Here is a 487,587-nt window from a genome sequence, read left to right on the forward strand (position 1 = left end):
GTCCTACTTAATTCCTCACAGCTCACCAGCATCTGCAGGCACGAGAAAGAGCAAGGGGCACAGCAGGCTTTGGAGGACACCTTCCATTTATACACAGAAGTCACATTCTTCTACCAGGAACCTCTTGAGAACTCTCCCTCTCAGTTTTGGCCTGGAAAGGACCATAAGCAGAGGGCTGATGGGGCATCTATCCCAACCTGAAAGCTCTCAGTATGTCCCTGATGGTCCAGTGGCTAAGACTCTACCCTCCCAGTGCAGGGGCCCTGGGTTCAATCCCTGGTTAGGGAACTAGATCCCACATGCCCCAGCTGAAAGAACCCATATTCCACATGTTGCAACAAAGATCAAAGACCCCATATGCCACAACTAACACCCAGTACAGCCAAATAAATAATTTTTTTTTAAAGTTTTCTGTTATCTTCAAGAAAGACTGACTCAGCCTCTTGCCCTAAAAACACATCCTAAGAACCCCTACTGCCAGTCTTTTCAGCTGTTGAGTCAAGGCTGGTTCACCTTGCCCTGCACTAGTGGAAGTGGACGATGGCCAATCTTTCCTCCCCTTTTCTCTTCCTTCAGAGGCTCAACCCAATCTTCTCTTAACTCTTCTTTCACCCTTGTTTGTGTAGGTTCATATATGTTATGTGTACTATGTACTGGCTAACAGTCCAGACTCTAAACAGAGTGCCTGGAATCAAATCTCGGCTCTGTGACTTTGGGCAAGTTGCTTACCTTCTCTGGGCCTCAACTGTTTCATCTTCAGAATGATTATGATTGTATGAATTAATATACGTAAAGTGCTCAACCCATTCCTGGCATATAGTAAGTGCTCAATAAATATCAGCTGTTATTATTATACATCAAAGTCTCATGTGTGTGTATGTGTGTTTTCAGCCTCTCCCATCTGACTAGGAGCTCCCCAACAGCAGAACAGCAGAAGGCATGCCTTGTTCATCTTTGAAGACCTAGAATTTCTAAGTACTTGACTTAGAGAGGAAACTTAAAATAAAAAAAAAAAAGTTAATTGAATGAATGGTGAATGGATGAAGACTGACTGGCTGAATACCTTGAGAATCTGAACTCTCATTCCTGTTCTCGGGTCTCTCTATAATCCCACATGGGCAGTCATCGATTCTCCCCACTCATGCCCCCAGAAGGGGAGCTCTGTCAGGCAAAAGGGGTCTTGCAGCAGAGTAATAACAGAGGCAAAAGCAGTCAGTTCTCCCTGTGTCCGGCCCTTGACAGTGTCCAGGGTCTGTCACAACACCACACCATGCTCTGAAGTAGACAGAGTAAAGGTCATCCTTAGCCCATTTTACAGATGAGTAAACTGAGGTTTAGGGCAGTTATGTGACTTTCCCAAAGACAGACATAGGCACCCAGCTGAGGCCAGAGCTCAATCACCAGACGTGGCTAGGTCTCACTCCTGTCAACCACCTGACCAGATGTTCCCTCCTTGTTCCCTCCTTAGCTGGGAGAAAAGAGGAAAAACGAAGCAAGGCAGGGGCCACGCAGCATCTACCACACCATCGTGGTCCCCTGCGATCTAGGCAAGAATGGAGGTAGGGGACCCAAAAGCGGATGACTCTGAATTCATCTCCCACCTATCCTGATATTTGTAAAGCCCAGCGGGAGGGTGACAGAGAGGAAGGGGAAGCCCAGAGCCCAGGAGTGACAGTGAGTCCACTGCACACAATAGCCCATTGTGCCCCTCCCGTGTCCCCCTCCTCCTCCCCCACACACAGCATCCTGTTTACCTGCCTCCGGGACCTGGCTCCATCTCAGGTGCCACTCCAACTCGGCCCACGCACAGGCACTGCCAAACCCTCGGCCCACGAGCCTGGTTTGGCAGCAGCACACCCCCCAGTCTTTGTCCTACCCACTCCATTCTACTCCAACAGAGACACCTCCTCTGAGCTCAGGGCACAGCGCGTGGCATGCAGTAGGCTCTCTGGAAATGGTTCCTGACAATAACAAGTCACCTCCTTGGGGACCATAATAACCTCCAGGCACATGGGCCTCCATGACAGGCTCCTCCTAGCCTCAGAGGTGGGAGATGGCACTGTGGAAGAGCTGGGTGGGGGGCTGAGCGTCAGCAAACTTAGAAAAGGCTTTCTTTCCTGCCCCCCTTCCCCAAGCCTGGGATTCTGGGGGGAAGGCAGCGTGGGAAGACAGAGCCTGCCAGCCTCTGGGGACAGAAGACCCATATTAGGCACTCTCTTGGTCCAGCTGGGATGCTAATGTCCCACTCTCTCAGAAGTCAGAAGTCAAAAGTCAGGGTACCACCCAAGTCACGAGGGACAGACCCCCAGCCAGGAGGACAGGTGGAGAGGCCTGGATCCTTGGGCCCAGATTCTGTTTGGGGATGAAAAAGCTGGGTGGAGTTGGGAGGAAGAAACCTAAAGAAGAAATCAGTTCATCCACACACTCTCTAGGTCTCGGGACTATGGCAGAGGAAGAGAAAGAGAGAAAAGGAAAAAGAGAGCCAGACTTGCCTGGTGGTCCAGTGGTTATGAATCCAATTGCCAATGCAGAGGACATGGGTTCAAACCCTGGTCCAGGAAGATTCCAAGTGCTTCTGGGCTACTAAGCCCGTATGCCACAGCTACTGAGCCTGCACTCTAGAGCCACAAGAGAAGTCATTGCAATAAGAAGCCCACACACCACAACTAGAGAAAGCCTGTGCAGCAACGAAGACCCAACACAGCCAAAAACTAATTAAAGTAATTTTTTTAAACAGAGAAGCAGAGGAGGCCCAAGGGGAAGAAGAAGGGAGAAAGGGGAGATATCACAGAGAAAAGCCAAGAGGCAGGCGAGAAGTGGAGGAGTAGAAACCACACCCTCAGATGAAAGGGGCAGCTTCCAGAAAAGAAGAGTAGGCACTCCCAGATCAAAGGAGAAGCAGAGTCGCAAAGCAGCTTGAGAACATTCACCCATTTTACCCACGAGGAGTCTGAGTACCAGAGAGGGGACATGTTTTGCCCCAGGACATGTAGCAAGTCAGGTCTCAGCTCAAATCAGAGTCACAGAACAGTGGCTCTAGGCTAAAAAGATATTTCTTGACTTTCTGCTGAGCAGGGAAAGAGGGCTTCAGAGGGTCCTCCTCTGAGTGGCTTCTAGAGACATGAGAGCAAGAAGAACAGCCGTTATGGCCCACCCAGTCTGTGGCCAGGTATCAGAGGGAGGAGATGGCACATCCAAGTCTACCATCCAACTGTGCACAGCATTATCTACCTGCTGTCACTTGAGCCAAGAGTTGACAGGTTTTCTATTTATTCTGTATACCCAGCATATTGTCCCAGTTCCTTAGGCAGGAAGGAGAAGCTGCAAGGAGAATGGTAGGGAGGCTACGAGGTGTCCATCCATAGCCTCTTGAAGAAAGAAAACTAAAATGGACATTCATTCAGAGCTCACCATATGCCAGCTGCTTGCTCTGCATTATCCCACTGGATCCTCACAAAACAGTTGCTATTGTTAGTCCCACTTTACAGATGATGAAACCAAGCCTCAAAGAGACTAAGAAGTCCTAGATCCCACAGCTGATGTGGCGGAGCAGGAAGCTGAACCACCTATCTGGCTTCTGACCCCTTGCTCATAACCACTAGGTGTACTACCCCTAGGATGAGCTGCAAGAGCAAATGCAATGAGGCCTCCCCACCACCACCCAGGGTCCATCACACCCTCCTTCCATCCCACCGTGGGTGAGTCAGTCTCTCCACTGGGCACACCCTGAAGCTTTTATAAATGTCTTACTTGGGCTCTTAGTTTTTTCTGCCTTGTCTTAGAATTAACTGTTGGCATGTCCCTTTCTCTGGCAAGTTTAAGGACACAAATGGTCTTCCATCATCTCCAGATAGCTTGCTTTACCCCTGGTGGCTCAGGCAGTAAATTATCCACCTGCAATGCAGGAGACCTGGGTTCGATCCCTGGGTTGGGAAGATCCCCTGGAGAAGGGCTTGGCAACCCACTCCAGTATTCTTGTCTGGAGAATCCCATGAACAGAGGAGCCTGGCGGGCTACAACTTATGGGTTGCACAGAATCGGACACAACTGAGCAACTAAGCACTCACGCACCTCCAGATCTCCAGGGCTTAGCATGGGTCATGTGCTCAATGACTGCTTTTTGAATGAAGACAGTTGGGTAATATCCTCTTGAGAACAGAAAACAGGGCTCAGTAGAGGGCCCCAGGGGCAAGGATGATCCTGCATCTCCATACCCTGATACTAGTGCATTGCCTGGCCTACAGTAGGTGTTCATAGATATCTACTAGAACGATAGAGTCCATATGCAGGATGCTTTTGTGGGCCCTGGAGGGCAGGGTCAGGAGGTGGGATTACATCCAGATAAGGGCCAGAACTAAGGGTGTCTCCCCAGGAAGTCCGAGGCACTGCCAGGCCACCATGAGAGCCTGTGGAAGACTGGAATTCAGGGTTCTGGGGGCCGCTTTCAGGAGTGCAGGCTGTTCCTGGGGGCTCTTCCAGGACACAGGAGCTGGGGGCCAGGGTGGGCTGAGTGAAGAACAGTGGGCAGGATGCACTGGGGCACATGCTCCAGCCTCTGCTGTTTGCAGGTCCCTGAGGACAGTCCCCTAAGCCTGTAACCTTCACTGCTCCCTTGCACAGCTGTCCCCAGCAACAGGGGAAGGGAAGAGCAAATGGCTGTGCCCTGGGCTCCGAAGTCTAGGAGAGGAGGCTTAGAAACTAAGAGATGGACAGAGAGGGATGAGGAGAGACCCACTGAGGCCCTTGGGGTGGGCGGTCGGTAAAGAAGGTTCCTGAGGAGGGAAGTCTGCACTCCCGGCCAGCCAGGCTCCCTGGCACCAGCCCCACTGGGCCAGGGTCCCAGGGATTTATTGACTAATCCTCAAATGATACACTCTCCCTGATTCATTCTCCCTCCCGCTTCTCTCCCAAAATCCTATAGTCTCCAAATGCTGCTGGCCCTGGGCCTCCACCTTACAGCCTCCAGCCTCCCCTAGAGGCCCCTGCCACCCAAGCACCAGGGGCCTCCCTCTGCTGTGCTGTCCCGGCCTGAGGATCGAGAGGCCAGGAAGGAGGCTGGCAGCACCTAGCCAACCCGAGGAGCAACCGGTGAGCAAACGGGGGTGACCGCCTGGAGCCTGCTGGCGTTGGTGCCAGCTGCTGGCACTGATATGCCAGTCTGAAGGGGGAGGCGGCTAGCTGGTTGGGGGGGGTGTATCACCAAGGAAGTGGGTGTCAGGGTGCTGGGCCCAGGGAGCAGAAGAAGGTCAGAGTGGAGGTTTTCACTGACCGGAGTGGGCAGTCATAAAGGGAATTCATAAAAAGTTTCTTTCTTCTTTAATGGTCTTTCTTCCCTATCCGAGGGCCGGCGGGCGCGGGCGGGAGCAAAGACCGGCGGGGGTGGGGCAGGCCCTCCACAAGTGACACTTAATTCCCGGTCTGGACAGGGCCGGCGCTTGAAAGCAGCTAAATTAGCAAAACAGAAGTCAACTGTCGATTGCTTCATTGGAGGATTAAGTGTGATAAATGGGGGGTTTGTTCGCTCCCAGCTCCAGATGTTGTGTCTAAGAGGGTTTTTTCTAATTTTTTTCTTTTTTCTTTTTTTTTTTTTTTTACATTCTTGGCCCTGGGCCCATATATATTTTGGATACTACTGGGAGTATATAATATCATTGGAAAATGATGCGGTCTGCTAACCTTTTAAATAACATTTCCTCCCTCCTCTATTTTCTAATAGTTTGTTTTTCTTTCCATGTTTGCCTTTTATTGGGGGAAATTTTTTTTGGAAATTAATGAGGCTCAAGTTTGGAGACCAAAATAAGAAAAAAAAGAAAAAAAAAAAAGAGGGGAGTGTGAGAGGGTGTGGAATGGGGCTGGGGTGCAGAGGGGAGAGCTGCTCTTTGTATCTTTTTAAACTCTCCTGGTTTGATTTTTTTTTTTTTTTTATGTTCTCGGCGGAGGCCGCCGGTGGCCCTGCGGCGGGGCTGCGTGGTGGCGCGCGCGGGCAGGGCGCCCGGGACTCTCCGCCGCGCCCGGCGCCCGCTCGCTGTGCCCGGGGCCGCGGGGCTGCGCGCCGCGGGCCTCCGGGAAGAACCTGCCTTTCCCCCAGCAGCCGGGCCCGACGTGAGAGGAGGTGGGGGTGGGGGCGCCTCCTTCCTGAGAGAAACCTACGGAATCCGGCAGGAATTCGGGCCTCCCAGATTTAAGAAAACAAACAAAGGAAAGATTGTCAGAGAGGGGCCGCCAAGAGCCGCCGGGCCGCCGCACTGCCCTCCGCGCTCACCCCCGGGGCGCCCGGGCCTCCCGGCGGGGGCGGAACAAGAGGCTGGGGGGGCTCCCCCGGGTGGTCCCCAGTGGGCTTCCCTGCCCTGGGCCTCGGCTTAACCTGCCATCCCCCGTCTCTGCCCCCTCAAACCCCCCCCCCCCTCCCCGAGGCCCCAGGGCGCCAGGGGAAGGAGGGTGCCGCCGCCGCCGCCGCCGAAGTGCCGGCTTGGTTACAGGAGGGACGCTGCTGGAGTCATTCCGGGCATCCCCCAGCCTCCAGGCAAACTCCCGCTGAGCCCCCTCCTGCTCCCGCCCGCAACGTCTAAATCTCCCAGCCGAGACTGTGGGTGACCCCTCGACGGCTCAGGTTCCTTTGGGGCGAGGGCTCTTCCTCCGCTCAGTCCCCCAGGCTCCTCACCGCCAGGGCTAGGTGGCCAGGCGGCGGGCCCAGTCCCCAGCTTCGCCGGGGTCTAGGAAGAATTATAAAAAGTGAGAATGTGAGAAGGCGGTTCATTAAAACAGGAGGGTGGACACCCGTGCGTAGACTCGCGGCAAACGTGTAGGTCCCTCTCGGCCTTCCGCGTGTTTCTGCCTCTCTTGATTTCACTGGAGCTGGTCTGCGCTGCCTCTGTTTCTCTGTCTCTCCAGCCCTGCGTGTGTGTCTCTGCCTTTCTTCTGTTTCCTAAATCTGAAGGCTCTCTCATTGTCTAGCTCTGTCTCTTTTTGAGAATGTCTCTGTCCCTTGCTGTCTGCCTCTCTTGGTGTGTCGATCTGTCTGTCTCTGAGTCCCTGTCTTTCTCCCTCCTTCCTGCCCCCTCTACCCCCGACCCCGCCGCCGCCGTAAGTTGTTAAGCGGCCCGGCCCGGGGCCAAGGCCGCCCCCGGCAGGGCCTGGCCGGCGCTGACAGAGCCTCGCGCCCGCGGCCCAATTAGCGCGCGGCGCGAGGGACGCGGCATCTGGAATTGCGCTGCGCTCACGGCCAAGGCTGATTGTTTAGTCTGCGCGGCGGGGCGGGCGGCCTGCGCGGTGGCCCCACATCTGGAGCCGCGGCCAGACGGCCCTGCTGGCGGCTGGCCGGCGTGCGTGTGCATTTTTAACTCTGGGATTTGCTGACAAGTTAAGAAGTCAGAAAGTCAGTGGCGGCGGGAACTGGCGAGGCGCACAAGGAAGGGAGGGGCAGGCCGAGCCCTGGGGGCACACGCCGTAAAGGAGACACGCTCCCGGGGCGCGCAACCCCTGGCGCTTTGGACCAGAGTGGTTGTCCCCAAACCTACCCCCACCCGCAGCTGCTCAGCCTCTTGTTGATTTTTCTTCTAAGACTGCTACTCCGCTACCCCCCCCCCACCCCCCGCCCTAACATCCTCTCCCACTTCTCTTTCATTGTCATTAATGAAGTGGCTGAATTATCCCCAGATCCCACATTCCCACACTCCTCAGCTGGTCAGAGGCCAGCCTCGAAGGGGGAAGCCGGGAATCTCAGGGCTCCCACGCTTTGGAGGAAGCACAGAGGCCCAGAGAGGTCTGGCAACTTGGCTGAGGTGGCTCAGCAGTTAAGTGGCAGAACTGGGACCGGAAGCCAACTCTCTTGATCCTTAATAGGACTCTTGGCACAGTCTGGGGCTGATCTTGGGGCTGATCCAGACTGATGAGTGTTCTCACGTTGTCAGAGCTCCTTCCCATCCTTAAAAATGTGCTTTGGTACTTCCGTTCATTCATTTAACAAATACCTGTTGCATGCTGTATGCCAGGCTTGGGGAGATACAACTGTAAACAAGACAGTTGATTAAGCTGCAGAATTTACAACTGCATGGAGAAGATGCAAGGGAGACAGAGTCAGAGACTTTGTAGTGAACAAAGAAACTGCAAAGTTGCCAACTATCAAAGAGTAGGAACAAAATAGCTAATGTTTATTGAGCACTTACTAAGTGCCGCTCACCGTTACTGGTATTTTCATTGACACTGACTCATCACATCTTCATAATGTCCTCATCAGGTAAGTGTGTGTCCCCACTTTGCAGATGGACAATTTGACCCCAAAGAAGTTAAGTGATTTGTCCAAGGTCACACTCATTCATAGGAGGTGGAACTGGAAGCTGAGGCCCGCTGGTGTGCCCAGGCTTCTTGGTAATAGGGAGTTCCTTTTCTTTCCATTTTTGGTTTCCATGGAAACAGATCTGGGCACCCACCCTCCTGCTCAGGGAACAGTGATGACATCCTGCCTTTGGGATGCAAGGAGAGACTGTGCTGCGCTGTGGGCTGTTGCACAGCCTCCTGGGGGGGGGCACACCCACATTTCTGGTTGTGCACACCTAAAACCCATCCACACAGCCCCACAGGGTTAGGGACCTTAGGCTTCATCTGGCTCCATATGTGTCACCCGGCGACTCATATGCCCTCTCTTGGCCTCAGTATCCTCCACCTTTGACATGGGGGATTGGGGATAGAGCAAGTCTACTTTTGTTGGGTCATGGACTCCTTTGAGAATTTATTGGAAGTTCCAGATCACCAACACAGAGCAGTTCATATGCATGTGTATATTCACACACTTAATTTTACAACTATTTTCAAGTGATTTATTAACTCCTAAAGCTTATCCATGGGCATCTTAGGGATTTCAAGACTCTCAAGTGAAGTATTTCTATCCTAAATGGTTTCTACATTCACCAACCATTGGTAAACCCACCTGGTGACCTAGAAATAAGGAACCACAGAGCATCCCTTTGGACCCCCTTGGCTCCCTTTGGGGGTTTTCCCACAAAGGATCAGGAATTAAAAGCCTTCAGGCCTTTTCTTTCTTGGTCCTTTATGTCTGGAGTTGTCATGGGATAGGAAGAGGCAGGAGGCACCCCATTAGGGGTAGGGGAACACGCCTGTGTGTTTTGACCATACAGCGTGTATGAATTACATGCCACTGGGTGCCTCTGACTTGACTTGGGGAACCTCTCCCCAACTCCATCCCTGACATCAGCATCATCATAAGCATCATAAGTCATACCTCCCCTGTTCTGAGCAGCCTCCAAAGACCATTCCATGTCATCCCAGCAGGACTATAGGATAGGTAGAGAAGGTGGCAGTGTCCTGATATTACAGAAGGAGTAGATGGGGCCCAGAGAGGCCATGTGTCTTGCTCAGCATTGCACACTGAGTAAAAAACTGAATGGTGCATTTAAAAAAATAAATAAATTTAAAAAAAAAGAATTATGGAGAACGAGCCCACAAAATAAATACATAAATAACAACAACAATAATAAACCGAACAGTAGGGAGAGTCCAGGTTTTCCCATCCCTTAGCCCAAACATCCTTTTTGGTCCTTAAATAATTATGGTGTACCTGCATACTAAGTCGTTTCAGTCGTGTCTGACTCTGCGACCCCATGGACCATAGCCTTCATGCTCCTCTGTCCTTGGGATTCTCCAGGCAAGAATACTGGAGTGGGTTGCCATGCCCCTCCTCCAGGGGATCTTCCCAACCCAGGGATCGAACCTACAGTTCTTACATCTCTTGTAAGCCTGTGATGTGCCTACTCTGTGCAGAAATCTGTGCTGGGGGCTATAGGGTTAGAAGAGTGAAGAATTCAGCAGAGGATGCCGTTGGTGCCTCACTCGCTATCTGCTAGGCCTGCCTCTTAGTTCATCTGCAGTGGTGATAGCAAGGGGACAGCGAGCCTGGAATTGCCCATCCCAAGTAAGCTTTCTGCTTCTCACCTGCAGGTCCCCCCTTGGAGGCCCCGTGGGAGGTTTACTCGATCCACAGGGCAGTTAGGAAGCGTCAGGGACAACTTTCAACTAATGAGGGGCAGGAGTGGATGGATAAATACCCCAGCTGCCACACTCTCCGAGGAAAGGTTCTGTGCCGCGTCCTCACTGCTCACAGCCTTACTGCTCTTTGACCACCCCACCCTTCATCGGCTCTTCTCCCTCCCCAGCCTGTCTCACCTCTCCTCTGGCCCCCTCCACTCCAGCTTCCAGGGACCACCTTCCAAACAAACCATCTGCACTCAAGCTTTTGTCTCAGAGTCGGTTTTCAGGAGACCCAAACTAGGACAAACACATACACGCATACATGCACATGTACACATGCGCGTCTCTGTGAAAAAACGGCTTGGGGAAAGGCGGCCAAGGGTGGGTGGCACCAGTGATAAAAGGCGATACGGAGTTCTGGGACTGTGCCCCTCACTCTATAAGCACATACTGTGCTCCTTCCACTTACTCCTCACAGCTGTGCCATGCATGCACACGTGTGTGCTCAGTCACTTCAGTCGTGTCCAACTCTTTGCAACCCTACAGACTGCAGCCCACCAGGCTCCTCTGTCCATGGGATTCTCCAGGCAAGAATACTGGAGTGGGTTGCCATGCCCTCCTCCAGGCGATCTTCCCAACCCAGGGATTGAACCCACGTCTTCCGCGTCTACTGCATTGCAGACGGGTTAGCTACCCACCAAGCCACCTGGGAAGCCTGACTGTGCCGTGATTGTACCTATTTTACAGAGTAAGAAACTGAGGCTGACGTCTTAACCTGCTCCAGGTCCCTCTACTCAGCCGTAAAGCCCAGCTGTGCACCCAGACCTGTCCACCTCCAGTAATGACTGAGTTGGGCTCCCAGTGGGCCAGGCTGTGGAAATGAACCAGGACGGGTCCAGGAGGACTGGGAGCGGGGAGACTTCCTGGAGGAGATGGGGCTTGGCTTGAGCTTGAAAGATAGGGTAGGCTTCAAACTGACCAGATGGAAAGGAAGGAAAGTTCTGGGCAAGGGATGAAGAACGTTGGAAAGAGAGAGGAGCTGGGTCTGGCTGCCCCAGGATGTGTGTCTGGGGATTGGAACAGATTGAGTCCAGGCTGTGGAGGCAGCCTCTTCCTTCCCCCTCCTCCCCCAGTTGGCCCATGTCAGACAGGGCTCACCCCGGGTTCTCTCCAGGAGCAGGGCAGGGGAGGTTAAGGACTGGCCAGAGGAAGCCTGCTTGGGGTGGGGCATAAAGGGTTCCCACCTGGCCCCATCCTGTTTCGTGGCCCAGCACCCCTGGATACTGTCATTTCCCCACCCCCATTTCCAAGTAGTAAATAGATGTATAAAGCAACCATTTCCATTTAAAGCTCTACAGACCATGGGTAGGAGGGCCTGCAGGCCATCTGGGCCCTTGTTTGGCAATGTTTGTGCTCACAACAAACCTGATGGACGGAGATTTATCGCCGTTTTCATTAGCTGAGGTTGGTTTGGTTTGCTGCCTTTCCACCACAGCACCCCCTCTACCACCCCAACACACACGCTCCAGAGTTACAGATTTATGGTGAGTGGGAGGGCCATGGGCTCTGGGAGAGGCGAGGGAGGAGGCTGGGGGTGAGGTGTGGGCTTGGAGCAGGGGGTAGGAAGGAAGTCAGGGGCTCTGGAGGGTGAGATGGCTGGGAGCAAACCAGCAACAGAGAAATGAGGGAGGGAATATGTGTGTGTGTGTCAGGGAGTGGCCCAGAAAGACACCTGCATTTACATCCCCTGCCCACGTATGCGCATGCATGCATGCACACACGCGTGCACATACACATGCTTACACACACATCACAGAATCACCAGCATGGGCGAGCATAGAAGCTGGAGAAATCCAAAGCCATCACTAATCCTAAAGGAAATCAGTCCTGAATATTCACTGGAAGGACTGATGCTGAAGCTGAAGCTCCAATACTTTGGCCACCTGATGCAAAGAACTGACTCATTGGAAAAGACCCTGATGTTGGGAAAGATTGAAGGTGGGAAGAGAAGGGGATGACAGAAGATGAGCTGGTTGGATGGCATCTCCGACTCAATGGACATGAGTTTGAGTAAGCTCCAGGAGTTGGTGATGGACAGGGAAGCCTGGCGTGCTGCAGTCCATGGGGTGGCAAAGAGCTGGACACGACTGAGTGACTGAACTGACTGACTGACCAATGCAAGTCCAGTGGCTAGAAAGGATGCACAACTTTGGCAACCTCAGGGTCCTCTCTGGTCTGACTTCACTGAAAGCTTATGCAACTTTCGTCATGTGCCAGCTGCATTTCCGGGGCTTTCCATATGCTAACTCATTCCACCCTCCAGATAACACTCTGAAGCAGATACCATTATTATTACTATTTCCTAGATTCTGGTTCTTGCTACACACCCCGCCCCCCGCCGACTTCGCAGCAGGGCATACCCTGCCCCTCTGTAGGAAGAACCCTGGAAACGTGTTCCCAGTTGTGGTGGAAATCATCTTTACTCTTTGATGCCCCTGTGATGGTCACATGGCCGCCACCTGGGAACCTCTTTCTTGCTGCTTTTCTCCTCCTCTCGTGTAGAACTCCTCCATCTGGGCCAGGCTGGCTGTGCACAGGTGTCAACCGTGCCCTTCCCTGTCTCTACATCTTTTCTCACATCCTGTCTCTGGCCTGGTATACCCTTCCCACACCTCCTCCCATCACAATCCTTCTAGCTTTCAAGACCACCCGGCTTCCTCCATGTCATTCCTGCGCTTTCTCCATGTGGTTCTGGCCTTACCATCAGAGACACTTAGAGCTGCCCTGGAAAATTATCTAAAAAGAAGAGGAAGAAGACAGCGGGTGGATTCCCTACCTCTCAGAGGCAGAGCAGCTCAGCTGTTTGCAGAAGAGTCTTGTGTTGAATGGCATTAGAATTCCAGGTCTCATTGTTAAAAGGAAAAGCAAGATTTCATCCAGTGATCAATGCTAACTTCCTCACTTTATGGATGAGAAACAAGATCAGAGAAGGCAAGTGACTTCCCCAAGGTCACACAGTGGGCTCTCACATCAGGGCCAGAAGGCAGGCCTCAGCAGGTGCTCTTCCCATGAGAAGCTCCCCCAGAGTGTGTATCCATCATCCTTTGAGACTGTAAGCTCTCAAGAGCAGGGGCCAGAATCAAATGTCTGTCTCCACTCAACAAGCAAATGATGGCCACGTGTCATTTCATGGGCCTTTGCTCCCCATGTTGGGCAGCGTTCCAAGGAGCGCATGTTACCAGGGTTGTGGTGGGGAAGGAGCAGCTCCTTGTCCTTGTAGAATCGCCTCCAACGGGAACCTGTACTGTCCCCCAAGAGCCTCTTCCTCCGAATTTCCAAAACACAAAGTACCTTCCCTTCCAGACCCACCCACAGCCCTCCTCCTTCAAAAAGAGAGTGTTGTTTTGTTTGCTTGTTTTTTGCCTGGAAGGTCCTCAGCTATAATCTGAAGGAAAACAAAAGAACTTCCTCTCCCAGACAAACCAGATCTTCAGCCCGCCATCAGCCAACTAAAGTGCCTGCTATCCTCCCATCAAAGTGTCTCCGTTGGAATAGGGCCTTGTCTCCAGCAGGTCTAAACTCCATTCCACAGGAGTGTCACAGGAGCTCCGAATACGGCTGGAGTCCTCCTGGGAAAGAGAGTGGACTTCAGCCACTCATTCTTGGGTGCTGCTTCTGGCTTTGTAACTTATCTGCTGAGAAATCCTAGCCCAGTTTTTTTAACCTCTCTCTGCCCCAGTCTCCTCCAAGTTCATAGGATTATTTAAAAGGATTGAATGAGACAGTGATTTAAGGCAGTGAGCACAATGCTGGGCTCATTCTCACCCACTGACATCTTTCTGTGAACGGAGCCCTCAAGAATTTGCGAGTGGGGAGTTCTCTGGTGGCCTAGTGGTTAGGATCCTGGGCTAAGATCGCACAAGTCCTGTGCAAGTGAATTGCTTGGCCAGGCTTCCAGGGAATGGAAGGATGGAGAAGGTGAAGCGTGAAGAAATAACAGATAGCTTTGGTGGTGTTTGGGGGTGGGGGGTTAGAAGGGGTCAGGAGGAGGAACAGCCTGATCACTGAGTGACTCCTCATGGGGAACTTGGAAAGTGGGAAGAGGGACTGCCCTGGTAGTCCAGTGGCTAAGACTCCACATTCCCAATGGAGGCGGCCCAGTTTCGATCCCTGGTCAGGGAACTGAATCTCACATGCCCCAACTAAGAGTTTGCATGCTGCGACTAAAGATCCCACATGCTGCAAAAAAACTGAAGGTCTTACGTGCCATAAGTAGGACCCAGAACAGTCAAATAAATACTAAAAACTAAGATAAAATGAAATATATTTACTTAAGTTTATATATATATTAAAATGAAAGTCACTCAGTTCTGTCCGACTCTTTGCCCATAGAATTCTCCAGGCCAAAATACCAGAGTAGGTAGCCTTTCCCATCTCCAGGGGATCTTCCCAACCCAGGGATCGAACCCAGGTCTCCTACATTGCAGGTGGATTCTTTACTAGCTGAGCCCCAAGGGAAGCCCAAGAATACTGGAGTGGGTAGCCTATCCCTTCTCCAGGGGATCTTCCTGGCTCAGGAATCGAACAGGGGTCTCCTGAATTGCAGGCAGATATATATATATTATACATACAATGTGTATATATAGTTTAAAAAAAATAAAGTGGAAGAGAAAGATCTGTCACCAAAACCAACTTCAGCTCCTTTCATTTGCCAGGAGCTGCTCTTTAACTTGGCTTAAAAGTTCCCTCAAAGGGACCATTTTATGTGATAATAGCAGCAGTAACTACATGCCAACACTCACCGCCTCTTCCCCCCCCCCCCCCCCCCCCCCCCCGCCCCGAGTGCTCTGCTAGGTAGGGGTAATTAGGGATTATTTTCATTATCCTGTCCTACAAGAACCACACAGTCTTAAAGAGCAGACAGAGGTGGGCTGTGAATGGGGTTGTCTGTGCCTGGGGTCCCAGCTCCTCACCGTCTAGGCCCCAGTCCGTGTCCTCCCCACCCCCTGCCCAGGCCGCACCATCCAAAGGCCTCTGCGGTCAATTGCCTGACGAACCTTCCCCCTGGGGCCAGAGCAAGTCCGCATTTCTCACTATCAGGCCAGGATCTAACAATCTGTCCAGTTGGCTGGAAATTACCAAGGCCCAGGGGCCCTGGGATGGGGGGTGGAGGAGAGAGGGTGAGCAAGGCAAATAAGATACAATCCCGGCTCTGGGGAGTTTTCCACTCACCCCTCCTGGACCCGGCAAAAGTACAAATGGAGGCCCACATTCCATATGTCTAAATATTTAAAAGTTATAAATCAAGTTAACAAACTGTTAAATAAAATATGTTCTGTTCTCCCAGGCTGACACATACACCTTCTAAAGATCTGGAAAGCCAGGTTCAAATGGAGAGTTCTCAGGCTTCCTGGCATTCTGCATGGGGCAGTGCAGGGAGGCTGGGCCTCTGAGCTCTCCTTACCCATACCCACCTCCCACTGCCAGCCTCCCCTCCCTTCCCATCCCCAGCTTCACCTTGGCTGGGAGGGGCTTTAAGAGCACCACGTGGCCATCCCAGCTCCATGTAATCCCCCACACTCAGCCTGCAACCCAGACAGGCTTCACCCTGGAGGGTGGACCTGGGGAGGTGGCCCACACAGACCCTGCACGTGAGAGTTTCGGGGTCCTGGGTATCTGAAGAATGATCTGGAAGGAGGGTGGTCCTGGTGGGCTCTGCAGACTCCTTGCCCTGTGAGTAGGGTCCTAAACTGGGGGCCTCATTCCAGTCTAAGGGCCCTGGAGCTGAACAGGGGGTCACTCTTCCTTTGTTTTCTAAGCCCTTTTCTCCAATCAGCCATCGACTGAGCATCCTGACAACTTTCCATCAGGGTTCCTGTGGTCCAGGCCAGTCCCGTCTGTCACCAAGTCAGCCTCCTAACTGGCCTCCCAACCCCTAGTCCTGCCCTTCCGCCTTCTCCCCATCCAGAGTGACCTTTGTCCAACATAGACTGGATGGGGAAGTGGTCAGGCTTGACACCCTCTGTGGCTTTCTGCTGCCTAGTAAAGGAACCCCAAACTCTTCTACAGGGCCCCACCTCAGTGTCCACCCCCCACCCCCCATCCTCTCCAGCCCCAGACTACACCACTCCCTGCTGCTAAATGATGCGCTGACCTGCTACCTGCTCCCAGCTCTCCACAGTACATGAGGCTCACACCTCAACTCTTGCTGTCCCCTCTGGCCAATCTCCCATCTCCTGTCTGGACCAATTCCTCCTCATTTAAGATTCAGCTCAGTGATCAAACCTCTAGCAATCCTCTCTTGTCAACAGTCCAGCCCACCGCCTCCTGGTCCCTCAGGGGTCCTGGACTTGTGTGCTCATAACTGAGTGTCTACTCGGTTATGTATTGTAATGTATCGTATTGATCTCTACCAAGATCTGCTGTATCGAATGTATCATAATGATCTCTAATCTGACCACTTCCCAATATCCAACCATCACCAGCTCTTGCTAGACTATTACAGTAGCCTCCTAATTAGTTTCCCTCCTTCTCCTATTGCCTCCACTCCAGGCTGTTCTCCATTAGCAGCCAAAGTGAGCCTTTCAAAACATGTATTTGTTCATATTTCTCAATATCCTCACTCAATATCCCCGATGGCCCCATCTCATTCTAGAACCCAAAGCCCTTGCTGAGTCTACAGCCCCCATCATGATCTGGCCCCCGTTTCCTCTGACTCATCTCCTCCTCTCTTTCCCTTAGTTGTTCTTCTCCGGCTACACTGGCCTCTTGTTGTTCAGTCACTCAGTCATGTCTAACTCTTTGCAACCCCATAGACTGCAGCACGCCAGGCTCCCCTGTCCTTCACTATCTCCCAGAGCTTGCTCAAACTCATGTCCATTGAGTCGGTGATGGCATCCAACCATCTCATCCTCTGTTGCCTGCTTCTCCTCCTGACCTCAATCTTTCCCAGCATCAGGATTTCTGGCCTCTTGCTCCTCCTTGAACACACAGGCAGCTCTGCCTCAGGACCTTTGCACAAGCTGTTCCCTCCCTCCACTCAGGTCTCCCTTCAGGGCCCCACCTCCAAGATCCTTCTCCTCCCCCGGCTTTGTTTCCCTTCACTTGCTCTATCTGGCAGATTACATCTCTCTCTGCTTAGACGTTGCTGCCCATTTCTTCTTCCACCTTATAAGCTCCACGAAGGTGGGAACTTTATCCATTCTGTTTACCTCAATGTCCCTAGAGCCTAAGGCCACATCTGGCACATAGTAGGTGCTCAACAAATTCGTGGCAGAGAAATTAATTTGTTTATATTTCTACGTTTCACCTAAAATGTGTCATTCTGAAAGCAGGATGAATCAGTCATCTCAGTGTCCCCACTGAGCCTGATGCTGGGCATTTAAATAGATGTCCGCACTGGATGAGGGGGAGGGGAGGGCAAGAGCATGTGAAAAGGTGCAGGGGTGGGATGGAGCTAAGGGGAGGTGGGGCCAAATTATAGGGGGGCTCAAAGGCTGTAGAGCACATTTGACCCTATGTAATATGGGACCTTGTACGGTCCTGGGCCAGAGAAAAGAATTCTGTATAGAAATCCAGTGGTCCCGTGGCTAAGAAGACTCCACGTTCTCCATGCAGTGTACCCAGGTTTGATCCCTGGTCAGGGAACTAGATCCCACATGCCACAACTAAGAGTTAGCATGCTGCAGCTAAGCATCCTGCATGCCACAACTAAGACCCAGAACAGCCAAATAAATAAATATTAAAAAGGAAAAGGAGCCAGAACTTGAAGGACGAGTAATCAGAAAGGCATGGAGAGGTGAAACTGACTTAGAGATTGCAAACCTCCCCCCCCCCCGCCCCATGCCCCTACAGCAGAAGATCCCAGGGGAACAGAACAGCATCATCTTTGAGTCAGATACCTCCAGACTTGCCATCTGATACCTTGGACTAGTCTGAAATCCGAAAACTGGTTGTGAACACACCTGCCCCGACCACTCCTGGAGATGCTGGGCTTTGTATGAGAAGGTGTGTGAGAACAGGTTTAGGTGTGAGGGGTTCCCTGGAGGCAAAGGCTGGGGAAAAGACAGGGAAGTTTCAGTGACTCTGCTAACTGGAGACAATGGAATATTCATTCCTTTTGGCATCACCCCTGGTGCAGATCTTGGTCACCAAGAAAGGAGCAGGGAGCAGGGTGACAGAGTGTCTTGGGTCTCCCCTCCCCGCTGCACACTCCCCAGGCTTTACCCTGGGTCAGTTGGAGCCTGAAGTGGCTTTTAAGCAATTAGACTGAGCGCAGGGCACTTGCAAATCTCATTGTTCCAAAAGCCCTTGAAAGGTTTGAGTCTGAGCTCTTAAAATGCCAGAGGAGAGGGAAACCAGTGGTCGTGGGAGGTGTAGGGGCCCTGACTTCTCTTCCCTTACCCCCTTTTCTGCTCCACATTTTCAGGGGTGGTGGTGGAGGAGGATCCAGTTCAGGGCAGTAAGGACCCTTCCCCAAGCCCTAAAGCCTTGTCCCTCCCCCATCCTCATTCAGTTCTCCAGGTACCCAGCTGATCAAACTCAAGGCCCTCCCCCAGCTGAGTTAGTGAGCACTGGGGTCCAGTAGGCAGACCCTCCCACAACCACAGGCGAAGCATCTCACCTTCACCCCAGAAAACATGTTAACAGCTTCACCGTGACTGCACACCTCTCACAGGCTAGATGCTTGAGATGAAAAAAGTGCCCCTGACTTCAGGGAACCCAACAGTCTGGTAAGGGAGAAAAGAGCCATGTTGTGAGCAGAAATGCAAGGGAAGTTGATCCCAAGAGAGGTGTAAAATCAGCCAGCTCTGGGAACACGGACGGGAGCTGGCGTGGGGCCAGAATCGCAGGAGAAAATTGGGAACCATGAAGAGGCAGCGTTTGGGCTGAGCCTGAGGTGGATAGGATTTCAGAGGTCAAGGTGGACAGGAAAACACATCGTGCATTTAGGGAAGGAAAGTGAACCCAAAGCAGACTGTAGAGGGTGGAGGACCCTAATTAGGGGTCCCCATCCTCTTCCCTGGTGGCTCAGAGGTTAAAGCATCTGCCTGCATCTGCCTGCAATGCAGGAGACCTGGGTTCGATCCCTGGGTTGGGAAGATCCCCTGGAAAAGGAAATGGCAACCCACTCCAGTATTCTTGCCTGGAGAATCCCATGGACAGAGGAGCCTGGTGGGCTACAGTCCATGGGGTCGCAAAGAGTCGGACACGACTGAGAGACTTCACTTCACTTATCCTCCCTATCACGCTCTTCACTTGTCTGTAAACTGAATCACTGAACGAGCTCTGTGGATTATATATGTGCACTTCAAGCTTTGGAGTTCCACGGGGAGCTGCCGACCATTCAAGGGGTAATTGGGAGAGCAGAGTATGCAGGGTCCAGCCTCTCCAACTTAGAAGAAAGGTACAACTCTTAGTTGCTTCATATTCAGGGTTACAGTGTAAATTAAGTTTATTAAAAGATTGTACTACTTTTGAGCCCCTCTAGCTGCAATCTCTGAGGTCGCACAGAGTCGGACACAACTGAAGCAATTTAGCAGCAGCAGCAGCAGCCTCTGTAAATCCGACTAGAGGATTGTTTGAGTCCCTTCCAGCTCTGAGCTCAGAGTCTTCTCCTAAGAGCTCACAAGTCAGCTCTTTCTCTACGGAGGAAAACAGAAGGAAATGAATCCAGAACTTTGATTGACAGTGGCCCCGTTTGGAAATTCCATCCAAGCTCTGTTATTCTGAATGGGCTCCTGCTCAACTGCCCTAAGGAGCTCAGCCGGACAGTCAGACAAGAATAAATTGATTGGGGACTTCACTGGCAGTCTAGTGGTTAAGAATCCACCTTCCAATGCAGGGAAGGTGGGGTCCATCCCTGGTCGGGGAACTAAGAGCTACGTGCTGCGGGACAACTAAGCCCTGGGGAAAGAATATATATATACTTTTTCAGATTCTTTTCCCTTAGAGGTTATTATAAAGTATCGAGTATAGTTTCCTGTGCTACGCAGGTAACTTTGTTGGTTGTCTGTCTTATATATAGTAGTGTGTCTATGCTAATCCCAAACTCCTAATTTATCCCTCTCTTCCCTTTCCCTTTTGGTGTCTATAAGTTTGGTGTTTTCTCTGTCTGTGGGTCTATTTCTATTTTGTAAAAAAACTTCATTTGTGTCTTTTTTTTTTTAAGTTTCCATGTATAAGTGATACTGTATGATATTTGTCTTTCTCTAGCTTCCCTCACTTAGTATGATAATCTCTCGGTCCATCCATGTTGCTGTAAGTGGCATTACTTCATTCGTTTTTATGGCTGAGTAATATTCCATTATATGTATCTTTCACATCTTCTTTATCCATTCATCTGTCAGTGGACATTTGGGTTGCTTCCATGTCTTGGCTATTGTGACCAATGCTGCAGTGAGCGCTGGGATAAAATCACCACCCGTTTTTACTTAAAGCAAAGTCTCCCAAACTTTTTTTTCAGGAGAATGAATTACCTTTTCTTTCACTGAATTGTGAAAAAGAGAGTTTGTGTTGCTGCCAGTATACCTAGATGTTGTATAATAGGGTAAGGGTGTCATTTTGGCAAAGTCAAAGCTTGGACAGTAGCCCATCAAACAGTTCAGAGCTGGCCAGATAAGGCTTTCAGATGGGATGGAGGGTCCCCAGGAATGCCCAAGGAAATTGTTGAATAAATCAAAGAATGAATGGACAAAGAGGCCATTGCCAAAATGCACTTCTCTCTTGAAAGGGTGGCTTTAGAAGCTGCTATCTGTGGTGGCTCAGATGGTAAAGAACCTGCCTGTAATGCAGGAGATCCAGGTTCCTGGATGTGGAAGATCCCCTGGAGAAGGGAATGGCTACCCACTCCAGCATCCTTGCCTGGAGAATTCCATCGACAGAGGAACCTGGCGGCCTACAGTCCATGGGGTCACAAAGAGTCGGACACAACTGAGTGACTTTCACTTTTCATCATGTTTACCTTTGTGTGAATGAAATATTTTAGAGCAAGAGTTGCTAGGAGGGGATGCAAAGTTTTAGAAACTTGGTGTCATGATATAAAAAAATAATACAAACAGAAAGGTGATAAGTGCAAGGCAATCACATAATTTTGTCCTAGCCTGGGCTACCGCCTACCTCCCCACCTTTCCTATTCCCATGCCCAACCTCCTCATCATATCTCCCCCTTCTTTCTCGGGAGCCGGGCTCAGCCCAGGTCCCAGGTGCTGAAAATTGCTTTCTGGGTGCTGGGAAAGGTATTTGGCTCAGAGCAGAGGGGTTGAGGGAAGGGGTGTCAGTCTGTGCCATCCTGAGGGGTGTGGCCTGTCAAGTGTAAACACAGAGGAGGGGCAGTGGCTTCCGGGCCAGGAAGGAGTGGAAATTCCTACCTGCCTTCCTTCCCTTCCCCACCTGCCACGACGGCCCCTTCACTTCACAAACAAAGCACAGACGGAAGTCAGCAGAGTCTTTGCAATGACATCCGCCCTTGCCCAGGGCCTCTGCCCTGGCCCACTTCCCTGGCCCCATTCTCCTCTTAGGAACAGCTTCTATCTACAAAAGTTCAAGTAGGTTTCAAAACAAAAACAAGATGACCTCCCATGGGTCTTTCACAGGCTGAAAAATCAGGTGTGTAACTTATAACAGGCCACTCAGTCTTTCCTCCTCAGTGGACAAAATAAATGTGGAGACAGCTTAAAAGGTATAAAGCACTCTTCAAGGGTTAGGAGTAAATAATAGGCCATTTAATTGTGGATTTAAATCCACAATTTGAATTTAGCCTTAGGCAAGTTACTAAGATCCCAGTGCCTCTGTTTTCTCAACAGAGGTGGTCATAAGATGTATCTCAAAGCTTTGGGAGGCAGAGTAATGAGAAAATGTATGCAACCCACCCGGCCCATGCCCAAGTGGTAAAGAGTCATTCTTCTTTCTTTTTTTAAAATTTTATTTATTTACTTGGCTGCATCAGGTCTTCCCTGCAACACCTGGGATCTTTCCTTGTGGCACATAAGCTCTCTAGCTGTGGTTCATAGGCTCTGGAGCCCTCGCGCTTAGTTGCTCTGTAACTGCGGGAGGGATGTTAGTTCCCCGACCAGGGATCGAACCCGTACTCCCTGCATTGGAAGTCTAGAGTCTTAACCATTGGACCACCATGGTCCCCTCAGGATACACTTTAGAATATAATGCCCAGACTGCCTCCCAATTAAACCAAAACCTCTGGGGTAGGTCTCAATCTCTCTGTGCCTTGGTTTCCCTGTCTGCAAAACTAGGGTGATTATAGAATTTACCTCTCCAGAGAAGCTGCTCAGTCGTGTCCGACTCTTTGCAATCCCATGGACTGTGGCCTACCAGGCTCCTCCATCCATGGAATTTTCCAGGCAAGAATACTGGAGTGGGTTGCCATTTCCTGCTCCAGGGGATCTTCCTGACCCAGGGATTGAACCCGGGTCTCCCACATTGTAGGCAGACGCTTTATCGTCTGAGCCACCTGGGAAGCCAGAATCTACCCCTAGGGCTGCTGTAATACATGAGCTAACTCATGTGAGCGATTTCGAACAGCGCCAGGCTGCCAGAAATGCTGAAGTCAGAGTTAACAACTATTCAGCTCTGTAGTCCAGGTTCTTGCACACAGCTAGATGCTTAACAAAATGTTGGTCGAATGCAAGAGTAAATATTGTCACGTGACTGCTGCCCCGCGTCCCTGCCCTGGCCCCCCCCGCCAAGTAGGAGCGGCCCACTCTGGCCTCTGTCCAGGGGTGGGGGCCCTAGAAGAGGCTCACCTGCCCTAAGGCCTTCCGTCCAAAGTTCAAGGGAGCCCCACCCTGCCAGGCACGGCACCCCACTCCCTCAGGCAGCAGCTTGGTGGGCACCAGACCTGCCACCAGCCTCCTGGAGTCAAAGGCAAGAGCCAAACTTCTCCCCCAGTCTGCACCCCTCCCCTTTCCTGCTTTTCCTATTTTCCTTTCCATAAAGATTAGTCTGTGTTGCTCCCCTATCAAGGCCTGGAGGATAAACATGTGGTCCGGAGGCAGAGAAACCCCAGGCTCCAAACCCCGCTGCCCCCACCCCGGCAACATAAACCCAGAGCTTTTAAGCAAGGAATGGTTTTCAGTAAATCTCTCCTATCAGCAGAAACCTTTGAAAGAGTTTGTTTAAAGGCCAGGGAGATAAACAGCAAGGAGAAGTGTTTGTTTAAGATGTATGTTCTGTGTGGCCACTCTGGGGCCCGGATTCACATCCAGGGAGAGGAACCACTCAGAGACCAGGGTGGGGGCCTCCCGGGGGTGCCCAGGGCCCCTGGGTGTGGACTCCAGGCCAGGCAGGGACCAGTCCTGGGGGGAAGGGAAGCCAGTCAGACTGCACCTGCAGGCCCCTCCCCGGCTGGGAGGAGGGCAGGGCAGCTGAAAGGAGCTGCAGGAAGAGGAAGGAGAGGAGGGGGACCCAGAAAGGCCTGTTGGGGGGTGTGCAGGCAGAAATGCCCCAGCAAGCCAGCTAGCTACCCTGCCCCTCCAAAGCTCAGAGCAGGCCCCACTTAAAGCCCCATACTCAGTAGCTCCAAACAAATGAGGACTTGAGTCTGGGTATCTGGCCAACTGTGACCTTGGCCAAACCACCTAACCCATAACTAGGGCCCTAGTTCCTCTCTGTTGTGAAATTAACACTCCTGGGTTTTAAGTATTCCTCCATTTGACAAATACGCATGAGGCATCTGCTTTATACTAGGCATGGCTCTAAGTGGGTACGCAATAGTAAACAAAATAAACAAGTCCCTGCCCTTCTGGAGGCTAAAGTGGAGGAAAACAGACAATAAGCCTAATAATGAGAAAATTGTATATGATGTTAGAAAGTGATAGGAACTGTGGGGGAAAACAGGGCTACTAGGAAGTGGGGAAAGCTGGTTAGGACTGGGATTACTGAGAAGGTGGCCTTGAAGGAGACACAGATCTCAGAGGGGACAGGGGTCCAGGCAGAACCCTCAGCCAGGGAAAATGCCCAGGGAACTGAGTGAAATGCCCTACTTTAAGCACATGACAAGCTCTGGAGCTAGTCCTTTGGTCGTAAGTAATTGCTGATGTTGTCATTAAGGCAGTTACTGAGGGCAGGGGACCTTTCAGGGAGGAAGCAGGACTCGAGCTGGGTTCCCCCTGGAAATCCTTCTCCCTGCCGAGGAGAGAGGAGAGAAGGCATTGCGTCCCTGGAGCAAAGTGTCTTGGAGGGGAGGAGACAGGCAGAGCAATGACAGAACACAGGGCTCTTGCTGGGCCTGAGGGCAAAGGTAGATGGGTGCTCAAAGCAAGCCTCACGGGGTCGGGAGTCTGGGTTCCAATCTCACTCTGCCCCTCAGCCACTGGGTCATCTGGGGCAAGTGACTTACAGCTCCGCGGATCTCTTTTTCTCCTACAGTGACATGGAAATAAGTACATCCTCGCCTCACTGGATGGGATGGGTGGTGGGTATTTGTGTTGGGAGCAAAGCAGGTGCTCAGTAAACACTGGATTAATGTTGAAACACCTCCCTCGTCCTTTCAGGTTCTTTTTCGGCTCTTCCACGGGAGGGTGAGCTAGGTGGTGATGGGCCCACTGGGCCCCAGAACTGAAGGAGAGGATGTTAGACAGCTGAGCATGGTCTCCGTGGAGCTAAAAGGCTATCTCATGGTAGAAAGTTTAGATTAGTCCCTGGACTCCAAAGGGAAGGTAAGAAACAATTTCCACTCAGGAGGAATTTTTCAGGAGTCAGTGCTGTTTAGTGGGAAATGTACTTCTTTTGAGCTGGTGAGCTCCTGCTGGTAGGAGTCCTAGGAAAGGAAGCAGCTGATTTTTGGGGAGAGGGATCCCCTGCTTTGGGAGGTGTTTGGACCTACCGGTTTGGGGGCCCCTCCCTGCTGGGAGATTTGGGGATCTACTTCCATTCCTTCCCCAGCTTTACTGTCCACAGCGATCTATCCACACCGCAGACTTTCTCCATCACCTTGTGAAAACTGTCTTGGTCTGCGTGTCCTTAGGCTTCTGCCACGTGACAGGCCAGCATGTGTGACTGATAAGTTCATGCTAAATTTGAAATGGTCACAGATTAGCAAGTGAGTCCTGCCAGGTAAATAAACCAGGGGAGGTTTAACAGGGCATGTATGTGTATGTGTGCTCAGTCACTCAGTTGTGTCCAAATCTTTGTGACCCCATGCACTGTAGCCCTTGAGCCTTCTCTGCCCACAGAATTTCTCAGGCAAGAATACTCGAGTGGGTTGCCATTTCCTCCTCCAGGAGATCTTCCCAACCCGGGGATTGAGCCTGCATCTCCTGCATTGGCAGGCAGATTCTTTACTACAGAAGTGAAATGAAGTGAAGTTGCTCAGTCGTGTCCGACTCTTTGTGACCCCATGGACTGTAGCTTACAAAGCTCCTCTGTCCATGGAATTTTCCAGGCAAGGGTACTGGAGTGGGTTGCCATCTCCTCAGAGCCACCTTGAAAGCCCTTAACAGGGTATAGAATGTATTAAGCAAAAGCAGGAGGAACAGTGGAAATTCAAGCCCTGGAAGAGAGACCAAGGGACAGATAGATGTGTTTGGGGAAACACGTGTGGGTGGTTTATCAAGTAGTTTCTAATATCCTCCAAACCTTAACCTACAATAAGATTAACTTTAGTCAAGATCACAGACCGCAGTTCAAGGGTTGAAGAGGCTGGACTACCGACTTCGACCCCTCCTGAGAACCAGCGGAAGTTCATGGGGACCTCTGGGCAAGTCTCCCTGCCCCACGGATGCCTCGAAGAACCCTGCCTGGCAGCTGGAAGCCAGCACTTTTCTTTTCAAAGCCTCTGCATCTCCTTCCCCTCCTCCTCCTTCCTTCCCGCCTCCCCCCCTCCCGCCCCCCAAAAAAGAAGGATGCCCCTTCTGTTGAGTACACAGCCTGTAATTTTGCTGTCAGATCTCAGCCAGGAGGTCAGTGTTGTGACTGACTGTGTAAGGATCGCTCCCTTAAGGGTAATTACACTAAATTCCCCTCTGAAGGACAGCTCTCTCTGGATAGAATACAAGAAAACCCCGCATCCCCCATTCATGGAAATTCATAATTTCTGTGGTTGTCACTGGCACCATGGCAGCGAGACACTTCTAGGCACTGTGACTACTTGGAGGTGAGGCTGCAGGGTGGCAGGACCCAGGGGAGGGGAGGGTGTGGTGAGGCATAGTAGAGCAGCAAGCAGGGGGACATCCAGAGAGGCCACGCCGGGGACCCGGGACCCTGAGCGGCCAGTGGGAACCGGGCCAGAGCCAGGAGCATCTCCACACCAAGATGGGAAATTCACACCCTGAACTGGGGAAGCAAGAAGGGCCCCCACTGACATCTACCCCAGGAGAGGAAACCACTTGGCATTCACTGTTTTCCAGGCTGGCTTTGAGCACTCACTGGGCTTCCCAGGTGGCACAGCGGTAAAGAACCTGCCTGCCAGTGCAGGAGACGTAAGAGATACAATCCCTGGGTGGGGAAGATCGCCTGGAGAAGAGAATGGCAACCCACTCCGGTGTTCTTACCTGGGAAATCCCATGGATGGAGGAACCTGGCGGGCTACAGTCCATAGGGTTGCAAAGAGTCAGACAGGACTGAAGCGACTTAGCACCCCACCTGCCCTCTGCTGTGCTAGTCACTGAAAAGGACCCCTAAATGGGCAGCAGCCCGCCCTCCAGAGAGAGCTGGAGCGGCCTCAGGCAAAACAAAGCACTGGCACTTGGAAGGTGAATTAATATCCAAGTTCCCCATCAGCAGCATCCCCAGACCCCTTCAGAGGGGCCACGCCCTGACCCTGGTCCCCATCTGCCCCAAGGGAGGATGGCAGAAATGACCAAGACCTTCCCGATCCGGCATCCGTACCTTGGCATTACCCCGCGCTGGAACTTCTCGCCACCCCAGGGAGACCCCGAGAGAGTTGGGGAGTCACTCACCCACGACAAACAGTTAAAAGGAAGAAAGCAGGTCTGGCGATATCAATGCACTTTGATAACAATAAACTCTGCTTTTAATTTATGCTAATGTGTAGGGCTGTGGTGACAGTAAGAACTAAATTACAGAGTGGCTTTCGAGCTGGTAATTATCCCTCCATTTTTCGCTGCTCTGGAAGATGGACACACAATTATGCTCTCTTGCTGTATATTAATACAGATTCTTGACATCTTCAGCAGACCTGGAGCTGTCATCCAGCTTTTTGTCTCCTTTAATTGAAAATTAATGGTTACTGGGTTGCCACGGAAACAGAGGCCACGGACGCCAATGGCGCTCACGTCTCACCAAGGGACTGGCGGCGTCAGGAGTCCGGAATGACCTTGAAAGTTAAAAGAAAAAAAAAAAAACTTAAAAAAGAAGGGGAGAGGAGGGGAAATGAGGACAGGAGGGTGGGAGAGTGTGTCGGAGCTGAAAGAGAGAAAAGAAAAAGGGGGAAGAGAGAGGAAAAGGAGAGGGGGGAGAAGAGAAGACAGAAGAGAACCCTGCGGGAGGTTGGGGGCATGGATGCTTGAGGGGGAGATTAAATTAGTAAGTTTTACCTCTCATTTTTGTCCCTTGCCTCTCAACCGTGTTAAAGACCCATTGAAAAATGAGGAGCTGGGTCTCAGCTCCAAAAATCCCTGATTCTACAAATCTGTCTAAGGAAGAATGACAGCATCCACCCAGAGCCCCCGGGGCAGGAAGAGACCGAGCTCCTTGGTACCATGGGAGGCAGGCGGCGGGCAGAGCAGGGGGCAGGGCTGAGGGTGCCCTGTGGGCACTTCCCAGGGCCTAGGGGCTGTGCTGTCAGAAACGGGGGGCGGAGAAGGGGCCGCTTCAGGGGGAGCCCTGCGAGCTGCCACAACAGTGATGAGCAGGTGAAAGGGCTCTGTCGGCTAGGCCTTCAGCCTGAAGACATAACAAAAGGACTCAAATGAGTCAGAAGTGGGGATGGTCCTGGCAGGGGGAGGTCATGGAAGGTTTGCCCAGGAAAAGATAAGAGATAAAGGGGAGCAGTTCAGCGAGCCTCTGGGATGGTGGTAGCTCCGGGCTTGGAAATGGTTTTTTTTCCCCCTAGAAGTTGGCAGACCCAACAGAGGGAACTGGGGACCCTGAGTGTCCTAACAGGGAAGGCGGGCTTCCGCTTGATCAGCCCATCATCCTAGCTCCTCAGTCTGGAGCGCGAGCCCCAGAAAATGCAATTCAACAATTACTGGAGGTCTACAGAGAACCAGGAACCAAGCTCATGCTTCAGATGCAGGGCCGGCCCTGGAAAATCTCACACTCCGGGCTGGGGTAGACAGACAAATAAACAACCGCAAAGTTAGCCGCCCCTTCAAAGATTTCTCTACCGTGATGTTTGTCACAGCACTGCTTATAACAGCAAAAATCTAGAAACATTCTGGGTGCCCAACAATTGAGGACTGATAAAAGTATATGCTTTACAACACACTCGGAAGATGGGACACTGTGCAGTCATTTTATTTTTTATTTTTTTAAGGTTTTGTTTTTTTTTTAATGTGGGCTATTTTTAAAGTCTTTATTGAATTTGTTACAACATTGCTTCTGCTTTATGCTTTGTCTTTTTGGCTCAGACGGTAAAGAATCTCACTGCAATGTGGGAGTCCTGGGTTCGATCCCTGAGTCCAAAAGATCCCCCAGAGAAGAGAATGGCAACCCACTCCAGTTTTCTTGCTTGGAGAATTCCATGGGCAGAGGAGCCTGGCGGCCTACAGTCCATGGTGTTGCACAGTCAGATATGACTGAGCGACTGAGTCGGACATGACTAATAGCACATGTGGGAGCTTAGCTACCTGACTGAGGATAAAACCCACATCCTTGCCCTGGAAGGAGAAGTTTTAACCACTGGGCCGTCAGGAAGTCCCCCTGTGCAGCCATTTTAAATGATGCTGGAGGAGAATCTTTAATGATCTGGAGGAAAGGTTCTTGATATTTTATTTAATGAAGAAACTAGTTTTATGAAACTGTAATGTATTCATTATTCCATGAGGCTGTGTCTGCATTTTTTGAGTTACAGATACATCAAGTGTGTTGTTATTGTTGTTTAGTCCCTAAGTCATGTCGACTCTTTGAGACCTCATGGACTGTAGCACGCCAGGCTCTCCTGTCTTTCACCGTCCCCCGGAGTTTGCTCACATTCAAGTCTGTTGAGTCGGTGATGCCATCCAACCATCTCATCCTCTGCCTTCCCCTTCTCCTTTTCCCTTCAGTCTTTTCCAGCATCAGAATCTTTTCCAATGAGTCGACTCTTCGCATCAAGTGGCCAAAGTGCTAGAGCTTCAGCTTCAGCTCCTTTTCTACACTTTTCTGTATTTCCAAATTTTCAACAATAAATATACATCAATTGTATTGACAGGTTTCTTTAAAAGAAGCTTTTGAAATTAGCTTCTCCAGAAACCAGTCCCCTAGAGACACAGTCCCCAGCTCAGGGTGCCCCACCCACCCCCCCTGGCCCAGTGCTTCCCCCCAGCATTCACATGCAGGGGATCCTTTCCTCAATCCCTGGAACCCATCCTGGGCTCTCACTCCCACCTAGACCCTTCTCTACTCCCAGGCTGCAGTCAGGGTGCCCAGAGATGGGGCAAGGGGCTGATGAGGCTCCCAAGAGGAGCCTCAGTGTGGGCCAGGGTGAGCAGGCCCTGTAGTGGCTGTCCCAGAGGAAGCCAAGAACGAGCCCTCCTCTCTTTCTGTATGAATCTTTACCCAGTGTCACAGACCAGGCAATGAATGCCCGGAGAAGCCAACTGACCTGCTCCAAACAGCTGGTCAGTGGCAGAGCTGGAACCCAAGCCCAGGGACCATCTGCCTCCAGGTTTGTAGTCTCAGCATGTTTATCTACTTGTCTTTTCCCTCATCAGGTCCAGAGAATGCAGGTGCCACTGGAAGCTTCTCTGAATGACTTGGATTTCTGGATCAAGCCCCAGTCTCAGAAGGTCACAATGATCAACAGCATCTTTTCATGGCCTTTGCACCCCAGGCTCATCCTTGGCAAGACTAGGAGAGTAGTCATGTTAGCCCAAGTTAGAGCTAGAACCTTGGAGAAAGGATGGCCTCAGAAAGACTGAAGTCCCCAGAAAATGAATACTTCCTTCCTCTCCCCAGACACATCCTTAAATCTCCGCCCCTCTCAGGCCCTCCACTCTCCAGGCAAACAGGGGCTCTGTCTCTCAGCCCCCAATTCACTCTTTCATTCCGACCCTGTCAAACCTCTGCTTCCAAAGTCAGACTCCCCACTCCCTTTCTCTCAGAAGCTTTTGGGTGATTCACTGTGGATTCCCACTCTTATTCCTTCCCTCTGCTTCACAATAAATGCAACCGCCCTCAGCGCACCCATCGCCTGTGTCCCGCCCTACCCCAGGCACTCCTCTTGTGCTCACTCCTTTCATCTTAACAGCCTTAGGAGGGGGTTCTACCATTTTCTCCCCATGGAGGCGTGGAGAGTTTAGTTGATAGTCACACGGCAAGTCAGCAGCAGAGCCAGAATTCAAACCCAAACAGCGTGAGACCAGAGGCCACGCTTTTTAGCCACCTGCCAGGGATGATGCATCCGGGGCTCCATCAGCTGCTACGGATGCTCAGCTGCCCACTTGGCTGGGCTCTTGTGACATCTCAGTGAGGAGACAGGTCGGAGTGAAGGCCCTTCTGCAGCGAGCTTGCATTTGTGGGCAGGTGGAAACCAGCTTGTCCCCTTCCTGGGAGCTGTACTGCACCCGCCACGTTGGCTGGGAGCCTCTCTCGGAGCAAGAACAGTTCTGTCCTCAGGAGTCCTGCCACCGGGACAGGCTCTGCACATGGGGGAGGGTTAACAGGGTAGGTGATCGTTGCCTCATGGCCAACTGGGGACAGTCAGTGGGGAACGGGTCCTAAATGAGGACCCCGTGCCTCTGCCCCATCCTTCACCGAGTCCTGAGGACCAGAGGAGAACCCATCGCTTTCCATCTCCGGCCTGCCCATCTCCACCTCTCCCCTGTCCTTCCCCCCACTTCCCTGCCTCACCCCTGCCCACATCCCTCTCCACCCACTTTCCCAGAGAACAAACAAGAAGACAAACCTAGCAGCCTGGGAAGAGGCTGCGGTGGCAGCAACAAGGGGAACAGGGAACTTGCGTTCATCTCCCTGGCTTCCCTGATCCCGACCTTAATCCCCGCTCAGCATCCTGTCAGCCAGGTTGTTCTCAAGCTGACATTGCTGCAGGCGCCTTCTCGGCAGCCTTTCCTCAGATCTGCCTCCTCCAGGGACTTCTAAAGAGGAGCCCGAGGTTTCTCTGTTACAGCCGGCTTCACTCGCTGCCCTCAAGCAAAGCCCGGGTTCCCAGGGGGCCACCAGGAGAGGGGGCTGCGGGGGGGGGGGGGAAGTGCCAGGCCTGATGTTTCATAGAAAGAGGGGGGAACGGAGGCGGGCAGCGGCTTCCAGAGTGAGGGTCAGACCTGGGGCAGGAGGCCGACTAGGGGCTGTCCATCTCCTCAAAGCCTTGCTCAGGTGTGTGGACCAGAGAGATAGAGGGAAACTGAGGCTGGGGCCCTCAGGGAGTTCAGGATGGTGCTAGTTCTGGCTGCAGAGGAAGCAGAGGGGTCTGGGATTCTCTGAGTCTGCCTCATGATCACGGCTCAGGGTGGGTTTGGAGAAAGGGGCGACTGGAGACTGTGCTGAGTGTGTGTGAAAGAAGACCCACATACGCACGTGGATCGGTGGACTTCCTGAACACATCCTGGGTGCTGCGCTGGGCTCTGGACTTGGGGGGAGAAACGGGAATGGCAGCCTGGTGACAGGGATGAAGCGTCTGGATCCCAATCCAGCCCTGTCACGTACGGGCTGTGTGGCTTCAGGACAATTACTTGGCTTTTCTGAGCCCCATTATTCTCATCTCTAAAGATAGCGGGTGATTATGATAAAAATTTTCTTGCAAGACCGATGTGAAGCTTAGAGACAAGGTGTGTAGAGCATGTTAATGTTTAGGATGATTTTTATTACACGTGTCACCTTCCACAGGGGACATTAGAAACCAGAGGTTTCTTCATGAAAGGGGGCCCTGAACACAGGGGTGGCACCTGAGAGTATGTGTGTGTATAGGTGAATATTTGTGGGCAGGACCCACCATCCCTGGAGAAACTAAGCTAAACTTGCACCGGGAGAAGGGGACGACAGAGGATGAGATGGTTGGACGGCATCACCAACTCGATGGACGTGAGTTTAAGTAAGCTCCGGGAGTTGGTGATGGACAGGGAAGCCTGGCATGCTGCAGTGCCTGGGGTTGCAGAGTCGGACATGACTGAGAGACTGAACTGAACTCAACCGCAGCCTAAACAAACATCCAGGGTGGGGCCTCTGGTCAGCCCTGCCCCTCCCCCACACTGTTGATCTCCAGGTTGTGACACATCCATCCTGCCAAGGGGACAAGGATGCAGGGGGCTCCTGGAAACCTAGGCAGGGGGTGCTCCTGGAGCCCCCTTCACGTGGCGCCTCTCTCCTGGGACCCTCTCAGAGCCATGCGTGCTCCCAGGATGAAAAACCAGAGACCCGGTTGCTCAGCCTCCTGTCCCAGGCATTTGCCTGCCATCAGAGATCTCTGAGGCCAGGAGCTCTTAAACCACTGGACCACCAGGGAATCCTATAAAGCACCTAGAACAGTGCCTGGATTGTAGTATGTGCTCAAAGGTGTGGTAATCGCTCAGCTGATACAAAAAGTTTGGACTCAGGGTGAGGTAGGGGTGCCTGTATAAGAATTAGCTGATAATAAAAATAAAATGTTGACAGCGTTTCGGGTTCCTGAAGTGGGTATGGATGTCCCAAAGTCAGAGCAGATGGATCCAAACGTCATATAACTGAGCCTGATGCCTGAGTGTACCAAGCTCATTTTCCTTCCTTCCATTCCAGTTTCCTTCCTCCCTTCCCCTCTCCCTTCTTTCCAACCAAATCAATTTCATTATTCTTCTGACAGATTCATTGCCATTCTTTGGGGAAAGTCAGATTTTCTCCCAACTGTAAAGCTTCCTTCTCATTGGGGGAGGGGGCTGGGGGGTGCCTCCTGGACCCACTGAGGGTGCTGCTGTCTCCAAGCCTCTGGGAAACCACCCATCTCAGAATTCCTAGGGCCGTGTCAGCCATGTCGATTCCTGGACGCTCTCCGCCTTCTGAACTAACACCCAGGGGTGAGCCTGGGCATCAGCATTGAATTAAATCTCGGGATCCTGATACCCAGTAAATTTGAAAACCACCTCCATCACGCTTTTTCTCTTTTTCACTGAGTCCTCACTCTGTGTTCTTATGCTTGTCAGACCCCTGTTCAAAAGTCCTTGTCTTGAAATGTGGCCTCTTCTCCCCACAGCCAGGAGATCCCTGTGGAGCAGACTCTGAAAAGATCCCTGAGGCCACTAGGCAAGACTGATCCGTTGTCATCTGCGCACACACACACACTCGCACGCACACACCGAGTCTGCTGGAGTTAGGGCTTCTCAGCCTATCTTCCAAGGAGAATCTGCATTCCTCAGAGGTCAATACCTTCTGGGGTTTCTCCAACAAGTGGCCTGGGACCACCCCCTCAATGAGGCTCCATGTCAAAGAAGGCATGAGCTCCCTGCCTTGGCAAAAGAGACAGGCTGCAAGAGGGCAGGTTGCCTTTAAACTTCCCGAGGCCCTCCCTGCACTGGGGGGTCAGGAAGCAGGACCACTTGCTGCCACTTCTTCTCTCCCTGGAGCATCTCTCAAAGGATGCCCGCCTTGATCCTGGGGAAAGGATGGGGAGGCAGCCCACTCTCAGACCTCTGACAACTCACATCCACCACATTCCAAGCCCCCACACCCTGGTAAACACTCCCACATGCCTTGGTGTGTCTTAAGTGGAGGAGAACTCTTCCGAGGGAGGTGCCCTGGGAGAGGGGAGATGGCGGGTGGGGTGAGTTTCAAGGCTGGGCTCTTCACAACCTGCTGAGCAGACCAAGGCCACTCAGTCCCTCTGGGTTCCTGTTCCTCAATCTTTCTCACCTGGGAAGGAGCCACTGAAAGTGACGAAGCCTCAGAGAGACCGTGGACGCGGAAGGGCTAAGTGGACACAGGGCACGATCTATCACCTGTGTTTTAAAGTGTTATTTATTTGGATGAGCCAAGTCTTAGTTGCAGTGCATGGGATCTTCTGCGGCCGGGCATGGACCTTCCGGCTGTGGTGCTTGGGTTCAGTAGTTGTTGCACTGAGGCTTAGTTGCTCCAAGGCAGGTGGGATCTTAGTTCCCCAACCAGGGATCAAACCCGCATCCCCTGCATTGCAAGGTAGATTCTCAACCACTGGACCACCAAGGAAGTCTTTATTATTGATATTGTATAGAAAGGATTCTTGTGTGCCCTCCTCCCTAACAGGTGCAGGCTACCTGGGAAGCCCCCCATTATACCTACTCCTTTCAGGGAGTCCTAGCCTCAAGCTGTGTGGCTCTTAAAACAAACCCATCTGTTTGAGGGGTTTCACAGGCAGTGGGGAGGGGCCCCTCAACCACTCTAACTCCTTGCAAATCAGTGGTGTCAGAAAACCCAGTTCTGAGGCAGCCTTGAGCCATGACGTCGGCCTCTGAGCTGTCGTGGGGCAGGGGGGAGGCGGAGAGGGGAGGCACCAGGGGAGGACGGCTCTGGGAACCAGATCCCGAAACTCCCATGGGCGTGAGACCAGAAACCCAAACCCCGAGCCACCCCCCCACCCCGGCCCCCCAAGCCACCGTCCGGAAAAAATAAACTATTTCCTGCAACCAGCTCCGAAACAAAGTCTGTGAGTGAGCTGTGACACATGTTACATAAATAGAAGCCGCAGAGGGGAAAAGCCTGTTTTCTCTTTCATTATTTATCACTCTCTAACCATCTCCAGCTGGGTGAGTAAACAGGCACATTGGCCCATAATGAGGAACAGGCTGCTGCCGTGGGGCTGCCGGAGGGGCACGGCGCTGAGCGTGGGAGCGTGCGTGCGTGTGTCCGTGTGTCTGTCCGTCTGCCCCAGAGAGGGAAGAGTGGGAGGCCGAGATGGAGAAGGCTTGTTGGGGGGGCTCCAGGTCCCAGCCGGCAGGGGGCTCTCCACCTGGTGCCCCGGCTGCCGCAGGGCAGGGGGACCCCCCCCCCCAACCCCGCCCCAGCTGGCTGCTGCCTCCCCGACCTTGAGGGTTGCTTTGGGGATCGAGTGTGCTGGATGGAGGAGGAGTCAGAACCAGAGAGACTGTGTGGGTGGGAGAGGATGTGAGAGGTACAAGACAAGTGTGGGTCTCGGAGCATGACCCCCGCGGGGTGGCCTCTGAGTGTGGCCCCGGGGTGGGTGAGGAATGTGTCAGAGGGAGGCCGGGCATGCAGGCGTGTGAAGGAGCGACTGTGAGGGGTGTGTAACGCCAGGAGACTGAAGCAGAGTGTGTGTGTGTGATCCTGGTGGCGTATGTGGGTATGTGTCATTCTGTGACTATGAGAACGTGTGAACATGTGTCTGCGTGACTTTGAGCGTATACATCTGTGTGCCACTGTGGGGATATAATATGTACATGTGAGATTTTTATGGCCATAAGGTGTTGTTATGGATCAAATGTGTCCCCTCCAAAAAAGATATATTGAAGTCCTAACTCCCAGCACCTCAGAATATGACCTTACACATGGAAACAGGGTCACTGCAGATATAATCCATTCAGACGAGGTTACACCGGAGTAGAGTGGCCCCTCGTGCAATGATGCGTGTCCTGAAACAGAGGTGTCTGTGTGGAAACACAGAAACCCACATATGCGTGCCGACGGAGGCGGACATTGGAGAGGCAGCTACAAGCCAAGGGATGCCTGAGGCTGACAGAAGCTAGCAAGAATTAGAGAAGGATCCACCCCTATAGATCTCAGCCAGAACCGTGGTTTTGAATGTCTAGCCTCCAAAACCGTGAGACAATAACCAAATTCTGTTGTTTGCAGTCATCCGGTGTGTGGAACTCTGTGATGGCAGAGCTAGGAAACTAATACTGGTGTGTGTGAATACAGGGTGTAAGCATGGGGGTGTGTATGTAAGTGTGGGACACCATAGGAGTATGTGAGGATGTGAGTGTGAGATCCTGGTAGTGAAGATGGGCATGGATGTGGCCATCTTCCTATGGGAGTGTGTAAATACGTGTGTGAGACCAGTGAGTGTGTATGTGTTGGTGCTGGCACCCACACAATCGGTATCCATATATCATTATGCATAAATCCTGGAGAGGACCCCAGCAACCATCCTTCACTTCTGGCTGCCTCTGCCCTCCTGCAGGCCCTCCCCTGGCCGTGGACAGCCCTGCCTGAGGCCAAGTCAGCCCTGGAGGAGGGCTGCCCACAGCCTGCCCCCACCTTGGGGTCATCCCAAAATCAAGGTTTAAACCATACCCTGGCCCACAGTCACCAGAGCGCTCTTCAGGGACTGAGATGAGGCCAGGCCCAGAGGCTAGAAGCAACAAGATGAGGAGTCAGATTTGTTGTCTATGTCCCGGGCATTCTTGCCTGCAGCCTAATTTCCCTCTAGCTCAGGACTATTGGGCTAGTATCACCTGTCCTCCTTGGGAGACAGATCTAAGCCCACAGACTCTTGAAACAGAGCTGGGCTCCTGAGAAAATGTGTTGACCATGCCCATCCCCGGACACTGACCCTTGGATGTCACAGAGTCTGCCAGAGACCTAGCCTCCCAGAACATGTCTAGACTAGCCGGGACTCCTGCTGGCCCAGCTTCTGCCCTCTAACTAGGGCATACCATAACTGTTCAGTTACTCACTCAGCAAAGCGCCCGTCCCAAGGCTCACGTCTTAGAATCCTCAAAGGTATCTCAGAGAGGCCTTGCTGGGAAACCTCAGATGAGTCACTTTTCTCTGAGCATCATTTCCCTTCTATTGAAAGGGTACAGCTACCTTTGCCCTGCCTGTGTTTTAGGGATGGCATCAGGTTCCTGGGGCCTAGTGGACTTGAACTAGTCTTAAAAGAAATGTCTGATAAAATGTCCTACAGCCTGACTTTGTGAATGAAAAGTCACAAAGGTAGCCTCACACCTGAGGCCCTGTGGCACTGATATTATCTCCTCCATCAGGGTGGTTTGCTGTCTCCTTCTCCAGCTTCCCAGGGTTTCTTCCTTTAGCTTGATAATAGTTTGATTTAATTCAGGGGAGGGGTCTGCAAACTTTGGCCTCCGGGACCAAATCCTGCCTGTTGATTTTGTTGTTGTTGTTTGTTTGTTTTTTAATTTTTTGGCTGCACCATGAGGCACGCATGATCTTAGTTCCCCGACCAGGGATCAAACCCACCCCCCTTGCAATGGAATCACAGGGTCTTAACCACTGGATCACCAGGGAAGACCCCTGCCTGAGTTTGTGGGGGGGTTTGTTCACAGACCCCAGTCTGTGAACCAAGAGTAATTTTTTTTTTTTTCCAGTTTCCAAGAGTAATTTTTATAGATGAACATTTGCCATTGATCTGATGGTAAGAAGCATTAACTTTGAAATCCAACTAAGCAAAATGTTATCCCACCCCCCCAACCAAAAAAATCCCTTTTTCCTCACTAGCAGACAATTTATTACCAAAAATTGTACTCAATTATTATTGTAATTGTAATTCCATCCATAAAATTTTTGTGGAAATTTGTTTTCTGTCTTATTACATTGGTCGCTACATAATATCCTTGATTTTTGCTTCAGCCCACCAAACCTAAAATATTTACTATAGAAAAAGTTTGCTCATTTCTTTCTCTATTACTGAACTCTGCCATTACAGAAACAAGCTGGCCATAGTTTGCCAACTGCTGAAGTAGAACGCTCTAAGCCCTCGGATATTTTGATTGATTTGGAGAGGAACAAGTAACTTCTTAGACAGGTCTCAACAAGCCAGCATTTGCCTGAACAGTTCATTGCGCTGAACTGGGCAGGATGTGAGTCTGAAGCTATGGGACTCCCTCCAAGGACTCTGAGAATGAAGCCCACCCAGGGTAAGGCAGAGTTAGCAATACGGAGACTACCACAGGGTCGTTTCTTAAGCCCCTGGATCACACATCACCTGCAGCAAGTCACACAAGTCAATCTATTCCCATTGTTACTTAAGCCCATTTGCAGTGAATTTTCTGATGCTTGCACCAATATAAGAGCACAAAAGAAGAGTATCTAATCCAGCTTGGAGCATTCAAGGAAAACTTCTGAGAGGAGGTGTCATCAAAGCTGGGTCTTAGAGTCAGCTATGAAAGCAAGTTTAAAAAAAAAAGGTGTTCCAAGCAGAGGGCACAGCCTGAGAGGAAAGGGCACAGCATGCATGCAAGACCAAAGCAGCAGAGCTGGGAGTGGCCAGGGGAGGAATTGGAGGTTCAAGAAAGGTACCCTGTGCCCCGTGCAGCAGACCAACATGCTTGAAATTGGTTGGCTCTTCAGAAATGGGTCTTGAACAAGACATCGAAAGTTCAGGTTGGCATCGTAGACTGAACTCTTTGACCAGTGTGGAAGAGGAGCCAGGAGGAGGTACATGGGGGTGGATGAGGTTGGAAACGGGAGTCAGTTAGGAGGCTACTGGAACACCCCAAGTAGAAGACGATGAGGGTCCAGCCAGTGGCAGTAGGAGTGGGGATGGAGCGGAGGGAATGACTCTCAGAAATATTTTGGAAGCCACATCCACAAGACTTGGTGACTGGATGTGAAAAGGAAGGGCCAGGGAAAATCAAGGGGTGATTTCTAATTATAGTTTCTAAAGAGACTAGGTGGGTTCTAACGCCACCACAGAGGAGAAAATGCAGAGGTAGGACATGTCTTTGGATACAGATGATAATTTGGGTCTGGGACATGTTGGGAATGCCATCACTGGAGGCTCACAGACATCGGGTGGGGGTGGAGAGAAGTCCAAGACTATTTGGACCAAATCAGAGGGTAGTTAAACCCATGAGAGTACACGGGATTGTCCAAGGGGACGTGTAGCTTGAGGAGAGTCATGGGTCAGAAGCCTTGAGAACCCCAAGCATTCAAGGAGATGACGCAAACCCACAAAAGCACATGAAGAGGAGACGTCCAGGAGGAGGGCAGAGTGTGGCCAGGGCTGGCATTCTGCCCATGTCTCTCGCCCTTACCTCCAAAAGAAGAAGGTTGCTTACTGCCAACACCTGCCCTTTGCCTGAGGGTTTTTTTTTCCCACCTCTTTCTGGCCATGGAGATACCCTTGGCTCAAGCTCAGGACAAGCCTGAAGTGCTGGAGAATTATTGTATCTGGAAGCAGTCCTCCAATAGTGGCACAGAGGGAGTTGGTGGATAAATACCCCAACTTTCTTGCCTTATCATATGGACAATTAGGAGCATGTCTCAAATGTCTTCTGGGATTCCCCAGCAGGACCATGCCCCCTCCCTCACAGTACATGCTAACACTCCTGATGTGGGCCTCCTGTCTCCCCAATCCCCCACTTTTCCATTCCCAACTCGAACTTGAACCCTTGTGTCAGAGTCTGCTTCTAGAACGTAAACTAAGATGAAGGTGTCATGAAACCCAACCAGGTAAAAAATTGCATGATGAAATTTTGTCTTTGCAGGGCTCAGGTCACCCCCACAAAGTGCCCACCTTCACGCTCACAGAAGACACTGGCCAACTTCTCCCTGTGCCTGAGGCTCCCAGAAAGAGACATTCCAGAGCCTGAGGCTGAGCAAACTCCACTATCAAGACATCTCTTCCCACCTCTCACCCCGGTTCCTCCTCTTTACAGGGGCTGCTGCATGCAGTGAAGTCTGATCACAGGCCCGCATACAATGCAAAGACTTGGAAAGATTCCTCATCCCAAGTCCATCACTCTTCATACCTCTGGCTCTCTCTTCTTTTCTAGCACTCCAAGTGGCATTCACTTTTTTCCATTCATCCTGTAGGCAGTCTTGTGGGTGTTCGCTTCTCTTTCTGTCCATGATCCAGGAACTGGCTCTGATTCCTGGCCAGGGGCCCGCAGGGAGGCAGGGAGGGCTGGGTGACCTGGAAACACTCCCCGTTTCCAGCCACTGCACAGCCGACCCACCCTGCTCCCCAGGCTTTGGGGGCAGAGCGGCAGGGTCCTCAAGAAGGCATACAATAGAGCAATAAAGGGGAGGGCGGGCTGAATTGAGAGAGTCGCTCTGACATATATAGGCTACCATATGTAAAACAGATCGCTAGTGGGAAGCTGCTATATAGCACAGGGAGCTCAGTGATGACCTAGAGGGTGGGATGGTGTGGGGTAGGAGGGAGGCTCAAGAGGGAGGCGATCCATGTATACAAATAGCTGATTCACTGTTGTGCAGCAGAAACTAACACAACATGATGAAGCAATTATACTCCAACATTTTTATACCTAAAAAAATTTTAAAAAGAAGGTATACAGTAGAACAATGAAGTGGAGGTGTCTAACAAGCCAGGGTATGAATGCAGACACTTCGCTTACATAACTGTGGAACTGGTTGTGAGTGTCAACATCTCAAAGCTTTGAGTCTTCTCATTTGTAAAATGAGGATGACGGTACCCACCTGACTTAGGCTGGGTTCCCCCAGAAGCAGGTATCCTGAGACCACTATTCCAGTATACATGAGTGATTTAGGTGGTAGAAACACCAGTAGAGAAGTGGGGGAGTAAGATAAGGAGAGGAAGGAGAGCAATCAGATTGGTCATCAAGCCAGCTCCTCAGGTGGGTTCCGTCCTGCTGGGGAACCCTGGGAGTGCATGTAGATCTCACACCTCAGTGACCCCAGCACAGGGGTGAAGGAGGAGCGTATTTACACACCAATGCCCTTCCATCATGGGTGCTGGGCTCTCTTGGATGGTGTTAAATCCCCAGCACTTCTGGTCTCCCACATACTGGCAAAGAACAGTCCAAAGCCCAGAGGAAGCCCTCAGGCAAAGATAGGCGGGTAGATGGCTGGAAGCCTTAGGGGTATAAGTGATGAGGGCACACAGTCAGGGCACCCACAGCCTCTGCCATATCATCTCAGAGGGTGGACGGGAGGTGAAAGGACGTCACACACAAAGAACGCTAACACAGCGACTGGGGCACAGTTGGTTCTTCTCTAATGAAGATTCAGCCTCACTCCAGCCTTTGAATGCCTGGCTCCGGGGAATTCCTGGTGCCCAGCAACCATGAGAGCGGTCTTGAGGGCTGGAGGGCCAGGGGTCAAGAGCAGAAGAATCTGGAAGAGAGAAGACCAGAAAGAAGAGGGGATGCAGGAGAACTGGGAAGGAGGTAGGCCCTGGAGTCCTGGCCTGGCATGGAGTGGACTCAAACCAGTGTGAGGAAGCCCAGGAAAGTATGTGAGCCCCACTCCATGGGCCCTGCCAGATGCCACACACAATCAGTGACTTACAAAGACACTCTTAGGACTTCCCCGGCAATCCAGAAGCTAAGATTCCACTCTCCCAATGCAGGGGGCTCCAGCGGCTAAGACTCTGTACTCCCAATGCAGGGGGACTGGGTTCGATTCCTGGTCAGGGAATTAGATCCCACATGACGCCATTAAGAATTTGCACGCCGCAACTAAAAATCGGGCATGCTGCAATGAAGATGGAAGATCCTGAGTGCTGCAACTAGGACCCAGGGAGGGCAAGTAAATACATAAATAAAATAAGACTGTCACTTCTTTCCCCTTTACCCGCTCTACACGGATTGCCTCTGCCATTTGGGGAACTGCTTTGTCTTTACAAACAAATGAAATAAAATTCAACACTAGGACTCCTGTGAGGATCAGCAATACACATGAAAAGTGCCTGATAAATACTCAATAGGTGATGGCTATTTCCAGCGTGAGGCCATCTTGGTTTTGACTTTCCTCCTTCACATCCCACCTCACTTCACATCCCACCTCAGTGCCAGTGACTGAGACCCCAAACCCCAGGCCCTCCAGTTTCCTCGGGGAAAGAATGTTTCCCTTTCCGAGTACAGGGTTCTGAAGGCATCTCCAACAGTGGACACGCAGAAAGGGGGCAGCGAGCAGTGATGGAAAGAGCACACGGAGGCAGGGACAGCCCCGAGGGAGTGAGGATGCCATCTTGTCCCATTTTCAAAATTTTACTTGTTTTATTTTTGGCTGCGCTGGGTCTTCGTTGCTGTGTGTGGGCTTTCCCCAGTGGCAGAGAGCAGGGGCTACGCTCTAGTTGCAGTATGTGGCTCCTCTCATTTCGGAGCACAAACTCCAGAACTCCAAGTTCATTAGTTGTGCTGCACGGGCTGTTACCCCTCGGCACATGGGACCCTCCCGGACCAGGGATCGAACCCCTGTCCCCTGCATTGGCAAGCCTTAACCACTGGACCACCAGGGAAGTCCTGTCCTGTCCCATTTTCAATCCAAGTCCTCACCTCGACCCCCAGCTCTTTCCCTCTAATCACTGAAGGCATAGGAACTGCATAGGTTCTATGGCCCCTTCGCTATTAACCTGCAGTGCACCAACTTGCCCTGAGATGTCAGACTATTTTTTTTAAAAAAAAAACTATCAAATAATAATCAAATCAAATCAGCAAGTGTTTACTGTGCAAAACACACTAGGCTGGGCGTAAGAGGAAATCCCAAAATGACTAAAATCGTGGGCTCTGACCTCAGTTTATTATCTAGTTAGAGAGATGAGGCATGCTTGGTTAAACAGTGAAGGAAGAAAACAATATATTAGAAGTTACTTGGTGCTTATGAAATAAAAATTATCCAACAACACATTGTAACATCAACACAAGCAGCTAAGGAGGAGAGGGAAAGAGATGGAAGTGGGCTGGGGTGATGAAGAGAGAAATATCGTGGCTTCGATCTATAAGATGCCTTCACAGAGAAACCAACAGGTGTTACACTCACTCACCATCTCTGCCAGCTCATCTTTCTCCCTCTTCTGCAGTTGAAGAAACTGAGATGAAGCCCTGCTGCTTCAGGATTTCAGGCTAGAAAGAACAGAATTGGGATTTAAATCTATGGGGTTTTCTTTCCTTCTTTTTTAATATTTTAATTATTTGGTTGTCCTGGGTCTTAGCTGCAGCACGGAGGATCTGCGATCTTTAGTTTTGGCATGCGAACTCTTAGTCGTGGCATGTGGGATCTAGTTCCCTGACCAAGGATTGAACCCCGGGGCTCCCTGCACTGGAAGCAAGGAGTCTTAGCCACTAGACCATCAGAGAAGTCCCAATCAGAAGCATCTTTCTGAGGAAGGAAGAAGTGGGGTAATTCTTGAAGGATGAACTGCAGGAAAAGAGAAGGGATTCTCATCTCTGCACTCCCCCTTGGCCTTTCTTTGCCTCTGGGGCATTCCCCACCACACCTGCCTTGGGGAATGGCTGGGTGTGGTGCGTGGACAGAGGAAGTGAGGAAGTGCGCTGGGTCTGCCCATCCCTGCCTACATCCTGCTCTCTCTCTCTCTCTCTCTCTCAAAATCCCTCTATGGGATTGGGGTGGGGGGCGGTTCTCATTTCACCCAAAGAAAAATTGTCCACGGCTTGTCAGGTTATTGTTCATGTCTCGTTCCTTAATGAATGATTTTCCACCAAGCAGCGCAGAGTCCCCTTCCCACCACCCCATGGACAGGCCTGAGTCTCTGAGAGCCTAAAAGTGAGCCCTGCAAACATCTCCCAGGGCCCAGCACCAGGCCAGTCTGCCCCCAGGAGGGGCAACCTGGCTCCACCCCCAGGCCTGGGTACCTTCCCCTCCTCCACAGTCCCCTGGGACAGCTTCCCACACTGCATGGTCCTCTACTCAGGGCAATATGGTAAACTGATAAGCCTCCCCCACCCCAGGGTAGGAGCCCCCCTTAATAAGGGGGAGAGTCTGGAGAGTGCCTTGGAGGTTCCTGGCACAGTTCATTAAGATATCAACCCTTAATGAAATATTTCTTTGTTTAAATCGTCATTTATCTTGGGGAACAGGGGCCTTTGTGGCAAAGAAAGAGGCTACCCCCTTCCATCCCTCCCCCACCTCCACCCAGCACAGACCCTGGGTCTTTCTGAGTCAGAAAGATTGGGAAGCAGGGTGGGGAGGGACAGCTGGGAGATGGGGAGGGGAGAAGATTCCAGAGTGAGTGGAGGAACCACAGAGAGAAAGAAGGTCAACTTGACTGAGCAGGAGGCAAACAAGGAGAGAAGCAGAAGGCCCTGGAGGGGGTGGGTGTTGGGTGGGGGTGGCGGCGGGGAACACTGCTCAAAGGAAGCCCACTGCAGTGTGGCCACAACAGCCAAACCACCCAACTGTCACAGGGAGGCTGGGTAAAGAAACGGGAGCACACAGATGTGACAGAACGATCTTCATCAGTCTTTTCAATTAATGACCCAGAGATGCATGTAGCAAACCTGAATTAACCTCCGCAACATGAAATTTAGTAAAGAACAACACCAACAAATAGAAAAGCAAGGAGCAGAAAGATACATTTTATTTAACATTTTAAGACACCAAGGCCACACTAAATGACTAAGAGTATAAAACTTACTTGGGAAAACTACTAGCTTTCTAGCTTCCGGAAACTGGCTACCTCTGGCAAAGGAAGGATGGAGAAAAGAAAGAAGGGATATGGAAGAATCTCAATTTTATCAGTAACAATTAGTAGGCTTTTTTTTTAAGTATAAAGATGCACAAACCGTAAGTGTACACCAGCTCAATTGTCATAAAGTGAGCACACCCCTGTAACCAAATCCCAAATTCAAAAAACACAGAGTATTCACAATCCCCCAGGAACCCCAAGTTATCCCCCCACCTAAAGCTGCCACTCTCCTGAGTTCTATCTTGTCAATTTCGTTCCATCGATTTTTGAATTTCAGATAAGTAGAATTTCTCTCTGTGACTGGCCCTTTCTTTTTTTTTTTTTTTTGCACTCCAGGTCTTTCAGATTCTTTACACCCATCATGTCATGAACTCACAGGGGATGGGCTCCAACAGTTCAGGCTTCTTTCCATCAGTTTTCATGAAGTGTGCTTCTCTGGGTGGAGCAGGCTGGCGCTTCAGTTGAATCTAAGTATCTTTCTCTTTAGCTTCCTTCTTTTTTCTTTTTGGTTGGGGAGGGAGCGTTGATTGAATTATTTTTTGCTGCACTGGGTCTTTGTTGCTGCGTGAGGAGTTTCTCTAGTTGCCATGAGTGGGCGCTACCCTCTAGTTGTGGCGCGCGGGCCTCTCATTGCGGAGGCTTCTCTTGTGTTGGTGTGTGGGCCGGAGGCTCAAGGGTTTCAGAGTCAAGGCACCCAGGCTTACTTGCTCTATGGCATATGGCATCTTCTCGGGCCACGGATTGAACCCATTCCCCCTGCATTGGCAGGTGGATTCTTAACCACTGGACCACCAGGGAAGTCCTTCCTTCTTTGTTCTGATCATTTTCCTTCACAAATTTCAGGAAGCTATCTCGGCTCTTAGAGTGCTTAATATGTTCTAGGCGTGCGTGTGTGCTAAGTCACTTCCGTTGAGTCTGACTCTTTGTGACTCCATGGACTGAAACCCGCCAGGATCCTCTGTCCATGGGATTCTCCAGACAAGAATACTGGAGTGGGTTGCCATGTCCGCCTCCATGGGATCTTTTTACCCCAGGGATCGAACCCACATCTCTTAGGACTCCTGTATGGCAGGTAGGTTCCTTACCACAAGCACCACCTTGGAAGCCCCAACATGCTCTATACGCACATTAATTCTCTTGACAAGATTCTTGCCCTTCAGTTGTTTACAATGATGCCAAAAGCATGCTGGGTAACATGGTAGACTCTTCCAGTTTTGTCATGGTACCATTTGGGGGGCATTCCTTTGTGAAGAGTGTCCATTCCCTTGATATCTACAATACCACCTTTTTTGTAGATTCCCATATATGTGGTCAAAGGACTGACTCCATGTTTTCTGAAAGGCCTAGAGAGAAAGGGGTGGGTGCCCCTCCTCCTTCCTTTTGTGTTGGACATTTTGGTGAATTACTGGAAGATTGGAGTTCCAGCCAAAGGCGTGACTGATTTTTATGCTCAACATTGTTTGTGAGACTTCTCCTCATTGCTGGGTGTGCCTATGGCTTGTTCATTCTCATTACCAAGTACTAGCCCATGCATGAGAATATCAGCATTTGTTCACCCATTCCACTGTTAATGGCTATTGTGAATGGTGCTATTCTACCATTCAGTCATTTTAGTATCTGTCTTTTGCTGAACGCATTATGCATTTCTGTTGGTATATACTTAGGTTTGAGCCACTACATAAAGTTGGTAATGTTTTGTTCCTTAATTAACCAAAAAACAGTTTGGGTTGTTGTTCTTATGCTGTGTGGATCTTTGTTCCCCAACCAGGTATTGAACCCCAGGCCCACGGCAGTGAAAGTGCCGAGTCTTAAACACTGGACTACCAGGGAATTCCCTAAAAAAAAATAAAAAAGGTTTTGAAGGGGGAAAAGAAGTAAGATTCAAGCAATCAGATGAATGGAAACATAAAACATCTGAGTCTAGATGTGTTGGGACTGTGGGAATAGAGGGCACCCACCCCCAATGTCGGGCCTGGTACTAAGAACATACCAGTAACCCACTTCATCGGGTCCCATCACTTCATGGCAAATAGATGGGGAAACAGTGGAAACAGTGACAGACTATTTTCTTGGGCTCCAAAATCACCGCAGATGGTGACTGCAGCCATGAAATTAAAAGATGCTTGCTCCTTGGAAGTAAAGTTATGACCAACCTAGACAGCATATTAAAAAGCAGAGACATTACTTTGCCAACAAAGGTCTGTCTAGTCAAAGCTATGGTTTTTCCAGTAGTCATGTATAGATGTGAGAGTTGGGCTATAAAGAAAGCTGAGTGCTGAAGAACTGATGCTTTTGAACTGTGGTGTTGGAGAAGGCTCTTGAGAGTCCCTTGGACTGCAAGGAGATCCAACCAGTCCATCCTAAAGGAAATCAGTCCTGAAGATTCATTGGAAGGACTGATGCTGAAGCTGAAACTTCAATACTTTGGCCACCTGATGCAAAGAACTGACTCATTTGAGAAGACCCTGATGCTGGGAAAGATTGAAGGCGAGAGGAGAAGGGGACGACAGAGGATGAGATGGCTGGATGGCATCACCGACTCAATGCACATGAGTTTGAGTAAACTCTGGGAGTTGGCGATGGACAGGGAGGCCTGGCATGCTGCAGTCCATGGGGTCACAAAGAGTCAGACATGACTGAGCAACTGAACTGAATCCACTTCATCACCAGAACAGGGAGGTAGCTGAACCTGGGAAAGGGCATCTCTTCAGGCCATGAAGACCTGGGAGTGAATCCTTGCTATACCACCTTCTAGGTATGTGACGTGGGGCAAGTTGCCTGACTTCTCTGAGCTTGAGTAGTAGTGTAATGTGTGTGTTCAGTCGTGCCCGACTCTTTGCAACCCTGTGGACTGTAGCCCACCAGGCTCCTCTGTCCATGGGATTTTCCTAGCAGGAATACTGGAGTGGTTGCCATTTCCTCCTCCAGGGGATCTTCCCAACCCAGGGATCGAACCTGTGTCTCTTGCATCTCCTGCATTGGCAGGGTGATTTTTTTTTTTTTTTTTTACCACTTTGCCACCTGGGAGCCCCTGAGCTTGAGTGCCTCACTATAAAATGAGAAGAGCCACTTTGCCTGGGGTGATGCAGCTGAACGGCATGGGAATCAAGTGCCTGGCACACAGCAGACATTTACAAGCATCAACTGCAGATGTATGTATGATCTGCAATTTTGTAAAGTCAGTATTCTCGTTTTTAGGTGAGGAAACTGGGGCTCACAAAACAGAAAGTGAGTGTTTATGGAAAATATGTGATGAATAGGCACAGAGCTAGATGCTCTGCCCAGGCTTTTTCATGCTACCCTCCCAACCCCAGGAGGCATTCTCCCAAGGTCACGGATGAGGAAACTGTGGCTCTATCCTGTAACTTGCCCAGATTACACAGCTGGTAAGTGACAGATGCTGAAGTTCAACCCTAGGCTGCCTCACTCCAGCATCTGTGCTCTTAATCATGGGCTCCCTAGTAGGGCCAGGCCATGGGCCCTGGTTCTTGTCACATCATAGGCCCTGACCCTGGGACCCTTTGAAGAAACAAAGACAGATGGAAAGAGGACCCTCCTGCCTATTCACAGTTGCTCCTGCTTAGAAGCCAAGGGCTACTCTTTGGAACCTTTTCCTGGAGCTCCTGCATCAGAAAGTAAGGCTTTGGACCGGCTGCTTTAATTTGGGGGTGTGTGTTCTGTATATGTCTTCGGTAAGACCTTGTTTCCTAATTAAATTGCCCTTTAGGTGAGGACCAGACAGGATCTTTTGCCTACCTTGGGCCCCCCACTGTGACTCACAGGGTGCTGGGAATTGAACTGACCTGGAGATAATGGTAAACTGAAAATCAAAGCATTTCTTAGGGAAATCCCTTTGGGCAAGTGAATCCAAGTATGAGGTGTGGAGGGGCTGCTGCAGGAAGGTGATGGAAAAGGATGTAGTGGGCCAGAGAGCCAGACAGAAAACAGCTGGAGAAACCCACTGGAAGTCACGTCATTCCTTCTTCTATATTGAAAGTCCTTAGTTCTCACCGCACCTGAAATCTCTGCAGGACAGATGGGAAGGAGGTCCGAGGGGGCATGGTCATCATCCAGCTGGGCTTACATAGGACCTGTCAACTCCAGGTCAGGCTCAGGCCTATCCATATGCCCTGACTCCTACCAGAGCTGACCCTCCACAGAAAATAAATAGAATCACACCACCAAAGACTTACTTTCTCCTAAACTGTACTCCTCAGGTAACCCACAAGCAGGCAGCACTGCTTCAGAGGCCTCACCGAAGTAGCTCTGGTTGCAATCCTGCTTCATCCCTCACCAGCCAGGTAAGCGTTGACAGGTGGACTTAATTTTTTTGTAAAATGGAGGTCACAGGACTATCTACTAACAGGGTTATGGCAAAGATGAAATGAGTCCTATGCCTGGCATGTAGTATAACCCAAATGTTCAGTTCAGTTGCTCAGTCGTGTCCAACTCTTTGTGACCCCATGAACCGCAGCACACCAGGCCTCCCTGTCCATCACCAACTCCCAGAGTCCACCCAAACCCATGTCCATCGAGTCGGTGACGCCATCCAACCATCTCATCCTCTGTCGTCCCCTTCTCCTCCTGCCCTCAATCTTTCCCAGCATCAGCTGGGACATGCTTCTTAATGCTTCTGTTATTGCTACACTGGAAAGGACCTGTGGTATCCACATACAAGATGCACAGGGTCCTCCTCCCAGCGATTCCACAGCTAGCTATCCGAAAAGCTCCAGCAGAACCTGAATATGCCTGTCACACCTGCCCCATGCAGGACAGATGCATAGGATCTGGACCTGGACAGGCAGCACACACATGACAGCTCCACCTGCTTATCTGCACCCACAGAAAAGGGATGGCATAAAGCGAGGAGCACGCAAGAAGTCTCCTCTCTTTTTCTTCCAAGTCCCCTTGGAAAGGCTTCTCTTCCAAGAAATCCTCTCTCCCCAGGCCACAGCCCCGGCATCCCTGAGGCACCAGCAGCTCCCAATCCACCGGAGCATCCTGTGTCTGCCCGTCTCCATCTGCCTCGGGGGATTTGGGCCAGAAGAGCCTTCTAAGGCCAAGGCCTTCCAAGCCTCCTCTCACAGCCGGGCCCTCCCTTGGTCACGGACCAGTCCGTGACAAGCTCTGAGGTGTCCCTCACCTCTCGTCACTGCAACACACAGAGCCAGACTGGAGACGTTTTGGGGTTAGAAGGCGGAGAGAGAATTTATTCAGATTTCCACGAGTCTCTGCTTGGGGCGCCTGCTACCAGCACAGCCCTCCCCCTTGGATCTGGGGCCTTTCCTCATCCGGACTTCCCCCTCCCAACCCAAAGACACACCTTGGCTCCAGCCACAATCCCTCGGGTTCCTCCCCGCGCACTTCCCCGCCCTCAGGCAAAAGACGTTGAGTTTTGTTTACAATCTAATTTGTCCGGATAATTGCTTCTACTTTGCACTCCACTCTGCCCGCGCGGATCCGGCTTTGGGCCCCCTTTTCACTGGTTCGTAGAGCACTTTATGGGAAATTCCCCTTCCGGAGAGGGAGGCGGCGCGCGCCCGGGGTGACCGTTTCACAAAGCCCAGAGGAGTCTCCCCACCACCACCACCCCACCCCGCTTCAAAAGCACACGCCCCCCAGCCCTACGCAGCGGGGCTCAGAAGGGAGGGGAGGAAGGACACCGGCCGGCTCCGGACTCTGGGGCCCCCCGGCCACTCCCTGCGCGGGGCACTGCCCGCCGGGAACCAATGAACCGTGTGGGAGCAAGGGCTTGGCCGTCCCTCCAGACTCCAGAGAAAGGCTGGGGTTTGCGAAGCGCGCCTTGGGATTCGCAAAGCCAGGGTGAATCCCTGGGGTCCCTCCACTTCCCCCCACCCCCACCTCCTTTTTACAGATCCACAGCCCTACGTCTTCCCCATTTTTTCGTCCTCTAAAGTTTGGTCCACGTGGTCTCTTTTCGCTCGCCGCCGGCTGTGGGGCCGGGTGAAAGTCGCTGCACCTGCTTTAGGCGAATTATGGTAGCGCTAGAAGTTGGTCTGCCCTCCCTCCGCCGCGCGCCGGCTCCCTCCTCCCTGGCTCTCGGCGCGCTCCCTCCTTCCCCGCCTCCCCCGCCCCCTCCCGCCCCGCCCGCGTGCCGCCCGCTCGCAGCCACTCGCTGCCCGGGCTCAGTCGCAGCCCCTCGGAGTCTGGAGCCGGCCGCCCCTACGGACCGGAGCGTGCGGCCGGCGGCCGGGACGGAGCGCCCCCCACCCCCCCAGCCCGCGAAGAGGGCGCGGCGCAGGCGGCGGCGGCGGCGCGGCGGGGAGGAGCCCGGGCCGGAACCAGGGCTGGGCCGGGGGCGGGGACGCCGGGGTCCCGGAGCCCCGGCAGCGGAGCGAGCGAACAAGCGTCGCGGGAGGATCGAGAAGGAGCAGCAGAGCCGGAGCGAGCCGAGCCGCCCCCAAAGTGCGATGCCCCGGCGAGGCTAGGGCGCGCGGCGGGCGGCCGGCCGGCGCGGCGCGGAGGGAGGGCGCCCGGGAGCTGCGCGGCGCCGGGCGGCGCGGAGGGGCAGCCCCAGCGGGCGGCGGCGGCGGCGGGCCCGGGCGGCGACCCGAGCGAGCCCCATGCCCCGCGCGGGCTGACGGGCCGGAGCCCGCACGGAGCGGCCGGGCTGGACAGGTAAGGTGGCCGGCCGAGCCCGGGGACGCGGGTGGGGGCTGGGCCGGCGACCAGCCCAACTCCCTCGCTCGCGCACTCTCTCGCCCGCTCACTGGCTCACTTTGTGTTTGCAAACTGCCCGCCGGAGACGCGCCGGGCGCCGGGAGGAGCCGGGCCCAGGCCGGCGCACTTTGTTCCAGCCGGGGCCGGCTGCGGCGCCCTGACCCCGTGGGGCCGCGACACCCCGCCCCCGGCTCAGGCCCCCGCGGCCCGGAGCTGCCTGGGGAACAGGTGGGGGCTACGGCGCGGCGGCCGGGGTGGGGGTGGGGGGCTGGAAAGACCACTTAAGGCCCGCCATCCCCCAAGAATCTAGGACCGGCCCCCTCCCGGCCTAGCCGCGGGGAATGGGGTGTCTTGGGGGAGCGACCACCGCTCCCCGCCCCCCCCCACACACACTCCCCGAGTAAGACAAAGAGTACTTCCCGGCCTAGACTTTGCTGAGCCGGGGAGGGAAGTGGTGAAGCGGGCTCCCCCAACCCCAGTCTGTCCAGGACTCCCCAAGACGCGCCGGAGGCAGACAGATGGGGACGGGGGAGACTGCAGTCCAACTCTCCGCGTCGCCTTGGGTGAGGAGGGGACTCAGTTTGCCGGGGTCGCATCTCGGAGGTTCCGAGGCCAGTCGTCTCCTTTCCTCCTTCCATGGGTCTGCTGGGAGATAGGAGAGGAAAACTTCTTGGGGACTTGAGAGCGTCTAGAAACGGCCTCTTGTGATTTTGTGCGCCGGTGCTGGAGGGTGGGGGTGACCCTGTGCGTATCTGTATTCGCCCCATTTGGAGAGAGCGCCTCCTCACCATACGGGGGGGCGGGGGGGTGGAGAGAAGGCGGCAGCAGGACTCGGAGGTCGCCTGGGAAGAGTGTCCCGGGATAACCAAGTAGGACCCCCGCCCGTCCTCAGACCCAGGACTGTGGTATCTTCCTGGACAGCCCCCCCTCCCCAGCCGCTTCTACCCGAGCGGCGGTCACCCCGGCAGCGCGCCAGCCTTGCACTCCCCATCAACGCCTAACTAACTTGAGCTGAGCCCGGCTAGATCCCGAGGCGCTAGAAAGCGGGGCGCCCTGAGCTGCCTGGGGTCCTGGCCTCCTCGTCAAAGGAGCGTGTGCTTTCGCGGGAGGCGGATTCTGAGTCAGAGGCCCTAACGGCTGCGGATTCCTTCTCTCCAACTGGGGCGACCTCGTGAACACTTGGGCGTCCCACCCGGACTCTCCTGGTTGGGAGAAGAGGATATGGGAACGCCGAGACCCTGAGCCCATATAGAACACCGGGCTCGGCCCTGTGCATTGCCGGCTTCTCTTGCCAACTCCCGCCCCGCTGATTTCCTCGCTCCCTCCGTGCCTGGGTTTAAGCCATCTGGAGATCACCCGCATGTCTTGCATCCCTGGGCCGGGTCTCCCTGCTGATTGACCTCACAGACCAGAGCAGGGGTTGGAGGTGAGGTGCCCCAGGAGAAAACCCGAGTCTGAAGCTTTCATCCCAGTAGTTGCTGAGAAAAGCCCAGGAGCATTTTGGCCAATGCGGGTTTTCACTTGAACTTGAGCATCTTCATCCTGTGTTAAAGCACGTGCGTGGACTGTCCCAGAGCGAACTGTTATGAGTCTGGGATTGAGGGGTTCAGGAGCACAGTTTGAGAGGCAGTTAGGGTTGGAGCTGGAGGCTCGCCTGGGTGCCCCCTTGTCCCACCCAAAAGGAAGGAACTGTGGGATCATCTATACAGCCTGTAGCCAAGGGAGAGTCTGACCAGTCCCACTGTGGAACACGGCGGGTAATGAAGACCTCGACACCAAGAATTTGAACCCAGAAATTCACTATTTGCGGGAACCGGGACTGAACGCTATTGGCACTGGGCATTTCAAGCTGATGACCTTCCTAGTAAGCCAGTGGGTGGGGCGGGGCTGGGGGGGAAGGGGCAAAGGCCCGGTAAGCTTGCCAGGCCCCAGCTGCTTTAAGGAGAGCCACCCACCTCAGACAGCCCCTGCCTCAGCCAACCCTGCCCAACCTGGCAGAAAACTGCTGCGGCGAGGGGAAATCTGCAGGCTTGTTTTGTTTTGGTTTTAACTTGAGAAACTTTGTTTTGCCTGGGTTCTGGGCTCTCTGTCACCTGGCAGGCAGGAGGGAGGCCCCTGGGACTGTGCTGTGGGCACCTGGACAGCTTGCCCGCTCCGGCACCCTTAGATCTGAGCCTCTCGGAAGCATGACTGTCTCGTGGGCTCCCCATCTGGTGTCACTCTCTCTGTCATCAGTGGGGCAAAGTGGCATCAGGTGGAAGTGGCTTTGCTCCCCCACCCCCGCCCCCAACTTGGGATCCCTGTAAGATCTGAATCTCTCCTGGATCCCCCCTCACTACCGTACCCCTCCCCCATCCTAACCTCAGCACTAAGCTGGGGGGCCATGGGAGCCTTTTCTTCTGGCACGAAGTGCTTGATTGCTGGGTGGGGTTTTCTCTCCCTCTCCCGGTCCTGGGCAGGTTTTGCAGGAGTTATGGAGTTGGTAAACCCCTGAGCCCTGGGGAGAGAAAAACCTGACACCAGTGTGGGGGAATGCAGGGGTGGGGTAAAGGGGCCAGTTTGGGCCCAACTTGCAAAAGGACCTGTCCCTGTCCCTTCTCACACCTGGACACCCCTAGCCCACTCCCTTTCCTCTGCCTTTGGCCAGAAACTTCCTTTCTGGCTGCTGGCAGGTAGGTCCCTTCTTGCCAGGAATGTGCATATCCTGCTGGGCCCCTACTCTAAACACACCTCTTCCTTAGGGGCTGGAAAGTTGGAGGAGTGGTGGGAGGGTCCTTTAATCCATTAATCCCCCAAGGGTTTGCTGAGCCCCTACACTGTCTGGGCAGCTCCCAGGCTGGGCATTGGAGTGCCCAAGCTGTGAGGGCTGGGGTCTGCACATTTTCAGGGTAGGAAAGGCAGACAAGACATTAGAGAGGAGGGTGGTGCAAGGGTGTCTTTGTCAGAAGAGAGGTATGAGGTGCAAGGAGGGGAAGGGTCATCTCCCCAGGAAGCCTTCTCTGATCTGCCACGCCTGGCGTGGCTGCACCCTTCTTCCCTACGTCCTAATCCTTTGCTACCCCACTGCTCTGATGGCTTTCCTGTCTCTCCAGCTGAAACGCAAACCCCTCCAGCGCCGCCCAAGCAGGCACAGTGTCTTTATTTTTCTAATAATCCAAACTGTGTATTCTTGCCTGGAGAATCCCAGGGACAGAGGAGCCTGGTCGGCTGCCATCTGTGGGGTCACACAGAGTCGGACACGACTGAAGTGACTTAGCAGCAGCAGCAGTGCAAAGTAATACTTGCATCCAAGGGGCTCTAGCACAGTTTCCCTTCAAAAGCTCCCAGCTTCCCAGACCAGGGCAGGATGGGCACTGTTTTTGACTGTATGCTGAGGCTCCAGAATCTGAAGTGGCTTCCTATGACTTGGTGCCAGGACTCTGGAGTTCAGGGCAAGGAACTCGGGCCTCCCCAGGGCAGAACATGGGTCACAGGGGAGAAGGCTTTGGAACCTGCCAGTGATGATGGGACTCTGGAGAACTTAAGTTCTTCAAACCACAGTTTTCTTACGCATAAAGTAGGTCAGTGATAGCAGTTGAGAGCCTGTTTGCCAGTGGGATGGAAGAGCAGGTGTAAAGTACCTAGAACAGTGCCTGGCACACCATAGTACTGACCAAGGGGTAGCATTTATTAGGTTCCCAGCACTGCCAGGCCACATGCTGGACTGGAAATTAATCTCCATTTTAAGGGTTAGGAAAATAAAGCCTAGAGAGAAGAAACAGCTTGTTTGAGGTCACATAGTTAGTGGTGGGGCTCCTAGAACTCCCACCGGTAGGGCTTGAGCCTCTGCTGTGGGGAAGGGAGAAAGGAGGGGATGGGAGGGCCTGCCACTCCCCTTCCTTCTTTCACGGGCTCAAACCTGGGTGCCCCTCAGCCCTCCAACGAGAAGGCTGGATTTCCCCTTCCTGTCTTCCTTTTAAGGGAGGATCTGGGCTCAGGACTTGGGATCTCTCAGCTGCACAAGACCCTGGAAGGTCCACCTCCCACCAGCATCCTAAGGTGCTCGTGGACACAAAAGTGGGAGGGGTAATACCCTAGAACACAGAGGAGGAAAAATGGCACCATCTTTCTCCAAAAAAAGGGAGACTCCTATGGTTTGGAACGCTGGCTCACACAGTCTTATGGAAGACAGATTTGGCTGGCAGTCTCAAATCATTCTGGGACCCATCTCTGGATGGATCACCTTGGAGAAGCAAAAAGCTCCTTCCCTTGAAGGGGTGAAGTCACTGTCTTTTTCAATGTTGCCTTCCTGGATTCTCCATGGAAATGCCTACCTTCACCCACGGCTGCCCTGTTGGGGGGCACAGCAGGAACCCTCTATTCCAACACCCCCACCCCCACCCCGAGGCTTGTAGATACGGTTGGCTTGTGAAGTAGCGTTCGAGTGGGCCCTGGGAAGAGCCTGGACTCAGAGCATGCCTGCCTGAGCTAGAAACCAAGAGCTCCCGGCACAAAAGATACTCATTTGGACAAGGCCCCAGTGTGCTGGGCTATAGAGTCAAAGCTTCTAGTGCCTCAAGGAGTGAGCCATTCTGGCCTCGGCCAGGCTGGTGGTCTTCCTTCCTTTGATCCTTGTCCCCTGCAGCCTGTTCCCCCGGGCCCAGCAGCTCTGCCTACCTCCCCAGGCCCCAGCCTCTGCCCAACTGGAGCCTCCCTAGCTGGGACCAGAAGCTGGGCGGGGTCATCGATGGTGCAGGGCGTGGGGAAAGGGTCTTTTCTCTCCCACTGGGAGTTTCTGACGACACCTGACCTGGGCCACAAGTGCAGATGGGAAGGAATGGAGGCGAGATGGTGGGTCTTTCTCAGACGGTTACAGAGTAGGGTGTGTAGACTAGTGACCCTCCGTGTTTGTTCACGATAGGCAGGGTCAGCGGGTGGAAGTTACCCAGAATTTCCCCAGGCTGTGAAGGAGAGACATGATGGTGACTGGAGGGAAGGGTGGGTCAGGGATTGGAGTCCTGGATTCCACAAACCTTGTGGAGCCATCACTGTGTGCGGTGGCCTTCCACCGCTGAGCTGTCGGAGTCTCTCGGCAAAGAGGTTTTAGAAGAGGTGGCTTGCTTGCAACTTGGAAAATCAGAAATGGAGCAAGTACCCCAGGGAGGCTCTTTCCCACAGGTGCTGGTGGTGGGGGGCAGGCTCCCCAGCCTGGACAGGATGCCAGGTCCTAGCGGCTGAGCCTGCAGGATGGCTGAGCTGTGTGGAGGGAAACCCGGCCCAGTGGGCTGGTGAAGGGGCTTCTGTAGTTTCTTCAGTCCGGCGGCCCGCCGGCAGACTCCGTCAGATTCGGTTTCCCAGCTCTGGAGCCCAGGCTTCCAGGAGACCCAGGCCGAAGGAAGTTGTTCCAAAAGAGGGTAGCATATACTTCCTCCTCTCTCTCCTTCAGCGGGTTCTTTGGGCAGAGTGTATGGCACCCTGGAAGAAAAGGGCCCGCTGCTGGGGAGCATTTGGGGAGGGATGGGGACTCGGGATTTACAGGAGACCGAGGGAGGGGCGTCTGCCGCTGGTGCTTGGGCGCAGTGCTCCTCCAGGCTTCCGCATCTCCGGTTCGGGTCGGGTCACAGAGTCTCAGGTGCTTGCGAAGGTTGGATGCTGAGGGTGCGTAGTCGGTCCACTTGCGGGAATCTTTCCCTTCGGAAGCCTCCGGGGCTCCCAGGAGAGGCCGAGCTCCGGGTCCTCGCGCTCCGGCTGAGCGCACTAGTTCTGGTTTGCTCGCCCGGCCAGTGTTTCCCTGAGCCTCCGCGAGCGCCTCAGTGCGAGGTGCCGGCAGCTCCTCCATCTCTGAGACCTGAGCGCTGGGACGTGCGCGCCGAGTGTCTTCGGCCCTCTCCGAAAAGATGCTGGGGGCTTTTGAGAGGTCCAGGGAACTCTGGCAGAGGGGCCGGGTGACCTCAAGTCTTTCAGCTACAGGGAGGGTCTCCCACGCCTTGGGCTGACCTCCTTGAGCTTGGGGCCGGTCTGGGTTGCGCGGGTCTGAGGCTGGCTGGTGAGGGGCTCGGGTGAGCGCACCGTTACCTGCTTGCTCATTCCCTCTGCGACCTTGGTCATGGACCATGATGCTCCCCTCTCTGAGCCCCGGTTTTCCGACTGTACCGCTGGGGAGGGAGCACCCACACTCCCCTCTCCTGCTCCCCACTTTCCCGCAGCTGTGGATTGGGGGGATTGGGAGTTGAGTGAGAGAGGAGACCGGCCCCCTTTGTTCCACCGCCTCCGCGGGTCCTGCCCTACAGCGGCGCTGTGGAGCTCGGGGCAGCGACCCTGCGGCCCAGGCAAGTCTCCTCCCCCCCAATTAGGCAGCGGAGCCTGATTAGAGGGGCCGCTGCGCGCCCCCTCCCTCCCGATCCCCATCTACGAAGATTTCCCTTCATCAGAATCTCACATCCTCCAGAAATTAATTTGATGCCTCTTGTTATCAATTAATTGAATCTCCTTGGGAGAGAGAGCTCAGCGAGGCGGGCTGCAGCTTGGCCCTTGTGTGCTGCCGTTCTGCCCTCCCCCTCACACCAGGACAGCCTCACCCCTTCCCCGTTTCTCTTCCTGCTTTGAAATTTATTTTCTAAAATAAAACCACTGCTATGGGCCCTTTAGCCCACTTTGGCTTGGATGGTTACCCATGGACTGGACACTACCTGAGATTCACCCTTCTGAGTGCTGGGGGAGGTGGGGCAGGCTTCCTCTCCCCTGGCCCGGTTTGATCCCTGCATTCATCAGCAAAACCAAACCCTTTGGAAATTTGGCATGACCTTGATTCTGTGTGCTTCGAGGTCTGCTGGTGAGAAACTCGGAGAGGAGGACCACAGAGGATTCTGTCCTCTGTGGGGACAGAATCGTGTACACACAGATACACATCCTAGTTGGCGGAGGAGACATTGGTGGACCAGGCTAGGGACCGTCAGTCACCAAGATTTTACTCTTGTGAAAGTTGTCCTTTTTAGATGAGGCATTTAAGATCTCTTGCCCCCACCAGGGCTGATCTGTTAAATGTACAGAAGAGGGCACAGGTGTGTACCTCTTGCCAGACACCTAGAAGGTCAGACTCTGCCTTCTGCAGGGAAGATGGAGGAGGAAGGTTCTAGAAGACATCCCAAGTCTGGGAAGGGATCATGGCAGGTACAGAGTGGAACGAGGTGGTCACCAGACCCTGACTGAGGAACTGTGATTTGCCATTTCACATACCTCCTGTCCTTGTTCTTGTTTAACAAGTGAGGTCCCCTGGTCCAGAGAGGTGATTAACTTGTCCAGGGTCACACAGCTGACTGGAACTTGCCCCTCTAGAATGCTGGCCCCAGGACTGAGGTCACAGATGGACTAACTTCACTGCTTTGTTGGCTCTCACAAAGTTTATTGCAGTGGTAAATTTCACATCAATATCCCTGCTTGGCTTCTGTTGAAAAACCCAAACTATCAAACATGGAGCCTGCATTTCTGTGGGGTAAAGATAGGCTGGGGTTGAGTTAGCAACTTTGTCATAGAGATTTTGCTGAAATGGCAACCCACTCCAGTATTCTTGCCTGGAAAATCCCTTGGACGGAGGCTACAGTCCATGGGGTCGCAAAGAGGCGGACACGTCGGAACGACTTCACTTTCACTTCAGTATTCTAGGAAGCGCTAGGCAGGGCGGGTGTCTGAGAGGCTTTGCAAGGTCTGTACAAGCTCAGAGAAGACCTTTAAGGACACCCTGACCCACATCTAATTCTTGCATAGCTGCTTAAGAACTGATGGTGGTAGATGAATTTTACCCCCCTTCTTTCTACCACGGAGGGAATTTTAGGGTCTTACGTCTTGAGGGGTCTGTTCTAAGCTGAAGTTAGCCCATTTGTTCGCAGGTGAACCCCTCTATGAAAGTCATCACCCTCTTACCTGCCATCCCCAACAGAAACTTAATGTACTTTTTATTGGGGTAGAGGAGACTTTCTTCCAAGAATGGAACCACAGGTGGGGACTAGAGAAGCACTGGACAGCAGTAACCTTTCTGGAAGGTTGGAACAGGGAGAAAGATGTGGAAGGATGCTGTATCTTGCACATTTGAATATGGGTGTGTTTTTTGGATGCCTCTGAGTTGGTACCCAAGATTCCTGTAAATGCCACCGCTAGATATCATCAGGGGAGACAGAGGGGCCGGGGCCGGAGAAGGCCAGACCACTGGTCTGTCCCAGGTGGGCAGGAGCCCTTCCTGTGCCCACGGGAGCCCTCTGGTGCCAGGGGCACTACCAGATCCATGCTCCAGATGGCCTCTCAGGCCCTGGGTGAGTACCCCACCCCTTAACCAGCAGGCCCCCCACGAAAGGCGGCACTGTTTAATTAGCCACCTCTGATTAACCAAACTTGGCATTGGCTCCTCTTGCCCTCATCTTTCCCAGCTCCGAATCAATGGCTTTGATATGCTAATTAGGGAGTAATTTAATTTCAAAAGGCCGCAATTAACAAGGGTGTTGTGGACATGCTGTAGTTAAGCGGAGTAATCTAATTTGCATTAGTAACAAGCAGGGACTAATTAGAAGCTTAATTAGACACTTAGATGGCTCTTATGTTTACTTTCTTAATGAGATGGAGTGGGCTCTTTGGTTCTCTTTTTTTTTTCTTTTTCTTTTTTTTTCTTATTGTTAATTCTTTCTTTTGGTCATGGTACTCGGAAGAAGTGTTGAGGGAGGCCACCTTGGTAGGGCCTGGTGGAAGCATTTTGGGGCCGGAGCCAGTGAGAAGTGCACTGGGGCTGGGGCATGGTGATGGTGGTGAGGAAAGGTTCAGATTCCTGGGAAATTCCAGTGACCGCCCTCCAGGCTTTGCCACCTTGAGAGAGAATTCCAGGGAAGAGCTCTGGTTTGGGAGTCAGAAGAGCTGTAGGGTTTGTTTGGCTCAACCTCCTAGCAGCCAAGAAACCTTGAAACATCACTAAACTTCCTCAAAGTCTGGTTCCTTCATCTGTCATAGTGAGTGCCAGGTTGTGTGTGACAGGATATGGGAAAGAACTTTCGAGGACTCTGTGAGTGGAATAGTTGTTACTAAAATATATTCACAAATTGTGTGCCCAGGCTTCACTTACCGAAGACTCAGCTCAGAAGTCACCTTCTACAGGAAGCCTTCCCAGAGCATCCTACCCCCTCTAGGCATCCATAGCCAGCCTCCTCCTCCAGTTTCTACTGACCATAACACTGGTGAAGCTGTGTGTTGTGTAGTCGGTTCTCAACCCTGGCTGTACTTGAAATTTAGAATACTTTTAAAATTATCCATGCCTAGATCTGACTCCCCAGAGAATCCAATTAAATTGATCCGAGGTAGAGCCCAGGTGGGGGCTTCCCAGGTGGCACTTGGTCAGGAAGATCCCTTGGAGGAGGGCATGGCAACCCACTGCAGTACTCTTGCCTGGAGCGTCCCATGGACAGTAGAGCCTGGCGGGCTCCAGTCCATAGGGTTGCAAAGAGTTGGACCCAGCTGAAGCTACTTAGCGCACAGCATAGGTATGGATATTTTTTAATGCTTGTGTTTGCCTGTGTCTCTCTTTCTCCACCAAACTATAACCCCCCTCCCCCCAGCAAGGGCTGTGTTTTATTCACTTCTGTGTGCCCTAATGCCAGTACCCTCTGTGACCACTAAAAACTGCTGATTGAAATATTTGCTGTCATGTGGAAATGGTCATGATAGTAAGTGGTGAGTGGGGAAACAAAAATTCAAACCATGTACAGATGATGAACCCAAGCTCACGTTTTAGAAGTTTCTATGCCCAAAGAGAGTGGAAATGGACAAGACTGAAAGGGGTGGGGCCCCAAAGTCTAGCTCTCCAGCTGGTAGACTTACAGGTACTATTCATTTATTTCCTCTTCACATGTTTTTACCAAGATGTCTTACTTTTAAGATTAGAAGATAAAGTTATTTGAAACTTGGGGGAGAACCTAGAGCAGAGAACCCCAGAATGGCAGCTCACCTTCCAAATCAGAGGTTGCTGCAGGCTTTTAAGAGGCACGTCCTTATCCTGGCGTGTGCACTAGCTCCTTGGGCTTGGAAGTTTTGTGCTAAGAAGAGGCCTCGATGATCCCTGAAGTTGGACACTAGATAGTTCCCAGTGTGTTGTTCAGGGAGACTCTTAGGCTGAAGTGAGACTCTTAGCCCAGGGCGCCAGACTCTCACCCACACAAGAGCGTCCCACAGTCCAGGGAAGGCCCTGGAGAGGGATTGAGCTTTTTTCCTGGAACTCTGATGGCCCCCTCTGCCTGAGGAGAGACACTGCCCAGGCTTATCAGAGCACCAAGCAGTCATGGGGCTCGCATCACCCTGCCCTGCTTTGGGGACCAGATTGGGAGCTACAGAGACATTCTAACCCTTGGGTTCTGTCTCACTGTCCTCAAGTGCTGAAGAGAGTGAAAATGGATGAGCCTGGAATGGGTGGGGCCCCAGTGTCAGGGCTGGGATGAGGGGGGTGGCATCTGGGTTTGCTGGGTCCCCACAACAGTAGTAAGTAGCCTTCTCTGAACATCTTCAGGCAGCGATACTGCAGCAGCCCTGTAAGGAAGGGTTCCTGTATTAACTTCATGTGACAAATAAAGAAACCAAGGCTCAGATGGTGACCTCACTGCTCATGTTCTAATTACAGAGCTAATAAGAGACCAAGGCAGGATCAGCAGGTAGGATGTCCAATGAAGGGCAGGAGGAAAGGCCGAGGCCCCCAGGGCTCCTTCTGGAGCCCTCCCTCCTCTCACCTAGTGGCCCGAAGCCAGTGGGCCTTTGGGGCCTGAGCTGGATGGGCAAAGGGATCCCCGGGCCTTGGGATGACAGATTGGGAAGTATCCTTCAGGTGCTTGAAATGCCAGTGCTCATTGTTCTGAAGAGCCCTCTGCTTTACGTCCCTTGACACAAGTGAGATCTGATAGCAGGACAGCTAGAGGAGGAGGAGGAGGAAAAGAAAGAGAAGGAAGAAAATAAAAGGCAGCCCTACGCTCTGTTCTATGTGGTACCTGCTTATGTGTGACTTTTTTTTTCCTATAAATTACACCTTATGAGAACCTATCTTTGAAAGTTTTTTTTTTCCCCCGATGTGGACTATTTTTAAGTCTTTTATTGCATTTATTAGAACATTGCTTCTGTTTTATGTTTTGTTTTTTTGGCCACGAGGCATGTGGGATCTTAGTTCCCCAACCAAGGATTGAACCCGCACCCCCTGCTTTGGAAGGTGAAGTCTGAACCACTGCACCGAGCAGGGACGTCCCATGTCTTTTTATGTAATCCAGAAATGTATCCCTTTCAAAGACTCTTTACTCTGAAGGAAGTCTTCAGAAACCAGTGACTGCTCTTGTAAAATCAGGGCTTTTGCAGATGCTGTTCCCCCTGCATTCAGTGTACACTTTGCCTGACTGATACCTGCTTATTCTTCATTTCTAAGTATAGATGCCAGTTCTTAAAAAGAAGCCTTCCTTGCCCCTCCATATAAATTGAGTCCTTTATTTGTTGCCTGTACTCATAGAATTTATTTTGTTTGAGCTTATCTACATGTGTCCTTATTTGTCGTCTTCCTCACCTTGTGGGGACATAGCTCCCGGAGTGCAAGGCCTAGTCAGGTCTGCACACACACAGCCTGGCACGTGGGTAGGTGCTTAAATATTTGTTGAACCAGTGAATGAATGAAGGGTCGTTGCTGGTGAAATATTCTCCTGGGCAGCATTGGAAGAAAGAGAAGAATGACTTCGTTCGTGGCCAAAACTTCACACTACTGGCTAAACTTTCAAAAAGACAAATGCCAAATTTACCCAGAAAAAAATGGTGAAATTGTACCTCTGTTATTACCAGTTGCCCTCAAAACACCCAGGACACCTCCGCTGGCTTGTTTGAGTTTTGTAAGCCTGTTGGGGGCTAGGACCAAGTTTCAGTATCTGTAGATAGGTCCTCACTCAGTGCTTGGCTTAACTGGGCATGAAATCCATGTTGAATGAATGAACGGTCTTGGAGGTAGATCACCTCGTTTTAGTCACCAGGAAGCTCATAACTGAAGCCAGTGCTTGTCGTTGCAGCCCTGCTGTTGGCTTGGACAGGCCGAATCAGCATCACCTAGGAACTTTTAAGAAATGAATTCTCAGGGCACTCCAGGCCTAAAATCAGAAGCTCCAGGTCCGGAGCCCAGTAATCTGTATTTTAACAAGCCCCCCAAGGTGATTCTGATGCACTGAAGTTTGAGATCCTCTGACTTAAGGTCTTGGCCCATTTATTCTCCCTTGTACTACCCCCATGGTATTATATTTTAAGTAGCTTTGTCTATCTTTTATTGCAGTCTGCTTCCCAGTCTTTCTTGGAAGTTGATGGGGTATATACATTGTAAATAGATAGCTACATCTAGTCCAGTTTCTCCTATCATCCTACAGAAAAGGAAAGGGAAGAACGTGCCCCAAGTTAAACTGCAAATTGGTGACAGAGGTGGGGCTAGAAGCCAGCTTCCCAACTTCCAGTCTCAGGCTTTCAACTGCCCCCCTGACTATATTCTAGGTTTCCCAAGGGCCCGAACCGGTGTCTGCATTTTCAACTCAAATCACCACCACTGCTCTGGGTGCAGGTTACCTGTGGTCATGCCCCCACCAGCCGGGCTCCCCTGAGAGCTGGGGGTGCGCCCCTTCTCCGGCTGCGCGCATGCACGTGTGTGAGAGCGCGCTGGGGGCTGCCCCGCCCCTTCCCTCGCTCCCTCCCTCCCTTGCGGGTAAACTCCGGGCATCCATCAGTCTGTTAATTGCACTAATTAGAGATCGCGGAGGTGTTAATTGGAAAACCCTGGTATTGTGCCTGTTTGGGGAAGAAAACGTCAATAAAAATTAATTGATGAGTTGGCAGGGCGGGCGGCGCGGGTTCGCGGCGAGGCATAGGGTGTCATGGCAATCGCTCAGATTAAGCGATTGTTAATTAAAAAGCTACGGTAATTAATACTCAGTACACCATATGGGCCCGCGGAAAAGGCACAAAAGGTTTCTCCGCGTGTGGGGCTCCCTGTTCCTTTTCCTCCCCCCTCCCCCCAAAAGCACCCTAACCCTTGGGTCCTCCCTTTGGCCCCAAGGTGGGTGGAACTCGTCACTTCCGGCCAGGGAGGGGACAGGGGCGGACCCGGCGCGTTCCGAGCCGGTCGTGCTGCGAGCCCGCGTGCTTAGAAGGGCCAGGAGCCTCGGGGGGAGGTGGGAGAGCCCCCGGCGGCCCCGCAGACACCCCCGGAGCGGAAGAGGCGGTTGCGGCTTTGACCCTGCTTCCTTCCTTTCTTCCGTAACTGGCCAGAGGCTGTCAGGTGCCCTGGCGCCCCAGGGGAGCCCTGAGAGACCTGAAGCTAGGAGCTGCCCCAGGGTAGGACCAGCACCCCACGGAGAAATCCTGGAGCGCAGGGGATGACTCCGCGCTGCCCGCAGCTTGCGGCAGGGGAGGGTTCAGGGAAGGCTGGGGTGGCCATGGCCCAGTCCTTTATAGTGCGTTCTAGAAAAATCTTCCTATTCCCTCTCCTTACGTGTCCATTTGAAGGAAGAAAAAGCAACCCGTGACTGGCCCAAGGTCACCCAGCTGGCCCTTGAAACCAGATGGTCCTCTTCCCAGACCGCCTCTTGGCTCCTGCAGGCGGTCAGTGAGCAGCGCTTTGCTGAGGACAGGGGTGCCCAGGGCTGGAGCTGGCTTGGCAGGGGGGAAGTGAACGGAGGAGGGGGCTCTTGGAGGGCCCCCTCAGTACCACAGCAGGCAGCTCAGGTCTCCACTGGGAATTGTGAGGCCTGCAGTTCCCTTTGGGAAGGGGCCAGCTGTGATTCAAGTAGACCCTCCGTGTCTCTCAGCCGTCACTAGAACGTGGTGGTTCCTTATCCACACACTGACCGGGGGGTTTTCCTCCTGGAGTTTTCAAGTCCGCAGAGACCTTCAGGACCACCTCGCCCCGCAGAGACAGGGAAACGGAAGCCTGGAGGAGGAGGGAAAAGAGTCACAGCTGCTTGTGACTGAGCTCAGACACCCTGACACTCAGGCTCCTGTCTCCTCCAGCCAGAGTCCAGGTTCCCATGGACATTGGCTTTCTCCCCCATCCATATGGGAAGCAGGCACTGATATCAAGGCCTGCCTCCAGCACCCCACCCCAGCCACCCCACCCCTACCTGGCTGGGCCCCAGGCACCCAGAACCTGCTCACCCACAGTGCAGGGAACACCCCAGTGCTGTTACATCACCCAGCGGAGAGATGAGCATGAGGCATGAGGCTGCCTGCTGCCCCGGTGCTTCCCCTCAGGAGGGCAGGTGTCTCAGGGCAGAGGTGAGGGTGTGGAGATTCCTGGGAGCACCCACCTGCAGGTTGGGTGCGTGCTGGTGGGCGGGCAGGAGCCTGGAAGGAGTTGAAGGCCCCGGGGAGGGGGCAGAACAGCGGGCCACGTGGGAATTAATGCCATTCATACACCCTGAGGAAATGACTTTTCAAATGCATATAATCTCGAGCATGCAAATGAGAGGCTTGCTTCACCCTGTTTAATATGAATGATCGGTCCTTGAATAGCTATTATTACACGCCACATTGCAGCAATTATGTTGTTCACTGGGTGTCGCTCTATATCTCCCCCCCCCCCCAATAAAAAAGAAAAGAAAAGGACACTTCTGTTTGCATCCTCCTTCCTTTTTTCTCCTTTTCTCCAAACTTGCTGTCTGATCAACTTTATGGTGTGTGTGAGTGTGGGAAGGGGGGTATTCTCCCTTACCCCAAGGAAGAGACTGCTGGATTCTTTCTCCTGTACACACACACACACACACCCCTGAGGCTCTGGTCTTTGTCCCCAGGGGCCCAGGAGTTCTCAGATCTCAGGGCAGCTAGACTTGGAGTCAGGGCCAGGGTCAGGCCGAGGGAGAGCAGAGTGGCCCTGCTGTCTCCCCCTCGGGTGGCGGGGGGCCCAGGCCTAAGTGCAGGAAGGTGCTCTGTAGGCTGCAGCGGGGATTGGAGTGGGTGGCTGTGGGCAGGGGGCTGGAGCCCTGTGCTCTGGTGGGTGGAGGATGGTGTCCACCCCATCCATCATTTGGCAGCCACTGGCCTCCGGGCTGACACGGCCATTAAGGCCCAAGACCGAGTGCTCAATCTCTTCCAAACCGTCACCCCCCAACCTTGCCCTTGCCCCCGGCCCAACTCCTCTCAGAACCCAGGACTGGGAGCTGCAGCTGGGGGGAGGACGGGGTTGTAAAAAGCCCTTGGGAGCACGCAGAGAAGAAGGGACACTCCAGCAGCGCAGGGTCACCCAGGAGGCCGCACAGGTTGTCACAAGAGCAAGTGTGATGTGGCATGCGTGGACTAGTGGCCTCCCCATGGGCCCTCGGCAGTGCTCTGTCCCCCCGGTCCCCCCCACACCCTCACTGTCCTTCCCATTCTGCTGACAGTGGGGACAAAAACAGCAAGGGGCTCAGTAGGGTGACGGGAAAGAATTCTTCCAGAGTGAAAGAATTCGGGAGCTGCCTCCTTGAAGAAGAAACTAAGGCAATCAATCTCTTCCAGCCGTTGGTCTATTAAGGCCCTCCTGTTCCCGCTTATTGGGCCAGGGACTCCATGTGTCTGTGGGGTCTGCAAAGGCCAAAGGGAATCAAGAACGGGAGGAAAGATCACCGGCTGGCTTCCACCCCTTGACTGTGTGATCTGGGCCAAGTCTTCGACCTCTCTGAGCCCAGGGCCTTCATCCTCTACATGTAAATAGAGGACAGGGGAAGAAGGGACCAATCATTGTTGGCCCTTAATTCTGCAGGTGGTTTGTGTGTGCTGTTTTATTTACTCCTGACGGGACTCTGAGGCTGGGAGAAATTCCTTCTACAGACAAAGAAACTGAGGTGTAGGGAGTTTAAGACTCCTGTCAGAGATCAGTAGTGGATACCACTGTGTCTTGTTGGCTGAAATCAGTGTTCCTCTCAAGGGACTGTGGCTTTGGCGACAGCTGGAGACCCCAGCCTTTGAGAACAGCTCAGCCCACTGAAGCCCCCCATCTGCTTCGGCCTGTGTAACAGGTGTCTGAGATAGTGCAACCTCCATGAGATGTAGAAGGAACTGCAGGCCCCTTCCTCACTGGCCTTGGCCATCCCAGTCATACCCTCTTGTCGTTCTGAGCATGTTTTTGCCACTGCTTGAGAGGCAGTTTGGGGACACGGGGGAAGAAGACACAGGATTCAGGCCTTGGCTCGGCCTTGGGTCAATCTCCTGACTCTCTGGACCCTCGGTTTCCCATCTGTAAAATCAGGACGAAAGGAGCGGTCTCCCACAATTCTTGTGAGAAGGGGTCTGGGTGCCTGTGGAGACAGTAAACACAGCGAATCAGCTTTGGGCCAGGTGCTGGGCTGAGGGCCTTAGAATGGAAGGTCAGGGATGTTGGACCACCGGCTACCCCCGATCCTGGGGCACAGCTCCAGGCCCAGCTGAGGGACTGGCATCCAGTAGTGGGTGCTAGGCAGATGGCAGCTGCTTGTGTTGCGTCTGGGAAAGGAGGCCCTGCCCTTGGGGAGCTCCCGGTCTGGGGGGAAATAAACACAATGGGCATCACAGGTGTTGAGGGGGAGGCAATATGGTGGCTCCCAGTGAATACCTCACCTGCTTTTAAGTCCTTGCAGACCCCTGCCCATCCTGGCTCTGCCTTACACACTGGCTTGGAGGGAGAGGCCTGAACAGGTTTGGGGGTGGGGCATCGCCCCCTCGAGGAAATATGGGGCAATGGGCGCGCCTCAGCTACAGTCTGGAGCTGCCCCCACCTGGGCCTGGGGGGAGGGTGACGTTAGGAGGGTCTGTGCCCCAACAGGGGTCCCAGGGTCGGCCTTCAGGAGGTTGAGAGGGAGAAGCCGCCCCAGGACTCGGTGGGGTTGTGTTGTTTGGGGACGGGGGTGTTGGGGGGCATCCCTTGCTGGCCAGCCCTGCCCGTCCAGCCTTCGCGCCTCAGCCCCTCCCCCACATCTCTCCTCCCTCTCCAGGTCCCGCTAGAGCGACATGATGGTGGAATCCGCCTCGGAGACAATCAGGTCAGCTCCGTCTGGTCAGAACGGCGTGGGCAGCCTCTCCGGGCAGGCCGATGGCGGCGGCAGTAGCGGCGGCGGGGCTGCAGGCCCTGCCACAGGCGGTGCGGGCCGGGACTCGGCCGTGGGCGCGGACAGCAACGGAGAGATGAGCCCCGCGGAGCTCCTGCACTTCCAGCAGCAACAGGTAGGAGCCAGCACGCCTCCCCAGCCACCTGGAAGGGATGCCAGACCCCTGCTCCTACATCCTGGCTCCCGGGGGGGCCTCTGCTTCCAGCCTAGCTGCCTTCCCTTAACCTTCTTGAGAAGGTCCAGCCAGCAGAGACCACCCCCTCCCTCTAGTGATCACTAAGGCCAGGGGAGAGCAGCTCTTCCAGAAAGGGTGGTGTGGCTGGGGGCCCTGAGATCTCTGGGCTTAGGCTCAGAAATGCCCACAAGGGCAGACAGATGTCTGGACAGCAGGCTCGAGGGGGGTGCATCTTGGGCAGGCGGGCACCTGGGCTCTCCTCCTGCACTCTGGCTAAGTTAACAAACAGGGTTGAGGGGAGGGAGGCCCTGCTCTGGGTGCATGCTCTTTGGCCGAGGGGGCTCTGCACACACTGGTATCTTTACTTTGTTTGTATTGTAATGCGTTCCCCACCTGCGCCTCTGCCTCGGGGCCCCTGATCCAGGCTGTGAGTCAGCTCACAGGCACCAGGGGTCAGTGCACCTGGGAGAAGTTCAAGAGGAGCAGGCAGAGGCAGGCCTCCATTTTTAGTGCCCGGACTGGGAACCTCTGTCTGTACCCTCCTCCCTCTTCCCCCTTCATCATTCCCACCCTAAACTGCAGAGGTCAGGAGTCCAAGACCAGCCTCTCTGAGGATCAGGAGGCCTTAGGGTGGGGAGCCTGGTTGGGTTATGACAGAGCAGGGGCCCCAGTTCCCGGCCCCACCCGGGAAAAAGGGAAAATCATGCTTGACAAGTTCAGGAGAACCGGCCCAGCCAGCCTGGCCTTGGGATGCTCCTTCTCTTATTTGACTTTGCTTCTCAAATCACTGCTGGTGGCATTACCCCTGGGGGGCTCTGTCGGGAATGCAGAAAGGTCGGGTCCTGCACCTACCTCCCTGCACCTACCTCCCCGCCTGTACCCCTCCCTGCCTGTGTGCACAGGTGTCTGTACCCACATCACCCTCTTGCTCCCTCCCAGGTTCGCCCTGGGGCTCCTTCTCCCACTTCTTAGCCCCTAAGGAGCCCTTTCCCACCACACTTGAAGCCAGAGGTCAGATTGGAAGCAGCACTGTCAGAAGGCCGACCCTGGAGCTGGCCAGCCAGGACTGACGCAGGAAATGAACACACCCAGGTTCCGTCCCACCTCTCCTTCCCAGCAGTCCACCTGGGCCAGTCCTGGGCTTCGCTGAGCCTCGGCACCTGAAGCACAGGGACTGTTAGGATCAGATGCAATGTGGGTGTGAAATCCTTGCCCCCAGTCTCTGATCCCTCCGGTGTGAACAGAATTGAGGACTTTAAAAATCCCTTTGTCTTGCAAACAGTGGAAACTTGAGTAGAAAGGGCCTGTCTCCTTTCTCCAGGGAGATGGTCCTTGGGAGTTTGCAGGCATCTCCCAAGCTTGCCTAAGCAGGTTCCCTGGGGAAGAGACCCACAGAGTCTATACCATCTATGGGGGACAGAAGGTCAAAGGGCAGAACCCTATCCTTTATCAACACAATAACAAAACACCCCAGGCCAGAGATCTCCAAGGCCACCCATTCTGTATGGGTGAAGACTTCTCTCGCACCTCTAGGCTGACAGAGCTATGAAAATTTGTGAAAGTGGAAGGAAGGCCAGGGGGAAAGTTTCTTTTAAAAAATTATTTAGAGAGAAGACTGAGCCCCAGTGAGCAGGATAAGCGGGGAGAGGTGTGGGGTGGGGAGAGACGGGACTGTCTGTACTGATCAGGTTTCTGTGTTCTGCGTTGCACTCAGGCCGTGTTTTACCATCTATATTCCACGTTCCAGTTATCCCTGTTTGTTTTGGTGAATATCCCAAAGTCCTGGAAAATCCTATATCTGTTTCACAAATAAACTGGGGTGGAGATTTGGAGGCAGGCGGAGGGAGGGCTGGTTTATCCATTTGCGCTCACTACGGGCGTAGTGCCTAGGGCCAAGGAAAATATTTGAGACTTAAAAAAGGTTTTCTTGGCTCTAAACTATGAAAAGAACGCTGCAAAATTAAAATTACAAAATTGTCAATTAAAAGGAAACAGTCTGTGGGCCATCCTTCTGCCTCCAATATATGAGTGAAGCTTTGGGGCTGGCAGCGGGGGAGCTTCAGGGTAAGGATTTCTGGTTACCCCCTCCCCCCCAACAAATGTCTCTGACTCTTTGTGGGGAGAGTATATGGAGGAAAAGTGCTGGACCCAGCAAGTGCCTGCTCCCTCTCAACCCCAATCAGAAAGTCCTTGGAGGACTAACAAGGACTGTTTGATGCTTTGGGTCTTTAATGCCCTCACCTTCTCGGGGAAGTTTGTGTTGTTGTTATTCCCACATCACAGATAAGGGGGCAGCCAGAGGCGGCACTGACTTGTCCAGGTGCCAGGGATGGTAGTTCTCCTGGCTCCTAGTGTTTCCTAGTGCAGGGCTCGGCTCCTACCACACTTCACAATCCCCGAGGCAGCAAGGCCTGGCGCCTACTAGGTGCTAAATAAACCACTGTCTGTGAGTGAATGAGAGCTCTCCACTCTCAGGCTAAAAGTGCTCTTAAAACAAACCAACAAAGAGCCGCAGTGGCCGCCGGCTCTAAGTGGCCACTCCAGGGCTTGTGAGCGGGTCTGAGGACGGCGCCCTGGTCCCTCCTCCTCGTGCCCCCGTGGCTCCTCTTCCCCTTGTCCGTCTGTCCATCTGTCGGTTGGTCCCTGCCCCTCTGCTCTGGATAAACAAGCCCTGGAAATGCAGTCTTGGCCTTTGGGAGTAATGAGTTGACAAAGGAGAGAGAGAGATAAACAGGGCGAGTCAGAAGTCAGGCTGGTGACAGGACTTTAGGCTGAAACAAACAGTGCTGAAGAGGGCAGCCACGTCACTCTGGAACAAGAGCAGGCGCCGGTTTCCATGCAACAGCAGGCCGAGAGCTTGTTTAAACAGAGGCAGCCAGGGGGTGGGGTGGGGGGGGCAGGGCTGGGCTGCCCGGCCCTGTCTGACTGGAGAGAGGGTCCCCGTCTGGTCTGGCTGTCCTGCCTCGGTCCCGCAGCCAAGGCCCCAGCTTCCTGCCCCCTCCTCCCAGCCCCCTTTGCGGTGAGTGACGGAGCCACACCACCTCCACTCTGTCCTTGGGGCTTTCACCTGTCTCCAGTCCTGGAGAATCTCCCCTGAGAAGGAGGCAGGGGGAGAACCGTGGGCCCTGGAGCGTGCATTCACTCAGCAAACATGCATGGAAGCTCATTTTCCACCCAGCACCCTGCTGGCCCGCTGGGGTTAGTGATCCTGTTAGAGATGCCTTGAACCCAACAGGCATGCCATCTGCCCATCAACCCCTGCCTTCCTTCACCAAGCCAGAGTCTCCTTTGGCCCACATTTCCCCTCTAGGATGGCGTTTTTTCTTTGAAGGTTGTCCTTGCACTTTCTCCTAATCTGACTTCATCTGTTTGAAAACGTTCCCGGTGTGTAGGGTTTTCCCCGGGGTCTCCATAAATATCCTTTGGGCTTTCCGATGGGGGCGCAGCCAGGGCTGGGAGTGTGTGGCAGCTCTAGGGAAGTGAGGTGGAGGGCCTGGGGAAGTTTCAGGGGCCAGGCTGGATGCTCGCTGGACTTGGGGCCAGGAGGACTGGGCCAGGCGGGCGGCGGGCAGGGGGGCCCGGCAGCGGGCAGAGCGGCTGGGCTGAAAGGCGTCCGGGGCCTCCAGAGCCGCCACTCCTATTGTCCTCTGGTTGCGGGGGTGACAGGTCAGCAAGGGTCACGGGAGGGTTGCCTAGCGTCTGGGAACTCCCACTGCAGTTGCTGTGGCAACCGGGGCCAAATCCCACCCTGTTCACATCCTGTGAGGAGATTCAGAATGGTTGGGGGGCTCTGCACATTAATGGGCTTTTACCTCAGCCCCCTCCATAGAGACGGTGGTGGGCAGTGTCAGGGAGTTGGGGGAAGGAAGAATGGAAGAGGTTTTCCTTTCCCTCCCCCATCTGGCTCTCGTGGCCCCAGCTCCTCGGGGGGGATGGGGTGGAAAAGGGGGGGGGGTCTTTGGAGGTGAATTAGCACAGACACCTCACACGTGCTGTCAGCAGTTGCGTTTCGTCTGCAGGTCTGGGGCTCGTTTCTTCAAGTCTTCGCTCCCACTCCAGATCCTGTTCTTTCATCTCTGGTCCCACACCCTCCAGACTCCCCTTCTCTTTCTGTAGAATGAGTCCTTTCCCAGGAGGTCCTGGGGGCCCTGAAGGGAGAGCCAGGGCCCACACTCCTTGGAGGGGAGACTTAGAAAGTTCACGCGGGGGAGGTCCCAGACTTGCTGACAGCTGCAGGGAGTGTTAGAAACTCCCTCCGTCCCTCCTGCCTGGGAACAGGGGGCAAGTGGGAGGTGGGGCCAGGTAGTAAGGTAACGGGCAGGGTCCTGAGAGGGCTGAACTCCCCTTCTCATACTCCTCCTGGGTGACTAAGCCAAAGGCCCCCCTGTTTTGCGTGTCTGCCTCCTAGTCCAACAGGAAAGGAAGTTTCCCTAAGAGGGGAGAGAAAGGTAGAGGACGGGTGTCCCCAGGCCCCTGCTTCCTTGGGACTAGGAAGGAGCCTGCCCACTGTACCCCCAGGCTTCCCTTCTGCTGGGGAATTCTGAGACCCCCTCTTCCCACCACCACCGCCCCCCCCCCCCCCCCCCTCTTTCATCTCCCTTTTATACCAGAGTTCTTGTCCTTACTGATAAGGAGTTTGGGGACAGTGGGGAGAACTGAGGGGGAAGAAGGTGAGTGTTTGCTCTTCTAAGGGTGAAGGACTGAAGCCAGGTGGGCACGTCCCAGGACCCCCTGTCCGTGGGTCAGCTAGGTGTTCTGCAGGAGCCCCAGTGCGAGTCAGTGGGGAGGGAACTGCATGCCCTGCACAGCCCCTGCTCTAAACCCCACTCTTAGAGCCCCCGCGGGGTGGCTAGCCTGGGGGCAGTGGCTGGGTTCACCAGCGGCCCTGAACCCAGACCTGGGAGCAGACCCGCTTCCACAGAACTCCAGTTACTGGGACATGTCTGGGAGGGGAAGCGCCATCACCCCGCAACCCTCAGCCCACAGTGCTTCAGTTCCTTCCAGATGCCACTATTGGACCTTCCAGGGGAGCTAGGTTTGTCCCCGAGGGGCTGCACCCATGCTGCTGGGGCAAGAATGGAGGGGAAGACCGGCCTCTAGGGAGGGCCTTGCCCTTCTGGGCCCTGGTAGGGTCCTTTGTTAATCGCCTTCCTTGGAGGGGTTGCATTCTCAACACACTTGTCAGGGAAGGGGTCCTGAAACTGGGCTGTGTGTCTCCCACCCACGTGGGCATCTGTATCTGTGCATTGCTGGTTTTCATTTTAATGGTTCTAATTTGAGAATGTGCCGATGTCATTTTTACGAGGTTGGTGTAAAAAAAATTTACAGCCTTCCCCAAAAAGCTTTTTTTTTTTTTTTTTCCAAGGGAAAAAGGTGTAGAATCACTTCGGGGGTTTTATGGTCTCCTCTCCCCCATCCTCCATGCCCCCCCTTCTCTGCGTAATTTCATTTTTATGTCTCTTTGCTGGAGGACAAAGCCTGGCTGGTGGAGAGCCTGGATCTCCCCAGGTCAGCACCCTTGGTGGTTGGGACCCCTGACTTCTGACCCTTCTCCCTGTCCCCCTTCCCTCCACACTCTGGTCCCAGAGGACTTGTATTTCAAGGGGTAGACAGAGGTTTCCTATACCAGTCAACAAGTACTTATTAGATACCTACTGTTTACTAGCAGTGGGTTAGGTATCTGCTCTCAGAGATTGTATCTGTTCTTGCTTAAAATTCTCCAGCAATTTTTCCTCGAATATAGAATGCAATAAAAAACCAGCATCCCTGTGATCTGGCTGCCGCTCATTCCTGAGACTTCCTCAGAAGCTTGGCCACACTGGCCTTTTTGGTTCATAACGCTCCAGCCTTACGCCTGCTTCTGGGCTCTTGTACCAGCTCCTTCCAGTCATATATCCCTCGCCTGAAAGAGTAGCCCCCTCATCCTCAATGTGTCCTCGGAGGCCGTACTACCTAAGTAACCATCCCGCCGTCCTGCACGACATGGCCACCATCTCACAGCTCACTTCACTGTGTTGTAGCGTCTGTCTCATTCAATTAGGATGTGAGCCTGGTTAAAGCAAACACACCGTGTCCCCAGTGTCTAGAACAGTGTGAGTGCCCTGCAGGACTTCATAAATACTCTCTGAATTATGGATAAAGGAATCAAAAGACGTATTCCAGGGGGACAGGTGATCAGGTGATGGGCCTTCCTGGGAGGGCTTTTCAGGTTTGGGGTGGGCTGGCCCCCTAAACACCCTTCTAGGGCCCCTTCCTCTAAATCTATCCAGCTCTCAGTTGAAACTATCCAGACAGTTGAGATCCCAATTTTGCCAAAATTAGCTAGATGCAAACAAAAGTTTCAGTTTTGTTTATTTTGGCTGCCCTTCACCACCATTGGAATTAAACCAGAGTTTTAATTCCTGGGGGTCCTCCGTCCTGCCTGCCCACCTCCTGGCCTCTCTTCCCTGTTCAGAGACCGTGTCAGGCCCAGGGGATTCAGGTTCTGCTTCAGCTGCTGTGTGACTCTGGGCACTTCACTGCCTGTCTCTGAATTTCCATTTCCTTGTTGATAAAGTGAACTACAGGAGTGTTTTGCAGATATTTTTGCTGGAATCTGTCGTAAGAAATACCTTTTGTTTGGAGCAGCAGCAGCACAGTTTCATGAAACAGTGCTTATGCGTATGTATTAACTCTGATATTTTCATGTGTGTATTTTTTCCTTTTTTTTGGCCTTCTCAATTGATACTCTATGACCCACCATTAGATCATGACCAGGCCAGCAATTTGGAAAACACCAGACTAGATAACTCTCTAACCCTCCAGCTCACCAGGTCTATGGTCTGTGATTCTGCTCCTCTGTTCTCAAAGTTCAGTCCTTCAAGCTTGTCTTCATAAGCACCACGTCCTCACACACACATGCACACGCACATGCACACAGCAAGGCTGGGACCCCAACTCAGACCTGGAATCCTCCAGCTTGAAGAACTGGTAAACAGCTCTGCACCTGACCTCCACACAGAGGTCACTGGTCCTTCCCTGAATTCTCCCAGACAGAAATGAGGGTGTGGTCTCACCCCATAGGTGAGAGATCCTTCTGCCCCAAGACTTGTTTTTCTTTTCCTAGCAGCTCCCTGTTGCCCTCCAAGCACTAGCTTCATTCCCCTCCATCCGCACCGCTCTCCCTGGGTGCCATCCGTTATAAACCATTTGTTCCTAATTGTGGAGATCCTGCTAATGACTTCTGAATGGGCAGTGGGGGGAGGAGAGTTCGGCTTCATTAGCGAGGCTGAGTTCTTAGGCTTGAGGGGGAGTGGGGGTAGGTGTAGATGGAAGAGGGGTTGGTTCACAGTCCTTCTGGTGGCAGTGGGCAAATGATCAGGAGCTGCCTGGGAAGGTGAGAGATTAATAATCACCATCACAGGAGTTAACGTCCGTCCAGGACCTGCTGGGTGCCACATGTGCACTGTCCCATGTATTCTTCACAACAAACCTCTGAGCTGACTACAGGGCTATTCACGGAGGAAGAAACTGAGGCTCAGAGCAGGACTTAGCCAAGGTCACTCAGTAGATGGTGGAGCCAGGATTTAGATCCAGATCACTTTGACCAGGGTTCAGGCGCTGAAAGGACCAGTGCTGCCTCCTTGAGAGGAAAACTAGACCTCACTTCCCCAACCACAGAGCTGGGCATTTGGTTTTCAGTCTGAGGGGTGGAGGCAGAGGGAAAATAAGCTTGAAAAGGCCAAGTGGTTCCCACTTTCCTATTGCTCCCTGAGCCCTCTATGCTTTCTCCCTGCTGGGATTTTTTTTTTTTTTTTTTGGCTGTGCCACGTGGCTTGTGAGACCTTGGTTCCCAGTCCAGGAATCAGACCCTTGCCCCCTGCAGTGGAAACACAGAGTCTTAACCATTGGACCTCCAGGGAATTTCTGACCCTGATGGGATCCTAAATGCCTCTTTCCACCAAAAGCTGTATCTGGGTATCTCTGGCCTGCAGGGAGGGGAAACTGAGCCTACACTCCTCCTGGGGAGATTGTTTTTTTGGTCTTTCCCCCCATTTCATCCAGCTGTACCTCCCCTTCACACCTAGACAGCTGCGAGCTCCCAAGACTTGGAGGAAGGCACATTAGTAGGCCTCACCAGACTGTGCATGAGATCACGATGGTTCCTCCGTGGGGTTGAGGGGGGCTGGGCAGTCGGCGGTGTCTGAACCCCACTTCCTAGCTATGGGACCTTGGGCCCCAATTTCCTTGTCTGTCAATTGAAGCCAGTGACACCTGCCCTGTCTAGCTCGAGGTTGGGAAGCTTCACCTAAATGTAGAAGTGCTTTGAAAACTGCTAGGCACTGTTTGCATGCTGGCTCCTAAACTCTGTGTCAGCCTGGGCCTGCCTTCCCTGTTCAACCTAGATTCAAGTGCATTTCACAAGGGTGTCCGCCGGGTGCTGGTGGCTGGGGCAGGAACCCACAGATCCATTTAACAATGTCTCTGTTTTCAAGGAGGCCAGGACCTGGTCGTCATCAGCGGAGAAAGTGGGGCTGCATCTGTCAAGGTTTGGGGGGAGAGGTCATTTCCCATGTGTCTCAGAGATGGGCAGTCTACAGTGATCTATCAGGCCCTAGCTGAGGCAGGCAGGGTAGACTTATGCCTATAGTGCCAGGGTGGTGACTGTGAGTCGGATGGGGCTCTAGGAAGTCTCAGACCTACCTGATCCCATGGGTGACCACCCTGGGGGAGGACTTCGTGGGCCAAAGGGCCTCTCCTGGCCTGTCCTTCCTCCTCCTGGAACACCACGCCTGGCTGGGGGTCCGGATGGGGGTAAGGATGAAGCAGCATCACAGTGCACTAAGCATATATGACCGGGACATCTGGGGAGGGGAGCTTGGGCCCCAAACCCCTGTCCACTCATCACCCACCCCTGGGCAGCTGTAGGTGGAACCAAGTCCCTCATTGGGTCGGGTGTTGGGGCTGGGCTGTAAACAAAGTCCATGAAATGAGCATGTGCTGCCCACTGTGCCCTCCCCATCTTCTCTGTCACCCCCCAGTCTTCTCCAAGCCAGTAACGAGGCAAGTGGCCATGAAAGTGAATGAATGAGTGAAGGATGAATGAATGAAGTGCCTGGAGGAACAGACCCCCGTAGCCTCCCGAGCCTCTCTGCCTACTTACCCCCAACACAACTTGATTTTCTGTCCCTGGAAGTGGTTTCAAGGTCCCCAGACTCGCTGGCCATTTCTGTCGTCTGTGGGGTGGGGGTCGCCGTGCGGGAACACCCTTGGCCCTTCTCCCTTCACCCTCCTGGTGCAGTCCTGGTGAGCCTGTCCTTCCAGACTCCAGTCAGCGCTGCCACCACCTCTGGGCTCCGGCGCCCACCGCCGCTTCAGTCGCCGCCGTCTCGTCACAGCCTTGGGACAGGGCCATATTCTGTTTCTCTTGTTTCCCCAGCACCTAGCACAGTCCCAGGCACACCGGAAACCGGAAGAAGGAGTGTGTGGGGAAGGCTGGGAGGTCGGAGGAGGTGACACGCTGGCCAGGCCCAGAGTCTCACCTGGTCCCGTCACCTGGCCTGACGGGAGGGAAGCTCAGAGTGGTAGGAGTAGGGGGAGTGCGGGCGGGGGGTGCGGTGATGAAGGCCTGCCACAGGGAGGTCTCACAGGAATGAGATTGTAAGGCCCCATCATTTTTTCCCTGTAAGTCTTGTAATTTCATGCTCCAGGGGCCCACAAAGTAGGAGAGTGGGGAGTGAATTCAGCCCCCCAGGCCACTCCCCCCACCAGGAGACTGCTCAGCGCCGCCCCCGACCAACTTCCCCTGGAAATCCTTCCCATGTGGCTCCTCTGTTCCTACTAGAGATTTGGGGTGCGCCCTCCCCCCACCCTGACCAGCATCGCCTCTGGGCCGCCTGGGCTGCCAGCTCCTGACCCCTGACCTTTCTGCCGCATATCTACATTTGGAGGACATAGAGCATCAGTCTAGCTTGTGTCACTAGACCTGGGGGGTCCCTAAAAATGAGGCACACAGAAGCAGAGCCCCTTCCTGATGACAACCCAGCCACCTCCCTTCCTCTCCCCCCCCACACCTCCTCCCACAGCCTCTCGGAGCCCTTGACTCAGGTCAGGTTTCTACTTTCTGATGTGTGTCTTGAAGAGAAGCAACCCTGGGCCGCTTCTCCAGGTTGAGGTCTGCAGAAAGAACGGCATGGGAGAGGTCTCAGATCTGAAGTGCTGGTGGTGAGGGCCATGCTAATCTGGACCCCAGTTCTTCCCAGGGATACGTTTCCATAGATAACACCAGGGTGTGTTTAGATACTGTCCTAAGGTGAACTAGATTTAAGCCTCCGGGAGGCTCAGCTGTTCAGTGAAAGGGCTGCGAAGGGGGTGCCTTTACCCTTGGTACTCCATGGGCTTCCTGAGTGTTTGCAGCGGGTGGGGGGGTACATCCATGCCCCCTCTTCCAGAGCCACCTTGGTGGTGCTCAGCTTGCGGTGGGCATGGGAGTGGAAGTCCACGTGAGGGTAGACAAGGGCTTGTGTGGGCAGATGTGTGGGGGCCACAGGTGGATTCATTTATTAGGTGTGCTGGGGAGAGGCTGGAGGAGGTGACAGAGAAAGGCAGAGGAATTCAGAAGGGAAAGGAGCGGATCCTGAGAACGCCAGCTGTGTGCCAAGCGCTGGTCCTTTAACACCCCCATCCCCCGCGTGTTTCGGAGATGGGTGGTGGCCCAGGTTTGCAGAGCAGGAGGTCCAGATGCAAGGAAAGGGGATAACTTGCCCACGATCACACCACGGCGGTGGGGGTGGGTGTTGGCACAATTGGACTTCACACTCAGGTCTGCCTGATGCCAGAGCCTGCTGTCCATGACCTGGACATGACCACTCTGGCCCCGAGGAGGCCTTTGAGGAACCTGGGGACAGACAGATTTTTTGCTTCTGGAATGTGGATTCAAAACTAGTCCTGTACCCCCTGCCTCTGCACCCCCTACTGACCTGGAGTGGGAGGGGGTGTGCATGAAGGGCAGGGATGGAGGGCTTGGCAGACCTTACAGAGAACTTCCTGGGCCTTCCCTTCCTACCAGACCTCTCCTACCCAACCTCCCACTGCCCATCTGCCCACCTCCCCTACCCACTGACTGGCCAGAGATGCTCCTCCTGCAAACTCGATGCACTTCCCATTCCCATGATCCCATGATGATGGTCATGATCCCACCACCTCAGAGTCCAGTCTGAGCCACCTTGGCCTCACTGACAGTTCACACTCCCTTCAGGATTTAGTTCAATTTCCCAAGTGCCATGATGTCCCAGGCCCAGACCCCCATGGACTCGTAAAGCCAATCAGTGCTCAGACCCTGAGAGCCTACCCTCATTCACCCAACTGTGTGCTGTGACTTCAAGTGAATGCTATTCCCATGAGCCCTCAGACTGACCATCTAGTGAGACAGATGGCCTGGGAGCCAGGCTTCTTGGCCTCAAATCCTAGCTCTGATGCTTCTGAGTTATGTGATCTTGGGCATGTTACTTAACTTCCTGGAGAGTCAGTTTTCTTATCTGCAAAATGGGTCTGATAATCCCTACCTCACCCCTTCCCAGGAGAGGATCAAATGAGATCGTCCCTGTAAAGTGCCTGACACGTACGTAGTAGATGCTCGACAAATAATTTCTGTTGTTAATGTTAATACTTTCTCCTGGGTCATTGTTTGACCACCCACCCTTCCGTTTGCTCCCCCATTGAGGCATGTGTGCTATGTGCTCAGTCATGTCCAACTCTTTGGGACCCCATGGACTGCCCTCCAGGCCCTTCTGTCCATGGAATTTTCCAGGCAATACTGAAAAATACTGGAGTGGGTTACCATTTCCTACTCAGGCGGATTCTTTACCACTGCCCCCATTGAGTCCCAACAGTAGGGCTTCCAGAGTGAGTCCCTATAGGCTCTGATCCCCGAAGCCTGGTAGCTTCTCTCAGTGACTCATACCTTTATCCACAAGCCCAGGTGGAGCCCGCTGACCCTCTCACTCATTCCCACGACCTTCCACATGAACCTGACCTCCTCCCCTTCATTTTCTCCAAATGTCCCTTACAGCCGCTGGAGCACTGATGCGCCCCTGTCTTGCAGGCTCTCCAGGTGGCCCGGCAGTTCCTGCTGCAGCAGGCCTCGGGCCTCAGCTCCCCAGGGAACAACGACAGCAAGCAGTCGGCCTCTGCTGTGCAGGTGAGGAGGACACCGGCTGGACTGGGCTGGTCGGGGTGGACCGGGCACCGAGGGAGGGGAGGACCTGCTGGAGAAGTGCCCTGGCCCATCCCCAGTGCCAGAGAGCGGGCAGCTTCCCAGCGGGAGCCACAGTCACTGCCGGGTGGGTGGAGAAACGCCGCTCTCCCATCTGCACCTGACCGGCAGGCCTTCCCCTGCAAGCCCAGTCGGCTCAGAGTCTGAGTCTGACTCAGCCCTCCTAGTCTGCACCTCTCTGCCCACCGCCTCTGGTCTCTCCCCGGCACTTCTGGGTCACTCAGCCTGTCCCTCTCCCCAGCTCTCTCACTTGCTGAGGCCACCGCGCCCGGTCCTCCCCCTACTTCATCTCACACCCACCAACCCTCTGTCTCCCCACGTTTCCTGTCTCTTGATGTCTCTCTGTCTCTTTTGTTTTCCTTTGCACAATCTGCCCTTTTTTCCCCCTCTCCCTTCCCCCCAGTGTGCCGGCCAGATGGGCCGGCTGGGGGAGGGGAGATGGGGTGGGGGCGGGGGTAAGCCAGGCCTTCTGTTTACCTTTTGTGTCACAAAGAACTTGGGAGAATTGCAGTCTGAGTCGGGGTGGGTCACAGCTCCGCGGGCAGCCCACTCCCCTCCCCATCGCCCGGCCTAGCCGCCAAGCTTCCTCGCTGTCCCCACCCCTCTTTGCAGGGGGGAGCGCTCTGAATTGGGGAGAGGATTAAGCAGGGCTTTGAAAGGAAGTTTATCTAAGGGAGGAAGGGTGAGCAAAGCTGGAGCCTTGGGGGGTGGGGGGCTGAGGGAAGGAAGGGGGAACAAGAAGGGCAGGGCAGGGATGGGGTACTGGGTGCCTGGACAAGGACTCAGGCCTGGGTTTTGTCCTAGGGCTCTGAACGCAGATCTGTGTTTTACGTAAGTGCAGTCAAGAAGTTAAAGGTGCCAGACAGTGGCCCTCTTCTAAAAGCCTCCAATCCAATGAGACAGCTCTCGGGGAGGAGCCGGGCATAGAGGGGTAGTGGCCTGGGTGAGGGAGGGGAGGACAGAATCCGGAGAGCTAATGGGAATGAGGTATAAGGTTCTCATGTCTCTTATCAAGACTGGGTCTGGTTGAATTAGGGAATGCAACCCCCACATCTGCCCGCAATGCAAGAGACCTGGGTTCAACCCCTGGGTCAGGAAGATCCCCTGGAGAAGGGAATGGCTACCCACTCCAATATTCTTGCCTGGAGAATCCCATGGACAGAGGAGCCTCATGGGCTCTAATACATGGGATTGCAAAGAGTTGGACACAACTAAGTGACTAACACTTTCACTCCCCAGCCCCCCATATACTCCTTGGGTCTGAAGTGGCCCTCAGGCTACTGTGCTGAGTCTGTTCTGAGTTTTCTACCCTAGGCCCAGCCTACTGCTTTTAGAATAGCTTGCATGCTCAGTCATGTCCGACTCTGCTACCCCATGGACTGTAGCCCGCCAGGCTCCTCTGTCCAAGGGATTTTCCAAGCAAGAATACTGGAGTGGGTTGCCATTTCCTCCTCCAGGGGATCTTCCCAACTCAGAGACCTGAACCCAGGTCTCCAGTGGCTCCTGCACTGGCAAGTGGAGTCTTTACCACTGTGCCACCTGGGAAGCCCCTGGTCCAGCCAATACCACCTTCTAAAGTCAGGGAGGAGTCAGCTGGGGAACCGTTGGAATGTTCCCCAATCCAGAGAGGTCTGTTGACCCAGTAAGGGGAAGGAGCTGGATGGTAGTTGGAAGGACCGAGGTCAGGCATCAAGAAGGATTTTGTGCCTGGATGTGAGGGGTAGGATCTGAAATACTTGAGAAAAGAAGGGATGCTGTGGTATCCTCCTTAGGAAACCATCCCCACTGCCAACAATGAGAGAGGTCACTTAACAAACACTTACTCAGTACTTCCTAAACTGACAATATTTGCACAGTGCTTACCATGGGGCAGACGCTAGGTGGTTTGCAAATATCATCCCATTTTATCTTCACCATCCTAGGAGATAGATGCTGTTATTAGCTCCGTTTTGCAGATGAAACCACTCAGGCCCAGAGAGGTTAAGAAACATGATCAAAAACACACAGCTAACAAGGGGCCAAGCTAAGATTTGAACCCAAACAACTAGCTCCAGGACACACACTTTCCTGCCTACATTGTGATGTTGTCACGTGCTTAGCACAGTAGTGAACCACAGTCCCTGGTACAGAGGCCTGGCCTGATGGTTCTCTGGGCTCTGGGAGATGGGGGTTCTTAAGGCCGTGTCTGAACTTCTCCAGGAGCCTGGAGTCCCAGCCGATGATCCTCCTCCTCCAACCCTGGACACTCTCCTTGCCTCTCCTCCCCACGCTCAGGTTCAGGTTTCAAGGAAGTGGGGCTTCTGACCCCAAGTGAGGTCCAGGGCCTGAAAACAGCTTTTCTGTGATCTCACGGCTGGTGGGAGGACCCGGGAGAGTGCATTGTGTCAATCTGGAGTTTGAATGAGGTGGGTCAGGCAGCTCAGTGGCAGCCGCTTTCCCAGTAGTCCCAAACTCAAGGCAGGATTGCCTGCCTGCTCACCTCCCAGCTGTGTTCACCGCCCCTCTCTCTGAAAGCCAGCTTCACAAGAGTTTCTAAAGCCGGGTTAGGTCTCCAGCTCCAGCCTGGAGATTGTCTGGTTTGGGCCTGGGCCCCAGGCAGAGAGAATCACTCACAAAAGGCAGTACAGGTAGCTAGGAGTTTGTTCAGAGGGTGGTTGGGGCAGCCCCTTAGTTAAGCCAGCCTCTGTCTCATCTTCTCAGCCCACTTGCCATTCCTTGAAGTTCTTCTTGGTGTCTCACCATGATCTTTCTTGCTGCAGCGCCAGCCAGGACTGAGCACTACTTTCTGGTTATTCTCAAGGGTTATTTGCAACCTTGGCCTAGTCTCCCCACTCAGCCATTTGAAAGAGGTTGAGTTTGGGTCCTTGATTCTTGCACCAGCTTGTGTCCATTTCAGCCTCCAAAGGAGCTGCTTCTATGCCAGGTGCCATCTCTGCTCCTCCCAGCCCAGCATACTGTATGCATGGTGGTTGGAGGGCTCCGAGCCTAAGCAGGGTCGCTGAAGGAGGGGCTGGAGGCAGCTGGCAGCATTTTGCCCTGGGCTTACACTGCCAGGGCTTTTGTAAGCATTTAGCTGCCCTGGCCGCCCTCCAGATGGTGACTCACGGGCCTCGCCGAGCTGACTCGCTGACGGTGCCCATCCTGACACATCCCAGCCTGGTGAGGGGGGTCACTGGGGACACCAAGGGGGCTCCAGCTCAGTTCTCAGAACCCCCAGGGGGCGGGAAGGGGAGGGATGGGTTCAGGCCGTCTGGGAGATCGGCAGGCAGCAGCCACTTCACTGACCTTTCTTGACCCTGCTGGGCCACCTTGGAGATGAGTACACACAAGGTAATCCGTCCAGATTGCTGCAGCCACCTCTCCGGCCAGCTGCTCGGCCAGTTGGCAGGAACAGCAGAGGCTGGGGAGGCCTTCCAAGGTCATCTCTTCCATTCCCCTGCCTCCAAGTAGGAAAGCCCCAAGGAAGGAAATGCCGCATCCTTTCCTGCAGGCCACTTGCAGTGACTCACAGCCCTGGTGCCTGGAAAGACCTCCCGGGTGTCTGGGCTCAGTGTTCCTGGCCGGAGCCCTGGCCATCTGCTCTAGGTCAGTCCCCACAGCCACGAGCATGGGAGGGCCAGAACTTTGGTCTCAAGTGACCCTTACCATGTAATGCCCCTGGGGCCCAAGTGCTGGGGCACACTCGTGGAGGAGTGGGGGGACAGAGGGAAAATGGAAAATCCAGAGGGTTTTTCAAAAGTAATTGTCTTTACGTTTGTGTAGAGTTTCGTGACACACAAATAACTTCCACTTACCCCTTTTCCCATTGTCCCTCTAGGCCTGTTTTTTCATCTATAAAATGATGACCATGACGGTGCCGTCTTCCCAGGGTGGCTGTGAAAATTCAGGGAGATGATGCACATACAGGGCTTAGCCTGGTACATTATCAGTTGCCAACAACTTCCTCTTGAGAAGTCCTGTGAAGCAGGGACGGCAGTCCTGCCAGTTAGCAGATGCAGAAAGGGAAGCCTAAGGGATTTCAAAGGACAGTCAGTGTCAGGGACAAGAACCTGGGTCACCTGACTCAGACATCCATGACTCTGAGCTCATCACTACCTTGTTGGGGGCACCCAGCGAAGGATACAGGCTGGATCTGCAAGTCGGGGTGGGTGTGTGCTGTGGTCTGCCCCCCACAGCAGGCCCCTCCAGGGGTGGGGACCAGAACAGCCCTGCAGTCTGACTTTTCCCCGTCTTACCCAGTGACAGCTATAAAGAGGGACGTTGGGCTTTGGAATCTCCAACCTCTGACCCCTTCAGCTCCCTGGATGGTTCCATTTCCGCTCACTCTCCCAGCCCTTCTCAAGAGCTGCTCGGGTGGGGCAGGCAGTGTGGGACCTGGGCACAGCGGGAACTGTGGAGCGCACAGACCTGGGCATGAATTCCAACCCTGCGCTTGGGGCGCCTTCATTCACCCGGTGTGACTGTGGCTAAAAAGCAAGGTGCCCCTTCCAGGGATGTTTGCACTTAGATGGCTGGGGTAGAGGAGGGGAGCCCAGGGCTGCGGCTCAGCCACTGCCTATGTGGTGGGGGCCGTGAGACTTGCTGGTGTCCCTCAGTGCCCTGCACGTCCCCCCTCTGCCTGGGGATACCCTCACCGGTGGCTTCAGGCCGGGCCCGGCCCCTGCCAGGGATCCTGAATGGAACCACCTCCTCTTCTGCCGTACCCATGAGGCTGGGGAAAGGTGAAAGGGCCCAGGAGTCCCCTGGGGACATAACCTGTCCTGTCCTGACCAGGACAAGTCTCTGCAGGACGCTCCTCCTGAACTGGGCTGCTGGCACCCCTCCCTCCCCACCCCAAAGTTGATCTGCAGGGGAAGGTAACCCAGCTCGGGGAAGCATAAACTTACAGGAGTGCCTGTGGTGTGCCAGCTCTGCTGGGGCTGTGCTGGGGCTAGGGAGTGAGGCGGGAGATCAGAGTCTTGACCACGTAGGCCTTGAAGACTGATGAGGGGTGACCGATGGGCTGGTCAGGACACCTCTCCTGCTAAAACAGGGCGACAAGACAGTGCTGCCGATTGGACTACCCTGGCTATGAACGCCCAGCTTGGGGATTCCGGGGATGTGGGAACTAGGAGAAAGAATAATGGTACTGCTTTTCCCTGAACCTTCTGCCCAAAGCTGGATTCTCTGGGCCTCCTAGAGAGGCCCCACCCAGGGCGGGGGACAGAAAGCTGCCCTGTTTTGAGAACCCTGCATGTTCCAGCAGGATGGAGGCATCTCTCACAGTCCGATCCCTGTTTTATGGTAGATTCTGGAGACGGCCAGTGACTTGCCAAGAGGTCACATGGCAAGTTCAGTGAGAGCAAGGAGCAGTGGCCTGCCTCCCCGTGCCCCTGCCTGGTATTTCCACCCCACTTGGACCTCGTTAGGTGCTTCCACCTATGCACTCACCTGGGATGGCACTACCGTGCTCCCTGGGCATCAGCTCCAGGCCACTGCATGTGCCGTCTAGGCAGGTGGGCTGGAGTACATGACATGGATGTGAGCTGGGCCAAAGTCCAGATCCTGGCACCATGTGGGCAGTTTGAAGCCTTCCTGTGGCCGCAGGCTGCCCTCCTGGCCAGGCCTCCCTTGTGGGTCTGTTGTCAGAACACACTGAGTAGGAGTTGGCAATGGCTACATCCTGCCCCTCCCCGTCACTCGGTGGTGGTGGTGGGAATCCTGCAAAGCATGGGTTCTACTGACCAGTGTCACGAGGTTCTAATCTTCCCACACCAAGAACTGCATATAAGAGCTTCCCTGGTGGTGGCTCAGGTGGTAAAGAATTCACCTGCAATGCAGGAGACCTGGGTTCGATCCCTGGGTTGGGAAGATCCCCTGGAGGAGGGGCATGGCAACCCACTCCAGTATTCTTGCCTGGAGAATCTCCATGGACAGAGGAGCCTGGCAGGTTACAGTCCATGAGGTCGCGAAGAGTCGGACACGACTAAATGACTAAGCACAGCACATCTGGAGGCTCTAAGGTTCTAAGTATTAGGTTCTTAGCCCCCATGATGACCTTAAGAGGCAGGCACTGTTGCTACTTCCATTTCAGAGACAAGAAAACCAAGAACAGGGACTTCCCTGGTGGTTCAGTGAATAAGACTGCAATTCCACTGCCGGGGGCACGTGTTCTATCCTTGGTTGGGGAACTAAGATCCCACAGGTTCTATGGCCAAAAAATGTTTGTTTTATTTTAAGAAAAAAGAAAACCAAGAATGAAGGAGGTGAGTCACTCGTCTGGAGATGCACGGCTAGCAGGTGGCAGAGCCAGAATGTGAACCCAAGGCTGCTCACTCCGCAGCCACGCTGCCCTGCGGGGGGCGGGGCCCTGGGTGGGGGCCTCCGTGGGGCAGGGGTGGAGGTGAGTGATCTGACCCAGCCCATCCCACAGGTGCCCGTGTCAGTGGCCATGATGTCGCCCCAGATGCTCACCCCCCAGCAGATGCAGCAGATCCTGTCGCCCCCCCAGCTGCAGGCCTTGCTCCAGCAGCAGCAAGCGCTCATGATCCAGCAGGTGAGTCTGCCCCCGGGCCGAGGGAAGGGCAGGGAGGGGAGGGCGGGGTGTTCCGGCCTCCCCACTCCCACCCTGTTTACTACCAACATCACTAAGGGCCACAGCAGTGGCGGAAACCAGAGAGACTGCTCAGGCCAGACTGACCTGCCTTCCTCCCGGACAGCTGGGGAGAGGTCAGAGGTCAGGCCTCTCCCACAGCAGACCCCTCACCCCCTATACCCTCACAGCCTGCTGGCCCCACCTCTATCTCCAAACCCCAAGGGAGGGACAGAGAACATCCCCCACCTTTTCCTGACCTACTAAGGGAGAGGGAGGGCACAGAGTGTAGGGGAAGCTCCCCTCGCCCCTCTCAGTCCTGGCTCTCAAGGAACCTCTCTCCACGCAGACTGGGGAGGGCAGAGCAGCCCTCCCTACTGGGCCATCTGTCTCTCAGCAGCCCAGTCACAAGAAGGCTGGTGCTGCCTTGGGGTTAGCAGTCCGGCCAGCGCTAACCCCCTCCTGCCCTGCTGTCCGCCCCCAGCTGCAGGAATATTACAAGAAGCAGCAAGAGCAGCTCCACCTACAACTCCTCACCCAACAGCAGGCTGGGAAGCAGCAACCCAAAGAGGTGAGGGGCTTGGGCAGGGTGGGACGTGTCCTTCAAAGGACGCCTGCCCTTCACTTGCCACTTCAACCCCGTCCTGGCCGGAGTGGTCGGGAGAAAATTGCTTTGTGGGAACAGCAGAAAAATCAGGAGAGGTTGGGGAAGGGGTGGGGGGTGGAGGCACATTCCTCCGTCTCCCCTCAACCCCATTCAGTCCTCATCTCCTCGCCTCGTGTTGTGGGGTGAGGAGAGCAGAAGCGCCGAGCCCTGGGTTATCTGAGCACGCGCGAGTCGATGTGTGAGTGTCCTCATTCAGGACAGGCTGCCTAGTGGTCCTACCCTCTTCCCGCCTCCTCATCTCAGTGACCCAGCACCTCAGCCCTCCAGGCCTGGTCCTGAGAATCTTTCAGTCCCTTCACCTCTATTCCAATTCCTGTCACGTTCTATAGCATCCTGTGCTGCCTCTCCAGGGGACCCCACAGCCCACATCACTCTCCCTCTCTGGGCCACAGTGCCTCCTAAGCTTCCACACCAGGCCCTGTACCACCCCCCCACCCCCTGCCCCTGCCCCACGCCCCTCTCCTGCCACCCACACACAGCCATGTTCTGAGTTGCCTCTTCCCAGAAGCTGCCTTGCTATTGCCCAGTCATTCCCTCCCAGCCTCAGCCTCCCTGGCGGAGGTGTTGTGTTTGTTACATTCTCTGCATTGTCTCTAGGGTGGGTTTACTGAGAAGCCACCCTCCTCAATCTCCCACCTCCATGGGTCTGGGCCAAGCCATCCCTGCCTCCTAAGCACCCAGGACTTGCTTGGCTCCTGGGGCTTTAGAAAAGACTTACTGACAGACTGACTCGCCAGTGCTTGTGTGAAGTACTGAATCTAGGGAGGTGGGGGGTGGGGGGGTGGGTAGGGAGATCAGGGGCCAGGGCAGGGGAGAGAGAGCCAGCAAGAGCAGAACGAGCAAGTGCGGGCAGGCGGCGGGCACCTGGGCAGCAGCGATGTGTCTGGTGACCTGTCGATGCTGATCTGTTAAAGTCCCATCAGACTCCTGGATTCTCTGTATCTAAGAAACGAGAGGAGAGGAGCTGGAGGGGAGAAGGCCCCCTCCTCAGAGCAGAAGGGGGGCACCCCGGGCATGTGGGAAGGGTGCCCGCCAAGCGGGAGTGGCCCCCCAAGTCTGACAGGCTCATCCATCATTGTGATGAGAGCCCCCCGCCCCCCCAAGGCGAGCACAGCTGTGGTGCGGGAGCTGAAGCCGCGGAAGGAGGGAGGCGGGAGCAGGGAGGGCGTCGTGCTGCGTGTCTGGGTCTGGCTGTGTGTGTGTGTGTGTGTTTGCGCGCCTGCGTGTGTGCGTGCAGGCGTGTTTACCGCGAGGCAGCATGCAGCCCTATGGAAGCTGGGCCGGGAGCAGGGAGGCTGCAGCGGCGGACGCCACCACGACAGCTCCGGGGGCCGACAGGCCCTGGGAGGGGGTGGCTGCAGGGTGGGGGCCAGATGGCACGCCGGAGGCTGAGGGGACCCCTCTCTGCCCGCCCCCGCGGGCCCCCCACCAGGCCCTGGGGAACAAGCAGCTGGCCTTCCAGCAGCAGCTCCTGCAGATGCAACAGTTGCAGCAGCAGCACCTGCTCAACCTGCAGAGACAGGGGCTGGTCAGCCTGCAGCCCAGCCAAGCCTCGGGGCCCCTGCAGACCCTCCCACAAGGTGAGTGCCCAGCCCCCACCCAGCCCCAGCCCCACCGCCCTCGCTTGCCCCCGAGGGCTCCGAGGAGCCAGCTGCAGCAGGGGGCCGCCTGTGTTCCTGGGACCCCACCAGCCTCACCTCTCCGCCCCGCAGCAGCTGTGTGCCCCACGGACCTGCCCCAGCTGTGGAAGGGCGAGGGTGCCCCCGGGCAGCCCGCCGAGGACAGCGTCAAGCAGGAGGGGCTGGACCTCACCGGCACGGCCACCACCGCTACCTCGTTCGCCGCCCCCCCCAAAGTCTCACCCCCCCTCTCCCACCACACCCTGCCCAACGGACAGCCCACTGTGCTCACACCTCGGAGAGACAGGTATGGAGCTCGGGCCAGGAGGAGGCACTGCCGACCTGCCCGGGGGCTGGCCTTGACCCTGAGGGCCGGCACAGTGGGGGCTGGGGGGTTTATTTCTCCCCGGGGCACACAAAACTGTGCTCAGCCTCTGGGGACCCTGTATTAGGGACTGAAACCTCATCCGTAGGGGAGCTGGGGCTGCGCAGAATCCAGGCTGCTGGGGTGTTCAGGGTCGCTGACCCCGTCTCCCTCCTGTCCTCACAGCTCCTCCCACGAGGAGACGCCTGGCTCCCACCCCCTGTACGGACATGGAGAGTGCAAGTGGCCAGGCTGTGAGACCCTGTGTGAAGACCTGGGCCAGTTTATCAAGTAGGTGTCACCACCCCTCTCCTTTGTCCCCCAGCCTGCCACCCAACTTGCCCAAGTGTCCTGCGTCCTCACCCCAGGGGGGCACTCGTTCCTTCTCTGCACCATCAATTTCCTCATCGCTCCTACCTGCCTCCCCCACAATCTGTGTTCCTGGTCTAGCAGCCTCCCCGCCCTGTCCCCTGTCCCCTGTCCCCAGTCCCCAGGCAGCTGAAGCCCAGCCGGGTGGGGGTGTGAGGAGGAGGAGAGACCTTCTCCCACCGCCCTCCCTAGCTTTCCCCAGGCCCAGCCCGGCGAGTGATGGCCTAGAGACGGCTTCCGGGCCTGGAGGACAGGCGGCTGGCAGCAGGCGGCCAGCTGCCACAGCCGTGCCAGGCTCTGTCACTGACTGATTAACTCCGCTGTCTCCCAGACCCTTGCAGCATCAGGGTCAAACAAATTGTTTTCACGCTTCGTCAGAGGTTTACTTAATTAGTTCATTTGCAATTAGATCTCTCTGTAGCTGGGATTTTAGCAAAGACATCAAAGGAGGCTGACGAGAAGGCGGCTTCCTCCGTGGCCCTGTTTTTTTTTTTTTTTTGCCCGTTTTTTTGTCTGGTTCCCTTCTTTGTGTGTCATGGTCTGTCTGCTCTCCAGGCCGTGGGCGGGATTAGAGGAGGGGAGGGGAGGGTGGTGACAGCAGGACGACCAGGGCCGACTTTCTCCTGTCTGCCCCCCCCTCCCCCCGGAAGACACCTCAACACGGAGCACGCCCTGGACGACCGGAGCACGGCCCAGTGCCGTGTGCAAATGCAGGTGGTGCAGCAGCTGGAGATCCAGGTGTGGCCCCAGGCTGTGGGGGCAGGGCGTGGGGGGCTCCTGGAAGGGTCATCTTATGCTCTCCAGGTCTGGTTTCTGAGGGGAAAAACCAGGGTTGGGGGCCACTCTGCTGGGAGGTCCCAAAGAGACACATACTAATAAAAACAACAAAAATAAACAGGAATAGCTAACATACTGAGCACCTGTTTGTGCTGTGCTAAACACCCAGGTGACTCAAGGAATCCTCTGAATGACCTTATATGGTGGGTACTATTATTATGCCCGCTTCGTGTGTGCACAGTCATGGCCGACTCTCTCTAACTCCATGGACTGTAGGCTACCAGGGTCCTCGGTCCATGGAATTTTCCAGGCAACAATGCTGGAGTGGGTAGCCATTTCCTACCCCAGGGCATCTTCCCGACTCAAGGATCAAAACTGTGTCCCTTTGCGTTTGCTGTGTTGGCAGGCAGATTCTTAACCAGTGCACCACCTGGGAAGATGCTATGCCCACTTTACAGATATAAAAAACAGAGGCACAGAGAGGTGCAGTAACTTGCCTCTGGTCACTCAGCCAGTGGGTAGCAGAGCTGGGATTAGAACCAGTGCAGTCTGGCTCCAGGGTCCATGCTCTACAGCCTGGAATACTTCAGAGGCTACTCGGGACAGTCCCTGAGGCAGCCAACCAATGTTTACCCACTGCCTTCCAGTACCCAGCAGAGCACCTTGGCGTGAGAAGATGGTTGTGAAAGATCCATTGAATTTATGAATAGGGGTGAATGAATCATCCATCCATTCCTGTATCCCCCATTCAGTGTGTGAGGGCACTCTCACACACACAAGTGCCGCTGAACTTCAGCCACAGCCTCTGTCCTTGAGGGGGAGAAAAGGCGTGTGCTGTTTGGGAGAAGTGGGCACCGACGGGCAGCGGCTGTGCTGGGCTCCAGGCCGGGGACACAGAGTCCGGATAAGCAGGGAGGGTTTCCTGGAGCAGGAGATGGAGGGAGATGCCAGGGGGCAGGGATGAGAGGCCCTGGGGATGGGGGTTTGGGATGTGGAAGGGGAAGAGGGCCGGGCTGCCCCTAGCACAGGTACCCAGCTCACCGCCCGCCTCTCCACAGCTCGCCAAGGAGAGCGAGCGGCTGCAGGCCATGATGACCCATCTGCACATGCGGCCCTCGGAACCCAAGCCCTTCAGCCAGCCAGTGAGTGACTCTCCCCTCCCTGCGGCGCTCTCAGAACCGCGCGTCCCCCGCCCCTCACTGGGGGCCCCCCGCCCCCCGGCTCAGCACCCTGCCCCCGTTGCTCACAGCTGAACCCAGTCCCCGGCTCCTCCTCATTCTCCAAGGTGACAGTCTCCGCAGCCGACTCGTTCCCAGACGGCCTCGCGCACCCCCCAACCTCGGCCGCCGCCCCCGTCACCCCGCTGAGGCCCCCCGGCCTGGGCTCAGCCTCGCTGCACAGCGGGGGCCCTGCCCGGCGGAGGAGCAGCGACAAGTTCTGCTCCCCCATCTCCTCAGGTAAGGGCCGCCGCAGGGAGGGGCGTCATCCGCCACAGCCGGACCCCCGCTTCCTGTTACCTCCTCATGCTCTCCCTGTCTCCCCTCCAGAGCTGGCCCAGAACCATGAGTTCTACAAGAACGCCGATGTCCGGCCGCCCTTCACCTACGCCTCCCTGATCCGCCAGGTGAGCCAGCGGTGGGGAGGCAGAGGGAGTGGGTGGGGGGCGGCACACTGCCCGCGCACCTCGCTCAGGGCCCCGGCCCCCAGGGGATCCTGGGAGCAGAGAGCATCATGGGAAAACCCGCTTGGTCCCGCGTTTTCCTCCCCGGCCAATGGCCTCTCTCATGGGACCTCGGCTGATCCCAGTCTGCTGGTCAGGTGGACCTGTCTCTGAGAGCACACTCGCTGTTTTTTGCTGCTAATACCCACCGTGTCATCCATTCTCTGTTTTCCACATACATGTTACTCCTGTGAGACTATTTTCTAATAGACTTATGGTCACTCAGAGCGTGTCTTCTTTTCTCTGTCTCTCTCTCTCATACGCACACACACTCTCCATCTCATTCTTGGGGTGCCCTTTGCCAAAACCAGGATAAATTCCAAATAGCCTGCACTACTTTCAAGAATGCTGCTTTCCTTCCCAGTTGAGGGCAGGAGCCCTTTGAGCCATGTTCCCTTCAGCGGAAATTCATCATTCCTCCAACAAGTGCATGGCCCTTGAGACTTGTGTTCCCTTTAGCCTCTGATTGGGCTGCAACTAGCCTGCCCCTCTCAGAGCACCAGAGAGCACCCCCAGTCTTGTCCACGTGCTTCCTCCGTGGGTCTCTTCTGCCCTCAGATGAGTTAAGGGCCTTAGAGGAGAGCTAGGGAGAGCACACAGGCCTGTGAGCCTTGGAGGCCCAGTCTGAGGGTCCCTGTACTTCTTCCCTGTCCACAGGCCATCCTGGAAACCCCAGACAGGCAGCTGACCCTGAATGAGATCTATAACTGGTTCACCAGGATGTTCGCCTATTTCCGGAGGAACACAGCCACCTGGAAGGTAAGGCATGCCGCTTCCTCCTCACCAGGGCCCTGGGCAGCCTTGGACATCTCCACATCTCTTTGAAACCAAAGCTGCCTAACAGGCCCCTTGGAGAGGCAGTTCTGTACAAATGACTCAGCGGGCCCCAGGCTGGGCCCTGGGCCCCTGAGCCCCTATCTCCACTTCTCTAGAGGGCCCCCCTTGGCCCCAAAGACCCCAGCCCCCTCAATTAGGGCCTCCAGAAGTCAGTAGTGCCCGAACCTGGTGGGGAGGCCTGGGTCCCATTCACAGGAGACCTTGAAGGTCCAGATTCCTTGCCAAAGCGCACATTCTGAAGCCTAGAATGGGTGTGGGGGGGATGGGTGATTGCAGGCCTGGACATGTGTGTAGACCGAAATCCTGGACTGTACTATGGGGCACAAATACAGACACTCATACTCTCCCCAGCTCCACCATCAGTGGCAGGAAGATAGTTGTCTTTATCCAATTAGTCATTTTAACACCTTCAACCATAGAGTTTTCCTGCTGGACCAGAAACAGGCAAGGGACTGATCCTAGAAAAATGGGGCACAGAGATGTGAGCTGGGACACTAAGCTGTTTATTTTTCTAGAGCCAGCATGGGGGGTGTGCGTCTGTCTGTCTGTCTGTCTGATGGGTGAAAGTATTCAATTCTGTGCAGCAGGGTGGGAGCGGCTGAGGGGAAAGAAGGAAGTGTCGGCTCCCTGTAGGAAAGGATGGATACCAGGGCCTGGTGTCGTAGGACCTGAATCGGATCCCTGGCTCTTGAGTCCCTCTGCTGGTCAGAGCAGAAGCTGCAGTTAGCAGCCTACCTCCCCCGGCCCACCAGGTTTCCACAAGTGTCACAGGGACCCCCTCCCCACCAGTGATCAGGACAGGTGGGGTCTGTACAGAGCCCAGCCTTCTCTTCCTTGAGAGTGCTAAGTTCAGCAGGAGAGGCTGCTTCGTGACTTTCTGTATCCCCATGCCCAATTCCCAATGCTTGCCAAAGACGCTGCGAGGCTGGGACAGCTGCTCTGATTGGCTGTGAGTGATGTCATTTCCTGCCAACCACAGTCCTGCCCTCTGTCTGAGCCAGCAGGGCCTTCTGGGGGCCACCTGGTTCAGTCTCCAACCTGCAAGCCGGTTTGGATACCAGGTTTCATAAAGGACAGAGTCCTATACAAATGTCGGGATCATTACAGTTGTTATGTAACATTTGCTTTACTATATTAATCCTCTACCTTTAGGGGAATCAGTGTGGAGCCTCACTGCTACAGACAGCCTCCTCCTTGGGGGCTGAGTTCCTCTCACCCACCTACCCTCCTTTCCTGTCGTCTCTTAACTATATCACCTCTACAATCCCTCTTGAGGTCAGGAGGAGCTGGTTTAGGTGACTTCCTTAAACCCCTCGATGACCATTAGGAAGCCACCCCTCCCACAGCCCAAGCCCCAGGGCCTTCATACCAGCCACCCTTGACTGGTGGCCCAACCTTGGTCGGCTCAGCAGTGTGTCTCCCTCCGTGGAGGTCTTCACCCCCACCTCCCCTCTCCTCATTTAGGTCCCAGCAAGAAGCCCACTCAGTGAGTGACCGTCCCATCGAGCTGTGCTGTGCTGCTGCTTCTGCCACATGTAGGGCACCACCTGTGCCCTCTCAGTGGCGTAGCAGAAACCATCTCAGCTTGTGGTCCACTCTGACTGCCAGGGTCTTTGCCGCCAAGCTTCCACTCACATCACTTGGGAAATGCACTCTGCGTACACACCCGACTCATCTGTTTCCTTTCCACCCGTTCATCTGCTCCTTGAGGTCCCTCCTCTTCTCCTCAACTACTTCAGCTTCCTCTCCTCCCTCCTCCTTTCCTTCCTCAGGCCCCCCAGCCTGGGATGCTGTCCGCTTCAGACCAGGGCAGAAGGGTCGGGAGCCAGTGTGGGCCAGGCCAGCTGCTGTTCATCCGGGGACAGAGCGGCCATCTGCCAAGCTGACAGTCCTTGCCGGCCCTCCCCCTGTGTCCGTCCCCTCCCAGGGCCTGTGTTGTGGGCCAGTCCTTTTGTTTACGCAGCCCCCGCCAGACCCCTTAAATTGCCGTTAATGTTTCAGCGTAACGAATTAGTCTCTCATCACGAATCAGGCTTCGAAATGAGGGAAAAAAGCCCCGGTGAGGCCATCCTCGGAAATTGGGGTCATTCTCATTTGCAAAGCGGAGGATCGGAGCCCCGTAATGCGGGCAAATTTATTCCGAGGCAGGAGCCCCGGCGTGATTAGGCCCTTTGTAATTATCGCTCCAAGAGATTCCACTCCAGCCGCCCGCCTCCCTCGTGGATTAGCAAGCGAGTCGGAAAAATACACAGGATTTAATTAGAGGCAAATTAAAATTGGTAATGAAATCGGGCCAGTTGCAAGTGGCAAGAGTTGGAAGGGAGAGAGGGAGAGGGGATCTCCAGGGGCACGGGCTGCCCGCCCAGCCTGCTTTCTTCCCCGTTTAGAAATGTAAAGAGGAGACAAGGATGGAGATGAGGTGTGGGGAGGCTGGGGGGGACAGGTAACAGGGGCAGGGATGGCTGGGGGTGTGAAGCTGAAAGAGGAGAACGGGGGGACAGGAGTGAGGGACATGGCGAGCGGTGGGGGATGGATTAGGGCCCTAGGTCAGACTCCCAAGGGGCGATTTGGGCCAAGCACCCTGCCCCCACCCAAGTGTCCTACAAACCAGATGACCTCAATTCCTGAAGTTATCCTGCTGGGAGGAGGTGGGACCGCCAAGGTGACTTTTCTTCTTTTGCCTCCTCTTCCTGCTGTACAGCCACTAAACTCACATTCTCTTTTCTCCCAGCTTCCTTATGTTAACAAACATGCAGTAGGCCCCTACTGTATACCTCGTGCTCTCAATAAGCTATGCGTTCTGAGCCAGAGGGCTTCCCTGGTGCCCCAGTGGTAAAGAATCCACCTGCCAATGCAGGAGAAGACATGTTCAATCTCTGGGTGGGGAAGATCCCCTGGAGAAGGAAATGGCAACCCACTCCAATATTCTTGCCTGGAAAATCCCATGAACAGAGGAGCCTGGCAGGCCGCAGCCCATGGGGTCACACGACTGAGCGGCTAAACAATAACAGTCTAAGCCACAGCCCAGAATCAAGGCTCCCATGCTCCAAGGGGACAGAGGAAGTTGCAGCGAGGCTTCCTGAGTTATTCCCAAGACTTTTGAGGCTTAATGGAGACTCTGTGTGGGCCTGAGCTACGATGTCCCAGGCTCACTGAGGGGCCAGGGCCTGAATGGGATCTCGTGTTCTTCAGAAGCCCCAACAGCTGCATATGTCTGTCTGATAATGGTGGGAAAATGGGTTATTGCTAACGAGGTGTCAGTCACCTGGTAGACAGAGTTTAAAATGTGGCAGGGAGCAGATGATACAGCGGGCCGGCGGCGGCAAGGGGTACCAGGGACCCCTGGCTCCAAGGGCAGAGAGGGGCCTTCCCTCCGCTCCGGCTGCGTCATCTCCTCCTGCCCACCCCTTGCCACTTGTCACTGGGCCAGGGAAGGCGGGACCAGGTGGGACCTGAGAACCCTCCTGTCTGTGCTCCCCCACGTGGAGGAGGGGCCCCTCTGAGCATCTGCTTCCTGTCCTCGTTCCCCCAGAATGCGGTGCGACACAACCTCAGCCTGCACAAGTGCTTCGTGCGCGTGGAGAACGTCAAGGGCGCCGTGTGGACTGTGGACGAGCGGGAGTACCAGAAACGAAGACCGCCAAAGATGACGGGGTGTGTGGGCCACCCCCCCATACCTCCCCAAGGCGCCTCCGCGCACCAGAGCCTTCCCACCGTGGGGGGCGGGCAGGGAGAAATGAGGCCACAGGGGCCCAGGAGGGCCCAGAGTCTAGAAGTGACAGGTGATTCAGGGAGAGGACATTTCAGTCTTCTGCTTCTGACCGAGGGAGGAGCTGAAAGGAACCCGGCATCAGGACGGAGCCCCCAGCCGGAGCCAGGGCATGAGCAGGTGGTAGCCAGCGTGGCCATTGATGAAGGGGCTACCATCCCCAGGGCTGCTCTCCCCCGTCTTGTCACAGGATGAGCCAAACCTGTAAGATCCCTGGGCCCCACTTCATTTTTTACAGGGAGAGGAGGCCCAGAGAGGGCAAGGGGCTAGAAGGCGGTCACCCAGCAGATCCCTGGCAGAGCTGGGTCTCTGACCTCTCCCATGTAGCGCTTTGAGTGGAGACTGAGGAACCTGGGAGAGGGTCAGAGCCTCCTCTTTCAGCTTCCCTCCCAGCACCGCCACCTTCCACCCCAGACATCTCACGTGGGCCTGCCTGTGCTTCTTGGGTCAGAGGCCTGTGAGGAGGCAGAGAAAGGTGTGAAGCAAGTTAGATGTATATCTGTGGGTGCCTATACCCCTCAAAGATTCCTTCTCCCCAGACAAGAGCCTCTTTACCTTCAGGCAGCAGTGGGGGCTGGGGCAGGATTGGGACCCAAAAAGGAACCACACCCCTTCTGAGTGCCCTCATATGCCGGTCCCAACACTTAAAATCTTCATGTCTTGTTTTCACCCTGGAATCAGAAGACCTGGGCTCTAATTATACCTCTACTTCTCCCCAGCTGTGTGACCTTGGGCCAGTTTCTTAACCTTTCTGAGACACTCTCTAAACTAGAGGGTAGTCACTGTAGAAGGATGGCCTTGAGCCATCCTTGCTTCTCCTGACCCAACTCCTGGAGTACTTTTTGTATAGAAAAGCCTGTGGTGTAGAGCATGTGGGGACAGGCTGAGCACATGGCATACTAGATGTCCCAAAATTCAGGATGGCAGGAAAGTGGATTTTACAGAAAGGGGACTGTGGAGGCTATCACTCAGACCTTGTCAGACAGCAGGAAATCTAAACTGAAGAGAAAAACTACTGGGCTGCCTGACATGGAGAAAGACACAGGGAAGAATCTCTGTCTCATTCATCAGCTCTGAGACTCTGGGCGTATTCCAGGGTCCCTAGGAGCCCGGGCAGCTCTCCTGTGAAGGGGGCTCTTGGTTCCTGCTGCTTCAGGTCAGCAGGAGGGCTGAACAAGATGGGCACGGCCGACTATGACCTCCAGGACAGTGAATGGGCCCTCCCCTGGCACAGAGCAGGCCCTCAGTTAGGGTCAAGGCCTGAGTGAGGAGTAAGCCGATGCATGAAGCAGACTTGCCTTCTCTCCTCTAGGAGCCCCACCTTGGTGAAGAACATGATCTCGGGCCTCAGTTACGGAGCACTTAACGCCAGCTACCAGGTAGTCGACTGGTCCCCGACCAGCGCCCTTCCACCCCCTCACCTTCCCACCCGCTCGCTGGCCTCAGAAGAGAGCCTCCTCCACTGTCTCCTGCAGAGACACGGGGCACGGGGCAGGGAGGTTGGCACAGATAGGTAATGGCGTCCCCTGCCCTGGCTTGTCCGTGTGTGTGTGGGCCGGGGGGATGGGGGGGGGGGTCCTCTGTTTCCCTGGAAGGAATAAGTCACGCCCAGGTTCTCAGCAAAGCTGGGAGGCAGGTCAGGATCAGAGGCAGGAGCGCTGGAGATCTGCCAGGGCGCAGACACGCGCCACAGGAGGCTCCCGAGGGCTGGGGAAGGGACATCACCCACCCAGGTGGAGCCCGCTGACGGGCCTCCGCTCTGTGCCCTCCAGGCAGCCCTGGCCGAGAGCAGCTTCCCCCTCCTCAACAGCCCCGGCATGCTGAACCCTGGCTCCGCTAGCAGCCTCCTGCCCCTCGGCCACGACGACGCGGGTGCCCCCGTGGAGCCGCTGCCCAGCAACGGCAGCAGCAGCCCGCCTCGCCTCTCCCCACCCCAGTACAGGTGAGGCTGCGGCGCGGACCCCAGCCCACCCCATTCCCCCACCCCCAAACCTTGGGAAGGTGGGATCTTGTCCCCCTGCAGCTGGGATCCCCATCTTGTCGCCTCCGGTCCAGCTCTCTTCCCAGGACCGGTGGCCCCCCCTCTCTCCTCATGGCTCCCCACCCCCATCCTCTTTTTTTATTTCCTTCCCTCCTCCATCCTCTCTCACCTCCCTTCCTCTCTCCTTCCCAACCAAGGACCGTCTCTGCCTATCCCAACACCTCCTTTCCTTTGAAGACAGTCCCGGGGGAGACCGGACTGATGTCAGCCCTCAGTCCCTCAGAAATGAGGGGCTCCTGGGGAGACACCCCCCGTTCCCCCAGATTCTGGATGTGTTTTGGGGTTGGAGTGGGCAGGGGAAGGCCCCCCGAGTGTCCGCATCACCCCTTCCATCACAGCCACCAGGTACAGGTGAAAGAGGAGCCGGCTGAGGCCGAGGAAGACAGGCGGCCCGGACCCCCCCTGGGGCCCCCCAACCCCAGCACCGCGGGGCCTCCAGAAGACAGAGACCTGGAGGAGGAGCTGCCGGGAGAAGAACTGTCCTAAGGGCCTCCAGGGGCAGGCGGGGCAGGGGTGAGACCCCTCCCTCTGGGAACCCAGGCCCCACTTACCCCCACTCCACGCCCCGCCCAACCTCAAGGCACTTCCAGGACTCAGATGAGGGGGGCTGGGCCAGCAACTCCCAAGGTGACCTGACTGACCTACGACACTCGGGGGCAGGGACGGTCCTCCCCCCACCCCGAGGGGACACAGAATCTCTGGTCTGGGACCGGCAGAGGACACAGAGGGCCCAGACCCCTCCTCAGACCACCCCCCAACATCTGAATTCCACGCCCCCCGCCCCCAACCACCAGCAGCAGCAGGGCCCTCCTCCCCCACCAGCTGGCCCCTACAGGGCCCCTCAGCGCCTTGGAGACCCGCAGGCGGGGCTAAGCCACCCTCTCAAACCCAGGGCACCACACCCCTGGCTCTGGCCGCATGGTCTGGCCAGAGGCCCCCACTTCCTCCATCTGTGCTCTCTTCCACCATCTTGTCCGTACTGTGAAGAAATAACTCCAGCCCGAATCCTTCCCCTGCTCTGGCCTGGGTCAGGGCAGCTAAATCTCAGAGCAGCCCCAGGAGAAACCAGCCCCCTCAGCTCTGCCTGTTCAGAAGCCACAGCTAGTGGTGGGAGAACCTGTATTGGGGGCAGGCCCATGGAAGCAGGGCGGCCGGCTCCAGGCTGAACCAGGCCTGCATCCCTGTTTGCTGGCCGCTGCCCCCCATGCCAGGAAGCACAGGAAGAGGCCTGTGCCCGGTGGACTCGTGGAGGTGGAGCCGAGCCACCCTTGAAGCTGGAGTCGGGCCGGGTTGGTGCCAGGGCTGCAGGAAAGCATCTGCCTCTGTCCCGGGGAAAGGCCCGGCTGAAACCGGGCGCGCGGGGGCGGGCAGGATGAATACGGTGGCTGCTGTGACCCAACCGGTCACTCCCACCCCAGCCTTCAGGTCCCCCATTGCAGTCTTCCCTCACCCGCCCCCCACCCCGCACCCCGCACCCCTCAGTTACACGGATGACCAAAGACCTTTCTTATGCCGGAAGCAAAAACCAAAACTTTTCGTTGGCTTTTTCCTTTGTCGCCTCCCACATCCCCTGCTCCTCTTGCCCACCCCAGCCCCAGGCTGGAGGCCCTCCCCGACTTAAGTTATTGTTTTAAACCAAAGTTTACAGTGTCTGTTGGTGGCCAAGACCCCCTCTCTCCACCCCCACCCCGAGGACCCTGGGACTCAGTAGAAGCTGGGGGCCCTGCGCACCTCCCCTCTGCTCCGGCCTGGCCTGGGGGAAGGAGCACGGGCAGAGGGGAGGAGACTGCCGCCCTCAACTCCCCCCACCCCCCGGGTTCTCGTCCCCTTGGGCCGGGGGCATGGGGAGCCCTCCTCCCAACCATGGGCTGCTTCCTGGGGGCTCTCCAGACCCCCTTCTCCAGGACCAAGTTCCCCATCACACTGGGAGTGTGGATTCCAGCGAAGGAGCTGGAAAAAAAAGTGAGACTCTCTCCACAGACCCCCTATGGGGGACCCCAACTTAAGGCCAAGGACTGGGTGTGTTTGATACTTAACACCCCAGGCCAGGCCCCTTTGCTGAGAAGACTCCTTGGACTATTTCCCAAGAAACCCCCACATACACCCCTTCACAAGCCACCCCTCCCAAGAGGCAGGGGGCCCTCCGCCCCCTCCCCTATGTACTCCCCACCTGTGTTCTGTTTGACCAGCACAGAAATATTAAACGTCCTCTCTTCACCGGGCCCTGCGTGTGTCAGCAAGGGAGGGGAGGATGCTCTGGGCAGCAGGGGTCCTGTAGGGGCTCTTGCTGCAAGTGAGGAAGTGGACCGAGCCCCAGCGCCAGCGCCTGCACCTCCACATTCGTTCACAGCTTTGTTCCGGCTCCTCTCCACCCCACCTGGCTTCCTTTTCCACTCGTCATCCGGGGAATTTTCTCTCAAACCAGGTCTCCGTCGTCCTCCTATTTTCTCCCAAAGTCACAACTCCTGGGCCCAGTTCCTTCCTGGGTTTGCAATCCAAGTTTTCCTGCCTGGACGTTTTCATTGGGGAGTAGATTTCCTCTTGGGATCCAGAGGGTTCTTGCTGCAGAAGCGCATGCCCGGGAAGCCCTCTGGGCCCATCACCCATGGGTGGAGGCTACCTGAATAGGTGTGTGTGGGGAAGGGAGTGGCATTGAGATGCTTGTCCGCCACTATGCAGTGTAAGCAGTGGTGGACTCAGGTCAAAAAAGGGGTTATTGCAGCCCATGCAAAGGGGACCCCGGACAGTTGGGGGAGGGAAGGAAGAGGTTCAGGCCGTTAAGGGCAGAGCAGGGTAGGGGGCACCACCGCACTAGCCCACACCAAATCCTGACCCCCAACCCACTACGCAACCCCAGGGGAGCCCCCCACCCTCTAAGACCCCAGTGCCCACCACTGGGCTGTCTCCCAGCTCCCTTCCAGCACCGTGGGCACGTCTCCACAGCGGGGCCTGGGAAGGAGTGTGTGCACTTGGGGGAAGTGTGGAGAGAGGAGGGAAGGTGTTGAAAAAGCAGACCGAGCATCAGTAATGCCACAAAGCATCAAAATGCTGGAACTTTCCGAAAGCCAAGCTTGAGGGAAGTAGTGGGGGAAAGAGCCGGCAGGATCTGGAGGTTGAGTCTCTGCTGACTTCCTGTCTCAGGCCTTTCCTACTCCTTTCAACCATCATCTGTGGTCCCCCACCTTCTGTCAAGCCCCGTCTATCCCACCTCCTCCCCCTGCCCTAATCCTCTGGACACTGGTGCAGATCCTGGGGTGAGTCCCCTGTCCCTGCCTAGAGAGGGCATCTCAGGAGGGGCCAGGCCAGGGGAGACCTGCCCACTGGGCGCTACGAAGAAGTAGCACTGCTCGAATCACTGCCCCCCTCACCCTCCGTGGAGGCCGCCAGGGTTCTCAACAGCAGGACTAGCTGCGTGTAATTTGTGTGGACAACAGGCATTCTCGGGCATTCTTGACAATGCAGCAAAGCAGTTACCCTCAGTTTCACTGTGGCCGCTTCCCTTTCCCCCTGCTTTCCCATGGAACCCACCAGCCTTCTAGGGAATCCAGAGGTGTTAGCTACCACCCGCCAGCTCCCTACTCCACCCACAGGAAAAGGTTTGTTCCCTGGTTGGCCCTAGGAGTATTCTTCCCACATGGGAGACTCTAAAGGGACAAGATGACACCTAGCCTCAGTATCAGGACAGCCCTCCCAGTGGTCCAACTTCAGTTTCTCCTTCAAACTAGTGTCTTTTTTATTCCTTCCCCCAGGGATATGGCAAATGTCTGCTCAGTAAATTTGGACGTGAGGTGAGACCTGTCCCAGGTGTTGGCAGAGAAGGTCTTAAAATGTAGGAAACAGGAGGCTGCTGTGGACCTCCATCTTCTGAGTTACAGACTCAACATTAATGTCCTTACTGTTCTGACAGATCCCACGTGGGGCAGCCCCACCCCCACCCCCCATCCTTTGCTGTTCAGATGCTATTATGTCCGACTTTTTGCCACCCCATGGACTGTAGACCACTGCGCTGGCTCCTCTGTCCATGGGATTTCATTACGTCCTAAATAAGAACCACCTCCCCCACCTCGCCCCCAATCTTGTTTTGCTGTCAGGGAGTTTTGCATGTTGTCTAGCTTCTCTGCTGTTACCGGGAGCAGGTTATTAGCTCTGGCTGGTTGCTTGTCCAGGTCTGAATATTTCTGCGTTTACTGGGTTAGAGCAAAGCTGTCTTTGGAAGCTGTTCTCAGGCTAACAACAGAAAAGGGGGGGGGGGGGAATACTCCAAGCCAGACATTTTGAGGGTGAGAAGGTTAACAGTGGCTTCCCAGGTGGTGCAGGGGTAGAGAACCCGCCTGCCAGTGCAGGAGATGGAGGAGACACTGATTTGGTCCCTGGGTTGGGGAGTTCCCCTGGAGTAGGAAATGGCAACCCGCTCCAGTATTCTTGCCTGGAAAGTTCCATGAACAGAGGAGCCTGGTGGGCGGCCGTCTGTGGGATCGCAGAGTTGGACACGACTGAGCGCACACACCGGTGACTCTGTGGACTCTGCACCCGGCAGACGTTTCCTTCCCCTCACACTCAGGAGCCTCCTCTTCCCCTGCTAGCCACCCTCGGCCAAGGCCTTTGCCAGTGGCCAGCAGAGGGCGCTTTAGACAAAGCTGAGCTTCTGGTCCTCTTTGGGCAAACTTGCCCTCCAGAGAAGGACGGGAGGTGCAGTGTGGGAGGGAGTGCTCAACTTCCTGTGACAACTGACCCCCACGTCCCAGAGAGCAGTCTCTAGCCCAGGGCAGAAAAGGATTCCTCCTGCTCTTTGGGGGCTTCTAGACCCATGCAACTTTGATCTATGAAGCACCTTGCACAGAAACGAAAGTTAGAGAGATGAGACCGATCAGAAGAGAAGACACCTCTGGAGCCTAGTACACTGGGCACCGTAAAAGGCTCAGTAAAGATTTTTAATGGTAACAGTAATTACTAACATTTAATGAGCTCTTATCGCATACCACATCTTATTAGAGAAGCCTTATATTTTGTCTAATCTTTGCAACTCTGTTGTTGGTTGGTGTTCAGTCGCTAAATCGTGTCTGATTCTTTGAGACCCCATGGATGCCAGGCTACCCTATCCTCCACCATCTCCCAGAGGTTGCTTGGACTCACGTGCATTGAGTAGGTGATGCCACCTAACTCTGAGTTAGATACTATTATTATCCCCATTTCACAGATGAGGAAACTGAGACTCAGGAAATCAGAGACTAACAGACAAAGCATTAAAAGAAGGAGGAATCTGGTTGCAGTCTGGGGGAAGAGAAGAGAGCAACTTGGTGGCTTAGTCTCAGCTTTCTTGTGACACTGTACGCTGTGGCTTCCTCCTCTCTTCTTGGAGACTCCAAAAGGGGAAACTGAGGTACAGAGTGCCTCAGAGCTAGGAATCAGGCCCTGGCTTCAGAGTTCTCTAGGCAGAACCAGGTAAGTTGAGGCTTGAAATATCACTGAGGGACAGAGGGAGCCAGAGAAAGAAGGCTGAGACACCCTGTAAAAATAATCACACAGGGAGGAGGAGGTAGTGGGGTGCCTTCTGCTGGAATAGAGTCTGAGCGGTGAGGGTAGAGAGGCCCCTGGGCAGGGGAGGGGGGTGGGGAGGACTCACAAGGACCACACACACACACACAGGCACGCACCTGAGCGTGTGCACAGACACATGGGCACACACACGTGATGCTAATCAGCTACATTTACACCAAGAGTCCCTTCCATCTTGAAAGCCTGCAATTATCCTGTGGCCACGCCGGGCAGGGACACAAACCACATGGTAGTGACCCTGACATCCCATCACACAGGCCCAGGCTGCCTGCGCACCTGCAGTCTGTCTCCACCTCAGGTTCACAAGTTTAGAAAAACAGCCCCTCCCAAGAAAGTGGTCAGGGTGGCAGCCAAGGCTGAAAGGCCCTCTGTCCTACCTAAGGGGAGCTGGGGAGGGGGCACTGGCCACCTTTGAAAGATGGGTTGAATTAACAGGAGTGGTACAGGGTGGGGTGGGCATGCTGGAGTTCCTGGTCCTGTATAGAAGCCTTTCATCCTCGCTAAGGGTCAGGGCCCCTCCTGCTCTCAGACTGGAACTCAGACTGTCTCCATCGGCCGCTCCCTGGGGTCAAGAGCAGGCCAAGCGCGGTCACGGGTGGGTGGACAGCAGGGAAGCCCCGGACTCATCTCTCAGCTCTCTGGCTGGGAAACTGATGGCTATCAGTGCCAAGGACTGCAGGGGAGAAAACTCAAGGCCCTGCAGGGCTTCAGATCCTGCCTCTGCCTCTTGCTAGCTCTGTGGTCTTGGGAAAACTTGATCTCTCTGGGCTTTGGTTTCCTCATCTGTAAATTGGGATGGGGTGATCATCACTGGTTTGTTGAAAAGATTAATAATGATACACATATAAAAACATGTCATGCATATTAGGTGCTCACTAGGTCCACAGCACATAATAGCTGTTAATAAAATGTAATCTTGGCTGCCAATTACCATGGGGCTCAGGGGCCCCCTGTGCTCCTGGAGGACTTCCTGGAAGAGAAGCCACAGCTGGGAAGGGGAAACTGACTGGTAGGGAACAGGGAGAGAAAAAGACATTCTAGACTTGTAGAGGTGCCTAGATGGCGCTTCAGGAAGGTTCACAGGGCAGAAAACAAAGAGCTGTGTGGGGAGGCAGGTGCGGGGAAGGCCGTGGGCTGACAAGCCTGGCTCACCACTGTCATTGTCGAACGACAATTTACATCCTCTGGCACAGGCTGGGCCTCAGGCGAGTGACTTTCGGAGCAGTCTCCTTATCTATAAAGTGATGATGAGCATTCCTGACTCTGGGGCTTCCTGGTGGTCCAGTGGTTAAGACTTCACCTTCTAATCCAGGGGTATGGGTTCGATCCCTAGTCAGGGAGCTAAAATCCCACATGCCTCATGGCCAAAACACCAAAAACAGAAGCGGTATTCTAACAAATTCAATGAAGACTTAAAAAATGGTCCACATTTCCCCCCCACCCCACTCCAAATCTTTAAAGAGAAAAAAGAATCCCTGACTCCTCAGATCGAGGGGAGAATTAAAAGGACTCATGAAGCCCGCACACAGGGCCCACATGGGCTGATACCCCATCAGCAGCAATGCTGCCGGTACTGCTGATGAGATTCAGAGTTGTGGCCCGTGTCACTGAGTTGGCATCAGAGGGAGACAGTCTGATTCTTCAGGTGAGCTTTATCGTGATTGTCGTTCAGTCACCAAGTCGTGTCCGACTCTGCGACCCAATGGACTGTAGCCTCAAGTGAGCTTGCTGCTACTGCTAAGTCATGTCAGTCGTGTCCGATTCTGTGCGACCCCGTAGACGTCGGCCCACCAGGCTCCCGTCCCTGGGATTCTCCAAGCAAGAATACTGGAGTGGGTTGCCATTTCCTTCTCCAGTGCATGAAAGTGAAGTGAAAGTGAAGTGGCTCAGTCGTGTCTGACTCTTCGTGACCCCATGGACTGTAGCCTACCAGGCTCCTCTGTCCATGGGATTTCCCAGGCAAGAGTACTGGAGTGGGTTGCCATTGCCTTCACCGGGGCTAAATCTGGTTCCAACACCCTGGGCTGTGGCCTCCAGAGGTGTTCAGAGCAGGCTTCTCCGAGAAGATGTGGTACTGGAGGAGCCACGAGGGGAAGCTAAGACTCAGCAGGAGAGCTTGGCAAGTGGGGCAACAGCTGAGAGAAGGCAGGTTAGAACGTTTACAGCTCTGACTGCAGTAGTGGGGGCTGATGTGGGAAATGAGGGAGTCAGGCTGTGGAGAGTCCAAGGCCAGCTGGGGGTCCCGGCTGGGGGCGGGGGGCAGCACCCAAGAGAGGGTTGAGGGCAGAGGCAACCCAACCGATATCAGCTGTGGGGGAAAAGTAGCTGTGGGGTGAGTGGGCTAAGCTGGGACTGTGGGGGCTGGTTAGGTGGCTACTGGGGCTGTCCAGGTGATAGGTAATGGAGGTTGCTTTGGGAAATGATATCAGGAAGCTTTTTGAACAGAATAGAAGCTGGGACCAGGTAGCTGCATGAGAGAAGAAAGGTCCAAAATGACCTCAGCTGGTGTATCTGAAATGTCTGTTTATGGGAGAGGGAGGAGGTCAAGTGTGGCACATTTTCACAGTGGAATATTAGACTGTGGAGAAAAGGAGTCCACAGCGCAACTTGTCATAAGCAGGGTACATTTGAGGGGGAAAATGGAAGAAAGATACACAGCGCTGCTGGTTACACGGTGCTTTGAAGCCATGCATGTGTAAGCCACATATACATGTCATGAACATTTAAAGAATTTGTAGGAATGATAAATAACAAACTCAGGATGGTGGTTGCCTCTCTGGGAAAGGGAAGATGCCATGAGAAAGGGTACTCAAGGGGCTTCAAGTATATCAATAATATTTATTCTTGAGCCGGCTTGTAGGAACACAGGGGTTCATCCCGTTATTCCTGATACTTTTGTGTGGCTGGATTATTTCATTTAAAAACAAAAGAACGATTCCAAGGATTGGGTCCTGGGCCAAAGGAAGAAATCTCACTCCTTCAGCCCCTCTGGGCTCAAGATAGGGCCAAGGAAGAGGTCTGTCATTCAGCTGGGCCTGCAGGGAGGGGCAGGACAAACAAGCTGGACCTGCACAGAGGGGCTGGAGAGATGAAACTTGCTGAAGTACTGATCCATCTGGGCCCACATCTGGTGGTGGGCCAAGAAACGTGGCTGGGAAGGAAGGCAGAGATGGAGGAGGCAATCAGGGAGGCGAGCCAGGTGAGAGGGCAGCCTGAGGCCCAGGCAGGGGCTCTGCAGGGCGGGGCTGAGGTGTTCAGGGAGGGCAAAGCCTGGAAGAACCACCCCTGCTCAACCACTACCATCGCCACCACGGACTGGGCAACAGGAAGCCCCTGGCTCCCTAGGAGAGCATCTACTCTGAGAGAAGGGAGTTGTGTTAAGGAGGCCATGTATGGAGCGGAAAGGGAGGCAGGGGTGTAAACTCTCTCTTCACCGAGTTTAGCAGCAGAGGGAGAGGGAAGTGAGGACCCCAGCGGGGAAGGGAATAGACTTGGCATGTCAAGAAAAGGTTTTGCTATCTGTTTTCTTGACTGTATTGATGTTGTGGGTTTTGATACATATTTAAGTGGGGGTAGGAGAGGGCAGCAGAGGTTCAGCGTGACTCTCCCATGAGGACCCGCCCTTGTCCATCAGACTAGGCGCCTCTCATACCCCGTCCTTGTTATCTCCCCCAGGGCTCGGGCTCAGCTGCTCAGGAGGAGGGCTGGGGTCTGCTCCGGGAGGGGGAGTCTGGACACAGTCATGGGGGAGAGAGGGAGCAGAGGCCCTGGCCTGGACCTGGTGATGCTGATCCAAAGGAGGGGAGACCCAGCCTAGTGAAGGTGAAGGTGAAGTTGGCTCTGACACCCGACGTGGAGGTGAAAGAGAAGTAGGGAAGTGGAGGTGGGGCAGGGGGCTGGTCAGCGCCTGGAGCCAAGACATCACCCTGAGGCCTTGACCCTGAGGGCCTGCCCACCCCCTTCGCCCCTGCCCCTCTGTGCTGGCCACCCTCACCCACCCACCCCTCTGTCCACACACATTCCTCTCCTCCATCTCCCCTCTTCCTCATTCTGCTCTTCTCCCTGCTTCCCAAAGAACACTTGGCCATGATGGGCTGTTCTCAGACGCCTTCTCCCACGGTCCATGCTGGTCCTCACCATCACCCTCCCCCCAGGCCTGACCCAAGCCCAGCTTGGCTATCTGATTTTGCTTCCACACCAGAAAGTCAGTCACCCCAGACCATCCCTCTGATCCTCCCCACACCTTGGAGCACACGTAAGTCGATCTACAAATCTTTACGGAAGCCCTGCTCTCTATCCAGGCTGGTGTCGAGTGCCATGAGGAATGCTGGAAGGAATAGCTAAGCACAGACCCTGCCCTTGCAGGGCAGACAGAACAGTTAGGGAAGAAAGACAGATACGTAAAGGAGTGAAATAATAAATCAAGTTAAGACAGCGTGCAAAAGAACATGCTCTTTTCTGTTTTGCTGTGAGCACTCTTTGGTACAAAGAAGGTCCTTCTAATGACACTTTCAAGGAGTTTAATTATTTAAACAATCTTCCTATCAAAGTGTTATTAATATGGTGACAATGAAGGCAGCAGCATAGAAAAGAATAGACACAGACAAATAATGAAATGTAACTATAAAGTCAATCACTCACACATTCAACATTTATTGAGAACTTAATGCATGTGAGATACAGAACTAAGCCCTGAATGTACAGGATGGAGAAGACCCAGTCCCTCCCCTCAAACAACCCCAAAGGAGGACAGATGTCAGCCAAAAATGGCAATACGACTTTTTGATTCAAGGTTGGAAACCTAGAAGAGGGTGTGGGCAATTTCTGGGGTAACTCAGGGAGCTCAGTGTCAGAGGCAGCATTTACAATGAGTCTTGGGAGGTGTGCATGCAGAGGGATCAGGGTCGGGAAGGGACCGGTGTGTTCAGAGTGGCTGTAACCAGGCCCAGTGGTCTCAGCAGGAGAAACAGGCTGGGAGAGGCAGATATAGGAGTCATATTGTGGAAACTCGCCTGCCTACTCAGAAACTGGGACTTGTTGCTCTAGACAAAATATTTGGGGGCCATGAGTGACATGACTGTGGCAAGTTTATTTGTTTGAAGACATTTCGTAGATTAGATGTGAAGGGAAAATACTTGAAGATCACTAACAGGCTGTTCATTCAGGCCTGGGTATGAGAGGCCGGATCTCGGTGGCTGCTTCAAACAGAGGAGGGGAATCGGTAGGGACCGCAGAGGAAGAGATAAGGGGAGAGTGCCCACAAACAGGAGGCAAAGGGGACAAAGGGGCAGAGAGGACCCTGGGGTGTTAAACCGTAGGTAACAGAGCAGCCGGAGCCACTGGCAGAAATCAGGACCTACAGAGAATCAGAACCTTATTTTGCAGAAGAGGATGGGGGAGTGGTCTGGGTCAAGTTGAACTTGAGGTGACCACAGAGATTTCAACTGGAGCACCTCTAATTAGAGGTGGCAAGTTGAGCTCATGCATTTTCCTCCTGAAGCCCTGCTAAACTACACAGAGGGACTTGTTCTTAAAGTGTAGATTCGTAGAAACCAGTAGAACAAGGGAGGAGACAACAGCAACAAGTTTTGGAAGCTGGAGAGAGGATGGGCAGAGAAAGCTGAGTCCTCAGCCAGAGGTGAGGGCAGCTGAGAAGCAACCCCACTCCCCAACTCAGTCCGGGCTAGATTGGCATGGGTTACTTCCAGAAGCAGGGATAAGGGTGAATTTTAAAAAGTAAAACGGAAGCGGTTGTCAGGGGTTGGGAGGAAGGAAGGATGAATAGATGGAGCACAGGATTTTTAGGGCAGTGAAAATAATGTGAAACTATATGGCAAGTACGTGCCTTTACACATTTGTCCAAACCCATAGAATGTTCAACACCCAGGGTGAACACTCATGTAAACTATGGACTTTGGGGACAATGGTGTGTCCGTGTAGGTTCATCCACTGTAACAAATGTCCCCTGGGGTGAGAATGTTGATGGTAAGGGAGGCTGTGCGTGTGTGGGCAGGAGAGCAGGGGGTGTACGGGAACTCACTACTTTCCACTCAACTTTTCTGTGAACCTAAAACTTCTCTAAAAAGAAATTAAGTCTATGGACTTCCCTGGCAATCCAGTGGTTTAAGACTTCGCCTTCCAGTGCAGGGAGTGTGGGTTCAGTCCCTGGTCTGGGAACTAAGATTCCACATCCTTCCTGGCCCAAAGGCCAAAAACCATAAAACAGAAGCAATAGTGTAACAAATTCAATGAAGACTTTGAAAATGGTCCCCATCAAAAAAATCTTTAAAAAATAAAGTCTGTTAAAAAAAAAAAAAGCAAACAAGCTAAAAGTCAATTTAAGGAGCAGTTAGTCCTCCAAATCCCCTCCCTTACTCTGTGCAGGTCAGTCCCTTTCCCTGCCGGTATCATCGCAGGTGATGGGAGATGCATATTCTAGAGTGAGTAAGACGGAGAGTCTTTAGGCTGGGGAACACAGATGTAGGAGAGGCAGGGTCATGACAGGGGGAGTGCGTGAGACTCTGACATCAAGAGGGACATTTTTTTTTAGTGTTTTTTAAAATGTATTTATTTATCTATTTAGTTCTGGTTGCCCTGGGTCTTCGTTGCTACTCGAGGACTTTTCTCCAGCTGCAGCGAGCAGGGGCTACTCTTCGTTGCAGTGCACGGGCTTCTCTTGTTGTGGAGCACAGGCTCTAGGCCCATGGGCTTTAGTAGCTGTGGCACATGGACTTTGTTGCCCCACAGCATGTGGGATCGTCCCAGACCAGGGTTAAACCCATGTCCCTTGCATTTGCCGGCGATGCTTAACCACTGTACCACCAAGGAAGTCCTCAAGGGTTTCTCAAGGGCGGAGGCAGCAAAGGCCCGCCCACAGTCGCAAAGCTTTTAGAGTTGCTTTCTTCAACAGGAACCCAAAGATTCACAGACACATGAGGAAAGCATCTAATATGAAAAACAGAGATCAAAACAAACAGATGAAAACAATTTGGAGGATACCATTGTGCAGACAGAAGGAAACTTTTTTAAAAATTATTTATTCTCAGAGAAAATGATATTGCAACCATGAGATCAGAATAAGATGCTATAAAAATGAACATTCAGGGAACAAAATAAGGTCTCAGAGATTTAAAATATAACAGGAATGAAAATTAAACAGGAAGACTGGAAGTTAAAGATATCCTCCCAAACTGTAGCAAACAAAGAAAGAAAATCAAAGAAGGAAAACAGGGGAAAAAAAAAACAGAGAAGAGAAAAATCCCTTAAAAATTATTTCAAGAGCTCTTTCCCTTCAGCAGGCCACAGACAATCCGCCCTGCCTGGTGTTACAGGTATTGTAAGAAAAAGTCATACCCAAAATCTCCCTTCTGCTTCTGCCAAAGTGTCCCTGATGCTAAGATTAGTATCACTGACCTGGGGCAGAAGAAGGCAAAAGTGGATGAGTTCCTACTCTGTGGCCACATGGTATCGGATGTGTATCAGCAGTTCTCCTCTAAAGCCCTGGAGGCTGCCCATATTTGTGCCAACAAGTACATGGTGAAAAGCTGTGGCAAAGATTGTTTTCACATCCGAGTGCAGCTCCACCCCTTCTATGTCACCTGCATCAACAAGATGTTGTCCTGTGCTAGAGTGATAGACTCCTGACAGGTATGCAAGATGCCTTTGGAGAGCCCCAGGGCACAGTGTCCAGGGTCCACACTGCCCAAGTCACGATGTCCAATCTCACCAAGCTGCAGAACAGGAAGCCTGTGATTGAGGTCCTCTGCAGAGCCACGGGAAAGTTTCCTGGACACCTGAAAATCCATATCTCCAAGAAGCGGGGATTTACTAAGTTTAAAGCAGATGAATTTGAAAACACGCTGGCAGAAAAGCAGTTCATCCCAGATGGGTGTGGGGTCAAATATATCCCCAATCGTGGCCCTCAGAACAAATGGTGGCCCTTGTGTTCATGAGAGTCACGGCACTGTCCCCTGCTTACGCCCACCAATAAATCCTACTTTCCAATTAAAAAAAAAAAAAAAAATTACTTCAAGAGCATTTCCCAGAATTGATGGACATGAGTTTCCAAACTGAATAGGCCAAAGAGCATATAAAAATCTCCCCTGACCAAAGCACAACATCATGGAATTTGAGAACACTGCTGACAAAGAGAAGATATTACAAACTTCTAGAAAGAAAACTGAATCACATGAAAGGATCAGGACTCAAAACAGCATTGGTTGTTTAAGAGAACTGTCATAGAACATGAGGGAGTTTTGCCTTCAAAGTTCTAAGGGAAGATTTTTTCCAACCTAAAATTCCATACCCTGCTTAACTATTAAGTGTAAAACACAAACAGGCCAAGACATGCAAATTCTCCCCAAATTACAACTTCCATTGACCGTGTCTCACAGTGGGAGGGTGGAGAGTGTGTTCCCTCTGCAAACACAAGACAAAGACATCAGAAAACCAGCAGAAGAGAGAGATTAGGATCAGTGCCTGAAATAGACAGCCAGTAGGTCCTCCTGCAGAAGTGAAAGGGCTCTGGGAGCAATTTCTTCAAGAAGATGAAATGCACAGAATGCCTAAAACTTGGACTTATTGAGATGAGATCTATACTATCGGGCAAGATTTGGGGACTGAATCACTAACATGGATAAGGAAAACAAAGCAAATTTTAAAAAGAGAAGCTCACTCCATAGAGAACAAATGTTGAAATAATATTAATAATATACTACGTGGTTTAGCTATAAATAACAATTAGTCATAAAGATGAAGACATTGATGGGACTTCCCTGGTGGCCCAGTGGTTAAGACTATGAGCTTCTGTTGCAGGGGGCCCAGGTTCAATTCCCCCGACTGGGGAGTTAAGATCCCACAGGCTGTGAGGTGCGGCCAAAAAAATTAAATTTAATTTTAAAAAGTGAAGACATTGAGTTTCCATCCAACCAAGAGGATGATATAACCATATTGGGAGAATGGGGGAGACAAGCAGGGGTTCTAGGCGAAGGTTTTAATGGGGAGGGTGGATAAAAGAAAATTTAATCTACATCTTATAAAGTGAAAACTTAGGGACTTCCCTGCAGTCCAGTGGTTAAGATTTCACCTTCCAATGCAAGGGGTGCGGGTTCGATCCTTGGTCAGGGAGCTAAGATCTCTCATGACTCCCAGCCAAGAAGCTAAAACATAAAACAGAAGCAAGATTGCAACAAATTCAACAAAAACTTAAAGATCCACACTGGAAAAAAAAAAAACTTAAAAAAAAATTAAGTAACAACTTAACTGGCACCTAATACTGAAAAGTCAAAAACTAGTGATGCAAGTCTCTTCTACAGAAATGTGCGATGCTAAAACTCAAAGGAATCATCTAAAAGAATTGACAGTGCCTGTGCCTGGGGAGTTGGGGGTGGGCTGAGGGGGTGGCAGTGGGGGCCAGAGAGCCAGGTCACTGCTGCTTTCTTTACAAGGCTGATAGAGCTCCATCTTTTCAACCATGGCGCAGCACGTAATCCTCTCTGGTCTAATTTCATGCTTATTCACCTGCCTGTCTCCCAGAAGGCGAGCTTTACAAAAACCAGCACCCAGCCCAGTACGTGTCAGACAGCAGACCACATGCTTGTGGACTGAATCATCGTAGGTTCAAGCTGGGAGGAGACTTTCATTTCAACCTGATCGTTTTACAGGTTAGAAAACTGAAGCCCCAAAAAGAAAGGGGATGTTCCCTAGGGCTCAGGTGGTGAGTGACAGTTCCCAGGCTACCCTGTCAACCTCTGGATTCTCTGTCCATCCTCCTGCAAGCCCAGGGGCTGTCTTCGAATCTGCAGAATCAGTGACAGTTTGAAAACTGAGCAGCTCTCGTGGGGAGAGGATTTAAAGAGGGAGGAGAGGCAACAGGAAGAGGGGAGACAGCACCCGGGCAGAGGTAGAAGTGATTCCTACTGGAACGCCGTGGCCTGGCCAAGCCAGGAGAATGGCAGCATCTCCCAGAAGGGGAGGCGACCACCTGGGACCCACCAGGGGCTTCTCCCTCTGAGACCCCACTGATGCTCAGAGCTCCAGATCATACCATGGCTTGCCATACAGGGATCAGCATGATGCTACTGCTGCTGCCAAGTTACAGAATGGCCCCTGGGATGCTGCAGCAGAAAAACAGCACATCTCCGTGTTTTCCGGGAGCAAAAGCAGCCCCAAAGGGCGCTCACTGCTGCTTCCAAATACCACCCAGTACATCCACGTCGGGATTCCCAGGTGGCTGCAGCGGTAGATAACCCGCCTGCCAGTGCAGGTGGATGTAAGAGACACAGGTTCAATCCCTTGGTGGGGAAGATCCCTTAGAGAAGGTCACAGCAACCCACTCCAGTGTTCTAGCCTAGAGAATCCCAGGAAAGAGGAGCCTGGCGAGCTGCAGTCCCTAGGGTCGCACAGAGTCAGACACGACAGAAGAGACTTAGCACGCACGCACATCCACGTTAGGTGGAAATCAGCTTTCACCCAGATCCCTATTGTCAGCAAGGTCTGGCTTTCAGCTCCGTGACTTCTCCAGAGAAGGGTGGACCGGAGGTGGAGAGTGACGCTCCACGGTGCCCTCTGGTGATTTCACGTCATCCCTCTCACCTCTCCCTCTGTCCCAGGCTACTGCACAGAAGTGTCCTTCTCTTCCCAGGGCTCCAGTGAATGCCTGTCTGTTAGTAAATTCACACAAACTGAGGCCCGGAGGGACTCTTGGCTACCCAGCTCTGAACGCTGGTGCGGGTTCTACAGGCCTGAGGAGATACTAGTCTTGTCAATGTACCCTCTCATCCATCTAAGCATCGAGAAGCAAGAGGGGAGGGAAATTTCATTTCAGCTTGTGACTCGGGAAGACTATTCAGGGGGATGCTGGTAGGTAGGCAGGAGGGAGTCCTGTGCCAGGGAAATGCCCACCATGGGCAGCCCCGTATCCATCACAGAGCAGACCCTGGGTGTCAGGAGGCTGGCTACATGGGTCCCCAGGTTAGCGAGCTGGACAAGCCAGGTGATCTTTTTCAGAGATAAGATCCAGTTGGGATCATGTGAAGTCTAGTGGTGGCCCAGGCAGTGTAGGGGGCTGGGAATCTGTCTGGGTCAAAGAGCTGGTGGCTCAGGACTTCTCTGGTGGTCCAATGGCTAAGACCCCAAACTCTCAATTCAGGAGGCCCGGTTCCATCCCTGGTCAAGGAAATAAATCCCACATGCCACAACTAGGAGTTGGTATGCCACAACTAAGACCTGATGCAGGGCTTCCCTGGTGGCTCAGTGGTAAAAGAATCTGCCTGCCCATGCAGGGAACATGGGTCTGATCCCTGATCCAGGAAGATCCCACATGCCTCGGAGCAGCCAAGCCCGAGCACCATAACTATTGAGCCTGTGCTCTAGAGCCTGGGAAGCATAACTACTGAGCCCACGGGCCCTAGAATCCACGTTCCACGACAAGAGAAGCCACCGCTACGAGGAGCCTGTGTGCTGCAACGAAGAGTAGCCCCCACTCTCCACAATTAGAAAAAGCCCGGGCAGCAGCAAAGAGCCAGCACAGCCAAAATACATACATACATACAATTATATATATATAAGACCTGGCTCAGCCAAATTAATAAAAAAATTTTTTTAAAGTTGGTGGCCGTGGAGCCCCTTTCTCCCAGCATTAGCCCTCATTGCAAAACCTGGCCTCCTGTTCCATCTTGCACTGCCCTCCTCAGCCTGCTGCGCTCTGGCTGGGGTACCAGGAGGGTCCTGGACCAGGGCAAATTGGACGGCATCTCTCTCTCCCCGCTGGCATGGGAATACAGGATCCCTCCTGGTCTCCCCACCATCCTCTTGCCTCGCCCATCTTGGAGTCAGACACACAAGGTCCAGTCTACACTCCAGCACTTTTCTATTAATAGCTATGAAACCATGGGCTTGGTGACATCACCTTTCTGAGCCTGCGTTTTCCCATCTGTTAAATGGAGTGAAAGGTACCATTCTCCCAGGAACATTGTGAGGATTAAACATAACACGTGTAAGGCTGTTGGTGGTGCTTGGCATACAATCAGGTGCCTGTTGCTGTGTAAAAACTGCTCCAAAACGTGGTGACTTAAAACAGCAGCTACTTGCTATCTCTCACGATGCTGGGGGCTCAGCTGGGGGGACCTGTGCGCCTCATGGTGGTGGTGGGCTCACTCACTTGGCTGCATTCAGCTGGCAGTTTCACTGGGGCGGCTGGACCTCCTTCTCCAGCTGGGTGGGTGTCTCCCTCGCAGTCCAGAGCTCCAAGGAGTCCAGGCAAACACGATCAGTTAACACTTAGGCTGAAATTGGCACACCTTCCCTTCTGGTGCATGCTATTGGTCAAGGCGAGTTCCCAAGGCCAGCCCAGACCCACAGGGAGGGGAGATGGCCTGCGTCTCCTGGTAGGAGGAGGGACGTGGCACAGGGATGGGGGAGATTGTCAGGGGCTGTCTTTGGAGACAGGCTACCAGCACGTAACAGTAGGTCAGTGGCAGGTGGGGAAGTTCGGTTTGACCACTCGGATTAGCACTGTCTGGAGTCTGGCCCAGAGCAATGCTTCGCAGACAATGGGGGCTGTATCACTGGTGTCCCAGAGATGACTTGATGGCAAAAAGTAATTGCATTTTGAGTCCTTTTTAATCCTTTTGATACCATCAAAGAGAAAGATGTCAGCTTAGTGCTAGCCTGTGTCTAATAACGTTTCTATCAGACTAGCTATCTCTGGCCCGGCATTAGCGGTATCTGGCAGGCACAATATCTCGACAGAACGTAGTATGTGGCTTTGTTTCCCCCTGCGTTTATTTTTACAATTGCCAAGTGGGCTGGCTTTCCATTCCTGAGGGTAATAGGGCATTGGCTGAAGTAAAGAGAGTCTTCTCAAAGGAGAGATCAAGAGCCCAAGGGCCTCGCAGCTCAGGCTAGTTTCTCACCTGATAACCCGACTACTGGTGAGTCCGTTGTCCCCCCCACCCCAAAAGAAAAGCCCCCAGCACCCTCATCGCTCTTACCTCCTTCACCCCTCAAGCTTTCCTCCTTAACATTAAATTCCACTCCCACAGACGTTCCTTTTCATCTTAACTGGCCTCTTCCAGAAACTTCTCTGTGCTTCATTCTTTTTTCCCTATTGAAATATGGTAGGAGTCACTTTATTTATTTTTTTTTTTTGATACGGTATTTTGTTTATTTTTTTTAATTAATTTTTACTGGAGCTTAGTTGCTTTACAATGTTGTGTTGATTTCTGCTCTACAGCAGAGTGACCCAGCTATACATATACAAATATCCACTCTTTTTTTAGATTCTTCTCCCACATAGGTGATTGTGGAGTAAGGAGTAGAGTTCCCTGGTCTATGTAGTTAGGCTTTACTCTTCCCCAATACCCTCCCCATTCTCTGCAAGCAGGCAGCGTGGGGCAGTGGGGAGCACTTGGGTTCTGGGGCCACACCACTTTGGTGAGGTCTGGGGTCTATCATGTACCAGACACAGCCCTGCCTTTATGTTTGCAGCCGGGGCAAGAGTGCAAAGGAGACCCCCTCCCACTTCCATATCCTGATAGTTAAAAGCTGCAAATAAAGCTAACAATCCATTATGTAAAATAAGTTCCAGCTTCCTCGGCTGACAAAATATATCTTCCTTAAAGCCAAAAACATGTCTGTGTGTGTATGCTGAGCTATGCTTTTTCTATGATGACAAAAAATATAAAAATCACTGACTTTTGTGTCATTTTATAATGTCTTTTTAAAAAAATATTTATTTATTTACTTATCTGTTGTTTCTAGTTTTCATCAAATTTGAAAAGAAAGTTATAATTATTTCTCCAAACATATATATTTTTATTTCCCTGTCCCAATCTGAGTCTTCAGTTTCTCACATGTTAGATGACTTGACAGTATTCAAATGTCGCTGGTGGTCTATTTATGTTTTTTCACCTCTTATTTTTTCTCTGAGCTTCAGTTTGGATTTTTTTAAACTGGTATATCTGCATATTCACTGGTAACTTCTTCTACAATGTCTAAACTGTTCTTAGTCACATTCAATGTATTTTTTAATTTAAGATATTATATTTTTCACTTAAAATGATGAAGCACAAGCTGGAATCAAGATTGCCAGGAGAAATATCAATAACCTCAGATACACAGATGACACCACCATTATGGCAGAAACCGAAGAACTAAAGAGCCTCTTGATGAAAGTGAAAGAGGAGAGTGAAAAGGTTGGCTTAAAACTGAACATTCAGAAAACTAAGATCATGGCATCTGGTCCCATCACCATCCCATGTCGGATGACCTCACCGACTCGATGGACGTGAATTTGAGCAAGCTCTGGGGGCTGGTAATGGACAGGGAAGCCTGGCGTGCTGCAGTCCATGGGGTCGCAAAGAGTCAAACACAGCTGAGTGACTGAAATGAACTGAACTGGTTTCTCATTTTTGGACATGACAGTTGGATTTTTTTTAATAAACTCTGTTTCTCTCTTGTTCATGTTTGTCTGTTTCTCTACCTTCTTGAATACATGAGGCATATGAGTGAGGCACATTTATATTATCTCTTCAGTGTCTTCCTCTGCTAATTATTTCATCACTTCATTTCTGAGTCTTTCTACTGATTGATTTTTCTCCAGATTGTGGGTCATATTTTTCTACTTTGCGTGCCCTTTTGTTGTTGTTTGTTTGTTCCTAGATTTTTTTTTGGCTGTACTGCTCAGGCTTACAGGATCTTAATTCTCCAACAAGGGATTGAACACAGGCCCAGGGCAGTGAAAGCAATGAGTCCTAACCATTAGACCACCAAGGAATTCCTTGTTTCTAGACATTCTTCATCAGACAGAGGAACTTTCCTTCTATTCCTAATTTTCTGAAAGTTTTTTTAATCAGGAATGGATGTTGGATTTTGTCAAACAGTTTTTCTACATCTATTAAAATAATCCTATGGTTTCCTTTTTTCGTATGTTAATATGGTGAATTCAATTGATTGGTTTCTAAACATTAAACCAACTTTGCATTCCTGAGATAAATCCCACTCATCATAATATATTATCCTTTTTATACATTGTTGAATTTGATTTGCTAAAACTTTGCTTAAAACTTTTGCCGCTGTGTTCAGGAGGGACATCGGCCTGTAGTTTGATTAGAAGCTAGACATTGTGCATTTTCCGTTGTTTGGTGGAGGAGTTTGTTGCATTCTTCTAAGTAGTGTTGGACTTTGTTCTGGAACATAGCTAACATACTTGGCGTGAGATGTATACTTCTGAGGCTTGCTTTTAAGATTCTTAGGACACATACAGAGTAGCTGTTAGTCCAAGGTTAATGTAGACCTCTGCTAAGGCCTTAACCTTCTGAGGACTGTACTCAATACCCCGTGTATTATGAAGTCTTTCTACTCTGCCTGATGGGAACACAAACTAATTCCCGCCCCATGTGAGCTCCAGGCATTGCTCTGCCTTCAGTGTCTCTTTCCCCAGCCTTTTCTTTCTTGTACATGCAAATCAGCGCTCAGCCAGATTCAAGGAGACACCTCTGCGGACCTTGGATGTGTGTTCAGCTTCCCCTTGCTGGGACTTTGGCCTGTGAATTTCTAGCACCTTTCTAAATCTGTCTTCTCAATCAGCAAGACATTCAAGCCCTGTTTGGATTCCCTCCTCCCGACACAAGTCTGGAAACAGCCTCGGGCGGGGAGCTGGGGTAATTACAGGGCTCACCTTCTTCCCAGCGATGGGTCCCAGATTGCCTTTGTCCACAGTCTGAAAATCATGGTTTCAGCTGTTTTGTCTGGAGTCCTGGTTTTTTTAAGGCAGGAGAGTAAACCTAGCCCCTGTCACTTCATTATGGCTAGAAGCTGAAGTCTCATCCTGTGAGTAAATTTCTTTTCACATGTGGCTGTGACATGCCAAGGCTTCTAAACAGTGGATGCTTGGTCAGAGGCCACTTTGCCTAGTCTAAGAGACAGGTCACTTACTAGACTTGCCAGTTACTATTCCTTCTGGTGCCTCCATTTCCTTTTTTCCTTTTTATTTTATTTATTTATTTTTTTTGGTGTGTGCAATGTGGGCCATTTTTAAAGTCTTTATTGCATTTGTTACTTTCTTGCTTCTATTTTACATTTTTTGGCTGTGAGGCGTGTGGCATCTTAGTTCCCCAATCAGAGACTGAACCTGCACCCCCTGTACTAGAAGGCGAAGTCTTAACCACTGCACCCCAGGGACGTTCCTGGTGCCTCCATTTTCAGATCTTTCAGATGGAGGGGATAATAATAGTAGTGACCCTACAGGCTGTTGTGAGACCCAGGTAAGATTGTATGTGCTTATTGTCTAAACTGTGCCTGACACATAGTGAACGGGTGTTCAATAAATGTGGATTATTTCAGGGACAATCCAGACCACCCACCTAGGGCTCCTGCAGTCTCTCAATCTCCTCCCACCTTCTTGGCTTATAGAAAGAGGAATCCTTCTATTCTTTTTCTTTTTTTTTTTTTCCTTTTAAAGCCATCATATCCCTGGTTGATGGATTTAAAAGATCCTTTCTGGACATGTTTTCTCGTCATTCCTTTTCCCCCTCCTGATTTCTCAGCCTCTCTCTCTTTCCACAGACTCCTTTCCCTCAGACCAGAACATACTCCTGTCTGCTGCCTTCTAAACACAAACACAAACATTCCCTCTCGCCTCTCTCCCCCTCACACGCCCTTCCTTGGGCTTTATTTCCTTTCTCTGCCAAATTTCTTGAAAGAAGGCTCTGTGCTCTCTGCCTCCCATCCCTCACCTCAGGCTCACCCCGAATCTCTGCACACCCTGCGCTGTGCAGACTCCGCTCTCACCAAGCACTTTCTCGGGCAGTGGCCTCTGCTGAATCCTGTTTCCCTCAGTCTCCCTGGAGAAGGTGACATCGGATGAAACCTGCTCTTAGGGCTTCCACTGCTGTTCAGTCGCTAAGTCGTGTCGGACTCTTTGCGACCCCATGGACTGTAGCACACCAGGCTTACCCGTCCTTCACCATCTCCCAGAGTTTGCTCAAACTCGTGCCCATTGAGTAGATGATGCCATTCAACCAACTCATCCTCTGTTGCCCCCTTCTCTTCCTGCTTCCATAATTATCCCCAAAATGACCTTCAGACCCAGACAACCAGAGTCCAAGACAGAATCAGGAGTTCATAAGGCCAAAGAACATGCCCTCTTACCCCAGCATGTGACCTGTCTTCTAGGTCACACTCCAGGTACCCAATATTTGAGCATCTTTGCCCAAACAGTCCTAGGCCCCCTTCCAGAGCCTACAAGGGCTTCCACCCTTGATTTGTCCTCTTGAGGGTGAAGTATGACTGGTGTGCTTGCCCTAGGTCTGAGGGGCAATCAGGAGGCAGTTGTTTGAAGGTGGGGGGCATGGACAGAGCTGGGGTGTATGGTTGGAATGTGCATGCATTCCATTAATAGGAGACCTGGTGGTCCAGTGGCTAAGACTCTGCACTCCCAATGCAGGGGCCCTGGTTCCATCCCTGGTCAGGGGACTAGATCCCACATGCGGCAACCGAGCATCCAGCACGCCCCAGCTAGGAGAGCCCTTCTTCAGATGGAAGATCCTGCAAGCTGCAACTAAGGCCCAGCAGGGGCAAAGAGATAAACAAAAATAAGTATTTTTTTTTTTTTAAAGGAGACTCTTACTCTGCAGGACAAGCTGAAAATGTGAAAAGAAAAGGGGAGGGGCGGGCTAGGAGCTGGGAGCCATTGCATTTCTCAGGCCTTGCAAATGTCAGGGATGGGCTTGATTTTGCCCCCTTGCTTCTCCTGCTAACTCTCTGACCTCTTTGCCTGGTCTCCTTCGCTGACTTTGCTCTGTCTAGACCCACTCTCCTGGAAAAGGCTTCCCAGGAACCAGCCTTTGGCCTCCACACACTCCCTCCTCTTCCTGCCTCTAGGGGGCGCTCACAGCGCAGTGAGGGAATTCAGCATCTCCAGCTCTGCCACCTTCTCTACCTGGAGTTCCTAGAGTCCCCTTGGTTTCAGGAGCACGGGGGGCTGGCGCCCAGTGGGCTCTCCATCCATGTTCGTTTAACGACAAAGGGAATGGAAACATGAAGTTCACTCGTTCAAGACCCAACTTAAATGTGCCACCTCCTTGCAGTCTTCCTGGATTCCCACATCCTGGTGCCTCGTCCCCAGTTAATCACTCACGACATGCTTCCTGAAGGCCACAGTCTGACTCCAACAGGTTATAGTTATGCCTGTCCAAGCCCTACTCTTCCCTGATAGGGCTGGAGCTTCTTAAGAACAGGGATCAATAGTTGGTACTTAATAGATGGTGAATGAATGAATGAATATTTGCAGGGTATTCCAAACGCTCTGACAAGGTCTGATAAATCTACAAGGACTATTTTTTAGGATGCCTTGAACTAAGGCCTGTAAGATAGCCAAAACCTCCTCAAACTGACCCTCTGTTTTGTTTATATATATTTATTAGGCTGTGCTGGGTGTTAGTTGCGGCATGTGGGATCTAGTTCCCTGACCAGGGATGGAAACCAGGTCCCCAAAATTGAAAGCGTGGAGTCAGCCGTTGGACTGCCAGGCAAGTCTCTGGCTCTTTGGATTTAAAGGAACTTTGGCATTCTGAAGAGCAACTTCCAACTTGCAGAGAGTTAATTATCAGCAGGGAGCTGACCCAGGAGGGAAGAAGGGCAGAAGATCCTCCCCTCTGTCTGTTTTGTAAAATCGGAGAGAGTGTGGTGTGGTGTGAAGATTAAACTACACAGTGTTCTGAAAGCCTCAGCTGAGTGCCTGGGGCAAAGCTGGCCCCCAAGAATGACAGCATCAGCGCCAATCTTTTTTTGATTGTTGTTATTGTTGGGAAGAATTGAGTTTGCTGGGCAAGAGGGTTGGCCAGCTGATTCATCTGCAGTTAATACGTAGCAATTTCTGCTTCAGGACTGCATTTCCACTTCCAGCTCCATGCTTGTCAGCACACGTATTAGTTTCCCACTGCTGCCTTAACCAACGCCAGAGGCTTTTAACACTGCAGATGTATCACCTCATGGTTCTGTAGATAAGAGATCCAACACAGGTCTCATGGGGCTAAACTCCAGCCATTGGCAGAGCTGTGTGTCTTCCTGGGGCCCGGAGGCCCTTCCTCCGGCTTCAAAGCCAGCTTATGTGTGTCAAGTGCTAGTGCTGCCATCTCTCTGACCCTTTGCCATGGGTGTCGAAAGTCACTGACATTGTGTGCCTTCTCTCCATACCTTCAGCCAGGAAAGCGTCTCCAGTTTTAAGAGTTTGTGTGATTACATTAGGGTTTCTCTGGTGACTCTGACAGTAAAGAATCTGCCTGCAATACTGGAGACCTGGGTTTGATCCCTGGGCCAGGAAGATCCCCTGGAGAAGGGAATGGCTACCCATGCCAGTATTCTTGCCTGGCAGACAGAGGAGCCTGGGTAATTCTAGGGTAATCTCCCCATTTCAAGGTCCACACCCTTTATCGCATCTGCAAAGTCCTTCCTGCCACATAAGGCAACATATTCATAAATCCCTGCAACATCTTTGGTAGAGTGGGGAATGTCTTTATTCTGCCTAACACAGCATACTGTCTTACAAGCTGTCCTGGTTATGTTTTCTGTGTAGGGAATGTCCAATCTCTTCTTCAGAGGATCTCCCCATTGTCATCATAATAGCAAATCATTCGAAAGAGTTACCACATGCCAGGCACTGTTCTAAGGAGAATATATTGGCTTGGTCAAAAGGTTCGTTCGAGTTTTTCCATAAGATTATACCAAAAAACCCAAATGAACTTTCTGGCCAACTCTACATTTCTGCATTTATTCAATCTTCACAAATTCATTATGAGGCTCCCCACTCATGAAGAACTGGTCTGTGCACAACCACTTTCTTCCCAAGAGCATAGCCAAGAGAGGTTGTGGGGATCAGTTCACAGAAGAGAAACCTGACAAATACCATCTCAACCAGGTGATCAAGGTCAACATCCACAGTTGGAAGTCACGCTGATAGGATATACTATTGAGACAATGTGGTGAAAAGCTTGCTTTACCCCTGTGACTTCTCCCCTCTCCAAATCTATAAACCCAGTCCAATTATGAGAAAAGACAAATATCAATAAAGCGGGACTTCCCTGGTGGTCCAGTGACAAAGAATCCGCCTGCCAATGCAGGGGACATGGATCTGATCCCTGATCCAGGAAGATTCCACATGCCTCAGAGCAACTAAGCCTGTGCACTGCAACTCTTGAGCCTGTGCTCTGGAGCCCGGGAGCCACTGAGCTGAAACCTGCACACCCTAGAGTCGGTGCTCAACAGCAAGAGAAGCCATCACAATGGGAAACCCACAGAACACAGCTAGAGAGTAGCCCCCGCTCTTCACAACGAGAGAAAACCCGGCGCACAGCAACGAAGACCCAGCACAGCCAAAAATAAATAAATAAATAAATAATTTTAAATTATATAAAAATTCCAATAAAGGGACACCTTGCAGGACTAGTACTTGACTGTGCATGCGTGCTAAGTCGTTTCAGGGATGTCCAACTCTTTGCGAACTTACAGGTTGTAGCCCACCAGGCTCCTCTGTCCATGGGATTCTCCAAGCAAGAATTATTGGAGAGGGTTGCCATGCCCTCCTCCAGGGGATCCTCCCGACTCAGGGATTAATCCCGCATCTCTCATGTCTCCTGCGTTGGTAGGCGGGTTCTCTACCACTAGCAACACCTGGGAAGCCAGTACCTGACTAATACTCCTCAAAACTCTCAAGGTCATCAAAGACAGAAAAGTCTGAAAAGCTGTCACAGCCAAGAGGAGCCTAAGGAGCCATGACAAGTAAATGTGATGAGGAGTCCTAAATGGGATCCTGGAACAGAAAAAAGACCTTAGGGAAAAGCTAAGGAAGTCTGAATAAACCATGGGTTTTAGTTAATAATAATGTATCAGTATTGGGTCATTACTTATAATAAATGTTAATAACAGAGAAAACTGGGAACTCTACACTAGCTTCTCAACTTTTCCAGAAATCTAAAACTTTCAAAAACTAAAATCTGTCATCATATTTAACTTAATAGAACTCTACAAGATAGGTAGTACCAACATTATCCCCATCTTACAGATAAGGTAACTAAGGCACAAAGAGGTAACTTGTTGTATAAATGGTGAAGCCAGGATTTTAATTCTGTATTCTGGCTCCATGTTTCAATGCTCTTTTTTGTTTTTTAAAGATTTTTGATGTGAACCATTTTAAAAGTCTTTATTAAATTTGTTATAATATTGCTTCCTATTCATGTTTTGGCTTTTTGGCTGTGAGGCATAAAAAAAATCCCTTAGCTCCCCAACTAGGGACCAAATCCACGCCTCCTGTGTTGGAAGGTGAAGTCTTAACCACTGCACCACCAGGAAAGTCCCCAAAGTTCAATGCTCTTGCCACCATGTTTTCCAGTTTATCCAGGGGCTGTCCAATCTTCTCCATTATTCCAGAAATTCCCCAAGGTCACGATCTGTCTCTTCCCTCAGACTAGAGCTAGGATTGCTCATCTCTCCTTGAGGGGCAGGACTATATTTCCACCAGACTGGGCACCATCTCCTGCCCACTAGGCATATTTAGTGTAGAGATACATCCTGAGTTACAGGGATATACCAGTGCCATTAACTGGAGTGCTTCCCCCCTACCTTGCCCCAGGGACACTTGGCAATATCTGGAGACATTTTCAGTTGTCACTACTTGGGGATCCTGGCATCTAGTGGGTAGAGGTCAGGGATGCTGGGAAACATCATACAATGCCCAGGACAGCCCCCCAACAAAGGAATCACTCAGTCCTAAAATTTTTGTCACAAATGCCAAGACCAAGAAACCCTGATAGACCCTATTTCGATCACTGTCTCCCTTTGTCCTCATAAGGAAATTCACATGTGTCTAACCATGTGTACCACGATTTTGGTTTGGGAAATATGGTCACCATTTTTAGCACATTAGTAAAATATGTCAGTGTATCAGGGTCTGTGTGATGAAGTGCTGCACCCTGGGGGACAGAGGAGCGAGGGGCCGGTGCAGGGTCCCCGCCTGCCTCTTCTAGCCCCTGCCTCCATTGACTAGACTCCCCAGCCTCCAGCCTGGTCCTTTGGGCAGAGGCACCAGGATGCCCTGTTTCCTGGGGCAGAAGGAAGTTCTCAGCCCTGAGGAGGTCACGGCTGAGTCAGCCCTTCTTGGCTCCAGCTCCTAGAGCACATGCAGACATGAAAGAGCTACATCCACATCTCGGCTCACAGCTTGCTGCAGGCAGCCAGCCCGAGAGGCGTGGCGGGGAGTGGGGCGCGAGCAGCTGCCAAGTCAGCCCCGTCCTCTTCCAAAACCTTCCTGAGACTTGCCAGACAGGCTTGTCATGGCTGCTGGGGCCCTTTGGGCAAGTCATGACTTTCTGGACCTTGGTTCCTTTGTATGTTGAAAGCAGAGAACACTCAGTGTCTCTATCAGTCCAGGAGAACAGCTTTATTGAGCACTGACTCAGTTACGTGATTCCAGGTGCTGGAGAAAGTGTGGTGGACAAACAGCACTCGTCTTCAAGGAGGGTGTCCCAGGAGAGGGGAGACAGAAAATGCAGTAGTCCACGTGGATCTATTTCTAATGGGGTCTGTGTGGCTGCTGTGACTGGTTGGTGCTCTGCCTGTCGGCTCCCAGCTTCATGCCCTCCCTTCTGCAGGTGCTAGAAGCCTGCAACTACATTTCCCAAGCTCCAGTTAGGTTCTGTGAATGGGAGGAACCAGTGAGAGGTGGGGAGGCACAAGGAAGGGAGAAGCAGCATTGTCTGCTTCCGCAGGTGACTTCTCAAGCGGCAGCAGCAGAGTGGCACTTGGAGTGGGCACTTCTGCAGCCTCAGTCCATGAATCTCCCAAACTTGCATTTGAAATGCTATGAGTATTTGAGGGAAGTATTTTGGAGACTGCTCATAACTTTCATCAGATTGCCAAAGAAATATGGGATCCTAAAAATAATCAGGAAGTGAAGGCAAGGCCATCTGTCAATCACGTATATTCCTTCAGGTAGAGTGGGACCTCCCTGTCTCCAAGATGGGATTCAGGAAGAAACACTTACTTATTTTTACTTCTATTTATATTGGATTTATTAATATTTACTCTTTGTCTCACTTTTTCACTTTGAAGCATATTTATTATGTACATTACGTATTAACAAAATAGCCCAGGCATATAATTTACAAGTAAATGACACATATGAGGCAATTTTAAAAACTTGCTTGATGGGCAATTTTAAAAACTTGGTATTGGCGTGCTGTCCAAACACTTTAGAAGAAGCAGGGCTTGAACACCAATGTTCACTGCAGCATAATTCATAGCAGCCAAAAGATGGAAACAACTCAAGTTTCCAACAAAACATGAATGGGTAAAATATGTGACATATCCATATAACAGCACATTATTCAACCATAAAAAGAAATTAAGTTCTGATACATTCTGCAACATGGGTGAATCTTGAAAACAATATACAATTTATCATATAATAAATTGCTATTGTCTTAAGCCCTCTGGTTTTTGGTACTTTGTCAGGGACACCTGAACAAACTAGGGAGTTACTGCTTAGTAGTTCCAAAATGCTACTTGGAATAATGAAAAAGATTTGGAATTAGATAGTGGTGATGCCTACACAACATTTTGAATGTAATTCATGTCACTGAATAGTAAACTGAAAATTTTTAAAGTGGGAAAAAGTATATTATAAATGTCTTACCACAATTTAAAATAATGAAAAATGTAATATACCCAAACCCATTAAATTGTACAATTTAAATGGGTAAATTGTATGGTTTGTGAACTGTATCTTCATAAAGTCATTAGAAAATGGTTTGTGTATGGAGGGGCAAAAGACTCTGAGTAACAAACACATTATTGAAGAAAAACAAAGTTGGAAAACTGGCATTATCCAATATTAAGACTCACTATAAAGCTACAGTAATCAAAACAGTGTGGTATTGGCAAAAGAATAGACAAATAGATTATTGGAACAAAATCGAAATTGCAGAAATATACTCATATAAATACAGACAACTGATCTTTGACAAAAGAGCAACACAATAGAGCAAAGACACTCTTTTCAACAAATGGTGTTGGAACAATTGGACATCCACATACAAAAGATAAAATAAAAAGAATCTAGACACAGACCTTACAGTCCTCACAAAAATTAACTCAGAATGGATCACAGGCCTAAATGTAAACACAAAACTATTAACTCCCAGAAGATTACTTAAGGGAAAATTAGATGACCTCAAGATTGGCAATGACTCTTTAGATATAATACAAAAGACACAATAGGTGAAAGAAATCATTGATAAACTGGACTTAAAATTTAAAACTTCTGCTCTGTGAAAAATACTTTCAAGAGAAAGGATAGACAAGCCATAAACTGGGAGAAAATATTTGTAACACACATATCCGATAAAGGACTCACCCAAAATACACAAAGAACTCTAAAGAATTCAACAATTAAAAAAATGTACCACCTCATTTAAAAATGAACAAAAGATCTGAACAGACACGGAAGATGACATATATATGCAAACAAGCATATGAAAAGATGCTCAACTTCATATGTCATTAGGGAAATGCAATTTAAAGCAACAATGGGATACCACTACACACCTATCAGAATAACGAGACTGCAAAACACTGACATCTCCACATACTGCTAAGGATGTAGAGCGCAGGAATTCTCACTGCTGATAGAAATGCAAAGTGGTACAGCCACCATGAAAGACAGTTTGGAGGGTTCTTAGAAAATTAAACACTCTTACCATATGATCCAGTAATCATGCTGCTAGGAATTTACCCAAACGAGTTGGAAACTTATGTCCACAAAGAAACCTGCACACAGATGTTTAGAGCAGCTTTATTCATAATTCCCAACACTTCTAAGGAACCAAGATGCCCTTCAGTTTTAAAAAAATGGATAAAGAGACTGTGCTATATTCAGACAATGGAATATTATTCAGTGAAAAAAAGAAATGGGCTATCGAGGCAAGAAAAGACCTGGAGGAACATTAAGTATATATTATTAAATGAAAGAAGCCAATCCGAAAGGCTACATAATGTATGATTCTAACTACACGACATTCTGGAAAAGGTAAAATGATGGAGACAGTTAAAAGATGAATGGTTGTCAGGGGTTAGGGGAGGGAAGCATGAATAAGTGGAGCTCAGAGGATTTTAAGGGAAGTGAAAATACTCTGTATGATACTCCAGTGGTAGATACATGTCGTTATGTTTGCCAAAACCTACAGAATGTACACTGCCAAGGATGAACCCTGGTGTTAACTATGAGCTCTGAGTGATAACATTGTGACGATGTAGATTCATCGGCTGATAAAAAATGTAGCATCTGGGGTGGGTTGTGGACAGTGGGGGAGGCTGTGCGTGTGGTGGGGACAGAGGATATATGTTGTTGCTCAGCCATGTCTGACTCTTTGTGACCCCATGGACTGCAGCACACCAGGCTTCCCTGTCCTTCGCTGTCTCCTGGACTTTGCTCAAACTCGTGTCCATTGAGTCGGTGATGCCGTCTAGCTATCTCATCCGCTGCTGCCCGCCCCCTTCTCCTCTTGCCTTCAATCTTTCCCAGCATCAGGGTCTTTTGCAGTGAGTCGGCTCTTCACATCAGGTGGCCAAAGTATTGGAGATTCAACTTCAGCATCAGTACTTCCAATGAACATTCAGGGTTGATTTCCTTTAGGATTGACTGGTTTGAACTCCTTGCTGTCCAAGGGGCTCTCAAGAGTCTTCTCTAGGACCACAATTTGAAAGCATCAGTTCTTCAGCAATCAGCCTTTTTATGGTCCAATTTTCACATCCATACATGACTACTGGAAAAACCATAGCTTTGACTCTGTGGACCTTTTGATGTCTCTGCTTTTTAACACACTGTCTAGGTTTGTCACAGCTTTCCTTCCAAGGAGCAAGCATCTTTTAACATCACGGCTGCAGTCATTGTCCACAGTGATTTTAGAGCCCAAGAAAATAAAATTTGTCACTGCTTCCACTCTTCTCCCTTCTATTTGCCATGAAGTGGTGGGACCAGATGCCATGATCTTAGCTTTTTGAATTTTAACTTTTAGGCCAGTTTTTTCACTCTCCTCCTTCACCCTCATCAAGAGGTTCTTTAGTTCCTCTTCACTTTCTTCCATTAGAGTGGTACCATTTGCATATCTGAGGTTGTTGACATTTCTCTCAGCAATCTTGATTCCATCTTGTGATTCATCCAGCCAGGCATTTCACACGATGTACTCTGCATAGAAGTTAAATAAATAGGGGGACAATATACAGCCTAGTCAGATATACAGGAACTCACTATACTTCCACTCAATTTTGCTGTGAACCTAAATCTGCTCTAAAAAATAGTCTTTTTTACTTTAATCCAAATGCTGGCACTGTCCAGAAAATTTTAAAAGGTTTACTTATAATTGTTATAAAGTTGAATTACTAAGAAAAAAGTAGTTTGGAGGCCTGTGCATGAAGATGTTTATACATGATTAATAGCAGCTTACTCCGGGAGTTGGTGATGAACAGGGAGGCTTGGCATGCTGCAGTCCATGGGGTCACAAAGAGTCAGACATGAGTAAGCGACTGAACTGAACTGAACGCAGCTCAGAGTTACTTAACTTACCAGAGGATGAAGAAGATTTATCCAGGAGTAGAGGATCAGTGATAACCTCAGTCCCCCTGGTGCTGGAGAAGACTCTTGGACTGCAAGGAGAGTCAATCCTAAAGGAAATCAACCCTGTATACTCACTGGAAGGGCTGATGCTGAAGTTGAAGCTCCAGTGGCCACCTGATGCAAAGAGCTGACTCATTAGAAAAGATCCTGAGGCTGGGAAAGATTGAAAGCAAAAGGAGAAGGGAGTGGCAGAGGATGAAATGGTTAGACAGCATCACCAGCTCAGTGGACATGAATCTGAGCAAACACCAGGAGATAGTGGACAGGAAAGCCTGGCATGCTGCAGTCCATGGTATCACAAAGAGTCAGACATGACTTGGCAACTGAGCAACAAGAGGACCGGTGATGACTTGAGGCCCCTCCCACTCCCCCAGGAAAGATGGAGCTGAAGGGAAGGCTGTGGGGCTCAAGCAAGTTACTTAACCTCCTGTGCTTCTGTCTCTTCACCTGTCATATGAGCGAAATACTGGTATTTAATATAAATTGATATTTAATGTTGTGACTATTAAACTGGTTCATTCATGCAAAGTGCTGTGATCTGTGCCTGTCACATAGTAAGCACCATATAAGGGTTTGAAACAAGACTCATGAAACAAAACTCAGAATGATGGACACATAGGTGCCCTGTGAGGCTCCCCTCGTTTTGGGGATGAATGTCCAGGATCACAGTGCCGGGCATTTACTGAAGCCTGTGATGTTGTACCAGGTGGTCATTTAATTTCTCCCCAGTTGTGGATGGCAACAGTCCTCTTGGGTTCACACAACAGAACTGGAAGCTCAAATAATTCAAATGACTTGTCCCAAATCACAGAACTAGGTAGAAGGGACTGAGGCAAGATGCAAATTGGGTCTCCGTGACACCAAACCAAGCCCCACTCTTTCTAGGCTGTCAATTACCAATGCTTCAGAGGAGAGGAGCAGGGCCACGCCTCCATCTCTGGTAGCCAGCTTGGAGGTGGGGGACACCTTCAAAGAAAATCACAGTTCTCCCTCTGTGGTAAAGACCCTATCAGGGATCAGAATGATCACTGCATTGGGCTTCAGAAATGTGGTTCAAGGAACTTCCCTGGTGGTCCAGTAGTTAAGACTCCACACTTCCAATGCAGGGGGCAGTTCAATCCCTGGTTGGGCAACTAAGATCCTGCATACCACATGGCATGGCTAAAAAATAAAAAAAGAAATGTGGTACAAGGCCCAGTTCCACTCCATACTAGTTGTGCGGCCAGGGGCAAGTCATTTCACCTCACTGTGCCTTGGTTTCCTCATCTGTAAAATGGGGATAATAGCTATCCAGACTGTCTGGGTATTAAAGGAGGCAACTAATCTAGAATCGTCCAGCAAGGGGCTGGCATACAGAATATATCCAACTCGTGTGTACTGAACCACTGTCTCCTGATCACCAAGAATAAAGAGAGGAACAGAAGCAGGCCTGGGACCCAGAGCTCCCCTCCCACTTTCACATGCCATGTCCTCTAGAAAGGAGCGGGAGGTGAGAGCCCCATCCTCCACGCTGCTCTTCAAGGACAGGGATCCATCAGGGCACTCAGTTCCTATCCAGCCCTCCCCCCATGACACACCAGCACTCCCCCTTGGACGCAAGCCCTCTGCAGGGAGGTTGCGCCACAGTGGCTCATCCCCCACTCTCCAGGGCACGGGGACCACAGCTGTGGTCCAGCTGCGGAACCCAGCCCAGCCACCGACTGGTCCCGTGCCAGCGACAGGAAGCCGGGAAGAGCCGTGCATGCCTGCGGGACACTGGGGAGGGGTGGACGCCGGGGGCTGGAGCCAGGCCAGGCTCTGTAATCACATTGTGTGGAAAGGAGCCGGCAGGAGAGCTGTGCAGCGTGACTGTCACCGTTCACTGTCTGGAGGGCTGTGGGGGCAAGGGGGTGAGGAAGAGCCCCGGGAGGCAGGAAAGAGCACTGAGTTGGGAGTCGGGAAACCTGGCACTTGGTAAGCTTTTACCACCAACTCACTGTGTGACTTGCATTAGCCCCTTTCCCTCTCTCTGGCCCCTTGTTTTCCCATCTGCGAAACTGGAAATACACATGGAGCTACCTGTGTCCCACCCAGTTCTAGGGAGTACCCTAGAAGACAAAGCAAAGTCCCCTCTCCCCTGGAGCTTTCATTCTACTAGTCAACAAGCAAGTACATAAATAGGAAAATAGGTGAAAGGTTTATAAAGAATAATAAAGTGGTGGGAGGGGACAGAGAGCAAGGGGTCTGGGATGGCCTCTCTGCGAAGATGACCTAAGTAGAGGAGACGAGGAAGGGGGCCAAGTGAATAGCTAGGGGAAGCACACTCTGGGCAGAAGGGGGAGCAAGTGCAAAGGTCCTGAGGCAAGCACAGGACACAAGTTGAGAAAACAACCTCAGGAAGCAGCAAGGCTGGAAAGAAACGAGTCGGGGGAGACAAAAGTGAAGGCAGGTGGAGCCCAGCTCCGGGAGCCTGAAGGCCATTGTGAGCACTTTGCATTTGACTCTGAACTGATTATTGGGCCCCAGGAAAGCTAGGTCTGGGCTTGTCTGAAGAGCCCACTTGGTGTTGTGAAGTGGGGGCTGGAGGTGGTGGAACCATCTTCAGCCTCTACTCATTTACTCTGGGGCCCCAGTCAGGTCCTTCGGGAGGAGACAATAATAGGCCAAGGATGAGGGTGAGGTGTGCAAGGCCTAGAGTGAGTGAGGCTCAGGTGTGAAACTTTATTTATTTATTTTTTTTCAGGTGTGAAACTTTAAGGGAGCAGAAAAAAAAAAAAAAAAAAAAAAACCTTGGTAATTAACATAAAACAATATTTTCCTGCAATATATCTAAAAATTGAAATTAATGCAAAAAATCTATAATGAACAAAATGCCAACATTTTAAATGAAGACAGGACCTAAACCTGAACTTTCATGATCCCATCTCACTTGTTCCACTTTAATCTCAGCACTGGTTCCAATAAAACTATTTATAAAAATAGGCAGCTAGCTGGCAGGGCTGTAATTTGCCGATTTGCTTTTTAATATTGAATTACAACGCTTTTTATATTGGCATCTTCCTAAATTTCGCACCCCAGCAGAGTCTCCCAGTTACCTCATCCTAGTCCTGACCCTGGATAGCACTGAAACTATTAAGGGTCCACATGGAGGGTCCCAATGCATTCCTCCTGAGGTTCCGAGAGGTAACCGGACTTCCCAGGAAAACAGCTAGATGGTGGAATTGAGGTCTGGAGCTGGAGTCCCATGCCAAGGCCCACCACCTGGTCATCACGCCATACTGTGTCTTGTCCTGGAAGGCCGATTTTAATTAGCTGGTGTTTTTGTTTTCATTTTCCCAACTTTTTATTCAAGTATAATACTCATATATATTTAAAAAAGTGCCTGCACTATAAATGTTCAGCTTGCTGAATTTTCACACACTGAGCACACCTGTATAATCAGTATGTGGGATTAAATTTAAAAGCCTGTTTTTACATTTCCAACAAACCAGACACATTACTTGGTGCTGGGCCAGAGTCAGAGGACTTCTGATCTCAAGCAGGTGATTTCAGAGAGGCTAGGAGACTGGGCGGATCCAGAGTTTAGGGGATGAGGATAGAGACTGAGAAGCAGGGTGGGGGTGGCGGGGGGTTAATGTTTCAGGGCTGGGGTCTGCGGTTAGGGAGGGGCCGCACATGCAGGAGAGCAGAGAGACAGTGGAGGCTGTCCTGGAGACAATGTCCACCCCCCGCTTCTGTCCTTCCACTTCCAGTCTTGGAGGCGGATGAGGCCAAGCTCCGGGGCCCAGGTAAACCGGTAAGAATGCTGCAGTCGCCAAGCCCCGCGGGTGCGTCCCGGTGACTCAGCCTTTGCCAGGAAAGGGGAATCCGCCCCGCTCCCCAGAACTTCCAGACAGCAGCCTGATCCGGGCTGGCTCCCGGGGCTCCAGGCCGGGCTCCGCAGCAGGCAGCCCGGCCCCGGGAGTGGGACCCCTTCCTCCCCACCCGGGGGACCCCCACTTCCGGCCGGAGCCACCTGGGCTCATCGCGGGGACGCTGCCTCTTGGCGGCGAGAGACGTGGGGGCCACAGTGGTCCTGGCTGCGACGGCGCCACGAGGACCTTTGAGCATCGTAAGTAGCGGCTGCGAGGGGGCTGGGGGACGTCGAGAAGAGGCTCTGGGTCCCTATCTCGGCCCCGCGTCCCAGCCCCGGCTTCAAGCCCGGGCTTGGAAGGCGGAACCGGGAGAACTGGCCTGGCGCCGCCGCCGCCTCCCTAATTGCTCACCGGCCCTCGTGGTGGGGAGCCCAGACGCGGCTCCCAGGCGTCCTCGGTCTAGCGTGGCCCAGACGCCATCAACCCAGCGGGCGGCCCCACCTGATCGTCTCCGGGCCCGCCCAACCCTCACCGGGTGGGCCGCGGGCTCCACGCCTCCCCCTTCCTCGAGGACCGGGTGCCAAGCTAGGGTCCCTGAACTATCCCCCCCACCCCACCCCCATCACGACTGTCTGGTCCCAGCTCCTTCCTACCCCAGCCCTGAAGAGGGATCCAGCTCCATTCCAAAAGGGTCTCCCGGCTGCCCCTCCCCCTCCACCCCCCACCCCCGAGGGGCTCACTCTCTCCTCTTTCCCAAGCACCCCGCAATTTGGAAGGCCTCGGATTTCAGTGTGGAGCCAAATGAAGGGCTGAACTCCAGAACCTCTCTTTGCCTCCAAAGCCGGGTTTCTGACCCAAATTCCCACGTGCGGCTTGTGGGGGTGGGGGAATCAGTGATGCTGAGGGCTGCTCTTGGGACACGGGAGGCTCGAATGTCACCAACCGGATTTCCCGAAGCGATAGCTTCTGGCGGGGTGGGCACCCGGTCTGTGCCACAGCTTAGGACCGCGGGCGGGGACCGAGGGAGTGGGCGAAGCGTGCCTGAGAAACTCGATCACTCCCACCTTTGGGACATCGAGATTTGGGGGCCACAAATATTCAGACAATTGGCACGAGGTAGTTGTGATCACCGTGGTTTTTCTCTCTCTCTGGTTCTTTTGCTTTTTCCAAAACTTATGCAGAGTTTAGCGTAGGCGAAGGGTAACTCGCGGCCCCCTTTGCAAGCCTCCCGGGGAGCTGGGCCTGGGAGGGGGGCGGAGATTTGGGGAGACTGGGGCCCAGCTCCGAGAGCGCGGAGGAAACGCGTGGAGCCGGCTTCCTGTGGGGGCTCCGGCCGCGGCGCCCCGCGGACAGACGTGTCCGGCCCAGGCAGCGCCTAGCCGGGCGCGGGGGAAGGGACGTGGTGGGGCGGGGGGGCGCCTGGGAAGGCGAGGAGGGGGCGGGGAGAGGGTGGGCGGGAGAGGAGGGGAGGGAAGAGGCGAGGCGAGCCGGGGAGGAGCGAGGGGGCTGCAGGGAGAGGAGGCGAGAGGCGCGCGCTGGCGCCGAAATGCGAGAAAGGAGCGAGTGAGAGGGGAGGGGCGCGGAGAAGCCGAGTGGCCCCTGGGCTGGGGCGCCCGCGGCCGGTGCGCATGGCAGGCTCCGCGCGGTGATCCCCGCGAGGCGAGAGAGCGGCGCGCAGCTCCCTAGAGTAAGTCAGTCCCGGACCGAGCCGGGAGGGGGGTGGGCGCGCGGCTGCCGGGGGATCGCCCCCTGCCCCGGCCCCCTTTTCCCCGGCGCGCGCGCGCGGACCTTCCGTCCCATCCGCTGAGCCCCGTTTCTCGCAGGTCCCGGGCCGATGTCCCAGGTGAGTGGCCAGCCCCCTCCTCACTGCGACGCGCCCCATGGAGCCCCCAGCGCAGCCCCGGGCCCAGGTAGGAACCAGGGATGCAGAACAAGACCGGACGGGAGCGAGGGGTAGGCGGCTGGGGGAGGGTGGCTGGTAATTCTCCCCCCTCCTCTTTGAGAAGTGGGGAGACGGTTCGGGGGAGCTTGAGTGGAGGTGGGGGCGAGAAATCTGGGAAGCGGGGACCCGGTCCAAGGAGAGTGGAGGGCTGGGACGATGGGGGCAGGGCCCGAACGGAGGCGGCGGCCGCGCCAAGTTGGCTCCAACTTTCCCCACTCCCAACACCAGACACACACACACCGCAGTGTCTGTCTGTCCGTCTGGGGTTTGTGTCCCAACCGTTTCTGCCCAGTGTGTAAATATTTATGGGGGCCTCAGGCGGAGGTGGGGGGTGTCTGAGTCTTTCTCTACTTCCCTTCCCCCATCCTAGCCGGAGCCTAGCGCTTCCCGAAAACTTTTGTCCACAGCAAGCGGCTGCAGGATCGCCCCTCCCCTGCTTGCCATCTCGTCTCGCTCGCCTTCCTCCCCACCCGGGCCTGGCCAGCCCCTGCCACTCCTACCCTGCTTGCACACACAGACACACACAGGCACGCACATACACGCAGAGTTTCTCTCTCCCTCACCCCTCTCCTCTCTCTCCCCTTCTCTCTTTCAGGCACTCACCCCAACCAAGTGCCCACCACTCAAGTGAACTGTCCCTTCCCGCAAACACAGGATCTGTAACCTCCCTAGGATTATTCCTGCAGGATCCTCCCCCCTCCCAGGGTTTGTGACTCCGTAAGGAGGCCTGGGAAGGGGGCAGGGGCCGTGGGGAGTCTTGGTGATGTGGCTCTGTGTCCACCTTCTCACCATACACATGTGCGCTGAGGCTCCCAGTGGATAGCAGGGACAGGGAGAAGTCAGGGACATCTGGGGTTTGTTGGGGAAGGCGGAAGGGTGGTGGACAGGAGGACAAGCCCAGATGTCATGCCTTTAATCCCAGTTCTAGGTTAGTCTGATCTTCTGCCTTCCTCTCACCCAGCTCCATTTGCCCTTTCTCCCCTCTTTGAGTCTCCAAATAATGGAGGTCTCATCCTGGACCTCTGACATGAACTCCCTGCGTGGCCTTGGACAAGTTTCTTCCCCTCTCTGGCCTCAGTCTCCACATCCACCCACAGGAACTGGTCTACCCATTTGGAAAGGCCCAAGGCTACCTGGTGTGGACGCTGGCCCTTTGGAGACCCAGGGCTGTGGAGGTGGGGGTGGGGGGGGGGGGCGGGGGCGTCTAAAGTGGTGGGAAGGCAAGTGGCAGACGGCTGGCCAGGGGCCCACACATACATGAAACCAATGTGTCTGCTCCGGATCCCGCCAGCCCTCAGACTGCCCCCCTAAATGTGGGGGCCCTGGAGTAGGGACTTCTGGGGTATAAACTCCTTCAGGAACAGGGCTCCCGGAGCCTGGGGGGAGAGCTCAGGGCAGGGGCCTGGGAAGGCTCTTTCTGCCTCTTGCTCCTTCTCTCTTGGCCTCCTGCTTCTCCATGTCTCTCCCGCCTCTCCTGCCTTCTACCCCGGCTTATCCATCTTCTCTGTTCCCTCCTCCACTCCCTCCTTCCAAGACCCTCTCTCCTGTGTGACCCGTTCCCGCCCCAGCAGAGGGGAGGAGGGGCTGAATGTGCTGGAGCCTGGAGCCAGGACAAGGGCCAGGGTGGGCCACTGGGAGGGCTAAGTCCTGGGCTGTAACTTGAGGCCCGAGCCCCAGCAAGCCCCCTCCCCAGCCTGGGCAGGGCCAGACAATGTGGCTTTCATAACACGAGAAGGCCTGGCTCTGCCGCCTTGGGAGATTGAGCCTGCTGCCCAGGAAGCCCAAACCGCAGGAGACCCAGCCAAAACCCCACAGACGCCTGAATCCGAGACCAGAATCCCCCACGCTCCCTGCTGAGCGCTGACAGAACAGCCAGACCACGGTGCTACCCCGGGGGGCCCTGCAGGCAGAACCTCAAGTCAGCCCCTCCCTCGGCCGCCCAGGATGCAAACCGGGGTGCAAGGGGACCAGGGCAGCTCTGGTCGGGGGCAGATGGCCAAGCCCCCACACCCTTGGCTCCCCCAGTGGCCTCCTCCCCCTCCAGCCCTGAGAGCCCCAGGAGCCTGGCTCCCTAACCCACAGCAAATTTCTGTCCAGCACTGGGGCGTCACATTCCTGCTCTTGGTTCTGAAGTGAATTTCCTGGGGAATTGGAGCTTTTAGACCTAAAATAAAACCAACCGGACCCAGCCTAACCGGTCAGCTCAGGCCGTCTCCAGTCCTTCGCCTGGTGGCCTGGGCCTGTGTCCCACGTGTGTATCAAGCAAGTCCACGTTCTTACTGTCTGGGTGCCAGGCGCCAACCCTAATTCTCACCTTCTGGTTCTCTCGCCTCCTCCCAACCTGGGGCATTCTAGACTCCAGAACTCAGTCCTCACCATCAGACATTTGCTAAGTGCCACTGGGGGTGCAAAAATGACACAGACGTCGCCCCAGGGGAGTGAGCTGGCGAGGGCTGCAGTCCAGTTGAGGACCCACGCTTCACTCCCAGTTACAGTTTACAGCAGGGCGCTCTGAGCGCTGAATCCTCAGGAAGTGGCCACTCCGAGGAGGGACTGTTGGCTCAAGGGTCAGGGAAGTCTTTCTGGAGGAAGAGGTGAACCTCCGGCTGGGTGGGGAAGGGTGATTGGATTTGGGGAGAGGGGAAGGGTAGCACCTTCTGATCCAGAGGGACAATAGAAGCCTGGATGGATTGGGCAGAAGGCCCAGTGGTGGCCTGAGACCACGGAGAAGTCAGTCGACCTGGAACACAAGATCTTGTCCATTGATTAGGTTGAAGATGTAGACTGAGACCTTGAATACCAGGTCAAGGAGGGACTGGGATGAAGGTCTCCAGTCACTGTTCTTTGAGCAAATCAGATCTCAGCCGTCTCTGCAGAGACAGTCGGAGCTCCAGGGGGAGAGGTCCCAGGGGAGCGGGCTCGGCTGGAGGCAGCAGGCGTGGGAGCTCGAGGACGTGGGTCCTGTGGGCACTTTCCAGGCCTGGGCTGAACCCATCTCACGTGGAAGAGGTCCTCCCAACTCCTTCTTGGTCCAGGAATGGCAAGCAAAGGGAGTGCACAGTGTCCAGCTGAAGCTCGAGTCTTTCCACTTCCCTCTCAGGCTTATGGATTTAAACGTGACCTTTCCACCCTCTTCCTGGGCTGTCTTTCCAGGACTCAGGGCATTTCTGTGCCAAGGATGAGAGTATGTAGAGGCATAGGGGCCCTTGCCTTTCTGCATTTCCCCCTTGGAGATGGAGACTCTTGAGAGAGGTGTAGGACTGGGGCTTCTGCTCAGAGATGCCTACCGCATGGCTGGCTCCCAGTATACAATTATCTTATTTTTAATCTATTATTATTATTATTTTGGCTGCATCTCGAGGCATGTGGGAGGTGCAGAGTCCTAATCACTGGAGTGAGTGAGTGAGTGAGTGATAGTCACTCAGTTGTGTCTGACTCTTTGCAACCCCATGGAGTACAGCCTGTCAGGCTCCTCTGGCCATGGAATTCTCCAGGCAAGAATACTGGAGTGGGTTGCCATTTCCTAATGTGCACCCCCAGTGCACATTAGAAAAAAGTGGCTGTTTGATGAGATGGGGCAGATGTACCTCTGGGTGAGCAGATGGCACCTCCAGGGAGGGTGGAACCCCAACCAAGGATTCTCACACCACCCCCACCCTGGACAGCTTCATGCCCAACTTAAGTTGTTTGTCCACCCAGTGGCCTTTGCTGGCCTCCCCACCCTACAGAAGTTTCTCCTCAGAGACGTTCTCCCCTCTGGGGCCGAGCAGGGATCTCCTGGTCCCAAGAAGGAAAACTAGGGTCTTTCGGCCTCTTGATGGTTGGCCCCACGGGCCCCACCTCTTATCTGGCTTTGCTGCTCCATGTGCTTGCAGCAAGAGCTGTTTCTTGGTCCAGCATCTTGGCATCGCAGCCCCCAGGCCATCTGTCACCAGCAGACAAAGTCTCCCCGCTTCTTCTTGTTCCTCCTCAGCCTGCTCCCCATCTCTGCGCCCTCTGCACAGGTTCCTCTTCTGCCCTCAGTGTTTCTCCTCCAGCGTCTGCGGGGTCCCCTCCGCTGCCCTTTGGCTCCAAGAGGTCTGTCTGTCTGTGTTTCCAGGTCAAGATAACTGGACTGGATTTACTTTCCTCCCTGGTTTCCTTCCAAGGTCTGATGCTCACCCCAGAATGGCAGGCTTCCTGCAGGAGGGGCCTCCTCAGGACCTCGTCTGGGCTCTCTGTAATTTCCTGTTCCCACCAGATTCAAGGTCACCAGCCCTGTAGGTGACTGTGAGGAGAGACTGCCCAGAGAGTGGCAATCGACATGTCGGGGAGGAGGGCTGGGGTGGGGACCGGTCTCCTAATCCTGCTTTCTCAATTTCCTCCCTCTCCAACCCTGGGGGCCCAAGAGAGCTGCAGGCTCGACTCCTTCCACTCCAAGAGTAACAGTGTCACCTGTGTGTGCCCTGGTGACCTCAGGAGAAAGCCTGGGACGTGACCACAAGGCCCGCCACGCAATTACTCTATCTTCCCTCGTTTACACTGCAGCTGTTCACGCTGGGGTCTGCTGCTGGTCTCAAAATGTCCTTTCCCCTTCTTTGCTGACTGATTGATTATTCAAGACCTGATGTGGGCATTGCCTTCTCCAAGAAGCTGCCTAGACTTGCACACAAGTGTGTGCTGTGACCCTTGTGTGACCCTGCTGTGACCCTTGCCCTTCAGTGTGTGTGCCTGTCACCCACCCCCATCCCAGCAGAGAACTCCTGGGTCAGTGACCTGGTCTTTCTCACTGTGGTCCACCCAGTGCGTGACGTATTGGGAGGTGCGTCGTCACTGTCACACCAAACAGCACAGGAAGGAAGGAGGAAAGGAAGGAAGGAAGAGGAGTGAGGTCGGGCAGGGGATGGGCGGTGGAAGCGTCTGGGAGTGGCCCCCTGCGTGCCAGGTACTGCTGGGGGTTCCATTTACTCTTTGAAACCCCGAGGGACAAGCATGTTTGTCCCCTTTTCGTGCAAGGTGACCTAAGTCCTAGTAACTTGCCCAAGCTGGTATCCGGTAAAAACCAGGGCTTGGGTGTTCCAGCTCCTGGCTCGGGCCTCTGTCATTCCAGTGCCTGGGAGGGTCAGCACTCCCACTTCCGGGCTCTGGCAGGACGCCTCTGGGGCCAGAGGCTGGAGTTGGGCAGCCCCCTCCCTTCCTGGGAATTAGAACTCAAGTTGTGAGCCTCCCTCTCAGCTTGGTCTTGGCCTCCAGCGTCCCCTCTGCACCACTGTAGATCAGGCTCCACCTCGAGGCGGGCAGCCTGACTCCTCCTTGGGGGTCGTCTCTGCTCCCCTGCTCCCCCTAGTCCCAGCCTTGCGATCTTCCAAAAGCCATCAGTCCTCCTATTAGCCAGGTGGTGAGAGGAGCCTAAGGAATGGATGGGGCTGGGGGAACCCACCCCCTGCCTCCCTGGGCACCCGGAGGGGTTCCCAGCACATGACTGCCACCCTTCAGGGGTGGCTGGAGCCCCAGTGCTCCCTCCTCCCTGTCCCAGCTCCCAGCTCCAGGCAGGGCCAGTGGTTTCCCTGGGCAGGTTGGAGCATGCCTGCTGCTCTCTGTGCAACCTCCATGGGGCTCCTGGAGCCTCCACCCCCTGGCCGTGAGGGACCAGAGTCTTTGGAACAAGGATCGTCCAGGGTCTCTGAGCCCCTGGATCGTCCCCTCCCCTCCAGATGCTCCCACCCCCTAGACCCGCGTGCCCAGCCTGAATTGCTCCCTCTTATATCTCCCCGCTCCATCCTCCCCTGCCCTCATTTGGAGACAGCTCAGAGAAAGACCCCGTCCCTAAGGCCATCTGTGCTCTGCGGTCGGCTCCGCTGCTGTCTCTGAGACTGGCCTGTGTCTCTGTCCCTGTGGGTGTGTCTCTGTCCCTGTGGGTGTGTCTCGTGATCTCTACGTGGTGTGGACGGGTGGGTGCTGACCTCTTACTGTCTGGATTTCATCGGCCTTTCTCGTCGTCTTTCTCTGTGGCTCCCTGTGTGGCTCTCCTCTCCCTGAGCCCTTCGGTCTCCGTTTCCATCTCCCCTGCTCCCATCAAGGCTTGGGGGGAAGGGGCACCCTCTTGGGGTGCCCCTGTCATTCCCACTGAACAGCCTGGGGGCTGATGGGAGGCCCAGGCTGCACCCCGTCATTGCCCCCTCCTCGGCCCCTTGCCTGGTGACCTCAGACCTCACCTTCTCCTGTCCACCCTCAGGCTTTCCCATGCCCGGTCACCTTTCTGCCTCCCTGTGCCACCTCCCAGCCCTGAGAACTTTCCTCCCCTGGGCCCAGCCGGCCCTGATCCTGCTGCCTTAGGAACTGTGGGTTTGAAGGTGGCTCCATGTCTGCCTTCCGCCCACCCTGGACAGAGGGACCGAGCCACTCACTGTAATTACATGTGGCTGCCGGCCGCCTCTTCCAGCCCTCTTGGGCCGTCTCCCTGTCTCTCTTCCTGCCTGGAGCTCCTCCGCCTCACCCCAGGCTTCTCCGACTCTGTCTCGTGCTCTCGTCCTCTCTCTCTGCCCTGGTTTCTCACCGTTTCTCCATCTGTATCTTGCTCCCTCTCCACCGCCTCTGCCTCTGGCCCCATCTTTATCTTTCTCCCCATCGCTGACCGTCTGTTCTCAGTTGCTCTCAGTTGCTGCCTGTCCTGGGCTGTCTGTCACTGGGCGTCTACGTGCCTGGTCTCTCAAGTTCTGATGCACTGTCTCTCTTCACTTCTACCTTTCACATCCTCCTGATTCTTTCTCTCTCCACGTCACTCTGGATGCCTGTTCCTATCTCCCCATCGCTGACCGTCTGTTCTCTCCTGCGCTGTGTCTCTGCCCCCTTCCCTCACTTTCCTTTGTACTGTGCATCTCTGGCCCCCTCCCTGACCACACACACACACACACACACACACACTCACACACACATGTGCACACACCCTTGCTCGCTCACGGGCTGTGGTTTGAGAACTTTCTATTTTAGAGGCTGGCATCGTTACCAGATAGGGTAAGGGCTGGGTAGCTGGTACAGAGACCAAGAATGAGGGCTTAGGGCATTCTGGGCTGCGGGGAGGGGACCAGGGCTGGGCCAGCCGGAGGGCACCAGGAAGATGTCCTTCAGTCGCCTGCTTTTTTCTAGCCCAGACCCCATCACTCCTTCCTGGGCTGGAGGTAGTGACAGGATCTGTTCACCCCGCGGAGGCAGCGCTTGAGGAGGGCTCCCTGGAGGAAGCAGCGGCACCCTCCATGACCCAAGGCAATGACCCTGGGGCCCCCCAGGCCCTGGACAGCACTGACCTCGATGTCCCCATAGAAGCTGTGACACGTGAGTCCTAGGGGTCCGTGGTTTGGGGTGGCAATGGGCGGGGGTCACTCTAGGGAATCCAATACAGATGGGCTTTGGATGCCCATGGGAGCCTAGCAGTGGGCCAGGACCTTGAGGTGTGGGCGATGGAAGGGTGTAAGACATTGTCACTGTCCCTGCTGTCTAGGAGGAGGACATCCACATCATTTCTATCCACAAAATGATTCAGATAAAATTAGTTCAGAATGAGTGTGGACAGGCTACAGGCAGTGTGGTTCAGGACGAGAGCATGTACTGTCTACGGAAGAGGGCTGAGGCTTGGGGGCAGGGAACCGGAGCCCGAGGCAGCCCAGCTTTCAGGGTGTCAAGAGCAAAATGGCAGGAGAGACTCTTCCAGCTGCTCTGGGTAGAAAGGAGCAAAACTCAGCTGTGTTCCTGGGTTTGGCTCTGTGTCTCCAAGGAGGTCCTGGAGGGGGAGAATTCGCCACCATCACCCTCAGAAGCAGGGGAAGGGGCTTCCAAAATCATTTTGTAATTGCCAGTAAGATTGGCAAAATCTATGGGACACATTGGTACTTTTAAACTTTCTATCCCTGTGTGAGCTCTCGGGCTCACTAAATCAGCCTGTAGTGAGGTAGCCGGATAGCTCTTGCCAAGCCCATTTTACAGATGAGGAAACTGAGGCTCCCTCACTCTGGACACAGACTGGGCAGCTCAGGTCTCCTGGCCCAGGGCTCTGTCCTATGCCTGGCTGCCCTGCTGGCATGGCAGAGTTGTGGAGCCGCTTTCAGGCAGGGCATTTGTGGTAAGCTGGACACCCTGGAAGTCGGGGTTACTAAATCCTGCTAGCACTCTGCCCTCGAGACACACCCACCAGCAGGACCGAGAGAAAGAGGTAAACGCCGTGGCCACGGAGGAGAGGGCCTGGATGGGACAGACGCTCCTGTGTCCATGGGTCCTGGGTGTTTGCTCTGTGACTCAGCCCCCACGGCCATGGCCACAGGCGAGCTCTGTGTCCGCCCAAATCTCCCGGGGCCCTCAGCTCACCACACACCCCCGCCTGGTCACTGTGCCTGTGTTTAGGCAGCAGGGCATAGGGCACCGACGCTGGCCAAGGACTCAGCTCAGTCATCCCCCCACCCCCCCATGGAGCCCAGAGGTGGGGGCAGGATGATTCAGGCCTGGCCACTTCCCATGGCCTTACCCCTGTTTACCCAGATGCAGGCACCAGCTCAGGGCCAAAGGCTCCTGGAGTGGCTCTGTCTCCCATCCTTTCCCTGACCTGCCCCCCGCCCCAGCCCCAGTCTGTCCTCAGCTCCTTTCTCCCAATCTCCATCTCCCTTCCACTCCACTGCCTAGCTGTGGAAGCTCTGGCAAGTTTTACCCTCTCTAGGCCTTGGTTTTTTCATCTATAAAATGGGCTAGTAACAGCAATTCTGTTTGATGCTTGGTGAAATTACTACACATAGGACTCAGCACTGTCTGGCACCTCGTCACAGCTCAAAACACATTGGCTACTAATTACAACAGTAGTGATGGTTGTGGTAGTAGCAATTCATTCCTCAGCCCTTTGTCTCCCAACTTCTGCCCCCCTCCTCGCCCGTCCGCCCTTAGAATCCCACCTTTTAGCCTCCAGGCTGACCCTACCTCTGACCCTTACCTGTGTGACCTTGAACAAGTTTCTATACATCTCTGGGACTCAGTTTCCTCATCTGTAAAAGGATACTGCCCCATAGCAATACAGAGAAGAGTTTGCACCCCAAGTGCACCGAGCAGTGCCGGCATGCAGTGGGTGCCCGGCAGAGTGCTCACACCATTCCTAGAAGGCCCAGCCCCCCAGTCAGAGGAATCACTGAGGCCCCCTTCTGCTCCCTCAGCTTCCAACACCCCCCACCGCTCCCCCCCTCGACATCTCCTGCCACAACCCAGACCCGGAGGTTTGGCCTGGAGGGACCTAGGGATCCAGACCCCAGGGCCAGAGAGAAGGAAACGCCCCAGATTTACACATTTGCTGAGGGTCCTCAGGGCCGGAGCATCCTGCCCAGGAGTCAGAGGCCCTGATCAGAGGGGTCCTCGAACTCTTGTGACCCCTTCTCAGACTCCTGCCCTGACACACAGACACACACACACACACATGCACACACACCCGCCTTCATCTTTTGGGGACAGAACCATGTCATCCAAGTGGGCAAACCTGAGTGAGGTGAGGGAAGGAACCAGGTGCTGGCAGGCTCTCCGGGGCCATTTTCCCCACACCCCACTGATAAAGCTGGTTCAGTCCCTCAGTCTGGGATAGGGACCCAGGTTCCTGGCTTCCAAGGTCTCCCTGCTGGCCTCCCTCTTCAGTCTCCCACTCCCCACCCGGACACCTAGGGCCGCTCAGCAAACTTTCTTCCAGCGGGGGCAGGGGAGCTGTGGGTGGAAGGAGCAGGAGGTGGGGGGGCTGCTGTGAAGAGCCCCCTGGATTCCAGGGCCAGGCGTTCATCTCCAAACAGATGTTTCCAATGAATCACCCAGCACTCAAAGGGCAGAAGCAGCTGGGGGCTTGGCAGGGGCCGAGGTGACAGTTAACTACTTCCCTGCTGCCCCTCTGCCCCTCTCCGCCACCACTCTCGCCAAAATCCCCGGACCCCCAAGAGCAGGAGAGTGGATTTCTCGTGGGCTAAGAAGGTGAGGTGCAGGCCCCTGCGCTTCTCCCCTTACCCACACCTCTGTTCTCGAATGACCCCTGACCTGGAAGTCAGGGGCCAGGCTCCACTCGGGGAGGCTATTCCATGCTGCCTCTGGGCAAGTCAGTTCTGCTCTCTGGGCCTCCGTCTCCTCGTCTGCAAAAATTCAGATCAGATAGGTAACCTGGGGTATATCTAGGAACGAAGCCGGCAGGAGTCAAGCAGAGCCCTGGGAGACTGTGCCGACCACCTCATCCCCCACCTCCTCCTCCATCGCCCTTTTCTCATCATCTCTCTAGGCCAGCCCCAGGGGAACCCCTTGGACTGCACCCCACTAGTGGCGAATGGCTCTGGCCACCCCTCGGAGCTGGGAGGCGCCAGGCGGACGGGGAATGGTGCCCTGGGTGGCCCCAAGGCCCACCGGAAGTTGCAAACGCACCCATCTCTTGCCAGCCAGGGCAGCAAGAAGAGCAAGGGCAGCACCAAGTCCGCTGCCTCCCAGATTCCCCTCCAGGCCCAGGAAGGTAAGCACCCCACTCCACCTCCCCCAGGGAGAAGCCTCCACAAGTCTGATGCGGGGAACGGCTGCAGCATCTTCACCAGGCTGCTTAGAAGCACGGCGTCCTATCCCCAGACCAGGCCCCCCACATCCAAACCTCTGGGTGGGGCCCCGGAGTCTAGGTTAGGTTTAACGAGCTCTCCAGGGAATCTGATGCAAGACTGTTAAAGTGGAGAACCTTGCAGAGGACACTTTTTGGATAAAGTGAGGCACATCTGAGCTCTCAAGACCACCCCTTCTCATCGCTCCTCTCTCAGAGTGGCTGTAGCAGGGAATGGAACCATCTGGGCTGGTCCAACCAAAGCCACCCCATTTCTGGAAACAGAAATTTTCCTTGAGGAATGGGCCATTTGCCTAGTGAGAGTACAACACCTAGCAGAATAAAATGATGCAGCATCAGATGCTTAATTGGGAGGAGGGTGGGGGGTGCAAAGTGCAGTGGGAGGTCAGAACACCTGGATACACCCACCATTGTTCCTGCTTCACAGAGTCCTCTGGGGGGCTGCCCTGGGCAGTCAGGTCCCCCACCCCACAGGCATGAGTTCAGCAAGGGTGACAGTTGCTGGTAACCCAGTGATGCTTGACCTTCACCCCAGAACTTTTAAGTAACTTCTCTCCATGTTAGGAGACTCTGGCTGGCCCTCTGCAGACAGAATTCAGTGTACACCTGAATTCAGTGTACAGAATTCAGTGTACACCTTTGCACATGACATATTCATAACTTTCACCCTTCCCCACCAGAGCAGATTATGCCCAAGAGTCTTATTTATGAAGGGGATATTCATGCAGTTAAAATGAACAGGGAGGCATTCCTTTGTGGTCCAGTGGCTAAGACTCCATGCTCCCAATGCAAGGGGCCTGGGTTTGATTCCTGGTCAGGGAATACCACAAATAAGACCCTGCACAGCCAAATAAATAAATAAATATGTTTTAAAATGAAACAAAGTGAACAGGGCATGACCTGTGAGCCAGGCATTGTGCTGCGTACAGCGTACCCAGGCCATGGTTTCATAAAGCTTTCATGAGAGACACAAACAGGTCATCTCACTCTGCGATACGATAAATGAGGAGTGATAAAGTGAACACGGGGATACCCACACCAGCCGTGAAAGCTGGGGAGGGGAGTCTGGGAAGGCTCTGGAGGTGTCCAAGCAAGCCTTAAAGTACCAGTAGGAGGATCCAGCCACGGTGCCTTAGCGCGGAGGTGAGAACTGGCTCCTGCGGCTAGTTGATGAAGTTCCAGGGGAGGAGTGGTGGGAGGTGAGACTCCTTGTGGGGCTTCCAGATGGTGCTAGTGGTGAAGAACCCACCTGCCAACGCAGGAGACCTAAGAGACATGGGTTCGATCCCTGGGTAGGCAGGAGCCCCTGGAGGAGGGCATGGCAACCCACTCCAGTACTCTTGCCTGGAGAATCCCATGGACAGAGGAGCCTGGCAGGCTACAGTCCATGGGGTTGAAAAAGATTCCCTGTACACAGGACCGGGGTGAGGGCATCAGAGCCTCCGTGGCAGGGTGAGACCCCCACCGGACCAGCAGCCTGTGCCAGGGGCCCGCCTGGTCAGGGGACCTGGACACAGCCCGTGGCCCGGCCCCTGGGAGGTGTGCCAGCCAGGCACCCTGGCCACACGCTGAGCGGTTCAGAGCCTGGGCTGCTGAGCCAGTGCCGCCATGTCCAGCTGGATGCCCAAGGGCGGGAGCATGCATTCATTCCCTCCCCGTGTATTTATTTACTCAGCACCTGCAGCGTGCCAGTGCTGGACGCCCGCCCTTTTCATGCTGGTGTTCTAGTAGGTGGCAGAGCTGTGTAAGCCATGTAAGGTGATGAGTCCTAGGCAGGGAGGCAGAACAGGCCTGCGTGAGGGGCTGGGGGTGCTGGGGTTGGGCGGGCAGCTTGCAGTATTGAAGAGGATGCTCGAGGAAGGCTTCACCGAGGGGAGACAATTGGGTAAAGAAGGAGGGGAGATGGAGTGAGCGGAGCAGGTTTCTGGGGCCAGAGCGCTGAGAGAACAAGGGGGCAGTGCCTGGAGGACGGGGAGCAGCCAGTGTGGCCACGGCGGAGTGATGGGAGCCACTGAGCACTCTGGGCTTTTCCTCCCAGGGAAGTGGAAGCCACTAGAGGATTCTGAGGGCGGGAGAGATGGAATCCAACAGAAGTCTTTCAAGGGTCCTCTGGCCTCTGTGTAAATGCAGGGGTGGCCAAAGGCAGGAAGTGGGGAGACCAGTGAGGACGCTGTCACTGGGCAAGAGCTGAGCAGAGTGGAAGGATTCTGCATAGATTATTAATTTATTTCACTTTTGTCTGCCCTGGGTCTTCATTGCTGTGCTCGGGCTTTCTCTAGTTGAGGGAGCAGGGGCTGCTCTCTAGTGACGATGTGCAGGCTTCTCATTGCTTCTCTTGTTGCAAAACCTGGGCTCTAAGGCACTTAAGCTCAGTAGCTGCAGTTCCCAGGCTCTAGGGCACAAGCTCAGTAGTTGTGGTCCATGGGCTTAGTTGCTCTGCAGCATGTGGGATCTTCCTGGGCCAGGGATCCAACCGGTATCCCCTGCATTGGCAGGTGGATTCTTGACCACTGGACCACCAGGGAAGTCCCTGGATCGGTTTTGAAGAGACTTCTCCGAGCCTCCATTTCTTCATGTGTAGCGAGGGGTTGACACAGCTCCACCTCAAGGATTTGTTACAAGTTCAAATGAGTTTAATTCCTGCACAACCCTTAGCACAGGGTCTGGAACATACCCATCCTGGGTATGCTCATGAAATAGATAAACGACCGAGGGAGTCGGTCCCTGGGAAGCAGGGACTCGGGATCCAGGCTGCCGGGTTTCAGACCCTCGCTTCCTGTGACTTCCCTGTGCCTCGGGGCCACCTGGAAGGTGGGTCCCCATTTCCCGGTGCCCGGGGCGGGTGGCGCGCGTCCTTCCTCACCGAGCGAGCCCCCGGCCCTCCCGCCCGCAGACTGCTGCGTCCACTGCATCCTGTCCTGCCTGTTCTGCGAGTTCCTGACGCTGTGCAACCTGGTGCTGGACTGCGCCACGTGCGGCTCCTGCAGCTCCGAGGACTCCTGCCTCTGCTGCTGCTGCTGCGGCTCCGGCGAGTGCGCCGACTGCGACCTCCCCTGCGACCTGGACTGCGGCATCCTGGACGCCTGCTGCGAGTCGGCCGACTGCCTGGAGATCTGCATGGAGTGCTGCGGCCTCTGCTTCTCCTCCTGACCCCTGCGCGCTCCGGAGGCCGCCCCGCGTCCCTGGCCGTCACCCCAGGCCGCGCTGCCCCCTCCCCTGGGTCCCTCCCACCCGCCCTGCACCCTCCTGGAACCCCAGCCCGGTGAGAGGGGGTGCCCGTCCTCCTTCCCCGTCTCCCAGGACCTGGTGGGGGGCGATGGGGGGCGACCACTCCTGGATCAGCTGCCAGGGCTGCCGAACACTGTGAAGGCTGGGGGAGGGGGCAGGGACGTGTGGGGGGGCTGGGGCGCCGGGGCTGTGCGCTTCTCTACCTCTCACTGCCCCTGTGCCTGCCTCCCCTGCCGCCCATCCCAGGCTTCGAGGACAGCAAAATGTGAAAAGAAACACACCCCACCCGACCTCAGCCAAACCCCTCACCAGTCCCCCTCCTGGGGTCTTGGTGGGAGGGGCCTGACCCATACAGTGACCCCGGAGGGCAGGGCTGGCCTTGGGCCCAGGGTGGGGTGGGAGGGGGGAGCGGGATAGAAAAGACTGGAAGGGGAGAGGGAGGGAATGGAGGGTGGGTCTGTTCTGTTTGTTGCTGTAAATAAAGATGTATGTCCATCTCAGATTTCCTCAGGACTCATGAGTAACAGCCATGGACCAGGACTCTCAAAAGCAAACACTCCCACAGCCCTCCACCTGCGCCCCCCCCCACCAAATGAATAGGGCTTTCCTGGCTTCTGGGCCCCTCTCCTTTGTTTTATGTCTTGCCCCTGAGGGAAGGAAGGAAGGAAGAGGGGTACCCACTCCCCACCTTTATTTCCCTCTTCCGGCCAAAGGGAAGAAGAAGCCCGGACAGGGAAGAGTTAACCCTTGGCATAGACTTAATTAACAGCAGATGTGTTCAGGTTCTGATTAATTAATCTCCTGCTGACTCCAGTTTCTCAAAGCCATGATGGCTCCAAGGCATAGGGTGATGCCTATGTCAGTGGCTGAGCCGTGCCTGGGGAGGGGGTAACCAGCACGGCACTGGGACGCATTTGTGGCTTGGGTGGGTTTCACGCGGCCCAGCTGCAGGTGACCCCCCGATTGCCCTGATTGCCAGGGGGCCTGAGATCAAAGAAAGCTGTCAGGACTGGTGAGAGCCTCGGAGGCCACGTGTCCAGGGCCCTTGGTGTGGGGTAGGGGTTGGGGCTTGGACCAGGGAAGACCTGAGCACTGCGGCTGAGCGTGGGGAGGGCTGTCTGGACCAAGCCCCCCTCCACCGGGTCCTGGACCTGGGGGAAACCAGGATGGGTTCAGGGTGAGTGAGAGGACATCTCGTGGTTAGCCTTGGATTGTCCTGAGAAGACGTGGCTGAAGAAGGCCTTGAAAGATGGAGACCTCCTGGGAAACTGGTGGGCGCTGCTTCCAGGAACGAAGGGTGGAGAGGCCCCGACGGATTCTGGAGGAAAGGAGGGAGCGCAGGAAAAGGGCCAGATGAAATCTGAACTCTCTGAAGGAATGCCACGCTAGGAGCAGCCCACGGCCTTGGGCGTAGGCTGCAACGTCAGCAAGAGGAGGTGACAGGAGGTGGTGAGGAGGACAGCCCCCCAGCACCACACCTCCCCGCACCTCCCCCCGCCACCCCCGCCACCGCAAACTCATACACATGTACTCAAGCCTTACTTTACCAGCACCAACGTTTTCTGTCTTCTGGGAGCACGTCGGAAACTCAGGACACAGAGAGGAACTGACCTCCTCAGGACCCCATCAGCAAGGTCAAAGTCGAGAGAGAAGCCCCATCTTCTTGGCCCCCCTCAACCTTCATTTATCTGCTCATTTGTCTCAGGTTTTGGGTTTTTTCTTTTACTTAGCTATTGTATGCTTGAAGTACAAGCATTTCGAGTCTAATCTGTGCATACACGAGCACAGATTACCTGGATCGTTTTCCTTTTTATTTACAAAAATGTCAGCATCGCCCGGCACATTGCAGTTTTTATCACTTGACCATTTTGCCTTGGGGGCTCTTCCTTATCGGCACATTGAAGAGGGGCCTGGAGCTTCCCCAGGGATGAGCTGCCATGATCCAGGTGCCCAGCTCCGCTGAATCCCATCCATTCATTTCTCTGTTATAAACAAGGTACATGAGAATGTCCTTTTGAACAAAAGAGCTGTTTCTGTAGAATAGTCCTGAAGGTGGGATCGATGGGCCTCAGGGCATGTGTTTGTGACTTAGCTGACCTCAATGAGGGGTGCCCGTCCACCCTCCATGGCTGTGGGGAGTGTCCGCTTCTCTCGCTGCTGCCTCTCCGTCTCCAGGAGGATGGACGATGGTGGGAGGGCTCCTCTTCAGTCCCCACTCAACCCAGTTGCTTACCAGGGCTGGGGTTCAAGGAACTTGAGGGTGGCTGGGAGAACCGGGGTGGGGGTGCTCCTGACCAACTCAAGGTCTGGTCCAGGTGGGCAGGAAGGCCCCCTCCCTGGCCCTCTCCTCTCCACCGGGGCTGAGGCAGGAAGAGGCACCTCTGCAGTCCAAATAGTGATTTCCTGCTGCAGGACAGTGGCTGAAACCCGAGAGCTGAGCTGGGTGGGAGCAAGACAGGGGCGGGATTTAGCCAGCCTCCCCCAGCATGCGCACACACACACATACACTCTCTCTCTCTCTCTCTCTCCCCCTACCTCTCCTTACAGCTACATACTCATGTGCCTTCCGCAAAGTCACACACATACCACTCACAACACATACACACACTCTCCTTCCAGCCACATATTTACACACATTCCACCAAGTCACACACATACCACACACACAGACACACAGACACACACCAGACCTATACACACACGCGGTCACACACTGCACGTTTCAGAGCCTGCAACACTGCCAGCCCTCTTCAGCCTGACCTCTGTGTCTGCTGCCCTCTGCCTACGCCCCCATCCCAGGCCTACCCTGCCTTCCCCACCTCTGTACCCTTGCCCAGGTGGTCTCAACTCTGCTGGGAGGTAAATGGCATTTTACGCATTGGAGGTGATGGAATTCCAGTTGAGCTATTTCAAACCCTAAAAGATGATGCTGTGAAAGTGCTGCACTCAGTAGGCCAGCAAATTTGGAAAACTCAGCAGGGGCCACAGGACTGGAAAAAGTCAGTTTTCACTCCAATCCCAAAGAAAGGAAATGCCAAAGAATGTTTAAACTACTGCACAATTGAACTCATCTCACACACTAGCAAAGTAATCCTCAAAATTCTCCAAACCAGGCTTCAACAGTATGTGAACTGTGAACTTCCAGATGTTCAAGCTGGTTTTAGAAAAGGCAGAGGAACCAGAGATCAAATTGCCAACATCTGCTGGATCATCAAAAAAGCAAGAGAGTTCCAGAAAAACATCTACTTCTGTTTTATTAACTACACCAAAGACTTTAACAGTGTGGATCACAATAAACTGTGGAAAATTCTTAAAAAGATGGGAATAGCAGACCACATGACCTGCCTCCTGAGAAATCTGTATGCAGGTCAGGAAGCAACCGTTAGAACTGGACATGGAACAACAGACTGGTTCCAAATCGGCAAAGGAGTACATCAAGGCTGTATATTGTCACCCTGCTTACTTAACTTATATGCAGAGTACATCATGAGAAATGCGGGGCTGGATGAAGCACAAGCTGGAATCAAGATTGCCGAGAGAAATAGCAATAACCTCAGATATGCAGATGACACCACTCTTACGGCAGAAAGCAAAGAAGAACTAAAGAGCCTCTTGATGAAAGTGAAAGAGGAATGTGAAAAAGTTGGCTTAAAACTCAGCATTCAGTAAACTAAGATCATGGCATCTGCCATAACTTCATGGCAAATAGATGGGGAAACAATGGAAACAATGAGTGACTTCATTTTTGGGGGCTCCAGAATCACTGCAGATGGTGACTACAGCCATGAAATTAAAAGATGCTTGCTCCTTGGAAGAAAAGTTATGACCAACATAGACAGCATATTAAAAAGCAGAGATATACTTTACCAACAGATGTCCTTCTAGTCAAAGCTATGGTTTTTCCAGTAGTCATGTATGGATGTGAGAGTTAAAAGAAAGCTGAGTGCTGAAGAATTGATGCTTTTGAACTGTGGTGTTGGAGAAGACTCTTGAGAGTCCCTTGGACTGCAAGGAGATCCAACCAGTAGATCCTAAAGGAAATCAGCCCTGAGTATTCATTGGAAGGACTGATGCTGAAGCTGAAGGTCCAGTACTTTGACCACCTGATGCAAAGAACTGACTCATTGGAAAAGACCCTGATGCTGGGAAAGATTGAGGGTGGGAGAAGGGGACGACAGAAGATGAGATGGTTGGATGGCATCACTGACTTGATGGACATGAGTTTGAATAAGCTCTGGGAGTTGCCAATGGAGAGGGAAACCTGGTGTGCTGCAGTCCACAGGGTCACGAGTCGGACACAACTGAGTGACTGAACTGAACTGAACTGAAATGGCATTTATCTTAGAGGCCACCCACCCACCCAGCTCTGCCCACACATCCTTCCAGGGCAAACCCTGGTTATAGACCCTTCCCATCCACACCATGGCCCTTCTCTGTTGGCCTCCAGTCTCTGCTCTCTGACCAAATGATCTCAGCCAGGTTCTGCTGTGGGCCCCGGGAAGAGGCCCTGTCACTCTTTAGACCTCAGTTTTCTTGTGTGCACGATGGAACAGTGATGAGGCTCTGGAAATCTAATGTCAGTCACAGTGTCCGGGGAAGTGGTCTGCCTCTCTGGTTTTCTTTCACCCGTGGAGCAGGAGATCAGCACCCCCATTTGCCCAGGAGACTTCTTGAGGGCCACCCTCCTGCCCTGGATTGTCTAGTCCAAGACAAGCATGATCACATTTGTGTGAGGACATGGTGGTCAGGCCAGGTTGAGTTCTCCCTGGCCAGGACTTCCCATGACCTCTGGGTGATCCCGTGTGTTTGCCCTGTAGCCAAGCAAGCAGTTGGGCTAGGGTCTGGCTTCTGCGGGGAGGGGTGCTCAGCCACCCTCCTCTGCTTCCAGAGCATCCATCAGCTTCTCCCACTTCTTTGGTACATTTAACTGGCATTTCCTGTACTTGAACTCAGAGCTGGGCCAACTTGACTTCAGGCCTTGAACCCCTCATGGCTCCAGGGCAGGGAGGAGACACCTTGAAGCAGCATCAGTGATGCTGAATTGCCTGGAGTCATACCCCGGGGACTTCTGCAGTTCCCTGGGAAGACGGGGTAGTCTGGGGGGCAAAGGGGTGATCCCCGAGGCTCAGGAGGATTGTTTCAGACACTCCCCATTGCTGAGCAGCAGGAAAGAGGAGAGGATTTTCAGGTGGTGTAGTGGTAAAGAACCCACCTGCCAATGCAGGAGACAAGAGACATGGGTTCGATCCCTGGATCGGAAGATCCACTGAAGTAGGAAATGGTAATCCACTCCGGTATTCTTGCCTGGGAAACTCCATGAACAGAGGAGCCTGGTGGGCTAGGATCTATAGGGTCACAAATAGTTGGACATGATTGAGTACACATATACTCTCCGGACTGGCTGGCACATGCAAGGAGGGGTGGGAAGACGTGGGGATGGGAGCCTCAGGGCACACACAGGGGCAGCAGAGGGAACAGAGATCACAGACCTGGCTGTCACATCCACGTTTATGCTTCTTTCTGCATTCTGGCTTTCCTCGGATGATAGGGAGACAGTCATGGAATGGGACCTGCGGCCAGAGCACCCCCGCTGCCCGACCATCCCCTCCCCGCCCACCTCCTCCAGAGAAAAGCCCCCTCTCAGTCTTCCTTGCCCTGCACCTGGTTTTCCTACCTTTCCAGACCCTGCAGTGGCCTCTACCCCATGGTTCCTGCCATCTCTGGGTCTCTGGGTGACAGTCTGGCTCCCTCAGCAGGCAGGCAGGTAGCAGGGCTCAGAGGTGGGAAAGAGAGGTGTGTTCCTGTTCTGTGTCTGCCAGGCCTTTCTCAGGGGCCCAGGGAAGGCGATGAGCCCACCACGTCAGGGGACAGAGGGCCACAAAGAGCAAGGCCTCTGGTGGGTTACATGGCTGCTCCTCCAGACCCAGGCGAGCACGTTCCCCAAAGAAATGAGAGTGCTACGACTGAAAAAGGGGGAGACAGGGTGGCAGATTAAAACAGCAGAAGTCACTGTAGGTGGGGCTAGAGGAGGCTCCTGGGTGGGGGATGCCAGGCTGGAAAACTTGAGCTGCACAGGGCATCTGGCTGGAGAAGGAAAGTCAAGGACAAAGGCCTTCAGGGAATTCCTTGGCGGTCCAGTGGTTAGGACTCCAAGCTTTCACTGTCAGGGGGGTTCAAGTTCGATCTCAGGTCTGAGGACTAAGGTACAAGGCTTGACCAAAAAAAGAAAAAGGACGAAAGCCTTCAAATATCTGAAGCCTGGGAGGACAGTGAGGCTCAGTCTCAGGCTTCAGCAGCAGAGGAAAGACCCAGAGGCAGATGTAATAATACACATGGAGAGAGATGCCTGCCCTGGGCAGGAGAGAGCGCCACCCTACAGGAAGCACTGCAGTGGCAGTACGGAGGGGAAGGGGTCCTCCCTGTTCCAAGGACTGCCCTGGGGGAAGGGGTGTTGAGGGGGCTTCATAGAAAGAAGGACAGATGGGGGAGGGTGGTTACAAGTGGCCCCCACAATTCCTGCTAAATCACACTGGCTTAGTGTAGCAGCCGGTGACTGTCTGATAGGAGGGAAGCAGAGGCTGAAGCTAGACAGAACAGAGATGGAGTAAGATGCTGAAAAGGAGGGGAAGAGATGGCGAGGCAGAGGGGACAGTGCAGACAAAGCGTCCCCAAGGCCCTGGAGACAGAGGCGGGCAGGCTGCGGGCACGCGTCCCTTGGCTGCGCCCAAGGTCGCCTGCCGGGGCTGTGGGTGCAGCGGTGCCCCTCCCGGGGCCCAGGTCCCTCCCACGCCCAGAGCCTCCACTCAGTCCAGCAGCGGCATTAATTAGGGGCCTAGCTAATGGCTCGGAAGATTGGCCCGTTCCAGGGACGCTGCTGAATAGAGACCTCGGTGAGATTTATTCCTAATTATCTCATTTGTCTCCCCCCATTACTCTTTATGGCTGGGATTTATGGGGCCATTAATGGGGCCTGGCCAGGCCAGGACGAGTGTGAGCCTTGAGATGCTTCATAATAATAACAATAACAACACTCACCCTGGGCAGATTAATAGGTTCTTGCCCTCCCCGCCCCCTGTCCTTGGGACCCTAGCTACCTACTGCCCCGTGTGTCCCTCTCGCTTCTGGGACCCCTGGAGCTCAGCTCCAGGTCCTCGCCACCTGTGGAGTTCAAGCCCTCCTCCACCCCACTCCACCCCAAGCCTGTCTTTTAGCTCTTCTCTGGTACCACTGACCAGGAGCTTCAGGGTGGTTGCTGGAACGGCAGTCCAGTCCAACGGCAACGCCTCCAGCTCAAGGCCTGTATCAGTAATCGATGAGCTTGGCTGCAAGCAGCAGCAAAGCCAGCAAAAGCTGGCCTAACCTGTAAGGACACGCCCTGCCTCCTTAACAAAGGTGCAGAGTCGGTCATCCCGAGTTGATCTGGAGACTCGGAGATGCTCTCAAGGAGCCTGGCTTCCATCCTTTGGCTCTGTTATCCTCAGCATGCGGTCCAGGTCTCCCCTCCTCATCACAAAGTGGCTACTGCAGCCCCAGGCAGCAAGCTCACACCGCATCCACACAGAACAAAAAGAAGCAGAGAGGGGGAGAGAGACCTTCTCCCCTGAAACGTTTCACCAGAGGGGCAAAAGCATCTCCAGAAGCTTGCGACAGGCCTACTTACATCTTTGTCCAGATTGGGTTACATGTGGTCTAAGGTTGACTTCTCCAGAAACAAGCCCTAGACAAAGCTTCGAGTGCAAGTAGGTTTGTTCAGGAGGGGATTCCAGCAACCATCAGAAGAGGAGTGAGACTTGGTGGGGGGTCGGGAGGGGGGAGCGGCCAATAAAGGGTTTGTTATCAAATCGGTTACCACTGCGTGTCGCTGGTGCTCAATCCTGCCTCTGAGGAAGCTGAGGTATTTATACACCAAACCCACCATCACTGGTTGAAGGCTGTTCCCAAAGAAGCATCAGTTTTCTGGCGCTTGCTGCCTGCTTGGGCTGCTGGAGGAAACCCTCGGGCAAAGGGGTGGAGATGCTAAGAGGCAGGGGTTGGCCAGAGAGCCCTTCACTGGTGAAGCCTGAGGGGACGGGCAGTCCCATCACCATCAGTGGGTGTGCAGGGCCTGGCGGACATGCCCCCCTGGTCCACGGCTGGGCAGGGAGGAGGGACCCACTGATGGGGAGGCCACCACAGGGTCTGCTGCAGCCTTCCCCCTGCTCTCCAGGGGTGAGACTCTATCACCAGGGCCTGATCACAGGCGCTGAGCAATTTCTACGTCAGTCTAAAGGAACGTGAGGACAATTCACAGAGAGAGAAGGCGAATTTCAGGCCGAGTGCTGTTGGCGTCACCTCAGCCTCCTCTACCTGCTTAGCTCGGGAAGAGAGCAAAAGAAGGCCTTCCAGCTCTTCCTGTGGCCACCCTCCCTACACACTCCTCCTCCATCCCCACTCCTGGGTGTGACTGCCCTTGCCTTCCCGCCACCATCCACCCTTGAGATGGAGAAGTCCAGCTTTTTCCATCCAGGCGTCAGCTCCCCCACCCCCCATTTTGCTGTAGGTAGAGACTGTCTACCTCACATTTCAGAATCTAGAACCCTTGTACACCACCACTGGGAGTATAAATCAGCGCCTCTTCTTTGGCAAAATGGCCATATGTCAACCATTGTTGTTCTGTTGCTAAGTCGTGTCTGACTCTTTTGTGACCTCATGGACTGTAGCCTGCCAGGCTCCTCTGTCCATGGGATTTCCCAGACAAGAATACTGGAGTAGACTGCCAATTTCTTCTCCAGGGGATCTTCCTGACCCAGGGATCAAACCCGCGTCTCCTGCATTGGCAGGAGGATTCTTTACCATTGAGCCACGAGGGAAGCCCTATATCAATCATACAACCCAGCAATTCCCTTCTGTTGTATATGAAACACATCTAGGTACAGACATCCTCCCAAAGGCAAGGACTAGAATGTGAGCTTTTGTGTTTTGTTCATTTGTTTTAGATTTAAGTCATTTTAAAAAGATTTGTTTATTTGACTGCCTTGGGTCTTAGTTGTGGCATGCAGGATCTTTAGTTGAGGAATGTGACCTCTTAGTTGCAGTATGTGGGGTCTTGTTCAATGACCAGGGATCAAACCCAGGCCCCCTTCATTGGAAACGCAGAGTCTTAGCCACTGGAACACCAGAGAAGTCCCAAGGACTAGAGTGTTTGCTGAAATACTATATTCATAATGGTCGCCAAGAGGGAACTCAATTGTCCACTCATGGTGGAATGGAGAAATAGGTTGCGGTGTAGTCACTCGATGGAATTCTACACAGCAGTGAGACTGAACCAACCCAGCAGTGAGAAGCAAGCCAGACACACAAGAGCAGACTATGGATTCTTTTCACATAAAGTACAGAGACGACAGAATCGATCTATGGTACTGGAAGTCAATTACCCTTTCCCAGTTTCTTCCTTCTCTGTTTACTGTATCTATATGAGATACAGTAATTAAGATACACCGATGGATGCTAACTGAACATATTATGATAATCATTTCACAATATATATAAATCAAACCATAATGCTGTACATGTTAAACTTATACAGTGATGTATGTCAATGATTTCTTGATAAAACTGGAAAAGAATAAGAAAACATATTGGCTGATTTACTTCCCTTTTCATGACATTAGTTGCTCTGCAAGAGGAATGAAGAGTTTGCCCCCAAAGTCTCACGTTCCTGGAGAGGAATCCGGAGAGCTCTGTGTTTACCATGCTGGTGACAGAAATCCTATGCAAATTGACTTAAACAGAAAAAAAAAAAAAGGAATTTATTGGCTCTCATAGCTGGAAGGAACACTCTGGTATTTGAAAAATTAAAGAAAGATCTTCAGCCATCAGTGGGAGCTGGGGACCCATGTCTCCAGGATTCTGTCTCTCCTTTCTGTCTCAGCTCTGCAACAACCTGTGTGTTGGCCTCAGTGTCTCCCATCGCAGATACATCTCCATTCTGATGGATGGGGAGAGAGCAGGGCAGATCGAAGCCAGAGGCGGCAACCCCAGTGGGGGAAAGGAATCTCATCCTTGGGGTGGCTCTCTGGGATCCCGTGTCCATCCTCTGGATGGATCACTGCTGCCAGAAGTGTTTGAATCTTTGAATCAATCAAGCTAACACGACCATTAAAAGTGAAAGTGCTAGTTGATCAATCGTGTCCTGCTCTTTGCAGCCGCATGGACTGTGGCTGCGCTAATTGGTGGGTCTGGATCATCCGTTTACTCCCGTTGGGGAGGGGGCTTTGGTAGTTAAGAGCCTCATCAGAACCACATGGAGAGGAAGAGGAGCAGTTCCCCAAAGCAGAGACATTGTTTTAGAAGGAGGGAAAAAGTTGCTGGGAAGACAAAAGAAAAACAAATGCTTAAGACACATCCCCACTTCCCCAAGGAAAGACCCCATCCCCTCACCCCCGGCTTTAAGTGGTTCTTTCTATTAAAAGCTGGCATGCATCTTGCTGGTATATTGAGTGAAGCCCACTGGTCAGAGAACTGCTTCCCATTGAAAGACACCAGAGGCCACTGTTCATACTGACTCTGTGAATGGTGCCTCTTGAAGCAGGACAGTGTGTGGCAGTCCTGAACTTGATCATGCCCGGCTGGACCAGGGATGGGTGGCTGGGCCATGAAGGAAGCATTGATAACTATGAAATACTCAGTGATAAATCTGACCAAAAATGTATAAGACTGGTACACTGAAGAATTAAAACACATTGTTGAGAGAAATAGAAGGAATGGAAGATAGATTACGTACATGGATCAGAAAACTCAATATTGTTAAAATATCAATCCCCCCCACCAACTGATCCATAGATTCAGTGCAATCTCAATCAAAATTGCAGTAGATTTTTAAAAACATTTATTTATTTGGCTGCATCAGGTCTTTCTGGCATCACATAGGAGCCTTCCCTGTGGTACATGGACTCTCTAGTTGGGGTGTGTCGGCTTAGTCGCTGTGCAGCATGTGGGATCTTAGTCCCCAACCAGGGATGGAACGCACATCTCCTGCATTGCAAGGAGGATTCTTAACCACTGGACCACCAGCGAAGTCCCTCCAGTAAGCTTTTAAGTGGAAATTGACAAGTTGATTCTCAAATTCATAAAAGAGACAAATGGCATAGGATGGTCAAAACAACTTTTTAAAAGAGCAAGAATTTGAAGAACTTATGCTCTTGATTTTACACATCTACACGAATCAGGTCAAATTGATGGCATTGACAGATGGACAAATAAATTGATGGAATAGAACAGAAAGTCCAGAAATAGACACATGTATATATGATCAATTTATTTTCAACAAAGATGTCAAGGCACTTCAAATTTCAAAGGTGTCCCCTTCCTAGTTCCTGACATACAGTAATTCACTGTCACCAGAAGCTGGTTGGAGGCAAAGGCAACAATACACATGACCCCATATCTTTGTGGCGTTGGCTGATGCTTTTCAACTCGGTTGCCAGCTCCTGGAGCTCAGGCAGCAGGAAAGGGACACAGACCAGTGGGAGGAATTCAGAGGACCAGGCCTCCAGGAGAGACGGAGGGATGCGGGGTTAGAGGCAGAAGAGAGAGCGCGGATCATCCAGCTTGTTTCCTGGGCAAAGCCACCAGGACAAAGAAAACCAAGATGTTGTGATAGCATATTTCTTCTCCAAATTTCATCCTGGTAGAATTACTGGCCAGTAATTACCTAGCAAATTAAAGAATCTACCAGGACCCTAGTTAGGTACCTGAGGACATAAATGGTCCCTAATTAGAAAAAGTTGTCAATTGGGAACAATTATCTCTGTTCTGTTTCATTTCCTCCCCTCCTGGAGCCGGATCTCTCTTCTTCACCTCCTCCACTGGGGCTTCTGTCTACTCTTGCTGTTTGGGGGTAGGGAGACGGGGTGGAGGAGGCAAAAGCTCCCATCTATCACGACCACTAGTGCCAGCTCAGGAGGTGGTACCAGAGGCCTGCCCTGTGTCCCCAGGAGCCCCATGCCCTCACCACCTTGCTTTCTAATGGCCTGTTCACTGGTTTCTTCTCCCACTAAAATATAGGCTCCCTGCAGGCATGGGTTTCTTTTAACTACCTCCCCATCTCCAGATCTAGCCCAGGGCCTGGCTTCCAGAGAAGACACAGAAAAGGTAGTTGAAATGAAATGAAGACTCTGGGCCCCAGGGTGGTAGTGCTGAGCATCACCATCTGAGCACAGAGGAGGAGGCTGATTGCACAACCTCACTTGCCCAGCCATAGCCTAGAAACACCCTCCCACCCACATTTTGCAGAGGAAGCCTGGCCGGAGGTGTGTGATGTCATCTCCTGCCTCCTGTGTTGCTCTGCAGTTGGAGACATCACTTCAGGTTGAGGGATTAGAGAAAGCTTCATGGAGCATCTAGTGTTTAGTTTGGGGAAATTTGGAGTTAAGAGGAAAAGCCAACGGAAGCAGCACACAGGTGAGGAGCTTGGTCTGGCTGAATCATGGGAAGTTTGCAAGAGGAAGGAAGGGAGGAAGGGGGAGAGAGAGAAAGGAAGGTGGCTGGGGTTGCAAGAAACCTTGAAAGACCACGAGGGAGTGTGGGCTTCAACCCATAAGCCTTGGGAAAGGATCCAACAATGACATTCCCAGAAGTTGAGTCCAGAGTCATGCTCACGAGGAAACCAAAAGGAGAAAGATGAAGGGGAGACCTGAGGTGGTGCAGGGGGATGGTACAGACACGAGAGGAAGGTGACTGTCCTGGGCAAGGATGACCCCAACAACTCCGATCAGTGAAGGCAAGAGGGAGTGGGGAGTCGATCAAACTAAATGCCTCAACTTGTGTCCTAGCAATTTTCCTTCTAGGAATTTACCCTAAAGAAATTATTCAGCATATACATGAAGATCTTGTGCTTCATGATATCTATCACAGTATTATTTAAAATAGTAAAAACAAGAGAAGGGGAAACATTATGCTAAATAAGAGAAGCCAGTTGCAGAAGACCATGTCTTGTCTGGCCTCATTTGTAAGAAATGTCCAAGCTGGCGTATCTGGAGAGACAGAAAGCAGATTAGTGGTTGCCTAGGGCTGGGTTTGGGGATGGAGGGTGGATTAGGGGGTGACCACTAATGGGTACAGGGCTCTGTTTTGGGGAGATATAAATATTCTAAAATTACATTATAGTGATGATCAGAAAACTCTGGTCATCTGTACTGAAAGCCAGTGCATTGTACATTTAAAATGAATGAACTTTATGGTTTATACATTGACCTCGCTAAAGCTGATCAAATTCTTAAACAGGGCAGGGGGCTGCTGTGTACTATAAGGAAAGCGGCTTCTGCCTGCAGCCATGGTCAGCCCTGGACCCCACAGAAAATAAGGCTGCCTACCTTAGGAGTGGTACCCCTCTGGAAGAGAGTAGGATGAGGTGGCAGGGGATGGGGGAGACTCAGGGAAACAGCTGGCTGGGAGCTGAGGGTAAGAAGACGACTCGCTGAATGTGAGGCTCCGAAGACAACTGTGGTCTCAAGTCCATCCCTTGTGGACAGCCAAGCAGCTGGGCCCCCGCCACCATGCTCTACCTACAGCCTCTGCCTGCCTGCAGGAGGGGACCCAGGATTGCTCTGCACACAGCCACCAGGCCAGGTCCTGGCTGAGAAACAGAGGAAGGTGGGATGTTCAGGAAGAGGGCAGAGGAGAGAAAAGCAAGGAGAAAAGAACCTGACAGTCCTGGGGTTGAATCCCAGATCCTCCACTTAATTGACTGTGTGACCTTGAGCAAGTGTCTTCACCTCTCTGGGTCCAGTTTCTTCACCTTTCTCAAGGGAGAGCAGCTGACGTTACCGGCTTTAGCAGGTGTGGAGAATGGGGTTCCATGCCTTAAGGAGCTGTGCAGGGGCATCATCACTCACTGGGGGGAAAAAGTCCTGGTGATGGGGGAGCCTCTTGGAGCCCCCATATCTCCATGACAGAGCCAGCGAAGGTGGGGCCAGGGGTTGATAAAATCACTGATCCCAGAACTTGAGGAAGAACAACAAGAGGAAGAGGGGCTCAACCTGAGGTCTCTCCTTGCATCCATTCCCCCACCCCTACTCCCACCTTCCATTCCAAAAGCTTCCAGCATGAGCGTCTTATGAGCTTCTCTGAAGAAGGGACTAATTAAACCTTAATTGACACAGCACTAATTAGCTTCTTAATTACACGGAACCACATGATTAGCCACTCAGCAGACACTAATTGTTCATTAGGAAGCAGCCTCCCTCTCTCTCCCCCTTCCCTTTTCTAGAACCTACCAGCTAAGGCACCTGACGGGCTCATAGTAGGCGGTGCCCCTCGACCCCAGCCCAGCTCAGCCTCTGAGCCCATCTTGATGGTGGCGGGGTGGGCAGGGGGCGCAGCTGGACGAGTTCATGCTGCCCTGACCTGAAGTCAAGTGCCCTCTCATGATAATAATCTAAATATAACAACTTGTATCATTTTGAGCATCTCAGATTCAGGAGCCTGCAGTCTTCCTCTTTCAAACCCCTATCCTGAATCAGGATAGAACTGTGGGCTCTGGAGCCCTGAATTTCAGCCTTCTTGGGGTGAAGGGAGCCCAGGGCAGGCCCAGCTTGAAGGGCAAGAGGACAGGGAGCCAGTCTCTGACACCCAACAGGACAAGTATTTTCCAGACGGGGAGACTGAGGCGCCACGAGAGTGAGAAATGTACCAGGGGTTCACACAGCAAGTAAGTGACAGAACCAGACTCAAACCCGGGTCTGCCTCCAGAGCCAAGCTTCTTTCTACTAGTCCAGCTGCCTCCTGCAGAATTTTCAAATTTCATGACATGCAGAATCGGGACCTGGAAGGAAGGGCACTTGCCCCTCCCCAGGAAGCCATCTGCCTCCAGTGACACAGCTTAACTTCTGTGTAAGCCAGGAGCAGGGCCTAGGAGGACAGGGAGGGGCCGCCTGGCTTCAGATCCCAGCTCTTCCTAAGTTGTGTGGCTTTGGGTGAGTTACCCTTGACCTCTCTGTGTCTCAGCTTTCTCCTCCATAAAACAGGGATAACAGTACCACCCCCAACCCCCAAGGCTTCCTAGAGGATTAGGTGAGCTAGTGCCTGAAAAGTGCCCAGAGGAGTATCTGCCTTGCAAACCAGTGCTTTATAAGGGCGACAGTCACTCCTCTGTAATGGAGGTTGGTGGTACCTCTAGGAGAGGATTTGGGATTTAGGGTCCACTACCCCTCCTTCCTACCTCTCAGATTTCCTCTCTACTGCTGAGCCTCAGAAACCACTCCCAATAGCTGGGAAGTCACCTCTCCCTCCTGAGAGTCTGCCCCAACCCGGTACCCTCTCGGTATGTCTCCTCTGCCCCAGACTATGCTGGCTCCTGAGGGCCCAGAGGTGGTCAGGCCTGCGGGCTGCTGGGTGCACACAGATGTCCTGGCACATCCCAGCAGAGGTGTGTGCAGGAAGGGGACCAACATCACCTGCAGATCCAGTGACCACACATCCTGCTTCTCCCAAGACAGGCCTACTTTTCTCTGATGGCACCGATATCGTTACTCACAGGACCCCCTTCCACTCTCTGTCTGTTTGTTTGGGTTGCTCTGGGTCTTCACCGCTGCACGTGGGCTTTCTCCAGTTGTGGTGCACAGGCATGTGGGATCTTCCCAGATCAGGGATCAAACCCGTGTCCCCTGCATTGGTAGACAGATTCTTAACCACTGTGCCAACAGGGAAGTCCCCCCCTGCCCCCCGCACTCTTAAATGGTGCTGATTTGGACAATAGAAGACATGATCCCACAATGTACACACCCTTCTCTGCCTACCTTGGGCCAGGTGCTGTCCACCCCAGTGGGTGGGAGACAGTGCTCACCCACCCCAGGGCATCCCCAAACTAGGGGGTTGGACTGTGACCATCCTCTCCTCTGACACAAGGGAAAAAATGATATAGGGGGAGGGCTTCCCCAAATTCTTACCACCGGAAGGGGAGGAGTTGAGGTGCTAACCCACAGCTAGGGGGCCACTTCTGCCATGCTCCTTCCCGGCATTGGCAAGGGGGTACCATGAAAGACGGTGATGTGGAGGGCCAGGGGTTCACATGGGAGTGTGGCTGGGCATGCTGGGATTTAGGGAAAGGGGTGAAAGCAACTCCCTGTCTGGAGTAAAGGCATTGGAGGGCAGCGGGCAGGTGGCTGAGTGGATTGGGATCAGGGGAGACGGAGGACCCTGCAGAGGGCAGGGGACAGGGGCTTAGTTCAACTATCCAGAGAGCTGCCCCAGTGGATGAGGTGTATCCCCTTATTCATGTTCTGCCATTGGCCTGAGGACTTGAGACAAAGATACAGGGTAGATGAGCCCCAAAGTGCCTGAATTGAGATCTTTGTGGAGGACGGAGCACTTGCGTTGGCTGGGTATCAAAAAAGGTACCGCAAATGGCAAGAGCTGTGCAAACACTGTAAAATACATCTCTGGTCTCTTCAAGAATGATGAGTGGACCAGCCTGCCAGGCCCTGGGATGCTTTTATAGACATGAGACCAAAAGGGATATTGTGGCCCATCTAGGGAGAACCTTGGGGGCCTTGGTGAACATTTTTCTTTTAATGTGTGTGCTCAGTTGTGTCTGACTCTTTGCAGCCCCATGGACTATAGCCTTCTAGGCTCCTCTGTCCATGGAATTTTGCAGGCAAGAATACTGGAGTGGTTGCTACTTCCTACTCCAGGGGATCTTCCCGAACCAGGGATCAAACCTATGTCTCTTGTGTCTCCTGCATTGCCAAGAGAGTTCTTTTCCACTAGCACCACCTGGAAAGCACCCCCTCCCTTTTTTTTTTATACAGCATACTTTATTTCTTTTTAACTTTTTTAAAGGTCTTTTTTTTTTTTTTAATGTGGACCATTTTTTAGGTCCTTATTGAATTTGTTAAAATATTGTGTTTTTTTTTTGGGGGGGGGGGCGTTGTTTTGTTTTTGTCTGCTAGGCATGGGGAATCTTAGCTCCCCTGCCAGGGATCAAACCGGCATCCCCTGCATTGGAAGGCAAAGTTTTAACCACTGGACAGCCAGGGAAGTCCCCCTGGTGAGCCTCCTTATGGAGGAGTCCAAGGGAACCAGCCCCTGGGGTGCGGCTGTGCTGGCTTCAGGACTAGGGATAGAGATTTGCTCACTGCCCCTCACGGCCTCTTCCTGCACCTTCTTGCCCTCCTTGGTCCCCTTCTGGTCCCTTTCCAGGGAGGCAGGCCTGGTCTCCAGGGAGGGGATTCTCAGGATGACCCACCCCTTCCCTATCTGGTCCTTGGTGGGGGGAGGAGGAAAAGGTGAAGATGCTCCAGCATCTTTGGGCAGTGCCAGTCACCCCACCCCCACCAGGTCCCTGGTGTGCCCGCAAGAGGCAAGAGACGCAGCAATTAGGTCAGAAACCCCTCCAGATGCTTCTCCCCTCCCTCATTATCTGGAAACTGTTACACTGTGTCGAGGAAAGCCCCCAGGGTGTTTTCCCATCTGTTGCTCTATTTCTGACACATGCTGCTCCCCACCTGGAATTCCCAGGCCCTCCTCTCCTCTTGCCTCACGGCTTCCTGACCTTGGACAAGTTACCTAGTCTCTCTGGGCCCTTTTCTCCTCATTCGTAATGTGGACATGACTGTACCCACCTCCTGGGGGTCACAGAAGACTCAAGGGGTTAAATCATACCAAGGTTTAGTGCGGGACCCAGCACAGAGTAGGTGCTCAATAAATGGTGGCTACAGTTCTTCTCAAGGGCCAGTTCAAAGCTCTGTTCCTCCAGCCAGCCCTCCCCGACCACCTCAGGCTTAAGGGGGGACTGTTTTCTGCCTTGCACTGCCCACCCCTCGGTACCTCTCACATCCTGATCTGCATCCTTTGTTGCTGATACACACCTTGTTCCCACATTTATTGGGGTCTTTCATGTGCCAGTCGTGGTGGAGAGGTCTGACAGAATGTGCCACTGGAGAAGGGAATGGCAAACCACTGCAGTATTCTTGCCTCGAGAACCCCATGAACAGTATGAGAAGGCAAAAAGATAGGACACTGAAAGATGAACTCCCCAGGTCAGTAGGTGCCCAATATGCTACTGGAGATCAGTGGAGAAATAACTCCAGAAAGAATGAAGGGATGGAGCCAAAGCAAAAACAACACCCAGTTGTGGATGGGACTGGTGATAGAAGCAAGATTCGATGCTGTAAACAGCAATACTGCATAGGAACCTGGAATATTAGGTCCATGAATTAAGGCAAATTGGAAGTGGTCAAACAGGAGATGACAAGAGTGAACATCGACATTCTAGGAATCAGCGAACTAAGATGGACTGGAATGGGTGAATTTAACTCAGATGACCATTATATCTATTACTGTGGGCAGGAATCCCTTAGAAGAAATGGAGTAGCCATCATAGTCAACAGAAGAGTCTGAAATGCAGTACTTGGATACAATCTCAAAAATGACAGAATGATCTCTCTTCATTTCCAAGGCAAACCATTCAATATCACGGTAATCCAAGTCTGTACCCCGACCAGTAATGCTGAAGAAGCTGAAGTTGAATGGTTCTATGAAGACCTATAAGACCTGCTAGAACTAACACCCAAAAAAGGTGTCCTTTTCATTATAGGAGACTGGAGTGAAAAAGTAGGAAGTCAAGAAACACCTGGAGTAACAGGCAAATTTGGCCTTGGAGTACAGAATGAAGCAGGGCAAAGGCTAACAGAATTCTGCCAAGAGAACACACTGGTCATAGCAAACACCCTCTTCCAACAACACAAGAGAAGACTCTACACATGGACATCACCAGATGGTCAGCACCGAAATCAGATTGATTATATCCTTTGCAGCCAAAGATGGAGAGAGGCTCTATACAATCAGCAAAAACAAGACTGGGAGCAGACTGTGCAGATCATGAACTCTTTATTGCCAAATTCAGACTTAAATTGAAGAAAGTGGGGAAAACCACTAGACCATTCAGGTATGACCTAAATCAAATCCCTTATGATTGTACAGTGGAAGTGAGAAATAGATTTTAGGAACTAGATCTAACAGAGTGCCTGATGAACTATGGGTGGAGGTTCATGACATTGTACAGGAGACAGGGATCAAGACCATCCCCAAGGAAAAGAAATGCAAAAAAGCAAAATGGCTGTCTGAGGAGGCCTTACAAATAGCTGTGAAAAGAAGAGAAGCAAAAAGCAAAGGAGAAAAGGAAAGATATACCATTTGAATGCAGGATTCCAAAGAATAGCAAGGAGAGATGAGAAAGCCTTCCTCAGCGATCAATGCAAAGAAATAGAGGAAAACAATAGAATGGGAAAGACTAGAGATCTCTTCAAGAAAATTAGAGATACCAAGGGAACATTTCATGCAAAGATGGGCTCAATAAAGGACAGAAATGGTATGGACCTGACAGAAGCAGAAGATATTAAGAAGAGGTGGCAAGAATGCACAGAAGAACTGTACAAAAAAAATCTTCACGACCCAGATAATCATGAAGGTGTGATCACTCCCACTCACCTAGAGCCAGACATCCTGGAATGTGAAGTCAGGTGGGCCTTAGGAAGCATCACTACGAACAAAGCTAGTGGAGGCGATGGAATTCCAGTTGAGCTATTTCAAATCCTGAAAGATGATGCTGTGAAAGTGCTGCACTCAATATGCCAGCAAATTTGGAAAACTCAGCAGTGGCCACAGGACTGGAAAAGGTCAGTTTTCATTCCAATCCAAAAGAAAGGTAATGCCAAAGAATGCTCAAACTACCACACAATTGTACTCATCTCACACGCTAGTAAAGTAATGCTCAAAATTCTCCAAGCCAGACTTCAGCAATATGTGAACTGTGAACTTCCAGATGTTCAAACTGGTTTTAGAAAAGGCAGAGGAAATGGAGATCAAATTGCCAACATCTGCTGGATCATCGAAAAAGCAAGAGAGTTCCAGAAAAACATCTATTTCTGCTTTATTGACTATGCCAAAGCCTTTGACTATGTGGACCACAATAAACTGTGGAAAATTCTGAAAGAGATGGGAATACCAGACCACCTGACCTGCCTCTTGAGAAACCTGTATACAGGTCAGGAAGCAACAGTTAGAACTGGACATGGAACAACAGACTGGTTCCAAATCAGCAAAGGAGTACATCAAGGCTGTATGTTGTCACCCTGCTTATTTAACTTACATGCAGAGTACATCATGAGAAACGCTGGGCTGGAAGAAGCACAGACTGGAATCAAGATTGCCGGGAGAAATATCAATAGCCTCAGATATGCAGATGACACCACCCTTATGGCAGAAAGTGAAGAAGAATTAAAGAGCTTTTTGATGAAAGTGAAAGAGAAGAATGAAAAAGTTGGCTTAAAGTTCAACATTCAGAAAACTAAGATCATGGCATCTGGTCCTATCACTTCATGGCAAATAGATGGGGAAACAGTGGCTGATTTTATTTTTCTGGGCTCCAAAATCACTGCGGATGGTGATTGCAGTCATGAAATTAAAAGACACTTGCTCCTTGGAAAGAAAGTTATGACCAACCTAGACAGCATATTAAAAAGCAGAGACATTACTTTGCCAACGAAGGTCCATCTAGTCAAGGCTATGGTTTCTCCAGCAGTCAAGTATGGATGCGAGAGTTGGACTATAAAGAAAGCTGAACACAGAAGGATTGATGCTTTTGAACTGTGGTGTTGGAGAAGACTCTTGAGAGTCCCTTGGACTGCAAGGAGATCCAACCAGTCCATCCTAAAGGAGATCAGTCCTGGGTGTTCATTGGAGGGACTGATGTTGAAGCTGAAACTCCAACACTTTGGCCACCTGATGCGAAGAGCTGACATTTGAAAAGACCCTGATGCTGGGAAAGATTGAGGGCAGGAGGAGAAAGGGACGACAGAGGATGAGATGGTTGGATGGCATCACCAACACAATGGACATGGGTTTGGGTGGACTCTGGGAGTTGGTGATGGACAGGGAGGCCTGGCGTACTGGGGTTCATGGGGTTGCAAAGAATCGGACACTACTTAGCAACTGAACTGAACTGAACTAAGAGTTTACTGCTGCTACTGCTGCTACGTCGCTTCAGTCGTGTCCGACTCTGTGCAACCCCATAGACGGCAGCCCACCAGGCTCCCCCGTCCCTGGGATTCTCCAGGCAAGAATACTGGAGTGGGGTGCTAGTTCCTTCTCCGATGAAGTAAAGTGAAAAATGAAAGTGAAGTCGCTCAGTCATGTCTGACTCTTCACAACCCCATGGACTGCACCCTACCAGGCTCCTCCATCCATGGGATTTTCCAGGCAAGAGTACTGGAGTGGGGTGCCATCACCTTCTCTGAAGAGTTTACTAGTCAATGGTAAAAATATACCACCTTTAAGAAATAAGCGGTTGATGGGAATGTGAATGGAATGTCCATGTGCCAGGCACTAAGAGCTTTACATCTGTTAACTCATTTAGCCCTCATAACACCCCCATCCCATTTTACAGAGGCAGAAAACAAGACACAGAGAGGTGAAGTAACTTACCCAACCTCACACATCAACGAAAGTGATGGACCCAGACCAAGAACCCAGGCAGTCAAAGTCCAAAGGCCATGCTTTCACCCTCTACCATAAGCAGGTTGATAGACATTTGCCCAGGGTGGGGTGTGGGGGGCTAGGATATACACATGACACGAAACCACAGGCTCTGTGGGGTTTCCAGTTTCACTGCTGCGTACCTGTGGTCTACCCCAGGGCTGTGCCGGTGTGATCACTGCATGTGGATCATGTCTGTGCAGAAGTGTGTCTAAAGGCCGCATGTCACACGCTCGAAGAGCTCAGGTACCATGTGTTCAGAATGTGTGTGCCTGTGTACAATGTCTGTGTGCACCCAGCGTGTATTTCTGCAGCGGTGTTGTAGGAGCACACATCACACACCTTTGTGTAGCTGTCATTACGCCTTGACAAAAGCTAACTATTCCGGAGGGACGTAGGACTTATTTCCCCTTTATTAGAAAGTGAGGTGCCAGATCTGGAGCAGCTGCATGACTGGCAGCCTACAGGCCCGAGGAGTGTGAACAGTATATGATGCAAGCACATACGCACATGTGTGTAACTGTGTGTGTGTGCTAGGTACACCCACACGCCTGTGTGTCAACAGTACCCGGGTGAAGGCCCACACAGGGCATTGGTAGCTGTATTTGGGTGCATGGAGGTTACATGTGACCTGTGTGTGATAAACACACGTGCACGTACAGGCGTGTATGTGTCCGTAGGCGGAGAACTATATAGGCAGGCACACTCAAGGGGACACGTGGTGGGTGCCAGGACCGCACAGTGAGACCTGACCTCCACTCCTGCCTCTGCCTCGGTCTGCTGTGCCACCTTGGACGCGCTGCCTCCTCTCCGGAGGCTCAGAGTGAGCATCATAAACTGGGGCGAGTGCGGAGGATGAGAGAATAGAGCCGCGGCACCCTAGGCGCCCAGCACATGCGCACTACTTGAGGAGACACTATTCGTGTGCACACACACGTGTGGACCACGAGGGTGTGTACATGGAGCCGTGTGGGCTCCCAGGGTGTGGCGTGTCGGGGGTGGGAGTGGGTGAACACGGGTGTGTGTGCAGGTGCTGTTCACACTGCGGGTGTGTTCCCAGGCTGCAGGGGACACAGTCGTGGAAGTGTGTGCGCGCCCTGTTGCACAGTGCGTGCGTGGGGCTGGAGGGGTGACTGGGCCCCAGGCCCCTGGTTTGGGGAGAGGATGGAGTTGGGGGCTCTGGCGGGGAGGAGGCGGGTATCTCCGGCTGTCAGGCCCGCGGTGGGTGGGGGCACCCGGGGCGGCGGTGATGGAGCCCCCGCTCTCCCGCCAGGCCTGCCAAAATACAGCGAGACAGGGTGTAATTAGCGGCACTTACCGCGGCCATTACCCTCCTCGCCGCCGCGCGTGACACACGACCCGTCAGCTCGGCGTTTGCACCATTAAGGGGCCTCATTAGCATCCCGGCTCAGAAGCAAAATTACCCTCACTGCTCATTTCAAGATGTCATCAATTTTAATTTAGGGCCCAAAGATAGTACAATGGGAAGGCCCTCCCGGCCAGCCGCGCACGGAAAGTGGGGGGAGGGTGGGGGAGGGGCGGGGGCAGCCAGGGCCGAGGTGGGGAGGGCCGAGGGGGCGCGGGGCGCAGCGAGGCGGGAAGGGAGGCGCTGGTCTCCCCCGGCCCGGCCCGAGAGGTCCCCAGGCGCCCCCCTGGGCAGGAAACAGGATTGCGGGCACAACCAGGGCCCACCCACCCCCCAAGGGCCGCCTGGAAGTTAAGTCTGGAGCCAGACGGTAGCGAGATGCTGTGCCTGGCGTTTCCCTTCGGTTATTCCTTTAAAGAACGTGGGAAAACTCTGGGGTGGGCTGCAGTCCGTGGGTTCGCAGAGTCGGACACGACTGGGCCACTGAATGACAATTCCTTTAATTCCCACAACAACCTTGGGTGGTAGCGACGGCAGTCTCTTAACTGAAGGGAGGAGACTGAGAAAGTCCCCCCCAAGTCACCTGGCGACCTCCACCTGCCTTAACCCAGCAAGCGGTGGCAGAGACCGCATTTCAACATGGGCCCATTTGGTTCCGAGGCGATCTGCCCCTGGACCCAGAACCTGCGCTCGTGGAACGGCCTTCCGGTCAGTGCCTGGGCCCCCCAGCCCGCCTGGTCTGCAAGTGGCCTTCTCCATTCGTGCCCGGAATACCCCCTCCTTCTCCTTGTCGGCCAAGTCCCTCGTGATTCAGGTTAATGTCACCCTTGTCTTCCTGCCGCCCCCTCGCTGAATCATCCTGGCTGTTCACCTGTCTGTCTCCTCGCCCCCACCTGTTTGGGGATTGGCTACCAAGGAGTAGGGACTGTCCCTTATCCCCCTGGGGCATCCCCGGTACCCCGCACAGAGCCAGCTGTGAGAAGTGCTTGGGGTTTGCTGAGGGAATGGACAATTACTGTCTCCCAGTCGTCCTGCCCTCCGGTGGAGTCTGGAGGCGAGAACTGTCATCTAGGTGGAAGGGGACCACGGAGGTCTCCCCAGCCCACCCTCCATCGGTCAGATGAGCACCTGGGGCTCAAGATGGGGTAGGCATGGCCTGGAGAAGGACTATTTCAGTCTGTCCATGATGGCTCAAAGTGGATATGCCCCCAAAAATGATAGGGGAAAAAAAAAGAGTGGGTATGCCCCAAATGTTTGTCGAGTGACTGAATGATTGAACACATGGATAAATGCACAAGTGGGTGAGGAGCTGCTCTCCCTGGGGCGCTTTTGGGTCCCTCCAGGGACAGAAATCTTAGTTATTTCCTCTGCGGGCCTCACAGTCACTTGACTTATCAGCACCCCTGGGATATTTACATTGTATAAACAGAGCCTGGGCACATGTGATGCCCTGAAAGTGCCTCTTTCTTCTAAAAGGGGAACTACCCAGGCCAGGGGAGATTTTCCAGAAGGCCTGGTGTGGGAGGTGGGGGAATCTTCTTATTTCCAGCTGGCTCCACCACCCCAGTCTGTCTTAACCCATGGTGAGGTTTAGGCCCAGTCTCTGAACCCACTGGGCCTTGGTTTCTCCCAAGTGTAAAGAAGGAGGCTGTAACCCATGCCTCGGCTTCTCAGGTCATGGCGTGAGGCTCAGCAGCAAGCAGCAGGAATATGGCCGGGCTGAGAGCACAGGGCACCGCCAATCACCCCACGTGCCCTGGTCAGACCCAGTCCTGCCTGCCTCCCCTGCTGCCTTCAACCCCCCAGCTCCCTGAAGAGAGCCGGAGCGAGAGGAGAGGGAAGGGCCCCCGTCCTGAGCCCGGAGACTGGGTCCTTGCTGGCGGCAGGCTCCGCTCCCCAGCCTCACAGAAGACGGATCGCTCCCTTAATCACTCTGGAAAAGAACCCCAAGCCGATATAATATTATAATTAATTAATTCACTAAAAAGGTATTAAATTTCTCTCCCCCCTGTGGATATTATCTGAATTCATTGACCTTTAGAAAAATCACCCTCTAATTGTAACCAGGTCCAAAAGCATTTGCAGCCCGTCCCTTTTACATTAATAATATCTTCCCGGACTCAGCTCTAGCTGCTTAAATATTGTATAAATTCCACTGCCCCCCTCGGAAAAGAGAGAGCAAAGAAAAAAGATGAGGCTGGAGGAGCGCAAGAGGTGGATGGGGGCTGGACCCCGAGAGGCTAAGGTCTCAGGAAGTGAGGGGCAAGGGGTGAATTGAAGGGGCTCTTTCTAGCTGCTTCAGGTGGCATGGAAGGAGCCTTTGAGATGGGGAGGAAGGCATGGGTTGGGAACAGGAGGGTTGAATTCAGGGTTCGTTTTTTAGGAGGCTGGGGCAGGGAAGATCCATAGTGTATATCAGACTCTCATCCAAGCCAGTGGCTCCAAACAGTGAAGAACCTCTGATTTAAAGGACCAGTGGGTGATGGAAAGAGAAATTCCAAAGAACATTCTGAGCTCCATCTTCTTCCCCCGCTCAGGATCCCCCCTTCCACCTACCGCAGGCTTCACTCCACTTCTGACTCCCCAGACAGCCCTGTTCTACAGATGATAGGCCAGGCCTCGAAGGAGAGATGCTGTGGGATGTCCAAGACTTCCTCATGCTGAGGAGGTGGGGACTAAGGAGCTGAGAGCCAGCACCAGCCCTCGCCCATTCTCAGCAGGGCCCGGAGTCCACTCTTGGCTTCCCGTCTGAATGGGTAGGGAGATGCTCCACGGATGGCAGGGGTGGAAAGCCACCTTCCTGTGTGTACAGCGTGATGCGTATGTCTGTCCTGCTCCTTGTCCTCAGATCCCAGCTCCCTCCCGGTACAGGAGATGGGAAGCCGGCAGCTGGCAGGGAAGGCCGGGCAGATGGAGGGAGTGGAGCGGAGGATGGCAGGACCCTCGCCCGGTGCACCTGCTTGGCTTTGGGGCTCCACGGAGGACCCATGGGAGCTGCAGCTGCTCATCCTCCCCTGACCTGGCTTGGAGCCCTACCCAGACACCACTGCCTTTTCACATTTTTGTTTGCTCTCCGGTCGCTGGGGGCTTCCTCTGTGAAATGAGGGGGTTCAATGGGTCCATCTCTGCTTTCACACCAGTCCTCACCTCCTCCACCTGTTTACAGTTTCCCCCCTCGTGGACCTGATGTCTGGAAAGGTGTTGTGTACCACGTAAAGAGTGTGGATGAAGACAGCATTCTCTTCTTAGTTAATCAGAGATGTTCATAACCAACTGTTGGCCGACTCCATTCCAGCTACTAGCTAAGGGTCGCACAGACCAGTCTCAGATACGTGAACACTTTCTGGTGGCTTGCTGAAATTCTGGAGGTACTCTGTGTCTGCTGAAATCAAAGGTAGGATTGTAGCTTGAAAAGCACAAGCAAGCGGACACCGCTCACCTTCTGGCCGCTGCCCACGCTTGGCTCTGAGCGCCCTCTTGTGGGCAGAACCCACACCCAAACCCTCAGTACTGCCCGTTGGGCCGTCCAGACCCTGCTTCCCAAGCTGCAGGTGGTGGCCAGGCTGAAGGAACCTGGGGGCAGGAAGCCAGCAGGCAGGTGAAGATACCATGGTCTCGAGGGGCTGCTTGAAGAAGTGGGAGGGCAGCTCTCTACTCCCGAGTCAGTCCCCAGGGTGAAAAGAGAGAACAGACTGGGGGAGGAGAGAGCCTCAGTGGCCTGAAGGAGGGCCTTGGAAGATTTCCACAGCCCCCACGCCTCCCCCAGCCAGAGCTCAGGACCTGCCTCAGAAGAAAGGCTCCCAGGCCATGGGCAGGTCCCGGCTGTGGGGTGGGGCCTGGAACGGGAAGGAGGTGCCGGCGCTTGTGCGGGCTCCAACTCACAAAGTCATCCACAGCTCCATCTGACCTTGAGATTAATCCCCGGCCTGGCCGTCATCAGCACCCACACGCCTGGCCCCCTTTCCACCTCTCCCTCACACGTTAATTGCTCCAACGTTGATTTGATCTCCCATTCTGCAAGGAGGAAATTGCCCTCTTAGCCATTTTCAACCCGGCATGTTTTTTTTTTTTTTAATTAGGCCCCGTTGTCCTCACAGGGCCCCAAGAGGGGGAAGCCATTTTGGTCTTTGCCTGAAGAGACTGTGGGAAGTCAAGAGAGAGAGACGGGCAAAGCCTGGCAAAGACACTCTCCTCCCTCCCCGTAGACACCCTGGGCTCAAGAGGCACACCTCCTCACCCCTCTCTGCCCCAAGCCCATTTTCCCCACCCTGAGTGAGGTCATAAAGTCCCAGGATCTTGGAGCAGAGGCCACCCGGGAACTATTGTGGGGTGAGGGAGCCTTTAGCCCAGAGGAAACGGTTTGGGGGGTCTCACTGCCTGCGGGTGCCGGAGCAGAACCTTCGCCCTGGTTCCACCCGGCCTCCTGTGGTCCCACCTCCTCCCAAACTGTAGTTCACACGGGTCCCTCTTTCCCTTAACCCACAGGGCAGAGCCCCTTATAACCTAGGGAGCTTGTCCTGGGCCTTGCCCCCACAGAGCAGGCAGCCCACCTATGGAGAGGAGAGAACTGGGGGTGGGGACAGGAGAAACATGCCCACCGTCCTCGGCCCACAGTGCCCAGGAGCAGTAGACTTGGTTTCCAAGCAACGGGGTCTCCCAGTCACCGGCTAGGCCAACTCAGGCCTCAGCTGCAGGTGTGAGACCGGCGGGGCGGCAGCGCCACCTTGTGGCCGCGGGGAGGGACACAGCCCCCAGCAGCACCCAAGACCCCTAAGTGAGGTTCCATCTCTAGCTTCCGAGGGGGCCCTGCTAGGGAGATGGGGGGTTCCAGGCGATGGACTCAGTCCCTTCTGTCTGTATCTCCCATCGCGGATCCCCTTCAGGGGCATTGGAACTGTGAGCCCATTGGGTTGATTCCTCCCCGGTGTCTGCTGGCCCCCAGACCCCCCCCTCAAAGAGACAGGACAAGCCAGTACAAAGCACAGTGTTTACTAAAGGCACAAAGTGGGGAGCCTCGAGGGGAGCTGCTCATCCAGCAGTGACCCCACATTCTAGCTTGAACCCAGCGCCCCCTCTTCTGGCCACCCCCGCCCTCACACCACCAGGAGGAGAGCTGTTAGCACCAAAGGGGGGTGGGGGAGTGCCAGAAAGGCAGGCCTGGGCACCCCTGGACCAGTCCGTGCCTCCGAGAAGGAACTTCTGGACCCCTGGCTCCAACGAGTCCTCCTTCACTGGTGGGGGGACCAGGCGCGAAGGTAAGATGTCTTCTTACCCCCAGCACACCCTGTCCCCCTCTGCGGCACCCCCTCACCTTGCCCTCGCGATTTCATCTCTGGGAGGGGCCGGGCTGCAGGCCTATTCCTGCCCGGCCAGGTGAAGAGGGCTGCCCCCGGGCGGGGGGCTTCCAATCCACGGGCTGCCAAGCGGGCTCTATGTCCACACGGGGTGGGGGGGCCAACAGGAGGAGTGAGGCCGGGCAGGGGCTCCTTCACACACAAGTGCCGCCTGAAGGGTGGGGGGGCGGTGGTCCTGGCCCTCCCAGCCCCCAGGCCCGCCCCTGTCGCCCAGGTCACAGCACGTCGCCCTCCTCCATGCTGAAGCTGCTCCTGCGGCTGCTGGCCTTGGAGGCCTCAGGGGACATGGTGGAGAAGAGGGGGTCGGAGGCCAGTGGGAGCAGGGAGTCGTCTAGGAGCATGAGGTCCAGATCTTTCTTGGACAGATCGGGGAATGGGGAGGCATGCTCTGGCCCCAGAGGTTCGGGGTAGCCCGGGGGCCCTTCGTTGCCCCCGCCCCCAAAGCTCAGGTTGTGGCTGAAGTCCAGGTGATGGAATGGGGACGGTGGCTGGGGCGGCTGGGCTGGAGGGGGCAGCGGGGCCTGGGGGGGCAGGGCCGGCAGTGGCTCGGGGTCGGGGACCTCGGCCCCCAATAGCAGGGCCTCCCCCGGGCCCTCCTCACTGGGCAGCTCCTGCTTCACCACCTGCTGGGCCAGCTCGGCCATGTTCATGCCGGAGGGCGAGGTGGTGGGCAGGCCGTGCACCCGAGCCTGCATCTCCAGCTCCTGCGGGCAGGACAGACAGAGGCTGGAGGCGCCCACCCCTGGGAACTTGCTGCCGCCCACCCCAGCCCCCGCTGCTGCCCTTGACCCTCCCTTTGTGACACCCAAGACCACAAAATATCTCAGCTGGGAGCAAGTATAGGGCAGCTCTAGAGTCTTCACCAGCGTGTTTTCCAGCTACAAGTCGCAACTCATTAGTGGGTTGGGAAACCACTACAGTTGAGTCTTGACCAGCTCTCTATTTTTTTTTTTTAATTGAAATAGACTTGCCTAGACTAGACTAGACTAGAAATTATCAGAATGCATTGCATCTATTAAGGATGAGGGTTCTTTCATGAAACTTTGATTTTTTTTTCACTTTGAGCTGACTATGTGTGCTGGATTGCAATGTGAATTGTATTATCTACCATAAGAAATAGAAAATCTTTGAAGCTGCAGTCCAATCGCCCTTCATATAGGTGACCAGTGTCAGGCCCAAAGAAGACAAAAGGCCTTCAACAACAGAGCCAGGACTAGGTGGCTCTAGGTGGTAGCATAGACTTTCCCAAGCCTTTGTTCTTTCTCTTGCTCACTGTGGGTACTCCCTGCCAAGTAATTCCAGCTCTCTGCCTCCCACAGAGGTACATTTACCCTTTCCTGCCCCCCTTGTGGGGGCAAGCACATGCATCAATGCAAGCACATGCATTGATCAAGGAAATGTGAGCAGAAGGGACCCTAAGAGTGACACGGGACAGCTCTAGATGTGCCTGTCCACCAGCCTGAATCCTAAAATGAGAGTCTCGCAGAGCAGACCCTCCAGCTGACATCTGCTGCTTAAAGTTGCTGGGGATTGTTACCCAACAGTAACATCCTGACTGATACGTCCTCCCTCCCCATGGGGATCATCCCTCCATCTCCAACTGCAGAAGTGTAAGCACTGCCCCTGGGGTCAGGACTCAGGCCAGAGGTCAGGAGTCAGAGCTACCCAAGAGGACCAGGTGCAAGGCCCAGACCTGGATACGGAGCCAGAGCTGCTTGTTGGTCATCTCCAGGCGCCGAGAATGGTTCTCCAGCTCCCGGGACTTCTGCAAGTCCTTCTGCATCCTCCGGATGTAGTCAACAGAGGCCTTGAGGATGGTGCCCTTATTCCAGCGCACGTCCCTGCAGGCCAGGCAGAATCAGAGGCTCATGCTCAGAGGAGGGGGCAAGGATTTGCCAGGAGCTTTGTGAGTGGATGTAAAACCCTGCTGTGGTTTCAGAGTTGATGTTGCCTGTCCCAACTTTGCCCCATACCCCAGACCTGACCAACCCCTATTTATGGAGGAGGCCAATCTCCATCTGCAAATGGGCCCTCCCAAGTGACTGTGGGGCCACCACCCACCTCGTTAATCCCAAGTGAAAGGGTTAGTGTGTGACCCCGTGGACTGGAGCCCGCCAGGCATCTCTGTCCATGGGATTTCCCAGGGAAGAACACTGTTCCCTTCTCCAGGTGATCTTCCTGACCCAGGGAGGGAACCCATTCTCCTGCATTGCAATCCCAGGAACCAGTCAATTCAGAGCAGCCTCCTTCCCCAGGCCTCCCATTTCTGCCACCAAAACCCACACCTGTTCTCAGCCCTCATGACTCCTGCCCCCAGACCACCTCTGCACCAGTCTGGTGGCCTCAGCAAACTTTCCTAGCGTGACTCCTCCTCCAGGAAGCCCCCCTGACCCCACCCTCACTTCTGGGACCTGGACTCCTCCTTCCTGTCTTGAGCCTTTCTTAGTTGGGAGATGGAAGGTTCTTCTTTTCCCAAACATGATAAGATCTTTAAGAAGCAAAGGGGGATTTTCTTCCCATCCCTCCCCCCTGGCAACCAGCAGATAATACCTGTGAGCTGCTGCCCTCCCCTCCCCTTCCTCTAGGAAATCCACTCACAAGTCATTGGCCTTGGGGATCAGCATGCCCAGCTCCTTGATGCGGTCATTGATGTTGAACCTCCGTCGCCTCTCAACTAGAAGTAACAAATTTCAGGGGAAACAATTAGGGAGATGAGGACCCCACCTGGGGAGAAGGGTCCAGCCCAAGGAGGGATGCCTTAGTCCTTCTGGGAAGGAACGGGTGACCACTACATGGGCGAAGAGCCAACTCATTGCAAAGACCCTGGGAAAGACTGAGGGCAGGAGGAGAAGGGGACGACAGAGGACAAGATGGTTGGATGGCATCTCTGACTCAATGGACATGAGTTTGAGCAAGCTCTGGGTGATGGTGAAGGACAGGGAAGCCTGGCGTGCTGCAGGCCATGGGGTCTCAAAGAGTCGGACATGACTGAGCAACTGAATCACCATCCCCACAGCCAAATAGGGTGGCTGTGGGGGTGGGGGGTTGGGGGCAGGCCAGACATGATTAAGGGGGGACAAAGCTGCCTGGAGAGGCCTCTCTCCACTGCTCAGAATGCTCCACGCCCTAAAGAAAACAGTCTGATAAACTCATTCCCTCTGAAGTTCTGGGAATTTCATGAATATCTCTTCCCTGGAGCGCCTCTCTCCCCTACCTCCTAGCAAGGACTGGTGGGAAGAGGCTGAATCCAGTCACGCCAATGCCAGGATTTTAAGGCCTCATGTAAGGAATCCTTCCTAGAAGCTGCAGATCAGAGGGTAGCTTTGGAGCCAGCCCAGGTGAGAGGAGGAAGAGGGGCAGGGGAGACTCACTGAGGTTGTGATTGTCTTTCTTCTGCCGCTCCTTGGCCAGGGCTCGGCTCTCAGCATCTGGAGAACAGGAGAGGAGAGCTGGGAGGTGAGGCGCTGGGGAGACCCAGCCGGGATGGGGGGCATGCCGCCAGGAGGCAGCGGGGCGGTACCTGTGAGTTCACGCTTCTGCGTCAGGTCGGCTGGGCAGGAGCTGCTGGTGACGCCCATCAGGGAGGCGGTGACCTGGGGGTCCCCACTGTACACATTCAGGTGACTGCTGGACAGGGGCAGCTGCAGGAAGAGGCGAGGAAGAAGACTCGGTGAGTGGCCCCCGTTCTGTGGGGGGGTGTCCCCAGGGCCCATCGCCCCAGCAATAGTGATTTCCCAGGACAGCGGCCGCGCTGGGGTCAGAGCCCGGGCAGAGTCCAGAGCTGAAGAAGAGGCAGCCCCTGCCCTCAGCGAGCAGCCAGCCAGTGCTGCTGGAATCGGCGGGAGGGGAGATATGGCCTGTGGAAGCCCGGGGGAGGGGCACCTAATCTGGAGTTTCTGGAAGGTTTCCAGAGGGCGTGGTGAGGAAGGGCACTGCAGGCTGAGGGTGGCTGAGCAGAGAAGCTGGCCAGGAGGAGCTGCCGGAGTGCAGAGCGTGAGGTGGGCGATGCTGGGGGACCTGGGAGGGCAGCTTCCACTTGCAGAGACCCTGGCGCTTGGCGACAGGCAGCCATTGAGGGGTTAAACGGGGGCCCCACAGGAACAGATCTGAGCTCTGGAAAGATCTCCCACCACATGTGCACAAAAAGCAAGATCACAGGCCGAGAACCCTGCAGGGTACAGGGGGAACCACTGACAGAGCCAGACGCTGTGCCCTGCCCTCTCTCCTCCCAGCCCTCCACGGCCCTGCTGGCAGCAGCAGGCTTCCCATCCCGCTGAGCCACTGGGCACTGGTCCCAGGGCGGCGGTCGTGGAGGACTGACTCCCTGACTTCCCACAGTGTCGAGAGCCGGGGCCCCGAGGGCGGGAGTGAGCAGCTAAGGTTCATGGAACTCCAAAAAAAGGGGAGAGATGCCCCAGTTTCACCTGCTCAGTGTAAATACCTGCCCCCCATTGCACAGAACTCGCCCCCAGTGTCTGGCCCTATCTAATTTGCCCACCATCCTGTGGGTAGAAGGCACCATCCCCAGGGGTTCAGAACAGTTAAGGGACTTCCCAGGTCACAGCCAAAGACAGGCGTCTAGATTCTAAGCCTGGCCCCTTCCCACCCACCCCGGGACCTGTGGGGGAAACCTGGACCGTGAATGCGGCTAAGAGGCTGCTGGAGGCAGGGGACCAAGCAGGCCGGATAGCACTTCCCCCTCAGAGGGAGGGGCGCAGGCCTGTGCTCAGCCGGCCCCAGGCTTTGGGAACCCATGGATTGTGGCCCACCAGGCTCCTCTGTCCATGGGATTCTCCAGGCAAGAATACTGGAGTGGGTAGCCATTCCCTTCTCCAGGGCGTTTTCACAACCCAGGGATGGAACCCAGGTCTTCTGCATCTCAGGCATATTCTTTACCGTCTGAGCCGCCAGCGAAGCCCTTGGTAGAGGAGTGAAAGTCACTCAGTTGTGTCTGATTCTTTGCAATCCCATGGGCTATACAGTCCATGGAATTCTCCAGGCCAGAATACTGGAGTGGGTAGCTAGCTTTTCCCTTCTCCAGGGGATCTCCCCAGCCCAGGAATCGAACGCAGGTCTCCTGCGTTGCAGGCGGATTCTTTACCAGGTAGAGGAGAGGAGCCCCATATCCCAAAGGAACTTATCTGCTCCAGGCCTTCCTAGAGCCACACTGCTCCCCTCAGCACCAGTGCCTGCCCCCCTGCCCCCATCCTAACTCGGGCAGCCTTCCCCAGACACCCCTCCCCACTGAAGCCCCACCACGCACACAGGCTAAGGGACATGTCTCTGGATGCACAATTCTGCCGAGTCTGGCCCTCGTCACATGGTTGGGTGGAGGTGACTCTCATCTCTGCAGCGAGACACCATCTCCGCCCAGGTGAGGACCCTGTCTCTAGTTCTCCCCTGGGTCACGGCTCTTGGGGGGCCTCTGCCCCTCCCCCTAACACACCGGCCCCGCCCCGGCCAGCAGTACCGTGTTGGGCATCTGAGTTTCAGGATTGATGAAGCCCAGGACATCGTCCAGACACATAATGTTGTCAATGACATCAAACTGAAACAGGAAGAAAAAAAAAGTCTCTTTGTGGGAGAAGGCACTTGGAGAAAGGCAGAGGGGAAGGGGTACTGGACAGCCACTGACCTGAGGGACCCTGGAGCCCACACCCCACCCGCTCATCTGGGGATAAGGGAACAGGCCCAGAGAGACGATGAGCTGTCCGGGTTCCCCAGGCCCCAAGGCCCAGGTTAGGGCTCTTCCTAGGGAGCCAAGTTGCCCAGGGAGATTGCTTTATACCTTCTGTCAGGACATGGCTTTGCAGGTGTGCTGGGCATTCCGGTATGAGTCTCTTGTTTCTTCCTAGCAGAGCTTTCCGAACTAGGGATGATGTTTCTCCTGGGAGACTGGGGCTCCCTGAGGGCAGGGCTGTGTCTCCCCTCAGACCGGGGCTCCCTGAGGGCAGTGCCTTGCCTCTGCCGTTAGACTGGGAGCCTCAGGAGCACAGCACGGGGCCCCAGCTCCGCGGGTGGCAGGCACGGGCCAGCTCCTCACTCACCTCCCGCTCGGGGTTGGAGCCGATGTGCAGCATGGCCATGGGGCTGTTGGGAGCACTGTTGCCGGCTGAGGACGACAACACGTGTGCGGACCGCACGCCTGGGGAGGCGGCTGGCAGGGGCTTTGGGGAGCCCTGGGCGGGGCTGATGTGGGCGGCAAACTTGTTCCCGTAGGTCTCAGACAAGTACTCCCGCACCTTCTGGTCCCGGGACTGCTGCAGGTGGTAGGAGGTGGGGTTCTCCAGGTAGGACTGCACCTGGGAGAGGCGGGAGGAGGCGAAAGGCTGGAGCTCCGAGGGACTGGGGCAGGGGGTGGAGGGGACGGGCCGAGCCCCAGGCCTCACCTTCAGCACCTCCCCGGGCACTGGCGGCGGAGACTGGAAGTGGACGGGGGTGTTGATGGCCGGGGTGGGCGGCGCCCCCAGCTGCTGCTGCTGCTGCATGTAATGCACGACGGCCTGCTGCTGCATGCGCTCCCGCTGCTCCTCCTGCTGCGCCTGCTCCCTCATGAGCTGCATGCGGAGCCCGATCCGCGACGCCATGGCGGCTGCCGGCTCCCTGCGGACGGGGGCGGGCCGGGCAGTGAGGCGGCGGGCCTGCGGCTGGCGCGGGGTCTCGGGACTTCCCTGGAAGTCCGGGGCTGAGGACTCCGAGCTTCCGCTGCAGGGGGCCTGGGTTCAGTCCCTGGTCTGGGAACTGTGTTCAGTCGTCTCAGTCGTGTCCGACTCCATGCGACCCCCCATGGGCTGTAGCCCACCAGGCTCCTCTGTCCATGGGGATTCTCCAGGCAAGCATACTGGAGTGGGTTGCCATGCCCTCCTCCAGGGGATCTTTCCGACCCAGGGATGGAACCCATGTCTCTAACATCTCCTGTGACTTCCCTGGTAGTCCGGTGCTTAGGACTACACGCTTCCACTGCAGGGGTCCCGGGTTCAATCCCTGGTCTGGGAACTATGATCCCGCAAACCGCACGTGTGGCCAAACACAAACACAAAACAACAACAAAAACAAGCCAAACAGACTGCAGGGGCTCTTGGGGAAGAGACCAGGACAAAGGTGACCGCATTTCACAGGAGCAGGAAGGGGGCGCGAGAGATTTGCTCAAGGTCACTGAGCAAGTGGATGGCAAAGCCGAGACTTAAATCCAAGTCTGCTGGTTTCTTGGGCCAGAGATTCGTCCATGCTCCCCTCATTTGTTCTAGTAGGTCAGCCCCCCAAACTTGGAGTCAGTCTTGACCCCTTTCTCTCTCTCATGCCACCTGGTAAGCCTGCCAGATATGACCTCAGATACATCCTCCTCTGCTCCCGCCTCGCTGCCCCCAGGGCGGACCCAGGCTCTGCCATGCCTTACCTGGCTTCCTGACGGCGCCTCCTAACCTCCTGCTGGCCCCACGACATTCTACTTGCAACTCGATAATTAGAGGGATCCTGTTACAACCTGAGTTAGAGACTGTCTCTGTTTCGGCTCAGAACTCTCCTTGGTTCCCATTTCTCTCCGTGTAAAAGCCAAAGTCCTTCCCATAAAAAGCCCTCTCTGATCTGTCCCCACCTGATGGTCTCTGGTGACCCCATCAACCTCCTACGCTCCTTCCTGTCCCACCTGTTCCAGCCACACCTAATGCCGCAAACACACCAGGCATGCTTCCTGCCTCAGGGCCTTTGCACCTGCGCTTCCCGCTGCCTGGGGTGCCCATCCCCCGGATGCCACCATGGCTCCTCCTTCACCCCCACCGCTCAAGCGTGTCACCTCCTACCCTACTTAACATTGCAAAACCAGCACCCCCACCCCCGACTCTATGCCCCTTCCCTGTTGTATGTTTCTCCATGGCACTTATCACCATCTTAAATATTACGCATTTTTGCTTAGTTATTTCAATTCATCCTCTATCTCTCTCTCAGCAGGAATGCAAACTCCCCCCAGGGCAGGCATTTTGTCTGTCTTGTTCAGTGCTGTGCCTCAGGCCTCTACAAATGTATACAGGGAATGTTTACTATTTATGAACCAGCACTGGCCATCCAGCACTGAGCCAGCTGTAGGCCCTGAGATCATGGCATCTACAGTCCAGCAAGTGAGAAAGGCAAGTCCCTGGGTCCCTGTAACCCTGCACAGAGAAGGGCGCTTCGGGGCACCTAGTCCTCCCTGGGCGCAGCGAGGGCACTTGGTAAACGGAGTAGGTAAGTGGTGGATCAGCACACGGCTGGCGGGTCAGCCGCAGTGTAGACCAGAGGCCAGAGCCGCACCCCAAGGTCCTCAGAATGAGACCCAGGCCTCAGGGGGTGACAAAGGAAAGCAGTACAGGCTGACATGTTCTGCCAAGTGCCAGACATCAGACTACATTGGCATTAGAGGAAGGTCCTGGTAAATACAGGCTTCCCAGGTGGCGCTAGTGGTAAAGAACCCACCTGCCAATGCAGGAGACATGGGTTCGATCCCTGTGTTGGGAAGATCCCCTGGAGAAGGAAATGGCACCCCACTCTGGTATTCTTGCCTGGAAAATTCTGTATGCAGCGGAGCCTGGCGGGCTGCAACCCATGGGGCTGCAAGGAGTCAGAGACAACGGAGCGACTGAGCACACACTGGGAAATATTCAGTGAAAATCACCAGATCAGGGAACTAATAATAATCTGCATCCTATCTGAGCATTCACTGTGTGCTGGGCAGGGTTCCAGACCCTTTCACCTCAAACAGCCCCCTCTGGTAGCTCTGGTTATTATTCTGCTCCTACAGATGAGGAGAGACAGTGGCACAGGGAGGCTAAGTATGCTGCAGCGGGGACGGAGCCGGGACCCAATGCCAGTCTGGCCCCCCAGCCCGTTGTGGGTGCGGGTGGGGGTTCTGCAGACTATCATGTCTCCGTGTAGAGCTGGGAAGCTGTTTGTCCCAGGTTGCACGTCTGGTTGATCCAGGGCCAGGAATGGGGCCCCAGCCACCTGACCCCAGGCCAGGGCTCCATCTCACCGCCCTGCAGCCTGCCCCGTAAAGTGGAGAGGCTCCGTCCACCTTGAGGGCTGAGTAGTCAGTGGCCATTACCTCATCTCCCTTCCTTGATTTTCTGCCCCCTTAGGCTAGGAATTCCTGAAGAGGCTGCCTCAGCCCCAGGGGTCTCTGGCCAGCTCCCAACAGGACAGTCGCCATGGAGAAAGGGGCAGACGCCCCCCTTCTCCGCCCTCCTCCGTCCCTTGGCAGGGACACAGCCGTCCTGTGGTTCCACAGAGGGGTGGCCTGTCTTTGGGCCGCCTCCCCAACTACAGCCTTGCAGACCTCATGGGCTCCGACCCCGGCCCACTCCCCTCACAGCTGCACCCCCTGCCTGCTCACACAAGCAGTGAGCAGGAACAATCTGACTTCAGTTGGCCCCAGCGGGCGGCGAGGCGATGCAGACACTGGGCCTGGCAGTGCCAGCCGGCCCTGGGGGGACTTGGGGAGAACGAGCCCCTTGTTTCTCTGACAAAGGGCTGGGTGAGAACCTGGGCTCGGGCCCCAGCTAAGCCTCTCACTGGCTGTGCCAGCCTCAGTTTGCTCATTTGTAAAATGGACGCAGGAAACCCTGCCCGCTCCCCTCCACCCCAACTCACGTGGGGTCTAAGAGAGCCTCAGGGAGAGGATGCTGAATTGCAAACCGCAAGGTGTCTGCACATCAGAGGGTGTCCAACGCCATAGCCTGTTCCCTGTCCTCGGACAGAGGGTGGCTCCCCCACCTCCACCCCCACTGCCAAAGCTGTCACCCCCCCACAGAGCTGCTGCCACTCTCTGAGTCCCAGCCCCATCCTCTGCTCACTCCACCTCCCCGCCTGGGTTGCTCTGGGTGTGGTGTGGCTCGGTGGGATGGGTGTTGAGCTTAGGGTGGGACTTGAGGGGTGAGGGAATCCAAGGGCAGATGGGGTGGTCCCGGAGAGGGCACAGATGGTAGTGGCTCTCATTGCCTCCAGGCTCCCCTCCCCAGCAAGCTCCAAAGCACACGTGCTCACTCAGCGCCTAAGGGCCACTCACAGCCTCCCTGGTGCCCAGTCTGGTCAGGAGGGGCTGAGAGGAGGGACACGGGAAGTCCAAAATGCCCCAGACCCTCCCCAACATCTGACCACAGACCTACCAGGCCTGGCAAGGCTCCACCGTGCGTAACCCAGTAACACCAGGAGCCTGCCGCTGAGCTGTGTCCAGGTTCTAGTTTAGGTGTGACCAAAATGGGCTTCTCCATCCAACGGAGGCAGCCAAAGTGCCTGCTCTGCCTGTACTGGCTGGGTGATGTCGGGAAAGCCACTCAACCTTGGTTTCTTCCTTGGGGAAAATGGAGCCAGTGATGGCAGCTGCCTCATGGGCTTGTTGTGAGGATTCTAGGAGACACGGCGAGTGTACAGAGCTCACCTCACAGCCCTGTGTGTGTCAGTCGCTCAGTCGTGTCTGACTCTTTGCAACCCCATGGACTGCAGCCCACCAGGCTCCTCCGTCCATGGGATTCTCCAGGCAAGAATCCCGTGGATTGCCATTTCCTTCTTCAGGCTAACAGCCCTTAGGCATTCGATAGTGGGTGGATCCTGGCTCCTCTCTGAAGCACGCCCTTCTCTGGTCAGGGGCCAGAGGTGGTTTCACACCAGCCTGTGTAGGGCCTCGCTTGTCAGTCATTTACACCTTAGTATGAACAGCTGGTCAGAACCTTTCCCAAGGAAAGATGTGGACAGAGGGAGGGGAAAGATGGGGAGAGATCAGTGAGGAGAGGCAAGTAGAAAGAGGGTCCCAAGACAGGAAGGTCTCGGGTATCAGGAAGAAGATCTCAGAGACACAGCATTGAGTGGACAAATCGAACTGCAGAATAAAATGTACAGCCAGAGCCCACTGAGGCAGGAAATAAATAAATGTATAGAAAAGACTGGAAGAATCAGGATGCTTCCTGAATGCCTACTAACGGTCAGGGCTATGCTAGGGGCTTTTCAAATATTAACTCATCTGTTCTTCACAACAACCCGAGTCAGTGACTACTAGTATTGCCCTCAATTTCCAGGGAGAAACTGAGGCGCAGAAAGGTGAAGTCACTGGTCCAAAGTCACATATCTGATAAGTAGCAAGATGGCGGTTTGAACCAGGCAGCCTGATTCACAGTCGCTACTCTTTATGCACTCATCTGGGCCCCCAACATCCAAAACTGTTCGCTGTGGTTACCTCCGGGGAAGAGCAGTGGGGTGGGGGTGGGGGGCAAACAGGGGTTCTTAGAGTTTTTCATCCCACTTTCGAAGCAGTTAACTTTTAGGATTATGAAGACGTGCTACTTGTACGATTCTTGTGTGTGTGTGTGTGTGTTCGCACCACGAGGCATGCAGGATCCCAAGTCCCTGACCAGGGGTCAAACTCACACCCTTAGCCATGGAAGCACAGATTTCTAACCACTGGACCACCAAGGAAGTCTCTGTTGTGATTCTTTAAAAACAAGGGGAAAGGGAGTAAGGCAGCGTCTAGGGGTTTGTGAGGAGCCCCACCGGCTTCCAATCATGTCCAAAGGTGGGATTCCCCAGGCCCACCTGGAATCTGGGCCAAGCCCTGCCTTGCTCAACGAGGTGGTCATTAGGCCAGGTGAGCACCCTGGGTGAGGACACTGAGTGGCCTCCGGAAGCACAGGCCAGGGTCAGAAGCCACATGCCAGCACCCAGGGCCCAACTCAGGTGCCCCTACAGCCCCCAACACCAGCCTTCGGAGGGGACGTGACCTTCATGAGGGGCCCCCCAAACAGCCCTGAGCTGAGGTACGTCCCTTCAATTGAGTGCGGGGCCTGAACGGCCTTGGGGACTCTTCCTCCTTCCAGGCGATCTTTTAAAAAATATGAGCAGGAAGCAGAAAACACATAGAGCCTCAAGAGCCAGCAACTCCATTCCTAAGTGTCTGCCCAGCAGAAAAGCATCCCAGTGGCCGCCAGAGGACACAGACTAGAATGTTCACAGCAGCGCTATAGATAGTGGCCAAAACTGGACGCCACTCAAATGTCCATCAACAGGAAGATGGATAAAGAGGTGATATCTCCATGCCCTGGAATGCAGCTTAGCGATGGGAGTGAACCAACTATTGCTAAACACAACTCAGATGACTCCCACAGACGTAACGGTGAACAAAAGAAGCCAAACAGGCACATACAGTGATTGATATACACACGGGTCAGAAACGGGTAAAACAAATCTTTTATGTTAGAATTCAGGATCCTGGTTACCCCTGGGGGGAGTGATGGGGAGGTGACACAGGACAGCTTGGGGTGGGGGCTGGGAGGACTAGGAATGTTCTGTAATTTGATGCGGGTATTGGTGACATGGGAGGATTGAGTTTATGAAAATGCATCCAGATGCTCACTCAACAATTTGTACACTTTTCTCTAAGTGTGTCATACTTTCACTAAAATTTTACAGAAGAATGAGGGCAGACCTTAAAGAATGTAAAAGAAGTGTTGAACAAATTACCCTTCCCCTCCCCCACCCAAGTGTGACTATGACTTTAAAATGCCTTTGGTACCAGGCAGCTTCAACACCACTGCCCAAGGGTAGCTTGGTATCAAAGCCTTTAAAAATATCAAAGCCTTTAAAAATATCCACTAGCTCGAAGAAGAAGTCTCAAATACAGAAAAGGCTTTTATGCATAAAGATGTCCATCACATTCTATAGAGAAAAATCAAAAATAATCTCAATGTCCAGCAATAGGATGGTTCAATTATGTTGCGTTCTGGAATTCTCTGGGGGTCCCACTCTGGGTTAGGACTCTGCACTTTCACTGCTAAGAACCCAGGTTCCCCGGTTCAATCCCTGGTTGGGGAACTAATATCCCACAAGACACAGGAGGATCAAAAAAAAAAAGGTTGTGATCCTCCTCGTGGAATGTTGTGTTTATAATAAGTAACACAGGGATATGTCAAGTGATAAAAAGTAGTATGCAAAGTTATATATAAAATCTGATCATCATTGTGTAAAATATGTGTAAAGAAACGTCTTGGGAGGAAATAAAATATTACTGACTTCTTTGGATGATGAAATCACAAACAATTTTTTCTTTCTTTCTACATTTTGGAATGTTGTTCTTTTTCTATAATGAACATGTATATCTTTCTAACGAGGAAAAATAAACTGATGCTTATGGACCACGTATGGACCTGCTTATGCACCAGGTATGCTTAAATGCATCTTATTTATTAATAATTATCACAATTACTTTATGATATGAGGACCAGTACTATCCTTCCCCCGCCCCCCTTTATAGATGAGGCAAGTTTGCCACTTGCCAAAGGTCGCAGAGCTAATGAGCGGCTAGGCTGGATGCTGGCAGTCTGACTCCACCACCCTAATCCTGGGGCTTAGAGTTTGGCCCCAGTCCCGCACTTGGGGCAAGGTGGTCACATTTTATTTTAGGGATTCCCACTGAAGAAGCCCCCCTCCAATCAAAGGGTTTCAGCAGCTGATCTCTTTCATCTAGCTCAGGGGCCAGAGGGTGCCTGGGACAAGGGAATGGTCTGGAATTCTCAAACACAAGCAGAAAAAATTCTGCCCTTCCTCAAAGGGTAGAGATAATTTCCTGTATTCCTAGGAAAAAACATTATGTCTGGCGGCTGAAACAACAAAGTGTGGACGCTCAGAGGCCAGGGTGCCTGGTTAAGCCATTTATTACGTTCTATGCCTCTGCGGTCGGAAGAAGTTTTCTTCTGATCCAGTCTGTTGCAAACCACCAGTCGTGTGGGAACTGCCCAGTTGTGGCGGAGGGGAAATCAAACCAATCACTAAAGGAAGGCCTCCTGAACAGGTGCTGCGGCTCCCGGAGGCAGGGGGACGGACCCCGCGACCTCCTGGGTAACCTTTCAGCCTTGGGAAGGGAAGACAGGGGAAGATTCCAGGACTGGGGGTTGTTTTATCTTCTCGGAGCCCCCTCTGGCAGAGGACTGGCAAAGGAAGGCCTGATGAACTAGGAAATGGAACAAGAGTGTCCACAGAACCCCCACGCCTTAGGACAAGGCCGTTCCTAATTATCAAGATGGTCACGGATCCCCAGGGGGCCTGGTGGGGGCAACAGGGTGCCCCCTGATGGGTGCACCCATTTGGGTGGCACCCAAAGAGAGCTAAGGGTAGGGAGGTGTCATAAGATCGGTCCCCAGGAGCCAGCATACCTGCCCATAAGATGATGTGGGAACTTGGCAGCAGGATGCCTGGGGATGAATTCCAGACATGGGCCTGACTCAGTGTCCAAGCCTAGCCTCAGTCTTTCCATCAGCCAAGTGGGACTTACCAGCTGGGGAACCTCTCCCACAGAGCTGCTGTGACCCAAGCTGGGATGCTGTGTGGAGGCCTCTGCAAGTGTGAAATCACGGGTGGCGGGGCGAGGGGATGTCACCACTGGGTCACTGTTCACCGTCGCTTCATCCATGCCCACCGGGGGCATCCCTGGGCCAGTCTCCTCTTTCTGTTCTTTAGTTTCTTTTGAGGAAAGGGTTCCCTCCATTTCTCCGTCAATTTACATGTTAGGGCCCCAGGTAGGGGGAGTCCTGCCTAGTGGCCACCCAGCTTCTATTTCTTCTTACAGACTGGCCAGAAGAAAGGCTTTGGCCAGCTTTTCCCAGGACCGGACACCCTCTTTGTTTCCTGTCCAGAAGCCTTGGGTTTTAAAAGATTTTCTTTCCAAAGAAAATGTCTACGTGTCTATGATACGTAATTCACTGCAGTACTCGGAGAGGCAGGTGGGGAGCAAGGAAGCCTACCTCTCTGGGTTCTAAAGAGATCAAGAGCTGGCAGAGTACCCGAGCACATCGTCTGTGCTGGAGACACTTGGTTGAGTGGGTTGTTATCATCTTAGCTGACCCAAGGTCTCTTGGGGGTCATGAAAAGCAACAGTGGGGCCTCTGGCTGCCTCCAACATTGAAAAGCAACTGGGAGTCGCACTTGCTCTGGTAGGTGTGACCCGCAGGACACTGCAGGGCTGGGGGCGGGGAGAGTACAGTCAGGGGCTTGTTTATTTTTGGGGGCGTGCCATTCCATGCGACATGCAGGATCTTAGTTCCCCACCCAGAGATCGAACCCGCACGCCCTGCACTGGAAGTGTGGAGTCTTAACCACTCGACCACCAGGGAAGTCCCAGGGGCTTGTTTTAGATAACCTGACCAACCTAGACAGCATATTAAAAAGCAGAGACATTACTTTGCCAGCAAAGGTCCGTCTAGTCAAGGCTATGGTTTTTCCAGTGGTCGTGTATGGATGTGAGAGTTGGACTATAAAGAAAGTTGGGCACCGAAGAATTGATGCTTTTGAACTGTGGTGTTAGAGAAAACTCTTGAGAGTCCCTTGGACTGCAAGGAGATCCAACCAGTCCATTCTAAAGGAGATCAGTCCTGGGTGTTCATTGGAAGGACTGATGTTGAAGCTGAAGCTCCAATACTTTGGCCACCTGATGTGAAGAGCTGACTCATTGGAAAAGACCCTGATGCTGGGAAAGATTGAAGGCAGGAGGAGAAGGGGACAGAAGATGAGATGGTTGGATGGTATCACTGACTCAATGGGCATGAGATTGAGTAAACTCCGGGAGTTGGTGATGGACAGGGAGGCCTGGTGTGCTGCAGTCCATGGGGTCGCAAAGAGTTGGACACGACTGAGTGACTGAACTGACTGACTGACTGACTGAACGCAGGCAGGAGGTGGAGAGGAGGGAGAGGAAGGAGAGTGGACGTGAAGGGCAGACACCAGAGCTCCCCGGCCACTGAGTGGCCTCCAGGCCCCACGGCTCAGGCCATCAGCCCCACATCCCGGCGGCTCACATCCCGCAGGAAAGGGTGGGAGCTGGCGCCTCCTGGCTGGCCCCGGGGCAGGGCAAGGGGGGCAGCTTCAAAGGCAATCCCAGACCAGAGAGGCGCCCATCTTGTCTCCGAGGGATCAGCTGGTCCCTGGTGGGAGGCCGGCCCCAGGAGCACTATCACTGTGCTTTGAAGGATGGGGGCCTCGGGTGGGCAGGGGGACACGTGGCTGAAAGAAGCAGGCAGAGGAGAAACCAGAACAGTCCCGGGAGGTGTCTGCTTTTGTGATATGCATAGACTCAGGCGGGCCACACACACAAACACTCTGCCGTCTGTCTCTCTCACACCCAGACACACACAGTGCAGAACCCCCCACCCTGCCGCTTGGCGGGGAGCCGCCCCTCTCCTGGGTTGGAGCAGGTGAGGGGGCTGAAACCCCCGTCTTCCCCTTCTCCCCTGCAGCCCGTGCCGGCCACCCCATCCCCTTGAACAGCCTGCCTGTGGCCACACAGTCTTGTTCCCCAGTTGTTCCTGGTCACCGCCAGTCTCCCCAGCTACAAGGAAGCTCCCAGAGAAATCAGCTTTCTTCCTCAGAACCTCCGCCCCATCCCAGCCGGCAGACTTCCCAGAAGGAGACTCGGGGCCCCGGGAGGCTGCTCGTCCAACCACCCATCACGTGCTCAGTTACCACCTGTTCACTCATTCAGCAAACAGCCCGAGTCCCCTCCGTGGACCAGGCAGAGTGCTGAGCACATGACCGAGATCAGATCTCACCCGTCCCCACAGACACTTCACAGGACAGAGCTTCTGCAGATGAGAGAACCAAGACTTGCAGAGGGGTTCCGGGCCCTGGGCAAGGTCACACTACAAGGACACAGTGAAGCGGGGAGGCCAGCCCAGGTCTCCGGCTGGTGTGTGGCCACCACCAGCTCCAGCATCAGAAGGAAACCCGGGGTGCAGAGGGAAGAACCGTAGAGATGGATTATTGTCCCCGTAAACTCCCAGCCCCACCTCACCCCTTGTTGTCCTCAGTGAATCCTACGGAGGGTCCCAGAGGCCTGCACACCCCTCAGCCCTCCCAGAGGCCCCAGGACACAGGCCAGGCCCGGCCCACCTGCAGGCTCTCTGCTGCTACACGGCCAAGACAGATCCAGGCCCAGGGCTCAGGAGACCAACCATACATTGGGATCTCACTGAGGCAGTTAACGTGCACCACACAAGGGCCTCAGGGGGAAATCATATCAAACAGGCTAGACAGACATGCGATTGCATGAACCGGAGTCCTGACATTGGATGGCAGGGGTGTGTGTGTGCATCCAGAGGGGTCGCTGGGAGGGAAGGACAGCCCACAGATGGTGCCCCAGACAGGAACGGGGCCTGAAGAGCAGAGGTTTCAAGGCTGGGTCTCCAAAGGCTTCAAGCCCTGTGTGACCGCCCCCCCGCCGCCGCCCACCCCAGCCCATCCGATCCCCTCCCCCTGCTAAGTTCTGTGGGTGGTAGGTCAGCCTGAAAGGTCATCAATGCCCCCACCAGGGAAGCTGAGGCCCAAGACTCCACCTAGTGGGTCACTGTGTGCCATCATGGGTTTGGGGCCCAAGAGTTTGGAGCCTCTGGAATGAGTCCGCTCCCAAAGGGCCGAGTAGGGTTGAAAAGCTGCGTTTAGCTGTCCCACCGCCCAGCTGTGTGAGCCCACCTGGGGTCCTTCTCCCAGCTGGACCCCTGGTTGGTCACGTGACGGGGCAGGTGCAGGGCTCAGGCCGTATGGATGGTCTGGGGCTGGATGCCCGCCGAGCCACCCTGCAGGCGGGGGACAGGGAGAGCCGTCTCGGGAACTCTCTCTCCAGAGCTGCGGCAGCCTCAGGGGACCCGGCCTTCTCTTGTCTGTCTCCTTAGGAGAGAGCAACCACTCCCCAGCCCCAGTACCGGCCTCTTGGGCAGGGCAGGCCCGCTGACCCGGGTGTGAGAGGACACAGCCTGCGGCAGTGAGGAGCACAGCCTGCACATGGAGGGGCCTCTGGCTCCAGACCTGGGGCCTCGCTCCAAACCCAGCCTTCTCTGCCCGAGGCCAGGGCGCCTGGCTCCTGCCCCTGCCCTTAGGGGCTTCCTCCGCTTCCTCCCAGCTGCAGCCGCCTCTCCGGTCTCCAGCCTCCCTGCCCACCATCCACTGCAATGAACTCCTACTGTTTGGCTTCCTTTTTCAGACTTTAATCTGCCTCTGAGGACGCGGAAGACAACCTGTTTAAAACTGAAGCATCCAGGCTTTGCCTAATAAAAGAAGACTTTGGAAGAGAGGAGGGGCAAAGAAGGGAGAAAGACACTTATGAGCCCTGACAACTGCGTTAAATTCGCAGAAGGTGGCCCATGGCGTCCGGGAACAAACCGCCAGGCATTCATTACTATTTGCCCTGATTCCTTTGTGCAGTTCTAAGCTGATACATGGTACTGATGTCATCCTCAAAGTATACACCACTGGGGACGCAGAAAATATACCCCCCATTTCACAGAGGGAGCAACTGAGGCAAAGAGGCTGACAGCTCGCTCCAGGTTTCATGACAGTAGGCAGTAGAGCTGGGGCGCCTGGTCAGCACACCCAACCTCCGCCTGCAGAGGCTCATGAGTGCCCGGAGCCTGGCCGCATGCTGGGATTCAGCCTTGAAAGGGCCTGAGGAGGCAGGGAGGGAGTCATAAGGCTCTGGGCTAGGCAGGTGGGGCTGGATGCTGCTCCCTGCGGTCCAAGCCCTCTGCCATCCCCTCAGCTGCATCTCTGCCTTCTGAGTCCGCTCCCTGGAAGATGGCTGGGTTCAGTAAAATGCTCATATGCTGTGGACCCAACAGACCAGAGCTCGTCTGGCTTTGCCAATCTTCAGTTGTGTGACCCAGAACAGGTACTTAACCTCTCAGAGCCTCAGTTTCCCCATCTGTAAAATAGGATAGCAGTCATGCCACCTCTCTCAGAGGAGGCGAGGGGAATCAAAGGAGCTGGCGTGTGTGAGGTGCCTGGCACCTACGGGGGCGGCCCATGAAAGTCAGTTCCCTGGCCGGGTGAGCAGTGTCCATCTGGCTGGAGTTTGGAGGGCCTTTTAAGACTTCACCACTGAAAGCATGACCCACAGGCATCATATCCCCAAGAGCTGGTTAGAAATGCAGATTTTCAGGCCCCAGCCCAGACCTATGGATGTTAGCACTTTAACACGGCATCCTAGGAGATTGGTGGGCACGTTAAAGTCACTTCACTTGCAGCTTGCTGGGGCTTGGTCACTTGCTGGTTTCAAGTGGGACAGGTGGGAGAGGGAGCCACGAGGTGGAAAGAGATGCTTAAAGAGGCAGGCACAGGCCTTCGGAGCCCCACAGTGAACCTGAGCAAACTGCCCAGACTTTCAGGCCCCGAGGTCAAGGTGGAGGCAGGAATGAGGGCTCCAGGCTGGCTCTGGACTCCCGATTACTTGGTGCCGGGCCTCTGGCCGGGGCAGGAGGGGAAACAGCCTGCAGGAACCAAAGGGAAGCTGATAAGGTTCCCTGTGGTGGGAGCGCAACCCAGACAGGCCTACTCACACACATACACAGCATCTCCTACACAAACCATTGCGCGCACACACACACACCCTGCCCCAGGACTTGGCTGCCCAGAGAACAGCCCCAGCAGAGAGCAGACAACTCTGAGAACAGGCTGTGGCTGAGCCGTGCATGAGGCGTGCAGGCTGCTGGGGCCCCTATAGCCGGCCTGGATGACCACTCTACCCACCCCCACTGCTCGGCCCCTCCCCTTCACCTGCCTGAGCCCAAACCCAGCTGAGCAACAAGAGACCCAAGATCGGCTCCCCTGAGCTTCAAAGGGACTCACATTCTAATTGGTCCTCTTGCAACGTGCCCGCTGATGGGCCCACGTCCCAGGTTGCTGGATGGTAGATGGCAGGATGGAGCACTGACCTCAGGGTTCCTCCCCAGGAGGCAGCAACACCCAGTGGACGGAGCCCATGCCCATCTCCCACACATACACGAGCAACAGCAAAGCCCATCCTCTCCCCGGCCACACAGCTTCGGGAGCGGCAGGGACCCCCGCCCCCAGACCCAGGCTCTCACCCATACACCCTCAACTTCAGCTGAAAAACACACACCCACTGACCTTTCACCTCCGCGGACTGGACGGCCAGGGGCCCCCAGGCTCACAGGGCTCCAAAAAATCCTAAAATGTGGGCCCTCAAGCAGGCCTGGGATGCCCAAGAGAGAACCATCGACTAGGGGGTCACTGGGGCTGCTGCAAGGTGCACGATGTCATGGGTTCTGGAAAGCCCCTTGGCCCCACAATATCCCTCCACCGCGTCCGGAAATCCCTTCCAAACTTCTAAGAGTCACTGCCGGGAGAGGCTCCCACCTGAAGCCCGGTCAGCTCACAGCCCCAGTGAGAGGCGGCAGACAGCTGGCCTGAGTGGCAGAGGAGGGGCAGGGGGAGGGTGCGTGCCAGGCCGGCAGCGCCAGCTCCCACCGGGAGGGGGCACCCCCTGACACCCCAGAAGGCCGGTTCCAGAGAAGACAGCACCTCTCAGCCATGGAGAAGGAGGGGTCCCTCAAACGGAGGAGCTTTAAGCAACCCCACCTCCACGCACGCCAGGGGACATCGGGTCCTGCCCCCGGCAGTCTCTACAGGGAAGGCAAAGAGCTGGACCAGGAACCCAGGAACAGGGCAGGGTGGGGGGGGGTGCCCTGAGTGATGAGCGCTGGGGGACAGGAGGGGGAATTAACCAGGTTCCAAAATAGCACTGCTGGTTCTGCCTCACTTCACCCTGTGCAATGTCTGGCAGCTTCTGCTTTCGGTCTGACTCATGCCTGGCGGGGGCAGGACAGGGAGGCTGGAGCAGGCAGGGGCCGCCGGATGACCACAGGCTGTTCTCCCCTCGCTACTGCCCCCCACCCGGTGGCTGGGCCTTCTCCCTGGCCCCGCCCCAGCGTGAGCTGCGCTTCTGGGAACTGGGAACATTCAATCGGGCCACAAAATCCAGGGGTCCCCTGCCCGGGTCCTTTCCCAGCCAGCCCACACTCGGCCCAAGGCTTCCTGAATGGCAGCTGCCCCAGACCCAGAGCACAGAGTGGCTTCTCTGCTGCCCGGCCCAGGTGCCCGGCTGGCATCTCTAACCCCATCCGTCTGGAAGCCAGAGAACTCTCTCCCCAACACTTGAAATGACCTTGTACCGCAGTGTTCCCCTTCCCAGCCAAGGGAGCGGAGGGAGGCAGCCACCTTCACCTGTCCCTCCCCCGCCCGCCACCACTACACAGGTATGAGATGCACTCTGCAGAGATCTCATGCTCAACGCGCACACAGCAGGCCCCCCACCCCATTTTCTGTCCTGAAATGCCACAAGGAACACTTGCCCTTTGCCAGGCAGAGGGAGGAACCCAGTGCCCTGGCTTTTGAGCTCTTGGGTCAGGGCGGAGCCTTGCTCACTCTGCGCTCCCCATCCACCCCTCCCCCCACCTGTGCCCCCGACCCGCGCCCCCACCCCCCGCTTCCCCCACGGGGGTGAGACTTCTCCCGATCTCCTGATCAAAGATGCTTAAGCTCCCACCTGAGACAAACCAAAAGCTGCGTCGTAAGTTCCCAGTGCTAATCTCTCCCACGTCCTCACAGCACTCACACCGACACAAGCCTGCCCCGAATAAGCACAGCCACCTTTCTATCCAAGTGGGGCAGGTACAACTTCAAGGCCAAGTTCACTCTGCCAAAGCCGGCCCTGCCCTCGGGGTGGGAAATAGATGCCACCGGTAAGTAGGGGGAGAATGTCAGAGGGCATGGGGCTGGCCAGCCCAGGCCAACATGCTCCTGCCCCCCCCCACCCCCGCCGCCCTGGCACACACACGCTGATCAAACCTGGTTTGGAAGTGAAAACATCAAGGGGAAAGTCTGTGGGTGGCAGCCGGAGAGATGAGTCAAAAGGGACCGGGGCTTGGCAGACCTGCCAGTGGCCCGTATGGAGTCTGGAGCGTGTGCTCTGTGTGTGCCCGCCAGGCTGGCACCTGCCTCTGCCCGGTCCCCTGCTGTCCCTGCCCCCACACCAGGTGGCCTTACCTACACGCCCCCTCCCTCCCTTAACTCTGCTCCTTCCCCGGGCCCCCCAAGATAGGAGAGTCTAGTGTGAGTCTGAGGGATGGGGGCAGGAGTCTAGAAGAAGCAGGCCCCTCTCCAGGGAGCAGGTAAAGGCAGGGCTTTCTCCACGGACAAAGAAGGGCACCCACGAATAAACTGACCCCCCACCCTTATTGCACCGTGAATTGCATCCTGTTCCCCATAGAGACTCAGCGAGAGGGCTCTGGAAGGCTCGGTTCCCCACTGACGAAAAGGCAGCCACGTGGCAGCCGTGGGTCTGGCGGCCTCAGGAGGGGAAGAGGCAGGGGTGCGAGAGAAAGGAAAAGGAAGTCAGAAAAACCGCTACAATCACGGCCTCTGCAGAGCTCTGCCGGAAGGGGACTCAGAGCGGCTCAGGCTCTGTGGCCACCCATCGCGTCAGCCCCACCCTCTAGGAGCCGACGTCAAGCTCAGAGAAAGAGAGAAAGGGCCAGAAAGGGCTGCCGCGTGTGGCCTCTCGTAAGGACCTCCTGCACGCTGAATCCCTTCCCTCTGCTCGGAGCGTCTAGAGGGGCCCTGGCAGCTTCTCCTCTTACTGTGACACCCGGCACGGAGCAGGTGCTCCTTAAGCATCTGCTGAATGCAGTGAATGTGGTACCCATGACTGGTCCCAGTGGGAAGGGTCTGCCCAGAGGCAGCGGGAGAGGGTGGTAGCAGCTTCGTGGGCCTGGAGAGAAGAGAGGGGGGGCAAGGGGACTTGGCAGGAGGCACACTCTGAGGATCTGGCTGGCCACCATGCCTGTGGTCAGTGAGAGCAGCAGAGGCTGTCAGGGCCCCGGCCACAGCCCCCGGCCACTCCTAGTCCCGACCTGCCCACCTGAGCACCTCCATCAGCCAGCACCTGCACACACCTGCACCAGAGCCAACAGAGGTAGCACCCACCTTGCCCCAGCCAAAGACAGAGGGGAACTAGTAACAAACCCCCAATTCCCTCCCCTTGTCCCGAGTGAAGTGAAAGTTGCTTGGTTGTGTACGACTCTTTGCGACCCTATGGACTATACAGTCCATGGAATTCTCCAGGCCAGAATACTGGAGTGGGGAGCCTTTCCCTTCTCCAGGGGATCTTCCCAACCCAGGGATCGAACCCAGGTCTCCCACATTGCTGGCAGACTTTCTATCAGTTGAGCCACAAGGGGTCCTGAGGCTGGGAATCTAAAGCATATTCTCCAAAGTCCACAGTGGTCACCTGCTCTGAACACACATCTCAGTGGCTCCCTTCCCCTCCCCACCTCATTCCACCTACTCCACTAAGGCGGCTTCCTGGGGTCATCACCCAAGTAAACTGTCTGCACTCACAGCCCCATCTCAACCAAAGGGGCCCCAGGAGGGTGCCTGAAATTGACCTGAAATTGTGCAGCTAACTCTACTGCTTAGAAAGTTACCATTAAAAGTGCCAGATTAAAATGCAGGCTGGGTGTCCTAGGGAGAAGCAGAGAGGCAGGCGTGCAAGAGCCCAGTTGCTGCAGAGAAACTGGTGGGGTTGGATACAGTGGTCAAACATGTACCTAGAACTTTCCCACCTGTGGCAGACAAGAGTGCCCTCAGAAGCAGAGTTGGCCTGATGAAGAGAAGAAACAAGGATGTGCTAGGCTGCAAGTTATATGATCAAGAAGCCTCCACTGCAGGTGTGGGGCTGGTGACGTTGTTACCGGTAGCAAATGCCAATAGGACTGGAAGTCCAGCATGACTTCTGGCCCCCAGGGCTGCTCCTCAGATAGCACGATGGAACTCCGGCATTCCAGAATCTGAGCATGCCTGTCCATTCCTCCAGTAGCAAAGCTGTCATGTTCCACGTTCAGAAAGAGGCACCTGGGACACTCAGGGAGGCCATCTGAGCCCATACTACGAGCATGAGTTTTGAAGCAGAGAGAGCTGAACTCCAGATCTGTTGCTTATTGGCTGCATGACCTCCAGCAACTTCACTTCACAGGATCCTGGTGTCCTCATGTGCAAAAGGAGGATAATGTCTATCTTAAAGAGTTTCTGTAAGGATTAAATGTAAAGCAACTAATTTGGCACTCAGGAAGTATTTGGTAGATGCATGGATAGATGTACAGATGTAATAGATGCTTGGATGGACATAATGGATTAAGGGACGGATGGATGGAAATAATGGGTGGATACATATGATGGACAGATGGATGAATGGATGGATGCATGGATGGATACAATGCATGAAGTGATGGATGAATATTGTGGATAGATAAATGACTGGATGTTTAAAAGGAGACAGAAGAGAGTAGTTTTCTGCAGTCTGGTCCCCACCTGGTTCAATATCCTTTTAGGCTAAATTTAATAGCAAGAAAATGAAGGCCTATCACTCTAATTTTTCTGTTAGAGAAATCTATTTCCATTTATCAGGTTGACAAATGCAAAGTAAGATCCTCCTAATGGGCCTTAGCCACATCACCGGGGGGTCATTCCCTGAAGAGGGTAGCGGGCTAGGTCAGAAGAGAGGGTGTCCTCCTGGCTCGGTCACCAGCACCCACGTTCTCACTGTGTGGTCACACCATGCTCATATCCCACTCCCCTCAAGTTCAAGTCCAGCCAACCCCAATCCCAGGGAACGTGGGTCTGGGCCAGGGAGAGGAAGCAGATGCTGAACAAGAGAAGGTTGGGGGAACGGGCCAGTGCAGCTGAGCAGAAGACCAAGAGCAGAGCATGGATACGTGGGCTGGGAGTGAGCAGGGATCGGAGAAAAGTGACCAAAGAGCAGAGAGAGGGTTTCCTGTCTTTGGAGAAGTGGAGAAAGGAATCAGCCCTAACAGAACAAGGGAGCAGAAACAAAATGGACTGAGCAACAAAGAGGTCATCTCCCTGCTCCATCACCCCCACTGTCCACCAGATAAAGTCCAAACTCCCTGGGCGGACATTCAAGGGACTCAGGATCCCCCTGTCCTAACCAAGTCCTGGGCTCAGTAAAGGCGGTCTCATCACTTTCTCCCTGACACAATCCAGACCTCCAGATGTTCCTCCTGCCCCATCCTCCTTCCACAGATTGTCTAATAATGCCTGTGTGTCTCTGGAAGGCCTGCTCCAGAGCCACCTCTTCCAGGCAGCCTACCCTGACTCCACCCTCCTCTGATCACCATTTGGAAACAATTGCTTAATTGGCTCCATGCCAGGCTCCGTGCCTGACACCAAGATCCAGATATAAGTAAGATAGTCCCTGTCCTCACAGGGATCTATTTTGAAAAAATGACATTACTTGATAACATATATTGTACTGGACTTCCATTTAGAATGACTGCCTTACTATGACTGTGCTGTGCTTAGTCACTCAGTCGTGTCCGATTCTTTGCAACCCCATGGACTGCAGCCAGCCAGGCTCCTCTGTCCACGGGGATTCTCTAGGCGAGAATACTGGAGTGGGTTGCCATGCCCTCCTCCAAGGGATCTTCCCGACCCAGGGATCAAACCCCAGTCTCCCGCGTTGCAGGCAGATACTTTACCATCTGAGCCACCAGGGAAGCCCTTACTACCAATAAACCTACTACCAATAAACCTGAACTGAGCTCTTCCCATTTGTCAGGAACTCTTCCTAAGGGCTTTACCGTGTCTTAATTCATTTGCCCTCCTCAACAACACTGGGAAGTAGGAAATATCAGTGTACCCATTTTATAAATGAGAAGCTAAGGCACAGAGGAGTTACTCGGTCTAGTTTGCTCGGCTGTAGCAGAAGCTCCCCGAGGGCTGTCTCCAGGTTTTCTCTTTCTCGGCTTCTCCCAGGGAGAAGGCACTCAAACCTGGCCCGTCTGGGCTTGAGGTGCCTTCCTGTGGCCTGAGATGAAGGGGTTCTGGCTTTGTAGGGGGACAGTGTAATCAGAGAAAGCTGAGTCCGAGCAGGCTGGGCATGACAGGTCTCCCAGGTGGGGTGAGAGGGGAGCCAGCCTCGGTGTTCCCTTCCAGCCTCCCTCTTACCCACCTGCCCCGGCGGCCCAGTCTTGGCATTGTGCGACCCTGCGGTCTCCGCAGACTGCCCTGTCCATGTGGCAAGAGGGTTGGGGTGGCACCAAAGGGGAGCCAGGCCTCATGCCCGGGATGGACAGGAACAAGGAGGTTGGGCCGGGAGAAGGGAGAAGCGTTAGCTCTGCCAGATCCCATGGGGGGGTCAGGGCTCGTGAGCAGATACGTTGAGCCCCATAGGCGTTGGTTCCAGGCACCCTCCAGGCTGGCCTGAGGGCCCAGGTGCTGGGCAGAGATGGGACCCCTCAAAGCTGAGAGCTGGGCTGCCCCCTTGGCAGGCTCTCCGGCCTCAGAGGCCCCTTCAGGCTGGGAAACCTGAGGAGATGGGGCAGCTCAGGACGGGTTCTCAGAATAGAAGCAACAGGAGGCCTTGCTCTAGGCAGGGGATGGGGAGCCTCCTGGCCAGCCTATGGAGCACAGGAAGATGGGGTGAGGCTCCAAGCCAGCCCTGGCCACACCCCTCCTCCACATTCCTGTGTCCTCCCGAGAAACCCGGGGGACATTCAGTGCCACCACAGCAGGGGAACTGAGGCACGGAGTGGCCTTCCAATCCTGGGGACTTGTTCTGCCTGCCCAGCCACCAATACCATCCTTGAAATTTAACCTCCACGCTTCTCACAAGCACATGGGGACTCCAGACCCTACTGTTCTAGGATCCCCTTCCACCGCGGGGACTTGTACTTTCTAGAAAGTAGCCTACCTGGCTCCTCTAAGTTGGGCTGGGGAAAGAAGGAGCCAGGCCTTCCCCTGAGCCCTGACCCAAGGCTGGGTGTGCAGCATAGTAAGTGGTACTGAGAGGCTGTGGACCAAGGCTGCCTGAGCTTGAACCCCAGCTCCATCGCTTGCTAGCTGTGTGCCCTTGGGCGAGTTACTGCAGCCTCTCGGGGTCTCGACACCTCGATTTCCTCATGTGAAAGGGAGACAGTGCTCCCTACCCTGGATCCACAGTTGATGAGAAACAACCGCTTGCACTTGGCTCCTCGAGCATCTGCATGGTCCCCGCTCCCCCGCTCAGGGCACCCCCACTCACAGCCTCACCACCAGCCCTCCCTCCTCCTCCTCACCAGGGGCCCAGTGGCTCGGGCCCTGGCAGGGGCTGCTGAGGAGCTGATGGAGCCACTGCTATGGACGGAGCTGGTGCCAGGCCCACGGCGGGCACAGGGCCCAGGCATACAATGGGGCTGTGTGTGCACCCAGTGTTACCCCGGAGCAGAGCTGGGCAGGCCAACATCTGGGGTCCAGCCAAGAATTCATTTCCCTGGAGAGGGCCTCCCCACCCCCTCCCAGGCTGCCCAGTCACCTCCCTCCCCCCGGGGTGGGGACAGGCACCACCCACGCCCCCACCGAGCCCAGGCACTGGAATGGGGACGTGCCTGGTGACAGGCGCTGGGGAAGAGGGACTCCTGAGTCCAGCTGCCAGACGGGGCTGCCTGCTCGTGAGGCATCCGGGACCCATGATGGTGATCTGGGGCTGCGGCTACTAGGAAGGTGGAGTCTGCGGGGGCCGGAGGACAGGAGAGCGGTCAGCTGGGACCCCTCCCCATCATATGGAAGGAGGGCCTCCCTGCTCCCCCCTGGCTCGTGGAGCTCAGGGCCCAGAGCCTCAGGAGAGGAGCCGGCTAGTTCCCCAGGGGAATGAGTCACCGGCAGTGGCTGCGGCCAAGGCTGCCGGAGCCGGGAGATGGCGAGCAGGTGGAGCCTCTCCTCACCCCTCCCCGTGGGTCTCCTCCGGCTGGAAAGCCACTCCGCTGGTGCGGGGTGCTGACCACAGCGTCCCAGGCTGGGCCTCCGGAGGACACTTCCTCTGGCTCAGAGGATTAGCTGTCCTAGGCCTGGGGGTGCACCGACTCCTAGAGCTTCAGGCATGTACCACTCGCCTGCCCCCCACACGAGATGCCATGGAGAGAAGGCAGATCAGGCAGCTCCCCCAAAACCCTTAGTGAGACACAGGGTCTGAGGTGAAGGAGAGGGGGACATGGGCCTCTGGTAAGTGGGGATGAGGAGGGGAAAGCCAGGCCACCCTCTACCTCAGGCTGTGCCGAAAGTGGGGAGCTGGGGAGGGGCGCCCTTGCATGAAGTCACTTTACATTCTAGGCAGAGCGCAGGAAGCTCCCAGCAACAGGAGATAACCGCCCCAGCCCGAGGCCGGCCGGACCCACACACCCTCTCATGTCCAGTCATAACGACACAAATGTGTCCCTGCGGGCTGCCGCCCACGCCTGCAGAGGGTCACACACAAAAGTCACTGTGCGGCCCCAGCCCAGCGGATACACTCGGATGCCCACCCTTCCTCTCACACCCACAGGTCCCTGCCTCCCCGCCCAAGCTCCCGCCCAGGCCCATCACACCCTGAAGGCCCCGTCAGAGCACTGCGGCAGCCCTATCCTCACCTCAGACCCTGAGGACCACCCTCTCCCCTCTGCCACTGGTGAGGGGGGCTGGACCTTCTGGGCATGTGTGACCTGCCCTGAGAACAGAGGCTGAGACCCTGGAAGGGGCCTCCCAAGCTGAGCCCACCATTCTCATTTCACTCGTGAGCAAACTGGGGCTCAGTTGGGGAAGTGTCTTTGTCCAAGGTTATGGACAGGGCTGGGGGAGCTTAAGGCTGGTTGAATGAAGCAGAGAACAGGGAAGGCAGAGTGAAGGGCGAAAAGAAGAGGAAGGGGGTGGACTTCCCTAGTGGCATAGTGGATAAGAGTCCGCCTGCCAATGCAGGGTACACAGGTTCGATCCCTGGTCCGGGAAGATCCCACACATGCCACAGAGCAATTAAGCCCGTGGGCCAGAACTGCTGAGCCCATGCGCCTAGAAACTCATGCTCTGCAACCAGCAAAGCCACCACAATGAGAAGCCTCCGCAGGGCAACGAAGAACAGCCCCCGCTCACCACAGCTAGAGAAAGTCCGTGTGCAGCAGCCAAGACCCAGCACAGCCAAAAATAAATTAAATAAATAATAATTAATTTAAAAAAAAAAGAAGAGGAAGGGGGGATCCGCCACCTTCTCAGAGGTGCAGCTGTCCGGGGACGCTGTGGTGCCACTTCATTCATTCCTTTCAGATATTCTCGAGTGTTTACTAGGAACATGACTGCACGGTGGCCAGGGCCCTTCTGTCCAGTCTCAGCCCGCGCTCCCCCCTGGGAGAGTTTGCTGGTGAGGCTGAGTATTGTCTTCAGGGCCCCACGTCACACAGACAGCGAGGCCGGGCAGCACTCAAACCTCTCCCCCCAGGCACAGCCTGGCAGCCCCCGCCCTGCCCCCACGCCTCACGGGGAATGCCAGCATCCTCTGGACATCAGGGCCCACAGCCCAGGTCACCTCCAGAGTCAGTGCCAAGTCACACAACAAGGAGCCTAGGAGGTCACCCCTCTCAGAGACTCCCAGGCTGATTTCAACAGCAGAATCCCCTTTGCAGACAAAATTTACCTGGAACTTTGATAGCTAAACAGGAGAATGAAGCAGCTCTGTGGGGAGGGGGAAGGGCCAGACTACCTGGCCTCCAACCGGGGGCCTCCCCCTCCCCAACACCCCTCCTTCTAGTCCTTCCCCAAGGCACCCCCAGCGATTCTGAGAAAGAGTCTAAAACTCAGAGTTTTCTCCGGCCACTGTGTTACAGAAACCCAGAAGTTTCTGGGGAGAAGTTATGTGTGTGGATCACCTAGGCTCACGGAGAGCTAGGGCCCCAGCCCGCACACTCTAAACCTCCAGGCCAAGCTCTCTTCCACGACCCTCAGGGCACCCCATCCCTCACATGGAAAAGGGACACAGCAAAAAAAAGAAGAAGAGAAGTCTCATGGATTCAGATCCTCCCGTGTGCCCAGCACTGGGCAAAATGCCCCCACAAACATCAAGTGCTTTATTTTTCATAATAACTCTATAGCCTACATAGTATCATCTTTGCCCTGTAGGTTAAAAAAAAAATGGACATTCAGAAAAGTTAAGTGACTCACCCAACCTGTGAAGGGCAAAGCCCATATTCCAACTTACCTGTGTGCCCTTGATCCCTCGGGGCAGCCTGGCAGAAACCACCCCATCATGATGCCCAGGTACGACCACTCCCTCTGAGCCCCATCCCAAGCTACACCTCACTCAGCTGACACGCCTCCTTCCCCAGCTCAAGGCACAGGCAGAGCTTCTCACGAGTAACAGTAACATTAGCAATAATGACAAAACCACAAGCTGCCTACACCCTAGCGCTCATTAGGTAGGCTCCTCATTGGTTATTTTACTTTGTCCTTACACTTTACTCCCACTCCCATCTCACAGAGGAGGAAACTGAGGCACAGAGAGGTTGATGACTTGCCCAAGGTCACACAGCTAGGGAAGAAGCAGAGCCAAGCCTTGAGCCCAGGCAGTCTGGCCCCCGAGCCTGCACACCTCAACCCTGGGCATCATCGTTCCCTACAATGTCTGCGGTTCCTCCGCAGTGGTCGCTGTAACAAGTGCCCCAGCTGGGGGCTAGCCCTCCTCCCCCAAGGCCCTTTTCTTCAGGGGTCAGAGGCCAACTAGCACCCCTGAGGGATGGACAGGGGAATGCCTACCTGAGGAGCACCCGCTCTCCGGCTGGATGGTAACCCTCATTCCACCGCCCAACCCCCACACCCGACAGGCGCTGGAAGGATGAGTCGTGGGCATGCCAGCAACATTCAAGCATGATTAGGACGCCTACTGCATGCCCAGTTTCAAGCAATGGGCAGGTGCAGAAAGCAGTGTCCTTGCTGTCTGGCCAGAGGCTCGGGTCCCCAGCCATGCCCAAAGGGGTCGCCCCTGCCACCCCCAACCCCCTTCAGCCCTAGCTGCACCAGATGTTGGCAACACTTAGAAACAGGGCTAAAAATAGTCTCTCTAATGAGTCAGTGCTAAGAATAACCCGGGCAAACAGCCCTCTGGGTGAGGACATGCTGCCAGGGAGGCACCACCTCTTCCCACCTCCCCAGCCAGTCTGGTCCACCCACCAGCCTTTCCCTCGGCGCCCACCGCAGCCAGCAGAGAGCCCTGGGATGTTCACACCCCCTCTGCTGAGTGGACAGAGATGCGGGCATGTGCACACACGCTCCCTGCTTGAAGGGGAAGGGGTATCAAATGAGTAGGTGGACTCCAGAGACCCACCCTCTCAAGGTGGAACTGGGCCGGGGCCCAGAGACACTTGAGTGTCTTTCCCAATTCTAACAACAACCCCACACAGGACACTAGGAGACCATGCTCCCAACTCCCCTCCCCTCCCCTCATGCCTCCTCTGTGAAACGGGTCTCTAGCATCACTCAGACCGGCCCACTTCCTAGGTGACCAGGGGAACTGGGACCAGAGAGGACCAGCATTATCCTAACGGGCAGATGTCAAACGTGGGAGATGAATTGGACCTGAGGAGTCAGAACCACATCATATCCCATGACCAGGGGCCCCCTCATTTCTTCCCTGTTCTTCCCCAAAGTGATCGGAATTGCTAGATTCATGGACATCTGGACATGAATCACAGGTGAGAGACAAGGTGACAAGCATCACTCTACAGTCGAGGAGACCGAGGCTCAGAAAACAGAATTAACTTGCGAGGAGCTGCTCCGCTGGGATGATGCCTCACTGCCATCTGCCAGCCCGGAAGCATCACCCAGGAGGCTGGATGCTGGGCACAGTCCCATCATCCAGCAAGGCCCAGAAGGAACAGGATACCCTCTAATGCTGCTGGGAGAGAGAGGGAAGGGGCCAGAAAAAGGTGAGGCACCTTCAGGAAGAACAGAGGAAGGAGGGAAAGAAACGGGTGTCCTGGCTGTGGAGTCAGGAGCCCTGGCATCTAGTCACACAGCTCAGTTACAGATAACTGGGAAAACGGAATGATAACATGAGAAATTTCCCATGATCTGGGAAAACCATTTCCTAGCCTTCCCTCCAGGACTCAGTTTCTCCATCTGGAAAATGGAGCTTTGAACAGCAGGTCATTGAGATATCCTGAAGTATATCATGACCACACATGGGGGTTGCATAATGAATATTAGCATATCGAAGGCTCTAACAAGTCCTATAGTGAAGAAATCCATTACCCACCTCACCTTTTTTTTAACTCACACTCTCCCAAACCTGCTTGATCACCAAACCCTTCCACAGAACACATCTTGAGAAACTCTGGAGTTAGATCTGGGGTCATTACTTCAAAGGTCTGCATGGGCCAGCAGGAAACAAAAGCTTGAAGCCAGCCCAGACAAAATACATCAGGATCTGCAGGTAGCCCCAAGCCCTAAAAAATTCCTGGTAGCTCTGGGGGCTCAGGAGTCTAGGATTTCTGTTCTCTGGACACTTCCCTCAGGACCCATCTAGGGTCTTTATTCCACCTGATCCTCAGCAATCCTGTTGAGAAGGGTAGGGAAGGGGTTAGCGCTCCATGTCACACAACTGGGACCCAAGAGACCAGAGAACCCGCCCAGGGCCACACAGTGGGTCCTTGGTGCAGACAGGAGAAACGGTGTCCTAAGTCCTAAGGATTTGACCTCCATGGTCTCACGTAATTCTCCCAACAACCCTTTGAGGAGGGCACCGGGGTTCTGCCCATTTCATCGAGCAAGAAATGAATGGGCAAAGAGGTTCAGGCTCACATCTGAGGAAGGTCGCACAGCTTGCAAGTGCTACTGCCTGGGTTTCAACCCTGGCAGCCTGAATCCAGAACTCAAGCCCTCAGCCCAGCCCTGCCACTCACTAGTTAGCAAGAGAGATTTCACCATTCTGAGCCTCTGTTTCCTCACCTATAAAACGGGATGTATAAAAAGACTTGGGCGTTAGGTTATTGTCAGGATGAAATCTGCAAATATACAAAAGAGCTTAGCACGGTGCCTGGCATACAGTAGGTGCTCAATATGCATGACCTCTCATTAAATACCACATCCTCCTATGGGAGCACATGCCTGAACCTCGGGGCTCTGGGCTCCGCAGGCTCGAAGCCACCCACAGCTTCCTGGAAATTGACTTCTGCCAACAAGTCCCAGGGCGCACCCCTCCACGTGGCCTCACAGGCTCCAAGCTGGGATTCCTTGGGTACCCCATGTAGGTGGGGGCTCTAGAGGCTGGGTTTCCCAGCCTGGGTCTCATCCTCTGGGGCCACTAACGGGCCACCTCCCCCTCAGATCCGGGGATATCCCCAGTTCACCATGGGTCACAGGCCTCTCCCCACCCTTGCCCCAGGTCACGGGATGGGAAGGTAGGGGCTCTCCAGCCAGGCAGCTGATACCCTCATGACCTGCCCGAGCCTTCCCAGCCTTAGAGACAAGAGTCACAACCCACCCAGAGTTCACCACGCTTCCTGTAGCTGCTCATCCCCATGAGGTCACAAGATGGGCATCACCACCCAGTCGGTGGCTGCTCGGGGATTCATATGCCCACTTTACAGACAAAGAAACGGAGGCCCCCACTTACCCTGGGCAGAGATCTAAATCACAGAAAGGCTTCTGGCTCCTGGACCAGGACTCAGGGCTGAGTCAGGTCTCAGGCCAGGCAGGCCCACCAGAGCCAGTGAGGGCAGCAAAATGGAGAAGAAGAAGGCTCAGAAGGCTCCCAGGGGGCCAAGGGGAAGAGGGAGAGGATCTGAGCTCTGAGTCCCATCCATCACTGCAGACCCTGCAAGTCCTGGGATCTGGGGAGCATCCGTAAACCTGAGTCCTCCTCTGCCCCCCCGCCAGCCAGGAAAAACGTGCCCAGCCCTCACCCAGTGACCTGAGACAACCCTCACCCTCACCTCTGGCGAAGTCTGGCTCTGTGCCCTCCACTGACAGGGAGCCTCCATTGGGGGGGGGGGGCGGTGCTCTCTATCTCCAGACCCCAAGTCAACCACTCACCCCAGGCACTGCTTCCCCTCACTGTCCCCACAAGCACATGTCATCACCCAGGAAGCCTGACCTGACCACCCCCAGCCCTCCATCTCTGCTGACCCCACAGCGCCGGCTCACCCAGCCACTGTGCTAAGAACCAGGCCCTGAACCCCCCTACCCCCATTCTGGCTCCCACATGCAGAACTTGGTCTCACACTGAGTAGGTGCTCCATAAACATCACTACGTGGAGGGAGACCATCTCTCAGGCAGGGACTCCAAATATTTTGACCATGACTCACAGAAAAGTATATTTTATTTGACCCAGTACACACACACACACACACACACACACACACAGCCCGGAATGCGTATTCACACGCACATGAAAACCCCAAAATTTGTACAAAACAACACTCACCAGCACTGTGCATTACACTTGGACGTTTCCGATCATTCTTTTTCATTTAATTTATTACTTCCTTTCCATTTCATTTTCATTGAGACCCACTAAGCTGATTTCATGACCTGATTAGGGTCCAAACAGTGGCCCTGATCCACAGTTCAGAAAACAGCCCTCCAAGGATACCCACATAGCCCCGCTCCCAGGCTGGCACATCACCCTCTATGCAACAGGTGCCTAAGAGAGGCATCCATTTGGCAGACGCTGTCTCTGGCCAGGCCTGTGCTAAGCATTTAATTATGGTATCTCATTTCATCCTCCCCCATCATCTTAGGAGGAAGGGACTGTAAGGAATTTTACATGTGAGGAAACTGAGGCCAAGGTCACAGGCTCAGGCAGGAGTCAAAACCAGGGCCGCCTGAATCTGGAGCCAAGTGCATAACCTTCCTGCCCCATCCTGCCCCCCGGGGTGAGTGGCCTTTAAACCCAGAGAGCTCCACCTAAGGAAGTCTACTCCCTCCAACTATAAAAAAGCCATTTCCTATATCAATATCATTCTTTATATTTGTTGACTGTGAGATTGGAGATGGTACAGACAGAAGACACAGGTCCCAGCTGGAGCTGACGGGCAGCAAGGCCAGCCCCGCATCTTCCTCTCAGTACACCCTGTTCCTTGGAAGAAAAGCAATGACAAACCTAGACAGCGTATGAAAAAAGCAGAGACCTTTTGCCTACAGGGGTCCATACAGTCAAAGCCATGCTGTCATGTACAGATGTGAGAGCTGGACCATAAGGAAGGTTGAGGGCCAAAGAATTGATGCTTTCTAATTGTGGTGCTGGAGAAGACTCTTGAGAGTCCCTTGGACTGCAAGGAGATCAAACCAGTCAATCTTAATGGAAATCAACTCTGAATATTCATTGGAAGGACTGATGGTGAAGCTGAAGCTTCAATACCTTGGCCCTGATGCCAAGGGCTGACTCATTGGAAAAGATCCTGATGCTGGGAAAGATTGAAGGCAGGAGGAGAAAGGGACAACAGAGGATGAGATGGTTAGAAAGCATCACCAACTCAGTGGACATGAGTTTGAGGAAATTCTGAAAGATAGTGAAGGACAGGGAAGCCTGGCATGCTGCAGTTCACAGGGTCTCAAAGAGTTGGATATGACTTAGCTACTAAACAACAACAGCTGACATGGAGAGAGTCCTGGAAACAGGATCTCTTATTATTATCCACAGTCCACATGCCAATCCTTGCCATCAGAAAGAATCACCGTGAATCTGGTGTTTTGCTGTTTGCACACAAACATGCTCACATACGGGTACGATGTAAACCCGTGTCAGGTGCTGTTCTAAGCACTATTTGTGAATTAAGTCTTTTAACCCTCAGAATGAACACACACGCTGGGCCCTGTAACTCTCATCTCCACTTGACAGAAGAGGAAACTGAGGCGCCAGCATCACACAGCTGCAAAAGCGGCAAGGACAGGAATTGAACCCAGATTGATGGACAGTGTCTGCTCCCAATTCTGACGTCAGCAAGGCGCTCCTGCAGCCTGGCTCCAGCCCGCTAAGCACATCACACCCATTCCCTTCTCACCCAAGCCTCGCACGCATCTGGGAGACAGCAGAGGAGGCCAGGAGCAGCTCCTCAGAAGTGGGGCTGGCAGTCAGCTCTGGGGACTCCTGATTCCACAGGCCCCCCTCCCGCCCCTCCCGTGCATCACCTGCTTCTCTGACCCTGCTCGAAAGATAGCCCCAGGCCAGCGCAGCCTGCGGGATCTCAGCCCCACTCACCCAACTCCCGAGAGACACCCCCCAACAACACACACACACACATGCCCACGTACCTGGGCGAGGGCAGCCCCCTGGAAGGAGGCCCCCAGGAATGCTCAGCTCCTCCAGGGGCCAGAGCCCAGGGCCAGGCCCCTGCCCCAGCGCCAGCCCCAGTTTCCTCATTTTCCCCAGGGCTATTTCTCACCCAGCCCCCTGCACCTTGGCCTGAGAGGAAGTTGCACAATCCCCTGGGAGCTGCAAACTTGGCTGAGGGCTACTCACAGCGTAGGGGGAACCACACGCCCGGAAGGCCTCATCCACCCACAACCCCGTCGGAGGCGGACGGGCTCCCAGCTCCCGTCTCACTGACCCGGGGCTCCAGACCACCGACCGGGCCCCTCCCTGCTCCCAGACTGAGTCTCTCACAGCTCCACCCCTCACACAGCCTGGCCTCACCAGGCCCTAGGCCAAGCTGCCCCTGCCCCTAAACAGAGAGGCACAGAGGGGCAAGAGTTTGCAGGACTCCTGTTGGGTCCCAAATGGGCCAAACCCTAACCCACACGGCCGCCCTGCCCCTCCTTAGTCAGAAGCCCCGCAGTTCACCTCCTTCCTGACTGACCACGTCTGTGACCTCAGGCACGGGCCTTCCCAGGGTCTCCATACACCCAGTTCACAGCCTCACTCTGGCCCACCTCGAAATGGACCCTGAGACCCAGCATGGTCCTGTGAAGCTCTGAGCCACCACACGAGCTTGTGGGAAAAGGCTCTCGCTGCATGAGATTTCTGAGGTTCCTCAGTCCCCAACACACTTCTCTAAGAGCCCAAGACACTTGACGTTTCGCTACTGTTTCCTTCTCGGGGCTAAGGGATTCTCAACATGGGTAGGTAGATACCAGCTTGTCAAGAAAGGCTGGAAGTCGCTGAGCTGTTATTAGTTGTCTGCACCTCAGGGTGGATGAGTTTACTAGGCCCCTTCACAGGATGTCTCGGGAAGGGACAACATAGCAGAGGGGAGACCAGGCAGGCCAAGGAGGGGCCCTGAGAGCGCTGACCCAGACTCTGGCCCAATCCTGGGCTCTCCCTGGAGAGTGCACTCCAGAAGGACGCAGAGCCTGGCCTGGGTGTACAAAGCCCCTTAGGATGACCTCTGGCTCCCACCCTTCACAGCTGGACTTGCAACAGAGCCCCAGATAAGGAATACGATAAAGCACCGCTTATCATCCCACACAACCTTGGACTCCCACCCAGCTGAAGACAAAGTCAGGAATGGTTTTCCTGGGGCCCCAGGGCTCTCCTGAGTGCCCCTCGTTTCTGCAGCCCTCATCAAAAGGCAGGGGCCCTCAGGGCCGTTCTCCCACAGCCCGCTGAGGCCTGGAGTGGCAGGAACCAGGGCCAGGCTCAGGCGCCTCCAGCTCTGTGGACAGACAAGGGGAAGGGCTGGTTCTAGAAACCCCTCACCCCCTGGAAACAATGGCCAAGGGCCCCTTTGCAGGGACGTGTCCCAAGACGCCCACACAGCCAGCCCCCTCTCCCCAGTCCCAATGACAACCCATGATGGGGAGGGGCAGCCACACTGGCCACCCTCCTTTTCGATGAGAAGCCCGAGACTCACAGCACTCAGGGACGCCCCGAAGGCCACGCAGCGAGTTCACGGCAAAGCTCGGGTTCCTGGCTCCCTTCCTAGGTCACAGTTTCTCAACTTCAACACGACTAACACTTGGGGCCAGAGTAACTCTTCCTTGAGGGGCTGTTTGAGCACTTTAGAACTTTGAGCAGCATCTCTGGCCTCTACCTGCTAGATGCCAGTAGCATTCCCTGAGTTGTGATGACCAAAAATGTCATCAGACATCACCAAATGTCCCCTGGGAGACAAAGAGAACTGCTGCCCTAAAAGGACCTGAAAGCCAAGCGCCTGCCAATTCTAACTTGAAGGGCATCTGCTGCGAGAGCTGTCAATGTGCCAGGCAGGAGGGCCTGGAGGTGCTGGTGAGTACCCCGTGGGCTCAGTACCCTCCGGGCAGAGCTGCCCCTTGGCAGGTGGTACCACTTGGGAATCTCATCCCGAGACCACCTCCCCAACCCCAACCTACAAACCAACCTAGTCCCTGGCATTCAACATTTCAGTGGTCTTTCAATTATTTTGATCACACACCCCTGTGAGTAACAAATTTTGAGCACCCCCAATATAAGCTTCTTTTCTTAGGAACTGTTAATAAACGCCAGTGTATGAATATGTCATGCATATGAGCAAACATACACAAAAATAGATCTATAAAAAAGATGAGGAGGGAAATATAAATTACACTTAGGATGAGATACTGTTACAGTTTCAACAGCTCACCAGGACAGAAACAAAACAGTCTACTGATACCAAGTGTCAGCAAAGATACAGAGCAATAGGAACTCTTAGGGGTCACCAGTGAGGAGCAAATTGGTGTAACCACTTCACACAGAATTTACTAAAATTGAAATATGCATCATATACCCTGTAGCAACACTCGAGCAGTTCCGCTCTATATGGACTCTGAAGAAGGGTCACACCAACACACCAGGAGCACATTCCAGGATGTTCTTCCAGCATTGTTCACAGCAGCCAAAAAAGGCAAGCAACCCAAATGTCCATGAGTGGTGGGATGGATACAAATACGGTATCAAGTTCATACAGTGGATGCTCATGCATGAACGCAGCTACTCACAACAGCATAGACAGACCTCTCCACTGGCCAAGGAACGTGTTCAGTGTTACTCCAGCTGCATAAATTTAAAATCGGGCGAAGCTAAGCTCTATTGCTAAAGGCCGCAGGTAGAGGCGGTAACGTGATCAAGGCAAGCAAGGAACTGATCATCTTAAAAGTCAGGAGAGAGACTTCCCTGCTGGTCCAACAGTTGGGACTCCAGGCCACCAAGGCAGGAGGCAAGGGTTCAATCCCTGTTTAGGGAACGAGGCTACTGCATGCCCACACTGAGGCAAAAAAAAAAAAAAAAGTCAGGATAGTGGTTCACTTTGGGAAGGGGCTTATGACCAAGGTGAAGCACACAAGTTGATTTCAGAATGCAGGTTGCATTCTGTTTCTTCATTGGGGTGGTGGTAACCTGGGTGTTCACTTTTATAATTATTATATTATCCGTATAGGTTTACGCTCTTTTTGGCAATTAGGCTATATTTCACAATAAAAGGGGGGAGAAAAGGATGAGATATAAATACATCAAAATAGAAGTTCTAATAGTTTCTTCCCCACCTGGCTTTGCACACCATTATGATTAGGCCAAAGTGGATGAGAACCTATAGCTGGTCACTGGTCTGGAGGAGCCAGTGACACCCAGGGGTGTTTGTAGAGCACCTGGGCACCACAGCCCTTTTCATCTCCCCCTGACTCTGGGGCATCCCAGCCACCATCTGGCCCTGGTGGCCATGGGGAGAGAGTTACATGAAGCTAGACTCTCTCATACCCACCTCACCCTGCCCTGGTCTGCTCCTCTGGGTCCCTGACAGCAGAGTCCAGAGGCCCATGCTGGGAAGGCTCCGGAGGAACACGGCAGGCCTCACTCACCCTATAAATACACCAAAAGAAGGAGGGAGGCAGAAAAATGGAGAAGATGGAGAGAAGGGGGACAGAGAGCAGGGCAGGGAGACACACCCGCATCGAGGGCTGAAGTTCCAGTGGCTGTGGAACCAGAGAGAGAGTCAGAAGGATGGCGGTGTGAGGGGCAAAGGAAAGAGGGAAAGGAGAAGAGTGCTCAGGGCAGGGGAGCAGATGCCCTGCACGCAGTTCCAAGCCCAGGTCCCAGCGCTCAGCACAGTCCAAAGAGGCCTGAGTTGTTAGGCCGGGTTAGCACCATGTGCCCCAGGGCCCAGGGCCTCAGTGAGAGGCGGGTGGCTCAGGGGCCAAGAGCCTCCCCGTGGCCTCACCTGGCACTCAGCAGACTCCAGGTCTCCTGGAAGGGACGACCCGGTCCAGGGGGAAATGCTCCTGGGCCTGCAGAGGTGACCCCCCCTCCAGGTGGGAGGACCCCGGGATTGAGAGAGCGGCCCTTCCTGGAGCCTTCTCAGCGGGTGAGAAGCGCTGAGCCAAGTTCTAGGCACTGGCCTGAGCCCTTTTGTAAAAACTTTCTCTCGGCCAGGAAAGAAGGCTCTTCGAAGGTGAGCAGGGAGAATAAATTGGGAGCCTGGGATTAACATATATACACCACTATATATTAACATATGTAACATGGATAACCAATAAGAACCTACTGCAGTAGGTTACTGTATAGCCTTGGGAACGCTAATCAATACTCTGTAATGACCTCTATGGGAATGTGTGTGTGCTCAATCACTCAGCCGTGTCCGACTCTTTGCGACCCTGTGGATTGTAGCCCACCAGGCTCCTCTGTCTGTGGGATTTTCCAGGCAAGAATACTAGGGTGGGTTGCCATTTCCTCCTCCAGAGGATCTTCCCAACCCAAGGATGGAACCTGAGTCTCTTGTGTCTCTAGCACTAGTGGTGGATTCTTTAACACTGAGCCACCTGGGAAGCCCCATAGAATCTAAGAAAGAATGGACATACAGCCTGGCAGGTTACAGTTCATAATGTCTCAAGGAGTCGAACACGACTGAAGCGACTTAGCACACACGCGTGCGTAACTGATGCTTTACTGTACATCTGAAACTAACACAACATTGTAAAGCAACTATACTCCAATAACAATTCCTTTTTTAAAAAAAGGAAGATATGTTTTTCAGGCCAAAGGGCCAGGTACTGACACATTTATTGGTCATTTAGTCCACGGCTCTGTACGATCACACATCGCTCTGCCTTTCTCTGTCCTCTGCAGTTACTGAAACTCCCCCCCTCCCTGCTCCCAGGCCATCAGCTTTGAGAGAGGAGCTGTGTCTTTATTCCCACCCACCCTGCTTGGTTCGCATAGTGCTAGGCACCCAGTCAGTCCATGACTGCTGACCCTGGTGGATGCTGGAGTGGGACCCCCAAGCTCCCTGGGTCCCAGTGCCCTCCTCTCGAAAACACGGGGGTAGTACCAGCTGGCTTCTGAGGCCCACAGCCCTGCAGCCCCAGTCAGCTGGCCCCACGCTGGCAGGGGCAGCTGAGAGAGAGAACACCTGGCCAGGGCGGGGGGGACAGAGGCGGCGGGGGGGTGGATGGGATAGAGTGTCACCTCCTGGCCACCCTGCACCCCTCAGGGACTGTAGGGGCTGGGGCAGCTGCTGTCCCCAAACCAGTTATAAACAAGGCCGAGGACAGGCTGTGACTTCCCCAGGCAAACATGGGAAAACAAACCAGAGCCCCACCCCACAGACCCACTGGTGGAACGGGGGGGCGGTGGGGGGCAGGCAATGGGCAGGGCTGCTGCAAACTGTGTGTGGGGAGAGACAGGCTGTGAGCCCATCAGAGTGGGCTGGGCCTGGATCACCGTGGGTGGATGGAGGCAGGGAGTTCCTCCTTGTTCACGTCCCTGGGTACCATCCCTGGGTCTTACATGGTGATGCTCTTGCAGGGCAGAGACCATGGGTAAAGCATTTGTATGTCCTCGGGTCTGGGCCCATTTCACACTCACCTACTCCCTCCATGAAGCTGTGCTGAGCACCCGTTACATAGCTAGCTTCCCCTGGTTTCCAAGGAAGACTCCACTACTACAGGCCTTGGGGCGAGCCCACAGGGTCACCCCAACTATCTGCTGCCCTCAAAGCCCAGGACCCCCTAGAAGATGATGGAGACATCTCAACCCCCAACAATGACCCCCCGATCTGCCAGCCCAATGTCTCCAGGGTGAGGAAAGGAGAAGGGAATGGCTGTTTCTTGTGTGTGTTTTATCATTTTTATTATTCACCAAAAATGCAGTTCAAACAGTGATCAAATACCCTCTATGGGATGGGAAAGTCAAAAAACATGATGGATCTTTCGACAGCCTTACTTAGGCAGAGTGAGGGGCTGTTCTGGATACCCACCCCCTGAAGCCAGAAATGCTATTCTGGCTCCAAGGACTTGCCCCCAGTACTGATGACTCTCGGGGCTGGTGCTGTCCACCTCACCTTGCCTGAAGCAGTCACTATTTCCTGAGCACCTGTCCCCAAGGGTGGGGCCAAGACTGGACACTGGTCAGTTTAATGGGAGGTAGGGGCAGAGAATCAGGATGGAGGAGGGAAGGATGGCCATACCAGAGACTAACGGTCACCAAATGGTCTCACAGTGGTCCCTGCCCCTGGGGACCTGGCTTTGAAAAGCAGATGGGCCTAAGAGACCCCAGGCAATCAGAGACCCAGGAAACAGAAAGCTCTGGCCTGGGTAGCCACAAAAGAGTAGGTTATCAAAATGGGGTCCCAGGACCAGAAGCATTAGCATCACCTGAAAATGTGCCAGAATTGTAAATTCTAGACCTATAGGAATTTGAAGACCCACTCAATGAGAAACCCTGGGCAGGGGTGGGGGACAGTAAACTGTTCTAACAATCCTGATTCCGACGCCCACCTGACTTAAGAACCCCTGTCTGAGAGACAGGGCATCAAAATCATCATACATTTAAAAAATATATATTGATGCCTAAGCCTCTCCCCAAAGACTCAGGTGCAATGGTATTTTTTAAGAGCTCCCCAGGTCATCCTAATACCCAGCCAGAAGTGCAGTCAGATGGAGCAATTCCCTGGAAGGGTATGCCTACAGGGACAGAGGATTTGCCTACAGGGAGGGAAGCAGAGGAGAGACTGTCAAGAGAAGGGACCAGCATGAACAAGGCCTAGGAGGAGGGAATATGGTCCTTGGGTTTCCAGAGAGCCTGTTGGAATTCCTGGATTAATCTCATGGCATCCCATTTGACTGTGGGACCCCACTGTGTAGACAGGAGCCTAGAAGGCGGCCTGGCCCCCAGGAAGAAGGACAAGGGTGGGGATGGCCGGAGCTCACTTTTCTTCCTCCTTAAGAGACAGTAAAGAAAGCTGATGATGACTCTGCCTCTTGCTTCTGCCCCCTTGGTTGCCACCTGCTCTCACCCATTGCTCCATAGGCAACAAAGCACTTCCTGTGGGCATGATGATAAGTCCCAGATTCAGCCTTACGGCCGAGATCTTATCTCTGCCTTGGTGACACTGCAGACAAGACCCGTATGTATCTCTGGTGCAGAGTGCAGGAGGGCCAGGCAACACAAGGGCAAGGGAGGGCCTCTGGTCAGGAGTCAGTAATAAGTGACCGGGCCCAATGCACTCCAAGAAGTCCCAAGGGGCAGGGCAGGGCAGAGGTGGTCGAGATGCTGCAGGCCTGATCAGATCTGCCATGCTGTCGGCTGTGGCGACCAGGCTGGGTGTGGTACCACAGGGAGTGCCGGGGACTGTGGCCACGGAGTCTGCAAAGCCCCACTAAAGGCATTTTGCTTGAGGATCTTAGACCCACGAGGGAGGCCTGTTTGCAACCCACAGGTCTTTATTTCTCCCCTAGAGCTCTCTATGACTACCTCCTCACCTGGAAATGAGAAATAAAGAAGTTAAAGGAGTTAATTATGATAACGTGTTTTTGAGCACAGCAGGGCTCTAGGTGCGGTAAAGGCAGCGAGCACCAACACACTCAGCCCTCCTGGCAGCAGTGTGTGTGGGCACTACCATACTCCCCGCTTTCTAGGTGTGGAAACAGAGCACAGTGCGGGGGAGCGGCTGGCCCAGGGCCACACAGCTAGCCAGTGGCAGAGCTGAGATTCCACACCAGGCGGCCTGGCCCTGGAGCCCATGCTCTCGACCACCACCCGACTCGGCGACACTTAGCCCCGCGCTCAGTACCTGGTGGCAATGGCTCTGTCCCAAGAAAAACTGGCTGATGGCTCCACGGGAGCCAGCTTATAGTGAAAGCGCTACGGGGTGGACTTGGGCAGCCCCCCACCTGCCCCGCACCTCACACCCCACCCTTTCTGAAGCACCTCCTGTCTGGGTGCTTTGGCCAAAGATGGGCAGAGGTTCATGCTGGAGGGGACCCCACCGGTGATAGAGGCTCACAGATATGGAAACAGAGGCTAAGGGAGATGGACTGGCCGCAGCCACATGGCCTGTCAACACGGGGTCTCCTGGGTTCTTCTCAGGACTTTTGCTGCCGTCGGTTCTCATCCAAGAGATGAGATGAGCCGGCTGTTTCTCCTCACCTGATTAAACAAGTGCCTACTGAGGGCTGCACCATAAGGGCATGTTTGAGGTAGCCAAGGAGACCCAGGAAGCCTTGTCTGAACCCATCTCCTCCCCCAGCCAGGCCCGAGAGTTCTCTCCAGGGGCCCTTCAGTCACCTGGGTCAGCAGCTCAGAAGAGCAGCCAGGAGACAGGTGTGCCCTGGAGAAGGGGCTTCAGCAAGTCCCATCACTGCTGAGAGCAGGAGACCCCGATGGGGAAAAGAAGGTTCCTGTCACACCTCATTAAGGGAGAACTGCTGGGAGCCCTGAAGTGGTCTTCTGCAGGGACTGAGAACATGGATTTGGGACTCGGTTGGGCCTGGGTTAGAATCCCTACCATTTCCAGGCTGTGTGACTTCAGGCAACCTGCTTAACTTCTCTGAATCAGCATAACGAAAATAATAATTCCTACCTCATTCTGAAGAGTAAATACACAATAAATGTTGGCAACTGTAGTTTATGACTAAATTTTCTTACAATACTGCTCTAGCATAGAGTAGATGCATATTCTATTAATATTACTTTTACATGCTCATAGACATGCATGTACACAATTCATTCACATACATGTATCTAGATGCCCATGATCTCATAACCACACACACAAACTCCCATCAATCACACACACCCCACACTGAGATACCGAGCAGCATCTGGACTCACCATGTACCAGGCACCTCACTCCTCACAGCTGCCTGTGACGTGTGTGCATTTTTACCTCTCTTTTCAGACATGGATACATACATCATATGCAAAAACACCCACTGTGTCCTGGGATGTGGACACTGCTGGCAGCTGTGGGAACCCTGAACCCCCCTCCCCCTCTGTATCAGAGGAGGCCAACCCAATTTCCACGGTCATCTCCAGGGCAGCCCCAAGCTGGGCCCCAAGTGCTGACTGCCCTCCATCCCTAGGACAAAGGCTCAACCTGGCTTGCATGCCAGCTGCGGTTGGGGAAACCCCAGTTGCCGGCAGAAACCAAGTCGACTTTGAAAAGGAAGAGACAGAAGCCAGGGGGTGGCGAGGCCACTCCCTGTGGGGGCAGGTGCTAAGTAACTCTATAAACTCCGGCTAATGATGCAATTACAACCATAAACAGAGGCCGGGGAGGGATGGGGCCAGAAACCAGACCCTCAAAGGGCAGCCAGGCTTGAGGGGTGGGAAGCCCCTCCCACCTGCTTTCCAGCTGAGGCGGAAGGGAGGCCTCACTGGCCCTGGGGTGAGTGCTGGGGACCCCCATCATCCCTGAGCACTGGATGGGCTCCTGCGTGCCCTGGCCCAACCTCCTACCCACCTCCGACTGTGAGTTACCAGGCCATCAGCCCTCAGAAGCCCAGGGGCTCTCCCGGGATTGAGTGCTCACCAGAGGAGATGCCCCCAACCATTGCACCCTTTCCACAGAACACAGAATCAGGGGACCTGGGCTCCCATTGGGCTGCACCTCAGAGAGCTGAGCTGAGGGCAAAATAGCACTGCTGCTGTAACAGGCCCCGTAAACTGTAAGCAACGTTGGCTGCGCTCCCAGACAAGCAGAGCACACAGTCACCCTAAACAGCTCTTCGTTTCCATTGCCTGGTTCCCGACTCTTCTGCCCCAGAAGCCAGGAGGCAGGCAGAATGAAGGGGCCTGTGTGAGTTGCCATTTTCCCCATGGCTGGGGAAACTGAGGCAAGATCCAGGCACACCTCAAGACTACCAGGTAGGGCTCTGGAGGCAGCCAGCCCTTCCCCCCTGCCTGCCTCTTCTGGCCTGCCTTTAACTCTTGCCGGCTGTCTCTCTCCCAGACTGTGATCTCCCTGAGGGCAGGGCCTGGGGGCCTGTCTCTCAGGCTGGGCATAGAGAAGGCCTCAGAGGGAGCAAGTCTACGAACCAAGAACTGCGTTCTGCGTTGAGGACACCCACACGAAACCAGCCCCCCACCTTCCCCTCCACCCCCAGTTGCCCAAGAGTGCCAGGTCTTGGGCGGGTGGAATCTCAGCCATCAGGGTTCTGAATCCACATCCCAGAGGCGTCACTGGGGACCTACACCAGCCTTGTCCCAATCGGGCTCAACTAAGCAGCCCCTCCCCACTCAAGGGTTAACGATCACAATCACAAGGATTAACTAGCACTTCCCCGGAGAACGCTAAGCCAAAGCGCTCAAGTTTGGTCCAGGAACTGTTTGCGCATAACCACCCCCAGAACACACGCGCGTGAGGTCGACGACAGGGGTGGGCGCGGCATCGGAGAAGGACTCAGCGGTGAGGGGTTGGCCCGATGAGGAGGGGTGGCGGAGCCCAGGGCGGATGAGCCCCGCCTTCGGCGCCCTCCCTCCCCCTGCGAGCCGGGCCGGGGAGCGCCGGGCGGCTGCGGCGCGAACCTGCTCGCGCAACCCTGAGCAGCTCTGGGCAACCGTGCGTGAAGCCAGAACTCCGGGCGGGAGGGAGCCGAGGGGCGGGGATCCGAGCTGGCATCAGCCCGCTCCCTCCGAGAAGGCGAGCGCACTCGCCGCTTCGGCCGAATAGCTGATCGGGGTACCGGGGGGCGGGCGGGGACGGCAGAGAAGTGCTGACTTAGGGGTGGGACAGCCTGGGGTTGGGAGGTGCAGACTCACGGAATCGGGGGAAGGGGGCGTGTTTTCCGGGATTCGGGACCGGGAAGGAGGGGGGATACTCTGGGGGCGGGTAGATGGCTGGGAGCTGCAGGGAAGGCAGAAGGAGTGGTGTGCTCTGGGGTTGGAGTTCCCTAACGTCGTGGAATAATGCAAGGGGGAGAAAAAGACTGCTCTCGGGCACGCCGGGGGACGCGGGTTGGAGCGGCTTCTTCAAGAGACCGAGGGGGAGGAAGGGGCGGGAAGGGAGGGAAGGATGGTACTTCCACCCGCCCCCCACCCAGCAGCCCGGCCCCCGGGGCGTGGCGCCGCTCCGGCCCGCCCACTCCCCGGGACCATCCAGGCAGGGCCTGGCCCCGCCGGACTCGGCCCCCGCACACTCCCTACCTCCCGCGCCCTCCCCCGTGCCACCCGCCGCCCCAGCCGCGTCCGGTGGAGAAGAAGCGGGCGCAGGGCCCACACGCCCTCAAAACTTCTTGCAAGTTCACTCCCACTCCTCCCGCCCCTTCGACTTCCAGCTCCCGGGCCGGGAAGGCCCATGCCCGCCACGGCCCCTCCCGCCTGGTTACATAAGGTCGCGGAGAAGCCGCCCCCCGGCCCGAGCCTGAAGGGAGGGGCTGGAGGGGCTCCCAAGCTCCGCGGGCAGCGCCGCCCCGGCCACGCGCCGGACAAGCCGGGCCGGCTAGACGGACGGCGGGGCGGGCGGCAGTGCGGCGCACACGATCTCGCTCCCCTTTCCAGTCAACACCCCCACCCAGCCACCCACCTGTCTCGCGGACCCACGGGATCGGAGCAGCGGAGCCTGGGTCGGGAGTCCCCGGCCCTCCGCGCACCCCTTGCCCCCCGGTCCCGCTCACCTAGCTATGAAGGTCAATCCGTCCGCCGCCCGCGCCCCGCGACTCCGGCAACTTGTCCCAAGTTCAGGTGTCGGGCCCGAGAGCTGCGCCGGCCGCCCCCTCCCGGGCTCCTCCGGCTCCGCGCCACCGGGGAGGCCCGCCCCCGTCCGCCCTGCCCTCTGCCGTCGGCGCCGCCGCCGCTCCCTACGTCCAGCCCGCGGCCGCCGCCGCCGCTGTCACCGAGCCCCGCGCCCGGCGCCGGGGCTCCTGCTGTCACTCGGCACTCACTTCCCGCCGCGCCCGGCAGAGGGCAGCACCCTACCCCGCGGCCCCGCCCCTCCCGGCTCCGCCCCGCCCCGCCCTACCGTCTGTCTGCCTGCTGCAGAGCCCGCTGGGAAACGTAGTCCTCCCTTCTGGGCGACGGCTCTGCTAGGCACGTCGGGATTTGTAGTCCCACCCTGTGGGCTCAGGCCTGTGCTGGGACTTGGCGTTTAATTTGCTCCATTTGGTTTCTACCCCTTTTGCAAGTTTTCTGTGTTCAGGAAGTAATGTCACGAACCACAGATCATCACAATATACCATGTGGCCTATTTGACCCCAATGAGAGGCGTGCAGTGTGCTGGGTTTCCTGGAGTCTAGGAAAGAGTTAGGGTCCCAGATGGTGTGCTGTTGCCATAGAAACCCCTCTGTGTCAAACGTCATCCTCCTGATTTGGAATGGGGTACCAGACCTGGATCTTGAGCATAAGGGACAAGGTTGATCAGCATGGTGAAGGAAATATGATTATAAAATGGAGCCTACCTCCTCTCCCATCATGAGTTCTCCATTTAGCCCTCCCCACCTAGACCTTATTAGCTGGAGCTTGCAGGTACACCACCACCATGTTGCTGAACAGAGAAACTTCCTGACCTTTTCATGTCACCCTCCCCTGCTGGACGTCACAAGATGCTCTGGTGGCATCCTGTGATGTCTCCCTAAAGGACCCACATCTGTTACAGTGTGCACTGTCCTCCAGCCTTCTTCTGAAAGCTCCTAGTGCAAACTTGATCACTGATAAGGAGGAAGAAACCTAGATTTAAGACACATGGGACCCCTAGTCACACTGCTAGTAATATGTGTGGGGTAACTCTGGTGGTAGTTTGGTAAATTAAGTCAGCAGAGCATTTTGGATTGTCCCTTACAAAGGAATGCCCTGCCTGCATGCAAACTACTGGAGAGGTAGTTTTCCCTCTCCAGAGAGAAGCTGTGAAGAGACTCCAAGCTTTGAGGGGTACAGGGCCCACCCCCAAGCCTACCTCGTGCCCTATTTCTCTTAGAATCTCAGTGACCCACCACGAACCTCCTAGAAACTCAGGGACAACATGGTCCAGTAGAGGCAAAGTTGCCTCTGACTCTTATTGTCCCATTCCTTGAGCCTTACAAGGCTACGACTGCCCTCTAAAAACAACAGGATGGCCGATGTGGAGAAGAGCTGTTTATTGTTAGAGAAAGTCCAGAGTCCAGAGAAGGGAGGCTAAATGCAGACAGGAAGTGCAGAGAGAACCCCCTGTAGGGTGGAGTGTCCAGAGGGAGAAGGAAGCCCGGGAGTCCAGGCGCTGAGTCTAGGCAGCCGTGGCGAAGCCCACCCTGTTGTTGCCCAGGTCGTAGACGGAATAGTATGACCTGAGAAAGACATCCCCGAGGATCCACAGGGGCTGGCCATTCTGGGAGGGTAGGTAGGTGACCTCCACCCCCAGGATGCAGTAGTTGTCGTCATTCTGCACAACACACAAGGGCAACACTCATTCATCAGCTCACAGGTAGATGGGGCACTGCTGAGCCCAGAGCCCCAGGCCAGCAGCACAGATACAGAAAAGGATGAGCCAGAGTTTCTACCCTTGAGGCCTCACAGGCCAACTGAGCTGCCAGAGCCGGGCTGGTTGGGGATTCTAGTGTGGCTGAGGGCAGGTTGCAAGGGCCCTCCCTCTGCAGGATCTCCTCAACTCCTGGTAGTAAAGCCTTGGAGCCAGATCAACTTAGGTTCAAACCTTAGCTTCACCCTGACTAACTATGTAGCCAATGAGTTAACCTCTCGGAACCTCCAAGTTTTTACTTGTAAAATAAAAATTCATATCTCCCTCATTAAATGTTATGACGAGTCATCAGGAAAATGTAGACAAAGTGCTTCACTTGGTGGCTGACTCTTGTAAGTGCTCAACAGAGAGCCAGTGACTCTCCCCCTTAATTAATAATAATTATTAATAATAGATGATTGCTCTGCTCTTTCATAGCCTGGTTCCAGAGAAGGGGGTTTAAAATCCATGAGAGGGGAAGAGAAATCAATGCTTCAGGAAATGGCACAGTTAAGGGGACCGAGTGCTTCTGGCTCCTCACAGCTTCCTCCCATCCATCACCCACCTCCATCCCTGATCTTGTGCCCACTGGCTCAGCCTGCAGGAACCAGGACTTACATTGAGGATGTAGGAGGCAGGTGGCAGAGGGAACTGCACGCCATTGATGACAAAGGTGAGGGTGGGCAGGTTCTGGATGTTGTTACAGTCCACAGGAAACTGCAGAGAGGAACAGCGCCCGGGTTGCCTCATCTCCCCTCTGAGAGGACCTGCCAACCCCATCACTGCAGCCCCTGGGGTCCTGGGCCCGAGCCCCAAGCCTGCTCTTGGACTGGAGGCTGCAACATCAATACTGCTGGTGTTACCCATGAGGACTTGCATACAGAAGCTCGAAGTTTTAGAAGCTGCTGTACAGAGGGTAGGTTGTGGGGGGACCTGAGTCACCTTTCTCAAAACATGCCTCTTTCTTTAATATCCCCCGTGAAAGTTTAAATCTACGCCCCTTCTCTGCAAGTGTCCTTTTAAAACAGGTCTGATACACTGCTATGTGTAAAATAGATGGCTGACGGGAAGCTGCTATATAGCACAAGGTGTTCGGCTGGGTGTTCTGTGATGACTAGGGGGTGGAATGGCGGTGGCCGGGTGGGAGGTCAAAGAGGGAGGGGATGGATGTATGTATGCCTCTAACTGATTCTCTTCGTTGGACAGCTTTACACAGCATTGTAAAGCAACTATATCCCAGTAAAAATTAAAATAATAAATAAATAAAATACACAGTTCTGTAGAAAGTATAGCTCATCAGCCCACCAAAGTTAGTGAGAATACCTTAATTATGCAAACCCTTTGGTAGGCTCAGGAGGGGGTAAGGATGGGGGCATGGCCTTGCCCATCCACCTCCCAAGGTGGAGGTGAGGGAGCTCTGGATTCAAGAGTTATTCCTTGTCACTGTCGGGCTGGGTCCCACATTCTAATTATTTAGCTCTTACTGCAAAGCCAAGCAGGTGTTTAACCTGTTTCCTCTAAGTGGTTGAAGCTCAAAGGAAATTCTGCCTATTTGGGAGCACTTCCCATACCAGCACAGGCATCTGGACCCCCTGAATCAGCCTTCCAACCCCCAGCCAGCCCCTGCCCCAGCCATCCGGGGCCCCCACCTCCAGTGCCGGGAGGCAGCGAGAAGCACCGAGGCCAAGAATCAGGCTATTCCTGTGCTCCCAGGAAAAACCATAAATGCCTCCTGGTCTCTCCCCGGGAAGGGGCACGCCTCCGCTGCATGCACCTGTCCATACTGGTCCTCCTGGGCTCCCGTGGCCTGCAGAAGGGCACTTAGGAACTGCTGGGGCACCGTGAGCAGAGATGTACCGGTGTCCACGATGGCCTGGCAGCCTGCGGAGCACCAGCCTGTGGCCTGGTCACCAATGAGGAACCTGAATAGTGAGAAGATGGGCAGTCTCAGCACCTCCCAGCTCAGGGCAGCGAAGGGATGGGCCGCAGTTACCTAACCAAGGTGCGCCTCAGGAAGATAAGGATTCTACAGAGGTCAATCCAACCATCCCCCAGCCTCATAACAGAGTCTGTCCAAGTCCGCCTGAATGGCCATGTTTTCTGTTTCTATAAAGTTCCACAGATAGTTCTAGAAAGACTGATGGCCAGGGCTATTGATTCGTTGTAAATACTTTGAGTAACTTAGTCCCTCCCCCCACACACCCCAGTTTCTAATCTCTAAGCCCCTAGGGTTGGATGACAGGGTCTGAAATGTCTGGGATTCCAGACCCTGCCTCTTCCTGTGTTGCCTCTACCGCACCCACCTTCTCCAGACCGACCAGGGTCTTGAAACCCCAAGACCTGGATGTGTGTGTGCGACATCCTGCCCGAATGAAGTGCCCACACCCCTGGGGCCCACTGCAGACTCACTCCTCAACGCCAATCTGCCAGTACAGCTCCTGAGTGACAGGGGCCCAGGAGATCTGCCCCGTGTACAGGCTGCTGTCCACACCCCCAAAGATGACTGCTCCTCCATCCTGAGAGCCCTGTTGGCTGCAGAATGTAAAGTGAAAGGCGAGTCAGGAAGTGGCTGTAGGAAAGGCAGGAAAGTAGAAGTCCTGCCCTGGCCCCAGACTCGGGCTCCCTGAGGATAGGACTGCGTCTCCCCTCAGACTGGGGCTCCCTGAGGGCAGGGCTGTGTCCCCTCAGACTGGGGCTCCCTGAGGCGAGGCTGTGTCTCCCCTCAGACTGGGGCTCCCTGAGGATAGGACTGTGTCTCCCCTCAGACTGGGGCTCCCTGAGGCGGGGCTGTGTCTCCCCTCAGACTGGGGCTCCCTGAGGCAGGGCTGTGTCCCCTCAGACTGGGGTTCCCTAAGGGCAGACGTTGTATCTCCCACCTCTGACCAAGGCTGGGAATTCCCAGTGCCTCCGGCTCTCAAATGAAGCAGCTCCACCAAGTGCTTCCTCTGGGAAAGCCTCTGGTCATCTGGCCTGCAGCCCTGTCCCATCTCTCTCCTCTGCCTTTCACTTCATGCTGCTGGTGGAGCGTGTCGGCAGGAGCCGACACAGGGCCCAGTTTGTTGTTTTTCTGCTGGAATCGGAGGGAGGAGGGGCCCAGGGGGAGTGGAGGGCACAACCTCCCTGTTAGACGGTAGACGAGCAGGAGTGTGGCACTGGGCAGCGATCCTCCGGGCTAAACTCAGAGCACTTGTAAACAGAGGTCAGCAACCTTAGTAACCGGATAATATTGTTGAAAGTCAAGTTCAAATGACTAAGCCCCGGGGAGTAGATGTTGACTATCTCTAGAAGGTAGTTGTCTAATTCTACAGAGAAAAGATGGAAAGTCCCCTCCAGGCCACCCACCACTTGACTCCAGGGCCTGTCCACGTAAATAACCACGTTTGCTCGTGTTTGTGGTAAGAACAACAATTTGTTCGAGCTCATGGTGGACTGGGGCCAGAAGACCTGGCTAGAACAATAGATCAAAGGAGATGAAGCAATAGATTATTACACAAAAGAGGTGTCCAGGTAGAAAACATTTGGTCAGAAGGAAGTGAGTTCACTGCAGCTCCGGGCAGGCAGTCAGCCCTAGAGGTAGGGGAAAAGTGAAAGTGTTAGCCACTCAGTCGTGTCTGACTCATGGCGACCCCGTGGACTGTAGCCCACCAGGCTCCTCTGTCCATGGGATTCTCCAGGCAAGAATACTGGAGTGGGTTGCCATTCCCTTCTCCAGGGGATCTTACCCACCCAGGGACAGAACCCGGATCTCCCTCACTTCGGGCAGATTCTTTACCATCTGAGCCACCAGGGAAGCCCCCTAGACGTAGGAGGAGCTGCAACAATGCTCCAAGCAGAGTTCTGCCGGAGGAAGGGGAGATTCTGTCTTGGCCTAGAAACACAAAGAAGAGACCGAGTGGGCTGGGGACAGATGCAGGAGCGCGGGAGAGGAAGTGTCAGAAGCCCAGGAGGAAAGGTCTTGCCGAATGCCTGCTGGGAATGCCTGCCTCCAAACTCCAAAGTGTTTGAACCTCAGCCGTCCAGGCCCGTGGAAGCGAGTGGGCTGGGAGCTGGGGACTGCCAGGTAGTTCCTTACCTGCTGAGGTAGAAGCTGAAGATCGGGCTGGTGAGGGCACCCTCCTGCACCATGCCCTGGAGGACGATGGTGGCCCCATCCACGGACAGGGAGGGGTAGGCCATGCCCATGATGCCATCGAACTTCGCATAGAGGAAACTGGTGCCCGGCTCGGTCTTACTCAAGCCGAACTCCTGGTTGGGGACCTGGATGCCTTGGACCTGGAGGGGACACAGAGGATGGGAAGTGATGAATATAACTCCACACACCTCCCTCTGGATCCCCCTCCTGACGCCCATCTGTCTGTTCTTCATCCCTCCCTCACTTCTGCCACCTCTCTTCTTGACAGGTTTGAGAAAGCCCCTTTCTCTTCCAAGGAGCCATCCTCACCTGCGGCAGCACCGCCCACCCCAACCTGCTCCTCCCTGAGGCTTTAAGCTCCTTAAGGAAAAGGAGCAGGTCATCCCAATCACTCTCTGTCCTTGGTACCTGGCACATGGTGGCCCACAGTGAGGGGTCAGTGAGTGAATGGATGGTTTTTTTGGCTGCACCTCATAGCATGCAGGATCTTAGTTCCCCAACCAGGGATCAAACCCACGCCCACTGCATTGGAAGCTCAGAGTCTTAACCACTGAACCACCAAGGAAGTTCCTGGATAAGTCTCTAGTGTTATGATTTTCTGGCCTGTATGGTAGAGCATGGGCTTCCCTGGTGGCTCAGTGGTAAAGAATCTGCTTGCCAATGCAGGAGACATGGGTTCAATCCCTGGCTCAGGAAGACCCCCTGGAGAAGGAAATGGCAACCCAACCCAGTATTCTTGCCTGAGAAAGCCCATGAACAGAGGAGCCTGGTGGGCTATACAGTCCATGGGGTTGCAAGAGAGGTAGACACAACTGAGCAACTAAACAGTAACAGACAATGGTAGAGCACTGAGTGTTTCCCATATTTTTCAAAGGCATCCGTCTAAGTCTCCCCATCAGACTTTGAGAACTATGAGGTTAGTATCGAGTTCACAGCCCCAAACTACCTTCCCCATATCCTGGGAAGAGGTGAGGGCTCAGCCAGCAGCATCACTCACCGTCAGGGTATCATAGCCTAAGATGCCAGTGAGGCTGCCGCTGCCATACTGCAGGGAGAAGGTCTGCTCATTGGTGTAGTAGGTGGAGGACAGGCTGGGGTTGAAGCGGGTGTGGCTGGCTGCAGGGAAGAGAAAATTCGGGAAGTCATGCTGGCCCCCTCTAAGGTCTGCAAGGCTGCCCACTTGTCTCCCAGCCTGTACTCACATCCTAGAGCCTCTGCACACACACACACACACACACACACACCTCCCCCTGCCGGCCAAGGAGTCAGGTGGGAGCCAACTGACATTCCTGGCATCGGAAGGCCCTTGAGAACTGGGCAGCCTTGACCCTAGAGCACCCACCCCCCAACCTAACATAATCACAGAATCTTCAGATGCCCTAGGATGATGACCTCCCTAGGATTGTAGTGTGGGCAAGTTGTATAGTATCTGTCTCTGTCTTCCTGGCCCCCAGCAGATCTCCTGATACATGGCGAGTGTCGAGAAATTACTCAACAGATGAAGGAGTGAATGGACCTCCAGGGTACTCCCTGACCTTCGCCTCACCCCGAGGAGAAGCTGGCCACACCAGGATCCTGAGACAGCCTAGGATGGAGCCAGAGAGGGGCCTTCTGGACTAGAGGTGTCAAGACCCAAACCCCAAGGCTTTGGCAGCGGCCAGGGCTGCCCTAGGAAGTGAACATCTCCAAAGACAGTGACAGGAGGAGGACCACGTCTATGTCCTTCTCCCGTGTCCCTGGGAGAGTTCAGTAAGAACTTAGTAAATCGTGGTGGGGGAGTAGCATAGAAAGAGTGTTGTAGAGTGGAGTGGGCTGGAATGGCATTGCCCAGAGTGAACAGAACGGAGTGGAGTGAGCTGGGCTAGGCTGGAGTAGGTGAGGGAATATGTCCTGGTAATCAGAGAGGGACCACCCAGGCTCATGGCCAGTTCCTTCCCTCTGGCTTGGACATGGGCCGTGTGATGCTGGACAAATCCCTGGACCTTTCCAGGACTGGAGCTCCCTGCCCACCCCACACCCCCGCCCCCCAGCGATCTTTACGAAAGTGCGGCCCTTCCCCAGCGGGTGTCACTGCCCTCCCCTGCCCAGCCTGGCACTCACTGCAGGCCTGGCTCTGGCAGTAGACAGAGGGCACCCACAGGTTGGAGGAGCCGGTATCAAAAAGGACCAGGAAGTTCTGTGGTGGCGTCCCAATGCTGATCTCGCCAAAGTAAGCAGCCTGGGTGGGGAGGAAGGGACATGGGACAGGCTCTTAGCTCTGGGTGGGGGTTGGGGGGGTGGGTCCTGCTTGTGGTGGGGGCATTGGAGCCCGTCACTCTGCCGCTCGGCCCATCAGGCCCAGCCTTCTCCATGGCCAGAGCGGCAGAGTGGCCAGCCCCACAGCCCACACCACAAGCAGGGGCCTGAGCCTGCCCTCCACACTTGCCCAGAATCCACAGGCCCTCGTCTGAGCCCGCCTGGGCCAGCAGCAAAAGTCTACGTGGACTCAGCTGCCGGGTCATCAGGGGTCCCTCTATGCTTTCTCCGCAATGAAGTCTCCGGGCTGGCAGGCAGGTCTGAGAGACAGGGGGCAGCCTCCAGGGGGCGAGTGGGAGGGTGCAGAGAGGGGGAGTGCAGCTCACAGCCCAGGCCTGGCCCTCAGCCTCTGGCAGCAGGAAGAGGGGGAGCCCCAGGGGAGGGTCAAGACTCACGTCCATGTAGTCCATGGGCTCGGTGGCCACGCTGAAGTCACCAAAGTGGTACTTCTGGGCCGGGTCATACTTGTAGGTCCTCAGGAAGTCCTCCAGGAGGCCCTTCTCCTTCATGGTCTCACGGATGGACTTAAATTTCTTCAAGGGGATTCTGCAGAAGGGCTGGGATCAGGGCAGGGCCTCCCTCTTTCCCGCTGCACCTCTAACATCCCAATCTCTCTCAGGCTCCCTGACTGTTTGCCTCAGGCTCCCTGTCGCTCTGTCCCTGGTGTCTGTCGCTTATATGCGTCTGTCTCCCTCTTTCTCCATTTCTGTCTCAGTCTCTGGCTCTCTCTGGCTCTTTCTCCCTCTGCCTCTCTTTTTCTTCCTCTCTCTTTCTCTTTCTTGGAAAACTCTTCTCAGGACTTGCTCCAAGATTCAGAAGACAGCTACCTTCACCTAGGCCTGCCCTGACCTCATCCCATGGGTCCATCCCACCCTGGTCCTCCACTCTCAAATACCCCATAAACTCTTTCCCAGGAAGGGGAGAGGAACTTTAGACATTACCCTTTGCAGGATTTGTGTAGTTTGTTTGTTTTGACCGTGCTGCATGGCTTGCTGGATCTTTGTTCCCTGACCAGGGATTGAACCCACGCTCTCGCAGTGAAAGCACAGAGCCCTTAACCACTGGACCACAAGGGAATTCCCAATTTGTGCATTTTTAAAAAAAGTTTTCAGAGGGACTTCCTTGGTGATTCAGTGGTTAAGACTCCATGCTCCCAATGCAGAGGGCATGGGTTCAATCTCTGGTCGGGGAACTAAGATCCCACATGCTACACAACACAGCAAAATAATAATAAATTAAAAAGCAATACATCATTCAAAAAATAAAAAGTCTTCAGAGATGGCAAAGTTAACCCCAAAGAGTCCCCGGTATGGTGGCCCTGGCAGTTTTCACTGGCTGGATGTGACAGAGCGCGGGCCCAGGGGAACAGCACTAGACTGGGGACTCAGAAGACAGGGTCCTGGTTCTTCTGCTCCGTGTCTGGCCTGGATCAGTCCTGCTCCTCGCAGGAGGCAGGGACCATGGGGAGGTTGGCTTGAGTGGTCCAGAGCCCAGATCAACCTCTGGAACTGGATCTCCTGAATTATGGGCTTCTGCCCATGTCCTCCCAGACCTGCCTGCCTCCGCTGCCCAGGGGTCTCTGCCAGTGTCCCCAGGCCTGGCTCCAGGCCTCAGAATTCCTGCTTCTTTCCCCATCTCTTCCCCCTTCCCTCAAGACCCTGCATTCTCCAGAAGCTCTCTGCTAAACCCATTCACCCTGATATACGAAGGCTGATGATTGCTTCACACCACCACGACTCCAGAATTGGCATATTCAAAGAAGTTTCTGAGAGAAGCCAACTTTCCACCAAAAAAAGTGCCCCTTTAATGGTGCAGTCGCCAGTAGTGTGGCAGGCTGGGCGCCCTCTTGATGTCCTATGAGCCCAGCCGCCTCATCCCCTTTCCCCTGACACCTCAGCAAATAGAGATTACATGACTGGTGTTTCTGCTTAGATGATTTGGCATCTGTCAAATAAATTGGGGGGCCTTAAAGAAACTTCTAGCAAATGTCTCCCTATCTAGAAATAATTATACCAGCCTTTCAAGGTCGTTTTTTTTTTTTTAGGCAGTAGTCACCCCTACTCTCTCTTTTTCTGGTCTATCCTTTATCATCAGTGGGGGAAGGGATGGTGTTTCTCCCTCCGACTGAAAGCTTCCTGAAGGCAGAGGCCATATCTCTTCCCATCCTGAGATCTGTTCAGTGCCGACTCAGGGACTGAGTCACCCAGAGAGCTTTCGTGTCTCTTCCAACACATGAGGACAGCAGAATGATGGGGGGTATGTATACGAACTAGGAAGCAGATTCTCCGCCAGACATCAAATCTACTGACACCTTGATCTTGGACTTCCCAGCCTCCAAAACTTTGAGAAATAAATTTCTGTTATTTATAAGTCATCCAGTCTATAGTAGTTTTTTTTTTTTTTTTACTTGTTATTTTCTATTTGGGTATAGCCGATTAGGGCTTCATGGGTAGCTCAGCTGGTAAAGAATCCACCTGCAAGGCAGGAGATCCCGGTTCAATTTCTGGGTGGGGAAGATCCCCTGGAGAAGGGATAGGCTACCCACTCCAGTATTCTTGAGTTTCCCTGGTGGCTCAGACGGTAAAGAATCCACCTGCAATATGGGAGACCTGGGTTCGATTTCTGGGTTAGGAAGATCCCCTGGAGGAGGGCATGACAACCCACTCTAGTATTCTTGCCTGGAGAGTCTTACGGACAGAGGAGCCTGGCAGGCTGCGGTCCATGGGATCACCAAGAGTCAGACATGACTGAGCAGCTAAGCCCAGCACAGCACATAGCTGGTTAACAATTTGTGAGAGTTTCAGGGGGACAGCAAAGGGCCTCAGCCAAGCATGTACATGTATCCATTCCCTCCCAAACTCCCCTCCCATCCAGGCTGACACATAATATTGAGCAGAGTTCCCTGTGCTATAAGGTTATAACCCTGTTGGCTATCCATTTTAATTGTAGCAGAGTGTACCCATAGATCCCAAACTCCTTAACTATCTCTTCCCCTAGTCCTTCCCTCCTGGCAACCATAAGTTTGTTCTCTAAGTCTGTGAATCTGTATCTGCTTTGTAAATAAGTTTATTCAAAAAAAAAAGCTGCCAGGGTTCCTGTCCCAGCATTCAGGCCCCAGACTCACTTGACCAATGCCGCTGCCTCCAAGGCCTGGAGGGAGACCAAGGCCACTACCATCCACTTCATGACGCTGACTTCCAGCTGGCTGCAGTGGAGAGGCAACTCGGAGTTGTGCTGTTGCAGTGGAGTGAAAGCCTGAACCCTCCTTCCTCCTTTATACCTCCGGGACCCAGCCCAGTCCCTGCCTCCCTGCCCTGGACAAGCATGGTCTCAACCCTGGGTGTAGCCTGGGCTCCCTGTATCAGTCATTTCCGGGTGTTTTCCTTTGTGAGGGTGGCCTCAAAGGACTTTTCATCCTATCGACTTTTCAGAACAAGCAGTGGAGGCCAGGAGGTGTGAGCGATAAGAGATCAAACTTGCCGAAAGATGGGGTGGCAAAGATGACTTCTTTACCCAGGAACCAGAGGTGTGAGCTGGGCATTTTGGGGTGAGGGCCAGAGGAGGGCAGAATGAGGGCTATAGGGTCTATAGGCAGGTCTACAGACAAGTCTGTAATTCCAAAACTTCGGAACAAAAAAATTCTTTGTTGAGGGGCTGTCCTGGGCATTGTAGGATGTTTAGCAACATCCTTGACCTCTGCTGACTAGATGCCAGTAGCTGTCCCCCAGTCGTGACAACCAACGATGTCTGCAGGCATAGCCCAGCGTCCCTTTCGGGAGCAAAATAGTTGAGTATCACTGGTCTAGAGGTGATACATTCAAAGATTCTGACTTGAGTCCTGGTTCAAGTACTCCCAAGCCCTTGAGGGATGCAGTTAGGGTGTCTGGGGGATGATGGGGTCAGTAGCCAGGATAAAGGTAATGATGATGGTGGTTAGTGTGGTGCTGATGGTGGTAACGATGGCGGCATTATTAGCATGGATCAGGTGATGGAGCTGGGTCCCCAGTGACTGAAGTCCGAGCTACCAGAGGTAGCTTTAGAGGACTTCCTGGTCAAACAGGGCATTTGGGGAAGTTCTCATCATAGTTCAGCAAGTGCTCAGGACACCCACATGTAAGCCACACTGGCTTCTGGTTGTGCCTCTGACACTGGTCTGCAGCAGCAGGAGGCCTGGGCAGGGGCATGGGGACAGGGGGACCTCCCAGCCCCTGCTTCTGTTCTTCGTTGTCTCTCTTCTGTCCCGTTGCAACTCTGCCCATGTCTTTAGTTCTCCTGAAACACCTGGGTCCCCCATGACCCTCTTCCCCAGCCCTCATCTGTCCTCCTTCTTGCTCTGAGCCCGATCTCCCGTGTCCTCTTCTGTCCCTCATCTCCAGGTCCTGCTGGCTTCCCGGCAACAGGCTTCTCATCGCCTGAAGTGACCTGGAGCTGGCCCAGTGCCCACCAACCTGGCACTAGAGAACTCTCCATTTTAGAGCGAGTGGAAAAAGTCCCCACCCTGTACCCCCTCTGCCACCTCATACCCCTCACTCAGTGCTCCAAACAGATTGTCAGGCCCTTGAGCCCCAGGAGGGAGGCCAAAACCAGGCCTGCCAAACACCAATAAAATCTAGCCCGTGGGGACTTTCCACTCTGGCCACTGCCACCCACTGCCCTGCCAGAGCCCTGGAGTCTCCCCTGGCCCTGGATGGAGGAGGGGCAGAAGGGCTCTTAGAGGTCTGCCCAGGCCTGGCAAAGAGAGGGAGGTCCCTGCCGGACTGTGTCTCAAGGCCAGGTCAGCTCCCATTCCTGCCCACAGTCTCCAGGGACACGCTGGACTCTAGGGTGGAAGGCAAGGTAAGGAGGCAGTGCCTTCCCTGGGGTCCGCTTTGGGAGAGCAGACAAAGGAAAGTAATAGGAGGGACTTCCCTGGCAGTCCAGTGGGTAAAATTCTGAGCTTCCACTGAAGGGAAATGGGTTTAATCCCTGGTCAGGGAAGTTCTGAATGAATATATAGCAACCAGGATGCAAAAACGCAGGGCTGACTACAATAATGAGGCATGGAACTTACTCTCAATTATCAGAAATAAATGTTTTTAAATTTTATTTATTTATTTTTATGTTTGGCCGAGCTGGTCTTCGTTGCTGCCTGGACTTTTCTCTAGTTTCGGCAAACGGGGGCTACTCTCTAGTTGTGGGGCACAGGCTTCTCATTGCAGTGTCTTTTCTTATTGCAGAGCATGGGATCTAGGCAAATGGGCTCAGTAGTTGCAACCTCTGGGCTCTAGAGCACAGGCTCAATAGCTGTGGTGTATGGGCTTAGTTACTCTGAGGCATGTGGGATCTTCCCAGATCAGGGATTGAACCTGTGTCTCTTGCATTGGCAGGCGGAGTCTTTACCACTGAGCGACCAGGGGAGCCCAGAATTAAATATTGTTTTTTAAAAAGAAGTTATAAAATCCTTAGAATCTTGTCACATCCTGTGAATACAGCAGAATCCATGGGCCCCTAAGTCTTGTGAGGCCAACCACACTCCCCAATATGGGCCTCCTGGGACCCTTTCCTTATCTGGCAGATCTCAAGGAGCCTGACAACAGTGGGCTAGCTGTCCCCGAACCCCGATCACCCCACATCCCTTCTAAGAATCCTTGGTCAAATGCATGGAGCCGGGGCACCTGCTTGGTTGCCAGACCCTGGGGTTCTGCTGCCTCAGCCTGCCCAACCTGACCTGATAAAACTCAGTCAGTCCCCTCGGTGTCCCCATACGTCCTGAGTCCTTGTCTGCCCTGGCTTCCCCCCACCACCCAGCTCCCCATTCCTGGAAAGCCCATTTCTCTTCCTTCTCCATGTCCAAGTTCTGCCCATCCTTCAGGACAGCTCCTCCTAGACTCAGGGATGTGCAGAGTTGGAGGACCCCTTAGAAGTCATCCAGGCTGCCTCCCCCCAAGGACAGGAGCCCGGGGAATCCCCACCAAGTTCATCTTCTACTCCTAAACACTGACCTCAGCAGGTGTCCCCCCTGCCCAGGGGCACACCGTCTAAGACTGGCCTCCAGTTGTTTCATGTGGTATGCTGCCTCCCTCCACAGACTAGAAACTCCTAGAAAGTGGAGGCTGTGGCTTCCACCTCCCCGTGCTCGGCCCAGAGCTCAGGAAATCCCAAACAGTGGATGGAGCCCGTGGGGTGGTTCTCAGTGGGCTTTGGTTTTACCTCCCACACCTCGCTATCCCAGTGCTCTGATTTCCACCCCACACTCCAAAGGGATCGTGTCAAAATACAGGGCCTGGGGTCCTCTCACAGTGATGGGCTCCCAGGAAAGAGGCATTTCTTGTCATCCTCTGGTCTCCTCTCTTTCTAAGCACGACCTGCCTCAAAACTCACCAAAGCCTCCCTGTGGCTGACTAATAAAATCCAGACTCATTACCCTAGCCTTCAGGACATACTCTGGCTGGCTCCTGCCTCCGTTTCCGTCTTCACCTTCCACTGCTAACCTACACATGCTCTGTGCTCCAGTTATAGTGATCTTCTTGCTTGCTCCTCAGGAGGCCTGTTATTTTCCAACCTCCGTGCTTTATCCATGCTGTCGCCTCCGTGCAATACCCTTTACAGGCATCTGCACCTACAAAATCTCCTCATCCTTCAAGACCCAGTACAAAGGCCATAAAGCCTTCCCTGCTGTGTCTGCTGCTGCCGCTGCTGCTAAGTCACTTCAGTCGTGTCCGACTCTGTGCAACCCCATAGATGGCAGCCCACTAGCTCCGCTGTCCCTGGGATTCTCCAGGCAAAAATACTGGAGTGGGTTGCCATTTCTTTCTCCACTGCTGTGTCTACCTACCCTTAAATTGGCCTCTATTGTGGAGGACTTTGCTTTTCCTACCCTTATGGTGTTTATTTCATACCACCTTTTTCCCTTTTTTAATATTTATTTATTTATTTGGCTGTGCTGGATCTTAGCTGTGGCATGTGGGATTTTTTTTTTCAGTTGCAGTATGTGGGATCTTTAGTTACGGCATACGAACTCTTAGTTGCAGCATGTGGGATCTACTTTCTTGACTAGGGATTGAACCCAGGTCACCAACATTGGGAGTGCAGAGTCTTAACCACTGAACAACCAGGGAAATCCCTATTGCATATCATCTTGTATCCCAGTGACTTGCCCCAAATCCTGCAACTAAAAGAAGAGGTTATTTCTCTCACCTGGCTCCTTAAACAGCTCATTCACCTTTCAGAGTGACCACAAGTGAAACTGGTTGCTGGGAGTGTCTCAAGAAGAGAAAGCAGGTACTAGCCTGCATACTGCCACTGCTAATCCTTCACCCATGGCAGACATCACCAATCAAACAGATCACACACTTTGATGGGGCTGAGACATGACCTCAGGATCCTTCCCAATCCAGTGCTCATGCAGCCATTCTCAATTTTGAAACAATAACCCCCAAGTCCTTTAATGGAGGATTTAAGAAAAAATTCTGTGTACTAAATTTCATTTAAATTCTATACATAAACCACTTTAAAAAAAATCAAAGCAGCATGAAACAGCAATTATTTGCACCATTCTAAATTACTAAATTATCTCTAGCTCTTAATGTACACAGCGAGATTTTAACATAGCTGTAATCAGTGTGTAAATGCTATTTTTGTTCTGTTCTTCTTCCTGAAGATTGTTATATGCACACTCCCATGAATTGAGATAAGCCATGTTCTTATCACTCTTGGTGGCTATACAGTGCCCTCTCATTTGGGGGGCTGGCACTATTTAGCCCTATGATTTGGGTTGATTCTAATTTCTCATTCCCATCAATAGCACTTGGGCACAAATCGAACATCAACCAAAGGAAGAGAGTTGTGAACTTCTCATTATCAGAGTCACCCACGTGCTCACGCTCAGTCGCTTCAGTCGTGTCCAACTCTTTGCGACCCCATGGACTGTCGTCCACCAGGCTCCTCCGTCCATGGGATTTTCCAGGCAAAGACACTGGAGTGGGTTGCCATTTCCTCCTCCAGAGGATCTTCCCCACCCAGGGATCAAATGTGTAAGAGCAGGCAGGGCTAATATTTGTTGAATGACCCAATGAGTGAATACGCAAAGGACCTAAACCAGGCGTGGTGTATCATTGACACTCAGTACAGGTTCTGACTGGATCCCATAGGTTCTTCCTCCAAAAGGCATTCTTGGTCTGTTTGTGTTTCTCCATCTTCACCAACTTTGCCTCATCCAAGCCTCCATCACCTCGGGCCTGAGCAACTAACCAGTTCCCAACTGGCTTCCCAGAGTCACCCACACAGAGGCTAAAGGAGCACCTTTTGAGGAATCCTGGAAGAGAGGTCTCTTGCAGTGGGTGTGAGACTGGACCAGGGAATCTGTGTCTCTGTGTGTGTTCTTACTCCTGAAATAAACTCACAGAGCTAAGAGACCTCACCTCAACTCCAGGGACAGCTACTATATAAACCTCACATCTTTGGCATCAGTCTATATGAATTTTAGTTACAGCTTTGGCTGTTTACTTTGGTTTTATAGTTTTTTCCTTAAGTTTTGTGCATTTTATACTTACACCATTATATTGATTTAATAAAACTTATTGGGGACAAACTGGAAAAGGAGGGCTTCTTTTTTCAAGTTCAAGGAGTCATGTTTTTTCCTCCTTTTTCTTTTGATATAATTTTTGAATTAAAGAAAAGTTATAGAGTACAGAGAGTACCTGTATACCTTTCATCCGGAATCTCTTAAAGTTAACATCTGACACCATAACCACAGTACAATGATCAAAGCCAGGAAATTAGCCCTGACCTAATACTATTAGCTGATTTATAGACCTTAGTTGAATTTCACCAGTTTTCCCACTAACCTCCTTTTTCTGATTCGCATTCCAGTCTAGGTTCCCACATCACATTTAGTTTTTCATATCTTAGTCTTCTGCAATCTGTGAAAGTGCCTTGGTTTTTCTTTGTCTTTCATGACCTTGCTACTTCTAAAAGTGCTGAGCAGTTATTTCAAAGACTGTCCCCCAGTTTGGGTTATTCTGATGTTTTCTCATGAAATTGAAGGCATGCATTTGGCTGCAGAAACCACAGATGTGATATACCCTTCTCAGTGCATGATATCAGGAGGTACCTGATATGGAAAGGTCTCATTACTGGTGGTTTCACCTTAGTAACTAGGGTAAGGTGAGGTCTACCAGATGTCTCTACTGAACAGTAACTATCTTTCCCTTGAAGATTAATAAGTATCTTCTGGGGAGATATTTTGAGGCTACGCAAGTCTCCTGTTTTTCATCGTTCTTCTGCCCATCAATTTTTTAAAATTTTAATTTAATTTAAAAAATTTTTGTTGGGGTACAGTAGATTTACAATGTTGTGTTAGTTTCAGGTATATAGAAAAGTGATTCAGTTATATATATTTTTTCAGATTATTTTCCATTATAGATTATAAAATATTGAATATAGTTTGATGTGCTCTACAGTAATTCCTGTGTTGATTATCTATACTGTATATAGAAGTTTGTTCTGTTAATCCCAAACTCCAAATTTATCCCTCCACTCCCTTTCCACTTTGGTAACCATAAATTTGTTTTCTCTGTCTGTTTCTATTTTGTAAATAAGTTAATTTGTATTACTTTTTAAGATTCCACATATAAGTGATATCATATAATATTTGTCTTTCTCTATCTGATTTACTTTACTTAGTGTGATAATCTCTAGGTCCATTTGCCTTGCTGCAAATGGCGTTATTTCATTCTTTTTTATAGTTGAGCTATATTCTGTTTTGTGGGTATATATACACACATATATATATGTCACACTGCCCACCAATTTTAACATCTGTTATTGGTCCTTACCTACAACAGTCATTATGGTGGTACTTTTTAATGTCCATCATCCCTTCTGTGTTTATTAATTAGAACTCTGACATAAGGAAGAGCTAGGTTCAAGATTTTTAAATGGATTCTTCCTCCCCTACAACAATATCCCATCATTGAAGTTGTGCCAAGCACGATACTTTATATTTGTTTAATCAAGCAACCTCACAACAACCGCATAAAGTAGGTTACCTTATCCCCATTCAATAATGGAGTCCATTTTATCCATTTATATCTCAAACAACTAGAAATTGATCTCTGTGTGTATAATGGATAAATAGACTGGTTGTTTTTTCTCTGGTCCATTGATCAATGTAACCGTGCTCAGAGATAATAGCTAGCTTGTCTGGCTTAGGTGGAAATGGGAATGCACTGGATGGATGTTGAGCCATATATATTGCAACCCAGCTGCAGGAAGAGAAAGGATGGGGCAGAGCCTCGGGGTCAACTGAAATCTGAGATCCAAACGCTATCAGGACATTTGCTTTTCATTCCTGCTTTCCCCATCCTCTTTCCCTCCCTCTCTCACTGCAGGCTGCCTTTCTTCAAATAACTGAGCACCATCACATGAGTTTTTCATCTCCAGAGAAAGAATGAAACCAAAATTCCCAGAGAAGCTCTCTGATTAGCCTATCTTGGGTCAGGTATCCACTCTTGGAGCAACCAATTGTGGTCAGCAGCAGAGCCCTAAAAGAAGTTGGGGGCTCCCTCAGGAAGCCTTTTAAAGAGTGTAGACAGTAGTCCCCAGAATGAGTAAGGGCAGATTGATGTCTGAGCAGACAGATGTCCATGCAGATTATTTCTTATGACCTATAGACCCTACTTTGAACTCTTCATTCACCTCTCTTTGCACATTTTTAAGAATGTGATGCTCTGCTATATTTAAAATGGATAACCAACAAAGTCCTACTGTACAGCATAGGGAACTCTGCTCAATGTTATGTGGTAACCTGGATGGCAGGGAAGTTTGGGGGAAAATGGATACATGTATATGTATGGCTGAATCCCTCTGCTGAACACCTGAGCTTATCACAGGATTGTTAATAGACTATACTCCAACATAAAATAAAAAGTTAAAAAAAATATGACACCAGTGTGTGATATGGATTCACTTGGGAGACCAGTCTTCACCACTCGTTGACCACTTGACCCTGACAACTCATTCACCCTTTCAACCCTGAATTTCCCTGATTGTAAAACAGGGATAATCATCTGCCCCTCAGGGTTGCTGGAATTATCCAATAAAATCCAGTTATTAAAGTGGCAGCACAGAGCAAGCCCTCAATAACTGTCAACCGAGTCAGAATCTTTTTCTTTACATTGGGCCAGAGCTGAAGAGGCAAAGAAACATCTGGAGAGGGCTGATGATGTTCTGCTTCTGGACGTGTGTTTGGGTCATGTGGGTCTTTGAGACGTCAAAGCTGGATACTCATGGTATGTGCACCTTTCTGTATGTATGTATATTAAACATCAACTATAATCTTATAAAGTCACATTTTAAAAAGAAGAAGGAAGGGAATTCCCTGGTGGTCCAGTGGTTAAGACCTAGCTTTCACTGCTGAGGGTGCAGGTTTAACCCCTAGTTGGGGAACTAAGACCCTGCAAGCCATGTGGTATGGCCAAAAAAGGAGGAAAAGGAGGAATAAAGAGACAGAACACCCTGGAGAAGGAAATGGCAACCCACTCCAGTATTCTTGCCTAGGAAATCCATGGACAGAGGAGCCTGGCAGGCTATAGTCCATAGTGTCCCAAAGAGTCAGATACAACTTAGCGACTAAACAGCAACCACATATGACAACATACACACATACATATATATATATAAAATAAAATGTTGCCATTTGAGGCAACATTGATGGAACTTGATAGCATTATGCTAATAAAATAATTCAGAGAAAGATAAATACTAAATCTAAACAACAAAAAAAGAAAAAGCTCATAGGTACAGAGAACAGATTTGTTATTGCCAGAGGCAAAGCATGAGAGTTGGGCAAAATGGGTGAAGAGGATTAAAAGATGCAAATTTCTAGTTATAAATACTAATAAGTAACGGGTTTGTAATGTATAGCATGTTGCCTATAGTTAATAATATTGTGTTATACATTTGAAAATCTGTAAGAGAGTAAATCTTAAAAGTTCATCATGAAAAAAATGTGTAACTGTGTATGAAGATGGATGTTAATTAGAATGATTGTGATGATAATTTTGCAATATATAAAAATATTGAATCATTATATTATATACTTGAAACTAAAAAAGAGAGAGAGAGAGAGACAGAACACCTGTCATCAGAGACCCATCACCACCCCGCCCCAGCCAAAGATGAAGCAGGGAGGTAGCCCCTGTCCAGGGAGTCCTGAACTGGTGGGAAAAGCATGCATTCACCTGGGCTGACACTGTCCACAAGAAATGAGAAGAAGAAATGACTTTAGGTGCAATGAGGATGAGCATGTCTTTTATATGTAGCTGTGTTTATTGTTGTATATTTTAGCACACATATCAGACTCATCTCACCCATGATTTCATGGACTATGGGAGTTCGGGACACACTTTTAACTGAGGAATGCCAGGAAACAGCAGAATTGCAGCCTGAAATCCTTGTCACCAAGGAATGACAAGGCCAGCCACCTCGCAGAGGGGCAGAGCCGAGGGCCTGGGGGCCCCAGCCCTGGAATCTAGGTGTTCGATTTCTCTTCTCCCCCTACTCCAGCCCTGGGCCCCATGGGGAGGGACAGACAGCCTCCTACATGTGAAATCCAGCCAGGAACTCCCAGAGCTTGTCGCCCGCCGCCAAGGCACTGCCGGGAGGTGGCCCTGTCCATTTGACAGGCAGGACAACTGTGAGCGTCTCAGGGTCAGCCGTCCTGCCAAATTGGAGACTCCGTGTCTGTGCGTCTGTCCACACCACCGGCTCAGCTTCCTCCCCAACTACTGTCCCACATCTCCAGAAACGGCACCTTACACAAGCCAGAGAACTGGTGGGGAAACTTGACCTGGCGTCCCCCCCCATTCCCACATCAGCAGATTCTAACCAGCAGCCACACACAGCTAGGGCAGAGATCATGAGGGTGGTATTTGAATGACAGATTTGGGACCCACTAACCTATATTGAGTGGGCATGAGAATGGAACTGATCTCAACCTCCTATTTAACTCCCCAGCCACCCACCTTGTTCCCCAAAGCCAGGCCTACCGCTGCTTTATTTGGGGTCTCCCAGCTCTCAGCCCTGAGAAGGAGAGTTTGGCTGGAGTGAGTGAAAGTGGACGCTTCTCAGCTTCCATGAGACCCAGACGGAATGCCTCTGCAGGAAACAGGCAGAAAACAGAAAACAGACCAGGAAACAGTCAGTACAACAGCAGCCACACCCACCTTGCTGTTGCCTGCATGAGGATGGAGTAGCAGGTCCTTAAGAAGACATCTTCAGGGAGCCCTGGGGGCTGGCGGCTCTTCAAGAGCAAGAGTGTGGGCTAAAACCCGAGGAGGCCGTTACTGCGCTGACCTGGAGGAAAAGGAGTTGAAGCTGTCCGCAGGCAGGTCTCATGGGTTAAGGAAAGAACCTGAGCTCTGAAATCAGAGAAGCCTGTATTCAAATCCCAGCCCACCTCTGCCTGGCTGCGTGACCTTGCGCAAGTCACTTAATCTCTCTGAGTTTCAGCTTCTCCATCAATTGAGAGATGGGGGTAATATGACCCATTGCTCTGTTCTGCGTGACAAACACAAGTCAGGTAGGTGAAGGGAGTGAGGAAAGAACATTTCTGTCAGCAAAATAGCATGTGCAAAGGGCCTGAGGTAGGAAAGAGGAAGTGATGAGGCCAGCGAGGCTGGAGTGTAGCAAGAAGAGGGGTCCCCTGAAGGAGACAAAGGCCCAATCACTGAACTGAGGCCTTTGGGGTTTTTTTCAACCACAACTCACAATTAGAAATATATTTCACACCATGACCTTATGTACACATACATACAAAGTCTAATTAAAACAAAAGCTTCACCCTCCCCCTCATAAAATTCTAGTCCATAATACATGGGATGCACTCTAGTTTTTCTCTTCTATTTAATTGTTTCTTAAGTGCTGGTTCCAGTCAACTGAATTGACTTCTAATGTGTTGTTTGTGAGCTGTGATGCTTTTTTTTAATGTATGTATCTATATGTTTATTCATTTTTGGCTGTGTTAGGTCATCTTTGCTGTGCATGGGCTTTCTCTAGTTGTAACAAGCCGGGACTACTCTCTAATTGTGGTGCTTGGGCTTCTCATTGTGGTGGCTCCTCTTGTTGTGGAGTACAGGCTATAGGGTGCACAGGGTCAGTAGTTGTGGTACACAAGCTTAGCTGCCCCGCCGCATGTGGAACCTTCCTGGACCAGAGATGGAGTGCATATCCTCAGCATTGGCAGGTGGATTCTTAACCGTTCGAGCACCAGGAAAGTCCATGAGCTTCGATTTGAAAAACACTCATCTCTATGACATTGAGCCCATGTGTGCGCATGCACACACACATTCTTGCACTCTTAGCTGTCATTTGTCACATGAACTATTAATCACAAGTGTTCAGAGAACAGGATAGTGTCTCCTCCTTCCTTTGTTACCCTGCAGGAGTAGCACAGAGGGTATTCAATGCATATTTGTTAGTCAGGAGCAGGGTGGAAGGCTGGGAGAGAAGGGGGGCCCAGCCCATTGCAATTGAATATTTGGAGAGGACCCTGTGACCATCATCCCTCTTGGGCAAATGGAATGGGGACTGCCTAAATGTGGTAAAGGCCATGTCTCAGGTTTAAGAGGAGGTTGAGAGATCCCCCTGTCGGGGAGGGGGTGATGGTGGTACCCACTTCTGGAATTATCTGGAGGATTTTAAGAGCAAACATACACAGAACCCTCAGCTCAGCATCTGAACCAGGAAGTACCACCAGCGCTTATGGGGTGTTCAGCATGTGCCCGACCCCCCTCTAATCACTCTACATCTGCCAGTCTAGTAAATCTCACCAGGACCTTATAAGGGAAACACTGTCTTGTCCCTATTTTACAGATAAGGAAATAGAGGCTCAGAGAAGTTCAGTGACTTGCCCAAGGTTACAAGGCCCAGAAGCAGCAGAACAAGGATCCTAGTGCAGACGGATGGAACCTCAACCACTGCACATACAGCATCTCAGGAAGCTCTGGATAAATGGCAGTTCCTGGTATTATGCTTGTGGAAGAAGTCAATAAGATGACCCTTAAAGTCTTATGCAAATCAGACACCCCAGAGCTCTATGAGCTTCTTTCCCACCCAGCTTCCAGGGCTTCCCAGTGCCCAGGTATGAAAGAGAAAGGGGAGAGAGATGTGGAGAATCACAGGGAGGAGGTGCTGAGCACTCAGCAGAGAAAGTGGATGCCACTGATGGTGAAGGGAATGGTAGGTGGGCTCTGGCAACTACTGCAGCTGGTGACAAGCTGGAGAAATGAAAAGGGAGGAGGAGACAGGTAGCTGATGCTGGGAAAGATTGAAGGCAGGAGGAGAAGGGGACGACAGAGGATGAGATGGTTGGATGGCATCACCGACTCAACGGACATGAGTTTCAGTAAACTCCGGGAGCTGGCGATGGACAAGAAAGCCTGGCATGCTGCAGTCCTTCGGGTTGCAAAGAGTCGGACACGACTGAGCAACTGAACTGAACTGAGACAGGGAGTCAGAACCTGTTCCCTCAGGGCTCCAGGGGACAGAGGTGGCTGGTCTCACAACTTGGAAATCCATCCTGCGCCCAAATCCTTCCCCCTGGTCCCTCAACCTCCCAACCTTCCTCTCCCGGCTCCACTGCAGATAAGTCCCCACCCCAGATCGAATGCCCCAGTGAAGACACCAAGATGGAGTCCAAGCTGGTAGGAGTGAAATATGAGCAAAGGGCTGTTTCTGGGGAAGTCTTTGAGGAAGAGGGGGTTGGGGGGAAGGGCAGGGAGATCCCAGTGTACCTGGCACAAGACACCTGACAGGGAAATGGCATGCAAATCCTCAGGAGGAGCCCCTCCGGTCAGTATCCTTTGACTTCCCAGGGACAGTGGATTGGGGTGCCTCCTTTTCCTCAGTTGCTCCCTGGGACCCCGATAAGCTGACCACAAATCTGTTCAAGGATAATGATGAGGGAGGTACCTGTGTCCATGACAGCCAGGCAGCCCTGGGGGCACCAGTCAGTGGTTCGGTCCCCTATGGATAACTTGCAGGAGCCATTAGAGGTCAGAGGTCATTCCAGTCTTCCTCCAGCCTCCATGCAGGCTCTCCTTCAGAGCAATCCGCAGGTCTGCCCCGGGCTGGGAAAAGCCCTATATTTTTCCCAAAGGAAGCCCCCCAGGCCTCCTCCCTTAGCAGGGTATGGGATTTGAATCTCCCCACCCCTGGAAGGTGATCTGCCAGTAACCTAGGCAACCACAGGGCTCCAGGAGACCTCGCCTGTGTACAGCTGGCTATTCTTGCCCCCAAAGGTGACTTCTCCCATGATGATGTCATCTTGTCAACCAGGGACCAGAGACATAGTCAGACTGTGGAGGAGGCAGCTGCAGGGTGACTGGACCCCTATTTCTGGAGCCTACTCTCTGAGTCAGCCCAGTGGGCCTGATCCCCGGTACCACCCTCCTGCTCCTCTTGCACCACCCACCCGCCCCCCCCAGCCCCTGGCTCGGGGCAAAGTTTCCAGCCAGGCCTCCAAAAGGCCCTGTCTAGTCATGGGTTGACCATTTGCAGCGCAGAGGGAGCTCCCAGGCGTGGGGTCCTCTGTCGTGGTGAGATAGAAACTGACCACGGGCTCTGGTGTCAGGCTCCAAAAGCCACGCAGGCCCATGGAAAAAGCCAGCCAGCCCCAAGGCAGACACGGAAGAGGAAGCCAGGTCCATTATGCCATCAAAGTGGGTGCTTTTGAAGGTGGTGCCCAGCTCCATCTGGTTCAGGCCAAACCCCTGGTTGGTGATGGGCAAACCCTGAATCTGCCTGGTGACAGGAGAGAAAGCCCCTGGGAGTGGTCCTCTGGAGGCTGGAGTCCAGCAGCCTCCCTCAGCAAGAAGGAGGTTCAACTCCCACCCTAGGACTTGGTGAGAACCTGGGTCCCGTGTGGCAAAGGAGCAGTGGGCTCCGCGAGGAGTTAGTCCACAAAGGACTCTCCAGGCTGGAGGTGTGTGTGCATCTGGAGCAAGGAATGGAGAGCAGGGCCCTTTGCTCCTTCCCTCTCTCCTCACTTCTGTCACCCCCTCTGCAGTGACCTAGACCCCACCTGGTCACAGGGACCTCCTGTGACCTCCCTGTGATATTCACAGCAGGCTGGACTTTCACAGGAAATTGGACACCCGCAGATTGGCGGAGCCTGTGTCAGAGATCGTGAAATTCTGAGGAGGGGTCCTCACACTGATATCTCCATAGTAGTACATCCAAGAGGGAAATTCTGTCATTGAGGATGTTGGACCTCAGGCCCCCAGGGACCTATAGCCTCTGGCTTCCAACAGCTCCCTGAAGGTCTGACTTGGACTCTTATACATGACTGCCCAATCAACCTGACTCTGCAGTGTCTCCTCAGACTGGGGCTCCGTGAGGGCTGGTCTGTGTCTCCCCTCAGACCGGGGCTCCCTGAGGTGGGGCTGTGTCTCCCCTCAGACTGGGGCTCCCTGAGGGCTGGTCTGTGTCTCCCCTCAGACCGGGGCTCCCTGAGGCGGGGCTGTGTCTCCCCTCAGACTGGGGCTCCCTGAGGTGGGGCTGTGTCTCCCCTCAGACTGGGGCTCCCTGAGGCAGGGCTGTGTCTCCCCTCAGACTGGGGCTCCCTGTGCAAGGCTGTGTCTCCTCTCAGACTGGGGCTCCCTGAGGCGGGGCTGTGTCTCCCCTCAGACTGGGGCTCCCTGAGGCAGGGCTGTGTCTCCCCTCAGACCGGGGCTCCCTGAGGCGGGGCTGTGTCTCCCCTCAGACTGGGGCTCCCTGTGCAAGGCTGTGTCTCCCCTCAGACTGGGGCTCCCTGAGGCAGGGCTGTGTCTCCCCTCACACTGGGGCTCCCTGAGGCAAGGCTGTGTCTCCCCTCACACTGGGGCTCCCTGAGGCAGGGCTGTGTCTCCTCTCAGACTGGGGCTCCCTGAGGCGGGGCTGTGTCTCCCCTCAGACTGGGGCTCCCTGAGGCAGGGCTGTGTCTCCCCTCAGACTGGGGCTCCCTGAGGCGGGGCTGTGTCTCCCCTCAGACTGGGGCTCCCTGAGGCGGGGCTGTGTCTCCCCTCAGACTGGGGCTCCCTGTGCAAGGCTGTGTCTCCCCTCAGACTGGGGCTCCCTGAGGGCAGGGCTGTGTGAAGTCCTAAAAAGGGCTCTTTTTCAAATTGGAACAGAATAAATCAGAGTGCCCTGTTCAGATAAGTGTTCTGTGTGTGTGTCTATGCGTGTCCTGGCTCATGATGCAAAATGCTGAAAAGGCCCCACGCTCACTCGGTGCAGGATGTCCACGCACAAACACACAGTCACACGCAGGGACACGCTTGCCCATCTACATGCTCATGCCCAGCCCCAGGCTGCGCACGAGCTCCTGCTCCCCAAGAGGCAGCTGTGTGTATCTCCGCCTGTGCCCAGACACACCTTTCTCTAAGCTGGGCAGCAAGGAAGGCCTCCTCCATCCTGTCCCTGTCCTCCTCTCCTTTCCCCGCCCTTCCTTCTCTTACTCCATATGACCCTCCACTCTCCTCTTCTCCCTCCTCCTTCCCACCCTTCTCCGCACCTCGCCTCCACAGTGGCCATGTTCCCCCTGACCTCTTGCTGAAAGGTAAGCCCAAGACCTCCTCTCAGTGCAGCATCCAGACCGGAGAAAGCCCCTCTGTGTGACTGCATCTCCCAAGGAGGGAATGAGGACAAGGGGTCTGGCTTTAGCACGAGGCAGTCAACCTCGGGCCAGTCCATGGTTCACCCCATGGGTCCGCACCATTGTCTTCAATTCCTCCCCCAGAGAGAGTGGCCCACTTGGCAGTGGGGGCTGGAAACTTCCAGAGACTCCCTCCTGTTCTTGACCAGTCTCGCCTGTAAGTCCCTAGACCTGTCCAGGGGGGCCAGGAACCCATGCTCCTGTGCCCCGTGTCCTCTTGAGACTCTGCGGGGGCTGGGCAGGTCAGACAGGCCACGGGGAGGGGTTTGATTTGGATGGAGCTGGCCTTGACCACAGACCAGTCTCTGTGGGTGGTGAATGCTGGGGCTGGGTGGCAGGGCTGAGAGTCCCGTGTCCCAGACTGAGGCATATCAAAGGCCAGAGACTCTAATTATCAGGGCCTGGATAAGGAGCAGGAACTGAACCTGTTCCGAAAGTCCCAAACCAAACACTGATAATGCATCCAGGAAGCTCCGTCACCTCTCTCACTCAGGGCCCCTAATTGGGCCTCAGAGAGATGTGGTTATGGTCCCAGGACCGAGGAGCCAGAGCTGGCCCCAGCCCAGGTCCCAGCCCATCGAGTTTGAGTTCCGGAGGGGTGGACCTGTGAGTTACAGCATGGAGCCTGCCAGGGCTTTCCCTCTGCTCAGCGCTCCTTGTGTGGGACACCTGGGGGCAAAGTGGGGACCGGGGGTTCTGGGCAGGCAGCTGGGGACAGGCAGCCTCGGGAGGGACCCCTCCTGGAACATATCGTCAGCCTCCCCAGCTCTCCTCACATTCTGGTGTCTGGAGGGCTGGCTCTGCCCACTGTAGAGAAACCCACAACATCAGGGGGTCCTCACTCACCCAGCAGAGATGGAGGAGAAGAGGCATCCAGATGCCTGGACACTCCCCAAAGCCACCCCTATTGCTTTCCAGATTCTGAGCTTGTCTGGAAGGAGTCTAGCTGACCTTGGCCCTGCTTCCTGCCAAGTCCAGGCACACCCCCCATAGCTGGCCCAGATTCTAGGAAGCTGAGACCATGATCCCGAGGCTCCAGGAGGATTTCTGAGGGTCTCACCTTTGTCCCTTTGTAGGAGAAGGTGTCACCGCTGCTCCGTGTCGGGGCCAGCCTCCAATGGCTCATCCTCCGGGCACTTTCAGCCTACATGGGCCACCCTCTGTGTGCCAAGCTCCCCCAGGCCTGCTCTGGACAGCAGTGCTCCCTCCCACTGCATCACTGCAGCCTCACCTCCCAAAGTCCCGGGGGCAGGGTGGGGGCTCAGCATCCAGGTCTCCCCTGGTTGCAGGTCCGGCAGAGAACAGACACAGAATCGCAGGGGAAGGAACAGCAAGGTGGGCCTCGGCCAGGCCTGGCCTGGCCCAGGAGTGTGTGGTGGAGCCCTCAGCTCTGAGTCATGGTGTCTGAGGACCCCGCTCTTTAACCTCTGGTCCCAGGCATGGGTCACTGTCAGGGGGCATTCTCCCAGGCCTCCCAGTGAAATCTGCCCATCCTCCCCCCACATTCCTTTTCCATTCAGTAGAAGGCATCCCTCCACACAGGCCTAGATAAGGAGCAGACCCCAGACCTCATTTCCTTTGCCAATCTTCCGTTGGATCTACTTCAGAATAGATCCCAAATATGTCCTCTTCTCTCCTTTCTCATGGCCACCAATGAGCTCCCCAGCACGTCTCCCTAGATTCCAGCAGTAGCCTCCTCATACGTCTCCCCACTTCTGCCCTTTCTATCCAACTGCCCCACCCCCGCCCCAGACCGCAGCCAGAGCCACTCTATTAGAACTCAAGTCAGGTCTCTGCTCCCAACCCGCCAGCAGCTAGTCCAGTTGCCTCCCCCGGACCACAGGACTCCCTGTGGATCCTGCCCCCGCTCTCTCCACTCCTTAACCCCTTTCCAGCTACACAGGCCTCCTTGGACCCTGTCACTTTTCCTGCAGGTCCTTTGCACATGCTGTCCCCATCATCTGGACCTTCCTTCCCTTGGCTGTTCACTCAGCCTTCTTCATGCCTCCGCCCCGAGGTCACCTCCCCAGCAAGACCTTCCTTGACATGCGGCCCCTTCCTGCCCTTCAATCACATTGCTCCTTCTGCAGTTTCTTCAAAGGAATGTTCGTCCCTGAACTTAACTTGTTCATTGTAATTAATTAGGTGGTTAATTCTCTCACCGTCAGGAAAAGGTAAGCTCAGGAGGGCAGTGCCCTATTTGTCCTGATGGCTGCCTTGTCCCCACCCGTCACCGTGCCTGGCACCTAACTAGCACTCACTAAATATTTGTTGAGTGACTGGACAGGTGAATGCCCACACCTGATCTGGTCTGAGCCCCATAGCTGCCCCCTCCAATCATGGGCACATGGCCTATCAAGTATAGTCACCTCCTTCTCCTTCCTCCCCAACCATCAGGCTCCCACCCCACTGGCTCCTCTCTTCCCATGCCCCCAGCTTAACTGCTAGGCCCACACTTCCAATTCCTTCCCCTGATCTTTCCCACCATTCATGATCCACCTTCAGCCAGCTTCCTCATTTCACCTGCTGTTGCTGTGACAACCATAGCATAGGAAAGCTTCAGCTCTGTGCCAAGGGCCCACTGAGCACTTTATGTGCATTTTCTTATTTAAGACATAACAACATTGGAAGGTTGTTATTAGCTTCCCTTAATAAATGAGGAAACAGGTTCAGAGAGGTTGGGAGATCTGTCTGAGGTCACACAGCTCTCCATGTGCAGAGGCACATGGTCCATAATCCTATCTTGTGTGAGCCTCATGTCTCCAACTTGACAGTGAGTTCCGGGGAGGTGGGGTTTTGTCAGGACTTAGCCCCCATGACCCAGATTTTGAATCTTGGACCCACTGTGTCTAACCGTGGCTTGAGAAATCAAGGCTTCCCAGGTGGCACTAGTGGTAAAGAACCTACCCACCAATGCAAGAGACATAAGAGATGCAGGTTTGATCCCTGGGTCAGGAAGATCCCCTGGAGGAGGGCATGGCAACCCACTCCAGTATTCTTGCCTGGAGAATCCCATGGAGAGGAGCCTTGTGGGCTACAGTCCCTGGGGCCACAAAGAGATGGACACGACTGAAGCGGCTTAGCACAGCTCAGCACACACCTGTACGACTGTACACAAGTCATAGGTTCGTAGGGTCCCCCACCCCCTCTCTGATATAGCAATACACTGAGAGATTCCCCAAGCCCTTTCATCCCAAGAGGAAAGGCGCTTAAAAGGAAAGATTTTGGCCAGCACCAGCTCATCCGGGCCAGAGAGGCAAGGTGCCTCAAAGAACACCTGGAAACTTCCTCACTCCCACCCTGATGTCCCTCACCCTTTCTTCCATGGCTGCTCCCATCTCCCCTCAAGCCCTCCTCAGACTCAGCTGCCTGGCTTTCCCCAGCCCAGGCAGCATGCAGTCAAGATCAGAGGTTTCATTGCTTTTACGTTCCCTTCCCCAGAGCCAGAGTCCCCAGTCCCTCATCTCTCACCCCCACATCTTGTCCCTGCCACACCCTTTCTGAGATCTTCTCACCCAGAGGGGAACCAGGTCAGGCTAAAGGAGAGGTAAGTGGAGGGAGGCGATGGGGCCCCCAAGGGGCCAGGTCTCCCCAGCTAAAGGAGCTGAAGAGATGGCTGAGGAGACAACCCCATCAATCAGCAGGCACCGGGCGGGATTAAAGTGTCCCCTCCCCACCCCCACAGTGCTCATTAGCTCAGTCATCATACTAATAACCCCTTAAGAATGAGCATAATGACAGCACCCACCTGGAGCACGAGTGATGCTGTTACTCTCCTGACCTCCCCAGCCCCTGTCCACAAGCATCCACGGGGCCCTGGGGTGGGAATATCCATCCCCAGAGAAGCCAGGAGAGGGGTCCACCTGCGAGCAAGGCAAGTGGGGGCAAGGCTTCCTACCAACCACTGGCAGGCAGAGTGAAGCTTCCAGAAGAGTTAGGCTGAGAACCCCAGATGCTGTGGAGACCCCTCGTGATCCATCACCCATGGAGAGCCCCTCCCACTCCCCACCTCTGGTTTCCCATCACCTCCAGGTCCATTGCCAGGGCTGGTGCCTCTGGCCAGATGCCAGGACAGACACAGGCGAACAACAAGAGATGTCAGCTAAATAAGCAGGAGGGTCTGGACTTTGATTTAACAAACCAAGGACTCCACATCAGGTAGCTACTGATGTTTGTGTGGAAAGACCCGGTGTCAGGCCAGCTCTGAGGTCCTAAGAACAAGAAGGACCCATGGAGTGAGTGCAAACTCAGGCAGAGGTGTAACACCTGGAACAACAATGACATTGGGCTGAAGGAAGGTGCAGGTCAGTCCTGAGCCCTGCATTCAGTAGGTTTGGGTCAAACTAGGGCACGAAGGGCTGGACAGAGCAGAAGACACCTTTCTGGTTATGCCAGAAAGAATCATGTTCAGATGAAAACATCTGCCATTTACTGAGCCCTTACGATGGGGCAGTGCCACAGCTCATGCTGGGAAGACAGTCTCCTGTTTGAGCCTCACAATTTCTTTCCTTCTTTCTTTTTGGCCGTACCACATGCCTTGCAGGATCTTGGTTCCCTAACTAGGGATTGAACCCACACCTCTGACAGTGAAAGGGTGGAGTCCTAACCACTGGACCACCAGGGAATTCGCTGATCCTCACAGTTTCAAGACGGAAGAACTGTTATAATCCCCGTGTCACAGATGAGGAAACCGAAGCCTGAAGACGTCAAATTGTTAGTAATCAATGAGGCCAGGTTTCAAAATTCAGGCTCCCGCAGCAGAGAGACTAGCCTTAACTGTGTGTGGGTCTGTGAGCAGAATTAGGGCCCAGCGATGGATGGTTTAGGGACATCCTAAGACCCCCCTGGAGAGAGCACTTGTGAAGCAGTGAGCTCCGCATTCGGGGAGTGTGTCAGCAGAAACCTGATAAGCATCCTGAGGAATCCTGTCGAAGGGACTACTGGATGGGTCCCAGCCTAGCCAACCTACAAGATTCCATCTTAACTTTGTGATTCTGTAGACATGGCACCCTGAGGGGTACACCCAGGCCCTCTCAACCCGGCCTCAGCCGCCCATGGCCTTCCTGGAGTCTCGGGGATCCCTCATTATAAACCCTCCTTCACCTGGGAGTATGACTCCTCTTTAAGGTGTTGGTCAGAGAACCCCCCAGAGCCCAGGGGAGTCCTGGCCTGACCTGACAAGCCTCTTGTGGGGTTGAGATGCCTGGAGGAGAGGGTGGTGGGGGTGAGAGAGTTCAAGCCCCTTCTGCACACTCACCTACAGAATGGGAGCCATTCTAAGGCACTGAAAGAGTTGAGGGGCATTAAGGCTTCCCTGGTGGTCCAGTGGTTAAGACTCTGCATTGCCACTGGAGGGAGCATAGGTTTGATCCCTGTTCGGGGAGTTTCACATGCCTCAAGGTATAACCAGAAAAATAAATTTAAAAAAAATTTTTTTAATTTAAATATATAAAAGAATAGAGAGGCAGGATCTGTGGGTGGGCGTCAGGCCAACCCGAGGGGAAAGCAGGTTCACCTTGCTGTCAGCCAGGCAAAGCCCTGGCTTGGAATTCAGGATTCCTGAGTGAGAACACTGGAATGTGGCCCCCACCACCACCTGGCCTGCTTCTGTCTGGGGCAGCACCCAACACGCTCGCCCCCAGCCCACCTGAGGAAACTCAGCACCTGCAGGCCAGGTTGGGAGAAGGGCTTGGAAAAGACACACGACTGGCAGGCAGCCCCCGCTCAAGCCACTAATTAACTCCACGGCCCCAGGCAAGTCACTTCACCTCTTGACCTGTTTCCTCCTCTGCACTGCGTTGATAACAATCCGGCCCAGTGAGCTCAAAGAGATAAATCGTCTATAAGCCGCCCATGTTTATACCGTTGTCAAGTGCTATTATTACCCAGGGGTGGGCTCCGGGAGGGCCCCTCCTGGTCTGACCTGAAATGTCACTCCTGGACAGGATGCTGGCTCCTGTTCTTTCCTGAGGGCAGTCTGGAGGGTGGGTAGGGCCTGATTCTAAAGAAGAGAATTGAGCAGTCAGCAAACATTCACCATGTTGGTGGAGATGGTTGGATGATGATGGCAATGGAAACGGATTCGGTCCGCACACCACGCCTTGAACGCTGGCAGGGTAGGCTCAGACACAGGAGCTGCAGTTGCCCTCCTGAGCATCACTCCATCCCCAGCCTTCCCCTCCCCACCAGGAAAGCTGTCCACTCATAGCCCACCCGCCACACCAGAGGAAAATTCCTGCCGCAGGCTCATGGGTCACAGGCAGTGACCTGGGGAGGGAACAGGGAAGCTTGGTGGCCACACTGGGCTGGGAGCCAGTTCCTGGGATGTGCCCTGGACCCCCACCCAATGCTCCACAAATATGTAGACTAGAGTGATTACAGCTTACTCTGGGGGAAGCTCTGGGCCTGACCAAGACCTGGCCACCCCTGAGAGTGAGTTGTTCAGCAAAGGAGCAGCAGCAAGCCTGAGGTTGGTCTCTGAGGCTGAAGAGTTATGACGGCCAGTGGTTTTTATTCCCTGGGGAGTGGCTGGGGCAAGAGCCTGCCCAGGTGGCTCTGCTTGCCAAAGCGGTGCTATTTTCATCATCTCATTAGCTACTTCTCACAATTAGCTCTGTGTTTTCCAAGGGCAAATCCAAGGCCTACTTGGGGTGACCAAATGCTCAAAAGAGCGGAGATGACAGCGGAGGAGTCAGCACTAGAACGCAGCCTCGACTCAAGCCAGGCTCCTGACTCCCCCATGACAGAGTTCACGAGTAAGGAGGGGCCTGAGCACCCTCATGAGTCACTAGCACAGCCAGGGGCCCTAGGCCTGGTCCTGGCACGGCCATGTCTGCCCCCCAATCTTGGTGATCCTGTTTGAAGGGTCCACTGCTCCTGACTGTGGAGGCCAAAAGGAGGAGCAGGGGTCATGTGTGAGGACACAGAGAAAGCAGAATTGAGCTGCCTCCCTGGGTGAGCAGCAGAGAGAGGACAGCACTGCCCTACTGCAGTGTGGGAAAAGTGCATGAAACCCAGCCTGCCGTGGGTGAGCCCTCCGGTCCAGAGATCAAAAGGGTGTAAAGAAGTGTTCAGAGCCAGGCGCACCCTGGGATCCTACTGGGCCCCAGGTGAAGGGCCTCTCACGCCTTCTGTGGCCAGTTCTCTTTGTCCATTTCTTGCACAGAGAGGGACACCCAAGGTCAGAGGGTTCTGGAAGCTGGTTGGTCTAATTCCTGCTCAGGAAAAGGGCACATCTAGAACTGAGGCCCCGGGCAGTGGTTGAACAGCAGCAGGGGAGGGAGGCGGGCGGGCCCTGCCCTGGCCTGTTTCCTTGGTGTGGAGGACAGGTCTGCTCACTCCACAGGGCAGGGAGCTGGGGCACAAACAGTGACCAGAGACAAGAAGGCTTGTCCCCAAGGCTTGGACAAACCCTGCTCCCTCTCCTCCGCAGGGCCCTGAGTGCCTCATTAGAGACACTGGATTTTCTGGAGATTAACCACTCAGGGGTTTGAAACAGAAAGGGAAATTTTGAGGCAGGGAGGCTGGTGGGAGGAGGAAGAGGAAAGAGGCAGCCTCCGGATATGGAAAGGGAATTTCCGCAACCACAGCCTCGGGCAGGGGGAGCGTGCAGCCCCGGGCAGAGGGGCCCAGGCAGGAGTTTGGATGTGCTGGCTCTGTGAGGGCCCCATCCCTGCAGTCGGTCAGAAATTCCCCAAAGAGCTCATTCCTAGGGAGGACTTCCCTGGGAAAGTCACACTTTGTAAGTCCGACTATTTAGTTCTATATTACTGTTTTTCCCTTTTTAATTTTGCTTTTCCTGGGTTTTTAGTCAAGTCCTGTTTAAAGGTTCTAGTCTTGACCCTGCCAAGCGGATGGCGCTGAAGGAAGATCCCGGGTCCCCCTTGGGGCCAAGGTGGGAAAGGAGGGCAGTACCCAATCGGATCCACCTGGGGGCAGAAGGGGGACTCAGTGAGGGAGTCCAGAGAAGGTGAATATGGTGCAGCACCCCACCCCTCAATTCCACTCTCACCGACTACAACCTCAGAGGGTCAGGGTAGTTTTTCTTACAGATCCCCCTTGGGTATCAAGGACCCCAGCTGTCCTGTCACTTTACTTTGATGGAGCAGCCGTCCCTGGAAAACTTTCAGTCCCAGGCCAGGGCTTCTCAGAGGAGAAAAAGAAATGATTGTTACTTATCACAAAACCCACGATCACCCTAGAGTGAAGACCCTACCTCTGTGAGGCCTCCTGGACTCCCACCCCAGCACCATGCCAGAAAAAAAAACTCCCTAAAAAGGTGACGTCATCCACCACGTCAGAATTTAAAAATAATTATATTAATAATAAATATGTTAAATTACATTTAAAACAATAAATAGAAAAATAAACTGATAAATAAAATCAACAGGTACAAAATGTTTCCAAATTTCAACCAAAAAAACACACAGACGACAGACGCGACAGATGACAGAACGGGAGGGTGCTAATTGCCGTCGGGGGGCCCTTCACAGTTTACACCGCGGCTCCCTCCTCGCCTGGTCACCCTCTCCTCTCCCCAGCTCGGACACCGGGGGACTCTGCGGCTGATATCTTTGGGGACTCTGGCCAGTGCGAGAAAGCATCTGGTCCACCTCAGTGCCCTTCTGCGAAGCAGCCCGGAACCCCGGAGTGGGGGTTCGGGGCACGGGAGCGGGAGGCGGAGGCTGGGCAGGGCGGAGGAGGGGCGCCCCTACAGAGGCAGGTCGGTGCTGTTGTGCCGGGTTTTCCTGGCGGTCCCGTCGTCGCGGGGCAGCGCCCTCTGCAGGTTGGACATGGCCACGGTCTTTTTGAGGTCGATCACGGCGTAGGAGTCTGAGCTGCGGGTCGGGTGAGTGGTGGGCACAGGGGCTCGGGGGGCGGAGGGGTTCGGGGGCCCCTTGGGGCGGTCTCCACCCCAGCCCTTCAGCTCCACCTGGATGTAGTTGAGCTGCCTTGGAGGCTCCGGGCCCGGCCGGCGGAAATCAAAGTTGAAGACCCTCGGGGAGCCTCGGCGCCGGGTCAGCGGCACGGGGAAGCTGCCGTGACTGCGGAGGGCCGCCCGGGTGCTGGTGGGCTTCTGCAGTGGGGTCTCGTCCTCCTCGCCTTCTGGGAAGCCGTTGGAGGAAGGGGTGAGCCCGTCCCTGGAGTCTCCGTCATCCCCGGCCTCCTCCCCTGGCTGCGGGGCCTGGCTCTCCCACACAGGGGGCAGGGAGGGCAGGTTTTCATAGTGCAGCAGTGCAGCCCTGCGCTGGGCCAGGCCGTTCCAGCCCGGCTCCTCCGGGCTCAGTCTCCAGCCCGCCCCCGGCCGCAACCCCCCGCTGACGTTCTCGTAGGTGCACTTGGGCTGGGCTTGGCACTCCGAAGGGCCCTCGTTGTTATTGTTGTGGTGGGGGGCGTCCTGCAGGCTCGGGCAGAGGCCTTGGCACTTGGTCATGTGCCGCCGAGCCGGGGTGGGGCCCAACACGAACTTCACCTGGCCCGGCTGCAGGAACACCTGTGGGTCCCGCTGGTCGGGGCCCCGGGCCTGCGGCGCGAAGGGCGCCCGGCCCTCAGGCAGGGGCTGCAGGCAGTGCCGGCTTCGGCGCTGCTCCTCCTCGCTGGCTGGCGTGTTGACGTAGGTGTGGGACTGGGCGTTACAGTCCAGGGCGGGAGAATCCAAGGGCAAGGAGGAAGCAGAGAACAGGGGACAGGATGAGAGAAGGACGCGGGAAAAGGGCTGCAGTCTCCTCCTCTTCCTTGTCCTCCAAACCTTTCAGGGAACCGGCCTCCCTTTTCTTGGGACAGAAAGGGGTCCTATCCACTTTCTTCCCTCCCATGAGCCTCACCGGAAGGAAGTGCTGTATTTTCCCATCCTCCACCCCCACCAGACCAACAGGAAGACCCTGGGCAGCCACTTGCTCACCTGCTCATCCGGGGCAATGAGGGCATGGGTGGATTCTTCACCAAGCGAGGGGTGTCGGAGGCTGCTCGTTGAGGGGCGCCGGGGTGCTGAGAATCGGGGACCCTCTCCTGGGCAGCCAGGGAAGCCGTTGGAGAAGCTGGAGACGGTATAGCCTAGAGCTGGGCACACAGGAGACAAGCGGTCCTTAAACCACCTGGCAGCTACCTGCAGCCGTGTGTGTGGCAGCCTGGGACTCTCACAGGGAAGCAGTACCAGGGTCCCCACGGGTCCACCCCACTGAACTGGCAGTCCCCACTGTCTTCACCTTGTGTCTGATCTTCAACTTCTGCCGTTCTTCTGAAAGCTCAGCTTAAACGCCACTTCCCCCATCACAGCCTTATCTGAAACACTTAAGGCACACCTTGCTGTCACTGAACTGACTCTACACTTCATTCCAGCTCTGCCAGTGAGCTTCAGGGAAGTTCCTCAAAATCAAGGACCGTGTGTCTATTTCTTCTGTCCCTCACAGGCCAGCCAATGGAGGGCAGGACACCGAGCAGGTGTTCGGTGTGATTCAGTGAATGAACAAGCAGAAACTGTGGGAACCTCTCCAGACAGCCGTGGGCAGAGATGCTGCACCAGCTGTCAGGAAAGGTATATGGGTATGACCCAGGAGACAGAAGGAAGGAAGCAAAACGGCTCCAGACTGCCGTTTCCATGGAAACCCAATGTCTTCCTGTCTGCTCCCCGACCATCCGTCAATACAAGGCTCTGGACTTCCCAGCCTCAGCTTGAGTCACCTGATTGGTCCAGGCCAGGACTTCTCCATCCCTGGGAGTTGTCTAATGATGAATGATGGTCCTGGAAGCCTGGCTCACCCAGCCACCCTCCACCTGCCTGCCTGACTCGTGCCTCCAAGACCAGCGCTCCCTGCACCTATGCTTGTATGTGCGTTGGGGTGCTGAGGAGAGGGGTCTCTCACCATTGGGAGGCTGGGGGGCCCGAGGGAGGTCAAGCTCAGCCGGGTGACTGTTGCGGGTGATGATGACTGGCTCTTCCATCACATTGATGCTGTTGCACTGCATCAGATCCTGGAGGAGGTTGAAGATTTCCTCAGCCCTGGAGCACTTAAATGCAAATATCCCTGAAGAAGGAGAAGAAGAAATGAGGCTCCTCTGACCCTGCATCCTATAGGGGAGGACCAGAGAGGCTTAAAGGATGCACAGAGTTCAGGAAATGTCCCTGAACTTCAGTCCCAGGCCTGAGGGGTTAGGGTTAGCAGACCAACTGTCCTTCGCACACTCTCCAACCTCCAAGAGCCATGGGAGGAGCCGGCCCAAGGCCTTCACTCCCCTCCCCCAACACACACTATCCATTACCATCATCTTAAGATCTAGTGTGCTGTGCTTAGTCGCTCAATTGTGTCCAACTCTGTGACTCCAGGGACTGTAGCCCCCCAGGCCTGTCTGTCCATGGGATTCTCCAGGCAAGAATACTGGAGTGGGTTGCCATACCCTCCTCCAGGGTATCTTCCCAACCCAGGGATCGAACCCAGGCTTCCCACATTGCAAGCAGATTCTTTACTGTCTGAGCCATAAGATCTGGTACTTCAACTATATTCCTCTGAGGTTAAATCATTTTCATAAGGATGTGTGTCCACAGGGGTGAAGGAAAGTGAAGTAAAAAATCAAAGTGGAAAGAATGGTGTCAGATGAGTGACCCTCCACCTCACCTGCTACCCCTTGCTCCCCAGAAAAAAAGAGCTCTGCCAGGGCCCCAGCCCTCAGCTCTATGCCCAACAGTCTCTAAGCTCTTTGAGGGTGGGAGGGTCTGTCCTGTTCACTGTCTGTTCACTGTATACTTAGCCCAGTGCCTGGCCAGAGAGTGACTACTGTGTACGGGCTTCACGGAGCTTGAACTCTGGTATAGAAAGGAAGGATGGGCCATCTAGCTAAAGGACAACTATGGCATGGCAACAATTGTGGCTCCTCCATGCGGGTACCTTACAGCCCCTCAGACTCCAAGGCAGCAACGCATGGTCCTCAGCAGGATTGGGCTGAGGATGCATGACTCAAGGAATCCAAAGATGTCCTTGGGGTGTTGGGCCAGCCTGGGATTCTGCATCCTCCTTTGTAACAATGGGGACCAGGACTCAGGGAAGCTACTTGGGATGTGCATGTGGGTATCCACACAAAGACAAACTAAGCTGGGGTGTCAGGTCTGCAGGAATGGAATGAAAAGGGTAGAAGGGAGGAGAAGAAACAGGACTATTCTTTCCTCATTCTATTCTATTACATCTCATTCCAAGATATGTCAAGGGCTTAGAAAAGGCTGAGAACGACTGGAGTTTTAGAAGAACCCTGTGTTGGGATTTATGGTGCTCCTCTGGGATCCCCAGTTTGGATTAAACCCTACCAGGAGCAGAGAGGCCCCTTCCTCCCCTCTCGCTGCTCAGCCAGCGTTATCTGCCTCTGCCTCTTGAGTTCTACAATAAGGTGCGTGGAGGGGAGGGCTGCCCCGCCCACTGCAGCCACAGAGACGCACTGCTGTGCTTGCGGCCTCATCGGAGGAGCTCGCTAGTTCCATCACTGCCATCACAGCCCCACAGTGCACTGAACACAATCCTGTGGGGGATTCCTTCTGGCAGCTCAGCTCGAAGACAAGCCCAGACCATGCCCGCCCTTCAAAGAGCAATGGCTGGCCCCAGACTTAACATCATGGAACAACCCACTCCTCCCTGACCTCCAGCTGCAGGGAGAAAGGGGGGGAAGGCTGAATATATCACACTCCATTGCCCACAGGTGACGGGAGACAAAGATTAACCTTGTGAGGGTTACTCCGTACACTGTGGACCTCTCCGAATTTATCATTCTCACCCCGCGCAGGCCCAAGGCAGCAAGTATTCCTGCCTGAACTTTCATTATACACAGGGACCTGGGCATATGATGTGGGGCTGTTTGCTCTTACTGAGGGGGCAACAGGGACCCTGAAACTAGAGTAATAAAAGGAGGAGCTTGCTTTCCCACGCAGGCACTGCCTGGGACCACTGCCTGCTTCCCATGGGTTGTGCAACAAATGCCCCCACAAAGCCACCCAGGCTGGAGCTGCAGTGACTGAAGAAGCACCGGCCTGGGAGTCCACTTAGTTCTGTGCGCTCTTGGCCATGACCCTTCCCTTCTTTGGGCAACACCTGCCAAGTCAACAGACTTCCCTACTGACCTTCCAGCTGCGACTTCCGGCCACAGAACCTGATCCCTGTGGACAAGTCCCTATCCCAGCGTGGGGCAGGGGCTGGTACTCACCCTGGCCAGTCTGACACCGGCGGCCACTCTCAAAAGAGAAGAGGTTGGAGTCGTAGCCATAGCGCCGCAGGCAGAGGTAAGGCCAGCGGACAGCCTCGCGCCGATGCAGGTGCAGCACCAGCTCGCTCTGGGTCAGCTCCATCACTCCGGAGCCCAGCTCCACGCCCTCATCATCCACGTTCGTCACCTGGCAGGGGCAAGGGACAGAGGGGTCAATGACTGAGCCCCTCAAGTGTGTGTCTGGGTCCACGAGCCACTAAGAACGCCACACGATTACTGGGACACGGATGAGGCAGTGTCTGTGACCCAAGACAATTCTCTAGGCTTTAGTTGTGTCATTTGGGCAGTGCAGGGAGGGGTAGTGAGTTGACCCCTAAGGTCAGATAGTTAGACATCCAAGGTTAGATGACCCCAAATGGTCCATGGCTAGTATACAAGGACCAGATGTTAATGCAAGAAAAGGTTTCATTGTGAATTAAACATCGTAAGACCCAGGGAGAGTCAAATCCAGGCAGAACAAATATAAAGGCCTCCACCCTCTCCCCCAACTGAAGGACCTTACTGAGGGCTCCCTCTTCTGGTGAGCGAGAGAAACCTGGGCTTCAAGATGGGGTGAGGAGGAGGCGCCCCCTACAGAAGTGGAAGGAGTGGGGGGTGCACACAGGTCCATTGGGCCTGGCCTCAGCCTCCTAAAGCAAGCAGCAAACTTAACATTGCAGACTTTTGTTGTTTAAAGATACACTGACAGGAGTGAACATCGTGCTGAAAGCACAATCTTTACTACTCTCAGCATTTCTTCATTCTTAGTAAGACTAAGAGCTGCAAAAACAGCAATGGACTGAGCCTGTTTTCCTTGGGCCTGCTCAGAGATCCTGAGCTTGGGAATTCTTAATAAGTCTTAAAAAGCCCACAGCCTCAGGAGGTCATTCCACCTTCTCTAGGCAGGCAACTTGACAGCTTGGGCAGAACCCAGGAGGCCATTCTGGGTATGTGGGAAAGGAGGGGGCTGTGGGTACCTTGAACTTGGTGGGGTGGTTGTCTGAGACGCTGTCTCGGTTCAGGCAGCTGCAGCAGCTCCCCATGGTGTCAGAGCAGCCTGCCTGCCCTAGGGAAAAACAAAGGACAGTAAAATCATCACAGCCAGCTCCCAAAGCCCTGCTCTGGAGAACTCTGGCAGAACCAACCCGCTGTGATCACCTACTCTGTCCAAGACTCACAGTCCCTTCCTCAAGGAATTCACACTCTCAATCCAGGGCCAGACACACACTGGATAAACATTAACTCAAGTTAAGATGTGTTAAGGATTAATGCTGATGGGGGGATGGAGAGAGCTTCTCAGGGGTAACATTTGACCTGGACCTTGAGAAGTATGTAGGATTCTGACTGACGTATGATAAGGAAGGGCAGCCTGGGCAGCATAAAAAACATGGCTAAAAGGAGGGACCTAGAGGAACGGATCTGCATCAGGAGCTGGGTGCCAGCTGGGGGCCTCATCCAGATTCAGCAAAGAAACTGTAGGTGGGGAGTCCCAGACACTTTGGCCTGGAACTTTCTCCTGTTCCTCCTGTCCCACCTCACTCAGATCCTCTGTTTTCCTTTCTTACCACCACCCCAACATCTCATTCAGTTGCTCAGTCGTGTCTGACTCTTTGCGACCCCATGGACTGCAGCATGCCAGGCTTTCTTGTCCATCACCAACTCCCAGAGCTTGCTCAAACTCATGTCCGTTAAGTCAGTGATAGCATCCAACCATCTTATCTTCTGTCATCCCCTTCTCCTCCTGCCTTCAATCTTTCCCAGCATCAGGGTCTTTTCCAATGAGTCAGTTCTTTGCATCAGATGGCCAAAGTACTGGAGCTTCAGCTTCAGTCCTTTCAATGAATATTCAGGGTTGATATCCTTTAGGATTGACTGATTTGATCTCCTTGCAGTCCAAGGGACTCTCAAGAGTCTTCTCCAACGCCACAGTTCAAAAGCATCAATTTTTCGGTGCTCAGCTTTCTTTACGATCCAACTCTCACATCCATACATGACTACTGGAAAAAGCACAGCTTTGACTAGATGGACCTTTGTCGGCAAAGTAATGTCTCTGCTTTTTAATATGCTGTCTAGGTTGGTCAAGGCTTTTCTTCCAAGGAGCAAGCGTCTTTTAATTTCATGGCTGCAGTCTCCATCTGCAGTGATTTTGGAGCCCAAGAAAATAAAGTCTGTCACTGTTTTTACTGTTTCCCCATCTATTTGCCATGAAATGATGGGACTGGATGCCATGATCTTCGTTTTGTGAATGTTGAATTTTAAGCCAACTTTTTCACTCTCCTGTTGCACTTTCATCAAGAGGCTCTTTAGTTCCTCTTCACTTTCTGCCATAAGGGTGGCATCATCTGCATATCTGAGGTTATAACATCTATCTCAAATTTATTTTTGATGTTCTCTTCAAATGAGATGTTATGTTATGGTTAAGAGATACACTCAGATGATAGAAATTGAAAACAGACCATTATTTTCATAACCTTGAGTAGGCATTTCTTCATTAAAAAAACAAACACTCGGTTTGCTCCCCTTTGTCCAAACGGGAGACCAGAGGCCTTACTATCTGGCTTTTCCCTCTCGGATTACGGCACTCAAATTAGACGTAACAACATTTGGGCCTGTGGCTAGAATGGAGATGACACCACCAGGCTACAGTGACCTAAGGGAGCAAGCAAACCCATGGACCAATCCCAACCAGAAATTATGGGTTTGCAACTTGCTGCAAGAAATGAATCAGTAGGACTAGATACCTTCTAGAACTCCCATTGAAAGTGTAAAGTCTTGAACAATCCTGACCTGCACCCTCAATTCCTCCCAACTTGGGAAATTCTAGAAAAGTGGCTCCTATACACAGGTCTCACCTCACCCAGGCCATCGGAGAGCTGACCATGGGAGGGGCATGGGGAAGGACCCCCACTTTATTCCCCCTGTTCTTGGTGGGGTGGCATGGCAAGCAGTCTGCAGAGAAGTCACTTGGATCTCCCTGGGATACACCTGGGGCTCACCTAGCATAGGAGACAGAGACCACAGGTTAGTGGAAAATTTCTAGCCTCACCCCTCAATTGTTAATGAAACTGACTTGCTGTCAGTCCATCCCACCGGGATATCCATTCCAGGCTCTAATGGGATATAAATGCCAGTGAAGAAAGATCAAGGCCAAAGGGACCATAAATTCTAAGCCCCATAGTCCCTGAGAGGGAAAGACTCCCCTGGAAACAGTGACTTTGCAGTCCGAGAGAGGCCAGAACATTTTAAGTCACTTCTAGACCCTCTCTGAATCCTGTTACAACCAATACCAAGATCATCACCTTACCTTTGCAGAGAACTTGAACTCTACAGAGAGCTCTCTCAAGAAGACACGAAGATGTATTGGAAAGAGCAATGGCTTAAGATTCAGGAAACCAATATTCTAGTTTTTATGTTCCTGCTAAGTATCAGAGAGAGTCTGCCAAGCAGATCCTCCATCGCCACCCACAACTCCCACCCCAACATCTTTAAGGGAAACAGCTTTCCAGTTTTTGCGGGAAACAGCTGTAAACTATGGAGCTTCACCTCTAGAAGTAAGTACATAGGACAAACACAACTAAAATCAACATTTTCCTCTTCTAGGACAAGCTCCTTCAGTCTCACATTTGGAACCTTGATAGACTTTCTGTTCTCCAAGCTCCAAAAGGCCTATAATTTAACACAAATGCTATCACCCAAAATTTCAGTAATGTGAGCCCTAGGTGGACAAGTCAACAAGCCAGGACCCTGGAGATCCTTGAAATCCCACCCTCCTGCTCTGGAAAAACAAGGTCATTTCCCAGGGCCCCAGGTGCTCTGCATCTTTGGGTACTTTCCAGGTAAAAGGACCCCTGCCCTCTGTCTGGCCTACTCTCTGGAAGGGGCAGCGGGCTGAGGAAGATGTGCACAGCTGGGTAAAGACGGGCAGCTGGGTAAATACCGGGGCTTGAGCCACCAACAGGGAGTCTGGGGGTGAAGCCAAGAACGGCAGGGTGCAAGATGAGGGAGGATGCTGCATCTTTTCCTATTTCCTTCACTGCTCTTAAAGATACCAGGACATATGACAGCCCAGCTAAAGGGGTGACATCAGGTGACAGGAGGAGAAGGCTCTGCTCTGAGACAGGTGTGGACTGGGAGTAGGAGTTTGAGGTTATGGCAGCTCAAAACGTGTGAGATGGATTGGGGAAAGGTGGATAAATGCTTTGGATTTGAGCACGGTGCCAGGAGAATGGAGGAGCATGAAGACTCAGAGGAATTTCAGGACGGTGGAAGCATCTGGATTCATCCCAGAGAGAATGGTGGTTCTGGGGGCGTAGCAGGGGAATTTGCAGGAGACAGGGGTTCTCGGGACTCCAGGACACGCGAAGGTGTGTCGGGGGTGGGGATAGGGTGGTTCTGGGAGGTTAGAGGCAGATTTAGGTAACAGAGTTGACGGGAATTTCTAGATGCCGGGAAGGAATAGGGGAGGTCAGGGCCGCGCGTAGTCCCTAGATCCCCGCCCCCAGCCCCGGGGCTCCACCGCCCGCCCTCCCGGTACTTCCTCGGGAGGGAGCGGCGACTGCGGCGAGGCGCGGTGCGGCCTCGGTGGAGCCGCCTCGTCCCAGCCCCGCCGCACCCCGACTCACATCGCCCCGCGGCCCGGGCGGCGCCGGGCCCCGCTCCCGGGTCCCGCTGCAGCAGCCGCCGCCCGCCCGGAGCTAAGGCCTCCCCGCCCCGCGGCGGCGGGGTCGGAGGTCACCGGCTGCACCAACGAGACGCTGCGGGCAGGCGGACCCGATCGGGGGCGACCGGCGCGCAGCCTAGAAGGTCCCTTTGGAGGACTTTGCAGTACCGAGCAGGGAGCATGCGCAGACGCCAGAGGGCGCTCCGGGCCAGCGGCAGAGCTGGCCTAGCGGGGGCGGGGCGGAGCCGGGGGCGGGGGCGGGGCTCAGGTCGGGGCTGAGGGGACGAGAGGTGGGACCAAAGGTTTCCACTCCCAGGATCAGAAGAAGGACCGGAGCCGGGGGCGGGACCGGGGAGAAACACGAAGGATGGGGGAGGGACTTGAAGGGATGGAACAAGGGACCCCAGAAAAGGGCTGGGGACAAGGGGGAGGGAACTAGGTAGGGGTGGGGACACACAGACAAGGGCGGGCCTAGGAGACCAGCAGGAAGGTCTGGGGGGACCTGCAGGCTTCGAAAGGTGTTCTGTTCAGCGAGTGCTTGAGGACCCGGCATAATGATGGCTCCTGGGTGTCTGCTCAGCGCCCGCAGAGATGCGGTTCCAGGACTAAGCCCACGGGCGTGGGGGCAGTGGAGCCTGCACCGTTTTCACCCGAGATCCCTCAAATGCCTTCCTTCACGTAGCAGCTCTAGGCCCTTCCCCGAGCCGTCGGGCCCTACCAGCCCGGGGGAGGTGGACGGGGCCCGCGGGGCGGGGAGGGGGTTGCTGGGAGAGGAAGGGCCGCGCTCCCGGGGGCGGGCAGAGGCGGGCGCCTAGATCTGGAGGTGGAGACTGGGTGAGGGGCCCGACCGCGGCGTCTGTCCAGAACCGCCCAGACACCAGCGCTCAGCAAGGGTGAGACCCCAGCGGAGTCCCGTCCCCTCTCCTAAACTTCAGCAGCCGGACTGGGAACCCCAACTGACGGGAACCACACCGCGTCCCGCTTCGGAGGTGGGCCCCGAGAAACCCAAGAAAAAACCTGGGGATCTGTCAAGAGTGCATTTGGCAGGACCAGAAACTTCTCGAACCTTTCTTCCTCTCACTGTCCGGGGAAATCTTTCATCCCTTACACCCCACCCCCCAACTTCCCAATCCCTAGCCTCTGCCCTCCAGGAAAGTAGAACTCCTGAGCCCGTTTACACCTGCGCCCGACGGGGAGGGGGTTCAGTCTTGTCTTATTTGTAAGGGGGGGAGGAGAATTCTGGAAGGAATCCAGCATGTTAGTAAGATGGAGTCCAGTGCTAAGTGAACGTGGAGTTATGCAGTCCTGGGGTGGGGACTGAGGGTGAGGTGTGAAGACTGATTTCTGAGCGTTGGTCCTGTGTGAGACGATTTCATGCAAACTAGAACCTGGAAAAGAGGGTCTCAGTCCCCTCCTGGCCCTGCTTTCCACAGGAAAGCTGACCTGGGGGAAAGAACAGGAAGGGAGCAGATGGGTGTGGGGCCAGGAAGCTGGGAAGGGTGGCAGACAGGAGGGCTCGGGGCTGGGAAGCCATAGAATTTTTATGGTCCAAACCCTGTACCCAGCCCTAAAGCTGGGTCTTACGGAGGCTAGGGATTTGATGATCCCTTCTGGTGCCCTGCTGCCATCCCAGCTCTCAAAGGCAACTTCCTCCTCTAAAGCTTCCCTTAGCCTTCTCATGTGACTAATTTCTAATGTAACTAACTTCTCAGGCAAGTTAGTTAACCTCAGTTTGTTTCAACTGCAAAATGGGATAATGGAAACTACTTCACAGGATTGTTGTGAGGATGGATTATGTAAGATGCTAGAAAAGTCTCTGCATGCAGTGGGTGCTAAATCGCTTCAGTGGGTTGCCATGCCCTCCTCCAGGGGATCTTCCCCACCCAGGGATTGGACCTGAGTCTCCTCTGACTCCTGCATTGGCAAGGGGCTTCTTTACCACTAGCACCACCCTGGAAGCCCCAGAAAAGTATCTGGCACAGAGTAAATATTCTAGAAAAGTTTTTTGTTTTTTTTTTTTTCTTCCTAGGATGCTGTGTCTATCTGCTCAGAATCCTGGCCCCTTGCTGGCTGGTTTCATCGATGCCTGACCCAGTAGACGATGAGCTTGTTGTGGGCAGGGCTCATCCCTTTACCACTTCAGTAGTCACCTCCCATCTCCAAGATAATGTAGCCATAGCAGGGCTCACCCAGAGGAGGGCTGAAGAATTGCACTTAGAATTATCCAGTGAAGTTGCTACTAGAGATGGACGTTAGAAGCATAGGATTTTCATCTGTCCTGGAAGAGCTGATAGACCAGATGAGGAGCTGAGAGAGGCACAGCGGGCAAAGAGGAACATTAGGTGAGAAATCTGGGGACACTCACTGTACCTATTTCTGGAGCATAGGGGAAGGTGAGCTGGTATGGGCTGGAGAGACTAAGAAGGGTCTCCTGGTGAAGTGGTTCTTTCACCTGGCTGAAGCCTACAGCAGGAGAAGTGGGGAGAGATGAGGAAGCAGGCTTCCTGGGTGCTGAGTGCCCAGTGAGGAACAGTGGGAGTTATGACTGGGGAGGTGGGGAACAGGGGCCAGTCTACCCAAAGGCTCACGGAGAAAGCGGCTTGTCTCCCTCTTCCATTACAGGCCTCTGCTTTCCTCCATCCCAATGCTGGGAGACCTAGAGTTGGAGCTTCAGAAACTCTGGAGCTGAAAGCTTTGGCCTCAAGATCTGACTCTGCCATTTACTAGCTTTGTGACCTTGAGCAGACCACTTACACTTACTGAGCCTCAGTTGGGCCATCTGTAAAATGGTGACCAGAATACTACCTAACTCATGTAGTTGATGGGAGGACTGAAGGAGATAACGCCTGTAAAGCACTTAGCCAGCCTAGCGCATTGTAATGGTCAGATAAATGGGAGGCCTCTTGCTGTTTTCTGTGCAGACTTTACCACCAATGTCACTGCTGAATTCTGGCTGGCCCCACCAAGTAAAGAGGCTGGCCTCTCCGGAGCTGAATCCACCAGTCAACTCAGACAGCAACCCAGACCACATGCCCAAGGAGGATCCTGAGGAGACTTCTGCTCAGGTGGGAGGAGTCCTGCCCTTCCCTCTGAGATTGACATCCACTTCATCCTTTGGACCTCTTCCCATTTCCACCCAGTGGGAGGTAGTTGGCCTTTGTGCCCAGCTTCTTGCAGCCCTTTTCCTTTGCAGGAATCCCTGTTCCTATAGCCCCCTCAGAACACAGGGGTTCAACTTCTCTGTCTTATTTTTTTTTCCAATTTGGTTCTGCTGTACAGCTTGTAGAATCTTAGTTCCCCCACCAGGGATTGAACCTGGGACCTTGGCAATGAAAGCACAGAGTCCTAACCACTGGACCACAAGGAAATTCTTCAACTTCCTTAAACTTATTCACACATATACATGAATTCTTTCCTACGGGGCTTATGTTGCCAAAGCAGAACCTAGGGGGTTTGGCCCTAAGGAGTGAAGGGGGTGATTTCAAGCATAAGAAGGGAAGATGTTTTGGGGTGTGTCCTGCTAACTTGCCTCAGTGAGACCACAAACACGAGAATGGATCAAATGTCTCTGTGATCTTGAAGGAAGATTCTCCAAATTCAGGAGAGGGTGGACATTGTTCCAGATTGATGAAGAGGTGGCAATGTAGGAGGGAGGGCGGAAGGGGAGGGAAGGACAAACCAAGCTCTGCCCTTCTCCCTTTGCTGTGTTTCCTCAGGATCCTGAAGTTCTGAGCTGGGGGCACCCTGGCCTGGATACCACCCCAGCCCCCAGTTGGCCTGGGCTCCGGAGCCTCCTGCAGCAGCTCCCTCCACAGGACAGCGATGTGGGCCTCCCTTTCCCCAGCTTTCCTCTCTCTTGCCTTCCTCTCTTTACTTACTGTGGGAAGAAGCAAGGTACAGAAGGGAGGGAGGCACAAATTTACGGCCAAGATATGCCACTAATTGGGGGAAGTCATCCCCCCACCCCTGGCCTAAGCTTTCAGGTCTACACAATGTGGGCAGTGACATCCGCTCTGCCCACCACCATGCTTAGCTGAAGAGCAAATGAGAAAATGAACATGACCAGCTTTTGAACCTGATAATGGAATGTACAAATGTAGAGCGTATGGTGGTTAAGTATTTATTGAGGCCCCTGTGTGCCCAGCCTAAAGGCTTACAATTCAGTTGGGGAGGCCAGGCAGGAGAATATGGAATAGGGGAAATCCAGTGGGAAGTGATATTGAGCTAAAGCTCATTGGGAGCCAGGATCTAAATACTGGGTTGGCCAAAAAGTCCATTTGGGTTCTTCCATTCGATGTTACGGAAAATCCTGAATGAACATTTTGGCCAACCCAGTACAGGAAGATGGGCTAAGTGCAGGGGCCGTCAGGACCTGAGCGATCACCATTCCTTTGGGAAATGGGGAAATGAGAGGTAGATGTATTCCGCCTCTCTGCCATCTCCTCAGTGCTCATCTGAGCTGTTATTTCCTGCAGCTCATTGAGGTTTTACAGTCTTTCTTTGACCAAACAACTAAACCTCCTCTCTCCAGTCAAACTTCAATCTTGCCTGCTGGGGCTCTCCCAGTTACGTGGACACCTATTTCTGCAGGAGCGCTACTGCCTGGCCCTTGGGGAGGAGGAGCTGGCCGAGCTGCGGCTCTTCTGTGCCCAACAGAGGCGGGAGGCCCTGGGACAGGGGGTGGCCCGCCTGGTACCTCTCAAGCTTGAAGAATGCACCTGTGAAAATGTATGTAACACCTGACCTGGCTACCATATTCCCCTTCCTCCTCTCTTTGCCCTCTCACTGCTGCAGAAGGGGATGGTTTTGGGGACTTTGGAGAGGAAAAGGGGTTTGGGGATTGACAGTTTGGCAACATTCAGGAAAAAGGGAAACCAAATGTAGGGCTTCTCGGTGGAGCCTGCAGTGGAGGTGGGTTTGCTGGAGGTGTGGGAAGAACAGTTAGTTTTGGGGTTGGGATGGAAGAGCTTGGAGGTTGGCATATGCAGCCTGTGACCAGCCCAGCACCCACGCCCTGCAGTGCAGGCAGCGGCTGAGGCCAGGGGAGTACGGAGTGTTTGCAGCTCGGGCAGGAGAGCGGCGCTGCTGGCACCAGGCTTGCTTTGCCTGCCAGGCCTGTGGCCAGGCCCTGATCAACCTCATCTACTTCTACCACAATGGGCGTCTTTACTGTGGCCGTCATCACGCAGAGCTGTTGCGGCCTCGCTGCCCGGCTTGTGACCAGGTACAACCTTGAAGGGAGGGGCTGGAGGGGGTCTGCCCAGGGTTAAGAATGGCAGGGTGCAAGGGGACGCCTCTTTCAGTACCACGGACTCGGGAACAGAGAACTGGAAACCAGCCTGGGACTTCTGTATTTGCCCTGCTCTGACTTTTGAGCTCTGGGCACCTGGGACCCGTTGCCTTTGTGCCCTCCCCCACCACAAGCAGAGTCCCCCCAATTTTCTTGGGCTGAATCCCTCCAGAGCAGGGACTCTAGGATAGACGATCATCTCAGTACGCTAGTGCTGTGCCTGCTCCAGCGAGGAACTCGTTCAGTGTCTGCACAAGAGGCAGTATGGAAACCTGGGTTGGGCGTCCAGGCAACCCGGGTCGCACTTCTTCAGGATGTGCCACCTGCTAGCTGGGGGATCCTGGCTAAGCCAATCAGCCCTCCCCGCGTCCGAGAGTGTTTGAGTAGATCAAATGGGAATGTCTGTAGACGTGCTTTAGCGTCACCTGGGTATAAGGCGTGGTTATTGGATGAATGAATGAGTGAATGAATGAATGAACCGTTCCCCTCTCCCTCTCTCAGCTGATTTTCTCCCGGCGCTGCACCGAGGCCGAGGGACGGCACTGGCACGAAAACCACTTCTGCTGCCAGGACTGCGCCGGGCCCTTGGGCGGGGGACGTTATGCCCTGCCGGGGGGCGGCCCCTGCTGCCCCAGCTGCTTTGAGCGTCGCTATTCGGATGCGGGTTCGAGTCCGGCCCCGACACTGGAAAGCAGGGCGTCCCCGGGTAAGGGAGGAGAAGGTGAAGATCAAAGGGGAAGGGGGCAGCGGCTTGGGCTGGGCTGAGCGGGGTGGTTCTCCCCGGCTGGGACCCTCACCCCGGTCCCACGCCGTCCCGCCCCTCCAGCAGCGCCCCCGTGCCCCCCACCGCACCCCCAGACCCGAGCTTCGGGGCCCGCAGCTCTCACCGCGCGTCCCTGGCCGGCGCGCTCCGAGGGCCTCCAGAACCCACCCCGCGCCGCCGTTGGGGCTGCGGCACGGGACTCGCTCCTGGGCTGGGGCCGCGGCCGCCCTCTGCTGGGCGGAGGCGGGGAGGGGCGGGAGCCGGGAGCGGACCCACAGCGGCGGCGCGCACGGCTCGGGGCGGGGCGGGAGGCTGGGCCCTGACTGGGACTGGCTTCTGACCACTGCCCCGCCCGAATCTGGGAGAAGGAGACTCGCGGCTCTGAGATGGGCGTTTCTGACCCCGCCCGGAACAGGAGAGGAGGGGCTCTGCAGAGTTGGAGATCCGGACTGCGCCCAGCCGAACACCGCGATCATCTCCCGGGCAACCCTGCTCGCCACTGCCGCCAGCTCCAGTCTGGAAACACGGAGCAGGATGCTTGGATCCAGCGCAGAGCAGGAGTATCGAGCTGGGGACCACACGGAGGCACGCCAAGGGCAAGCGCAGGGCCGCCTAGAGACGCCCCTTGATCCCAAGGAGGATGCTCCATGTCCCACCTGCTCCTCTTCCTCTGAATCGGAACCCGAAGGCTTTTTCTTAGGCCAGCGCCTTCCCCGGCCTTGGGAGACCCCGGCCCCTTTCCGAACTGAGGACAGCGACACCTCCAGGAGGCACTGTACCATTTGCTAGTGGCGCAGCCTGGAGAAAGGGGGGCTTGGGGGGGGGGGGGTGGGATCTGTAAGGCGAGAGAGCGAGGCTCTCCTACCCCTCTAAGTCCTAGACTGAATGCCATCAGGACCAAGTCTGGGGAGGGTCGGCGAGATGACAGGTTTGAGTGCTTCCTCTCAGCCCGCGCACTTTATGACTCTTCATGGAGACTCTCGGAGAAGCCCATTCCTCAAAGCTACGCATCCCCAGCTGAGTGCCCCTGCCCCACCCCCACAGGCTGGGAGGCCCCATCCCCAGCGTCCTCCTCCCGAACCAATGAAGTGATCACTTGGAGAACACCTGGACTGTGAGCGGGTGCGCCAGCCGAAGGCCAGGAGGGAGCTGGAGGTGGAACCCGACCAGGGAGACTGGAGCGGGGCGGCGCTCCATCCCTGGCCGAGGTGGCAGACGCGCACCCGGGAAGTTCTGCAGGCGCCTGTGGGAGCGCGAGCCGCGGCGCCCTCTGTCGGCCGGTAGCCGGCGGAAGTGTGAGGCCGGAAGTTGCGTAATCTGTCGGCGCCCGCCCGGTGCGTGGTGAGCGTTCCTACGGAGCGCGGAGCTGCTGCCATGGCTTCCAGTGGGACAGGCGTGACCGCTGCGGGCTCAGCAAATGAAGCTCCCGAAATTCCAGACAACGTGGGGGACTGGCTTCGGGGCGTCTACCGCTTCGCCACCGACAGGAATGACTTCCGGAGGTAACCGAGGCCCGGGGGTCGGTCCCTCTCCTGCCCTTCGCGCGCGTTATGCGTACCCCTGGATTTCCCTTCCTCCGGGCTGGTAAATCCGATTTTTTTTTTACACCACCCACATCTTGGCCTCTTTGTGGCTCTGGCTGTGCTTTGCTGAGGTCTTTGATGGAGGATGTCCGTGCTGCCGAAGCACTCTTTTCAGTCACCGGGCTCTGTTTAGAGAATCTGCTCACGGGGACCCTGGGGGAGGGGGCGCCAACAAACAGGCTTTTTGCCCCTGGACAAGTGTTCAATTGGCCTTTGCATTTGACCCTGCTCTTATTAGACGTAGAAACGAACCTTAAATAACCATGTGGTCTTGGCAGCCTATTATGTACCGATCAGTGCTCCTAAGATTCTGAAGTGCTTTTGCCTCAGGAGGGGACGGTTTCTTTCTTGTGTGGTGATGGGAACCACCCCCACCCCCCAAGTCTGTTGTTAACCAAAGACACGTGACTCGGTGACCACAGGGTTAATGGGATGCGTTCTTTTTCTAGGAACTTGATTCTCAATTTGGGACTCTTTGCTGCTGGAGTTTGGTTGGCCAGAAATTTGAGTGACATTGACCTAATGGCACCTCAGCCTGGGGTCTAGCCTGTGAAGGTAAGCACTGACCACTGTTCTTTCAGAAGTCCTAGAGGCTGGGAGAAGAAATAACTTAGATCAACTGTTCACAGACTGATAGGAAAGAGACCTGACAAAAGACCCTTGGCTGTTCCTAGTTAGATATGTTTCCAGATGTTGCAAGGGCTTTGAGTCTCTTAGCAATTTTTACTCCAGTAATATTACGTTTCTAATGCCACCTGTTGTCTGATTGCAGACACATGGAACCCCTGTGCTGTACTCGACCCCTTCAAAAACAGCCTCCAATCTGTGACCATCACAAGACTTGCCCTGCTGGCGGCTGAAGTTTGATCCAGAGGGCACCTTCCCTTCCCTGCCTTCCTTCTCTTTGCTGAGTCCACTCAGGACACCCTTCTCTGGTCAGCAGGCAGCCTTCAGCTAAAGTGTTGTCTTCTGTTCTGTAAAATGCTGTACATAGTTACTAAGTTTCTGCAGGGGATTATCTTTGCTCTTGTCCTGAGGAATAATCTAATAGTATTTTAACAAATAAAGCGTGTACACAAAGACATTTTATTCTTTTAATAAGAAAACTTCAGCTTACAAAAACAAGATGTAAAAAGTCAAGATTTACAAAAATCATAAAAACATGATTTATATTTCACACTCAAAAGAGACAGGAACAAGTCCCAAACATGGATTTTAACAGATGGTTTGCTTCATAGTAAAAGAAAAAAAGAAATGGAAACTAGCCACCATACAGTGATGTTAGCATAGGTAATAGCTTATTCTTGAGGAATTTCCATTTTTGAGCAGGACTATGGGAAGAAGCCATTTGGTGTTGCATAGCATTTCAGTGCACCAGGTGGGTTTTCCAGGCACCAGGGAGGCATTGTAGCTATAATACAGTGGGATTTGAGGGCAGTAATGTGCAGGTGGAGGCAAGGTGTGAGTAAGCCTGGGCAGTGGGCTCTGAAGCAACACTGCTTGAGAAAGCTTCCTTCACAAGTAAAGAGATATTTTCTGACCCTAAAATTCAGGGTAGTGCCACTGTCCAGGAGTTTGGGGTTCTTTGGAAATGGAGTATGTAAGAAACTGGCATGGAAAGAATGATGTAGGCTTAGAAAGGTGTGGACATAGAGACAGGCTCCCCTTGGCAATTTTTTCTAGTTGATTTGCTCTACTAGGTGTTTAAAAAATATACATACTACTTTTTTGTGCCAAGTCTCCTCTGGAACTAGTATGGGATTAAAGGACAAGAATTGGGAAGGAGGGTCAGTATAAATGTACCACAGTGGCCTAACTGTAAGTTGACAGGTGTTATCTCTAGCAGTCTGTTCACTAAAGGTAAATAGAATAAAATGGTCCTTCTTGACCCTGCTGGCGTAAATCTGGTTAAGAAAGCTGTTAAGAGAATTAGGTTTTTTATATGTTAAAGAAAAGCACCATTTTCTTATGAGCTCTAATCAGGGAGGTCCTGTCTGTTAGGAGAAAGGAGTTTGAGCCTGTATGAATTGAGGCCTGTGGCTGGCTTAACATGAGGTCAGGATCCTTTAAGAATCTACATAGGGATCACGGATGCTCTGACAAGTTTATATCTTACTAGGCTGTTAAGATGAGGAAAAGTAACATACATTAAGTAAGGCTTGGGTTTGAAGCCATTGCCCCCCAAATGGTGACCAGGAAGGAAACTTTTAAGCCCTGTCAGCCTGCATCAGACCACTGCTAAGCCTAGAAATACCAGCACCTGTTGTTCTTTATAGGAGTGAAACTTACATCCTTGAAGTCCGCTACCTGAGCTACTCATAATTGTGAAAAGTTCTATTTGATAGCAATTTCCAAAGGTAAAATTCAAAGCATGGCCAACATTAAACACATGGCAGCTTCCAAAAGCATAATTCAAGTTTCACTTAAAATGTAATGTTTTAGCTTCAAGTAACAAACAGTGTTGCTATTGGTTTATAAAGCCATAAGCTGATAAGGTAAAGTTTCATTTCAACTGGCTTAATTCCTGAAAATGATAAGAATTTAGCAGGTTAAAGCTACCAAATCTACACCAAATTTTGATGGATAATTATGAATTCTGTAAATGAAAATCCTGGCTTTCACCATTTCAACACAACATTTTTCCTCAAGGGAAGTCAGTTTTACATCCTGTCATGAGCTGTTTAGCCCAGGCTAGTTAACACTACTATGAAGATCTCCTACACTACCTAGTTAGATCTGAAATAGAAACACGCCAGCAGTAGCAATGGAAACAGTCCGCAAAAATGACCATTCACTTCAGTGCTCTGGTGACGGAGGTGTGCTTAGAGCAGTGTTTGGGTTGAATACACAGTGGTTAAAGTCAAAGTCTTAGACCAAGAAAATGGTTATTTAAACATGGAAGATAAAAACTAAACTCACAGTCATATTTAGAAGGCGCTTTTCAAAAAAGAATCAACCACCAGGGAGATGCATACTTACCTGGTAAGGAAACTAAGTGGCCATGGGAGGTTTTATTCCAAAGATACAACCTCCTCACCTAATTAGGCCAGTCCTTAGGCTGAGGGACCCAATTATCAAATGTGCTTTGAGTAAGCTTTTTGAACACCCTTTGGTGAAGACTCAGGAGCTCAGTGGAAACCTTAAAGGTCGGAGTAAAAGGAACACGCTGTTTACAGCCCTGCAGGTGAGTAGGCTGGGTCTTCTCTTCCACAGCTACTCAGTACCATCCCCGTCAGTGGGACTGGGTTGCTGGGACAGGTTCTTTGAGCCTTCGTTTTTGCATATTACACAGTGCACTGGCTTGCCTTACAATCTAAAGGTTCACATATAGGGGATTGTGTTTTACACTGCTTCCTGAAACTTTGTGCAAAAGAACTTCAGAACTAATGAAGGTACCACTTCAGGAGGAACGGTTTTTGTTTGACTTGTACCATACGTTGCCTAGCATTAGAAAAACTAAAATACCTTTTTCTGAACATTTGTGCTCTCCCAACCAGCTGGAAAAGTAACCCTTCCACTTAAAAGAAAACCTCAGATAGGGATATGTTTAGGAAGGGGAAGCCCTCCCAGCCTGATTTTAAAAAGGCCTGAGTTAATGTTTGGAACATAAAAGGGGTGGTATAAAAGGATAGGGTAGATAGTTTGCCTTGAAAAGGAGACACTGATGAATAATCAAACACAAAGGTTTTGGACATTACAGTAGAATTTTCAGAACTTGCTGGTAATAATTTGCTTTCACACACACAAGATACGAAATGTTTTTAAAAAGTGATACCAAATGTCCTTTACACTATACAGACCCATTTGCCACTTGAAATGACAAGAAAGAATCCTTTCCCTTAATCTTTTCAATCCCATGCAAACCATAATTAGGTACAAGGCACCAAATTTTATGAATTGTATAAAATTAGTTCACAAAGCTTTATCAGTACGTAAAACAAACTCCATTTCTCCCCCCCTGCCCACCCATATCCCACCCCACCCCCCACACACCCAACCAAGTCATTCTGTACTACTGTCAACCTCTCACGTTTATGCTGGGACCTGGCTAGGGCTGTGCCCCACTGCCTGCCAACCCACCTCATTAGTTCTTACACTTGGATGGAACTGGAATCACAGCCAGAGTGGAAAACGCACAATCATTGACTCTAGAAACCTTGACATTAAAAACAAAAATAAACTCTGCTATTGAGTCCATAGGACACATTAACACTTCTATAGTTCCCAATTTTATTCATGACATTTTAAGAGACATCTGGAAATTCTTTACAGTGTGGCACTGTCCCCGTCAGCCTGAGAGGGACTGGATCAAAGCAGGCAAGAGGTCTGCCATCTTGAATAAGAGCTTCAGTTCCTAGCCATTGAGGGCATTCCTAATTTTTTTTTTTTTTTTTTAACACTAGCATGAATGCTTATCTCCGAGGCAACCACAAGTATGAGAGTCAAGCTAGATTGAGGTAAAAATTTGAGGGCCAGGGTGCATTCATCTTGGCTGGCTACAGCAGAAAGTAAACACACCAGCCAACTACAAAGGGTTCCTAGAACAGGGCTGTAACTACTTGTCTGGGAGAGGAGCAGGCCCGTAAGGTTCAGTTAGGAGATCTTGGATTTGATTTGGCAGCATCTAGTCAACTTCCACCTGGTTCTTATTTTCTTTACAATGTTTTGACTTAAAGTAAGATGCAACTAAGAAATTCATCTACTTCCAGTATGTAAATAAATTAAAGGCAAAGGGACATTTCCCTCACAACAGCCATTGGCTTATGCAGCAGGAAACTTTTTCTTTAATAAAAATCTCCATAAATACTAACTTCTCAACAGCGTCTATTGCTGCTGCCTCTGGGTACCTGAGGTGTCTGACTGCAGGGGCACCTTCAAGTGTGTGCAGCTCTTTGAGGACTCTGGTATTGGTTTCTGTTCCAACTCACTTCAAATGATTTTATTAATTTGAAGCACTTACCCTATTAATACAAAGTCCTTAGTCTGCTTAATTCTTAACTTTTGGTATAAAACTTTTTAAAAATTAAATTGGAAGATGTTTTAATTTTCCATGAGATGTTTTTCTCATTCCCCACCCCCCAGACAGCCTGAGGGATTTAGTAGATGCTGTATAGTATTTCTCCATTTGTCAGTTCTCTTTTTCTAGAATAATAAAGATAGCATTCATTGAAAGATGAGGCACAATTTATATTTTCCTTCCCTTTTTACTTTTTTTTTTTTAAAGTCAGTGAGCTTTTCTCTTGCCACAAAAGGTCATCACCAATCATGCCAACTTAAAAATGTGGATCTAGAGACTATAGCCTCATATCAGAGCCTCTGGCAGCATGGGCGGCTGTGACACTTTAAAACAGTGTCCAAGTGAGGGTAAGCCCGGGCCAAGCTTGTACAAAGAAGCCTGCAGTAGACAATATAAACCAAATAGCATAAAAAATGCCATACGCTATCGCTTCCAAATAAAAGCTAAATATTACAGAAACCTCACAGTGTTGGAAAAAGCAAGTTTAATTTAAAGTATAGTCACTCCCTTTCCTTATCACGGTGAGCCATTTTCTGTCTGATTTCCTCCAAATCTCAGTGCTGTCTGGCAGGTCCTATGGGAGAATTCATCTCAAAAGAGGTCAACAGCAAATGCTATACAGATCTGCTTGGGAAATGTGGTCCTTCAACATTGCTAAAGCCACGCCCCTCATTCTTTAGCCTCTCGCTTCCCAACTTCCCACCCCTCCCCAAACTTCCTTCACATCTACTCCCTTCAGGTGACAGCTGTACTTCTACCTGAACGTTAATATGACCTACTCAGTCAAAAGACGAGCATTCCGAGTGGCAGGCTGAGGCGCTGTGGCACTCCCCAGTGAGAGTTATGGTCGCATTCACTTTTACTAGTGAGTCAAAGTGAAGGACCGAGGAGGGAAATTCAGTGGTGCCCGACAGCGCAGAGGGCTTCTATCTGGGCAATTTCATACCACTTAGAAACTGATCCAGTTTAAAAAAGAAAGTCATATCTTACTAGCACTGAAGTGAAGGACAGGGCACTTGCTTTTTTTCTCTGATGGACTGAGGGTGTGTGGGTAAAGAAACATTAGGGATTAGCAGATTTTGGAGGAAACCAGCCAGGGGTGTCAGCAATAAACTGTTCAGACATACAGGAGGAAGAGTCCTCAGCCTTCGAAAAGCAAAAGCTCCCACACCTTGTGAACAGGAAATAAGCTGCAGGTTAAGAAAAGCTGCATGCTGCACCAAGGTGAGAACGGGGGACAGGCATTTCGATAAGCCCTGGACCACTGGCTCCCCACCCCCACCCTCTGAGTTCTGAGAAAGCCTCAGAAACCTGACCTAAAAAGACCAATTTAAACCAAACTGCATGCTTGCCCTAGACCCGAACCAAGAGTCTGCTACAGAATTGGGTATCCAGGAGTGCACTTAGGCTCAGAGTGCCACAAAGAGCATGTCATGTGCCAGTTTCTTGCTTCCCCATATGAACTGCTCCTTCGTTAGAATGAAGGGATGTTCGTGCCATCTCAGAAGATGTGGAATGATTAAATGACAGCAGCAGCCAGGCAGAATACGACATGTGAAAAACCTCCATTTTGCATGGAGAACTTTGCTCCATGCACCTCCTTCCATTCTTCAGCTGCTATCTCCTAAAAAAGGAAGTCTCTAAATTTTCAACCCTTGAGGACTACTTCCTCTGTAGGAAAAAGTCCTGACTTCACCTCCCGCCTTGGAGCCAATCCCGTCCAGCAAGCTGCCAGCCCAGGGCCCCTCTGTGCTCTCCCCAGTGCTCTGCTGAAGGCTGCTCGCGTCAGGAGGCTCTTCCGGTGCTGCAAGGGGTCCTGATTAGCAGGGGAATCACATAATAGGAAGAAAACACAGCTGGATATGACCAACTCACTCCCTCTTTCCTCCACCCAGATCCCTCTATATTCAGAAGCAACTGTTGAAAGAGTCTTCATAGAAGTTACTCCTTTTGATTTGCTTTAACAAAGGAGGGAATTTTATAAACCCATTTAAAAGAAAGTGACTACAGATTTTGTGATAGGACACCAGACACCCGGCACCTTCTGCTCTAGACCCAGTGAGGCAAACCTAGTAATCTGTTCCTGCAGTAAACCTTATTTCCTGTAAGAGGAAAGATGTACCAATACCAAGAGTTTAAAAGCAAGTCAGTCCTTGATAATGTGCCTCCCATTCAGGGGAAGGTCCGTGGTCTGCCCTCATCGTTGTTGCTGGAATGCACCTGAGTTTGGAGTTGGGTTTCTGAGATTCTTGCATTGCCCTGAACTGTTCTCTGAGTGTAAAAAAGGATGTAGGCTTGAGTTTTGCACACTTCCTCGACACTGCATACATTCAGCTTTGAGTCATTGCAGTGGACCCAAAAACCTAGGAAACCAAATGAAAGAAAGAGAAAATATGACTACCCAACTTAAATTTCAATCAGCAGGCACAAGAGGAGATGAAAAAAGGGACAGAGAAGTTCTGAATAGAGCCAACCTTTGATTGGTGGTGATGGAGGAAGAGATAAGTAAATGAAACCAACAGACTTCCCTGAAACCATTGGTTTTAGCCCCACAAGCCCCACCACAATACTGCTTACAGTATTGACTAATTTTTGTCCTCATTTCATTCAGGCTTTTTCACTGCCCATTAGGGACTTATACAAAGACAGACTGGGGGCTAAGAGATATGAAAAGAAGGGGGAGGGGAGGGGAAATGTACATAGATATAGGTATGGAAGGAAAGGAAAACTTAGAAGGAATAAAGTTATTTTTCACAGGCTCACTCTGGTAGCCACCCCAAGGGCTGAGGGGTTCAAGATGGGTCAACTATTAAAAACACATCCACAACCCACCTGCCTTAGCACAGTAGCTGGGAGGCTCTGCTCTGAGGGACAAGGACTGAAAGAAAGCTCCTTGGGAAGGGCCCTTGGATCCTCACACCTCCCATGTTAAAGAAGGTAATCAGGACATATACTATGTCTGTTACAATACTTGTAAATGCTCAGAAAGTGTCCTCAGCTTTACTATGGGCTGATGCTAGTGAGACTCATAGACTATGAATATGACCACGGAGTAGCTAGGTCATACTATTTATGCAAAACCAAGAAGGAAACAGGTCTGCAGCAGAAGTATTAATAACAGCTATAACCTCTAGCATTAATTGACCATTATGTGCTAGGCAGCATGCTCAGCACTTTTACATGTTAGTTCCCGTCAATTCTTAGAAGAGTTATATGTTGTCACTTAGTGATATATTCAAAATTTGAATCCATCTTTCATAATTCTTTCCACCGTATTTTAATGTATGTAATATCCCCCTACAGATTAAATAAAAGGAGAGGAATGAAATGTGGACAAACCAACCCTTTTTGGTGTCCCCCACCCCACAGAGTAAAGCGCACGCACCTCCCTCTGTGTTGTAGCAATAGGCTGTGTAGTGTCCTGAGCCAAACCCTTTCCCGTGATGCATGACCACTGCGGAGAGATCATAGGCAAAGGTCTCTTTGTCAAGAGAGGAGAGCATGTCCCTGCAGCAGTAAGGTTCCATGGTTAATACCTGGTCAAAGACGACATGGACCCCAATCTTCTCTCGGTGATTACGGCCAGACCACCTGTAACATGGATATAAACTTCTTACCAGTAAGAAATGGCATGTGTGATCATAGGCAGAGGTAGGTAAAACAGAAGTGGAGAAAACTTAACCTGGATTTGGTTTTCACAGCAAGGTAGGGGTACTCAGTGTTCACATATATTTCCTGTGAACATTCAGATGTTCTCTGAAACTAGAAATCCCTAAGCAAGCAATCCAGGCAATACTCTTTGTAGTTTACTTCCTACCCTTCTTTTCACAGATTATCTCATACTTTATTCTGAAGATGGCTCTATATATGCCCACGTGAGGCTATTAAATCTTCAAGCACAGACACCCACTGCAGCCTAGCTGATGTAATAGGGCCGTGAGAGCAGAAGCCCCGTCCCGGCCCCCAGCATCCACTTGCCTCCCCGGGCAGGAACCATACACTCCATGGAAAGCCTAAGGACTCCAGGGAGCAGGCTTCTCCCCCCAGCACCAAAGGCGACATCTGCCCTCACCAAAGCCTCTGAAGGAGCTATTGCCACAGCTCACAGCCACCTGGGATGCCCCAGAGCAAGCTCACCTGAATCTTTTAAGATGCAGCCGGAGGACCTGAGGTAGTCTGTAGATCATTAACTGCTTTCTAGCTTCACTCAGAACAAGGGGTTTTGGATTGGATTTTCGTCGTTTGCCTAGATGGTTTGGGAAGGTATAAGACATGGATCGTGAGGAGACTCATTCTTCCCGAGCTGTGCAGAGACAGTGACTTGCCACCCAATATGCATTCTCCTAGTTTCTCAGCACTTCAACCTCAGTTTTATTTGGGCAGCAAAGTGATTCTCTCTAAGACTGCATTTCCCAGCCTCTCATGCCCACGTGGCATGGCCACGGAAGTTCTGGCTGAGATGAAAGAAATGACTGTGTGGCACTCTGGGGATGGCTGCTTAAAGAAGGCTGATGAAGTTGTAAGGGGCATCCTTTGTCCTTCCCACCGTTTGAAAGGAATCTCAGTTTCCTTTCCTGTGAAATGGGGGATAATGCATGTATTTCAGGTTTAGGGAAAAGGTAAGAGGACACAGGGGCTTTCCCAGTGCTAAACAATCCGCCTGCCAAGGCAGGAGATGCAGGTTCAATCCCTGGGTTGGGAAGATACCCTGGAAGAGGAAATGGCAACCCACTCCAGTATTTCTGCCTGGGAAATCCCATGGACAGAGGAGCCTGGTGGGCTACAGTCCATGGGGTCACAAAGAGTCAGATACAACTTAGCGTTTGAGCATGCACGCATGCAAGAGGCACAGAATTACCAAAGGACAGTGTATTTAAAGAGATTTTTTCCCCACATGACTTGCTTGTGGCCTATACAAATATTTAGAAAATAAACTTCACTGGTTTTATATTTTTATGCCATACTTATTTTCTGAAACATGTTTCTTGGTAACAGCACTGCTAGACATGCAGAACAAGGCTGACAATTGACTAAATATACCCCATTCAAAACAAAACCAATGCTCAGGACTCCAATTTTGTTTCTAAAGATACTGAATTGTGGGTGAAATGCATTTCTAAATTACAGCATGGAAACGGAAATGAAGTTCTCTTAATTTCCATCAGAAGCCTTCTCTATAACCATTTACTGATGACTGCTCTTTTATATTAATTCAGTCAGTGAATGGATAGGAATATAAAATTCATGGTCCACTGTAGTGTCTGCGAATTGTCTCTGAGCTGTTGATACCATGGTCTCAGTGTCTGAGGAGCCTGGCATCTGATTCGAAGTCCTGTCTGTACCGCTTGTGAAAAGTAGCAAATCACAGGCAGATGACGTATCAAGGAGCTTTCTCTGACAATGGAGCTGTTGCTTCTGATGATAGATTGCAGCAACTAGATTGCAGCTTTTACTAGGGCTGGCAGTCATGATATGTGAGGGCATGAGCAGAAAGAGAATTCAAAGAGGGGCCTGGCCTTATTTTACATTCCTGTTCACCAGCAGATTTTTGAAAATTACTGCAGCTCTCTGCCTGGGAATCCTGGCAGTGACTGCTGCTCTCAGCAGAGGGAGTATGTGAGCTAAAATGAAGACAATATAGAATCTGGCTTTGTTTCTCTAAAATGAAGTTCACGAAGAAAAATCACTGATTCAGTTGAGATTGATCAGTTCTGTCTCCCATTTGATTAAGCTGGCTACACAGAAAGGTGAAAGACTGATAGTTTCAAAACTTTCACAAGCAACAGATCAGTGCATCTCATCCCTTCACTATAGCTTTCCTTCCTTGCTATTTGAACCTGTCTACAGAAATACTGATAAATGGGCACATCTGGCAACCAGAAAAACAATCCTTTCTTGGAAAAATAAATAAAAGTGTTTCTTGCCTAATCTATCAGGTCTGAGAATGATAGACTAAGGCTGTTAACATCTTTCTGTTCCCTACAAGTATAAAACTTCATGATTCACTATTTTAAAAAGAAAAAAAATACATATTGTTCTAATAAGATAATTTAAATCACTGCCTTTATATATCTCTATGTAACAGGATAGGTGAGTTTATGCTTAACCAAGTACAGGATTTCACATTTTGTTTTAAAATGGCAAAATGGTATCAGGTGTGACTTTTGATTTTTGACTTGATTCTTCAGAGAGAACAGGTTTTCCACAATTCACTACTTTAAAAAACCATATGCAAAAATATTAAAGGGCTACCATAAAATTGTTATTCCCAAACCAAAACTTGAAGTCTGAACTATAACATGGCTGCACATTGTTCTCAGATCTCTGCACAATCCATTTATCTTAGTTTCCAAATCACTATATGCCAAAACCCCCAAACATCAGCTTCAAAGTATTTGCTCTGCATTTCCTGTGTACATGCTGGGTTAGCAAAAGCATTGTTAATGTGGCAAGACACAGGGTTGGGGGATACATAAGGTGCTCTCAGAACCATACGGAAAAAATTCCACTTTACAATTAAAGCCATGATAGAGAAATACTTCCTTCTGCCCCTTCTGAGATGTGAATCTTTCAGGCATGTGAAAATAATGATGAAGTTGCCATGGAGCAATGTACCATATGACTTCCTCTCTTGGTCTCATTGTACCCTTAGCATCACTTCTGACAGACTTTAATTCAGGATAAAAGCACACTTTTCTAATACATAGCACTCAAACAGGCTATGCCACCTGAATTTAGACTAAATAAGAACTGTCAAACTCTATTCATGAATTTAAGCAGGACCCCCATAACCTATAAAGCTAAATACTCCCATTCTTGGAGTCCCCATTTCAAGGTCCATACTTTCAAATGCCCCTCAAGATAACAACTAACTTCAATCACAGCAGGAATCCAAGGAGGTCCAACTCCTAGGCTTGGTTTTATTTTTTTAATATATAATGTCCATATGCTTTTTCTCAGGAAAATAGGAGGAAAAAAATCTTTAAAATATGCTTTAGAACCACTCAATATTACAGTGTTATTTTTGACTAAAAGGGCAAATGAAATACCTTAAACTGATATTCTAGTTACCCACAGCCTCCCCCAGCACTCACTGTTACACTGGTCACAGGCGTAGATTCTGCCTTCCAGGGCCTCCGTCTCCGTGAACTTGGCCAGCATCTCGGTGAGCAGGCACTCGGTCTGGTTCAAAGGGACAAAGCCCTTTTCTGCGCAGTGATAGCGCTCAGGGAACTCCAGCGACAGATCCCAGAAAGGCTCGACGGTGTTGGATTTGTAACCGCACGACACGCAAGTGACCTAGGACGGAAGGTTAGTTCACGGGCTGTGCAACTTCCATGCTTCCACATTCATGTTTGCTAGCGCATAACAACCAAAGCTAAGTGTATCGTTTTCAAAAAATATTTAGCATTTAAATGATAGATGTAACTTTTAAGAGAATTAGAGCATATTACTTCTGGTATGTATCTCTATGATGCTAGCTGGAACTGGAAAACCACACAGCACAGACAGTATTACCTACTCCCCTTTCTCTCTTCTTCAGTGCCACAGTATTACAGATAGAAGCTATCATGGAGTCATCAAGGCACAGTCTGAGATGGAGAATTTGCCGATTCCTGTCTGCTTCTCTCATCCTCATATTCTTATCCTCCTCTAGACTCTGCTCCTTCCATCCAATCCAGCTTTCCTCTACTTTTGCCCTTGTTTCCAGCAGCATCCCTACACTGATGCCAGTGCTCCAAGAGCCTCGAAGTAGCTTGTGATTTGACCTCCTCCCCCACTATAACCTTCCCAGAGGCACCTTTCTTCCTACAGACTCTCAGGGAGGTTGAGGAAGTGCCGAAAAAACTCCCTTTTCACATGCTGAAAAACAAAAGCCAAAATAAACTTTTCTTCCGAAACATTCTTCTGAAATAAACTTTTCTACTCATCATTCTTTTAAAATCCTAACTACCTCAGTAGCATAGTGTAGAGGTTTTACCTGAATCTCTCCAGTTGCCCACTTTTTAAACTCTATCAATTCTTTCTGCATGCTCTCACAAAGCCTTACCTGAGTCTTCCCTCATATCCTTACATGGCTAAGGAAACGAAAGGTAGTGGGGAACCAGAGGGAGGGTTGCTTAGGCCTTTGGCATCTTCCTAGCCACCTCCCTCCCTTGTAGGTTGAAGAAAGGCTTTAGGAGGAGTGATGCCCTTTCAAACAACCATGGAACCAAGATTATAGGCAAACTCTTCAATTTCCTAAAGCTGATCAAATGGGATGGGATGCCAGCAATGGGTACTTAATTGTAACAATGATAATATTACATTACCGTATCATCATTATAGGTTAAAAGACATTTCCTGAAAGTGAAGTGATAAACTAAAAATCTGCCTGGAAAGACAGGAGGCAAGTTCACCAACGAAGCCCCCACACAGTACTGTGAAAGGCACCGCGGCCGCCCTCCACTGTGCATAGTTACAGCAAACGTACCCTCGTTAGGCCAACAACTTGGGGAAGGCACTCACGGAAGCCTAATACTATACCAGCCCCACTCAAAGCGTGGTGGGCAGTCAAGGCTGTGCCGAGCACACCTACCTGGCTAAGTAGCTGTCCGTGAAATATGGTGTTCACCACCTTTAAGACTTGCTTGGTGAGCTTCCTCTGGGAGAAGGGGATGAGGATTCGGCGCGTCGTGCCCTCAGACTCGAGTTCCTGCTGCACTTTGTGCAAAAGCTCGCAGAGAAACTCCTGCGCGTCCTGCTGGTCGTAGCCGCGGAAGGCGGGGATCAGGCTCCACACTGAGTGAAGCATGGCGAAGGGCGACACCAGGGCCCACTTCCCCGACCACATGACGCGAAAGAGGGTGTGCAGTTCGTGGCAGAGGGAGATGTGCTTCGAGCTGGGCTCCTTGTTCTGAATGAGTTCTAGGCTCCTGCTGAGGGAGGTCCCACCGTTCAAGCAGAGGCCCTCGCGCTCGCAGGCCTCGGCCCCGTCGCTCCCAAGCGACGACAGCTCGGGGGCTGAGCTGCTGGCCGGCCTGCCTGAGAGCGGGGCCTTGCCGTTGGCGGCCCTGGGGAACAGCTGCTCCGTCTTGGACGGGTCGAGGTTCAGAAAGCACTCGCGGAACTTGCGCAGGTGGCTGAGCACCTGTAGGATGGAGTTCATGTAGCAGGTGTTGCCCAGGTTGCGCAGGCCCGTGACGCCGGGCGCCATGGCGGGCGCGCGGCGCGGCGGGGGACGGGGCCCGGCGGGCGCGCGCGCTGCGGGCACGCGCGGCGCGGCGGCGCGGGGCGCGTGCAGCAGCAGGCGCGCGCTCTTGCGCGGAGGGGCGCTGGCCAGCTCCTCCAGCAGCCGTCGCTTCACCTCGAGCCGCCGCTGCCGCGCCGCCTCCTTCTTGCGCTCCAGCGCCTCTTCCCGCCGCCGCTGCTCCAGCTTGGCCTGGCCCCGCGAGGTCTTCTCGAACCAGAGCCGCAGCGTCCTGGCCAGCAGGCGCTGGCGCCGGTACCACAGAGCCGTGAGCATCTGCGGCTGTCCCTGAGGAGCGCGCTGCGGCTGGACGGCGTCCTCGCCCGCCGCCATGGACCGCAGCGTCCGCCCGCGCCTCAGCGGCGGGTCCTGCGTCTGGCCCCTGACCGCCAGGAGGGAGCTTCTCAGCAGCTTCAGGTCCCCCTCCGGGTTGTCGTTGAGCACGTAGTCCTTGCACAGGTAGCAGAACACGTAGAGATCCCGGACCTCCATGGCTAGCGGGTGTCCGGTCTCTTCGAAGTGTTTGAGGGCGTGATCTTCGATGTAGCGGCCGCAGGCCACGTGCGAACACTTGAGACAAGCCCACACCGACTCGGTGGTGGCGCACTCTCGGCAGTACCACTTCTGCGGGTTCAGGATGGAGTGGTCCTGGGCGAGCCGCAACCGCCCTACATGTTTGCATCTATCCATGTCTTAGGGAAGGCTCCACTCTTTCAGCCTGGCACGATAAGGGCCCCCAAAGAGAGAGAGAGAAAAAGAAAAAACTTTCAGCAAAATATTTTTCTAGAAAAAGGCTTGCAACCGGCATCTTCCACTTAGTATTCATTAGTTTTCAGTTCAAAATTGGTTCCTTTGGAAGGAAGTTTTATAAAAGGAAAAAGCAATTTCGGCATAGCCCGGGAATTATAGAAAGACAGTTAAATTCCTTAAAAAAAGGAACAATCATAAAATACTAAATGACAGACCTTACCACTAATGTGTAATTTTACATTTTCTAAGGCTGTTTTAGTTCTTGAGTATCAGCTAAGTAAGGCTGATTTAGAAATGTCATTACCCTCATTTCACATTTCACCCAACTGGCCACTAGGGGAAAGCAGCCCGTATTCTGAGCCATCTCTGAATTGATGATGTCCTGGAAGTGAAAGCCTCTCTGATTCATGGTGACAAGGTCCTCGCTGTATGCAAAAAGGGACTGGGCAGAGGAAAGGCGACGAGAGACAGAGAGCTCACAAACCAGTGATGCCAGATGATGACGCTGGGACCTCATCACAAACCCCAAGAGATGAAGACACTCAAATAAAAAGGTCAATTTCACTGTATTTCAAAGTAAAGATAACAAAATATGGTTAAAGAGAACAAGAGAAATGGTAAGAAAGAGAAAGTCCTTTGCAGTACAACGTAATTTTATTTTCTTGTGTCCAAAGATCCTGGCTAAGTAGGTAGACTGAGCCTCAATCTAACATTTTATTTGTTCTCTGTGGTCTGTAAGTTTGTGCTTCATTTCATATGCTAAAATCTTAAACCCCCTTCCCCCAGGTGATGGTATTAGGAGGTGAGGCCTTTGGAAGATGCTTAAGTCATGAGTGGGTTGACCCTCATGGGATGAGCCTTCAAGAATGGGATTAGTGCTTCTAAAAAGAGCTCCCTCACTCCTTCCTCCATGTGAGAACACAAGTGAAAAGCCAGCCATATGTCTGTGAACCAATTAGTCTTTACCAGATATGGAATCTGGTGCCATGATCTTGGCCTTCCCAGCCTTCAGAACTGTTATGTATAAGCCACCCAGTCTATGGCATTTTTGTTACAGTAACTCTGAGGGACTAAGCCAAAGTGTCTATTTGTAAACAACATTTACATCTTGTAAAAAGGATGGGAAAACATTTACCTTCCTTACTGAAAGACTAAGTAACTACAGAACTAGACAAATCTGACTTAGTGGTATAGTGGCTACTGGTTATTACAGTATTTAACCAAACTATGAGACCAAAAAAAAAAAAGCAAACTTTCCAGATAATGTATGCAAAAATGCTTTCTATTTTTAAAACAGTGGTAACTCACTAAGCATTTTTTTTTTTTTTTGGTCTTTCTAACATTGCTTCTTCAATATGGTTCATCAGAGAAGGCTAATAAGCAATTTCTTCAAGGGAAAGAGGCTATTTTAAAAGAAAACCTTTTATTCTTTGGAAAGCTGACCTCCCTGCAATACCAGCATTTAAAATTGCCTGAAGGGAGTTCCTCTTATAAAGTAGACTTCCTTCACCTCCTTTCTTGTCCACTCTCATTTCTGGGAGCAAATACAGTTCTATCATGATGGGGTCACCCAAGAGAAGTTCTAAATCCAAAGCACTAAGTAGTTCCTTCAGTTGGTTTTTCTTTCTGGCTTGGCTCTATGGCTGAAACTCACAAATAGACCACAGGACCAACCACAGACCTTTCTCATTTTTAAATTGCCCATTCCAGCCCATTCCTATATAAGAAATCCTTAAGTCATCAAACAAAGGAAACTAACTGAGATTATCTTCCATCAAATCAGATCATCCTTTGAGTACTGTAAGGATTTAGTTTCTACTATATTATTTTTCTAACTATTGACTTTTTGCTAAGTGCCCTTTAAGTCGTGTCTGTGGATGTATTTCTCCATATAACTAGATATAACCTCCTTCAGAAAGGAGATCAAATGTTGTATTTCTTTTTTTCTTTAACCTTTATAATTGCAAGACTTGTGGGTGTGCTCACCTCTTTAGTGGTCAAAGGTATTCTGTCAGAATTACTTCTCCACATAGCCCAGAACAGTACTGAAATAACCATTTGTTTACTTTTTGTAGGGCATAGTCAAATTAAAAAAGACATATTAGAAAGATAAGATGGTCAATAAATGAATTTTCTTTTTGCTACTTATTACCAATCAAGAGTTTAAGTTGAATACACATGATGCTTACAACCAATTACTGGGACACAAAAGAAAAAGAATGAAAAGGGGAAGTCAAAAGATTGGTAACCCCCAAGTTTGTCATTAACTTGATATTTTTCAAAACTTGGTAGGTAGTTGCTGAACCACCTACCAGCAACAAAATTCCTTAGGATACTTGTCATATGTACAGATTTCTGGTGATGACCCCAAACTTGATGATTTGGGGGAGGGGTCTAAAATCTCCATTTTTCACAAGCTCTACTCATTTTTACATTAAAACCTTAGAATGTAATCCAGGAAATTATTTGGCGATGAAGAACACCTCATAGAAATCAAAGAAAGAATTTTATTTCCCAAGATCTTTCACTTAGACAAACGTCCAATAGAACTTTCTGCGATGATGGAAACATTCTTTATCTGCATCGCCCAATACTGCACTACTGTCACATGTGTCTCCTGAGCACCTGAAATGTGGCCAGTGAGACAGAGGGGCTTACTTTTAATTAATTTTAATTTAAACAGCCACATGTATTAGATAGCAAAACTTTAAATACACCAGGACATACTATATTTAGCTCACTTGGCTTTTCTTTTTGTTTTCTCCCTCCAGAAGATTCTGTACTCACTGAATCATGTCTGAATAGCTTCTTCTTCTTTTTTGTTTTTTTGAATGGCCTCTTCTTATAACTCAAAACCTGGCAAATTCCCACTTTAGCCAAGAGGAACCTTGATGTGTCTTTAGAAATTTAATTGCTACTGAGATCTTATCACATGAAATAGCACAGCTTCAAATTCTATAAAAAGAGAGTATATCTGTGAATGGGAATACAGCAACACAACACCCAGAACACTGATACCTTATAAAATCAGCTTCTGTCTAGAAAGACAAAAAACAAAACATGTTGGAACAACAACAACAGGAAAAAAAAAAAATAGAAAAACACTAAAAAACCATTCCACACCCTCTGCATGGAATGCTGTCAAATGGAAAGGGCACTCTGGAAATTCTTTCTTCCGATTTCATTTTCTGATCCATAAATCTGCTGAGCACGCACATCCTTTCCTGCACAGCCTCTTTCCCGTTACAAATCTGTCGTGGCGATTCACTAACCTGCCATATGGCAGAGTAAATCCATTCAGGAAGACACGAGGCTACTCCGTACCTCACTACACTGATTTAACCTAGGCAGACTAGCTTCTCTAGAGGAAAGACATATCTGAGGCATGAAATGGAAATCATTCAAAAGTGACACAAAAGCCAATACACAATACAGAATAAAGAGAACACAATCTTGGGTATACTCAGTTCAAAAAATTTTGGTTGTATTTTCTTTGTATATTATAAACATTTATTTAATTTGTTGCAGCTTAAAATAAAAAAAATTTCCAAAATGTATGCTCAACAATAATCATTAAAATGTTTGCAGCATACAAAAAACAAAAAAAACACCAAAAGGAAGACCATGTGCTTCACTCACCCCTCATACAACCTCCGACCACTTTAGGAACAAGGCCTCATGCTCATAGGCACAAAGAGGAAATCTCTTTTACATTTTTCTGACATGTACCCCTTTTCCTTCATAATCACTGAAGGTCATAAAAGTCCTGACATTTCCAATTGAAAAACATATCATCCAGTGTGCAGGCACCCAGTTTCCCAGTGTAACTGGGAATTAACAAGATGTGCCTCAATAGTTCTCCATCATTAAGTAGATCAGTAACTGTAAATAAATGTCCAGGACACCTTGGATTGATCTGCATACAGGGAAAGCAAACCTGACAAAATACTGGGTTTTGCTTCTTCAAGTACTATATAGCTTTATATTTAAAAATCTGAATCAGCTCGAGCTAAAAACCATAATTAATATTTAAAGGATTCTACTATAGTTAATGTCACCAAATAGTGAAAGAAGCTAATGAAATCTATTCAGTGTGAGCCTTTTGTTCTTATGAGAAACTTCTCGATTATTTTAAAAGGTCCCCGTTTGAGAGAGATGACTGAATGTTACAAAATCTTTCAAAAATTTATAGCTTGAAAATACAATTTTTTAATTGGAACATTCCTGTTCTCAATTAGCAGATTTCTTAGCCAATCTGAAATGGATAACAGCATCTCATCACCAGAAAGAAAATTTCTGGGGAGAAAATCAACAAAAATAAAATAGGAAAAATTTAAAAGAATCCACTTTAGGGAGATTTCCATTTCTTCTCTCTCATTGTTTTGATTTCTTCTCAGTTCTTAACTATGGATAGTGGAAAAATCCTGCCTGGTCTTGGTGAGACCAAGTGGCATAAATTCCAGCTTCAGAGAGAGTAGACACTATGGTAACATGCTGACAGCCTTCATTTACATAAAAGAATACTAATTACGTGGTATCATCAACATCTGCGATTCTGCTCACTGCCATATGCGACAGTGCAGCGTATTTTAACCCTTCAAATTACTACACATACCCTACATGACATGTCCCACAAAACCTGCAAAGGGTGCTTGAAAACACAGTGAACATGTTTTTACAAATAACTAGCGTTAAAAATGAATTTTATTTTCAGCTAACAGTTTATTTCTGAGAGATATTGGAAAATGTAATTTAATATCAATATACAATTAAGAAAAAGATTTTTTTTTAAAACAAAGTAGACATCACATTAAGATACAGTTAATTGGAATTCCCTGATGGTCTAGTGGTTAAGACTCTGTGCTTACAGTGTAGGGGGCTAGGGTTTGATTCCTGGTCAGGGAACTAAGATCCCATATACTGTGTGGCACAGCCAAAAAATAAAAATAAATAAAATAACTAAGACACAGTGAATAACCCAAAAGGGAAGAATGCTACATTTTAGAGTATTATGTGGGGCTTTAAAAGGTTGTATTTTAAGTACAACGAAACTAGCCTTTTGAATTTGTGAATTATGGCTAAAATAAAAATAAAGAAATAGATACAAAATAACAAAAACAAGAACTAGGGACAAAGACTGAGAAGGGTGAGGTTAGCCTCTGGCTAAGTGCAGTGTTGGCTTGAGACTCAACATTAAAAAATCTAAGATCGTGGTATCCAGTCCCATCACTTCATAGCAAATAGACGGGAAAAAAGTGGAAGCAGTGACAGATTTTATTTTCTTGGGCTGCAAAATCATAGTGGACGGTGACTGTAGCAGGAAATTAAAAGACGTTTGCTCTTTGGAAGGACAACTATAACAAACCTAGTGAAGTGAAGTCGCTCAGTTGTGTCTGACTCTTTGCAACCCCATGGACTGTAGCCTACCAGGCTCCTCTGTCCATGGGATTTCCCAGGGAAGAATACTGGAGTGGGTTGCCATTTCCTTCTCCTGGAGATCTTCCCAACCCAGGGATTGAACTGGGGTCTCCCGCATTGTAGACAGACGCTTTACCGTCTGAGCCACAGGGAAATCCTAACAAACCTAGATAGTGTATTAAAAAGCAGAGACATCACTTTGCCAACAAAGGTCCCTACAGTCAAAGCTATGGTTTTTCTCCAGTAGTCATATTCGGATGTGAGAGGTTGGACCATAAAGAAGGCTGAGTGCTAAAAACCTATACTTCTGAATTGTGGTGCTGGAGAAGATTCTTGAGAGTCCCTTGGGCTGCAAGGAGATCAAACCCGTCAACCCTAAAGGAAATCAACCCTGAATACTCATTGGAAGGATCGTTGCTGAAGCTGAAGCTGAAGCTCCAATACTTTGGCCACTTGATGTGAAGAGCTGACTCATTGGAAAAGACAAAGGCAAAAGGAGAAAGGGGCGGCAGAGGATGAGATGGTTAGATAGCATCACTAAGGCAGTGGACATGGATTTGAGCAAAGTCCAGAAGATACTGGAAGACAGAGGAGCCTGGGCTGCTGCAGTCCATGGTGTCGCAGAGAGTTGGATATGAGTTAGTGACTGAACAACGACAAAGTGCAGTGTGGAGACTGGCGGGGTGCTGGGGGAATGATGGCTAAAGGGGTGCAGAGTCCTCACAGCCGCTGCACTTTCCCTTGTCCCCTCCATTACCATTCTTCCTGAATGTGGGTGCTGGTGGGTGGATGGGTAAGAGATAACCTGTAGGTCAGGGTGTCCCTCAGAGACTCCCCCAGAGACTGAATTCTCTGAGATGGGTTTGGAAGCTCTAAGTCAATGTGTTCTTGAGCTCTTAGACCTGAAAGTAGACCGGCCACTTGAGCAGTGGCTCTTGGCCACAGGTGATGGTATGCTGATGTGCTGGGTGTGTGGGAGGCTTGCAAGGTGGGCCATCACTCATCAGTAACCGAGTGCTGATGTCCAAGAATGAGTCTGTCTAATCACGCGTTATAGCAGATTCAAGGTTATGTCCATGTGATGATGTCTCACTTGCATTAGGATCTGCTCTCTTCGATGATGAAGGAGGAGAGTTCATCTGGAGAGCCGGCCAGCACACAAGCCTGACTTGCCACAGCGCCAGGAGATGACACAGACAGAACCTCCAGCACTGTAGATGCTCCGCTCTGTGCCAAGTGCCAACTGATCTGACTGTCTGAAGAGCCAGCACTGGGGGAAGCCCTCTGTACCTTCAGTCTCTGCTCTCTGTTCGCCTCCGTCCTCTCCAGGTTCAAACGTGCCCAAGTCTCTCCCGTCTAAAAGACACACAGGCCCAAGTCTGCCCTGCTTCTGGACCCTCCTTGATGCTATTTTTCGGCTCTTTCTCCTTCTGTCCGCTTTATTTCTGGCAAGAGGAATGTGCAGCTTCATGTTTCTCACAACTCACTCCTTCACTCCTTTATTTCATAGAAACTATTTCCTCAAAGGCCTTTGCACTTTCCTCAGAGCTGAGTCCATCGGCTTTTTCTGTCCCCATCCACATCTATTTTGCCCAACACTGAACACACACTCACTTCTGCATTTTAGGCGACTGCTCTCTTCTGGGTTTCTTCCTGCATCTGTAAACACACCTTTTTTGTTTTCATGTGTGTCTCTTTTCCTTGAAATGTGAACTCTCCTTAAGATTCTGTCCTCAGCTGTCTTCTTGACAATTTCATCTGTTCCCAGAACATCAAGTATCATTTCTATTAATTTATTTTAATCTCACACTTTAGAAAAAGCCATTTTATTGAGATTATAGTTGACATACTATAAAATTCACTCATTTAGAGCACACAACTCAATAATTTTTAGTACATTCACAGAGCCCCACAAATACTCTTGCATATAACATCTGTCCATTTCCTTGCAGAGGCTTGGTCTCAGGTTGCATCTTCACATTCTGATACCCACATTATGGTACACTACTGTTAATGCTATTTGCAGGATGGAGCTTCTGAACATTTGGTAGCAGGGATAATCATACATTGAGCTATACACACTGTATTATCCAAGTCTCCTGATGATCAGGACATATAAGATGACAGACAGGGGGTTAAGGAGATGCCATCTGTGGAACAAAGCTAAGTAGCTGCCCTTGAAGGGATCTATTTTTTTGATTCATTAACCTAATACTCTTGCCAAAGAGATCTGTGCCTAGAACTGAACCCAGGAGGATAGTAGACTGGGCACAAGGAAGACTGTACATACAAAATTCAGAGAAATTCTGAATACAGTGGGAGCACACACATACCCACCCACCCACCCACACGCATTGAAATGTTATCTGTGACTCTATGCGAAGTGGCACACCAGAGAGGAGGAGTAACTAAACTGGCTGTAAGGACTAAACACGTCTGTTTCCGGGCTTAGTCGTTTATGCTGCTTCCAGATCAAACCTGATGATGCTTTCAGTTTGATCTCCCTGACAAGCTAGTGTTCAAGCAAGGTCCAAACTAAAGGCTTCCTCTTCTGCTCCATGTGCTGTGAGTCTCAGTTGTGTCCAACTGTTCACAACCTTAAGACTGTAGCCTGCCAGGTTCCTCTGTCTATGGGATTCTCTAGATAAGAATACTAGAGTGGGTTGCCATGCCCTTATCCAGGGTATCTTTCCAACCCAGGGGTCGAACCCGAGTTTCTTGCATTGCAGGTGGATTCTTTACCGCTGAGCCACCGGGGAAGCCCTTCTACTCCACAGCCACATGGAAAAAGTCTATTGCTACTGCTGAAAGAATGAATTTACCCCTTAAATATCTGACCACCAGGAATTATGGTTTGTCCCTACGGTGTGCCTCTAAAGCACTATGTCTCTAGAGCAGCTGGGCAGTCATCAAAAATGTATACATATGTTAGACTTCCTGAACTGTGCCCTTTAAATACATGCAGTTTATTGTACGTAAATTACATCTCAATACATTTGTTAAAAATTGCATAGACACCCACGCACAGACACACATACATGCACATACCTCTAATGAAATAATAGATCTAGCCAGTAGCTATGTCAACTACTAGGTGAAAGATGACAGGAAACTTTACAATGGATGCATAAGGCTGACAGCACCTGACTCCACTGACCAATTTTACATTGAAAATAGGACAACCAGACATTATATGCTTTCCTGATAGAATGCAATAAGAAGTCCACAGGAATATCACCTATTACTGTACTCTTGCTAAAATAACTGAACCTGAGTCCACCAAAGCCTTTGGATCTGGCACCAGATCATAAGCAGTGTGAGACAGTAACATGCTGCAAGGGTGGAGTTAGCCAAAGAACCAAGTCAGAGTGTAGCAAATGCTACAGGATCAATGGTCTGGAGTCTTTAACAAATAGACAACATGAGGAAAAAAGCGGGTGGGTAGATCTGCTACTGGAGAAGGCAATGGCACCCCACTCCAGTCCTCTTGCCTGGAAAATCCCATGGACGGAGGAGCCTGGTGGGCTGCAGTCCATGGGGTCGCTACTAGTCAGACACGACTGAGCGACTTCACTTTCACTTTCACACATTGGAGAAGGAAATGGTAACCCACTCCAGTGTTCTTACCTGGAGAATCCCAGGGATGGGGGAGCCTGGTGGGCTGCCGTCTATGGTGTCGCACAGAGTCAGACAAGACTGAAGCGACTTAGCAGCAGCAGCAGCAGCAGCAGATCTGCTACAGGTCATAAGAAACCTAGAAACATATCACCCAAATGCAATGTGTGGTTCTTCTTTAGAGCCTAATTTCAACAAGCCAAATATAAAAATGTATTTTTGAGAAAACTGGGGGAAATGTTTAAAATACTGTTTGTCTCTAACTGTACCACTCTATTTTTTTTTTTAAACAATTTCGTTGAAGTAGAACTGACATACAATGAACTGCACATATTTAAAAGGTACAACTTGATAAATTTTGACATATGGTATGTACTTGTGAAATCACCACAACCAAAATAATGAACATGTCCATCAGCCCCAGAAGTTTCATGCCCCTTTGCAGTCCTTTCCCCCAGCTTCCCTCCCCTAAACCCTAAGTCCAAAATTGGAGAAATTTAAATACAGACTAACGCCCTCCCCTAAACCCTAAATCCAAAATGGAGAAATTTAAATACAGACTAAGTATTAGATAATACTAAGTAGTTATTAGTTTGATGTGACAATAGCATGATGGCTGTATTTTTAAGTCTTTATATGTTAGAGATATCTCTGAAGTATTTAAAGGTGAAATATGATGATGTATGGAATTTGCTTTAAAATACTCTAGGGGAAAAATGTGGCAGGAAGATAAATGAAACACAATTGTCAAAATGTTCATAATTGTTGAAGCTGATTGATGGGGACATAGAGTTCATTATAAATAGTCCCTTTATTTTTGCATATGCCTGAAAAGTTCCATGAAAAAAAAATTTAAAGACAAAAAAGCAAATTATATACTCTCTGATAGCAAAGAAGACCTTGAGATATGAACCGTCCACAAAATAGACAAGTTATGAGACACCTTTCCTCTCTGCCATTTACCATCATATCTAGTTTCACCCTGTAGGGTACCCTCCCGCCCCCTACGATACACCCAACAAAGCGGAGGAGTTTTTTGAGGCAGTGTTAGTCACAGACATGGCTTGCATAGTCCTTTGGTCTGGGCCTCAAGAAAATAGCCTTTAGACTCAGGTGGCAAACTCTAGCTTCCCCATAAAACTTCATCAGAATTCTGCTCACAAAAGTTTTCAGAGGATATTTGTCTTTAGGGGGCACAAGGCCACTTTAGTGGATCTGTTGAAGTGTTCTTGCTTAGTCTAATGTTTTCTCTCTTTATGAAACTTCTTTATTGGGAAAGAAAAATTTTTTCTTTTCTTTTTTTTGAAATTCTGCTTCTCCCTCACTAACTCTGATTTATCCAGGTGGCAAGGAGCTCACCTTATGCTTTCTGAGTTTCACTGCAGTCACAGGAAAAAACAGTAGCGCAAGACATATTTCTGTTCCTCTGACCTCCGTCAGATGAAGGTTACTCCCAGTCCATGTGATGTTTGAGGAAGCAAAATGTGGCCACACAGAATTAATTCAATATTCACAAACGTACTGCTTTGTATTTGACCCCTTATCTTTGGACATTTGTCTTCTTTGCTCTTGAAATAAAATGCTCAAAAGTTGTGTTTTCATTCATGCAAAATAGGATGGACCTCTGTCCTGACAGATGTGCTCTGGCATATCGTTGAGCCCATCATGAATCCTTGGTATCATACCAGAATACCAGTGATACCACTATGGAAGTTAACTCTCAAATGCATTATTCTGAGAAAATTTATTCAAAGTTTCAACTTGAAATGCCAAGAACTGCCTTCCCAGCTGCAGCCCAGGCAGTGAAATTGGGAATCTCCCTCCTCCCACTTTCCCCACATGGCTGAGGCGGGCTTTCCACACGTGGCCATTTGTATGGGAGACACATATATACATTAGGAACTGCCTGCAGAGGAAGAAAAAGGAACAATTTCTGTGAATAGAAAATAAATCTGACTAGAATTTAGACATGGATCATCCGGATGAGATGGTAATTTCAGTGGCTGCTCTAAGGAAAGGAAACCCCATCTTGTTGATGTCTTGTTTCTTAAAAAAGGATGGTAGTATATTTAATCCGGTGCTTTCCCGATGATATGCCAGGGCACATCCGTCAGGATGGAGGCCCTTCATATTTTGCATGAATGGAGAGACAGCTTTTGAGCACTTTATTTCAAGAGCAAAGAAGACAAATGTCCAAAGAGAAGGGCCAAATACAAAGTGGTGTTTGTTACATACACACAAAAGGAGAAGACTGGAAGCTACAAAGAAAACACTCAGGCACTTTAATTGAGAATAAGTTATAAATTATAAACCGGCCATAACTGAAACTACCAGTCGTTTTTCATTTTGTTTTGTTTTTTAAAGAGGCAGGCCTAGGTATACAACACTTTAAAATACAGTATGTGAAAGAGAAAAGGGGTAGAAGAGTGCATATAATATGCCATCAAGACTGAAAAAAGCTACACAAGCACAATCTCCCTCTCTTTTATCACATGCCCTGTAGCGGCAAACTGGGGTGGAGGGGAGTAAAGCTGGGGAAAAAAAGAGAGTCACTAACATGTGTACTTTTTGGGGAAAAAAAAAAATCATGTGTTATCTATTTTCCAAAAGGATACAGCACTGAGGAAACTGTTTCAATAATCTTAAAAAGTCAGGCATCAGCAAGATGGCAGAAGATAAGCACAGAGTATATATGATTTATTCTATCTTTATTAGAAAATAGGATTTGGGGACAGAGTCTGATGGTATTTATGGCATATGGAGAACCTAAGGAATTATATTCTAGTAGCACTAAACATTACAAAAGGAACCCCCTCACACACTTCTTTTCTACAAGCTTATGACCAGCAAAATGCAGACCTCTTTGGCTTATTGCAGAAGCCTCAAGTCAGTCATGTCAATCATTTGAAATTTCATATCAGCCAAGGTACCAAGGTAATTTCTACTCTGCTTCCCCAGAGGCCACTACCGAAAATTATCAATAGAAGGGAATTCTGTGAGCAGACTCTTCCAACTCTCAAGAGAGCTTCATTTCCTTCATGGGCAGCTCCTAACATTATTCCAGTTTACTGGGCAGCAAAGTAATTCTCTCAACACCCAACCCACTTCTCTGACGGAGCATGAGTGTGACAGTGTGGGTGTGTGTCGGAATGGGGAAGGTAATCGGCTGGATGATGGAGGCCTCCTCCCTCTGTATCACTCCAAGTACATAAGGTACATTATAAGCCTCAGTTTCTTAAGTCTGTAAAACTGAGGAGCAATAATACCTACTTCAAAGAGTTGTTCTGAGGGAGATGCAAATGAGATGGCCATGTGACTGCATTCTGAAAGTGGCTGACTCTAAACAAAGTACTGGCTGACTTGGCTACCTTGTCACTCATTCCCCAAAAGTTATTTTTGCTTCCACAGGGCTTAGAGTTGGGCTGGCATTAGCAGCTTACAGTAACAAACTATCTGGCCTTGACTTTACCAATAGTTTCATCCAATAAGCCCGTCATACTAAAATATTATTAAATAAGAAAATAGAGGATACTTTCATATTAAAAATAAGAAAAATCAGTACCTTTCCAAAACAAATGAAGGAGTTTTATTACTTATTATCTCTTTTTCTTAGGTTTTTGAAAAATTGTGTTTAATAGTAACATAGAGCAAGGATAGTAAAAGTCCAATTAAGATGTTAAAAACAAACGCAGAGCACCATAAAATGCCATTGAATTAAAGAAGCAGAATCGGTCTCAGCTAACACTCTCCAACTGGGGTATGCCCAATGAATACTTACAGGTCCAACAGAATGTGCTGCGTGGCAAAAATATAAAGGGGGCCTTCTTTCAAATAAGGCATAGAAGGCATTTCAAAGACATGAACTGTGCATGAACCCTCATCTCTCGTTAAGAATAAAGCAGAAGTACTTCTGGGAACTCAACTATAGTGAGCTGGCACAAGAGAACAGAAGGCCAGTGCACACCCAGGCAACCAACTTCACGTAGTTTAAATCTCACAAGTCTCAGCCACTTCTTCTCCTATTTTAAATATATCCTGGCCTGCCAGTGGGTCCCACCATTTAGATTAAGGCACTGACACTCCCATTAATGGCAAATAGAGAATCTTATAAGGGAAACACATAAAGCCAACCAACTGCTTTTAATTAAGTGTAGATTAATTTACCACAGCAGGAAGTGGAAAGCTGGTGCTAAGGGGCAAGATACTGCACAACTGAAATGCAAGGAGGAAGAAACTAGAGAGTGAAAGAAAAGCATGGATCACTGCGTGAGACCCTGGAGAAGGAGGACTGGAGCCTTAAGGGGTATTTGACAGCAAGGAGGGAGGTCCCTAAAAACAATAAGAGAACCGAAAATAAGCTTTACTGACTTCATCATTTTTTTCCCCTGTATCCTTCCCATTTTGCCTATGGTAACTGTGCTGAACATTGTCCATACCCATCAAGTTATAATCTCAGTGAGGCATAACAAAACAAGATTCTGGCAGGCCAGAATTAGTTATTCATATGTATTAAAAGCTACTCATTACCTGTAGCTTTTAATACATATGAATAACTAGAATGGTAATTTTTCTCAAGTTAAACCTTTCATTTCTGAATATGTGCTTTCTGAGTCTGACATCTCAGAAAACTTCAGTGTGTTATTTTTAAGTTACTGGTCACTAACAGCCTATAGTCAAAGGTAAAGTCCCCATCAAACAACCCAATTCCACTACAGCCAATTTACCAAAACATATACATTATCACTACACCTATCACTCACATAAGAACTTATCAGAATTAATAACTAAACCACTTTGAAGGAACTGTCAGTAAAAAAAAAATCTTATCTAATATCGGCAGAAGCTAAATAACAGATATTACATATTCCAAGAGACCGATTAACAGTCTTCTGAGGGACCATTTAATGCATTATTTATTCTAAGAGGCCAACCTGAGTCTTCCAGTAAAGAAAATATCTCATAGAATTTAGTGGGAAGTATGGCAGGACACATTAAGGTATTGATGTCATTAAACAGCTTTAAGAAATAAGGAATCCTCACTTTGTGTTCATACATGAAGATGATGCAGAATGTCTCTAAAACTGCAGATAAGGCTTTATCTTCTAAGGCTGAAGTTTGAAAGAAGAAAAATGTTGTGGACACAATAATCCATCTGTTAAAAACAATAAAATCCTGAGGTCTGGATGACTGCAGAGTTCTGGGGCCCCCCAAACCCATTTATGAAAAGCCCAGGCAGGGCTAACAACATACTCAGTGATGAAAATAAAAAAAAAATTACCTCTGTTCATAGATGACATGATCTTATATGTAGAAAACTCTAGAGATAGCACACAAACATACAGTTAAAACTGATAAATTCAGCCAAGTTGCAGTACACAAGATCAACATATAAACTTCAGTGTGTTCCTATATACTAACAATGAAATATGAGAAGGAAACTAAGAAAACAATTTCATTTACAGTAGAATAAAATAAAAAAGAATACATACTTGGGAATAAACCTCACCAAGGAAGTAAAAGACTTATATACTGAAAATTACAAAACACCACTGAAAGAAATCACAAATACATGAAAAGACATCTCATGTCCACAGACTGGAAAACTTAATATGTTAAGATGTCAATATTACCCAAAACAATCTACTGATTCAATGAAATCCCTATTAAAATTCCAATGGCATTTTTGTTTTGCAGAAATAGAAAATACATCCTAAAATTCATATAGGATCTCAAGGGACTCCAAAGAGTCAAAACAATTTTGAAAAAGAACACCACTGGAAGAACACACTCATGTTCTCATTTCTAAACCTACCACAAAGCTACAGTAATCAAACAGTATGGTACTGGCATAAAGACAAATACACCAATGGAATAGAACAGAAAAACCCGAAATAAATTCTTGTGTATACGGTGAGATGAACTTCAGCAAGCGTGCCAAGACCACTCAATGAAGAAAGAACTGTCTCTTCAACAAATTGTGTTAGAAAATTAATATCCACATGTAAAGGAATGATTTGACCCTTACACCATATACAAAAATTAACCCAAAATGGATTAAAGATCTAACCATAAATCCTAAAACTATACAAGCCCTAGAAGAAAACATAGGGGGAAAAAATCTTCATTACATTGGACTTGGCAACAATTTCTTACATATATACCAAAAACACAGGCAACAAAAGCAAGAATAGAGAAGACTACATCAAACTTAAAAACCTTTGTGCATCAAAGGATACAATCACAGAGTGAAAGGCAGCCTATAGAATAGGAAAGATACTTCTAAATAATTAATAACCAAAATGTATAAAGAACTTCTACAACTCAACGCGAAAAAAAAAAAATCAAATAACCCAATTAAACAAGTAAATATAAATCAAATAACCAAAGGACTTGAATAGGCATTTCTCCAAAGATGACATACATGGCCAACACATATGACAAAATGGCCAACATGCACTGAAAAGATGCTCAACATCAGTAATCATCAGAGAAATGCCCATCAATGGATGAATAGATAAACTGATACATGTACAATGGCATAGACTCAGTCTTAAAAAGGAATTCTGACACATACTACAACATGGATGAAACTTAAAAACATCATGCTAAATGAAATATGCCAGTCACCAAAAGACAAATACAGTGTGATTCCACTTACATGAGGTATGGAAAATATTCAGAGTCAAATTCCTCAAAACAGAAAGTATGATGGTGGTTACCAGGGACTGAGGAGAGGAGGAAAAGGGTATGTATGGGGTTTTAGATGTGCAGGATGAAAAAGTTCTGTTTCACAACGAGGTGAATATCCTTAACACTACTGAAATGGCTAAAAGAGTAGTTTTTAAAAACATTTCGTTATTTAGCTGCCCTGGCTCTGAGTTGTGGGGCACAGGATCTTTTAGTTACGGCCTGTGGGATCTAGTTCCCTTACAAGGGATTGAACCCAGGCCCTCTGCACTGAGAGCAAGGAGTCTTAGCCACTGGACCACCAGTGAAATCTCAGTAGTTTTTTTGCCATTTTTTTTTTTAACCACATTTTAACCAAACTGGTTAAGATAATACTTTTATATGTTTCTTCCTTTTTGAAGAAAAACCATTAAGATATTTGTTCAGCACAAATGAGACCTGTGAACTCAAGAGTCCCCAATCTCACATGGAAGATGAGAAATAGAGCCTGACTAGGTAAGGGCCCCTTATTAGGATGCCAAAGCAAACAGTAAAAGTTTTACTAAGAAGCAAGGTAAACTACACTTCAACTGGTATTTTCCTGAGTGTGCTTCCAACTGATATGACTGATGCAATCGCCTGGGAGTTCACTCTACCCCAAGGTAATTTTTACCCCTACAAATGGATCTAAACCTACCAGTCCAGATGAAGACATTCCCCAACTGCTCTCCAGACCAATAATTCCACTGGCTAAGGTAAGATTCCTATCTGTTTTGTTCTTGGGAAATACTGTTCTTTGTTAAGAAACTACATCTCTCCAATGTTCTTGGTGTTAAGTCCCCTTCTTTACAGTGATAACAGATTGATAGTTTGGGTTGGCATACACGTGCGCATGCAAGTGTGTATTTTATAGATCCATGAAATGAAAAAAAAATCTGGGAACTACTGTTTTAGATAAAGTCCTCTTAGACCAAAACCTTGGAGAGCCTTCTAACCTTCTAAGCCTATGATTCTAAATGGCACAGAGAAAGGCTTCTCATGGCAATTGCCAACATTGGTTTTGGGCTCTTGACTATGTTTTCTTTTGCAAAGGACTATTTCCTTATTAAAAGTACTTTTATTTCATCTTCAGCTTCCTACCCTATAAAATATTTATGGCACATATTTTTAATGTGTAATTTACAAATAAACTAGAGGCAATATGTGTGTGCATATTAGTAAAGTCATTTTAGTCAAGTCCAACTCTTTGCAGCGCTATGGACTACAGCCTGCCAGGCTCCTCTGTCCAAGGGATTCTCCAGGCAAGAATACTAGAGTGGCTTGCTGTGCCTTCCTCCAGAGGATCTTCCCAACCCAGGTATCAAACCCACATCTATGTTTCCTGCATTGGCAGGTGGGTTCTTTACAACTAGCAGCACCTGGGAAGCCCCCAGAGGCAGTATAGCATAGCACTTAAATGTTCAAAGCCAAACTGCCGGGGTTGGAGTTCTAGCTCTATCATTATTAGTTATACATGACCTTGGGAAAATAATCTTTCTGGGCCTCAGTTTCCTTCTCTGTAACATGGAGACAATAACAGTTTATACTTCATAGGGTTGTTGTGAGAATTAAATGAGTTAACATCTGTAAAATGCTTACAGCAATGTCCGGCACACAGTCAGAGCTCAAGAAATGACTGTCAGTATATAAAACGACCCTGTAACTTGCTCCACATCATAAACTGGCACTGCCAGCGAAGGGAGGATTATGACTAGGATTATGCTGTCTGCTGAAATCCTTCCACTACCCACACAAACTCCTCTTCCCATTGGTCCAATAATACAAAGGTAATGTACAGGTATCTGGGGGCAAATTCTTACTCCGGGCTCTTCTCAGTCAGCTTACATTAGGTTCCTAGACTCAGTTCAAGGGTGTGTGTGTCTGTGTGTGTCTGTGTGGTGTGTGTAGGCTTCCCCACACCAACAAGCAATTAATTCCTGGACGCCATCAGCGTGTCTGAGAATTCATCTGAATTCTGACACTATCTGCCCAGAGATGGAATCAGATTCCACAGGTAAAGGGTTCAGTCCTACAAAACCATCTCTGCTTCAGACACCAATTGAAACCCCAATTTGTGACCTGTTGTTCTGACCAACTGGCTATTAATTAGAGGTTCCCATGACTCCCTCTTTGGGTTTGATGAATTTGCTAGAACGGCTCACAGAAGTTAGGAATCTCTGTTTACTTACTGTATTACCAGTTTATCATAAAGGATATGAATCAACAACTAGATGAAGAGATACAAAGGGCGAAGTCCTAAAGGGACTTCTGTTCTCATGGAACTCAGGGCTCAGCACAGTGGCACATGGAAACATTCTGGTTTCCCAGCATGGAAGCTCTTTGAACCCAAACCTTTTAGGTTTTTATGGTGGCTTTATTACATAGGCATGATTTCTTAAAACACTGAGCACTGGGGACTGATTCAATCTCCACCCCTCTCCCCACTGCAGAGGTCAGGTGGTGAAATGAAAAGTTCCCACTCTCTAATCACACAGGTGGTTCTGTGGGCAACCAGACCCTGTCCTTAAGTGCTTTTCAAAAGTCATTTCATTAACATAGCAAAATACACCTCCATCACTCAACACTTAGGAAATCCCATGGGGATTTGGAGCTGTGAGCCAGGAACTATGCACAAAGACCAAATATACATGAGAAACATACTTTGGTCATATGCATGGTCAATATATATATATATTATAAATCACATTACTGCACACCTCTTCAAGTAGAATCCAACTTAGTCCCTCACAATCTGACCCTGCCAATTTAATGAGGCAGGTTTGTTTACAATTTAAAACTACCTTCTCCTAGATATTTTTCAGATGAAAAACGCTTGCCCAATTCGAAATCTGACACATTTAAGGCTTTAAGAATATGTAATATTAATCAACTTCACCACTTTCAGGAGCCTCTCTCTCAAGTATGCTCTCTGAGATGCTCTGCTTTGCATTCTCAAGTAGCTGCTGTGTGATGAGCTGCACAGATAACTCAAGCAGAATACGGAAAGGAAACACTTTGAAGACACACTAAAGCAAAACTTCAAATGATATAGCACCACTGGGGACTCAAGAGAAATCACAGCGGCTGATAAACCTAGGGAGCATCGACGAGCACCTGGAGTATTTCTTTCTGAAGAGATGATGGCAGGTGCACACTACGCCAAACTCCGCACAGCTGCAAATCACGGACCAGCCTGGGAAGCTGGTGGGGACCCGCTGGCTAGGTGGTAATTATTGGTCAGTCATCTTCAGCTACAAAGGCTAAGGTGTAGCTCATTACATCTGTATTCTTCAACTGGTTATTTACCTCACAGCTAAAGTGATGGTTAGCCTCGAGGCATGTTCACCCATCTGCTAAAAAATAAAAATAGAATCATACACAAAGGGAAAACTATATAAAGGGCTTAATAAAATTTGTAATTAGTCCTATGATAGATCATCTCTTCTTACTCCTCTCTGTACCTTATTATAGAAAAGTCCCTTAAAATCTGAGAAGGAAGTTTGATAAGCTCTAATGAAGTCTAAAAGTAGGAGTTGGTCTTTGTTTGCTTGCACCTGGAGTAGCCACTCTTCCTCCACAGGGCCATGTGCTTCAGCAGAAGCTGACTTCAGCACTAGCTCCAGGGATGGGTCCTGGCTGAGGCCAGTTTGTGCACGGGCAGTGGTCACAAGTCTAGCAGTGGGCATGTGGCCTAGCTTTGTCAATCAAACTGAAGGGGAAGGGCATAATCCACATGCAGGTTGAATAATTTTGTATTGTATCTTGGACATTTTGAATATTGAGATTGAGTCTTGCTTAAATCCTAAGGAAAATGTTGATATTTGCTTTAGTAAGTAATCAACCTGGTTGGATTCAGATCACAAGTCCCAATCAACCCTTCTGTGAGGTATGGTCTAAATATCAGTTCTTCTATTGAGCCTGTGCGCCAGAGGATGGGAGCCGCAACTACAGAAGCCCGCACGTCCCAGAGCCTGTGCTCTGCAACAAGAGAAGCCACAGCAATGAGAAGAAGCCTCGCAGCAACAAGACCCAGCACAGCCATATATAAATAAATAAAATTATTTTTTTAATTATAAATAAATAGTTAAATATCAGTTCCTCATTGAAAGCCTACGCAGAGATATTAGGATCGTCTGGCATGAGTGCTAGCCAGTGGCCAGCCTAGGCTCTGGGCAGATATTTATCACATAATCAATTCTAATAGTTTTTGTGTGCTCTTCAGGACCAGATTCATGCAATGTGCTGTTGAGGAGGGGACCCGGGAGTTCACAGATAACTCTACAGGCTTGGTTTCCTGAGCTCCTCCTTCTCCACTGTCTTCCCAGGTATCTTTCAGTTCCTTTCTGTCTTCCAGCCAGAAAGCCAAGGCCTTTGTTATCTTGTTCTGTCACATATTTTGAGGGCTAGGGAGCAGGAAGACAAAGAGAAAGAAAAAAAACTGAGGGGTCCTTTTTAGGACTATCGCTTCTCTAACTGGAGGGGACTCAAGGAGATAGTGAAGGAGGGAGGCCTGGCGTGCTGCAGCTCATGGGGTCTCAAAGTGTCAGACACAACTTGGTGACTGAATAGCAACAGTGACTGGAGGGGAAGGCTCCCCTCCCTTAAGACTCCCAGGCCGCTGTGGGCCCTGCTGCTGTCACTGCCAGCATGGACGCCACAGGACTGCCTGGCGGCCGGGGCCTGGGAGAAGGGCGGGAGGCTTTCTTAAAGGAGGACGTGTCTACACCTCTTTCTCTGAGTGTCAGAGGCCTCCTTCCCCATCAAGTCAAGATCGGAGGGCTTCTCCTGGAGCTCTCTTTCCACGCCTGATGCCCACTTCCAGGTGTGGGCTGCACTCTGTCCAGGCCAGGGCATATTCACGGCTGTACTTCAAATCCTGGTCTTTTCTAACCCACCTGCTACTACTGACTTCTCAGAGTCCTTAAATCGCTGGTCCATGAGTTCTATCCAGGATTTTAGCTGCATTCAGCAGGAGACACTAGGCAGAGTGTGCTTACTTTGTCTTATTCAGAAATGGAACTCCCCAGAGGCAAGTATTTTTAAATGCAGTAGTCAAATATGGTTATGTGTCTTATAAAATAATAGAAAATCCATAACTCCGTAGGTATCTTTTTTAGGGTGAGGAAGTAGGCTTTTAGGTTTAAAAAAAAAAAGTAATCTGGTTTACAGAAAAACATTAAGTTAACTCAACAGATGTTACCGGACTGTGGTAAAAATCATGCAGTGGTATACACATGTCATAAGTTTGAGAAATGCTGATCTACAGAACAGAAGCCACTTGCTTTTTAGAGCTACTTATACAGTTCTATTTTACTATATATGAACCTGTTTATATTGTTTGTTTCATTAACTGACCTTGTGGTTGTTCCCTTCTGGCTATTATAGTCTATAGAATACTGGGGAAGAACAAGCATGGTCATTCAGGGGCCTGTAAACAAAGCTTTCCTCGGCAAGATGGGTCTGAGGGACTTCCAAAGGAAAGAAAGTAGAAGGGAGCGTTACACACAGATCAGGCAGTAAGTGAAGAAGGCATGGATTCAGAAGTTACCTTCTTCTTTTAGAAGGTTGCCAAGGGAGGCGGTGGAGGCCAGTGTCGGGTGTTGCTCCTGGCCTGGCTTTGGGCCACAGGCCTCGCAGCCTGGATCTTTGCATCTGAGCCCACTTAGCCAATGCCACAGCAGACAGGATGTCTAGGCAATTCACGGGCATGATCAAGGGTTCCCAGGACAGATGATGGCAAGGAGCCATGCAATCTACCATAACTCCTTCATGGCTTGATTATACATTAGTTCAACTCCCCCTAACAAACAGTCTTCCAGAATATGAATGGACTCTCCTGAGACCACAGTCTCTTTCAGTAGTGCTTCACTTGGCAAGGTCCTGCTACCCAGGAAAATCTACCCAGCTTCACCATTACTGTGGCATCTGAGGCCAAAGAAAGTGATGAAACTGTCCAGACTATCCTCAAGTCTATATACACTGAGAAGTACCCGGATGAAGTGCCCCTCTGGGGAATACTCTCCCAGGTAAACCTAGAAGATAATGGTGTCACAGACATTAAATTATCTGCATTGCAGGCAAGAAGAAAGCGCTGGTATGGTGATGCTCTTTACTTTAGTGACAGCTATGCAGGAAAAATTAAGTGAAAGGGCAGGTCAAATTAAAACTATAAGAGAAGAAAAGCAACAAAAAGAAGCAGAAGCAGCTGGAAAGCAATTATTTCATGGCATTCCTGATATAATTGAGAATTTCTTAAGTTGGAAGGCCAAGTTTGATGCAGAACTCCTGGAAATTAAAAAGGTTAAAATAATCTTTAGAGATGACTTTTGGCCATTCACATTTTGCATGTCAGCTTCTTTTTCCATTAATATTCTAATAGTATTCCCAGTCGTGTGCGTTCAGAAATGGCTGAAGTTGTGAGTGATACAAGAGACATCCAAATGCTGAGCAGGAGTCTGATGGCCACATTAGTTAACCTTACAGTCATTATTAAGTGATTCCATCTAATGAGCCAAGTAGTCTCCTTCTGTATAAAAGTCTATTAAACAAATTATAGGGTCTTGGGAGCAACTCACCAGGCAATGAAAATCTCACACATATCTGAACATTTTTTCTTCAACAAATAAAAAACAATTAGAATAAATTTAACATCAGTTGGTACTGAATTTTTTAAAAAGTTACACTTCTTGACAAAAGTGGTGCTAACTTTGAAAACAAGATAAGATTAAAACAACCACAATACGGGTGACTGGATAGGCCCACTTTTATTGTTATATTGGGGTTCTAGATAAGAATTGAAAAATCCCAAACCGTTTGGTGCCTTAAAAAAAAAAAATTTCAAAATGTCAAGCAGCTCCCACTTTATTCTCAGTTCTTAGCCAGAGAGAAACAGCAGTGTTCAAGATCCACAGTAGCTACACTGCCATGAACCCAGACTGCCCTGAAGAGGGAGCTGTCACTACAGCAAAAGACTCAAAGGCTGAGATGGAAGCCCCATGAGGGTAGAGGGGTTTTTTTGCTGTTGTTGTTCACTGACATTTCCAGCCCTAGAACAAGACTGAGACATCACAGATGCTCAATTAATACTGAAAAATAAAAGGCTGTCCAGGAAGGCCTTCTGGTCCTCCCAAAGTTGGGAACAACAAATAAAATAACATTCGGAATCTGGGATATATCAGTGGGGTCATTGGCAAGGTTGGATGGTGTGCTTTCTTAAAACCAAACCCTCCTTTTTCCTTTAAGTGCAGGTTTCCACAGATCCTGATAATCTCAATCATACCCTCTAGCACAATTACGAAAAAGGAACAGAACTTTAACTTTTCTAACCTGGGGGACACAGCTGCACTCAATTGGAATGTCACTAGAATCTGCATAGGGGTGCTGTGGGCAGGCACAGTCCGCCCAGTCACTGGAGAGAGCGCCATGACTTTCTTGCCTATGTTGGGGTCATTGTAATATGCTAATGTAGAAATAAACCTCAGTAATTATCATTATATATCTAGTGAGAAAAGTGGTTGTATGTTACATTTTTACAAATCTTTTAAATGCCTGGAATAAGTAAGACAGCTGGATTCCGCTATTTCTTTTTTTCTTTCTTTCTTTCCGAGAAGAGGAAATGTGTTTATTTATTTTTAAACTTTCTGTTTTATATTGGAGTACAGCCAGTTAACAGTGTCATAGTAGTTTTAGGTACACAGCAAAGGGACTCAGCCACACACATACATGTATCCATTCTCCCCTAAACTCCCCTCCCATCCAGGCTGCCACATAACGCTGAGCAGAGTTCCCTGTGTGGTACAGTAGGTCCTTGCTGGCTATCCATTTTAAATATAGCAGAGTGTTCATGTAGGTCCCACACTCCCTCTCTCTTCCCTCCATTCTTTGTACAGCATGTTGTCTTTGGGAAACTCCACTGCACTCCTATGCAAGTATGTTTTAATACTGTTATGAAAATAGCTTTGACTCCCAAAAGAGTTTCAGGGGCTCCTGGGCCACCCTTTAAGACACTGTGGTAAAGAGTATCTAAGTGTGGTAAAGAGTACGCTAAGAGCCGGCACTGTGATGAACATTCAGAAGAGACTCTCAAACAAGGAAAGAGAGTTCAAAAAGATGGAGGGGGAAAGCATCACTGCTTGTAGCCACACTTTACAGGAAAGCCGAAATATTTCAAGTGTGCTTGTGTTACTTTAAATGTTGCTTACTCTTTGTACTTTATCATATTTCAACAGGAAATGAAATTGTTATTTGAAGAAAAGAAAAGCCAGTATTTCTCTCTGACAAAACAAAACAAAACCCAAAAACCACGGACTCTAACTCCTTCCAGTTCCTATATAAATGTCAACTGCCCATGTACATTTACTTTTTAGACCATCACTTATAAGTGACACTCTAATTATGAGACCCATAAGTTGCTTTTTCTCCTGCCTTTTCTTCTCTTCAACAACTTCCTGATGACTGTCAGTCAAATATTATTTAACAGGACAAAAGAACAATTTCTAATTACCAATCAGTTCCAAACTGCTGCACAGTTCAATCTTTCTGTCTGCATGTTTCCATGAACAGCAATTAAATAGTAATCTACAAATCAACTCACTTCTTAACATGTACCATTCCTTAGCTAGATTCAGGTGATTTCTATCTACTACAAACAATTCATGAAGAAGTAAAAGAGTTGTATTCATTTAAGTATGGTCAAGAAAAAAGTAATTATTTATGAATCTCACATCATCTCACACCATTATTTTTCCCAAACTTTAAGAAGAAGCATGATTTTAAATTTTCTTCCCCACAAGCAAGCAGAAACAGATTGGTTATGGTATTATGGTTATTGGTCAGGTGGTATTTGACTTTATTATCTTATTTAAATCCACGTGCACCTTAGTAAACCTTCTAAGTTGATTAAAAACTAGGCCAGTACCCCAATGGTCAACAGCACAGGCTCCAGAGTGGAGGACCTGGGTTTGAATCCTGAAGCTGCCACTTGTGATGTGACTTTAAGCAAGTTAATCGATGCCTCATTTTTCTCAGCTTTTAAAATGAAGATAATAACAGCATCTGCCTCATAAGTGGATGACAGGATTAAATTCACTAATGAATAAATGAGCAAAGCACTTAAAATGGTGCCTGACACAGAATAAATACTCAGTGAATGTCAACCTCTGTTTTTATATATTTGTCTTCTAAAATAGTCACAAGAGAAAAAAATTGTCCATTATAATCTAATAGAGCCCTGGAACAATACAAAAGGGAAATATTAAAAAGAAATGACTGTTTTGGTGTCCTTCTCTCTTAAAATAAGTAGCTGCCTGAATCACCTAAGGAAGTGCTGACTAGCCATGGAAAAGATACCAGACATTTTCAAAACTATTGTGATTCTGTGAAACAAGGAGAAAAGAAAACTCAAGAAGACTTGTCCTTCAAAATAGATTAAAGGAATCTTAACAGAAAATGTAACACAGCTATCTAGAAACAAGAGAACTGTGCATCCTTTTTGACACAGATACTTTTATGGGCAAGATAAAACTATCACAGTCCGAAGATGCTTGTCAGTTCATACATACCTGTAAGCACTATTTACACCACCTGACATGTAGTAAGAGATGAGGGTGTATAACTGTTCTCACACACAGTCTTGTGGCCCACTCTGAGAAAAATGAAGCTTGAAGCCAAAAGAGACAACATTCATGAAAAAATTTAAAAATCCTTGACATCAGGGTTGACTTTATCCAAGAAGGTTTACCTCTCACAGTGTATCAGAAGATTCATCTATGGAAGGCTGGTACATAAAAATGCTAACTAGGATACATAAGAAAACTATAACTAACATTTACTGAACACTCACTATGTTTTGGGCATTATTCCAAGTTTTTTTTATATAGATTAACTAATTAATCTTCAACATCACTATGAGATAGGCATTTTATTGTTCCCACTTATAACCAAGGAACTGAGGCACAGAGAAATTAACCTGCCTAAATGTCAAGCTAATAATGGCTAGTCAAAAACGGTCTGGTTCCTAAGCCCAAGTTTTTAACCAGTAGGCAAAGAAAAAGACATATCATGCACTTACATATCTGGGGCAGGGTGGGGGGAGTGGCTAAGATTCTGACAGAATGTTTTTGTTATTTGTAGTGTTTGAATTATTGACAATAAGCATGTATGGACTTGTATAATTTAAAATTTTGATATCATAAATTTAGTAACACCTTTTTATTGGATTTTCCGTGGAATTCTATTTGATTACCACCTGACACACAATCTGCACTTGGCTAAAGAACGGATCCCCAGGGTGAACCTAACATCACGGCAGCTGGCAGTATTTGGAGCGCGGAAGGGGCTGCTAACACTCTTGACAGGTCATGACAGATACAGTCTCTATCCCACCAACAGTAAGCTTCACGACCTACCCGAGGACTGTTTTACCATGGGGGCTGGTCTCCAGGTCCTGCGTTCATTTTCAAACATAGCTGTGTCTCCTCTTAAGTTAATTCATAGCATTTAGAAAGTCACAAGGGTAAGAAGAAAGAGGTGACGAAAGAAAGGAGGTGATAAGACAAAGACAGTGACTGAGCAGTCACCCCAACAGGACACCAGTCCTGGCCACCTACGGAAGCCTAGTATTACAGAATGCTATTGTGAACAGTTTTCATGAACAACTTTTTATTACCGCTTTGTTTCTTACCCATTAAACAAGTTTTTCCCATCTTCTTCCATATTACTCCACAGTCATTGGTTAGGTTTCCTCGTCTCTATTACCTACAGGGGGGAAAAATCTGTAAGGTCAGGCTGCTATATAGCAAGAGAAAAGCAATTTCATGAATTTTATTTATAAATTCAAAAACAGGATCAGTATATTACAATACAGTTTAGTGAACTCCCCATAAGTCCTCAAAATCAAGGTAAAAGAGTGGGGGAAAAAGCTGTAATTTTTTTTTCAGCTAAGAGCAATCAAACATTAAGTCATCTATGAATAGACTGATGGAAGTATGAAAGGTTTACTTCCTGAAAAGACGCACTTCTGTGTTTATTTTAGGTTTTAAAGATTACACACTGCCTTGGCATATAACTTGAAACTGTCAGAAAAACCAAAACAAATTCATGGCAACAAAAATAATTGTGTTTCAAAAACCCAAATTCTTTTTGTGTAAGTGAAACAGGTAATGATGCCAGATGCCAAGAGGTGACGTCTTTGTGCTAGGTGGGTTCATGACTTTTAGGGAAGCAGCATACATTCTATGCACAAGAACACTGTATTAGTCTAAGTCGTCTAGAATTTGGACACATTACGTGCACAAACACTTTTTAGGTTTCTGACACTGTATTCAGGACACAGGATTCAATAAGCTTGAGATTAAATCACTGTCTGCCACCATGTAACAAGATGAAAAGTTCTCTATTTTGCCATCCTAATAGCTAACACAAGAATTCCTCTTAGAAGACACTCTCAAAAAAAAAAAAAGAAATGAGAGGAAAAAAAAAAAGACACTCTCTTTGTGAAAATATGTTCCCTCCATAGGGTCTCCCACCACTCAGGTCCAGTCCCCTTGGGGTTGATGGTTCCCTGCAGAATGGCTGTCAAGATCCCAGAATGATGGTCAAGAAAGGGGAACTGCTTTACATTAGATGAGGAGAACTTGTTGTTTTATCTCTGAAAGGAACAAACAGAAGGATGATGAGAGGGACAGGAAGATTAGAAAAGAATAGTATAGCAGAATGAAGCTGGGATAGAGGGGGAAGTGAAGTTCTCTAGTCAAGGGAGGTCTGGAACATTTTCAGAACAAGGATGCCTTAATGGGAAGTTGCATGAATGCAATATAGGGCTCACCCACCTCTGTTTTACCTCCTTTCTTCAGTTAGGTGTACTAAAAACACAAATGCCCTGTATGGACAGGGCCTTTCTGAGAATCAGAGAAGGAGCCCAGTATCGCATCTGAGGACATCATGCTGTGTGTCAGAGGCACAAGACAAGAAAAACAGGGGCCCAGGAGGCAGAAGCAATTGCATGATGGTAAAATCCAGGAAATGCACAAATATTTTTAGGAAGAGAAGAGCTTACAATTTGCACACATTCTAGGTTGGGGGTTTGAGGCAATCTTACTCAGGAAGCTAAGCTGACACTGTATGGATGGGGGTTTTACAACTATACACTTTCCCTTGTTGCTTTAGCTGGGGGGAGGGACACACCGTGCCACTTGTGGGATCTTAGTTTCCCAACCAGAGACTGAACCCACACCCTTGGTGGTGAAAGCACAGGGTCCTAACCACTGGACCACCAGGGAATTCCTCATAAAATTTCCCTCTTTCATGTCCAAATTTTCAACCCTACTTTTAATATAAAAACAGCAAATGATTAAAACTTAACTTAATTACTCTTAAATCCAAGTTATGGAAATAGCTATTAATTTGTCGAGCAGTGACTTCAATACTTATGATGGTGATCTTGAAAAGTGTTAGGTCCTATTGCAGTGATTTGTTCTATATATCTGAATTTCCACCCCCCCCATTCAAAACTATATTACAGTAGTATAAACAATATAAATGGGACCTAGATGGAAAATATTTGAATGAGGGTAGTCTTATTAATAGTTTGAAGTTAATTCTTCAATTCCATTATAATTTTCCAGTTTTCAAGTCTCTGTTATTAGAGATAAACTCCCAAACAAGCAAATTCCAATTGTACCTATTATAAGTGAAACCTGCTGAACTCTCAGGCTTTGTGGCATGTGCAAGGCAAGAAGAGTATAGGATGCAGAGTAACAGAGACCAGTTATCATCACAGTGGCCGTGCCAGACCTTACGCAAGCAATTTAATTTCTCTAAGCTTGTTTTCTCATCTGTGTCAGAGCACCGGCATAAGGATTAAACAAAAATGCAGGTAAAATCCTAGCAAGCTGCCTGGCACATTGTTGTTGCTTAGTCGCTACGTCGAGTCCGACTCTTTGTGACCCCACGGACTGTAGCCCACCAGGCTCCTCTGTTCGTGGGATTCTCCAGGCAAGAACACCAGAGTGGGTTGCCATTTCCTTCTTCAGGGGATCTTCCCAACCCAGAGATGTGAACCCACATCTCCTGCATTGACAGACAGATTCTTTACAACTAAGCCACCTGGGAAGCCCAGCCTACCACATAGCTGATGACTAAGAAAAGTTTAGTTTCCTTCCTTTATCTTGCTACATTTACAGTAATTTTCAGGGGTTGAGGAGAAAATCCTTTCTTGAGAACTTTACTCAACTTACTTTTATCCTGCCAAACAATAACAATAATGATGATGATGATAGCTGCCGAGGATCCTTCTTCTATAGCCTTTAAAGTGTACCAGACACTCAACTAAGCACTCTAACATAGTGGGTTGGCCAAAAGTTTTGTTCGGGCTTTTCTATAAAATGTTATGTAAAAATCCAAGTGAGCTTTTTGGCCAACCCAATATTAACTCAGTCAGTCCTCACAATAACTGTGAGGTAGGTATTATCTTTATTCACATTTCACAGACATTGAAACTGAGATTCAGAACTTTCCTGGTGGTCCAGTGGTTAAGAATCTGCCTGCCAATGCAGAGGGCATGGGTTCGATCCCTGGTCTGGGAAGATTCCATATGCAATGGAGCCACTAAGCCCATGTGCCACAACTACTGAGCCTGTGCTTGAGAGTCCAGGAACTACAACTCCTAAGCCCGTGTGCCGCAACTACTGAAGCCTGTGAGCCCTAGAGCCCATGCTCTGCAACAAGAGAAGCCACCACAAAGAGAAGCCTGCGTACCACAACTAGAAAGTAGCCCTTGCTTGCTGCAACTAGAGAAAGCCCGTGCACAGCAATGAAGACCCAGTATAACCAAAAATAAATAAATAAATAATAAAAATGCAATGAAAAAAATTTTCAAGAAAGAAACCAAGGTACAAATAAGTTCAACTGTTAAAAAGTGGCAGAGCTAGGATTCCAACCCAGGTTTCTACTATTAAGAGATACCGGGTACCAGGGACTAACATCAAGGTGACAACAGCAATGTGTCTTCTTTAAGGGCGCTCTAATATTAATGTAGGGGATGTTCAGATGGTTTACCAAGTAGAACAGATTCATATTTTAGGTAATTAAAGTTATCTAAACTATATAATTTATACATAATTAAAATACAGTTTTACATTTATATGCCTCAAAATGTTTTATTACATATTTCATAGTTTTACATTTATTAACCTCCTGGAGGACAGCAGTAGCATCTTATTTTACTAATTGTGGACATCAGTGGTGTCCTAGTGCTCATTAGGTGCTCAGTAAATACTGATGAAAGAATGAAGAGACTGGTTATTAAACTGAGAAAAAATTTTCAAGTTCATCTGTTATTTCCATGGTGGCTTATTTCCCACCACCCATTCACTCCTTATCTGCAAGACTTTGCTGGATTTAAGTGTTTTCCCAGTCTATTCCATTTTTGGTCTATTCCAACTTATGAGCTCAGGTAGCAAAATGTCTTATGACAAAAAGTCTCAAGTATACAATTAATCAGAAGACTCATGCATGAATGCAAGCATGTAACATATTGTTATGGTTTTCAAATGCTTCCACACACACGTCTGAGATGCCTCAAGACAATCCTGAGAGTACAAAGAAGGTATGATAATCCAGGAAGCTACATCAATGCTGATTGCTTTGGAATGAAAACGCAGTCTCATGTCTGAGCCAAAGAACCAATGGCTCAGAACCTGAGTTTGATGTTTTCTCTGTAATTGGGTACAAAGTCTATGAATGACATATTTTTAAGTCATAATGTCATAAATACATTTTTAAGTCATGAATGTTCAGTCATATCCAATTAAAGTAAAAAGAGGCCAAAAGACTTGGAAGATACAAAGGCAGAGGAAACTCACACAACTAGATAAGGAAAAGTTTTACATGCATCTACAACTAAATAAGGGCTTCTCTGGTAGCTCAGACAGTAAATCATCTGCCTTTATGCGGGAGACCCAGGTTCGATTCCTGGGTCGGGAAGATCCCCTGGAGAAGGAAATGGCAACCCACTCCAGTATTCTTGCCTGGAAAATCCCATGGACTGAGGATCCTGGTAAGCTACAGTCCATGGGGTCGCAAAGAGTCAGAGACGACTGAGCGACTTCACTTTCACTTTTCATAACTAAATAAAGAGACCTCATATAAAATTTAAGAACTGCACAATTAAATCTCTCTTGGCTGCTAAGTTAGGAAGCCCAGTACAGACTGTTGGGAAGAGACAGAGAGATTAGGTATCAGGGAGCCTGGGCTTCAGTTCACACTCTGCCACTGAAGAGCTATGTGATTCCCAGTTTCATTCAAAGAAACATAAAACATTGCACAGTATGGATCGCATGAACAAGGGCTCAAGATCTGCTGACTTTACTGTTCTAAGTTATTAGTTTGCCATGGATTTTACCCATTGGGCTTCCCTGATAGCTCAGTTGGTAAAGAATCCGCCTGCAATGCAGGAGACACAGTTCGATTCCTGGGTTGGGAATATCCCCTGGAGAAGGGAAAGGTTACCCACTCCAGTATTCTGGCCTGGAGAATTCCATGGACTACATAGTCCATGGGGTCACAAAGAGTCTGACACAACTGAGCGATATTAACTTTCACTTTCACTTTACCCATTAATGGCCCTGCATGATAATTTAAGTTCAAATTCAGAATCTCTGAACAGAAACGCAAAACAGACAGATTTATGATTTTATGTGAAATGCAAAGGGTGCTGGGAGCACATTTACACTCTTTGACCTTAATGTAGAATAATCTGGGTGGTAAAATCTAAGTTCATTTACAAAATGAATCTTATATACAGAATTCCCCCCCGCCCCACACTGCTGCCCCGTTTTAAAATGAAGGTTTATCTCAAATTTTACTTCTTACTCAGTACTTTTCTTTAAGATTTTTTTTTTAATGTGGACCATTTTCAAAGTCCCTGTTCAATTTGTTAAAGCATTGTTTCTGTTCTATGTTTTGGTCCATTGGCCACAAGGCATGTGGGATCCTCGAACCCTGACCAGAGATGGAACCTGCACCCCTGGCATTGAAAAGCAAAGTCCCATCACTGGACCACCAGGGACATCTTGGCAATACCTTGTTAATATTAATAAAGTATTCATACTTTCAATTAAAATTTTCACATGGTATTTACCACTGCAAACTTTATCATCTTTCCATGGATACATTTCTGTGTTAGAACAAAACATTTCATGTTGTTTCACCCTTCTTAAATAAAAACAATTTGGGATCAATATGGTGTACAAGAGATTCAGAGTCTCAGATTGAAAGATTAGCAAGCGCCACATTAAAATTTTTCTTCCCTAAATGCCTGTGTGGTGGTTAGAATCAAAAAGGTTTTAGAAATCCACCTGCCTTATTGATTGACATTCATATCTGATAAGATACTAAATGGATCTGTTAATTTATAATAGGAATAAGAACATGGGAGAGTGAGAAAGCCTTAGATTTAGAATCAGAAGACTTGGGTTTAAGCCTCATGTTATCCACTTATTAGCAATGTGAGCTTGGGCAACTCACGAACATCTTGGGACCCCTATGTCCTCACTTGTTAATGGATATAATATCAGCTCTGCTCCTTTCCAAGACTGCTGTGAAGATCAAATAAGGAAATGCATGTGTAAGTGCACGGTAAACTGATGAGAGCTGCCCATGAGTGGGCTTCTCTTCCCCTCCCACCAAGGAAAGCAGAGGCTTTAGATCACTACTCTGGTGAGAGGAGGCACAGATATTCAAATGTTCCAGGGACTTGGGGGCATGCTAGGATAAAAGAGTTTGGTCACTCATGCAGAGCTCAAGAATTTTAAAGTGTATTTGGTATCCAGGTCTTCATTTTAGTTAAATGACATTCTGGCCTTAATTAAGTATTTGATAAGAAATAAAAAACATACAACCTTAGCCAGATTGGGAAATCCTTTTCACCAAAAAATAAAATGACTTAAGCAACAGCATAATGTGCATCCTCAATTATGTAAGATACATATATGAAAACAAAAGCAATACCAAAACCCACTTAGTTTGTAGAGCAGCAGCGTCAGCCACAAAAGACACCTTCTACACAGCATATGCCGGAGTTGCTATTTCATCACTGTACTTAAATATAACCCTGTTTTTTTAATAATCCCCACATAGGATAGATATTATTAATTGGTAGAGTTCAGTCAGCCAGCATTAATAGAAGCCATTTTTAAAGCATTAGTTTGGTCATTACCAAGCACATTTCATAAATACTATACAACAATTTTGTCAGCATAGAACAGCAATGTATAATGGGAAGAGAACACTTGTAAAAACATCATACTTTTACTAGATACCATGCTGTGTGTGTGTGTCGGGGGGGACCACATTATTTGCTTAGTTAATTCTCACAATGAGGTAGGTGTCAGTGGCATTTTACAGATGAGAAATGGATACTCAAATTGGTGATTAGATGACTAGTCCAATATCTTATAGCAAGAAAAGAGCAGCGCTTCGCAGGGAAGCTCAGTTGGTAAAGAATTCGTCTGCAAAGCAGGAGACCCCACTTTGACTCCTGGGTCGGAAGTTCCCCGGGAGAAGGGACAGGCTACCCACTCCAGTATTCTTGGGCTTCCCTGGCGGCTCAGACAGTAAAGAATCCGCCTGCAATGCAGGAGACCTGGGTTCGATCCCTGAGTTGGGAAGATCCCCTGGAGGAGGGCAGGGCAACCCACTTCGGTATTCTTGCCTGGAAAATCCCATGGACAGAGGAGCCTGGTGGGCTACAGTCCATGGGGTTGCAAAGAGTCAGCTAAGCTACTAAGCACAGGCCCATGATAATTGCTTAAAGTTGCCAGTAATTCCACATGAGTGGCAAAGAACATGAGGTTTAGGTGAAATTTTGTCCCTGCTTTCATTGTTTCCCCATCTATTTGCCATGATGGGATGGGACCAGACGCCATGATCTTAGTTCTCAAACTATCACTATTCACTACACTACAAATGTGAGATTATGGGTTTTCCCTGGAAATTTCCATAAAAAATAATATTTATAAAATAAACATTTTAGAAGTGCTCTGAAATGGACAATGTAAAGATATAATATGGTTAAATAAATTGATGGACTATATATCTGTGTCAAGCAATGAGAAGTTAAGACACTGGGATAAGATTAAAGCCTACAGAGCTTTCCAACTCCTTTGTTTTAGCAGAAACAGCACAGAACTTGATGGTTACTCTGTGGTCTGCTTAGAGTATTCAAAGACACAAAAGACATAGATGCAGGTGTTAAAAATATAAAATTGCATCAAATTATAAGACAATACCTTGATTAGGTATAGTGGCTAGGAGAGCAGATTTAGGAGTCAGACTGGCCAGATTAGAATCCCAGTGGGACCCAGTTCCTAGCTCCAAGACTCAATTTTCTCATCTATCTCATACAATTATTGGGGAGTTACAATGTGTACAGAGTTCAGAAAAATCAATGGCAAGAGGCTAAGTGATCAATAAATGTTACCTGTTATTTCTCTAGTATTACCTCGTGTAAAAAATAAAATATACCTGTAAAAGCACTGAAGGCCTTTCATTATGGAGCTATTTTTCAAATGTAGAAATTTTAAACATAATGAAGAGAATCAAACTACTAAATTTCTTGATAGTAGGATACTGGTTAACCTGGAGTAGGGCATAAGGAATAATCACAAAGGGAATTTTACACTTGTAGGATGTTACCCCAGCTTTTGTTACATTAGTCTTTAATAAAACACACCTATGTTTAAGTGTATTTCATGTTTCACAATTTTTAAAAAATTGAAAAAAGTAAAAGTTATATATATATTTCCAAAGCATAATAATGAAAGAGCATTATTTAACTTTAGAAGAGGATGACAGGAAAAGAAAAAACAACAAGAAAACTATGCTTTATCATTCTAAGTGTTCTAGGTTACCTCAGATTATGTATGTAACAGCTTAGCTCAGTCATGGAACAATGTTCACCCAATTCCACTCAATCCTAAGAGACATCATTTTTCGTTGTGGGTCATTTGTTTTAAAGGGTGTCACTGATTCACTGGGAGCACCTCTTTATGATCCTGATATCTGGAGGTTGTAAGGAAGCTCAGAGGGCTTCTAGTTCAGTGTGGTCACTTTCCAGTTGAGGAAACATTTGACTCCTTAAGCTTCCAGCAACAGGCTGTCCCTGCTCTACTCCCAGCTATTACTGTTAGTCACCAATGTGACATGTAACTTCTCAGGTGGCACTAGTGGGTAAAGAACCCACCTGCCAATGCAGGAAACATAAGAGACGTGGGTTCAAGACATGGGTTCGATCCCTCGGTCAGGGTGATCCCCTGGAGGAGGAAATGGCAACCCACTCCAGTATGCTTGCCTGGAGACATGGGTTCGAGCTATGGGTTAGATCCCTGGGTCAGGATGATCATCTGGAGGTGGGCATGGCAACTCACTCCAGTGTTCTTGCCAGGAAAATCCTATGGACAGAGGAGCCTGGAGGACTATAGTCTATGGGGTCGCAGAGTCAGAGATGACTGAAGCAACCAAGCAAGCATATACGCTCTCATAGCAAGCTATAGGTTAGGCATTAATTCATTAGGGTAGCAAAAGACCAAATTAATTTATATCCTGTACAATTCTGTTACTGTAGCAAAATTTTGCAATGGTTATAAACCATAAGCCTATTAAGTTTTGTGTTGAAACAGGGCATCAGAGAAATAAATTTGGATCTTCACTGAAACACAATCCGTTGAACACCTTTATTTACCTCCCAAACTCCACTAAAATGGCATTAAAAACATAAAATTGCTAAGGACAAAGACTAGGAAAGGAAATGACCACAACAAAGTTTTTGGAAGCTAAAAAGAAGATTAGTAAGTTTCTTGATGTAGCACAGCAAAGAAACCAAAATGAACAGCATCTTAAGGGGAAGCCCAGAGCAAAGCGAACTTGCTTTATATACCAGAGAAGCTCAGACTGATCTGAAAGTGGGGACACCAGGCAGGGCTGAATAACGGAAAACAAGGTGAAAGTTCTACCAAAGGTCCCCACCCTGACTCCAAGCATCCACTGGTCAGAGGAAAGGAATTTACTCTCTGCAAAATAAAGAGCCTCTGGACCTAGGCACAACTAGACACAGGCCTATCAGTCTAAAAAGACAGGGATTAAAAGAAGACTGAGTTCCTTAAGGCAGATAACCCCAGCTCTTTTCCCACTCAGCTCCCCAAATGTTGTAGGCAGGAATGTATGCCAATGATTGAAGCATTCTGTCTGGGGAAAAACCTGGCTAAGAGAAAAGAAAAACACCTACAAACATGGATTGCTAGAGGTGACCCGCTGCTCCACACAACCCCCCCACCTCCACCAACACACACACACAAATGGTTCCGGGTTAATCACCTTATAATGAAGACCACCAGTTAACTTTTAGAAGCCCCCACTCAGGCAAATTCAGTTTTCAGTTTTTCAGCATCTCATTCTGGAATATGAGTAAGACAGCCAGGTCCATACATTTAAGGAAATTCCCTAAAAGAAAGACCAAAACAAATGATAAAGTAAGGTACTTTAAGGAAAACAGAGATGTACTGGAAACTGCAGAAAACTTTAAAAACTGTAATTAATATAGAGAAGAGCTATTCCATCCATGAAACAAAAATAGAAAACTATTAAAAAGCAACACTGAGAAAAAAAATCTTGAAAATTAAAAATATGACAGAACATATAAAACTAATTAGAAGAATCTGAAGTTCAAGACATCTCCCAGAAAGTAAAACAGAGACCAAAAAATAAAATAAGAAATAGATAAGATGGTAAAATTAAAGGACTCATCAGTCCACAAGTTCCAAACACAAATAATAAGAGTTTTAGAGAGAAAGAATAAGAAAACTGGGGGAGGGGTGGGGGGGGGGAAGGGAGGATTTGGATAGAACTTAAGAATTAAAGAAAATCTCCCAAAACTGAAAAAAAAATCCTTATTTCTAAATTGAAAAGGCTCTCAGTGTACCCAGTACAACAGAGAAAACAAGGCCTTGGTGACAAAGATTATCATAATATTTCAGAACATCAGGGACAAAGATCAGACCCTGAAAGTAACCAAGGAGGGGGGAAAAATCAACAATCAGAATACCACAGGGTTTCTCACAGCAATAATAGAAGCTAGAAATCAACACAGCAATGCTTCTTAAGTTCAGAGAAAATATCCTCCAATCTAGAATTCTAGAACTAGATAAACAATAAATTAAGTGTGAGAGAAAATGAAGACATTTTCATACATGCAGATTTACATCTCAGGCACCCTTTTCTTAGGAACCTTCTGGAAGAATTGCTTAATTGAGGTATAAACAATGAAGGGGGAAGATATGGGGTCCAGGAAACACGGAGTTCCAACATAGGAAGTGAAGAAAATACCTAGGCTCTTCAGGAAGGTAAATCCCAGGATGAGAGCTGTTCGGATCTACAGAAAGCCCATACGGATTTTTAAACATAGCAGCCTAATATCTGGAAAAGACCTTGATGCTGGGAAAGATTGAGGGCAGGAAAAGAAGGGAGCAGCAGAGGATAAGATGGTTAGATAGCATCATCGACTCAATGGATATGAGTCTGAGCAAACTTCAGGAGATGGGGAAGGACAGGAAAGCCTAGTGTGCTGCAGTTCATGGGGTCACAAAGAATAGGACACGACTTAGTGACTGAACAATAAAGGCTACTGTTTAGAAAAAAATAGCATTAAATTCCAAAAGAACAGCTGGAGGAGTAGAAAATGGAGGTCTCTGGGAGAGGCAGAATGTTGGGGAGAAGAAAAGCAGGTAGGATATTTTTTATGCTCTATTCATACTTAGCACTGATAAATATTAAATTTTAAAAGATTCTTGAAAAGGTTAAAAAGAGTATTTTAAAATCACATCTAAAAATCTAATTTTCCAAACAAGATTTCTCAGTGAAAAAATAGTGAAAGAAAAACAGTCATCTTCAAGGAAGAACAAAATCAAAGCCCTTGGAAAACTCTATATCTTAGCATAGAGTGTAGCTTAGTTTGAAAAAAATTAAGAGCAGAAAATAATGTTTTGCTGATAGAAATTTACTCAAGAGGCATAACCACAAAAATCAGCAAAAACAGAACAAGGAGAAAAAAAAAAATTTTTTTTATCATATTATGGTGTTATTGGGAAAAGTTCACAGTTTATGGCTTTGTCAATCACATCACAAATTAAAATTCCTTTTCCACTCAGTCAGGCAGATGCTAAACCAAAGTCAACATAACGATTTGATTGCATCACATCTTGGTCAGAAATGAAAACACTTAAAAAACTGTACTGCTTCCTCAGAAAGGCAAGCACAAATACTGGAAACCTGTTGGAACAAGGAAAGAGCATTTTGAATCAGAGTCACTCCTTTTCTGAGACCTGAAATGAATAAGAATAAGATCATGTGCAAACCTGAAACTGCTGCTTAACTTTCTCTAAGACCCTAAGAAGTGGCATCTCAATTAGGAAATATGCTTTTCTCCATCCATACCACTTTAAAAATCAAAACGTTCATACTTTCTATTGGGCTTCCCAGGTGGTGCTGCTGCTGCTAAGTCACTTCAGTCATGTCTGACTCTGCGAGACCGCATAGACTGCAGCCCACCAGGCTCCCCTGTCCTTGGTATTCTCCAGGCAAGAACACTGGAGTGGGTTGCCATTTCCTTCTCCAGTGAGTGAAAGTGAAAAGTGAAAGTGAAGTCGCTCAGTCGTGTCCGACTCTTAGCGACCCCGTGACTGCAGCCCACCAGGCTCCTCCGTCCATGGGATTCTCCAGGTAAGAGAACTGGAATGGGGTGCCATTGCCTTCTCTGCCCAGGTGGTACTAGTGGTTAAGAACTCGCCTTGCCAATGCAGGAGACATAAGAGACTCAGGTTTGATCCCTGGGTCGGGAAGATCCCCTAGAGGACGGCACAACACCCACTCCACTATTCTTGCCTCAGTTCAGTTCAGTAGGGTGTGACCCCATGGACTGCTGCACGCCAGGCTTCCATGTCCATTACCAACTCCTGAACTTGTTCAAACTCATGTCCATCGAGTAGGTGATCCCATGGACAGAGGAGCCTGGTAGTCTACAGGGTCAAAAAGGTCAGACACGACTGAAGTGACTAAGCACACATACATACTTTCTATACCGTTTCACAGAAAAATGAGAAGTATAATATGGTACTTTTCTTCTTTTTTTAATGTTATCTGCTTACATACATGGAGAAGGCAATGGCACCCCACTCCAGTTCTCTTACCTGGAGAATCCCATGGATGGAGGAGCCTGGTGGGCTGCAGTCATGGGGTCGCTAAGAGTCAGACACGACTGAGCGACTTCACTTTCACTTTTCACTTTCACTCACTGGAGAAGGAAATGGCAACCCACTCCAGTGTTCTTGCCTGGAGAATACCAAGGACAGGGGAGCCTGGTGGGCTGCAGTCTATGCGGTCTCGCAGAGTCAGACATGACTGAAGTGACTTAGCAGCAGCAGCAGCAGCTTATATTCAATGAGTGCTAAGAAGTACTTCTCAATCAAGTGTTGAGCTCTTCAGAGACAGGCAAGTTAGAGAAGATGTGTCATGTACTCAGTTGTGTCTGACTCAGGGCTTCCCTGGTAGTTCAGCTGTCAAAGAATCTGCCTGCGATTAGGAAGACCTGGGTTCGATACCAGAGGAGGGCATGGCAACCCACTCCAGTATTCTTGTCTGGAGAATCCCATAGACAGAGGAGCCTGGCGGGGGCTACAGTTCATGGGGTCGCAAAGAGTCAGACATGACTGAGCAACTAAGCACCATGCACTATAGCCTGCCCGGCTCCTCTGTCCAGGGAATTTTCCAGGCAAAGAGATGATGCTTCCTGCTCAGCTTTCTGACATCTAGGGAGATTGTAAAGGGAGAAGCAGCTGGATCTAATTTTTTTTTTATAATCATCCACTGATTTCTGACCAGGGGTGATTTTCTTTAACTAACACAATGAAGCGCTTTTCCACCAAATCTGTTCTGGCAAAAACACTTGCTGTCAGTGTTCAGTATACATGAAGACAATGAGAACAGATTAGCAAGATGCTTTAATTGTAGCATACTTTATGGCTTTTCAAGTTGAATACTTAGAAAAAGGTTTGTTTCATCATCTCTTGGAACCAGGAAGAAAAACAATAAGATTCAGCATAAGGAAGACACTCTTCCCTTTTTGAAGTTTAAGAAAATATATTAACATCTTGCAAAATACAATGTGTAACCAAAAGTTCCTCCAGCTTAAAAACATTAATAAAATACTAAGTTCAATCTATTATGCTCATTTCACAGAAAGGAAACAGCTAATTAGAATATGAAGAAACACGCAAATTTACTAGTAAGTAGAAAATACAAATTAAAATGAGACATTATTAAATGGCAAAAATTAGAAATGTGGACAATACCACATGTTGGGGAGGTTGGGAACACAGTGTCTGTGGGGTGTAGAGTGATACAACCGTTCAGCAGCCTGACATTACGCATGCCACACCACCACTCCTGAGTCTGCGTCCTGAAGAAATTCTCAAATGTGTCCATAATGGACATGGACAAGACTGTTTATTGGTAGCACTGTTTGTGGTAGCCTAGGCATCTATCACTATGGAAATGATGCACACCACAGAACACTATGCTGCAGTTAGGAGCAATTAGCTAAATGTACAGCCCAACACACACACACACACACACACACACACACACCCCCCTTAAATTAGGAGCAATTAGCTAAATGTACAGCCCAACACACACACACACACACACACACACACACACACACACACACACACACACACACCCCTTAAAACAGTGCTAACCAAAAAAGTCAAGACTAGAGTAAAATCTACAGTATTTTTACTGGGAGAATTCTCTAGCCAAGTTCTACAGCAGTGTGGTATGATGAACAATTTCAGAATTAAATATACACACACAAAACACATCACTAAGTATTTTATACAGATGTATATAGAATCAAGGACCAATATCAAACACTCAGAAAGGGTGTTTGTGGGGCAGGAGAGGAACATGGGCATGGAGACGGGAGCTGAACAGACAGCCTTTATACAGCAACACTAGGCTGTGCCCAAATCACAGAGTATGAAGTCCAAATTCAGAATAATATTTTTCATTCATGCGTGTATTAATTTATTCAATAAAAACTTACAGAACACCTCTTAAGTGCGAAGTGCTGTGCTTAAATATAAATTTTTCTTGTTATTTCTGCTGACTTTTTGAACCTCAAAAAGATAAGTGCTTTAAGATACATTTTAACTGGAAGTGGAAAATAACTTACATTAGAATATATAGTATAAAATGAGAAATCCACCATTCTTAGAAATTTTATAAATATTTTTCATGAAATAGAAATATACCTTGAAGTTCTTTAAGTGACAAACTTCAGTGAAAAATCAAAATGCAAAAAGAATTCACTTTACAGCCCTAAAAAATTACACTGTCACATCTTTAGCCCACAGGTAGGACATCTTTTTCATGGCTCTCAGTGGTGAAACAATTGCTTTTTGGTAGATAATTTTTTTCTACTTTATCTGTTCTTTGTAATCCCCCTCCCCGCCACCATCACAAAGATATTTCAATTGCTCAGGAATACTTCTCACCAGATTTCTGTTTCCTAAAAGATTTCACAAGCGGACTGCTGGCTGCCAAGGAAGGTGTTGTAGCTAATACACTCATTACATTGCACTGCTAACAAAAACTGATTAACACTTTCGGTGCAAAGTGACATATCTATTCCACATCCCATGGGCATAGAAAATGATGTTTTTCTCCCCAAATTATCTGTTCCCATCTTTTTACAGGCCCCAAATGTTAGGTAGTATACATGATAATACTGGTAAACAAACACAAGAGCAACTTGTAGGACATCATATGTCTAAAGCTCTAGAATTGTATTCAGATTTCAGATTTTGATTCTAAGTGTTAGCAGGTGGGAGGACCAAAGGTGAAGAATAGGAATGGTTAGGCCAACCATCAATACTACTGGGAAAAAAATCCAAACTACATGTCTGTCAATGAGCAGAATTATCACCACACACGACACATAAATTTATTCAGGCTTACAAAAGATGAGGTATTTTCATTCAATAATAATAGCTAACATTGAGCACTTACTACGTGTCAGTCACTGTTTTAAGTACTTTATACAGGACTTCCCTGGTGGTTCAGTGGGTTAAAAATCAGACTACCAATGCAGGGGACACAGGTTCGATTCCTGGTCTGGGAAGATTCCACATCCTGCAGGGCAATTAAGCCCATGTGCCATAGCTACCGAGTCCTCATGTTCTAGAACCCATGCTCTGCAACACGAGAAGCCACTGTAGTAAGAACCATGTACACCACACCTGGAGCGTAGCCCCTGCTTGCTGCAACTAGAGAAAGTCCGTGCAGTAACGAAGACCCAGCAGAGCCAAAGACAAAAATTGATTAATTAATTAAAACAAATATTTTATATGCATTATTTACTTCAATCCCGACAACAACTCAATAGGACTAGGTACTATCCTCATCTCCATTTTATAGATTGTTTTTCAAATCAAATGCAAGCTCTTTATCATTGCCTTTCAAATCTCCACCAAATGTTCTCTACTTCCACTATATCCCCTCTTCCTGCCATCCAGTCCTCATTTCTTACTTAAAAGCTTGACTGACATACCTGATATATCTCTTATGAACAGAGCAGTTCTCTTCTCTGGCCAGCCTCTCACTCCTCCCTTACTACCATGGAAATTTCCTTCATGAAAATGCTCTTAATTAACCCCTTCCTCACCTGCTTATAAAAAGCAACCACTACAGAAGTACATAGAGGAAAAAGTCAATTTGTTGTTTAGTTTCTAAGTCATGTCTGACTCTTTTGCGACCCCTATGGACTGTAGTCCGCCAGGCTCCTCTGTCCATGGGATCTCCTAGGCAAGAATACTTAAGTGGGTTGTCATTTCCTTCTCCAGGCAATCTTCCCTACTCAGGGATTAAACCTGCGGCTCCTGCATTGGCAGGTGGATTCTTTACCACTGAGCCACCAGGGAAGTGCAAAAAGTAAATACTTTCCCTCCTAAACACCAACACCTCAATAGCACTTCTTAACATCTTACAAAAATAGGAATATCCTATATTGTCCTATATCGTGACTTAAAAAAAAAAAACTTAAAAATGGACATCTTTCTACTTCAGCAAATAAGAGATTCACTGCATTCCTTAATAGCTTAATAGTATTCCATTGTATGGACTCAGTACACATTATTTAGCCAGTTCCTAGCTGATGGACATCACTCTTTTTGCAGGGACAAACAATGCTATAAAGAAAAATTTTATACTCATTTTTTCATGCAAGTGTATAAATATATTTACAGGACAAATTTCTAGACGTGAAATCTCTGGGTCACAGGATACGCACATTCAGAATTCCAACAGGGCTTCCCTGGTGGCTCAGTAGTAAAGAACCCACCTGCCAGTGCAGGAGACCTAAGAGACGTGGGTTCAGTCACCGGGTTAGGAAGATCCCCTGAAGAAGGAAATGGCAACCCACTCCGGTATTCTTGCCTGGAGAATCCCATGGACAGAGGAGCCTGGAGGTGTACAGTCCATAGGGTGGCAGAGAGGGGGACATGACTGAGAACACATACTGCGGGGTATGTACATGTACGGCTGATTCACTCTGCTGAGCAGTGGAGGCTAACACTGCGTTATAAAGCTACTATACTCCATTTAAAAATTTCAACAGACACTGCCAAATTTATCTTCAGAGAAACTTACATTCCCATCAAAAGCAAGACTTCCAATTTCCCCACATCCTCATCTACTACTGGCTACAACAACTTGTTTAATCTCTTAATCTAACAGGTAAAAAAGTAGTAATTGTGTTTTATGTTATATTTATTTAAAGGAATAGAATTAGAATTTATAGCTTAAATAGGTTTTGAACTTGTTAGCTATAGGCAAAGCTGAATGTCCTATGAAGAAAAAAGAATTCAAGAAGTATATTAACAGTATAACTAGGAACAATGTTAATGTTTAACCATTTTGGGAGTAGACAGTGATGCCACCACAAATGAGTTTGATCTCTTCACTACGGCACAATTATTTACCTTTCACTTGAAACATACGGTTATCAGTTCTTCACACTATGCCATATATTGTAGAAATGTTTCTTTTAAAAGAATATATTCAATTCCACAGTCATACATTCACGTTCTCACTTTTAACTCACAATACCCATGTGATCAAGCCACTTTGATATCTTATTTTTTCATGTTATTAATCTGACCTTTGACCTCTTTTAGAGGTGAAAGCACAAAAGTGTAATCAATATCCAGCCATGAACATCTAATATAAATAAGACAATGGTTATAGGTGGTTATACTAGAACACAGAAAAAGGAGAGTAAAGAAAGTAAATGTTAGCAATGGCCAACCACAAAAACATTCAAAACACTAACATAGCCCCACATACTCAGTGAATGCTAACATAAATGAGATGTCCTCTGTTCACGAAAACTGATTCACTGTCAAAAGCTAGACATCGATGATTACAATGCTATTAGCAACGATGGCTGAACTGAGCTATTCACACATTTTCTTACCTGATTTTCTTTGTGGTCACCTCCAGGTAACAATTTTTGTCAGGGAGACTCTAATTAGCTTTAACAGGGATTGTGACCTTATTACCCTGATAAATGAGGATTCCTAACTGCAAAAATAAGTACCACAAATTATCGAGCATTCTAGAAAGGTTTTGACTCAAAACCGATACATCAGTAAACCCCTCTCTACCCTTCCTTTAATTCTCAATTTAAATTTCTATTCCTCACAGAACAAACTGATCCTTAAGACTTTTATTTTAAAGTCAAAAGCTCCTGCTGCATTACCATGCTCACATCACATGACCTATCTGAGTGAACACAGGACAGACACTACACATCCATGTCAGACTCCCATGTCAGAGACTGAAAGAGACAGCATGGGGCCAGGAAAGAGCGGAACACCAATGTGACAAAGTGCTAAAGCCAAGCTCTAAATGGTCTCCTGGTCATTCGCGGCTGCATTTTGAAAACACTGATGGAAAGGTAGGGCCTGTCTTTGCTTTGGAGAGAATCAAGTGTCATATAAAAGCATGTTCCTAACTCCCTAGCAGCAGTGCTGTCCTCCCACCCCTCGCACAAGTTGCCCGGCCAGAGAGGCACTGCTGGCTCCTAGAGACAATGACAAGGAGTTCTGTATTCTGTCCAAGGGACGGAGCAGTGAAGACCAGCTTCCTGGGCTCTAAACTATGCCAGACTGCCCTGCTAATCCCCCCTAAATCCTACAGCGTGGGGGTGGGGGTGGGGCGGGGTGGGGGTGAGGGTGGGAGACAGAATAGAAAACAATCCAAAGTTGAAGTAAGGGCAGTAGCTCTGGACTGTAAGTCATAACATTTCTATTTGAATGGGGGAGGGGCGGGGGCAGCATGGCAGGGGACCGGCAGATACAAAAAGCCTGTATGTTTATAAAAACACAATACAAAAATAAATTTTATCCGTGATCCTTCTGATGTGCTAACCAACATCTGCCCCCCATCATTTGCCAGCCCGGGTTGCATGGAAGGCGCAGAATAGCAGGCATTTTCACACGCTGAAAATGCGAGGCTGAAAGAGATGTTACTAGAGTGTAAATTACTAATTAGCTCAATAGAAGACAAAGGGAGAAAATACCTGTCACAGAATGCTGTTTACAACTTGACACATAATAAAAACAACCCTGGAAATTTCAGAAGAGTGTCTTACTTTTCAGACTTCTATTAACATGTAAATGGCAAAGGAACAGTAGTATAGTCTTTAAAACTGCCCATGACTCAGAAACAATAACACATGACTGGAAAGAAAGCTTTTCCAATAATTTGTAATTTTCTCATCCTTGTAAAAGCAAAGTGTTTTTCATTATTATCACCAGCTTTAGTAAGAGCTATATTTTATAGCTTTGATGATCACTTAACAGGGATGGGGGGGTGGGAGCTGGCTACAAGTGCTATATTTTACATTGGTTAGAATTCAGTTCATAATCCTTTCCGCTGAAATCAGACAGGCCTCATTCTGCAGGTCACGCCTTTATCAAATGGACAGGCTACCATTTTCATAAAGATGAAGGATGAGCTGGACGGCGGCAATGGGGAGAGGGTCAGTGAAATCCCTTCATATCACAACAACTGAAAAGACTCCCCAGATTTAGGTTTATTTGGGGGGAGGTAATAGAATGTTAAGATATTTATATTCATCTCCTTACCATAAGGCAAACCTACTTGTATTAACTGCAAGCAATGTTTCTCAGGCAGTCTATTTTACACTTAGATCTTTTCCAGTTCCTCGAAGCAACAGAAGGGTCTTTAGGTAAAATATGTATTTCACTTAAATATGTCTCAGTCAAGGTATTGAACGGTACTATGGCTCCTGTTTTTACACAGTAATCACCCACACATCATCCAGAGCTGGTGTATGCTGAGGACCACCTTGTGTGAGCAGACCGTCCAATGTACTAAGGGGGGCCCCTACAAAAGGGCAGACCGGGACAGCTTTTGCTGATGAAGAATGTTTTTCAAAATATCATGAGGACAACAAACCATGAAACCACAAAATCCACTCAAAGTCCAATCTTGAGATTCTTTTGCTTCACATGCTTGACTGAAATCAAACACATACCAACTTGCTGATATACTGAAACCATTCTTCCCTTTTCTTTTTAAGATTAAGGCCTTCATATCCATTTTTCTTTCAAACTTACTTCTTTAAAAATACACAAGTGAGGATATGTGTGGCTGAGTCCCTCTTACTGTTCACCTGAACCTATCACAACACTGTTAATCGGCTAGACCCCAACATAAAACAAAAAATACGCAAGTGAGAGAAAATGATAAAACAAACAGGGCAAGATAAAACAATTCCTGGATTTGAAGAAAGGTGTACATAAACTTCTTGTATCATTTTTGCAACTTTTCTATAAAATTTGAAAACTGTAAAAAAATCCAGTCACAAAAAAAATTGAGTAAAATCCCCACAAAGAAGCTTTCTCCTAATGCTGTTTTGAGTTTCAAACAATTCACATACTTAACTCATGCTGGGTACTTAGAAAACACTAATAATAAAAAATTATTACTTATTTTTTTAAATGTCAATTGTAAGAAACCACTTTGGTGAGGGATATTAATGGGGCGAGGTTATGCAGGTGTAGGGGCAGGGAAATCTCTGTACTTTCCCTTCAATTTTACTGTGAACCTAAAACTGTTCTAAAAAAACAAACAAAAAAAAAGAGGGGATCAATTATTCAAGCAAATTAAAGCACACATTGGAGTAGGAAATGGCAACCCACTCCAGTATTCTTGCTTAGAAAATCCGATGGACAGGGGAGCCTGGTGGGCTACAGTCCATGGGGTCGCAGAGTCGGACACAACTTAGTGACTAAACAACAACAAAAAGCATGCATAAATGTATTTAGCATGTTGCTTTGCATAGGCACATACAAAGAGAATGTGGGGAAAAAAATCGGCAAGAATCTGAACAGATTTTATTTATGGATAGATATCCACACTGAAACCTGAATTCCATTGTTTCCTCAGTGGGCAAACAATCTCTCATCTACAAACCTGTGTGAACTTGTTATATAGCATACAGGTCTGCAGATGAGAGACTGCTACCCACTGAGGAAACGCCAAGGGCCTCTTTCTAGCTAAAAAAGCTGACAACAATCAATCTAATCTAAATACAATTAGGCATCTTATTGATTTGGATTTGTTTTGTTTTAAAAATACAATTTTGTAGGGAAAAATATACAACCATGTAAGAACCCTGATGCAATCTTTGCATCAAACACAGCCCTTATGGTGTCTGTCCCAAGTTCCCCATCTAGGAAGGAACTGAGAAATGGTTAATAACAGAATCATAGGGCTAATTTAAGGACTGGCAAACAAGACTGGTCAGGGATAAAATAATCTGACGAGCATGGTTGGATCACTTCACAACAGTCAAGCAGAGGTAATACTAAGGTAGACTGCCCATAAAATGCCAAGGTTCAAACCCTATTCCACCTCACCCTACCTTATAAACTAAATGATTAAATCTTTCCTTTAGTTATTACCTGATTAAAAAAAAAACAGTATAATTTGTACTACAAGATTATCAACTATCAAACAAGTAGCTGTAGAAATGTCTGAATATAACCTTGGGCAAGTCATTTAATCTCAAGAACCTTGTATTTCATCACATGTAAAATGGGAACAGTAGCAGTGCCGCCCTCATAGGACTACTGGAAGGAGTAAATGAGTTACAGTCTGCAAAGAGCTTACAACAGTGCCTGGCACGAAAGCACTATACATGGGGAGCTACTATTACTGAGTTTACGAAGAACTAAGGTCATCTTGATTTTCGAGTATAAATATCTGCTTACTATAGTATTAAGAATGGGGCAAGAGAGAACAAGCACAAATACTGTAATTTTGTTCTGCATTTGTTCTGTATTCTGCATAGATTACAGACTGTTCTATTAGAGAAAATAATTAAATGCTGGAAACTATTACCTACAAAGGTTGCCACATTACCTCTGAAGATTTACACAAAGAGGATAAATTTTTATCTACCTGGGATGATTTAAGTGGGATATTGACTGAAGTTGCAGGATAAACTAGAGGTCCTTTCAAGGTCTCTTCCCATCCAAAGAATCTACGATTAACCAGAAAAACATTTAATTATATACAACCTACTGGTTGAATAAATAAACTTTAAAGTTTTCGGCTTAGCAAATAAGATTGTAGCCAAAATAAACTGAGTAGAATTCTGCTTGATGAAAAAATGGAAATAAAACTTAAATTTATCACTGAATTCCTTACTGACAAATAGTATTATTTGTACTAAAAGAGAAATATCAACTGAGAAATAACCATTTACAGTGAGAAGTGGAGATTTAACACACTACAGCAGCATACAGAAACAACAGCTAAGGCCCAAATGGACTTTCCTTTGGTTTATCTTGTGGTTTATATTTTCTTCTTCCTCATTACCGAGTAAGTCTAAAGTAATTTATATTAAGACATCAAGTACAAAACAATTATATTATAAAAATGGCAATACCACACACAAAATACAACCTACTAGCACTGCCAAACACATCTAGAAAGGAAGGGAACACACACACACATTTCATAGAAACAGGTGCCTCATACCAAAGTTACTCTGCAGTTTGAAAGTTAACATTTCAGACTAATCCTCTTCAAACTTAGCAGGAAAAATAGTAATTTTTAAAAATCCTGTTAAACTGCTAAACCAATCTAGTCACCTTGAACACCTGCTCCACAGAATCTGGAATCCATGAACACAACAGCTGAATCCAGAAATTTAATTTAATATTCTAAATTACTCACCTGCATTAACAACCAATGTTTCTGATGTCCACTAATCAAAATCTAATCTTTGCTAACTATCACAGATGCCATAAAGGTGATCTTTGCTATTTATCCAAATACCCAGAAAACAGTGGCAATCCAAAATTTACACAACTTTGAAAAAGCATCTTTGTGTATCTGAATGTACACCAATGAAATAACCCCATATAAGAGTCTCAAGAACAGTTTGTGGTTTTTTTCTTAAGTAAATTATATGCTATCCTTTGGTACCATCAAATGCAAAGTAATAATAGTTCATATTCTTAGCTAAATGTAAAAGCTTCAGGATTAAAAATCATCAAAACAAAATACTTGGTTAAGAATAACCTAAATTTTGTCCCAAATTTCTTGTCTTCCTTTAAATTCCCAAAAGTGTCTTAAATATCAAAAACTTATTCTAGAAAAATAGTAATTTTTTTATTCACAACTACAAAACAGGAGAGGCGGTGGAGCTGTCCAAGGCTCCAGCACGCATCATCTTAGATGTCATGATAAAAATTACTCATAAACCCATTATCTAACTGAAAGATAAACCCCACTGTAAAATCCTCTACTATTCTAAATCTCCCTTTCTTTCTTCCATTTTTGTCAAATGGGTGAGTTCTCTACTACAGTATAAAAAGTCACACACAAAGCTAAAGGCAGCTAAAACCCTCAGCACCCTGATTTAAATCTCTTCCCCTACAAACTCCCCTGGTTGGCTATTTGCCTTTCTCTGAAATGATTTCAATATTCTCCAGCCATCAAAAACAAGTAGGCAGAAATTTGGGTGATTAAACAAAACAAAAAGATTTTCATCTTTATCCATCTCAACAACAGGGTGCTCTCCACTGAAAATAAAAATGCTGTCGAGAAAGCACTGCCTAGCACTTGTCAGGTACCACACTGCTATAGCACAACACGGTCACACCATACAGGCACAACCACACTGGAAATACAACCCAGTTTCCTAAGATCACAACACCAGTAAAAGGCAGAGCTTCTCAGCACCCAGTTGACACCTCATCATTCATACAAGAACAAAATCAAAATGGGTCTCATCCTTTCAAAGTGGACATGAAAAGTCGATTTAAAAAACCATGAAAGGTGGAAGCAGATTCAAGATTCCTTGAAGAGAGAAAGAGGTTTCTGGAATTTCCTACTTTCATGGACAAAAGGACTCACACTTTCAATACACTAACAGTTCTCTTCTCAACAAAGAATTCCTTTCCTGCACCCCCCACCTCCACTGTTACTTTTTAGTTTTTGCCCCTATCTCTAGGTCTCTTTTCACTCACCATGGTTCCTCCTCTTCTGCACCAAAGGCTCCCTACTCTTGATCCTTCACTACAGTGTCTGTGCCCTGACCCATGCAGACCTTCTGGAGCCTCTCCCCCAACTGCACACTTGATCCCCACCCCTGTGCAGTCTCCCCCAGGCTGAAATCCATCAGGCTTCCCCAAGCTTCCCTTAACCCTGTTCTCTTCCCTCACTCGCCACCTCCTCCTTTAAATCCTGGGGTCCATTTCTTCTTTGCTCCTCTCACCCTCTGCTTTCAGCCTTGTCTCTTTGCCTCCCCGTCTGGACCTCGGATCTTGCTGAACCTAGGCGATTAACGCAATTCCCCAGTTACCCTGTCCCAGACCGCCATCACTTCTCACACCCTCACTCTCTCCTCCTTTCAGCTTTTCTGGCCCCCGAATTGTTCTACAAACGTCCCATCTCTCATGTCCATTGCTTTTCACCCTTCCAATTCGGCCACACTTATTCCTGACTCCACCTGGTTACTAGTCCAGTGTTTAATTCCCCTCTTCCTCACTTTCAAGAATTCACACCCACTGCCCATCCACTAACCCATACCTTTCTCAGAACCTCGCAGTTCCCACCCATCGCCGGTCCTACTCGTTCAGCTCATCTCGCTCTGCACTAGTTCACACCCTTGTCACGTCTGGCTCTTAATCACTCTCTCCCCTCTACTCCCAACTACTCCCCCAGCTCTGCCCCTCCTTGCCTTCCACTTCCAACTCTTACCCCTGTAACCCTCGGCCCACTACCATCCCCTACCAAGCTTTCCCCTCCAGAACCCTGCTCTCACACCTAACCCGGGGAGCCCTCTTCCCGGGCTCGGTCCTCCTAACCTCATTCCCGGCCCGGATTCCTTATCACCCAGCCTGGGCTTTGCCTCCTTCCCACCTCCTTGGCTGGCTTTTCCTCACTCCTTCTCTCCCTGACTTCTACCCCCTTCTCCCCTTAATCCTCCTCATCTCATTCTCAGATCCGTTCCCCCGAAACGCCCCCCAAGCCTGCCTTCCCTTCTCCCCTCCAGGCTTTTACCCCAAACCTAGCGGTCGCCCACCCCGCCAAAATAAAGGGCCGGCGCGCCAGGACAGCCGGCTCTCGCCTCCCGCGGGCCCCCGCCCCGGGCGCCCCCTGCCCGCCGGCGCCGCGGTCCCGCCCCCTGCCGCCACTCCTCCCGCCCGCTAGCCGCGCGCCGCCTTTGTCGCCCCTCACCCGGTGTGTGAGGATTTTGCTTCTTTAAAGGGGAGGGCCAGTGTGCCGGAGACTCCTGTCCCCGCCTCCGAGTCTCCGAATGGGATCCCTGGCCGTCGCGTCCTCCCCGGTTCCCGTCCCCCCACCCCCTGGAGCTACCCCCTTTGCGGCCGCCCCACCTCCTCCGCCCCCTCCCCCGACCCCCCTCTATTTACCGCCATCATCAGCACGCGCGAGCTGTCACCAGGGCGCGAGACAACCGAACACGGCCCCGCCCCCTTCCCGCCCATTGGCCCGCCCGCCGGAGCCCCGCCCCCCGGGCCCCGCATTGCGCCAACGGCGCAGCGCAGGGCCCCGACCCGGCACAGACATCCTGTCCGGGGGTTCGCGCGGCGGCCGCCAAGTTTAGGGTTAGCCACCTACGCGCGGGCGACTTGAGCCTGGCGTAAGGGGCGGCGGCGTAGAGGGGCGTTGTGAATCGCGGGTCGAAGTTTGGTTGAAGCACAGGAGGGTAAATAAGGAGGTTTCCAGACAAAGACTCTTAAAGGTACAGGGTCTCACGGCCGTCCCTCCTCCTTAAAGGACCAGAGACTCACAAGAGCCCATCTCCACCCCCTTCTCCGCAGCCCATCAGCCTGCGGAACAGTAAAGGAATCTTGCGGGAGTTCCCCGCACTCCTTTTGGATGGAGCGTCTTTAACATCTCTTCCCACTGCCAAGCGGGAAAGCCTTCCTCATTATACCGTCTAGGTTTTTGTTTTGTTCTGTTAAAAATAAGACTATCAGTTTTTACGGTGTCCGAAAGAAGTAGCTTCCGAACTGTGGGGTTTCCGGAGGCAGCTTTTGAAGAAGTTACTATTGGTTCCCAGGCGAGTGAGCAAGTGTCTGACTTTTGCCACTGATGACCCAGTCGGGATTCCGCCTTTTTATGGAAATTCCCCTAAGGAAGGGGTTCGCTGCTGCTGTAAACTGAAGTTCAGCAGAAGGTGGGGGTGGAGACCCCAGGGAAACAGAACTGCAGCTATTTCTACAAATCTCAGCCTCAGAAAGTTTCCTTCCCGAGTAGCCTCTTGGGTGCATTGTCCCGACATAGTCTGGGGGGAGGGGGGGGAGTTCCTCCAAATAAGACCAACACTGTTACATCACCCAACTGCAAGGCTGAAACAGATAAAGGCTTACGTTTAAATACAAGGGCAAGGAAAAGAAACGTATTTCTTACTACGTACACTGGCTCAAAGCTACACACATGTAAATATGAAATAGAGAAGCAACAGAAGCCAAAGAACAATAAACAAAATAAGAAGGGGGAAGGGCATGTGCATGTGTAAGCAGGAATCTACAACGCCTGGAGTCAACTCTGAAATTTCCAAAGGTAACTAACTTAAACACTTAAAAAACTTCTGATGAAAAAGACCTAGTGATTGATTAATTGATTTGATGAGGATTTGCCATGTGGTTCAAGAGCTCAGTGTTCCTGTTCAGTGTGTGACTCTTGGCCACCCCATGGACTGTAACCTTCCAGGCTCCTCTGTCTATGGGATTTTTCAGGCAAGAATACTGGAGTGGGTTGCCATTTCCTCCTCCAGGGGATCTTCTTCACCCAGGGATCAAACCTCCATCTCCTGCACCTAATCACCTGGGAAGCCCGCAAATTAAGACCTAAAATTTAGCACTCCCCTTGCTAACACCTTTAACATAATTTTAAGGAATTCGTATCTTACATTTTAACTCCTCAATTATCTATTTTCTCCTCCTGCTCCCCAGCCCCTCAAGAAAATTTCTGGAGAATAAAGATCGTATTTTATTCTATGTTATTTCTCTAACAAAGTTCCTGACACATTTATAGGTGCTTTTTTGAGTGAAGGATTTTGGAGTCACTTAAGACTTCTGAAGTAACAAGTGCTTGCAAAAAAGCAGTTCTCAGTACTGTATGTATCAGACCAGTGGTTCTCAAAGTGTGGCCTGTGGAGCCCTGGTGACCCAGAGACTTTCAGGAGGATCCCTGAAATCAAAACTGTTTTCATAGTAGTAAGATACTACTTGCCTTTGTCACTGTGATGACATTTGCACTAATGATACAAAAATAACAATGGGTAAAATTGCTGCTTCCATAACACAGTATCGAGGAACTGGCACTAAATTGTACTAGCAGTCAACGTAGTCTTCACTGCCATCCAGTCACAGGAAAAAAGAATTATACCTGTGTCACTTTAAGGAAGTGCTTGATGAAACACTAAAATAAAAACTTTGTTTTATATAAGAACATGTTTTTTCAATAATATTGTTGTATGTGATTAAGTAGATAGAGACATAAAGCACTTTGGTGCCTTATAATGTTTCTCTTGAGGAAAAGCACTTGTTCAACTTCTCTGAATTTTGAGCTGAATTAGCAATTCATGCAATATCATTTTCACTTGGAAAAACAGCTAACAGTCATTCAGCCTTGGGTATCTGACAGATATTTCCTCAGAAATAAATAAATTGAGCCCAACAGCATTTGTTAGTAATGATCAAACTCAAGCTCTCAAGCAAAACTTAGGATTTTTGAAAATATATCCACCACTGTGAGCTTAATAGCTTCCCAAGACTTTTCTGTTGAGACTGATGGTGATATTAACAAATATGACTTTTTGATATTGTATAATGAAATGTGTCAACATTTAAAAGATCTGCTGTATTTTCCAAATGACCAGTGCATGCTACAAAATCATGTATGGTTAAAAGAGCCCTTCACAGTGCAAAATAAACTAATCAATGTAATATAACAGAGTACAGAAAACTCACTGATAGAATTTGAGATTCCACATTTCAACTAACCTTTAGCAGAGTTGTGATGGAGCATCAAAGAACATCCCCAATTATTGGAAGACAGTATCACTGTGGTGGTGGTGGTTTAGTCGCTCAGTCATGTCTGACTTTTTGTGACCCCATGGACTGTAGCCCTCCAGCTCCCTCTGTCCATGAGATTTCTCAGGCAAAAATACTGGAGCAGGTTGCCATTTCCTTCTCCAGGGGATCCTCCTGACCCACGGCTTGAACCTGTAGCTCCTGCATCTCCCGCTTGGCAGGTGGACTCTTTATCCCTGAGCCACCTGGGAAGCCCCAGAATGTGTGAGGTTGGATTTCTTCACATTCTTCAACACTGAATAACAAATTTCAACAGACTGACTAAAGAAGCAGACACTAGGATCCATTGTCTTCTACTATGCCAGATATTCAAGAGATTTGCAAAAATATAAATGCCATTCTTCTAAATTTTTTTGGAAAAAAGTTGCTTTTCATTAAAATATTTTATGTTAACATGTGATGGGTTTATTGTTACCTTTAAATGAATTAATACTTTTTCATTATAAATAAGTTTTAATTAATCATTTAATTAATCATTTTTTTCATTATAAATAAGTTTTAATTAAGTATCAAGGATACAACCCACACTAAGGCTCTTTGGGGTACTCAGTTAATTTTTAAGAGCATCAAGGAATCCTGATACCAACAAGTTTGAGAATTGTGCATCAGATGGAAGCAGAAAGAATAAAAAGACTATTTTAGATAATTAAAATAGGAAAAGCTTATGTAGGATAGCTAACAAAAAGGTTTTATTATAGCTTCAGAGTTAACGGCTTAGATGGTTCATCAATGAGGAATGGAAAACACAATCAGGAACACTGAACTTAGACACCATTGGCTGCAAGTAAAGCCACCACATACATCCGTATCAAAGACAGTTCAGAAGCAGGCACAACTAAGACTTGGGAACTGAGGAGAAACAGGGATGGATGTGTTGCATAAAGAAGATACAGTAATTTCTACCCCCCGCCTTTTTTTGGTGTCAGTTCAGCTTCTTTTCCTTTAGGTTGCAGGAGAACAAGTAAACATCTCAACCCTATGAGTATAAATCACAGTCCCTACAAATATGCTCACTGATCTGGTTACAAAAACACACCTGTATGATGGACGCTTTCTCCAGACCCTCTCCCCACATCGCTCGTTCTCTATTACTATTTCCTTTGCATTGGAGCAGAATTTTAATCTGCCACCAAAGAGTAATGACCCCGTAGCTTCCCGTCTTCAACATCCTAACCACACACAGTCCCTTTAGTGCCATTAAAAAGACGCAAGAGCAGAGGCAGCATCACTTGCCTACAAGGCACTCTCACACCTCTCCCCTGAGCCTCTCAACAAGCCTATGAAATACAAAGGGCATCATCACTCCCACTACAGATGAGACCCAGAAAGGCCAACGTGACTGAAGTTACCTGGCAGGTTAGGGACGGTACTGTGGCAAGCACGCAGCCATCTGTCTCCTAAAGCCATGTTCTCTTCCCTTTAGGAGGCTGCTCGGAATATCTGTCCTGTCACCTCCGCATTCCTAGCCTTGCCTTTCCCACATGACAGAAGATGTTCAATACTGAATTCTGCCTTTATACAATCTAGAATATACAAATGCAGTCCCTAAATTCTTTTTTAAAGCCTCCAAAGAAAACTCAGTAGAATTCATATTAACCTTGAAAAACAGGTCTGTGCCATCTGACGGAGCAGGGCTATATTGGTAAATAAAACAGAGACCACAAGAGAATTAGGGATTTTTGCCCTGAGAGTTCCAAGAAACTTTTCAACTCACTAATTTCATTTCAGAGGCGATGAACTATTTCTCGCCTCATTGATCATACCACCCTGAAAAATGAAAATACGCTCATGAAGCCAGATGCCATTACAACAGGGTAATCTTCAGACCCCATGGGCTGAGTCACATGAAGAGTAACTCCTGGGCCACAAAGTGGGCTATAAAGATGCTCCTGACATAATTCCTCCTACTCAATTCTAAGGTCATGTGTACATAGAGAAAAGAGAAGTAGGAACCTACAGGTGAGAAAAGAGCAGGGACACAGTGCAACTTCCCAGAAACCGACTGAAAGGCGTGAAGGACTATAAAAAATGGAGGGAAAACCCTGAAGGGGATGGACCCGAGACGAAGGTCCGAAAGGCAGGGGAAGGTCTTGTGTGGTAAGTCAGCTGAATGTATCTCACACCTGCTTTATCTTCACCTTCCTGTTCTTTTCTTTCAGGATGTTCTCCCTTCAGAGATTCTTTTTTTTTTTTTTTTTTTTTGATCACAGCTCTTTGAGATACTCTAATGAACCCTATAAATCCTATTCCCAGAGAACTGCACTTCTCCACAAAGCTGTGTCCACTTTCAAGGCATCTTAGGCTTTCTGAGGCTCCCTCAGGGGTTGAGAACCTGCAGTAGAGTTAGAACCACAGTCCGCTCATACTCCAGCACCAACTAATGATCAGTTCCCTCATTAAGTACCAGACGGTGTCCACAACCTGGGAGGGAAAGATCGGGTAGGTTTTGATTTTTGTTTCAGAGGTAGTGACAAAAGCGAAATACACAGGGAAGAGACTTCCCTAGATGAGGTCAAGTCAAGGCTTCATGATTGCTGGGAGGGATGGTATAAAGTTACAGGTACTGAATGACGGTCAAACTGTGTGACCTCAAGGGTCCCTTGTAACCCAAGAGACTGATTTTGGATTGCTCCACACAATGGCAGAAACTCACCTTGATGGGGAGTTTTAAGTCTTAACTTTGGGAGAAGGAAATGGTAACCCACTCCAGTATTCTTGCCTGAAGAATCCCATGGACGGAGCAACCTGGTAGGCTACAGTCTACGGGGTTGCAAAGAGTCGGACACGACTGAGCGACTTCACTTTGACACCTAGAGGACACACTTAGGTGGGAATTTCTAACCACTCCCCTCACCTTCTGGGATTTGGGGAGAAAATTTCTCACTACCCCTCTCATCCTGAAGCCTCAGGAATGAACACTGGATACAGCGGGCTAGGGCAGACCTGGCGGTGGGAAGGAGTGATCAATCCCTGGGTATTCCTTCAGTGACGCAGTGACACTCATACACAGTGGGGGGCATGGGATGACTTGGTCTTTCAAGACCAAAGAAAAGCAAGCAGGCAGGAGGCAGCATGGCAACAGGGGGACAGAGAATCAGAAGAGCACAGGAGAGACAGGAGGCCAGCGCAGCACAGGAGCGAAGGGCAGGAACCATCAAGGGACACAAGCGGACGGCACACAGGAGAACACAGCGTTTCCCCAAATTCGAGCATCCACCTTCCTCCTCCAGATTCTGCCACTTGTAGGTATCACCCGTAGTATAACTTAACAGTGCCCTTTAAGAAGCCTCTTCTTAAAATACTTATTTATCCTCATCATATAAGGCAAAAGTGCCAGTTATATTTCTAATATATATTAAAATAAAAATGTATCCCATATTCCACTTAAAATCACCTGGCCCCACAGAGGTCCAGCTGCCAGTCTTTGACACATGCTGGGAGCCGTGAGTCCTGAGTTTGGTCCTGACTCCAGCCTCACCTCTTAGCATGATCCCCCGCTCTTACAGTGAAGGAGAGCCAGGTAAATCTTAATGCTGCCTTGCATGGCTCCAGCAGGTTAGTGGATTTCTCTGTGACTGGCAAAGGTACCCACCGAGGTGACATGTTAGCAGGATCCTAGAAACGTCCTGGTTTCTGTTCTTTTGGGGTTAGCTTGGACTTCCCTGGTGGCTCAGACAGTAAAGAGTCTGACTACAATGCGGGAGACCCAGGTTCAGTCCCTGGGTTGGGAAGATCTCTTGGAGAAGGAAAAGGCAACCCACTCCAGTATTCTTGCCTGGAAAATCCCATGGACGAAAGAGCCTGGTAGACTACAGTCCATGGGGTTGCAAAGAGTCAGACACGACTGAGCAACTTCACTCCCTCACTCACAGATGATGAGGGGGTAAGACATCTGGGAAAAAAGGAGGGAGGGACAAGGCGGCAGCCTAGTGTAGAAGGAGGAATGTCAGCCTTGAACCCAAAATACTGCATGCCCACTTTCTAGCTGAGTGTAAGTTTTTTTTATTTTTAAAATAAGACTAACCATGCCCCCTTTCCCTTTATACAAAAGCTCCTCAACTTTCACTCAACCTCATCTTTCAAAAATTATACGCCAATGATACTAAACTAACTCTTGAAAGTCCCATTCAGACCTACATACAGAAGGTGGATGACATTTGGGCCTTTCCCAGTTCAGTCTTGGCAACTTTGCTAGTGGAGTTAGATTAAGAAATGTACTGCATTACTAACCTTTTTTTTTTTTTTAGTAATAAGCTTTAACTGACACAAAGGACAAAGATGGACAAAAGTATGTGAGGTGGCAACTCTTACAGATTGATCTGGTGTTCACTGGACTTAAATCTGGTCAAATTTGTGCTCAAAATAAGGGAAAAGAACAAAAGTGAAGACTTTCTGGAAATTTATGAGCCAAGATTGTATCTAAAAGCACAGTTAGGGAGTCAGTAATAGGAATCCCTCCTTATAATGCATAAATGTAGAGTCATATTTACCACATTCGATTTCTGTTTATTTTCAGGAACACATTATGCTCAAAATGCTATCTTATCTCATAGAATATTTAAAACAGTCTACAGCAAAATACAAACAGGTAAGTCTGGACAAGAGCCAACATAAATCAGAAGGCCAAAAACATTTAAAAAATCTATGTATTTTATTATGTATAAATTAATATCTAAAACATATCTCCATTTTAAAATGTAAAAAAAAAAAACAAACACAAAGAAACAAACGAAGCCAGAGGAAGGTGAGAACAAAAACACGGATGACAGAGTCTACAGTTAGAAAGTTGAACTGAGCTTCCTGCCAGGCAAAGTTAAAAGGGAAACATGACCACTACCTTGTTACAGAGGCTTAGATCTGAGTTACAGATTCTTGTTACAGAGACTTAGATCTGAAAACGATTTCTCTTTATGTGTTTTCGATGAGAGACAGATCCTAGGACAACCCACAGTACATACATGAACTCGTTTCCTAAGACCAGCTCTGACTGTGACCTCAGTGTTAGCTGGACTCAACATCTCTGTAGCAGGAGGGCAGTGGGCAGGCGATGGAGGTCAAATGAGCAGCTTGGAGGCTCACAGGAGACGAGGAGTAAGAGTTCAGGACACCATGAAGTGCAATGTGAGCTTCAGGTCAACCGTTTAACCCCGAGCTCTAGGCACACGAGAACTGGAGAGGTCTTGATGCTGAGACTGACTCAAGGGGTGCAGAAGTGACATCCCCATGTGAATAATCCAGCTAAGGTGGCTCTGACATCAGCCCCATCCCAATACAACTCAGAAACAAATGGCTTACTTACAGGGGTGCTCTTTGCAAAATAGCAAGAATAATCTTGGGCACATCCACTGAGCTCCCTGGAGCAGAGGCTACTAACTGGGCCCCCACAGCCATTTTCTCCTTCACCTTTCAGTCACAGAACCCCCGGCATTTTAACTGGGCACATGACCACCCAAATAAGAGGCTCTCCGTCCCAGAGCTCCTCTCAGCCAGGTGTAGCCAGAGTGACTGGAGCAACTCCAGGTCATGGCCTTTATAAAAGAAAACTGTTCTCTCTCTCTTATCCCAGGGGAACCGGACATGTAGCTGATGATGCGCTGAACCGCCCAAGGGCAACACCCCAGGGGTGGCTGAACAGCAGGCTCAAAGGAAACCAAGTTCCTGATGACCCTGTGGAGTTAAGTCTGCCCTGGACTATCTAATTCCCTCTGTACTATTACAGAAGAGAAAAATAAACTCCTAAGAGCCTCTGTACTTTAGGTTCTCCTTATAGCCGCTTAGCCTGTGCTTTAGTATCATTCACTACAGAAGGGAAAGATGGCCAGACTGGAGACTTCAGAGGACTCAGGCAACACCCTAGAAAACTGAACTCACGATTTACCTCAGCAAACAGGTCAGAAAATGACAGCCATCAAATAAGCTTGGCCTCCTGCTCCTTCCCCAGGAAAGGCCCAACCACATCTTCTGAGCGCAGCCCAAACGCAACACAGTCCACTGTGGACCTGGACCAAATCCTCAGGAGCTGGTGACACAGACTGCCTTCCCACCGATACTCAGCAGGACCCCCATCCGACCTTTTCCCCTAAAGCAGGAGAGCTCCAGACGTCTCCGCCCTGGATAATCACTGTTCCTGAGGATAGGCCAAGCCCAGCAAGGCGGGGGCCGAAACAGCTGTGGTGGGGGAGGCGCAGGAGGGACTGTGTGTGAGGGTCAGTGGAGGGGAGTCCAGCGCCCCAGAACAAAAGCCACAGCTGGGAACTAGACAGGGAGGGACACCTTGCCGTCTGCCCAGGATTTCCAGGGTCCTGAGGCCTGAGGGTGCAGCTCCTGCTCCTTCTGTGACACTCCCGCCCTCCCCCCCGCCCCCCGGTGACAGAGCTCAGCCCAGCAGCTGCCAGTCGCTAACGAATCCCCGCCACCGGCACCTGCTGCTGCTTGCGGATCTTGTTGAAGAGCTCCATGTACTGGACCATGGTGTCCGCTGGGCTGTAGACCGCATCGTGTCTGTTCCCAAACACGGAGGGTGCCCCTGGGGTGTGGCTGCCTAGAAAGCTCTGCAGGAACTCCAGCAACAGGCTCCAGCAGTCGCTAGCTACCACACAGGGGCCATACTCCACCTGGGGACCAAGAGAAGGGAGATGGAGGGTGAGTGAGGGCAAGGACAGGTCGTCCGCCCTCTGCATCCATCTTCCCCAACCCGGAGACCACGACACACACCTTCCAACCCACAACTGCCCCGCAGGAAATATCCAGCTCAAACACCAGGAATTTGAAACCCTCAGCACTGTACCCTTTAAGCTCAAACATTCTCAGCTTGGGATTATCAACACACAGCCCTACGCACAAGACCCAGAAGCACAGCTCGGTCCCTTCAAATTATCTCTGAACTTTATAGTCCCAGCTATGATGGGTGTAGATTCATGGACAGCTCGGGAAAATTTATGAGAGAAAATGAAGAGCAGGAGAGTCTGTGAGTGTGTGTGATTTGGGGGAATTGACAAGAGGGCAAAGTAGCCACATAGGCCCATAAGTGACTTCAAGACCAACCGTTACTCCCAAGGTAGATACAACCTGGGCTCTGACCCTAAGAAATAATTTCCCAACTCATGTGACAGGGGCTGAAGGATACAGATCTTAGGCTTGCTCATTCTCCTCTCCCAGTTTTTCACTGGAGAGATGGCAGGGGAAATTACCGGCAACTACAAGGAGAAATAAAGAAACTGCCGGGTGCGTTTGTGTTACAAAGTAGAAAACGTGGAGGACAAACAAACACTGGGTTCCCCGTGGGTCTTGGCAAATTCTCTGTGTGTTATGAATGAAAAGAGTCAGGACATCTTAGCTCTAGAGGTCCCTGGAGTTTCTCAGTAGTCATGACCACTAATGCCCTTTTCTCCACCTGTGCTGCTTTTGAGGACTTACCTATCCCCAGGTCTCCACATTTTAAATCCCTCCTTAAAGGCTACTCCTGCAGGAGGTATCACAGTCCTCTGAGTCAGCAGTGCTCTCTGCCCTGAACTCCCAGAGCAATCTGTGCTGCCTTTATGGCATTTCTTACAGACTAACTTCAAAAACAGCTCGCATGTTTGGGCCTGGCTCTCTTACTAAGTCATAAATGTTCAAAAGGAAGGCCCTGTAGTTTCTTCTTTTTTTTTTAATCTCACACAGTGCTGGGACTGTGGTAGATGGTGCAGACTCTCACTGGTCCCAAAGCCAGCTACTGTCACACTCCGTCTTTGTCATTTTCAAAATATGTCATAGATGAAATCATCACACATACCATGAAAGAAGGTAGACAGCATGTCAAAGGGAAGGGCACATCTTTGTTTCAAAACTTTGAGTGGTCCCTCTGTGTAATAGTTTACCTGCCCCTCCTTGACCATCCCTCCTCTTCTCCAGCAAGCCAGCCTTCCTAAGCTTTCTACCTGCTGTGAATCCAGATCCCCATTCCCATCCTGGCCTAGAGCATCCCTAAGTGATTAAAGAAAGGATAAAAAATGCAGGGTAAGGAAGCGCAGCTGCTCTGCAGACAGGAATCAGGGAGGCAGACTCCTCTGCCTGCATTCAGGGTCGTGGGAATCTGCAGAGCCAGGCCCTTCACCACATCTGCTCTAGTTCACCGAGGTCTTACCTCCACGGAGATGCCTCGGGCACTGGGCCCCATTGTGACCGTGCCCACCTTCACTAGGAAGTCACAGTACTGGTAACGGGTGCCCCGGGTCTCGATCTTGCTGGCCTTGGCACTCTGGAAAAAGCCCTTGAGTTTCACCATGAGCACGTCAAAGTTGGTGTCGGCAACCAGGCAAGGGCCATTCTCAAAGAGGGCGAAGCAGCTCAGAGGGTACTCGGAATTGTGCATCACATACATCAGCTTCCCGGCCTGACCTGCAAGGGATGGAGATCCTGCTCAGCGACAAGACCTTCCTCAGCACATGCCGGAGTAGAGGCCAAAGTGCTGAACGGGGCCAGAAGACAATCCAGCATCGCCCCAGCAGTCCTGGAGGGTGGAGGAGGGAAGGCCCTCACCAACAGCCTTTTCCAGAGAGGACCAGAAGCCAGGCAGCATGTGGCAGAACCCACCCGATCTACAGAAAAAGGTGATGGGCACACTGGAACTTTTGACGGTCCGGATAATGGTTTAATTCACTTTTTTTTTCCAGCTTTTATATTTATTTCTGATAGTTGGGAGTAAGTTTTGCACTTATTTGTAGTGAACCCTGCATTTTTGCATCCTGGTTGTTATGCATTTTGGTTTTTAGTTTCTATTTTCTTCTCTCTTGCTCTTTTTTCTTTTAGCCACACCGTACAGCATGTGGAATTTCCCTGGCCAGGGATCTAACCTGCACCCCCTGCAGTTGAAGCACAGAATCTTAACCACTGGACCACTAGGGAAGTCCCTGGTTTAACTCTTAAGTTGAGTGATGCACAGATGGATGATTAACGATGATGATTAATAACTCACACAAGATTTACATATGGTCTTCTGTATAGTCTTATATTACATAACAAGGAAAATAAAAGTAACAGCATTTGAGCACACCACACAAAGCAGCTGCTCTCTTCTTTGCCTATCACTCCCTTCCTTGGCCTCCTCCCTCTTTGAAACAGAGGAAATGGCCACACAGAAGCAGCACAGGGGAGAATCTGAACACGAGGCTGGACGGGAGGCCAGAGCCTTGTCTTCTGTGCCCAAGTTTAGACTTCATCCTAAAGACAACAGGGGGCCTTTGGAGAATTTTAAGACATCTAGCCGACTTAGGAAGCAAGCAGTACAACTGTAGCAGAAAGAACTTGGAATCTAGATCAGAAGATCCAGTTTTAAATCCCAGCTCACCGGTTCCAGTCCCTGGGAAGTGAGTTTTCCAAGTCCTTAAACTAGCCCTGACACTCTGCTAGGGCTGAAGAGGCATGTAAGTAGAGGACTTAGCCCCTGGCCTCAAGCAGCTGACAATCTCACTGAAGACTGTCATTGTCCTTCCCTGATAGCTCAGTTGGTAAAGAATCCGCCTGCAGTTCAGGAGACCCCTGTTCAATTCCTGGATCGGGAAGATCCGCTAGAGAAGGGATAGGCTACCCACTCCAGTATTCTTGGACTTCCCTTGTGGCTCAGCTGGTGAAGAATCTGCCTGCAATGCAGGAGACCTGGGTTCAATTCCTGGGCTGGGAAGATCACCTGGAGAAAGGAACAACTCCCCACTCCAGTATTCCAGCCTGGAGAATTCCATGAACTATATAGTCCATGGGGTTACAAAGAGTCAGACATGACTGACTGACTTTCACTTTCATTGAAGATAGGTGGAAAACTTTTTAAAAGACCATGAAACCAAAGTGTTTGCCTGATGATAGACCAGAAGTCTTTGGAGGGAAGGAAAGACTTCAGGGAAGGAAGTGGTCAAAGCGGCAAGAGTCAGTTGGAAGAACCTTCATGGAAAAAACAGGACCTGAAGTAAGATACAAAGAGAGGGTAAGATTCAGGCAGGGATGAGGGTGCAGCAATGGAATGAGTGCAGAGACAGGTGGTGGGCGATGTGGCCTCTATGCAGGCCTCCACTGTGCTACCACTGCCTGAATGCAATCGGCTCCGCACCAACCTCGCCCCACATCCTCCCAACTGCCCGCTACATATTCACACCTTTTACCTGGGAAGCCTAGTTCCAAACATTTTAATCCACCAATAAAGATATCCAAAGCCAATCTGTCATTCTGTTCTTGTGCAGACTCACTGTGATTACATACTTAATTCATATTACAGGAGTCTGGAAGTGTTTTCACTCTCTTGAAAAAATTCTGAAAAGCTTTTGGCCCCCAACCAGCCAGCACCCACATCACTACCTGGGAATCTGTTAGAAATGTATATTCTCCACCCCACCCCACACCCACTGGGTCAGAAACTCTGCGGGGGTGGGGAGGAGAGGGGAACCCATCCATCTGTGTGATAACAAGCCTTCCCTCTAGGTGATGCTAAAGATAGACAGTGTGAGAACTTCTGATTTAAAGGCACAGAGCTGGTAAGCGACAGAACTGGAACTCTAATCCAGGTGTCCTGACCTCCTTCCATCCTACCCCACTGCCCACTGAGAACCTGCTGTTTCTCCAACTAGACTGTAGCTCCTTGAAAGCAAAGGTCTGATCAGGAAAACAGAGCCCAAGCCAGGGAGTGTCACAGAAGTAGCATGTCACCTTATATCTGTATACTAGTGTTCTGTTTTCCAGATGCTTTCATAACTGTTCTCTCTTTTGATTCTTATATTCCGCCTTTTGCAGCCAAAACAAATGTTAACATTGCAATTGCACTGATCATGAAATTCAGTACAGCTCTTAACCTACCGTTTATTAGCTATTTATTCCATGACAACCTTGGTTCGAAGGGCTTTGTGTGTACTACCTTATTTAACTAGGAGATAAATACTGGAATTATCTTCGTTTTGCAGACAACTGTACTGGGAAGGGTGAAAAAACAGAGCCCACACAGTTAAGTTTCTTTAGAAGGAGTTTAATACAGGGAATGACGTATAGGAGTTGGTAGAACTGAAAAATCCAATGGAATGGTGAGGTCACCCAAAGATTAGTAACACAGGGAGCCGCTACCATCCCTAGGGCTGGAAGGAAAAAGGGCAGATTCGCTCTTCTGAGAGCCAGGAACAAGGGTTGCCTAACAGGAGGAAGAAACACAGTCACAGCCAGAGACACAGCCCAAAGCAGAGGGACAGGGAGAGAGGCTGTCTCTCTTTTTGCTCCTCCCTCCAATTTTTGCCAGTGCCTTTCACTGGCCAAAGGGAACTAAATGGGGGCTGGGCAAATGTAGTTCATAGGAGCAGGGCAGGGAATAAATCCCTGGGGAATAGGCAACTGACCTACACAGGAACAGTCACAGACTGCAGAATTACCTAAAGATGCAGTTAGTTGTGGCAGGCAGGACTCCGTTACCTGGTTCCATGGTTTAGGCTTATTCACTGTGCTATGGAACCATCCAAAGTCAAGTTACCAAAGAGCCAAGACTAAAAGAACCCAGGTTCCCTAACTCCTATTCAGAGATCCTCTTTACCTCCCTACCACGACCACCACCACCACCACCAGCCACAACGCATCTCAATTCGAAATACATTTAAAACAAAAGTTAATTCATCTATCAAGGTTATGCAAAGGTGGTAGCCAAGGCCACTGGCTAGGTGGGGGAAACAGGAAGTTTTTCTACAGAAAGTTCCCCAAACTCTAAAGCTCCAACAGAATCATATACAAAGGCTTCTGAGCTTAAAAGGAGACTTTTTCGAACTTTGGAGTGCATAAAGATCATCTGTGAAACTTACTATAATATAGACTATGACTGATTACCAGTGAGTCTGTAAGCTGGGCCAGGAATCTGCACCTCTAACAAGCAACCCAGATGATTCTGAGAAAATTAGTGATCAACACTTTGAGAAATGAAAAGTGCTTTAAAAGTGCAAAAAGACTACAACACAGGCCCAGACTAAGAGATGAAGAGAAAAATTAATGAATTCAGAAACACATATACCACATATCCAAGAACGCCACCCTCAGCAGAAGAGCAGAAAGATTCCAATGAACATGAACGTCTATTAACTCCAAAACAGGTTCCAGCCATCCCACAGGCCCAAAGCTCACTGACCTTGGCTGCCCAGGGTAGAGGCAGCTGTGTGGTAGGTCTCACAGTCCACACAAAATGTTCCTTGCTTCTCTGCTCCAAGCATCTCCAATTTCCGGGTGAGGAGCTCCACAGTCTGCTGGACACTCTTGCCCTCAGCCACGGGCATCTGGGACACACTGGACGGAAAAGGACCAAAATCATCAATGAGTCATTCATGAGCCTGCAAAATCATAGCTCATCAGGGCCTGAATGTGCATAGACACCACTAACCCAAACCTTCTCATTTTAAAAAGAAGGAAACAGAGGCCCACAGTCTCTGAGAACTCCACTAAGAACCAGAGCAGGTCTCAGGACGCATACCAGTGCTTTGAACTTCCTGTCCAGAGCACCTCCGTTTACCGAGTGTGGCAAGCACGCCAACGTTCCAGAGAAGATTTTAGGTGGCACACAGGCTGAGCGTTCAGTAACACAGTCACACGATGAGAAAGGGATTTCTTCCACGTTTCTTTCAGTTTTGACTACATCAAGAAGAAAGCCTCAACTTGGAATTATTATTCCAACTATTAATACTCTCTTTAACACTTTGCATGCAAGCTGTCCAGCACAGTAGCCACAAGCCACATGCGACTATTTACACTTAAATGAATAAAACAAATTAAAACCTCAACTCCTCAGCTGCAAAACCCATATTTCAAGGCTTGGCAGCTGCAAGTGGCTGGGAGCAGTGCTAATACAGAACATTTCCATCAAGGCAGAAAGTTTTAAGGATCCTGGGAGCAAAGAGAAAGCAAGCCTCAAGTTTCTAATCCTTGGAAGTGAAAGGCAACAGCATGTACATGAATTTAACCAAAACAACAAAACAAAAAGTCATTTCCAAGATTTCCTTCTATGGTGAGGGAAACTGGCTCCCCCTTTACAGAGTGGCAGGTAACAATCACCAAGGACCAACTATGTGCCAGGTAGTACCTAAAGACCTTTCAATGAACTAACTCTTTGAATCCTCACATCAGCCCCATAAGATATACAATTATCTCTTTGTTACCAATGAGGAAAGTGAAGTACACAGGGGTTGAATAACTCGCACAAGGTCACAAAGCTTGGTGTGGTGTGGCCAAGAGTCAAAGCCAGACAAGCTGGCTCCACGTCTGTGCTCTTAACTCTACCAGAATGCTTCCCCAGGAATACAGTTGTCTGTTAAAATACTTTTATGGAGAAGAAAGAGGAATAAAACGAGACATTAATAAATAATAGTTTAAGTGCGACTGGCTTTTTAAAAATCTTAAGTACAATCATATGTGGCTGAATGTTGGGGGACACTGCATTACTTTATGATCAACCAAAATAAACTAAATGAAGCAATAGAGTCCTACTGTTGCTAAAACTGTCTCTAATCTCCATCAGAAAAAGCACTAACAAGTAATGATGATGATGTGCCTTATTCTGAAATATAAGAGAATCCCTAAGGTGATGCTACTGTGGTCAGAAGTCCTAGAAGCCTGAAAAAGTTGAGAAGCATCCCAACATAGAACCCTTTCCCCGCTTGCCTTCTGCCCTGAAAGAACAGGTACTTCCAGGGTTTCATGCCTCTTTGCAGCAAAATTTTTTTTTTTTTTTTTTTTTGGTTGTGCCACAAGCCCTGCAGGATCTAATTCCCCAATCAGGGATTGAACCCGTGCCCACTGAAGCAGAAGGTGCCTCCCGCAGTGGAAGCGTGGAGTGTTAACCACTGGACTGCCATGAAAGACCCTAGCAAACTTTTCATTCCCATTCTTCCCATCCCTCTTACAGTACAGGACTTTGAAAGAGGCTCATGATGTCAACTTCAGGAAGCAAATGTGCAGACACTGACAAATCTGCAAGACCTGGGCTACCAGGAGATCCCACAGGGTCTTAAATGAGAATCCTAGAGCCACTGTCTTCAGATAACCTGGCCTCTAAGCCCTCTCTGGGAGAGATGCTCAAGACATATATATTTTAAAGCCCTGAAATCTAGCATTTTGGAACTAATGACTCCAAGAGAATTAAGCCCATACCTTTCCCTGCCACAATGACTTATAACATGTTAGAAATAAGTCCACAGAAACTAAACCAACCGTGTAATTAAACAGAATAGGAAACAGGCCCTGAAGAGGTGATGTGCTTGGAATTCCTATCTCCTAATTCCCAACAGCTCCTTTTTTCCCTCCAGACTCAAGATCTTACAAGGGCCAAACTAGAACCGGACACATGCTGATCTAACTGCATTTAGTGGCTGTAGGGAGGGGCAGGCAAAAACCTAAAAAAGATAACTATCTCCTTGTTCCCTATCCCCTACCCATCCAAGCCCTGCCTGCAGACGGGTCCGAGTCCCGACATCCTATTTTCAACCCTAAAGTTCTACCCCGGGCTTCAACGTCAAGAAATTGTACCAAGAAAAAAGGAAGGAGGTACACGACCATTAAACGGGTTCTTAAACCCTTTTACCTGCCGCCTTCCAGGAAGAAGGGGCGAATCTCCGAGGAAAAGGGTCTGCAGATTCTGCAGCCCTCACGGTGGCCCCCTCACCCACACAATCCGAGGATATTTTGCTCATCTTCCGGGGGACTGCGGACCCCGGTCGGGATCCTCCTCCCGGGTATATTCGAGGCTCCAGGGGCCTTCAAGCCCCCAAACCCCGCCCCACAAAGTCCTTTGAAGTCCTACCAAGTCACTCCCATGGTGTCGGGCCAGGAGGATGGGAGGATCAAACAAGTGAAATGCAGTGTGCTCCAGCAGCCCACACGAGGCGAAACCACCTCGCTAAAGCGAGCTCCGACGGAGGGAGGCGCTCCGGAACTTACGTAAAAACACAGCGCCCAGTCGACGCGCTCAGGCGGAATGAGGGCGTGTCTAGGTCCTTCGGTGACGTCACTGTCCGACTCCGCCCCCACCCCACCCAGATCCAGGAAACTAGGAAAGTGTAGCTCGGACTACAACCACTTAGAGAAGCCAACGTTAAATTCGGGAGGATCCAGCTCCGGGACCCGTGAGCTCTTTTTGGGGGATGGGATGGGACTTCTGGCACACCCGGCCTCCAGACGCGAGGGGGCGCTGTGAGCTCCGGTGGGCTCTTGGATGCTGGGTGTTTACTGCGCAAGCGCACTCAGGACTTTCTTTTTTTTTTTTTCCTCCTCCATACCCACGTGGGAAACTTTACGGCCCGGTTTTCGCAAAAAATGCCCAAATTCAAGGCGGCCCGCGGGGCCGGGGGTCAGGAAAAGCATGCGCCGCTGGCCGAGCAGATCCTGGCTGGGGAGGCGGTGCGGGCAGGAGCCCGAGAAAAACGGCGGGGTCGCGGAACCGGAGACGAAGAGGAAGAGTACGTCGGGCCCCGGCTGACCCGACGGATTTTGCAGCAAGCGCGGCAACAGCAAGAGGAGCTCGAGGCTGAGCATGGGAGCGGGGACAGGCCCGCGCCGCCGCGGGAGCGCACCACGCGGCTGGGTGAGTGGCGGGGATGGGGTACGAGGAGAAGGGTGGGTAGCTGGGGTGGACGGCTGAAAGGTGTCCGGCAGGGGACTAACTTGGAATTAAAAAAAAAAAAAAATGAGGACCTTGGCAAAGGTAATGGGGTGGGAGACCCAGCTCTAGGGCAGATTGAGGGTTGCCGGAGCCCTCCACGCCCACTCCTTAGAGTGGCACTCTTTTAGGCATCCCCGAGGTTAGGCCAACAGGAAGTGGTTACTCAGGCCGCTAAGTTCTCCTAGCATTTATTTATGTTTTGTAAGTAATCATGGAATGTCTACTACGCACATCCCACCGTGCTAGGAGTTTAGATAGTTTAGGTAAAAAAATGTAAATAGGATAAAGGTATACTTGACTACAGGATCTTACAATGTAGCCCAAGAGAGGGGGAATTAAATAAGCAATTAGAATAATGCACTCGTGATAAAGTATAGTTTCTCTGATAACGATAGCATTCGTCTTGGGAGTCAGGCTTCCTAGATTGCATGATCTTTGTGCTGAGAACTGAAAAGTGGGGAGTGCTCTGAGCACAAAGAACAATATTGTTTAAGGAATAGAAAGGGAGAGAGATTAATTAAAAGATGGTCATTTTGTTTGTTTGTTTTTATGCTGAGAGTGTTGACCTCCAAGTTGCTTAATCTGTTTGTCAACTCTCATCTTTCATTTGTCTGTGAGCAGTGTTCACAAACACTAGCCTCTTTGCTACAGTATCTGTTCTCAGCTTCTAAAACATCACATCCCTGTTTTACTAGTTTTTCACCTCTCAGTGGGCTTCCCACGTAGTGCAGTAGTGAAGAACCCACCTGCCAATGCAAGAGCTGCTGGTTTGATCCCTGGGTCAGGAAGATCCCCTGGAGAAGGAAATGGCAACGCACCTGAAGAATCCCATGGACAGGGGAGCCTGGCGAACTACAGTCAGGAAAAGTCCACAGGGTCGCAAAGAGTCAGACACGACTGAGTACACTCACGCACCTCTCAGTATTCTTTGCTGGCTCCTATTCTCCGCCTCCCAACGCCTGGCTGGTGAGATCTCGGTTCCCCCACCAGGGATTGAACCCTGAGCCCCAGCAGTGAAAGCCCAGAATCCTTATACTAGGCCACCAGGGAACTCCCTCTGCTGACTCCTCTTTTGTCACCAACCTCTTATTGTAGCGCCATAGGGTTCCATCCTTGGAGCTATTCTCTTCGCCTCTGATGACTTCTCTGGTGCTGTTATCAGGTTCAAGGTTTAAATCCTATCTATTTGTTAACTGCTTCCAAGTTGAAATTCCAGCCTAGATCTCTTCCATGAAACCCAAATTCTTGTATTTCAGCTCTCTTCAGCTTCTCTGATTTGAAGTCTAAGAAACATCTCAGATTTAGCATGTCCAGAACAGAAATCCTGACCATCTTGCCAAACCTGCTCCACTCCCAATCCACTTCACCGCAATTAATGGCATGATGTCCTTCCATTTGCTCCAGACAGAAAACTCAGACTTGTCTCTTTCTCGCTCCATATCTAATCAATTAGGAAGTCCTGTTGACTCTACCTTTAAAATATATCCAGAATCCGAGCACTTGGCACCATCTTGGAACACCATCCTGTTCAAACCACAGTGCTCTCTCACCTGGATGATTGCAGTAGCCTCTTACCGAGTATCCCGTATCGACCACAGTGTACTCTCAGCTCAGCAACTCGAGGATTACCTCATCTACAGAGACCTCTATGATCTGCACCTGTTGTCAGTCTGACCTCTCCTACTCCTTTTCCCCACCGCCCTCTTCTCTCCATCCATATCAAACCAGTCAATTCTAAAGGAAATCAGTCCTGAATATTCATTGGAAGGACTGATGCTGAAGCTGCAATACTTTGGCCACCTGATGCGAAAAGCTGACTCACTGGAAAAGACTGATGCTGCAAAAGATTGAGGGCAGGAAGAGAAAGGGACGACAGAGGATGAGATGGTTGGATGGTATCATCAACTCAAGTCCATCCACATAGGCTTCATTGTTCCTTAAACATGGCAAGTTAGGGCCTTCACCCTGGCAGGTCCTTCTGTCCTCATACACCTATTGGTTTCCTCCCTTAATTTCTTCACCTGCTCAGAGAGGCCTATCCTGACCATTCCATTAAAAATTGCAACACATCACCCCTGTCTCCACACTCACAACTTCTCTACTCTGCTGTATTTCTTGGTCGTGGCATTTGTTTTTTTTAACATAACGTATATCGTATTAGTTCATTGTCTGTGTCCACCATGAGAACGTAAGTTCTGTAAGGGCAAAATGTTTTCCTCTTGTTTACTGGCACCCACAACAGTGCCTCACATATGGTAGACACTCTCAGTGTTTGCTGAATGATGGTGAGGTAGATAAGAGCAAAAGCTACAGAAGTCTCAGTGGCTGCCCTGAAGAGTGGGAAACAATAGAGACTAAGGAGACCAGTTTGGGGACTGTGGAATTAATCTAGACAAGAGGTGATACTGACCTAGGCTTTGACAGGGCTGTGAAAGCTTCAAGAGAGATTGTGTGAGGTTCAGTGGAAAAGGACTTGGTAGTTGACTGGGTGTTGGGAGTCGGGGGCAGTGGACAAGGCAGGTCTGCTGCCTAGGTTCTGGCTTAGTGTTGACTGGATGGTGGTCCCGTTTACTCAGATGTGGAACACGGTGAGTAGTGTAGACCCAGGAGGGAAAGGGAGTGATTGAAGATTGAAGTGCCTGCGGGTCATCCATGAACAAGCTGTACAAGAGACAGCTGGCGTTAGGGTCTGGAGCAAAGAGAGATCGTAACCCTACAGGTACAGATCTGGGAGTTGTTAGCATGTGAGACAGAACATCTGGTACGTGTAACCCTCCCCCCTTATTTAGCTTTTATCACACCGTATCTCCGGGGGTTGTGTGTGTGTGTGTGTGCTGCACCCCAGGCCGTGTGGGATCTTGGTTCCCCAACCATGGCATGGATTGTATTTCTCGCTTCCTGCAGTGAAAGCATGGAGTCCAAACCACTAGACCACCAGAGAATTCCTAGCAGACACTCTTGGGCTTCCCAACAAGCCCTCCTGCCAGTGGTACCCAGGTCTAGAACACACTCCTCCAGCTCCCATACTGCCCATCCAGAGCCTAGGCATCCTTAGCATCCATCGTCTCTTCTGAGTGCCTGTGTTATACATCGTCTCTGCATTGTGATACACATGTCACAATGATATACATGGTGACACTAATCAAGCCCCACCATGGGTGTGAGAGAGAGGTGGTGAATGTATAATCTAGACCCAGACTGCCTGCGGTAGGCAAGTCAGTCAACTTTCCTGTGCTTCAGCATCCCCATCTGAAACTGGGTGTAATAATAGTAGCAACTCCTTACGGTTATGGTGGTTATGTATGTTATGTAACAGTTTCGTGTGTTCACTCTCGTTTCCTACTGTCACTGTCTCATTGGTTCATACATGTATATTTTGGTTCTCAAGCAGGATTGCACACCCATGGGGACTGGAAGGTAGTGTGCATTTATTACAAGCATGTGTGAGGCCCAGACCATAATCCATAATGGTTAAAGTTGAGTTGACCTCTGAATTCCTCACCCACTGCTTGGCCATGCTCACCCATTTCATCTCCCTCTTCCAGGTCCAGGAGTGCCGCAGGATGGATCAGATGACGAAGAGTGGCCCACCCTGGAGAAGGCTGCCACGATGGCAGGGCCGGGCTACCAGGCAGAGGTGGTCGTGGACCCCGAGGATGAGCGTGCCATTGAGATGTTCATGAACAAGAACCCTCCTGCCAGGTAGAACTGGCACGGCCCGGGATTTGGGAGAGCAGCTCCTGGTAGCAGCTATGTAGGAAAGAAACTTCAGATGCAGAGAAGCGTGTATTCTGGCAGAGTTTTGAGTCTCCATATCTGGGAAGGGCCTGAGCATTGCCAGTTTGGGGAGCCACCTTGACAAAAGTGGCGCATCCTCTGAGGACTGCTCTGAATGAGAATGATGCAGACTCAAAATAGCTCCTCCCCCTCTGTCCACCTGTCTTTGAACTGCCTGGATTACTTGGTGACGTCGCTGCAAGGCCTTATTCTGTCTCTGGGCAATCTGTCCCATTGCATTTGGTCTTGATGTGCTCAGTTTTCTTAGCAATAAGTTCGGTTTCTTTGGCCACATCTCTTTCATACCCTAGCTGTCATTTTATCCAGGGTTTTCCAGCCCTTACGCCACTGGCATTTGGGGCTGGATAGTTCTCTTCTGTGGAGGCTGTCCTGTGCAGTGTAGGCTATTAACAACATTCCTGACCTGTACCCACTGGATACCAGTAGTGATCCCCTCCCCGACACTGTGATAACCAGAAATGTCACCAGACGTTGTCAGATGTCCCCTAAAGGACAAAATCATCCCCCAGATAATAAATTAGAAAAAAATTTATTCTTATCTTCAGTAAGTGCTGGGTCAAAAACATGCAGGTTTTTAAGCTCCTATGGTCAGGCTCCAGAGGCCATGGGTTTTGGCCCAGGAGAGAGGCATCTCTGATAAGGGCCCTCAACCACTTTATTCTGATGCTGTTCTTGGTTCTTCAGGCTGTTTGTGGATTCACGCATGCTAGTATCATTAGTATATTAGTATCGTTGCTATCATTGCTATGAAAAGACAGGAGGGGCTGGACAGCAAGTTCCGCAGCTGTGTATTTGAGGGCACAGCGCAGGCCTGAGCCCCTTTCCCAGCCCTGCGCCCAGGATCTGAGCGGGATATCACGGCGCGTGTGCGGGTCTCTCCAGAGAGGCGCTCAGGCTGTCACTCAGCGCCTTAACTCTGCTTTGGCAGCTCATTCTGACAAGCTTGCCAGGGTGGTTTTCAACAGAAGAGTAAAACTGCTAGGAACAGGGGCTCCTGGCAGTCTTGAGGGGTGACAGCCGGCTAGACCCACATGGACTCAGCAGTCAGAGGCCGCTGAGCTTGGGGGCACGTGTATACTGTAAGGTACCTGACCTTCAGACCTTGAAAGACAGGCTTTGACTATTTCCCCCACTCAAGAGCTGAGAGACCATGGGTGGGTTACTGACCCCTCTGCCTATCGGTTACCATGTCTGTTGCACAGATGGTACAAGGGTATGTCTGGTTTCTGCCATACATTGCTTTATAGTGCTGTGGTGGAAGGGGACATCTGGAAGGAAGTCCTGCCCTCCAAAGAGTGGTTTTTAAATAGACTTCAGCAGCCCCTGAAGATGCCTTTATCGTACCGAAGCCCAATGTAATGATAATTGTGACTCATCACAGTCAGATTGTGTGTAAGGAGGCTGGAATAAACAGATCATCATCTTGGACCTCTCCCCATCAATTTTAATAAATTGAAACAGGGGAAAGGGTATGCCGTGCTCTCTCCCTAATGATCCCAGGCTCCCAGAAATATATCACAGGTATATCACTGAGGTGTGTCTGGCACTCTGAAGAGGTCAGAGCAGGGTTTTACTCCATGTGTTACCTTTATGCGGGTAGGTATGTTATCATCCCTGTTTTATAGGGGAGGGAGCTAAGGCTTAGAGAGGCAGAGTAGCCTGCCCAAGGTCACGCAGGGAGCAGAGGAGCCACGACCTGAACCCAGCAGTCACCTTCAGAGCCCAGATTCCTCCCCTCCATGCAGTTCCATCCTCAGCTGAATGACTGCCGGGTCCTTTGTGCTCTGTAGGGATTCTCTGCTGGGGGGGTAGGCCCAGCGGAGTAGACCTCAGTCACGCATCCCAGCAAGGTTGCAGGTTTATGAGGGCTCTCGATAGACGGCGTGGGGTGTCCAGAGCTCCCTAGACTGAGAACACGGCCCTGCCACCCCCTCCCTCCCTCCTGTTCCCCCAGGCGCACCCTGGCTGACATCATCATGGAGAAGTTAACTGAGAAGCAGACAGAAGTCGAAACGGTCATGTCCGAGGTGTCAGGCTTCCCTGTGCCCCAGCTGGACCCCCGCGTCCTAGAGGTCTACAGAGGGGTTCGGGAGGTAAGTAAGGACTGAGGAGAGCCATGACTGGATACCCCCACCAGGGCTCTTGGGGCCCACATCTCTTGTAGACTGCGAGCAGGCTTAGGGGTCCTGCACCCCAGCTTATGACTTTAGTCTCAATTCCCCACTGAAAAATGAGGATGATACTAGAACCTCGTCACAAGATGGTTGTGAGGATTAAGTGAGTTAATGGACGCGAGGACCTCAGATGGGGCCCTGACAAGCAGTGTGTACGTCAGTGAAGATGAGGGTTCTGTTCTCTCCTGCCCAGGTATTGTCTAAGTACCGCAGTGGGAAACTGCCCAAGGCCTTTAAGATCATCCCTGCACTCTCCAACTGGGAGCAGATCCTCTACATCACAGAGCCTGAGGCCTGGACCGCTGCTGCCATGTACCAGGCCACGAGGTAGGGCTGATGGGGGTCGGGGCAGCCTTGGGTCTGTAGGAGGGGCCAGGTGCGGGAAGAACAGGCTTTCCCTCCCTCTGTCTTTACATTCCCTCCCAGAGCTCTCTCTTGTGCTTCTTTATGGCATCACTTCCCCAGCTTTTCCTGTTTCCTGTTCTGGGGCCAAGATCCTGTTAAGAACGTCCTGTGATGAGTTTCTAGGGGAGAGGCGCCTAACTACAGGGATACAACCCTGCGGTGTCAGGGTGGCCTCAAAAGTCTGTGGCTCCCCAGGCGTGTGCAGGTCCCTAGTCACAGCAGGGTACAGGGGACCCCTGATAGAGAGGGGAAGGTGAACAGCTGGTTCCTGTCTGTCTGCAGAGCTCTGGCTCGCCCGAAGACGGACAGCATTCACCCCATTCAGGTACATCTTACAGCCCCTCCTGTTCCCTCTCTAATCTGACCTGGAAGCAACACGCACCCACCCCGGACCATCCGATCTCTTGCATGCAAATACCATCCACAGTGATATTTGAAGGGCCATCTCTGTCAAGTAACCTGGGATTGTCCCCCTTCCTTCCAAAACCACTAGGATTTTCGCCTCTAACCTAAAGGAACGGATGGCCCAGCGCTTCTATAACCTGGTTCTGCTCCCCCGGGTACGAGATGACATTGCTGAGTACAAACGACTCAACTTCCACCTCTACATGGCCCTGAAGAAGGCCCTGTTCAAGCCTGGAGCCTGGTTTAAAGGTGGGGACCCAGGAGGTGATTAAGAAAGGGCGGGGCTGGAGCTCCTGCATTACCTCCTTTCTCTCACTCTGGACTGCGAGTGACCGTGCCTCTGTGCCCCTCCCCAGGCATCCTGATCCCGTTGTGCGAGTCGGGCACCTGTACCCTCCGGGAAGCCATCATCGTGGGCAGCATCATCACCAAGTGCTCCATCCCCGTGCTGCATTCCAGGTAGTCTTGGGGGGTGCAAAGCCACAGATCGGCCCATCTTCAGACAGCAGAGTCCCAGGACTTGGGGTGGGATGGGGGCACAGTGGAGGGAAGGAGTCATACATAAGCTCTTGGGTTTGCAGTTCAGTTAAGTTGATGGGTATATGATAACTCCACAGGAGTGTCAGTCCCGTGGGAACAAGGTCCCAGAGCCTGGCACATTCTCCGTAAAGAGTTGAATGAATGAGAGAATGGGGAACATGGGAAGAAAGCAGGTTGGGGTGGAGACATTTGGATACACTCTGAGACAGAAGCAGCCTGAGCCAGAGGTGGGGATTTGGCATGAGTCAGCGTAGCCCTGGTAACAGGTCGAGGGAGTTAGGGGAGGGGAGAAGAATGCAGAGATTTCCCCTGAGGGACAGCAGAGTTTAGGGGCACAGGCTGGGGGTAAGGAGGAGCTTTCCCCCAGCATTTCCCTGCCTCCCTTCCCAACTAGTGCGGCCATGCTGAAAATCGCCGAGATGGAGTACAGCGGGGCCAACAGCATCTTCCTGCGGCTGCTGCTGGACAAGAAGTATGCGCTGCCCTACCGAGTGCTGGACGCCCTGGTCTTCCACTTCCTGGGCTTCCGGACGGAGAAGCGGGAGCTGCCCGTGCTGTGGCACCAGTGCCTCCTGACCCTGGTCCAGCGCTACAAGGCCGACCTGGCCGCGGAGCAGAAGGAGGCCCTACTGGAACTGCTCCGGCTGCAGCCCCACCCGCAGCTGTCCCCAGAGATCAGGCGTGAGTTGCAGAGTGCCGTCCCCCGAGATGTTGAAGATGTTCCCGTCACCATGGAGTGAGGACGCAGCGCTTGTCCGGGTCTGCGGAGCGTGGAAGGACTCCAGGATCCCTGCTGGTGACTGGAGGTGACTCCGAGCCTTGACAGCTGAAGACCCGGATCAGGGCCAAGACAGGTCGCGGGCCTCTGACTCCCCAGTTCTCGACAGGGGGCCCTGAGGAGGGCTGGTTCCCTCTTGCGTACTAGGCCTGCATCCCTGCTCAGTTCTGGGACCTGACTTGAGGTCCCACAGCCAGCAATCCCAGGTCCCAGCGAGGGTCGGAATGGGTCCTTCCTCTCCAGCTATTGTGGCAGGTCGCTGGGAGGTGGATAAAGACAAAAGGCAGGTGTTTATTGAAGCTCAGTGTTTTGATGTGATGGATGGAGATCTTTGCTTTCCTTGTTTCGCTGGAGGTAGGCACTGCTTCCCTCTCATGCATAGCAGTGGATTCTTACCTATTTACACGGGAGCCACACACCTCCCCCACCTTATTCTACGAGTCTTCTCTAGGCTCTACCCACCCTGCCAGCCTCTAGAGGGCACAGCCTTTGCCTTCCCCTGACACAAGCTACTTGGGGAGAATGCCAGCAACCAGGAGGTTGTTCAAACACGAGAAGGTCTCAGATTGGTTGGAAGAGCTAGAAGAAAGCACCTAGAGGGAGGTGGAAATTCAGGATGAGAAAGGTCAGACCCTGGGTCACCACCAGACCAGCTCCCTTTCTAACTTTCTTAGCCAGTGAAAGCTTTCAACCAGGGGTTGGCAAACCAGGGTTGTGTATGCCTGTTTTCTTATAGTCCATGAGAGAAATGTGATTTTTACATCTTAAATGGTTGTCGGGGGAGGCAGAGAAGAAACAACAGTATTTTGTGATAGGGGAAGATTATTTGAAATTTAAATTTCAGTGTCCCTAAATAAAGTTTTATTGGGACACAGCCATACCCATCCACTTCCATGTTCTCTGCTTTCATTGCCACTGCAGCAGAGACCAGGGCCGTCTGGCTAGAACCCTGTTACTTGCTTTTGCAAATGAGTTTGTTCCAACCTAATTACTCTATTTGGTCATAAAGCAAATTTGATTTATATGCAATTTTGTCTTGAGACGCTAGATGAAAGCAAAAAACTACCCCCACTGAGCCAAGCCAGATGATACACAAAATGCACATCCCTCAGACCTGTGCCAGTGCCCCCAGCTCACCTTGTGGGTTGGCGCCACACCCTCATCTGGTGGCACAACCTGCCTTCCACATCCTTCCGACCTCCGCTTCCACAGCCAACTTCAGGTGTGTATTTTTCAAGATAAAGGGCCATATTTATTGCAGTGTGTGTTTCTTAGCCATTTAATGTGTAAAAACACTATCTTTAAAAAAAAAAAGTGTCCTTCATTAAGTATTTGAGTATTGTGTCTCAAGCCCCATTTTCCCATAAGCCATGTGGCTTTAATTGTGCAATTTTGCATGGTGCAGTGATTTTTAGAAATGCGCACATCAGGTTCTACAGCAGAACTTAGGATATCACAGGCAGAGACCATATGGCTCACAAAGCCTGAAGTATCTACTCTGGCCTAAGACAGAAAAGGTGTGACGACCTCTGCTCCAGACATTGATTTTTATCCTCTTTTACCCCATGCAGTCTAGAAATAGGCTTTCCCACAGACTGCCCTGTAATCCAAGAAGCCAAAGTCAGTTTTATTCCAGAATCTTTATTATAAAGGTAGCATGATGGTCCTCAGCCACCAGCCTGGACCTTGTGGCCTCAGGAAAGACCTGTGTTAACAGGGCCTGCCTCCCTCTCTGGACAAGGGGCTTGGTCATGGCCAGGTCATCCCCTGCTTCATTCCACAACGCCCCCCACTCCTGGGGGATGGGGCAGAGGGCCAAAGGGAGAGGAGGGCATGGCCCCACCCCAGGCATAGCAGCTCCTTGGCCACGAGATCCTCTAGCGAGTAGCAGAGGGGAGGAATACAGCAACCACCAGGGTTACCACCCCTGCGGCGGGGGGAGAAGGGCCCCACCGCACCCTCATACAGTTGTACTCAAAGTAATTAATAAATTAAAACAACTTCCTTCCGCACTGACACCCCCCTCCCCCCAATCACACAGGAGAAGCTGAGCAGAAAGCAAAGCGAGGAGGTTGGTTCCTGCCCCTGGACGGTGGCGGGGCCCCTCCCTAGGAGCAGCTAGGATTATGCAGGGCCTCCAAGTGCTCGGAGAGGGGATATCCATTCTTGCCCCTCACGCGTGTCTAGGACATCTGAGTCGTCTTCAGAAAGACCCCAATCCAAATGCAGTAATTAGGGAATCCCCTGGCGGTCCAGTGGTTAGGACTCCGAGCTTTCTCTGCCAGGGGCTCAGGTTCAATTTTGGCAGTTGAGAGCCCCAGAGATAAGGGAGCCCCTGGAAAGGAATGCTGGTACATGTGTTACACTTCAATGTCATCTCTGGCCAGCCCGGCCCGCCCCCAGGAGAGCTGAGCTGGCTGGGTGCAGGCAGGAGGAGGAGCCGGACTGGCCCCAGCCGTGGCCGGCCAGGCCCGTTAGTGCACACTGCAGGGATAGGTAGGACCTGACCCCTGTGGCTGGCGAGGGGCAAGGGGAAGGAGCCCCCTCAGGCTTCAGCTGTGGCATGATACCATTCCTGCAGCCAGGGAGGCGGGTGGCAGGGTCCCCTCCAGCTGTCCGCAGCCACTCGAGGGGGCCTCTCCAGGGCTACAGGTGGATGGCTGTGACGTCTGTGGGAGTGCTGGTCTGGCTGGGCCCCTGGCTGCTGGAGCCTCTGGGGGCTTTGGGTGCTGGGCTGGGAGAGGTCTGGGCGGCTTCCCTGAGGCTCTCCCTGAGGGCAGCTTCAATCTGCTCCTGACAGGCCCGCAGGCAGTCCTGGGGACAAGGGGGAATGGTGAGGAAGATCCGCTTCCCACCCCCGCCTCCCCCGCTCCCCCAGTATCTGGCAGCAGGTACAGGAGGACAGCTCCCAGCACACAGGGAAGTCTAGGGAGGTTAGGCCACAGCCCAACCCCAGGAATCAGCCTTCAGTTCTCAGAAACTGGCAAGAGGATGTGGCAAGAGGGTGTGAGAGCAGCCCAACATCTGACACTGAACCCCCCACCCCCACTCCTGCATACTGCTTAGCAAGAAAAGGGTACTCGGGGGCAGTGCCTTTCGGCCCACCCGCAACACTTGCTCTTCTCCAGACCAAGGCAGGAGATAAAAGACCACAGAAGCCGCAAAGGTGGGGCACTTGAAACCTGGAGTGGAGACCAGGTTGGGGGTGGCCCACAGCACCCTCTGCTGGAAGCTCAGGGGAAAGTGCTACCTTGTGAGCAGAGGCCGTTCGCCCAGCTGCCCAGCACTCACCACCTCAGTGCCTGTGATCCCTGCCAGCAGCTCCGTGAGCTCGTCCCCAGACGTGGAGCAAGCACCCAGGCCTTGCACTGCAGCGCCGATGCTGCCCGTGGCAATCATGGATGGCGGGTACATGGCAAAGGTGTAGTCTAGGAAAGAGAAGGGACTGTGAGGCAAGGATGAATACCAGCGTGCACCTTCTAATTCCTAGAAAGTGCCAGGCTGTCTGAATAGAGCATGGGTATACTGGGACACCCCGGCAGTGAGTGGTGTGAGACAGCAGCCGGGGAGAGGGTCAGGGTAGTAAGTGATCCAGGCCAGGAACCAGAGAGGGAATGGGTCTCTTCCTGGTATGGACACAAGGTTAAGAGACCTGGGTTCTATTCCCAGCTTAGTCACTAAGAGAGCCTGGGCAAGTCACTTCTCTCTAAGCCCTTGGTGTCCCCGAGATCCCAGACAACTCTGCTGCTTTTCCGTATTGATACTGGGGGCTCAGGGAGGATAGGATTTTCGCAAATTTTGAGGTTATAAACCAAATCTTCTAGTTCCCTCTCACCTTCCCAAGTCTTCTGATTTCCCTGGCTTGGCACATGTGTGTGTGGGACTCTTACCTGTAGCACAGAGGGCCAAAAAGGTCTGGGCGTGCTTCTTGACCAAGGCCTGTCGGTCGCGGGGCAGAGAAAGCCGGTGCAGAATCAGGGCCAGGAAATCATGGGCAATCACTGCGGCCAGGTCCCACTTGAGCTTCCCCAAGACCAGCACCTCCCAATCCTGGAGGAAGAGGGCGGGGTCAGTGGCTGAAGAAGGGAAGGGGAGGAAGTAAAGTGGAAGTCTCACAGGGAGCCAAGCCCATCACACTTGAAGGTCAAGACTCCAGGTCTGCTTCTGAACTTCAAGACTGGCACTGTGGAATGGGGAATCCAGGGCAGCGAATAGCTAAGGGCACTTGCCTTGAGCATCCATTGATCAACTTCCTAGATGCCAGAACTACATGCCTTACATAAATTGCCTCTTTTAATCCTGCTGGGTTATCTTTTTGGGGTACAACAGTCCAGGCCTTCTCTCGACTTCCTGCAAGACTGAGCAGGCCTCCAGTTGTGGTTCAAAGAAAAGTCTGCAGACCACCATCACCAGGAACTGGAGGCTCTTCTGGTGTGAAGCAGAAAGACTCCATAATCCCAAGGATTTGTGAAAGGGGAGATTGCTAGCCTCTGCCCCAACTCAGCATGCCCGCCAAGTCCACACCTCTTGAAGAAACTGGGGTGAGCATGAGGCCCTTCCTCCTCTGACACAGCCCCTGGGCCAGCCCCGAGGTTCCTCAAAGTGGAGGTTGCCCAACCCAACCCACATCCCCTTGGGGGGACACTGGGGTGGGGGGCTGAAATAGAGCAACCCATTCCACCTCTCTGGCTGAAACCCATAGGGCCTAGTGTCATTTGAGTCTCAGGGGGAGTCTCAAGTGGAGGTCAAGGCAGACAGGATGGGTCCAGGTGATCCCTGAGGGGCCAAACCATCTCTCCATTGGTCCCAGCCTCCCTACAACTGCTGGGTCCTGGAAGGAGACTGGGAGCCCCACCCAATCCACTCCTCTGGGGTTCCCAGCCCTGGCCCCATTTCTGAGTTGCACACAGGAGGATTTCTTCATTGTTTTATCTCAGGAAGGAACTCATGGGTTTGACCCCTTAGTGGAGTAGAAATGGCAACCCCACCCAATCTCTTTTCAGCCCCCTGTCACAGCTGCCCCTCTCCTGGCCCCCACCTAAGTGTCATGATCTTCAGCATCTGGCAAAGCCTCACAGAAATCAGCCTGGCCTGGAGCCAGAAGAAGTTGGGCAGAGAAGTTAGCATTCTACTCCCCATGCTTGTCCCAGGGGTCAAACTCCTAACTCAGAAGGCAAAGAAAAGCATCCAGCATCCAAGGAAACCATCTGAAAGGCAGCTCGGAGTCGGGAGGCATAGGGTCCTGCGTGGGGGGAGAGTGGCCACCCTACCCTCTTATCTGGGCAGCCCCTGAGAACCTCAGTCCTCACTTGACAGAGAACACACCCCTGGCAGCTTCCATCCCATCCCTAACTTCTTAGGCCACCTGAGCCCTAGAACACTTCATCACCCTCAGTGCAACACTGAGCCACGACCCTTCCTTCCTCCTCTGGGCCCCCACCTTCTCTGTGGCACAGGATTATTTGGACTGACTGGTCTCTGATGTCCCTTCCAACTCTGACCTAGGAAGTCATCGATCGGCGCGCTCCACCCCCAGCTCAGGCAGGGGGAGTGGGAGGAGAGGACTTTTGGCCTGTTCTGAAAAACTGCCCTCACATAAAGGCACACATCCCATGCTAATCTTTTCGCAAAAAGGACGTCCCCTTCCACCAGCCCAAACCCCTCCAGAAACATCTTGCTCTCTAGCCCTGGAAACCAGCTCCACCTTCAGACTTGCCCAAAACTACCAGATTCATCACAAAGAGCTGTGGAGCCTCCCAGATTCCCAACTCTGGCCTCCTACTCCCATCTCCGAGAGCTACTTGGCAGGAAGAGGAATCCCGTTCCCCGACAAGCAGCACTCAGGGGCCCCAGTACCCTGGCTTTCCTGGCCAGCCAATCACAGCAGCCAGCACGCTGCCCTCCTCCCCGGGAGATGGGGCCCAGAGACGCCTCTCGGGTCAAGAGAAGACTCGACCGCTGTAGAGCAAGGTGGAGGAAGGTGCCAGCTCACCCCTCTCCCCTGGGTCCCCCAGGAGATGATCTGCACGCCCCCAAATAACCTCTTCCAGATCCAAGCAACTCCCCACCTCCTCTCCAGGCTCAGTGGGGAAAGAGAACCATGACTCCCCTGCCCTGCCTCGGGAAGAACCCAGCCCAAGTTCCCAGCAAGAGGCCCAGGGAGCCACTTCCCAAACCACAGGAGTGACAGCAGCTCCCCACAGGGTTATGAAAGACCTTGGTCAGGGTGGGTGGGCCGGGGAGAGGGCATCATTATCACATCGGAAGCAGCTGCAGTTCAGCCCCAGTCTGTGCCTCAGCACTGGCCTTTGGCTAAAGGGGAAAAGATGATTCCACCAGGCCTGAAGCAGCTGCTTCTGAGAGCAGAGTTTCTCAGGGTGAGACTAGGGAATGGAGGATGAGGGAAGGAGCTGGTTCTCCTGGGATATAAAAGGAAGGAAGGAAGCAAAGTGGGATTGAACTCCTCAGCCCTTCCTTACAGCAGCTGGGGCCTGGCTTTAATCGGCTCTGGGAGGCTTTTTGATCACAAAGTCCACACACTGGGAGACAAGACTCAACCAGGGCGGCCCCTTCCCCCACATGAAGCACATTCCACTCCCCCACTCCAGTGGGGGTGCACAGGCATGTCCTGCTGCTGCCAATAAATAACTCATGCTGGCTGTGTAAACCCAGAGGCAAAGTACTAGTGAGTGTAGACATGCAGTTTGACTTGTTGCTATCTGGGGGAGAGACCAGGAAGGAGTGGCACCCCCTGGAGGTCAAGACAAGGGGATCTGGTTCATGCTGGCAGGGCAAGCCTGAACTGGGGCTACCCTGACCATCACACCACACTGCCCCATCTTTTGCAAAAGAAAAAAAAAAAAAGCTGCTACCCTGCCCAGGAGCAGGAAGCCTCCGGAGGTCTTAGCTTTGCTCTTCCTGGTAAGGGAGGAAGGAGGCAGGGGGTGCTGGGGGGTGGGGAGGGTATGCACGCACCCGCAGCTGGCGGGGAGAGACAGAGTGGTCGGTGTAGATGCACAGTTTTTCGATGGTCAGGGGCGTCGTCTCGCGCAGCTTGGAGGCCAGTAGCATGCAGACCGCACCCAGGAGCTGCAACTGCGCCTTTCGGGTGGGGACGCAGGACAGGTAGCGATCCAGGTAGTTCATGGCCAGGGGGAAGACTTCCTCTTCACAGCGCTGCTCCTCACACACCTGAGGGAGGGCGCACAGTCACTTCGGGGGCAGAAGCTTAGGAAACGCAGCAGCAACTAAAGGCGGTGGGGGGGGGGGGCGGTGCGGTGCGCTGAAGGGAAGTGGAATGGGGAGCAAGACACGGGAGGGGGTAGGTGTACTCGCAGTGACAAGGACTAACACGCAGGATGCGCCTTCCCCAAGGTGACACCCTCCCACTTCCTCTGCGGGGCCTCCTTTCCCCGGGGGGGGGGGGGGGGGGGCGGGGAGCGGGATACGCCAGAGGCTCCCTTCCTTCAGGAATCCAAACTGAGGCTGATCCCCACCTCCGGATACCGAGGGTGAGGGGTTCGGAAAAGTCACCCATAGGAGCCAGAGAACTGGGACCTTACCCCCATTACTGCCACCCAGCGCACACACCCAAAAGGAAGGGAGGAGACTCCAGCGGCTGCCTCCCGCACTTTTCATTTCCCTGACGGCCGGAACAGCGCGCCACCCCCACCGGCTTCCCCGCCAGAACCCCCGCGACACACACGAGGAGCCGGCTCTGCGGCGGGGGCGGCCGGGCCCAGGGTTTTCCAGTCTCGCTCTCCCGAGAAGACCGGGCGTGTAATGGGGGGAGATTTTTGAGAGAAGTCAGAGGCGAGAGGGTGGCCCTCGCCCCGCTTTCCCGGCCCGAAGACAGGGTTATTTGGGGGTGCCAAACGTCTGGCGGTCAGGGTCAGGGTCAGAGAAGGGCAAGAAAAAGACAGCACGGAGGCAGCCGGCTAAGGGCGCGCGAGTGAAAAGTCCAGGCCCCGGCGATCTGCGCCACAGAAACATCTTGCTGATTGTTGCTGAGGACCAGGATGTCCCGACAGGGCGGCCCCGGGATGTCCGGAGCTCGGGACGCGGGGGTGACGGGGGAGGGGAGACCCGCCCGGGCGGTACCTCCAGCATCCAGTACGCCAGCATCTTCCGCATGTGCGGCTTGATCTCCCTCTGCACACACTGGAAGTAAGAGGCGCGGGGCACGTAGCGCTCCTCCAGGCGGAGCAAGCTCTGCAGGACACGCTGGTCCCCTAGCAGCCGCGGGTCCGGCCCGGCCCGGGGCGCGTGCCGAGTGCCCTCGCAGCACAGCAGCTCCATCCTCCGGCAGCGCGCGGGCAGGGCGGGAGTGCGGGCTCGGGAGCCAGAACGCAGGCGGCGGGCCGGAGAGCGCGGGGCGCGGGACTGTGGCGCTGGCGCTGGCGCTGGCGCTGGCACTGAGCGGCCGAGCCTCAGCCCGCCCCCGCCGCCGCGCGCGCGCCGCTCCCCTGACAGGCGCCCCGCCCCTCGCGACCGAGTAGCAACCGTGGAATGCTCAGACGTCGCGACGCTCCGGGGGCGGGGCCTCCGGCGCCCGGACGGAAAGGGCTGGCGGGCGCTCCCCCTCCCCCGGGGCGACCGCATTGGTCGGCTGGGCGCGGGCCGCCGGCTTCCGGGCGCTCCGGATCCTTCTGACCACCCGGTGGTAGAGGAGTGTGCTTTGGGGGTGGGCCTCTCCCCGCTCCCCCCCACCTCCGAGCCCTTCCATTTTTGCTTCTCCCGACTCCAGTCGCCCCCAAAGGTTATTCATTCATTCGTCAAACCCTACTTCACCCGCTGCTTGCTCTAGGGAATGTAAATAATAACAAAATGGCTAGATCTTAGGTGAGACTGGTCTGAGCACTTATGAAAATCTTAATGAAGAAGCTGTGGGTTAGGTCTTATACTGATTTTGCAGTTGAGAGAACTGAAGCAGTAACTATAATAATAGTTCGTCTGCGGCAGAGCTAGGATTGTGAAGCCGACGGTCCGCCTCCAGAATCTCTGCTCTACCCCGTGGCTACTTAAACTAATCCCCGAACCAGCAACATCTGCATCGCCTGAGAGCCGGTCAGAAAAGCAGAACCTCAGGCCCATCCCATGACCTACTTGATCAAAATCTGCCTTTAACAAGATCCCTGGTGATTGCTGTACATATTAAAGTGTGAGAAGACACAGTCCTAAATCCGCAAGCTTGAGAACTTCAACAGGGCAGGGCAGAAGGGGCAAGGATTCAAGGCCTCACCTTGTCTGTCATTAAGTCAGCTGTGTGGCCTTGGACAAACCCTGACGTTGGCCTTAGTTTCCGTGTGAGGAAATGATGGGCGGAGAAATTAGCTCCTTTCTGGAGGAGTTTCTTGCTCAGATTTTATCAAATCTTCCAGGGGCCACTTTTACCTCCCAAGCTTTGGGACTTTGCAGTGTCTCCAAAGCTGGATTCTGCGTGACCCAGGAGGCAAACACACCACAAGCCTCCAGGAATGCTCCAAACGGCAGGAGGCCATGGGGATCCCTGCCACTCCTGGGGTCCTCCAAGGAGGCGAGACACTTAGGAAGTGAGTTACTAGAGAAATGACACTCTATAGAAAGAGATCAGTCCTGCGCTAAGCATTGTCCCAATGAATTGTTCTTTTTTATACATTTTTTGTTGTTTGCATACCATGGAAATATTCAATGCATTGTAGAAGACAGAAAATACCAACGTCACGCAAGAAAGTAAACAGTAAGTACAGGCAGTTTCACCATCCAGATTGTTGTTGTCCTTCAATCACTAAGTCGTGTCCAACTCTTTGGGACCCCATGGACTGCAGCATGCCAGGCTTCCCTGTGCTTCACTATCTCCCAGAGTTTGCTCAAATTCATGTCCATTGAATCAGTGATGCCATCCAACCATCTCATCCTCTGTTGTCCCCTTCTCCTCCAGCCCTCAATCTTTCCAGCATTAGGGTCTTTTCCAGTGAGTCGGCTCCTTGCATCAGCTGGCCAGATAACTCTTTAAAATGACACTGTTTATTTTTCTAAAATTGTTCTATAAATAAATGTATTTTTAAGAATGACATTATTGCAAACTATTTTGTAAGCTGTTTTTTTTCCCATGAAAAAGTATACTGTCAGCACTTTTCCATCTCATTAAATATTCTATAACTTTTTAAAATAACTACCTAGTAAACCATTAAGTGAATATAGCATAATGTATTTCACCAAAGCTGTATTATTGGAAATTTAGGTAGTTTCTAGTTCCTCCCTATTAGAAATAATACTGTAAAATATTTTTGTGGTAGTATTTTTGTGCACACTCATGATTATTTCTAGAAGTGAATTAATTTCTAGAAGTGAAATTTCTCAATCTGAAGTTATGAAACATTCTAAGGCTTTTGATACAGTTCTTATTACCAAATTTCCCTGCTGAAAGGCTGAACCAAACTAATGAACAAACATTAGATTAAAAAAAAAAAAAAAAAACTACCAACTGGCAAGATGAAAAGTGACTTATTAGTAATGTGTATAAATTTTTAAATTCAAGAGTTCTTGTTGTATCAGTGTGAATGTGGGCTGTGTACCTTCTCTGATCTTGTAAGTCGTCTACTCCTGTCTTCAAAAATACAAGCAAGAAGTTTCTTGAGCTAACTAATCATTGCATTGCACTCTTTTGTTAAAGAGAACAGTGTATTTAAAATTATGAAAATTAGATATGAAGTTAAGGGGAGGCAAACATGTTGAAGCGTACAGGGCTTTTAGGGTGCAGAGGACTAAAAACATAGCTTTTGAAGTTAGTACATAACCAAAAACCAGTTCTGTCCTGGATGTTTCTTTACTTTCAGAATTATTGAGTAGGACTGTTCTGTTAAGAAGATGGTGCATCTTTGATGAGGGAGTAAATCATTTTTTCCCCCATAAGTATACTATTATTTCCCCCCATTTTATAGAAAGGGAAACCAGTACTTTAAAGAGGCTAAATAATTTGCCCAAGGTCACAAAGCTTATGTGGTCAAGCCTAGATACAATCTAGTGAGTCTGGCTGGAGAATCCATGCTCTTAACTACTTTATTCTACTGCCTCTTGTGCTGATCTATAAAGGCAAATTGATTTATTAGTTGTTGATTTAGTGAGGAAGGGGCACAGAAACTATCCAGTCCTGGAAGCTTGGGAGTGAGCCTGCACCCTGGGGAAGGGGGCTCCTGGTGAGCTGGGCATTTTGAAGGATACCTCTGCCTCGCCCTTGACTGGGATTGACATGCCCAGAGCAGAGTCATCTGGGACCTCAGGCCGAGATCAGATATAAGCCAGCTGGCTGTCCCCCATGGAGGCAGGTGAGCTCAGTGCCAGGCCAGGGCAGAGGAGTTCCTGGAGGGTTGGCTTATCTGCCTGGGAACTTCACCAAGCACCTCCATCTTAAAGGAACAGGGGCTCCCCTCATTTTTTATAAAAGAAGGGGGAAAAAAAAGACAAAGCACTGACCAGGGCCAATATGGGGAGGAGTTTCTGCCCAGGTGCATTCAATTAGAACAAGTTGCTCAATGAAATGGCAAATGAGAGGAGGGGTGGGAATGGAATGTCACAAGCCAGATGAAAAGCCCCAAGGAGGAAGGAAACAATGCTTTCTTCCTCTTCTTCCTTCTCCCACTCCTCCTCCTCTTCAGCATTGAAATGTCCCCCTCCTAGAACTAAGGGGGTGAACAAGGTGATGGGTGAGGCCCATCACCCCACGGGCTACATTCTATGGGACTCAGTTACCTTCGGACCCATTCAGATGACAGGTAGAGAGGCGAGGCCGCCTGGGTGGGGCCTGGGGCAAGTCTGCTTGCCTTCAAAGCTGGGGCTTACCTTTTCTTTCTTTTTTTTTTTTTATTATTTTTTATTTTTTTACCTTTTCTTTTTTTGTTCAATGAGAATAAGAATAGTTTCAGCCGCAAAGGGGTTCTGAGGACTAAACAGGCAGAAAGCATCTTGCCTGTGCCTGGCCCATTGAATGCCTATGAGCCTTCAAAGATGGTAGTTTGTTGTTGCCATTAATATCTTTCCCTCTCTTAAGGAGTACCCTTTACTCTATGAACATACGCCCAGAACTCCTCAGAGAAAAGTAAAAGTTTGAGCAGCAGAAGCCATCCTTCTAGAATGGCAGCTCCATTACATTTCACAGTGTAAATAAAGTGAGTGGTCAAGGGGACGGTGACGAACACTGGAGGGCTTGAGGCCACATCACTCTGTCCCTCCACCGACCCTGGCTGTGTGACTTTGGGCAAACTGTACCACCTTTCTGTGCCTTAGTTTCCTTTTCTGAAAACAATAATGACAGTAATGAAATTGTGCTTCTGTTGCATGGTTCTGTTGCTAAGCAAGCCTGCTGGGTTTTGTAGTTAAGCAAACCTGCTTTCTTGAGTGATCATTAACTTACAGGGGTCTCCTATACTTTTTTCTCTACTTACAATCCCCTAGTGGGATTAACTTTTTTAATTACTTGCTTTGTCCCTTGACTCTGTCTCTATGAGTAATACCTCCCCTTTGAGTGGCTAGAAGGATGGAATGCACTTATTCGTGTGAAACACATAAAACAGTGCCTGGCATGTGGTGAGCCATTTTTAAAAAGTTCATTGTGATTGTGGTACTTAGAGACACAAACTTCTTTATGTGTACAGACTATTTGTGATAATAAATGTAACACAATAGATGTGGAGGCACATGGAAAATAAAAATGCCAGGGATTACTGCAGTGGTGGTGAAGATATGGCAAATTCTAACATATGAAAACTGGTCTGATGGGCTATTATCAGATATCCTAGTTTTCGGAGAACTGGAGACACTTATGTGAATGCTATTCACACTATCCCCTCCCCCCCAACTTTTGACTTGGAAATATTTCAAAATGACAGGAAAGCTGCAAGGATAGCAGTGACCACTAACACACCTTTCACCTAAATTCTGTATATTCTGCTGAACTATCTGAGACCTAATTACAGACATCATGATTTCTCATCTCTACATGTTTCAGTCTGGGTCTCCTAAGAATGCAAGTCTCCCACGTAACCATGAAACAATGATCCCAATTAGAAATGTATACTAATACAATACCACAATCTGCATACCAAGGTCCCCAGCTGTTCCGGTAATAACCCTTCATAGCTTTTCGCTTTCTCAACCCAAGATCCATTCAAGGATTGTGTTTGCAATGTAACCTCTTTAATTTCCTTTACTCTAGAACAGTTTCTGATCCTTTTTAAAAAGCTTTTGCTGTACTTCCTCAGTGGTCCAATGATTAGAACTGTGCTTCTGCTCCAGGGGGCACAGGTTTGATACCTGGTCAGGGAACTAATATCCCACATGCCTTGCGCTGTGACCGAGGGGTGGAAAAATCTGATAACACTGGTATTTTGGAAAGCGAGTTGTTTTACACAGTATGTTCCAATTTGGATGCATCTGATTGTTTTCTCTTGACTAAATGAAGATTAATAAATATATTTTTGGTAGAAATATTGCCTAATGATGTTGTGTTCTGAATGTATATTTTTGAGTGGAAAAATCAAGCACTAAACCAAACTGGGGGCTTCCTGGGTGGCTCCGTGGTAAAGAATCCTCCTGCCAATGAAGGAGACATGGGTTTGATCCCTGGTCTGGGAGGATCCCACATGCCGCAGAGTAATTAAGCCCATATACCACAACTACTAAGCCTGTGCTCTAGAGTCTGGGAGCCAAAGCTATTGAGCCCACATGCGGCAACTACAGACGCCTGAGAGCCCTGGAGCACATGCTCCGCAACAAGAGACGCCACCATAATGAGAAGCCTGTGCACCGCAACTAGAGAGTAGCCCGAGCAGCGAGGAAGACCCAGCACAGTCAAAAATAAATAAATAAATTATTTTACAAATTAAAAAAAAAAAAACCCAAACATAATTTTTTTTGAGGACTCAGGAGACACTTCAGAGCTTACAGTGATCAAGGTCACTATTTTCAGCATCTGCTGTACAATATTTTAGATCTGTACTCTTCAAAAGTTCTTGTTCATCCATTCCTCAGTAAAAACTGAGCATACTCTTCCAGTAGATATAGAAGACTTAATTTAGAAACTATGTCCAAACCTGCTGCTCTAACATATTATGTCCATTATACAACACACGAAAAAATATGAAGAATAAGACAAAAATACATAGATCAGAATTTTTCACATTTTCTTCCCACCCTACAGTGGAACATCTTACAACCAGTGTTCACCATGATTTGTTTACTCAGTTCCCGAGACAGGCTTCACTATTGATCAAAACACTCCCAGTGAGCCCGGACGGACCTTAAAAATGTCAACACAGCACTCTGCGCAGTGCTACCAAATGAGAATGGGCACAGGAGCTGACCTGTTTGCTGTTTCTGTTTTACTCAGGAGGCTGCCTTCTTGACAACTTCACACGGATGTCCAGAAGGCACCTCTAGACCCAACTTCTCCAAAACGGAGATCCTCAGCTTTCCTCCAACAAACCTGCTTCTCCCACCAGCTTCCCCCATGTCAGCACGTGGCAACTCCATCCTTCCAGCTGCTCAGGCCGGAACACTTGGGTGTCATTCTTGACTACCCTCTTTCAACTCCCACATCCACCCATCGGCAGACCATGGAAGAGTCTACTTTCAAAATATCTGTAAAATTCCACCCTCTTTTCTTCTCTTCCTCTCCTACCTCCCTGGTCCAAATTCAGTAGTTCTTCCTTGTCCTGACTGGTCTCCCACATCCAAAACATTACTCATTTCTGGTTGGTTCTATGTTCAAAATACATCTCCAGTTCTTGCCTTTTCTCTATTTCTGCTTCTCCCACCCTGGTCTAAGCGGCATCATCTGTTGCCTGGATTGGGATGGTGGCTCCTAACGGGCATCCCTGGTCCACCCTTGCCCCCTCTGGTCTAATCTCAACCCCCAGGGCTCTCCATTCACTCACATAATTGTCTCTCACTCACCCTGCTCTGGCTACACTGGTCTCCTTATTGCTCCTGGACCATACCAGGCATACATGTTCCCTTGGTATTTGCTGTTCCATCTGCGTGGCATGTTCTGCCCCCCGGGCCCCCATGGCCCTGCCTTTGGGCTTTGACTAAAGTCACATTTCTCCTACAGCCTTTCCTGGCCATCCTACTCCAACCCTGATTGCCCCTGGGCCCCTTCACTGCTCGATTTTTCTGCTTACCACTAATCACTGACATAGACTACACCTCACCTCCATGCTCTGTTTGCAGTTTGTCTACTCCACCCCACCGAAACAGAATGGTGCCTGGTTCATAGTAAGTGTTTAAACTTTTTTCTTTTTGCCTGAATAAATGAATGCATGAATGAGACAAACTGGATGTGAGAAAAACACTAGCAAAATAATCACATGGTTGAAGGCTGCTGCGCGTGGAGGCAGGTCTGGAATTAAGCACCAGAACTTCCAGCTTTCCTGGACGGCAGTGGGCACAGTGGGTCCTGACAATGGAAAGAGCCATCAGGCAAAGTCACAAGGCTGGAGGCTTGGACCAGGGGGACTGCTGTACCCTAAACTGTGAGGTCCACAGGCATCGAGGTGGAAAGCAGCTGCATGTGCTACCTCATCAGAGTGGGGATTCGAAAGCAGTCGGGCACCAGAGCACGCGTTATAATCCTGAGTAAATGTATTTGTAACAGCTCTGTGCTCATTCAAAAGTTGTGTGTGCACCAGAACATCAAAGCTGGGCCTTTATCAAGCTTCCTTTTAAGATAAATTTATTTGATGAAAAACTATTAATTTTGAAAATGTGAAGTAGGATATGGCGGTTGTGAGGGCACCATGTGAATGACAGACAACTGGGAATTCATGGAAGAGGAAGAAAACAGCAGATTTTGGTAATTCCCTGGTGGTCCAGTGGTTAGGACTCTTCGCTTTCACTGCAGGAGGCATGGGTTTGATCCCTGGTTGAAGGAAATAAGATCCCACATGCCCCGTGGTCTGGCAAAAAAAAAAAAAAAAGGCAGATTTTTGAACCCAAAGACCTCAATTTAAGTCCCAAGACCTGGTTCTGTGCCAGCTATAAACCCAGAACCAAGCAAGTGCTTTAACTCTGGGAGCTTAGTTTCCCCATCTATAAAAGGGGATAACAAGAGCTCAAACTGCTTAGGGGATGGTTCTGAGACCAGATGAAATAAAGCACTGGTTAAAAACACTTAAGTTGGGACTTCCCTGGTGGTCCAGTGGCTAAGGCTTTGAGTTCCCAATGCAGGGGACCCGGGTTTGATCCCTGGTTAGGGAACTAGATCCCACATGCCCCAACTAAAAATTCTGCATGCCACAACTAAGACCTGGCACATCCAAATAAATATTAAAAACAAAAACAAAAAAAACCTACTAAGTAAAACAAACAAACAAACAAACAAAAAACCTACTAAGTAAACTGAATTGCTAGGCAAATCTAAGGGGTGATTTGAAGGAATATCATGGAGAACCAGCAGGGATGGAATCTTACCTTGCCCTTCTTTGTGTGACCCCCAAAACCCCCACTATCACCACCCCAACTTCAACCTTGCAAACAGAACCCAGATTTTGTTGTGATATCAGATGACTATTTCAGGAGAGGGTGGACACTCCTCTGTCTCAGAGGCTAAACATAAATTATTCTAAACCAAACCAAGACAATTCCATAGCTGGTTTAGGAATGGGTAGTTGTTGTCATATTCTGGCCATAAGGTGTGAAATAAGTGCTAAGGGGCTTCAATAAATGTAGTGCAAAAGAAAAAGACTCATTTCTGCCTTATGTGAGAATGGAGTAAAGCATGCTAAAATTTATTGGGTGCTTACTATGATTCGAAGTGCATGATTCTAAGAGTTTAAAAAACTAATTCATTTAATCCATATAATATTAAACTTCTGAGGTAACGGACTATTACCATCCCATATGACAGAGAGGTTAAGCAATTTACCCAATATCAGATACCTATGGGATCTGAAACCAGGTTTGGCTACAGAACCCACACACTTAGCCATGTTGCTGTGATGTCCAGAGCAGCTGCAGCCATCTTGCAACAATGAGGGAAGAAGCTGACACCTGAGAATGACATCTGAAAGATCAGAATGAATTTCTCCCCCTAATGTTGTTGAGGTACTGATTTAACCAATCTTGGAACCACCTACCACTGGGCTTTTTGTGATGTGTGAGACAGTAAATTTTCCTCATTGTTTAAGCTACTTTCACTCCCAAAATAAAAGTTCCTTTCTCTACTCTCATGCACACAATAGGACACCCTTCAATAGCAAATAGGCAAAGAGCTCCACCAAACATTCAAGAAAACAGTAATTTCAATACAAACTTTTTCAGAGAATATAAGAAGAGGGTTCACATCTCAACTCATTTTTAGTATAATTTTGATTCCAACAAGTGCAATATGAGAAAAGACAACCACACTTATGAACATGAATGTAAAATCCTAAGCAAGATATTAGCAAACTGACTCCAGCAATATATAAAAAAGTGATATGCTATTGACTTTATACAAAAAATGCATAGTTTATTTTTAATAGAATCACTATATTTTATTACACTAAAAGATTAAAGGGGGAAAAACCATATGATCATATCAACAGATGCCAAAAAAGTTTTTTATAAAATTCAACATCCATTTACAATAAGAAAAAACTCTTGTCAAAGTAGGGATAGATGGAAACTTTTCTAGTCTGATATAGGGCATCTATAAAATCCTACAGTGAACATCTTATTTAGTAGTGATGCACTGAAAGTAAATTAGGCAAAGTGCCAAGGATGCCAAGCCACTGGACAGAACTCTGAAGGCTTTAGCAGAGGCTGAAAAAGACCAAAGGTTACTGGTTCCCTTTCCGTGGCCATCCTGTGTTCTCAAGGCCACCTGCACCCAATGTTCTCAAGGTAGATCATCATATTCCCACCCCTGTCTTGTATATTTTTTTAAAGGTATTAATTATCTCTTTTAATTAATTAATTAATTAATTTAGGCCACACGGTGTGGCATGTGGGATCTCAGTTCCCTAATCAGGAATCAAATTTGCACCCCCTCCACTGGCCATGCAGAATCTTAACCACTGGACTGCCAGGGAAGTCCCCTTAACTTGTACATTTTTTAAATGAATAGCATCATCTTTCTTCAGAGTCCTCAGACTTTAAGCTCTAGTGCCATCTTAGATTTCTTCCTTTATTGAGTTTCCTATACCCAATTAGTTACCTGGTCCAATAAAACCATTCCCTGGAGCTCACTTAGATCCTACTATTCCTATTCCTCTGGTAGGCTTTTGGCAAATTTCTCAAAATTTGCCACTAGTAGTCCAGTGGTTAAGAATCTGCCTGCCAATGCAGGGGACATGGCTTCGATCCCAGGGTCAGGAAGATCCCACAGGCCTCGAGGCAGCTATGCCCTGCGCCAACTACTGAGCCTAACAGTGTTCTAGTGCCTAACAGCCGCAACTGTGGAGCCCAGGCACCACACCTACAGAGGCTCGAGTGCCCTAGAATTTGTGCTCCTCCGAAACAAGAGGTCACCACTACAGTGAGATGTCTGTGCATCACAGCTAGAGAGCAGCTCCTGCTCTCTTCAACTACAGAAAGCCCCCTCCCAGCAACAAAGACCCAGCACAGCCAACAAATTAATTAATTAATAATAAAAAACAAGACTTCACCTTCCATTGTAGGGGGTGCTGGTTTGATTCCTGGTTGGGGAGCTAAGATGCCATATGCCTCAGGGCCAAAAGTCCAAAACCTAAAACAGAAGCAGTACTGTAACAAATTCCATAAAGACTTTAAAATAGGTCCACATCCAAAAAAAAAAAAAAAACCAAAGCAAACCCCCTTCACAGCAGAGAGAATTCATCTCTCTGAAGAATCTGTTTGCATAATCTAAAACTGCTTTCTGCAAACCTGGAAGTCTAATGCATGCATGCTCAGTTGCTCAATCATGTCTGATTCTTTGCCACCCCATGGACTGTAGCCTGTCAGGCTCCTCTATGCATGCGATTGTCCAGGCAAGACGACTGGAGCAGGTTGCCATTTCCTCCTCCAGAGGACCTTCCTGACCTAGGGATCGAACCCGAGTCTCAAGTCTCCTGCATTGGCAGGTGGATTCTTTACCACTGAGCCACTAGGGAAGCCCAAAGTCTAATACTCTGTCTTTAAAATGTATGTACAGTTGGCATGAGCTCCATAATACAGTCCTAATTGCTAAAATATAAAAATAATGGCTTAAATTATTAATGGTTAAGGAAAATGAAACTCCATGGAAGCCATATATATCATAAGACTGACCCCGAAGGAATTTCAAACCCTTCTTCTGAAAGGCCAGGGCTACATTACAATTACAGAAGCCTCCCTCAGAGGCTTGAGGTCTTTACCCTGCTTCCAGATAGATTCAGGATCCATGGCCCAGAGCCATCAGATTAATCTCTCACAGACACGCCTTTCATCTCCAGTCCAAGGACCTGCTTATCAGTCAAATTTAAAAGTCAACCAGCCTGCCTTTTAAAGTTCTTCGAGAGAGCCAAGGCACCCTGTCCCATTTTATCTCAGTTGGAACACTCCAGCCCACCTCAGAGCCTTATCACCCAACACTGGCATCTTGCTCCTTCCTTCAAATCTACCTCTTTCCTTTAAGGCCTAGCTCCTGGCCCACCAATTCCAGAAACTTCCAAGGTCGTAAGATTGAAAGATTCACAGAAATTTTGAGCCAAAAAGGTTGATGACACCCAGAGAGGGAATGGACTTATCCAAAGGCATACAACCAGTAAAAGGGTGTTACAACTGCAGCCATGAAATTAAAAGATGCTTGTTCCTTGGAGGAAAAGCTATGACAAATCTGGACAGCATATGAAAAAGCGGAGACATCATTTTGCTGACAAAGTCAAAGCTATGGTTTTTCCAGTAGTCATGTATGGATATGAGAGTTGGAACATAAAGAAAGCCAAGCACTGAAGAATTGATACTTTTGAACTGTGGTGCAGGAGAAGACTCTTGAGAGTCCCTTGGGCAACAAGGAGATCAGACCAATCAATCCTAAAGGAAATCAGTCCGGAATATTCATTGGAAGGACTGATGCTGAAGTTGAAGCTCCAATACAAGAACTGACTCATTGGGAAAGACCCTCATGCTGGGTAAGATTGAAGGCAGGAGGAGATGGGGACAGCAGAGGACAAAATGGTTGGATGGCATCACCGACTTGATGAACTTGAGTTTGAGCAAGCTCCGGGAGCTGGTGATTAACAGGGAAGCCTGGTGTGCTGCAGTCCATGAGGTTGCAAAAGAGTCAGACATGACTGAGCTACTGAACTGAACAAACTGTGCTCATTGCATTCCCCAAAGATCGGAAACTCCTGGGAGAAGGTATCACATTTATTCCTAAAGTTTGTTAACCTCCTGTAGGATAAAGACATGGCTGTGGTTCCAGACTTCCTGCTCAGGCAACTCCCCTGCGTGGAAGGCCTTTCCTTCACCTCTTGTCAGTCATTCACACTGGCAAAATCCAGTTTAAGATTCCAAAATCAATAACCTCAGATATGCAGATAACACCACCATTGTGGCAGAAAGAGAAGAGGAACTGAGGAGCCTCTTGATGAAGGTGAAAGAGGAAAGTGAAAAGGCTGGCTTAAAACTCAACATTCAAAAAACTAAGATCATGGCATCCAGTCCCATCACTTCAAGACAAACAGATGGGGAAACAATGGAAACAGTGAGAGACTTTATTTTCTTGGGCTCCAAAATCACTGCAGATGGTGACCGCAGCCATGAAATAAAAGATGCTTGCTCCCTGGAAGAAGAGCTATGTTAGACAGCATATTAAAAAGCAGAGACTACTTTGCCGACAAAGGTCCATCTAGTCAAAGCTATGGTTTTTCCAGTAGTCATGTATGGATGTGACAGTTGGACTATAAAGAAGGCTGAACGCCAAAGAATTGATGCTTTTGAACTGTGGTGTTGGAGACTTTTGAGAGTCCCTTGGACTGCAAGGAGATCAAACCAGTCCATCCTAAAGGAAATCAGTCCTGAATGTTCATTGGAAGAACTGATGCTGAAGCTGAAGCTCCAATACTTTGGCCACCTGATGCAAAGAGCCAACTCATTGGAAAAGACTGATGCTAGGAAAGACTGAGGGCGGGAGGAGAAGGGGACGACAGAGGATGAGATGCTTGGATGGCATTACCTACTCATGGGACATGAGTTTGAGCAAACTCCGGGAGATAATGAAGGACAGGGAAGCCTGGCGTGCCGCAGTTCACGGGGTCACAAAGAGTTGGATATGTCTGAGGGACTAAACAAGTGCTGTTAATGAGCAGAAAAGATCCACACTTCCCCCAAACACACAAATCCAAGCCAGGTGACTTTTCTTTTTTAAAAATATTATTTGTTTATTCGACTGTGTCGAATTTTAGTTGTGGCATGCAGGATCTAGTTTTCTAACAAGGTATGGAACCCGGGTACCCTGAATTGGGAGCTCGTAGTCTCAGCCACTGGATCGTCAGGGAAGTCCCCAGATGACCTTTTCTTCCTTTTTTTTTTTTTTCCTAAACATTTCCTCCAAGAGTGTTTGTATCATTTATTCTCTTATTCATTCATTTATTCCACAGATCTTCACTGACACCCGATCAAATGCCAAGAACCTCCTGAGGCCATGACCAATACAAGAACAAATAAAAGACAGCTCTTTTCTCTTAAAGGGAACACAATCTTCTGGGGGAAACAAAATGTACTTTGCTTTCCTTCTTAATAATTTACCTTTACTTGATTCTTTAATTGACTCAAGTATGTGGCTTTGGGGGCTTTGACTCATCATGTGGCCAGAAAGTTCTCTGAAATCAGGAATTGAATCTTCTAAATTTTTTTGTATCTAAGTAGACTATGTTCCAGTTAGTAGCATTTGTCCTAGTATAACTATAAATGGTGCACCCTTTCACTCTCAAAAGTGTCCCAGATTGGAATAACAAGTGTTGCTGAGGATATGGAGAAAGTGGAGCCCCCCTACACTGCCATGGGAATATAAACTGGTGTAGCCACTTTGGAAAACAACTTGGCAGTTCCACAAAATGTTAAACAGACTGTTACCATATAACTTAGCGATTTCACTCCTAGGTAGATACCCAAGAAAAAATAAAAACATACATCTACACAAAAACTTAAATGTCAGAGCATTATTATTATTCATGATAGCCAAAAAATGGAAGCAATCAAATGTCCATCAACATATGAACAGATATAATGAATCATATTCAAGAATGGTCTAATGAGTGGTATTCAGACAATGGAAGATCACTGAGACATTCATAAAAAGGAATGAAGAGACCTCCTTGGTGGGCCAGTGATTAAGAATCCAGATTCCACTGCAGGGGGTGAGGGATGGAGAACTAACTTCTTGCATGCCCTGCAGCATGGCCAAAAAATAAATTAATTAATTAAATCAAATAACATACAAAGGAATGAAGCACTGATGCATAGTACAACATGAATGAACTCTGAAAGCATTATGGTAAGAGAAGGAAGCCAACCAAAAACCCCACGCATCGTATGATTCCATTTATATGAATTGTTTAGAATAGGCAAATCTATGGAGGCAGAAAATAGATCAGTGGTCAGCCTAGGTCTGGGGTGGTGGTGCTGATGAGGACTGACTGCTAATGGGTACTGCATTTCTTTTGGGGATGATGAAAATGTTCTAAAATTAGATTATAGTGATGATTGCACAAGTTTATAAATATCCTAAAAACCACTGACGTGTGCACTTTATATAGGTGAATTCTATGATATGAAAATTATATCTCAATAAAACTTTTTAAAAAGCATTCTAGACTTGGGACTTCCCTGGTGGTCCACTAGCTAAGACTCTGCGCTCCCAGTGCAAGGGGACTGGGTTTGATTCCTGGTCAGGGAATTAGATCCCACATGCTGCAACTAAGAGTTTGCATTCTGCAAGATCCCACATACTGTAATGAAGACTGAAGATCCCGCATGCTGCAACTAAGCCCTGCAACAGCCCCCCAAAATAAATAGATACGAAAAAAAGGTGTTTCCGATTGGATAATAAATTATATGGTCACCTTTTACCTAGGGAGGCCTTAGCATGAATGATTGAGAGCAAAAGGTCTTTTGAGTTAGACCTGGGCCTGAAACCCACCTCTGCCACTTAACTTGTTATGTGTCCTGGGAGAAAGCCTCGGAGACTTGTTGTAATGTAAATAAGGTTATGCATGAAGAGGGCTGGAAGCCTCCCAGTCCCATGTTCAAAGTCCTAAACTTCTAGTGGCTATTTACACGGGGAAATCTGATCTAGAATGGATGGAGGAACCGAAGGGAGGAGCAAGCCTGAAGCAACTCAAAATTCAGGAGACTCATCCCACAAATGGTATGTTTTTCTTAAAAAGGAACTCAAGGAGAATCAGCAGACTGGGTTCCCCGCTGCCACCCGTTCTGCTTGGTCATTCTGCATGCACATCTGGTGCTCTGTAGGGTGAAAAGCCCTGGGCTGAGCTTCCTGGAGAATAATGGGGGAGAGGTCAGGATCCCCACTTTCAGGAGTTTCTCCCCCCCACCCCCCCACTCCCCCCACTTACCCCCCACCCCCACCCCCAGCAGTGGGAAGCTGGGTGTGTTCAGAGGAAGAGGCAGCCTGCACAGAGGCCATGGAAATAACCCCAGGCTGACCGGAAGCACCACTGGCTGGTCTGAGTGCCTCTAAGCAGATAACCCAGACTTGGTCCATGTGCCGTCCCTGAAATGTGTCTTCTATCACCTACCATTGGACACTGAGGTGTGTCAAACAGTTCCAGGGATGCAGTCCCCCACCCCCGGCTCCTCCGTTCACCAGCCTCTGGAAGTACAAACATCTTCCAGGGCTTATGACCTGGTACTGGTTGGCTCTGAGGCTCCACAACAACCTACCAGCCGATCCTGTTACCTCTTCTTCCAACCGTCTCTGGAATCTGGTCCCTCCACTCTAGCCTCCAGCCCGCTTGCCAAAGCTGCGCACTCCCGCAGTGCTCTCTTCCCACGGTCCTCCACCTCCATTCACCCTCTCAGCCTGAGTTCCCAGGATTGCCCAAGCACTCTTTCAAAATGTCAGGAATGCACACACACTTCCTTTGCTTCTTTAAACCTTAAAATCTCTAAGTCTACAGGGCAAAATCCAGATCTCTTATCTGAAATGGACAGGCAAAGTCAGCCATTAAAAAAAAAAAAAGCTTGCCATGCTATACCCTAAATTCTCTCTCCAGTCTTATCTCCCCTTCAACAACACTCACCCACGTTCCACCCACCCCCACTTATACTCCTGGGCCACTGAAGGGTCTAACATGGATGCTTCTGCTTAGCTCACACACTTCTTTTAGTCTAAAACCCCATCTCCCCACTGCTCCTAAAATGCTCCATGTCCTTCGAGGCCAGCTCGTACACCACCTCTGCAGAGATACCTGCCTCAGTTCTTCTGCTGAAGTCGGAAAGGAGCTGTGGGATGAGATACAGAGACACAGAGGCCACTCTGACTACTGACCACCCAGGGGGAGTTTGCTTTTGCCAAGTTACCATAATCCAGGGTCTGGTCCTCACCTTTGCAGGAAAAAGCGTTGTTATTATTATTATTTACTTGGCTGTGCCAGGTCTTCATTTCAATTTATTAGATTCAGTGCAGGATCTTTTAGCTGGGGCAGATGGGATTTAGTTCCCTGACCAGGGATTGAACCCAGGCCTCCTGTGTTGGAAGTTTGGTGTCTCAGCCACTGGACCACCAGGGAAATGTCCGAGAAAGTGTGCTTTTTGAAGCTGCCGGGGGAGGAGACACAACTGCACTGTCTCCAGTAAATACCAGGGAAAGAAACGGATGGACAAAACAGAGAAACAGAGCCGCAGATGAGCCGATGCCGATCTGCCCAAGCCGTACTTGACGTGGGAAGTCAGACTCCAGCCGGGGTGTGGCACAGTGAACGGAGCAGCCCGCCCTCAGCCAAGGCGCCCACTGTCCCCCCAAAAGACCATGTAGAGTAATGGCCCAGAGTGAGAGTCAGGAGTTACTGAATTGGGGTTTAAGACCCAGCTCAGCCAGTTACTCTGTGATTCTGGATGACTTAACCTAGACTCTTGGCTTCCTCATCCGTCCAAAGGGGCTAGGGATCCCTTTGTCCTGGCTATTCCATCTGCCTGGACCACCTTTCCCCTAGATTCCCACACAGCTCCCTTCCCCACTTGTCTCACTGTTCACCTTCTCAGAGACATTTCCTGACCTTTCTAGATAAATAGGAACCCCTTCTCTCACCCCGGGCATTCCTACCTCCTAACCCTGCCACATGCAGGCACCAGGGCTGGACCAGGGGAAAGTGCTCAACAAATTTAACAGAATGGATAAAAGAAGCATACAGACCTCAGGGAGGCATGAGGATGTGAGGTGTACAGACCTGAGCGTGGCCCACGGCAAGCGGTGTCACACTTTATGAGGAGAGCCTCCAACTGCCATGTGCCAGGTACCCAGAGATGCTGAAGGGGAATTGGGGGTTCACAGTCTTGTTGGAAAAACAGACAGAAACCTCAGGAGAAGCGTACCTGCTCCAGCCTCTGTGTGTGTGTGTGTGTGTGTGTGTGTGTGTGTCTATGTGCGGTCTTCTAGCAAAGACTTAGTGATGCTTAGTGAAACTGGAATATTTGGTATGTGGTTCAGCATAGCCAGCAGGTAGAGCCCAAGAAAGGATGGCGGCAGGAACAGAGGCTAGACAGAAAGCAGGGCTGACCATGAAGGGCCTTCGGGCTGCAGCAGTATCTGACTTGTGCTCCAAAGGCAATGGAGAGCTATTAAAGGGTTTTCATCTGGACTGGAGCCTGAGTACAGAAGCATTCGCAGTTTAGGAAGGAGCAAGCTGAGTGAGCAGTTAAGAGGTCTTGTAATAACTTAGTGAGAAATTGCAAGGACAGCTTATGATAACAGGAGACATACAGGAGACAGAAACACTAAAAGTCCGTAGCCATTTGGATGGTGGCCGGGGAAATAGTCCAGGCTGACCATCTGGAATCTGGCTTTGACAATTTGATGAAAGGTGTTTCTATTTCTTCAGATTAGGAATCTATGTGGAAGAACAGATTTAGAGGGAAAGACCCTTTGAAGTCTCCATATTCACATAAATTCCCACAATGACTGGACATAATAAATAGATGCCCTTTACAGAGTTCTTACTGTGTGCCTGGAATACCAAGTCTATTTTCATTCTCACAACAATCATTTAAGATAGGTGTTACTATCCCATTTCACAGGTAAAGAGACTGAGACTAAAAAAAATAAAATAACTTCTAAGGTCCACAGCCAAGATGCAGCCAGCTGGACTGTGAACTCTGGTCCTAGCTGATGATGCCGTCCTCTCTCCTCGACCTTGACCTTGATGTCTTGAGTCTGGACGTCAGGGATACAAAACTCTGAAGTCCTTAGCACAGGCAGCCCAACTTCGGACTGGAAGCTGCCACCTAGGAAACCTGGTGCAGTGGAATGCAGAGATATGCCACATTTCAAGGGTAAGTAGAGAAATAGGAGATTCTGAAGGAAATAACAGCCAGAGAGGTGGGATGAGAAGGAAGAAAGCAGAAGCGAAGAGCTGATGCCAGGGACTTCCCTGGTGGTCCAATGGCTAAGATTCCCAGTGCAGGGGGCTCAGGTTCGATCCTTGGTCTTGGAACTAGATCCCACATGCCACAGCTAAAGATTCCACGTGCTACAACTAAGACCAGGTGCAAATAAATAAACACGTTTTTCTTTTTTTAAAGAAAGCTGAGGCCAGATCAGGATGCTCCCAAAGATCAGCAGGGGTGGGTCCTCTCCCTCAGCCTAAGCACCATCCCCACCAGTTCCAGTGACGCATTCTTTCTGTAGATATGTTAATAGAGGCCAAGGGTTAAGGGCAAGACTTCCTTGGCTCCCTAAGCCTCTGGATCTCTTTAAATCAGTTTAAACCTCTGTTCTGACCGTTATTATGGATTTTATAGTTTACATCAGAGCAGAGGATCTTAATGTCAATTTCTGGGAAGTTTCTCCCAGGCTGACCTTCTGCAGAGTGGAGTGGGGAGCTGCTGCATATCGCAGGGAGCTCAGCTCCATGCTCTGTGATGATCTAGAGGGGTGGGATGGGGTGGGATGGGGTGGGGGGAGGTTCAAAAGGGAGGGGATATATGTACATGTATGTATACATAACTGATTCATTTGGCTGGACAGCAGAAACTAACACAATACTATAAAGCAACTATACCTCAATTTATAATATATATAAATATTTATATTAGGCCTTTCAACTCAGACCTAGATTTAAATAGAAGCTCTTCTGTATGACCTTGACCCTCAGTATTCTTACCTATAAAATGGGGATGGTATAAAGTGCTCGCAGGGGTGGTTCTGAGACAGGGCAGTGCACCTCTGATGTCCAGTTTATAGTATATGCGGTCATTATTACATTGTCTCTGTTTACTGCTTGGCCTCACACATGATCACCTGGTGAGCTTGAGAAGAATTCTTTCTTTTTTTTTTTGGCCACTCTGCACAGCTTGTTGGGATCTCAGTTCCCTGACCGGAGGCTGAACCCAGGCCACAGGAGTCAAAGTGCCGAACCCCAACCACTCACTGGACTGCCAGGGAAGTCCCAGGCTTGTGAAGAACTCTGATACCCCTGCTCCACTCCAAGACCTGGAGACCCGAATCTCTAGGCCTGGGGCCCAGGTTTGTATGTTTATCCCCAGGTGGCTATAAAACACCTCCCAGGCTGAGAGCCACAAGTCCCCCTTCACCCGGGAATTATTCTCTTCCTCCCCTGATGCCAATATACCTCCGCACTGAATTTCTCAGTCGATCCGGGAACTATCCCTTAGAAAGTAGGTCTGTCTCCTAAGATTGGACATTCTCAGAAGAGGGCCACCCCCTCCTAGGATGAATGTGGTTATTCCCAAACCAACAATCCACTGAGTCATGCCTCTTATCCGTTTACAAGAAGCTCATTTTCAGAGGTCACCTTGGAGCTTTCTAATGTATTCACGTGTTCCCTCATTTACTGTCGCCCCCTTTAGCTCTCTGCCTTAGTCGCTCAGTCGTGTCTGACTCTTTGTGACCCCATGGACTGTAACCCGCCAGGCTCCTCTGTCCATGGAATTCTCCAGGCAAGAATACTGGAATGGGTTGCCATTCCCTTCTCCAGGGGATCTTCCTGACCCAGGGATCGAACAGAGTTCACACACATCTGGGGTGAGATTAGAACCAATGCAAAGAAAAGACGTTTAGCAGGACTTCATCCATGTCTCCTCCGGGTATTAATATCTGCTTTGTAATTCATGATAACAACATTTACATAACAATAGTTATATATACTGTATGTCAACTGTGGTTCTAGATGTTTTACATAAATTAATTATCTTAATTCTCAAATTTATTGTTATCCTCACTTTACAGAGGAGGAAACTGAGGCACTGAGAAGTGAAATGACTTGCCCAAGGTCACACAGCTAGTAAGAGGAGGCCAAATTTGAACCCAGGGAATCTGCGCCTAGGATCTAGATTTAACGATTCAAGGACAAGCTAAGGAGACTTGGACTGGACAAGACCCCTGCAGCCTCAAACCAGAGACCACAGAAGAAGAAGAACTGACCTTGTCCCCAGGCCTGGGGAGAAGGCGGGAGGAGGAGGGGTGAGTCCAAGGAAATCAGACGGGGGGAGGGGGGTGGTCACAGCTGACCACAGGCCAAAGGCTTCCTGGATTCCCTGGCAGAGGAATGAGCAACATGAAAAAGACATTCCTCCAGGAAAAGACAACATTTTTGAGGGTTTTTCGGCCTCATCTCTGATTTCAGACCCATGGTTTCTTTGCTGAGTCATGGAGGACATTGAAAGGGGTGGGGCGGTGGTGGAGTAGCATGTCCCCTCTCCCAAGGCTGGACTGGCTGGGGGCCTCCTGGGCAGCCCAACTCCCTGCCCCTGGAAGGCTGACACCACCCAGCACCTGTTCTAAAAATAGTTCACCAGGAGGAAGTAGCTTCTATGCTCTTCTTCTTTGTCTTCCCCTGAGTCTCTTCAGTGAATAAATTAAAACACGTATGAATGCTTGAATGGATAATCAAGTCAGTAAGTAACATTTACTGATCCCCTACTGAAAGCCTTGGAATCAGACACTCCTTGGTTTCCAGCTCTGCCACTCATGACCCTAGACAGGTGATGGGGCCTCAATTTCTTCATGCATAAAATAGGGGTATTTGGGGACTTCCCTGGTGGTCCACTGGTGACCTGGAGCTCCCAATGCACAGGTCCTGGGTTCGATCCCTGGTGGGGAAACTAGATCCCACAGGCTGCAACTAAGATCCAATGCAGCCAAATAAATAACTAAAAAAGTATTTTAAATGGGGAGGAGGTATTTGTTTCAGCCTACAAGCTTGAGAAGAGCACCACGGGAGGTAAGACAGGCAAAGTTCTTGGCACCCAGTGGACATCCCATAATGGTAACTCTTGTGTGCCAGGCACTGAGAGAGGCTGGAAATCAAAGAGGGATACCCCCACAGCCCTCTAGTTGGCGGCCTGTGGGAAAGGAAGTAGAAATACAGTGAATCAACACAACGGATGGGTACCAGAAGACAGGCCAGGTCCCGAGGTGAAGGACACAGAGAGGAAAAAGACCAGCTGCAAAGTTGGGATGGGGGTAAATCTGGGAGATTCTGCTAAAGTCTCTGGTGCAGGGTTTCTCAGACAATCCCCTGCACAGAATCACCCAGGACTTGGTGAAGATGCAGACTAAGATTCAGCAGTTCTGGGTGGAGCTTGAGAGTCTGCATTTCTTTTATTTTAATTTTTATTTATTTATTGGCTGTTCTGGGTCTTTGTTGCTGCATGCAGGCTTTCTCTAGTTGTAGCAAGCAGGGGATACTCTCTAGTTGCAGTGTGGGGACTTCTCATTGCAGTGGCTTCTGTTGAAGAACACAGGCTCTAAGCGCAGGGGCTTCAGTAGTTGTGGCACACGGGCTTAACTGCCCTGCGCCAAGTGGAATCTTCCCAGACCAGGAATGGAACCTGTGTCCCCTGCACTGGCAGGCAGATTCTTATCCACTGGACCACCAGGGCAGTCCAGATTCTGCATTTCTATCCAGCAACCCCAGCAATTGGGGACCATGGGTCAAACTTTGAGTCCACAACAAGGCAGCTGACAGCTGTCCACACATTCGCAGATTCCTCTGCTACTCTCTGTATCCATTTTAGGACACCTGCTCAAAGTGCCTTCAGAATGTGTGAACCTGAGCCCCTCCCCAGATCCCAGAATCAAATTCTCAGACACACTCTGCTAACTCTTGTCCATTAAGGTTCATATCCTTGAAGGTGGTTATTTATTTGCTTCCTCCAGCCTTCCCCCTTTCTAGGCCAGATCATCCAAATGCTTCAGATGTTTTCACATCCGGTATTTTGTAATGAATTCCCTTTAAAAGGTCATAGATTTAGGAGAAAGAAGTTTAATTATGAGCCTTTTTTTTTTTTTTATTAATGTAAACAATTTTCATTCCATCTCAAGGAGTAGGAAAGGGGAAGCTATTGAAAAAGATTAGAATATTTTTTTGCTGATTTGTCATAAACAGTGATTATCGACGAAGATAACATTTAGCTGACAGCAAAGAGCATAAGACATATCACTAATTTGAAGATTATTTTCGATAAATCACTGCATCAGAAAACACAAATTGCCCTAAAATCATATGGTTCACATACGGCAGGAATTCTGACGGAGACTTTCCCAAATGTGACAACTACAGGGAAGCCTGGTTGCTGCAGTCCATGGGGTCACAGAGTCAGACACGACTGAGGGAATGAACTGAATTGAACTGAATCCTAATATTTATATGACATTACCAGTCACTTGTAATGCCGAAATAAACTTCTAAACTATTGATAATTTTAAAAAAACTTCCAATCAACTGTGCTAGATAACACTGGGTTATCTTTTTTATTTTCTCTCTGGAGACTGTCATAAGAAGACACAAAAAAAGGAAGATGCAGCCAAAAGACGTAAGGAAAAGTAACACAGAGGAGAATCAAGTAGTTAACACAAATGTTCTGTTATTTTTCTGGATTTTGTGATGTTTGTGACATTTTTGAGCCTTCACATTTTTTTCTAGTATGTCAAGATTTCATTTTAAAATCTAAATAAATATTCACTCTTGTACCGTTTATATTTGTGATATTTGTACTGTTCTTAAAGCGGGCCCCCCAAATTATATAAGCTTTAGGCCGAACAAAATCTGAATCTAGGGACTTCCCTGATGGTCCAACAGCTAAGACCCGTGCTCCCAATGCAGGGGGCACAGGTTCAATCTCTTGTCATGGAACCAGATGTCCCACGTGCCACAACTGAGATCCAGAGAAGCCAAATAAATGAGTAATAAATAAGATAAACATTAAAAAAAAAATCCAAATCTACCCTGGGCAGAAAGTACATGGGCTTTGGTGTCAGTCCTGGGCTTAAATCACAGACCCACCCCTTGCTGGTTGTGTGCGGTAAGGCCTTAGACAAATTAGTTAACTCTCCCTGAACCACAGTTTTCTCCTTTATCTAAAATGGGATGGTAACATCTATCTCACAGGCTGGTCTTAAGGATTAAATAAGATGCTGCATGTAAACTGGCTATTATGTGGCCATTTCCATGACCTTGTGGTAAAGAGAGAATTGAGACCATGAGAGGTTCACTTGAGGTCACACAGCTGAGGACATGTACTTTACAAAAAAAAAAAATCTGATTTCAAGTTTATATTACCAATCCTCCTTCCTCTCCATCTCCCTCACCCCTTTCAAGACAGCAAGTAAAAAGCAATCCTGTGTTATCCCTGAGCCCAGGAAACTCACCCATCCCTCTTCACCAAAGAGAGGTCAGAGTTGTTTCCCACCACCAGCACCACCCGCCTCCATGTGGGGAACATGAATGAGCACCCCCCTGACACTGCCTGTGAAAAATCGTGAATCAGATGAAATTAAGAAATACTCGACCTTTTGTTGAAATCATATAGCTGGTTACCAGTTTTATGTTCTCTTTTTTCCACCAACTCAGACAACCCCAAGATTCTTCTCTTTTTTCCACAAACTTGTGCCAGTTTCTTTACCAGCATTATCTCATTTCTCACAGTGGCCCCATACGCTAAATACTTATTACTCCCATTTTGTGGAAAAAGAAACTGAGGCTCCGAGAGGTGAAGCACGTTGCCTGGATATGGATCCTGGTCTGTCTAACGTCGGAGCTCAGGCTCTTCATCATCAGGCCACGTTGTCTTCCTGCCAGCTGTCCCCTCCTGTATTTCTCAGGCGGCTGGCTTTCCTGGTGACTCAGTGGTAAAGAATCAGCCTGCAATGCAGGAGCTGCAGGAGATGCAGGTTTGATCCCTGGGTCATCAGGAAGATCCCCTGGAGGAAGGCAAGGCGACCTACTCCAGTATTCTTGCCTGGAAAATCCCATGGACAGAGGAGCCTGGTGGGCGGGCTACAGTCCAGAGGTTCGCAGAGTTGAACACAACTGAAGCAACTTAGCACGCACAGGGACATATTTCTCAGGACAAGGGAACTGAAACTCAGATGTGTCCTGGAGGCAGGAGTGGACAATTAGAGAATTTTAATCCCCGTGCCTCCATCGGGCCCCCGAAACCCAGCCTCGCCCAGTGATGCCAAACTACTTCCTCCTCCCTCAACCTGCCTCCTGACTCATCCTTTCGCTCCAATCCTCCCCACAGAGTAGAGCCAAGAGCTGCCTGCCTCTTGAGGAGCTATGGGGTAGGCATCAGAAGACTCTAGTTCTAATCTGGTTGGGCTACCATCTCGCCCTTAGGAAAGTCAGTGGACCTCTGGACCTCCTTTGCTACAATTTTAAAATAAGGTAGGAAGAGACTCCCAAGATCCTCTGCAATTCCAACATTCTCCAAGTGAGCCCACCTGATGTACATGTATGCAGGTAACTGAACCTGTTCTTGCTGATTTACTGAAGATTCCTCCCTCCCAGAGCTAGAGTGTCCTCTGTTTACAGTGCCTCATGAAGGTTACAAAGTAGATATGGTATTTAGCACGATGTGGCTGCAGAGTTAGATTAGTTCTGGCTGCCCCCGGCCCTGGCCACATGGTCTTGGGCAAGCCCTTAACCTCTTGAAGTCTCCTTTTCCTCCTCTACAAAATGGTGGTCTCAGGATTTCCCCAGCGGTCCAGTGGTTAAGACATTGCCTTCCAATGCTGGAGGGATGGGTTCCATTCCCGGTCAGTGAAATAAGGTCCCACATGTTGAAGGGTGTGGCTAACGTTTTTTAAAAAACAAACAAAATGGTGGTATTACAGAGATTCCATCCCATAAAGTTGATGTGAGTATAAAAGCGATGGAGCCTGGAAAGCACTCAGTGCCAGAAGGAGGACTCAACCAATAAAGGCCATTACAATAATTACCGTGAGTGATGTCCTCAAGCTTCCTTATCTGTTTTTGACCTGGGATATATGGCTCTCAGGTGGCACAGTAATATAGAATCTGCCTGCCAATGCAAGAGATGCGAGAGACACGAGTTCCATCCCTAGGCCAGTAAGATTCCCCTGGAAATGGAAATGGCAACCCACTCCAGTATTCTTGCCTGGGGAAATCCCATGGACAGAGGAGCCTGCCAGGCTATAGTCCAGGGGGTCGCAAGAGTTGGACACAACTTATCAGTTGAGCACGCACATAGACACTGAACGGAGTACCCCAGAAAGGAGACTGAATTGTTGGAGAGGGGCAGAAGGAGCAAGGGATATGGGATGGACAGATGGTGAGACTCCGGATGGCTGCACCTGGCGGATCTGGGGGAAAGAAGGGCCTCACCCTCTGCCAGCCCCACCCACGGGTGTCTGCACAACATCAACGAGATGTTGGGCTGGAAAATGCTAGAGAACGTGAAAATATCCAAAGTGGGAATGACAGATATTTCTGAAATGCATTCCAAATTTTCTATCTCAGGAGGCAATGCCAAGTCCCTGGCCTCAAGCACAGAGCCTGTTCTTTCCTTCTCTCCACACTGGCACCATTCCTAATCAGAATTTCATTCTCCATTCAAGCAGTCATCTCAAAGTCTCCAACTCTTCAGCCTCAGGGAGCTCAGCCCATCTGCTCTAAATCCTTTAAAACAAACAAATAAACTGGCAAAACAAACAACATTCCTCCCATTTCTCTCTCAAAAAAAAAACAACTTGGCATTTATTTAAAATGCTAAAACATGGAAACAACCTAAATGTCCAACGATAGGGGACTCATTAAATAAGTTATAACCTTACAATAAAATACTATACCATAATAGGATATCGTGCTATACATTATGGTTGAATATTATAATATCAACCGTGGATGTAGAATAGACTGGTATTTAGCAGTGTGACCCCTGGCCGTGGACTGACCCCAGGTCTGCCACCTAAGTTGTGTGGCCTGGACAAGTCTCCCTCTGCCTTAGGTGTGTGCTGACACCTAATAAACGGACAATAATAATAAAAAAGAGCTCCAACTCGACAGTTGGACTTCCTGCCTGGTTTAAATCCCAGTTCTGCCATATTCTAACAGCTGTACTATCTTGGACAGGCAAATTAAGCCTTCTGTGCCTCAGTTTCCTCAACTGTAAATGAAATCTACCACCAGGATTTGGGGAGGTGCAAATTAAAGAAAAGATGTAAAACCCTGAGAACAGTACTCAGCACAGCTAATCAGATACCGTCTTTTCCCACCCCCACCCCTCCTCTAAGCCCCTCCAAGTGATTTCTAAATATAAATGCACATCCAAGTCGTTTAGAAGGTGCCACCTCAAAAAGGCACACCTGAGGCTCTCCCGTTGGGCAGCATCAGCGTGCACCCAGCTCAGAGGGGAGCCTTGGCAGGGGCCTCCGTCATCCGTCCGCGCTGGCTGAGCAGGCCCCAACCCTCGCCCCTTCCCCTCTGACAGTAGCAGCTGGGGGTTGCTGGGGTTCAGTCCGGAAAATCAACAGCCTGAGCTCAGGGTCTGGTGGGCCACGTGATGGGGCGCACGGCCCTTGAGCTTAACTGGAAGCTCGCCGGCTGGCTGCAGCGGGCTCCTGATGAAGGGTCCCAAGCGCCCTCGTTACCCTCAACAACAGCCCAACTCGGCCGGGGTCACAGGGGGGCAGCCACCTGCTGAACCACAGCACGGTTCAGTTCCCACCTTAGCTCTTCCTCTGGGTAAACCCAGGCCCTGTCATCAATGCAACCCTGAAAAGGGGGCAGGGAGGTGGCGGGATGGGGGGGCAATCTGCTATTGCTCTTGAGCTTAACTGTCAGTTTCCCACTGTTCTTGGCTTCCAGCAGAACATGGTAATTCATATGGCACATTACACTTTTCATTGTACGCACACATGATCCCATTTTAAAGTGACGATCGTCATGTACGTGTGTACAATGCTGAAGCACGTTAGAAAGGGCTTTCTCCTCCACTCACTGGTTTCATCTTCACAAGAACACTGGGAGCAGAACTGGAGAAACTGGAGCAAGGGGAACGGAGCGGGTGTTGCCTGGGGAGGCAGCTTCAAGGCCACATGGGCAGCGTGACCTCAGCGAGGGCACTTCATGCCTGGACCTGCCTCCTCAGTCTCTAAAACATGCCCAGCCAGCATGTCCAGGGGGGCCTCCACTCCTGGGGGCACACCAAGGAACCAGCACTCCAAGACAGTGGTGCACCCCACACAGCCAAGTATTAACTGACAGTGGGAGACACAGTGTGCTGAGTGAACAAGACAGAAGCACCCAGGGGCCCCCAGTCAGCACGTTCGCTCCCAGGAGGCTCTTCCCCAGGGGCAGGCAGAGGGGAATCTGAAGGAACTTGGCAGGTGAGGGGCTGAACTAAGGGAAGGGGTTTCAGTGTTGGGGACACAGCCTGAGTGGTGACTCTTATCCACAGTAGGGAATAATCACCAGGCTTGGCCAGGCCACCTGTGTCCTCAGTGACCCCTTGCCGCTTTGAAAAAGTATCCAGGGCTGGGAATTCCCTGGCAGCCCAGTCGTTAGGACTCAGCACTTTTCACCACTGTCCTGGGCTCCATCCCTGCTCAGGGAACTAAGATCCCATAAGCCATGCAGCATAGCCAATAGGAAAAAAAAAAAAAAAAAACTCCCCAGGGCTAACAGACCTTTCTCAGAAAGTAGGTAGATATGTTAGTTTTCTGGTCCCATGACAATTAGGCCTTATTTGTCTGGAAGTTGTTCTGTCTCTTTAAGGTAATTCTGTACACCTCTGCTCCATCCATTATCTTTTGACCCATGTCTACGTCTCAGAGTCTGATTCTGTTTTCCAGCTCTGGATGCAGGTGAGGGAAGTAGAAAGGGATGCGTCTCTGAAGCTGTTAGATTGTATGTATATATATATATATATATATATATATATATAGCCACACTGCATGTGGGATCTCAGTCCCCTGACCAGGGATCGAACCCACAACCCTTGCACTGAAAGCTTAGAGTCTTAACCACTGGACAACCCGACTGGAGAAGTTCCCTAGATTGTATTATTATCACTTTTACTCTCATTTTATATATGAGGAAACTGAGGCTCTGAAAAGTAGGGAAAACAAAACTGTCTTTTGTACATGAAAGGTATCATGTTATCAGCTCCTTGGAGTGGACAGCCTGTTGGACTGACCTGGCCCCACAACACATACAGAGTCTCCCCACCAGGAGCCTTCCTCTTCCACTTGATAGTTCAAATATGAGGCTGTCGGAGGCTATTATTTACTCAAGGGCCACATGGTACCTGTCCCCAAAACAGTCTCTGCCAGGGGGGTGTATCTGAAGAACTAGAACTCAGCTGTAGTGGCAGAGCTGAGTGGATCCAATCACATCTTTACCCAATCCTCCCAGCTCAAAGCTCACATTTGCAGAATGACTCATTGGATGAGGGGTCCAGCCTGGACCTTGAAATGAGAGAATCTCAGGGTCAGAAGGGGAGTCAGGGGCACCTCAGTGAGCCTAACCAAATTATTCACTTTCCCCACAACTCTAGTTCCCAGAAATTTACATTTCAGAGACCAATAAAATTTCCCCCAAAATTTTGGAGACCAAAAAGTAAGACAGTTGTCAAGGTTATCAGGGGAAAAACCTAGTCTATATATACCATATTTCATAAAATAAAGATTATCTGAACACTAAACCCTTAGTGAGGGCTCAGAATAAAGGACAGTACCTTTAATGGAATGAATCTAGTTATATACATATATAAAAAACAAAAACCCAGTACCTCCTCTGATGAAAACTAATTTGCAGTCACAGTCCTGTCCCTGCCCCCTATTATCTATGTAGTACTTATGGGAACTTCTTCAATGATGGGAACTCACAATTTCTGAGATGGCCCAACCTATTTTCAAAAAAACTTTACTAAGATTTTTAAAAGACTGTATAATGTAGGGCTTCCCTGGTGGTTCATTGGTAAAGAATTTGGCAGCCAAATGCAGGAGACACACGTTCGATCCCTGGTCCGGGAAGATCTCACATGCAGAGGAGCAGCTAAGCCTGCGTGTCACAAATACAGAGCCTGTTCTCTAGAGCCTGGGAACGTCTGGGAACCACACCTTCTGAAGCCTGCCTGCCCGAGAGCCCGTGCTCCACAAGAGAAGCCACAGCAATGAGAAGCCAGCGCACCACAACGAAGAGCAGACCCGGATCACCGCAATTAGAGAAGAGCCTTTGTAGCAACAAAGACCTAGCACAGCCAAAAATAAAAATAAATAATGTATAATGTACAAATGTATTCTTATAAAAATTAAGCTGTTAGGAATAATGCTTCAATAACCTTTGTCCATCCACTCCACTCCAATACACACTCTGCATCCACCTTCAGCACCAATCCTACTAAGGTTGGAGGTAACAGCCTTAGCTACCCTGGGAGTAACAAGAAGAGAGCTAACATATTGAGCGCCTACTATGAGCTGAACACCGCTCTAGGTGGCTAATACGTATTCACTCAGTTACTTCCTAGAACAGTCTTATGTAGTAGATACAATTATTATTCCGATTTATAGATTGTAAACAAGCAGAGAGTGATATGCCCAAGTAAATGACCCAAGTTCAGACTCAAACCCCAGCAGCCTGGCCCCAGGGCCCATTCTCTTAACCACTATACTTGTCTCAGGTAAGGCTTCCATATGTATCCATTCGATGGCAAAATACATTTTCCCCTTTCCTCCTCCTGGGGTCCCTGCCCCAGTTCATCCTCCCCTTCCCTTTCTATTGGACTCCTGCAATGAACCTAACCCACATCCCCACCTTCAATCTCCCCATTCAAAATACTCCTCCAGTCCTGGACACATTTGTTAGTTTAAACTTATTCTCACTATAAAATTAGTTATATATTGAGCACTATAAAAATAGCGCTCAATTAAAGTTATACAGGCCAATTTAAAAAACTGGAAAATATAGAGAAGTAGAAGGAAAAAAAACCAATCTATTCATAGTCTTACCAACCACTGAAACCATCTGTATTAAACATTTTGATAAAGTTCCTTCCAGTTTCCTTTTTTATATGAGTCTTTTTATTCATACATGAGATTTAAAAAAAAGATACTGGGCTCTAATCAGCCTAAATCTAAAATTTTAGTGAAAATTATCTCATGGGCATTTTTCATGTTATTAAACATAGAATTGTCATTGGAAAGTTATTTTTTTATAATTTTATTTTCATTTTAATGTTAAGTTCTGATCATATTAGTTATTGCTCAGAAATTTCCAATAGCTCCCTCCTTGCCTATCAAATAAATTTCAAGTTCCTTAGTCTGGCATTCAAGGCCCACTATAATCTATGGCAGTGAGTTTTATCTCCTGTTTTTTCTATACCTGCTCCAATACATACATAGTCTTGCTTTCAGGATCTCCATTGTTGGAACACGTCCTGCATTTTTCCATACCCCTGGGTCTTTGCTGACATATTTGTTCTAGATTTTAGAGGACCCATCCAATGTTCACTGGTCTATGCTTAAATTTAACTCTTATTTTCCTCCTAAACCCAATTCCACCCCCTACCCCAAATCTAGCTCCACATCATTTGCTCATGACGAAACTCGGAGTCATCTTTGACTATTCTCTTCCTCATGTGTGACGCACCCAGTCTATCAGCAGCTCCAACGGGCTATGCATTGGAATATCTACTGGGCAATTCTAAAGGAAATCAACCCCAAATATTCACTGGAAGGACTGATACTGAAGCTGAAGCTCCAATACTCTGGCCACCTGATGTGCAGAGCCTACTCGTTGGAAAAGACCTTGATGCTGGAAAAGTTTGAAGGTAAAAGGCGACAGAGGTGGCAGAAGATAAGATGGTTAGATAGCATCACCAACTTAAAGGTCAAGAATTTGAGCAAATTGCGAGAGATAGTGGAGGACAGATGAGACTGGGGTGCTGCAGTCCATGGAGTCGCAAAAAGTCAGACATGACTTAGCAACTGAACAACAACATCAACAACAAATCTACTGGGGATCCAGACACTTTTCAGGACCTGCCCCAAGACCTCTTAAATCCCTGCTGCCTTATATCTGTCACCCAAGTCAATGTAATAGCCTATATCTGAGCCTTTCTGCTGCACTTTGGCCTCCACGCAGACTGTTTCAAATGCAGCAAAGAGTCTTTTAAAGAAGTAAATTACAGCAAACCATGTCTTGCCTTAAAAGTGACCAATGGCTTTTCACCACATTTAGAAATAAAATCCAAAACGCCATGCCCTGACTCTGTTACCACCCTCACCCTCCTTTACTCCCCTTCAGCTCACTTGCCTCCTAGTTGTACCTAAAACTCAAGAATCTGTCTCGATCTTTTGCTCAGAAAACTCTTCCTCTGTACTGGTCGATACAGTGGCCACAAGCTTCTATCGAGCACTTGCAATGTGGTTCATCTGAACTGAGACGCACTTTTCTGGTTGTTTTTTTTTTTAAATTATTCATTTATTTTTGGCTGTTCTGGGTCTTCGCTGTTGTGAGTAGCCTTCTTCTAGTTTTGGTGCACGGGTTTCTCATTGCTCTAGTTGTGGAGCACGCGCCCTAGGGCGTGCAGGCTTTAGCAGTTGTGGTGCACAGGCTTAGCTGCTCCATGGCATGTGGGCTCTTTCCAGACCAGGGACTGAACCCACCTCCCGTACACCGGCAGGCAGATTCTTAACCACTGGATCACCAGGGAAGTCCTGAGATGCACTTCTGAATGTAAAATACATACTGAGTCTCAGAGACTTAGTACAAAAGATGTAAAACATCACACAAATCAATTTTGATATTGGTTACCTGGCGAAATAATATTTTCAATGTATTAGGTAAATTAAAATGTTATTACAATTAATGTCCTTGTTGTTTAGTCGCTAAGTCGTGTCTGACTCTTTGTGATCCCATGGAATGTAGCCTGCCAGGCTCCTCTGTCCATGGGATTTCCCAGGCAAGGATACTGGAGGGGTTGCCATTTCCTTCTCTAGGGATCTTCCTGACCTAGAAATCAATTCCATGTCTCCTGTATTGGCAGGTGATTCCTTACCCATGAGCAATTAGGGAAGCCCACAATTAATGTCACCTGTTCCCTTTTCCTCCCTAAACAAGGCTACTAGATTGTTTAAAACTATACATGTGGGACTTCCTTGGTGGTGCAGTATATAAAAATCTACCTCCCAGGCTTGCCTGGTGATTCAGTGGTAAAGAATCTGCCTGCCTGCCAAGGGGGTATAGCTCAGGGGTAGAGCATTTGACTGAAGAATCTGCCTGCCAATGCAGGAGACACAGATTCGATCCTTGGTCTGGGAAGATTCGACATGCCACAGGGCAGCCAAGCCCATAAGCCACAACTATTGAGCCTATACTCTGGAGCCCAGGAGCTGCAACTACTGAGCCCACACGCCCTAGAGCCCGTGCTCCATAACAAGAGATGTCACTGCCGTGAGAAGCCTACGCAACACAACTAGAGAGGAGCCCGTGCATAGCAATAAAGACCTGCACAGCCAAAAAACTCCACTGCCAATGCAGGGGACATGGTTTCAATGCCTGGGCCAGGAAGATTGCACATGCCATGGAAAAACTAATAAGCCACAACTAGTGAGCCCAAACTCTAGAGCCTGCAAGTTACAACTGAAGCCCTCGCGCCTAGAGGCTGCGCGCCACAGTAAGAGAAGCACCACAACGAGAAGCCGGCACACCAAAGCAGAGTCCCCACCCGCTGCAACTAGAGAAAGCCCGAGCACCGCAACGAAGAACCAGTGCAGTCCAAAAAAATGCGTGAATTAAAAAAATTATACATGTGGTTTGAATTGCATTTTTATTGGACAGAGCTGCCCTATGCCACTGGTTCTCCACTCTGGCTACACATCAGAATCATTCAGGGAACTTAAAAAAAACACAGGTGCCCGTGCTCCAGAGGTTCATGTTCAGAGGGCCTGGTGCCTGATATATTTCTCTGCGGGGAGAGGAGGGAACGCCTTGCAGCATGCAGGATCTTAATTCCCTGACCAGGGATTGAACCCTCCTCCATAGCGTACACACACTGGACAACCAGGGAACTCCCCAAAGCTCCCCCAGGTGGTTCTCATGTCCAGCCGGAACTGAGATTCAGCACAGCTCTAAATTTTCCTATGGTTCCTCACTCAGGTCTCAGCTTTAATGCTACCGCCCTCCCTGCCCAGTCCAATTCAAATGGCATCAACATGCCCAGGCAGTCGTTCTCCATGCCCAGACCCAGCTTTCCTTTTCTTAACTCTTTCACTGTCAGACATATTACACATTCATTTGTTTAGATGCTTATGTTCTGACTGACTCATCAGAAAGTCAGCTATCCAAAGGCAAGAAGTTTGCCTTCTCCTTGCAGCATGTTCAGCACCTAGAACGATGCACAGCAAGCAGACAGTGCTCAGTAATATTGGTTAAATGAATAAATGAATGTTTAAGCCACGGACCCACGAAGCTGAGGGCCCTGGTCTGCTGGAAGCAGCCACCAGCCATCAAGCTAGCTATGTTTCAGTGAAGTCACCATGAATAATGACCATATGTTAGCCATCCCCTACCTCCTCCCACCACTTCCTCCACATTAAAATATTATCTCTAGAGTATAAATCTGATATGCTTCTGGAAGATAAATGGACGATAAGTAAACATTTGGGGGGCATGCCACATAACGTGAAATTTTAGTTCCCTGACCAGAGATTGAACCCAGGTCCTAGGCAGGAAGAGTAAGGTGTCCTAACACCACTGGACCAGCAGGGAATTCCTAGTACCAAACATTTTAAAAGCATTCATATTCTTCCAGGAATCTGGTCAAAAGAAGCCACAGAAGGATACAAATATTTACATATAATAGGATAATCATCCCAAGATTCTACAGAATTTTTGAAGATAGGGAAAAATATTCACTATACTAACTCAGGGGGAAAAATTGAGTTGAGAAAGAAGATTAAGATGGTTAAAAACAAAAACAAATAAACAAACTTGGCTAGAGAAGATGATTCTGACTATACTAAAGTATCAGTGCACAATTTGGGGTGGGGGACACTGATGGGTTCTATCTCCTGATCTGGTGCATTGTGCTTGTCACAAGACAACCTGTGATTTGTGCTCCTGTTCTATGCCCAGAGAGGAATATTCTAAGACATTACTATGTCATTTCTACATACCAGAATTATGGGTGATCTGAGTTTTTTCTTTAAAAATGTTCTTTATTGTCTATAATAATATGCTATATTTCGATACTTACGGAAAAGCGGGGGGAAATGTAAACCTCACTCCTGTTAGAAAAAATCATGCAAAGGACTTCCCTGGTGGTCCACTGGTTGAGACTCTGTGCTCCCAGTGCAGGGTGGCCAAGTTTGATCCCTACTCAGGGAACTAAATTCCACATGCCACAATTAAGGGTTCGCAAGCCACCTCTGGAAGATTTTGTATGCCACAGCTATGATCCAGCACAGCCAAGTAAATAAATGATTAAATATTTTGAAAAATGGTCACACCTTATTACAGGTCTTTTAGAAAGCAATTTATCAATAGGTAGGGCTTCCCTGGTGGCTCGGAGGTTAAAGCGTCTGCCTGCAAGGCAGGAGACCTGGGTTCAATCTCTGGATCAGGAAGATCCCCTGGAGAAGGAAATGGCAACCCACTCCAGTATTCTTGGCTGGAAGAATCCCATGGACGGAGGAGCCTGGTGGGCTACGGTCCACGGGGTCACAAAGAGTCAGACACGATTGAGCGACTTCACTTGCACTTTCACTTTTCATCAAAGATTTTTTAAAATATTCAAACCAGGCAGAGAAAATATTTGGAAAGGGAATTCCCTGGTGGCAGACTGTTAGGATACCATATTTTCACTTGCATGGCCCAGGTTCAATCTCTCGTCAGGGACCTGGAGATCCCACAGGCCATGCGGTATGGCCAAAGAGGAGAAACAAAGTCTGGAAAAATCCACAGCAAACCATTAATAGTGATCACTTCGGTGGAGTCTGTCTGCTGAAGGGAGTTGTTGGGAAACTTTTACTTCTTTACTCGGTATATTTCTATCCAGTTTATTTATTTAACAATGGGCATGTACTACTTTCAGAGTCACACACGCACAGTAAATTCTTGACAAGAAATCCCACCTCTAGAAATATATCCTAAAAAAATTACTAAAGGACAATTTAATAGCCCTATATCTAAATCTACACTGATTCAATACTTAAAAACCTTCCAAATCAGAAAGCACCAAGCCCAGATGTGTTCACTGGTAAATTCTACCAAATATTCAAAGAAGAAATTAAATTCTCTACAATCTCTTTCAGAAGATAGATACAGAATAAATATATCCTAACTTATTCAATTACATTAGTATTATCTTAACATCAAAACAAGACAAGAACATTACAAAACAAAACCGTAAATCAGAGAATTCCCTGGCAGTCCAGTGGTTAAGACTCTGCGTTCCCACTGCCCAGGGCCTGGTTCAATCCCTGGTTAATAAACTAAAATCTCATTAGCCAGGCAGCATAACCGAAAAAGAAAGAAAGAAAGAAACCCACAGACCAAATCTCTCATGAATATAGATGCAAAAATCCTCAACAAAATATTAGCAGATTGAATCCACTAATACAGAATTGTACAAAAATTATATACCATGACCAAGTGAGATTCACTCCAGGTGTGCAAGGCTGGTTCAACATTCAAAATCAACTAATATAATCCATCAAATTGTCACTCGAGTGTATGCTTCTTGGTTCTTTGTCTCGACACAACAAAAATTTGGAGTGACGGACATTAAAGCCCCTTGGCCGGTCACAGCTCTCGGAGGACAGACCGTGTTATAGCTCTCAGGTCTCGAAGGGACCGTGTTATAGCTCTTAAATAAATCAGTGTTACAGCTCAGTGTTACAGCTCTATTTATTTAGATAATAGCAGGAAAATCCATCTTTGAGGCCTGAGGGCACGTCGATCCAAAGATGCGAAGAGAAGATCGCCCCATCGCGCGGGAGAGAGAGGGAGCAAAAAGGGGAGAAGAGGGCTTTGGCTCCTCTTTTTATATGTTTCTCTGTCCCTGGGCCTGTCTTACGTAAATTGGGCTTAGGTAGGAGCATTGTTTGTTTTACCTGAGGTTCTCACTCCAGTCCTCGGACCTTCCTTTGTTCTATTTTCGCAGGCTTTCCCTTTCAGGTCTTTTAGCCACCGCCATTTTGGACTCTTTTTCCCTATTCTAACTACCTAACAAAATCAACAGGCTAAAGAAGAAAACTAACATAAGGACAATAGGTATGGAAAAAGCATTTAACGAAACCTAAAACCCATTCATGATTAAAAAAAAAATAATTATGACTCTCAGCAAACTGGGAATAGAGGGGAACTTGATAAAGAGCATCTACCAAAGTCAATTCTGACACTATCTAATCTACCTGGAGACAGTGTCGGATCCCACAGGTTCAGGACTCAGTCCCCCGAGACTGCCACATGGAGATGCCAACTGCAAGTAGCAGGTCTCTATATTACCCACAACTTCTGTCCCACTTGGCTACAAATCAGAGGTTCCCATGACCTCCTTGGATTCAATTCATTCACTAGAGCAACTCACAGAATTCAGGGAAAAAGTTTACCAGTTTATTAAAAGATATGATAAGGGATACAAAGGGGCAGCCAGATGAAGAGATACATAGGGTGAGGTCTGGGAGGGTCCCGAGCAGAGCTGGTGTTCATCATCCTCCTGGTATGAGAAGTTGTTCATCCTCCTGGAAGCTCCTCCAACCCCATGCTATTGGAATTTTTAATGGAGGCTTCCTGATGTAGGCATGATCAATTATTAACTCCATTTCCAGTCACTCTCTCCTCTCCAGAGACCGGGATAGAAAATTCCAAGCTCCTAATCATGGTGTAGTCTTTCTGGTGGCCCACTCCTATCCTGAGGTCATCCAGGAGCCCACTCAGAGCTACCTTATTAGAACAAAAGACTGCTATCACCTAGGAAATTCCAAGGGATTTAGAAGAACTGCATCAGGAATGGGGGGGTTCAAAGACCAAATATTGGAACAAAAGATGCTCCTAGTGCTCTTATCACTTAAGAAATTACAAGGGTTTCCTCTGTGCCAGGAACCCGGGGCAGACATCAGTGTACATTTGTTCTTTATTTCACATCACTATACACTATGAGTTAATTCAGAACACCGACAACACCAGATGCTGGCAAGGATGTGAAGCAACATGAACTCTCATTCAACGCTGTTGGAAATGCAAAATGGTACCACCACACAGAAGACAATTTGGTGGTTTCTTTTTTAAAATTAATCAATTTATTTTAATTGGAGGATAATTACTTTACAATATTGTGATAGTTTTTGCCACACATCAACATGAATCACCCATGGGTACACATGTGTCCCCCCCATCCTGAACCCCCCCACCTCCCTCCCCACACCATCCCTCTGGTTTGTCCCAGAGCACCAGCTTTGGGTGCCCTGCTTCATGCATCACACTTGCACTGGTCATCTGTTTTACACATGGTAATATACATGTTTCAATGATTTTCTCGCAAATCATCCCACCCTCACCTTCTCCCACAGAGTCAGTTTGGTGGTTTCTTACAAAACTCAACATACTCTCGCTATACGATCCAGCAGTTGTACTCCTTGGTATTTACCCAAATGAACTGAAAACTTATGTCCGCATAAAAGTCTGCACATGGATGTGTACAGTAGCTTTATTCATAATTGCCCAAACTCAGAACAAACCAAGATGTCCCTCAGTAGGTGGATGGATAAATAAACTGTGGTACAGGCAGACAATGCAACATTCAGTGCAAAAAAAATGGAATTATCAAGTCATGGAAAAACAAAGGAATCTTAGATGCATATTACTAAATGAAAGAAGCCAATCTGAAAAAGCTACACATACTATGTAATCCCACCTATATGACATTTTGAAAAATGCAAAACTACAGAGACAGTAAAGAATCTGCCTGCAATGCACGAGACCGGGGTTCGCTCCCAGGGTTGGGAAGATTGCCTGGAGAAGGGAATGGCAACCCACTCCAGTATTCATGCCTGGAAAATTCCAGGTTACAGTCTACGGGGTGGCAAGCGACTAACACACATATACATAGAGACAGTAAAAAGATCAGTGGTTGCCAGGGTTCAGCAGGAAGAAAGGGATGAACAGGCAGAGTACAGAGAAATTTCAGGACAGTGAAACTATTCTGTATGATACTACAGTGGTGGACACATGTCAAAACCTATAGAATATATGACCCCAAGAAGGAACCCTAATGTAAACTGTGAACTTTGAGTGACAATGATGCAATACTGTAGGTTCATCAATGATCACAAATGTACCCTCTGGTGGGGGATGTCAAGAAGGGGGTTGGGGGCTTCCCCCATGGCTCAGTGGTAAAGAATCCACCTGCCAATGCAGGACACACAGTTTGATTCCTGATCCAGGAAGATCCCCCATGCCCTGGAGCAACTAAGCCCATGGGCCACAACTACCGAGCCAGTGCTCTAGAGCTTAGGAGCCGGCTCCAGAGCCCTAGAGCCTGGCTCGTCAACAAGAGAAGCCACCGCAGTGAAAGAAGCCTGCGCACCGCAGCTGCAGAGTAACCCATGCAGCAACAAAGACCCAACACAGCCACAAAATAAATAAAACTGTTGAAAAAAAAGGATGGGTTGGTAGTGGAGGAGGTTGTATATGTGTGGGGACTGAAAATATATGAGAACTCTATGAATTTTCCATTCAGTTTTGCTGTCAACCTAAATAAGAAAGTTTATTAATTTAAAAAAAGGACTTATGCACAGGAAAGGCTATTCAGAACAGCAAAAAAATTTATAAACAAGCTTACAGCTCAACAGAAGGAAGTGACCATAGGAATTCCATCCACAACCATGTAGTTATATTTACGAAGCATTTATAACAGCAGGGCAAATGCTGAGATGTTGAAAAGAGCAGGGATGTATAATTATATGAATGGAATGAAAAATTTGTACATTGAAAAACAACTATGAGGATAACACACTGAAAGGTTAGCCTGAGTTGTCTTTGGGTTTTTAATTTTTCTGCTTGTTTTTATAAGTGTCTACCTTTAAATTGCAAAACTCATGATAGAAAACTTAAAAATACAGAAATGTAAACAAAAATCACATATAACCCCATTATCTGGAGATAACAGAGCTCACCTTGAACTGTGAGACCATGGGTGATTTTCCTTTCTTCCTGTGCCCTAGCATTTACAGATTTTCTAGTACTCAACATATAAAACTTACTGGCAAAAAGTTAAATATACTTTAAAAAAGTCCTCTTTGGGACTCAGTTTCAAGGCTACCATTGGACTTTTCATGGAATCATCAGGAACCTCCAGTTTGAATGGATCTCTCACCTTGGTCTATACGCGGATTTGTATCTGTGTTACCATGTGACATAGTTTACTCTGTAGGCTTATTAAATGGGTACTCGCATTTCCCTCTCTCCTGGAAGGCAGGGACAAGTATGAGCCATTTCCATATCCTGCCCTACCCACTCCTGCACCAAGCTCTGTCTAGAAATCCACTGATTAAAGGTCCCGGTCATGTGCACCTGCCATGTCTCTGCCAACATCCTCATCTACTCCCGCCCCAGCCAACAGGAAGGAAGCTCAGAGAGGAACTGTCTTCTTTCAGGGAATGTTGATGGCCTTCAATCTTTCCAACTTCCCAGCTGGAACACTGTTCCATCTCTCCCTCCCACAGACCAGGACACAAAGGGTGGGGCATTTGCTCCAGAAGGGCCCCAGTCATAATGCACCTTTGTATGAAGCAGCAACCTTTGCACCATTTCTAATTAGCACTTTCAGAGCAATCCTTTTATCAGATTAACTAGTTGGCACTGATGTGCAGAACGTGATCCCTGCCCAGAGACCTAGCAGAACATAAGGTGGGGTGGTGATGGGGCGGCAGAGTGAAGATCTGGGTGGTGGGGAACAGTGTTCCAGGGCAGGAAAGGCAGACTGGGGGCAAAACAGGCAAAGGGTGGGGACAGGGATTGGGCTGGGGCAGCCTGGACTTAGGAAGCCATTAAAATAAATTTCACCTATTGTACCCAAGAGCTTAGAGCTATGGTGTGAGCTGAAAACCAGAGGCAGCACAAGAATCCAACTAGAACCAAAAACAGCCCATGGAGCTGGGGACTAAATCAAGTCCCTTCTAATAGTCCTTCCAGTCTATCATTTTAGGATTTCTTATGACCACTTCTTTTCTGTCCCTGACAGAATGATGACAATGATGTCAATAACGATGACAATATCTATCATTACAGAGCACTTAATTGGACCAGTCACTGATCTATGCTTTTTATTATATTGACCTGCTTAATCTAAAAACCAAGGGAGGGAGGTATTATTACCTTTATGGTACAGATGAGGAAACTGGCACAAAAAAATTAAGTGACTTGTCCAAGTTTCCACAGTGGACAAGGTAGACTGTAACCCATCAGAGTCTGCGCTTGGCGCTTGGCCACGCTCTGAGGGCTCCCTTCAGAGCCAAGTGCCAAGAGGGCACAGTGAGAGCTTCTCTTCCACTCCCAGTCCCTTGGGGCCTCTGCTCTGCCCTGTAGAATCCTTTCAGATTCTACAGTAGGAAGCAGCCAGGCTGGAAAGCCTCTAGCACTGAAGTGTTTTCATTTGCCTTCAGGGGCAGCCCAGCTGTGACCAATAAACAAGCTTTTTTTTAAAAAAAGAGGTCCTTCCAGCCCTGATTATGCAGCTTTCAAAAGCTCTCCTCCCTCCCCCTGCACCTCCCCATCACCCCCTCTCCATTTCTCGCTCTCTCTTACCCCACCCCAGTGCTCAGTTTAATTTACACTTATAAGTAATCTCTAAGCAATTCCTAGAGCTGAGAAAATTCACTCATTTCAAAAATACTTCTTGCATACCTACTGGGTGCCAAACACTGGTCCAGGTGCCAAAATGACTTTTCCTTGGCTAGAAGGATTATGAGAGTAGAAAAAAAATTTTTTTTGGTCTTATCCAGCTGGGATTAAACACAGGGATTACCAAGGTGATGGCCCTCTGCTCTGCGGCCAGGGTTTTGACAAGCATAGCAAAGGGTGCAAGTCAGGACTCAGTTCAGGTCAGTTCAGTCACTCAGTCGTGTCCAACTCTTTGCGACCCTATGGACTGCAGCACGCCCGGCTTCCCTGTCCATCACCAACTCCCAGAGCTTGCTCAAACTCATGTCCATTGAGTCGGTGATGCCGTCCAACCTCTCATCTTCTGTGGTCCCTTTCTCCTCCTGCCTTCAATCTTTTCCAGCATCAGGGTCTTTTCCAATGAATTAGTTCTTCACATCAGGTGGCTAAAGTATTGGAGCTTCAGTTTCAGCATCAGTCCTTCCAATAAGTCAGGAGTGGCTGCTGTCAAATCTGTCTCTGAGACAGCTATGGCTAAGATTGATTAGAAGTCCACCAATCCCTTTTCCTCTTCCCGGGTACACAAAGAAACTACAATTCCCAGTATCCCTTGCGGTCAGGCCGCAGCCAGCCACTGCGTCCGACCAGTGAGTGAATGTGGGCAGCAATGATGTTGCCTCTTCAGGCACATACACACCTGGCACCGTCCTCACTGTTGCTCAGTTGAGCAGAGTAGGATGCAGAAGAGCTAATCAAGGACTTCCAGAACATGGACACTGTGTCACCACAGAAGTAAGAAGCCTGGATCTCTGACCTGGGATAACTGCTTGGGAGTTATGAAGGGAGAAGAGATATTTAATTTTATGAATCCCAGTCTGTTATGTTGGGAGATTGACAGACAGAAGATTTATACAGAGATGTTCATCAGTGCTTTATTCACAACAGCCCAAAACTGGGAACAATCCAAACATCAATCAATAGAAAATGGGTAAACAATAGTGTATAGCCTCCCGTATAGTGGAATAAACTCAGATGATGTTTCTGGTATGCTTGTTGGAAATGGGGAAATGAGTTTCCCCTGGTCCTGGAAGCTTTCCCAGACTTGGCCACCCTCATCCCCTCGGGGCTCATCTCTTCTGTAGAGTCTCCTGAAGCACCTGGTATGAATTTCTACAATGGCACTTCTAGCAGATGCTTTAGGGTCAGTCTTCTCTTATGGTGAGCTCCTTAAGGGTGGAGGTTGGCATAAGCCCATCACTCTGGTGTTCAAGAAGCTGAGATGATTTGGTGGGGAGAAAGGATAAAGAATTTAGCTTTAGACAGAAGGCTTTAAACTGATGGTAAGATATTCAAGTGGACCTACTCTGCTAGCATTTTAAAGAAGGGCTTCAAGCTCAAGTAAGAGGTTAGAGATAATTTGAGATGTTAGGAAAGTGCCAACATTTAAAAGAACTCTAGAGACTTCCCTGTTGATCCAGTGACTAAGACTCTGAGCTCCCAATGGGGGGTGTGGAGTGGTCCCAGGTTCAATCCCTGGTCAGGGAACTAGATCCCACATGCCTCAAATAAGAGTTTGCATGCTGCAACTAAAGATCCTGCATGCCGAAACGAAGATCAAAGATCCCACGTTCTGCAACTAAGACCTGGCACAGACAAATTAATTTAAATAAATATTAAAACAATAAAAAGACTTCTAATAGTAGAAGAAATCATCAAGATAAAGATCATGGTAACTCAGGATGGTGCCAAGTTCTTTTCATCATCATTTTACATCATTCTCAGAACAACACTATGAAGTAGTTATTATTATTCTGGCTTCAAAGATGAGGAAGCTGAGGCTTAGAGAGGTTCAAGAATTTGCCTATGGTCATACACTGGTAAGTTAAGGAGCTAGAATTCAGGTAATAGCAAAAACAACATAATAATCGTAATCATAAAAATACCGACTTACTATTTATTGAACACTTATTATGCTCCAGATACTTTAGTACTTTTAATACATTTAATCTTGCAACCACTCTATGAAATAGTATTTGCAAGTGCAAAAGCATGACTCTGTTAACCAGCTAAGTTCTTAACCACTATGGCTTTAGGCAAGCTTCTGAGGACACTCACTGTTAGGTGGCTAGGACAATAATTTGCAAAATACTTTAAAGTTTGCAAAGTGATTTCACATACTTTATCTCATTTGAATCTCATAACACTGGTGAAGAGGAGCATGAAAGGTAAGTAGTTTTTTTTTCTTAATTTTTTTTTTTTGGCTGTACCACATAGCATGTAGGATCTTAGTTTCCCAACTAGGGATTGAACCCGTGCCCCTTGCAGTATAATTTTGAGTGTTAACCACTGGACCACCAGGTAAGTCCAAGGCAAGTATTCCTACACCCAACTGAACAATGAAACTAGAAGGGAGGTCTTCTGACTTCCAACCTAGGCCTCATTAAAAGCATTGGTAGACAAGAAATAATATACAAAGAGGCTGAAAGTTAAATGATGGTAAAAATATACTGAATAAAAACTAACTGAAAGAAAGCTGATGCCAAATAATAATGTGAGATAAAATGGGCTCTAAGGCAAAATATGTTATAAGAGATAGTCACCATAGAATGACTTAAAAATTTGCTACAATAATAATTTTTTATTTGCTAGAATGATATATGATAATTCTAAACCTATACATCCCCAATAACAAAGGTTCAAAATATATAAAGCCAAATTTGACAAAACAATAAAGAGAAATTGATAAATTCACCATTTATCAGTCAGGTAGGAGATTTTAATATATCTTTTTTTAGTAATTGACAAATCAAATAGACAAAAATCAAAAAGCATTTGGAATATTTGAATAATGCCAATAACAAGCTTATGTCCACAGAAGATTTATACAGAGATGTTCATCAGTACTTTATTCACAACAATCAAAAACTGGAAACAATCCAAACATCAATCAATAGAAAATGGGTAAACAATAGTGTATAGCCTCCCATATAATAGAATAAACTCAGCAGTAAAAAGGAACAAATTAACTAATACACACAACATATGCTGAGTGAAAGAAATTGGACACAAAAGAGGATATATGGTATGATTCCATGAAGATAAACTTCTAGCCAAGTACAGTTCTAATGCTGATTAACTCTGGTGGTGAAAAGGAGATGGATCTGAAATGGGCCCCACTTGGATGGAGCTTTCTTAGATAAGGCAAATAGCCTAGATCTTGATTTGGATGATTTTAACATGAAGTTTACATGTGCCAAAACTCACAAAACTGTATAATTAAGATATGTGCATTTTACGATAGGTATGTCTGCCAATGCAGGAGATGCAACAGATGTGGGTTTAACCCCTGGGTTGGGAATATCCCCTGGAAGAGGGCATGGCACCCCATTCCGGTATTCTTGCCTGGAGAATTCTATGGACAGTGGAGCCTAGCAGGCTACGAACCATAAGGTTGCAAAGAGTCAGACATGACTGAAGTGACTTAGCATGCATGCATGTATGGTTAATAAAGAAAAAAACACTTACAGGATACAACCTAAATAACACTTATTGGGATAAATATATAGCCTTAAGTGCATATATTAGAAAAGAGAAAAAGGATTCAAAATTGATAAATCAAGGATAGAAATTAGGAAGTTAAAGAGTAGCAGAATAAACCCTAAGAGAAGAAAAATGAAAACAACAAGATGAGGGTAGGATAAATTAGCATCACAGAATTAACAGTTACCCACTACTATATAAAAAACAGATAAATAACAAGGATTTAATGTATAGCTCAGGGAACTATATTCAATATATTGTAATAACCTATGATGGAAAAAAATTTGAAAAACATTACACATATATACAAGAACATGGGCTTCCCTAGTGGCTCAGACGGTAAAGAATCCGCCTGCAACATGGAAGACCTGGGTTTGATCCCTGGCTTGGGAAGATCCCCTGGAGGAGGGCATGGCAATCCACTCCAGTATTTTTGCCTGGAGAATCCCATGGACAGAGGAGCCTGGCGGGGGCTACAGTCCATGGGGTCACAAAGAGTCAGACACGACTGAGCGACTAAGCACATCATATACAAGAATATAAATATATAGGAATATATACATATATATATATCAAAATCACTTTGCAGTACACATGAGACTAACACAACATTGTAAATCAACTACAGAGAAAAAAAAATAAAGTAGAAAAACAAAAACTGAATAAAGGCAAAATGAAATAGAAAATAAACAGAAAATCAATGAGGTCAAAAGTTGCACATCATAAAGACTAGTAAGAGAGACAAAACTTGGGTAATATTGATCAAGAAAAAAGATGCAAATAAATAACATGTGAGATTTTAAACACTGCATCAGAGTTTTAAAAATGAAAAAACTGTGAACAACTTTGGGCTTCCAGGTAGCACTAGTGGTAAAGAATCAGTCTGCCAATGCAGAAGTCATAAGAGATGCAGGTTTGATCCCTGGATCAGGAAGATCCCCTGGAGTAGGGCATGGCAACCCATTCCAGTATTTTTGCTTGGAGAATCCCTGGACAGAGGAGCCTGGCGGGCTACAGTCCACAGAGTTGGACACGACTGAATCGACTTAGCACTCGTGCATGAACATGCCAATAAGTTTGAAGCAAACTAGACAACATTACAGAAAAATATGATCTACCTAAACTAACTCAAGTAGAAAAAGCAAAACCTACATAGTCCTAAACATAGAATACTCACATATTTTATTATGTGAACAAAGATATCTTTGAAAGTGAAAGGGAGCATTATTAATAAATATGCCAGGGAATAGGTGTAACCTGATACTAGCCCAGAAAAACCAGGATGCATATGGTTATTTTTTTGGCCACGCCCTGTGGCATGCAGAATCTTAGGTCCCTAACCAGGGATCAAACCCACATACCCTACAGGGGAGGAACTGTGGCGTCTCAACCACTGGACCGTCAGGGAAGTCCCTGCATATGGTCATCTACTTTATATATAATGTAATGTTAGTAGCTCAGTTGTGTCTGACTCTTTGCAACCCCCAGGACTGTAGCCGGCCAGGCTGCTCTGTCCATGGAATTCTCCAGGCAAGAATACTGGACTAGGTGGCCATTTCCTTCTCCAACTTTACATATAACCATAAACAAAATTTAAATCAGTACTTTAAGATCTTCCTACAACTCAGCCACATATGAAAAAGATATTATGTCCCAAATGAATTTATCCTAGAAATGCAAAAAAGTTTAACATAAAAAGATTAATGCAATTTACAGCATTTGCAGATGAAAAAAGAAAACCCATAAGATCATTTCAATTAAAAAAAAGATCATTTCAATAGAAGTAAAAAAAGCACTTCATAAAATTTAACAATAGACTAGAGATAAAAAGAAACTTCCTTAACCGGTTAAACAGCATCTACCAAAAATGTAGAGCAATCCTTATCATTAGTGGGAAAACATTAGAAGCATTTCCTTTCAATTCAGGAACAAGTCAAGGATGTCTGCTATTCCTGCTTCTGGTTGACAGTGAATTGGAGATCCTAGCAAAAGCAGAAACCAACGGAAAATAAAGGGATAGAATTGGAAAGAAACAATATCATTATGGGTAGATGATAGGTTTTTCTAGCTAGAACCCCTTCAAATTTACAACTTCTTAAAATTAATTAGGAGAAGGATAAAATAAACAAAGTTTTGGAGTGTTTCAGTGGAATATTATCAGTTTTTAGATGAATGATCCAGAAAGGGGGACACAGGAATCTTCCATGGAACTGGTTATGTATTTCTGCTTCACAGTTTATATATATATATGGGCTTCCCTGGTGGCTCAGCTGGTAAAGAATGTGTCTGCAATGTGGGAGACCTGGGTTCGATTCCTGGCTTGGGAAGAATGGGAGACGGGAACGGCTACCCCCAACTCCAGTATTCAGGCCTGGAGAATTCCATGGACTGTATGGTCCATGGGGTCGAAAAGAGTCAGACACGACTGATCGACTTTCACTTTTCATATATATATTTAAATATATAAATATAATTCATAATTCAACCAAGAAATGTAAAATAAATGTATTTTTTTTCCCACAGTATCCATTCACTAATGTTGTTTTTTTTTAATAATGAAAATGTAAAAATGTCTGTATTTAAAAGAAAATAAGATTAAAGAAAGAAAAAAAAAAAAGCCAATGAAGGGAGACTGGAATTTCAGGAAGGGTTTGATGGATGGGCTGGTGGGTGGCAGTGAGGATGGTTAACAAGGCCAAGTCCAATTAAAATTAGGACAAGGGCTCAGTCAAGGACTGAGAAGAAGCTGGTAGATATGGAGGGAAGACCGAAAGCAGTGACCTTTAAGAGGGCAGTTTTTATAGGCTGGCAGGAGGCGGGGCCCAAAAGAAGGGGGTGAAATCATGAATGAATAAATAGCAAAAAACTGGAAACCACCCAAAGGCCTAACAATCAAGGCCTGGTGAAATAACCATAGTTCCATTCAGAGAAGAAATGATGCTGTGTCCATACACAGACAGGCTTACAAAATTAGGTGACGTAAAAACATTTCAGGACACAAAATAGTACTTGTGCAGATTACAATGATGAAAGAGCATGAGGGTGCAGTGAGAAGCAGATAGGACTGGACCGGATCGAGTCCAGTTTGTGGATGCTGTTTGAAGGCAATGGGATTTTTCTTTTTTTCTTTTTTGGAATGCTGGTCATCGGCAAACAAAAACATGTGATGTTTCTTTAAAATCAAGAGAATTGCTGTGGAAGAAATGGAGGCAACAAGTGAAGGCCACTCAGTGGAGAAATCTGACGGCGACAGGAAGGAATGAGATGGCCCAGCAGCTGGAGGAGTGTGGAGGGCTTGGGGGCAGCAGCTGGTGTGGGTGAGCCAAGGGCTGCCAGGGAAAGGATGAGGGAGCCGGGGAGGCCATCTATTTCCTTTAAGGCCTATATTTCCTTTTTTTTTTTAATTAAGGGACAGAAAACTAAATAATCCCCCTTTTAACAAATTCAAACAGTCCAGTGTGTGTTTGTGTGTGCGGTGACAGACCCCACAGTCCTACTTCCTACTCCCTACTGTTAATAGTTCAGTACAGCTTTCCAGAGCTGTACCATTTTTTATTATTGCAGTCCACTGGTTTTTTTTCTTTCAATTGAAGGATAAGTGCTTTACATTATTGCATTGGTTTCTGCCCAACACCAACATGAATCAGCCATAGGTTTACCCATGTCCCCCTCCCACCTGAACGTCCCTCCCACCTCCTTCCCCATTCCACCCCTCTAGGTTCAGTCCAATGGCTTTTAATTAGCATGAGATGGGCTTGTTAAAATATAGGATTAGAGAAAGTAAACGGTGAAATTTCACATCTTCCTGAGCTGTTTTCTATAATTTTATTATTTTTTTAATGTTTATTTATTTATCTGCATCGGGTCTTAGTCACCCCACAACATGTGGGATCTTAGTTCCCCAACCAAGGATGGAACCCAAATTCCTTTGCATTGGAAGGTGGATTCTTAGCCACTGGGCCACCAAAGAAGTCCCTGAGCTAACTTCTGGTGGTGATCTGCAAAGAGTCCTTCCAGATTTTTTTTTTCTGGTCTGCGTGTATGTAAGTAAGTATGTATATGTTCATTTATAACTTTATAAATTGGCTGTTTTTTTTTTACAAAATCAGGAATATTTTCTGCCTATAGTTGAGCAGTTTCTACTCTACAATATGTCATGGTAGATCACTCCAAAGTCACCATATAAGAGATTAAATTCATGATTGGAAGAGCTGTCTAATATTCCATAGCAGATAGCTGAAGGGTAAGCGTCAGAGAATATAGGGGCATCTCTTTCCCTACAACTGGCAGGGAAGAAGATATAGAAACAAAAGATTCAAGATGGCAGGAGGCATCGCTTGGAGAGGGTCTGGCCATGGGAGTGAGGAGAAGGCACACAGGGAGGGTCTTCTTTCTGTACTCTTAAGCCGAAATCCCACCCAAACTGAGCTAAATCACACAGAACTGCACGGGGGAAGGGCTGGGATTTGAGCCTGAGTGATAAGGCCACCGCTGGGGACCCAGCTTCCTTGAGTGACCCGTTCTCCCAGGGGTGTCTCTGCAGAGCCCATTTATCAGAAATCTTAAGGGGAGCTCTAGAACAGTAGTTCTAGAGTGGTGTGGCCCCTGAGCCAGCAGGAGCACCATCAACTGGGAAGCAAATCAGAAATGCAAATTGTCCGGTCCCACCTCAGTCCTGAGTCAGAATCTCAGTAGAACAAGCCCTCCAGGAGACGTGAACGTACACTCAACTTCGAGTACCTTTGTTCTAGTGAATGTGAGTACGGATCCGATTCCCCATCACTACCACGCTCATTCTTTTAGGAGACAGGGAGGAGTCTGTCCAAAGGAGACAGGTGGGCCAACTTCAAAACCAAGGCTTCTGGGTGCCTGAGAGGCCACAGGTAAAGTCAGCGACCCAGGCCCCGCAACTGCCCTCCCCTCCTTCCCCTGGTTCCTAAGACACCATTTCCCTCTCTCCACCTTCCTGAAAAACAAAACAAAACCCACCAGAACAGAAAGGGAGGTGGCAGTGCAAACCAACCGCTTCCCATTTTCCCTTGATCATGAACCGCCCCCAGCTTAAAGCAAGCCCTCCCCTTCACACACACACACACACACACACACACACACACATGGTGGGGGGAGGGTGTCTGCCCTTTGATGAATGAAGGATGGTGGGGTAGCGGGAGAAATGCTTTTGAATGTTGGGGAGGAAATGGGATGTTGTGGCCTCAGGGTGGCTGGGTTGGAGGAGGGGGCTGGAGGGAGAGGAGAAAGGAAAGGAGAGGAAGGCTGTCCTCATTTCACCCAGCTGCTTCTGCCTGCACCTGTTCAGCTGAGGCGGGAGGAAAGACGCCCATAAATGAAACGCGGCCCCACCCGGTCTAGAGGGGCCCCTTCCCACAGTGCCCCGCGGCCGGGTTAACTGACAGGAAAACTGTGAATGGGTTCAGGTGGCTGAACCGAGGGGCTCGGAAACAGCTGGGCTCCTCTGGGGGGTGCAGCAACTGTCTCCTGTCACCCCCAGGCTCTTCGAGTTTCTGGCAAGGGGTGAGGAGAGGGTGGTGAGACCAGGGCAGGGGCCTGCTGATTTCCCTCTGATTCTGAAGGGGGCCATGCTGCAGAGAGGTTTTAAGTAGAAATCGTCCCTGCCAGCCATACCCCCATGTTTTTTTCAGTTCTACAACATCCCACGACATTCTTTACTCACTCTATGGGCAATGACCTTCATTTAAAAGAAAAAGAGTAGGCTTTATTTTGGGGGGCAGTTTTAGGTGCAGAGAAAAACTTTAAACTTTCCTCTCGGTCTGTCCCCCATAGACGCACACCGCTGAGGTTCATCTAAGCAGTCAATGGGTCATTCAGGCAAAACATCATTTTGTAAACATCCCATGAGGGTTTTCAACAGCAATTCTCAAACTTGTAAGAATTACTGGGAAGTCTCTTAGAAAGGCAGGCTATGGGTCTCCCCACCAAAGATTTGGTTCAGAAGGTCTGGAGTGGGGTCCCGGCTTGTATATTTTTGACACAACCCACAAAAGATGTTGATAAATTTGGCACAATTTGACACGCTGGACCCCACTCTGAGGAGCTTGGGCTTGATTTAAGGTGCAAGGGTCCAGGGGCTCCAGTGGGAAGGGAGAATAGAGTGAACATAAAAGACCCAAATCCCATGCCTCATCCCCACCCGAGAACTGAGGACACACAGTATGGATCAATGTTAACTGAGGCCCTGACCATCTCAGAGGGGTAGGCCACCAACCAGAAGGCTCACCAGCGCTGAGATCTTTTTTCTCCAGCAACCAGCAAAGACTCAAAAATAAGAGGGAAATACGCTAGGAAAATGTCAGAATCTTCTTGCTGAGAGACCTTGAGCAAGTTAACATTTCTGTGCCTCCATTTTCTCATCTGTAAAATGGGCTCATGATGGTCTTCACCAGGTAGGGTTGAACGTGTACCCTGAGTAAAGAGTTCAGAACACTGCCCGGCACAGGATAAGTGCTAGGCAAATGAAAGCTGTCATCACTAGGAAAAAGTGGAGGTCCAATTGGCAGAGATGAGCAGAGAAGGCCGGAAGAAAGCCTTGAGTCTGGGAGAAAGGAGGTGTCAGAAATGTCCCCTGAGGATGAGGAGTGTGGCTGCAGCAGAGGGACCATGTATGAGGAAATGCAGGATTAGGCTGGAAAGTTGAGGGGGGTAAGTGTTACAGCTTGAACTGTGTCCCCCAAAACAGTATGTTGACATTTCTGACTCTCAGTACCTCAGAGTGTGACCTTATTTGGAAACACGGTGGTTGCAAATTTAATTAAGATGATGTCATATCACAGTAGAGTAGCCTTTAAATCTGATATGACTGGTGTCTTTATAAGAAGAGAAGGAAGATGGCCATGTGAAGACAGAGGAAGACCGGGGTGATACAGATACAAGCCAAGGAACAGCTAGGGTTACCAGAGGATGGAAGAAATAAGGAATCTCTCCTACAGCCTTCGGAGGGAGCATGGCCCTGCTGACACCTTGATTTCAGACTTCTGGCTTACAGAACTGTGAGAAAAATATATTTCTGTTGTTTTAAGACACCCAGTGTGTGGACCTTTGTTATGTCAGCCCTAGGAAATGAATACTGGGGGCATGTGGATTCTTGGTGGTGAGCAACATGGAACCTCTGTGGCATCTTGAACAGGGAAGTCATTCTTGATGAATAAACCAAAGAAGCTTAAGGATCCACATCCAAACCTTCTCCTAGTCTCAGCTCATTTTTTAAAAAGGCTGCTTAAGTCTTTTGCCTACCCATCAAAAACGAAGTCATGAAGGACAAAGAAAAATCAAGGAACCACTTCAGGTTAAAAGAAACCTTAAGAGACACGACAACTAAATACAACCTGTGATACGGGACTTCTTTCTTTTTCGGCTACAAGCTTATCATTGAGACTATTGTGACATTTGAATAAGGTCTGTAGATTAGATACTAGCATTGTATCAGTATTACTTTCCTGGTTTTTATCATTCCATTGGGGTTATGTAAGAGAAGACCTTGTTTTAAGAATATACACTAGTGTTTAGGAGTAAAGGGACATTGTTATGTCTTCAATTTACATTCAAACAATATGTGTATGTGTGTGTGTGTGTATATATATATGAGAGTTAGAATGACAAAACAAATGTGATAAAACGTTAACTTTTGGGGAATCTGGGTAGACTATATGAGGATTTTCTGTACAATTCTTGCAACTTTTCCTTATCTGAAATTATCAAACTAAAAAGGTAAAGGGGGAAAAGTCCACTTACCATGCTATTCCATGGACTTCCTGTTTAACTTTTTAAAGAAATCCTCTGAAGTTTCTGGAGCCCAGACCTGGACACCAAACTAAAGTGGTGAGTGAAAGAGTTCTTGAAACTTTGGATTTCTACATGTTGAGAATCTACTGTTGGCTATTATGGAAATAATATGTGGCTGATGTTGGAATTATCTATGTTACAAGTTATATGCAGAAAATCCTTCCTTCTTCTCATGCACATTAAGACCTGGAACTTCCTACCGGACTCATTATATCCTTATTTATATCCTGAGATGGGTGAATCCAGGCTTTTTAAAAACATATTTGGAAAATGGACTCTGATCCTCTCACACAGCCCATTCCATTACTGGTCAGTTCTGACCACTAGAAAATTCTTCAGCTTGCTGAGTTGAAACCTACCTTCTGGAACCTCTACCCACTGATCCTGATCCTGTTTTCTGGATGGTGTTACAACATCTGCACCCCCATGATCTTAGTTATTCTACCCTAAATTCAGGTTTGTCAGTGTCCTTCTAGAATATAAATGCAACACTCCAGGTCCAGCTTGACCATCAGAAGCAGGACAAACATGACCTTTCTAGTTCTGAGCATTCTGTTTGCCCAGCTTCAGATAGAATTCGACTTTTTGGCAACTGCATCACACAGTTGACTCAATGAATTTAGAGTCAAACCACAGTTCTCTTGTGAACCATGGTTCACTGCTCTTGGTTTCAGCAGTTATCACCACCCAGCATCACCTTGCGTCTCTCTGAGTTTGCTCAGCATCAGTTTCTACCCACTAGAATGTTAAGATTCATGAAAGCAGAGGCTTTGTCTTGTTCTGAATCCCCAACACCTAGGACAGGTCCAGACCCATAGAGGATATTCAATAAATACACGCCAAAGAAATGAATATATATATTTATAACATATAAGCCATATCTCACTTTTTCTATACTTGTGAAATTTATTTATCATTCACACCCAGTCTACTAACAAGAGGGATTTGAGATGACTTGCTTTGCATGACTTTTTAACTTCAGAGCAAATTTGTTCTTTTTTAAAAAAAATCAACTAATTTAACTGCACTGGGTCATAGTTGCAGCGCCTAGGATCTCCGATCTTTGTTATAGCATGTGGAATCTTTCACTGTGGCATGTGAACTCTTGGTTGCAGCATGTGGGATCTAGATCCCTGACCAGGGAACAAACCTGTGCCCCCAGCATTGGGAGCTCAGAGTCTTAGCCACTGTACCACCAGGGACATTCCACAAACTTTGTTCTTGTTTATATTTTATTAGATTTGTATCATTAGTTACAGCCTGTTGAGATCTAATTCCTGGCTCTCAACCAGCATACTGGCTACCTCTCTGAGTAGCCAGTCATTCATTCCACTGCGGCCACACTGGTCTTGCTATTCCTCAAACACTCTAAGACGCTCAAACACACTCCCAAGATCTTTGCTTTGACTCTACCCTCTGCTGGGGAACCCCTTCCCCACTCCTACCCACCCCCCATATAGTTATATCACCAGTTCCTTAATGTCACTGTTCAAATGTTTCCTTCTCGGGAAGGCTGACACTGGTCATCCTACTTAAAACTGCAAAATGTAGCCCCTCTCCATAGTTTTGTGTTGTCCCTAATGCTTATCACCTTTTGATGAGCTTTATGGGACTTAGGAAGTATCGCTACGAACAAAGTTAGTGGAGGTGATGGAATTCCAGTTGAGCTATTTCAAATCCTAAAAGATGATGCTGTGAAAGTGCTGCACTCAATATGCCAGCAAATCTGGAAAACTCAGCAGTGGCCACAGGACTGGAAAAGGTCAGTTTTCATTCCAATCCCAAAGAAGAGCAATGCCAAAGAATGTTCAAACTACCACACAATTGCACTCATCTCACATGCCAGCAAAGTAATGCTCAAAATTCTCCACGCCATTCTCCACACACAAAATTCTCCACACACTCAACAGTATGTGAACCGTGAACTTCCAGATGTTCAAGCTGGATTTAGAAAAGGTAGAGGAACCAGAGATCAAATTGCCAACATCCATTGGATCATCGAAAAAGCAAGAGAATTCCAGAAAAACATCTACTTCTGCTTTATTGACTACACCAAAGCCTTTGACTGTGTGTATCACAACAAACTGTGGAAAATATTTAAAGAGCTGGAAATACCAGACCACCTGGCCTGCCTCCTGAGAAATCTGTATGCAGGTCAAGAAGCAACAGTTAGAACTGGACATGGAACAACAGACTGGTTCCAAATCAGGAAAGGAGCACGTCAAGGCTGTATACTGTCACCTTGCTTATTTAACTTATATGTAGAGTACATCATGAGAAATGCTGGGCTGGAAGAAGCACAGACTGGAATCAAGATTGCCGGGAGAAATATCAATAACCTCAGACATGCAGATGACACCATCCTTATGGCAGAAAGCGAAAAGGAACTAAAGAGCCTCTTGATGAAAGTGAAAGAAGAGAGTGAAAAAGCTGGCTTAAAATTCAACATTCAGAAATGGCATCTGGTCCCATCACTTCATGGCAAATAGATGAGGAAACAATGGAAACAGTGAGAGACTTTATTTTCTTGGGCTCCAAAATCACTGAAGATGGTGACTGCAGCCATGAAATTATAAGATGCTTGCTCCTTGGAAGAAAAGTTATGACCAAGCTAGACAGCATATCAAAAAGCAGAGATATTACTTTGCCGACAAAGGTCCGTCTAGTCAAAGCTATGATTTTTCCAGTAGTCATTTATGGATGTGAGAGTTGGACTATAAAGAAAGCTGAGTGCCCAAGAATTGATGCTTTTGAACTGTGGTGTTGGAGAAGACTTTTGAGAATCCCTTGGACTGCAAGGAGATTCAACGAGTCCATCCTAAAGGAAATCAGTCCTGAATATTCATTGGAAGGACTGATGCTGAAGCTGAAATTCCAATACTTTGGCCACCTGATTCGAAGAACTGACTCATTGGAAAAGACCCTGATGCTGGGAAAGATTGAAGGCGGGAGGAGAGGGGATGACAGAGGATGAGATGGTTGGATGGCATCACCGACTCGATGGACTTGAGTTTGAGTAAGCTCCGGGAGTTGGTGATGGACAGGGAGGCCTGGCGTGCTGCAGTTCGTGGGGTCACAAAGAGTCGGACAGGACTGAACAACTGAACTGACTGGCTGATGGGACTTCCCTGGCAGTCAAGGGGTTAAGACTCTGCATTCCCAATGAAAGAGGCCCGGTTTCCATTGCTGGTTGGGGAACTAGATCCTGCACACCACCAACCAAGACTCGGAGCAGCCAAACAAGGCCTTACCTCCAAATAGAGTCACACTGGGGATCAGGGCTTCAACAACAACAAAAACAAAGAGCTCTGTAAGCTAGCTTATTTCTTGTGTGTAGTGTTTGCTCTCTGGCCTACCAATCCTGCCCCTTGCTATACAAGGGAAGGAATTTTTGCCCGTTTTGTTCATTGATGTATCCCAAAGTACACAGAACAATGCCTGGCACATAATGGATACGAAATAAATATTTCCAGAATGAATGAAAGAACAACTGCTCAGGACCCAGGAATGTATGTGACATCAAGACGAATAAGACACCAAGAGGCCAGCTGATCACATGCCACTCATGTTATCTCCCAAGTCACTGGTGAAAAAATGTGATGGAACAGACCTCCCTTCCTCCAGAACAGTATCCATTTATTCATCAACTCCCTCAGTGTATTGTCTTTGGATCAGTAAAACAAAATAAAATGAAATACCATTAATACTATTTCAAAAAATATTTTGATGGCATTCGAAAAGGCTCATTTGATATACAACCATGTCAGTGGGAGACAGAATATAGCACATGGTCAGTAAGATAGCCAACAGTTCCAATTATAGGAAGACAGCTACCTACACAGAAATAAGACTGAGAAGAAATATACCAAAATGTTAACAGTGATTATGTGGTCCAGTAGTTAAGACTCCACCTTCCAATGCAGGGGATGTGGGTTTGATCCCTGGTTGGGGAACTAAGATCCCACATGCCATGGGGAAACTAAGCTTACAACTAGGAAAGCCCACATGCCACAACAAACACTCAGCGCAGCAAAAAACAAAACAAACAAAAAAAGACAGTGATTATTTGTGAGAAGTGGGATCGTGGTTTATTTTTTCTTTTTATTTTTCAAAGTGTCTACAATGAGCAAGTATTTCTCCTATAGGGAGAGGAAGATCAACATATAGCTACTTGTTATTTTTGTTGTCATACCATTATCTGGACTACTCCCCCACACATATCATCAAGGCAGTGAGAACTCAGATGATATCTTACTGGCCCTCAGGAAGTTTCCAGCCTAGTCAACGTCAGCACAGACATATACACAGAGTACCATTATCATTACTGTATTATAGATGAAGAAATTGGAGCTCAAAGACGTTAAAGTAATTTGGTCAAGGTCATTTACGGGATGGAGTTCGGTCATGGAGCTGAGCCTAGATTTTTTTTCTTTAATTTAATTTATTTATTTGGCTGCATCAGGTCTTAGTTGTGGCTCGAGGGCTCCAGAGCATGCAGGCTTAGTAATCGTGGTATGTGGGTTTAGTCATCCCATGGCATGTGGCAATCTTAGTTCCCCGACCAGGGATTGAACCCAAGTCCCCTGCACTGCAAGATGGATTCTTTTTTTTTTTTTTTTTTAAAGATGGATTCTTAACTACTGGACCACCAGGGAAGTCCCCCTGAGCCTCAATTTTGAACCCAAGCAGCCCAAATCCAGAATGGATATTCTTAAGCCCTCTACCAGGTTAAATAAACTCAAACTAGCCCCAACCAAAGAATGATGATCCAGAATGATAGTGGTAAAAGCTAGAAGGAGGAGGGTGAGAGACCCCATTTATTGGGTGTACCAGGTGCTTGATATGTATTAACTCATTTAGGTCTTAAAACTGTCCTGGGGAAAAGGTACTATTTTCCTTTCTGTGTTATAAATGAGGAAACCGAGACTCATACAGGGGTGTGAATCTCTGTTATATTTCACACTTACTAACCCCTTTGGCCTCCAGTTTCCTCTTCTACTCCATGGGATCATAATTCCCACCACACTGACTGTTGCAAAATATTAAATGAGAAAATAGATTCAAAACACTCTCATCACATGGGACTTCCCTGGTGGTCCAGTGGTTGAGAATCTGCCTTCCAGTACAGGGGACTCGGGTTGCATCCCTAGTAGGGAACTAAGGCCCAACTGTCTCAGGGCAACTAAGCCTGTTCACCACAGCTAGAGAACTAGAGAAGCCCATGTGTTGCAGCAAAGACCCAGCACAGTCAAAAAATAAAGAAGAAGAAAAAACCCTCACCACAGTGTCCAACCTATGTGAAACATTTCATACATGTGAGCTACTCCAGCTATGACTCTTGATTCCAAAGTTCACACTCGTTAATGGGAACAAGCTGACATGCTCAGTGAGCACAAGAGAGGAATCAGTTCTGATCGACGCCATCGGGACGCGTGTGATGAAAGAATGGAGTCGAAGAGGAGGTGTGAAAGGAAGGGGCCTTGATGGGGGAGGGTCTACCAGGTGGAGGAAGGCAGGGACCCACCCCAGAAGCACAGAGGGGCACGGTTTGCTGGTTCCTGTCCTTCGCCCCGGCTCTCCAGCGCCCTTCCTTCCGGTTCTCCCTCCCCCTCTGCCCTGAGTCCTGTGCCTCAGCTGTTTCCTTAATCAGGGCCCCACAGCCTCTGCAGCAGGGAGTGGGAGCCCCTGGCCCTGGGATGGCCCCAGATAAACAGCTGGAGCCCTTGTTTGCAGAATCTGTCATTTCCAAGGGAAAAGTAGAAAGAAACCTCTAGGGTCGGGAGGATGGCTGATAATAAGTCACATCACTACTGGGGCCCCTGCACTGCCCTCCAGCACAGTGGGACCTCCCACTCATCGTCAAGACCCAGTGTAGCAAAATCATCTCTCCACAAAGCCTTCCTTGATGGCACCCCGACCCCCACCTCTTGCAAGCTTCCGTTGCAAGCAGCACAGAAGCCACTTCCAGCCATGTATTCATTAAGTGGAAACTGCTCAGGTGCTGGCGTCTCACAACCAGCCTGGGAGCTCCAGAGAGCAGAGTTTGTCTCAGGGGCCTAGCACAGAGCCTAGGAAATGTCTGTGAGAATTCTGAATAAAATATGGGTGGACAGTTATAGAAGTATTCAAAAATCTGCATGTTCACATAGAAAAAGCTGTTTCTTAAAATGGTATGGGCCTCTTGCCTTCTGAGATGGCCCACACTCTGTGAAGTGTGTTTCTCTCTAAATAAATCTACTTCTTACCTAAAAAAAAAAATCAGGACTTCCATAGTGGTACAGAGGTTAAGGCTCCAAGCTTCTACTGCAGGGAGCATGGGTTTGATCCCAGTGGGGGAACTAAGATCCCACAAGCAGAGTGGCACAGCCAAAAAAACAGAAACAAAAATAAAATAATTTTGATTAATCAATGGGCTATTTCAATCAAGTTCTGAAATGCACAAAGTAGATATTTTTGGGTTTTCAAGCAAATTATTCCATATTTTCAAACAGTGTTGTAAATTACAACCTATATAACTGTATCATATGTAATGCATTAACAGTATGGATTCATTTTGTATAATGTCAGATACTTATTTAAATTTATGTGGCATAAAAAATGTTTTTTTAAAAAAGGATATGCAACATTGAGTGCAAAATGATCTTAACTTTGTAAAAAGAAAAATAAGTGCGTATGAACAGTATCCTATAATATTATTTTGAAAAAATAAAACTGAGTGTATATACACAGAGAAAAAGGTTCAGAAGGACACATACTAGCCCTTAACACTGGTTTTCCCCAGGGGATGGAAGTTGAAGGGTGGGGCACCTCTATTTTCTTCCTGTCTATAAGGTGTTTTTAAAATGAGGGAGTTTTACTTTCACAATTACCTTTCTTACTATTCAAGTTAATGAATTTTTCCTTAAAAATTAAATACAAAAATTAACAATTATTTAAATAGCTGCTTAAATAATTGCAGGGCAATTTAAATAATTGACCTGTAATTATTTAAATAATAGAGAGAACGCTTACAAAATGGAAACTAAGGCTGTCTTTGGGTGGTAATACGATTTTTCTAGTTTTTTCCTATTTTTGTATATTGTCCAAATTTCCTATACTAAGTATTCATTTTATAAATTTTTAAACCTTAAAAATAAAGGCTGAATGAGTGAATGCATGACTTTCCCAAGCCCTGCTCTGTGCCTAAATCTGACCCAACATGCAAGAGATCCATGGCTGTCTTTCTGTCCTCCCTTGCTTCACCATATGGATCAGGTCTTCAGAAGGACTCTGTCCACAGATGTGCATGGTTCAAGCCTCCTTCCTCAGTGCTCTCCCCAGATCTGGACACCGGCATGGTCGTGAGAGCTGGGATCAAGAATCCTGGGCTCTGGTCAGGATGCGCAGGGCTCCTGCCCTGTCCTTGTCTCCATGTCCCAACCCTCCAGACTCCACCTGTCCACTCCAGAGACTGCTCAGCTCTCCCAGAAGCCCTCCCCTCAACCCCGCCTTCCTTGCTTTCCCTTGCCTTGGAGTGCCCACAGCATAGAGACTTGCACCCCAAGACTTTGACTTGCAGCATCATCTGTTGGACCAGCATTGATCAAGAGGATATCATATGCAGTGATGGGTACATTAGAGAAACAAGGACAGGAGCCCAGAAACAAGGACAGGAGTCAACACGCACAGTCACTCTTCATATGGGCTAAATGAATGAAAGAAAGAAGGAGGGACTTCCCTGGCAGTCCGGTGGTTAAGGCTCTGCCAATGCAGAGAGTACAGGTTCAATCCTTGGTCAGGGAACTAAGATTCTGCACGCTGTGCGGTGCAGTTTAAAAAAAAAAAAAAGAAGGTGGAAGCTAACTAAGACGCAGACCCTGTTCTCAAGGAATTCACGGTCTAGTAAGGACAAGGAGCTGCACCCACACTCAACGTACATGAGGATATGCTATCCAAAAGCTGGGATGTGTCGGGGGAGCAGCCAGGTAGATTTAAACCAGGACGTGAAGAACAGCCAAGTTGGGACAGACAGGAGTGGATGAGAGGAAGACAAGGTGCATCCCAAGAAGGGGGGACAGTGTGAGATGAGGGACGGAAATGGGGGCTCCCCAGGATGTCTCAGCATACCTGCTGGGCAGAAGTAAGGTGTGCTGTGCTTAGCCACTCAGTCATGTCCGACTTTTTGTGACCCCCACGGACTGTACCCCGCCAGGCTCCTCTGTCCATGGGGATTCTCCATGCAAGAATACTGGAGTGGGTTGCCAGGCCCTCCTCCTGGGGATCTTCCCAACCCAGGGATCGAAACCCAGGTCTCCTGCATTGCAGGAGGATTCTTTACCATCTGAGCCACCAGCGAAGCCCAAGAATACTGGAGTGGGTAGCCTATCCCTTCTCCAGGAGAACTTCCCAACCAAGGAATTGAACCGGGAGTCTCCTGCATTGCAGGCAGATTCTTTACCAGCTGAGCTACCTAGGAAGCCCAGGAATAAGGTGATGGAGGTTGACTGTCGGTAAAAGGGCTGGAAAGGTGGGTTGAGCCCAGATGCAAGGAGACCCAGAGCACCATGACAAGTCGAATTTAATTTCACAGGCCCAGAGAAGGAAGTCTCTGATGGTCTTTGAGCAGCAATGCTATGGAAACACACAGTAATCCAGGCAAGTGCTCACGGAGGCCTGGGGTGGGCAGGCAGCCACAGGAGCAGAGAAGAGCCACAGTGGGGAATACCACAACCCTTGCTTCCCAAGTGCAGAGTGTGTCCTTAAAGGAAGAAGTCACACCCCCAGGCCAAAACGTCCTTTCCCCACCCCACCTTCTATACATTCTATATATCTGTCTTTTACATTCTCCAGCATCTGGCACTATGTTGCTTCAGAGGACACCAGGATGAGTGAATGAAGAAATGGATGAACAGGGACTTCCCCAGTGGTCCAGTGGCTAAGACTCCCATGCACCAATGCAGGGGGCCAGGTCTGATACCTGGTCAGAAAACTAGATCCCACATGTCGCAACTAAGAGTTCGCGTGCCACATGCAATCTGCATTCCTGCATTCCACAACGAAGACTGAAGACCCCGAGTGCTGCAACTAAGACCGGCGCAGCCAAATAAATAAATATTTTTAAAAAATAAACAAATAAAGCAGAAGGTCTTAAAAAAAAATGGATGAACAAATGATTGGATCCTGGACTGGCAAAGAGTGTCTCTAGGTGTACATTAAAAGGGTGGAGGTGGGGAGGGATAGGAGGGTAAATGGAAAATAAACAATTGTTCTGTTACCACTTCCTCTGGGGCCAGGCCATGGTTTTTAACGGTGTGCAGCAGGCACACACACAGTCTGGCACACGCACATCCACACAGACACACAAAGAGCTATTTATTTACTTCCTTTGTGAGGGGTAAATAAAGATCGGGTCAAAACAGGCTCCCCCAAACCGCCAGGGGGTCTTCCCCAGGTGTTGGTGCAACACTGGGCTTGGAGAAGTCACAGGTGGCTGCCTGCTCGTGTCAGCCCACCTCCTTTTATGCACGTGTGGGTCTGGTTCACAGGGAGGCCTCATGTGCAGTGAGAAAGTAGGGGAAGGGGGAAGGGTGGCAGAGCAGGGCTTCTTCACCCCCCCTCCAGTGCAGGCCAGGCCAGTGAAATCCACCCACCCCCCCCAAGAGAGGCCGCGGTGGTGCAGTATGGGTGAGGGAGGGCCATGCTGGGCAAGGCAGCCCATCCTTAGATGCTGAATGCTGGGGGGAGGGCTGGGGCAGAGGGCATCAGGTATCTACCAACCCCCGTGGAGGTACAGTCATCCTCTGTATTCACGGATTCTCCATTTGTGAATCTGCCTACTCGCTAACATTTTTCTGAAACTCCCAAATCAATGCTCCTGCTGCTTTTGTGGTCATCCGAGGACAGTCACAGAGATGTGAAAAATTCAAGTCACCTGAGGCGCATGTTCTCAGCTGAGGCTGAACAGGGTGACGTTCTGCCTCCTTGCCGCATCTCTCGTGCGGTAAACAAGTGTCCTTTTCAGTCTACTCAGGGCCACCTTTCCAGCATCTTTGCCCTTTTTGTTGATTTCACTGTTTAAAATGGTTCCCAAGCATGGCTACACGGCTAACTATAAAAAGGCTGGGGTGTGCGTGAGCTAAGCTTCGTTCAGGCCTGACTTACAGTGACTTACAGAACTAGGCCCTGAGTTCAGTGTTAATGAATCGACAAATCAAAAACAGTGTCTTAAAACAGAAACTCACATAAAACAAGCATGTTGATTGGTTGATGAAAAATGTTGGGACCACAGGCTCAAAGGAAGTCAGCCTTGTATTTCCCTCGGAACAACGGCTATGGATTCACTTAATTCAGAGTTCATGGTGACTTTATTTTTTAATAATTTTATTTATTTATTTGTGGCTGTGCTGGGTCTTCATTGCTACCTGGGCTCTTCTCTAGTTGCAGAGAGCGGGGTTACTTTCCAGTTGCAGGTTTCCCTTTGCAGTAGCATCTTCTGCTGCAGAGCACAGGCTCTAGGGAAAGCAGGCTTCAGGAGTTGCAGCTCCTGGGCTCTAGAGCACAGGCTGAACAGCTGTGGCACACGGACTAAGCTCCTGCAAGGCAGGTAGGATCTTTCAGGATCAGGGATCAAATCTGTGTCTCCTGCATCGGCAGGCGGATTCTCCACCAGGGAAGACCCCACGGCAACATTATAGAACATAAGTATTGTGAATAATGACAATGGACTGTATTTCATTGTTACAATAATGGGGCAGCCCTATCTTTGGCTTCCAGTGAATGCCAGCCTGCATCTACTCATCCATACACTATCCAGCACCTACTGAACACCTGTGAAGTGCAAATCCTACTAAAAGCCAAAAATATGTAATGCAAACAGGACCCTTGCCCTCCTATCGACCATCTTAACTGCAGAGATGGGGGCACGTGACTCTGAAGGTTTTCTTTCTTTCTTTGGCCTGAATCCCTGGGTTTACATTCCAGCTGGGGCCTCAAACTTTTGCCAGGTAGTAAGAAGAGCGCATGAAGTGACACTGAGAGGCCACTCAGGGTCCAGAGCAAGGCTGTGCTTCAAGGAATAAAGTGAGACGCCAGCATGAGAAGGCGGACGGCAGGTCTGGGTGTGGGCCTGGCACTCAGAGGAAGCAGGAAGCCAGTGAGCCCTCTGTGGAGGCCAGGGTGTAGAGCCTCTCTTCCTGGACTAGCTGGGAGGACTGCAGGGCAAGAGGGGCCCAGAGAGGAGCTCAGAAACCAAAGGGCCCACAGAGGAAGTGTCCCCACACAGATTTCCACTCCCCATACTGTGCTCTTTCCTGGGGTCACAGGTAATAGGAGGAAGGATCCCACCCGGACCAGGGCGCTGGAGGAGGGGCTGGGAGGGGACGTGTCCCTCCGGAGCAGAAGAGAAGTCACTAATCTCACCAACTGAGAAAAAGCAGATTCCACGCCTAGTAAGTGAGGGGGAAGTGAAACACCCACTCCAATGCCTGCTCCTCCCCCCACGCACCCCCACCCAGTCCCACCCAGCCGCCCCAGGACAGCGCCCAGGTGAAATCTGCCCTGTGCTTTCAGGAGCTACCTGAGGGCCTTTCATGCTCTGAGCCACAAGGGTGGCTCTCAGAGCTGCGATGGCTTGGTCTGTCCTCCGTGGGGAGGCAGCAAGGGGACACCGAGGGCTTGTAAGATCCATGAGGTCAGGGGCTGTGCCTGTCATGTTCTTTTCTCTTTCACCTGAAATGAACACAGCATCTGTGCAGTAGGTGCTCAATACACAGATAACGATGAATGAATGAATGAATGAACAAATGAATGGATGAATGGATTAGCAAACAAACAATGGGCCCAGAAGACTGCATCCAGAAATTCACAACCGCAGAGGAAGAGAACCATTTCCCTCCTTTGGACAAAGCTGGACCTCCTGCCTCAACTCCATGGACTTTGTCTCTGAGACTGAGACTTGGCCCTGAGAGCCCCGGAACTCTCCATCTCCTGATGCTGAGATGATTCCACCTGCTCACTAAGGTGAGGGAACATGACATTTCCCTACCCTATCTGAGGACAGCAGAGCCTCCCAAAGGGGCAAGAGTGGTGCCCTTCACTGAGCCTCCTCCCCACAACCTATGGTGCTCCTGAGACGGGGGCTCTGGTCAAAGCAAGTGGAGTCAAATCCTCTACCTGTGATCAGGACTGAGGTATCCAGGGGAGAGGGCAGTAGCCAGGTGGGTGCTGGCCCTGCTGCCCTAGGCCTCCCCAAGAGAGAAGCCTATCTGGGAACCCTGTGCTCAGAGGTTCCACGTAGAAAAACCATCCTCACGCACGTGACACAGGCTCTCCTGGTCCCTGCCTGTCGAGATCCTGGGACAAAGGTTCCTAACTACCCCCACGGCATCCATTTCCCCTTCTTACACCTTTCATACTAGAAGCTCTGCTCAGTATGATTCCCAAGACCCTCTGTAGCTCAATATGGTGGGTGACCAACTTTTGGCTAATGGGATAAGGGATGTGGCTACTTGGAGTCATGTCCTGAAAAGGAAGAGCTGTGCCCCCTCCTACCCTTCTCTCCCTTCCCACTGGCTGGGTCATGGACCCAGGGGATGGGGTGGTGTGCTGTCTTCAACATCTGAGGGCCTGGACGAACAACAGCCTGGGAGAAGCGTGGGTCCCCAACCCTGTCAAGGGGTCAGATTGCCCACCTGGACTTGTACGCGAGAAATTTCCATTTTGTTTAGACACCTGATATGGGGGTCTCTATTCCAGCAGTCTAGGCTTGCCAGATGGGGCTAATGGTAAAGAACTGGTTGCCAATGCAGAAGACACAGGAGACGTGGGTTAATGCCTGGGTCAGGAAGATCCGCTGGAGGAGGGCATGACTATCCACTCCAGTATTCTTGTCTGGAGAATCCCATGGACAGAGGAGCCTGGCGGGCTACAATCCATAGGGTCACAAAGAGTTGGACACGACTGAAGTGACTTAGTGCGCACGCATGCATTCTAATAATCTAACCTCTCCCAGTGCCTACCGTAGTCCATTCTCTGGTGCCAATGGGTAAAATGTCTGAGAGGGACCTTCCTCTTCATCCGTGTCCTCAGCCCTTCAGCTCCCTGTCACCTCAAGCCATCAGGTCTGCTTTCCCAAGCGTCACAGCGGGTCCTCCAGGTAGAGAGTAGAATCAAATCCTCGCCACGCCACCCCAGCCAACGCAAAGGAGGCGACCATCTCCCTCACTCACAATACATAATTCACTCCTCCCTCAAACTGACCATTTCTCAAACTCCCTCCTCGCTGAGAAAAGACTCCTCCATGCTCCGGGACCACCTCACCTTATCAGGCCAACACGGTCCTGTGGGATAGGCAGTGAGGAAGGGCAGAACACCTACGTAACCCTGGACAAATCTCTGAGCCCCTCTGAGCCTCGGTTTCTTCCTTTACAAAATGTGGATGATAAACCTTGTTTATAGGTTGGCGGAGAGAAGTCAAGTTTATCTATAAAGTACCTAGGGGACTTTCTTGGTGGTCCAGCCAGTGGGCAAGAATCTGAGCTCGAAATGGAGGGGGCCCGGGTTTGACCCCTAGCCAGGGAACTAGATTCCACCTGTCCCAACTAAGAAGTCCACATGCCCCAACAGAGATCCCAAGAGCCACAACTAAGACCCACTGCAGCCAAAATAAATAAATAAATGTTTCTTTAATGAAAATAAAAAAAAATTAAGTGCCTAGCAGTGCAGCTGGCATGCAGTAGGTGCTCACTAAACCGCAGTTGTTGCTGCTATGGAGATACTGAGGACAGGGCTGGAGGAGAGTCCTGAGTGGTGCTCGCCCCAAAACCCCCAGTGAAGGCTGGCTGGAAAGGGCGTGAAGGAGAGAGCTGGGGAGCAGAGACCACGGGGGGAAAGAGGAAGAGAGACAGGCAGAGCTGGAGGTGCCATCAGGGGAGAGGTGGGGGAAAGGCTCAGCGATGCCCACCCTGGGCGAGAGGGTGGAGGGCACAGCTGTGGTGTCTATCAGCCGCCTCCAGCTCACACAGTCCCCGGGCCCATCTCACACCGTCTCCACCCAGCACTTCTGTCTGGGTTGGCTACCCTCCCCGCCACTGCCGCTGTTGCCACACCGTCAGCTGCTGTTGCTTGCCTCATCTTCCTTCCTGGCCCTGACAGGACAGAAGAAGGGGACGGGAAGCAGCTGCCTTGCCCAGCAACCACCCCAACCCTGTGGGCTGCAGCAGCTCCTGGGTGGTTAAGAGCCCAGGCTCTGTAGACAGACAGGCTGGGTTCTTTCCCCCTCCCTGCTCGAGCCCTTAAGAGCTGATGACCTCAGCAAGTTATGCGGCTTGTCTAATCCTTCAATTTCCTCGTCTGCACAATAGGGAGAAAAGGGCTGCTCAGAGGAAGGAATGAGATCATGCGTGGTGAGCACCCAGCACCGGGTCTGGCATCACCGAGTGTTCAGTGAAGGGTAGCGACCCCAGGGCCGGCTTCACAGCCGTGTGATTCATGCAGGCACACAGAGCCCTCACTTAGAAGGGCTCCACCCCTGGTTCGATGCTCTGTTGCTACCATCTTGAAATTCTTAATAATTTTTTAACAAGGGCCTCTGCAAAGTATGTCGTTGGTCCTGGCTAGTATCCCCATGCATACACTGAGTCTGCTGGCTGGGGGGACTAGACCTGGGGTGGGGCGGGGCAGTTGCCCAACAATCTGCTGGAGACGTGGGACATTAGAGGGCCTTGGGGAATTCAAGGGAGTCATTTAAGTAGAGGGATGTGCGACTCTGCAAGGTTGCCTGCAGTTAGGGACTGAGAGGGTGGTGAGAACCCTATGCACACCCTCCCTAGGCCTTGGGGTGTGTGGAAGTGTTCCCTGCCCCACCCCCAGTCGAGATCTTTCGTTGTGGCACAAGACTAGCCGTGTTGCGTGGGCTCAGTAGGAACAGCGTGTGGCACAGTCTCCAGAGCAGGCAGGCTCGGTAGCTCCAGCGCTGGGGCTTAGTTGCAGCATGTGCGATCTTAGTGCCCCAACCAGGGCTCGAACCTGTGTCCCCTGCATCGCAAGGCAGATTCTTAACCACTGGATGACCTGGAAAGCCCATGTCTCCTTGATTTTAAATCCCACGTTAGCACATCTAGAAAGTGGCCTGGGGTAGTGACTTGAACCCTCAGGAGTCAGGGAGCCTTGGAGGGGGTTCCAGAGGGCTGGGGTTGCCCCTGGCACTACAGGGAGGAATGACCACCTCGGAGGTACATCTTGGACCTGCTGCCTCCCCTGACTGGACTGTGAGCTCCCGGAGGGCCGGGGCCGGGGCCGGGCCCACCCACAGCGAGGACCAGATGTTTGCAGAGCTGGCCATCAGGACCCCTGCACACCCCTCCTCCCAGCCACCCTACGCCGGCCTTGGCTTCCCAAGACTGGCCACCACCACCATCACCACCACCCTCTTCTGTTCCCGGGCCTTTCTGGGGTAGCCCCCGTGTGAGTCTGAGGGTGGCCCAGTCTGGCAGGTAGAGTCCGGCCCTGGATGAGGTCCCTCTCCATCTGCCTCCGGCCACCTGTCCGGAGCACTCACTCCCTTCCCGACAGCTGGAGAGCGGCCCTGGAACCTCTGGTTAAGGGGTGGGGGGTAGTGTGGGAAGGTTCTGAGGGATCTGAGCCAAGGCTGAGGGGAGGCCCTTCTGGCTGATGGGGGTGCTGAGTGTGCATGTGGTGGGGGGAAGGAGAGAGAGCGAAGTGGGAATCGGGGGTGGGGCCAGAGAATGGAATGTGGAGTTCATTCTCCTGGGGGTGCAGCTGTTTATTTTGATCTTCGCAGTCAGCTGCAGCCTATTCCTTATCTCCGGGCTCAATCCAGACTCCACCTCCTTCCCTGTTGCTGAGCTGCGGAAGGCAGATATTGTGGGACACAGCCCCGCACCCAGCTCTCACTGCCTTAGTCCTCTCCGGCTCCAAGCTGCTAAAAGGGAGAAGAAAGAGCAGCACCCCCCACCCCCCACAACCAAAAATGCTTGCTCCATACTTCAGACCACACTGTGACCGACCATCGGTAATTGGCTCTTGAAAGTGAGTCAGCTCACGTCAAGGCGCACCCCCCAACTGCCAGGACAACCTGAGCTGTCACCCTAGGTTTGCCAGGGTATTTCAGCTTTATAGGTGGTGGCCTTGGACTTGAAGGGTCTGGAGGATAGTACTGGCTGAGTTGGGGACTTGAGGCAAAGGCAGCTGTCACCTCCCAGCCACACCAGGCTATCCCCTGGGCTGTCACACTTACTACTCCTGCCAACTTTTTTTTTTTTTTAAACATTTTTTCCTTTTTTGGCTGTGCCACCCAGCAAGTGGGGATCTTAGTTCCCTGACCCGGGATCGAATTCACACCCACTGCATTGGATGAGTGGAGTCCTAACCACTGGACGGCTGGGAAAGTTGCATTGTGCCAACTTTTTTAAAAAATTAATTTTTGCTTGTGCTGAGTCTGCATTGCTGGGCGGGCTTTCTCGAGTTGTGGTCCATGTGCTTCTCACTGCGGTGGCTTTTCTCATTGCAGAGCATGGGCTCAAGGGCACGCAGGCTTCAAGAGTTCCACCTCCCAGGCTCTAGAGTTGTGGCGCATGGGCTTAGTTGCCCTGCAGCATGTGGGATCAGGGATCGAACCCGCGTCCCCTGTACTGGCAGGCAGATTCTTAACCACTGGACCAGCAGAGAAGTCCCGTTGTGCCAACTTTTTACTTGGCACCTTATGTCTCCAATGCAATGATGTGAAAACAATAAGACTGATTTTCTACATACTTATGGAAACACAACTCATGACTTGTTTTGCATTTCTCTTGTTATTACAGAACTGGAACATTTAGAAAAAGGGGAAAAAGTAAAAAAGAAATCACCCATAGTTCTACTGCTTCCCCCAAACAACTGCTGTTAACATTCTGGTATAGTTTCTTCCAGTCTTTTCTCTATGTGTGTGTATATCTCTATGTGTGTACAACAAACAGTTGTCAATGTTTTTTTAATGCTACACATTTATTTAAAAGGTCCAAAGTTTAAAAGGACTAAACATATTGGCAAGGATATGGAATAACTGAAAGCCCCAAACTCTTCCGGTAGGAATACAAAAGGAAACAACCATTTTAGATCACAGCTTTTGCTAATGTGCTCAGCCTCTCAGTCTGGCTGACTTTGAGACCCCATAGCCTGTAGCCCGCCAGGTTCCTCTGTTCATGGAATTTTCCAAGCAAGAATTCTGGAGTGGGTTGTCATTCCCTTCTCCAGTAAACGTATTGTATGAACACTTTTGCATCCTAATTTTCTCCTTAACATTACTATATAGGTAATTTTTGTGATATCACCGGTTTTTGCAATTGCCATTTTTAATGACTACCTAATATTCCATGTACTAGATATAGTACATCTTGCTTAACCATACTCTACTGGGAGACGTTTCAGTTGTTCCAGTTTTGCGTCACTATATGCCTATCATCACGGACAAAATTTTTCCCTACATTTAGGACAGAGCCTGGAAAAGTGGGATGACCAAAGCAGAGGGTCAGAATATTCTGGAGCCATTTCATTTGACACCTTTAGCCAAGATGCTTTCTGAAGGGAGAATTTATCACATGGCAAGGTCATCAACAGGCAAGAACACACCCATTTAGATCCACTACTACCATGTAGGGACACCACTCTCTCTTATTTTTTCTTGGCTGCACCACACGGCATGCAGGATCTTAGTTCCCTGACTAGGGATCAAACATCATCCCCTGCAGTGGAAGTGGAGTCTTAACCACTGGACCACAATGAAGTCCCTGTTAGGTATCTTTTTACATGTCTAGGTCATGTTACTTTTTGCAGACTGTTCTGGCTGCTGGTCCCCTTTCCAACAGCACTGTCACTTCCTTTTGGGAGGTTACCTCTCCCCTAGTGCAAATCCAGGAGCCAACCTGACTGACTTGCATCATGGAAACCAGAGAGTCTGGCCTGACCATTCCAACCATGCCGTCCGTCCTTCTGCTCAGCCCTGAGGCACTTTGTCAGTTTCTGCTCATTTCCAAAACTAGTTTTCCAGCCTTTCTGATGAGTCTAAGGGTTCCCAACCTTCTTCCAATAAATTCCTTTTGCCTTATATTGGACAATCTGTTTCTGTTGCTAACAGAACCTTGAATATATTGATACCTCGCCAACTTACTGTTTTTCTTTTTTTTTTTTTTTGGTATCTTACTGTTTTTCAAATTGCAAGTCAGGACACTTTACTGGGTCATGAAGTCATGAAGCTAATCTTGACCAGCGTTTTTAAAAAATGAAACAACAGAATAAAAAAGATAAGTAAAGGGAAGTATTGTCTAGTTAATGAAACTTGTTTGTTTTATGTATACATATATGTGTGTGTATGTGTGCATAAGAAATAGGTTAAAATGAAGACACTTCTAATTTTGAAAAACACTGCCCTTATTGAACTTGAGTAGCTTGAGAATAAAGAATCATCAAAAGCAATCTCTCCTAGATATATTATCTATTTCTCCCCAAACCTTTAGTACTTAGGAAAATGTACTTCCTTTCCAAGAGAATAGTATATTTCAAGGTCCACCCACTATTTTCTCTCTATTAATAGCTTGACATCTCCACCCACCCTTTACTTTTTGATACTTAATGATAATGGACATCTTTTCCTCTTGGTCTTTAAATTTCTGTTAATGGCACCAATATTCTGCCACCCACCTAGGCTGAAATATCTCGCAGTAGTCTAGTCCTTGAACCCTCCTCCATTCATTTACTGACTACCTAGTGTACCCCAGAAGGACAGAAGACGAGAGAGCAGCAAACGGTAACACATGGCCACATACTTCATCTTTAAAGTACACGTGGTACCTAACAGGGAAGAGCAGAGCGATTTCACAGAGCCAGTGACTCTTCATGCCTTCCTACCAAGTAACTACTAAGTTCTGTTGCTTCTACCTTCAAAATATTTTGCCAAATCGCCCCCTTGTTTCCATTCCTACTGCGTCACCCTAGTTTCAATCCTTTTTATTTTGTGTAGGCTCTCTCTTGCCTACTGCCCTACCGAAATCTATTCTGATCATGTCACTTCTTTGCTCACAAGTTTTCAATGATGGACTTTCCTGGTGGTCCAGTGGTTAAGAATCCACCTGCCAATGCAGGGGACACGGGTTTGGTCCCTGGTCCGGGAAGATTTCACATGCCACGAGGCAACGAAGCCCATGCACCACTAGTGAACCCTTGTACCGAGAGCCTGTACTCCACAACAAGAGAAGACGTCACAATGAGAAGCCCATGCACCATAATAAAGAGAAGCTCCTACTCGCCACAACTACAGAAAGCCCGTGAGCAGCAATAAAACCCCAGCACAGCCTAAGTCTTCAGTGGCTTCCCATTACCTCCTTGCCAAGTCGCTTCAGTCGTGTCCGACCCTGTGCGACCCCATAGACAGCCTCCTAAACGAGTCCAAACTCCCCAACCCAACATTGTTGATTTGGCTTCTCCACCACTGCCCCAGTGTTTCTTTCTAGCTGCATGTCCACTAATCCACAGTCCATCAGGTCCTCTCTTCCCAACCACGTATCTGTGTGAGGCCTGATTTTCTTCATACAAATCAATCAAAACAACATACTGAAACAGATTGAAGCAGCAGCAGATATGAGAACCCAGCTGTCCTCTATTAAGCTGGGCATTAAAAAGATTTTTGAAAAATATAAAACAAGGCCACACTGCAAATTTTTTGTTTTGGAAAATACAGTTGTTATCTTATAAAAAATATGATGCTATGTTAACATGCAATGATTTTTATTGTTACTTTAAAGGAATTAATAAATATTTTTAAAATTTTGCACTTGACACTTTTTATTAGAAGTCAAACGTCGGTAGCTACCACTTTGAAAAGCAAAAACTCTTTGGGATTCTAAACCATTTTTAAGGGTGTAAAGTGATCCTGAGATCAGAAAGCTTGAGGACTGCTGCCTGAGATCTAACAAGTCAGTTAAAGCAGACCTGGGGTCTCTGAAATGCCCCACCCTTCCCCCTCACTCATGTTTTTTAACTCCCTGCCCCAGTCTGTTGCTGGAGTTTTTAAACCATTAAAAAAATAAGTAGTGGTAAAAGCAGAGACATTGTTTTGCCAACAAAGGTCCGTATAGTCAAAGCTAGGGTTTTTCCAATAGTCATGTATGGATGTGAGAGTTGGACTATAAAGAAAGCTGAGCACCGAAGAATTGATGCTTTTGAACTGTGGTGTTGGAGAAGACTCTTGAGAGTCCCTTGGATGGCAAGGAGATCAAACCAGTCAATCCTAAGGAAATCAGCCCTGAATATTCATTGGAAATACTGATGCTGAAACTGAAGCTCCAATACTTTGGCCACCTGATTTGAAGAGCCAACTCATTAGAAAAGACCTGATGTTGGGAAAGATAGAAGGGAGGAGGAGAAAGGGACGACAGAGGATGAGATGGTTGGATGGCATCATCAGTGACTCGATGGACATGAGTTTGAGCAGGCTCCGGGAGCTGGTGAAGAACAGGGAAGCCTGGCGTGCTGCAGTCCATGAGGTCACAAAGAATCAGACATGACTGAACAACCTGTGAAGAATAATTATTATTACAGAAATAATAGTGACTATAGAAACAATCATTAGCTGTACTAGAATCAATAATAATATAAAGAATAAAAAAAAAAGAATAAATAAGCCTGGGGACTTCCCTGGGGGTCCAGTGTTGAGATCTCTGCACTTCCACAGCAGGGGGCATGAGTTCCAACCTTGGTTGGGGAACTAAGATCCCGTAAGTCATGCAGGGTGGTCAAATACAACAGCAACAAACAGAATGGGGACTTTACTGGTGGTCCGGTGGCTAAGACACAGGGGGCCCCAGGTTCGATCCCTGAGCAGGGAATTAGATCCCACACACTGCCACTAAGAGTTCGCTTGCCTCAACTAAAGATCTGTGTGTTCAGAAAGATGGTAACAACGACCCTGTATGCAAGACAGCAAAAGAGACACAGATGTAAAGAACAGACTTTTGGACTCTGTGGGAGAAGGTGAGGGTGTGATGATTTGAGAGAACAACATTGAAACATGTATATTACCATATGTGAAATAGATAGCCAGTCCAAGTTTGATACATGAAACAGGGCGCTCAAAGCCAGTATGCTGGGACAACCCAGATGGATGGGATGGGAGGGATGTGGGAGGGGGATTCCGGACAGGGGGACACATGTACACCCGTGGCTGACTCATGTCAATGCATGGCAAAAAACACCACAATATTGTAATTAGTCTTCAATTAAAATAAATTAACTTTTTAAGAAAAGATCCTGTGTGCCGCAACTAAGACTTGGTGCAGCCAAATAAATAAATATATATATATATATATATAAAGAATAAATAAGCCTAATAATTGCCATAGGCTTTCAGTTAAAAAAGAAAAAAAAACCTCAGATATTCAGAGAAGAAAAAGATACAGAAACAACCATCATTTAAAACTGCTCCTGAGTATCTTCCCACCAAGTCCACGCCTCTTTCATTCTTCTCAAATGGCACCTATGCAGAGACATTCCCGGTAAATCCATACACAAGAAACTGTTCCTTCCTCCAGATTCCCACAGCACTGTCACTCCAACCTTTCCTGCCAGCCAGGAAACCAGTAAGAGTCTGTAAGTGAATGCACACTGAATTGCTAAATACGCACATTGAACTACCACAAATTCAGTGCTGTCCACTGGAGGAGGTCCCAAACAGCCTCAGAAAATCACATACATGGATTTCATACAATGTGAGCCCTTCCCCAAACTCAGCATAATGTTCCACCAAAGACGCGGCCATCTGTCTCAATGAAAACAGCTATGCTGGAGATCCCTAGACAATGTCCAAGCCATGCACACTGTGTTTTATGAGCAGTTTAAGGTGACCTTAATAGTAATGTTGGTGTGTTTTGCTTTTACACTGACTGTGAACCCAACACAGCACAAAACGTGGCTCCAGGGCTGCTCCGGTGGCTCAGGAGTAGAAGAATCCACCTGCCAAATACCGGAGACGGGTTCCACCCCTGGGTCAGGCAGATCCCACATGCCGCCGCCACGGAGGAGCTAAGGCCATGCGCCGCAGCTCTTGAGTCTGAGCTCTAGATCCTGGGGATGTAACTACTGAGCCCTCACATCACAACTCCTGAAAAACCTGTGCCCTGCAGCCCATGCTCCACGACAGGAGAAGCCACCACAATGAACAGCCCCTGCACCACAACGAGAGAGCAGCCCTCGCTCTCCACAGCTGGAGAAAATCCTGAGCAACCGTGAAGACCCAGGACAACCAAAGATGAAATCAACAATAAAAATATATAAAATGTGGTTCTACTGTAAATGAGGAATGGACAAGCCCTCTGAGGCTCATAGATATTGTTGGAGGGACATGCCAGGTGGCTGTGTCGTGAGTCCTACATCTACCCAGTCCTGTCCTCTGGGCAGGGTACGTGGCCGCCACCCTGGGCTGGGGCTGCTGCCCATCCTGGGGTGGAGCATCTGGAAGGTGAAGGCTGCAGGCCCAGCACTAGGACCCAGCTTCACCACCAACTCCAGAGGTGTGCCAGCAGCCACTGCTCTGGTGCCACACCCCTGCCAAGGACAGAAAGGAAAATGGGGGGGGGGGGGGAGGGAGCTGGAAGAAAAGCTTGTTTGCACCATGTTGCAGTTAGGGCGGCTGTGGTCGGGCTGATTCATCCAGGGCTCCCCAGAAAGGTCAGGGCCCCAGCCCCACCTAGCAGAGCTCACATCGCCACCACCCACCCCTGCTTCCTGGGTAGCTGCAACACCTGACCTGCCTGCTGGGGCAGGGCGGGGTCCTCCTGGTTCCTTCCCTGCCATCTTGCTTGGCTTAGGGGACAAGCCTGCAGCTCTAGCCAGGAGCACCAAAGGACAGGGGAGGCTTTGGGACACACAGGCAGCTCAGGGGCCAATCTGCCTGTTCTCCCCCGTCCTAATGCTGTGTTCAGGACATCTCGACAGGGAACCTGGGATCCACTCACACTCCTTGGTGGGAGTGCCCTCCAAAGTGCACATTCACACACACACACACACACACAGTGTGCATGAAAGGTCCGACTCCAGTATGGCTGAGTTCCTTCGCTGCTCACCTGAAACTATCACAACATGTTTAATCAGCTATACCCCAATATCAAATTTTTAAAATTTTTTTAGTTAAAAAATATAAAAAGAAGTCTGACTCCAGTCAGAGTTCTTTCAGCCACTGGGCTCTCAACACTGACTGGCTGTATGATCTTGGGCAAGTTATTTAACCTCTGTGCCTCAGTTTCTCTTATCTGCAAAATAAGGAAACCTCAGAAGATTCTTGTGAGGAATACGTAAGAAACAAGTTAGTAAATATCCACATTTATTATCAATTTACATGAGCTTCCCAGGTGGCACAGTGGTAAAGAATCCACCTGCCAATGCAGGAGATGTAAGAGATGCAGGTTCAATCCCTGGATTGGGAAGATCCCTTGGAGGAGGAAATGGCAACCCACTCCTGTATTCTTGCCTGGAGAGTCCCATGGACAAAGAAGCCTGGTGAGCTATACAGTCCATGAGGTTGCAAATAGTTGGATATTACTGAGCATACACACATACAGCACATTAGAAATTTATTTACACATGGTACATATTATACATAGGCACTTCCCACAGGCCCCAGCACATGGAAGTATTGTGCAAACATGTGCTCTATTATCCCAACATCTTCACTGCCACCTGTCTGCAAAGAAATGAGGGTTCAGAGAAAATCCACACGATAGATTCCTACAAGAAATACCCAACTCCTAGGAGCTGCAAGTGAGGTGAAGCAGGCCACGTGCAAGACTTCTGAGGACCACCCAGGAGGCTATGTCCAGCAGCTATAAGGAGAGTTTTGAGTTAGAACCCAAGAGGTTGGGCCCTGGGCAGAAAAAAACTGTTGTTTCCTTGGAGACCAAGAGACTGTTCCAACAGGAAGAACTCTGCCTGGTCCTAGAGGCAGAATTCTAAGAAAAGAGGGTGGCCACCCCTAAGACCAGCAGGTAACAGCTGACTGGAAAGAAAAAGACTGGAAACCATTTGAATGTTCTATACTCTGGCCTACGCTCAGCCACCCAGTACATCTGAGAGTGCGTAACCCTAAGATCCCTGCTCACTGTGATGAAAATAGATTCCACCTCTGAACAGTCTCCGGGTCTGTGGTTCAGATCCTGCTTAGAGAAAAGGGAACAGGGCTGGAAGGAAAGCAAAAAGCAGTCCTGACCCACTGGGGCCGTGTGCGGGGAGGAAACACTCTCCCCTCCATAATCGAAAGACAGCTTGTGATATCCACTTGCCAGAGAGGAGTAAATCCTCCCTGGGGTCTTATTCCAGGCTGTTTCCTCAGCACCCAGCAGAGTCAGCTTAATAAACAGGAGCTTAGGAAGAAGCGTCTGTGAAGAGCAGAGAGATGCCTTCCAGGGGACATGCGGCCTGGGTGGGAGTGCCCTCTGTACCCCATCCTCCCTGCCCCTGGCCCGTCCTCTCCTCCTCCCACAGCCTCTAACACCCCCAGCTGGAGTCCAAGCTCTGCATCTGTCTGAGGCCCTGCTCCTGGCTTCCTTTCCCAGAACTCGGGGCCCCCAGGGGAGGGGCTGGGAGGTGCAGCCTGGAGGGGAGAGGACAGAGAAGAGGAGGCAGGACGAGCTGGAGCCGACAGTGCGGGGGCCAGAACTGGGAGTTTCTGGGACAGTCCCAATTTCAAGTATTCTGTCCAACGGTCTGACCACAGGCCAGAACTGTGGGCCGATTTTGATTCTAGAAAAGAGGATGAGATGAAGTCATCGGTGGGATGGTGAGGCAAGATACCAGGGCTGCCCTCTCATTGCTAGATGGCCCCCACGCCCAGTCCCTGGAGCTCAGGCTGGGGGATGATCATGAGGATGATATGATAGTGACAGAAGTATCGCATGTAAGGGTGTATGACCTGCTTGGTAGTTGGCAGGGCTTTGAGCATATTATCTCCTAAACCTGGTGCAGAGCGTGGGCCCGGAAGCCTCGGCCCCTTGACTCTGGGTAACCACTTTGTGCCCCGGCTTCCTCGTCTACAAAAAGGCATCACGGGGGACTTCCTTGGTGGTTAAGAATGCCCCTGCCAATGCAGGGGATACAGGTTCCATCCCTGGTCCGGGAAAACTCCACGGGCCACAGGGCAACTTAGCTTGTATGCCACAAATACTGAAGCCTGGGCACCAAAAAGCCCACGTTCCGCAACAAGAGAAGCCACAACAAGAGGCTCGCGCACCGCAACTAGAGAGTAGCCCCCAGCTCACCACCTGCGCCCCTTACCCCCTCCGCAACCAGACCCAGGGGCAGCAGCGAATACCCAGTGCAGCCAAAAGAACAAAAAAGGCATCATGATAGCATGTCCCTCACAAAGCTGCTACGAGGACACAAAAAGATCCAATCTGGATATTATAAAGCACTCAGGAGTGTCAGGACAACGAATCCACACGATGACTCGGTGAGGAAGGGGCTACCTTTACGGCCACTTGACAGGTAAGGAAAGTTTCACACAGCCAGGAAGGGGCCAAGCGAGGACTCAAACCAGGGTGGTTTCTGTCTTGAGCCCAGGCTCTCTGAGCCACTCCAGGAGAGAAAGCACGGGTTAGGTGGTCATGTGCACAAATCAGACAGGCACAGGGCCACGACAGACTTCCAGCTCCGAAACTGTCCTCCTGCTGAACCTCCGCGCCTCGCCTCGCTCCTTCCATACAATGGACCTCCCGCCTCACAGGGTGGTGGCCAGCGGTGGGGAGTGCTTGCAACAGGCCGGTTAAGGCCCCTCTCTCTGGGCGTGGCCTCCATGGCGCCCCCTGGCCCCAAGGTTTGTAACTGCACGCTCTGCCCTGGCACATGCGGAGCCGGCCTGCCCTGAGGGGGCGGGGAACCCCGGTGCTTCTGGGCCTTTCTAAAGGCCCAGAGAGGCTAGAACGCAGATCTGGGCCAACAAACGAGGCACCAGGCAACCTCTCTGCTGCTCCCTGCTTCCTAGGGACAACGCCTGGGCCCCGGCTGGCTCTCCTTAGGAATGTCTGTTCTAGGGTGGTTCTCAGCAGGGTGGGAGAACTGGGCAGGTTGCTGAGGGCAAACAGTTTCTGAGAGGTGCGGTTTTGGAGGACCTTAAAAAAAGATGACATGATCCGGGTATCATGCCCTTGAAGGCTATGAAAGGCCACGCTCACAAGGGCTGCTGGACTTGCCCTCGGCTCCTAACGCGGGTCTTTCTATCTTCAGGACAAAGGAAGACCAGGGAGAGGAAATAGAAGGAGGGGAGGGAGGGCACCCCGGACCTGGGAAGGGAGTCTGCCCTAGCCGGGAAGGGAGTCTATCCCAGGAGCGCAGGCCCGCACGTTCTGGCCCGAGCCACGAGACCTGCCAGCACATTTCACGGGGACAGTGCTGGGTCAAAAGTGGTTCTCTGGGCCCTGGTGTGTTCACAGCTGGGGATGGGATCGGGGAAAGGCCCCAGGAAACCAAGCCGGTAGCTGAAGAACCAGGTGGCGCTCTTCAGCCCATCCAGCAGCCTTGGAGCCACGCACTGGGCAACAGCGCCACCTGGTGGACACATGGGGAGGTAAGTGAAGTGCAAGTCGCTCAGTCGTCGGACTCTGCAACCCCAGGGACTGTAGCCCGCCAGGCTCCTCTGTCCATGGGATTCTCCAGACAAGAATACTGGAGTGGGGAGCCGTTCCCTTCTCCAGGGGATCTTCCCAACCCAGGGATCGAACCTAGGTGTCCCGCATTGCAGGCGGATTCTTCACCATCTCAGCCACCAGGGAAGCCCAAGAATACTGGAGTGGGTAGCCTATCCATTCTCCGGGGCATTTCCCGACCCAGGAATCGAGCCGGGGTCTCCTGCATTGCAGGCGGATTCTTTACCAGCTGAGCTACCAGGGAAGCCCTGGGGAGATCAGCCAGTCAATAATCGCATGGGAGGCTTAGAGGCTTAGAGGGGGTTTGAGGGCTTCCCCTGGCAGAAGCCTCAACTGAGCATGTGCTCTAGATGCCCCTAGATGAGGAAATCACTTCTGGAGAAAGAGATTAGGCAATTATTTGTTAGAAAGTGTTTATGCTTTGTGGAAATCTGCCTCTACCAGTCCCCTACCTGGGGGCTTCCAAAGGCAACCTTGCAAATGTCTGAACACAGCTACAATAACCCTCCTAAATCTTCTCCCCATTTGCCTCAAAATTCCAGAGTTGTTTAGCATCCATTTAATCTTCCTTTCCTTTCCCTCAGTTATACAGTTGTCTTTTTTTCTTCTTGGCTGCACAGAGGCCTGTGAGATCTTAGTTGTTCCTCGGACCAAGGATTGAATCTGGGCCCTTGGCAGTGAGAGAGCCGAGTCCTAACCACTGGACCACCAGGGAATTCCATCCTTTTTAATATTAACTTCCAGAGAATCCCTTTTCCAACTCTATATGCAGGCCACCTCCCTCCCCACACTAGCAGAACCATTTTAAAACATTTTTGGATTGGGACTTCCCTGGTGGTCCGGCGGTTAAGACACCCAAGTTCCACAGCAGGGGGAACAGGTTCAATTCCTTGTCAGGAACTAAGATCTCTGCATGCCATGCAGCTCAGCAAACAACAACAAAAAAACCTTGGGATCACAACCTCCTACTGTGCAGGGTCTGTGTTCAGGAAGTTGATGCTCTGATCTGAGGATTAAACAGACATCTAGAGCACAGGCTCTGAAATCAGACCAGGGTTCACATCTGGGCTCTGCCACCTACTAGCTCAGGTAAGCTTCTAAGCCTTTCTGAGATTCAGTTTCTTCATCTGTAAGTTGGGACTAAAAGCATTTACTAGTTGGCATTATGGTGAATGTGAAATGAGATAAGGCAGGTAGAACAGCTCCTGGCAACATCATTCAGCTCCTAAGTGGCCACTATAACCACTTTTCTAGTATTTGGGGCTGTAGGGAGTGCTGTGGGCAAGAGTAAGGTAAAAGGGCAGAGGAGAAAAGAAGACTTTGTGGAGTTAGCTAGCCAACCAACACAAATCCCAGCACAAAATCCAACAAATGAGTACCGTGTTGCAACCCCATTTCCAGGGGTGTCTCTGACTACCTCCACATTCCCCCCACCCACCTACACACACACACACACACGCACAAATGTCTCTGACTACCTCCACATTCCCCCCACCCACCTACACACACACACACACACACAAATGTCTCTGACTACCTCCACATTCCCCCCACCCACCTACACACACACACACACACACACACAGAGTACAGGAGCAGGCCTTGACAGCTCTTTGAAACTCAGAGGGTTTAAAATTTAAATGTCTTTGAGGGCAAGAGAAACACACCAAAACAAACACACCTCCGCGCCGCCGAGAAAGGGAAACTTGGCAGGGGCCCCAGAACTTTCCTCACCCCCAGCCCTCCCTAAACTTCCTCTTGTGGTTTCTCAAGAGTACAACCTGTTCTCAAGCAAAAGAACGGCGCCTGGAGCAGTGGGCTGGGGCATGCCAAGGCTTCCATCACACCCCACCCTACAGGAGGAGGAGGGGGTGTGTGCGCAGAGGAGCGGCCTGGAGGTCCACACAGTTCTGATCTTCACATCCTGCTTACCTGTGATGGAGGTGTGACCACCCTCTACCCTCAACTCCCAGCATCAACACCGCCCCCCCCGGCCCCAGATACTAGAGCTAGTCTGACTGCAGGCAGAGAGGGACAGCCTCTGGGCCTCCCCAGATCTGTGTAGAGGCCTCATGTGAGAAATCTAGTTTCAGAAAGATAACGGAAAAACAGCAGGAATCCATGGACCCTCTGCCCTGTGGCCTGGCTGGCATCATAGGCAAGTCCCAGTCTGCCTAGAGGGATGCATCTCAGATGTGCAGATGCAGTTTTGGGACACAGCTTTGGGATGCAGCAGCTGTGAGGAAGAAAGGTGCACATCTTAAGATTGCCTAAGGTCACTCCCTGACCATCTTCCTGACTCAGCTACCAAGTTGGGGTCCAGAACATGAAGGTTTCTGCTCTTCTTAAAGATTCCCAACAAAAGAAGTGTCTTGGTTTCCCATCTCCCTAGATTCTGGCACATCACCTCCATGCATCTTTCCTGCATCAAACTTTGGTTTATTCCTCTTTGTGAGTGAGGCTTACTCAGGAGAACACACACACACACACAGGGTCATCAGGAAGGGATACAAGCACTGTGTAGTCCCCACAACTCTGACCCAGGCCTGCTGGGGCTCCCTGTAAACGGCACCTGCACCCACACTCAGCTAACAAAGTGCTCTCCTCTGCATCATTTGAGATACAGGAGCACAGACACCCTTTTGGAAATTCCTAAGCCCCTGGCTTAAGGGCACATTCCATGTGGTCAGTCAAGGAGGTGGGCTAGCCCAGTGGTTAAGAACAGGGTCTCCCAAGTCAAGTAACTTGGGTTTAAATCCCAACCCTGTCCTCTTTGGAAAAATTATCTCCTCCTTGCCTGAATTTCCTCATCTGTAAGATGGGATATCCCATGAACAGAGGCACCTGGCGGGCTACAGTCCTTGGGATCGCAAAAAAGTTGGATATGACTTAGTAAGTAAACAACAAAGATGGAGATAATACTAGTATTCACTTTACAGGACTGTTGGGAGGATTAAAGGAGACATTACACCTAAAACATCTAGAAGAGTACCTGGCATGCTATATAAGCCTTAGCTAGTATTCTGAACCCTTGAGGGAAGGAAATGGGAAAGAGAAGGCACTTGGGACCGTGGAGGTCATGGTCTCAAATACTGGGCAGAGACTGGGATCTTGGTGGAATCCTCAGAGATGCTTCTGATCCTAAATTCCAGGGGAGTAGAAGTTCTGATTTGTTTGCCATTATGTCCCCACTATTTAGCCCGTGCAGATAGTGTGGGCTCAGCAGATAGCTGAATGAATTCATAAATTGTTGAGTCAGCCATCTCTCAAGTGAGCCTGGGAATTGAAAATGCAGAAGCAGCGGCAGGAGAACAATGGCAGATCCACTTCTTTTCACTTACATCTAGTGCCAAGGAGAACTGAGCTGGGGGCTTAGATTTGTTACAGGAAACAGTCTTAGCATCCAGGCATGGGGGGTGGGTACCCCAGCATTGTGTGGACTCTTATATCACCCCTGGGGTGGACTCCCTGCTGCACCTACTTGGGAATTTCTGGGGTCCTGGGAACCAGCCCAGAAACATGCCTTTCCCAGAACCCATCCTGTTCATTCCTATCACTTCTTTGTATCTAGACAGCAGGGTTAAAGAGAGCAGCAACTGTTTCTGTGTCCCCATTGTTTCCCAATGCCCAACACCTCAGTCAGGGTTCAGTCCAGCTCTGTAGAATGAGTTGCCCACAAAGACCCCACCACTTTTCTGCCTGCTGACTTTCCATCATTGAGAACCCAACTTAAATGTCCTCTTCGCTCTGAAACCTTCCCAGCCACCCCAACTTGGCACCTTGTCTCTGCTGTTCTATGACTCAGGCGAGACAATAACCCCATTGTACCCTCAGCATCCCAGCCAAATCCCAGACACACAGTAGGTGCTCAATCAATCGTTTGCAGATGAATACATTAAGGCTCCCTCAGTAACAGCAACCAGTGTCTTCAGTTATTCCTCTTGTTGACACATTAAAAGACACAGAAGAAGCTAGAGCCATCTCTTGTGGGTAGATGCCATCTACCCATCAGACACCAGAGAGACCACCACTGCGAGACCCCTCTTTCTGGTCTGTCCTCCAGCCTGCTCCCCCGGCCCTGGATGGCAGGAGGATCCCCAAGGCTCCCTGCCCACCCTAGTTCTGCCCTCCCTCCGCCTCCCAGCCCATCTCTGAGGTATGCAAAACGACGACAGACAGCCCAGTGAGGTCACTGGGCTTCCAGTTCAGCTTGGAGGGGGATTGTGCGGACACAGAGAAAGCGGAGAGCTTTGGGGGGCTTCTCTGTCCTTCAGCCACGTGCAACTCAGACAGAAAGTGAGTTGAGCTTTGAGAGACAACCGGGAGGTGATGAGACGCGGTGACCTCTTTAACCACCACCCCCCAACCCCGATCCCCCGCCAGTCTCAGCTTGGAGGTTCCAGGAAAGCGGGGTGTCGCTGACACCCATCTATCTTGGTTTCTCCAGCCCTCAAGCCTACCTTCTCCGCAGGTGAGCCCCCCGGAGCACGGACCGTGGCCGCACACACTCTCTGCCGCCGCCTCTGGCTTCTGTCTCTGGGGAGGTGTGTGTGTGTTTGTCGGGGGGGGTCGCCACCTCCAGCCTCGGGGAGGGGCGTGCACCCCTCCCCCAGGCGCCCAAACAGAACCAGCCTCCGCCGCCGCAGACGCGGCGTGTTTACAAAGTCGGCGCCTCGCCGCCAATCCCGAGTTTAAAGCTGGGCAGGAAGTGGGGAAGAGGGGGCGGGGGAGACAAAGGGGCTGGGTGCTCCGCTCAGCGAAGGTTTGGGCCCCGACTCCTCCCGGCGGTCGCCCGGCGCCGCGACCCTGGCCCGCAGACCCCGCCCCACGCGCCCCAGGTGAGGGGGTGATGGGGGTGCCCCCCAGGCACAGGTGCTCCCTGCGGGCAGGCGCGGCGCAGGTTTCCAGACATCAGCCTCTGAGCATTTGCCACTCATCCGTTCGCCACGCAGGAAATAAACATTAGGCGCTGCTGCTTGACCTCTTATTCTACGTCTGCACAGTCATAGACCATTCGTCTGTATTAGCTCACCCCCCACGCCGCCATCCATCTCATCCTATCCTAGTTTTACAAGAGAGGAAACAGGCACAGTGAAGTCAGGCAATGTATCCGAAGCCCCAGAGCTGGCGAGTTCTGGGGTTCAAATCCAGCCTCTGCGTCCTGCCAAACACCCACAAACGGGGCGGTGCACGGAAGACCTCCACCCCCGCCACCCGGAGGGGGCTGACCCTCGAGCGAACCACAGAAAACCACAGGCACCGCGTGGACACAACGGCCTGGGAGGTAGACGGGCAAGCAACAGCCTCCAGCCAGCGGCGCCTTCGGGCTCGCCCGCAAACACCTGCAGATTCACACAGGGCGAGAGGGCAGCGTGATGCACCGGAACACCGGGATTGGGTCTGTGAAGTTCTAGTTCCAAGTGGGGCTGCGGGGACGCCAGCACAAAACAGGGTTTCCTGCTCAGGAGAATCACCTGGAGACTTAAGAATACAGATTCCCAGGCCCCTCTCCTAGAAAGCAAATCATGGGGACCCAGCGGGACCCCACACAACCATCCAGGCAAGTTTGGAGCGTCCCAGGGATGTGCTTTTCATGAAAAAGCAATTTCACTTCAAAACAGGTGTGAAACCGTGGGCTTATTTTCCGGGGCAAACTTCCGGGGCTCACTGAACCCACCGCTCACAAAAGGTCACGTGAACCGGGGTGGGGGTGGGGGGGGTCACCCTGCGGACCTCGCAGAGCCTCGGAAAGCTCCTCGGAAAGCTCCGCGGGGCGCGCGCCGCCCCGCCCCCTGGCTCCCGCCCCGCCCCTCCCCTTGACTACAAGTCCCGTCGTGCCCCGCACTCGCGCACATTACGGCAGGGCAAGATGGCCGATGCGGCGGCCACTGCCGGGGCTGCGGGCTCCGGAACGGTAAGGGCGGGAGGCAGGCGCGGGGCCGGAGCCGAGACAGTCGGGGCATTCGGCAACTTTCCCTCTACCGGGCTATGAGCCCATACCCAGAAATCCAGCCCCACCCTGAGCCCTGCGTGGAGGAGGGTCTTTCAACACGTACATGACTAACCCCCCCCCCCCGCCCCCGCCATTCTCGAGACTTGGCGGCGGCCTCCGGAGTCGGTGGACCTGTGTACTGATTGGCCTATTCTTTGTTGGGTGGGGAGGGTTGGGAACCCGGAACAGCTCCTGATTGGTCCAGCGAGGCCGCTTTCGCCTTCTTATTGGCCCGCTAAAGTTGGGAGGGATTCCCATTTCAAAATAATTTAGGTTTCCTACTTTTTCCTGTCCTCTTCTCAGCATCATGTGTTGTTTGTTGCTTTGACTCTCCTCGTTAGTGCAATGGTGTGGAGATGGGAAGAACGAGAGAGAGAGAGATCACTTTTTTCCTGGGTGATGGACACGAGTTCCAATCCCATCATGCATGTTTCTTCAGCTATATATTCTGAAAATCGTCTAAAATAGAAAAAACAGCCGCTTTGTGTTACTGGAATTGTTAAGTGTTAGGTAGGCAGAAAGGCTGTCTCCGAATTTAGAACCCCTAGGATGCTCAGTTACTGTTCGTTTGGCCAAGAGCTATAAATCCAAAGTACCTATAAGTATTTAGCAAAAGAACCTTTGATTGCCAGTGACAGTATGTGAGCTCTGTAATTGCACCACTGTCCAGTGAATAAAAATGTTCTCTCTTTCTGGGCTGCTGATTCACAGAGATCAGGAAGTAAACAGTCCACTAACCCTGCTGATAACTACCATCTGGCCCGGAGGCGAACCCTGCAAGTGGTTGTGAGCTCCCTGCTGACAGAGGCAGGGTTTGAGAGTGCTGAGAAAGCATCTGTGGAAACACTGACAGAGATGCTGCAGAGCTGTAAGTACCTGGAAACAATAGGAAACAGTAGGCCCTCTTCCAGTCAAACAAACATCTGTTCTGTGTTCGGCATCATGATAGTGTTGAAAATGTTTAAGAAAAGGAAGGACATTATTAAGTAACCTACAGGCTTTAGAACAAGATAGACCTTATTAGGTCTAGGTGTAAGGATGAAGTTCTCACTCTGCCACTTAATAGCTTGGGTCAACCACTAAACTTCCTGAATCTCAATTTCCTTATTTGTGAAAAGGGGTAAAAATTTGCACATTTTGGAGTTTTGAGTATAAGTGAGATATGTATGTAAAACAGTCAAAGCTGAAAATGTAAGCCCTTAATGACTTGTAGGTGGTGTTATTATTACTGTTTGTTCTCTATGCTCAAAGAATTTACACTTTTATTGAAGAGTCAGGATTAAGTCCCATGAAATAGATGCCACATGTTATATAGTCAAATGCTATATTATATGATTGAAAGAGTGAGGGTGAATAAGTTTTAGAAAATGGGAGGGGGGGAACCACCACTGCTTTTATTTATTTATTTATTTTTTACCACCACTGCTTTTAAAAGGAAGTATCTTGAGATTTTGGAGCCTGGAATGGTCTCACATAGGCTTGTGCATAGTCAATGTATTTCCCTCTTTGGGCCTTGGTTAGGGAAGGGAAGGATGAGATGAGGGATGAGGCATTAAGGTGTTTTGGGAGGAATCAGCCCTATGAATGGAAGTGAGAGAAAGGTTTAGGCAGAGAGGGAAAAGTTCAAACAAAGAATTGGCCAGCTCAGCAGGGAGCCCTGGAGCGATTATTGCCCGTCAGAGTATCTGACATCAGGCCCCCAAAGCCCTGCCTTTGTAGTCTTGATCAGTCATGGATGTGGGCTGCCCCAGGAAGCGTGTGATCTGGGGTGAGATGCAGCTGATGTTTGGGACTTCAAAATACCAAATGTTTTCCTAAAGCAGCTATCTCAAACACCTCCAGATTCTTAAATATTGAGGGTCCTAGGGAATTTTGTATACATGGGCTTTTTTTTTTTTTCCTTAATATTCTCCTTTTTTTAAAAAAGTTAAACATTTTGGGGGGAACTGCTCTAGGTCTTTGTTGCTGTGTGCAGGCTTCCTCCAGATGCAGCGAGCAGGGACTACTCCAGTTGCAGCGCACAGGCTTCTCGTTGCAGTGGCTTCCCTTGTTGCAGAGCACAGGCCCTAGGGTGCATGGGCTTCAGTAGTTGCAGAGTGTGGACTCGGGGGCTGTGGTATGTGGACTTACTTGCCCTGCGGCATTTGAAATCTTCCTAGACCAGGGATTGAACTTGTATCCCCTGCATTGGCAGGTGGATTCTTAACCACTGGACCACCAAGGAAATCTCAACATGGGCTTTATATGGAGAGATTTTTGCCACAATAGAAAATGAAATTGAGAACATCTTAAAACATAAGGATGCACACGGACACATTCCATTAGCCAGCAGAGCCATGATGTCATCACAGGTGACATAGCTTCTGGAAACCATGACAGAGAATAAGAGTAAAAAAAAGTCAAAGAACGTCTCATTTTATTATGGAAATGCTTTTGACCTTTGAACTTGTCCACAGACTTTTTGTGTTTGTGTAAAATGGAGCACAGTTTCAGAATTTTCCTGAAACTGCTCATCCACCTCTGAAGCCCATTCATGGAGCCTAGCTTCCTGTTTCCCCTTTCCCCTGAGGGACTTCAGAGTGACTGAAAAGAGATTCAGCTTCAGGTAGAAGAAAAAATACTTGACACCCAAATAATAAGACTTTTTTTTTGGTGGCACAATATACATAACATAAAATTACCATTTTAATTATTTTCAAGTGTTAAATTCAGTAGTGTTAAATATAGTCACAGTGGTGTCAACCATCAGCATTATCCGTTTTCAGAACTTTACTTTTTCATCGTTCTGAACAGTAACTCTGTATCCATCAACAGTAGCCCCGCATCCCTCCTTCCTCCCAGCTCCTGGTAACCTCTAATCTAATTTTTGTCTCTATGGATTTTCTTTTTTTCTATATACCTCACGTAAGTGGAATTTTAAAATGTTTGACGGGTTGGCTTATTTCACTTAGTGTGATGTTTTCAGAGTTCATTCATGGTGGTCCAGTGGTTAAGAATCTGCCTTGCAATGCAGGGGACACGGGTACAATCCCTGGTTCAAGAAGATGCCACATACCGTGGGGCAGCTAAGGCCGTGAGCTCTAGAGCACGCGCTCCCCAATAAGAGCAGCCCCCACTCCCCGCAACTAGAGAAAGCCTACGCATAGCAACCAAGACCAGCGCGGCCAAAAATTTAAAAATTAGTATGTAAATATTTTATAAAAACACAGGAAACCTAGATGGGAGGGAGTTTGGAGGAGAATAGATACATGTATATTATGACCGAGTCCCTTTGCTGTCTACCTGAAACTATCAGAATATCGTTAATTGTTTTGGCTATACTCTAATATAAAGTTAAGAAAAAAAACAAAACGTCCATTGTTGTATCTTATATCAGAATGTCATTCCTTTTGAAGGCTGGGTAATATTCCATTATAGGTGTAGACCACATTTTCTGGATCCATTCCTCTGTGGGTGGACGTTGGGTTGTTTCTACCTTTTGGCGACTGTGAATAGTGCATCTGTGAGCATGCACACACCAGTATCTGTTTGAGTCCCTGTTTTCCTTTCACTTGGGTGTACACCTAGGAGTGGAATTGCTGGCTCAGGTGATCATTCTGTGTTTAACTGTTTGGGAACTGAGAACACGACTTTCTGCTCTCGATCCTTTCTTAGACATTTCAGAAATTGGAAGGAGTGCCAAGTCTTACTGTGAGCACACAGCCAGGACCCAGCCCACACTGTCAGATATTGTGGTCACCCTTGTCGAGATGGGTGAGTACGTCTCCAGTTTCCATTTCTTCAGAGCGGCTGAGTTGGGAACATGAGAGAGAGAGGCGTCCGCAGGAGGCAGCCCGGTCTGCTGAATGTCCTTGACTCTCCTCTTGAGTCTCCTGCTTTGCTTTCAACTTGACAGTTATCAAAAGAGGGTTCCTCTGAAGCCCTGTAAGAGACCTCTTAACTCCTTTGGGGGACTCTGTTGGAGCTTCCTTTGAGTGGCAGCAAAGTCTGGAGTTTAAACTATTTCACCACAGCATGACTTGCCCTTCCGTGTTTAGGGGCCTAGGCAGTGATTTTTGTTTTCCTGTTTCTTAGGTTTCAATGTGGACACTCTCCCTGCATATGCAAAACGGTCTCAGAGGATGGTCATCACCGCCCGTAAGTGACTGTGAACTGAGGTATCCAGTAGTGCTCAATTAATGCTGGTGGAGTGAATTGATTGAATAGGGCAGGGACTGGTATGTAGCTACTGCCTCACTGCAGGCTCCTTTCCGTTATTTGGGGCTACCTACAGTGTAATCTTTATTTGGGCCAATTGAATTAGGTTGTGAAATTCACTCACCACAAAGGCAAACCATCTCGATGCTACTTGAAAAATATGAGAGTTCTTATTCCTGCTTAGATCAAGAGTCAGTAAACTATGGGTACTGTGGCCCACCACCTATTTTTGCAAATAAACCTTTGTTGGTACACAGCCACATTTACGTATTACCTATGGTTGCTTTCTTGCTATAATGGCAGGGTTCGGTAGTTGTGACAGACTGCATGGCTTGTGAAACCTAAAATATTTACTTTTTGTCCCTTTATACAAAAAGTTTGATGATCTCTGCCTTAGATACACTGAGTACCATAACCTGAGTTGGAGAAACTCGTTTGGGCTTATGGAACCTGGCAAGAGTTCACTAGTTTTTTTTTTCATCACTCTCTTCAGGCTGGCATCTTCTTAGGAATACCTCTCAAGGCAGCAGTGGAAGGTGCCGTTTTTAATCCCCTCCTCACTTAACTTTCCCTGGCTCAATGTTTGTCTTTGTTACCTGGGTTCTTGAAAAGAACGAGCAGCCCACCTAACTTGCTTAGTTCCTCAGTCCTCTCTTTTGCCTAGTTAACTGGTCACAGCCACCAACTCACCTAGCTGAGAGGCATGCAGGCAGATTATTGGACATGGGAATGTCACCCCAGGTTATGCAGAGGTTGGGGGCAGGGGTACCCTTTCAGGTCCTCAAGCCATTGAACGCCTTTTATTGGTAGAAGTACAAAGTGCCTGTTGCATAGAACACTGAGGTCCAGCGTTTATTTTGAGAAAAGGAGGGTTGGGTTAGAGACACAAGACCTCGGGTGGAAGACTGACCAGTCGTGACTCTGTTGCAGCTCCGGTGACCAATCAGCCAGTGACCCCCAAGGCCCTCACTGCAGGACAGAACCGACCCCACCCGCCACACATCCCCAGCCATTTCCCTGAGTTTCCCGACCCCCACACCTACATCAAAACGCCGGTGAGTGACAAGGCCACGCTAGAGGCTGTGACTGATGCAAAAGCAGACTCAGTTCTACCTGGCTGTCAGACTGGAGTCCAGAAGTTTGTTGGTAACAGGGTAGTTCAGAACTCAGAATGTCTCTCCTCCAAAATGTCTCCAATTTGGCAAAGGAGAATTATCTTCTGCACTTTGCTGGCAAAAATAGAGTTAATGAAGAAATTGAAGCTGGCACAATTTTGCCTGTCCCATCCAGACACAAAAGTCAGTTCAGTTGCTCAGTCATGTCTGACTCTTCGCGACCCCATGGACTGCAGCACGCCAGGCTTCCCTGTCCATCACCAGCTCCCAGAGCTTGCTCAAACTCGCGTCCATCAAGTTGGTGATGCCATCCAGCCATCTCAACCTCTGTCGTTCCTTTCTCCCTCTGGCTTCAATCTTTCCCAACATCAGGGTCTTTTCCAGTGAGTCAGTTCTTCGCATCAGGTGGCCAAAGTATTGGAGCTTCAGCTTCAGCATCAGTCCTTCCAATGAACATCCAGGACTGATCTCCTTTAGGATGGACTGGTTGTATCTCCTTGCAGTCCAAGGGACTCTCAAGAGTCTTCTCCAACACCGTAGTTCGAAAGCATCAATTCTTTGGCACTCAGCTTTCTTCATAGTCCAACTGTCACATCCATACATGACTATTGGAGAAACCATAGCTTTGACTAGACGGACCTTTGTTGACAAAGTAATGTCTCTGCTTTTTAATATGCTGTCTAGGTTGCTCCTAGCTTTTCTTCCAAGGAGCAACCGTCTTTTAATTTCATGGCTGTAATCACCATCTGCAGTGATTTTGGAGCCCCCCCAAAGTAAAAGTCTGCCACTGTTTCCACTGTTTCCCCATCTATTTGCCATGAAGTGGTGGGACCAGATGCCATGATCTTAGTTTTCTGAATGTTGAGTTTTAAGCCAACTTTTTCATTCTCCTCTTTCACTTTCATTAAGAGGCTCTTTAGTTCCTCTTTGCTCTCTGCCATAAGGGTGGTGTCATCTGCATATCTGAGGTTATTGCTATTTCTCCCGGCAATCTTGATTCCAGCTGTGCTTCATCCAGCCTGGCGTTTCACATGATGTACTCTGCATATAATTTAAATAAACAGGGTGGCAGTATACAGCCTTAACATGCTCCTTTCCCAATTTGGAACCAGTTTTTTGTTTCATGTCTGGTTCTAACTGTTGCTTCTTGACCTGCATACAGATTTCTCAGGAGGCAGGTCAGGTGGTCTGCTATTCCCATCTCTTGAAGAATTTTCCACAGTTCATTGTGATCCACACAGCCAAAGGCTTTGTCATAGTCGATAAAGCAGAAGTAGGTGTTTTTTTGGAACTCTCTTACATTTTCAATGACCCAACAGATGTTGGCAATTTGATCTCTGGTTCCTCTGCCTTTTCATAATCCAGCTTGAATATCTGGAAGGTCATGGTTCACATACTGTTGAAGCCTGGCTTGGAGAATTTTGAGCATTACTTTGCTAGCATGTGAGATAGTGCAGTTGTGCAGTAGTTTGAGCATCTTTGGCATTGCCTTTCTTTGGGACTGGAATGAAAACTGACCTTTTCCAGGCCTGTGTCCACTGCCAAGTTTTCCACATTTGCTGGCATATTGAGTATAGTACTTTCACAGCCTCATCTTTTAGGATTTGAAATAGCTCAACTGGAGTTCCATCATCTCCACTAGCTTTGTTCATAGCGATGCTTGCTAAGGCACACCTGACTTCCCATTCCAGGATGTCTGGCTCTAGGTGAGTGATCACACCATCATGATTATCTGGGTCATGGAGATCTTTTTTGTATAGCTCTTCTGTGTATTCTTGCCATCACTTCTTAATATTTTCTAGATACAAAAGTACCTAGCCATGTAAAGAAAAGACCTATTCCACAAAACTCTGGTAGTAATTCTTGGTTAGAGTGTAGCTAACTGTTGTTTTGTGTATGCTTTTCTGGGTTTTCCAAATTTTCCATAATAGGTAAGAGTTATTTTTGAAATCAGGGTAAAAGTTACTTAAAACATACTTGGTGGGACTTCCTTGGTGGTCCAGTGGTTAAGACCATTCTTCCACTGCAGGGGCATGAATTCAATCCCAGGTCGGGGAACTAAGATCCTGCATGCCATGTGGCACAGCCAAAAAAAACTTGGTAATATGAAATGTAACTTATCGTAGGAGAAGGCAATGGCAACCCACTCCAGTACTCTTGCCTGGAAAATCCCATGGACGGAGGAGCCTCGTAGGCTGCAGTCCATGGGGTCGCTAAGAGTCAGACACGACTGAGTGACTTCACTTTCACTTTTCACTTTCATGCCTTGGAGAAGGAAATGGCAACCCACTCTAGTGTTCTTGCCTGGAGAATCCCAGGGATGGCAGAGCATGGTAAGGCTGCCCTCTATGGGGTCGCACCAAGTCGGACACGACTGAAGCTTCTTAGCAGCAGCAGCAGCAACTTACCATAACTGTGAGCTTTGGGTCTATATGGGACAAGTATAGTTTTCCTCTGTGGTTTGATATGTCCTAATTTGCCTTCTAGCAATTTCTCCTTCCCTTAGAAGGCACATGGTGGCCAGGAGTCTCCAGAGGCTGTTCTGCTCATTTCCTGTGTCCCCGTGTCCTGGTGCAAATATGGCCGCAATGCGGGGTTAGAGCAAGTCATCCGGGAGATTTTCCACACCTCAAGATATGAGGGCAAAAGAGCAAGTAGTCACCCACCACTGCAGCACAGACATTGCCCTTGACCAGTGGTTTCTGTATGAGTGTCCTAGGGCTGCTGTAACAAAGTGCCACAAACTAGGTGCCTCAAAACAACAGAAATGCATTGTCTTACAGTCCAGAGGCCAGAAGTTCAAAATCGAGGTGTCAGCAGGCTCCCTCTGAAATCTCTTCTCAGCCTCTGGTGGCTTCAGGCAGTTCATGGGGTCCTTCGGCTTGTAGATGCATTACTCCAATCTTCCATGCTCACATGGCCCTCTCTCTGTATCTCCGCCTTCACGTGACCGTTTCTGTTAAGGACACCAGTCATGTGGCTTTGTACTGCCCTACTGCATGACACCTCATGTTCACTGAGTGCATCTTGCCCTGGAAGTATCCAAATACTGTAAGATCATATTCTGAGGCCCTTGAGGTTGGGACTTCGACACATCTTTCTTTAGAGAGCTACAGTCAACCCACAGCAATCTCTCTCTCTTTTTTTTTTTTTAATATTTATTTATTTGGCTGCACCAAGTCCTAGGGATCTTTAGTTGTGGCATTTGAACTCTTAGCTGCAACATGAAGGATCTAGTTCCCTAACCAGGGATCAAACCCAGGCCTCCTGCATTGGGAGCGCAGTCTTAGTCCCAGGACTACTAGGGAAGTCCCTGTCTTAACTTCTGTAGTGCGTCTCTGTCAGTAAAAGTATTAAACGCTCCGTTATTTGTTTGCTCATTTACGTGCATGGTATAATGTAATTCCATATAAAAACAATGTACATTGGAAGAACATCTGACCCTTATTCAAGGTTCGGGAAACCTGTTGTTTCCTTTTTAGTGGCAACTACATGATAGCCTGTACTCTTACGTTTTTTGAAATCTTGGTTTAAATCTTGGTGGAATACGAAGTCACAGGTCTGATTCTAGGTTCTGTTTATTTTGAAACTTTGACAGCTCTCATAGTTGAAAAAGATACATTACAAAGATAGGTGATATCTTAAACTGTCCTTAATAAACCATAAAAGTAATTTTTTTTCATTCTCACCTACCAATTATTTGAAGAATTTTGTTAATTAAATTTCTAACTTTTATAATAAATGTCAAGCAGTTGTCTTAAAAATAATCATAAGATCTTGCTTTTTAATGTTTTTAACCAGAGTGTTCAGAATTTCATCAAATTCTTCATTTGGGGAAGATTTCAAACATGTCAGAAAATCTTGTCATCACATTACATCGAGGGTCCCGGGTGGTCCCATCAGGGCTTGCAGGGGGTTGGAGGGTGAGGATTCCCCGCTCTCCCTTGAGGATACATTTCTTACGCCTGAGTCCAGCTGTCACAGGAGCTAAATGAAGGCCTAGGATCAATCACTGTATAAATATTTGTACATTTCTTAATTTTTAAGATTCAAAGTAAATGTTAATGATAGTCTTATTGTTTTCTTTCGGCCCTTCCACTGCCCTTGGAGATCTCTGCTTTGGGTGATGTTAGAGGGTCATTTAAAGGGTGGGAGGACAGAGCAACAGCAAGGCAGGGACCCGAGGAGAACAGTGCAATCATGGGTATTTCTCTAGCGTCTTTGCTGCTTTCCCTTTAGACGTACCGCGAGCCCGTGTCAGACTACCAGGTCCTGCGGGAGAAGGCTGCGTCCCAGAGACGCGACGTGGAGCGGGCGCTCACCCGTTTCATGGCCAAGACAGGCGAGACCCAGAGTCTTTTCAAAGATGACGTCAGCACGTTTCCATGTGAGTCTCTCCCCTCTGTGGACCCTGCCTTGTCCTTGAGGCCATCATCCCCTCTTCCCTCCCTCATTGTGGTTGGAAGAAACAAGTAAGCTTTGTCCTTATCTTGGGTGGAACTTGTTCTTCAGATTTCTGGCTCTTTTTCCCAGATCTTCAGGGCCTGTCCCTAACTGATGACTGCAAAATAGTCATGACCTGTGTTGGAGGTGGGCGCTTGAGGTTCGTGGAATTGAGGTCACCTCGAGGGTGACTGAGCCCTGGGCATCAGAGAGGCTCATCCAGTGAGAGGGCAGCCCTGGTGGTAGAAGGACCTGGCGTCAGGGGCCAGGCAGTTACAGAGCCTCTGCCAGGCTTCACCTTCGTGGTGTCCTCTCACAGGGCCCACCACTGAATTTCTTATCTCAGCACTACCATTTCGCTGGTCACATAACCCCTCCATTCCTCAAGACCAAGTTCCTTCCTATCCATCAGCCTCAGGGTTTCCCTAGGGGAGCGAGGGTGATGGGCTTGGATGGTTCAGCAGACTCCTGGCGGATCCTCACTGTGTTCCTGGCCCTAGATCTACAGCAGCTCGGTTACTAAGTCCAGAAACTGTGCTGATCACTTCCCTTCTGTTACCTCATGAGCTCCTTGAGTGAGCCTCCGAGTCAGGAACTGTTTCCACTGCCCTTCCGGGAAGCCAAGGCTTCTAGAGAAAAGCAACAGAGTAATTTGCCGAAGGTCACATGGCGAGTAGATGGTATTCAGACCTAGTTCTCTCTGTGTGCGGGACCCACAACTGAGCCATGCTGAAAATAATCTTCCAAGTGTCTGTTGTTAATGACATTCTATCATGGAAATATACACAGACACTGTCTTTCAATTTTTTTTTTTTAAACAATAATTTCTCCTCCTCAGCCTCATTGCTTTTTAGAGGAGTTGGATCACTCTTTTACCTGAACTGCCTTCTAGCTCCAAAGATATACTTCCAGGCTGAGAGTTCTCAGTTCTACCGTCAGGACTTGAGTCCTTGCCTTGGGTATAAGATCACTAAGCTGATGCTTCGCTTGAATTCAGCCCCAGTCCTCTCTGATGCTTGGTAAAAGAGGCTCTGAAGTCATATTGCCTGGGTTCATTCCCACTCTGCCACTTCCTGTGTGTTTGAGGGGGTCGCATAACCCCTCCATTCCTCAGGTTCCCTGTCTGTAAGATGAGGCTGGTAACTGTAGTTGTTTAATATGGTGGAGACGAGGATTAAAGGTAACACGTAAGTGTTACCTGGCCCATGGTGAGTGCCCGAGCATGTTAGCTATCCCTGCCGCTCGGTGCTGCTCGCTGATCTGTCGTAAGGCTCCCAGTCTCTCTTCCAACCCCCCAGTGATCGCTGCCAGGCCTTTCACCATCCCCTACCTGACGGCTCTTCTTCCGTCCGAGCTGGAGATGCAGCAGATGGAGGAGACGGATTCCTCGGAGCAGGACGAGCAGACGGACACAGAGAACCTCCCTCTTCACATCAGCCCGGTGGGTCCAGCCTTCTGTCCGCTTCAGCGCACCCCCCACCCCCACCCGCCGCAGTAGCCTGTGCTGCTCACTGCCTGTCTCCCCGGGGGTTGGACAGGACCCCGTCAGTCTCTGGCCTCTTGTGAGGGATTTGCATGATGGGCCGGTGGTGATGGGATCTCTTGTTCCCTGGGGATTCGTTCAGTCATCCAGCAAATACTGAATGAGCTCCTGCCAGAGTCAGGCATGTGTTGGGTGCTGGGAAATTAGCAGAAGGCAAAATAGACAAAATGTCCTGTCCTCACGGAACTAAGGAAAAAGGAGATGTTAGGGGACAGGGGTAGGTATGGGCCTGGGGGGTGTGGAATTAGACAGGGTGAGTAAGAAGGTGACAGGTGAGCAAAGGTCTGAGGGAATGAGGCTGCACATACCTGGGAGGGGAGCCTTCCCCGCAGGGGGAGCGGCAGATGCGAAGGCCCCCAGGTGGGAGCCGCTGTGTTGAAGAAGGGCAGAGGCCATGGGGGTGACCAGGGGGATGCAAGTAAGAGGGCAGCAGCAGGGGCCGGAGTCAGGGAGCTCCCGGGGCTCAGGTCCTCACTGGACACCAGCACTTGGGCTTTTTGTCAGTGAGATGGGAGCCGCGGGACCCGCTAAGCAGCGGTGGGTCTCAGGATCGGTGACGTGGTGAGGTTGTCCAGGTGGACTGCACAGGGTGAGGGCCGAGCAGAGAGACCGGTCGGGAGGCTGGTGCAGGAAACAGAGATGGTGGTAGAGGGAAAGACATGGTCAGGTAGATGATTTGGTCAAATACTAGATAATTTTCAGAAAAGAACCAACTGATGGAGTGGATGTGAGATGTGAGAGAAAGAGAGTCAAAGACAAACGCAAGGTTTTTTGCCTGAACAGTAGGAAAGAAGGAGTTGCCTCCAGCCAAGAAAGAGGAGGTTTTTGGGTGGAACGGGGGTAGGGGGAGACCAGGAGTTGAGGTGTACTGAGGTAAGTGTGAGATGCTTGTTAGATATCCGGGTGGTGAAATCAGGTAGGGCCTCCCTAGTGGCTCCGTGGTAAAGAATCCTCCTGCCAGTGTAGGAGCTGCGAGAGACACAGATTTGATCCCTGGGTTGGGAAGATCCCCTGGAGAAGGAAATGGCAACCTACTCCAGTATTCTTGCCCGGATAATCCATGAACAGAGGAGCCTGGTGGGCTACAGTCTGTGGGGTCACAAAGAGTCGTGGTGATGTCAGGTAGGAAGGTGGATAGGCAAGTTGGGGTTCAGGGAGCTGTTTGGGCTCAAAGTGCAAGTCTGGGAATCCTCAGCATGTAGATAGTGTTGAAAACCACGAGAGATCAGGTGAGCACCTAGGGAGCATTGAGGATAAAAAAGAGAAATACCAGGAGTGAGCCCGGGGCTCTGCATTGTTCAGCAGGTAAGGAGACAGGGAACCGGCCCGGATGTGAAGAAGGCACAGCAGGAAAGGTGGCGCGTCCTGGAGGCCAAGGGAAGAAAGTGTCAGGAAAAGGAGAGTGATCCGCTTGGTCTGCTCTCTGCAGCTGGTTCCAGCCTTGTGAGGACCGAGACTTTGTCCCTTAGATCTGGCAACAGCCATTTCAGGAAGAATGAGAGCAAGTGAATTCAAAGAGAATGGGAGGAGAGAAACTGGAGTTAGTGAGTACAGACTTGTGTTGTCCTTCACAGTGGCCAGTAGTCCACAGGCAACTAAGTCTAAATTGATGTAAATTAAATATAACAAAAAGTTCAGTTCCTCAGTCACACCAGCTACATTCTGTAGCCGCCTATGACTCCTGCTAGCCTGCTGGGCAGTGCAGATATGAACAGTTAAAGCATCACAGAAAGTTCCATTAAATGTAGACCGTGGTTTCAAGGAATTTTGCTGTGACGGGAAGTTGAGAAATGGAGTGGTAACTAAAGGGAAAGAATTAAGGAGGTCAGAGAGGTGTAACAAGATGCCTGTGCTGATGGGAGTGATCTGGTAAAGTTGATTCAGGAGAGAAAAACATTTTGGAATGATGATCTTTGGTAGGGCAGGGAATCCAGTACCCAAAAGGAGGGGTTAGCCTGATTGTGGGCTTTTCCAAGCCAGGATAGGAGACAGAGTGTGGACAGAGACAAAGGTTGAGGAGGGGAGTATGCTTATGGGAACTTGTGGGTGTTCCTTTCTGGTTATGATGTATTGTCCTCGGCAAGTAAGAGGGTAAGACCCACTCTTATTTATTTATCAGGGGAGAAAGTTCCAAGTAGAGGCCCAGACCTGCCAGAAGCTCTTAATGCCTTTAAGGCTTATTGGACCCTTAGAGTGAGGTTGCCATATTCATCCATCCTTTAAAGCTGGCCTTGGCTTTTAAGCAAGGGATGGCTTAGTGGTCATAACTAGACTGAGGGCTCTCAGGTGTGAGGCCCCAGGTGGCAGCCCGAAGCCCCGGGATGCAGGTGGAGAGTGCCAGTTCTGACTCTAGTATTTACTGACTGTCTCCCTGATCACATACCTCTTTAATGTTGAATTATTCCTTTCAGAATTAGGGCTGGCAGCCCATGGCTTTACGTAAAGCAGAGGAGCTTGTTATCCTACGCTTCTGTTTTGGACTCTGTTAAGTCGGTCTGAGATATGGTGATTGGGTCATGGACTAAGATGAGGTTCACCTTATGAGAAGGAGGAATCTTCTAAACAGACATCACAATCCCTTTGTAAGTAAGCTCAAGGGCTTGCAGTTGAGTTACCTAACACTCTGGGGAGTGACATAGGTGAGGCCATGGCGGTGAGTGCAGCAAGGCGGACTGGATGCCAGGAGCTGCCTGAGGACTCCGGGATCCCTGGAGGCCAAGCCAGACAGCAAAGAGTGAAAAGACCTGAGCCTTGAGAGTCAGACTGGCCTGGCTGCCAATCCAGACCGGGCTGCTTTCCCGCCAAGTGACGTTGGTTGCCTGACCCAGTATCTGAGTCTGTTTCCTCACAAATGGGAACACCTACTTCCAGGGGAAGTGAGGAGCCTGAGATAAAATCAACTCATCTACGTTGGGTGCTTGGCATACGGCAGCCCATGGCACCCCTGCCCACCCCCTCCCCGCCCCTATTGTATGGCCATGTGCTCTTCTGTACAGAATAGAGAAATAAAAAAACTTCAAGAGAAGGATTCCAGCAACAATTTATGGACAGTCAATTGGGCTTGTTATTTTGTTGGACTGGCCACAATCACACATTTGAAATCCGGAATGTACAAAAAGATGTGTGGTGACCGTCTTTCACTCTCCCTTTCCTGCCTACAGAGCAGCCAGTGTCCCCACTCTCTTGTGAATCCTTCTAGAGACTTTGTTTGAATTTATTTTTTGGCCACACCGTGCAGCATGTGGGAACTTAGTTCTCCGAACAGGGAGCAAACTTGTACTCCCTGCATTGGAAATGTGGAATCTTAACCATTGGACTGCCGGGGAAGTCCTTAGAGATGCTTTTTTAATTGTTGTTTTGAACGTACACAGCAAATCACAGTTTTTACCCCTTGCTTCCTTCCCTTGTGGAGCTACTTGGCGGTCATTCCACATCCTTGTGTGCAGAGCTGTTCGCCCCTCCCCACAGTGCCCCCCTCGTGTGGACTTTACAAGCCAGTCCCCTGTGGACTCAGATTGTTTCCTGTCTTTCGTGTTTACAGACGTTGTTAACAGTGAGTTCACTAACTGGTGTGTTAAAGTGTTCTTTTATCTCTGGAGGACGAAGCTGTCACGGACTGTTGCTAGGTAGTTAACTTTGTTGAGCTTGGTTCTGGTTTCTCTGTCCACGAACATGAAGGGGCTATTCATTTTAAATTGGTGTGTCAGATGATTATTTTCTCTTATATTTGAGCCAGCTGCCATCTGCAGGCAATCCCGGTGCCTCACCCTTTACTCTTTTCTGAACAATGTACCATTCACTAATTCAACAAGTATTTATTTAATACCTGGTAGGTGCCAGACATTGTTCTGGGTGCTGGGGGCACATCAGTGACCAGCACAAAGACGACAGCTGCCTCTTGGCAGCCCGTGTGTTGGCAGTGGGGGCTTGACCATGAAGCATAGTATATAAATCCGTCACTGTATAGTATGTTAAAGATGAAAAGTGCTCTGGGTGGAGGTGGGGGGCCCTGAGTAGGGAAAGATCCAGGGTAAAACGGGGAGGTTTCAGTTTTAAATAGGGTGCTCAGGGTCCACATCACAGGGAAGGTGACATCCGAGCCGTCCTGAAGGAGATGAAGGATTGAGCCTTGGGCTCTCTGGGGCAGTGTCCTGGAAAGGGAGCAGTAGGGAGGCGAGTGGGGCTGTGACTGAGGAAGGTGGGATGGGCGTGGGGGAGAGGGAGAGGTCAGGTCAGGAAGGGCCTTATGAGCAGTTTGAAGAGCTGTCTTCCCATGGGGTGAAGTGGGAGTCATGAGAGGATGTGGGGAGGAGGAGGGGCAGGTCTGAGCTTCTCCAGGGGCACTGGCCGAGCTGGTGACCACAGGGCCGGCAGAGGATGGACTGTGACGGGATGGCCATTAGGAGGCGGCTGTCCATCCAGGTGGGAGACAGCAAGGGGTCCTACCAGGGGGTTCCACTAGAGATAACAGAAGTAGATTCTGCCTGTATTCTGAAAGTAAGGCCAAGAAGTTTTCCTAACAGATTGGCTGGGGGACATATCAGAGAAAGAAAAAAGGCAGGCGTGACTGCGGATTTTGGGGCTTGGACCAATGGGAGGATGGAGTTGCCGTCACCAATGTCAGTGGGAGGAGCTGTTTGTGCTTGGGGTTCAGTTTCAGGCACATTGAATTTGAGATGCCCAGAGATGGCAGGTGGTCGAGTGACAGCAGCCGTGCAGGAGAGGTGACAATCGGGAAGGTTCAAGTGGGAGATGTTGCTGTGGAAATGGTGTTGGAACCTGTGAGGCTGGAGGCAGCACACTTGGGTGCCCGGGGTTCACACACAGCATACGCGTTGCCTGAGTCTGGCTTTTCTGGACCCAAGTCATTCCTGACACACCTTTTTACTCCCACCTCTTCTTTACAAATCTGTCAGTTTAGTACTTCTTCCATCTACTCCTCCTATTGCTAATGACAGCATCCTCTGCTCTGCTGTCTTCTGACAGCGCCACCGCCTGCTTGAGGTCAGATCCTCTTTTGCCTCAAGTTGCACAACAGCTGACCTGGTGGCTCAAATGGTAAAAAATCTGTCTGCAATGCCGGAGACCCCGGTTTCATCTCTGGATCAGACAGATCCCTTAGAGAAGGAAACAGCAACCCACTCCAGTATTCTTGGCTGGAGAATCCCATGGACGGAGGAGCCTGGCAGGCTACAGTCCATGGGGTCGCAGAGTTGGACACAACTGAGCGACTAAAACACATTAAAAGTACAGAACAGGAACCTCAGTGATGGAGCCTTCAGCCTGTCACCAGGGTTGCAGCCCAGCCAGCAACTTCTGGTCACTTACTGCCACCTGGGCCTGAGCCCTTCGTGTGATTCCCCCTAACACCTCTCCTGCAGCTTCTGCTCATTTTAAAGAACTTGGAAAATAGAAGAGAGTGTAAAAAAGAAAAGGAAAATCAGTCACCCATATTTCCAGAAGCAGTTTGTAAAACTTCAGTATCACTAATGTTTTCTATGTCTATATCCAATTGTGATTTTTAAAAAAATCTTCAAGATCATATTGACTATATCAAACTTAGAAACTTTTCTCCAAAAATCACTTTTCTCAGAAAATGAACAGTGAGAGGCCTGATCCACGGGCCACTCGTGGGGGTGGTGGATGACGTTCCCGTGTTGGTGCCTTCGTGGGAGCTCTCGGGGCTCCAGCAGTTTCTGGCCTCTGCCGGGATATGACCATTGGCACCATGTTGCAAGTACCAGATGCTTAAGAATTTGTGGGAAAGTAGATTATGATTTACGTGAGATTAGCTCCAGGAGGAGCTCTGTGCACACCATCTGTTCTGGTCCTGTCCCTCTCAGTCCTGCAGGGGATTGAGGGCCTCTTCTCTCTCTCTCTTTAAGTTTTAAAAAGTATTATTTATTTATTTGATTGCGCTGGGCTTCTTTGTGACACTCCGAATCTCTGACCTTTGTTGTGGCATGTGGATTCTAGTTCCCTGACCAGGGATTGAACCTGAGCCCCTGCCTTGGGAGCAAGAAGTCTTAGCCACCAGGCCACCAGGGAAGTCCCACTTCTCTTTTACTTCATCTCCCCACGGGCTGAAGCATGCCTCCCTGAAGCATCTGACTTGTGGTCCCTGACTCCCTGCCCTCCAGGTCTCTGTTCCCTTCCGACTCCTGTCCCTGCCTTCTCAGGGTCTTGTGTTCTGTGCTCCACTGTGTCACCGCTGGTGCTCCCGCCTTCCTCTGATCGCAGCCGCTGCCTGGCCTCCTCTGGGGCAGAGAGAGGCACATTAGCCCGGCTTCTGATTTCTCAATGAGAGGCGTACTTGTAGTAGTTCTTAACCACAGGCATGATCTCTTTCCTCACGCTGCTGGTTGTTTTGCTTTATTTCGGCTTTTGCTCAAAGGATGATTCTGGAGCCGAGAAGGAGAACACCTCTGTTCTGCAGCAGAATCCCTCCTTGTCGGGGAGCCGAAACGGGGAGGAGAGTATCATCGATAACCCCTATCTGCGGCCTGTGAAGAAACCCAAGATCCGCAGGAAGAAGTGAGTTGGAGGCTGGGGTGCAGAGAGGCCTCCCCGGCCGACTGAGGTGGTCTTCTCTGCTCCTGGGCAGAAAAGAGAGGCTCACGGTGGGTCTGAGCCTTGGGCAGAGCTACTTGGTGAGAGGAAATGCTTCCCCCCCCTTCCTCTCCAGCCTCGTCTCCTGCATGTACCTCTTTCTTGTTGCATGGACGTTGAGCATCCTGCAGCCCAGGGACCAGCCCGCACAGCCCAGCAGTTTGTTCCCCTCACCAGAAGGAGAGCTAGTGGAGCCCCCACCAGCTGGGCTCCAAGGATTCCTCTTCTTTCTAGGTCCCTCTCCTGAGCCGAGAAGGAAGCCTGCCTTGTACAGAGATGTGGATGCCACCCTGCTTGGCGAGTTAAAACCCCTCAAGGGAAGAGGAAGGTGGTCGTCTCCAGGTCGGGCTGAGGCTGTGGGGTGTGAACCAGGCATGATTTTAATAGCCAACTCTCTATTATGATTACCTATTTTCACTGAATTTTGGGGTTAATGAAGAAATGAAATGATGAGACTTTTAATCAGCTGGCCATACCGTGGGGTACAGGAATGGTGAATTCATTTATAATCATGGAACTTGATTCTTTGAAACCTGGGAGACCAGAGAAGGTGGCAGAGAGAGAGGGCTCTCTGCCTGCTGTGCCCATTGCCAGAAAGACCGTGTGCTTAAAGTGTTTCAGGATATCTGGACCCTTTCATTGGCCGACAATTTGTGGCACCAATTTATCATCCTAGAAACTCCTTATTTCTCTGCTCACGTGGGCTGCAAGTGCCCTGTTGATTTGGTTGAAGGTGACTTGCTCTTCTTCAACATGTTGGAAGCAGGAGACTCACCCATTGCAGCCTCATTGTGGGGCCAGCAGGAGTCAGGAGGCGTGAGCAGATGCCTTCATGGGGAGGAGAATGGAAGACATCACTGACTCTCATCAGCATCTGATGAAATCTCCCTGAGGCAGGGCAGTGCCCTCTCCTGAGAGATTTATCATTTACTGTCCCATCATGGAGCATGTGCTTGGGAATGACCAAGTTCTGCACCATCCTGGGAGAAGAGATTTTTCTTTGGCAAGAGCCTACATCAGTGGATGAATTATGCTATGATTTGATAGCAGAATCATTGATTTTATGCAATAGGAAAAGGATCGATGGGACTGGGAGGTGGCGGGGATGAGATTTTGAAAGCCGGGCTTGGCCGTATGGTCCAAAGGCTGAGAAACCTCGCGGGTCTGCTGGAGGCTGGCACGGATAGAAGGCCATGTGCCCACCTACGGCAGAAGTGGGCCAAGAAGAACCTGCACGTCTGAATCTACCCAGGCTCTTTGCTTCTTCATCCTTGATGTGCCTACAAATCAAGAAAGGAGGATGCTGGGCAAGCTGATACCTTTTTGGCTGGTCTCCATAGGAAGAGGTTTTCAAGCTAAGAGGAAGAGAAATGCCAGTGAAACCTGGAAGTTAATACACGGAAAACATGAGACCCTGGGTAAAGTCCTTAGTCCATCCTGAGCTCTCCTGATACTCGGCCTCCACAGTCATCTCTTAGTCCTCCATCCTCTTGGTTGAACTTGAAAACTCAAAAAACCTGGTGACAGCAGGCAGCAGGCTCCATGTGCAGGCCTCGCTGTTCTCTAAACACTTCATCCCACTGGCTGGAAGGAAAGTGCTGCTATCAGTAACTGAACAAGGGAAGCGGAATGAGAAAATCTGATTCCCCAGCTCTGGACCAAATAAGAGTTTCCCCCATCTGTAGTGATCTGAGACCCTTCCAGTTATAGTCGTCAGATCGGGCCTGTGCTGACCCCTTCCAAGCTTGTCATTTGGCTCTTTGTTAAGTCTAAATACAGTCCCAGGGTCGAGCCATGGCAGGTACAGGGCTAAAATTCTACTTCCTGAAGTGGTCATCCTAGCAGTTTCTCCTGATACTTCCCAGACAAGCACCTGTTGATCCTGTAATGCTGAGTGATGAGGTGAACTTTGGAAAAGAATTGCCCTTCTACTGTTGAGACTTCAGAGGCCAAGCTGCTCTGATTCTGCCCTTAACGAGACACTGGGAGATGCTCGGACAACCTGAAACATTGACCCAACTCTTACTGTGTAAAAACTGCATGATCCTCACTGTATATTTATAAATGTTTATTTTTTATAACTTAGGGAGAATGCGTGGAGGTAGTCAATGAAATTGGATTAAGCATGTGATTTATGAGCTCTTAATAAAAGGTCATAATAAACTTTGTGAATGAAACAGTTACAAGCATTGAACTCAAATTTGTGTGCAAAAGTTACAGCATCGAGTAAGACTGTGTAAGTTAGGCTTAGTCCTTCTAAGCTGTTTAAAACTTTTTATTTGGGAAGTCTGCAAACACAAAACTAGTGTTTTCCCTGTGTATTCACCCAGCTTCAACATTTAGCAACAGCTTTTCAATTTCGTTTCATCTATGTATTCTACTGTTTTATTTTTTTAATTCCTAGAATATGTTTTAAAACAAACCTAAGAGCTGTATCATGTAATCTGTAAATATGTTGTTATGTATCTCTGATAGACTTTTTAAAGTTTTTTTTAAGGTAATTACAGATTGAGAGGATTTTACCTCCCCCCAAGGGAGGTGCCACTAGTAGCATCTCAAATAACCAGTATAATATCAAACCCAAGAAAATGACATTGGTATAATCCACAGAGCTTATCCAGATTTCACCTTTGTGTGTGTGTGTAATTCTATGTAATCATGTTGTGTAAATTCACAGTCAAGATGTCGAACATTGGGGAGCAGGCAGGGATAAACTGGGAGGTTGGAACTGACATACACACTACTACAGATAAAAAAGATAGGACTTCCCTGGTGGTATAGTGGATAAGAATCCACCTGCCCATGCAGAGGACATGGGTTTGGTCCCTGGTCTGGGAAGCATCCACAGGCAGAGGAATAACTAAGCCCATGTCTCAGAACAAGAGTAGCCTGAGCTCTGGAGCGTGCAAAAGCCACAACTACTGAGCCCAAGTGCTGCAACTACTGAACCCCGTGCGCCTAGAGCCTGTGCTCCACAACGAGAAGCCGCTGCAATGAGAAGCTCGTGCACAACGATGAAGATAGCCCCCTGTACGCAGTAACTAGAGAAATCCTGCATGCAGCAATGGAGACCCAGTGTAACAACAACAACAAAAAAATCACCATAAAAGTTATAAAATAGATAACTAATAAGGACCTACTCTATAGCACAGGGAACTCTACTCAATACTCTATAGTGACCTATATGAGAAAAGAATCTAAAAAAGTGGATATATGTATATGTATAACCAATTCACTTTGTTGTATGGCAGAAACTAACACGACATTGTAAATCAACTTGCCCCAATAAAATTTTTTTTAAAAATATAGAACATTCTCATAACCATGAAGTTCCTTCATGTTGTCTCCTTATAACCATATCCACCTCTCACATCTTCCCCATCCCTCCCCTCTGGCAACCACTGCTCTACTTTCTCCATTTCTTTAATTTTATTTTTAAAATATCATATAAGTGGAATTTTAAGGTTTGTAACCTTTTGAAATTGGCTTTTCACTCAGCATAAGCAGTGAGAGCCATCCAGGTGGTGTGTGTCAGTAGCTCCTTTATTGCTGAGCAGTCTCCTGGGTGTGGATGTACCATGTTTGTTTAACCATTCGGCTGTTTCCAGTTTGGGGCTGTTATGGCTGAAGCAGCTGTGAACAGCTGTGTATAGGTTTTTATGTAAACATAAATTTTCACTTCTCTGCAATAAACGCCCAGTAATGCAACCACTGGGTCCTATGGTAACTGTATGTTTCATTAAAAAAAAAAAAAACTATTCCAGAGTGGCCTGTATCATTTTGCCTTCCTACTGGCAATGTATGAATAAGCCAGTTTCTCCACATCCTCACTGGTATTTGATGTTATCATTTAAACAGTTTTTTTTTAGCCATTCTGATAGGCATGTGATAAAACTCATTGTGATCTTAATTTGCATCTCCCTGATGGCTAGATGTTGAACATGTTTCATGTGTTTTTTTA

The 487,587-nt window shown here is 50.2% G+C and overlaps 12 protein-coding genes, 1 long non-coding RNA gene and 2 pseudogenes across 38 annotated transcripts; 8 read left to right on the plus strand and 7 right to left on the minus strand.

Annotated features, from left to right (window-relative positions):
* Window positions 1-44,748: 44,748 nt before the first annotated feature.
* LOC122697715 lies at window positions 44,749-45,782 on the minus strand (annotated as a pseudogene).
* Window positions 45,783-50,506: 4,724 nt separating this feature from the next.
* Window positions 50,507-101,520, plus strand: FOXP4 (forkhead box P4). 4 transcript variants are annotated; one of them, XM_043907416.1, is made up of 17 exons: window positions 50,507-51,028; window positions 68,023-68,251; window positions 80,394-80,489; window positions 86,977-87,099; window positions 87,620-87,706; window positions 89,235-89,382; window positions 89,518-89,728; window positions 89,972-90,076; window positions 90,805-90,892; window positions 91,990-92,073; window positions 92,181-92,388; window positions 92,479-92,555; window positions 93,309-93,410; window positions 97,021-97,142; window positions 98,570-98,636; window positions 99,030-99,199; window positions 99,637-101,520. In XM_043907416.1, exons 2-17 carry the CDS (start codon window positions 68,039-68,041, stop codon window positions 99,782-99,784), a joined length of 2,049 nt encoding a protein of 682 aa, XP_043763351.1. In that variant the 5' UTR covers window positions 50,507-51,028; window positions 68,023-68,038; the 3' UTR covers window positions 99,785-101,520. The 4 variants fall into 4 exon arrangements, with proteins under 4 accessions (XP_043763351.1, XP_043763354.1, XP_043763350.1 ...); XM_043907419.1 differs by having other exon boundaries at window positions 50,508-51,028; window positions 92,217-92,388; XM_043907415.1 differs by having other exon boundaries at window positions 50,509-51,028; window positions 89,515-89,728.
* Window positions 101,521-108,023: 6,503 nt separating this feature from the next.
* Window positions 108,024-112,806, plus strand: LOC122697716 (annotated as a pseudogene).
* Window positions 112,807-135,394: 22,588 nt separating this feature from the next.
* Window positions 135,395-151,604, plus strand: MDFI (MyoD family inhibitor). 9 transcript variants are annotated; one of them, XM_043907424.1, is made up of 5 exons: window positions 135,395-135,612; window positions 137,179-137,308; window positions 144,423-144,608; window positions 147,556-147,780; window positions 150,770-151,604. In XM_043907424.1, exons 2-5 carry the CDS (start codon window positions 137,236-137,238, stop codon window positions 151,024-151,026), a joined length of 741 nt encoding a protein of 246 aa, XP_043763359.1. In that variant the 5' UTR covers window positions 135,395-135,612; window positions 137,179-137,235; the 3' UTR covers window positions 151,027-151,604. The 9 variants fall into 9 exon arrangements, with proteins under 9 accessions (XP_043763359.1, XP_043763362.1, XP_043763356.1 ...); XM_043907427.1 differs by having other exon boundaries at window positions 135,396-135,612; window positions 137,179-137,265; window positions 144,428-144,608; XM_043907421.1 differs by having other exon boundaries at window positions 135,399-135,612; window positions 137,179-137,265.
* A 27,352-nt stretch (window positions 151,605-178,956) lies between these two features.
* TFEB (transcription factor EB) lies at window positions 178,957-227,023 on the minus strand. Of its 3 annotated transcripts, none has more exons than XM_043907431.1 (9): window positions 226,748-227,023; window positions 185,727-185,940; window positions 185,385-185,639; window positions 184,808-184,885; window positions 182,858-182,978; window positions 182,709-182,765; window positions 181,936-182,011; window positions 181,031-181,178; window positions 178,957-180,041 (listed from the first exon to the last, which is right to left on the minus strand). In XM_043907431.1, the coding sequence occupies exons 2-9, from the start codon at window positions 185,922-185,924 to the stop codon at window positions 179,553-179,555; spliced, it is 1,422 nt and encodes a 473-aa protein (XP_043763366.1). In that variant the 5' UTR covers window positions 185,925-185,940; window positions 226,748-227,023; the 3' UTR covers window positions 178,957-179,552. The 3 variants fall into 3 exon arrangements, with proteins under 3 accessions (XP_043763366.1, XP_043763367.1, XP_043763365.1); XM_043907432.1 differs by lacking the exon at window positions 226,748-227,023 and adding an exon at window positions 215,240-215,347; XM_043907430.1 differs by lacking the exon at window positions 226,748-227,023 and adding an exon at window positions 209,743-209,767.
* Window positions 227,024-228,187: 1,164 nt separating this feature from the next.
* On the minus strand, window positions 228,188-238,264 carry PGC (progastricsin). Its single transcript, XM_043908727.1, has 9 exons — window positions 238,110-238,264; window positions 235,381-235,531; window positions 234,791-234,908; window positions 233,688-233,806; window positions 232,631-232,830; window positions 230,968-231,090; window positions 230,333-230,480; window positions 229,177-229,275; window positions 228,188-228,483 (listed from the first exon to the last, which is right to left on the minus strand). Exons 1-9 carry the CDS (start codon window positions 238,169-238,171, stop codon window positions 228,328-228,330), a joined length of 1,176 nt encoding a protein of 391 aa, XP_043764662.1. The 5' UTR covers window positions 238,172-238,264; the 3' UTR covers window positions 228,188-228,327.
* Window positions 238,265-239,684: 1,420 nt separating this feature from the next.
* On the plus strand, window positions 239,685-250,322 carry LOC122696770. Its single transcript, XR_006341852.1, has 3 exons — window positions 239,685-239,821; window positions 246,151-246,255; window positions 249,839-250,322. It is a non-coding gene; the product is annotated as an uncharacterized LOC122696770 (long non-coding RNA).
* An 11,632-nt stretch (window positions 250,323-261,954) lies between these two features.
* On the minus strand, window positions 261,955-271,681 carry FRS3 (fibroblast growth factor receptor substrate 3). Of its 2 annotated transcripts, XM_043907434.1 has the most exons (7): window positions 271,502-271,681; window positions 269,732-269,875; window positions 267,857-267,945; window positions 266,841-267,027; window positions 264,521-264,682; window positions 263,560-263,717; window positions 261,955-263,283 (listed from the first exon to the last, which is right to left on the minus strand). In XM_043907434.1, exons 3-7 carry the CDS (start codon window positions 267,920-267,922, stop codon window positions 262,369-262,371), a joined length of 1,488 nt encoding a protein of 495 aa, XP_043763369.1. In that variant the 5' UTR covers window positions 267,923-267,945; window positions 269,732-269,875; window positions 271,502-271,681; the 3' UTR covers window positions 261,955-262,368. The 2 variants fall into 2 exon arrangements, with proteins under 2 accessions (XP_043763369.1, XP_043763370.1); XM_043907435.1 differs by lacking the exon at window positions 269,732-269,875.
* A 328-nt stretch (window positions 271,682-272,009) lies between these two features.
* PRICKLE4 (prickle planar cell polarity protein 4) lies at window positions 272,010-278,644 on the plus strand. Of its 4 annotated transcripts, none has more exons than XM_043907440.1 (8): window positions 272,010-272,528; window positions 273,569-273,881; window positions 274,461-274,604; window positions 275,256-275,363; window positions 276,130-276,267; window positions 276,560-276,763; window positions 277,331-277,535; window positions 278,008-278,644. In XM_043907440.1, exons 3-8 carry the CDS (start codon window positions 274,473-274,475, stop codon window positions 278,379-278,381), a joined length of 1,161 nt encoding a protein of 386 aa, XP_043763375.1. In that variant the 5' UTR covers window positions 272,010-272,528; window positions 273,569-273,881; window positions 274,461-274,472; the 3' UTR covers window positions 278,382-278,644. The 4 variants fall into 4 exon arrangements, with proteins under 4 accessions (XP_043763375.1, XP_043763378.1, XP_043763377.1 ...); XM_043907443.1 differs by having other exon boundaries at window positions 272,010-272,432; XM_043907442.1 differs by lacking the exon at window positions 273,569-273,881.
* Window positions 278,645-278,815: 171 nt separating this feature from the next.
* On the plus strand, window positions 278,816-280,257 carry TOMM6 (translocase of outer mitochondrial membrane 6). Its single transcript, XM_043907454.1, has 3 exons — window positions 278,816-279,094; window positions 279,625-279,730; window positions 279,948-280,257. The coding sequence occupies exons 1-2, from the start codon at window positions 278,967-278,969 to the stop codon at window positions 279,719-279,721; spliced, it is 225 nt and encodes a 74-aa protein (XP_043763389.1). The 5' UTR covers window positions 278,816-278,966; the 3' UTR covers window positions 279,722-279,730; window positions 279,948-280,257.
* Window positions 280,256-294,111, minus strand: USP49 (ubiquitin specific peptidase 49). The gene is made up of 5 exons (XM_043907433.1): window positions 292,771-294,111; window positions 291,287-291,491; window positions 288,330-288,438; window positions 287,578-287,783; window positions 280,256-286,555 (listed from the first exon to the last, which is right to left on the minus strand). Exons 1-5 carry the CDS (start codon window positions 294,109-294,111, stop codon window positions 286,365-286,367), a joined length of 2,052 nt encoding a protein of 683 aa, XP_043763368.1. The 3' UTR covers window positions 280,256-286,364.
* MED20 (mediator complex subunit 20) lies at window positions 294,048-363,615 on the minus strand. Of its 5 annotated transcripts, none has more exons than XM_043907453.1 (6): window positions 363,469-363,615; window positions 360,808-360,962; window positions 356,812-357,065; window positions 355,109-355,300; window positions 320,591-320,664; window positions 294,092-294,139 (listed from the first exon to the last, which is right to left on the minus strand). In XM_043907453.1, exons 1-5 carry the CDS (start codon window positions 363,480-363,482, stop codon window positions 320,635-320,637), a joined length of 645 nt encoding a protein of 214 aa, XP_043763388.1. In that variant the 5' UTR covers window positions 363,483-363,615; the 3' UTR covers window positions 294,092-294,139; window positions 320,591-320,634. The 5 variants fall into 5 exon arrangements, with proteins under 5 accessions (XP_043763387.1, XP_043763388.1, XP_043763384.1 ...); XM_043907449.1 differs by lacking the exon at window positions 294,092-294,139 and adding an exon at window positions 342,511-342,592 and having other exon boundaries at window positions 320,624-320,664; XM_043907448.1 differs by lacking the exons at window positions 294,092-294,139; window positions 320,591-320,664 and adding exons at window positions 330,376-330,405; window positions 342,511-342,592.
* Window positions 363,616-363,686: 71 nt separating this feature from the next.
* On the plus strand, window positions 363,687-372,725 carry BYSL (bystin like). Its single transcript, XM_043907436.1, has 7 exons — window positions 363,687-364,248; window positions 367,872-368,028; window positions 370,079-370,217; window positions 370,492-370,625; window positions 371,197-371,357; window positions 371,465-371,567; window positions 372,043-372,725. The coding sequence occupies exons 1-7, from the start codon at window positions 363,981-363,983 to the stop codon at window positions 372,386-372,388; spliced, it is 1,308 nt and encodes a 435-aa protein (XP_043763371.1). The 5' UTR covers window positions 363,687-363,980; the 3' UTR covers window positions 372,389-372,725.
* A 1,322-nt stretch (window positions 372,726-374,047) lies between these two features.
* CCND3 (cyclin D3) lies at window positions 374,048-464,400 on the minus strand. 3 transcript variants are annotated; one of them, XM_043907438.1, is made up of 5 exons: window positions 464,188-464,400; window positions 379,402-379,617; window positions 376,317-376,476; window positions 375,718-375,854; window positions 374,048-375,240 (listed from the first exon to the last, which is right to left on the minus strand). In XM_043907438.1, the coding sequence occupies exons 2-5, from the start codon at window positions 379,570-379,572 to the stop codon at window positions 375,073-375,075; spliced, it is 636 nt and encodes a 211-aa protein (XP_043763373.1). In that variant the 5' UTR covers window positions 379,573-379,617; window positions 464,188-464,400; the 3' UTR covers window positions 374,048-375,072. The 3 variants fall into 3 exon arrangements, with proteins under 3 accessions (XP_043763373.1, XP_043763374.1, XP_043763372.1); XM_043907439.1 differs by lacking the exon at window positions 464,188-464,400 and adding an exon at window positions 391,050-391,116; XM_043907437.1 differs by lacking the exon at window positions 464,188-464,400 and adding an exon at window positions 380,527-380,897.
* Window positions 464,401-465,584: 1,184 nt separating this feature from the next.
* TAF8 (TATA-box binding protein associated factor 8) lies at window positions 465,585-486,708 on the plus strand. Of its 3 annotated transcripts, XM_043907445.1 has the most exons (9): window positions 465,585-465,641; window positions 466,431-466,587; window positions 469,374-469,472; window positions 469,794-469,856; window positions 470,847-470,971; window positions 475,271-475,418; window positions 476,773-476,915; window positions 483,412-483,551; window positions 483,861-486,708. In XM_043907445.1, exons 1-9 carry the CDS (start codon window positions 465,597-465,599, stop codon window positions 483,871-483,873), a joined length of 933 nt encoding a protein of 310 aa, XP_043763380.1. In that variant the 5' UTR covers window positions 465,585-465,596; the 3' UTR covers window positions 483,874-486,708. The 3 variants fall into 3 exon arrangements, with proteins under 3 accessions (XP_043763380.1, XP_043763381.1, XP_043763382.1); XM_043907446.1 differs by lacking the exon at window positions 483,861-486,708 and having other exon boundaries at window positions 483,412-483,555; XM_043907447.1 differs by lacking the exons at window positions 483,412-483,551; window positions 483,861-486,708 and adding an exon at window positions 479,429-483,405.
* Window positions 486,709-487,587: the final 879 nt, after the last annotated feature.

Source organism: Cervus elaphus, chromosome 7 (genome assembly GCF_910594005.1).
Source record: "Cervus elaphus chromosome 7, mCerEla1.1, whole genome shotgun sequence".
Classification (NCBI taxonomy): Eukaryota; Metazoa; Chordata; class Mammalia; order Artiodactyla; family Cervidae; genus Cervus; species Cervus elaphus.

Excerpts from the sequence above, each read along its gene's own strand:
- FOXP4 (XM_043907415.1), top strand. The coding sequence starts at position 68,039 with ATGATGGTGGAATCCGCCTCGGAGACAATCAGGTCAGCTCCGTCTGGT. Across the intron at positions 92,556-93,308 it reads ACGCCTCCCTGATCCGCCAG|GCCATCCTGGAAACCCCAGA; the intron begins GTGAGCCAGCGG and ends CCCTGTCCACAG. Across the intron at positions 99,200-99,636 it reads CTCTCCCCACCCCAGTACAG|CCACCAGGTACAGGTGAAAG; the intron begins GTGAGGCTGCGG and ends CTTCCATCACAG.
- MDFI (XM_043907421.1), top strand. The coding sequence starts at position 137,190 with ATGTCCCAGGTGAGTGGCCAGCCCCCTCCTCACTGCGACGCGCCCCAT. Across the intron at positions 144,609-147,555 it reads CCCCATAGAAGCTGTGACAC|GCCAGCCCCAGGGGAACCCC; the intron begins GTGAGTCCTAGG and ends TCATCTCTCTAG. Across the intron at positions 147,781-150,769 it reads TCCCCTCCAGGCCCAGGAAG|ACTGCTGCGTCCACTGCATC; the intron begins GTAAGCACCCCA and ends TCCCGCCCGCAG.
- TFEB (XM_043907431.1), bottom strand. The coding sequence starts at position 185,924 with ATGGCGTCGCGGATCGGGCTCCGCATGCAGCTCATGAGGGAGCAGGCG. Across the intron at positions 185,640-185,726 it reads TGCCCGGGGAGGTGCTGAAG|GTGCAGTCCTACCTGGAGAA; the intron begins GTGAGGCCTGGG and ends CGCCTCTCCCAG. Across the intron at positions 182,979-184,807 it reads AAACTCAGATGCCCAACACG|CTGCCCCTGTCCAGCAGTCA; the intron begins GTACTGCTGGCC and ends CTCTTCCTGCAG.
- PGC (XM_043908727.1), bottom strand. The coding sequence starts at position 238,171 with ATGAAGTGGATGGTAGTGGCCTTGGTCTCCCTCCAGGCCTTGGAGGCA. Across the intron at positions 233,807-234,790 it reads CTGCCAGAGCCAGGCCTGCA|CCAGCCACACCCGCTTCAAC; the intron begins GTGAGTGCCAGG and ends TCTTCCCTGCAG. Across the intron at positions 229,276-230,332 it reads AGGAGGACCAGTATGGACAG|TTTCCTGTGGACTGTAACAA; the intron begins GTGCATGCAGCG and ends TCCTCTCTGCAG.
- FRS3 (XM_043907435.1), bottom strand. The coding sequence starts at position 267,922 with ATGGGGAGCTGCTGCAGCTGCCTGAACCGAGACAGCGTCTCAGACAAC. Across the intron at positions 267,028-267,856 it reads ACCACCCCACCAAGTTCAAG|GTGACGAACGTGGATGATGA; the intron begins GTACCCACAGCC and ends TGCCCCTGCCAG. Across the intron at positions 263,284-263,559 it reads TCATTGCCCCGGATGAGCAG|TCCCACACCTACGTCAACAC; the intron begins GTGAGCAAGTGG and ends TGTAACGCCCAG.
- PRICKLE4 (XM_043907440.1), top strand. The coding sequence starts at position 274,473 with ATGTCACTGCTGAATTCTGGCTGGCCCCACCAAGTAAAGAGGCTGGCC. Across the intron at positions 276,268-276,559 it reads AAGAATGCACCTGTGAAAAT|TGCAGGCAGCGGCTGAGGCC; the intron begins GTATGTAACACC and ends CACGCCCTGCAG. Across the intron at positions 277,536-278,007 it reads GGAAAGCAGGGCGTCCCCGG|GAGAGGAGGGGCTCTGCAGA; the intron begins GTAAGGGAGGAG and ends CGCCCGGAACAG.
- TOMM6 (XM_043907454.1), top strand. The coding sequence starts at position 278,967 with ATGGCTTCCAGTGGGACAGGCGTGACCGCTGCGGGCTCAGCAAATGAA. Across the intron at positions 279,095-279,624 it reads GACAGGAATGACTTCCGGAG|GAACTTGATTCTCAATTTGG; the intron begins GTAACCGAGGCC and ends TTCTTTTTCTAG.
- USP49 (XM_043907433.1), bottom strand. The coding sequence starts at position 294,111 with ATGGATAGATGCAAACATGTAGGGCGGTTGCGGCTCGCCCAGGACCAC. Across the intron at positions 288,439-291,286 it reads CGCCTGTGACCAGTGTAACA|GCAAACGACGAAAATCCAAT; the intron begins GTGAGTGCTGGG and ends CAAACCATCTAG. Across the intron at positions 286,556-287,577 it reads TTGCTACAACACAGAGGGAG|GTTTTTGGGTCCACTGCAAT; the intron begins GTGCGTGCGCTT and ends TTGGTTTCCTAG.
- MED20 (XM_043907449.1), bottom strand. Across the intron at positions 357,066-360,807 it reads CTCTACCCTGGGCAGCCAAG|GTCAGGCCGGGAAGCTGATG; the intron begins GTCAGTGAGCTT and ends CATCCCTTGCAG. Across the intron at positions 342,593-355,108 it reads AGATCCGCAAGCAGCAGCAG|ATTCTTTGGATGGGAAGAGA; the intron begins GTGCCGGTGGCG and ends GGTTAATCGTAG.
- BYSL (XM_043907436.1), top strand. The coding sequence starts at position 363,981 with ATGCCCAAATTCAAGGCGGCCCGCGGGGCCGGGGGTCAGGAAAAGCAT. Across the intron at positions 371,358-371,464 it reads GCCTGGAGCCTGGTTTAAAG|GCATCCTGATCCCGTTGTGC; the intron begins GTGGGGACCCAG and ends GCCCCTCCCCAG. Across the intron at positions 371,568-372,042 it reads ATCCCCGTGCTGCATTCCAG|TGCGGCCATGCTGAAAATCG; the intron begins GTAGTCTTGGGG and ends CTTCCCAACTAG.
- CCND3 (XM_043907437.1), bottom strand. The coding sequence starts at position 380,724 with ATGGAGCTGCTGTGCTGCGAGGGCACTCGGCACGCGCCCCGGGCCGGG. Across the intron at positions 379,618-380,526 it reads TGGCGTACTGGATGCTGGAG|GTGTGTGAGGAGCAGCGCTG; the intron begins GTACCGCCCGGG and ends GCCCTCCCTCAG. Across the intron at positions 375,241-375,717 it reads GGATCACAGGCACTGAGGTG|GACTGCCTGCGGGCCTGTCA; the intron begins GTGAGTGCTGGG and ends CCTTGTCCCCAG.
- TAF8 (XM_043907445.1), top strand. The coding sequence starts at position 465,597 with ATGGCCGATGCGGCGGCCACTGCCGGGGCTGCGGGCTCCGGAACG. Across the intron at positions 469,473-469,793 it reads GGTCACCCTTGTCGAGATGG|GTTTCAATGTGGACACTCTC; the intron begins GTGAGTACGTCT and ends CCTGTTTCTTAG. Across the intron at positions 469,857-470,846 it reads GAGGATGGTCATCACCGCCC|CTCCGGTGACCAATCAGCCA; the intron begins GTAAGTGACTGT and ends ACTCTGTTGCAG.